A 530,055-nucleotide genomic window follows, 5' to 3' on the forward strand; every position below is an offset into this window, starting at 1 on the left:
TGTTATTCGAAAACTCTACGCCATTAAAAAAACATCAGATTTGAAATCAGCACAAAAGTACGTTTAGAAAAATGCTATTAAATTCGGGATAAGAAAGAAAAAAGATTAATTTGGCTGATTTGGTGACGGATTATAATTTGTTATTGAAATTGAATATCAATATCATAATTTAGTAAATCTTTGTATTGTTTGGTCAATATTAGATTTATTGATAAGAGATACAAATAAAATTTCCTTAAGATAAGTCTAATAAATTATAAAAAGGTTATTTTTTTTTTTGACGCAATCTATCTTAAATACATCATTGATGAAAGTAAATCACAATGAGAGCTCTAATTGTAGTACTGAGCGTTATTTCATGTGTGCTATCATCATCAAATCACCTTGATAAATCCTTAGAGGCATCCATCATAAAGAGCCTCACTTCCAACAATCCATATGAAATTTCAAATACTCTAAAAGATTTAGCTCCAGCTGCTCATGACTACTTCAGAGGACGAAATGTTCGGCTTAATCAGGTATGTTAAATTCACTGCCATGTAATATTACTTAGTTAAGTAATAAGTTACTATTACATATTACTCCGTGCGCTAAAGTAATTTAGTTACATTGTTTATTCCTTAGAATCAAGAGATATAACATTTTTTTTTTTTACTTTTTTTTTTTTTGTATTCCCTTAAGAGATGAGAAATACCACTATTAATTCGGGGGTGTTACTTCATTGAACAATGATTAGCTGAATATTTTGAAATTAATATACTGTCCTACCCTTCAAAAACTAATGTCTACCAAGCTTAATAGAAATACAATGTTATATCATAACGCATTGTCTGACTTCCACCACGCTTTTAATAGTGACGTCATAGAATATCATTGGTTGCATGTTTTGTCAAAATCTGTTTTGCCCAGCAGTGGGTACGATACATCAAATTGAAATTTGAGCAAAAATGACGTCAGGGACTATGATTAGTAGCGTGTTTTGTCAAAAACTGTCCGTCTTGTCCATTTCTAGGAAGCCCGATTCCATGATGGTCTAACCTTGTATTTCTATTAACCTTCATGTCTACTACATTTTCTGTAAGGACATTTTTTTAAATCATTGATTATTTTTGGCTTGTTCAATGAGAGTTTATATTTTGGTAATTTTACAAATAGTCTTAACCTTTCTTTTACTTTCACGTTATATCAAACAAAGTGACAGTACATTAGTTATTGTTGCTCGTCTTTTGATGGAATTATAACATTTTTTTATAACTTAAGTAATTAAGGATTCAATGAAGTATATATGTAAGAAATTACGTAGTACTCAGTTAAAAAGTAAATTCGTTACATTACTAATTACTTGTATAACAAAAATTAATACCGTAGTACTAGTAGTTACTAGCAAAGTAATATTATTAGAGTAATATATTACTGGCTAGCGTGTTACTACACAACACTGGTTAAATTAAAGCTATTTTTAAATGCAGTTGTTATATGTTTATTAGGCTCAAAATACTCTTCTTTGTTCTGGATGCAATGGTGGGATTCAGTTTTTTCTAACAACAGTCAAGCAAATTGGTTTTGATAAAACAGCCAAACGAATTAAGAAGCTTTTATGTCCTGCTTTAGCTCTATTAAACATTTTTTCAAAGAAAGTTTGTAAACAAACAATTGATGTCTTTTCGGTAAGAACCTTTTACACATTCAATCTATTAACATATTCAAACTAGTGAATCTCAAATTTCATGCTAAACTACCATAAATACACTAACTTGTTCGTAGACTTTAATGTTTAATCATTTGGGAATGATCAAACTAAAAAAAATATTTAATATTTGCAAGATGGTGCAGATGCATTGGTTGTCAAAATAAATGAATAAATATTCAATCTACTAATAAACAATGATTTCAAAAAGGGCACCCCTGAACAACGATCATGCCCCATTAAGCAAAATTTGTTGCCAATTTTGAAGACATAAAATGCTCCAAATTATATAAGGAGAAAAACAAAATTTACTTAAAATCTTCCCAGCTATTGTAAATTGGTGACTTTTTCAGTAAAATATAATTTGACCTAAAACAGCCTCACCGGGCTTATTCATATCTACAAAGGAAAATTTATCTAATTAATAATTACTCACTCTTTCATTCTTAATTTAATATAGAATCATGTTCATTTATTTAAAAAAAAAAAAAATGGAGGTCAAAAATTGTTTTTGATTACTATTTTAAGGGTTCATTGGAAAAAATAAAGTTTTTTTATTTAAAATAAAAATAAATATATTTTTACCTTATTTTAATGAGATTCTCACCAAAAATGTTAAATAAATTCTCTAGTCAGACATGCCATATTGAAAGCTCTTATTACCTCCCCAAAAAAATGAACAGAGGTGACATTTTTGTCTCTTTTCATTTGTATGACATCAGGATTAATGAAAGAGTTACAGATTTATTTTGGTGAAACTTTGTAGGAAGGTTATGTAGTTCAACAGTAAGAGTCCATAAAATTTTGAGAGGTAAGGGTCAAAGCTCAAGGTCACACAAAGCAAATTGAGATTATATCACTCAAATTAATGCGTTTTGTTGTTAATTTGTAAGGGAAATGGTTTTAGGGGGGATTGCGCTCTACTGAGTGCCGATTACTAGTTTACTTTTAGATATACAGAAGATAGTGTATGAGATTTATCTTAAATTGGGTAGATACGTACAGTAAATTCCGTTTAATTGGATCGACATGTATTTTATTTTTTTTCATTTTTATACTTAATTAAGTGTTGTATGGTTACTTATTATTAGATTGGACATGTTTGTGATAAAAAAAAGGAGCGCGAGGAGAAGGCAGGAGTGCGAAATATATAATTATTCAATTAAGACCCTTAAGTTAATATTAATATCACCAGGCTGTTATATGATTTTAGGATATAGAAAATGTATTATTCTTATAAAGAGGAGAACCTTCATTAGTACAGGGAAATTATTGTAATTACATTTAAATTCATATACATATATTTTGCATTTTTAAATCAATTTACACCAAAGATAGCCGAGAATTAAGGGAGAGAAGCCAACACAAAAGACCTATTATATTAATCAACAAAAAAGAAGAAGTAGCACCCGCAACAACAGTTTTTCCTTTTTTAATTTTAAAATGTAGTTTTCTTATTACAAAAATTCAACCCTAGGTACTGTAGAGATTTAGAAAGAAATATGAGGGTCAAGTCAGAAAATATGGAAACTTTAGGTTCCGCGTGCTACCTCTAAATATTTTTAACTAAAAAATGTTTTACTTATTTTTATTAAAATACACATTTTGATACCTTAAGGGCACAATTTGCTCAAAAAGCTTTTTGGGAGTCTTTCCTAGAGTGTGGTATAAACTATAGTTTCATTTATTTTGTCAAAATGCTCTCGAGTTTTTTGAAAACTTTTTTCAAGTCATTTAATAAATAATCAAAACTTTCGACTGACATACAATTTATGTCCTCTTAGGATTATAATCAATTTCAGATTTTTAGTTAATTTCAAGAAAATACTTCAAAATTGATTTCATAACTATTTAACAAGCAAATCTTTTTTTTAATGCAATAATGAGAAAAATGCAATATATATAATAAATTATTGTTTTATTACGTTAATTAAGTAAAATACATCACTGAATCAATTTAATCCTAGAGTAAAGCTCTCTATATAATAAGATTTGCCTATAAAGTGTTTTCAATGACGTCACAAACATGGTCGTTAGAAGGATTTTTTTTGAGGGAAAAGGGGTTGTTGGACTGTTCATCTTTTTGCCGAATCTTTGAGATATTTTTTTTTCTTAGAAAAGACGAATTAGAAAAAATCCTTATTTGCAACAATGTATAGACTTGACCAATTTTTTTATATTTTGGAATCGATTATAGACAAGAAAAGTAGGATAATTTGAGAAAAATGTCTCATCATTTCCACTTTAATAATTAGTTTAATGTCTTTGCCATGAAAATAAGATGATATAACGATGTAATTACATATTAAGTTATGATTTATGATGAACGTATAATAAAATATGTCATTAGAGGGATAGATTTGAGATAGAGAATAAGATTTAAATCCTTTTATTTGTTGATGTCATTCAATGCATTTTACTTTCCATAAATATAACGTAAATAGGGCATGAGCGTTGTTTACTTATATTAGTTTGTAAACAAAGCAACAGAGAGTGGCGCCGCCTTGCGGTAAAATAGTACAATCCTCTAATTACTAATATTATTTAATATTAGTAATTAGGTATGATACTCACATAGGGGGAACTGTGAATTTAATTAAAAATTAGGAAGGAATACCCTTTTGCATTTATTTAAGTTGTGAGCCCAAGCTATAGACTGTCACCCCAATTTGCGGATATATATATATATTAATTTGTTCATGCCCTTTTCTTCATTTAAAATGTTTTTAAAATAAAAAATAAGTACATAATTTGAATACGATTACATTTCGGTCTACGATCGGACACTGCTCTCTGGAGCTCGATATCAGCGCAAATCGGACTACAAAAATCACTTTAGACAAAACTGGGTAAAAAATCGGTCTCAAACCGAGTATCAAGACTTGTATAGCAAAATAATACACAGGTCAAAATGATGTGTGTAATATGGATTCAGAGTTATGGTTCATGTAATTGAAATATTAAAAAAAAACTTGATAAAAATATATTCAATTAAAGGCTAAACTACTTCTAAGCTAAACTAAAGAAAATGGAATGAATTCCCCAAAAACAATAGCATATAACAATTCGTTCAAGTTGTTATGTAAGGAACATCTACTTCATATGTGGGAGAGACCAGGGAGAGTTGCAACAACACCTTTTCCCTCGGTGATCAAAGAAAGCTACAGTCACAAAATTTAAATTTCGGTGTTTTGCTTTAAATTATATTTGAATGATTGATTTCTTCGTTATCAGTGAATAGCCATTTGATCAAAATTAAAAAATAACTCAGTGATGATTATTTAGAAATATTTTAACGCTCATTACAGAGGGGGCAGTTGGAACAAGTCTTGCAAATTTCTCGATTGATAAACTTAATGGGTGATTATTATATAAATCTGACTATATATATATCAACTATAATACGTTGAAAGTTTTTAAGTCAACCCCTAAAAAAGGTTTAGTTAGGGATTCATCAAATAATATTGAGAAAATTAGAATAATTTTCTTCATTTCTAACTCCAACTTATTTTTGAAAGTGTTGGAACAGTTGTAACTTTTGACCCATCGCATCCAAATGCAATTTAGAAGATGTCACGTCTGCATTGATGATGTCGGCCATTTTGTGTGATGTCAAAATATTTGTACTACATGCAAATCAGGAGTGGGTACAAAAATCTGTCCACAGATTAAGACAGAAAAAAATTCATCTACAGATTTAGACCGACAAAATCGGTTCACGGTTTGAACACCCATAAATTTCGACCTACGTAATATTGGTGCAAATGGATCTAGAAAAAATCACTTAAAACCGAACCGGGGAAAAAAATCGACCTTGACCCGAATTTCAACAATAAAAGCTACATCAGAATCCTGTTGAGCTTGAAAATGAAATTAAATGAATCATATCGTATACCAATAAATTTAAGTCCATTAATAATAGTACTTCGCAGTTGCAAGGATTTTTTTTTTTTTTTTTGAAATATCCATCCTTGAGCTTTTATGGGTTATTGTTTTCTTTTTTAATCTGCTATGTCTTGTATTGAAGCGATCCTTTTCTATTACGAATACCTTGGAAATCATTCAGATGATATCCTTCTTTAAGGATGTTTTATATCCCCAAGGTCCGTTTTATTACAAGGACCTCCTTTTCTGTCTTTCTTTAATTTGAATTTAATTTCAAATTTTGTTTTTCTAAAGAAATTGTTTTTGGAAACTGAATCTTCAAAAAATAAAAGAAGAAGCATTTCTATAGAAATTTATATTAGAAAACCAACCATTTCAACCAAATCCTTTTTTTTAACTCCCATCTGGAAACTTTTTTTTTTACCACAAGATGTCACTTTTTATGAAACGATAGATGAGGTCACTGAATCCTTTTCTATCATTATTCCTCATAATTTACGCAATTTTATCTTCCCTTTGCATAATTCACCTTTTTAATTAAGCAAAAAGGATGAATTTATGGAGGTTTCATAGAGAAATATTCAAGTATACTCGATGCCCTTAGCGGAAGATTGTTGTGTGGCCAACTATATTTGGACGATTATTGATGACGTGTTCTTAGTTTAGTCACTTGGATTATAGCTGAGCGTCACCCCAATTATTATCATTTTATTAAAAACAATTCAATCTGACTCTATTTTTACAAGTAAGCTAGGGGCTTAGCGCATAGGCCCTCAATACCCCAATAAAACCAGCACTAGATATCCTATAGTATATTAATAATAATTTTAAGTAGTAACTTTAATTAATTATTGAACAATAATGTTTTGAATCCCTTCATTATTAATCAAGGATGACGCAATTTGCTAATTTTGATGAGAGAGGAAATACTAGACATATATAATTCATAATTTGTAATCCTTCAGGTAAAATAAAATCTCCATTTCTTTACAGCCAGAAGTAAAATTCCTGATTAAGAATGGTAAACTTGAAAGTAAGAAAATGTGTAGTTTTATTCTTGGAGCAAAGTGTGGAGAAATAAGTACTATCACGGATTGGAATATTGATTTAAACTCAAGTCAGCCAAGTACTTTTACTACAGAATCCTTTTTAGTGAGTAACTTTTTTTAACAAAAATTATGGAATACTTTATATATGGAAAATTCCCTCTTTTCTCTCCCCCCTTTCATCTACTGGTGGTGGGTAACCGAAGCTACTATGCGTGTACGCACAACCCGCAATTTATTTATAACAACGTTCCATATTATTATCTTCAAGTCTAACAACTCAGACTGTCAAAATATAGAGGTTATGTGATTTAAAATGCTTCTTTTTTGGGAGAGAGAAAATGTCATGTTAGTCATTTGGAAAGGGAGAGGTTTGAAGAATATACTATGCAAAGTTTTTAGAAATAAATTGTATATACACGCAGTAGCAGCCCCCCAAAAAAAAAAAAAAAAAAAAAATATTTTATATATAATTTTCTTTCTAAATTCGGCCAAATTATGTAGCAGTCAAAAATTTAACTTTTTGGAAATATCTGTGGATTTTTGAAATTAGTATCGAAAAAATCTAATATTTAAAATAAACCAACAGACAACCCATAAATCAAGCTAGGTATATATATTTAATCCTGTGGACGCACCTGTACGTGCAGTGTTGTGTTAGTTCTAAGCTAGGAACTAAAGACTGCAGCCCCGTCCAGCATATCAGTCCTAAAACTTATAAAGTTCGGTCCTTGGGCACGTCACTCAACTATATTTCTTCTTATTTTAATCAGTTCTAGTATTGATAGTCCGAAGGACTAATAGGACCCGTTCTAAGACTGGGCTGGGATTGACCAAATAAATAAGGATGGACACAAAACTAATTACGTGTACAATGTACATGGATTTTGTAACCCAACTTTAGGGTGATTTTTAATAGGAGAATATGTAGTTATGAAAGGAAAATGGGAATTAAATCGTGTAATTCAATTCTCGCTTTGATTTCAACACCATTTTAAAAATAGAAAAAAAATCGCCAGTGGTAGGTGTAAAAAAGGAAAATAAAAAGAGAATTACAGCATGTTCCATGTGTAGAGTATACCTCGGTCAAAGTGATTCATGTACCTAATACTTGCCTTGTAGTTACCCAAAAAGACAAGCAAGATTCTTCAGATAACGGATGTTCATTTGGATCTCGAGTATAAAGTTGGATCAAATGCTGCATGTAAAGATCCTCTTTGTTGTCGGAATGAGAATGACAAACCCAAAAAACCAGAGAATGAAGCAGGAAAGTGGGGACATTACAATTGAGATTTACCTTTGTGGACATTTGAAAAGATGCTTCAGCATATTAAGGAGTCGAATCCGGAGGTATTGTACATACAGGCCCGTTGGAAGCTCTCAAACTCAAACTTAACTATAGGAGTTTTTTTTACCCTTTTTAAAAAAGAATAAGAAAAGGTCATATATAATTTTTAATTGATTACATTTCAATTAAACTAGTCATCAAGTTTTTGCCCTTGGATTGAGATAGTGTATTCCTAATTGCTTTCACCTAAAAATACATCAAATTAACCTAAATAGTCCAAACAGTCTGGTTTTGTGCCCTAAAGAGAGCAGCATTTTATACATCAGGGATGGGCAACATCCATGATACAGAAGGCTATTTTTTAGCACTATCATTGGAGGGTCACAAGTCTGACGCTACAAATGATTCTCAATAAGAACCCATAATATATGTATTGAATAGTTGTATGTTTTTTGCAAAAACATACAACTATTTTGTGCATATAAATGTATTGTTACATGTCCTTAATAAGCAACCAAGACAAAGTATTGACTTAAAAAAAGTGCAAAAATTAATTTCAACTCTTTCAGATAAAAAATTTAAAAAAAAAAAAGCTTAGTCCAAATAGCTCACATTCAATAATGGCAACATTAATTCAACCTAATGAGAGATCTGTGGTTTGGCCTGCTGGCTCACAATGGATTGGATGTCAATATCAATTTTTGTGGTCCCAATGAACATCAAATGGAACAATGTATCATCGATATTTCTCTCTTTGGATTTTAGGTACTTCATGTGCAGGCCGCACTGACTGAGTTTGAGGACCATGTGCGGCCCTCAGGCCGCCATTTGCCCATACCTGTTTTACATTATAGTAAATCTTGATAGCAAAAAACTTAAATAACTTTTTACAATATTAATTTTTTTTAAGTTGCTCTTACAATGATATATTTTGTCATTGTTGTCAAAAATGATGAAATTATTAGACTTTCAAAGAAAAAGTCCATTTTTTGTCTTTTTTTTTTTTTTTTTTTTTTTTTTGTACTTACATGATATTTTCACTGATTCCGAAATTATAAAAGTCCTTTTCATGTTTCTTGAGGTTCAAACTATAAGATATACATCAACTCAATCCAAGGGCAACAATCATTGAAAATTTTGTTGACTACCATTATTATAGGGCCCCCCTTCTGATATCTTACGTACATCACTAATAATACATTATAAATTAATTACCTATATTTAGGGCTTTGAGTATATTTTATTCACTGGGGACAATACGCCTCATGACATTTGGGCGCAATCCAGAACTGCTAATTTAGATTACAGTAACACAGTTTTTGAGGCCATGAGAAAAGTTTTTCCGAATCAAAGAATATTTCCAATAATTGGAAATCATGAAACATTTCCAGTAAATAGGTAGGTATTATTTTATCCTCCTCTTTGAATAATTAATTAATTATCTCCATTTCCCCTCAAGCTTTCCCCCACACAACCTTCAAAATCCTCAATTTGAGCCATCATGGCTCTACAATGGTATTGCAAACCTGACTTCTGAATGGCTCACAAAAGAATCCCTTATAACATTCAAGAAATTTGGACATTACTCGGAGCTCCTTGAATCAGGCTTACGAGTTATTGCCATTAACTCAAACGTCTGTTTCAATTTAAACTTGTAAGAAAATTAATTATTATGGATGTATACTAGTTTTGAAAGGTGTCCAGTTGTTATCCTTAGATGAAAGTTCCTTTTAGGCGATTATAAAGGTTCTAAGCAACTCGGCGTCTGTGATATTTTACAGACTCATTATACTTGTCTTATATATCTGATTCAAAATGTATAACAGGAAATCTTTTAAAGACCTTTTTTAAAATAGAAAAGACAGTTCCTCATTATTTTAATAACTTTTGTGGAGCGTCTGTTAAGAATCACTCCTTTATGTCATAGATAAATGAACTAATTATTGACAAGCTTAAATACATACCACTCATAAAATATAGTTTAAGATGGAAAAAGTCTAAAAATTGTGTTTTTACATTTTAAAATTCATTTATATAAATTAGTTTACTCTTAAAAAGTGAGATAATTGCACTTTATAGGCGATTATAAAAATTGCAGACGACTATAGGCTATAGGATAGTGACCACTATCCAATCTTGCTCCAACATTCTCCTCACGCTCTGCCAAATGTTTATGAATACTAATGATTCGATGAATAATTGATAAATTACTTTTGTGTTTTAGTTATAGTTGTCAATTTTGTTTATATAAGTACAACTTAGAAAAAATTTATGACGAATTTTTTTAATGAAATATTGTATGAGTTAGAAAGATTAGAGAATATTTTATTCATTTTTTATCCAAAGAGCTCATTTAACACTTAAATGCTCTACTTTTTACTTTTACTTAAAAAATATATCTTCAAGCATAAAAGTAACTTTTGGATTTTGTTTTCTAATTACTAATTACCTGCTCAGCGTAATTTATGATGTAAAAAAAGTTGCAATTACACACATTTTCGTTGAATAGTATATAAAAAAGCGTTTTTTTGGTTATGTTGCATATGTGGAACAAAAAAACATCTCAGGGATAACAATTATTACTTTTTTTATCCCGATTTTCAGCATTTATTAATTATTTTCATTTCTTTTCCTTTTTTACTCATTACTGTAGTTGGTTAAATTATGATCATGTGGATTTGGGAGGACAGCTTAATTGGCTCATGAAAGAATTATTCAAAGCTGAAACTAATAACGAGAAAGTACACATTCTGAGTCATGTGCCTCCTGGTTCAGATGAGTGTTACGGAACGTGGGGAAGAGAATACTCAAAAATAGTTAATAGGTAATTAAAAGTTCCTTGTTCAGGACTGGTAATCGATTTTCTTTTGTTTTTTCCAACGGATATCTCTCGTTTTTTCCTACTCTAATATAAAATGACTTTATATAGGCCCTCTAATTTTAACAAAATAGTACAAATCCCACTTTGTCCGACCAGTTCTGACCATGTCATATGCATAAAGTCCATATTAAATATGTGTATTTTTTTAAAAATAGATTCGCAAATACTATTATTGCGCAATTTTACGGACACACACATGTGGATGAATTTGTAGTATTCTATGATCAGGAAGAGCGTCCAACTAACGTTGGATTTGTTACTCCGAGTATAACAACATATACTGATGTTAATCCCTCTTATCGAATTTTTACAATGGAGAGATCAAATTCCTCTACATTTGTAAGTATATTCAAATATCTAGGTACTTACTAGTGCTGTATTCGAGTCAAAATTTTCAATTTTGTTCGAGTTCTTGAAAATTGACTAATCATTACTTGAATGGTTCAAATATCGTTTTAATTTAACGAATTTCCCAAAAATATTTCGAGCGAGTAATTTGTAAGAAAATTATATGTTTGAGTTAAGTTTTTTTTTTTAAGTTGGAGTTATACTCGAATTCAACACTAAAACTCTAGCTTACTATATTTTTTTAATTATTTTAAATTGAACTCAGAGAATCATAGACTATGATACTCATATCATGGATCTCAAAAAATCAAACGAAGCCGATGATGGTCTCTATTTTTCAAAGCTGTATAGTGCGAAAGAAGATTTAGAAATGGAGTCGTTGAGTCCAAAGAATTTTGATAAACTTGTTCATCGTTTGACCTCGGATAATGAATTTTACAATAAATATTTGAGGTATCGTTATTTATATCCAATGTAATTATTTACAAACTAATTAATCATTGTTCAATTTAATAATCAAAAGGTACGTTGTGAGTAATGGAACTTTACCCATGAAAAGAAAGGATGTCATTTGTCGACTCGTTACAACGTCTTCATCGGATGAAAAAATGTGTCATAAACTAACTTCTAATTTAAATTCTTAAATATAATAATATGTAAACTCTTCAAATTATTTATTTTCTAATTTATAAAGGTAACACATCGTTGCCTTTATTGTATCCTGTAACCTGTTTTCCAAAAAATTAAGAAAAAAGTTTAATAAATTAGTTGGTAATTACTAATTAGTCAATTCTTTCCAACGATGGAATCATTATTCTATATTTGTTGGGAATTATTCAGAGGAACAAGAGATCATTCGAATTCAACCAATCAACGTTTAAAACATTGATAAGGGGAAAAGAGGTACATAAGTCGACAGCAAACAACAAAATACTATGTAAATTTTGTGTCAGTCAAGTGGCACGAGGGTTGTTTTTACGGAGATACTGCCTCTTTTTTTCATTGCGTCTCCCCGCTTTTTTGTAAGCCCAGTGAAAGAAATTTGTATTTCAATAAAAATAAAAATAGGATTCACATTTTTCTAAAAGAGTTAAATTCTTAGAAAATACAGGAGGAAGGACTTTAGTAATAGAGTCTGCATTATACTTTACACGGCCTAATACTCAAGAAGTTGTGTTACCATTTTTTATTAAGTATATAAACTATCTTATTTGTGAGAGAATAATTCTTAATTTATTGTTAGTAAAATTAAAATTTTGGCTGAAAAATTTAAAATAAAAAGAATATCACATTCAACGAGAATCATTTTGAGTCATAACTATAGTTGATAATATTGTAGAGAAAAATGCGTGCGAGGAGACGGAGGGAGAAAGACATATGGTATCATTGTTTAAAATACTGATGTGATTCTCACTGATAATCCCATCAGTAATTATCAGTTGCCTGCTTTATTATGATTTTTGAGGGTGTAACAAAAGTATTTATCAGCAAAATGTTTAATAAAGATATACTACGTATAATGACTTAGACGGTTTTTATTCGTTACAGTAGATTTGAAAATGTCACACTCCATGAAATTGTAATTCATTATGAACCATATTCTCAGAAAAATAACTAATAAAACGACAAAGTAAGCGTATTTCGAAATATATTTGAAGTTCCAAGTTTAAAATAGAAGGCTTAAATTAAATATAATCTACATACTAAAGAATAAACCATCATACCTTTATGTTAAATATACAAAATTAAAGAATTAGAATCATATAACTAATAATAACAATAAATTATAAATACAGAATATTGAAATAATAGATTGATCCGAATAATATTTTCTTGTTCTAACATCGGAATTCAGTTCAATATGTCATAACTTTAGGTTGCAAAACACAAGCTAGACGTGGAGTTTAATCAAATTTTCCTCATGTACAAGTTGTATATACAATTGTGCACAGGATAGATATATCTCTACCGATGAGATCTTAATAATTATTAATAATAAAGTAAATGTCAAAATCATAAAATAATAGTAGATTTAAATCCATATCTTCTTCCAATCTTAGTACGAACAGCTTTTAGAATCCCACTTTCATTTATTTCATGTTTATCTAAAAAAAAGAAAAGTTACTCCATGCAGTCAAATTTTAAACCTTAATTACTTATCTTAAATATAAAAATAAGACTCCTTTATAACGGATAAGTCAATTCAGGCAACCATTCTTGACTTAATGTGGTTTTCTAACATGACATCGTAAAGATTTATAGCAAAAGCTAATTATGTACTTATTAAGAGTATCAAAAAGATTCCCCCCCCCGTTATTTAGGCTTGTATGACAACATACTATTATCATGAAGGATACACACAATTGCTAATCATAATGCTACTCCCAATGCAACTACCCCTGTTGTTGTGACCATTTAAGCCGTTGTTTTTGCCTTTTTATGAGTTTTCTGAACACCATTTCTTGGAGCTTATGAACCATAGCTAATCCTTAAGTGACAAAAAAGTAATATTTATTGACTATGTAATATTGGAAAGCCTAATGATCATACCCAAGTCTTTAAGTGAAGAAACTAGTGTCATACAAACTAGTTGCAAACCATTCAATGCTACTACCCCCGTTGTTGTGACCATTTAAGAAGTTGTTTTTGCCTTTTATGAGTTGTGTATCACAATTCTTTATATTTTTAGTTAAAATAGAATCATATTTTATGATTAGATTTAAAAATATGAATACTTACTGTTAGATAGTACAAAATTCAGAGTTCCATTTCGAAATCAGTAAATATTTTATACTTTTTACTGATAACTTTGATCGTAATTTGGTGTGGATGACTCTAAACATGCTTTTGTCTCATCGACAGCAACAAAAATATCCTTCTCTTCGACTTTTTCTTTGATTTTGGAGATGACATCGTTACCAACATCCTCCATTAATTTAATGATGGTTCCTCGGGAAGGGATAGGTTTACCCGTGTATTTCTCCATAAATTTTTTGAACATCGGATGATTAGCAATGGATAAGGGTATATGACATGCAATAAACATCTTTGTGAGATCAAGGTTAAAGTATGACTTGATGTATTCATCATTAACTTGATTTTTTAGATGAATATCCATGCTCTTGATATGAGATGAGGATAATGAGTGGCGTTTAATTCTAGACGGGGGACTAAAAGCACATTTATATCGTCAAATCCGACAAGCCATCTGTTTCTCGGACGGTAAGTATTTCCAAATTCTTGGGCCTCTATTTTCAGAAATCCAGACAGAAGGCGACGTTATTTTAGGCATTTTATCCTGTTCTCTATCGACTATCATAATCTAATATTATATTAATATTGAATAATATAGGCGGGAATGATAACGTTCTTGTTACAAGAAGATGTATACTATTTAATCAATGATGCCATAAGTATTTCTTCTCTTCTCCTCGCACGCTTTTGTATTCTTACCAAAATTATCACCCTTATCAATTGTACAGTGCGCAGCCGTTGTTTAGCAACGAACTTTGACCTTTGAAAGCCACCGGACAATCCACTTTCTCAATAAGTTGTGAGAGGACAGCCCCCCCAATCCAACAGGTAAGGCATAAGTTGAAACTGTGAGTGGACGTGAAGGATCATAATGTGTGAGAACGGGAGCATTAGCCAAAGCTTTTTTAATTTTCTGAAAACTAAACTCGCACTTCTTATACCAAGACAAGTTACAATCCTTCTTTCTAAGTTCATGTAAAGTGTGTGCCTTCATGGAGAGATTAGGGATAAAAGTTCCATAATATTGCACCATCCCTAGAAATAATTTGACTTCAGTACACAAAGTAGGAGATGGGCAATCGAGAACGGGGCTGATCAGTTCCGGATCCACGGAGCTCCACTCTTTGAGAAGACCAATACATCGTCAATATAGACATTGACACCTTTGATCCCTTGAACTAACTTCTCCTGTACTGCTTGCACAATTGCTGGAGCAGATGCCAATCCATAGGCCAGTACATTATACTTGAAGAGGCCCAACGACGTATTGATAACGAGGAACTCCTTCGACTCTTCATCGAGAGCATATTGCTACTAGCACCATGTGAAATCCAACTATGTGAAGAACTTTGCGCCAGCAAGATCAGCAAACACTTCCTCCAAGTGCGTTAGTGGATTGAGTTGAGTATTTATCACGTAAGAAATAGTATGAGTGAAGTAAGCAAAAATTCTCACTTTTCCGTCGGGCTTCAGTATTGATACAATAGGGGACATCCATTCAGCTGATTCCACACGACTCCCTTAGCGACCATGTACAGAAGCTCTTCATTGACCCTCTCGCGCAGGGAAGTGGTACCCGATATAGCGCGGACTCGCCCTCTCTATCAAGTGAAACTGGACTCTAGTTGCCTTCATCTGTGTAACCTCATCATTTTTAAATACTTCTGAATTTTTTTTTTTCATCAAAGATTCCACGGTTGATTTCTGTGAATCCAGAGAGTGACACAAATTTGGATGGTTCTGCAGCTTGACCACTCAAAAGTCCATACAGTACCGAAACCCAAGAATAGGCTGCCTTACCTGGGTCACTTACAACATTTTTTCCATCCAAAGATACTTTCAGCCAGGCTGAGCCTAAGGTTTGCCTTTATCCCCTCCAAACACACCTAAAAAACTAGGGTTCTCCTCTAAACGATTCAATTTTACAAGTTTAATAGGGAGTATGTTGACGTTGGCACCCAAATCCAAATTAAGCTTGATTTATTTACCATGAACCGCAAAATAAGTATAGGCTCTAACTTCAAGACCAATATCTACATGAAGAGTAATGGCTAAAGTTAACTTGACCGATGATTTGTTGCACACTAAAGAATGTTATATTATGCCCCACTTTGAACAATTCCAGGTACTCGTCCGGCACTCATTTTTAAACAATAGATGCTTACGGTTACAAAATAAACATTCATTTTCTGGAGGAACGTACTTGTACTTGGATATCTTTTTGATAAAGATTTTGGCCCCTTATACTCTGATAGAAAAGAATTATCTTTTCCCTCCATCTCAATAGTATTGAGGGACAAAGTCTCCATAGATCTTGCCAATTGAATCACCTTCTTGAGAGAGAAAAAATCTTTCTCAAAGACTGAGCTTGCTTCATTTCTGATAGCCTTTACCTTTCGAAGAGCACAGATTCCTCAGGAGAAAAAGCCTCAGACATGCCTCTGATGACGGTTTGAAAATAATCCTCCTCTCCCTTCTTGGTAAGTTTTAATGACTTGAACCATTGCTCTATTACGTAATTATATAAATGGATAAAATTAAGTACATTTATAAAACAAGAAAATCTAAAACTAGCAAATTGATTTTAATAATTGAGGTATTTGTGGGAAGAAAAACTCCATGCACAACGTAAGAGTCCCTTTTCAAATTCATATTTTGACTTTTTTCAGACTTAGTCACATACTTACATATATAAACATACAACAACTAGAGAAATCAACAAGAAATTATATTCATGTCTTTTTGGAAACAGTGCATAAGTACAGGATAACTTATTCGTTTATTTTTCAAAACGAATAAATGATGAAATAGCCATAACGTATCAAATGAGACGAAGGAATCTATAGCTGGCAACGAAATACATGGGGTATTTTTGTGTTAGTGAGGCATACGTGTATTATTCAATCCTAGCTAGGACTGAAGAAATTAAAAAGATAGCTAGTACTAAAGGACTCTAGTCAAAGAATGAGCACTCAAGGCAATGAAGGTAGGCTTTAGTACTTCCAGCTAGGCACGCAGCCAGTGGGGAGGGGAGTGAGCCTCCCCTCCCCACTGGCTGCGGTGAGGTGAAAAAAGGGAGTAAAAACTACAGCCGAAATAAATAGAATGCCAATTTTTGTAAGTTAGGTAACGCCGTGATAAACTCATAGATCTGCAATAATGAAATAAGTATTTGTCAAATAACAGGGTGATACTCAAATAATATTATATAACATAGCCAAGGTGTACAATTTTTGAGATATAATTCTAATCTTTGTAAAATGACACTAAGAAATAACAATGATAATATATCAACATTTTGAAATATCATGTAATCAATTACCACCGTGCCTCCAAAACATTATGTTGACAATAATCCCAAACATGCAAGGTTGTTATAATAGACCAATATCATATCAATTAAGTTGTATAAAATATGACATTAATTCGTACGATATTTTTTTCTAGTTGGTAATCTGAAGAATGTTTTTATTTTCTAAAGGTGTTGATATTATTCTTTCATTCTGGAAGAGAGAACATCAAAGTATATAGTAATCACTAGTGCAATATACTCATGAATGACGGAAAGTAACTCACAAGTTAGTTCTTGTTGGATCCGCAGTAGAATTGTGGATCGACGTCGGCGTAATTCCTATTTATGTCCTTGCTAGGTAGAATCTGTGTTTATTTTGATGCTCCCTGCAAATCTAGTAAAACGGCATGACAGCTAAGCTGCTCTTCACCCAAACTTTCCTCAAATTGTCAGGATAACAATGTCATTTTTTGATTTATTTTATTTTTACATACCTGAAAATTTGAAGGATGTTTTAGAAGAGAGCAACTAAACTGTCATGACTAAAAAATGAGCATCGCCCATACCCCCCCCAACGTTTTATAAGATAAGCTAAAATCACCTATCAGAAGAAATAAATAAACATACATAGTCCAAAGTTACTCTTAAATTTTACCAATTTCCCCCTAAAACCGACACTAATCGGGTTGCATAACTCATAATAACTAATAATAATTATTGTAGCAAATTAAATTACAACCAAAAATTGATCACGTGGTAAAAGTTGTGGTCTTGGAATAATATATCTTTGAATCTTTGGGAACAGTAAAATAGGGGCAAAAAATAAAGCCGTTCAAATATTTTTTCATTTGATTGTTTAATGGTTCAGGCGCTCAAAATTGCTCTCATTTTCCATTGAATAAGTCATAACTCATAACATAACTAGCAGAGGGTGCCCACCAAGGTGTCTATATACAAAGGTGAGGCAACAATCTAAGGCCGTCTGGTTGGTGTTAGCTGACCCAGCTGACGTAGTGACGTCACTGTTGCGGCAGTTCAGATAGTTTCATTAAAGTGAAGTGCACTATTTTGGATATGTTAAGCAAAAATAGTATCATCTCGAGGTGTGTTTGTGCCATGCCTTCTGTCCCAACCCACGGGATGCCCAATATTTTCCATTTCCTTATAAAAATTTGATGCTCCAGCGTCTTTGGATCTCAGTCTGCAGGAGAAAAGATCCAATATTAAGAATGCATATATATGTGATAGGCATTTTGTTCGGAATCTCCAGGCTGAGCTTCTTTACTTAAAGTCCAGTGTGCGGAAGCAAATGGGCCTTTGTTTTGGTAGCACAAATGCAAAAAATTGCAAAAAGAACTTTTTTTGACGAAAAGGGAATTGTGTCGGTACAAAAAAACAAGTGAAAGTTACTAAATTCAAAGAAGTATAAACCAAATTTAATAAGACCACCCTAGAAAAGAGCCACTCCAAAATCCAAGTACGAAGAATTATAGAGGATGTAACCACTGCCCTCATCTTACGAAGCATTAGTTCTCAAGCCTGTGAATATTTACCTTCCAGGAAACTTTTTCCATTGACTAGTCGCCAGACTCAATAAATCTTTTTACAAGATTTTAAGTGTGAACATGGCTTCCTCGAAGATAGCATCAAAATTCTCTCTGAAAAAATTGGTATTTCAGAAGAATATTAAGAGCGTATGGCGGTTCTTTGTTTCGATGAGATGGAAGTTAGAAGGACGTTTAAAATTTTCTCTAAACTTAAGCAAATATTTGGACCTTGGAAAAAAATGCAGTTTGCAATGATACATGCATGGAAGCAACCAATATATGTTAAATTTGACACACATATGAAAAATAAATTGTTGTTCTCCATCATTGAAAGGCTTTAGCAATCTGTAATTTTAATCAAAGCCAATGCTTTTGATTTATGTAACAAATCATTAATCTCCCAGTTACAGCTCTCTCCGGACAGCTTTTCATTTGAAAATCCTGCGGATAAAAAACGCCAAATGTATACCTTCCCTGACTGTCTTCATTTGCTCAAATTATTTCAAAATCATTTATTAGATCATGGATACGTTTTCAATGATTTGGATGGTCATTCTGCAAATTTGACTAAAGAGTACTTCCAAGACCTTCTTGAACAAGATTGGGGTGAGTTGAAGATAACCTTCAAAGTGACTGAAGTATCCATCTTGAATGTAATGGAAATGTAAGACAACGAATTAGAACGGCGGCGCAGTTTTTATCTAGTAACACAATGTCCAAAGCATTTTTATTCATCTATGGGCACAAGAAAGAATCTCAGTCTAGAATCATTCAAATAGTTAATGATTGGTTTGACTGTATGAATGCTGGTAGATCATACAATAACAAAAAAACTTTCTTGTGGGTTTGGTATACATATAAAAGAAGAAATGCATACTTTGAACGAAATTGAGCGGTTACTTTTGTCCATGAAAGGGATGGGGAAAAATTTTCTGCTTCCATTTCAAAAGGGAATTTCAACAAAGTTCAACAAAATCATTATTTCAAAGTATCAAGGATAATGGAATGAAATTCATTTTAACCACTCATCTAAATCATGATTGTCTGGAGAATGTATTCTCACGGATTTGTGCCATAATGATACTCATGATACAAGAATCATGGCGAGATAGTTACTAAATCAATAGCGAGTCACTTCTTTTCGTCAAATATACAAGGAAATGATCATGGTGAAGATGTAATTGAATCATGGGAAACTTTAGAAGATTCTGGACTTCTTGAAGCCGAAAAAGTAATTACAGCAGATACAGAAGAATTATTTCAAGTTTCCAATGATTATTCAGATCAGGGTCTAGCTTATATTGCAGGATTTTTGGTAAAAAAATTTAAAGAACCTTATTCCAAATCTAGGGTAAAAGACATGTAACTTCGAATTTTATGAAGAAACGTCTAGCCCTTGGATTAAATTGGTCTCTAAGGGAGGCCCTTGTTTGAGTTTTTAAAATTTTGTCATTGCCTAAAAAAACATTTCAATGCTTTTCATTTTAACCATGAAGACGCAATTGATAAAAACACAAACGTATTTGAAAGGATGTATAATCATCTAATAGAATTATATCCTAGCTGGCTTAATGAAGTCATCATATCCCTTCTGGAAACAAGAATTACAGTAAATACCCTTAATAAAAGCTCAAACTGAAGAACGCAAGTGCTAATCTTAGAAAACATAGACAAATTGGTCAATTTACAAATTAATATTTATTATTCATGTATGTATGTAATAAAATATGTATGCTATAATTTTTACTTATTGCTATTCATTTATTCTCCACTCTTATATTATATAATAAAATGACAAATTAGATAATATACATAAAGCATATTAATATAAGCTTACATACAGATAGTTCATTATTATTAATATGCAAATTAATCTTAGTCTTTTTCAGTAATTAGTTCTGAAATTGACGTTACTATTCTACTATGTATCAAGCAAGGATATCGTCAAGTTTCATAACAATCGAAATAAGTATTGGAAAGGATTATTTACTTTTATAGATATTAATAACAATATAAGTCAAATATTTTTGCTTTTTATACTTTTTGGCATGGTCCTAAGAATACCATTTTGTACTATAAATGAATTGTAATTATATTTATTTACTTAATTTGTGTTGCCTTACAATGATTTAAGTCTGGATTTTAAAATTATTATTTTACAATTATATAGGACAGAGTGCTATGTGCCTCAACAGTGACGTCATTAAATTTCCTGTTTCTCTTGATTATGAAAAAAACACAAACGTAGAATTTCCTTACTGTCTCACCTTTATAGTTTCTATATAGTCACCATGCACCGCGTTGCAGGGCTGAATACAGCAGAATAGAAACAAATAATGAAGGTAAAAGAAAAGAGGCAGAGAGGGGAAGGTGGAAAGAGACAGAGGGAGAAAATGGGATAGGCAGAAAAGGAGAGATATGCAGAAAGAATGAAGGAAAGGAGAAAAAACATGCTGAAAGCCCCAAAAAAATATCGTTTTTAATACGATGTGATGGCTGAGGAGTACTTCAGTTTCTAGAGCGCTCACTAGCAAAACACTAGTGATCCCCGTACGCTAAATACAAAAGCCTGCGATAGTTAATTCATTTTGACACACCAGTGTTTATATTTTATTCAAATTTTAATTAGACTGAAAATACAAGAGAGCAATAACAAACACATACAGAAAAAGTGCTAAATATTTGATGCTACGTGCACAAGCCTACAATATTTCACTAATATATTTATGATATACATCAGGGAGCACTATATACATTGCACCCAGTGGCTTTTTTGATACGCACATACATATAGACAAACGTTGCTTTAGTAATACAGATATAGATATGTAAGTCTGCTTACATATTCGAAGGAACAGGAAATCACGGATTAGATTGCTATATTAATAAAGAAGTGAAAATGTGCGTTTTTTTAAGCGCATGACGATGCCATTGAACAGTTAATTTTATGAAAGTTGTCATTTGTACGTACAAGTTAAGATTTAAGCTTCTACCAGTTGATAGTGTAATCCAGTATCCAGGCACGCATTTTACTTCTCTAAATATAAAAATAAATTTTGATTCCACACTTTACGGAGCTTTGAAAACTAAAAAAGTAGGGAAGATATCCTATTCCGGTAAATTTTTGTAATAAAGTAATTTTTTGAAATGACATCATGATCTATGTATTTTAAAAATAAAAATAATTCCCCTGATTCAACATTTAACTCAAGTCCTAGTATCTAAAGAAAGAAGCAGGTATAGACAACTATATATTTATATAGGTACCTGTGGTCCTTGCACAATAATAAAGATGGAGTAATATTCAGCCTGTATATATTTAATTTACAATGTCAAATATATTAATGTATATTATTTTAAATCATGAGAATAATAGTAGGGATTGATAAGGAAATAATATAATAAAGAAATTATAACTACCTTAGATACGAATTATCTAAATGAAAAGAGATAAATAAGATATTGATTTCTTTGATAACTACAAATAAGCAGGATCCTTGCACTCTAAGTAATTATTTATTCTTTCTATTAATTCGAGGCTACATTATTGTAGTTCTTGCATTGATCGTATGTAACTACAAAATACATATGTTATGACTTATGTTATGCTATATGTAGGGTATTCAAGTTCTTGTGAAGTGTATAATATTGTGTTGAGTAGACTATTACAAGGAAAGAGAAGGGGAGGAATAAAAAGGCCTAACATATATTATGTACATTCGGAACTTTTGCGCACTTGTCACCTTGTCACTCATCCGAATTCAAGTACATAGATACAGCGTATTGTGTCGTGAAGGAGTAAGTAGTCAATGTAAAATAGACAGGTATGTAATAGCAACTTATGTAATACACCTATATGATTATAATCATATAGGTGAAGAAGAGTGTCATCATTTTTACCCAAAACAACCACAAATCCAGGAATAAAACAAAGTGTTAGAGCATGACGCCGGAATATGCTGGAAAATATCAACGTGTATCCGAGGAAAATTTCGAATCCACACTTAATGAGCTTGGACTTAATTTCTTTTTGCGAAAAGCGGCTCTTTTCTCATCCCCCATTATGGAAATATCAGGGAAAGAGGACAAATGGACCATTGCCAATTCCACTCTAATCAAATCTATCAAAATGGATTTTGTTTTTGGAGTACCATTCGAAGAAGTATCCCCGGATGGGCGGAGATGTAAAACAGTAGTACGTAGAGAGGGACTCACGCGATGGATTACGGAGCAGAAAGCTCTTGAGGAAGGGAAAAAGGATGTGGTTGTGATAAGAGACTTTAGCGAGGATGGAAAGATCATAAATGTAATGATGACGGTTGGAGATGTGACGTCAAGGCAAAAGTTTAAAAAGATATCTTGAAATTCATCTTGTTTTTCAAATATACCATGTTAAATATCACTACCACTAGAAACAAGGAGGTTTTTTATCAATCTATCCAAAGATTTAAATAACAACCATGATTTTTTAGTCAATACCAGTGAAACATTCGAAGAAAAATAACAAAATTTGTCACGACATGTCTTTAAAATTATTGTCATCACGTGATAAAAGTATATTAAACTATTATTGTCAATTTAATACACATTAAGAGTATTTATTGTTCTATTGTCATCTAATTATACATTTACATTTTGATATGTTGGAAGTTGAATCTGTCCTTTTTAATTTAAATATAAATTGAATGTATCAATTGTCATTTTATTTGGATTCTTTAGTACAATTCATATAAGATAATTAACTATTTCATGCAAATTTATATACAAGTTGTAATTTTTTCAATAACATCTTTTTAATTATCAATTATAACGAATTAGTTCTATCATTTCATTTTTATCTATTCAAATTATTTATACTATACCTTGTATTTACGAATAACAATGGGCATTCGAACTTTATAATGTACCATAAATCCCCGTAAGTAATAAGTAATTTTCAATAACACGTCAAAAATTACACTATCATTATAACTCATATATATTTCGTATATAATAAACCTATCTATAACTTATTACTCATCTATTTTTTAAATTGTAACTTGTACAACACATATATTTTATTAAATATGTTCTTATAGAAAGATTGAAGGTTATTTTCTTAAGCTTATAAATAAATCAATTAATATTCTTGTCCAACCTACTGGATTCTTGATATGACCTACTTTAGTATATATATATTTGTATTATAATTAATATATTAATGACAATGTACTTGATGAGGGTTTATTCATATAATTAAATTGTTTCCATGAACATATAAAATACTGGCAAATATATATAATTATTTGAAATATATATGTTCATAGCTGTATTAAGCGATTAGACAAAATAATCTGAAAAAGCTGGTGGCCTCTTAAACTAGGTTTCTTATTTTGTAACAATTCATAATTGTTGCACTGGATCACGAATACTTGCTTCATTTATTCTTACATATTAAGCCAAGAAGTGTGGCCCATTAAGAAGCGGAAGGCTTTTGTTAGAAAAATTTCATAAACCAATGCATTAATGCTAGGTATAGAGCGTTTTGACTTCTTGTCAGCATTGTTGATGCTGGCTATTTTGGGGGCCTAAACAACAAAGTTTTATTACAATGAAAACCATTTTTTTCATTAATATTAAGGAGAATAGTGAGCTTTTGGCTGTCAAAATGGGACCAACAAATAAAAGAACAGACGCTTTACTGTTTATTAAATTATATCTCTCTATTGCCTAGTTTTATTATACCCTTAAATGTATCAAAAGTATTTTATTACATCGTTACATAATCTTATTTCCATATTGTAGATAAAAATTAATGATAAGAAATGAAAATAATAAGATATTTAACTGTCCTACTTTTCTTGATCAAAAAAAAAAGTGCAAATCTAACCATTGGTATGGATTTTTAGTACATATTACTTTGATTTAGTTCAAAGATTAATGTTTATCATTTGTATCAAATAGAATTCAATACATGACGTAAGGGAAAAAGCTCAATATAATTTATCGGAACCTCAAAACATGCTCAAAATATATATGTTTCGACTTGATTTCTGAGCCAATGAAACAAGTTAATCAATGGTGATAAAACATATTTACTTTTTGAATTTTGTCCCATTGTATTATTGCATTCTAATATTATATACAATGTATGGATTTCCCATTGTGTTTAGAAATAGGCAATAGCATAAAGGTAGTGTGATTCCACAAAAACTATCTTGAACAAAATCAGCAAAAATAGAAATTTCCAATTTATTTATCCTTTATAAATGCATACATTCCAAAGATTCAAAGATACTTTTTGATTAATAATAGGCTGTTTATTCAAATTTCTGGGATAATTTGAGGTACTCAAAAATCTGAACTATAGTTTAAAATCTTCATTTTATTTATGAAACTTAATTTGGATCCGATATGGTTCCTTTCAAATAGAATCCATCAACGTTATTCTTTTATTGTGAAAAAGAATTTTTTTTCTACTTTAATTGCAATTAGTATGTCTTTGAATGATGAATAAAAAAAACCTTGCTTTTAAAAATTGAAGATAATTCGTGGAAGAGTACAAATATAATCCAAGCTCAACATTGATAAAAATCATTCTAGCTTGTTTTGTGCTGGCAATCCATATATATATATATATATTATCTACAACATAGTTTGCATCTTAAAAATGATTAATTAATACTATTTTTAGCAGAAATCATCAAATTTGTTTTTCACTATAATAAATTATTTAAAAAATAGAAAAACTGGGTTAAAGAATTAAATGTGAATAATATATTTTCAGTCAGTTACATATTAATCATCCACGCGTATAAAAGATTAAAAATAATAACACAAACACACATACTAGTATATTATTTGATTATATGTAGTAGTATAAATATATATTCAACCTATTAATTGAAGCATGCATTCATAGAGTCTAATATTTCATTTCACCTACACATAATTATTGCTCAAGCTTATACTATTATGGATATAACATTTCATAAATAAGGAACATTTAGTTTAAGGTATCACGAAACCTTTCTTTTATTTTTTTTAAATACTCCTTACTTGAAGATAACAATTGAACAGGCTTGGAGATAGGGCAGAAAATGTGCCACTCAATCATTCTTGCCGTTCATTTTTAAGCACATGAACAGAAAAAAAAATGAGCGATTAATGAGAAAATCTTTAAATGGCTTTCTTATTGTTTTTTACCCAGGATCAAAACTAAACCAAGTGGCGCAATGACGACCATCTGATCCATTTTAGTCCTAATTTAGTTGGCTACGAGATGACTTTTTTCCGCTAGGGTACGCTGAGGGTATTACTCCATAAATAACTACGCAACCTCCATGAATACACCATTTTGCGAAGGAAGAAAAAATTACCTACATACGTTACTTCTAACCTTTATTGAATTTCACAACCTCTTTTCTGAAAAGAAGAAGAAAAATGGGCTAAAATTGGTAGTTGGCCAATTCTTCCAAACTATGGAATTATTATTCAATGGTAGATAGGAATGATTCTCAGCTTAACGATAATTAATTATAACTCGACCAATCCATGTTCAGAAAATTCATTAAGGGTAAAGAGGGATAAATGTAGACAGTTGACAAAATAATAACGCGTAAATCATGAGGAAAATTATAAAATAACAGATGAACGGAAAAAGCGTGAACGGGACCAAGCCTGCATGATAAAAAAGCTGAATTATTGTATTGTTTGCTTGAGCCAGTTGTGATAGCTGTATAACAAACGTGATGCTCATTAAAATACACATATTTTTTATGAAAGTATCCGACTTAATTAACTAATCAATTTTTACTTTTTAGGTATATGATATTATAATGATGACCTTGGAACTAATAGCTACGTCAGATATTTTATAACAAATTAAAATGGCAAGGTTAGAAAATTCAATAATTTGATGAATAAAGACTTTGATATTGAATAGAAATAAACATGATATGATCATATATAGAAGCCTTATTTTCAAAAGGATCCAATCCCATTTTTATAATATCTTTAACATGTTTAGAACTAAGGTAATAATCTTTATTTAAGTAATAAAATGGGTGCTTTTTCTCTAGAGGGGGGTGCAAAGCTCCAAAAAAAATATTTTAAGAAAGCGTCAATTTTATTTTTTTGTATAGCAGAAAGTCTTAATTTTAATTTAAAATAAAGACTTCCTTCCAAAAATGTATATATCGTTCATTCCTATATTTCAAGGATATAGCTCCTTTTTGAATTAATATGATTAATTCAAAAAAATAATAATATTAATTATGGTTTTGTTTTCTCTTTCTCATAAGACTCCATTTCGAGGGCTTCACCTTCGACTCGAGGGTCGTCGGAGTTCTCCGTTAATCATTTTTGTTTTATCTTAGAATATATAATATCCTTAGTTTTTTATATCCTCCAGAAAATAGGGCCTCCTTATCGAACAAATTCATCCGAAGGTATATTTATATTAAGTAGATTGAATGGACTAATACTCTGCGCATATTATTTATAAATTATATTGTTGAATGTAGTAGCTGTGAAAAGAAATTGATTAAACGAGTTTTTGACATCCGTTCTGTTCCATGAAGTTCGTTTTTCTGAGAGTAGAGTGAGAAAATCTCAAACTTCAAAGCAGGTAAATGGAGTGTTCTCCTACCGGTAAATACCAAAGTAGAGGTAAAAAGTTTTTTTCTTCTTCATCTATCTATGTAATAGTAGAGGGACTGGAAGAGGGAGAAGAAGAAGAAGAAGAGGAGGAATCGTCGTTGTCGGCCCCTTCACCGTGGTTTGCAGTACCCAACAAGAATGAAATAGTCTTTTTATAGTTAAAAATTCCAACTTATGTACATTAGTTAGTATTTAATTCAAAGTGTGAACTGAGAGTCTCCTCTTTCTGTGTCTCGTCACTTGGTTGGGGAACTCCGTCCATTTACTTCCATTCGCGCATCTTTAGGTAAGAATCTCTGGCTCACTTAACTAAAAATCCCTTGAGATCCCTCTCAACTAAAAGGCTCTTCTTTACACATCCATATTTAATAATATATTGGACTGAAGGTGGTAGTCCACCCTCTCTCAAGAGCCCTTTTTAACTCATCTAGTACTGATACATACGCACAAAAGGCAAGTCACTCCAGTGACTCTGTCTCTTACTGTTCAGCTGCCTCTTTCAACTTCCCCCTTCTTCATCTCATTGAGGTCGGATTTTAAATTTGAAGAGCCAATAATTAGGCATAAAAAGCTGCTTAGTTAGCTAGCAACAACATATTTATATTTTGTTCGCGATACGTCATTTACTAATTACATAATTATATTATATAAATAGATTGATGTATTAATATGTGAATGCTTCTTTTATTATGCAAAAGTTGCTTTAACAACTTAGATTTAATCGTATATATGAAGTTAGAGGAGGAGTCCGATCCCTCTTCTGAGTACTTTACTAAGAACTTGGTCATTGTTGTTATTTTTTATAACCATATGAGTTACAATATTTAAGGTCTGACTTGATGACGAAGGGACTCTTGGGAAGAGGTCTTTGTGCAATATTAATAAAGTCTACTACCTATGCTTCAAAGTTATCTTTTCCTTTATTTAAAAAAATCAAAAAACAACTCATTATTGACTCAATTAGGATGATAATATGTTAATGCTTTTTAGGATCTTTTTCATGAAATTTTAAGGAAACATGGATAGATTGATTTCTTCTAAAACGTTAGTTACGAAGGGAGCCATTCATTAATATGCATAATTAAATTATGAATCTTCTTTATAAGAATTTGTTTGTTGAAATTTTATGCTCCATATTTTACTAAATCAGGATGTATATCTGTTCAACTATTTGGGATAGACCAGAGGAAAATAAGTAATCCTCTCCCTTTTAATAATTGATTCCTTAATTTTATTAATGTTGAAAAATTAAAGACTACGTGGGTGCTTAATTCATCTCAGTCATTAAAAAAAAATATGTTGGAAGGCTTTGACAAAATCCACCCTTCCTTATATAATATTTAATTATAAGTATTATTATATCCGATATTGCATATACTAAGAACCCCTTAAATAAACTAAATGTAACATGCATATCACTAAACGAATCTACAAAATCTTCCTTTGTTGATTAAGAGGGGACACGGTATTACCTCACTAACACAAAAATATACACTATTAGCTGTCGATTTTTCCGCTTCTTTGTTTCCTAATTAGTGTTCTATACGTTGATTTGTTGAATTAGAATCAGCTTTTGTTAAGCTGTGAACAGTTCTAAAAATAATTGAATTGTAGAGATGGGCATTTCGGAGAGGGCGAGGAAAAGGCAAGAGCAAGGCTTATGGTACTACTGATTTAAAACGTTTGTTAACATCAACTGCCTGATGTATGATTTTGGAGGGAGAAAGTGCATTCATTTAAAATAGCATTAGTGCAGGGAATATATTCTAAAATTATATTTAAACATACTCGTATATTATGCATTATTACAAGATTACATCAAAACTATGTGGGAATTCCTCATTCAGAGGAAAGTTTTAACATTATGTTGATCTATTAATGAGTGAATTTAAAAAAAAAGTCAACACCAATCGTTTTTTCTTTTCTAATCATAAAACTGTTATTTTTATCACGTTTTGTCCATCTTTATGAATTCATCCAGAATTGTGCTACTACCAACTGATTTTGGAGCTTTTGTCTGTTTCTTTTCGTATGAAAGATTCCTTCTTACAAAAAAGGTAAATATGTGTGGAGTATCGGAGTGTGTGAGAGATGGAACTTTAAATAATACATTTTAATTGTGAATCATCGTGTGAATCTCTTTTGAATTCCCCCCTCATGTGACAATTTATTATTGTTTCATTTTTTCAAAAGTAAAGTTTCTACTTTCAAACTTTTATAGAATAATTCTTGGCACTTATACTTTTTTCAGAAATAAAAAAAAAAGATCCTTCAAAATCTCACGAGTAAGTAATTGGCGTCTTTTAATATGAAGAGATCGTCACTGACTTGCATGTAATATATATATAACATAGTCATTGAAGGAGTCAATAATTTGTTATATTCCGGAGTCAAACTCTTTCATAATTGTATCCTTTATTGCAATATATATGTATATGTATGACTTATGAAGATTTTTCCTTCTTTTTGTACAAGCTTGAAAAAGGATTCACCACCATTTGATCAACTCATTAACAATTGCTTCCTCCTCAATTACGAGTGGCCTCTTTTTACACAATTCCTCTTCTATTTTATTTCCTTTGAAGCAATTATATAAAGTTTGTCATTTGTTAATAATTGATGGGACACAATGACGCGACCTTATAATGTCAAACTGTTTACATATATTTATTTACAAGATTCTAGATACATAACATAATAATAAAATATAAGCGTGCGCAATATTTATGCTTGGACATATCCCTTTCTTCTATTCATGAAACTTCTTTGTTTAATACTACCTTTATTTTAATTAATGCATTGCATTTAAATTTTCAAACGGACTCATTACGTTATAGTATATACTATGATTAGGACCAGTTGAGTTAGCTCCTAGTTTTGATAGAGAGGAAGGCCTCCTTTTACGTAGTAAGAAGCAGGGGATTACCTGTATTTTAAGGAATTCCCAGAATGAGTTCTTTTTTTTACCCTTAAAGAATATAATACCTTAAGTATTGATAAATCCACATAGAAGCTTTTGTAATCAACATATTCTCAGAGGAACTGAGTAGTAATAATTAGTAGATATAATTAAGTTGATTTTTTTTCATAAATTATAGTTATTCTTTTGGTCGGTTAACTCTTCGTTCGTTCCTGCCCACAATAGGTGTTTTTGAGCGTACGTTGAATTTTATTTTAGAGGGACTACTAACTGATCCACAAACTCTTGCTTGTGCTTGATATTCTGTTTCAGTCAGTTTCATTACTTTTGTTCCTTAGTACTCTGTCTGTATATAAAGTACATAGTTTAATTATTGTTATTTTATTTTATGGGATAGTCTCTGTACTGCTAGCCTGCTACATAATATTTTGCACATAGTGAATTTGAGAACTCGGAGTTACGAGAGAGCTGAGTATTACTAGTTCAGAGTTAATGTGTGAGTTTTGGCTTGTATGTTTTAAAAGTGATCAATAGAAATATTATATTTTCATAGCATATATTGTATATATTTTCAAAAAAAAAAAAGTGACTTGTTTGTTGTTCGACTTCTCCTTCAGAAGATTTCTACAAATTCATTGCGATTAACACTACAGGTGAAGTTGAATCGTATTGCATAACTTCTTGTTTGTGTTCATACTTCTATACCTACATATAATATTTTAAACTTTAATGGGAAATTCCACTAGTAGACATAAATACAATTGATTTGTTATTGTTGAAGCTTCTCGTCAATATTTTTCAATTTTATGTGCTTCGTATATGATTATTATTATATAGGCTAATCAATTCATCATGATTTAATATATGAACAAATAAAATGATTTCTTTTAGAAAAACACATATTGAAATGTTATAGTTAGTACATTACTAATTTGAGTACCTCAATATACGAGGATATTTTAAGGTACGAACTGGATTCTGTGCACAAATTTGCATCAACATCCGAAGGTTGTTGATAGATAATAGCTGTTGGATAGTTGGCAACAGGACGTGAGAGTTGCTGCTTCAAGTACCATTCTTTTGAATGTTATTGCTTTTGGGATACATAGCTCTGACTTATATTCTCCGTCCAGAAACGAATTAAACTCTTATATCAAGATATTACTGTACATTTGTTCATACAATTTATGTACAAAGTATTCATGTAGTATAGTACATATATAGCATTCATATCCTTTATGTATGTATACGTATTGTTAAAGAAGACCGTTATGCGGGATTCCATGAAATGCCACATTGCTAGAAAATCATAGCTATCATGACACATTACTTTATTCGATATAGTACTTTGAGTTTGGTTGATACTTATATATGTATATGTAGTCTTGTTGTGACACACAAGATACACCATGCAAATGATCTTACATAGTAATATATTTTGTGTAGCATTGAACTCCTACCTTATAAAAAAGCAATTCATGGATTTCATGATAATTTTGATTAAACATAAATATTTCAAATGAATTTTGTGTGTGTGTTTCTAGGTGAAATGTTTCACGATTTTTCATATATATTTCTCTCCTTCTCTCTCCCATAAGAGTATTATTTCATCCCCATATATACATACATTGATATCAGCTGTAAAACATTCCAAGGATTTGTATCCTTCACATAAAGATGTTTCAAGGAACGAACGCTTAAATTACTGCTTAGTGTATATTTGTTGAAGTGCATCTTCTCCACTCCTTAACTCTTATAAGAACTAAGGAAAGAAGAGAGATTGTATGTATTGTACTGGTCCTACTAATAATTATTATTGTGAACATCTCAAGGTTAGGACATTGCTCTTGGTTTTGCTTTTTTTTGTGGTGAAAACATGAGTAGAAAACCTTTGTTTTACAATAAGAGTAATCATTACTAAGTACGGTTTTTTTTTTTTGCAAAAGGAGGAATAGCCATGGACGGACCATGTTATGGTATTTGAGGAATGAAAAAACTTGTTTTTTATCTAATGTTTGTAAACTAAAGAGAGAGATTATTGCATTTCTTGGAATGTGTGTGGGTAGTTTAGCATCTCTCTCTATGTACAAATAGTTATTTACTGTTAGATATTCTTTATTATGAGTTGTGACTAATTTTCCCTTCATGGAAAACAATTTATAGTTGTACATCGATGGTATACTATTTCTTTGATGAGATAAGAAACAGTATCCTTGAAGTATCCGTCTCCTTTTTGTTTTTTATCAGAAATGATGCTCCAAATAACTATCCTTACAACAATAATACATAATCAACAAGGCCCTTCGTTTATCTATCTACAGTTTTCACTTTTAATTTCATTCGTGGCTGGACGACCACCGTTGAGGAAGGAGGGGAGTTAAAGACGCGTTTGTTCCTTTTACTTTTTTATTTTTTTTGGGTGAAAATTCTTGGTTCTTTTATGACCAGAGTGAAAGTGACTGTAGCAGGTAAAGAAAGAGAGACTAGGATACTACAGAGACTATAATATGGCGTAGAGAGAAACGAACTTTATTTCATTTATACAATTAATTCCTTTATCGAATCCATATCTTATTGACTTCGGATAACTGTTCTCATTACATAAATGACGAGAAAGTACATTCTATGGTATTACATGCATTTCTTTTTGTGCGTCATGGAAGTTTTAGGGGATCCCTCTTCTAACTTGGTGAAAGTTTTTCCAGATTAGAAAATTCCTTCAGTCATTAATATCCTGACAGTTTTTCCTTTCACATAGTAGGAATATTTGCAGTACACAAAAGAAAAAGATTCCTCCGGACTTTTTGATAATATTATCCATTTCTTTATTCGTCCTAATACTCAATATGTGTTATAAAGTACATACATCCTTTTCTCCTTTGTACTTAGTCGAGGTATAACAATGTTGTGCGCATGAATTCAAAATCTTATGCCTGCATTTCCGTATCAACTACTCGCTCCTTTTCAACCTTGAATTGTGCATTTTTTAAAGAAATTACTTATACTTCCTTGGTATCATGGATATATGTAGACATTTGGTACAGGTTCCACTTGCATAGGTCTTTTTTCAAAGTTTAACAAAGTAAACTTGATTTTGGATCAAAATTATGAAAAAGAGAGATTAATAGGTTTTGTTAATTTAAATATGGGCTTTATAAAGTAAACATATTATCACCGAGGTATTCTCCAGCACAAAAATATACTTAAACTCAATATTTTCTTGTCTGCTTCTTTCAACTAATCAGTGTTCTGAACTTTGATTGGTCGAATTAGAAATAGCTCTTGTTAAGCTGTGAGCAGTTCTCAACAATTATTCAATAATAATAAAGCATATTCACTCACGTCATAAATAGAATAATAAATTAAGTAGATGCTATTTTAGGGGCTCAAAGTTTATATTTTTACCACATAAAACTTCCAATAAAGGGCTTTAAGAATTAAAAAGAGACTTAACATCTGCATTTAATACTACTTGATACTAATGATAAAGACTGATATTTGAATTAAGTCAAATTAATATGTACTAAAAATCCCTTAAAATGACTAAATTCATAGAATTAATTTTTTTGTGGATCGATTAGAGACGAGAAAGTAGGATAATTAGAGAAAAATATCTTATTCTTTCCATTTTAATAGTTCATTTTTATCTACAATATGGAAATAAGATTGTATAACGATGTATTAACATATTTTTAATACGTATTAAGGTCAGATATATAATAAAACTAGACATTTGAGGGATTTATTTTTTTTAATCAGTAAGGCTAAGCCATTTTATTTGTTTGTTCCGTTTTGATATTCCTTAGTTGGGAAGAATTGAATAATTACTACGTACTATTTAATTAACTATTTAGTTTCGTGTTTTTATTTTGTTCCTATTTTTTGAAGGAAAGGTTGAGAGAGAAGTCAATTAAGATTGCTGCTAAGTGATATAAAAGATTACATGATCCCTAGCAAATCCGTCCTTGAGCCCCTTTATTATGTATTTTTACCTACAGAATACGTAGTATTATTTATATTTAACTACCAGCCCTACTACCTTGTTACCTTATTGTATCATCCATTGTTTGTAATCGTGAATAAAACAATTATAGTTTCACCTGTCGCTGGCTGACATCATTTTTCAAATAAAGATCAAATTACTTTTATAATTAGTGGTGAGACATGATATTTCTAAATTATTTTGTGTACAAGTTGTAACTTGTATAACCAGAGTGTACAAGTTAAAATTTACAAGTCTTATTATCCTTTATTCAATTACTTCATCAGTATTTCAATTAACAACTATTAACGTTGATTATGTCATTTCATTTTGATCTATTAAAGTTACGCATTTACCATGCATTTACGAGAAATATATATGTAGGTATTTAAACTTTATAACGTGCCAATGTATACAAAGAAATAAAAAATTGCATCATACACCATCCATAGACATTAAATCATTGCATTATCATCATCTCTAGTAGTACATCAAATTCTTCATCTAATTTTTGAGTTGCAACTATTACAATGTACAATTTGTTTATACAAGCTACTACTTTTACATGGCAATATTATCTGTTGAGCTTTCCAAAACATTTTTCTTTGCAATTGTATGACTAACACTAAGACGAGTGATTTTAAAAGTCAAAAATAGAATATACAATATAGAAATAGGCTATAGCACGTTAAAAAAAGACTACACCAATACATAGACAACAGTTTTAAGAAGTTATATTTTTATTACGTGTGTAAGTACTACTAATCTTTAAGATATCAAGGATTTCTTGTGTTTTAGTGAAATGAAGGTAATTTCCGGAAGGGTTTGGTTTTTCATTTAGGCCTTTGTTTATATTTTTTATGCTCTCTGTGTGTAGCATAGTGTTCTTTCGTCGTCTTTAGAAATTAAATATATATTTTGCTCGAGTTTGCTCATTAATAAATTAATTTATTTATTTCTAGATTTGTGTTATTTATAGAACCACGGGGAGTCTCATTTGTGCTATTAAACAATGAGGAATTCTAGTATCTTGAAATGGGCTCAGAACAATAAGACCAACAAACTCTTAAGCAATGGAAAGAGCAAAGATGATAAAGGAGGTAAGGCGTTTAATTTAGCATTCAACATTCAAGTTCTGAAATGATGATGTATTGACCGATGATTTTAGGAAATCAAAATTGGATTCACAGTCCAGAAACACTTTTGAAAGGCCATGTAGTATATCTAGTCAAGGTAGGTAATCAATCATTGATCCTATTCTTCCTTTCATCCATCTTAATACATCATTTCTTATTCTGCACCATAGTTTTTAGGGAATACAGAGGTTGACAAACCAAAAGGAATAGAAGTCGTGAAGCAAGGGATCCAAAAACTCAAGTTTAATCAACAATTAAAAAAGTCAGAAGGCAATTCTAAGACTCCCAAGGTAGAGTTGTCCATCTCTGTTGATGGTGTTGCAATTCAAGATCCCAAGTCAAAGGAAATCCTTCATCAGTATGCCCTACATAAAATTTCCTACTGTGCTGATGACAAAGCTGAAAAGAGGTTCTTCAGTTTCATTGCGAAAGAGGGTGATTCAGAGAAACATTGCTGCTATGTCTTTGTTAGTGATAAATTGGCGGAAGAAATCACGTTAACAATTGGTCAAGCCTTTGAATTAGCATATAAAAAATTCTTGGATACGAGTGGAAAGGATTTGGAAATTAAGAAACAATTGCTCGTTCTTCAAAAAAGGATAGGTATTTTAGAAAATGAAAACTCCGAATTAAAAAAGCGATTGAAGGACATCGCCGATATAAAAGGTCAAGCAGATATTCAGCAATATTTGAAGACGAATGGAGTAAGTTTGTACCACTCATATATTATTATATATTTTTTCCCCATTCAATATATGTATCCCTTTTGCTATTAATACAGTTAACTTAGTTAATGTCTGCTATTTAATTTGATTATACTTTGGCTATAAATGGTAAAAAAATTTCCATAGATAAACCAACCGTGTCAAAAATGTCTTTCTTTTTTCTAATTTGTTCATCCATGAAAAAGGATATGGTTTCGTTTGAAAAAATACACCTTAAAGATTACGTTACATATATGGAACTATTTTTATTTTTTACTTTTTCATTGCTAACTATAATTATGTTATGTTTCCTTCTAGTTAAAGGATCTTTGTTCAGTTCGTGAAATCCCGGAAGACTCGTCTTTAGCAAATACTTCAACAACATCAGGAATGAATTCCATGACAGAAGAAGGATCCTCCGCCATGGACGGAGATGCTTCTTCCTCGGATAATGATGAACAATTGATTTGTCTCGATGGAAATAAATTAGAAGGTCTTTCTCTTGATGATTTGAACGACGATGACTTCAATCCCAGAGAAGGAGATGGTGGGTGTAATATACAGGAATCAGATGATTTTGATTTTAATCCAAGAGCAACTGAAGCGTCTTCTCCACAACAACAGCAGCAAACTACAGTCATACCCAAACCTTTACCTGCCCTACCACCTCGGACTGGGCCTGCTCAACCCTCTCCGACATCCAACCTCAACAATATTGGGATTTTTAACAATAATCACCACAACAACAACAATAATGGAGGCCTTTTCAACAACAATAATAATAACCCTTTTACCACTGTGGCCTCTCCGCCGGTCAGCAATAACAATACAATTGATCCCTTTGGAATGACTGCTTTTTCGCAATCGTCTTCTTCTTCTAACACAACACTTCTTAACAATAAAAAGACATTCGATAATTTTGAATCTGGATTAACCTTGGGAAATTTTTCATTAGATGAATTGGATCCTTTGAAAAAGTAGTAATCTGTGTGGTACAAAGGAAAAGGGTCTGTGAATAAATAACTGGGGCTTTTTTTTTATCATTTCAAGAGCTAAAGTTATTTTTTTTTTTTTAAATTACAATTTTTAATATGAAGTCCCTTTTTTAAGTGAGAAAAAAAAATACAATTGAATATGAACTCTCAATATGAACCAATATGAATCTGACAATTTTTTCGATAAAAATCAATAGGTGAATAATGAATTTCTCTAAACACATATATATTATACTTATAAATATTTATGGTGAAAATCGACAAAAAGTAACACATATCCACATTTCCTCTTATGGATGTATTATTAATATTAATTAAAAAATATAATGAAACAGTCTTTATCAACTAACACTCACTTGGTGTAAGAATTTCAATAAAAGAACTGTCTCGCCTTATGTTTCCTTTATGAAACATCACCTCTTCCAAGATTCAGACAGTGTTGATGTAACCTGCTGCTTTAATCGTATCTTTTTTCTTTCGTAGTCGTCGAAGCTAAAATGTATCTTAAATCTATGTAAAATCATATATTTTATCATTATTATTCTGTTATGAAAAAGAAGCGAATTAAAAATTTTTTATTAATATTTTAAAAAATATGTTATATGTTATTTTCAATGGCATTAATTGTGTTTTCACTTTGAATTCCATTTGGCTTGTTACAAAAATTATTATTATTATTTTTTTTGGGGGGGTTGGCTTTTTTGAGAAAATGTATATTTTGTTAGAAGATCGAGACAAATAACTTTTTATATAAATAAGATAAAAATTATTAATTTCAAAAAGAATATAGTTAACAAATTTGACTACAAGAATTTAGTCAACAGGTGATATGGATGTAACATCTACGTGTAGTTACAGGCCTGTCCCTAGGATTTTCTTTGGGGAGTCTAAAAGCTTTAAATATTTATGTTGAAATTTTTATTTTTATTATAGAAAATACTCATTTTTGAATAAAAGATATTTCACTTATTCCGAGTTATTAAATATCAAGGTGGCCTTAACTATTGCGGGTCCCTATGCGAAAACGAATTGTATTGCACAGATTGCGAATCCTTATCTGGATAATAAATTAGGCAAAGGCCGATTTTAGGGTGGCAGGGCAAATATATTCTTAGGTTTCTTACAAAATTTGAATTTCGAAAAGAAGCGCCTTATTGACTTTTTGAGAAAATATATATTTTTTTTCAATCAAGCGTTAGGCCTAATGAAAGTTCGGGCCAAATTTCGAACCCATAGGTTGCAGTGGTCTAAGATAGGCCCGGGCAAATATTCTTAATTTTTCGTTGTCTTTTCCACAGAACATGACACATTTTACAGAAATATGTATATTAAATTGTCCCACTGATATCCTATCTTTCCAACTAACATATCTAGGAGGGGGAGGATGAATGATAAACCAATTTCATTCCAAGAATGACTTGAAATTTTTCACTTAAGGTTGTTGTCGTTGTGTTGAAGACGAAGTTATGCGTGAAGAACGAGTTTTGTAACTAGGGTGATCAAATAACTAGAAAAACAATGATGTGATTTACCTGTGTGATTCATAATGGTACCAATTCTTATATCATTTACCTACATTATAACCTCATATTCCTAGTTAATTTAATCTAATTATAACTGAACTGATATTTTTCCATCTAATTTACCAAGATTAGTATCAGTTTTCTAATAATACTTTCAAGGATAGCAATACAATTATAAAACAACTGAAAAACGAATTTGGCTATAAAAAGTTGATATTTTTAGAACGTCCATGAACCTTTCACGTCCTCATAATACTGAGTCAAGTACTATAACAACATATTTCTGATAGTTTTCAAATTATTAGGATCACGTTGTAAAAATTATTTGATATTATCTCTTATTATATTACTTCGAAGCATTCGCAAAGTTGATGTAATCTACATTTACACACTTCATTAGTGAAACCTGTCACGGTACTTAAGTTAACAATTTTTAAGTCTTTTAGAAGGTTTTTATTTCTCACTATTATTATGGAAATATGGGAGGAATAATTATGCATGAGATACACAATTATTTGTGTATTATAAGAAATATTAAGTTTAAAAAGTATACTTGCATAGAATAGAATATCTAAAGTTATCCCTTGATATAACATTCTAATTACCCAAGAAGAGACAAGTTAAAATAATAATACGACGAGATATGTATATAATTGGTTGAGTGAACAGATAAATAATATTTAAAATTGCAATTTGATCTTAATCCACTGAAAATAGATTAGTCTTTCATCCAACTGGGCTGATTGTCAGTGTACATATATAATATAATATTAGTTCCTTCAAGTAGATTGATAAATATCAATTAGGAATTTTCAAGCAGGAACATCTAAATATTTGAAAAGAGTTTAAAAATTAGTCAACAAGTGAATCCCAGTAATAAGTTCAAAAAATAAAATATATATTATAAGTATAATGTATAAAAAGCTATGACATGCAAATCCTAATTAATTAATAAAACTATATGACATAAAAGAAATTTTATTTTTGGTTGATAGTTGCTAGAACAACCATGGGCTTAGGACGCGCTTTAAAAATTAACGCCCTCTTGATTACAGCCTTGATGTTGTACTCCACAGACTCAGATTCCTCAGTCTTTTTCTTTTTTGACAATAGAAGAAAAACTCCGGATCCATCGTCGTTCATGTTTTTACCCGTAAAGACGTGATGTCCCACAATAAGGATTCCGGGATTATTCTTGCCACGACTCCAATGCAAATCTCCAAGAGGAACAGATCCTTCGGACTGATGATCACTTTTTACAAAATGACCTTGAAATTCAAGGAGGCTCCAGTTATTGACTCCTGCCGGATCCTTGATGATAGGAATTTGCATAATAATTAATAACTAATATCTAAGATTACAAGTTGATAGATTGATTTCCTAGGCGCCAAGAAAAACGTCATGTTTGATTCCGCGCGCTAGCTGTAATTTTTCAGAGTGACCACCCTTTTTTAGCTAAAAGTAAGTAGCTAAATATGCCAATATTAAAACTACTTGTGGATAATTTTTAATTACTTATCATACATAAGTAATAGAGTCTTAAAATTTTCTTCTGCATATAAACATAAAACGGTGATACTGAATTAATTATCCATTAATTCATCCCCTCATACAATAATTTTAATGTAACTATAAATAGCTTTATAAAATTAAAAATAAAGCGTTTTTAGACACTAAAACAGTTGTAACACGGAGAGGAGGGATTTGCACTTCTAATAAAGTGGATAATTAATTGATTAATATACTCTTTTTAAAGATCTAAAGTTAAATTTTATGCTATTTATGCTTACTTATCTATCTAATGTGCTCATTCTAGAGCTTTAGACCTTCCAACTCTCTTGAACAACTGAAACCTTAAAACTTTAAATAAATAAATGATAACATTATACGTGTGTGGCGATAACATAACAGCAAGCTCGCATAATTTTTCTCAATATTGTTACAGTATGATAAACGTTTACGTTGGTGTGAGTAGTATAATTTATATTAATTCAAAAAAAGTGATAAAGTCCTTAGAAGCCGCGGTTTCTCAGATTTTAACTGAACCTGATAAAAATCTATTATTTAGCAACACTGATCATTAAAGATACTAAGACTTCGTGACGTGAAAATTATATTTAAAGAAAGGTGTATTAGTATTCACGTTGCAATAATAACGAAAAGAAGAAAATGATTAGTTGGTTAATAACAAGCCTCACCAACAGAAATTGATTATTTCAAAATTCGATTTAAAGTTCAAATACCCCACAATCAAATTAACTGAACTTGTATATAATAAATTTATGTAAAAATTTAAACTAATACCAATCGCATTAATAACTTATTGGACAGTTTTACAGTGGTTTAATATTGTATTTGACTCTTTAAAAATCCTCTTCGGTTTTTCATTGAAGTAAAAAACTTATAATGCGTTTTTCTCCGTTTCATCACAAAAAAAAAAAAAAAAAAAAATACCAGCTTGCTTATATCATTATTCATTATATGTTATTGCCACACAAATCTTTCAGATTTCAACAACTACATTATTTTGTTTCAAGTTAATTATATTATTCAAATTATTATAAATTAAGAACGAACTTTGTTAAAGATAAAAAACAGCAATTAGTCCAAATTAATCAGGGACTAGTAAATATGTAAATAATTATTATAGAGATCAAATTGACTAAACTTTTAGCTACAAAATAAAATGTACAAATTATTTATTTATGAATTCCTAATCAAAGTTTGCACAAACTTCTCGCAAATCTCCATAAATGGAAGACTCTATGTAAACTTTTTCGATAATATTCAATAATCTTTAGTTATGTTCACTTTCATTGGACTCCATAAAGAAACCGACTGCCTCTTTCCGTCTCTCAGCCTTTATTCTATTTCTTTTCATGTTTCGATGATGTATATAATATCCACCAATAGCGGAAGCAATGAAAAATGATATGAAAATGATGGAGGTAACCAGAATACTCGTTGACGCATTATTGTTGATTGGAAGACAAATACATGTATCTAAAAAGTCAAAAGAATAGCCTGTGGAGCATGCAGTCCAGGTGGATATTGGACACATGCACATACAGCGCTTCATATCCCACAACATTCCTGGATAGAAAAAATAATAACGTTAAATTATTTAGAAACTTATTATAACCAGGCTTGGAGAATGATCGCTGTTCATGATTTTTGTTAACTTTTGAATATTTGAGCGCCAGAACAGGGACAAATTCAAAAACTACCGTTTGAATAGTGTTCATTTAGCTGTTCATGTATTTTTTTTAATTGTTTCCAAAGCATATTTTCCCCTAAAACCAAAGTCAAATTGCAAATTATCGGCCACGTGTCTATTTTTGTCTGAACTTAGTTGATTTAGTTGTTCGCCCTTCAAGAAGACGCTGAGGCTATAATGTATTCTCCATAACTAACCTCGCAACCTTCATGAAAATGGAAGAATAATTCTACAATTGCAATTTTACTCTTCCATTTTCAAAAAAAGATTAAGTGACGTGATCTGAGGTACCTCAAAAGCGACCTATCGTGGATGAAAAAGTTTTTTTCGTAGGCAACTAAATTTAGACAAAAATGATCACATGGTCATCGTATTGTTTTTAAAAATAATGAACGGATGAGTGGAAAGAAATGTACGAATGAGGGGAAAGAAAAAACGATTGAACGCCGCTTGAAAAGTAAATTTTCCCCGAAAAGAAGGGATGAACGTACAAAATTGGAACGGTTCCGACTTCCAAGACTGACTTTTACTTATAATGAATTACCTCGACCAGCACATAGATTTCTTGCTCTATGATCCGAGCATATGCAGCGACAACTTCCAGGTTCAAAATATTGATCATGACTACAAGTAGCTGGACCAATTGGACAACCACAGGAACACTCACTGTGCTCTTCAATTTCGATAGTTTCACACCGAGTTTTTGCATGTCCAAGTGGGAATTGTGAAACCACAATCATAACATTAATACTTTTTCTTCTAAAAAAATTAGACTAAATTATGTAAAAAAGATTGAACTAAATATTATAAGTCATGTACAAATTGCGATTTTTACAAGTTACAACTGATATAATCTGATTGTACAAGCTACCATTTCTACGTTTCATCATTGCATAACGTCTTATTCAATATAATTTATTCTTATAACAACATCAGTCACCATATGTTGATGGTATCATTTCATTTAAGTTACTTATTTATTATGTATTTAGGGTAACTTTGGACATTACAATGTGACATACAATACTAATTATGAATTAGTAAAATATATCAAAATAGTCCGACGTTACACCATTAACTAATCAATCATGTAATGAATATTCAATTACAATAATACCTTGAGATATCAGTGCCTTTACTTCCAAGTTTTTATAAGATTCAAGTTGAATTGGAATACAAAAATTTGTATTCACATACGAGTTGTTTTTTTATGGACACGAGCAGACTGAGAGTTGGTTATTTATCACGTCGTTACCTTTATTATCTCACTCACGCAACCTTTCCTTCGTCCTCCCCCCCCTCAAAATTAGAAGTTATAGCCACACGCCTGCTACTTCATACTTCAGGTATCTTGTCTCTTTAAAAGAGTTTATGATGAAACTTACCCAACTGAAATGATCTACTTAATAACTACGTCATTTCACGGCTGAAGTGGTTATCATAAAAGACGAATATGGAATGGACATTGTATATTTTTTGTGTTAGTGAATTTTGACTTACGAGTTTTTTTACTCACATGCTGGGTCCAGGATCAAATCACATGTCCAGCTATTACTGTTTCGCAAAATATCCTTAACACAAATACTCTAAACTCTTAATTTTTTTGTCAGTAAATTGTACAAAATCACAAATTGTACACAACATCTATAATGATTACTTTGTAGACGTAGGAACACATTGATGAGATTGAAGGTGACAAGATCCCTTGCATCTTTTAACAACAACAACATCCGGTATGATTTGTATTGCATTTGTAACATTGGTCATTTCATCATCTAGGTGCAGAGTAGTGTCTCTCAGCCTACAATGAATTACAGATTCAAGTATGCTTAGTTGTTGAGAATCCGTGCATGTAGATGATTGAAAAGCAACTAAATCCATCGGGAATAAAAAAAAAATAATATATATATATACATGAGAGTAATATAACTTTAAATTACAACATTTCAAATGTCGTGACAGTTGTTGCTATGTGTATTACTTATTATTTCTTTGTTTGAATACATATTGATATTATTTCAAATGTAACACCCATCGAACAAAGATTTTAAGCTACACGAACATAAATAACAATGTAAAATGATAATAGAGAGGTATTTTATCCAATGATCAGTTCTTTTCATATAAAATAGTTCAACTTTTGAAAAAAAAATCATGATCATAATAATAATTTTCAAATCATGTAAGAAACCATTCAGCTCAATAGTTAATTTTTAATACCATGTTAACCTTAAGTTATGTATTTGCAAATGGAAGGTACTTGTCTGTATTCTAAGTAAAATATTGCATATATCATTAAGCTTGTAAATACTAAGCATTTTTTAACGTGCGAGTTTTGTTGTTGTGGTCAGCCTGAAAAGAGTTTTTTTATTTTCTAAAGCTGTTATAATCATTCCTTCATTCTTGAGGTAAGAATATCCAATTATAAAGTAATCACTAGTGGGTGTACTCTTGAAAGAAGGAGAGTAACAATTTAACTTTGCCCGGGAGATAAGGTAGGGTGGGGTTAATGGGTATATTTGGGTGTTTTGAAGCCTCTCTAAAGACATTGGATGAACATTTTAAATTGTACATGTTAACATGACATGTCTTAAACATAAATTTTACCGGTTGGAGTCAGAGTAGAATTGATAATCAAAAACTGAGTAATTCTTAAAAAAGATTTATTAATTTATCAATAATTTTTCTTTGAGAGTAGAACCACTATTTGTATAATCAATTGCAGATTATTATTATAATTTTACTTTATTCTGCTTGTTTCTTTACGAGCACGTGGGAAAGTGATGAAATCAGATCAATCATCACACGAGGCGTTGCGTTTCCTGTGTTTATAAAGCATTTATAGGCATGTACTAACTGTGCGTTTAGCAGGCGCAAATAAAAATATACGTAGTACTTTTTACATACTATGCATAGATGAACAGATTATATATTCATATATTTATGTAAGAATGCAGATTCACACTCTATAATTGGAAAGTACATAATTTTATCAATAAGATTGAATAGGTGAGTATGTTCGTGTAATATGTATTAAATAAATATCAATAAAGAAAAATCAATTGCAGATTTGCACAAATGATCTTAATACAACCCTAAAAACGTACCTGATTACAAGTGGTTAAAAACTCTTAGATTAATTAATTATTTACTGTACTAAATCATAAATTGCTTAGTAATATGTAATTTTCAATAACAAAGTCAAGAATTACATCATTAATTAATCTATCGGACAAAAATTACATCATTAACTTATCAAGAATCTAACTTAGGCAGTGATACACAAAATTTTTACCTTTGTTTCATGTGAGAAAATTTAAATCAAAACCTCCAAGTATATATCACCATTATGGGTAGGTTAGTAAATCGTAAGCATTTTTGGTATGTAAAAAAAAATGACATGGTAACCTAGACAATTTGAAGAATGTTTGAGAGGAGAGTAGCTTAGCTGTCATGACGTTTCATTAAATTGTTGCATGCAGTTCTGAGACAATGGAAATAAACAAAACTTGTTCTCCGTACCAAGCAATGACATAGGGGATAATTTCACCGTTTTCGATCCTTAATTCTACTCTGAGTGTAACAAAGACTTTAACTTATAACTCCCCAAGAAATCCTCAGCGTTACTCTCAGTCATTTATAAGCACATACACTCGAATTTACACTTTATACTTAGATGTTCTCTCCTCAAGAATAAAAGAATAATGATAACAACTTCTTCAGTTTTCCAACAACAAAAACTTGCATGCTAAGAAATGCTTGGTATTTAGAACCCTAATTATGAGTTTGGATCAAGTTTAATAGAAATTTCTATTAATTTTGAGTTTGGATGAAATTTTCGTAAGAAAAATACATAGTTTAGCGATTAAAAAAGGGAAAGCATTTACCGCGTGTGCTCTCTTTTGAAGGTACTCCTACTGGTAGTAATAATGCCCCCCCCCCAAATATATACATATATATATTTGTATAACAGGCAGCTCATGTCATGACTAGCAGTTTCGCCATTGTCTTCTTTTGTACTCTACAAAAATCCCATTTCTAACTATTAATGACCAAATGGAATATCCAATAGCAAAGACTTAACCTATTTATGACGTTCTTCCACGTATCCCTAGAGGAAGCTTGCGTACTACTAGTGATAGGCGTACCACAGATTGATAATTACTTATGTAAGGATTATTCAATCATTGCATTATCCTCATCATTATCAAATACTCTTTTGATCATTTAAAATTATTCAACTCATTTTTTGGTTGCAACCAAAACGTAGGCTGCTATATATATTTCTGGCCTAATAATGAAAATGCAAATATACATCCTCAAAAATGGTTTTATTGTTTTTCAAAGTATTCTCCAGCATGATTAATACACTTTTGCATGCGCTCAAACCAATTGTTGAAGCTCTTTTTCTACTCCCATTGAGACACCTCCAATACATGGTCTTTAAACCCTTCAACAGCATCTTCTCGGGACAAAAATCATTGACCACACATTTTTGTCTTGATGTGTGGGAATAAAAAGAACTAATTGGGTGCCAAGTCAGGACTTTACGGCAGATGAACCATCAATTTGACGCTTTGGCTGCTCAAAGAAGCGCTGGTTTGAGCCGATGTGTGAGAGCTCGCATTGTCATGGTGAACAAATATTCGCCTTCTCTTGTTCGTTTTTCGAATTTTTCTGAAGACTTCGGGCAAACAAATTGTGATGTACCACTCAAAATTGACCGTCCTACGATGCTCAAGTGGAACAGTCGCCACATGACCAGTTTTGCCAAAGAAACAGGCGACCATTTGCTTCGAAGTGCTTCTTCCACGAACAATTTTCGGTTGGATTTGGCTTTTCTTCGAAGGCCCACACGGTCGATTGTTCTTTTGTTTCGGGTTCATACGCTTAGATCCATGATTCCTCACCTGTGACAATCTTATAAACATCTTTTGAAGCACTACGAGCGTATTTTTCAACATTTCTTTGCACCAATCGACATAAGCCTCCTTTTGAGCGATTGCCAAAGTGTGCGGGAGAACAGAACCTGTTTACGGCCAGGTGTGCATGCAATATCGAATGTAAGCTGGTGGAAGAAATGCCCAAGGATACTTCTATCTCACAGTATGCAACATGACGATCTTGCATTATAACTTCACGCACGGCATCAATGTTCTCTGGCACAACTGCCGTTTTTGGATGACCTTCACGGAATTTGTCTTTGAGCGAGTGTCGGCCACGATTGAATTCATTAAACCAGTTTTATATAGTGCTATAGGATGGTGCTTCATCTCCATATAAAGATTTAAGTTCATTAATTCACTGTTGTCGTGATAATCCACATTCGAAAGTTGTGAAAAATGATCGTACGAAAATGTTCACTGCTTAACTCCATTTTCTTTTTCCAAATTAATTTTTTCAAGTCACTCTAAACAACACAAATGATGTTCGTACGTCAAAACATTCTGAGTACGATTATGCTACAAAAAGGTCAAACTTACCAAAAGAAATGTCAAATTGCACCTGGTAACACTTAGTGTAGCCTAGGCCAGAAATATATATAGCAGCCTACGTATGTTAAAAAAAGAAAAAAAGAAAAATAATTTTGTCAATTTGAAGAAGGTTTGGAAGAAGGAGACCAGATAAGCTGTCATAACGTTTGCAGCTATGATATCAGGAAATAAACACAAACCCCACTTCGCATCTAACAATGACAAAGGTAGGAGTTACAGCGATGTCGATCCTCAATTCTACTCCTGTCCAACAAGGACTTACACGTATAATTCCTGAACAAATCCTCTTTTACGCACAAGTGATTATTTTAAATTTATTGTTCTCTCTTCCAGAATAAAATAATAATAATGACAGCTTATGTATAGATTTTACAAAATTACAAAACAATTACAAAAAGAGTTTAATCTTCAAATTTAATATTTTTTAAACCCTCTTGATACTTAATATGAATTTTCTTAGCGATAATAGAATTATAAGGATTTTAGTCATAATATGTGAACTCACATACCTTGGTTATTTTAGATTTATTAATTGTTTTCAAGCATGAAATCCCTATGCCCTCAGACTCATCAATTCAAGTACAACAATGTTTCATCTATTTATCATATATGTATAAATTAATTTCAATATATTTTTCACCATAAAAGTATTAACTCATATGGGTATTTATAAAAATAAGCTAGAATAATTTATATGAGAATCCAGAGCATTCCACGACTAACTATCCTCAATTTCTATCAATAAGAGCGCCTCAAATTTCATTTAATGTAACAAAAATTCATCATCAGAGCTAAGTAATTTGAAGTTGATTGATTTCATTTGAAAGCTGCAACATGAAGTCTCATAGATCCAATCAAATGAAGGCAATATACAATTTGAAATGAATTAGGTTTCGAAGCTTTGAGTCTCCATTAAACCTAAGTCGTTTTACAGATCAAGTTGCGAATCTTTTCAATTAGATTCTGAGTGGAGTTTGAAGTGAGAGCGAGTTCATTAATCAATGAAACTTAAGCGTGCATCATGAACTTTTTTTTTTATGAAATGAGTTCTCTATGACAACCAGGTACGTCATTAACTATTGTAGGACCCTATCCTAAACATATTGCATGGTACCTAAATCCCAATTTGTGTAGGGATAAGGATAATAACTCAAACCAAGGTTGGTTTTAGCATGAGCAGAATCTGGGGGAAAGACAAATGTGCGGGGCTATTTCCTTTTTTAAAATTTGAATTTAACTTCGAATCTGATTTTTTTTTATAGAAAATAACGTGCAGGGACTTTTAGTATTTGGTTTTTTCAATGGCCTTTGTTAAGAATATGTATCCAAAAAATAGATATCTTACACGGGGCCTAATAGAAGTGCTAGATGGGCTGTAGCCCCCAAATTAAGGAATTTTTGATTCTTACTAGAAAATTTAATATAAACAAAAATAATATTCGAATTTATTTTTCAAAAAATTTAATATTTTAAATTTAATTAAATTTTTCAAATTTTTTTTCCCGAAAAAGTTAATTGTCTGTCAATAGCTATGGATCTTGGAAATTATTCTCCAAAAAAATTAATATTAGAAATTTTTTTACAAAAATTGCAGTATTTTCTAAACCGCTCTGGATTTTTGAATTTTTTTCTCCAAAAAAATCAATTTTTTTGTGAATAGCTATGAATTTTTCAAATTTTTTTCGAAAAAATTTACTATGTGAAATTTTTTTCCAAAAATTTTATATTCAAATTTAATATTTCTGTGAACAGCGCCTGGATTTTTGATTTTTTTTACAAAAATTTAATTTTTTGACAATATCTATGGATTTTTGAAACTTTTTTTCAGAAAAATCTAATATTTGGAAATTTTATCCAAACAAAATTTTAATTTTTGGATATTTTTTTTCAAAAAAATTGACGGTATAATTATAGTAAAAAAGGTAATTGTGTATTTAATCTATGAATACCATAATGAATGAACTTAAATTAAATAATCAATTATAATTGTTTGCCTAATTAAAAATAAATATACAAAATATTATGTTTATCATAAGTAAAGATTTACTATCAGATGGAGCAATTATAAATAGCAAAAGTCAATTTCTAATTAATTTAAAAAGTGAATATTTGTATCTACCTGTATAATCTAATTACATTTACAACTACAAGATGAAGAAGAATAAAATTTACCTGTTGAATAGAAACACATCCAAAAGCAAAATACAATCCTGAGAAGCCCGACCATGTTTTTCTTAACTTTGAATCACATTTACGTGATTTACAATTGATACTGAATTCATACAAGGCAATCTTGAAAACTTTTTAAAGTAAGTGTTTACATTAAATTAAAAAAAAAGTGTTTTCATATATCCTTAAAGGTAACACAGCACTATACGTAAGTTCTTTCATAATATAAATTTCTTCTCCAAAATTCGATGATTTCATTATTTCCCATTTGAGTGGAATGTAAATATTTAGTCAATTCACAATATTTCTATTAATGATGAATCACATATTTATTGGTACTGTACATCCTATAGAAGTCCAAGGAATAAGGCTAGGTGCTATTTTAGATTTAGAGAAGAATTGCTGTTCGGAGTCTGATTCAACGGTCATTTAGTTACGTAATGAAACCTCCTAATTAAAAATAACAGGGATTAAATCGTATTAAATGCAACTGAAAGTTTTGGGTCCCCACTCTGAGACTCTAGGGAAAGATAAATACAAACATATCAAGGGTGGGCAGTAGGTATATCACTTTAAATTATGATAGGTATTAAACGAACTAATGCGCTATGTTCATCATTTGACTCGCATCTTTAGTGGTACCGGGATACCGACTTATTTAAAATATTAATCGGATATTAGAACTGATACTATAAAATTAAATAAATAAATCAGCCAGCCCATGATGTAAACCCAAAAAAAATTCTACTCCCCCCTCAAAAAAAAAAGAGAAAAAAAAAGTTTTCTTTCTAGAAAAAAAAATCCTCAAATTTCGAAGCAAGCTCTCACCCCAAACAAAAATCTCACTATAAGTCCTTGCTAATTGCCATTAACAACATTTTTATTTTATATTAAAAAGTTACAAATACCGTACTTATATTTCCTTATGGAACTAATACGAAAATATTGGTATCATGGCAGTACTAAGAAAGATCATATTATAGTTAGATTAAAATCATATTCCAACTACATGATTCACTTATATTAAAGTAATTTATTGAACTTATGTTTAAAAAAAAAAAAATAGATAACTTTTCAACCAAACGATTTGTGTGAAGTAGAAACTATATATAGATACTCACCTCCATGCTTGATTCGACAATTGTTGACTGATATGTCCACACCAAAACATGCTAAGATAAGGATTATTCTCTAATCAAAATTTATTTAAATCAATAATATAACTATCATAATATATCATTTTCCTGAATTACATACATTTATTTATGACTAATGATTCATTTTAAAATAACTACTAGGTCCCTCATAGGTTATAACATTAATTCCAAACCAGAACTAAGCTTATCACTATCTAAGATTCCGTTAGATTATCAATATCATCAAGCATAGATATAGGGGACTGTGAAAAAAGTCATTAAATGAAATATGGAGATAATTAATTTAAAATGCCCTTAATAACGCTTGGTCTTTTCTATATTAAAAAAGGTTATTCAAGAAAAAAAATGAAGTAATATTTTATCTTTAAAGAAGTTATGCGATAAATATAAACACATAAGCTGAAAATTCGTAGGTTTCACACATGGACAGCTTTTTTTTTTTATTCACCTCATTTTCAGATAGTACCAATGGACTGACTAGATAAGAACTGACATATCACCAGTACGAAGGGTCCGCTACTTTTGTTCTTTTCAAAACAATTTCGAGTTTTAATTTTAAACTGCTACTTTATGGGGGAAAATACCATTCAAGCTAAACAATGGCTTGAAAAGTGTTATGACAACTCTGCTTCATAAAGCAAATAAAACAAAAAATTAAATAAGCAATTTTTGAACGAAAAAATAAACGTGTTTTCTTTGTTAAGGTCGGGAATTTTCAGCTCATGTGTTACGAAAAATTATATTAAAAAAGGACGCTCGAACATATATTTTGTCAAAATGCAGCATCAAAAATGTATTTTCTAGAAAAAAGTTATCAAGGAGTGCCTTTCCTTATACACAAAAAGTTAAGAAAATATTAAAAAAAAAAAAAAAAAAAAAAATGCCAGTCACAAATATTCTGGCAAAATTTATAAGTTCCTTTATAAAATTATACTCCTCTACGCCTATTTCATCAAGAAATATCTTTCCAAAAATAACAGCATCATAAAAATATATTTTCTATGAAACCCCAAGACAAGACCAGTGGCCACGCAACAGAAGGCGGTTGTAAAATCAGACCAGGAGAATGGTTAGCGATGAATTTTGATTATTTGAAGTTAGGGGTTTCTCCATCAAGAAAATTTTGGAAATAAAGTTGGTTAAAGTGCAATTTTAACGCAAAATTTCTGTTTTAAAGGGGTGATTTTGGTCCATTTTCTTTGTAGGGGGAGGGGATGGCATCACCCCTACTTTGCCATCCCCTTAAAACTCGAACATAAAGGGGGGAATGCATTGCAGACATGCAAAAAAAAAAGCAGTATCTATCCCGTAGTTTTAGAGTCAATATGCAAGCAGACAAACATGGGATAGAAGTTAAATATGTTCATGAATTATTATAGTGCAAAGTCTTCTAACCTTGGATAGTTATAACTTATATACTTAAGTTTAAAGGGTGTGGAAAAAAAGAGTCATTCCTGGCTTCTGTAAAAACCCCACTTGAGATGAATTCATAATAATAGTGTAACTTTGATTAAAGTTGTCAGTCGTATACATTTTCGGTTCAAAAAATCAAATGATAAACCCTGACAATTGGAAGAATTTCTTAGAAGATTGCAGCTTAGCCTTTATGGTGTTTAGATTAGCTGCAATCAGCTCTGAGAGGAAGGAAATTATCACAAAACCTCCACTCCATATCAAACAAGTACATAGGCAGGAATTACTCCGTTTTCAATCTTAAAATCTACTCGAGTACAACAGGGACTACCCTTGTTACTCTCCAACAAAACCTAAGCGTTACTTTCCGTCATTCATGTACACACATACAATTTGCTACAAGTTATAATTTTATGTTTTCACCTGAATAATGAAAGAATAACAAAAAAAAAAAAAACTGTTCATGTTGCCAACAACAAAACTCAAAACAAATCACCATCCACTTGATTTATGAGAATTGTGAAAGATTGATTAAAACTTCCATAAAAATAGGTATGAACTATATTAGTTTAAAAGAACCTTGCTACTTTTTCCATATAATGACTTTTCTTTTTTTTCTAGCCATTTTTTCCTGAAATTACTATAACACTAAGATTTTTAACGCATTTTTTCAGATTCTTTGATTTTTATATCTATGCATAATTCAGTCCCAGTTTTAATCTAATCATGTTTGTTGAAATTTTAAATATATATAAATATATAAAAGAAGATATTTAACATAAAATTCTAAAAAAATATTCAAAATTGCAACAACAGATACTAAAGACTTATTTTTAAACAATATTTTTAGTACTTCCGTCTTGTATTAAGATATAAAAGAATGTTGGCTACATTTTAAATTTTTGTCAACAAATTTATGGAAAATGAGTGTGAAAGAAAGTTTTCTCTTTGTAGAGTTCAAGTGGAAACTTTTCCTTATCTATTCTACGAATGTCCGAGAGTAAAATATGTCGTGAGACTAATATGAAAATCCATAAGGGAGGTCTTAGGGATCTTACTGTCCAAAAAAGAGTGAATGATTTTGACGTCTTCAGTTCATAAAGAATATTATAAAGCCGAAGGGATTGTAACGAAGATCCTCCTTATATACAACTCCTACAAATGACTGTTACATTCCAACGTACCTCAACAGGTTTATTTTTTTGGACTCTGGAGCTCTTGAATAAATTTGATGATAAGGGCAAACAACTATCTTAACTTTATAGAATTTTAAACAACAAAGAATCAAAATTAGCAGGTTTTGCTGACTCCGTTGAAAGTTCCTTTTTGATTGTGTACTTCATATCTTAATTGACTAATTGATCAAAGAAATAACAAGTAACAATTTAGATAAAGCTCATTGTGTATTATCTTTTCAAAAAAATATTCAAAAAACATCATAGTCAGCTATACCTTGCATACTAAAGAGTTGATAGTAAAAAGGACGTATAAATTATCTTCTTTTTTTTAGTATTACCATTATAATATTTTCACCAACACTTACAGGATGTCATTATTACGAAAATACCCCCAACTTTTGAATTGGTTCTGGCTCCATGACCCCTATCTATTTACACCCCAATAATTTCAACATTTTCTTCTTCTTTTGTTGGTTGACAGTGTTTACTAGTGCTGAAAATCAGCATATATAAAAAGAAGCAGTTATTGTTAGATACCTTAGAGCCGACTAAATCAAAAAATATCTTATCTAATAATTTTAAAAGAGCATTGTAGAAAATAATGGAACAAAAATATGACGTATTTTTTTTAACTAACAATATATTTCACGAATAATTTAAAATATCATAGTTTCTTAATGCCTAAAATGCAGTTAAATGCACAAACAGTGAGTAAAATAAGTCAATTGATCAAAATCCTAAGAAAATAAATATCCTTTCCTATGTGTACTCTTGTAAAAATGCCAGACTATAACTAGAAAAAAAAGTACCTCATAATCATAAATCATTTAAAAGTGGGGGTGGTCATATGTAGAGTGCGAAGAGAAGGCGGGAGCGAGGCTGGACGCAATACTCTATAATGATTCTTTATTATCTTTGTTAAAATTTGCTTCCTGTTACATAGTATATATATCAGATATATAAGCCTAACAATTTGAAGAACTAAACAAGAAGGAAATAAACAAGGACATTGCCAAGAATTACAACTTATAACTCCCGAGGAAACTCTCATTGTTACTCTCCGCCTTTGATGAGCACACGTACTAGTCATTACTTTATACTTAAAATGTATTTCTCAAGAATGAAATAATAATCACAGCATCTTTGGAAAAAAAGAAAAAGAAGAAACCTACTCAGATTGCCTATTAGAAAAAGCCTCTTTAGCTTTCTAGGACATATTTTATAAGCCACTGCCTAAAGTCGTCTGCAATTTTTTTAATTACCTCTAAAGCGCATTTATCTAAAAATGGCGTCTGGGCACTTGTCAATCCTAGTGTTTATATTTACAATTATTTTTATAGTTTGACACCCTCTAGAAAAACTATTAATTGTAAACTAAAAATGCGACTTTGACAGATAGAAAAAGTTTGCTTTATTAATATAACCAATAAAATATCTTTAGCCAATCTTATAATATCGTAGGAGAATATATAATTTTTTAACGAAAGGGCATAGGTGTTGAATAGGGGCGCAATCCCTCCAGTAGTGGAGTGGCACGGCGTTCAGGGCAAGGATTTTAACGGCCCTACACTACAGATTTATTAATTCATATATATATTTTTAAATACCTCTTCGAAAAGGGGGAATTTTGTATTTTTTTAAAGGAAATAATTTCAAATCTTCTTTCGATTAAGCACCCCTTAGGAGAATGGTTTAAATTTTTAGAACAAAAGTTGAAATCTTTTTTTTATAAGAATTTTGATTTAGAGTAAATTTATTTAACTTTTTTTTAATAATTATTTTCTAATTTACTATCGCATAAAATATTTATCTGTGCCCCCTCCCAAATTGAGCCAAACTTAGCAGTATTTGGTCAATTATATCTTTTTAAAATGTCTGAAATGAAATTAAAAAAAAAAAAACCTCATCCAAAAATTTTCTTTTAAAAAACGTTATCATAGAAAGATGTTTTTTAATAAAAATAAGTCATAATTTTTTTTTTTAACAGATCCTCAAAAAGATATCTTTGAAAAAGAAAAAAATATTTTAAAATTTGTATTGAATTAGTAATTATTTATTAATATTTGAACAAAATTGAAATTGCATCTCTAATAAGTTATTATCTCTTAGGCCTATGCTTGGGGGATTATTTAGGAAATATATATGACATTTCATTACTATAGTAAATCTGAGGGACGAAATAGGATAACAGAAAATCCGAAAAGGCATGTACGTACTGTCAATTATCCATATATTCCTGCATAGATTAATTAATTATCAATAATTAATCTTTATTTTACGTACATCATCAAAATTAATATCTTTTAAATAGTTTAATTCATTTACTTTTGGACTGTACTTATTATAGTCAATCGTTATTTGAGGAATATTAAGCTGTTCCGGCTTTACAGTACAATTGTACTATGGTAATTATGTTAGATAAAAATTCAACAATGACCCTGAAATAATTCTTTCTTCCTATACTGCGACTTCTTAGCTTCAACTATGTATGTACAAAGAATTATTGACAATATGCCAGATTCTACCTAGGCCTTTTAAGTAATTATATTATAAATTTGTAGTCATATTTTTGCAAGACTTCTAGAATGAGTAGCAGCACTTCTTCGTCTGAAGATGAAATTGAAACTAAAAGAAAACCTAAGCGGATAGTGGGAAAATTATTTGATGAATCCAGTGATGATAATATCGATTTTCAAGACAAATTGTCTGAAGAGAAAAATGCTCAAAACTCAACATTAACCTACTACTCTTCCTCTAGCGATGATGAAAGGGAAAGTGTTGAGCCAGAGATTGTCTGTCAACCAGAAGAATCTTCCATGATAATAGATCCTTCTATAAATAATAATGTATGTTATACCGAGCAATCAAAAAATGACAATGGAACAAGATCAGACGAAGAACCCTCAGCGTCTCAAGAAAGTTCAGCTAAGCTTTGTGATTTTGATGAAATGCTCAAGAGAAAAAGAGCAGAAAAATGCATACAGCGTAAGCGCAAATCCGCAAACAACATCGATTTAATAAATGATAACGATGATGCAATCTCAAAACTAATAGCTGATATGCGACAAGCCTCAAAAATTGACAAAGAATTTAATTTCCAACGTAAGCCTGCAACAAACAAAATGAAACTTCTTACACAAGTCATGAAAAAATTGGGGAAAGTAGATTTAATAATGGCATTTGTTGAAGCAAATGTATTGTCAGTGATGACGGATTGGTTAGCACCCATGCCGTTTGATAAATCCCTTCCCCACGTTAAAATAAGAACAGAATTTTTGAAATTTCTAGAAAATCTTAGAATAGATGACTACACCAGACTGAAAGAATCTGGGATTGGCAAGGCCGTCATGTATCTTTACAGGTTGAATGTTCCTTCATTTATAATTAACAAACAAAGTCATGATAGATTTAAATTCAGTCCACTAACATTGTAAAAAAGAAATCCCTTCCTGAGAAGTTTTCTTAAAATATGTTAATAAGCAATGAAACATATACTTATAATTGCAATTAGAAATTGAATTGCAACTTAAATAAATTTATTTTTAGACATCCTAAAGAAGAAAGAGAAAATAAAAAAAGAGCTGGACGCATTGTAACCAAGTGGGCTCGTCCAATCTTCAAATTAACATCCGATTTTTCAGATTTATCAAGGGAGGATCGTCAAGAAAGAGATGAAGAAATGGCTAGAAAATTGGGCGTGGATCACCGAGGTTCCAAGTCGAAAAAGAAAGAAGAGGTTTCAACGCCATCATTACGTCCAGGCGACCCTGGTTGGGTAATGAGAGCTCGAGTACCCATGCCCAATGTGAGAGAATACATAAGGAGGCCGGAATGGACATCCGAAATAGATATATCACAAGATCAAAAAAAGAAATTAACACTTTTAGACAAACATAAACGGCTATTTGCAGATCGTAGAAGACGAAATCGGCAGCAACATGCAATGAAAATAAGTCTGGAAGGTAAAAATATGGATCTTTAAAATGTTTATTTAAAATTGTTTCATTTATATTAATCCAATTTTTTTTTACTTTTTGTAAAAACTCATTGAATAATATTCAATGAATAATTAATTATTGTGTGTTCTTCTAATATAACTTTAAGGTAAAGGAAAGAATACTGTAAAATAATTTATATAATAATTATAATCTTTATATTTATATAAATTTGAATGAAAGAATATTTTTTTTTGCAAAGTTACGCTGACATTCTACGAATATTTAACAATTGTTGCTTGTTAATAAAAAATAGTAATTATGGACGGCACTACATCAACTATCATCCTGAGGAACATCCTTCCTTCTCAAGGATTCTTCCTCTCTTTTGCTATTTTCGGTTTCAGACACCTTTTGGCTTGCATTACAATTTTGCGTATCACTGGATTCTAAAGCTGGTTCTTTAGTGTCTTTTTCTGAGGATAATAATCTCTCCTCATTTGAGGAATGCAATGTTTCTCCTTCTTCTTCTTCTTCTGAAGAGGATATTGATGATGAGTCTCCATCTTGAGTCTTAGATTTCAAAAGGCCTTTAGCCTTCTTTGCTTTCATCTTTTCCTTTCGCCTTTGTCGTTTGGCTCTTTTCTTACTTGTTTTATTTTCTTCCTGGAGGGTTAATAATTAAGAAATTAAAATATTCATTTGATACATTATTGAACTCACAGCTTTTTTCGTCTCCTCCATTTTATTGACAAACTCTGCATTGAGAACATCCGCTCGACGCCTCCCTTCAAGGATCTTTTGGCGCGCCATTTCCTTTCGTCGAATCTGTCGATAGACATGGAATTCACCTGATCCGGCTCCTGCAGAGGATCCCATGACGTTATACACGAAATCCGGAGCTTTGTTTGGATCTTTTTCCGAGTTCTTAGTCGGAATGAAGACGGGTTTATTGGGATCTGACATTAATTTCTGTATTTTACGACGTTGAAGATCGTGAAGAGTCATTTTGGCACGAGGCTTGAATCCTTCTTCACTTTTCTCAGGGACGGAATTCTCCGAGGACATCTTGAGTCGAGGAGATTATTTATTGTTATTGTATAATATTTATTTATAGATAGTAAATAAAATTTGAAATAGTAATGGCTTGAAATCAGTGAGACAAGGATAGAAAATGGAAGTTGATTTCATTGAGTTGACTCAGAGTTGCGTCTTATCCCTACTAAGCCTGATAGTTGTTTTCCTTGAATTGAATGAGCAGCTGCTGAAGCTAAAAGATGAAGAAGAATCAGCTGCTAGCGGTGAAATAATGTAAATACTTATTGACTTGTAGCTGCAGATCTGACGTTGTTGATGATGATGATGTCTTGGATATGTTTTTCTGACGTGGAAGGAATGAAAAAGGGGGAAAAAAAAGGTGAAATGACGTCATGATATGAAAAGAGCTTTTCTTATTGGTTACATTCTAGGAGGAAGAGCTTCCCTTGTTGGGAAACCTCTCTTCTTCGGCATAAAGTAAAGAGAGATTCTTTTAAGAGTCGTGGAACATCTTTACTTGGGGAAAGAGAAGAGACGTGAGATTCAAGATGAAGATAGTTGTCCTCTTGGGAATTCTCTCCTTATCCTTGGCTTTGACCTCTGCCCTTCAAAGTCCAAGTCCTACCTTCAGGGAGAGATTTGAGTACAAGCACAGTTTCAAGCCTCCTTATTTGGCTCAAAAAGACGGGTCTGTCCCATTTTTTGAGTACTCTGGAAGTAAGTACTGGCATGGATTGATTGTTGCTTATTGCATTGCTTTGTTTTGTAGATGCGATTGCAAGTCACGAGAGTGTTCGAATCACTCCATCTCTTCGATCTCAAAAGGGTATGATTTGGTCCCGGCTTGCCACCACCTTTGAGTCGTGGAGAGTTGAAATTGACTTCCGTGTGACGGGTCGTGGTCGCGTTGGAGCGGACGGTCTTGCTTTCTGGTTTACGGCTCAAAAGGGGATTGAAGGTCCCGTCTTTGGTAGTTCTGACAAATGGAATGGATTGGGTATCTTCTTTGACTCCTTTGATAACGATAATAAGCACAATAACCCCTACATCATGGCCATGGGCAATGATGGTACCATTGGCTATGATCATCAAAATGACGGAAGCACGCAACAACTTGCAGGCTGTCTCAGAGATTTCCGTAATAAGCCCTTCCCAGTTAAAGCCAAAATTGAATTCTTTAATAATATTTTAACGGTGAGGTCTTTATTTCTTTGATTAGTCGACGTATCATATTATTGCCTCTCATTTTTTTCGTAGGTTTTCTTCCACAATGGAATCAGTAATAATGATAAGGATTTTGAATTGTGTTTGAGAGTCGAAAATATGTTCCTTCCAAAAACTGGATATTTTGGCATTTCTGCTGCAACCGGAGGTCTAGCAGGTATGCAACTGAAATTTTGAGATATTGTAGGCTGTATTTATATAAAATAACAATACTCAAGTTATTACTCATTTATTTTTTTCATAAAGTTATTCTTTTCAAGTTTTTTACATATTCATTTGATTAATTCATCTTTTTCCTATATTTCAACAGATGATCATGATGTTCTTCGCTTCTCTGTTTCAAGCTTGCATCCCACAGAACAAGGTGTCCCCTTTCAAGCCCCATCTGATGCTGAATCCAAGAAATTCGAAATGGAATTTGAAGAGTATCAAAAGAAACTCAAGGATCAAAAAGATCAATGGGCCATTGATAATCCTGAACAAGCTAAGGCCAAAGAAGACCATGATGATTGGAGTAATTGGTTCTCTGATTCTGATAAAGAACTCCAACAAATTTTCCAAGGCCAATCCGCTATCAAGGATACCATTAATGATCTTCATCGGAAGATGGATGAAATTATTGGAAGGCAAGAACGTACATTGTCTTTACTTTCCGTAAGCCTCTTTTTTGGGCCTTTAATGACGAATTATAATTTTCAATGTATATGTATATAATTAGGCTGGAGGCCAAGGTTTTGCTCAAGGAAATCAACCCCCTCCTATGCCACAAGGAGGAGCCGGTGGTGGGGTACCTGTTGATACCATTCGACGAGATGAAGTCAATGTTGTCCTTTCAAATCAAAGAGAAATCGTGTCTACTTCCAGAGATATCAAGTATGTACTCACGCTTCAAATTAAAAATATTATTTTAAAATTTATTCATAAAAACTAACAGTGAATCAAAGTGCATAATTAGTTGACTTCTCTTTACTTTATTTCAATATCAGGAAAGACCATATTTTAAATTAATTTGTACTATTCTACATATATTTTTTAACATGTACTGGAATCTGCAATGTTGAATTCAGATTTGATGTGATTTATGCTTTGCCCGCAATTATTGTTAAATGCTCTGAGGTTTCGGACATCGCATCCTCTTTCTAAATGATATTGTAGCTGACCTCTTAAATTATGAACTTCTATCTTGAAGGACTGCATTAATTCTAGTAGTTTTTGATTATCTTCCTTCAATTCTGTCACTTGTTTTTCTTCATATAAAAATGTACAAAAATGATATTATGGGATAGGTAAATTTCTTGTCAATTCTAGAGCATATTACCTAGGGTTGAAATCCTCTCAATTTTTCTCTGTCGACATTTGGAAGCTGCAATTCGATTTCTTTCTCTTTTCCTCTCTAATTTGCTTTTTTCATAGTCTATACATCGATTTTGCTCAAATTCATTTGATGTGGAACAGGAATATCCCTCATTGTTAGTGATTGTGGCTATTAGTTTGGAAGATTCCTGAACTTCATTACTTAAATTACTATTTATGGAGTTGAATTTTTTTATTCATTAAGGGAAAAAGTAAATCAATAGCTTAAAAAAATAATTTGAATTTTGTACATGTATTTGCCATTTGTTAGCGCGAAATCAACACTTTGTGTATTAATTAAAAGAGTAAAAAATGATTTAACATATTTAATTTTTATAAAAGATTCAACTTTTTTCAAAATTGATGCTATGGATTTACAGATATTTGCCTATTCTGATAGGAGTGAGATATATTATAATAAGGGCTGTTGAAGGTCGTGCAATCAACATGATGATCTTCCAAAATCATTGGGATATTTTCGAAATGTCCTTGAAGATCAAATTCTGAATTGTTCATTACTGTGTATTATCAATCTGAATTTTATTTTTTGCACTCTAGTATAGGTATAATAATATCACTTGCTATGTTTTTGCACTTTTTAACATTTTTAAGTAGCTCTAATCATCGTTATTTTTAGACTGAAACACATTACATTGCTACAATTAAAAGTAGTAGTGGTGGTGGCAATGATATTACTCTTTATTCTTTGATAAGAAGAAAAAAAAATATTTATGTGTATAGTAAGTACACTTACGATTTCCGTCGACTTCCGACAATCATAAAAAACAAGAACAAACATCAAACACTTTGTAGTTATTTTTATCTATTTTTTTCAGGAACTTCGTTTCAGATATTCATTCAAAGGCCAATCAATTACTAAATCGTGGGTCATCTCAGCCCATTGGAGGAGGCGCAGATCCAGGACAAATTAATGTATGTTACTTGTTATTGATATTAAAAACATGCACTCTAATGCTTCATTTTTGTATTATGATAGGAAATGAGAGATAGTCTTAATGCAATTAAAAGAGATCTCAATACAGTTTCGAAAAAAGAATGTCCACAAGCAGCTGCTTCCACTACGGGTGGCTCACCCTGTGTTTCCAATACATTCTTTGTGGTGTTTATGATTATCCATATTATCGTTTTGATTGCATATTTGATATACAGGTAAATAATAATCAATAATGAAGTCAGTTTACAAATGCATAATATAAAACAATATATGCATGTAGACGGCATAAATAAAATTCTTGTTATTGATGATATAAATAACACTTTGATACCTTTTTGCAAATAGAAATAATTTCTATTTTTAATTAACACAACACAACGACAATCTTGAATCAAAATCATGAAAAGGAGAAATTCCCATTTTTTATGGGCAATATGTAGAGCTAAACCGTCTCAATGATGAAAGCTACCAACGCCCCCGACGAACACTATAGTTTATAACTTACATTTGATTTATTAGAGGGTAAATTTGACCCCAATATGACCACTTTCAAATACATACAATATGTTTCTTTAATGTTAGAATTATTTGTTTTTTTGGTTATTTAAATTGCAATTTGTGGAGTCTTCAAAGAGTTATTATCAGAATACTCCTTGTTGATAGAAATGACTATAATACTTTACCTATTTTAAGTAGTTAAGTAATATGTCATAAATAAACGTAGGTATACGGAGATGAAATGAAATACAAATGTAATCCCTATTCAATTAAAAAAATACATTACTTTGTCTTGCATTGTGTTGACAGGCCACAAATGACATAAATATGATGTCCATGTCATCCTTATGGGTTTAATTGACTAGTAATCAAAAATCATATTAACTTGCTTTTGTGTTGACAGGTCACATATCGATGTTTAATAATTCTTTTTTTTTAAATTCTAGGGACAGTAAGGAAGCTCAAGCCAAGAAGTTCTACTGATTGTAAGATCATGAAAGATTTTTCTTTTGGTGCTGTGATGGAGTCTTTTTTTTTTTTTTTTTTTTTTTTTTTTTTGTTCTACTATAGAAGTTTATATATTTATGTCATGAAGGAACTGTTATTTCTTTTATATTTTTGTACATCATTTTTAATTTTTGTGGACTCAACCCCCACCGAAAATTCATTCAAAGAAGGAACATTGTATAAAAAGCAAGAAAATAAAGACCGACCGACTATTTTTTATCACCTCGTCATTAAGGGCCTTTTATTCTAAAAAATAAAAAAATGTATTATTATTCACTTTTTATGCCTGAAGGATATTTTTTACCTAAAAATCAATTTTAACAGCGACAACAACTATCATAATTTTGATTAGTACTAATTTTATATGATCAAAAAGTGTATTATGACGGATATTATATTAATTGATTATAATATTTCTAATATGGTCGTCCATTTTCCACTTTTAAACAAACCCTATTATAAAACACTGTAATTTTCGTTACGAAGTTGAATATGTTTATATAATTACCTTGTAGGATATTTTTATTGTTATTTAGAGCATTTTGGATAATTTATGTTATGAGATAAATAAACTTACTACTAAAGTTCCTCTTTCATTCTCTCGTTATTTCCTTCATTCTAATTCCAGAGTTCTGCTTATTCGTTTTACCCTTTTCTTTACACGTTTTAGGAAATTTATGAAAGCACTAATAATATTTTACTAATCCACAACTCAATGAGTAAAGGGGAGGGGGGGGTGTAGTTGTAACCATTTGTTTCCGGCACAAATTACTCGGAGTTGGTTTAACACAACATATGTTTGCTATTATTTGAATCCATTTAAAAGTTATACTTTTTGATAATGAAATATATAGAGCTATTTTTATGGGAGCTTGGCAATGTGAGGTAGACGTCTATTTGAATATAAAGATCTTATAGAAGAATTCAACTTCTAGAAAAACAGATCTCCAATGCAATTTTCTTTGTTAACAGCTGATATTTATATCAAGATATTCCCCTTTTTATGACATGGCATAGCTATTCATGTGTAATTTCGTTATACCCTAGCTTTTTTAGAAACAGACACCAAAACCTTACAATAAGAATATAATATCCGCTTTTAATAAAATGTCACATTAATATCTAATTACTTATCGCCTCTATATTTATTTATCCATGGTTATACCCAACAATAGGGTCCCTACAAATTGTATTTGAATGCAACCCGTTAAATTTTGCAACTGTCCCCCTTGCCAGGAACGGGTGTAACAGTTAAAAAATCAAGTTTGAGTTGGAAATTAAAAAAAAAAAAATCTACTAAATAATAATTTTGTAGAGTAAATGACTAAACCTTTCATTTTCTTTGTATTCACTTTCAAGTTATCATAGCAGATTAAAATAAAATTAGATTTATATTATAGATATTTAGTCTCAAAAAACTCTTTAGGACCCTGTTCAGATTTAAAAAAAAACATACATGTTGGAAGTGTAGCTACATAAAATAATACAAAAGAATAAACGGTGAGAGGAGAATTGCAACACTTGTTAAAACTGTCACCTTCATACTTACAATATCTCCAATCTCTACTTACTGAGTTAGTTTGGAATTTTGATAATTTATGTCAACTGAGAGGTACAAAATGAGTTATTCTAATGATTTAAGTTTAAAAAAAAACAAACTTGAATATGATTAAAAAAATATTTCTTCCCAAAAAAATGACTTTCTACCCTTAAAATCAGTTTTTAATCCAATATCTCAAATAAAAGTTGACAAAAATGATTGTTTTTTTTACCACAATAATATTCATTATATAATACAATTTTGATGTAATTTTTCTGGGTGTAACTTTTGTGATGTCCGAGTTAAGGGGTATGTTGTAACCTTGTCGTATTATAACTCTCCCCGATCTCACCTATTTATAATTATTTACGCTCTCTATTTTTTTTCTTAAGATATCGATGGTGACGCATCACGTCGAAATTTATTGTCAATACAAGGTTGTCCATTTATTTTAAAAGGAACACCTTATTGACTGGACCGAGGGATCAAGGTTAACCATTGTATCAATATTAACCATAACTCCGACTTGCCGTATTCCCTTTTTGTATTGCTACGTCGAGTCCACATACCCATTTCATGTATATATTGTGTACTTTTCACGTAGGTTTAAGTAAATATTGGTTGATGGTAATTACAATTTTTATTACGTATATGTATGTATTTATTGTCTTGATAAGAATCGCAAAATCTAAGGTGAAGGACGCAGGTTAAAAAAGGAGAACCCTTTTATTCTTATCAATTCTTATTTTTTGTGAGTATAACATATGGCATGAAAAGTCCTGGGCTTTACACATAGATGGAGCTATTTTTACCAACCTTCAAAAGATAGCTGTCAAAATTTTATTTGTGAGTTATTGTGCTAATTGTGACTCTACTTTTTCTATTTCCAAAACAATTGATAAATTATAAAAAAGAATAATAATTAAAAAAAAACATAATAAAAAATAATTATAATTTTTAAAAAAACCGTAATTTGGAACAAAAAAAAAAAAAAGTTTTCTTTTTTAAGCCCGAAACCTTTCAGCCCATGTCTTAACAGTTGGAAACTTGAAACTTATAAACTTGTATTATATTGATTTGAGAGGTTCTGTGTGAGGAAATTAAATCTGTCTGTAACTGTATAGGTAGCTATGCAAGGTGACTATATATAGTCACCTTGGTAACCATGTATCTCAAGCACCTGATGCTTTTTGAATTTTTTTAAAAAGGATCGGGGAAATCAATGAGTATCTTCCAACGGTTTCCACCAACAAACACCCAGCATCAGCCAATGCTCTAGGCATTGTTTTCTCCAGCATCATTGTGGCACCCCTGATCTGGTTCCCAGAGGGTTATAGGCTCACAGCAGCCATGCTCATCTACGTTTCCATGGATAACCTGCTCCCCCGGATCCAATCAATTTTTCGGACGTCGACAACATTTTTCAGCCATATGGGACTCCGCTCACACTGTGAAAATTACTTCAACCTTCTAATTCTGATCTAACAACATCGCTCTCTGGAACAAGAGAATGTTGCCACCATACAGTCCGGTTGTCAATCCCTTCGACTTTTCTTTCTGACTGCACATCGAAAGGAAGGCCTGGAGCATCCGTGACCCGAATGTTGAAACCATGAAGGCTTATGTCTATGAAATTACAAATTTGACTAAAAATTTTTGTAGGGGAGATGTGGCACCCCTCCATCCCCTGTAGTCACGAGCCTGGGTGTGATTTACACTTTTTATTAATACGGCATGAGTAAAACTAAACTGAATAATAATATATGTATATTGTCTGGAGATGTAACATAAACTTTTCACTATGTGAGTAAAATACCTATGTTTTGTATTAAAAACCATTATTATTCAGGGAGTTGTATTATTCTACCACTCTCTATCGCTTTGTTTATAAACTAATATAAGTAAAAAACGCTAATGCCCCCATGGTCCATTGGTATACATTCAAACCTGGTCTAACTCTTATAAGCGTGTCACTGTACTAAGCGGTTATTTATTTACATACTAAGTATAAGGCTTTTTTATTTCCCTGGAAATTGTCGTTGAGTGGGATCCCGGTAAATAACGGGATTCCGTTAGTAAATAATACTTAAATACTGTGAAATCTAAGGATTTTGTTTTATACTTTAGTAAGAAAAATAATTTTAGGCTAGTCTTATTCATATACTTTCTTTTTAATATTATAATTTAGTGATTGGATTGATTCTAATCCGATCCACAACAAAAAACTAATAACAAGTATGAAAGAACTAATTTTATTAGTGGAGCTGGGGTTTGTATAATTCAGAAATATTGATTTTCGGTTTCTTTTTTTTTACTTGCCCATTCTACACTGGATTTTCACCATTGTATATAATATACATATAATAAATATTGAAGGTCAGACCCTCTGCGACAAAATATTTTTATCTTTGTGATCAAAATGAGAAATTTATTAGATTTTTAACGATTGCGTACTTTATTCACTTTTTTTTGTACTTAGAAAATGTTTTTTTTTATTTAATCTACAAAAAGATATATTAATATTGAAAAATTTCTTTGAATCTGAAAACATAACCCTACAAACTACAAATTATGTTTTTTTCGTCTTTTATAGAGACGTTTCAATCATGTAGATTTTGAAAAGAAATATATATTTTTTTAGACAATATATAGGCTACAAAATCCGAGAAATTTTGGATTATAAGGGTCATTTTTATGTTTCTCAATGTAAAAGCAATCAAGAAAATATTGTTGACTAGCGTTATTCGATAATTGTTGAGAATTCTTCACAGCTTACTAAAAGCTAATTTAAATTCAAGCAATGAACGTTCAGAACATTGAGAATGAAGAAAAACACAAAAAATGACAGCTGACAAAAAATATATAGTACATTTTTATGTTAGTGAGGTAACGACATACACAGGCATAAATCAATTTATATTGATTAAACAAATGTATACATGCGTAAAATCAACATTCAGCTTATTCGTAAAAATATATTACATTTGTAATCCAGGCTTGTATATATTTTAACGAATTCCCTGGAGCTGCCAATTACAAATCATTATTAACAATATGGGTAATTATTCTCAAGTGCATAAGCCTTTATAAATTCATTTATATTACATTTTAGAAAGAGGTCCTCTTCAAATTCCAAACGATAAAGAAATAAAAGGTCGGAAGCTTCTCCAACATAAGAAATCCTCTCCAATTTTAAAATCTTTTGGAACTCAAACCAAATTCAGGGAATCATCAATTCAGACAAATCCTTGTTCCCTAGGAACCCCTGGTGAAGACAGTGTTCTTTATGCTCTAGTGTTAGTATATACATTATACATAAAGGGTACCAGATATAATTTTGAAATGGGGGGGGTTAATACAGACAATTTTCTGGATAAAGGAAACAGTTATTTTTCAGATAAAAAGTGAACTATATACGGATTTTTCTTTTTTCCCCATGTATAAAAATACATAATTTTAGATACTTATGTAAAAAATCTAATACAACTAAATTTTTACTAATAAGATGTAATATTTATTTCATATAGTATTTAGTAATTAAGGTTGTTTTTTGTGTTATTATTATTGTTTTTTTTTTTTTTTTGGGGGGGGAGGGGGACTCATGAAATGTATTTGTACTAATTGAAAAGCAGTATGAAAATAAATTTAAAAAGAAACACACAGAAAAGTAATGTTGCCACAATCTTACAATTTCCACCTATAAAAAAGAAAACAATCCTAATGGAAATTTATCATTCCAATTTTTTCAATCAGACTCATAAAGTCCTATGAAGTTGATACCCAAAGACGGGGGGGGGGAAGAAGTTGACTTTACGTGAATTTTTATCCATGTTTCTTCTATGCAAAGTGTTTTATATACATAGTAAAAAATTGGTATCTGAGAGAACGTTTACTATTATCGTATTTTTATTATATCCAGATTTGACTGTATTTGATTTGATGGAAGAGTATTGAGATTTGTTTAAAAAGTATTACGTTCAAATTTATCTGTGAGTCATCTATTATGCTTAACTAAGTGAAATATATAGACAAAAAAACAAATTTGGAGTAACTTTAACATCATTTTTTATTTTTAGACATAGGATAAAAAGTTTGAATTCCATGTTCTCACTAAAACCAACTCTGGAAATATATAATTATTATAGGTATATATTTAGAGTTGTAGAAGAAAAAATGACCTTAGATAAGTACAAAACTATTTGCAGTTGTAACCTAAATAGGGTTTTTAATTTTTCAAGCTATATTATCATATAACTAGTGAATGAAGCACCGTTTTTTGGGTAATTTTTTTTTATGTTCATTTCCATTACAAGGCATACAGAAAAAACGCCATCCCCAAAGTTTAAGGCTTATCATATCATTTTTGATATGATAAGGGTTACTGCAATAGAAACACATATTAAAAATGGAATTTCTTATAAACAAATTTAAGTTTTGTACCTTAAAGTTATATTCTATATTAATCAAACATCTTCTTTGATAGAGATTTAAAATATAAGGAAGGACTTCCTGCCAGGACCACCAACGATATTGAGCGGGTCCACTCTCTGCAAAGAAATTGGTTAGACTTTCAAAATCTTCCAGAGGTTGGAAACCCTAAGAGACTTACTGCAGAAAAAAAACTATTGGAGATCAAGTCCAATCTTAGTCAAAGTGTCAAGAGAGATGTCCTTGATCGGAATAAAACATTTAGAAGTTCCATAATGCACAAGAGCTTGATTGATTGGAGTGATGATGGACAAAAGAAGGAGAAAGAACGTTTAGCAAGGTATTACATAAATAATAGTGTTGAGACTCAATCCCATAAGATTTTTTGTACGGTGTTAAGGCCTTTTTAAGACCCATTTGGACCGATATTTCCACACAAACTGCGGTTTGAAACCGTAGGCTGTAATTTAAATCATATATCAAAATTCAAACCGTAGACCCAATTTTAAATCGAAGACCAAAATTATTTTTTTCTAAAAAAGATTTTTTCCCTTTCTAAAAAAAAATAGTCATTTCTTTTCGTAAGACCTATCAAGGTCATTTTTTTGTAGACAGCATTCTTCTACGCAACCAGTCCAGAAAAAAACTTGGATATAATTTTAAATTAGAAGGATCTCAAATCAGTCTGGGATTTCTTTATCAAAACCCCACATAAGGGGAAAATGCAATATTCAAGGGACATATTTCACTATAAACTTTAACTTTAAACCTCGAAAAGAGGGACCATTATCATTTTATTACACTTTTTTCAACTCCCCTTAAGTTCATCATTCTACACTACGGTCAGGTGATTTTTATATTTATTCTCTTGAAAGAGATTATATTTTTCCGAACGTGATCCTTGAACCCTAAAGATATCTATTCTGAGGGTTAAACTTATTTCAGATTACCAGCTAACACATTCAATGAGGTAAGGGCCAGTCGAAACTCACGTAAAAAGTGCGAACAAAAACATCCAATAGCATTTAATTACGATTTCATCGCCATCATTTTTAAATAGGGATTTTTATTATGTCACCAAACGACAGCTGAAACAAAAAAAAAAAAGTTTTGATCATACATTTATGTCGTCTATAAGTGTAGAAATATCGGAGCAACAACAAAAATGGCAGACCATGTGTGATCCACTTGGCACGAGTGTCAGTTCCAAGAAGGTGCAGAGAACGTCGACATCTCCATTCGCCTACAACATCAGGAAGATGATTAAGGAAAATAATGTTGTTGAAAGGTGTTTACACCCAAGAATAACCAAAACTTCTGCTGCAACAATATAGCTGACTTCAGGCCCGCCTCCATGTTACCCTCTTTTAACCCTACTTGTAAACCCCCTGAAATTTGCAGTTTGGAGCAGGTTTTTTTTAACATCCCCAAAATGAACGGATTATAATCAATGACAAGAGAGCAGCTTACCTGACGTGACGTTGAATTAAATTAGACGTGAGCAGCTATGAATTGAAGGAAATGAACACAAACCCACTCCCTATCTTGCAATGATTAGAATTGACATGTTTGTAATGAAAAACCTATCTTTAAAAATGTAAAAAAAAAAGGAAAAACGATTTTTGCCTGAACATTTTTATTCCTTTTGTTTTAATAGGTTTTTGTTGTGTTAACTTCTCTCTCTGAAGTAAGTATTATTGCTTATCTTTGGTATAAATTGATTAAAAAAAAAAAACCGCATAATAAAATAAATTTAGATTAATTTAAAGTTAATTATAATATTTTCCCTACACTAATTCTAATTTAAATGTAGAAGGTTCTCCTCTTTAGGTCAGTTATTCCTTTTTTCTCCCAAAATAATGTAACAGGCAGGGGATATTAAGAAAGGTCTTAATTCAGTAGAACCATATGTTTATATACATAAATAATGGGGTAATAGAGTAAAGAGTACTTGACTATCATCTTTCCCATCCCTTTCTTAAAAATAGATATTCGAAAAGACTTGTGCGTTTAATGAAAGGGCTCTACAAATACATAAGATAAGATCATTTTCATGAAGTGAAGATAATATATGGCATTGACTTTTCAGATAAAAGATATGACGTCTTCCAGGATATTGTTTTTTATATTTAAAAAAAAAAAAATAGATTGCTTTGCCAGATAAGCAGGCATCTTAGATCTTTATAATGAAAGATCAGGAAAACACTATTTCTAAATATAAATCCATATGTTTCACTTAGGTATAGGATATAAAAATCAAATATATGACCCCATTAATCAGAGAAGAAAGGAAAACCTAATTTATTATCACTTCTTTCCCTCACTTTTAGACTCTACTACAGAAAAGATTTAGAGAGACTTCATAGAAATCGAAAGTGGAATCGCTATAAGAAAAAGGAAACTGCTAACTTTGATGCAAAAAATAATTTAATGAAGACTAATATTAGGAACAAAACTTCCTCACGGATCGACAAAAGATTGAAAGGGATCTTTGAGAATATGCAAATTACCTTTTCTCAAGCTCCAACTGCGAAAAAGCTTCCAATGTCTCATAAATTTATTGAGACTGAATCATTGGTAATTATTTTTAATTTTTTTTTTATAAACCTATAATAAAATAGTTGAAATGAAGCTATGATTCTTATTTGGATAAGTTTATTGTTCGTTTAGAGTATTTTTGGCTCATCAACACCAAAGCAGGAGAGAATGATTTTGATCAAAATTAATTGTGGGTTACATTTGTATTCTTCAACCAATTTTCGTCCATTTCTATGAAAAAAACTATTATGTATTAATCTTTTGCATGTGAAGCAAATTGCACTTAAAAGTAGACAAAATTGATCGTCACAATGAAGGAATAAGAAATTGATAGATTGGAAGACTATATAATTAATCATAACCAAATAAAGGTTCTAAACTATGGTTACAATTCTTAGGTATCTTAACTCCTATCACAAATTTGAATATATAAACTGACTCAAATATGTCTATCAAATATTGGTCTGTATATATATATATGAAACAAAAAAATAAATTGAAAGGCTACTTTTTTTTACCCCAAAAAATAAATAAGTTTTTAATTAGTTGTCAATCAGTTATTTATAAGTAAAAATGTCATAATGTTGACAAATTTAAATACCTACATCATATTTAAATTGATATATGAACATAAAGTTGAGCCAAAAACTATTCTTACCCTCACAAAAATGTCAAGAAAACATAATGTGATGTTCATGTTGGATCTACAACTCATTTAGGATATTCCTAGACAATCAAAAACTACTCTTTAACTAAAAAATAATAATAATTTATTCATTTTTCGAAGTAAAAAAACAAAATATCATTTTTGGCGTTTCATAAGTATTCATACCCAAAGAGTGAAATGATTAAATACTTAATGACAAGGCCTCTGGCTTTCTTCATATATTGAATACGCTTGGGGATAAGTCCTTACCAAATTAAGGCAATCACTGGGATGATATTGACCCACTCTTTGACAAAATCTCCAAAGTTCATCTATATTTGTTGGATGTCTTTTCCACACTGTTTTTTCAATGTAGTCCATAGATTATCAATAGGAGTAAGGTCAGGGTTTTGGGCTGACCAGTCTATGACCCAAACCTTATGCCTATTGAGCCATTCCTGAACTTTTTTCGATGTGTGCTTTAGATGTTCTTGCTGGAATCACCAATATCTTCCAAGCTTAATTATCTTTGCTGATTGATGAAGATTCATTTCTAGAATCACGATGTCGTCTTCCTATTTCATGGTACCATCAATTTTGTAAAGTTTTAGAGTTCCAGTCGTAGCTAGACAAGCCCAAATCATGATACGTTTATCACTGTGTTTCACTGTTAGAATCTCGTTTTTGGGGTTGAAGGCTTTGGCCCTTCTGTCACCAAATGTGCCGATGGTGGTTGTGGCCATGCAACTCCACCTTTATCTCATCTGACCACAGTAGAGTGCATCAAAAATCCTTTGCACAGTTGATCGTCCAATCAAAGTCTTATTGCTTTCAACCCCTGCTGGATGGATTTGAGAGTTGTTGTTGGATTCTTGGCAACCTCTCGGACTGCATATCTCGCTTGTGTTGAGCTCGGCTTGGACTTCCTAATATGTCGAGGAAGATTCTTGACATGACCAGTTCTTTTGAATTTGGTGTTGATGCTTTGGACAGAGGATTTTAGGATAGAAATATCTTTGTAGCTGTCACCTTGATTATGGCAAATGATTACAAGCTAGCGGATATCTTATCTGTATCCCTTGTTCTTGATCAATTAGATTAAAGCAAGAAATTGGATCATGACACTTTTATGCATCAGAAGATAGTTCAAGAAAATTCTTGATCTCTCGAGTACTTTGTGGAAGTCTCTTAATCTTTCCAGACTTCACCATGATAAAAAAAACAAAAACAGAATATGTCTTTGTTAATTTTTATCTTTTTGGAAGTGTATGAATACTTTTGAAAGAAGCACCAATTATTTTTGAGGAATAAAAAAATGTTTTATATGAGAAGTTGATATTTTTAGTTAATAAATAGTAATTATTATCAAAAACTTTTTTAAAAAGAAAATTAAAAACAATTGTTAAAGATTTCTGATAAAGATATGGCAAATATTGAAAGGGTACAAATAATTTTGGGCTCAACTGTATAGAATGTTATTACTAACGTCCCAGATTGTACCATAAACTAAAGCAACGTCATCTTGGAGATCTGGAGTTAAAATATTTATTAAATAAAATGGAGAAATTTCCAAACAATCTTGAAGATACTTCATAAACTGGCTTTCAACATTAAAAAAGACTTATGGTTTTGAATACTAGGTACTTGATGCCAAGGAAAAAAGTGAAAATTATTTTTTTTAGTAAAGTATTTCAAAAAGTCTATAGTTATTAAAGGAAAATTTTATTTTTTGGTAAAAAAAATTGAAAAATTTTATTTTTTGGAAAGATATTTCGAATATTAAATTTTTTCAATTTTTTTTTAACCCACAGCTATTCACAAAAAATTAAATTCTTTTTCAAAAATTCATACCTATTCATATAAAATTATTTTTTTTTAGGAAAAATATTTCAAAAATCCATAACTATTTACAAAAAATCTAATTTTTTAGAAAAATATTGCATATAAAAAATTTTCTGCTCTGGTACATAATTTTTCCGAATTATGAAAAAAAATTTATTGTAAATAGAAAAAATCCAATTTCGACATTCATATACACAACACAAAGATAAAGAAACATTTGGGGGCTTTAAATCCCTAAAAAAGAGACTATCGATTATGTACTTTCCATAAAACAAAAAAAAATTACAGACTGTGAATCTACATTCTTACATAAATATATTAAGGTATATAATCTTTTAATCTATAAATAATATGTAAAAAGTACTTCGTATATTTTTATTCAATTACTTGATTTCTACAAATTTTACCGATTTAACATTTTTACATAACACCAGATTAAATAATATTAATTTTACCCGTGGATTTATTTGCCCTCAACGAATTTTGTAAATTTTAAATTATGAAAATGAATAGGAAAAAACATTTTCGTATATTATAAATTGACCCAATGATTTTCATATATAGCACCCATAAAAACTCAATAGCTAAATTGCAATTAATTTGATTTTATACAATAGTTATGTTCGACGGCTAACGGACGTTTCTCATTACTCTAACGCAAGAACTGACTTTATCTTCGAGGAAACTTTGTATTTATTTTGCAACAATTGCTAGCATTAGTATTGCATATATTATTTTTTTTTTTGTAAAAATTGTATTTTGTTCACAATTATTAGGATTTATATATTAATTAATTATGTATTTTACTTAACTATAAATACCACAGGCTTATAATAGATTACATTCCATTAACACCCTGAATTATTCAATTTCCTGATATAAAAACAAGCTTAAATTATCCAGAAATTCTTGGATTAAAAAACCTGTCTAAAAGGACAATCCCTACTCTCTTTATATATAATTCCAGGATGAAAGTGGCTCATCTTTTAGAGCTGTAGAATCCACTTTTAAAGAGGATCGCTATGAGGCCTTGCTAAATTCGGCCTTTGATGACATCATGCAGCAACGATACATGGAAGTAGTCGACAACTATCGCCGAGCCTCAATTTCCACAGGGTTTCACAATGAGGAAACAAAGAAACGGCTTTCTGATATTAGAGAATCTGATGATGATGTAGAAACTTTTTTAAATTCAATCAGGGATTCTCCTCTTGGTAAAACAAAGAACCCCAAAAATAATCATCCAACTTTAACTTATTGAATAATTGATCTATATAGGTTTAATGTTTGATCGCATTTTAGAGCGATTAGCGGATTTAGATGAGTCTGATTTGGATTCGGTTATGATGAAGGATTTGGAGAGTGTGACCTCTACAATGATTGACAACTACATAGAGACTCTCCTTCTCAATGTTATTCACAAGGCAAGTAAATTATATTTAACAGTTAAACAACTAATCCTGGTGAACCCATATTTCATAATTCGATTTTAACTTTAGCTTGCTCAGTTCTTCTTTAAAATTATGTTTAGTAGTGAAATACTTATAGGGACACATATTGACCCATTTAATTTCATAAAAAATATTTATTTACGAATGACATAATATATCAGGAAAGTACATATTTACCAGATAATCCGTTGTGGATTTTATGAGCAACTCTTTGATTACTTTTCAATTATTAAAACAACAGGATTAATGTAATTACATTTTTTAAATAACTATGAGAAGATCTGTTTATCAGTATCAACAAGGTGGTATGTGTATTGCTTACTTTTTTGTAGGTTGTTTACATACACGAGATAGTGGCGCCACCTTACATTTATTGGTAGTTGTATTCTTATTTGCTTATTAGAACAAACAACTTAACAACTTAATTACAGAAGGAACGTAATAAGTATCGTATATTACTGCTATGTCATCAAATCCATTAACTCTTTAAGCAAAAAATTTCTTTAAACATAAATGAATAGAAATATAAAGTACAAACAACAATGTTTTTCTAATTTTTACGTGGAAACTTATTTGAGCAATATTGATCGATTGAGTTTCTCTTCTTCCAGTCCAATAATATATTTTTCGTTTTGCATAGCTTTGCTTTGTTGCACCTAAGGAAGTTTTGAAGAGGATTGCATTTCAACTATTCGCTGTCGCTGTCTCCAATTTCGAGATAGAAAGTATAACATGCGGGTAAACTTATATAATGCACCCCATGTCCTATTAGTAGATACATTAGGTATTAAAAAATTAATATAATAAACAGTTGATAAAAAGTTCAAGTAAAACTGCTCCATTTCAAGATATAATGATTTGACAGCTTAATATAAAAATCTCAGTCTTTAATTAATTGAAAAATCTGGCGGGTTTAAAATGATCCGTATATGTAGTTAGGTAGTGTACAAATTTGACGTAGTTTAACCGTTAAGTTGATATCTTGAAATAAAAAAATATCTAACGAATTGATAATCTAATTTTTCAAACCAATTCTGATCTAAAGATAGTATTATAATGCTCATACTTTCCTCGTAGATACCCAATCCAGATGCAAATCCTTCTCACGCGAAAGTATCTCATCAACGTTCAAAGTCTGGTCACTGCAATATTAGTGTCCAAAAATATTCTCCAAAAGCCCTTACCCTACGTGAATATCAAAGAAAGTGTCTGAATATTGCACATGACAAGTTTTGGAATTGTCTTTTAAATATTCGTGAAAAAACTGGGGTAAGTTTAAAATTTTAATATTTTGCTACTCAAACTTATAAATAATTGGTTGGGTTTTTATAGGTCAAAACTGTTGTTGATCCCATAGAAATAGAGGATACAATAAAGAAATCCGTCGACGAATCCATTTGGACTTCTTCAATATATGATGAAATGGAAAAAGCTTTTTCCGATTTAAAGATGTCTCAAGACAAATTCTAATGTCTAAATTAAATGTAGTTATAAATAAGAAATATTCAAAAATTAGAAATAATTGAATACAAGCTCTTAGAATGTTACTCACTCCTGTTGTGAAATGAAAGTTAACGAAAGCCATCATCATGAGAGAAAGGATTGGAAAGCATTATATTAGAAAGTCATAGACGAATGATACAGGGGTTTTAACTAAACTTTGGACTATAATGAAATATGTCAACATACAAAAATAACAATCAAAGCTCAGCTAATGTCAAACCATTAGTCTTACGTATATAGTTAGATCTTTGGTATTTATCTCTCGTTAAGATCTTGTAGATGATGAATAATTTTATGCAATTTGTCTATTGTTACTATTTAATTGAATTTAATTATTATAAATTGTGAATGTATTTTTAATCAAAGTTGATTATATATGAGAAAGTTTTAATCCTTTTTTTTTACTAAGAAAATCAATTATATAAAAAATCACCTTCTGAATTCTAAGCTCTCGATTTTTATATTTATTTTCCCTTTATCAGCGTTCTGTTCTGAAAAAGGGGGCATGCCAAAATAATTTTGGAGGGTTCTTTGTGAGTAAAATACTTATATATTTTATTTAATATAATATTAGCATTCAGGGAGTTGTGTTACTTTACCGCAAGACAGCGCCAGTCTCGGTCAATTTATTTACATATTAATATATGTAAACAACGCACATGTTGAATTAGTTCAGTAAAAACATAGAGTGAGGATGTAAAGAAGAAGACGACGTCATCATAGTTGACGAAAAAATTCAAATTTTTTATAAATAGATATGTTAATTACACAGAAGCCGCTTTTATGTGCGATCCTCACCAGATTATCCTCACAAAAATTATATTTTCTATTGTTTTGGTCAGTTAAGTTTTGCCTTCAAAAAATTTCACTTGATTTGGCTCATCAAGCACTCTTTATCTGTTTGAGTTAAAATATAACTATCCTTCATTAACCAGCATAGTTTTCCATTATTCTTAATTTAGGACTATAATTGAAGGATACGTTATTTTTATTATAAATATTGGATACTTGATGGTCAAGATTATTTGATAATGACATTTAGCAAAGTCCATTTCTGTATGACGTATCTGCGTTTAATTCGCACGTGTCTTTAAAATATAGCACGGGAAGTCATAACTTTTGGAACCGTTAACTCCTTATCTAATAATAAAGAAAATCTGCTTTCCATCTAGGTTTCGAAGTACAATAAAATGAAAACATGCAGAAAGTAGTAATGAGTGATTTATTTTCTATTTTTTTTTTTTCAACTTTTGTAAATTATAAAAGTGTTCATTCCAAATCTCAATTCCAGAAATGATATGATGAAAGTTTCTTATATCCATATATGTTTGCATTTTTAATAGTGATGTATCAGTATCCAAATTTTAACAGAACGTCAGGTCCTGTTCTAAATCTTGCTAATACGGCCGAATCAGACGCAAAAGTCGTCCCATAGAAATTGACTTTGCTAAATGGATATATTATCATACAATCTTGACCATCAAGTATAATAATTATAAACTAGAAATAGAATGAGCTCGTCTTAGAGCACTAACCTCAGCCTATGTTCATTTTTGATAAATGAAACATCCCTTCTTCTTGATTTTAAAGTTAAAAATGTGTGGTGTTGAACATGTTGAATTTAATCAAATTTAATATCTATTGCATTCGTACTTTAATATGTGTTATGTATGAGTTGTGTGCCACAAAGTGATGATTTAAGCTCTGTATCTCAATTTGTTTAGAAGTGATGGTCAATTGCGAGTTTTGACCATTTTTATGACCTTGACCTTGGATTTTTGAAGTGTCTTCCTTAAACTTACATAATGAGCTCTGTACCTGAATATTTTTTTTGTTGATTATGTATTTTAACAATTTGTGCAACCTTGACCTCTCAAAATCTAATGACCTTTTACTGTGAACAAATATAATCTTCGTACCAAGTTAGATCAAAATCGATTTCTAACTTTTGTTGTAATCCTGGTGACCAACAGACAAACAACTTCGTTCGTGGATATGATAATTCAATTAGACCAAACATGTTTTAAAACGGATGGTCCGTTCATAAAGAAACTCTACTCTAGTGCCTTTTTTTTGGTGAACATATGTGCATTGGTTTCAATAGTTTCCTTTTAATCCAACTATTATATTGAAACATAGATATGCCTTATTGACCAAGAAAAAAATAAAAATAATTCAATTAGACCTAAATTAAGAATTTACTAAGAAACTATTTTCGTGCATGAAATATACTTAAAGTTTTACTTAACTAATTCAATTGATAAAGTGAAAACTATATCTCAAAGAGGGTACTCGTAAATTTTGGGTGTTCTTCAAGGACATATAGTAGGAATGGAATTGACAAGGGACATAAAATATTTTACGTGGAGCCACGTTCCATACATAATCACATTTTGTCCACAAAAATCGTATTTATTACGGTTGAATTTTGCTCCGAATCATAAATAAGTTCTTGCTATTGATCGATTGTGAGCTCCCGTGAGCTCTACTTTGCACACCACTTTCGCATGTCCAAATATTCTTGCACCAACAAGCTCTTCTGATATCTAAGAGTTTGAGCTACGTAGATCAATTTCATTTTTATGATTATTCTACATTATTTAATGTAATTCTTTAATGTTTTCGTGGATAACTACCTCTTTGGGACGTTGACTGAGTGCATAAGTCAACTCATATTTCCTAGTTTAAATTTAGCAAGTAATTTTTCAACAGTTGATTTCTCTGGCTTCAACACTATTTTTTTTTACCTAAAAGCAAAACTTAACTACCAGAAAAAATTATTTTTTATCATTTTTTTATGAGTAACAAAAGTAATTTCACTCACAATGTTATATACCACGAAACAGCTGACAAGCTTGTGCAAGTATCGTTTGAACGTTGATACAAACGAAAAATTACATGAATTAACTCTCGTGGCGCCATCTATGGTTCATTGGACTAACTTTTCAGTAGAACAAATAGGAAATATAAAAATGTAGAGGCTGCACTCACTGCTAAAATAATCAAATATCATGACAAGTATAAATTAAAGGTAAAAAGGTAGATCATAAATTAAAAATATTCTCTACGTCATCTAATAAAAACAACTCAAGATTATACATAACACATAGGATTATGATTTTAATATTAATTAATATAAATCAAGAAATTTAATTCAATGTAAATTATATTTTCACCTTACAACATAGAGAAATAAATATTAATTTTTCTATAATAATATCTAAACAATCTATCAGCCCGTAGTCATCAATAGTTTGAAAGAAGCAAATACAGTTCAAGCTTATTACCATAGGTCGTGTGTCAACATAAAAACAATCTTAAACAAAAATCAAGAAAAAGAGGGAATCCTAACATTATTTTTTTACTTCATAAATATGTTAGAGTCAAATATTGAATTGATTGGGCTTGATTTTTGGAATTCTTCTAAAAAGATATCAAAAAATTATTATTTTTGTGAAAAAATTACATAAATCCACAGTTGTTCGCAAAAAAAAAAATTTTTGGAAAAAAATTTCAAAAATTCACCACTTTTCCCAAAAAATTATGTTCTTTGATCTTAAAGATTTTCAGAAATTAATCATGAGAAAATTACAGGGATGAGCTGAAATATAATTTAAAAAAATCAAATTAGGCTTAGTATTGCAAGTATTTTGTAAGATCCAGTAAATACAATGTATATATTATGTTTTGTGCCTAAGTGAATATTTTTATTTTCACTTGAGTATTTATAATATTAAATTTTTGAATAAATGTATTAATAACTATGTTAAGGTGCTTCTTTGAACTACGCGTACTTATGTATTGAAGGAATAGTTATGTAAATACCCTTTTTTTTTTTTAAATATTTTTTTTAATATTTTAAATGAAAGTTTTTTTGAATGAACCTATTGTATACTTTTCTTTTGATAATGTAATGCACATATGTGGTGTTTCAATATTAAATTATCTAAAGAAACAAATAAAATCAATAAAATGAGAAAATCCATATTTTTTAAAAGTACATCAAGAAGCCGTTCACACAAACAACTACCGGGCCGTGCAAAATTATTTACCGATGATGTAAATATACTTTTTAAGAGGTTTTGTGGCAACCAACCTGATTGTTTCGTATTTTTACTGTTAAAATAAACAAAAATCCTTCCTGTGAGAGCGTAACAACTTCCTATACGTGGGACCATTTCCAATCAGGAAACAAAGAGGATCGAAATTGCAGCCTTCCTCCGAGCGGGAGTGCCTCATAACAACATTAAGGAACAGGTTGGTGCCTCGTTGAAGACAATTTACAACGTTTCCAAGCGCTTGGAGGCTGGGGGTGATCTCAAGCATTCCCCTGGGTCTGGCAGGAAGCCCACTGTCTCAACAAGGCAAGTAAAGGCAGTGTTCAAGAGGACTCCCAACAGGTCCATTGCTGACATGGCCAGAAAGATTGTAACGTCGAGATCAACTGTTTCAAGTACACTGAAAAGGGCAGGAGGAAAGTCACTGAGCCGTACTGAACGCCCTCTGCTAACTGAACGTCAGCAAGAAGTCAGACTTGAGCCTGCCAAGAAAATCTTGGATGATATCAAGAGCTCATCTGGACGCATCATCATTTTTTCAGATGTGAAAACTTTTACGGTCGATCCTGTTTTCAACAGGCAAAATGACCTTGTTGTGAGCTTTGGAGATGTGCAAGATAAGCACCGCTATGTTGCAACAACAAAACACCCTGCTTCGGTGATGATGATGGGTCTCGTGGCCTCCAACGGGAAGGCCATGAAGCCGGTATGGCTCCCCACTGGCTACAGATTAACAGCGGAGGATTATGTTAAGATTCTGGCGTCCAAGGTCCTTCTGTGGATCAAATCCATAGTCGGCAACTCTCCTTGGGGGTTTCAACAAGATGTAGCACCCGCCCACACTTCCAAGAAAGCTCAGGAGTGGCTCAAGGACAACATGAACTTTTGGCCCAAGGACTACTGGCCCCCTCAGAGCCCAGATCTGAACTCACTAGACTTCCCTATCTAGGCGCACGTTGAGACCAAGCCCTGCAAAAAACGACACAAGGACATAAATGCCTTAAAGGCTGCTGTCAACAAGGTCTGGGCCTCCATGGACGCCGATTACATTCAGCAAGTCTGTGGCAGCTTCAGACGTCGCCTGACCAGTGTCATTGTGTCAAATGGTGGCTACATTGATAAAATTTGATCAAAAACTATTTTATTATTCTAAAAAAGTATGAATAAATTGTTTCTCAAGTCATTCAAATTTCATTATTGTCCGCGGTATGTTCTGAACAAAAATCGGTAAATAATTCTGCACGGCCCGGTAATGCAAATATGGTGGCTATGTTCAAAGAGCACTGTAAATCCATTCCCTTTTTTTTTGTGAATACGAGAGAGGCTCTGGATTTTATATTCAATCCCTGTATTGGTCCGGATATTGTCTTTCAAATAAATCTATCAATTTCTTATTCTTTTATTCTGATGATCAATTTTGACTGTTTTAAGTGCAATTTCCGAAGGGCCCAGAGGGTTGGTAAGAATAATTTGTGGATAGAAATTGAAGATAATTTTCCGAATAAAGCAAATGTAATTCACACTCAATTTTTAGAAAAATCGTTCTAACTTACTTTTGTATTGACGTGCCACGTCTGTACTACCTATGTATATTCGGGTTCAAATCCCAAGATACCATTTTCAAGGAATTTCTTCGGATTTTAAAACTACCGTAAATCCCCAGAAAAGCGTACATTTAATTTTTCTATAATATAAAGTTTCATTTAATTAGATAATATTTATTTATATACAGTCAAACCTGGTCTAACAGCCACTGTATTTCAATTTATCTTGCCTTGCCAATTAATTCAGGGTTGACGTAATTAAATTAAACGTTGAATATATATTAAATTAAGAATTATTCCGTTTTAAGTTTCACATATATTTATGCATAGATAACACAGGGGAACAGTTAGAGGGTCAACTTTTTTACTGATAAAATTAAGCCAAGAATAGAATGTATCTTTGAGCGCAAAATCTGATCACAGTTTTTTTCTGGCTCGTTCGGTTTCATGAATATTTGAGATTATATTAATTCGAGACTATTATCGTTCAGAGATTCATTCTTCATCATTAAGACAATATCAAATTGATGTACGATGAATAAAAATATTGCAATAAGGTCATTTATTATTATAAAAGGGTTTTAATTGATTCTGTATCCTCTTTTGAACTCGACAATCGACATATTTCCATTTTTAGACTGAAAAACGACCTACTTCTTGAGACCATTACAGTTTATTTATCACTCATACTGATAAGGAATATCATAGCTCATATTAAAGAAAAATATCGATCTTTTATTTAAAAAAGATCTATCTAAAAAATATGTATCCCCGATGACTTTACTTCGATTTGTTATTTTTTGAGTGATCCCATTTTATAGGGGACTGAACTAGCAAATAGACTACATTATCGTAATATTGTTTACGATTTCAACGTTCTCATAATGACGTCACACCCCATACTGATAATCAATATCCTAAAATAATAACGCCCTTCGCAGAAATTCAAATAAAATAATTATCAATTAGGTATATTTTAAATATTAAAATTTTCTCCTTATCATGAATATCATGATTGTTTCTATCCTGGAATCTCCTTCCCAATGAAAGAGGGCGTGGTAGTTTTCCTCGGATGAATTTTCATCCTGTCGTTCCTCGTAAATACGGAGTTCCGGATAAGACTAAGAGCATCTCTTGAGATGGATGATTAAGTTAGAAGTATTATCCTTTGGTCCTAATTTTTGGAGAACAAAAATACCATAATGATTTTGTTTCTTTTTTTTTATATGCCCAAAATGCTTACGATTTACAACACCATGCATTTTAAAAATCAGTTGAGTCGTTTTACTCTTTAAAATTTATTTATGTTATGTATAAAAAAGATATTCATCTTTCACAAGACTATTTTTAGAAGAATGGAATATTGTTTTTAATAAATTGATGTATATGGATTGTTGAGTGCTTTTAAAAAGGACTTATATGTTTTTTGGTAAAAATAAGCATTGAATTTTAAAAGAAGCTTTTAATAGATGATATTTTGGTAGTATTTAAAAAAAATCTTATAAAATACCGGTAGTTGCATAAATACGCCGACTAATTTTTAAACGCTTATATCTCGAGGTTCCGTGACCAGAAATAAAAAATTTAAAGCACAAGTAACTCGGTAAATCTTTGGGCTCTGTTTTTGTTTTTCTTACTCGCATCAAACAAATTCGTTTACGATGAATGACGAGGCACAACGTCATATGGTTGCCACTCTCTTCTGGGCCGGTAGATCTGTCAAGGAGATAATCAAGGACACTGGACTATCCAGGTCTACTGTGTTTAAGGTCCAGAAGCTTGTCAAGGAGGGACAAGATCTGAAAGACCTGCCCATACCTCTGAAATGACTCAGGATTGGCTCGCTGCCAACATGCCATTTTGGAACAAAAACATTTGGCCACCTCAATTACCTAATTTGAATCCCCTCGACTACAGTGTGTGATGGAAAATTGAAAGAAGGCCTGTGCCACCCGCCACCCGAATTTGGACTCATTGAAGGCCAGCGTCGATGGGCAATGGGCAGCCATGGAAGACCATTACATCATCAATGTGTGCAAGGCCTTCCGCGGGCGCTGGGATGGTGTCATAGCACCTGTTGGTGGTTATATTCAGTAATTATATTAAATTTTATACCAGAATAAATTCTCTATTATATAATTCTCAAAAAAAAAAAAAAAAATACGTCATACGAATTTTATTACACATTTAATTATTTGGCACAAATAGTCCGCGTATTTATGCTACAACCGGTACATTCCCACAATAAAGTAACAGATTGTTGACACCATAATGACTGGGGTTGTTAATCTTATGAAGTTTTTAGCGTGTGAGTTAGGTTGTTGTTGGCAACCTGAATAGTGTTTATATTTTCTAAAACTGTTATGATTATTCTTTAACTATTGAGGATAGAGCACCTAAGTATAAAGTGTAAGGAAGAGGGTATGTGCTCATAAATGACAGAGAGTAACCCTGAGGAAGTGTTAGACCTTGTCGGAGTTGAAGTAGCATTGGGGATCAACATCCTTGAAATTCATGCCTGTTTTATATTAGATACGTAGTGGGATTTGCGTTTATTTCCCTCGTCTCATGGCTACTTAGAGTTAATATAATAAATTATAATGACAGCTAAGATGCTCTTCTTACCAAAATTCTTCAAATTGTCAGGGTTACCAGTCTAATGTTTTTTATTGTTTTTTGTACTCACCAGCAAGTTATACATATTTTTTACAACTCTAGTCATGTTAGTTAGCAGCAACAACAATAAAATAATACAAAGAAACATATTAAATTTTCGTAATACAAAAATCTGATACGTTTCTGATCGTATCACTTTCATTATGTCAAGTTTATGTCAAGTATTTGTTGAATTTAATATTTAATTTATCTCTCCCAAAATCTCAATTTATTTATTCATCAGACTATTTGCAAAGACATACATATAACTAAGGGTGATAATTTTGGTAAGAATAGAAAAGCGTGCGAGGAGAAAAGAAGAATTACTTATGGCATCATTGATTAAATAATATACATCTTCTTCTATCAATCATGAACGTTATCATTCCCGCCTTTATTATTCAATATTAATATAATATGAGATGGTGATAGTCGATAGAGAACTGAATAAAATCCCCAAAATGACGTCGCCTTCTGTCTGGATTTATGAAAATGGAGGCCCAGGAATTTGGAAAATACTTACCGGATGAGAAACAGATGGTTTGTCGGATTTGTCGATATAAATGTGCCTTTAGTCCCCTGTCTAGAATTACACGCCACTCATTATCCTCATCTCGTAACAAGAGTATGGATATTCATCTATAAAATCAATTTGACGATGAATACATCAAGTCAGACTTTAACTTTGATCTCACAACGATGCTTATTGCATGTAATATAACCTTATCCATTGCTAATCATCTACGTTCAAAAAATTTATGGAGAAATACAAGGGTAAACATATCCCTTCCCGAGGAACCATCATTAAATTAATGGAGGATGTTGGTACTGATGTCATATATAGAAATACATATAAAAATGTTTTGAGTCATCCACACCAAATGATGATCAAGTTATCAGTAAAAAGTATTTACGAATATCGAAATGGAACTCTGAATTTTGTACTATCTCACAGTGAGTATTCAATTTTTTTTTAAATCTAACCATAAAATATGATTCTATTTTAGCTAAACATATCAAGAATTATGATACACAACTCAGTAAAGGGCAAAAACAACTGCTTAAATGGTCACAACAACGGGGGTAGTAGCTTTGGATGGTTTGTCTGAGACTACATACTTCGCTTTAAGACTTGGGTATGATAATTAGGTTTTCCAATATTACATAGTCAATAAATATTACTTTTTTATCACTTAAGGCTTAGCTATGGTTGATGGGCTCCAAGAAATGGTGTTCAGAAAACTCATAAAAGGCAAAAACAACTGTTTAAATGGTCACAACAACGAGGGTAGTTACATTGGGTGTTGCATTATAATTAACAATTGTGTATATCCATCATGATAATAGTATGTTGTTATATAAGCATACCTAAATAACGGGGGAAAATCTTTTTTGATGCTCTAAATAGGGAGTAATATCGCCGGACATTACTACATAATTAGCTTTTGCTCTAAATCTTTACGATGAATTTATTTATAACATTTTTTTATTAGTATATTTATTGTCTAATTTTATGATTTCGACATTTACTTTATTATTAATAATTAGTTAGATCTCATCGGTAGAGATATATCTATCCTGTGCACAATTGTATATAGCAACTTCCACATGAAGAAGAGGAGTGATTATCTTTTTGATTAAACTCCACGTCTCGCTTGTGTATTGCAACCTAAAGTTATGACATACTTAACTGAATTCCGATGTTAGAACAAGAAAAAATTATCTGGATCAATCTATTATTTCAATATTCTGTATTTATAATTTATTATTATTAATAGTTATATGATTTTAATTGTTTAATTTTGTATATTTAACTTAAATGTTTAATGGTTTATTTTTTAGTATGTAGATTATATTTAATTAAAGCCTTCTTTTTAAACTTTGAGCTTCAAATATATTTCAAATACTCTACTTTGTCGTTTCATTAGCTATTATTCTGAGAATAAGGTTCATAATGAATTACAATTTCATGGAGTGTTACGTTATAAAATCTACTGTAACGGATAAAAAACGTCGAAGTCAATTATACGTAGTATATCTTCATTAAACATTTTGCTAATAAATACATTCGTTATACCCTCAAAAATCATAATAAAGCAGGCAGATGATAATCACATCAGTATTTTAAACAATGATACCATATGTCTTTTTCCCCCCCTTCTCCTTGCACGCGTTTTTCTCTACAATATTATCAATTATACATATAACATAACCAAGGCATGAGTTAAAACAACAGATACGAGTATTTATCAAGTTTATTTAGAGCATTATTTATTAATGCAACTCACACTCAAGTTTTTCAATCATATCCTTTATTAAATTGTGTTTTAACTATACTTAAAAATATAATTATTTTCTAGAATTACATTAGTCTACAAATTTTTTTTAACCTTTATTTAGACAAAAAATAATTTATAAAAAATTAAAATTCTCTAAAACTTTCTGGTGAAGTTGCATTTATAAAAATATCATTAAATATTATGTTTAAAATTTCTTTACCAGATTAAGGCATTCAAACATAAAATATTCATATATCTAAATTAAAAACATTAGTATCTAAAATTAATAAAATACAAATACAAACATAAAATATTAATAGAAAATTTGCTTTCAAACCAACAACTAGCACGTTTTTTTTGCTCCTTCTAAAAAGTTTGAGTATCTTCTGCAATGTCTAAAAATGTCTTGATGCGTTTCATGAATGATATCAGAGGCCCGGTCCCAATTACTCTCGATCGCCCTAGATATCTTCAACTCGAACACTCCAATCTTGCCACCGCCGAAATTAAAATAGCACGTATATCCTCCGCAACCACGGGTTCTCCAACAGTTACATTCTTAGCTAGGTAACTCTTTACATTTAATAAAGCATTCCTTATCGACCTAGCTTTAGAAATACTTTATTTATTTTTTGATGACATTGCGAATAGAATTATCGCCATTATTATATTAACTTTATTGCCCTCCAGACCCTTCAGGTTTAAACTAATAAATGATCTCAGAATATGTAATTGTAGACATTCCGAAAAAGCGTGTCTAATGGTATTGAATAGTTTACCACAATCTTTACATGGAGTGTTGAAAAACAAAATTACATTGTGGCTATCTAACATTGAGCTGTGAATTTTTCTTCCATCAGCAATTCGGGAAGTCGAAGACATAATCCTGTACATCCAATTACGAGATAGATTTAGTTCCCTATTCCATCCATCACACCTTGACGACGCAGAAACCTCTTCTGAATTAGAAATATTCATTTTCAAATGCCAAGGAACGGGCACATTGTGTAACTTGGCATGTTTAAAAAAAGAAAAACCAGAGTGAACACCAATATCGTGTATTGTTAGCTGATTTTTTGTAAGTGCCTCCCATTCCAAAGACAGAGGGCCACGCAAATTCTTAAAAAAGGTTTTTTTCCCCAAGATTCTTATGAACTATATCCACAGTCGTTCTACAATCGTAAGTAGGAGTCGCTTTCCAAGGAACCCTTTGTTTTGCAGCAAGTATTGGAGAAAAGTCGTCGATACATCCATTTATAAGATTAGTTCCAAGTATAACATATTCATAGTATGGACTTGATGTTATCCCATATCTCCACTCCATATTTGGATTCTTCGTTATATCAACAAAAACTTTCGAATAAATTTTTCTGATTATGTCCACAAAAGATTTGAGCCCACCAATCAATCGATTTCTTGGTCTCTTTAAAGCAGAAATGTTATTCCTATGGAAAAGATTATCCAACCAAAAATTTTCCTCCAATATGGCATCCTTCGCCAATATTGGTAAAGAGATAGCCTTTTACAAAACATTTGGAATAACAAAAGTGTTATAAAGGTCTATTCTTTTTTGAATGTTAAAATTGCGCCAGCCTTTGATAAAATTATTGATTCTCGTTTTTAGTTCTGACAAAGCCCACCCATGTATTGCCTAAAACAGTTATCACTAAAGAACAATTTGAAATTTTCAAACCTTTTTCTCGGATGCCATACGCCTCTTGAGAGAATTACAGTCTTTGCTTTATTGATTTTCAATCCAAAACTTTTTTTTCAAACGTTGTAAAATAAAATAAGATAATTTCTCTTCTTCTTTGCAATTGAGTTTCCGAGTTCGCTTCTATCATCACAGTCACATCATCGTCATAATGATCTATAAAGTGTTTAATATTTCCAAAATTTTACACCGAATCCTAGATATTTTTTTTGTCATGGCGGTTCTTAGCTATTCTACTGCAGCTACAAAGAGCAAGGGGACCAAAGGACAACCCTGCCGACAACTTTTACTCAAGTAAATCGGTCTCCTCTTTTTTACTTCCAGAAGTAACTGTCGATGATCCCGTAGCTATCAATGCCCTGACAGGGTTAAAAAAACGGCTTAGTTGTAGTTTTTTTACCGATCTCAAAATTTGAGAATGAGAAAGGGAATCGAATGCTTTTGAAAAATCTATCGCAATAATAGGTCCAAAATGCTTGTTCCAAATCACTACTTCAATCCCTTTCTAAATATTCCAGGAAAAGGTCAGATATTTTTTTCCTTTTAAAAACCTTTTTTTCTCTGGGCATATCTTTTTATTTAAAATATGTTCAATCTGACTTGCCATCACTCCTGAAAGTATTCTGTATGTTTCGTTAAGTACAGTGATTGGTCTCCAATTGTCAAGGTTTAGGCCATCTCCCTTTTTGGGGATTTAAACAATTCGTCCTTTAGTTATAGCTTCTGGCAGATATCCCTTTTTTTCCATAAAGTTTCCCATTTTATATAAATGCATGTCGTAAATATCTTTCCCCCAATCCCATCTGGACCAGGGGCCTAATTATCTTTAAAGTTTTTCCTAATATATTCAGATAATATCTCGTTAGAGAATATAGATGTTATTTTCCTTTTAGGGAAATTACGTCTGAACCCACCAACTAACTTCTGGAAGGTTTTACGAAATGTCTCTGCAATGCCCTCTTGCTTTTCTAAAGTTTTACTTCCATACTCTACTCTCTTTATTAATGAGGCTATGTAATTATTTTTGTTGGTAAGGTTTTGAATCCTTCGAAGGGGATTATCTTCATTTTCTATTTTAGCCCTTGCTTCTAACTCGGCGATTTCTGCAATCCTGAAACAAATTCTAAAACTCAGAAATTATATTTCGTTGAAAAAGTGAATCCATGTTCAAGGTACGTTCCAAATTATTGTTAAATCATACATCCCTTTTCTTTTTTTTCTAATCCAGCTTCTAGTATGTATTGTGTGTTTAAGGAAAAATATAATTTTTTTTTTACAGAAAATGAGGAATTAAAACTATTTGCAATGTTAGTTTTCATTTTTTTAATGCATTTTTTCATCATCGATCAACCACAAAGGGAGGTTCCGGGTTTTTTTAAAGAAGTTTCGAGTACAAACAAACCACTATCATTTTGTGATCAGACAATGGCTCAGAACTATAGAAGGCATTCTTAGTATTTTTATATATGAATTTTTACGCAAGTGCTAAATCAATTCGTGACGTTGATTTGCCTCTTCTCCATAACACATTATCACTGGGGCTACAATAGGCTGTTAATAAAATCAAATTTAATTCACATATAAGTTTCTCCAGATATATTTTTTATTTTGATATGAGTTTCCGAGACAATGTAGGTCAACGTTAAGGTCTCCTACGAGTAAAATTGGTCAATTATTACCTTTAATTACTATTACTAATAATGGGCTGAAAGAATGATTTACTCTTTACATTAGGACCATAAGCATTAATTAATTAAAATTTAGCCTGTTCAGTGGATATTAAGATTTTATGCCAGTCACTCGCACTTGAGTAGGTTTTGGTACATGTGGGATGACCAATAGATTTCGAAACCAAGGACAGAACTCCTCTATTTGATATGGAGCCGGTAAAAACATAGTTAAATTGTCTTGGAAGACAGAAGGCGCAATCATCCTTACTTGACGAGGATACTTTAGCTTTGATGTCCTGAAGACATATAACATCTGGATAAAATGATAATAATATTTTCATTAAAGTATGGGATGATAAGTGATTCTTGCCCCCTCTCGTATTTAGCGACAGGATCTTTCCAATGCCCATATTCTTTTCAATATTGCTATTATTAAAACTACTATTATCAGTCATTTTGGTCTTACTCATGAGAGAAGAATTTAAAAAAGACAAACAAAATCAATAATCATAATTATAAAAAAAAACCATCTGTCAATTAATCGGAGCTCCTCAATTGTTTAAGGCGGTTCTCCCTCTTATTCGGTGATGGCGATGAATCCGGCTTATTTCATTACCCAACTGATTTTCAACGAAAACACTGGGATAAAATTGATGGTTTTTACATCGAGAAAACTGAAAAAATCTTTATAGTCCAAAGTTTCTATTTGTGGTGTGCAAAGAACAACCTTTTATCTGTAGTTTGCTCAAGAAAATTATACAAATGAATGGCTATAAATTTTGTCATAACATTGGTGCAAAAAGTTTTTCGATGTTTTTCGAAATATCTGATAAAAAGTGACATTGAGTGCTAAAATTTTTGTAATTTTGGGGTCATTTTTTCCTTGTTTTTGCTGTTATCATTTGAATAAATTATCTTTTGAGTAGAAATGCTCAATGTTGTAATACTCAGTAAGAAAAGAGACTGTTGCAACAAATACTGGATTTTTTTTTTGCATTTTTTATTAGTTTTTACTATAAAACTTCAGATCCAGCATGTTTGGTAATCTCATTAGAGCCTTGAAGTGGTTTCTGAGAATTTATTTCTCCGATTTATAGTACAGAAAAATGATCCATAATATTAATTTTATTATTCCATAATTTGCTATAATGCATTAAAAGTTAATAATACAACGACATGAAAACATGCTATTGAGAATAACCGTCAAAATTATGCGAATTAACCAAATAACATTAAAAAAAAATAAACCAAAGAACCCAAAATCAATTATTATATAATAGACAACCTCAATACTAGTCCTATACTATTTGTTGATCTTTCACAAAAGTTAAGAGTAGCCATCATGATCCAAAATATAGCGATATATTCGGATCTGCACCCAAAAAATTGAATTTAAAAAATATTGAGTTGTGAGTTATAAATGACAGCCTTCTAAAGTCTAATTCTAGTCGATTTGTTGATCAAGTTAATTTGAAAAGGGAACATAAGAATTGAACAGAGAATAACAATAAAAATATTATTTTTTTCGGTTCTGGCACCGATAACCCAAAAATTATGCAAATTACTTAAATATTTAAAAAAAAAAACCAAAACTATCCGGATCTAAAACTAGAAACACAAATCCATACTTACACAAAAGATAACCTCAAGTCTGGGTTGCTAGTCTATTTGTTGATGTTTGACAGGAGTCCTTTTGAAAAGGAAATCTATGGTCTTGTAATGTATAAGAAGTACCTTAATTATTCCTACAAAATGATACTAATTTGAGTTATAGGTATATCGTAATTTGTACCAAAGTTACGGCTACATTTTTAACGTTTTGTGTTACCTTTGACCTCTCAAAATTTAATAGCCTCTTAGTCTTAGTATATACATATAATCTTCCCCCAAAATTTTAACACAATCGGCATCTAACGTTTTCCATAATCCTTCTTACTAACAGACAAAATTAGGCGAAGACATAACTTCCGTTCAACTTATTAGGTAATAATAGATCATATTATGACAGAAAACACATGCTTTTAGATGACGTAGATAATCATACTTGTTATTTGGAAGCTTTTCAACACAGATTAACAAAAATTTGTCTAATTTATCTGTATGTTTATTAAACGTGTTGACAGACAATTTATATGGATTTTATTTTGTCTACATTAGAAAGACGTATACTGTCAGTAAACAAAATTATTTATATTATTTTTTCTATCTAATTTATGTTACTCTGATATTGCTATTATGTTTACATTTATAGATATCGTTATTGCTTTACATAGCAAACAACTTTGAAAAATAAGTAGTGAGATAATACGTTGTTCGGGAGAAAGAAAAAATTAGGGTCATTATGTAATAGAAAAAGGATTTCCAATCGATAATAATAAACTATTGTACAATATTTTTTCCCTCATCACAAATACCTTTTCTGGTGGGATAAAACAAAGGATTTTTGTTATGTTTGAAAACACTTAAATAAGTTTCAGGATGGTACTGGGGAGGGGGGCCGCGAAGGTATATGACACCCCTCTAACTTATGGACTATTTACAGTAGTTAATAACCTGATATTACAGAATTAGTTATAAAATATGTAATATGTTTGAAACAATTAACCCTTTACCTTTTATCCATACCTGCTGTCTTAAGGGTCAAAATGACCGTCTTTCTAAATGATTCCATAAAACAACGTGTGTACTTGAAGTGCGAGATAAATTATTTAATACATTTTTAATTAACAAACTAAAAGCTCATTTTTCATTTAAATACATATTAATTTGAAATGTAAAATTATTTTAAAAATTTCGATATAAATCTAAGTCACATGAAAAAATGTATTCTCCTATGAGATATAATATAACTTTTCGATGATTACTATGAAAAATACTTTCTTCTCTCTGCGTCGCTAAGATTTTATGTGTCCTCATCATGAGATTTATCAACAGCTAAATGTAGGTTGAATGTCTATCATATACCCCGTTTTCCAATCAAATAGATTTTAGAATATATATATATATACATATATATTTTAAAACGCCACTATTTTATTTTCACAAAAAAGGTGATTTCATATGATATCCCGGACCCCCCACCCGGTGAATTTGCACCTATATTAATAAACAAATTTCAACTTCAACTATTACATGTTGCCTATTCAATGGTCGAGGGTAGGCCATTTCTTTCCCTAACATTTCGGATATTTCTTCTCATCGTTTCAATTGTAGGAAGATTAGCAGAAACATTATCATTTCGATTCTTGATAATGTGGTTATAATTTGCTGTGAAGTATCCATTATTAATTGAGCTTTTCTCTTAATATTGGCTGTCCTAATAGTCACCTGTGCCTCAGTTTGCGATGGAGCGTGTGTATGATTGTTGATTTGTTCAATAAACTCATCTTTTTCGTTGATTTTGATTATTGCCTTACATTGGTAGCCTTTTCGTCGCCATATACATTCCAAACAGTAGTCGAATCCTTTTTGTAGACATAGTGATTTTCCATTAAATTGTGGAAGATGTTCAATCAAACGGAAGGAGGATTACCACGGACAAACAATAATGTGGAAGGATGGCACTGTCGGTTTTCCTCGAAAGTTTTATCATGCCCTCCAGTTCTCAGGAAGTTTCTCGAATTTTTAAAGGATGAAGAACACTTGATCCGCATAGAGATCATTCCACAGCTTGCAGGTCGTTCTTCACCTGTTCAAAGAAGACAATATCGTGATTTTAACCAACGTGTTGTGACTATTTTAATGATTATGAGAATCGTGAAAATTCTGATTATTTACGAGTTATTGCTCATAATATTGCATTGGGAATATTTATTTCTTTTAAAATTGATATATTTTATGTTTTTTTATTATCACATGTTTATATTTACTATTAATTTAGAAAATATATAGAAAATCAATGTTAATAGAAAATAGATATGCAAAAAAAATCGACTTTTGCCTTTTTATTTGAAATTGGTTTATGTATATTGGTGGGAATATCCCGGAAACCATTTCATATTGAGTCGGAAAAAATGAGAAAGCAGTCGGAAATTTTGAAAAACCATTGTAATTTGGGATTTTTGAATCTAAATGGGTCATTTATCCTTACAAAAAGGTTGTCTCGTAGCTAATTATGTTTAAGCAAATTAAATAAAACATTTATCATAAGTTTTTTTTTTCCTTTAGAAGGCAAGGACGGGATAATTCACAACACAAATAATTAGTGGATACCTGCAACTAGTGATAAAAATTGTCTGTATAATGGGCAAAAGTTTTGAACATAATTAAATCTATTCAGGAAGGGAAGTTTACTACTCAAGAATGAAATGATAATGACAATTACTGCCCAAAAAAAAAAAAAAAAAAAAAAAAAAAAATCTTTCTTCAGATTACCAATTCCAAAAAAACGTGACAGCTAAAAAATATACGGGATTTACATCACTATCTTCAACACACACATAAGTAGCATAAAGAAAAAGAACGAGTGCAACCTGTGGATACAAAGAAAAGCAAAATAATAATAACAAAAAAGGAAACACATTTAAGGGGAACAAAATAAACAGGGAATATTAATGCAACGAGCCTAAGGGTTTCTCGTAGATAGTTATATTTCTGCAAATATTGATCACGTGGTATTCTTTTCCGAATTTGGATTATAACTTAGATCAGAGGTTGATAAATCAAACATTTAGATAATACAATTTATGTATGGACTTATTAAGTCTAAACAACAATGCTCTAATTGTCTAATTCTATAATTTCTTATAATCATGTTTATATATTTTATCTGGCCACTCCCTTTTTACCTGTGGCTCAGGTCACTCTATTGTGTTTTACCTATATATACGCTTTTAAATTATTAAATTATATTGCTTTCCGGAGTCATCTCTCTTTAATTCATTTTACCAGTTGGGTTGGCAAAATGCCTGTATATTCATTATCTTAGGTAAGAACACAACATATCCGTATCGATAAGGAAGTGCACATTTGATACAGAACAGTCCAGCTATGTTAAATAATAACAACTATGGTTTTGTTTGATTATGTACAAAAAAGTCGGAAAAGGTAAATAATGTTAACGTGGAAGCATAGAACGTTTGAAAAGTGCACCCCGTATACACGCCTGGAATATTTCATTGTTAGAACTACATCATATGGAACAACGTAGTTCAATGGAGAACGTATAAGGGAAAAATTACTCTCTTGTACTCAATGATCGTAGGTTTGCGCCCTGGTTGTTCCTAGAGAAGGAAATATACTTAATGTATATGGACTTTAAAGACGATTTTTAGGTCAGATGGAATAAATAAAATATTATAATGTTTACTTATACGTAATCAGAGCAACTCCATCTGACCAATTCAAGGAACATCAAATAAAATACAATTATATTGTTATTTCCTAAATTAAAATATGTTTATGATATACATCAGAGTGCATTATATATAGTGTACTCTGTGACTATTTTTCATAACTTGATACAGACAGATAAAATTTGCTTTATTAATAAGATAAATGTAATTAATTGCGAGATTTCTCTAGCCATGAAACCTGATAATTCCTGGAAAACGGGATTTCATTATCCTCAAGGACATACAAATAATAAAGTATACTTTTTGAGTAGAAAATAACAGGTGTAGATCACACCTTTCTAGTTCCTTGAGCAAATAACTGCCTATGTTTTTGAAACTAAGGATTATATTCATCCACCAACATTGACATACATATACATACAATATACGTACAACTTTTATCGGATTAGAACACATCATCATACAACAAAAGCTGTCAATAACTTGATAATGAGGGATATTTACATTTGTATATTAGGGTGTAGGTGTTGACTAACAATTTAGTCAATTTTGACGTTTTATCCTTTTTGGCTCTGTGTATGGACATATGTATTAGAACACATTTGTTTTATATTGAAATATATAACGAAATTGAAGAAGGGTATTTATTAGGACAATACACAGCAGTAGGAGGTATCTCGGTTACCCAAAAATGAGCTACTACGAGTTTAGACATCTAAAAAGTTTCCGCTTGTAAATATTACTCTTTGCAATAAAATGAGTTAGCCTAGGAACCCTAGCCAAGGCCCTTTTTAGGCACTACTGCAATGTATATTTAACATTTATGCCATCCTCATTATTATACAAAACTTATACAGTACAAAAAAATAAACATATCAGCTGAATCTTCTCCTTTTCATATGTGATTTTTATCGTTAATATTTTTTACAAAATACAGGTGGGTGCAACGTTTATTAAAAATTACATATTTAACTTTAGGAATCTAATTACTTAAGGTTTTTGTTTATGCCAAAAAAAAAAGTGATCCTCATATTTTTTTTTTTTTACTTAATACAAAAACCTTTCCAGACAAATTCATTTTAATAAAAGGATTTCTATTAATAAGGTGCAACTTTGGAGATCTTTAAACTCGTGATAGCTTATCCTTTGGTTCCCAGGATCCCCCTTAATACACAGCACCAAAAAAGATTACACTTTTTAGACAGAGTTGGGACATCAGACTCACCCTACTGGAATGATTATACTGTATACATATACGTTACACGGTTTTTTATCGTTTAGTGTTGCGTCGACTCGAACAATTATCGACTCTATTTGACTCTGAGTCCAGCTGGGTGATTATCAGCACTAACAGGATTTTCTGCAGTAATATATATATATTTTTTTTTTTTTTTTTTGGGGGGGGGTGGGCTTGATTTTTGGATTTCCATTTTCAAAATTTTTGAAAGTAAGTTTCAAAAATCTACAGTTGTTCACAAAAAATTAAATTTTTGGAAAAAAATTTCAAAAATTGAATTTTGACAAAAAAAAAAATCTAAAAATAAATTTTGACAAAAAAAAAAAATCTAAAAATAAATTTTGACAAAAAAAAATATCTAAAATTAAATTTTGACAAAAAAAAATATCAAAAATTTACAGCTATTCGTAAAAAAATTAAAAAAAAACCATGTCTATTAAAATAAATTTTCAAAAAGGAAAGGGTGGTATATTCAGCAACGGATGCCATAAAAAATTATCTAATATTGCTAGGGCATGTTGGCTCATAGGATATGAGGTTTCCCTGCAATGAATGCCTTGCAGTTTAATAAAGAAAAATCAATGGCTTTATACTTTTGTGGAGACTACTTCTTGAAATAATCCAAAGAGTATAGAAGCTTTGATTTAGTTCAAAGGTCCATTTTTCAGACCCTTGATGTTGATGGCGACAAATCTTTGAGGAATTTTGAGAGCCCTGCAATCCACAAAGGCATGCAGTATATTGTTAAAATTTTTCCTACACACTTTACATGGTTTATAAAATTTGATACAATTGGCAGAGATCTTGTGGTAAATCTACCATCTGAAATATGTAAAAGAGAAGATAAAATTATTTTTCTCCAATTTTGTCGAAGTCTTAACAAATTTAAATAGTAATCACAAATAAATTGAGCTTCGTCTGTTGGTTTAATAAAAGTCATTTTAAGATACCAGGGTCTGTGAATAATAAAATGTTTTGTCGCTCTTTTTAAAGGGAAGCAAAAACGACCATCGCAAAAGGTGGCTTGCGCCTTTAGGTCATCAAAAGTTGAACTCGAACGAGAACGAGTAGAACTCGTTGGAGGGAACCTGTCTCCTCCATTCAACTTCTGGTTTCCTAGACATAACGATAAAAATCTTTGTATATATTTTTGGAATTATTTCTCTATAAGTTCAATTCCATCTCCAATGAGTGATTTATACCAATCCCTGCGGAAGCCCCTGAATAAAGCTCATCAAAGGATGTTTTCAGTTTTGTGGGGCTGTCCTCTTCTATCCCCATTTCTAATGAGGTTATTTTACTCTCTATGACTTGACATTCATTGATATATAGTAAGGTATTGTATTCAACAATCTCACAGTTATTACAAATTATCAGCTTATTAGTACCTATAACGCAAAAAAAAAAAGATAGATAAAAAAGAAGAATAAATATTCGCTGCAATATTTAATGAAAAGCTTAAGTAATATACAGAAGACACATTTATAGTAGTCAATTTACCTGAGTTAAATTTAATACATAAATAAAATATCCCTTGCAAAAAAGACAGCCCCTATTGATTTTTTTGTTTATTATTAAATAACATTTTAAGAGGTTGTAGTGAGATGAATATTTTACAGAAAAATATCCAAAACTTAATTGGCAACATATATTATTTTATCTTTGAGGATGATTTTTGTATTAAAAATTGGGCATAGTCAATGAAAAAGAATGAATTCTGTTTTTTGAGCCACGGAATTTTAGTTGACATTTGAACAAAGATTATTAAAATAATTTTTGGAGAAAGTCTTAAATATCGTTTTCAATATTTTATTAATATATTGAAGAGGTTGAGGGATTTTCATGATATAAAACTTAGTTCAGACTATTAGCACTCAAAAATCTGAGCAATCGTATAGGGATAACTGGTTGTTAGGTGCTTTCAGTGATCATTTGATTCGTTCAGTTTCAAAAATTCTTACTAAAAGTTTTTCTTTATCATAGCTCTTAATACTTCACAAACCTCAAGTTAACTTTCTTTTTATAAAAGTAAATAATTTTTTTTTTTTTAAACAATTATACTATAAAAAAAATCCCACAACCTCTCCCAAACATTAATTATATATATATATTTTATATTTGTTGATACCTAAATTATTCAAACAATCTGTATTCAAATGTATTGTATTCTATTTTTTTCCTTTTCTAATGTATTGACACGACTCGATTCAATCTATTCAAGTACATACAACACTAATATTTTTTACAAAAATATGTAAATAATATTTTACAGCTTTACATGACACAAGACATCCAACATAAATTTGACATTACTTAATTTTACTAGAATATATGCTAAATACATGTGATATGTGTTTTTATGTTTTAAAGCTCCGTTTAAAGCATTTTATTTTTTTATAAAAATATGTTCTACGTATACACACATTCTAAGAAAAGTCACTCTTAAAAAACTCTGATATCATTTTTCATTCATAATACATGTGGAATGATGTGTAATGTAGAGAATAGTTGAATGCTGTTGTTTCTGAATTTATTATATTCGATCCAGTTATATGGTATGTAATATTTCAAATAAAAGGTTGCGTGAAACTTTCGTTTTCAGACCTATGGAAGATGGCAAGGAGGCGGCCATAGCAAAAAAATTATTAGTTTTAATTACAAAATCAATAATGATTCATACAATGGATGGATACACGAGTCCTTTGGAGCCGCTGAAATGTCGTCTGACTTTTTACCTTATATCAATTGGATATTTTAATGAAGGAATATGATTCTTACGTGACAACCCAATTTTACAAAGCTTCTTAAAAAACCAATAATTTGCTTCAAGGAATTCCAAAAGCACAAAATCATCCCAATGAGTGTTTTATTGTTTAAAGCTATTAATCAAATCATTTGTTTTTTTTCTTTTGTAATATTTAAATATTTTTTTATAAAAATGGCTGAAACATTGAGATGAAAAAAAAAAAAAAAAAAAAAAGGTTGCATGGAAGAAAAAAAGTTTTTAGCTTGTTTGTAGCTTTTCATGATTTCATAGCGACACGTCCTAGAAAATTATATGACGCCCTCATCTGTTTTATTTAGATTCTTCGCTTATGATGTTGTCATTTTTATGGGATGACTATCACCTTGAACTATGATTGGCTTATAATACTTAAAGTACGCTATGTTCATCTTTTGTCTCGCGTCATTGTAAGAGATGGGAATTTAATAGATATATATTACAGTCCCATCCTTAGTCATTTTTTTGATCAAGGGTGTATAATTTGTCATTTTGTGATTCGCTATTATTTTTACTACATGTCACTTTGATTTGATAGCCATAGTAAAGGTATACGATAAGCTATTGCGAAGCTATAGTCAAAAGAATACAACGAATCACGTTTTTTTTTTGCCTTTTTATAGAGTCGCCCACAATAAATTTTCAAGACCCATGTGTCAGGCATAGCCACAGTCCAAAATTCAAATTACTGGTATATTTAGTTTCTATAAACAGTGGAGAACGGGGAAAAGTCTAATATTAAAACGTATCAAGTACATGTTAAAATTTGAACAAGATTCAAAGCTTTCTTAATGAGATCACCGTAGAATTTATATTTTTATACTTCCATTCATTACTCATAATAGAAGATTCTAAGTATTTATAATAAATCAAAGAAACTTTATATATCCATCAAATAACTTTATGATTCGGTTCTTTGTTTTCAGGATAATGAAAGTCTTTTGATGCGTTTACACTTGACATTCCAGCTCAATCAGTCAAACTTCATTATTTGATGAGTCAAGGAAACATATGTCCGTATGTAGATATAACCCTTCAAAGTAAACCTTATCTTATCAAGTATTTTATTCCTTTTCATATATACAAAAATGAATATTTGTACATGCACACCCAATTTTTAAAAGGAAATCAATAAAAGTGTCACATATTTTCCTCGTATTTATTAAGTACGAGAATATAGTTTATGATCAACATATTCAATACATTTTTAAATGACTAATTTTGAATTAACACCATAAATGAAACTATTAGACGTTAAATCTGTCCAAAAAAACCCCAATTTTTTTTATCTTGTTGTGTTGTATTTTTGTCTTCTGGAGGCTTATTCAAATAAATAGTGTCCATATTTTTTTTAATGACATTTAAAAAAAAAAAAAGGCCAATCCAATTTCTGCTTGTTCGGCATTTTGTAAAGTTTCTTTTGAGTGTATGTACAATGTCTAATAAAAAGGAAACCATTATTTTCTAATTCCTAACTTAATTCTGAAATGTTTTTTGTATTACGTGGTACAAATGTCCACAACGTTTTCATTGGTCATTTGTTTGTTTACAAATAAAAGGGTTCTACGTCTTTTCGTGTCCTCTTAGAAAGCTCATGAAAGACTTTTTTTCTCCAAAATCGTCGATATTGTCAACATACGTTGTCGACATTTGTATCAACATAACAAATAAAAAAGTTGAAAATCGAATGAGAATTGAATTCGGAATTAGAAAATCTTTATCATCAAAGTCCTAATTGTATATTTATATTTTTACAAAATTATATGGAGTGAGAGACCCTCAGTTTGTAGCAGGCTGAGAGATGTACCCTTCTAAAAAACTCGAGCCAACCCTACAGTCTCAACAATTCATATCTTGATGGATAGTAGTTTACCCCAAGGGTACCTCTCCAATGAAAATGTTAAGGTGCTCTATCTAGAGGACTCCGCGAAAATGACCTATAGGTTTATTATAATAGTTTATATAATTGTATTATTAATAATATATTAATAACTCGGAAAGACAGTTCATTCATGTGAACGATAATTACTAACTTATCAAGGAGTAAGTTAGTAATTCATGACGCTAGTAAAACATTCATAAACCACCTAAAAGGGAGGATAGGAGAGAAGACCTACATACATGAACTACTCATAAGAAACTTAATCATAATTACTAATATAACTCAAGCAAGCATATTAATTAACTTTATTCATTTTTGCTAAATCTATTTTAAGTGAAATATTTGAACTAAGTCTTCATAAAAAAATAGCTTACTAAAATAATATAAAAATGAGCGGCGCTGATTTTTTTACTCTTATAGGAGTATTTGAATTTGATAACTCTGTATAATTACAATTCATTTCCTGAAATTGATATCTATAATTTATTCCAAAAAAATTAAGAGAAATAAGGTACAAAAATAAATGAAACTTAAAGATTTAAAATTATATTTAAATTAAAAAAAATCAATAAAATGAATAATCTAATGTTTTAAAGTTTTCATCTTTTAAGCTATGGCGTCTATCTTTAAATAATCGACCACTTTTATAAAATACTTTCTCAACAGTAGTGTATAAATTAAAAGGGAACATCTTTGTTTGATTAGATCTAATGGCAATTCTACCAAATGTTCAAATATCTTTGACTAACAATAATTAAATTGATAGAACTCACATTACCAAATGTAAATAAGACAAAAGTAAGTGCTAATGGGTATTGGTTCCCAAACAGTGTGGGTTGAGGCAAATTCAAGTGTACCGTACAATTAATGACAACCATAAACTATTTGCATAGTTTATAATAATACAAATAGTTTGTTTAATTAAAATATGTGTCCAGAAATTTACATTTGTCTTTTTGCATGCCTTTGTCACAAAAAGTTTGGGAACGACTGTCTTAGGAGACATTTTATTACGAGGTTTCGTCAACTATAATGCAGTTATGCTTGATAATTAGTTTGAGCTTGACCACAGGGTTCTCAAGTTTTTGAATTTATGCTTGCATGAGATTTTGAGATATCAGTTCAATTTACTAATTCAAAATATAGAAAATTATATTTTAGTTTAAGAAAGATTTATGTTCCAATGTAATCTCAACACACAAAGGAACTGTTGGTGTATCTGATGAAACTACTGCTTCAGTCTTCTAAGAGTGGCCAGCTACATGAGAGGAAAAATTGCCAACCGAAAACAGCAGAGAGCCACAGATACAGCATAGAAAAGAGATTCTAGCTTATCTTAAGACATAAATTCAACCATATTTTCTTGCAACCTTTAAAATTATTCCTTAGCTCTCAAATTTTTAGAAATTATAGCATAAGATGCAGAAACGGACAAAGTCAAACCAATTTTTATAAAATTCGAGTGATATTATCATTCTTCTAAAATGCTGAGGGCTTTTCCGCTCTCGTTCCTTATTCAAAACAATTAGGGGCCTCCCGCTAAAGATTTTTTAGTGGTGCTCACTAAGACTTTGGGAATTACCCTCAAGATATATTTATAAGATGTAAGTGGGTAAGAATATTTGATTTCTGTAGTTATATGGATTAAAAATAATTTCTACCTATGTATCGTCCTAGACCCCCTGAAATTAATACAATATTTGCAATGTTGACCGACTTATTTATACAAGAAATAGAATATATATATTCACTTTTGCATTTCATGAAAAAAGTATTAAAAAATAATAAGAAAATTATAATTCAGATTAATGTCACATTTATTTCACAACTTTTTTATATGAATACTCCATATACTATGAGTCTCTAAAACTATGTTACAATTCAATATCATAATACGTATTATGTAAAATTCTTGAATATATCTATTAAATAACAAAAATATATGTAATTTTAGAAAAAGGAATTTATGCCAGTGCTTTTTTATTTCCTATGGAATTAATAAACTTTAAACACTGTCGCTTGATGATAAAATATAAAATTTCTCCAACACTAATTAAACTAAATCCCATGCAAAGACCCAATAATCCCCCTACATTAGCCACAAAATTCGTGCGAGTCATTCGTTCATCTCGAACAATCCGTGTAATATGTGAATCTTTGACATATACATTTAACCAAAGAAGATTCCTCTTTGCATAAGAGGTCACCTCCGCCAAAGCCTCTGAATTTTGAAATAAATGAGAATTTATAAAATCGCAAGAATTGTTGAGGGATAGACCACTTAACCTCTCGCACAAATGAGAAAATCCGGAACTCAATAGCGGTATCTTCTTTATTTTAAGTTCATCCGCATATTGACCATACTCTTCGAATGCAAAAGGATCCAACCATCCCGTGCAGATCTTGATCAATTTATAAACGATGGGACAAAGCTCTGGACGATGACGAAATAACTTCTTATTTGGATAGGTTGCAGATGTAATCCGCGAATCATAGAGCACATCATTGCAAGGTGAGCGACATTTCTTTTCTGTTCCAGAGTCTTCATATTCAGGTCCTGATATATCGTCGAAGATACGTAGAGCACAATAAAGGGACGTTCCAGAGCAGGTTGTTATGTTACCCATGGACTAAAACGAAATGAGAAATATTTATGGATTCATTCTGTAAATATATCAAACACCTTATAATATTAAGTATTGATGACACAGAATACAAACATACAAAGAATAATAATCAATTTTAAAAATAGGTAATTGCACCTCAACCAATTACCCAAATGTTCAACTTTCAGAATTTAATAAAAATATAATTGGAACAACGGAAGGACTCGAGGGAAAGAGTGGACAGATAAAAAATCTACAACTCAACGAAAGTATAAGGGATATAAGATATAAGTTCTTCATCTACAGCTATTGTACTGACTAATATATAGTTGTTATTCTCTGATCATTCATGATTTAAAAAGGTTATTTTCTTTAAAATAATTCTTAATATTTGTTTTATTATTTTTATTAAATAATTCAATTAAATAAACATTTTGTTTAAAAAAACAACTGAATTTACTTTTTAAATATTAAGTACTTCAGGGAATTTTACACTATAAGCTTAAATAACATTATTCCGGAATAATACATTTTAATGTAATACGAACTTGGCAATATTGTCGGATAATTTTGTCTTAATATTATAACAATCTGGTAAGGATATATATATATATGTTCAATTAAGATCTTGCAGGAAAAAGACTCAAGTGTTTGCCAAGTAATATCATCAATTATTTTTACTTTGTGAGGAATGTGAAAATTAAATTAATAGGTTGTTTTATAAGGTTGTTATTGGGCTCCATATTCTAATTATTCATACTTGAATTATTCGCTTTCGGCTAACCTTTAAATAATCAATGTGTCTGCGGAAATCTCGAGAAGGACGGTGGCGTTTGATACATAATGCTTTAATGCCTACTTTAATTGAGCATCTAAGATAAAAAACAAAACAATGTCAAGTGTAGGGACGCGAAGTGAAGGGAAGAATATAATTGGCTGAGGAAGAGAATACGCGTAGTGAAGCTAAGAATACATTGACGGGCGAAAGGGATCTCGACTTTTCCGAGTAATTCGGTTAATTAGCACTTCGAAGGGTCACAAATTGGTCACGGAAGACCAAATTTATTTCAACCTTATTATTAAAAGGTTGCGAGAGTTGAATATCAATTTTCTCTGTCGCTGTCTTATACAGGATACTCAAAAATAATAACCTTTTAAATCATGAATAATGAGAAAATAACAACTCGTTATATATCAGTGGGTAAAAGAGCTGTAGATGAAGACCTTATTCTTTCCCTTAAATTTTTACTCTACATTTTTTGTCTGTCCGCTCTTTCCCTTGTGTTCTTTATTTCTAGTCACGCACCTCCTAATTTTAACTTTAGGGATCTTGCTTCTTTGATAGAGGTTAAGAATAATGATGAAACTTCAGCGACTTAAATGGCGTAAGTAAAAATAACTACTAAATTTCAGTTGTTGTAGTTTCCATAAAAGACTGATATGGATCGGTCCTAGGACTGAAATATTTAATTAGGTCCGGAATATTACTGAAGTCTTTTTTTTCCAGACCGCTCCAACATAAATTATATTATTTTTCAGACAAGTAGTATTTGTATATATATATATATTTATTTAGAAATACAAATACCCTTGGAGGAGTGGTTCTCAAATGGGGGTACGCGTACCCCTTTGGGTACTTGAGATTTTGAAAGAATATTTTACAAGTGATACATAACTCAGGGGGGTCTCCACGAAGTGGGGGCTGTAGCCCCCAAAAAAAAAAATATAAAGGAATTTCTGTGAATAACTATGGATTTTTAAATTTTTCTCCAAAAAAAGTAAGTTCTGAAGTTTTGAATTTTTTTATAAAATTTTTGTAATCATTGGCGGATTTTGAATTATTTTTTTTCAAAAACTTCCGTAAATAGCTGAAGATTGTATAAATTTTTTTGGAACAAATATGGATTTTGAATTTTTTCCAAAAAATTTAATTTTTTGAGAATAGCTGTGGATTTTTGAATTTACATTTTTTTTTTCCAGAAAATTTTAACTTATCGATTTATTTTTAAAAAAATACAAAAACTAAACCCTTTTAATTTTTCTTAAATAGCTGAAGTTTTTTGAATTTTTTTTTTTTTGTCAATAACCGTGTGTCTTATTTTGAGAATAGATATGGATTTATGAATTTTTTTTCCAAAAAATTTAATATTTGTTCATAGGTAAGGATTTTTGAATTTTTGTACAAAAAATTATTTTTTGAGAAAAACTATCAATTTGTGAAATTTTTTGTGAATAGCTGCGGATTTTTGAAGTTTAATTTTTTTTCGGAAAAAAATTACAATTTTTGGATTTATTTAAAAAAAAAATCCACGAGCGAACCCCTGTCCCCTCTCCAAAATATAATTCTTCGGACGTCCCTATGACTGTAGCTAAAAATAATTTGTTCTGGCCAATTCAGTTAAATAGATGTTTCACTAAAAAAAGGTTGAGAATCCCTGCCCTAGAGAACTACACAGGAGAAATGTTGTGTATCAAAATGACAACTTCATTAAAGTTTATAGTATTTTTTTAATTATTTTCCATTGACTATAAAAAGGAAAGTTCGATAAAACCTTTTTTTTTCTATCCTAATTCATTAAGTATACCAACATTTTTATTAAGTTCTTAAGGTACTCAAGTTCTTATCTTCTTTTCTGATTGCCCTATTTGCCTAAGAAAGTTAAAATATCTAAACTGTAAATAGTTTTTTATTGATATTCATATTTAAGTCATGACTTTATACTTCACATTGGCTGTAATTTTGACCATTTTTGATATTATGTAATAGTGTTTAGTTGACTAAGTTTTCTAATGCAAATTCGTATCCAGTGTCCCTTTTTAAACAAAAATCTTATGGAAGTTCCTGTATTTCTACCCCAAATTTCATCAAAAAAATTCTAATACTGTCATACCTACTAGAATAATACGTGTTCAGAAGTTTATGATATTTTGACATTATAATCCTTGTTCATCTTTTTGAAAAAAAAAGAAAAAAAAATCGATAGATTAGATTTAGTCAAAAAAAAATTTTTACTATGTAGATGCCAGTTTATTTCAGAATTTTTTATTTGTTTATTATCAAAATGGAGGCTTTAATGCATTTAAATAATCTATTTTTCAAATTATTTTTAGAATTCTATAGATGACAGTTGTATTGCTTATGTGTTTGTTAGTTTAAGACATTTTATTGTATGGTATTTTTTTAATGAAAGGGTTTAGGTTGGGGTGGGGAGCGGAGGTGAGGTTTGCCTAGGGTGTCATAATAGCTAGGACCACCACTCTCAATATCAATATTTTGGCAGTATATTTAATTAAAATTAAACATATCTACGACATTTTGTTAAAGGCTATGTGGAGCATGTAACGTGTTTCTCATAATATAAAAGACTTTTGTGTGTATCTTATTCATTTCCTAGTAAAATGCACTCATCTAATTGCAATCTAAATTATGTTGCAGCAAGAATGTTGTACAATTTATGTTCTATTTTTTCAGCTATTTCATCTATTCTTCCTAGAATTGAGTTATTAGTGAGAGGTATAAACTTTATATTTCATCTGGTGACTTATGTACAACTTCGTGCATAATCTTTCTTACTACCCAATCCTGTAAACCTTACCAGATCTAGCAAACGGAAAAGATGTGTTGTAGGAAGCACGGAAACTGTGAAGGATTGTTGTGAACTGACCACAATCATATTTCAAATAGTTTTTCGTACCTTGATTTATTCTTAAAGTAGCAGACAAATAGGTTTCATGACTCTCAATGACTTTGGTTTAAATAGTTAAAGAAATAAAAGATTATTGATGCAAAAAGTATCTTAGTACAGTTTATTATTACTGGACTGCTTTAATTTTTAGGGTACAAAATTTGGGCTTAAGTTTATGAATCTTACTTTTCTGATATTCCACGTTTTTAACTAAAGTATATGTATTTATTCGAAGTAGTCTATTTGTATTTGAGAGTAATATTATACTGAATATAGGATAACATTTAAAGGAACCAATAATGAAGTACATTAATACCATCTCGATATAACATACTCCCATCCTACCAACCCGAGAATGCCTTGTAGTCCCATTTTTTTTTTTTTTTTAATTTTGTAGAATAATTTGTTTGTTTTATGAAATAATATGTAATCAAAGCTCTTTTGCTCTATCGCCTCCAATCATCCCTTTTCGAATTACCACCCTCCGAAATGAAAGTACGGTATCGTCCCCCTTCGGAAACGCTGCAGTAAATTGATCTCAAAATCTCACGCAAGCATAAGTTTAAAAACTTGAGAACCCTGTGTTCAATCTCAAACTATTATCAAGTTTAACTGAATGATAGTGGACGAAACCTCGTAATAACATGTTCTCTAGGACATTGGTTCCAAAACTTTTCATGCCTAAGGCACACCAAAAGACAAATAAAAATTACTTGACACACTTATTTTCATTAAACGAATTATTTGGGTTATTATAAGTTATTGTAAATAATGTATGGTTGTCACAAATCGTACGAAACACTTCAATTAGCCTTAAGACACACTGTTTGGGAAACACTACCTATTAGTACTTATTATGATCTGATTTGCATGTTGCAATGTTAATTCTTTAAATTAAATGATTGTTATTAGATCTAATCAAGCACAAATGTTACCTTCTGATGTACATTTAAACTAACTAAATTTATTAATGAATTTGCAAATGTTTCAATTATAACTTTTTGTATTCTTTACTTTGTTTTACATTTAATTAGATTAATTTTATTTCTTTCAAAGATATTGTAATACCTTGACATCCAATCCTTAATAATGAGTCAATGAAACTAATTAAATAAATTTGTTTTGGAAAGTTCAAAACAATATGCAACTTTTATTTCACATTTCATACTATAGCTCAATAGTTCTCAACAAGGACTCCACGGTGCATCTAGGGCTTGTTTTACCGTGAGAGGGGCTAAGGCCAAATATACATGTGGGCCACTTTTCTTTCTTTACTTTTTTAAAATAGGATTTAAAAAAAGTATTTTTTCTATTACTTTTAAATGAAAATATTTTTTTAAAAGAAAAGGTGTGACCTTTTAATATTTTTTTTTCTACAAAGTCTGTTCACATTAATATAAACGGACTTTTTAAGTAAAATTTGTCAATATTTTACTGAATTATTATTATGTTTCTTTTAGAAGATAACATTTTTATCCTATTTTTAAAATTACCTTTTTTTAAATATAGGTCAATCCTTTTCCAGTTTTTATGGTCTTTTAAACAAATTTCTTCGAAATATGCTTTTTTGATATTTATACAATTATATATACTAGGTTTGGAAGCAAAACGTGGACTGTTAATTAATTCTAGTTATGTAATTAGGTTTTGGAATTTTTCCTGCATAATCCAAATCTCCTGTCCTTTCTGGATAAGTAAACAGTAATAATATTTCTGAAATCTTTCATCATGAGTGAGCAAGAAGCAAAAAGGCAGAAGATATCAGACCTTCTATATGCCAAAGTGATGTGGTAGAGATTATGAAGTGCTCCAGGAGCCTCATTTTCAAGGTGGCAAAGATGAAAAAAGATGGAAATACCCCTCAAGGAAAGGAGACTGCAGAGGTGCAAGAAAGTTCGTGCATGGATCAAGGCAAATGTATCCACCAGGTCTACAACCATCGGAAAGACCGTTGGATCAACCAGGGGGTTACGGGGGTGCTCCATACAAAACATCCGGTCCTGGGGATCGTGGCGTCCGATGGCAAAAAGATGTCTACCTTCTTTTTTAAGGCTGGTGAGAAAATCGGCCAGAAGACCTACTACAAGGCGCTGAGGTTCACCATACTGCCATGGCTCAAGGCCACCTACCTAGAGGACAACTATGTGTGTACCCAAGATGGTGCTCCCTCACACACATCGGCCAAATGCCAGAAGTTGTGCGCCAACAACATGACTTATTTTTGGCCCAAGGGCATGCGGCCATCATATTTGCCGGGTTTGAACATCTTTGACTTTGCTGTATGATGCACTTTGGAGACGGAGACTAACCGGACATCTCATCCGAACGTGGACTCCCTGAAGGCCGTCGTTGTGAAGGAGTTGAACAACTTGTCCGAGAAGTTCATCATCAACTCCTGCAAGGTTTTCCACCGCTGTGTGGGGGCTATGATTGCTGCTGAGGGCGCCATATTGAGTGAATATATACACAAAGGTCGTGTCTCAAAGGTTTTTTTCTCAAAATTATGGACATTTTTCTAAAATCAGTCATTCAGTGCACGTTTTGTTTCCGAACCCTGTTGTAAGAACCTTTCCCAAAAGCGTACTTGGGAGACTTGAATCGTCAAGGACTCCGCGAGATATTATATAAATAACACTATGCAACAAAAGGAAGGTCAAGGATTGGATTATCTTGATTAAAATTAATAAAAAAGGTATATAATGACTAAAAAATCGAGTAAAATGAAGAACTTACTAATATCTTTTTTATTTTGTCTTCAAGTGCTTTATATACTAGCTGAAGTTCTAAATTAGACCTTATATTCCAATTTTTAAAAAATCCCTATAAAAATGGTCAATTTTGATTGATTTTCGGTCAATGTAGTTTTCAACATTTACAAATAAACAATTCAATTGTTCTCTTCGGAAGATTATTGTAATTTATAATCACGCAGCACATTATATTTGATTTTTTTAAATACATATCATAAGTTAAATGTACCAAAAATCGATCAAAATCGACCTTTTTTATGAAATTTTGTTTACTGTAAATATAATGTATCTTCTATAACTTCAGCTAGAATATAAAGTTTTTGAAGTAAAAAAAAAAACCAAAAAATTATAGCTTATATGTAATGTCCTTCATTTTACTCAAATTTTTAGTTGTAATATACATTTTTAATTAATTGTAATCAATATAAATTGAAAATAGCTCATTTTTCAAATGCTTAAATGTTTTTCAATTTCTTTGATTTTTATCTCTATAGTTCTTTCATATCGAAATATGGCACTGAGTCGTAGTTATACCCTAACAAAATTGATTTAAAAAATCAATTTAAAGGCCAAACCTCTGAAGATTAAAGCTTTTATTGTTCATTTTCATGTTGTACGGCTTAAATGACAATTATAGCTATGGGTCTCAACCTGATGGCTGAAATGCTGTTGCATTGTGCAATATATTTCATTTGGTTCAAAATGTTATAAAAAAAATCAATAACTTTTTCTAAAAACTCTTTTTGTTTTGTTATAGCTTGTAAAATAGGATAATTATTGTTGTGGAGTGGTGGGTGGGAACCATCATAGAATATTAAAAAATGACATAGGCCATCTTAAAACAGTTCTAGGACACGTTGAGACAGATGCAATTATCGATAACTAATAATAAGAAGTAATAGTTTATATCGGTATATTTAAAAAGAAAGTGTAATTTAATCGATGTGGACTTAGAAATACATCATCAATAATTTTATATTTTCATTAATAGGCAAAAATTAATGTTAACAAAACATGTCGATAAGGTTTTGAAAAAACTTTTTCAATCAATGTCAATAAAAAAAAAAAGGATACTTTCTTTAATTTTTATTTAAGCATTTAATAATAATAGACCTGTAAAACAAAAATCAGGTGGATTAATTGAGAATGTAGGAGCTAATTTTCAAATTCATATTTTGACTTTTTTCAGACATACCTAGTAAATATATATGAAAAATAATCTAATTTTATAAATCAAATTAAATTGCAATTTTATTCTTAATTCATATGAATTCCTTCCTGGACAAATTTAATCAATGTTTATGCAAATCCTATATGCAAATAATAATGCATTAATAATTTGAATTAAATATCCAGGTCGTATGAAGTCTTATTTTGTACAATTCTCAGCATAAGTATAGTAAGACTTATTACTACAAGTATTTATCAAAAAGTGTATACTATGAAGTTAATATGTTATATTATGTAAGCCAATGTAATCTACAGCTGACGAGAAATTTATTATACAAGTGAGGTAAGACCGTAATATTTGTTATACACTGCAAAACGTGGGCTCGAGAGACGTATTTAGAAATATATCAATAATTTTATATTTTCAATAATAGGCAAAAAAATAAAGTTAACAAAACATTAAGAAAAGGTTTTTGCAAAACTTTTTTCACTGAATATGGTCACCTTCATTATCAATCACAGTTTTTACACGTCGCCTGAAGGCCACGCAGGAGTTGATGACAAACTCCTCTTACAAGTTGTCCCATAAAGTCACACTAGAAAACTTTAATGTGTCCACATATACGTGGAGGTCCTCTTGGTTTTCCTCTTCAAAGTGCCCTATAGAGAAAAGTCAAGTGAGTTCAAATCAGGTGAGGAAAGGATCCATCTCTCTTTGGACCAGAATTGAACCATGTTATATGCACATAACTTTGGCACTTGGTGGACGTGTGAGAGAAGGTGCCGTCCGGAGTCCACATGTAGTTAACCTCCGGGTAGTTGGTCTTCAGCCATGGTAAGATGGTGTACCTAAACACCTTATAATAGGCCTCCTGGTCAATTTTCTGTCCAGCCTTGAAAAATAATGGAGGCATCTTCCTTCCTTCATAGGCCACAACGCCGAAAGACAATTGTTTTGGCCGGATATTTGGTGTGGTAAACCCCTTGAACCTCTTCTTTTGTTTCCACATCCAAGAGATCGTTTTGGCGGTTGTGGAATTGATCTGCTGTGAAAAGCTTCTTGTCCAAGAAAATTCTCACCATTGACCCATTTGCCTTGATCCATATGGCGATTTTCTTGCACTTCTCGAGCCTCCTGGCTTTCATGCCTTCTTTCACAAGGTGGTGTGGGGTTCTTGAGAAAGAAACTAATCCCAAGTAGTGCTTTATAGCTCTCCTAGTGGTCCTAAGAGCTACAGAAAAGTCGTTGGCGAGGCAATCCCTTCGTACCCCTCATTAAATTATGCCTCCACTTTCTGACATCCTGGAGAGGTCTTTTTCATTTTTTCATATTGGTCAACTTAAAAACCAGAATTTATTTATTAATAAAATTAAAAATACGTCTAAATTTTATAATGTTATTTTTTTTAGTTTTAATTAGTTATAATTTCATATTGTTGTAGTACATAATTAACATATCCTTATTTTATATTTCACATCTACGGTATTTTCTCTGAATTTTAAAGTAAACTGATCCCGGCATAGTTTTAACCCTTGTGTACAGGGTGTTCACGATAAATTGGAACTACTTTAAACTTCATCCAGATCCATAATGTGAATATTCGGGGTTAAATCATACTAATATAAAAGGTTGTGTGAACAATACACCATAGCTTCTATCACAATTGTTTTGACAACAAACAATAGTCATCATGGAACAAGCAAGGAGAGACGCCATCCTCAAATTGGCTCGCGCGGGACACAAGCCCTCTGCTATCTATAAGCTTCTTAACTACCCCAAGACCACGGTGTACCGGGTCTTCAATGCTTGGAGGTTGAGGGGAAGGTCTACCGCAAGGGCCACAACATGAGAAGTGACCGAATTCGCACTCGCCGTTTCCTTGAAGGCCTCCGAAAGTCCATCAAGGCTTCGCCGGGGACTTCCTTGTCCAGGTTGGCCAAGAACCGTGGATTGAGCAAACAGCTGGTCTCCAAGGCTATGAATAGTCTAACAACACATCCTCACGGCATCCATGAAGGCCACCAGGCTCACAAACGGTAAGTGTCTCCTCAATTACCTGAAGAGCCATGGAGGAAGAATCATCTTCTCCGACGAGAAGAACTGGACTGTCGACAGAAGCTACAACGTCCAGAATGACAGGGGGCTTGCCAAGGAGAGAGAAGAGGTCCCTGCAGTATTCACCACAAAGTTCCCAGCCTCTGCGATGACCCTGGGTGTCATCTGCAGCACCGGTGAGTTGATGCCTCCTTTTTTCTTCAATTCCAAGGAAAGGGTTAACGCAGTAAGGTACTGCTATGTCATGGAGGAGTGTGTCATCCCCTGGATGAAGTATACGGCCACTGGGAGGGAGTTCATATTCCAACAAGCCTCAGCGCCCGCACACATCCTCATGAGGACCACTAACCTCTTCAACTCCCACGACATCACTTTCTGGGATCGCAACACCTGGCCCTCCAACTCACCCGACCTCAATCCGTGTGATTACTACAGGTAGGGGAAGTTTGGCAGGGAGGTGTGCAAGGTCAGCCACAAGAGCATCGCGGCCCTGAAGGGATCCATCACGAGGGAGTGGAATGCTGTCGATTCTGCGGAAGTCATCGGGGCATGCAAATCCTTTTGGAGCAGGATGGAGAAGATGGTGGCTGCTGAGGGAGAACATATTGAATAAATTTATTGTTTAATATCATGTCTAACTTTTTCATATTAACAAATACACTCCAAATTCCATTTTTATCAAGCAGGTTGAATTTTAAGATAGTTCCAATTTATCGTGGATATTCATTGTTATATATTGATGGATAAATTTCTACCCAAAGACAGCGAGTCGATTCTGTTGTCGTATGAGGCTTAGCTTGGTTTAGTTCTCTTATTTTAAATATCCATTTAGATTTTATTTAACCGCTTATGTTAAATTTTTTTATTTTATTTCATTTTTTTGTATATTCAATTCAATACAATCTCTTTTTATGCTCCAGGAATTATTTGTGTTATCATTTGCACATCCCATCTTCCTCCACAGTGTCTTTACATTACTACTAAATATTTATTTCTTCCTGTTGATCACTTACATCCCCGAGATTATCAGGAAAGCTTGCAAGATAGCTGCGAAGAAAGTGGAGTGTAAAACTCAGTTTACATCCCATTGCTGTGTATTCCTCTATCCGTATAATCATTAACTCTGTGTAGTTGGGAAGCCCAAATCACATTTGAATCCATTTAGTTCTTGCTGATCAAATTCTTTCGGATGACATGTATCTTCTAAAATGTCAAAGTTTTGATCATTTCTTTCTTATACGTCACCTGATTTTCAGGAGGAGAATAATATGATAGTACCGGAATTTCTTCAGCATCATTGCTATAGACATATTTGGATACACGATATGACTTTTATGTTTATTTTTAAATCCCAATACAAGTAAACTTAACTTACAGATGCAAAAATCAGGGGCCAGTGGTTCTGATGAAAAGAAAAGACGAAAACTCTTCAAATATGGTATCCGAGAGTTATGAACAAAGATAGATCGAGGGAATGGAAGGAAAATACTTTTAATTTGAGCATCCATCTCAAGAGATGCTCGTATTCTGAACTCCGTATTCCTCAGGGGACGACAGGATAAAAATTCATCTGATGAAAACTACCAGGCTTCATAAGAAAACAGAGTCGACTAATTCCTTGGGAAAAAGCTTCCAGGATTGCAAGAATGAAGAAATCCATTTAGAATGAGAAAGCAATTTCAATATTTTATAAAGTAATTAGTAACTACTTTATTGGTATTTGTACGAAGTGCGTTATTATATTGTCTATTGGCATTGTCTGATTGTGATATTAATTATGACTATTTATTATGAGGAATGACGTAATTATTGTTACATTGAAATGGTAAACATTATAAAGATAATTTTGCATATTTGCATGTATACCACCATAAAAAATAGGGGATCAGTCAAAAAGTACAATATCGAACCAAAATCCTTGAATATGCATATTTAAAAAAAATAAAATATGGAGTATTTTTCTATAATATAAGCTATGATATTTCTTATCACTATGAATGATGATTAAGTTTTAAGGGTCATAAGAAGAGTGTCGTTTTTCATCATTTTTGAGCCTAAAAATGGAAATATGCTGCGTTCAGAACAAGTTACCTAATCAATAAAAACATTTTTATAATCATGAAAAACCTTTCTACATCAGTTTTGTTCATCCCACTTCAATTTGATGATTGTATTAATGATCAAAAAGGACCCTCAATGACTATGGTTTCAAATATTTCTGAAACCTGAGGTGCTAGATAGAAACTGAGATATGTTTTAGATTCTGTGCTTAAAGATGAATTATAAATTCTTTAGTTTCATGTCATTGCTAGAAATTTGACCTTATAATTGTTTTTCTGTGTTATCAACTTTTATTCAAATTAAGTTGGTTTTGAGAATATTTTTTGTACACTAGGGGGTGCTGAGGGTGCCACAGATATTACTCTATATATATATATAACTACATAGTTTTCATGAATTCACTCTTTTAATTGAATCAAAAAGGAATTTTGAAAAGTGTCATCTTATGGGAGGGGAATTTTCACCTGGGCTAGGAAGCTTCTCGAGCTCAAATGGGGCGTTCTGATAGACTGATAGACCCAAAGAAACATAATAGAAAGAAGATAGAAACACTTTGTTGAAATGTGACTATTAACTGGCGCGGGATATGTACAAAGTTTGTGCGTAGTTAGGAGGGGGTTAGAAATTGTGAACACAAGCTATTTTGTTCGGTTATTAATTGGAGTAGGTGTGCAAAAAATTAATACAGAATGCAGACATGGAGTGTGAAGGGAAGGGAATTGAGCAAAAACCGACAAAAATAGCGAACAAAGTAAGAACATAGCCCCTTGAGAAAATTTCTTTGCCAAAGAAAAAACTTTTCCACACAAAATATCATTTTTAATATATCACAAATTATATTTCATTACTTTTTATCCTTTCGCAGAATTTACCTTGTCAATTCATGTTGGTTGCATAGTTTGATATAGAGAAATACAGGGAATTCTCAGCCCTCCTAGTGAACAAAAAAAGTATCATCATTGCCAACTACATTCGTGGGCATAGTTTCGTCACTTGGTTTACCTATTGTATTCCATAGAACACAAGACACAAATTATGTTAGGACCATAGCTTTAACTAAAAATATCATAAATCTAATTTAATTCAAATCCACTATATTTCATTTTTTTCGGGTCAATTTATCATGTAGTGACTCGGATATTGTAAACCTATATTTACCCATTAATGCCAAGAGGCAGGATTTCTTACCACACATTAAAACAAGTTTTGTCTCAAAATGAGAAATAATTGTGTACAAAAAAATGGTTTAATATATTTATAAGGGCTTATGCCCTTTTAAATTATAATGCACATGATTTTTATAGTCTCAAAAACACATTTTGTTAGCAGGTAGAAACGATGGCAAAAACCCTTATATCAAAATAGTATTATAAAATTTTTGAAACCAAAAAATTATAATAATTAATTTTTTGGAATAAGCAAAAATCCCTAAATAGTTAAATAAATAAGAATCGAATTAAATATTATTTTCCCGATCCCAATTCCAGAAAAAAAAGACTTGATTCTATCGTCCCATTACTAGTAAAAACCTTATTTTATTGTCGGGCGGCAGGAAATTATCTCATCTTTTTTTCCGGTTTAAAAAAGTCCAAATTAATTGGAAAAACCCTCCACTCATATATTTTTTTAAAGTAAGATATTGATTCGATTTTTTTCAATCATTTTTTTATCAAAATAAGAGGATATGATATTTTAAATGTTTACGGTAAACAAATATGGTCAAGGTCGACCATAGTTTTATTACAGAATAAATAAATGGTGACAATTATATTGTGGCATAACTTAGCAATAATATATTATATCCATCCATCAAATTAATGATTTACGAACTACAATCCACAATGCAAGGGTCTTCAAGACGATTTTTGATCGAATTGATTTTTTTTAAAGCTCATAACTCTGGGCTGGGCTGAGTTCCAGATTTGAAATTTCATTTTTGCGTTTCCCAATAATAGGTTATTTGACATAGCCAATGTTATTCAAATTGGATGGAAAAAAAATCTGTTAATTTTCCATATATATGTATATGTTTATTCATATCAAAGTAAAGCATGTTAAATTGTTCAGAAGTCAAAATTACTGCCAGAGAATTGTCGGTATAAATAGGTTGAGAAAATAATGTCATTACAAGAATACTCACTTTTAAGACATAGAATGATGGAATGCAACCACAAATACTCTTGACAGCATGAAGTGCCTTATCATATAGACAGTTTTTCATACTCATTCGATAGCCCTTACTGAAGGGAAGTGATACTAAATTCACCTCTTCTGCTGTAAAACAATCTCTTTCAGATGGAGTAAAACGACTTATTGCGTTCTTTGTCGTGGTTATTTCTGTAACACTGAGTCCAACATCCACAACCTGTCCTGGAGAGAGAAAAAATGATTCCCTTCGCATCAAGGGTATGTCTCTATAATGTTGAATAAGAACCATAATCCCCTCAGATCCCAAGGAATGACTTGAAAAGTAATCGTATGTTTCTACATCAATTAAAACCTGAACTCCTTGCTTCCCAGGTTTTATTCCAGCTTTGTATCCATCGAAAAGAATCTCCCAAGGATTTTTATTTTGTGACCAAAAATCGTAGTTTAGAGTATTCTTGACCTTATTCTCCGAAGGAAGCATTCCTGGAAAGATTTGACAACAAAGATTCTCATCTGTGTTTTGAGCATAGTGCATGGAGCTTCCATTATCTGCGTTAAAGTTCAAGTAGTTGTTTTTCCACGAGTACTGAATAAACATACTATGACACTTGTGCTGTCCTTCAGTTTTCAATTTTTCAAGTTGTATTTTATCCTTGAAGCTTTCAAAGGCTTCCCATTCTTCATTCGTAAAGTTGTCCTTAGTTCCGATGTTGTGATAGCGGTCAAATATATCCAGTACTTTGGAGTTGTTTCCGAGGTTGTATTTTTGGAGAACTGAGAGTTTCATGTTATTCATATTACAGATGGTTATGGCGGGAAAATGGATGTTCTCAAAAGAGGTACTGAGGGAATCCATGTTCGTTGTGACAGTATGAGAAGAAAAGTCTTTTATAGCTCTGTACACCAAGACAATGGCAGTAAGGAGTGATGTCAGAAGAAAAAAACCCCAAATGCATTTTTCAACAGAACCAGAGTCTCTTAATGCAATATCCTTCCATCCCACTCGGCCACTAATTTGTGGTTCATCTTTCAATTGGAGGAAAATAGAAGAATTGACGCTCTTTGAGGCCATAATGACTCTTTCCGTCTGAGATGACTCATTTTTCGTTCTTATGTTCGTTTCTTCTACATTTGTATCCTGTTCTTTGACATCTCCTTCACTCTTCATTTGAATGATTGTCTCCTCCTCTTTATCATCCATGATCACTTGATTATCCATCATCGTTGTGAAAAACTTTTTGAAAAGGATTCATTCATCTAAATATCCTAAAAGATATAAGATTTTAATAAGTATGTGAAGCATATAGGCACACTAGGATTTGTATAATCTTATTAAATATAAACATGGCATGATATATTATCTAATTATCATTTCTAATGCATAAAAATTAGTCGGAATTATGAGTGGTTAGTTGATACAAATTTCTGTTTTTCATTCAATTTAAAACAACAAGCAACTTTTATAACTATTTTCTAACCATAGTTAATGGTACTATAGATATAATATCAATTTTAATCTGGCTAATTTTGTGTCTTTGCCCAATCGATGGGAAAGTTGAAACAGCTCTTGGGCACGTTAAGGCACTAGCAATTATCTATAACTAAAAATAGAAAATAATTACATAGTTTAACAAAAAGTATAAAAGGTACTAAATATTTTTTTAAAGGCCTTTATTCTATAATGTATGATTTAAAAAAATACATCATAATAAATTGAAAAATTACATTTAGTGAAAATATAAATAAGTATTATGTTTTAAAATTAGTTCCCTATGACAAAGATCTCTTTACTTACAAAAATACGCTAAAAATCTACACAATGAATAAATATATATATAAAAAAAAGATTAACAAAAAACCTCAACAACCTAGAAAAACACAAAAATACCCCCAAAAAAAAAAAAAAAAAAAAGAAATCTAAAACTAAGTATCTAGGAAAAAAAACCTGATAGTACCTACCATTTTCCTTCTCGATCATCAAAACTATTATTTTTCTATGGGATATAAAGTGCAAAAGGTGACTATGAACTTATAAGATTTTTCTTATAATAGAGTTTTATCATTCAGAAAATATTTGGTGCTTCGTTAAGGATCATTTACTGTAAATGCATATACTGCATCATTTGCAAAGCGTAACTCGTAAATACTTGAAAATGAGTGATTACCCAATACTAATTTAACGTTAAATCTAATGAATTATATATAATTAAATCCTACTAACCAATGATTCCATTACTCATCAAACGTCTTTATATTAATCTAATGTTTATTTATTCAATTGAATTGATGTATTTATTATCATAATAATTATAATTTATTTTTATTAGTCTATAAAAATATACATTTAATATTATAATATTGTAATCTAAGTTTATTATAACTCTTAAAGTAGATAAAAAAATAATCTTTATACAAGTATAAAGAACTAGGGGGATTTTTTGCTTGGAGTTATTTGGTGTCGAAGAACAGATGCACTTCGCTCCAAGAATATAGATTTGCTTGATCTCCATTTTTCGTGAGCACAATGACACTTAGTGACAGAATACTTAGATGTTCTCTAATCAAGAATGAAAGCCAATGGATAAAAGCTTAGGAAAATAATAATAATAAAAAACATTTTCCAGGTTGTCAACAAAAACAAAAACTCTCCTGTAGAAAAATGCGTAGGATTTACAATCCTAAATATATGCACTCTCCCTTTCTTTTCTAATATGACGTCCTTAGTTTTAACTTTACAATTTTATTGCTGAACCTCATTTAAAGTTACAGATATTCTCTTTGATATGTACTCACGTACAAACTTTGCTTTATGAATAACGATGGTATTTTTTTGATCTGAAATTCATACAAAAATGTGATATACTTAATTTTTCCTATAAGGTACGTTCTATGTATTTTTGATAGTCTAAAAATTATCATAAAAGATAGAAACATAAAAACACTTGAGTATGATAAGATTTTTAAAGTAATAAATATGAATTATGAACAATTAAAAGAGGATTTTTGGCTTACATTTAGATAATGTGAGTATAAAACCTCTTAGGCGTTAAGTTTTGCAGTATTTTGTTTCAATATAAAGGATTTACAAGTATTAAGAGATTGAGTCTGATAATGGTTATATTTATACATAGGTATGTAAACTAGGGATGTGCTGATACCATCCTGATGAACGATTCCGAGTCTTTATTATGTATTAAGGAATTTCATAAACAAATAACAAAATTGTTTACCTTTTTAATAGGATAGGGGAAAAATATATATAAAAATTTATCATAATTAGTTGCTAAAAAAAATAAATTTTATTTTGAGAAAGTTAATGTCTCTTCGTGTTCAGGAGTCGATTAATTTCTAGTTTTATTGTATTAGAGAGTTTGCCCCTTGTCTTCTGATCTAATTTCAACTGCCTCACTGCTGAAATAATATACTTGCGACATTGACAAAAGGCTATTTTTTATTATTTTACTTGTTCGTCCCTCATATGATCAAATGACCTTGAACTTTCTCTCGATCCTAACTAAGTTTTATATGCTTCCACAACAAATTAAAATATGTACAAGCCAGTGCTCGAGTCTGGATTCGTGCTTTTTAATGCACCCGGGTAGGATACTCAAACTTGACTAAAAAATTGTTATAAACAATATTATTCAACAAAAAATACAAAAATGAAATATTGAAAAAGTTAACTAATGGTTCCAGAGTAAACCACGCAACCCAACTCCTACGGGTAAGGACTTTTTCAACGACTCATGATACAATTCAAATGTAAAGGCTACTAAAAATGTGGTTATATCTAAACTTTTACTTTAATGTAAATTTCTCGTACAAACCTTCTAATTTGTATAATTTCTATGTTCTTCTTTTTTTTATAAACTTGTGTGAACAAAGTCGTCTAGTCCAGGGATTCTCGACCTTTTTTTAGTGATGTACCACTTGCAACATATTTATTTAACCCAAGTACCCCCTTACCAGCACATATCATTTTTAACTTCAGCGAGAAGGGCTCGGTTTTTTGATTTTTTTAAAAATAAATTCAAAAATTAAATTTTTTGAAAAAAATTACGAAATATAATTTTTTTTTCTTTTTAAAAATCTATATTTATTCACAGAAGATTAAATAAAATTTCAGATATTGCGAAAAAATTCAAATATTAAATTTTCTAGTAAAAAACAAACATTTCTTAATTTGGAGGGCTACAGCCCTTTCAACCCACCTCCTGCCGACGCCCTGAGTTAAGTAACTCTGGTAAAATATTCGTTCAAAATCTCAAGTACCTCCTGGAGTGCCTCTAAGTACCCCAAGGGGCACGCGTACCCCCATTTGAGATCCACTAGTCTAGTCTAGCTATTTTATTGATTTGTAACTGTATTTTTGTCTCCAAAAATGAGCTCAAATAAATCTTATTAAGCAATGATTATGCATAGATATCGGCGGAATCGGCATTATAGAACCAATTCCAATACTTCAAAAAAGGCAAATTCTTGCCGATTCCGATGCCTATGCATTGGGTACACCCCCAATGTAAACACAAAAAATATGGATACTGGAAAATATTATTTTTCATATGAAAAGTTGACTATAATCGGATTTTTCATATATCCGAAGTATTTCTTTTAATTTATTACCATAACCTAATATTAAATGTATCCAGAGCAAATTAAAAAGAATATTGACATTTTAAAAGAAACAAACTGAAAAAAAAAAAATGTTGCACAAATTTTTCATGAACTTCTATGAGGTTGGTACAAAAAAAATCTTTATGCAGATATTTTATTTCATGTTTATTCGAGGCGAAGTAATTTATGAAATAAAAAAATGGGATCTGATCGAACATAGACTTTAAGGACATTTTTATTATATCCGAATTTCTTATATAAGGATTTGATTGTATTTTATACTCTAATACCATAACTTAATCAATATTTGTATTTAGGTAGATACATTTTTGTCTATAATTCTCTGAAAATAAAAACATTCAACGATATCTGTAGAAAAGTAATTAATTGTCCTATCAATCAAATATGCAAGGTTTTGTAGCCATAGTGTGCACTCTAATTCCTTAATATGTTTACTTTTTTCTCTATGAATTGTTTTACTTTTCTGATGTGTTTTGCTATAGTGTTCATTCATATTGTTTAGGAATACTAAAACACTGCGTTCCTAGTAAATAATATAGGAATCAAAGTTTTTAGAGAACATTACTGTTAATTCATTCATTAATTTTAATAATGCAGATTTATCTCCCGGGCTGTACCAAACCTTCTGGCAGGCTAGATCCTACCCTTGGGCCGTATGTTTGATAGCCCTGATGTCAAGGAATATAGCTATTGCAACTCTTCTTGGTCTCCTTTACTCTGTAGAGTATATTTTTTGGACTTGAAATATCATTAAATACACTCTTCTTGTATTTAAAGTACATATATATATATATGTACTTTAAATATATCTGGTCAAAAACTCATTACAGACACATTTTAAAACATTTTTCTTAAAAAGGGATAATATTATGTCCTTTTTACTATATATATATATATATATATAAAATGATATCATCTTTAATTAAAGCTGAAAGAAAATTATAATAGTTTTGTGAATGAAGTAAACAAACTGATTTCTAGCCCTTCTTGATAAAAATCATTTAATATGTATGAAGAGTTTATCCTTGATAATATATGTATGTACCTATGTATAACAAGGTTAAGAAAGATAAAGAAATGTCGCTGCTACTTGTATGAGCTAATGCTCAATTAAAAATATTCTAATGTTATAGTAAAATTATTTATATTTATGAAGTATATACATATTCGTATTAGGGGTATACAAATATGACGTCACTTAAAAATACAAAATTACCTTCAATTCAGATACTGCGTAATAATAAATGTGAACGGCCAATACCAACTAACCCCATCCCAAGGGATCGAAAAAAAAATATCTGTGGAGAAACCGAAAATCAGCTTAGTCACCTTGAGAGTTAAAGAATACTTGGGGAAGAGAGCAGATTAGCTGTCAAGACATTTGAATAATTTAGCTGCGAGCAGCTAATAGATGAAGGTAATGAACTTAACCCTCACTCCGTATATTGACAGGAATGACTCCAACGTCGATCCTCAACTCTACTCCAAAGTCCAGGTAGTTGGAGGAGGGCCACATTGTGCATGGAAAACTGCCCTGGAGAAAATTGCCCGCCGTGGAAGATTACCCTGGAGAAAATTGCACGTATTTTGTTCAAATTTCATGATTAATAATACCACATTAAATGAAAGAAAACACAATTATTGATATGATTATTCAAATACAATTGAAGTTATTTGTATGTAACTTAGCATCCATAAGAAAAAAAGAGTTAAATGGCGTAAAAACACAGAAAAAATGCTGTTTTCAATTTGCAAAGTGAGAACTTAAATGATTTTTTCTTATCAAAAGGGTTCCTTGGTTGAATTGGCGGCTATTTTGAGCAATCCCACACTATTTCTGGGACAATATGAGGGAATACGGTATTTAACCATATTTTATGAGGCCCTAAGCTATTATTTGCCCCCTCCTTACCATTCCTTTCGATCCATTTCTTAGAAGATTGGATTGAATTTAAGAAATTGTAAGGAAATTGTATTGCAATAATATTACTCACACTTGAAGATACGCCCTTGGGGGGGATGAAATAAAGAAATATGTTTAGATATATGTCATAAATGTTATTATTTATCATGAAGTTTGAACAGAATAAATGCAATTTTCTCCAGAACAGTTTTTCTAGTACCGGGCCAGATGAATTCACTGTATTATTGCTGCATAAGTTTTGTTTTTTCTTAGCTGTATGGGAGGGGATGCTCTTTAATTGAATTCTTGATGTTGTAGGGAGTCCGAATAAAGATGCCAACGGTCTCTGCTGCCTTTTAGACATGTAATAAAAACAAAACTTGTTTTTTAGTAGTCGTTTGATTGCGTAATGAGGAAAATGCAATGATTGAATGTTTGATATATTAATTGATAAATTTATTTTCCAAAAGAAATAAAAGATACGAAATTCTCCTAAAAAGTTAATTTAACAAAGTATAAACTTGTTTAAATCTGTAACGTAGTGATACTAAAACTTTAAAAAGAAGACCCCTGTGAAAATCGTGCCACTCCACCATTAATCAGAACGATGGATATCAAGTAGAGAATGCCCTTTCCCCGTAACTACGAGAGAATGCTCTACCCTCTAAAGTCTAGACCTGTTTAAATTACCCCAAATGGGGTAATTTTTACATCATGCCAATAGTTTTGGGAAAATAAATTCTTATGGGGTAACGTCAATAGAGACACTCAACCTCTGCTCTAGACTGAAATCTTGCTTCCAACTTAGTCGGGAAGATAACTTTTGTGTCAATATCGGGGAATTAACGATTCTCCAATTAAAAAAATGAGATTTTTGTCAAATCTTGCTTCCATTAAAATTGTATTAGTCAAATTTTGCTTTTCTAGAAAAAGGTCATTTGTCAAATTTTCTATATTATTTGTCAAATTTTGCAGATTATTTGTCAAATTTTGCAGATTATTTGTCAAATTTTACTTCTAATTTTTTTTTTTTGGCTTTTATGCAAAAAAGATATTCCGTCAAAGTTGTCAAAGATTTATTAAAAAGTCTGAAAAAAAACCAAATAAATTAAAGATGAAGAATCACAGTTAAAGGAGGAAACAAATGCACATCAATCTTTTTTTTAACTCGAAACCTCGACTTTAAAAAAGAAAATTAACAATTTGACAAAAACATATGGTGGTAGTATTTCAAACATATGTAGTTTTGACTAAAGGGTTCTAGAGAAAATAGGAACATAAAAGATTCAGAGTTGAATAATAAAAAAGTTAAAAAACTGAGACTTCTTTGTTCGAAATGAAAAAAAGAAATGATTTATGAATAGATACATGAAATATGTTCATACTTCTTGAAAAAACACTCTCGTCCAAGCTGAATAAAATGTGTTTGTATTCCATTACTTATTAATACAACAATGTTATAAGACATCCTAATCAAGGAAGTGTTAACACATTAATTTATGTCAGTGCTAATTGTCTCGTTTTTTTGTTTTGATAATTGTTTTGTTTTATTTGTTTGTTAAATTTTACATTTTAGCTTGACATTGGATGAAATATAGAAAAAAAAAAAAAATGTAATAAGAAAAAATAATGTAGATAAATTTTACTATAACCAAAAAGCTATTCAAACTTAAGTAGATTTGTAAAAATATACTGAATAAATTGTACGTGAAAAAATAATTCAACTTTCTTTTGGCAATCTGAATAAAGTTATTTTATTTATGTTTATTCCTTTTCTTATTAGTTATGATAGAAACAGAAAATCTGAAAATAATAATAATAAATATCGTACGCGCACATGCAATTTATTTCGAAGAACCTTGCATATTATAGTTTTCAAGCCTCAACAACTCTCCTTGTCAAGATAAAGAGGTTCTGTGATTTAAAATGTTTCTTAGTTAGAGAGAGAAAATGTCACCTGTGTAATTTTTATGCATCCAAAATTTATTGTAGCATATTAGGTTCAGTCTTACAAACACATTTTAAATCACAGAACCTCTTCATTTAGAAAGAGGGAATGGTTGAATTTTCGAGATTAAAATATTCAAAGTTGGAAGAAATACATGTTATTTACATGTGTAGAGTTTATTTTATGACTATGTTTATACTAGGTAACAGAAATATCATTGCAATGGTGTCTGAGCGTCGCATTAAAAAAAAGAGTATATGCATCATGGATGTGGTAATCCACCTTTAGAGTCTCTTAATACAGAGCCCGACCAAATATCAAAAAATAAGGAAGTTGTATCTTTGCTAATTAATCTCTTTAATTTGCTCAGAAAACAAGTCTGAACAAATTTTAGGTTAATTGGAACATATTTAAGATACACACAAGGTTACTACTTCTCATTTGGCCACACTTCAACTCCCAATAAGTAAGAATATTGTTGATGGTGTTTTTTTATAACATTTTTGAACTTTATATGTGTTTCCTTCTAGCCAATTACTTGTTTGTCATAAGAAAAAGAAAAACCGCATTAATAAAATAAATCTTTTGTTGGGAAGACATTTACTCTACACTATACGTTGTACCAACCATTGTCTGAGTAATTCGCGTGGGCTAAAAACAAATATTGCTTCAATAATATGGGACTTAACTCCCCAAGTAATCCTCACTGTTACACTACGTTTTTCATGCCCACGCTAACACATAGCTAATCAATACTTATATTTATTCATATGACGGGATCAGTCCTCAAGAATGAGAGAATAATATTAAGAGTTTGAGAAAAAAAAATAATATGTCGTGATGACTGATGAGTACTTTAGTCTCTACAGTGTTCACTAATTAAAGCAAACAAAATTCATTTTCACCAGGCTTGTACCCGTTCACCCTTTTTCCGTTCATTCGTTCATTTTTGAATTATTTATTTATTCATTTCATATTTATCTAGTATAAAAAGTCCAACGTACAAATACTCATTAATATATAAAACCTTTTTTCTTTCTCAATACGTAAAAATGAGCCTCAATGGTGTAGCTTCCTAAAACCAAAACAGGGAATCTAAGTGGTCCCTTAATGTACAGGGCTCTAATATAAGAGTACAAATTATAATCTGATTTTCGGGTCGAGCTCAATCTTTGCAATATGATAGTTGGGCCCATAATACTTGGGCCTGATCGAGTTTATAATTTTTAAATGTCAGACTCAGTCAGGCTTCCTTATTTTTCTAGAGGATTTTTTTTGGAGAGGCCGCTGATAGGTTTAAATGTTTTTGTTTATTTTTTCAAAAACCTGTAAATTCTTCCTGTGAGCTCATCTTCCATATACCCATAGTGGTCTTAGTGTGTCTATAGTGTTTATCTCTCCAGACATGTGGGTTCCGTTTATATATATGTATATTGTTAGATACATTAATGGTAGACTTTGGGGGTGTAGGATGCTCGCCGTGTGAGAGGACGAAATCAGTCTCGAATCACTTGTCTATATTTACGGGTTACCACCCAAACTGAATGTACTGCCCTAACCCGTCAAGAAATGCATGTATTATTATGAAAATTATAAGTCCAAAGCAACAGTATACACAATACATATATTTGTGCAGTTGTCATATTTATAATTTATTTTATAACAATTGTATCCATTTTTGTTTTGTACATACTTCAAATATATACATTTTGCATTGCATTGACACAGAGCACCTTTGTACGTTCGTACAAAACTAAAAGTGTGTGATTAGAAATGAAAGAAGACATAAAGTCTAGAGTACCTCCTCCATTGTTTTCACAACGTGAAAGGGAGGACGCAGGAGAGTATGGTGGTGCCATACTTAGTTCAAATAACAAATGAATCAAAAACAGTAGCCGTACTCTTGTTATACATGCAAATTCCTACAGCTTCAATTAATAACAAACATTATCCAAAATATTTGTACGATTTACATCAGGGAGCACTATATACATTGCACCCTGTATTCACGTTCTATGATATATGCACACGGCTGCAATATTTAATTAATACGACTACATTTTTATTTCTTGGATCATAATATGTTTATGATGTACATCGTGGAGCACTACAGAGTATTATGTATAAATAATTCTAATTACAAGCACCACATGTATATATACAATAATCATGTAAAAGCATTGAAAATGTAATTAAAAAAATCAGGAGGGCTGTCAAGGAGGACTTGGGGCTGTCTTGTTACACAAGGACCGCACGCCACCTGTTTAGGGACACTCTGAAGGAAGGGTGACTGCAGATGTGCAAGGACTTTGCTGTTTAGGGCGCTTTGGAGAGGCAGACTAACCGGGCATCTCACCTGAACAGGGACTCTCTGAAGACCACCGTTGTGAAGGAGTGGAACGACTTGTCCGAGAAGTTCATCAACCTCTCTTGCAAGGCTTTCTGTCGCCGTGTGGAGGCTGTGATTGCTGATGAAGGCGGCCAAATTGAGTGAACATGTTCACGAAGGTCGTGTCTCAAAGCTTTGTTTAAAAAAATTTCAAAATTATTTACATTTTTCAAAATCCGTCATGCAGTCCATGTTTTGCTTCCGAACCCTGTATAAACAACCAGATTTTCTCCATAATGAATGTTCTGAATTATTAATTTTAAGCATATATGTAAAAGTTGTTTTGGTATCAATTAAATGTATACAGTGATTCGATGCCATATCCAAAATGAACAATACTATTCCTTATGAATTTGTCGTTTGAAATTGGAAAAATATTTAAGCTATACAGAGCAACGTAGCTCGGTGGACAACGGGTATGGACTACCGTAGGTTCAATATTCGGTCGCTCCTTGAACAGAATATACACAGTGATGGTGATCGGTAGCGTTTTTGACATGTTAAAAAGAAGAAACCCAAAATCAACATTGTAACTTTGACAATTTGAAGAATGTTTTTTTTTTTTTAAAAGGAAATGAGCTTAGCTGTCATGACGTCTCATTGGATAATATCTTACCAATCCTCAATTCTACTCTGAGTCCAGCAACAACATAAAATTATAACACCACAACCAATCCTCAAGGTTACGGAGTCTTTTATGAGCAGATGTAAATGTTCAATCCAGTTTTGTATACATCAATGATAGCTTGTATAAAGTAAGAAAGGAAGTTAACAACAAGAAATAAATAGTAACAATGGCAGTTTAGAAAAAGATAATTCATCCTTCAGGTTGCCAACAAAAAAATCCAGTTTTCATTAAGATACTTTGTATTGTTTGTTAAGTTAATTAAATATGTCTCACGAGTCTTACTCTTTTTTCTCTCATAACTCTGAAACCCCTTCTACTTATTGTTCAAATATTTGATTAATTTTCTTTTACATTGTTAAAAGAAGGATATATAATGGAAATTGTGCAAGGGTGAATATAAGCTTTAAACTTCTTTATTTTTTATTGATACATTAATGGGTTGAGTGCAGAGTAAAGTTCCAGAAATAACTGTTACAGACAAGTAACGAAATATTACTTAATATTTAGTTACTTGTTCCATATAAACGCTCCGTTTATCTACTACTTCTAATAAAAGATTTTGAAACGACTCACGTCCTTGATCTTCGACTCAAGATAACTGTACACGAAATACTCGAAGGGGGTTAGGTCTGGACCCGAAAGGGCCACATTTAGTATTGTGTCAGTCCTTATTTAGGAATAAGGAGCACGGTTTAGTCTAGTTTGCTCCTATCCAGACTACCATTCTCGATCCTGGATGAAGTTAAAATCGATACCTCCTGACGTCATTGAGGTTGTTTTTTTATTTTTTTATTATTCCTTTATAAAATAGAATAAATTATAAGTTCAAATAATATTATTATATTGCGTTATGGGTGGTTTTTTGTCCTGTTCATTATTTAATCGATCGTGGTGGTGTTAATTCTACTTCTCGAGTAAAAATTATTGCAATCCTTGGTGTAAATTATTTTAAAAATGAATAAAAAAATATATATGCATTAAAATTTAATCACAATATTTTCACTATACTGATGTTCTAAATTTATAAAGTTCCCCTTTTTAATACATTTTCTTCCCACAAATCATATAACAGACAGCTAATATTAACAAGAGCCTTAATTCAGTAGTAGCATATATCTTGTTCCCGCCTTCTCTTTGCGCTCTTTTTTTCCTTACAAAAGTTTCAACTTTACCCATGGTTATTGGTGATAATTTTGGTAAGAATAGAAAAGCGTGCGAGGAGAAGAGAATAAATACTTATGGCATCATTGATTAAATAATATAAATCTTCTTCTACAATCAAGAACGTTATCATTCCCGCATTTATTATTCAATATTAATATAATATTAGAATATCGATAGAGAACTCAATAAAATGCCTAAAATAACGTCGCCTTCTGTCTGGATTTCTGAAAATGGAGGCCCAGGAATTTGGAAAATATTTACCGGATGAGAAACAGATGGTTTGTTGGATTTATCGTTATAAATGTGCCTTTAGTCCCCTGTCTAGAATTATACGTCACTCATTATCCTCATCGCATAACAAGAGTATTGATATTCATCTATAAACTCAAGTTACCGATGAATACATCAAGTCAGACTTTGACTTTGATCTCACAAAGATGCTTATTACATGCACCCATTGCTAATCATCCTACGTTCAAAAAAATGTGGAGAAATACACGGGTAAATTCTTCCCTTCCCGAGGAGCCATCATTAATTAATAGAGGATGTTGGTAATGATGCCATTTATGGAAATACCTCCATTGTAAATTGTGAAATTAAGAAAATTTTCAGCATGTTTAGAGTCATCCACACCAAATTACGAAATGGAACTCTGAATTTTTTTACCATCTAAGAGTAATTATTCATTTTTTTAAAAATATAATCATAAAATATGATTCTATTTTAGCTAAAATTATCAAGAATTATGATACACAACTCATTAAATGCCAAAAACAAGTGTTTAAATGGTCACAACAACGGGGGTAGTAGCTTTGGATGGTTCGCAACTAGTTTGTCTGACATTAGTATCTTCACTAATAGACTTGGGTATGATCATTAGGTTTTCCAAACTTACATAGTCAATAAATATTACTTTTTTATCACTTAAGGATTAGCTATGGTTGATAAGCCCCAAGAAATGGTGTTCAAAAAACTCATAAAAGGGAAAAGCAACTGCTTAAATTGTCACAACAACGAGGGTAGTTTCATTGGGTTTAGCATTATAATTAGCAATTGTGTATATCCTTCATGATAATAGTATGTTGTTATATAAGCATAAATAACTGGGAAAATATCTTTTTTGATGCTCTTAATAAGGAGTAATATCGCCGAACATTACTACATAATTAGCTTTTGCTCTAAATCTTTAAGATGGATTTATTTCTAACATTTTTTTTATTAGTATATTTATTGTCTAATTTTATGATTTTGACATTTACTTTATTATTAATAATTAGTTAGATCTCATCGGTAGAGATATATCTATTCTGGGCACAATTGTATTTAGCAACTTCCACATGAAGAAGAGGGCTCCACGTCTCGCTTGTGTTTTGCAAAGTTAAAGTTTAGTTAAAGTTATGACATATTTAACTGGATTCCGGTGTCAGAACAAGAAAATATTATTTGGATCAATCTATTATTTCAATATTCTGTATATATAATTTATTGTTATTAGTTATATGATTCCAATTGTTTAATTTTGTATATTTAACATAAATGTATGATGGTATATTTTTTATTATGAAGATTATATTTAGTTAAAGCCTTCTTTTTTAAACCTGGAACTTCAAATATATTTTGAAATACTCTACTTTGTCGTTTCATTAGCTATTATTCTGAGAATAAGGTTCATAATGAATTACAATTTCATGGAGTGTGACGTTTTCAAATCTACTGTCTAAGTCAATTATACGTAGTATATCTTCATTAAACATTTTGCTAATAAATACTTTCGTTATGCCCTCAAAAATCATAATAAAGCAGGCAGATGAGAATCACATCAGTATTTTAAACAATGATACCATATGTATTTTTCTCCCTTCTCCTTGCACGCGTTTTTATCTACGATATTATCAACTTTACCCATGGTATATATACAGGGCTCGAAGATGAAATCCGTGTCCTCTCTCCTCTTTACAAAAACAACATGAAATTCGTTATTTTTTATATTTTAATTTCAAATAAAAAATGAATCATTGTAGGTCGCTCATATGTTTTGAGGTTTAGTCGATATAATTTACTTCAGCCTTGACCACAGTCTTTGAAGCGGGGCAGCCCTTAATGACGAGGTCCCTGGGTATGGATGTGAAGGACTTCTTAATTGCAGCCACCAGACATGCCTTACTTGCGTGGGGACCTCCATTAGTTTATTTCACAAGGTAAACTCCAACAAAATAATCCATTTAAGATCCACTAAGATCAGGACAGCTGGGGAGCCACGGTTCCTTGGTCACAATGTCGTAGCAGTTTTCTCAAGCCAGGAAAGATACGTTTCGGACACTTAGAAGGGCGAAAAGTCCTACTGCCGATCCAGGGAGGTGTGTGGCTCTGACTACCTTGTTGATACAGAAAATTGAGAGGTTTTATTATATGAACTTTTTTTTTTTTTTTTTTTTTTTGGGGGGTTCTTGTGCTTTTTCGTTTCAGCCATCTGGAAGTATTGTTTACACTCATAGTTGAAATGAAATATGCGAACATTCAAAATAAGTAACGTAACTCAAAATAAAATATATTTTGATAATAGTTGTTGTTTGAAATTAATCAAAAATTTGATCATTACAGTTCAACGTTGAAGTGGGTAGTTAAATCGATATATTATACAGTGACCTTTTATATAATTGTTTTTAGCACTTAACAAATTAAAAAAAAGAAAAATGATTTAGTGTGATGTCATTGGAAGATGACGATAGCATATATAAGAATTTAATCTTATTGAGTTTTTCCCATATATTAAAAAAAACAGAGCTGGGCAGCGTACCAAATTTTTGGTTCTGTATCCGTACCTCCTTTACTTCATTATAAAAGTATTATTGTTATTCTTGGATCGGTCTACAAGAATAAAAGGACTGCAGTCTTATCAGTATGGTCGTAACAAAATTTGTCAGCCCTAGAACCGGTCCTTATCGATAATTTATGGTATCTACAACAGAGGACTGCGTCATTTCAGTTGCTGAAGTTTCAGCATAACCACTTTCAAAGAGCCAATATACATAAAGTTTAAAGTTAGGAGGTGCGTGGTTAATTATACATCCCTATTTCGAAAATTCAAAGGTAATAACGAGAAAAAAACACTATTGTCTTTATAGTGATCTCCATAGGTGTAAAAAATATGAAAATGGAAGAGTTCAATACTTTATGTAGCTGGAACATGAAGAGTATTTTGTATTCTCCAAAGCGAAAAACCCCCTTATTAATTTATTCCTGAAGAGTGAACATATAAGTATTAAGTAATCATTTGTACGTGATTGACGAAGAGAGTAACAACGAGGATTTATTGTAATTATTATTCCTGTCTACATTTATAATTGATTGATACTTTGTGGGATTCTGCTTATTTCTTAAATCTAATAGCTGCTCGTAGCTAATCTAAATGACAGCTAGGCTATTCTTCTCCCAAATATTCTCCAAATTACCAGGGTGACCAGAATAATGTTCTTTTTCTTTTTTTAACATACGATAAATACAATGACCTTGGAATTATCCATATATTTAAAGAAATGTAACAAAAGATTTACATTATATTAATTAAAAAGATTTTCTCTTAAACATTTCCAAATTACTTTAAAAATATAAATGAAATAAAGGAGTTTTTGTTATTGATTTCTATTGTGCAGAGATAGATAAAAAACGCCTCTTTTTAGATCTAATAAATATATTCACTATTTAATGTGAACTATTAGCATTCATTACGTGTAAATCTCTCATTCACTATCGAAGAGTTCTTTGCTTGATTATCACTACCCCCTCATTTTAAATGTAGGTATATACGTTACATATACAAGTTGCCTTCCTCTGAACCAGGGGTTCTCAAACTTTAGTAAGTGATACGTGGAGACAAGTCTATCACTAGATGGATGGGATAGTATGGCACGGTATATAAAATGATTGACATTTTTTCTATATTTTTATCTAAAATACGTTAATACATCCTTTAAAAAAAATAAATTACTCAATTTAGAGATCCCAATGAATGACAATAGTTGAAAACTTATTTTGTCAGCATCTTCGAAGAATAGATTAGATTTATGTTTCAACTTGACTCTAAGGGATATTTAAGCAGATTTTTGAGAACAAATATATCAATATTTGATAGTGTTTAGGTCAAAAGTACAAGTCTATTGATTACGGTGTTATCTCATTATCACAAAAAAAATATATTTATATAATTTGTTGTTAATTTTGGATATTTATTTTTCTTTTACCCTAATTAGTGTTCTGAACGTTGATTGGTTGAATTCAATTACCTCTTGTTACCCCGTGAACCATTCCCAAGATAAAATTAAATAATAAATACATAATTAGGAATGGTCTAGTTACCAACTGATTTTGAGTCTTTTTTATGTTTCTTTTTGTAGGAAAGGTTGCAGGATAGAATAATGAGAATACATACAATTGAACTCAAACTCAAATATCCCACTTCATTCTCAATCTTTCCACCAAACCAGATAGGGACGGAAAACAGACTATAGTAGGTAGCTAATCAAATAGTTCTTACCAAATGTTGGACTATTCACTATTTCTTAGTTGATGGGAATTGTTCAGAGCTTAGCAAGAAACAATTTAGTTCAACCAATTAGCTTTCAGAACACCAATAGTGAGCAAGAGAACACAAATCAAAAGATACATTGAAGTTGTTATTCAATTTTATGAGTTGTGAAAATTGTTGAAATCTTCGTGAGTGTACATCAAAAAGAAAAGTACATGTTGGGAACTTTGATACAAGAAATATCTGCTGACAGACATCACTATATAAAATAATAGCTGTTATATGCTATACAAATAAAAATATTTTAATTCCTTAACATCTTTCATTTAATAACTAGCTTGAGTAACTGAGGGAAATCCTAAATGAGTGCATGTTCCTTGTAAAGAATATTATTTGGACATTCAAGGAATTCACTATGTTCATTACATGGAATATACATTTACACCTTCTTTCTTTTTATTTGGCCAGGCTATTTTTCAGTTAATAGAACAGTTATGAAATAAACAAAGGATTTAAATCCAAATAATCGTGTAATGAGATTCACAAGGAAGTTTTTTGTAGAAAATAAAATGCGGAGCCCTTTTGTTAGTGTCAAGGGTGACATTGACGCGTATTTTTTAAAATTTGGTTCATTTTGAAACCCAAATGCTCTGCTTTGGATACGTTTTTTTTTAAATAAATATTTTTGTTAAATGAAATAAAATATTTTTACTAGCTTTTTTAGAACGGTATAAAAAAGATTTGTTATTTTATTTAAAAAATCTACCCTGAGCAAAATCCTGATTTTTTATAATAAAGGACGTGCCCATGCAAGAAATCCTAATGTCCCCCCTTGTAACTGGGTTAGGACGCAATCCAAAATGTTACTAGGGGGCCAAATTGAGACATAAAATTGCCAACATTAAAATTTTTATTACTGGTCAAGTATCATTAAGTATATTATGAAATAGGTGCCAAATTTTTTGTGTTCCTTTGAACTTTGGGGTGAAAAAAGGTATACACTAATAATATGCGGTCTCAGTATTAATTCTACAAGCTAAGGGAAGGGAATTTCCTGTCAACTAATACTTTTTTCTTTACAAAATGAAATTTAAATAATTAATTTTCATCAATCTTTCAAACATTTAAATAAATAGTTATATTTTAATGCATTAAATACATATATCGAGTAGATTTTTGACAGAGTGTTTTCATGTGACGTCAGCATTGTTGATGTTGGCAATTTTGAAGGCTAAACAATAAGACTCTATAACCCTTTTTTCGTCAATATTATAGTAAATAATGAATCATTGCTGTATATTTAGATGTAAACATGGGAGTAACATATAAAAGGACTCAAACTTTACTGCCTATCAAAAGTTTAGCCTTCCAATGCCTAGTTTAGTTATGAATCAGACTTTAAAGAATATTAGACATATTTGATTACCTCATTAATGTAGACAATAAATTAACTATTCAATTAGAAAAAAATGAGATATTTTTCTCTCAAATTATTCAACGTTTCCTATTCTTAATCGATCAAATAAAAAGGTACAAATCTAGCCATTTTACAGGGATTATGAGTAATTTGATTTAATATGCGTAAGACATTTTTAAATATATAGCCTTATTTACAATTAATCGTATGATCTACAGAGTAATGTATTCATGCAACTAAGTTTGTGATCAGTGATGAACATAGGCACCAAATAAGGGACGAGAGAACTAAAGGTTGTGTGATTATGTTACACCTAATACCTATTATGACATCAATCGAGCATGGGTGTTGTTTACTGATATTAGTTTGTAAACATGGCGACAGAGATCGGCGCCGTCTTGAAGCAGAAATAGTAAAACTCCCTAAAGTACTTAATATACCGTTACACCACGTTGCGGCTAATATATATTTTTTAGTTTGCTTATGCCCTATTTAATGAAATGTCACTTTTGGATTTGTGTTGAATGAGAGTGCCAGAAGAAAGCATTGTAAACTATATGTGACGTAATCATAATTAATTCTTGCATAGTTTTTTTAGACATTTCATGACGTCCCAAAAATTATAACATACTTGCTAATAAATATGGACCTGAATATTTCTTTAAAGTATTACCTACCGATGAGTATTCCCCCACAGGGTTCCCGTTTTTGTTGTCTTTGGCATTGAGTTGTCTCGAATACAGGTCTTAAAACCGTTATATGAATTTTATCAATATTTATTGGAAATTTGTCAATTTGACAAAGCAAAAAAATTATTTATAAGCTTCCAAAATGATCTCACCTTCAATTACGATTCAATTAAATGACGTCAGTGAAAACATTCTATACTTTTCATTTGTTAAAATACATAACCTACGATTATAATGCTAACCCTGAAATATAATAAGTCAAAGACTATTTTTTTAAATCGTATACAAATATATATATAATTTTTAGTACATAAAAATTAATAGTACATTTTGCAGTTAAAATCAAGTAAATCGTTTCTACTATTTCCTATTTCAGGCTAAATTTTTTATATTAACTATTTGAAAAGAATTGAACACAAGGGGACGTGTCTTAAAATATACAGATTTTTTATTATCGATTTCCATAATATGTAACAATAAATAAATAACAATTTATGGAAAGTCAAATTTCAACTACCATTAACACAAAAAATTCCTTACAGACTTTAACTGAAATAGGTTTGCTCTCTAGAGTTTCAAAAAAAAAAAAAATCATATGTTAAAGTATAGTTACGATTCAGAGCCATATTTCGAAATTAAATAAATATATAGACAAAAATTAGGGATATACCGATACAAGAAATCCTGAGTACGCTCCTACTCAGTTACTAATTTTGTGAGGGTGTAGGAGTATCTGAATTTGACAACTCTTTATAATTGTAATTAAATTCCTGAAATTTATTTTTTAAAAAACCACAAGAGAAATGAGGTACAAGAGTAAATAAAACTTAAAGATCACAAATTATATTCAAATTAAAAAAAATCCATAAAACGATTAATCCAATGTTTTAACTATTAAATATTTGATTCATTGATAAAAGGATTTTTTTTTTTAAAGTTGTGATCTTTAAACTCTGACATCTTTCTTAAATAATTGACGACTTATAGAAAATACTCTCTCAATGGTAACTGAGGACAGCTGTGTATAAATCCGAAGGTAACATTTGTGTTTGAATAGATCTTACTTATTTGTCTTGTGGCAAGTTGAAGTGTGCCGTACGATTAATGACAATCATACATTATTTACAATAACTTATAATAACCCAAATAATTCGGTTCATGAAAATAGGTGTGTCAAGTAATTTTTATTTGTCTTTTGGTGTGCCTTAGGCATGAAAAGTTTTGGAACCAATGTCCTAGGAGACATGTTATTACGAGGTTTTGTCCACTATCATCCAGTTAAACTGGATAATTAGTTAGAGATTGAACACAGGATTCTCAAGTTTTTAAACTTATGCTTGCGTGAGATTTTGAGATCTTATGTCAATTTACTGCACTGTTTCCCAAAGGGGGCGATACCGTACTTTCATTTCAGAGGGTGGTAATTCGAAAAGGGGTGATTGGGGGCGATAGAGCAAAAAAGCTGTGATTACATATTATTTCATAAAACAAACAAATTGATCTACAAAATATAAAAAATGGGACTACAAGGTTTTATCTGGTTGATAGGATGGGAGTATGTTATATCGATATGAACCTTCTTTTAAATACATTGCAGGAACCCTACTTGATGGTTTTGGCAATGTTGACTCATTCCGTGTGGTTGTGTCATCTCCAGAATTACGTCAATGAATCGTGCATTCTTTACACAAGGACAATCATCTGGGATTCAGAGAAACGTTAAGGAGGGGTTCACTTTTTTATGCTTGGCCTAATTTGCGAGCAGACGTCAGAAATTTCACTAAAGAGTGTTTAGTGGATCAGAAAACCAAACCTTTCAGGACATCAAAACCAACGTCGTCTTTCGATCCTCCATCTGAAAGACTTTCCTTTATTCACGTAGACATAATCGGTCCATTTCCACTCATTCAAAGGCAGTGCTATACATTAACTATTATGGAACGTTTCATAAGATGGCCAGAAGTGATACCTATTCCAGATATAACCTCCAACCCAATAGTCAATAATTTTTTGAGTGGTTGAATTTCGAGTTTTGGAGTTCCAGAACCCATTGTGTCTGACCGAGGAACACAGTTCACAAGTTCATCATGGATGTGTGTTTGCAGGACACTTGGGATTGCAAGCAAAAATACAACCTTGCATTATCCAGAGTCCAACGGACTCATAGAACATTTTTACAGATCCTTTAAGACCAGACTAGTAGCACAAATGCTGGAAGAAAAAAAAGACTGGATCAATGCTCTACCTGTAGTTTTATGGGGATTGAGGAAATCAGTACCAATAGACCCAGGTTCTAAATATTCACCTTTTCAATTACTCACAGGCCGCTCAGGATCCATGGTCTTTAGTTTCTTTAATGCGTCCACCTTTACTTCTGGCAACCTTGACGTCGAAAGTTTCTTTAAAACAACGGAGAAAATAATACACGTTCCTCCGAGACACTTTGATAAAGGAACCATTAACAAACAATTAAAAAACCCCGAATTCGTTTGTCTTAAAAATAAACCCATAAAAGAGTCTCTTTCTCCAATTTCTTGGGCCCGTTTAAGTTGATTGAGAGGCACGATCAATACTATAAATTGGTCTTTGGATCAAGAACTAACAATGTCTCGATGGATAGACTTCGACCTGCATTAGGAGTTCCAAGTATCCTTCCAGCGTCTCCGACTATAAGATGCACAAGATCTACAACTGGATAATGATCTATTTGTTTATTTATCAATGTTTTTATGATGCAGTTTATTGTGTATTACTAACTAGACGATCTCTTTACTCACTCTGTCATCTAGGGGGATTAGTGAAGGAGTTTGTTTTGTTTAGATGATATTAATTATTCATCATTGTACCTTGTATATGTTTTCTAGTTTTTTCCTTTATATTTTAATATGATTTTTACTCAGTTAGAATAAAGATATTTAAATCTTAACATATCACCAGGCAAAATTATGAAACTTAAACCTGTTACTAATAACTCAGTTTTAGGAAGAATAGATTGAACGACTGAAAACAGAGAAGATAAATTGTGCAGTATTCTTTCTGCAACATAATTTAGCTTGCAGTTAGATGAGTCAATTTTACTAGTAAATAAATATTTTACTTTTTGCTTATGTTTGTATTTGTCAATGATGAAAAATTGTCTCAAAAAATGATATTTACAAGAAATCTTATAATAAAAGTTAAAGGAGAGTCGGTATTTGAATTCATTTATAATTTTTTCCAAGACAAAAACATCCCACTAGCTAACACTCTTGCGGTGCAATAGATGATACACCATACATAATATGACGTTATCGTTGCTTCAACAGTGTATTGAAACAGTGCTTTGTCTTATCCACAGGCAGGATTTGGTAGCATAAAAATCTTTGTGGTGGACTTCACGAATCGATTAATAGTGTTATCACAGCAGTAAATAAAAACATTCCCTCAATTCCAGACTGTTTTGACAGCTTGGCATTGATAAAAATGAAGATTTTCAACGTTTATTACTAAACACAGAAGTTACACGACTATCAAAGGGAAACTTCTTGAAACTTTTTTATTCTTGGTTCCACTCTAAAATAGGGCTTTGTGATGATCTAAAAAAAACATACATTCAGAATGGCATTCCTTATTGGCAGATATATGCACTAAATTTAATTAAACTAATTTACAGTTGTAGGGAAATTATAGAAATGATTTCTAAATTAAATCTGTTATCTCTATCTCCTTATCTAATTGTAAGTGATTCAAATGAAATTAAGCCCGCCTTGTACTTTACTAATTTCCAAGCGGCTGTGAATTGGATAAAGAAAATAACATATCAGATTATCTCCTTCAAGTGTATTGTGCTCTCCTGGAATAGTATCAAGATTAAATAAAGATATCAGGATCTTTTACAGCTAATTGTACCAGATCACATCTAATTCAGTAAAGCACTAACACTTTTTCTTCTTTCGACAATGAACCATTACAGTATAATAGCCGAATGAATGTAACTGGTGTCATGTAAAGCTAATTCATCAAATCAAATCCAATAATTCCTCTGACAGAAAATTAATATAAACTTACATGAATATATATTGTACAAACTCTAATAATTCTCAAATCCTACTTGGAAATCCATTAAAACATTAATGATCGATTGAGTCGATATCTCTCTGCCCATACTTTAATAATATATTCAATGTTATTTCATTTTTATTAAAAGGTTACAATAAATGATTTAGACTATCCGCTATCGCTGTCCCCAATTTTGAGAAAGAATGAGACAGGTGGACATTTGACCTCTGACCTCTATACAGTATTATGAAATAAAGTGAAAATATACTTTATTGCTTTTTCAACATCATGTGTGGAAGAACGGGCCTTCCGTGTAATTTTTTTTGCTTTTTTTAAAAATCAAATGAACAAGTTTTGAATTCCGAAGGTATGGATCTACGTTTGCTTTTTCGTAAGTTTAAGTCTGATATGGAGATACTTATGTTACTATCCCTACATCAAATACACTCATTCCATTATTTTCATTTTCGAAGAAAAACTTAATGTGTTGATGGGAAGGGGCCACTTTTCTGGGATAGTTTGGGGAACAATTATTAACTACATAAAAAAATAAGAAAATGGTATTTTAGTTGGGAAAATTCGTCCACAAAAAAAAACAAAAAAGCGATTTATCTTCCAATGTAATATCCAAACACGAAGAAAATGGTAGTGTCCCTACTAAGAACTGATGTTTGAGTCTGTTGATGGGAAGGGGCCACTTTTCTGAAATAGTTTGAGGAACAATTATTAACTACATAAAAAAATAAGAAAATGGTATTTTAGTTGGGAAAATTCGTTTACAAAAAAACAAAAAAACGATTTATCTTCCGATATAATCTCCAAACACGAAGAAAATGGGGGTGTCCTTACTAAGAACTGATGTTTGAATCTTTTTAGAGTGGCCAGCTTCATGTGAGGAAACTCATCAGGAGAGAGCAACAGATACAGCATAGAAAAAAAAGATTCTAGCTTATCTTGAAACATAATTTAAATTGTCCTTTCTTGCAATCTTTAAAATTATTCTTTTACTCTCAAATTTTTTGATGCTATCGCATAAGAGGTAGAAACCGAAAAATTAATACAAATAGTGAAAATTCGCTTTTCTAATATGGTGAGATCTTTCCAGCTGTCTTAGTTGGACTCAGAGTAGAATTGAGGATCTACATTTGATTTAAACTGTCAGGTGTCCTTTTTTATTTATTTCTCTCCTTTGTCCTTTGGCACAGCTGGTTGTAGCTGATCTAATAAAACCTCGTGAGCATTATTCCTTCCCTACTCCAAAACGTTTCTCAAATTGTTGTGGTTTACATAAACTAATAACAAAATGATTTACTTTTTTTAATGTTAAACTTTTTATTAATTAGGGCTTGACTAGAAAAGACATAAATATATCAATCACAAATATAATTATAGTTTGTTGTAAATGATTTGAAATTAAAATTATTCAAAAGGTTTTTCCTCCTTGTTCTCATGAGTCAATTTTTTCCTTGTTGGTGCATATATATTGCCCATACTACTAAATAGACTTTCATTTTCAACTGCCCAACTCGTAGATGGTCTCCTACAATATAAGAAACTGGGTTTCATCAAAGAGAAATGGAATTATGTCGTCTTTCCTAGGGCGACAATTTTATCTTTCCACCCTCTAGTAAAGGTTTCATCTCATTGGATCGTTAATCAGTTCTCTATCGATAACTGAAGTCACTTAGGTTTTCATTCTCGATGAGTCTCAAGGTATCCCAGTGAGACAAAAGTCCACTTTCCAGTTTTAGACCATATTCACGAATGACCTTGGTTATATCATCTCGTGTAGTTTCTGAATCCAGTAAGGAAACATTGAGCTTCCAGAAAGATATCCAGGTTGAGAGGGGGGCGCTGAAATGATGCTAAACTGAGCAGTGATCTGAGATGTACTTTGGAAGCACGCTTCGTTCGTTTAGAAAGTTTGCAACTCGCCCTTATTACATTGCCAGTCCTCTTTTTTCCATTAAAATCCATTTTTGGGGGGATGTCATCGCATCTGAGACCGAAATCTTGAAAATTATAATCTGATATTATTTGTTCCATTCTGAAGCACTCTTTTTATATTATGAACCAATAACCTTCTGCGTCACAATTTGGCTTTGGGTTACATTTAAGTCACACGATAATAATAATTTCTTTCTGTCCAAAGGACCAACTCCTATGACCAATTTTGAGAACCAATTTTTAGAATCATGGTTTGGGCAATAAACTGCAAACAATGTTGTTTGGTTGCGAAAGAAATCCAAATCGACGACAACGTAATTACCTACCGTGTCAGTCTCTCTTTCAATTGGGTTTAAATGACCATGGATTATAACTATTACTCCACGTGAAGGGTGAGTTGATTTTCTATTAGTCTTTTAATAGAAAAGGACATTTGTCTTTAGGAGAAAATGGACAAACTTGTTTATATCCTGCAATCTTTAAATCAACCTGAATAATAATATCTGTTAAAAACAATGCATTGATGTAATTAAATACCCTGGAGGCCCTGCTAGATGAGGAAATTGAGTTTATATTGAAAGATACAAGAGTTGTCATAATTATAGTGGAAGTTTAAAGTTTGCAAAAAGAGAAAAAAAAGAAATTGCTCTTCAGAGTTTATGAGGATACGCAAGTTTTATCTGGAACCTGAAACAATCTTCCAATAAAAAAAAAAGACTTGGAAATCCAAACCAACGAAAAAAATCATGTCAGATAATTTTCAATTATTGTATTTAAACTTTTTTTTGTAATTCTAATTTGAATACTTTTCAGGTCTCCCTCTTTTTTTTAGATTGGCTTTCCACCTGTGGATGCATTAAGGTCTCAGTCACAGTACAAGGTTTAATTTGATAATTTTGTGGTTCCTGGTGTAGTTGAAAGGACTGCTTGATGGAGAATGGCTTCCGAAGACCGATTTGGAATATTATTATATGATTTCAGCGCATGATGTTTTTCAAGGCTTCCTTTATTTGCATCTGACATCACACACCCAATCGCCTTCACTTTCTTAGTGAACAGATCTAGTGTCTTACCCGCTTCGGCATTTGCCACCCAGCCAACCGTCTTCAGGGCCTTCACTCTGAAAGATTTCGTTGAGTGTAATTCTATTGATCTTTTTAAGCCTCTTATGTCGAATTTGAAAGCATTTTCCGACAATTCACTTTCATAATGACACGGAAAACTAAGACTTTTGATTTTACAAAGAATATTGATTGGCTTTTTCATACCAGTAAGATCCCGGCTAAGACACATTTCGGAAATTACATGAGATAGGTCATACACGGGGATGCCCAGCTTATGAATAGCAATTTCCGCTACGTCCTGAATTCTTTTTCAGATAGCACTGAACCATCTGCTTTCTCAGTTACGAATAAAAAACTCCCATTTACTGTATTTAAAAACAGTAATCTTATTCTCTGATTTCTCTTTAAGGGTGACGTCATCATTATCATCCATTCGGTTATAGGAAGATGAATGGTTACATGAGGTATCTTTTTTCCATCAATCCGGGTACCTTGGTTCACATCATCGTTGGTTAGAGTGTGCTTATCAGCCTCATAGTTAGCCTCCAAAACCTTTTTATTTTGGGTATTCAGAGGGGGGGGGAATTGAACCCCCTTACCAAAGGACCTGCTCAAAACGACAAGTGGATTTTCCTTAACTCTCTTCTCGGCTTGTAAAAAACTTAAGAAATTGCAAAAAACAATGCAAATTTAATATTACATTATTTTCTAATTAGTTGATTTAAGTTCATTCGATCACTTGAATATGTTAATATTAACAAGGAGTAAATCTATAAATTTAAATTATAGCAATCTTTAAATAATTATTCAATATAAAAAAATTACATATTCTTCTTTCATATTGTATATTCCTCAAAATCGTGCAAGTGTATAGATAGTGTTGTGTCGATCCTTATTTAAGACTAAATAATGCAGTCCGGTCCAGTTCAGTCATACATAAAACTGATAAATTTTGGTCCTTGATGACTTCACTCAACTTCATTTATTCTATTTGTAAATCAGTTCTAGTACGGGGAGTCCAAAGCACCGTTCCTAAGACTGAGCTGGACTGGTCTGAATAATTAAGGACTGACGACGCAACACTATATATAGACATAGTGCTCTCTGAAGGCAACTGATTTGTTTCCCTTTTATTTATGTTGTTTATTATATATCTGTCTACTCTTTCAATTGAATCCTTTAATGTTGTCCAACTTTTCTTGTCCCTTATCGATCGAAAAAAACAAAAAAAAATCTAGACATTTTAGGTGGATTTTTTTGACTTTGATTAAATATGAGTATATACATATTAAGGAGGGTTTTTCACGTCATTCGGACAACTTAATGATAGGAAGCTCTCCTTGATTACCCAAAACGTCTTGGCGAGAGGTCATGCTATCAAGCAACGAGGTGAATAACATCGGGAATACCTTAAATTGGGACCCTACAAGTTGGGTAATATTTTTCTGTCGACATTGAGGATCAAAAGTGTCAGGAGATCTTTTTCTGGAAAACTCCAGGAGAATACTCCGAGATATTTAATAAAAGACGTCTAGAACAGTTAGGTATATCCCCCGGTCGTCCTATTATAAATAATGTGGTTTGGCTATTAATTAGCTACATGGTCCTTATTTACAAATAATAAGACCTCGGACCTCCAGAAAAAATATTGTACTTTTTGTAATATCGAAATAGAGTCCTCTCGTAATCTATTCTATAGTTGTTCTAGGGTGGTCCCTCCCCCCTTCGTAAGGCAGCAGAGGATTAGTGATCAGCGCTTTTGGAGTAATGATCTCGGGAGCGAACCCGGCGTTGGAAGAAAATATGAGGTTGGAGTGGATCATAACAGATTAATTTATGAACATAAACAGAAAAGTAGCTGTCCCACATGACTCATAATAAAATCATTAGAAAATCATATGAACATAATTTTATCTTCTTTGATGAATTCGCTTGTTTTTATTAACTGACTAATCTTATATTATTTGTGTTACAAATAATTACAGGTAAAGTACTTACCTGTAATTTCTTTCTCATTTATTTTATTTTATATATTTCACATAAGAGTTTTTGAAGTTTAGAATTTAATGTTGTATTACATTATTAGCGTTTTTTCCTCTTTTAACTTAATAAAACATGTTTTATGCTTACTTTATAATTGTTAATTTATTATAACTGTTCTTAATCAAATATCAAAACAAATAGAACTTAATATATATATATATATATTTGGGTAATATTAACTGTATTTAGGTGAAACTATTACATATGATGTTTAAAAGTATATTGAAGTATGTCTTTTGTTAATGTCTATTTTGAAGATAGTAATCAAATTTATAAGACATTCAAAATTTAAAAAAGATGAGTTTCTGGGATTATTTGTTAGGGAATTGGGAAATACGGGTAATTGAACTTTGGGCTTGGGTAGAAAAAATAACCGAAAGCTATTCCTAATATACAGTTACATTAAATTAAATAACTGGTGATGTACCGATACTAAATTTGTAGCTGATTTCAGTTACAATTCCATTCGTTATTATTTATTAAGGGACTGCATAAACAAATAACCAAATTGGTTCCTTTTAGTATTGTTTAACTTTTTATTAATTACGAATACGGAAAAATACATAAATTTATCAAAAATCCTTTTTTATTAATAAATAGAAAGTTAAAAGAGATAATTACTCTCCTTCCTCAAGAGTAAATTAATTTCTGTTTGGTTTATAATTAGGGAGTTTAACGCCCCACCCTGCTTTGTTAGATATTTTAAGTCAGTTTCCACAACCCTCAGCCCCTTCTCTAATTTCAACTCCCTCACAAACACGTAATTCTTGAAAAAAGAAAAAAATGAATGTTTAGAGTTGCTTGTCATAGTACTAAAATATTCTCATTGAAAATACTTAATGTGGGCAAACTAAAATTTATTCGAATTTAAAAATATTTCATACAGTCTGTTTTTATTATAGGTAAAACATTTTTATTTATTTTTTGCTGGGGGTCTCACGCACCCTCATGCTTGTATAAAGTAAATTTAAAGGCAAATTTCAATTGAAAAAATATTTGTGTTACAACTTGAAGGAAACAATTTTTGAAACGACACTTTATTTTTAATAGAAATACTTTAAATATTCAATTATGTTCAAATCTTAACAATTATCTCTTTAAAAAAAAGAGAGATTTGGTGATTTAAATAGGTTTTGTTTGAAGGTGGGAAAATGGTATGATAATTTATATTTTGGAAGTACAAAGATGAAACCTTTTTTTAGTTAAACACATTATTGAGGTTTGAGTATCATAATAAGTAAATTTCTTCGAAATAAATTACACGCATGAAAGATGTGGTAATCCACCTTAAATGATAAAGTTTGATTTGGCTATAAAGTTTGATTTGGCTAGGAATAAACCATTAAAAAAATAATGTCCCCATAAAGAAACAAGAAGTGTTTTTTTATTATTAAATAACGTTTTTAGAGTATATCTAGAATTAAGAGTCTTATTTTCCAGTGAAATAAATATATATATGAAAAGAAAAAAGCTCATAATAACTGATAAAAAATATTCCACCTCTAAAAAAATAAAACATTTATTAAGTTATCTTGAATACAACTCTTACAAAATTTGTCAAATAGAACAAAAATCAAGTTAATGTATTATAACCGGACGTTATGTTTCTTGTATATTTTTTTATACTGCCCACCTCTTGAAATTTGGTACTTGACTATTTAGAAGTGCAAGGATTGTAAAAATGAAGTCAAAAGAAGAATATTACAACCTCAATTTTGTTTTTGTTTTAAATCAATAATACATTAGCTAGTACATAATCAAGAATTAACAAAATTTTCCAACTCTTATGAAATAAAACGGTAGTAAAATGTTTTACATATATAGAGCCAAAAATCCGGTTGGCTTTTCATCATAGCTCGCAGGGTAGGATCTCAAATTTAGATTACTTTTCTCAGGGAATTTGATTAACTTTACGTACGTGCTAATATCTTAAACTTGTTTTATGATTTAAATAGACATTAAAAAGACATTTTACAATCATTCATAATATTTATTAGAAGCTGAAAATTTCAAAAAATCTGACAAAGTTATATCACTGGTTTATAAAGCTGATTATAATTTTAGACAGTTTGTTAATTCTTTTTGGAAACTTGGATTTTGTCATCCTGTCGCTCTTTTTGGGACTGTTACCATAGTGGTGTCGCTAGAATAACACTAATTAATTTACCTATATGAGATAGGTAACATTTGGGAATGCCTATTTATCATGCTATAATTTTAAATTGAATTGAAACATTCAATCATATATATTAAATATCATTTTTCGGCAAAATAGTCCTTCAGCAAAATGCTGCTTCGGCAAATTGTCCTTTTGTCAAATTTTCCATCGTCGACATTTTTTTTGCCCAATAGTTCACTCACGATTCTTTTCAAGTTTGCTAAGAAGACAATTTATATGTCAAAAAAAACTATTTTTCTCTTCAAAACAATAGACAATATAGTAACTTGAAGATTTAAAAATATATAGGATTACAAAAATAGCTCAATTATTTTTTTGTGAGAAACATATACAATAACACTTATTTCTTATGATTTTTTTTTTCAAAATCAGTTAAACAAAATTTAGAAGTTAAATCAAGATACGACATTATTTTGCCCTTTTTTAAAAAGTTAATCCGATGATACATCAAAAAGGAAAAATATGTTTTATTTTTAAATATTTTCGATTAATATCAGGGGTTTTTGAAATTAGACAATGCAAATCATATATTAAATAGTTTTTTTCATACATGCATTTCTAACGGTCAATTTTGAGGTAACCGCGGTTTCAATTGTTTATAGAGGACATTTTGAAATATGGATTTATATATATATATCCGAAAAATTTAAGGATAATGTATGTGACAATTTATTTCCCTAAATTATTTGTCTTATGTGAAATCAATTACTCAAACTAACAACTTTCAGCTACACCCACTGCCTCCAACCTGGCCCTAAACCTGATACAGGCCTTGATGAAGAGCTCTTTGCCCATGTTGCGCACTGCCTCCAGTATGAAAGCCCACAATAAGTCGAATGGGTTCAGATCCTACGAGCTAAGAGGCTATATTTTATTTCTATTAAGGTCTTAAAAATGTTGTTTTTTACAGAATAAATCTGATTCCATGTAATTGATTTGGACAAACTGCACTAATCTAAAATTGTAACATCACACCGGATCTATTAACATCAACTTAAGGTCTCTAGCATCCTTATCTATGGGGTTATTTACATCATTGGGCCGGCACGGCCGGCACAGAGTCACACAATAATGGTAGTACGGTGTTCTTATTCGGAAGACATCTTAGGGATTTTGTATTTATTTCATTTACAGCATTGTCAGTTAAATCTTATAAATACACTTTCATAAACATAGATCTTAGGATTACCAAGATATTAAAGTTGAAAATTCTCCTGAATTAAAAATTTCTACCCTGTATTTAGAGTTTCTTATTTCCAAGGAAATTGCCTTTGTCCAGGATTCCGTAATATATACTGTGAAATTTAAATATTTTCTTTTATACTTTAAAAATAAATTTTAAACTATAATATAGCCCCTATATACTTAGTTATTATGTTCTTTTTTTTACATATTCAGAAATAGTGTGTGGGTTGTTTTTTTAGAGCCCGTGGGTCCCACTTTTTAGAATTTTGCAGCCCAATCTGACCCACAATAAGAAATAATTGAATAGTCATAGCTAATGTTTTGTGTATTATAAATAATTTTGTGCATAACTTTCCGGGAGTTTTTCGTAGATGTAAAACTCCAATAAATTGCTACAAAACGGGATCCCATAGTATAATACCTAAATCGTGTACGTACATATTGTATCATGTATAAGCAAATTGTACAAGTTGAAATATAAAAAATGAGTGGAATAATTTGAAATTAAGAACTGTGATGACTTTTAATGAAGATAATGAAAAAATGAAGATTCCATGAATTCTCGACTTATTAGTGATGTAATTTTTAATTTAAAAAAAAAAAATGACAATTACTGATATTGTGGCACATAGTAAAGATCGAATGCCCGTAGTCATATTATGTATATTAATAAACAAAAATTTGAATGTATGCAACCCATAAAGTCATTTTTGAAAATAATAAAGTTATTATGTCCATTCCGGTCTTAGGACCGTCCCTATTGGTCTTTGGAACTTTCCCTAAAAATACCAATGATTTATTAAGACCAATAAGATACATAATAAAGGAATATATTATATATTAACAGCATTCCTCATTTCTTGCAAAAAGTATTTCTGTTTTCATTATAAGACATAATAATAATCCGAACATATTAAATTTTTACTTAGTTATATAAATTATTTTAATATGCAGGAAAAATAATGTTTTAAAAAAGAAAATACACTCTCAATCACATCGCGAGGGATCAATTATACCTTCTTCAAGGACCGAGACAAGACTAGTTCATAATAAGTGCATAATTTTAATAAATAAAAATGAAATGATATAATAATCAATCCAAGATCGTATAACGCCCTTATACTGCAAGTCACGTTTCAAGTCTTTTGCTCACAAGTCTAAGTCTAATCCACGTCCTTGAACATTTTATCGAGTCCTTTGTGTTTTTTTAAGCTCATTTAAAGGTCATAATTATAATATGGGGTCCTTAGCATTAAGGCTTTTCTGTAGTTTAGTATAAAAAAGCTATCGAGTTCAAGTCTGGTCTCTAGCATTTGATTGTGAGATCTAGTTGAGTTGTAGGTCTTCAAAACTTCCAAAATGTTAATTGTTGGTAATTAAAATGACTGATGATACAATAATTAAATCAATCATATTGAGATATGATAAATAATTGTCATATTTTTAAAGGTATTAATAATATATTAAAATGTTTTATTAAATTATTGTACAGTTCTGATCGTTTTTTTTTTTAAATTTGTTTTTAGGTCAAATACATATACAAAAAATGAGATTTATTTTTAATAAATAAAGGGATCCTCTTAATTTCTTAAGATTATCCCTCTTACCTATAAATTGACTTTTGACGCTTTCAAACACAAAATATATTTTCTATAATATAATTTCTATGTATTGAGAGAATTTTGTGTAAAAAAATATTTTATGACGTTGTTTATCAATTACGGAATAAATATGAACTAAACTTCTTCCATTTTTCTCTTGACTTCTCCGCTCCCCTCTAGTAGTTCCCCGAATTTTATTTTCTCCTTTTCTCAAAAACTTCATTATTAAACTGAAGCCCTTACGCACTCATTAAGCACGAATAATTTCTCCCTTTTTATAATTATTATTGCACTTCACAACATAAATTCTTTTCGAAAAATAAACAATATACTAAAAAAGGATAATATTAATAAACAAAAGGAATTAGAAAGGCGTGCTAAATCGGTTATGAGCACTTCAGTGAACCCACCTTTACTCCTTATTTTCCTGATATAATTTTTATATCTATATAGATTTAACTATAGTGAGTCTTGACAATTATACGTTGTTCAATCATATCTTATTCTAATAATTGCAATTTGCATATTAAATTAAGGACCTTTCATTACTAACTTTATAGATATAGGGTAGAAATTTTAAATCCCAAACAAGTTTAGATCTCAATATCTTGGCAGCCCAGATATATATTTTTATGAAAGTGTACTCCTTAGATTTAACCAACAAACTTGTATTAGTAAAAATATCAAATCCCGCGAATATGGACGCCATGCGGCGATTATTGTGTGTCTTCGTACCGGACACACGCCCAAGGACGCAAATAAATCCATACATAGTTTAAATGGATGTTAATATATCCAGCTGCTTAAATTTTAAATTGGTTGGTTCAAATCGTGTAATTGGATTTATTCCGGAAAAACCAACATTTTTAAGACCTTCATGTTTTAGGCAAAAATGTGTACTCCAGGCTCACCGGATCCGAACCTCTTGGACTACTATATGCGGGGCGTTTTGGAGAGAGAGTCAAATAAACGTATACATGTCACTCTTGACTCCTTCCAGGCTTCTTTTGTCAAGGTAGTGACCAACATGGACAAAGAGTTTCTCATCAAGACCTTTGCCAGATTTAGGGCCAGGTTAGAGTCTGTGGTTGAAGCTCCATGTGATTGCTTTGAGTAATTGAATTCCCTATGAACCCCCCCCATGTAAGATCAATGTAAGAATTGCTTAATTAATTTTTGGCAATAAATTGTAATTTACATTAAACTTTCTACATTTAAAATCCCTACTCTCTATAACGAATCTCGATTTTTTCCTTTTAAACTGAATAAAGGGGATATAAATTTTGAACAGTTTTGTAAAATATTAAGAGGTAGCTCAACGGCTCTAAAGTTTTGAAATTTTACGATTTTTTTTATAAAAGTCAAAGAGTTTTGACCTGAATATCATCTAAGCACTTCGTGTTACAATAAAAGCTTTAGTACAAGAAATTTAGCTAAATAGATTTTCAATAGAAAATATTTAATAGTACGTATAAGAAAATATATCCATATTAATAATTTATGTATACCACTTTATAAGGAATTGTAAATTTTTTTACTCGAAATAGAATAAACAGATTATGTTTGATAAATTTGAACTTTTTCCGAATTTTTACTGACCTCTTTTCGGAAAAAAGTATTTTCAAACTAAATCAATTTACTAAATCGTAATTGAGCATTAATATATACTCATTTGAAAGATGTTAACCTTATTCTGACCTTTACTTGATACAAAAAGTCGTGATATCCAAATTTTAATCAATAAGTAAAGTAATTAAACCTTATTTTATTTAATCTGAATCAACATTTCTGGGCATTATTATTTAGTTTAAATTTTTCATGACAGAAAATACTTCTTAACACGACTCTAAATAATTTTTTTAAACTGGTAATTATATTTTTTGATGATTTGCATCCACGACGTGAAAAATTTATGTCACTTGGTGCTATAAACCACGGCCAAGGGCCATCAAATGTTTTATACTGACTAAAACTTTAGATTTTTTAATCTCAATTAAAATTGATAGAGATAGAGGACTGAGGATTGCGTAATATTTGAGGGTTTATAGTGAAAGTATATTTTTAAGCTGAATGTGTGCTCCTTAAGCCTTAAGTACATCTAATAATTGAATTTAATAAAATTTCTCTGAAAATTCAGGAAAAAAAAATTGAAGGACTTATCGTACTTGTCCGAGGAACTTGTTAGATTAGTTTTATTTGAAACTGCATTAAGTTCAGAATCAAAAAGGCTTATAGTAAAGATGATGCTAAATTTGAGAAATGAAACTCAAGAGGGGATGTTTATTGCTCTCAATGAATTATAGTACAACTACTTGGAAGATTTCGCAGGGAAAAAAAATAACAAAAGAACCTGTTTCAAAGTCTCTACCTCCAGGATAAATTTCTAGAGACAGACTTAGGGAATATTTAAGATGACTACAGACAAGCTTTTGATACTATCATTCATTTAAAAGTTATTAATGATCTTGCTGAGCATAGAGTTGGTCTGATTAAAGAATATAGTGCTCTACTAACATCTGATGAATCGCAGTTCCAATTCCTCTTGCAAGTGGTTGAAGATAATTTTGATGCTTATATGTCCTTGATTAAAGGAAAAATACAATTGTAAAATTTTAATTTAAAAACATATGTGCAATAGAACTTAAAAATAACTTTATTACGTTAAATTGGAAATTATATTAGGGAATATTTAAAAGTTTTAACAGTACAAAAAAGAAAAAAATATTCTCTTGACGATGTGATATTTTTTATCCTTACCTCATAATAAAATTGTTCTAAAATGATCATTTATAACTAAAACTAGCCTATAATAGCTTTTAATTACGACTAATACAAGGGTTTTGGATATATGAGATGAATTTAGGTTAAAAATGTATTTCTTTTATTGAAAAAGGTCACTAAAAGGTCAAATTTAAGGTAATTTAATATGTTCTGTATACTTCAAGAAAAAAGTTAATCAATGATTTGGGAAACATAAATTGTAAATATGGATATAAGTTCTTTTACGAGCCGACAGATGGACATATACCAAAAATTGCAAGTTATCCTTATTCTTTTTGAGCAATTACAACCAAACGCTAGTAGAAATACTAAAAAAATATTTTCGATTGCAAACTTATTTAGCCAAATTTGCTTGTTTTATAAAATTTGTTGTAATACAAAGTGCTTAAAAAATTAAAAATTTCACGGATACTACGGAGCTCTTGGGCTGCCTCTAAATATTTTTCAAACCCGTTCAAAATTTATGTACGATAATTTTTGCCTAAATAAAAATGGAAGCCCTCAGAGCCTAACATTTTACAAATTTAAAAAATAAGCTATTGTAGAAGTATAAAAATGTATATTTAACACTATATATCCAAAATCATAATCTATTTGGGTAACTCTATAACGCTATACATATTACATTTGTTTTGAAATGATTCATTTGAGCAGTTTGACATTTTTTTGGCTCAAAACTATAAGAATGTAATTGAAGATATATAATTAATGAATTATTAAGAAAAAAAAGAAAAATGTGAAATTTTTACTTATTACCACAGGTCTATAAAAGTATCTCCTAAAAAGTTGGAACACTTTTAATTACAGGGAGTTAAATTTAGCGTTACTTGGAACAAATGTGTTTGCGAGAAAACTAAGGCCCCGTTCACACGGCAAAGTTTTTTGACAGAAAACTCAAACATATTTTTCCGTTTGGAGCTCAAATCCTTGGGAAGAAAGGGTTTTGTTTCACCTAAGACGATATTTTTAGAAAACATCTTCTGCATAGAGTCGAAGAATCCCGGGGACAGTGTACATGGGGAATTTTTTCTATACGATCGGGACTTATCTGACCCAGCCACGAGATAACAAGAGCCTCATAGCAAATGGGCTGAAAATTCCTGTGCTTCACACATAGATGGGGTTATTTTTTAATTTACCTTATTTTCCATTAGTTTCAATCTTCAGAAGACAACTGTCAAAAGTTTATGACAATATATTTTTTAGTTTGGGATTTATAGTGGTAAGTGCTTCTTTTGTTATTTCCAAAACAATGGCTCAAAAACAATTTTAAGTTTTATTTTAAAGTGCTTCTTCTGGGATAAAATACAATTTAAACTAAGCAATGGATTCGCTTTATTGTGATAGGGACTCTCCAAGCGAATATAAAAAAAAAACCTATTTTGAACGATAGAAAACATTTTTTCTTATTTAAATCCGGGACTTTTCAGCCCCTCTGTTATACAGAAAATCAAGATTAAAGACATTTAACAATAAATAAATTATTAAAAGTTCAACTCTACACCCAATTTTTATTCTTCTAAAGTGTTACTTGCTTATTTAAGAATATACATTTACATTCTCAACCGGCATAGTTAAAGCCAATCAATAAAGTTTTTTTTTTTGTGTGTGACCAATTAAGACGAAATCTTTTTTTGCAGCATCGGTTTAATAAGGAATTTTGAAAAAAAAAATTATAGTGGTCTCAGACCGTTATAGGATTTCCAAACCAAAAACTTGTTTGAGTCTAAAACTTTATAAAATGAATACAACATCGTTTTTCAAACGTTGACGTGTGATTGGAACCTATATTTATCGTTACTTAGAATACTTTTAATTGCAGAATAAATTTATAAAAATATATAATGTGCTTTGCACTCTGTGGATTAATCAAAATAAATCATAGTTAAGAAAAGTGTGCACTGCAGATTATTTTATTACTTCAAGGGGAAATTATTAACGTTGTGACACAGTTCGAAACTGATTGTTTTCAGTTTAGTCTAAATTGATTTTATCTACAGCGATTACAAGTGATTTTTTGACCAATACCGCTGTTTCAGATTGCGGACTAAAGTATAGTTGTTTTCAAATTTGTAGAACGATATTTTTGTTTTTACTACGTGGACCAATTTTTTCTGCATTCCAGGTAGACGAGTTTTATAGCTACAAACCATTTAAAACTTCCTATGAACTAACAAATTCACTTAATAATACAAAAAAAACGATAGCTTTTCTATGAAAGTAAATCGATGTGATTAGAAAAGCCCCTTTTTTTTACCGTCCGTTGAGATCATCCCGGAGAGAATATCCTCCCTGACAAAAAGTTATAAAAACTATCTTTTTTTCGAGGTTTTTAATAATACAAGAAATACGATAGCTTTTCAAAAGTAAATCGATGTGATTAGAATAGTATTTCAAATTGCCAGAGATACACAAGCAAGAAAAAGTTAGAAAAAAAAAAAAACTTTTTCGTCATTTTCATCAATATTTATGATTTTAACAATATTTTTTACTTAGTTCCGATGACAATTTGTATGAAAAAAATAGATATATAAAATATTTTTAATTGTTTTTTTTTGTAAAAATCGGCTGTTTTGGCCAGGTTTAATTTCAAATTTAATGTTTCTCTCTGGCAAGTATGAGAAATTGATAGTTAATTCCTTCAGAATGGTTATCATTAAACCCTGAAGACGCATGTAATTCCTTATGGACAGAGATTCATTAGAAAGAAGTTTGTTTTTGAACCAGACAACGAACCAAAACATACATCCAATCACTGCAAAACTTAATGGAAAAGAAAGAATCCCTCACATCTCATCTATTTTGCAATGGTCAGCTCAATCTCCTGATTTTAAACCAATAGAGCTATTGTGGAAACATCTAGAAAGAAAAGTTCAGAAAAATTGCCCACAAGTAAGAATGGGCTGTGAAACATTTTGAAGAATGCTTGGAATGAGATCCCACATGCATATATTCAAAAACTAACATCAATAATGCCAAAAGTCTGTAAAGCAGTTCTTGTACCAAAGGGATGATTTTTTGATGAAACTAAAATTTAAACAAAAATACTTTGATTTTTTTACAAATAAATGTGTATAATCATATTGAAACTTAATTTTTCTTCATTTTAATGGCCTAATTAGTGTTTTACCTGATGATAAAGTCATTGGTACTTAGAAAATCAGTGTAATTCCATTTTTTTTTCAAACATTTTCCTGCTTGTGTAAGCTGTAATTATCCAAAACAATTTCTATTTAAGACAGAACATCTCTACTGATATCTATCTCGGATTCTACAGCCATAAATCAAGAATGCCTTTTTAATTAGTTTTCATATGAGCTTTGTAGTAATAAATCTATATACATCAAACCTGAATTAAGCAATCAGACAATGAAAAGTAAAAAAGCGACCGCATAGTATATTTTACCTTTTAAACCAGGTTTCCTTTTTTTTCACAATTATATATTTGAAAAAAGGATATGCGTACTTAGTGCAGTGACATGCAGTTAGACCAGGTTTGATTGAATTTCAATATGAATCTTGCCGCAAAAAATTACCTTGACTTTTTATTTTTTTTTTATTTTTTTATTAAGGTCTTAATTTTACAATATATAATATTAAAAAAATAAAAATAATAAACATCATAATAAATTGGGAAATTACATTTAGTAAAAATATAAATAAACATTGTAGTTTAAAATTAGTTCCCAAAAACAAAGACCACTTTAGTTACACTAAAAATCTATACAATAAATAAGATTAACAAAAATCCCAACAACAAATAAAAACACAATATAACCAAAAAAGTCATAAATCTAAAACTAAGTATCTAGGATTTGCCTATTTTTATGTCTATTAAATATCTTGATAATGTGATTTAAAATTTTTATGTATTTAATTGAGTTCTCCGGAAAATACCGAATAATATCCAGCGCTAAATCGAACGTCAATGTATCGTTCTTGGGTATTTTCAATTCAAAAGCCAAGTATCGTGACGCAGCCGCAATAAGTATGCCTCTTAACTCCCTTCCATCTGTTGGTTCCTTCAATGTCAACTTTTTTGCAATATAAGCCTTAGAGTTAAGTAAGCCAAACCCGATTGCTTTAGCCTTCTTCGAAGGAACTAACTTATTTTTGGAAGCCCAAAAGAATTATGGCCGAGATATGGTTTGGTGCGGTGTTTATATGACCTTCCAAGTTCCATTCAACAAAATTCCTCAATAACAGCAAAAAAGGACACTCAGCAAAAGCATGAATAACAGAATTAAACATCTTGCCACAGTCTTTACAATAATCGTTAAAAATTATACAGCCCGTAGCCACTTGAAATTGGGCAGTGAATTTCCTACCATCGGCAATTCCTTTAGTCGAATTCATTATATGACTTGTCCAATCGTCCTTCAAACTAAGAATACGGAGATATTTTCCACAAACCGTGATGGCTTCAGTTGATACTTTTTTAAACGAACCCATTTTCATAGGCCAAGGAGTCAGCATACATTGTGTTGCTGCTGTCCTTTGCAAAGTAAAAAAACTTCCCTTTCGAGAAAATATTATCACATTTTACATCATGAATTGAAATTACGTTATTATCCAACGCTTCCCTTTCCATGCTTATTGGGTTTTCATGTTAAAGAAATACCTCTTTCCCCTGTTCTTATGTATTACGTCTATTGTCGAGTTCGAGTCAAAAACCACATCGTTTAACCACAAAATTCTATGAGCTGCCCCAATAAAAGAAGAGAATTGGACCACTTGCGAATTTATCATTTTCGTTCCAAACAAAATCCACTTCCAAATCCTACTGAGGAAATACAAGACTTCCAACCAACATCTGGGTTCACAATTAAATTAAGAAAAATCTTCTTGTAAATTTTAGGCAAATAGTAGAAATCGTGGCAAGTCCACCTCCAATTTGTTCTTTGCTTCTTTTTAATGACGGAATGTATGTTTTATAAAATAACTTTTCAAGCCAACTTTTTTCCTCCTTAATCGAATGCTCTCCGATTATCGGAGACGAAGTAGCTTTATACAAGATCCATGGAATTACTTGTGTGTTATATAAGTCAATCCTTGTTTGTAAGTTAAAATTTCTCCATTCCCCTAATTTTTTATAGATCAAAATGATGAAGTCCAGTTTCTTAACGTTACTTGTCTGTCCCACTTAATCCCAAGAATTTCTAAAGTATTCTTATTGCGTAACCTTTGAAGATATCGAAGTCCACTTTGTGGTCCAATTGGTAGTATTAGATGAAGCCTAAATCTATTCTTGTTTTTCCATACTTATTTTACTCTTATTTATGAAGAGGAAACTAGGCTCTTAATGTCTTGCAGACAGATAATATCCGGATTTAAGGTCATTAGTCTTTTCATTAGAGCGTGTCTGACTTTACGCGATTTTCCTCCACGGATATTGAGAGAAATTAAGCGATTGATTCCTAAATTTTCTTTGAATTCACAAGTCTGGGAGGTGTATTTTTTTTTTTTTTTCAAAGTTACAATGCATAGTTGATAAAAATATGAATATTTGCAATTACAAAGTCGTCGGTACACAGAAAAGCATGTATCTCTATTGTTGACTGCATTTTATTTTTCAGGAGTGTTATTTTCTCTTGATTTTTTTTTCTAAAGAGTTTTCCCGAGGAGATAGTTGAAGCGAAGGATCTCTTCGCGTGCTTCTTTGTTATTAGAGGTTTCTTGGTTGGGACTTCTGGTTTCTTCCGTAGTACCATTTTCCAGTCGTCCCTGAGTGGAGTATTATTTGCTGTGTCCGTTTCAATCTTTTGGTCGGCATTAGGTGAGAAAGGTAAAGTAGAACTTTCAGTCCCTCTATGTGTGGCCTGTTGTTCAGTCGAGTAATCATTTTCTTTTTCTCCTTTTTGATTTTCATTCAGTGACAATCCTCCACCAGATAGTGGATGCACTTCTTCTTCTTTTTGGGCCTCGTCACTTTCGACCAGACGGGCGGCGTTCGTTTCCTCTCTTGTTTCGTCAATGTGTTCATCTTCTCTTTGGGCTTCATCATTTTCGACCAGACGGGCAGCGTTCGATTCCTCTCCTGTTATGTTAATGTCTTCTTCTTCCTCTAAAATATCACAATCCATTACACTTTCAATTCCTATCGGGAGACCAATCTCCCGTCTAAATTCGGTTTCATATTCTTTGAATGTTGTTTTATTAAGGGCAGAGCATTTACTTCTTATGTGACCATACTTTAGGCATTTGTAGCATTGTATTTGTTGGAATTTAGCGAGCAACTCTACTTTTTCCCCCTACAGGTACAATTGATGGTAGCGTCCTTGAGGTTTTATTTTAAACTTCAGTCTCCCTGAAAGAAATTTGTTGAATTTTGTAGTTAGCTCCTCTTCTTCTTTGCATTTGGGTACCAGACAATGTGGGACGGGTTCGATTTTTCCAACTAGAGTTCCAAATTTTTCCATAATTTCTTTCAAAATACTTAGGTTGGTTACTGATCCGTTTTTGATTACTACTTCGATTGGATCTTGAATTGCACGTAGTTTATTAAGGCCTCTTATAATAAAGAATATATCTTCCTCAATTTTAGTAGGTTCTTTAATGTGTTCAAATCTAGATATGACGTTTATCGTCTCTTTCAGTGTGATGATAATGAACCCTGCGCCACTCTTACAGTCGTTGATTCTTAATATTTCCTCTTCTTTTAAACGTAGTCCTACTAATATTTTCATGTATTGTCGAACATCTGGGGTAAACCCCTTAACAGTTATTCCTTTGATGTCCTTCCAGTCGATAACAATATTGTTCCAGGAAGGGCAAGTATTTATCGTTTTTAAACTGACGTTAGACTTATTTGTCGTGTATGAATAAGACCTTTTAACTTTTTTGTTATTGTTTTCCGTGTTCGCAAGACGGGTTACAACGTCTTTACTTGTTACTTCTCTTTCCATATTCTTTCTACTACTCGCTCCCTGCGCCGCATCCTCTGCCCCAGTTGCTTTATGTATTACTTCACTCAAGTCCTTCTCAGGAGGGCGATCCGTAGGTTTTGATTCCATTCAATTAAGAGAATTGATGTGCAGGAGATGATTAAACACAGGTAAATTTAATACAGAAAAGGAGAAGGAAAGAAGAAACACGCGTAAACAAGACCCTCTATGAAGGCGAGCTTGCCTTCTTTATGAATAATACAATATCCTATATCCTACTCCTATGCCTTAGGATCTTGACTTCGTAGGGCCCTGAATATAGTTTGTCTCGTATATGAAAGCAATTCACTATTGTACGATAATCTTACGTATCCAATGATGTGAGAAATCCTTTTCAATTCACTCCACGTCCAAGGAGTAAAGAAAAACACCTCTGCACTCCAGATTGTATTTATTAATCCTTTTTATATCATATTTAAATTTCTTTAATGATTTGTAAGAAAAAGGTAAATAAAAACCCTAGGGTCATTATCCATTCTACAGAAGAAACATCGCCAAACTAGGTATTAATACCAACTTGAGATACTTTGTTTTCACCGCTTTATTCTAAATAAAAACTATTTAAAAAAAACTCTAATAAAAATGTTTATATTAAAATTATTAACGAAAGTTATATAAATAATTACTGTTTTATTGTTTCAGATAGAAATTAAAGATAAATTATCAAGGTATAAATATAATAAAGTAACAATATATTCAGGGAAACTTGGTTTAAAGGCCATCTGTTTTAAGTGTATCATTGCACCATCAGGTCGCCATATCTAATTTTAAAATTGTTACAAAATAGGTTTAAGTGGTCACTTTCACTGAGGGATCACTTTTTTCGTTTTTCCTTTCCTTATTGTTTCAAACAGGTTTAACTGGTGTTAAGATGTAAAACATTTTATGTGTCTAATATTTCATTGGTGCAAAAATTTAAGTTTAAAAATATGCGAAATCATCCATACAAGTCATTTTTTTACATAGTTGCAGCTATCAAATAATTACGACGAATTAAAAAAATAGATAGTGTGCCTCAGTTGTAAGTGTTTGATTTTCCTTCAACAAGTGCCGAATGGGAGCTTAAACTTTCACTATAATTTGAACCTCGGGGACAAAAAAATTTCATACTTAAATGTAAATTATAGATAAAGTACCTAATACAAGCGTTATTTAATTAACTAACCTTATAGTGACTAGATACGAATTTGTTTTGTAAAAATTTGATATGTCTAATCCAAATAACCTCCAAGTAATTGAAAAAAAATTGGAATTGTTCAACTGTTCCTGGTCTTTTCTACGATATTATTATAAATAAATGATTATATTATGTATTATTCATTGTGAGGGTATTACAGCAAGTTTTCAATTTCCAAAACTTTTTAAATACATTGGGGGAAAAAAATGAATGTGTATACTTTAAAGAAATTGATTATTATAAGCACAAAAAAAGGTCATAACAATTTATTTTCAAATATATTCCGAGAAACATTTTTTTTTCGAAAGTCAATGACTTTATTCAAATAAAAACTAATATGATTTAGTAACACATAAAATTGATTTGAAAAGTTTATTATTGCTCTGCTTCTAAACAAAGAAATCTTTTGTTAGGTTAAGAATATAAATTTTCTTAGATATTTCAGGACAAACGGTATATTTTATATATAATTCAGATATGTGGTGAATTAACACAAAAACATTCTGAAAAGAAACTCCAACACATTAATACACATTTAGTTGGCAAAATTATGTTAATTTATTACAATTTACAAATCATACAATTTTCTGATGACATTTTTATAGTAAGATTACTTTTTAGTCTCAAAATAGGCCTGATTTTTTTTTACAGCGAGCTTTCTAAAAACAGGAAAAAGTCTTTGGAGGCCTGATCTGAAGAATACGATTAATGGTGAAGCAATTTGTAAACTAACCAAAGCATTTTTGCAATTTTTTCCAGTGATTTTTGACACGCTACATTGTCATAATTAAACAGGACATTTTTGTCTCCTTTAAATGGGGCCAATTTTTCCTGATTCCAGTAGTCAAACGCTCCAACAATGCTATGTAATAGCTTTTCGAGGTAAGCAATGAATATTATACAATGCACATCAGAGAATACTTAGGTCATAGCATTGCCAGCCGACTTTTGCGTCTTTCCACGCATTGGATTCCGTTTATCCCGCGTATCTCGATTGGAGTTTAGTGGTTGAGCCACGTTTTATTCATAGACCATATCGTCTATAATATTAGTTACTCCGAATCATGAACACGTTGTTACTTTTCATCGAATGTGAGATCGAGTGGCGCTTTGCACACAGCTTTAGCATCTCCCAATGTTCATGCACGATATACCTAACACGTTCCTTTGATATTTTTGGATATTCAGCTATGTCGAACAACTTCTCAATTATTTTATGGATTTTTTATCCTTTAATCGTTAACTGCCTCTCTCGGATGTTCACTGCGTGAATCGGTATATGTGTTGATGAGTAACTTTTTTAATATTCAAACTTCTATCAATATCAAAGTAAAGGGCAAAGAAAAATATTTAATATCTTATGAAACTCTAATTTACTGAATTCTAAAGAAAATAAAATATATACATGTTTATATTTTCCAAAGCTTTCTTTATTGAACTAAGAAAACATGGATGATATTAATGACATTATGTTAAAAGTTACTATTAAATGCAATGTACATTTATGGGGGTTCAAATAATTAGGTTTAAATAAATGCACAGATGTTCCATTGTTTTTAGATTAAAAATATTGTATCTGGTCAGCTGCATTGATGTAGATTAAATTAAAGATATGTTCGATTAAAAAAATAAATACTGTATCTGGTTATCTGCATTGATGTAGATTATTCTAAAGATATTAAAAAACTATCATATTGTGCCACTTAAATCTTAGAAACAGAGTGTTTTCGTATGATGCTAGCACCGTTGATGTCGGCCATCTTTGGTGCACAAAAAACCAAATTTTATGCAAATAAAAAACTTTTTTCATTATGATTTAGGAAAAGTGTAAACTATGGCCGTCTATTTAGATGCCAAAATGGGACTGATAAAAAAACATAAAATCATTCTCTTTAACGTTTAGTTTTATTAGATAGGCAAGATCGGTGATAGATGCAACACTGAATGGCTGTATCAATCCTCTTTTCTGGAACAAAAACATCTTCTGGGATAAATTTACATAACTATATAACATAATGAAGCAGATTATTATCATTAAAAATCAAAAAAAGGTGTCAACTTTTTTCGAGATATTGAAAAAAAAATGTTTTTTTTGGATAAAATCAGTTTTTTTATGATCATTATTTTTGTAATAATGGAGTCTGTTTTTTTATTATTGAATTACCTGTATCTCATATCATTTGAATGATTGATTTTTATACAAAATTTTAAGAAAATTCATTCATTGAGAAGAAATCTGAGATATTCGACAAAAAGTTTAAACTTTACTTTCCACGAGAATCATTACGACTCATAACTGGTAAGGAAAACTCAATTTTTAACCTTTTTGTGCCTGAATATTATAGGTCATTTAATTAATAATGAATAATAATTAATATACATGTAAAAAAATAAGTATATTATCTTTTGCGGATTTTGTACGTTTGCCCACTTATAAAGATTTTAAATGGATTTAGGTGCAAAGACTGACTAGGTTACTCAATAACCTTAATGTGTTTCTTCTATTTGAGTTACTCCTTTGTTGCCATGACCGTAAGTTTTCGGTTATTGCCGTGTTAGAAAATCCATTACTTGACCAATTATCAGTTATCCACCCTGAGGTAAGGAGGTTGTTGCCCAAGATTTTCCCGAGGATGGTCCATCCCCTCTTCGATGTGGTGAAGTCGTCCTTTCCCCTTACCAGAGAAACACTCCCAAACCTAATTTTTCCATCACCATACTTGACGGTAGGGAATGGTGTTCTTGGGGCTATACTCAGCATTTTATTTCCTCCGAACCCTTTTGTTCTATACATATAATCACATGTATCTTACTATTAAATACATCCACCATTAATATTATAGACCGTTCTTTTCTTTGTCAGTAAGAGAACTTAAAAAAATTAGCGGCAAGGGATCAAATACTTATTTTCTCTTCTGGAGTTTGTTTTTGAATTATTGTTATAATTTATAATGGTTTATACATATTATACTTAACAGAAACGGATTAACGTCAATGTCATAGTTTTTAACTCTCTATTTGATCTTGTTTCGGGCTGCGTCTGGGTTATGATTATTTATCCATGACGATTTCAATGAATGATGTATCGTATTACTTTGAGTATTACAACATATTTTTAGATACTAATCTTATAAAAACTGTTTCAATTCTGGAAATCAAGATATTAATTAAATAAAGGTGTGATTGAATCATTAACATCTGAATATTTGTATAATCAACAAAAAAGCTCACCATTTCTTGAAATCAATCCGAAAAGATAGCTAATAATTAATTGCTGATATGTAATGAATGTGGAACTTATTGACCAAATTAACGGAAAAAAAAAGATTTTTTTCAACTTTACTTTATAAATAGGAACTCAATCGAAACTTATGAATTTAATGATCAAAGCTTATTAATTCATTTAGCAGCCTTACATTTATCTGATAGTATTTTTTTTTCTAGGCTGTTCATTTCATAAGAACTTTTTCTTTACAAACAGTTGTTCATTTTAAAAGATATTTTATTTCAAAAGTTATTAAATTTTTGATTAATTTTACATATTCTTTTTTTATTTATTAAATTATTTACAACAAACAGCAAATAGGTACATATCTTGGATTTTTAAGTGTAAATAATGTGTTTCTTTAACCGTTGTGCTTACCAAATATTGTTTTTCATTTCAATAAAACCATTCTCCGAATGAAATTAGATACTGTATTTCTGTTCTTTGATCGTTAGAAATTGGTTTTCTACTCCCATCCCTAAATTTTATATGAAATAGGACAACATTAAAACAATTCTATAATATTTTAATTACTTTTAGAAATTTTGCAGTTTTAATGTAACTTTCTGCTATTTTTACCATAAGGATTTAAGGCCTCTATTATTAATTCATTGAAATTTTTACATATAAGTTGTCTTCACTTTTTTCCATAGGATCTGGTTGAATTACTTGATTATTTAACTTATACGCATATTTGATGGCCATGCCTATTTCCTTTTCATACATAGATTTAATACCGTCGAATTTTGGAGTATGAGTAATTTTTTCATTTTTAAAAGATGGGAATACAAAATTTCGACGGCATAAGAATTTATTATATAAATTTAAAAAAAATGCAATGATTCAAATATCATGAATATTTTTTCCCCATCATTTCTAAAATGATTTTTAATCATGAATAATTCATGAAAATAAAATGAAACGAATATATTTAATACTATCTACTTTTATTTAATCGATGTAATTGAAATACATTGAATGAACTGGAATAATATTTTTTGTATGACAACATGTAAAATATTAAAAAGAGTACATACTCTTCTCTAGAGCGCTCCCTGGATTGTCGATGGTTCTTTGGATAAACAGGAGAAGGAGCGAGTAGTGATAGACGATGAACAAGAAGAGAGTCATGACGGGATTTACTTTTATTTCCCAAGGTATAAATAAAATCCACGGATCGGGATCCACTACTCATCACTAATCTCTAGTACCAACTGCTCACTCTCGGGCCCTCCCTCTACAGCCCTACACAAAAACTACCAACTAGTGTAGAAAAATAAACCGTATGACGTCATGAACTATCCCTCTTTAAAATGTGAATGCCCGAGAATGAATTTACGAGGAATAAAATGACAGGAAATGAAATTAAAAGTCACGGATATATTGATATGTGTGGAACTATATAAATGTGTACTTACATTAGTTTCGACCTACATAAGGCCTGTCATCTTGTACATGACAGAGTTGTGTATTATGTACCAGAATTTAATATACATGTGTTCCTTGTAAATTCTCTCGTTGTTTAATTCCTCCACGTTACTTCTCTTTCTCTCAGTCGTCTTGGATTCACTTCAAATTAAATAGTTTGTGTCTAATACACCTCGTCCAGACACAACAGGTCTCTACGATTCCATCAACCCCATCCTGTTTGGATATAACTGTGGTATTATACCTTCCTTCGTCTTGGGTTGGTTGGTCAACATTAGTTCTGGACTCATATCTTATCCTATTGACACCATCACACAAAGAATGATGATCACTTCTGGACAAACCGTCAAGTGGAATGGAGGCATTGACCGTGGTATGCGAATCCTCAAGAATTTTTTAGTTCTATTTGCGCTTAAGAGAAGTTAAAAATATCAATTGCATTTTATCTTATGAGGGAAAGACGATCAATCCATTGAATTCATTTTTTCTCTTGGCATCGATCATTCCGAATGCTGCAGTCAAGTTTTTAAAAAACTGAATTTATCTATAGTTTTTAATTATAATGACCCCCCAATGTGCTCTTGATATTGAAATATAGACGATCGTTAATTTGAAAAAAAAAAAAAAAAAAAAAATGACAAACGGACTCTATTATTACAAAATCGTTTCTCCAAAAGATTACTATTACTCGTAAAAATTTGTTGTGATTCAATATCTCAAAGAACGATTGATTATTCCCCACAATAATTGTCAGCCTACCATATAGTTCGATTGTACATTTTGTGATTACAGATTTTTTATGTTCTAGAAAAAGTGTATGTTGGGACTTTTAACATATTATTTGTTAATTTCATTTTTGAAAGTTCTTTTTTGGTAAACAGTTTAAATATTACTTACAATATTAATTACATATTACTCTGATTTACTTTATAATCATATACATATTTCATTAAATTGCAATTCCGTTATAATTTAAAGTATAATTATATTAATCTTGCAATATCAAAAAGTAATGCAAGAGAATATTTTCATTTGGTTGCATCAAATTCCCTTTTCTTCTTAGATTTTCTTACTTATTCTCTAAAATATGACATTTAACCTTATAAATATGTTTTTGGGTGTCAAGAAATGCTCTTATATATATAATAGCGTTCGATGGTCACCGAGGACCCCCATACAATATTTTTGATCGTTCGCATAAATTTTTCAATAACCAATTCTCAGATTTGAGAGAAAATTTAAGAAAATCCAACAAAAATATGAAAATCATTGGGCACTTCATTCACTAATGCTGCGGACTAAATTTTTTTAGTTACTCCAGCCTCACTACACCAAACTTCGAACCGAAATCCCTTTGTCGTCTCTACGTATTTATTTATCTACGGGGTGGTAAATCAGTCTTACACCATCTTCCATACTGTACTTCATCTTAATCGGAATTAAGTCAAATGAACTTGATATGGTAGACATTAAGGATAAATTTCCAAAAATGAGATACATATATGTGAACTTGACCAACAGGGACGACAGTTGCATCTTTCAAACAAGGGCGCAAGCCCGGTTACACACGTGATTTGTAGCTGCTGATCATAATTTCCAATTCATTATTCACGGAGAACTTGATGTTGGTAGGCTTTGGACTCCACTTGCCACAAGGTATTGTAGTCTAACGGGTTGAGGTCTGGGCCCTGGGGTGGCCAGAACTTAATTAATATATTATTAATAATACACCTACAATGTTCCTTGCACTGCTGATCCCCCCCCCAGCAGCTTTGTCGTCCTTGAACACGGTAGACTGGTCTAAATTCCGGTATTATCTTTACTGGTTTAACGCTTTGAGGGGATTTGGCGGTCGACTTTATCTTCCAGGCGCTTGCAAATGCAGCATATGATATGACAATTGACTCGGAGCTTTTAGAAAATGCCTGAGGTCGGCGCAGATCAACGTTGCAATCTCCAGTTTGTTTGTTCCTATCTCTTTCTAGAAGTAGGATATATATTTGTTTGCAATATCTTGTTTGAAAGATAACAACAACAGTTTTTCATTAATGTAGCACATTGTATAATTGTAACTCTCTACATCTCACAAAAATAGAGTTCAAGCAAGTCTTATTCACAACCCAGTATGATGGTTCCTATTCAAATATGATGCAAATAAACTATTACAAACTAATAGAACCTGCCTTATTTCCAAGATCACGACTACTCCACATTTAATAGATACTCCATTGTGGGATTTAACTATTAGTTTGGATGACTTGAAAGTTATACATTCACTGATCGTTATTCAAGATTTTAGTCGCCTAATTTTATGCTTATAGGTAGTTCACTTATGTACAAAAATAATTGTACGGCTAATACTTTTTTATTCAAGAAAAACATATATAAAAGCTTTCGAAATGGCACAAACTTATAAAATATTATATATACTCATACAAAGACATTACTGTAAGCCCAAGGACATATATTTTAAAGTGTAATTGAATATAGTTCTTCATTATTGAGAAACAAAGGTACAGTAATACTTTTAGATACGAGTAACATTCGTTTCTTTGCGGAACTTGTAAATCGAAGCAGTTCATTTCATCAGAAATAACTCAAAAAATTAGGTTTGAAGGGGATTTTGTGTTCTTTTGGCAATTCTAAAATTCTTGTTATCTAAAAAAAAAAAAAAAAAACACGCTCGGGAGAAGTTATTCTCTTGAATTCAATGTGTGTACGTTTGCACCCAGGTAATTATTCCTTGAGAAAGAAATATACTTTATATTTATGGATTAAAAAAAATAATAATAATAAAGTCGTACGTTTGATCAGAATCCATCTTGTATATCAAAAACTAGTATGTTACCCTTTAAGGTTACATAGACATAGAAAAATTTTGAGGGTTCAAAATCGTCGAGTTTGAACTACTCTACATGCTGATACCATAAAAATATATAAGTTAACATAAAAACTATACAGATACAATCGTAAAGTTAATCGTTAAAGTAATGTTTCTGCTTTGTTTCCTAACACTGTATTAGTTTAATAAGTGGGATTATATTTTTATAATTTTTACAAATCTCATATTTAATAAATCCTTGCATTAAAATTTAGGGCTTAATCTCACGTTACTCAACAAAGAAAAATCTAGTCCAAGAGACTTTACTTTGCCTAGAAACCCATTTTTTTTTAACTGAACTTAATTAATCCTTCAGTTATTCAATATTTTTGAAGACTTGACTCGATTAAAATATTCTAGGACTTGGACTTGTAATAAAAAAGTTAATATTAAACTTGGACTTATGGTATAGGTGCGAAAAAGTGCTTATACTGGAAGTCAAAATTGAGTCTTAAGTATTTGCTCACAAGTCTGATTATTGGAGATCTCAAATTTATTTTGAGTTAATTTCAAATACATAATTAAAATATAGGATCCATAGTACTAAGCCCTTTCTCAACCTCATTATATACAAGATTTGAGTCCAAGACTAGTTACAATTCCGAACAATCGAGTCAAAGTCGAGTCACAGTCGTAACTATTGAAATCACAAGTCTTTTTTTTTTTTTTTTTTTTTTTTTTTTTGAGTATTTAATTGTGAGATCAACTCGAGTTGTATACCTTTTTTAAATTGGCAATTAAGTCTAAGTTAAGTCTCGTGTCCAAACAACGACTTCTGTGCATCAAACTTAAAGAATAGTTTTACAAGGTTAACTGGACACAAATTTAACGAAAGACTCTTTATGAGTCCACAAGAACTGTTCATAACCAATGTTAAGTTATTGGAGATGACTCCCTCATGGAATTCTTCTATTGGATTAGTCCTCCCTCTGTTGGCTTTGGATGAATCGCTACACTATAATCCCAGGTTTCATACTAAAGATTTGCCAATCTGCAGCTTAGTTCTGTTGGTTAGCTACATAAAGAGTCCGTGAAAAGGTACTCCAAGACGTTTCTACAATTTGACTGAACTAATAAGATTATAAAAAAAAAAAAATATTTCCTTGGTTACTTCCTTTTATATAACTTTCGAGACCGTGCCGTTGAAGCGAGTTTTTAAGCATATCAATGGAAGCCTTATAAAGGAAACTCCAGCAAACTTAGTCAAGTGAAGGCTCCAAGGTATAAGATGCCTTGCAAATGTAAATGTTGCAGAGGGATCAAGCAAACTCCTAAGAAAACCCTTCACAAGTCAAAAGTAGAAATGGTTCTGTTATAGGATGGCAACCTTTTTATTATTGACCAATAAATGTTTGTGAAAGAGAAAATAATTGTTCCTTCTGTTTTTGGAGGACGAAACCTCTTTTCATTTATTTCTCGAACTTCCGAATTCCTGATACCTACAGGCCTTGATAAGTTGGTCGTAAAAGAACTTCATCTTTTGTAAAAGTTTGGGTAAAGTGAAGCTTTGTTTTGTCAACTAATAGACTCAATGATTAACATCCCGCGTAGCCTTATTTTCTGTTCAGGGTCAGAGGTTTTAGCTAGTTTTTATGTATGATCTACAACTAGTCAATTATCATTATATAGTATTGTTTTTAAAGAAACAATCTTCAGCTGTGTTATTTTAACTAATTTTGTTCGTTGTTTTCAACAGTATGTCATTTTAGAAGAATTGAAATGAATTATCAATGATAAAAAAAAACCAAAACAACTCTGGCATCCAAGTTTCTACCTCTGAGGATCAGTAAGGGTATTTTAAATCCTTATTTGATAGAGGCTATTAATTAATTAATTTTAATGATTATTTTAATTACGCCATCATAAAAAAACATATTCATAATAAAAGGATAATATTAACTAATTGTCTGAACAATTCATTATTGAGTTTCTTAAACCATTCATACATCAAAACAGTCTTTAAGAAAAAGAAGAAGTTGTAGGTATCTAGACAACTATTCAGAAATATAATTTAATAAATTGAGGCTTTATTCATCTAGACGACAATAACAAAAAATAACTAATTGGGTATTATAATATCAAACATCCAATTAAATTAAAAGTGATATTTTAATTAGGCATAAACAAGCTAACTAAGCATTCACGGCCACAGGGGAGTCCCAATTTAATAAACAAAGAAATAAATTAGAAGGGACCTCATACTTTATTAAATGATAGGTAAAAAATGTACATAAATCTATATTCGTAAGTAAGAAAATCGACAAGTTTTTTATATATGATAAAATTATGGGTTTTTGGGGATTTAATATTGTATTTACTTAAGATTTTAACTATCCAAATAAAGTGAAGAAGGTGTGTAACCCCCCCCCATTAGTCCCTACATCTTCAATATGTCTGCTAACATTCCTTGTAACTAAACTGAGCACCCTTGTTTCTTCTTATTTTTACTCTCCGTTATTGAACTGGGATATTATACACCCCGAAATTTATAAAAATGTTTATTGTCAATACTTTTCAGTATGCCTCTAAAACATTGAATTAAATTATATGCAACTCTTGTTTTATCGTATACATGCCTTCTTGAACTTATTCGTATATTAAAGAATTGTTATCGGTTTAATTAATTTAAATAACTGTACTCTGTTGATTTCTTGGATAATTATTCTTTCTTTCAATGTGAGAGTACAAAATTATAATATTGTAGCTATTATTTTATATATTGCACACAACCTCCTCAAAACTGATGAGTACAAATTTGATTTTCTCAAAATTCCCATATAGTAATGAATATTTTGCAAATTTTTTAAAAAATAAGAAAAAAAAAATAATACTTTGTTTAAACCCAAAATGCATGTAGTTAACCCCAATAAGAATTAAATTAAAATTGAGGTTCATATTATACAAGTATTTTTAGCATTTCAATATAAATTTACGAGTGCAAAATGATAGAATAATGAAAAATATGTATATATAAATGTAAATGACGTAATTATTAAATCATTTAATTATTTATCTTGAAACTAAATACGTTTTATTTTTTGTTTTTTGATTTACCCAATAAATTGAAAGTATTATAAAAAGGATGTACACTAACGAAGGGTTATTTGGAATCCTGGTTTTTTTTTTTAAATATTTCAAAATAAAAGTTCATTTCATATTTGTGTTACAATATTTATGTTCTTTTTTTTTAACCGGGCATCAGTTGTTGAGATACTAATGTTTTGTTTTTTTTAAATTGGATTTATAAATATTTATGTTCGTAAGCTTTAGTCTAGTGAAATTTTTTTAAAACTGTATTGTTTAGTTTATGGTAAGAATTCATAAAGTTTGATCCAATTGTACTTTCTTAATTAAAGCACAAAAACACAAGATACAGAATGGAATAATTATCCCTTTAAATATTTTTCAATTAGACCAAATGACCAGATAAGGAGCGGTAGTTCTAATGATTTTTGTTTGATAAAAGGGCCAGCCACAGTTATGAGGAATATAATCGAACATGAGAAAGGTTCCGCATGATTTCTTCAACATGAGTACATATCCCGCATTTTCTTCAGCTGTACAATGAAATAAATCAAAACTGTCTGCAATATCTGAATGAACATTTGGAAATTCCTTCAGTCTCATTACCCCATCTAAAAAAGGCTTTAGATTAGATGTGTCGTTTTCCATTCATAATAAGGGTTCCATTCACATCGAACCTCTCCAGTACTTAGTGGGATCTGAAGAGTAGTATGTTCAGACCAATAGGTATGCAAGAGTTGTTACTTCTTGCTGCGTAAAGTATAAATAACAATTTAGATATAGAATACTTGATTTAAATTTAGTTAAATATTTGTGTAGGCAGTGATATTAAAAGAATTTGACAAATAAGTTGAAGTTGATTATTAAACCACAACCCTAAGTCTCTCTGGAGAGGACTTGCATGCTGTACGCACCATGCCAACGGGGATGGAGTTCCGGGAAGCCACCAATTTGGCCTTCAGGTAATCAAACCTCTTGCTTTAGGTAACACAAGCTTTCCTCTCAAGAATAGACCACATGGAGTAATCCATGACCTTTAAGTTGGGACTGGAGGGGCCATACTGCCTTGTCTTTATGCCACTCAACACCACTGCGTCTCTCTGGATGTGTAAGAGTGAGCACCGTCCTGTTGGAAGGTCTATGGCTAATTCTTGAAGTGCTGTTGGGCACAGAGAACAAGACATTCCTCCAGGATGGTTCTGATGTACTTCTATGTGTTGATCTTAACCCTGTCCGGCATAAACACCAAAGGGGACTTCCTTGTCTCAGTCATGGCCACCCAAACCATCATAGACTGTGGCTTCTTCACTCGATTAACTCTATCACCAGCTTACCTTTTTTTTTGGCCAGATCCTGATTATTTTGAGGGTTAAAATACTGTTCCACATTGAAAATTTTCTTAGCACTAAACACAATATTGGTAACTGTGCCAGTCTTCAGCTTCTGAAGAATGGCATTGCTTATCTCAATTCTTTTAGCCTTGACCTTGCTTGACAGGTGCTGCCGTCTCCTCAATTTGTAGGGATACATTCCAAGGTCATCTTGGATAAGGTCTGTAATTGTTGTTGAACTCATTTTGAAATTATTGGCCAAATTGGCGAGGTAAGGGAAGCGATTTCTTGCAATCCTTACCTTGACTACTTCGGGCGTCCTTTTTGACCTTGGTATGCCTCATCTGGATCTTCCTTTGATAGATTGAGTCTCATCGTACCTCTCAACAGTTCTCTTGACGAGCATGGGGTTGACTTCCAGGCTCTTCAGGTTTTTTTCCGATGGCTGTTCGAGATTTGCCCTTCAGGTACTCCTTGATTATAGCCTATCTATTGGTTTCTATTGTGGTTAACAAAAATTTTATTTTATTCAAAACAGTTTTGACCCAACTAGAGTTTAAACATAATACCTTGCAACCATACATATAACTATATTATGTAAAATTAATTTAACATGATTTTATGTGGACCTTGTATAATTGATTATGGATCTACGGGTCTTTCTTCATCTTCTACGTGTATTCCTCTAATAACTTATACTCTATGACATCTCTAGCCAACTTTTCATCATCCCTGGTATGAAACATTGTTGATATTTCCCTTTATATATTTCCACATCCAATTTAAAACAAAGAATATGTATTTTCCTTACTGCTGTTTTCTTCAGTTGACTCGTGTATGATTTAAAAAAGCTGACTCTACGCATTATGAACTCAAAAGATAATTACATAGGATTTATAGTATTTTATATATATCAAAGCTTTTTTTTAATATTATGTACATTGCAACCTCTGGTCATTTCAAAAATTTCTTCTGATCTTGTTCGAAATAAAGTCCAAAGATGCTAAAAAGTAAAAGGCAAGCAATGTCTTATATATATATTAGCCCGGGGCTCGGATTACATGCTTCATAATTATACAACCCAGTTCCATCTAAAATTTGCTTGTTCATCATTTACGATTTAAGTTGTTTTTTTTTTGTTGTGGGTCAGACAAAAACAAAATCATATAAAAAGATATATGTTAAGTTCTACAGTATTTATTGTATACTAGTAGAATATTTCCAGGGATCCGGTAATTTAAACAATTCCTGGATCCTGCAAAAAGACCATTTCCCAAGAAATGGGTATTTATATTATTAAAAAGTGCGTTTAGGGGCCTACAGAACAATGTTATAATAATAAACCTTTTTTCATTAATGTTATAGAAAATAGTGAACTACTCTGTGTATTTGAATATACAATAGGGCCAACGAATATAATGACTTAGTCTTACTGTCCATCAGTCATACTCGTATATCCCTCTAAAAGCTTGTTTAAAATAACTATACCATATGACTCTAAAACGTATTAAAAATATGTTATTTCATAGTTATACAATCTTATTTCCATAGTGTAGACAATAAACTAAGTATTGTAAGAGAAAGAAAAAGATATTTATCTCAAATTATCCTACTTTTATCGTCAAAATCAATCAAAAAAAAAGAAATTATAGAAATCAAGTTAAGTCTTTCTTTGATTATAAAAGCCATTGGATAAACGGTTATCACGATTTATTTGAAGTATCTCAATTTTATGTATTAATAATATTAACTATGAGTCCCAAAGATAGCATCTCCTTCAATAATGATGCAATTTATGACATCAGATAAATCATAAAGGAAAATCCAATGGTTGAAAGGAATGGCGTAATTAAATACCCACCAGTTAATGGTAAACATATTTCCTTTCTTTTTTGGGAGAAAGGTTGGGAAATCAATGAAGATTGCTAAAGTTCAGCTTAGTATTATGTGAATTGAATTAAAACAATTTTTAAATCTTACTTAATTAAAGTATTTTTTTGTTTCTGTTCTGATAAATTTTTCAAAAGATTAGCGATTAAATATTAGTGTGGAGTATTGATCTAGAAATCTCAGACCGGCTTGAAACTGTTATAATCTTCGTTGGGCCCAACTAAGTTAGTCTTAAAATGAAGCTCGTTCTGGATCGACATCATAGAAAAATACAGTCTAGAACAATGTTATATACGAATTTGTCATGTATATTTCCAAATTGTGAAATCAGTACCTTGATATCACATGAAACTTCAAGTATTTCAAATAATCTGTAAAACTCATATAGCTAAAAGCGAGAAAATCAGACCTTAGTGTGAAACCGTCAAAAAATTGTTGTTTTATGTGATTTGAGGCTGATTGGAGAATGAAGATGGGTTGCTCCATTTATTATGCGTGTACATGCATACGCTTAACGTTTTATCCATAAAAACTTTGCATATTATAACCTCAACAAAAACAGCTCATCTCTAGTTGAATGTTTTGTTAACATGCGATTATGTGACCAGGATATGCTGGAGTACCTCCAACACCTTCCACTACCTCAATTTTTTTCATTGTTGTTAGAATGATTATAAATCAAATATACATTTCTGATTCAATGGAAACATTGCCGATTGGATTCTTCATATGTACAGGGGGAACTTCCTTGAATTGTGCTGCTAATTCCCTACAACAAGGCCCACCAATCCCTTTCTTTATAGAAAAAATACAAAAAAAAAAATTAATCATATATATATGAGATTTATGGACTCAATGGACTTTTAAATTGTACGGCGTTTAATGTCTTTATTGTATAAAGTTGACTTTTCTCCATCTCTTAAAACTTTCATACGTTTTAAAAAAAAAAAAATGGAGAAAACTCCATTTTTCATTAATTCATTTTTATTTATTTTAAACCATTGTACAACTCTATGGATTTGGCCAATTATACAAACAAAAACAAAAAATATGTCATTGAGTAACTATGATATGCTGAAGTACTTTAAATACCTTCCAAAACCTAGAATTTTTGTATTATTGTTAGAATGATCATAAATCAAAGATACATTTTTGATTTATAAGTTATCTGCTCACAACAATACTCTCAATTGTGTCCAACCCCTAAGTTTATTGCTTCACTTCATAATTTAAATAATTTGTATAAGAACGTTGTCCATGATGACCCAAGCTATATTATTTTGAAAACCCTTTTACTCCATAAATCATATTTTTCTACAAATCTGCCAGCAATTTTAAAATGTGAAAGTGTAGGATTATAAATAAATAAAAAATACAGTTTTTGAAAGTCTTATTTAGAAATAAACTGAATTAATTTTTTTAATAGAAAAGGCTGTCATTAATACATTTGATTCTGTACATGTATATTTTGTTTCTAAAATAAATATTTTATTGTCCTTTACTTAGAAGGATAAAATATAATTTTCCAAGTCAATTCGAATATTTGAAATGTAATATGAGATTATATTTAAATTGTATTCAAAAGTAGATTATAAGATATTTTATTTGTGAAGATATCTACCAAAGAAGTAAAAGTTTTTTTCAATTTTTGTATTTTCAAATTTACCCAAAAAAGAATTGCAATATTGGATCTTTTTGATAATTATATTAATGGAACCAACACAAATCCAAAGGAGTAACGTAACCCAGTGAGCAAGGCGCTCATAATAATATTATTCTTTTGAAGTCCTTACGTAAGATCGATTCACAATTGCTTTTAGAAAAGGAAATATAAAATACATTGAGTATATAGACTTCAAATACCATTCATAAGTCAGATGGAATAAATGTAATATTATAATTAGGCTGGTGAATATTGGCTAAATTGCAGTGAGCGTAAATTTAAAAAATGTATATGTTAATATTAGGAAAATATGAATGTTAGAACTAATTGTTCCTTACTATTTTGAAAATTCTAACATAACAGCGTGCAAGGAGTATTCTCGTTAATTTTGATGTACTGCGTCTCTTACATTTGGCAAAGTGACCATTGGCCAAAATGTCCGTTAAGGAAAATGGCACTTGGCAAAGTGTCCGTTCACATTTATTAATACGTGCTGGTTGGTCTAATTTTTACATAGTGACAATTTTAATTATGTTTAAGTTCACGTTTCAATGCAATTTTACAACAGTATCATTTTAATTGTTCGAATATCCGAGTATGACAATGGTTTCAACAATCGAACACCACCAATCCATAATAGTTAATTTATCAAAAGTCACTACAGACTTAACCCTTCACTCTAAGATTTTATTTCAAATTAAAAAAAAGTTATTTTGATTTTATTTTATTTTTTCAAAATATGGAAAATGAATGTACGTAGAATGTTTTCATTGAACTATTAATCAACTCAAGCATTTAAAAGGCTCTAAACTCATTTAAATCCCAATGGAAGTTGTTAATAAACTGTATAATTTATGTAACGACACGCAGTAAAGGGTTAAACTTAATTAGATATTCTACGAATTCTTTTATTATGGCGTTGAAAATGGATTTGAATATAATCCTTGTTAAAATTATAGATTAGTATTAGTGAAAAGACTCGATACGAGACCGAATTTTTTCTCTGCTTGGTCTTGAGGGACTTTTTCTTTTGGTTTTGGATTTTGTGCTTACAGATCAATTCCATTCTTGACTCAAACTTATTGATAGAACTTTTCAACCTGTAATTGTTCCCTTGTGTAATTATTGGGCAGTTATTTGATAGACACCTCTCATAGAAGTAGATGTATTAGTCATCATTATTTGCAAAAAGATCCTAAGCCATAATGTTTTGATGTGCCATGATAGAACCTCTATTCATTGGATCCTTCATAAACTCTGATTTTTCTATTATTTAGTTATCGTAGCACGATCTAATATACACTGGAATCAAGTTCTCCCAAGAGAACAAGCCTAGTTGTAACTTTGATTACTTTTAGAAGTAATTATATTTAATGACGTTTTTTAGAAAAACAAATATTTCTCTCTATTTCTAAAATCACATTTTTAGTAAAAGGTTTTTTCTTAACATAATAAAAGGTCGATCCATTTACATAAATATTTTTCAAATTTTTCTCCCCTGTTCCTTATGAAGTTATATAAGCTATCTTGGCATACTATTCAGGTCTCCGTGGTTTTAGGTCGTACCCTTCTCCCTTAAGTGACCAGGTGGCTTCTGAATGTCCCCTCAGGTAATTGAACAATGCAAATGATGAACTACATGAATAACACAAAATATACATTTTTTAACTTTTTTATTGAAAATCAAAACTATGACGAGCATATAGGTATAGAGTAGCCATTCATTCGATATAATCACCGTTGGCATCAATAACAGCCTCAATACGGCTTCTGAACCGGCTGCAGGCTCTTCTGACCATCTCATTGTGCATGTTGCCGAATACCTCCTTGTTGGAGTCCATCAGGCTGGCCTTGGTGCTATGGGGATGTTTGTTGGTATGTCTCTCGACATAGCCCCAGACAAAATAGTACAAAGGATTAAGGTCGGGAGAGTTAGGAGGCCACAAATCCTTGGTTACGACGTCATAACAGTTCTCAGTTAACCACTGCATGGAGATTTTGGACACATGGCAGGGTCCTTATCCCTGATTGTTTTCTCATGGCAGGCCAGATCCTCAACCATCTTCTTCACCTTGTTGACAAAGTCGGTATCCTTGACCTTCCTGTCGGCGCCCTCCTCCCTGGGTGCCCTCTTTATGGGGCATCAACATCCCAGGTTTCCTCTAGCTTCTTACGGATACGCTGAACAGTCCGTAAATTCACTCCTAAGGTTGAAGCAATCGTTGAATTGGAGATTTCACCTCCATTATTAACCAATGCCATGACTACGGCGGACCTCGAATGCTCCTCGTTCCACTTATAGCTCTTTATCTCCTCATATGATGATGGCATGATGCTAACTGAACTACGTATCGTCAGCTGACGAGAATAGCTTTCCTATTAGGTAACCTGTTTTTTATTTGATAATGTCGTCTTCAAGTTATCAAGGTTTAAAGTAGGCGAAAATTTGATCCCCGCTCCCTGTATGTGTATTGGAATGTTCTATTTCCCCCTCTATTTTTAATTGCCAAGTTACTTTTTTTTTTGCTGTGAGTCCATCATAAAACGACATTTTCCAAGTTTGAGGCCTCTCAGGCCAATTTTGGTAAAGTATAGACTCAACGAATTGCTGTTTTCCTATAGATAGGATTCCTTCTTTTTGTTTAAAAACTATCACTTCAACTTTGCAATATTATGTTTGATAAAACAGAGGAATTGTAAATAATGAAACACATGATGGGCCCCTTAAATGATGGGAAAAAATGTGCATTATACTTTTTATACAAAATCCAATTAGTAAGTAGAATTTTTGACTCATAGCATACAGGTGTGTTGACTTAAGACGAGAAAGCCCGGTTTAAGGCTGGATAAAGTCATTGTTATTCAATTTGGTACTTTCAATACATGTAATCCAGATTAAAACAGACAATTTTCCCTCAATCCATGAACTGTTGTCGTCAACAATCCGTTTGAGTTTTCCTTTGAAATTTTTAAAGCTGTAAAATATCAAACGTAGATTATTAAGGCCACAAAACTGGTCCTTGCTCCTAAATTAGATGCCATTGATACTGCCATTCAAATTGCCAAATGTTCTGGAGTCCATTGGTGAAGCATCAGGTGAGTGCAGAGCCAATATCTCTTGATTGACTTTCAAAGTATTACCCTCTTATCGCACTTTGAAAGCCTCCACAGTCTTATCTAGCCTTTCTGGACGTGGATTAACCTATGAATTACTACACTATATTGATTATCACTGTCTACGCAACCTCTGAAGCTCACCTATTCAGTTATTTATTACAATGATATTTTTATCACCCTTGTGATACTTAGGAACTATTAATAATACCATTAAATACATGTGTGTGACTCGTAATAAGTAAAGGAATCAGTTCCTGAACAGCAGCAAGTCTTTGGGAGTCCTTACTTCTTCCTCAAATCACAAGACGGATAAGTAACTACTTCAATGTCGTCATATGGGATTCAAGATGTCAAATTTTACTCGGACACAGAAAGTGTGTTTCTTTATAGTGGTGCAGAGAGAAGGTGCTTAGGGAAGGACTTTAATGAAAGGAAGATGAAAAAAACCAATCTGATCCCCCATTAATTTGGATGGGCCTTTCTGACCTTAAATTCATCATTGAGGGATATAATAGTCTATGTTCCTGTATACATTTCAGGATCATTAGTACAAGAGTTTTACTAATTTACATACTACAACGTCAACATATAGGGTTATATCTAAGATATCTTTATAAATGATGAAAAATGTTGAGGTGTTCGAGGAAGAGTTATCAGCATAAGCGTACGGATTTCCCAGTGGGACAACAAGATGCTTTCCCTCACCACAAATAAAATAGACCTGTCAATGACTCATCCTGAGTTAATTTTTAAAACCCCAGTCAGTTGAATCATGCTTTCATTCTTTGGCAATGACTCCAAAACCTTTGAAGACACAACGTTCATATAGCAACTCCTTTTGTCGTTTCCTCTACTCTTGATCCCAACATGGACTCGGTATAAGCCTTATATCAATATATTTTGTGAGCCAATTGATAATCTCCTAATTATATCAATCCGATATTTAACTTTTTCAAATAGTATAGAATTAAAACTTAAGGAAAATGAAAAATCAAATACTGAAGGCTATCAGATTATGGTACTTGTGAGCTCCTTAATTTGAAGTACTTTACTAAAATCATTATTACACTTCAGATTTAATATTTCTGAAATCTTCATCTAAAATAATGGACACTGTGACTGGTCAATATAATTGTTTGTTTTGATCTTCATATAGTTATTAAAAAAACTTACAATGACTTTGCTTCATCACTATTTTTAGAAAGTTAGATGTCAATTCAGAATCTAAATACTGCGAATCTGGATACCTATAATAAACGATCGGAACAACAGGATAGAGTCTAACTAAACGAAGGTACTTTCATTTTAAAAACTTAAATATTATGTTAATTTAACTATAAACCTACTATTTATATAGTCTCTTCTAAATAGCTTTAATTATTTGATTTTAAACCGCAAAAACCTAACCAAATAAGGAAGTTTCTTTTTAATACAATGATGATTATTTTTTATATTTTTATAGTACAATTTTTAAAAACTGATATATATAGTTAAAATTGATTGTTGGTTTTGTTTGATATTTATTGTATAATAAAGATTTTTTTTAATTGAATTTTTAATATTATTATATAAAGCAATACATAAATTATTCATTTTAATATGTTAAATAAGTTATACTAGATCTGCATAGTTTTTAGCTCTGAATAATAATTGAGCTTCATTTTCCAGCCAAATAACTGGAATTTCTTTTGATTTGCAATTCAAATATAACTTTCCCTTCAATTCAGATAAACATGAAACATTATTATCCTCCAAAAAAAAAAAAAAAATGAGACATTCGATCAAGTATATAAATTGTTTTCTTCCTTTATACTTCAGCACAAGAAAATTGTGATGTTTTTTTGGTGAACTACATCTTCCTTCAGCGAACGGTATTTGATATGTTTGTCCGAGCTATTTTCTTTGTGTGAAAATCTTCGTCTTTGAAATTAAGGGCAACAAATAATTTTTTCTTGACTATCAACTAATTTTCCATCTAAAAATATTACAAAAAGGTGAGGGATTTTAAGATGTATTTAAAAAAAAATATTAGTAATATATAATTTTTAAATCATTTTCCGAAAACAAGTAAGTTGTTTCCAAGTTCAAAGTCAAATTCATTAGAGTTATTTTTTCTCTTAAATTTTTCATGTATTTATTTCACGTAAATTTAATTTTTTAAGTAGAATTCGATTCTATATTTGAGTTTAATTCTGTATAATACAAATTAAGAGAAGTACCAAAATAGAATTAATAAGAGTCTAATTTGGAAGTACATATAATAGATTTATATTATTCTAAAAACTCTTGATTTTGCTAGGAAATCGATGAAAAGACATATTTAACATCTTTTCCAGTAATTTTTCAAGTGGAACTACTCATGTAGATGGTATCTATATTCTTTAATAAAAAATACTGTTTTGAAATTGGAAGACTTAAACAGATACTTATAGTGACTTCCATTTTTTTCAAGGTTTTTTTAATATCAGAACTATAAAAATTCTACAAAGTGGGGAGCCAATGGTCCCTTAGCCCTATCCTTCCAGCGCCACGGAATAAAAATTTTAGACCATAACTATTTTCTTCGAGTTCAATTGAAGTACTCAAAAATACTTAATATCCACTTGGGATAGTGAATAACTCTGGAGTCCATGTTGAGTCTCGAGTCTTTGATTCTGTGATCAGTCAAGACAAAAGTATCGAGTCCAAGACACTACATCTGGAATTGAGGATCAACATTAACTCTTGCCTATGCCCCTGTTAGACAGGTCATGTGATGTATGACCTAAGTGTCGGCTTGAGTTGAGTCAAGCCCAGTCAGTAAATAAAAAGTGAACCATTGTATCTAACAAAAGCTGCAGACAAGGCTACCCTACTGCGCCTCTTTTATTCATTGTATCAATAGAATAATTAATTATACATCTTTTAAAAAAGTACGGCGGGTTTGGTGTTTATTTTAATGACAAATCGTATCTGATATATGCTTATGCGGATGATGTCACCGAAGCTAATTCAGAGTCACAGCTTCTAAAAAGAATCAATATCCTGCTGGACTTCTTCGAAAGTATGAGTAAAGATCTGGTTTAAGACTCAATAGGCAAGGGACCTTCATTCTTTCTCTGGATGCTTGGAAGCCAAGTGAGAATAAAAAGTAAGAAGTTGTCAAGTAGAAAATAAAATTGAAATCTTGGGCATGATTTGGGAGTATCAAGAGGTTCATATTTTGAATTGACATCCTATAAATTTATTTACCGAAAACTTCGGTAGGTGGAGAAATTTGAATCCCCAAAAGTTTTTTTATTTATATCATATCTGTAGATATATACAAAACACAAAATATTGTAATAGTAAATTTCCAGGAGGAATTGAGTTGCATAAACATAAATAAGCATTTTAGCTCAAAATTAGCACTCCTAGCCAAGATCTATACCTAAAAACAGTTAAAGATTCCGACAAGCAAAAAGTCATGAAAAACAATCACACACTAAATATTATAAAACATAAAAACCAATCCATTGTTCTCTCTGGATGAAAGTGTTAATACCTCTGTACCATTGTTTTCAAAATAGTTCTTTATCTTGTCGAATCTGACAATGCCAAAAAGATTTTTTTTTAAAAGCCAACTCTTTTTCAACTTTTTTTTTTTGCGAATTATCCCTTAATTGGTTGTCTAATCTTTAATATTTTACATTAATTTAGATCCGTATCAATGGAATATTTATAATAATAAAACACGGTGCGTTTTAAACAAATAAAGGTTCCAAAAAAATATTCATAAAATAGGTTAAAATTACTTATTTTCAGGGTTCCAGATTTAAAAAAAATATATATCTTATTATGTTATTTTACTATTACCAAGAATCAGATAAAAAACTGTACTTATTTTAAGCTATAAGCCAGAAACACTTGCTCTTTATAGAGATACAATTTGCCGAAAACGAACAAAGTTCCAACGAGTAAAATTATTAAAAAATAGACATGTTTACAAAGTAAATTTCCGTATAATTCTGGGGATGAACATCTTCTCCTGGATTTAAAACGTTGGAAATATTTCTTATGGTTAATCCAAAGAAATAAAATGGCAGGTTATATAAATGTTCAAGATACTTTTGAGCTAGTTAGAGTTGTTAATAATCTAGCCGAGGATGTAATTGGTATCATTCAAGAATATAGTGGTTTATGAACATCTGATGAATCATAACAACAATTCTTCTTCCAAATAGTCGAACATCAAAGACATTTGAATAGCAGTTTTAGGAAACGGATACTATCTAAATAGTAATTATACAAAAAAATAAGAAAACGCAAGTACTTTTTTTCTTTAATTTTTTTATATATCTCTCTCCTGTATTTTGGTAGTTATTAATAGTAAAATGATACATTTATACTGTAACTTGTTATTGCTTATAGTTTTAAATGATCTTAAAGGTCCATAGCTTTAAAAACAAAAAAAATTATACTTTTTTATCTTATATAAATTTCTGACTTATTTCATAAAATTATGTAAAAAAAAAAGATCATAAAAAGGTAACCCAGGTCAAAGTAATGCAAATTTGTACTTATTTTTTTATCTGAGTAAACATTTTTTTTTTTTTGCTGTATATAAGTAGAATTGTTTGACTATCGTCAGCTAACGAACGGACAGATAATGGAAAACTACAATTCATGTAACTACAAATATCTTTCTTTTGGAAGAGTTGATACGGAACTCTCATAAAAATTTAAAAAATGTTGTTCATAGAAATTTGGTTCAACTGAATTTGTTAGTTTTTACAAAAAGTTGTAATGTGTACCATATAGGGGATTTAAAATCTAAAACAATTATATTTAAAAGAATTTAAAATTTAAAAACTTTAAGGGCGTTGAGCGTTCTCTAATTATTTTGTTTTTCTTCAAAATGCTACAAAATTAGACCATGATATCTATAGACTAACATGGATATTTTTTGAGGCCGTCAGGACCTCATATTTTGGAGATTTAAAAAATTAAGGAGAAAACCTTTGTTTGTTCAAAAATTCTACCTTAGGAAATATTTTTTCTAGTAGTTCTCTATCTTTGCCTATAAGAAACATATTCATCCGTTTCTATGACTATCTAGATTAGTACTTACATTTTGTCTTTCTTGAGTGTTCATTTGAACATACAAATGATAAATTCATAATAATTTAAAGTAATCATCAATCGTTTAGAATGGCTTTTACATGAATACTTTATTCAAAACTCTTTTGTTTTTAAAAGTCATTTTTAATCCATAATGAATTATGTCAGTGTAAAGATATAAGTTTGTTAATTATCCAAAATACTACTATGATAAAAAAAATCCAATGTTGTAAAAAAATGGAAAAAGAAAATCAATTTAGGGAAAACTTTCTACAAAAGATTGTTTATTCTTCTCATTGCCTGAAAAATATTTGGAATACAGTAATTTTCAGAAAACTGTCTGCATGATTTATTTAGAGTTTTTTTAGAGTTTGATTAATACTCAAATTCAACTCCACTCCGTGATAATTCTGTAGTTGGAAACCACCAATTGAGTTTGGGTTTTATTTTATGTTTCTTTTTTTAGGAAGGTTGGGATATATAATATCAATAACGACAAGATATGTATATTTGCATACCCCCCACCGCCCCCGATTTTTTACAATAAAAAAAAAAAAGGTGCAGTTATTTTACTAGGTTCTACAACAACGTAGCTCTATTGACAACGTACTCGGGAGAAATTATTCTCTTGAGCTCAATGAGTGTAGGGTCGCGTCTCGGTCGTTCCTAGAGAAGGAAAAATATTTTATGACCATGGATGGACTTCAAAAACAATTCCTAAGTCAGATAAAGTAAATTTAATAATATGTTATCATGTTTACTTGTACTTAATTAGTGTAAGTCTATCTTACCAATTAAAGAGGGGAAAAAAAAAAAGATTACGACATATATATTTGCATTTTACCTCCAATTTTGAGAAAAGAAATATGCTGTGATTTTCCTACGTTCTTCCTCATATATCTGAAATATATAATGAAAATTGTTATCGCCTGCTGGGTGTGCCACGGATTACATCGGATCAACAAACAAAGGAATGTAACTATATAATATTTAATGGCTATGTTGCTTCCTTATAAATTAGTCATCCAAATCTTTGATTGAGTTATATTCATTGATCCAAATTAATTATTGTGTTCTTATTTTTTTATTTTTTTTAAATATACGTATTCATACATGAATATAAATTTATACCGTACAATAGGAGGCTTAATTAACATTTCGTTTCCCTTTTTGAGTACATCTAAAAATGTTTATATACCTTGAATTTAAACTATTGAATAATAATACATGCAATAGTTTGGCAGTTGAATCATGAATTACTAATATTGGTGGTGAGATTAGAGACCGCTACAACCGGTCATTTTTTTTTCAAACATCCATAAAATTACAGTCACAAAATTTACATAGCAATTTAATAATATAATACACATTATTGTGGAAAAAAAAGAATGATTTTAGTCAACTTTAAAAAAATTTATAAGTTATTTTATTATTGGAATAATTTAGACTGTTTTTTCATTTGCCATTTGAATTATGGCTTATTTTGACATCTGTTGATATAACTCAATAAAAATTCAGAAGTCAATCAGTGAGGAGAATTTTGAGATATTGTAACACTTTGTACAAATTGTTTATTTTTCTTTGTTACTTTTCTAGAAGGAGTACCCGGGATTGCTGGGAGTCATTAAGCGTCGACAAAAAGAAAAATGGCGGAAATTCTTGCTCTAATAATATAAATACTCTCGCTATTCTATTTCTAATCTGTAAACTCTGATTTTTATCCACCTTAATCCCATCCCTGGTAAAATCACTTATTTTCAATTTTAAACAAAGAAATTCAAGTTATAAGTATGACAAAGCCATTTTGAAATGATCTTAGAATTTTTTAACATTAGGCTTTAAACTACACTTATCTCTATTTTCAATAGCAAATGTTTAAAAAGCTTCGAATCTTAAAAATAGACAGATTTAAAAAAATTAATTTATGACCTTTTTCTAAAGACAATGTGGCAGACAGAAAAAAAAGAAGTCCATAATTGGAATCAGGAGATCAAACTCTTTTAGTGCTATAAAAAAAGTGTGATCTTGTTAGACTGTGTTATTAAACAGGATGAAAATTTGTAACAAACCATAGCTTCAAAATTTACAATACTATGCCACAAAGCAACTTTTCTGAGTTAAACAGAAATATATATCCGTTTTGGGCTTTTATTCATTAATATAACCTGCCTTAAATACTGTAACACTACAAAATAAACAGATTGCACGGGATATATTTATTTGCTTTCTTTAATCAAACTCAAAGGCCGGTGGAAGTGTGGTCCCTATACGACTGCATAGGTTGTAGTAGCCTTAAGCCAATCCGTCATCCACACAAAGTCAGAGTTTGTTTTGCCCAACGCGATATTTTTTGGGAAACGGCTTCTGAAATGAAAGAATCTAACAACGTCGTTTACGGGTTCTCGTGCAAGCACTGTAAACAAAAATACTAATATAATTTATCCCTATTAATTAGTCGCAGTTTGTCTGTCTTTCAACGCCTCATGTTGGAGTAGGTGCTGAATATCTAAAAACTGCGTGACGACTTGATCTAATAAATAATATTGTAACAACGAGCGTGTGTAGCTTAAGCTCAGCTCGTTATATTAAAAGAGAAATGAAAGTGGTAGTACATATCTATAATAAGAACATTAATGAATATTTTTAAATATTTAACTATTTACACATTTTAAAGGGACTAAAAACATAACCTGCAGATTTATTGCTATAAGCTAGTGCAATCTCAAATAACATTAGAATGGATAATAAAATGCATTCTTAGCATATATGTAGTAAGTATAAAGAGAGCAATATATTCGAAAAGAGGTCAAAAAGATAATGTGTACAAAGTATTTCTTTGTTTATTTCCCAACTGATTCTTCTTTACAAAAAATAAAGAAGACAAAAACCTAAATATTTTCATTAATGATTTATGACAAAATATAAATTATATACTAAAACAATATTTTTACATTGCTTCAAACTTTAAATTCAAGTATACATTTGAAAGTACAGGGTGCCTAAAAATAAACTTAAATGAATTTGATGCTAATTTACAACATCTAGCCACACTTTTTTTCAGTTGAGATAGCTTAAATAAATAGAGAACTGCTATTTTTTTTTTCTTCTCTTCAAGTTTTGTTCAGACACAGGGGTCGTTTGAAAAGTCCGTGCAAAGTACGACAGATGGCACTACTAGTGAGTTTATGTTTTGTTAGTAGCCTCTGTTGGAATATCACATATCAACTTTCAGCCAGATCGGTATATATCTTTCTATTTGTCATTCGTTTAAATCGTGGAAGGGGAGTTATTTTCAAAAAATGGTGCGTTGAATAAACATTACTTTATTAAAGACAAAACGCCTCAAGAGACTAAAAAGAAGCTTGATAAACATTATGGGGTTTCAAAATTTTCGGAGTGGCTATATCGACACAAGTAAAGCTGAACGTTCTGAAAGCCCTGTAGAGGTTTGATAACATAATATTTTGCGTCAACATTTAGACATGACAAAGCTATCCGAAAGAGGAGTCCTCATACTGGACTAAAAACGAAATCGTGTGAAGTGTTGCACGGGACGGTTAGCAGCTCTTCCCGAAAAATCCACATATCGTTAAGCGTTGTTTGTCACTGTGGATGAAACATGGCTGCATCACTACACTCCTGAAACCAAACAACAATAAAAAAAATGGGTTATCAAGGGGAATCTTCGCCAAAAAAGGCGAAACCCGTTCCTCGATTCAAACAAATCCCAAACAGAAAGAAGTATACTGATATGGCTGAAACTTGGTGGGTGTTCTTCCATGAGATGCTACTAACTAAAAAAATCTCCATTTTGAACAATGAATTCACAAGAACAAAATCGGAGAATCATTGCTACTCTTCTACAAGCTCTGACAAGAAGGGTTTCACAGTAAACAAGCTTTACAGCCGTAACATAGTCAAGAGTCAAGAAGAGGTCAGAGGGATTGTTCACATAAAGAATCCTGCCGCCATCATTGTCTTTTTGGGTAATCTGTCATTATGGGAAGAGAATGCCCCCCTACTTTTCGAACAAGGAAAGTCTTTCGACACAGAGACATACTGCAAGTTTTTAATGGTTGAATGCCAATTATCTCAAAAGAGAGTATTTGTGGTAGGAGGATAGAGCTCCCGTCCACATAGTGAAGAAGAAACAGGCTATTCTCAATTTCAAATATGCAAATTTCTTGCCTCGGACGTCTGGTCCCATCATCTCCCAACCTCAACTCTAATTGATAGAGCACCTTAGAAAAGAACAGCACCTACCCCAACAGCATTGACTCCTTCAAGTCAATTATTAGAGAGGTAATGAAGGTCCCGTCCATGGAAGAAATTTTCTTTGCTTCCTTCTTATTTCGGCAACACGTGAAAGCTGTCAATGCAACTGAGGGAAAATACTTTGAATACCTCAAATAATAGATATAGAAATCTAGGGTTGTAAATTGTAAGTAGGTTTGTAAAATATAATGTCGACGGAAAACAGCAATGCTCTAATGACGTTTCATTAGATTCACTGAATACAATTATGAGAGGAAGGAAATAAACATAAGTCCCACTCTACGTTGAATCCAAAAGGAACTTATACTAATAATTAGAGTTGTTTCGAATATAACCTGCCGGTATTTCAAAATACATTTAACCAATCTTCCCAACAAAACTTCTGTGTTATTCTTCATGATTCATGAGCACATGTACTAGTGACTACTTTATACTTAGATATTCTCTTCTCAAGAATGAAAAATATTTACACAACTTTGGAAAAAAAACCATTGTTCAGATGGCCAGCTACAAAAATATTAAACGTTAAAAAAGACTTTGGATTTTTTAATGTTATATTTATTAATATATAAACACAGTAGTTTGAGTCTTTATCTAAAATTGTTGAATAAATTTATATTCATATTTAATAACTAAAGAAAATCCTCTTTGGTATGTGTTCACAAAGGAGATATCCTTTAAACCCCTTTGGATCGTTTGGTAGTAGTGAACTATTTGAGTAACTATATCTTATTGAATAATGTGTTTTCATGTAATTCCACCTGTTTCAGCAATCCCTTACATTTCGTTGATGTATGTAATGCAAGAAAAAATCCATTTGTTGTCACTCTTTTTTTAAGTAGTATGGATTGCAAGTTAGACTATTCATAGGAAGATAGCCACAGAGAAAGAACTCCTTACATTAAAACATTTTTTGATGAAATTTTCAAAGATAATCCATGTTTTTCCAGTATATTATAGTGTTTAAGACCTTACTGAACAAAAATTTTGTAGCTTGATGTAATATAAGAAAGATTTAAAGGGCTTTAATAATTTTTTGGAAAAGATGCGCTACCAAACAGTCGATTTGACACTCTAAGCTAAAGGTAAAATCCACATAGTATTCAAATGTATGGGGCACTAAAAATGTGAGACTATGTCCTATTGGAGGAGAAACCAATGTCTCTCAAAAGGTTTCGACTGGCAGTCGCCCACAACTTGAAGCAAGCCAAGAACCCATCAAATGCACCTCAGAAGAAACGATATGCTCCAAGATCCTCACAGCCCCAACCAGATGTACAATGATGCCTCTGGGCATTTGTAAGTCCGAAGAGTGTACTACGCAACCAATGTCCAAAGGGTGTGTCCCGATGGAAATGTCAAAAATGCATCCTTTTCCTATGTTTGAATGCAAACATACAATGCCTTGTATCATAGCACCAGAAGTGAAGTGGATCTAGTGGCCCAAAAATTGTGCTGTTGCACCACCTGACAGTTTAACAAGTTTAATAAGTTTATTTCTGGAATCGTTTGCAATTTATTTAATCTTTTCTGCATTTTTTCGAATATGCAAATGAATTTTTATGTATGGGCTATAATAATTTCCAAAGTATGTTTTCATTTTAAGGTTTTGTACATTCAGTCATGCTCCCTGACAGTTATATATGCATAGAAATATATTTCCTTTCAGTTTTATGGATACAAATCAAGGCACGTTATTTAAAATACACTTTTAGCGTGGCACGACATATCCGCCGTTTGATAGAGCCCTTTAAAAAAACTGTGGAGACTGTAAAAAACAAAAAATTGGTGGTTGTTATTATTGCCATAGTGAAATAAAAAATGTATATAAATGTTTTTTCCAATGCGTCTTTCTTGATGAGGACATTAAAGGGATATAGGTGCACCGAAAATATAATCATCAAATTCTTCAAATATTACAGTTTTATTTTAATATGTGTTTGTATTGGACCATATTAGTTTAATAATTTATGTATGAACCTTAATAGATATTTTCAACAACAAATACATAACCTATAAAAATTATACCTGTACTAAACAATAAACATTCTCTTAAAAACATTATATACTAGTTTTCTAATCGTGTTTATGTTTATGAGCTTGTCACAAAGCAATTTTGGCAATTCGTTTCGATCAAAAAGTTTTTTAGTCCTTTGTTTTTTTTTTTAGTTTTGGTATAAAGTACATATACGTTTCAAAGTCTATTATAGACATAAACATTTTATTCTATGCATAATTATCTCACCTGCAGCATCATATAATATAATTGTTTGTTTTGAGACAGTTACCAATGTCTAAATTACTTATTTTTCCTCATTAATATTTATACTATTTAATTAAATTGTTTCCTTGAATCAATTCTTTCATTTGATTAAATGACAAATATTTTAATTATTTAGTAGTAATAATATTTCCCCTTCCCAAAATAGGATCAATGCTCTGACTGAGTTTTTACGTTAACTCCTGTGTTTTTACTATACTAATTTATTTATTGGTTAAATTAGAATCAAAAGTTTTTATTTAAGTTGCAGAGACTGGGTACATCCTCTTTTTCTGGAACATCAAAAAAGTAACATGTAGTGATCCAAAAGTAGTGGCGTAAATTGCACGTATTTCCAGTATTTGAAGAAAAGAAAATTAACCTGGTAACCCTGACAATTTGAAGAATGTTTGGGAGGAAATAGACTAAGTAGTAATGAGGTTTTAATAGATTAACTACGAGAAACTTTTATAGAAAGGAAATAAACTCAAGTTTCACTGGGTTATCAAGAAGGACATTCTATATACCATGAGCTCTAGCGAACCTCTTAACTTCACTCCATGTGCCTTCAGCACTCTTCCTCATAGCAGTGGAAGCACTCTCCAATAGTATAATAAGATCTCCAATAAACGAAGATAACAACGGAGTGTCTTCTCTTATTGTCGAGAAAAGATTGGAGAGACTGGAATTAGTAAAGGTTTGAAACCCAAAAACAATATTGAAAAACTACCTAACAGATTCCCATCAAAAATAGTTAAGATACCGATCGGCCACCTCTTCTTTATTTACAAATATAGTCAAAACAAATGGTTGAGTCTAGAATGTGCTCTTTTTGTAAAGAAAACATCGAGAACTCATTCCATTAGTTTCATTTTTTCTCAGAAGTGGCTCCTGTTGTTAGAATGGTGGATTGTATTATGCGTGAAAGGTACGGCCAAGAACTCTGCCCTTCAAATTAGCTTGTACCAACGTCTTCCAAATATCAACAGAACCTGAAAATTGAATATATTATCTCTAAAGTCCAAGGGTTATGGGATAAAAATAAAATATTACCTATTCCACCAAGGATGGAAGAGTATGTACTCCACTCAATGGAGATCCTAGAAGTCGTCTCTGCCCAGTCAGAGATTACAGTAAAATTATGAATTATTACCGTGTATAAAGCTTAGCGATTGGACCAGGTAATTCTCTAGACCAGAGGGATTCGGGATGACTCTTCCTTGGTATTACTTATTATTATAGAATTAAATAAATCAACAAGATTCCCTCGTCTTCACATCAACATAGAATGATCAATACTACGTCATATAATATACTGAGTGGCATATTGGCGAAAAGGAAAAAAAACAAAACGAGTAGTGCATAAAGAGCTTGCGTGGGAACCTCACTTCTTGATCTGATTACTTATCTAACGGTTTTCTTTTTTCATTTCCTCCTCATTAACTCAACATACAATATTTCAAATTCTTACATTGACTTGTTTGGATTTTTTGTTTTTATAATGATCATTTCGATTATTTTATGATTTTTGACAGATGTGTAAATAATATTATTTTTTAAATTTAAAAAATGACATAGTTCAAAATTACTCTTTTTTTTATATCATCAATTCTACACTGAGTCCAACAAGGACTTTCACTTGTATCACTGAAACCAGTGTGCGTTAGTTCAAATTCCGAATGCTCATTTAAATTGATTTTAAGATCATTCCTAGATCAGAAATATTAATTTCTATTACTGCAGTACATTGTCTACTTATACGGAATCAGTGCAACCAATAGGGAGAAAAAGCTACGGGCATCTGATTTGCATTACAATCTTTATTAGTAAAGCAGAATTTGTCTAGATGTGAGGTTATTTGTCCATGTCTATATAATAAAACTGCATGACTACTTGATTTAAGAAATAACATACCTATATTATTAAAGCAAAGTTTGTCTTTGAGTTGGTCGATGCCTCATAACTCCGTGCAATGCCGGGTACATCTAATATAATTCAAATAATTGTTACTAGTATCAATAATAGTTTTTATGAAGGAGAGTTGCAACTCTTTTATAGAGTTATATCATTTAAATCATTGATTATTCCCCTCTGTTTGTTAGCTAGAATCATATTATATTATAGTCTGTTATAAATCTGTTGAAAGTTAATATAATTCCAAACTTTGAGAAGAGTTGTAAACTATTCCTCAAAAAATATTATTTAGTTTAATTTTCTCTTAATTTCTAACTAAAACTCGTTTTTTTTCACTGTTTCAATCGCCTCTGGCTACGGGGACAGTTGTAACAGTAAACGGATCACATTCAAAAAAAATTATTTGTAGAAAAAATAAAAATAAAACTATTAAAATAATAATAAGGAATATGTTGTTTATTATGAAGTTCTTCTTCTTTCCTTTAGATTAAGGCTTTTAATGCTTAGGAATGTCCCTCTTCTCCAGATATTAAATTAATAGGCCTCATAGGTGTGGAATAGATCTTCTAATTGTTTTAAAGACGATAGTAATTAGAAGTTGCATGATTACAGATAATGATTTCATCAATATATGACACGTGACTATTATGAAACTAATGCCGCTTTTGAATTGGTTTTTGTAACGGGGCTACATTTACCAATATCTTTTTAGTTTTGCACCCCAAAAAGGGTGGCCCTCCCTGTTTGAAAATCGCTGATTTAGATTATGTTGAAATTATAAAGACCCTATAGCTGTTGTTCAATTATTGCATAATTAAAACTTTAATCTACAATGCCAAACTCTCAATAGAAATGGCATTGTAGTCTCTATGGCACATTATTGCCACACTAAAAATAAAAATTTACAATCTATTTGGGTTTTAAGCTGTGGATTTTTACTTTTTTTTTAATTCACCGTTCTCTTATATATACGAAGCAATTCCGTAAATAAATATACATAAATAAACATTCTAATTTAAAGCTATTGTTTCATATAAGAATCCACTTATTTTCCTCTGATCAGTGCTTTTAGCGTTGATAGGCAGAGATAGGTAGAGCTCTTGTTTAGTCCTGAACAACTCTCTACAACTATTGAATAATAATTCCATTGTTGGAAGAATTGGATAACTCCTACCAAATAATTTTGTGTTTTTTTTCTGTTTCAGTTTGGAAAGGGAAGGTTTTGAAATACAATAAATGTGATGTATCAATTTATCTGCGTTTTAACCTTTGAAAAATGTTTAATTTTTGAAAAAAAAAAAAAAAATTATTGCTGAGTTGTAAAGAGTTGAACAATAATTAATCCCACTAATCAACAAATTTTTACCCTTGGATGTAGATAAAGGTTTCCTGATTGCTTCAACCTCGATAAACATGAAAGTAACATATTTAAGGGGCGCCTGCAAAATAAATTTTCTATTTTTTTATTCTTATATTTAGATCTTTCAAGCCACAAAAATAACACTAAATCGTGAAAATGTTGTATTTTTTAAAGCAATTTGTTGCCCACAAAATCAGATACATGGAGTTGGTAAGATTATTTTCATGTTTACCAAGGTCAAAGCAGTCAGGAACACACCCTGTTAATCAAAAGATAAAAAGAGTTGAAGAATACTTCATTAAAAATCAATCTAATTGATTTTGTCTTGAAATGCTATTTATATTTGAGCTAATTCCTGATTTTTCTGCATTATTAAATGCATTCTTTCTTTCTTGTTAACTTGGATTGACACTATTTCTAATGCCAATACAACATAAATAAGTAAACGGGTATTTGTGGATGAAACATGAAAGGAAATTAAATTGTTTTTTTTTAATTGGATTTTTACATTTTCTAAACGATATCTAAAGTCATAACAGAGCAAACTTTATGTATTTGTTGATTAGTTTTTTAAGATATTTCAATAATAAAAAGCCCTTTGATGTTTTGTTATCGGTCTTTCAAGTCAACCAAAAATCAATTCAGTATTATAAAATCAATTCATCTACACAACATGAACTAACTAGTGATGCGAAGTTTGAGTTGTTTTTAAAAGTTCCTTGAATTGGTCAGATGGAGCTGCATTGATTAAGTATGTACACCATAAACAGACGCCTGATGTTATAAAAGGTCTTAAATCAGTAATACTATATACATCGTTCCCGCCATTTCCTTTTACTCTCAAAAATCTCATCCCTAAGTATTAATAAACGTTATAGTATTACAATTAATTTTATTATTCCTCAAATTGGTAGATTATAGTTATGGATAATTGGGAAGGGTCTATAGGTCATTGAGGAATAACTCTTCTTTGCCCAATGCTCCACCAAAAATTGACCTAATATTGCATAAATTGCTACTTTGAGATCCGTTAGAATTTTCAAATGGAGGAATAATTAATAGGATTGAGGATTCATATCTTACCAACATATACTTCGCTCACCGAATTGTACCCAATATTCCCATCTGTAATTATTGTACTACAATTACTCCATCTCACCTAGGGATTGTCTTTTAAGTCCATAAAAATAAGGTTGATTTACTTCTCTAAGAGTGACCGTTAATCGAAACCTATGTAGATTGAGTTCAGTAGAATGATTTGTTCCAATTGTGTTGTCAACTGAGCTAGGTGGCTCCTTACCTACAGGTTCCCTTGTGTATTTTTTGAACACGAGTTGTTCAAAAAATCAGCAAGCTCATGACATAGTAGTAAAGTCTTTATTTTTTTTCACTTTAACGTAATATTGCAAGACTCACAGATCACACACAATAAGTGAGAAACTCAAGCTAATCGACCCTTTCTTTGGCTTCTATACCATACATTAAAATTACACACATTTTCCCATATATGGAACGTAAGGGTTGAGGGTGGTGGGTTGCTACCAATTTGTTTGGCCTTTGTTATATAAATTGTAGGGTTATAGAAAGTTATATTTATAAAAGTTATGTTACACTAAACGAGAGTTTGGATGATTATGTCAGTGAAAAGATTTATTGGGAATTTTGTATATGGGTCAAGTGTCAAGTCAAGTGTACACACCCTTTGGCATGACCATCACCGATTATGATGATTTTTGGTGAGCTGTCTTAATTATATGAAATAAGAGAAAGTGTGAAATATTAGGGTTCTTTAATTTACCTGTGACGTTCTAGGCCTGCTAAAAGTTGGGTATATACGTTGGATCAGTGTTGTTCATAAGACCATTATTCCGCTCGCAATGGCTCGATTTACAAAAAAAAATTTACATAAAGAGATGCACAATAACACAAACTTTAACTTAAATTCGATCTTAATCGAATTTTTATCAAAAATAAAAATTTGGGCTCTTGTGAGGTCTTCAAAATGGCGCCCCTGCCAAGCAGCAAAACCAATTTAGTTTTAATTTTAGTAAAACATGTCTGAGTCCATGTTTTCAAGCATATCCAAAATTCAGAGTGGGATCTTAATGGGATCACTTCCAACAAAAATATTAATTAAAGTATATATGTAGAGCCACTTTTATAGTTTATTAGTATTATTGTTCTATAATTAAACTCGTATTTTCTATTATATACATATTTTCTGTTGATTAATTAAATAAATTAGGATCCTTATTGTAGTATAATATAATTGAATATTTAGAAATACAAACAAAAGCTATTAATTCCGAATAATTTAAGTGAACAGATATTTAAAGATACAACCCAAATTTGAGCATTGGATTTTCAAAATTCGCTTCCTTTTGACCAACATAATGTATTCTTGATGGTACTAGTGGTACACACTCTGTGTGTGTTTGCACGTTTCATCAAAACATTAAACTTATAAGCATAGGATAAGCATAGGATCGAGAATTGCTGGAATAACAACGTACCAAAAGTACCGTCATGTTATTGCATCTAATGAATCCAACTCTGCATTACCTTTGTGTTACTTTCATACTTGTGATGCCTACCAACTAACTGATAATCATGAAAATAAATTATTTGACATATTTGAAAGCTATAACATCCACAGGGTACAATTCCAAGAGTGATTATCTACTGATAGATGTTAATTAATTTATACGGTACTGCCAATACACTTTTTTATTTGCGTTTCTTTGAAAAATGAGTGTTGCTAGCCAACCACGCCTTAGATGAAAAGGTCAAAAGCTATTTCTTGACAAAAGAGAAATATTAAATTAAGGAGGAAGAAGTTGTGGTAATTGGTGACTTTTCAGAAAATTATAGTCTAATTGTCCATGATGCAACTCAGGCATTTCATTGGAATAAAGCACAGGCAACAATACATCCTTAGGTTTACTATTATACAAATAATAGTAGGCTATGCCAATCTTGCACTATTATATCTGACTACAACCATCATGAGGTTGCAGCTGTACATTTTCATATAGCAGAAAGGACATGTAAATTATTGAAAGGAAAAATTGAATAATATTTTTTTTTTAAACATGTTAGTTTTTGGATGGATGTGCGGCCCAATTTAAACACTTTAAAGCCAGTTTGAGCTCCTCGTTTCACCAAGAACATTTTCAATTATCTGCTGAGTGGCATTTTTTTTATGTTCAAATGGTGTAAGAGGTACAATTCAAAGAGAAGCTACGAAATAAAACCTTAGAACGTCCTTATAAAAATCAAATTAAGAAAATTATCAAAAATAAAAGACTATTTAAGAAAGAAGGTTAAGTTTTCCAAAAACTATTTATAGTACACAAAACCTTAATTCATTTATTCCCGAATTTGACCTATCACTAAGGAGTCAAAAGTTGACTTTGTTTTACAATTTAAATTAAAAATGAAAAGTATTGACTCTGTTGTAGTGTTATTTTATAAGATATCTAAACTTTTGATTATATTATACTTAAATAATAATCTTAACTTATTTATTAATCAATAGAAAAAATATATATTTTTTTTTAATTAATATAATTTAATATTTATTGCAAGATAACGAGAGTACATTATAGTATGCGAAAAGATAACTTTACTTGTTGTAGAATAAATATTTAATTCCAATTAATTATGCATTGTTTATTCCTTAGGGTGTATCATCAATCCCGACATTTTAAATTTCAAATACTCATATGTGAAAATATTAAAAGAAAAAAATAATAACAAGAAAGAAGAAACTGCCAACCAAAGCACAACAGTGCTAGTGTCTGTATGTAACATAAATATAAAATAACATAAGATTAGTCAGACATTGCTCTTGTTGGAAGTGATCCCATTAAAATCCCACTCTGAATTTTGGATAAGTTTAAAAACATATTCTGAGACACATTCTACCAAAATTAAAACGAAATCGGTTTTTTTGCATGTCAAAGCGCCATTTTGAAGTATGTACCATACCCCCAAATTTTTATTTTTGATTTAAATAAGATTATCAGGCAATATAATTTAAAGCTTGTACTCTTGTGCATCTTTTGATGTAATTGTTTTGTACATCGAGCAACTACAAGTGGAATTGTGCCCTTCTGAAAAACACTGTTCCAACAAATTAGGTCCAACTTTAAGCGGGCCTAGAATGGCCCTGTCGAGTGACAGAACCTTAATATTTAACACATAAATTTCATATATAAAAACCACTCAAAAAAAAATCAACAAAATCGTTAATTGCAAAAAAGTGTGTACACTTGACGTGGTTGACCCAAATACACTAATTTTAATTAAATATATTGAATAAACATATATTTGATAATATAATATGTTGTTTTTTTTCTACTAATCAAATTAGATATAATCTTGATCGTCAATCCGGGTTACAAAACTCAAAATATATGAGACTTGAGCCACACAAAAAAAAAGCTTACATATTAATCCCAATATTAAACCTAAGATTAATATAACAAGATCACTCAATTCCATATATTAAAGACTTCAGACTTAACTTAAGTTTAATATGAAAGACTTGAGACTTAACTGGAACATGCCTGAGTTCCATCAAACTGATCCAATTTACATTTCTTCTTTTTAAGGACTTGATGGGAACAATATCTGTAGATCATGCTAAAGAACATAAAATTTGGCCTTTCAAGTCCTGATGTTCGTGTTAGATATGACAATTTTAGAACGTTATTGTTACACGTCTATATAATAGCAAGCTAAAATGATTTTCTCAAAAATAAGTGAAGATTATATACGAGTATATATAAATATTTTTTCTTACAAACTATTGTCAATCTGTAAGTACATATTATTTTAATTAATCCGTTAAAAGCACCGCAAATTTCACTTAGATTAACCAAAATTCATCGTCATAATGAAAGATCATAATATTAAGGACAAATTAGGTTTAATAAATCAAATGAAGGCTCTAAAATATAGTGTACAATATATATTTTTGGGGTACCTTAACTTATAATAGAAATTTAAATACAAAACCTATAATTGATTAAAATATGTGTATAAAAAATACTTGGTATTTACGTAGGAAAAATAAGTTATTTTCTGAATGTTTGTTCCAGATTGTTTTTATGTTAACTCACCATTTAACATATATTCTGTACACTAGGGTTTTCCAAACTTTTTCTAGTTGGCACCCCCCTTGGGCTCCATATATAATTCTACTACCCTCTACCTTAAATACGTATAAGATTTCTTACAAAATAAATTTAGTATAGATTTTCAAAATGCTGTAAGTTTGTTCCTTTGTTTGGAAAAAGAAGAAATGTATCTATACAGAAAGCCCATTCTACGAAATATGATTAAAGAAAAATAAATAATATATATCCTCACTTTGTTCCATAATACTGGAAAGAGGTCAGTGTTCTTGTTTTTGTAGCCAAAAGTATTTATATGATATCTTGAACTTTGAACAAAATATATAACGATACGACTACAAAAATTAAGGTAGAAAGAGGGTGGGATTTAGTAGAAAGTTTCCTCTGAAACTTTACTTCTGGAATTTTCTATGAGTAAGTTGTGTGAGTTTGAAATGTTGCTGCATCAAAAAATAGTTATTTAATGACCCAGAAGGTCTTACAATACAAATAGTTAAAGAACTAAAAGCTAATTAATGCAAAAAAAAAAAAAAAATCCTAATACTGCTTCATAATTATTTGACGTCTTTGAAGTTTATTGTATTTTTTTTTGTATATTTATAACCTTTTAATATTCCATCTACATCATTTTAATAATTGAAACCTTCATTATATCAAGGAACCATTCCTTCAAAAAGAAACTGAAAAAAGGTGTGGGATTAGATTATGGATCCAGGTCCGCTACTAAGCTTATCGGGGATAGCTATATTATATCTTGAGCATGGGTTTCCCAAAAATGTACTATGCTAAGGACCCTATACAATATTACATTTTTAGCTGAGACCCTTTTATAATAAACATGTGAACTATGTATGTGTAGACTGAAAGCAATCCTCAATTCTCCATATTCCTCTATGAAAACCATTTTCTTAACCAACATTAGTTTTCGGAACCCTTGCTGTAACTTGAAGCACTATGCACTCTGCGTAAAAGGTAGTTGCGGCCCAGTCTGCAACTAATATCATTTTCCGGTCCAAATTTTCTAGCGACGTACCTTGTTTTAAGTGCCTGTTAACAAACTGAGCCTGTATGAAAAAGAACCGAGACCGATAAAGCTGAATAGAAACCAAAAAAAACCGTTTAAACGAAAGAACCGATACCAGGACCGATAGAACCGCTGAACAACCAGAGCATTAGTCCGCTCAATAAATCCTGAGGGCGTTCTCGCTGGTTTTTTAAAAGAAATGAGTGCACTCCTTCTAAATTAAAAATGAGCGGTACTCATTTTTTCGCTCGTATAGAAGAATTTGACAACCCTAATGAGTGCAATTAATTCCCCGAAATTTATATACATTTGTTATTTATTCCAAAAAATGAAGAGAAATAAGGTACAATAATAAATAAAGCTTAAAGATCTAAAATTATATTAAAAAGACAAAAAATCCATAAAATGATTAATTACATGTTTTAACTATTGATTGTTTGAAAAAACTACCTTAAATAATTGACCACCTTCAGAAAATACTCTCTTAACGGTAGCTGAGGACATCAGTGTATAAATAAGAAGGTAACATTTGTGCTTGATTAGATCTGACAGCAATTCTGCCATATATTCAAATTAATTTTAATAAGAATGATTTAATTAATAGAATTCCCATTACCACATGCAAATAAGACTAAAGTGCTAATTGGTAGTGGTTGTCAAACAGGGTGCCTTGAGGCAAGTTCAAGTGTGCCCTACAATTAATGACAACCATACATTATTTGCAATAGCTTATAATAATCCAAATTATTAGTATAATTAAAATAGGTGTTACATGGAATTTTTATTTATCTTTTGGTGTGCCTTGGGCACACACTTTTGTTGGGAGCCACTATCTTAGGGGGCATGTATTTACAAGGTTTCGTGCACTAAAAATCATCTTGTTAAGCCTAAATATTAGCTTGAGCATGAACACAGAGTCCTCAAGTTTTTGAATTTATCCTTGTGGGAGATTTTGAGATCTTACGTGAATTAACTACATAAAATTATTATTTTATGTTGGGAAAATTCTTTTACAAACAAAAAAGATTTATGTTGTAACGTAATCTCCACACTCAAAGAAGCTGGATGTGTCTCTCAGGGAACTGATATCGGAGTTTTCTTAGAGTGGCCTGTTATATGAGAGGCAAACTCGTCAACCGAAGACAGTAGAGAGCCACAGATACAGCATAGAGAATTTTTTTTTTGGAGATATAACTTCAACCGTCTTTTCTTACAATATTAAAAATTATTTTTTAACTATCAAATTTTTCGATGTTATCTCATAAGATGCAGAAAACTGAAAAAGTAATACGAATTTATATATATGAGCGGAAATTCGAGCGATTTTATCGCTCTTTTAAAATGAGGAGGGCGTTACGGCTCTCGTTTGTTATATAAAAAATGAGCGCGCTCCCCATCAAGAATTTTGAGCGCCGCTCTCTAACGCTTTGTTGATAACTACTAAAGTGCTGGATGAATTAAAGCGAAGTAAATGTCTTCCAATTTATTCATGAAATTGAACAGTAAATTCTCGAGAAACCCTTGGGATGTAGAGATAAATACTTGGAGCTTTTGCACCAAAACTGGCATAGGTAATTAAGGCTTTGTGTGCCATTTGATGTCTCTATTTATCCTGACCCTTTGAATGTAAAGCAAATAGGTATTAAGGAAAACTTATTGATCATTGAAAAGATAGTTAGTTGCAATTATTTTTTGCATTTTGTTGAAGATCTGGGAACCTGTTGAACCTGTCCAAGCTAAGACAGAGATCCACTAAATAGCACTGGTACATTTAAACATGCATATATAATTATGTTAAACACTGTTTACTATTTGATATATTAACCCCTTCCAAAAAAAATTGATGTAGCTTTTTCTACTGATTATAGTGATTCAGATATTTTCTATATTTATCCAACGACGACGGAGTAATTCGAGTTGTTTGACAGAAATTCGGACTTTTTCTTTGTACTTACAAATTGATTGAATAGAGGGCGCTCTAGTGCCCAACATCAAACAATCTTTATAGTCACTTTTTTTTTTAAATTTTATCTAGTTCATTATTTGTTTTATGAGTAATATACCATCTCCCTTTTTTTGTATTACAACCCCCCAATCACCCCTTTTTTATTACCTTACCTGATATCAAAGCAACCTCCAATGTTCCACTTTGAGAAACACTGTTGTACACTGTAGAGTGACCTAAATTTTATATATAGGCTGTATAAATGGTATTTTTAATAATTGAATAAATATATTCGTATATTAATAATTGTTGGATTTCAAGAACCAGAGATACATATTTGAAAGGTACTTTATATTTATAAAGCATATGCATATAATTTTTAAATGTACGTTTAAAAAAAAAAACGAAAAGTAAAGTGATTATCTTGTTAAATTGGAAGATTAAATGTTAAATGTTTGGGAAAAGAGGAGCCTAACCATAGAAAGTAATGGGTATGCTTTAAGGATAATACATTGACAAAACAGCCATGGCTTTAATAGCCTAATTTTTCTCTTCCAAACATTAACATAATACGGAAAAGTAGATCAAACACAACAGCTGTATTGAATTTCTCAATATCAAATATACTTTATGTTGATCTAATTGAGCCAAGCGGCCAAGTAAAAAATCCTTGTCACTTCCATAGTTTTATTTTTCTATGAACCTAACTCTCATAATGTATTATTAGATTAGCTGCGAACAGCTATTAGAGGAAGAAAGTAGGCACAAATATCACTCTGTATCTAGTTATGACATAGACAAGAATTACGTAAGAATCCATTCACAATGATACTCCGAGTCCAACAAGGACTCACACTTGTTGTTTAGAATATGTCATGTCAGTATTTAAAAACAAAACAAAAATAATAATAATAAATGATTAACCTATAAATTTGAAGACTGTTTGAGAGAAGAGCAGCTTAGTTGGCATCAGATGTATTAAATCCGCTACAAACAGCTATAAGGGAGAGGAAATAAACACAAATCCCACACCGTATCTAGCAAAAGCTTAGAGGGAATTACTCCAATGTCTATCCTCAATTCTACCCTGAGTCCAACTAGGACTCACATTTTGAACTCCTCAATAAGTTATTTTCCGTATTTTTCTCAGTCTTTCATTAGCACACGCACTAGTGATAGCGTTATACTTATATGTTACCTCTACAAGAATAAAATAACATGAATAACAGCTTTGGAAAATAAAAAAACTTATTTATATTACCACCTAGAATTAAAAAACACGTATGGGCTTAGGTCATATTTTCAACAATTCCTGTAAAAGTAAGCAAAGTAAACTTTCACAAAATATTAATGTGTACTTAGGAAAGTTTCTCTTGAGTCTAGTATAAAGGAGTTATAATAAATCAAAAGTAATGTTCCATGGATTTTTGTATATACTTTGCTATTTATTTTCAGTCGAGTTGAGTTAAATTTTTAAATGTACCTTGAAAAACATTCATTTTATCTCTTCTGAATAAATTGAAATGATTGGAGAAAAATTTGTCAAAAATGGTTATAAGTCCATTAAAATCTCGAGTTGTGGCTTTTGAGCATATCCGAAAAGAAGCTGATTTTATTGAGTGGGGGGAGGGTTTGGTGAGGTGGATAATCCCATTTTGCTAGATTATTTGTGACTTGCATCGTGATTATATTTTCCCAGGAATGATTTTTTTAGCTTACCCGGTTTTTTTTGGTTTTTTTTTTGGAATTGATAATCTGAAGAATTAATTTTCTTTTCCTAACCCGTTGTCATTATTATTTAATCCCTGAGTAGCGAACTTCCTTTTCTAAATAGATTCTATTATATTCCAAACCTGATCGAACATTCTTGTATACTTATAAAAGACGGAGAATAACCTTGAGGATTTGTTGGAGAGTTATAATTGTTAGACTCAGAGTAGAATTAGTGATCAAAATCGGAGTAATTCTTACCAATGTCCTTATTTATACCCTTTTGCCCTCCTCCCTTGTCACTGCGGGACTCCTCCAAAACATTCTTCAAATTGCCAGGGTTGCCATGTTGATTTTTTTTTTTTTTTTTTTAGTTATTTTAAGAACCCCGTTATACACACAATTTTCTTTATTAAGTAACACAGTTCTAAGATATTAATCTTATACTCAAATAGAGAAACAGACAACCTTTGCTTTATTAATATCGATTATCAAACAAAATATGTTTTATACATCAAAAGACATCTCCTACTCTCTTTCATCTCCCTATTCATCGTTGAAGTTATAAATAAATAATATTTACGAGTAAAAAATCTTCATTAGAGCCACAATAATTAATTAATTTTTTTTTTAATAACTCCGAAGCTAATGAAGTATGACACACTCCCAAAGAAAGCATACAATAAATTAAAATACTACGTAGTAGATTTAAGGTAGATCAAAAATATGGAATTACAAATATTATCTAAATTTTAGTGAGGTGTAATTAAAAAATACTATATCAGTAAGAACAAAATATGAATGTTCATATCAACTATTCTACGATATATTTATACTAAAACAACGTAGCTCAATGGACAACGTACTCAGTAGAAATTAGTCCCTTGTACATGATGAACAAAGCTTCGATACTCGGTTGTTCCTAGAGAAGGATATATAGGAGTTGATTGGTCAGGTAATACCTTGAACCATCACAAGCTCGAATTATGGTGGGTATAAAGTTGGATTTTCTCTGTTATCCGTCTCTTCTAATACTCGTGACAAGATATCTAGATACCTCAAGTAATGCATCTAAATAAGTTTTTTGAAACTTTCCATTACGAATATGCCGTTGATATTACTTAAAGAAGGTTTCACATACTTTTGTTTTATTTTTTTAGTGTTTACATAATACATATATGAAAAATTAGACATAATTAACCTAATTGAGTATTTTTTTTTTTTTTTTGACAATCTATTCCTAAATTTAATGTATAAAATGGCATTATCCATAAAGCGCATTAAAACACATTAATTAAATATAGCATATTTTGACCTCAACCAAAAATAAACAATAACGACGTATAAAGCTCATTTATTTATAAATATCCTGGAGGCAAAATGACTTCAAATCAAAATTACCGAGCACCGCATAAAATAATCTATTAACATTCATTGCTTAGCCATTTTTTTATGAGGTTATGTAAAAACTATTCAAAAAAAGATTATATATGATTTATAAATAAAAAAGGCAAAATGATGTACTGAAAAAGAAAATAAATTGTAAGCAAAAATAGACAAAAATTATGTACTTTTAATTCTTAAAATGTAATTAAAACCATTGCCATTCTAGACATTTATAGAGCTCATTGGACATATGCACATTCTTCAAAAACCCCTTCAAGGTCAGATCGAGTGATTATATTACTAATATGTTCACTTATACGTAATCTGTGCCGCTCCTTCTGACCAATAGGAGGAAACAAAAAAAAATTGTATTGAGCTTAAATTAAAAGAAGAAAAAAAGAGGATATGAACATAAATAACATTTTTAGAAGATATGTCGTCAGTCAAGGTTATTATATTTTGTATAGTGATAGTTTTTATGGTCACTGAAATTGAGTCAATATTCAAATCCCTAACAAAGATATTTTAGTCTCTAGAATGGATAAAATTCTAAGTTACAGAAGTTTAACAAATAAAAACAGAAAAAAAACAGGATTGTATACATGCAAAGTTCAAAACTTTATTGTTGCTTAAATATTTTTCGAAGAAGTAAAATAAGATTTTTGATACATTTTATTAAGTATTTAGAATATTATGCTAAATTTTTTCTAACAGATAAAAAAATATGCTTTTGTATAATTATGAAAAGGTGTAAAGGGTATGAGTGCTCAAATTTTATAGTCTAAATCATTTATATTCGATAACTATTCACTTTTACTTTAGATCTCAATGATTTTTTCGTATCTTTTTGTCATTAGCAAATAATTATAAATAATAAAAATTTCACAAATAATTTATTTTGCTTATCACATAACAACATATATATTAATTCTTTTTATAGGATTTTATGCTATATAACTTGCTACATAAAATTTATATATTCTGTCAATAAATTGTATTGTTATCTTAAATATAATATGTACATTGTACAAGTTAACAGTAAGACGTAGCTTTGCCTTTACGCTTGGATTTTATTTTTTTGTTTTTTAGCTGAATAAGGCTCTGGCTTAAGTTTCATAATACAAATTTACATTTATCTTCTTTTACGTAGAATAACTAAGTATTTACCCATTACATTAAAATTATTGAACTTCAGTTATGGACCCAAGGTTTTTTTTATTTTTTTGTTTTTTTTTAACTCGTTGGTCCTCAATGTTGTTTCTTGTTAGTCAAAAGTTGAATAATTATATAAATTAGGCTATCCTGTTTTCGGTAGAATATTTTTTTCCCTCCTGCATAGAGAACTTTAAAGTTGAAGCCCAATCAAAAAAGTTTGAGGTAATTTTCATTATTTTTTTTAAATAGGACTTTTGTATCAAAATTGGCCATTTTTCTATGCCTCTTAAAGTGTCCCAAATAATATGTTATGAGTTGCAAATTGTATTTTTTATAAAATATACTCAATAATTTGGGGTTTCCCTGTTTTATCACAAATAAAAAGAAGTAAAATTTAATTTTAAATGTTTAAAAACAGGGTGCACACTATTTTTTACGAATAAATCAAATATTTAAAAAAATATAAAAAGAATATATTTGAGACAATGTTAACAGAGACTTAATAAATGGCAATTTCGACTAGAAAAAGTCTTTGTGTTCCGGAGAAAAATATTAAGCCAAAATATGGTAGCCTAACTTGTACGATTTCATATATGTTTGACACTTAAATTTACACATTTTTAAAGTTTGGAAATATTTAGTGAAATTTATGTTTAATACTGTTGAATATAAACTCTTGGCGTCTATCAACACAGTGGCTCTTGTTGTTTAATTTTCCTTCTTCAAATTTCCAATTCTTGAAGTTGATGATGCCGATGTGCTGTGTGATGGGCATGGTGGGCATGATGAAAGTGTTTTTGTTGAAGAAGTTGTTGCTGATGCTGTACGGCATCAAATTGGTGTTGTTGAGCCCATCTGGCATGCTTACCAATGACAATGAAAAGGGATATCACGATGAGCCAAAAGTAACCATGAATAGCTGGAAAGATTATAGAGAATAAGTTACTACTATATACAGAGTACATCGACAAAATTGGTTCGAAATTTAATTCATAATATCTCCTAGATAGCAAATTGTATAAATCCGGCTAATATGCCGTTAAAATATGTCATTTAATGTTGCAAAATGAGTGTGCCATGAGAATATAAAAAGCTAGATGAAGTTCAATTCAATCAACATGGATTATTTTGTGTGGGGTTATCTTGAATATCATTCAAATATGTATAAATTTAATGAATAGATTAAGACTATGAAGAAGAAGGAAGTTAATATACTTCAGGAAAACTTTTATCATTGTGAATCCATAATTATGATGACTTCTATGGCGATGAACGAAATAGATTCATAGATTATTTTAAAGATTTAACCTTCATGATACGTGGGTCTTCGAATTTGACATAATGATTTTCTTGCAATAAATTGATGATGGTGGATGAAAAGTTCAAATACAGGCAGCTGAAGTGTTGTCTCACAGGAATCCAGGTTACCAAATTGATTTAATATTATATCAGGTATGGTTACTTTGCATGAAATAAATGTTATTTTGTAGAGGGTTTTTTCCCCCAAGAAATACACATGGATTTGAAAGATAGATCAATCGGTTGATGGGTTACACTCCATGAAGGAAGAGGCCCAAAATGGACAGAAGCCTTGTAAAAGGGACGCAAGAAATGATTAGCTCTTTAATGTTGTTGTTGTTTTTTAAATAAAAATAATGAAAAATACGATTTTACTGTGAGCAGTTTTTTCCCCGCTCCAATTTCGACACCGTACACCTGTATATTGAATATATCAAGGATCAATGTATGGAGGGATTCCTTACCTATGATGAATATTCCTGCGGTGATTATATAGGGTGCATATCTCTCATCTTCAGAGTAGACGACTGTCTTAAGAGAGACAAATATTATCCCTGGTAGAATGGAGTAGATCAACCAAGGAATGAGGAATCCTCGCTTGTATAAATATGCCCCCACTATGAGGGAAATATTACAGAGGAGATAGCCCAGCATGAATAAAAAATCAAAATAATTTTCTAGCGTAGTTCGAGGGTTAAATTGCACGAAATAATATTGCATATATGCAACCCAAACGCCAAAGACTGAGAGAATGAGACCAATAAATTGAGTGATGTAGCCGAGAGGAATGCAGCGACATGCCTTTCTCATTGGAGGTTCCAGAGAGATATTTTGTATAAAACTCTGCAAATAAATCAATCCGATTATTAAAAATGAATAAATTATAATATGAGATGATTAATCCATTTAATTTATATTTGGTAAAAAACAGATTTTTTTATTTTGATAAAAAAGGTTTTTTGTAGTTTTAAAGTGGTTATGATTAATAGAGACAGACATTACATCTAAGAACCTTTATCTGTGAATCAATAAATATCTTAATCACAGGAATGACAAGAAACTGCGTTTTAAATGTAACGCAATATATGTATGTGAACAATACCTAAATTCATCAAATCAAAGTTGTTACACCTCCTCTAAAAAGGTAGTCTCTTAATATTTGATTCGAAAGCATTCTGAAAATCACGTACTTCATGAGCTATGATCAATCCCCCTTACCCATTTGTTCTTTTTCCTCTCTGAAGGAGATGGTTCGCTTTTAATCGGAGACAACTCGCCATCAAGTTTCTCGTCCATTTTTATATTTTTGATGGGCACTCTTTGACAATCAGATCACGACCTCATTTATTCCATTTATAAGACTTTTCCAATATGAAAGAATTATCTACATCAATTCATAATACCCAAAAGTGATGTTTCCTATTCTTCACAATGTCTTTTATTCTATATTTTCTGCTGGGGCCTTGCTTTTTCTTTCTCACTCTAACATCCCTCCAACCAAAGACTTACGCAATAATATAGAAAGCTCCAGAGGTCTGTTTTTTTCTCCTTTTCTGCGTGTCTCCATTATACATACCTAGAGCCACTTTCATGTAATTATTAGTTAAACAAAAAGCAATAGAGGGAGAATTACTATCATTAGACCGTTCTGCCCTCTTTTAAGCGAAATAGGAAACTTTGGTGATGTAGAAATACAAAATTTGTCACTATTATTAGAGGTTTAAAAAATATGAACTGCGGGCATTTAAGACAAAAATAAGGAGGACAAGAGCTAAGCTCATTTTTATCTTTTAAGTTGGGAAAAAAGTTCGTAGCGTTTGTATCTATAAAAAAAAATTATTTAAAGAAAAAAGTAGTTACACTAATTAATTAATCAATTATGTGTCCGCCATTGTTGTTCACGACCTTTTCCCACATAGCGATTAATTTCCCGATGCCGAAGAAATTAAAATGACGGGCTATGTTCGCTCGGAGACGAATAAGAATAGTTTAGATAAGCACTCAGCACTTAAAGGATTGAGTCAACCGCTTGGTACTAGTACGTTTGATTTCAATGTGAAGGGCACTCCTGCAAAATTCACAACTCTTCTTCCAGTCCGTGGTCAGATAATCAAAATTTGGCACAACAGAGCGAGAAGTGTATTCCGTATCAGATAATCTTAGTCTTTTTAAAAAATCTAGTATTTTCAGAAAAACTGTTTTTTATTTACAAATCCAATATTCCCTTGAAAATATATCTTTGACGATTTGAACCAAAAATGACCCTTCCGATGAATAGAATTTTTTTTTTTAAACATATTAAATATCGGAATATTTTTCTATTCATGAGTGAAAAAAAAAAAAAATTGATGGACTGAATCAGTTTTTATAGGATGAAGAAGTTTGTTGGCGATAATAAGTTCTGAAAGGAGTACCATGTTTATGTCATTCTGTTCAGATCATGGAATTTCGTACAATTCACATCTACGAAAGTATAAGTTTTGTGATTCAAACTTCGACAGTCCTAAATGAAGAGAGATATAATTAAAGTTCGATAATAAATGTCAAACTCTTTGTGCCATATTTAAAATGCTAGTCTTATGAAACCAATTTTTAGGTCGTGCTATTCAAGATGAAGACGGATTTAATTTTCGACAGGAATCTACGAATTTCTCAATGAATAGTCAATGGATTTTAATAATTAAGGTATTTATGGGAAGAAACACTCCATACAAATTGTAAAAGCCCATTTTCAAATACATATTATGACTTTTTTCAGCTACATACCTAGTATATATGTATAAAAAATAATAGAATTTTATAAATCAAATTAAATTACAATATGATCCTTAATTCATTTGAATTCCCTTCTGGGAAAAATTTAATTAATGTTTATGCAAATACTATATGCAAAAAATAATGCATGAATAATTTGAATTAAATATCAAGGTCATATGAAAATAAGACTTCAATCTTATTTTGTACAATTCTTAGCATAGGTATAGTATCACTTATTATTTCAAGTATTTATCAAAAAGTTTACACTATTAACATAATATGACATTTTATGTAAGACAACGTAATCAACAGCTGACGAATATATATATTAATTATTATACTATTAAGGCAAGGCCGTAATGTTTGTTATATACCGCAAAACCTGGACACGAGAGATGGATTTAATGATATATAATTATTTTTTTACTTCCATAAATATGCAAAAAAATCATGTCGGCTAAATAAGTTTTAAACTTTAGCACTCACAAAAAAACCTTTATCTTCAACACCATGCCCTTAAAAATACTTTGAATCTTAAGATTAGCTGAAAGTATCACAAACTTTACAACTTTTCTAAGAAAGAAATTCAGGCCAATAGAAACAAACTAATGACACATTTAGAATTAGGGAATCAAATTATAATATTCTTAGATCTGGGGTCCCAAAAAAGTGTGATTTTATTGGATAATATACAGTGTGCAAGGTCAGTAAGCTTGTGGGAGACGAAAAAACGCCTCAGGAATTGGCTTAGAAGTGGTAGATCAATACACTTGGAAAATAGAAAACAGGAATTTATGTCCCAAATACTTTTGGCTTCCCAATTCCCCTGATCTGAAGCCTTTGGACTTTTCGATATGGTGTTATATCGAGTCCAAACCCTGTAAAGTCTGCAACAGCAACATCACCAACCTTAAAGCACCTGTGGAGTCCTATTGGAGGATATCTTAATTATTTATTTATATATATTCCAGGAATTACTTTCTAAAGTATGTACTATCTTCTGACTTCGTCTGGAGGCTGTTATAGAAGCTGATGAAAATCAATTTGATAAAAAATATTGTTCATAATGTGTAAATTAAAAAATTCTTGCTAATATTTTCCTATACAACTTCATTCTGATCTATTGAGCATAGACTTTTCAAACATTCGGTACATATAATATATGACTAAGCTTATTTTAATTCCTCTTTCATTTTATATTTATTCTATTATTGAGATTGCAAAAAAAGCCTATGGTTGATCCAAAAAAATGGAGAAGAAAAGAATGTTACGCCTTGTATGTATTCCTTAATTTAACTATTTATGAAATAAGAATATCATCTTTATAATTATTCCAGTTACCTACCTCTATAAATAGACAAAAATTATATATTACATAAATATGTTACAGGATGACATATTCTATGGAATAAATGTAATCAAAAAATTATTATAAACTCAATGTATTCCTCACCCAACAACGGCAAAAACGACTGAACACAGAAATAGCCAATCACGTGTTTTATAGACATAATTAACAACACCTTAATCCTTTGTATCTGGCTTCTCTCAATAATCACGCATTTGGAAATTGTTTGATTTATTCAATTAGTATAAAAGTAGAATAAAATTTCAAATCCTTATACCTATAAACAAACGAATCAAAAATAAAAACATATACGTACCCCTCATCTGATTTTGCATGCTAAATTCATTTCCTGGAACAGGTAGACCTTCTCTGACAGCAACGCTGAATGGAAGCTAGATGGGGCGAATTCACACTATACCAAGACCGTCCAAAAGTTTTCGTAGACAAGGAAGATACTATGAGATTCTGGCCCAAGACGCTATGGCCTCCATACCTCCCAGAAGGCAATCCATTTGGAGTTTACATTGTGTTCGCACATCTCCAGCAAAACCTGCACTGTCCAGCATCCGATGTCCCCAGAGCCCAGGTTGAAAAAAAAGGGATTAGATGTTAGCCAACTTTGTAGTAAACGTCTACCCTGGCTTCTGTAAACAAATCGATGGCCCTAACCAATTATTCACTTATTCTTCTTTATTTATTTAAAGATCAAATGTCATCAGTAGAGTTGTAAATTGCAAGTATTTTCGGTATTTAAATCTATGAAAGAAACTGAAAATCGAGGAAGATGAAGAAAATACACACAATTTTAAAAGTCAAATCGATGAGTCGGAATCTACATATTTATATCATGCTATGGATTTTCCAGTTTATCTGTGTACGTTTCAAGTAATGTATAAGTATTGGCCAATTTTTCATGTGACGTCATCATTTATTATGTAAGTCATTTTGAGGGCTTGCACAGACTAACTTTATAACAATAACAACCCATTTTATTGTTCAATATTAAGGAAATAGTGAACTATTGGATGTCAAAATGGAGCTAAAAAATAACGGCACTTAAATCTTATGGGTAGGGCATATGTACGGACGGGGCTGGAGGTGTTGTAGCCCCTTCTTCCAAATGAAATAATTTTTGTAATGACCAAGAAATAATTCTTGATTTGGAAGACAAATATTAATGGTAAAAATTAAAAAAAAAGTTCAATATTTGAACAATCTTTGAAAATTTTCCAAAAAAAAAAAAAAAAAAAAATCCCCCCCCCCCCCCCCCCAATATAATTTGTGAGGACGCCAATGTATTGTCTATCAAAATTTTATCCCTCTAATGGCTAGTTTTATTATAGATCAGAACCTTATTTATATATTACTTTATTTTATCGTCTTAAAATCATATTGAAAATACAATATAATCAATTAACAATTAAATGGGAAATAATGACAAAATTTTCTCTAATTTTCCTATTTTTATCGTCCCCAATCGAGCAAATAAAATACATAAATAAATCAATCTTGTCATTTTATAAGGATTTTTAATACATATTACTTTGATTAAGTTATTATATATATATATCATATCCATCTATTTATTATTTTATAAATAACATTCGAAACATAAGGGTTGATACAATTTTTGTAGTAGGTTCAAAAACACTTGAGAAGAAAACATGACATAAAAATATATATTGACATTAATTTATAAAATAGATGAGAAGTTGAGTTTGCGAATTATTATTATTTTTCTTTCCCCTTTTAAATATATGTACAGGGTGGATCTTATGGAATTAATGGTACACATTTTATTGTCTTCAATTTTGAAACGGTCTAATTTAAACAAGAAATTTTTTGTGGACATTTATTTAACAAAAATATCCAAAAATAGTGCTTTTCACAACTTTTATTTACTAGGTCATCCCTCAGCTTTTATAAGTGCCTCAATCCCATGAAGGCCTTGACTATGTAGTCAGAATCGAGCTTGGTCCACTCTCTACATAAAATGGGAGGACAGACTTCGCCTGTACTCCCAAAAAACCGGAGTACCAGGAAGGCCAGTTAAGAACTCCCAAGAACATGGTTCCTGCTGGATTTTCCCCCCTGTAGACATGAAGCTGACTCAACTTCTTGCCACTCCCGGTATTGCGCCATTTTACTCATTTGTGTGGTTTTAATTGAATCGAAACTTTACATGAGGAATTTTGAGTTATAAAACATTTATCTCACCGAGTTTGAAGACCATCGACGAATCAATTTCCAATTAATTAAAATTTAATTTAAAAGCAACTCCCAAGAACTGTCGATGGTCTATATTTGCATATCCTTATTTGCACAGAATTGATTTGAAGTCTTACATTTTGTTGCAAGGTTGTGGGTCTTTGAATGGTTGTTGTATTTCACTGGTTCCCAAACTTTTTATAGACATGCACCTCATAATCTTCTCAAAAATCAGGAACACCCTCTCCTCTCTTGCATGTTAACACTAAAAGTTATGTTTTACACAGTTTTGAATATCATGTCAAATAGGTGATCTCCCCCATTGTAAATACTCTCAATTAACCGATCTTCGGTATTTTAATAGCCTGTGATTTTTTTAATTTTATTGTTTCTCTTTAAATTTGTTTTATGTAAGAGGTTTTAGAATTATAGTTATTTTATGCAAAAAAAAAATGTTAAATTTAATTAAAGACATGTGTTATTTTAATAGCTGTGGATGATTAGTCAGTAAGATAATTAATAATATTGGCAATTCCAAAAAGGTCTTAAAAATGTTGGGGTTTCAGAAATAAGTCTGCTTTTAATTTCCCAATTCGAAAAAACTTTGTATGACACTGAATTTGATGGCACCAATTTTTGCTCTCTTCTTTGGGTTTAAATAATTTTGCAAATTTCAAATTATAGAAATAAATTGAAATAATTCAATCTTATTTGTAACATATATTTTACTATTTTGCTCACGTAGGTAAAGTAATCGACTTGAACACATTTAAAGTTTACAAATTAATATAACTAAACTTATTTTTAGCTTGGTTAATTTTGATCCCTTAAGATATTAACTAGGACTCTCTAATAAACTTGATTGTGGATTAGCACTTCACGTTTATATTTTGTGCTAACCGATTATTAAATCACCGATGCTAATAATCCTTTTCTGATTGAAAAAAAAAAATGACAAAGAAAATATAAATAACTTAGGTTTGTTTTGAGTAATAGCACTGATCAAAAATAAGATTGTTCCAACAATGGAATTTTCCCTTTTTTATGAAATTCCGGATTGAGCCTTAATACATCAAACCTCAAGACTATGCAAATGACCAACAAGATCAAATGAGGTTGGGGCAGAGAAATCACCCTAATGACTAAGCCTATTAACCTAATTGTAAAGACAAGATTACCCTAATTATTTTTATGTTGATTACTATTTAATAGGTATTGATGATGAACATTAATTAATGACAATGTTTGAAATATTTGAAGTATTATTTTTTGTGACAATTTAAAGAATTTTTTAAGAGAGAGCAGCTTAGCTGTCATTACGTTTTATTGGATCAGTTGTGATTATTTTTTTATAATTATCTAGAAGTATCTTTATCTAAGAATGGCGACTGAACGCTTTTCAGCAGTAATATGCACAAAAAAGAAATATTTTCTTGATCTTTTTTTTAGTAAAAGTATGTTTTGCTTTCACGAACTATTCTTAGAAATATTCCAGTTGCCTACTACAACAAATAGACAGAAGAACCCATGTGTTACTGCAAGACAAGTTTTATTAAAAAAAGTAATCAAACAATAAAATTACAGTATTTCTCAACAAACAACAGCAAAAACGACTGAAAACAGAAAAACCCAAATACAAGCTTTATAGATATAATTAAGTAATTAATCCTTTGTAATTGTCTTATCTTAATGACTACACATGTGGAAATTATTTGATTTATTTAATTAGAATAAAAATAGAATCCCTTATAAATCCTTATTTTAGCAAATGAATTAAACATTGAAAATATACAAACCCTTCATCTGCTTCAGGAAGGGTTGCCAACAGAATGCAGAGACCAAACACATATCCTGGGTTGGACATACCATCCCCAACAACAATGTTGTCCTTCAGCAATATAATGTGCTTACACACGGTCCCAACACAACCTAAAAGTTCCTTGGAGACAACAAAGATACCATGTACTTCTGGCCTAAGAAGGTTTAGCCTCCATACAATCCAAAGGCCAACCCCTTGAATTATGCATTCTGACCGAACATCTTTAGCAAGGCCCGCACTTTCTAGTACACAAATACGGGCATTTTCAGAGTTTGGGTAGACCAGTATTTGTAGATACATAAATAAGAGGTTTTTCCGGCTGTAAACAATAATCAGAAAAGTTTTAGTTGGTAATCTCTGTTACTAACTCACTCCAGAGGTTAAAATCATTTGTGCTGCGAAAAAATATCATAACTATGTAACACAAAATTTGTATTTATAACGTCATTTTCCATTCTTTTTTATTTTACAAATCGGCAGTCCATATTTTTTAAAACTCTCAAGCATAACAAGATGTACTTTAGAGCGCTCCCTGCTTTGTCTATAAATATATTTTTGTTTTTTTATTATCTGTAAGTTGAGCAATGTTTAGAGTTGAAATGTTTGTAATGAAAAAAATTGTTCTTTTTAAAAATCCCTACGTCTCGATTGCAATTAATGGGAGATGCATCTACAAAACGTTCTTAAAAGTTAATAATTTTCTATTTGGATAGCCTAACCAGACGTCTTCTGGCCCTCTCTTCATATTCTGTTCAAGGGATCTCGTCTCTTTGTGCCTCACTCGATGGAAATCATCTTTTTTAATGTGCAAATACCCCTTCACATCTGATCTCGTGAATCATGGCCTCTATGCTCAAGAATATATAAATTCCTACGGATCTTCTACAGAATCATTATATACTCTTATAACTAAGAAAGAAGGAGGTCAATAAAAAGACAGAATAATCGTATGAATGACACAGTGATGAAGAGAAAGAGTTCTCATCCTTCATCCAGTGCTCCTTCATTCAAATTCTTGAGTCATTTTCTCCTTAAGTCTACTGTGCTTCGTCTCCTAATATAGTTATTTCATTGATAAGAGTCCTTCAGGTTTCTTTTTATAAGGTGGAGTTTGTCATATATAATTCACAATATGGATCATTATATAACCTGGACAGTGGAAACTTAAAGTCTCACCCCTGATTTCTTTATTACTTATGTGTCTCTTAGATCATTGGAAAACCAGTGGAAGATGATTTTAGACTCTTAAAGATAATGTGTCTCTCTTTTTTGATAATTTTATCTGTAATGTATATTATAATTTGTACATTCTGTGCATATAATATTGATTCTAATTTCTAATTAATATTTTCCAAAACGGTATAATTGTATTTTTTTTACACATAATTATTTAACCTACTATCACAAATATACTTTAATTAGGTACGTTACAAAAAATTTCAAATTATATATTTTTTTCCTTTTAACCCTATTTTTTCTAATCGATAATAGTAAAAAAGACATTTTGATACAATAAAGCATGTCTCTAGCTTCTATATTAAAGAAGTTATGACCAATTTATCATCGAATTTTCATACCTTTTTTTTGTAGTGTTTATGTTATATCCTAGACCAAAATCTGTGATCTAATAAAATATGATATTTCAATAAAACAAAACAGCTTTCTCAAACATCAAGAAAAATTGAATGATTTTTTATAAATTACAAAGAACATTATTATGAAAAATATGATATTTTTAAATACCTCCAATTGAATTGTATAATATGATATTTGAGGATTTGAATATATTCGCAAGCTCTCTAGACTATTAATAATGGTTATTGAATAAAAACGAGAGGTTGAAAATTCAAAGAAAGTACTATAATATTGCGCAGTAATAAGGATTGAAGTTATTAATTTATGATTAAAATTAATTTACGTCGCATAAACAGATTTTTTGGAAACTTTACAAGATACCAAATAAATAAATCTTTTAAAGTCGATTATAATTTTATTGGATCCATTATAACTTATTGATGGCTATCTTGAAATGACTTATTTTCCAGCAAATTATACAATTAAACGAAGCAACATATTGAGAAAAATTAAACTGGGTGAAAAAGTCAGAATTGATCTACATTAAATATAAATGACATCAAATTGATTCCCCCAATTTAAGTAATAAGCATCCAGCACTTCTATGGGATTCTAGGAGGATTCGCCTTGAATATTTTTGTCTTGTACGTATTCGCCTTGAGGCGTTTTTGCCACTTCTTCTTAGTTATATATTCATTTTGAATTTTTACCGTTGTATTTCAGCTTTGAGAAATTAGAAACAAAAATGTAAGCAAACTAGACAATAACAATTCTTCAAACCTAATTTATAACTAAGAATAAGTTGTATTGCCTCTATTATTATTCAATGCAAAAAAAGTATCGAGGCAAAAACGTCGCAAGACAAAAAAAAAAAAAAACACAAGGCGAAAACGGCATAAAGGGAATACGTAAAAGATAAAAAAATCACGGCGAATCCCCCTGACACGCTTCTAAGGGGATCCCCAAAACCCTTATAGACTTCTGTGCACTCCTCCTGCAAAATTTTCCTTCCCCGTAATTCGACATTTTGTATCATACCTACATTAATTTATCAATTTATTGGTAATCTATTGCCACGGGTAAAGTAATAATAATCCGTTTTTGATTCCTCATTATATAACATGTCATATTTGCAACTTTAAGGGAAGAATTTGAAGATATCTTTAGTAGGTCTATAATTCTTGTAATCATGCTATTTAAAATATAGAAGTTTCTCCCCGTTATAGTAGTAATTTATTTTCTCCCCAAAAATCATGTAACAGGCAGCTGATATTAACAATGGTTATAATTCAGTAATACCATAGAACATATACATATAGAGGTCTAGCTACAGGCAAACGTTATTGGCAAATGTGCGACAGTAGCACCCCCCAAACCTTCAGTATGTATCAACAAGACAGATAAGTTAATAGATCTTCAAAAAATTAAATATTTCAACAAACATTAATAAGGTAAGTTAGTTATAATAAACTTTAAACCTCTTGTAAGAAACTTAAATATTACTTCCTAATTTGTAATGGCTTCATAAAACATTTCTCTACTTCAACAAAGAAGACTTTGCTCATTTACTTTTCAGTAGCCTTAATCCAAAATGAAGACGGCCGGGGAACTTATTGTTCTGCGATAAATTGTTCCAACAATTGGAAAACAAACCAATTGCATTTCTTTACATTTCATCTTAACGATAATATCTGCAAAAGATGGATTCAACATTCTCGTCAAGCCGATTTAAGAGGAAGTCTTAGAATTTGTGATAAGCATTTTGAGGATTGCATATTTATGAATGTTGCTTCAAAAAAAATGAAAAAGAAGAAGACTTATACCTTATGCAATTCCCACAATGTTCGATGTACCAAATCCTCCCCCCTCCCCAAAGTAACTGTTCAACGTCGTCTTTTTCTGCAACGTTTTTAAAATAAGAGCCCCATTCGTTTGACTTTACTTGAAAGACATTCAGCAAGTATGATTATGATATATACTTATAAGAAGATATAATGCTTTAAAAAATATTTTTTTGCAGATCACATTTGCATGGATGTCTCTACAGTCTCTGCACCCGGTAAATCCGAAGAATTCTCTAATACTAAAACTCAGACATTATATCTATCTTGAAAATGGGCGATAAAAAGATTGCAGCAAGAAAAAAAGGCTAAAATCACACCTCTGACAAATGTGAAACACATAATCTCTTGAAATCAGTCATACCTTTCTAAACAGCAACATTTCCTTATATTTATTCAGCTCCATGACGAAGTCGAAAAGATCGAATGCTCCTATACAAATAAATTCAATACTTTTGCTGTTAGTGCCTACTACAAAAGTTCATCGTACTACAGATTAATTTTGGCAAAGTTCAAACTACCTGCTGTTTCATCAATACAGGCCTGAATGTCAAAGTTCCACGTGAATGAGGGTTCTGTCCTAATTTGCTAAGACTATTGGCATTGAGATGTAACACTTTGGAGGAAAAGAATCGAGTGTGCAACTTAATTGTAGATGAGATATTATGGCTCAAATTTGTAGATTTTGACCCCATCTTTGATGTGCTACAGAGAATCAATCATTATAATATTTTGCTGGATATTGTTTAAGAAATCTCAAATGCAAACATGTGGCTTCTTGAGAAACATGCAGTTACGTAGGCACAAGGTTAACTGTGTTTACAACTGAGATTGAAGCCAATGAAAGGTTCTTGTGGTTGAAAAGATACGATAGAGACTCATCAACACTTTTCCGTGCAGGACCTGAGATGACAAAATATGTTAAAAACATTTTACTTGAAAGCAAACTCTGCTCCTTCCGTGACTTATCATGCATTGGGATTATTAAGCTCATAAAAATAACTATTCTTAAGAATATATGTGGGCTCTAACATTTTGCAAAGACTACGTTTTTGAAAAGTTAGCTCTACATATTGTCTGTACTAAGCTGCACTATAAAGCCAAATGGATAAATAACGACCTAAAGAACACTATTAAAAAAAAGCCAAAAAAAAATAAAATAATAATAAAGTATTCGTGACTGCTGTCCCATATTAACATCATTTCATAGAAATTTGCAATAAATATCCTTTAAGTTATACTTTATATCATCATTGTGATTGTTCATAAGATTAGTTATTGGTTGTTGTCAGCTGTCGATTCTCCTTTGATACGTCATGGCTATTTCATAATTTATTATTTTTGATAAATAAACAAAGTAATAACTAGGCAGGTTACAAGCATAGAGGGCGCCACAATAAAATTATAATACCTACTTTTAGAAGTGTTCTTGTTTTTTCTAAAAAAAAAATAATGTATACACTTTTTCTATCGCAAATAACTCCGCAAATTTTAACGGTTTTTTTATTTTTTCCAGCTAACTATTCTTTATGAACCGATTCACATTTCATTTTTTTTTTTGCCAAAGACATTATTGGACTTGTAAAATTGTGTTTTCTAAATCACAAATTTAATTGGCTAATAGACTTAAATAACTATTTTAACTATGGATAGGTATACTTTCTTTTATCAGATATAACTCTGTGTAAAAAATTGAGCTGAAACAATTTTAGTACATTTAAATTAGACTTCTTAAAATTTGTCATTAACAGAAGTTAATTTTTTTCAATTTCTGACAAGCTCCGGTAAAATATGGGTATGATCCGGAAAACTGTAGGACTTTCTTTATCAAATATCAAAATTTTAAAAAAATCAATCGACTGACATAGACGTTATTGGACTTGCAAAATTGTGTTTGTATTGACTGATACACAAAATATGAAATATTGAAAAGACGTTATGACGTCATCTATAAAAAAAAATCAGTCGAAAGTGTGATGTTATACTATAGGGAAGTATTTTTGAATGTTATATATTTTTAATAATAATTTAAAATTTTCATTACCCACGGTATTTTTGATATTTATGTTAAATGCAATAATTTATTCATTAGTCTATAATTTGAGATATAACCTTTTGATTTAATAAAAGGTGGTGTTCTAATATAATTAGTAAAATAAACGTAAATGGAGGAGGTTGGTTATAGCGCCCATGACGTATCAAGGGAGAAGAAGGAATCGACAGCTGATAAAAAAATACATAGGGTACTTTTGTGTTAGCGAGGTGGTGCTAGATTCATCGTTATAAATAAGTTTGTGTCTCCTCTCCCTCGTCAAGACATAACACAAGGAAGGAGTCGAATCTGCTCTATTAAGATGGATGATTATGTTAGAAGTATCTTTGTTCGATTTTCTCTATCTGGCTTTGTTCCTATCTCTTGGGGAACATATCTGAAGAGTTTTCGTATTTTCGTCTCATCAAAAATACGAGACCTGATTTTCGTAGTTGTAAGTTAAATTGTATCTGGATTTACGAACAACTACCTGAAAGGTCTCAATGGGGTTCTTAGCTTCAAATGGTGCGGAAGGTGTTTGTCATGAATCATACAAGTGGCAACTTGTATGATTCATAACGTCATATTCAATTACAAAATCCTTTAATATAATTACAAAACTATAGATCTATAATTATATGTAAATCTGCTATGATATATTGAAAGCTCTAGTTATTTTTCTTAAGTTCTAACTCAAATTCGATTTATTTTAGTGTTCCAACCGTCGGTGGCTACGATGACAGTTGCAACATTGGATAAGTCGTAATAAAATGTAGTTTTTATTAAAACTACTTAGTACCATAATCTTTAAATAAATTCAAATAATAGAAAATATATTTTGGTATTTTTTTGCTAAATTTTGGCGAGTTTGGTACATCCTTGATTTTTTTGGCAACCTCAATAATGTTTTTATGTGTTATCTAAAGCTGTTATTATTATTATTCTTGAGGAGTGAACATCTTCGACAATAATAATATGTATGGAGGACTGTATGTGCTCATGAATAATGAAGAGTAACGCTGATGACTTATAAATGCAAGTCATTGTTGGATTCAAAGTATAATTATGGCTTGAAAATGGAGTAATTCCTGCTTATGTCCCTTTGATCAGAGTGGGACTTTAGCTTATTTCCTTTATATTACAACAGCTAATTTAATGAAATGTCAGTAAAGCAAGCTCTCTCCTTCTAAATATTCTTCAAATTTTGAGGATCTCAATGGTTAGTTGCAACTTGTGTACTTTTATCATAATAATGACAACTTGAACACAACATCTATATTCTAAAAGAACGTAAGCATGAAGAAAAACCACGTGAAAAGGAATCCTTTAAAACGGACCAACACTGTAATTTATGCAAAAGAAACACCTTACATAACCCAGCAAAAAGTTGTTTTTTTATTATTTATGAAATTATTCAGTGACGTGTAGTTCTACCAAGTCTTTCAATTGGAGAGGACCCCCCTTTCAAACAGAAATCCCTCCATTCTCAGCTTTCTATTCGAGAACCCACATCATGAATACCACAGCAGTCGTAGGTAGAAGGGACCTTGTCTGGAGTGGAGTGGTATTCTGGTTCCTTGTGTCCTATTATCCATACCTCTCTGCCGGACTCATTGCCGCACTTCTCGTTTCTACATACTGGAATACAACCAGTAATGGAGTTACTAATTTCATACATATATTCAGTAAGCGAAAGGGCCTCAAGAATAGCAATGTTCAGTTAATCCAAACAACCACCAATCGGAGGAAGGAAAATGTGGAGGAGGATGGTCACAATTTGAGAACTGACTGTGCACATATGGCATAACTTTTCTCTTTCCCTTTGTGTAGGTACTTTTTTCGACTCCAATCTCTGTGATAACTCGACCTTTCATTTATTCATAGTTTTAACGGTATTATTATTATTTATGATCAAGTTAATAATTAATAATTTCGCCAAAAACATATGTATCCTGTTTAAATAACATATTTTATGTCCAATAAAAATATTATTACTATCAGAGTTTTACTAAGTAAAGACTTTGACCCTTCATACTTTATCCGTTCTTTATTAAATTTATTTCTATTCATTACGCGTGACTTCATTTACACACTAATCTACAGTGAATGTTGTTTCCAGTTGTTGATTTTTTTGCTTCTGTTCACTTACTCAATATTTTCCATGTTGATTGATTGAAATCATATCAAGTAGGGAATGTTTCTCCACAATTAATAAATAGTCCCATAAGTGGGAAGAATTGGCCAACAGCCTATTAATTTTGGCCTTTTTCTTTTTAAAGGAAAGGTTGCAAGGTACATTAAATGTAGTGAAGTGTCTTTCGTTCATTTTTTAACCGAAATGGGGACCACACGATCAATTTTTGTGCAAATTTAGTTGGTTTATAAAAAACTTTTTTCGTCGCAAGATGTCACTTTGAGTTACCACAGATAACGTCCCTTTATCATTCTCCAGTCGGATAACTTATGCAGTCTTTTTTCCCTTTCGCAGAATGTATTTTGTTAGTTCATGGAGGTTGTGTGTAATTGGTGCATGACCCCTCCCCCACTACCACCCAACACTCCTACATAAACAATAGGGTTGGTTTTGGCTACCACCATTTCCCAAAATAACCCCCACCGCCACTATTTAAACAACCACTAAGAGCCCATCAAAATCCCTCATTTACACCCCTAATGTTGGGGTTGTTTTGGAGTGCGGCCAGACCCCAAAATGAGATGAAACCCCCCTCCACTACTTACATTTACCCCCACCCTATTTACATCCCGAAAGGCCCCTTAAATTTGAGGCTGTCTCAGGTTTCATATCGTTTTGTGAACTGACAGTAACCAAAAGCAAACCCAACTTCCTGGATTTACATTAAGGGGTTTTGAGTGGCCTTTTAAGGTAACTTATCGGACAGTAGTAGGTTTAATTCCTTTTAGAGTCATGGTGATACCTGAAAACATCCCAACTTTCGGTGTATAAATGGGGGTGGGGGTATCTCGGGTAAGAAATGTCTGTGAAGTAAATGTTGCAACACCTGAAAAAGTAATATCATAATATATATGGAGCCATCCATGTTTTGGCCCTTCTAATATCCCAATATTTACCTCGGAATAAGGGTTCCGAATTTATAATTTTTCATTACCTATTTTATATGAATAAGAAATTAAAAGAAAAAATAAGAATATTTAGTATGAATTAGCGTTATAACTATTAATTTTCGTGGAATAAATTTGGGTATTGAGAGGGGCTCTTAAAAGTAATTTGATTAACAGCGGGGTTTCATCTCATTTTAAGGCCAGGTGGTACCCAAAATAACCCCAAATTTCGATATATAAATGGGGATTTGTGAGGGTTTCTTACTGTTAGTTTATGTAGGGGATGTGGGGTAAATATCTGGGCTGGAAAATGTCTGGAGTGAAATTTCGTAGAAACTTTTTTTCATATTTTGAAAAATAATATTTTCCGTCGACGTTTTGACTTACTACCGTGTGAATAATTATAGAGTGAACAAAAAAGTATTCTCGTAGTCCAATAAATATGGACCAATGTTATCAAATGGTCTTCGTTTCAAAACATGGCCTTAGCTTTGTTCTTAGAGTAAAGATGTCCTTATAATACAATAAAAATATGGAAGTAATGAAAGTCACAATGAACACCGTTCAAAGATTTTTTCCGTCAATCATTCATTTTTTTTCCATTTAGGGACTCAAAAATAAACATAAATGACGGGCAGCGTGCATTTTCCACTCAATATGCAAGCTTGGTAATGTAATGAGAATTTTGGCTCTATTTCGAAGTTCAATTCTCAAGACTCAGCTTACTCAAAAATGCCTTCTGATTTGTTTCGTGCTTAAAACAATTAATAACCAATAAGATCATCAAATTATGTTAAATACGAAAGACATTTATAGAAAAGTTGAATTATATATTATTTCTACATAATCAATTAAGGCTTCATGCTAAAGTACACTTGAATTTGAAAAAAAAGCAAAAAAAAAAAACAATCTAGAGTTTCTCATTTTTTGAGAAATTGTCCTTCAGCGAGATTCCAAATATGATATTATGTTCAAAATACTGTGAAGTTTAAGTAATTGTTTTGATATATCTATAAAGAAAATATAAATTCAAACTAGTCTTAAAATATCACAAATGAATCCATTTTTCTTCCATTTGTAGGTGAACATAACTTTGTAGGTACTTTAATGTGGATCTTTTTTTTTTTTGTAGATGCACATACTAGTAGATCATATGCAAAGGAGCTTAAATCCTTACAAACTTTATCTCAAATGAATCTCCAAAATTTATTCGAATCTCTATTTTATAAATTATGTAAAAGAAAAATTATTTTATTAAATAGTTCAATAGGGGGTTTTCTGAGAAATAGTTTTTTTTTCCAGAATTTCTCATTGATTCTAAACTCTCATAAATCTCAGAAAAACAACATTCCAGGATAATATTGTTGTCCTAACCTACAGTTTAACTAATTATAAACTGTTAACTAATATATTCTGAATAGGTTCTGAGGTCATACATTGACATGGTAGCTAATTCAGACAATTTGATGAATCAAATTAGTTTATTAAAAAAAATATTAAAACTAAATATTATAATTTGTTTATTAAAATGGCATATATGGTCTAAATCAGCCTCCTTAGTTGACACAAAGCAAAATTATTGTCAGCTAAATGTATATTCCAATAATTATTGTATGCCTATTTAAAAAAAAATGTTTTTGGACCAGCTGGGCCACGTCACTCAACTTTCCAAGCCCTGTTTAACAAATTTAGGCCTAGTTACAATGAGGTTGTTATTGTCATATCCTCAATCATTTTACTTATATGTATATTGATCCTTAAAAAAGGTAAAAAGAGATTAACCTTTTGTGAGTTATGACCTTTAGTATGATCTTGAAATTATACTTTTTAAATATAAATTATTAAATAACTAATTAAAGTAAAAATAAGGAATTTTTTGTTCGCAATATTTTTTGCTTTTCAATTTGAAAATCGGTTAAAAACTGATGTTTTCAGCTATAAAAGGTAATTATTGATGTTGTGAGAAGGGCTGATTTGCAAATTTTTTCACCAAAATACTTCCCGAATATGAAGACATAATAAAATTTGCCCAAAAATTGAATCGGTTAATTTCAATCAAATGTAAAATTATATAAATTGCCTATTTAACTGTATTATTTTGATTTATATAATTATTCTGGTTTCTTGGGTATCATATTGATCTTAATATCTTAATTTATCCTCTTATTATAATATGGTAGTTAGGCCTCTCAAGTCTAACGCAATTGACGTAAGACTTATGCATTTCCAATCAATTTTATGCACACATTGTATTATTCCCGTATCACCAATAATAATAGTTCCAAATGTTTGATTTTGAACCAGTTTACAAATGGAAGCCACCTACCCCCGTAATAAGGGCATAAAACAAAATACATATGCTGTTTAATGTTTAATTTGAAGCTAATAAATATTTTTAATGCATGCACTAGTCTTTATGTAGTAGGAATTATTTAAAAACTTGAGAGTTTGGTTGAATCTAGTAAGATTAGAAATCTCACGCCGAACTGATTTCAAAGCTTAAGATCTCTGGGTAGAATAGTTTTTTATTTATTAGTATTAAAATCTGGGATATATAACGAGTAGGGTTTGGTCCTAGGACTGATTTTCTAATCGATCAGATTTTTTTTACCCCCAAGAAAGTATGAAAAGGGCCTGGATCTTTTGAAGCACAAATTATTACTGGCTAAGGATTTTCTGGACACAGTGGATCGTCTCCTCGACCTTGAGTTTGTAGCCTACTTTAAGGACGTTCTAGCGAAAGAGGTAGTAATCAGATGTGTCCCAAGTTCACTCAGAGCTATGGCCCCATTGCAAACGGGAATAAGCAAGGAAATGCTTGCGAAGACCATTGTAATGGTCTTAACCAATCCTCTGCACTTAGAAATCCTTAGAACTGCATAATACTCCTTCCTTTCCTCATCCCCCTCCTTCACAGGAGCTCATTAAATCTTCGTCTTTCTCTCGTTGTCCTCCATCCCAAGATCCCACTGAGCCCCACTGTTTTTAATAAAGAAAAAAAACTTAACATCATCGTAACCAACCTCAAAGTAACACAGAAAGTATTTACAGAGAACACTTGACGTACTCTATATCTGTACGGATCTGTTATGGTTCCAATTGCCCATTCAATGGACTTCTGTCAAAAAACTAATTAGGTAACCAAGAAGAATACTGACCTAATTTATTTCAAAGACAGTCTCATGACTTTATAGTTCCAAGTTGACTGTGTAGCTCAAGTCTACATCCTCCCCGAGTCTGTAGTCAAATCCATCTAAAAAAGAATACAATTTTTCCCTTCCTATTACTTTTGGAGGACAGCGAGTCATCCCGCTCGGTATTACCTCTGTGGATTCTGTTTTGGAGGGCATTAGATATTATTTCAGATTTTATATTTTTGACAATGCCATTCCTATTCTTGATATGGATTTTTTTAAGAAAACATAATTTTTGTTTTGATGAATTGAGGACATAAAGAGAACATCGATTGAGGACAAGAAATGGGTATTCTGTCAATAATCTGTATCTGGAGAACAAAATTGTTCCATCCACTACCTTAAATAACACACATCAGAACCTTCCAGCCTTAGCATGGGGTTATCACATTGACAATCAGCTCAACAAGGCCAAGTGCAACAGAGAGGAGCTAATCAAAACCAAGAAGAACAAGCAAACAGGATGATGCAACTCTCTTCAAGACAATCTAAGGAGACTGAGGTAGGACAGTGCGTCAATGTCTCAGTTCAACCGTAGAAAAATAGATCCCCACTACTACGTCTTGGCTGTTGTGATCCATGTAGCTGTGAATGGATATTATAGATTATGGACAAAAAATAATTATGTCTTAAAATAGCTCAATGTAAAAAAGCAATTTGAGCATTGCAAGGAGTCAGTTCTCATTGTTGATGAAGTTCCCAGAGAGAAGGAAGTTACATTGCGACTGACCGCATCAATTCCATCGGATGGGAATGAACAAGGCTTTAAGTGGTGCAATTGCACAGACTCCAAATAAAAACACAAAATAAAATTTTATGGGGGCATAATGTCAATATTATAAAATATTTGAGCCTTCAATGAATTAATTCAAATGAATTAAATACATAAATATTCACCTATTAGAACACCAAATACAAAAAAAAAGTAACACTGGTGCCAAAGAATGAGAATGTCTGTACAAAAAAAATCAATATTTTTTTCCACAAATTCATGAATGATTAATAAAGGACTAAAATTTAACGGATTTGGAATATTTTATTTTTTAGCTTCAAGCAATGCTATTTTGCAATATCTGGATGCTGACCGCCTTTGCACACCCAGTAGGAAGTCAAATGGATCATATAAGTAAAATTTTAGTTATAATCTAGAGGTCATATAAAAAAAAGTGAATTAACGTTGGGTTATGAGCACTCTACGTGCCCCGCTGGTATATTGCACAACCGGTGGGCAGAAAAAGTAAATAAAGTCTCGAAAAAGACTTTTTTTCTTTGCCAATTACAATGATTTGGCGGTGGGTTATGAATCTACTCCGGGCCACTCAGACATTTCATTATTTATTAAATTTTAACCACTTTAAGAAGAATTTTTGTCTTATGAGTTTGCTGTAATAACATGGGGCATGTTGCACGAACCATCAGCATAAGTAATAACATTGAATTTTTTTTGTCTTTGTAATCGTTAGTCATTAATTCTTGTCAGAGTTTTGTCATTGTCATAATATTATCTTCGTCAAACATCGCCATTGTTTCGTCGGTGTTATCTTTTATTTCGTTTTTGTCTCGCCTCCGTTGGAGTTTCGTCTTCATCGGAGTTTCATCTTCGTCAATGTTTTGTCTCCATCAGAATTTCGTTTTCGTCTAGTAAGTATCGTCTCGTCTACGTCAAGATTTTTGTCAAATTTTCGTCTACTTCAAGATTTTTGTCAGATTTTCGTCTTCGTGATCAAAAAAAAGTTTTGTTGAGGGAATGAATTCGTCTCGTCTGGCTTGGCGAAGTTAACACTGCTAGGAATAGACAACATAAGTGCGCGTGCAAGTTTTTTTTCTTCACTATAGAAGAATTTTATTTGATTACTAATTTTTATTTAGTAAATATGTATCTTTAAAAGCCTAGTAATTAATTAAAATTTCAAAAATTTTTGATACAAGGATAGACATAAATATCTCTGTTATTATTAGGATATATTTTTATAAATAAAGTAATTATTTTTTTAAAATAATCAATTCATTGATCAGTATGTTGAAAAATAAACAGTGCATATTAAGTAATAAACATGAAATAAACAGGCAAAAAACTATCAAACTAAGATAATACCCATTTTATATCGTGCACGGAAAACTTTCTTGGAGAAAATTGCGGTGGAAGATTGACCTTGAGAAAATTTCGATGTAGGAATATTGCCATTTAAGAAAATTGCCCGTATTTTGTTGAAAATAATAACAGATTATTTTCGCTTAGTATTATCTAAACATATTTGTTTGTTCCATCCCCCAAGGGAGTACTTTCGAATGTGAGTAATATAATTGCAATATAGAAGGGGGGGGGGGCAACCAACATAATATGGTTGAATACTCTCTGTCCTCGGATTGGCCAGTGTCCCTGGGGTAGTGTGGGATTGTCAAAAACCACTGCCGAATTTTTAAAGACCTAAAATCGATGCAAAATCTTTTAAGTATAAAATTTAATCATCATATTTGTCAATCTTGGCTTTAAACAACGTTATCACGGAGAAAGTGACTTCAGTTTAAAAATGAGACAATTTTACACAAAATATTGTGATCGATATATTTCAAGAGCTAGCTGAAGATGAAACAATCCCCATTGAATGTATTCCATATTTCGAATTGACATAGTTTGGAAAATTAAGAGGAAGAAGAAACAAAATGCGAAGAGATGCACCAAGATACCCCCATGAAATTATGGAATGTGTTTGATCGAACAAAAAATGGTGAGCCCAGGACGAACAATGGGGTCGAGAGATTCCATAATGCAATGAATAAGTGTGTTACATCTTTGCATCCTAATCTTTTGCATCTAATTGAAGCATTTAAAATAGAAGAATTTATGTCCAGATTGTAGCTTATTCAACACGATAAAGTTGATATTTTTCAACAAAATAAAAAGCACAAAGATATCAGTAAGCGTATTCTTGATATTGTTAAAAAATATAACGAATACGATGATAAAACTTTATAATTAAAAGATTCATCATATAATATGCATCTATTTGAGATCCTTAAAAATTATTGTAAGAAGTATTTTATGATATTTTATTGATATAACTATTGAAATACTAATAATATTAAGCGAATGTACAACGAGTTATTATTTATCATGAAGTTTCAACAAACTAGGGGCAATTTTCTCCAGGGCAGTTTCCCTAGTACCATTTTATATATCCCTTATTTTTAATTAAACTACAAGCTACAGTTTGATTTCATTATTTAACAGACACATTTTGATGTGACACTTTCAGTAAATATTTTATGCTTTTTTAATATCAGTTATACAATTTTTAAATAAACAATGAACTTTCGGAATGATACATAGGAAATCAAATATTACAATGGCTACCCTTGATGATATTCTTGTGCAAGAAAATACTCAATTACGTGCTACGTCAACAGTTTGAAATATAGACTAATACAAAAAACAGTCTGGGATTTTATGATATGTTTTTGATTTGATGGTGGAAAAATATTTTTGCTGTGGTTTATAATAAAAAAATATTTCCGAAAAAAACAATATTTAATAGTTTTTCAAGACTTTTCAGCAAATAACTATAACATTTAAAAAATAACACAGTTGATTTATTTACATATTTCTTTCTATCCAGTAAAAAATTAGTCTCTTTTTATTATCTATCCCACATTGTTATATCCTAAATTATTTTATTATTAATTTTCCTACTTTTGTTGTACAATTATTTTTGAGTATGACTTGACTCTCCAAGTAAATTATTGTATAAAAATAAACATTTTAGGAAGTATTAAGTAGTTGACAACTTTTTATCAGTCTCTAGTTATTTCACAGGAAACCTTGAAATAGAATATGAATTTAACAGGACAAAAAAAAAATCTTCTTATTACATAAATAAAAACTATTCTTTAAGATATTTTCAATGGTTACTTCAATTATAAATATAAAAACTTGATTAAAAAAAGTATAGATTCGCCAGGAATAATCATATTGTAATATAATACAAAAAGGTTAAAAAAAACATCCAGGATAAGGCTTCAATAACAATCAATCGACTTGCATATAATATATTATATAAGAATATAATACGTCAATCAGAGTTAGATAATTATAATTTATACTCAGTAGAGCCTGGACTGACATTACTTATCACTTATCAATAATAAAAAGCTATCTTCGCATAGGTTTTATTTTTATAAGTTCCAGCTGTCATGTTATTACACATTTATTGATGGGTTGCGTGTGCTCGTAAAAATTAAGTGTAAAAAGTAAAGAGAGAGAAAGAATACCACCACATTTTTAGGTCTATTTAGTGCAGCTGAATTAAAAAGAAGAGGAACACATTTAACATTTGATAGGAAGGTATTACAAACTAAATTGTGATTGGTTGTTATTGTATTACTGACGTCATATCAACTGCAAAGAACTATATTCTTTCTTAGTATTTCTCAATAATAAAGTATTATTTTTTTTCTGTGAGATTCGTAATAAATATTATTTATTACATATTACCTATATTAATTCATTTGTGTTTTTTGTACATAAGTTGTGGTGATTGATTTGGAGGTGTAGCGGTGATGATGAAGAAAGGTGGATTCTTTGGAGGATTTTGGAAACCCAAAAATCCACATTCCTTGGAACATTTAAAGTAAGACGATTCATTTTTTTCAAATATTATACAAGGTTTTTTTATATTGTATATGTCTCATCGGAAGGATAAATGTCATAGCTTTTGCAATGCTCTTAATGAATCATCGAGGTTCCGATTTATTTTCATAAAATTGTTATTTTACAACTTTTCATTAATTTTTTATCCATATTTTTAGAAGAGTTATGAATGAACGGAACTTTTTATATTTTTCAAATCACGCAACCTTGGATGACGTATAATATACGAAAAAATATGTTCAATCAATTTTGGTTATCGTAAATCTTTACCAAGTGGATAATATTTGTTTTAATTTGTTGGAGTAGTTACAATTGTTTGATTTACAGGCAAAAAAAAATAGAATGTTGTTTATTCAATTATTTAAGAAATGCATCGAGATATTGCTTTGTTTATTGTCCATTAACATAAGATTAGAGTATAATTGAGAAAAATAGCAATAAAGTAATTGTCCTCGGATAAAACAAACAAATTCGTACATATTATACATTATTATATGTATCTATAATTTATTTATACATGTAATATACATTCAAATTGAATTAAAAACTTTGTTTAATTAAATGAAAAAGAAATACGATTATATTTTTTTAAAGTTTTTCTTTTGTATTTAAGTACATATTTTAAATATTAAAATGTAGCCCAAAGTCCTAGAGTCCCCTTCTTAAATGAAGAATAAAGTTGTTTCTTGCTTTGCTACCTAATATATTGGTAATTGTTGTACTTGAATGGTTTCTTATGGATTCGTACTAGGGTTTATCTACCGGTATTTTTTGGGGTTTTAGTTTATCAGATACGGGACTTTCCGCATCGAATTACTTCATAATATAAGGGGGCACTAGTTTATGTTGAGAACATTCATAGCGGTCTTAATTTTTGTTTTTTCAATAATTTTTTCCCACAAATTCATTAAAATTTTAATTGGTAAATATATCAAGCATGTTGAAATGTATATCGCCATAAACATTTTTGCCCTATATAATATCTCCGTAATGATTTAAAAATGCTCAAATTACCCCCAGACTGATGTGAGTTGATCCCTATGGTGGGACAAATAAAAATACATATATCTATGTGCCTGAAGGACTCAAGAGTCCTTTACATATAACCAGTGGTCGATTTGTAAAATCAAAGCAAGGGAGGATGGTCAGTGAGGGATTCTGATTATTGGAGGTTCGGGGGTTTCTCTCCCAAGAAAATTTTGAAAATACAAATGACTAAAGTATAATTTTAATGTAATATGTGAATATGTATAGCCTATAAATGAATATAGAAGGAGTGCCCATATTTATTGCGTAAATTTAACAAAAGGGTGGGTAAAGAGATGCTTGTTTTTAGAGTGGGATGATTTTAGACCATTTTCATTGAGGGGAATGATTACTGGAGCACTGTATATAAACAGTAACAAAGTAAGGAATGAATAAATAATTTTAAAATAGTGAAAGCTTTTGCTATTTTATTCCCTAACTATTGGACGGTATATATACCAATTGGTTTTATCAGTTAATGTTCCATTGTTCCATGATACACGAAAAAGGGAGTTGATCCACCAACAACACAAGGGAAAGGATGTTTTGTTAATATGTCTTGTTTCTGGAACGTAGCCTCGTTCTTATTATCAAGGATAAAAGAGGGTTTGTCTGTTATTCGACTTAATACCTTTCGAAGTGGATTAACTTACCCACCACATGCCATGTTTAAACTCTGCCTATGGTGTTCTAAAATTTTACATTTTACATGCAAAATGGACATAGTATTACAAAATGTATTTTAATTACATATAAAGTTACGTCATTTGTACTTCTGTTTGATGCGTTTAGTCACTTTTGAATAATTTGTAAATAGAAAGAGGGAGGTCAAAAGAAATAAAACCATATTATAATATCATGGATAGACAACTATCTAGAGGGAGACAACTAAAAAAAATATGTAAAGGAAGAGAGTTAAGACAGGGGGATCATCATCTACCCCACTACTCAACTTAACCCATATAACTTCTCCCCTATATATAATTCGTAAAATTTTAAAAGTTGTATCTGAATTTATAAGCAATACAAAACATATTTTAAAGATACAATTTTAGCAGTGCAAAGTGGCGTAACTAGCAGGGTCTTAAAAATATACAACGCAAAATTGACGTAAGTGACAGTTACATCAATTTTGTACAAACTGCATAAATATAATCCATTATGATATCAAGAACATAAATTAATAGCTTGCTGAATTTGATTTGTGTGTATAATCAACACCAATTTGAACACTTGAGACTGAAAACGTTTCATGACATAAGGTAAACAATCTTATTTTCAATTTTGGAGGGAAATTTGCATTGTTAGTTCAACTTGCTGCAAGTAGATATCTAATTTACGAAGCTTCACACCAGGTTCCTAAGGTCATGATGGCAAAATGCATTTAAGAAAATCCCATAAAAAGGAAGTGAGGTCATTGAGTATCTCTTGAGAGAGCTACAGATACCGTGAGTTAGTCTCTCGGGATTCCATAAATTAAGAAGATATACCTCTTTTCAATAGTTAACAATTGAACTGTTGCAAATATTGCGAAGTTGCTTCTTGGAATGCCTAGCAAGTCGTAAGACTAATTCGACCCTTCAATAACTCTTATGTTAATTCTTTAAAAAGTTTATAAAGCTACAGTAAAGAGTTCAATTCCAAATCATGTATGATGATCAGACTTGACCCAAAATTGTCAATGTTAAGCCCTGTTAATGTTTTCAGCTATTTTCCTAAGAGAGGAGTTATCAGGTATGTTATAATTATTTCAATAGAGACCACCATATAATGGATTAAAATCTGCCTAAAAATTTGTTGCAAAATTGGCGTAACTATATGTTAGACTATAGACCAGGTAAAAATTTACGGTTAGTGACTTTTCTCGAGAAATAATAAGTATTTTGACGACTTTTTGTGTTAGGGGCATTATTAGTTGACTATTGTTGAGTATCATGACTCAGTCATAGAGAGAGAGAAAATCGTCAAAACCGATTCAAAACACATTAAACAAACTTATAATAAAAGTAGAACATTAATCATATATCGTTTTTTATTGTTGTTGCGGGATTAAAGTGTTAAAAAAAGGGGGGGGGGTCTGCAAGCTCTAAAAAATCCAACCCTTGCTTTATTAGGTATAATTATAAATATAGAGAAAATTATGTGCAAGACAATTAAATCTTTTTTTTTTTAAAGGTAAAAATAATTTTACTGTATTTATTATTTACTAATAGAATTCCGATATGACAATTTTATGGTATTTATTTTATTAAAAACACTGGCTATTGTGACATGATTGAATTTCATTTCATTTGCTAGTTGCCAAGGTTCTAATAGGGTTCAAACAAAAACATGATCCATTTGATTACTACCACTGCTAAAAAAACTTACGAATGAATATATTCCTAATAATAGTTACAGGCAATACATACATATAGTACTTATTTCGATTCTTATCATAGTTATTTCTCTCTAAATTAGCAAAAAATTACGTTGCAATAATGGAATATCAGATTTTATAGGGAAATAAAGCATGAAACCTTAACAATTAGGTCAATACATTATGACTAAGAATGAATGTGACTCAATGATTTTCCTTTATAATGGAGGCCGTCTTGTTAGCTATGAACAAGTGTTGAGACTCGGTCCAAGATCGATTTTTTCCCCGTTTCTGTCTTGAGTTATTTTTTCAAGGCCGATTTGGACCAATATCGCTGTCCAGACTGCGAAATCAAACAGTAGACCAAAATTTATTCGTTTTCAAATAATGGAACCATTTTTTGGTCTCAATATATATACTTAATTTTTTTCTGTCCATTCCTGATTTATGAGTTGTGCAAATATGATTTATACAGCACATTAGACTTCATATTCCGTAAAAATGCTGATCTTCAATATTTTGAAACATACATGATGTTATCAACAATTCCTATATACAGCATGTCTAGACCTAACTTTAAATGACACTAAATTTTCTGTTGGACCTACCTTGACCAAATTTCTCTTTGTGACTGATCTAGATCTAGATTAAATGACCTTAATGGTTGGCTCCACTTAAAATGGTAAAGGTCTTGGACTGGTCTAGGACTTTCAGACCGAAACCCAATACTACTACAAACATAAATATTGACAAAGCTTCAAATTGGATAAGTACTGATATTGATGGTTTTTGAAATATTCCTTTACACATAAATTTGAATTCCAGTACAAGGATTTTCTATTATGAGGTTAGAGGTCATTTCTATTTATGTAGGTATATTTTTAAAAAGCTATTTTGATGTTTTATATTTGTAAATGAACTTGATATACCTATGTGTTCATACATGAAACAAAAATATTATTAAAGGATCGTCCGTATGATTAATGTTTGGAAGGCAAAGGGTGAGTTGTCTAGTTTAAAAATTTGATGACTGTTTATTATTATTAAGACGATTAGGTATTAGGCAGGATTTCTGATTTCCGGGGAAGTATCTGGATCCCGTTATTCATATATTTTTACAAGAAATAATTCATTTTAAGCCATATGCTGAGTACCCCAATCGTTACCATCAATGGTTTTTAGTGATACATCGAGTCTGCTGTGTGATAATGGCAAGAATATAGGTGATACATACAACTGATACCAGAGAAAATGTGATTAAAATACCTTAAAATGAATTAATGTAGGTGAAAATAAATATTATTTGTCCTAACGTTTTCATTGTCATTTTTTTTCTACTCCAGTTCGTTTCTAAAGATACTCTTTTTAGTTCAGATGATCTATTATTCTCTTGTCCTTTATAAATTAAATCTAATGCGTATATTTCATGGCTGATATACTTCTTCTTATATTTTGTATATCTGCGTTGACTGAAGACTACAGTGCCGTCCAGTCTAGTATCAATCCGGTCTACTTTAGTCCTAAAAACTTATAAATTTCGGTTCCTGACGACGTCACTCAACTTTTTTTCTTTTGTTAAATCAATTATAATACTGACAGTCCGAAGGAGAGTGATGACTTTTTAACCTTTTTTTGTGGGACGGACAGTAAAAAGTTAATGCTATCCTTACAAAAGCACAGCATATTTTGTACGTCCTAAGGTCAAGGAAAGAGAAAGCCTCTGGAGGAGTTTTAAACTTGCAAAGCTGTACAAGAGTGTTTTAAAATATTTATAGTACCTAGTACTTTTTCTCATATGGTTGATATTATTACATTGGTGATAGTTTGTCTCTTTATTATTTATTCGCATGTTTCATTTTGTTTGTGTCTCTGTCTTTATTGTTCTAAAATTTGAAAATATATCAATGCTGAGTAAAGGCCTAGAAAAAAAAATGGTCAAGGCTGTCATTAGTCTCTAACGCCTTTCTGATCATCAAAACAGTGTACTTATTTACTTACTTTTACTATTTTGACCATCTCAAAAACAGGAACTCCCGCTAGAGCAAGTCAAGCATTCTACGTTTATTCGACGATATTAACTAACTGACTTTGTTTACGCAAAATTGCATGGCTTAAAAACGAATATCTTAAGACTGTACTTTCAAACAAAACATGTTTCATTGCCCTACATTAGAATTTATTTAAGCTTTAATGCATTAAAGCTTACGCACACTGTATATTATTAAAAAAATGTTTTTTGTGTTTTTGTCGACGCCTGATAACTTCAAGGAATGCGAGATACTCCCTTAGTATGAACTATAAATATTTCATGTGTATTTTGTATTTCGAGAGGGCATTATGGTTGTATTTTTTGATTGATACATAAGTTATGCTTAAAAATGTTGGGTAATTGAATTAGAATCTCATATTATCCGAACATAGTTCAGGAGCTTTGATCTATAAAATGTATCATGTTTGTACTTACTTGGGCTATAATACTAAAGGCTTAGTCTCGAGTATTACATTGACAATGGATATTATCTTTTATGATATTATACGAGTCATAAGTGAAAGAAAATCAAAAAAATAACAATTCAATAATCATAATTTTAACAAAATATTTTAAAGCAAAAATCTTGCGACTTACGCTTATAATGAGTCATTATTATTATTTGTTTAAGTTGATGGATGAACAATTTAACCTATTCAAAATAAATTGAGTTGATTTTTTCGATTTGAAAATCTACTCACAATTTGTGCGCAGCCAAAAAATTAACGAATCAAATTGTATCAATTCTGTGAATCAGGAATAAACGAAATGTATTTGTCAACAAATATTTAATGAATGACGAGATAAATTAGCTTTTTTGTATGTTTTGTCTTAATGAAAAAAACTGTGATCTTCACGAAATAAAGATAATATTAAATGTGTCAAAAGCGAGATGTAATGTTACGAAGAGGGGTCAATTTTTGACGGAACATGAGGAATTGAAAAATTGCTGACTAAATTAATAAGGAATGAAACAATGTAAGCTGTTTTTAAGTAAAACAAACATGGAAATTGTATTTTATATAAAACTAACAGTAGTGCCCTTACTTTTTAGACGTCGAAGAACAGACAATTCCTGCTTTTAAAATATAGAAGATAGCTTAGTATGAAATCATCAGTATTACTCTCCATTTTTCATGATCACATTAACACGTGGTAAATCAATACTTAGATGTTCTCTCCTCAAAAATGAAACAACAATAACAATGGCTAATATGATGTGATGAGTCAGGGAGTACTTTAGTCTCTAGAGCGCTCTATGGCTCCGTTTTAGCTAATCACGCTCGTTGCTAAACTTCATCTGAAGTTGCATTCATTATTTTTTATTCCATATAATGTACTTTTTTCCTTTCTTTTTTAATATTAGCTTTAGCTACACACACCCTAATTTTTTGTCTTAGATCAAGTATCGATGCAGTGTTGAGATACACTCAAAAATGAATTACGGATAATATACATACATACAAACTTTGCTTTCTTACTAAGACAAAATATAGCTAAGTCAAGAGGAACAAAGAAATTGCTCACAAAATGTACACAGTACTCAAGTCGAGTCGAACCAAAACGTGATATTCTAGAGATATATAAATTATAGTCCAGACAGATGACTCAAACCGTAGACCGTTAAATTTATTTTCTAAAAAAAGGTAATTTTATCAAATGTCATTGTGGAAATCCATTTTTTACAACCAAAACGGTTCGGGCTTGCAAGTTATAACGGTCTTAGACCGGTCTAGTATTTTCAGACCGTAAACCATCACTAAACAACTATATAATACAAGAACCTAATGTGTAAAAATCCGTTTAACTATACATTCATAGCATTTCCTCTTCAACTTAATATTAGATAGGGCGTTCTGCAATGAAAAAAAGCTGTAATTGACAAATCTGAGTTTTTTTGTTTATCATTATCTTTCATCATTTTTATATAATATGTTTATGTATTATATTCAAGTTATTGCCTTCAAAAACACTTGTGTCTCAATGATGAAGTATGATAATATAAAGAAATTACCATATGTGGCAATTACATTCACCACTGCTCTTTTGAAAATCTAAACAAAGTCATACAAACAAACAAACTACTTTTTTTTTATTCTTTTAATTTATCTCTTATTTTTGAAAATATCTTTTAAAAATTTGTCTTGAAATCTTTTTTGGATAACTTATTTTTTATTATAAAAAGATATTCAATTTTTTTCCGTGACTAAATTACAAAAAACGTGATTTTACCGAGTTGGGTTTATTTCTCTTTAACATAATAATATCATAACTTAGTGATAATTATTTCATTTCATATAAAAATATAGATGTACATTCTATATCCATGGGTTCTAGTCGTCGTTTTCGTCATGATATGGAAATATTATAAAAATCATTTTTTTTTGTATCTTAACACGAACTTGGCAATATTTTCGAATAGTTTTTTTCTTAATGTTATGACAATTGGGTAGGGACATATTTGTTGTTTCTTTTTAAACTAAATCATGCTAGATTTTGGTTATATTTCTGAAATCATTAAATTTTTGAGTTTTAATAAGGTTGCGAAATTGCATCTCGGCTGTAAGAATATATTTCCAAAGACTTCCTTGATACAGCGGCATAAAGATGTCCGATATAATATTTTAGATCAAGGAGTTTTAAATATGGTCCAATATTACTAGTGTCCAAAATAACAAAATGTCTTAATTTGGTTTAAATTATAGCTAGCAATAAACTGGTGTAAAATACCATTTTGTTGTTCATACAACACAGTAACTTCTTGTAGCTTAGAAGCTAGTTCTTGAAAAAAAGATACATAAATCGCTTTTTGGCTTCAATAAATATATTTTCGAAGACTTCCTTTATACAAATCCATAAAGATTGCCTGGTATAATCTTTTAGATCAAGGAGTTTTGAATATGGGCCAATATCACAAGTATCCAAAATAAGAAAACTAAACTGACTGATATGTCTTGATTTGGCTTAAAATATAGCCAGCAATATAATTTAGAATATCAGTTTGTCATTCAGACAACATAGTATCTTTTTGTTGCCGAGGAGTTAGTTCTTGAAGCAAAGATGCATTAGCCGCTTCGTCTGATTTATTTCTTCTTTCTTTGAAGTCATCTAAGAAATATTTTGATATTCGACATCATCATATCGATAATTCAAAGATCCCTTTTCCATCATCAACTGACTTAAAGCAATTATTTTAATATTATATTGAGCTCGTAATGATGTTGGAGTTTACCAAATAAGGCTGAATACATTTTCTGTGGCATCTTGAGTAAATCTTACAGTTCAAATTAATGAAAATCATTCATCAATTCGATTGATGTCTTTAGGAAATTAATTATTTTCATGGGCGATAAGCCTGGATACTTTTTACTCCAAGTTGATCTATTATTTCAATACATTTCACTACACGTTACCATTATGAAAAATATATTGCAATTAGTAATTATTGTCTAATTATGATAAATAATTAAATGCAGCCCACCTTTGAAATATACCTTATGGCTGCTGACAATTTTAATCCAATCAGCAAAGAGAATGGAAAGAAATGTTCTTCCTCCAATTTTTTCCCTTGAGTCCATTAGTAACGAGGACGTGTTTTATACATGATTTAATAACATAAGATGTTAGACATCGTGGATGCAACTAAATTTATGTGAAGTTTTCATTAAATTCAAAGGAAATCCGTCTTCAGATACTATTAAAGTACGTAGTTTTATATACATACAAACAAAAATACATAGTGTGTACAATATACAGTACACCCTATGTATATATTAAAAAAAAAAAGAATCAATCGTTTGGAAGCAAAAAAGTAATGAATAGAAATTCTTAGATCTTGTAGATAGTTACATACATACATATTACAAATATATTATGTATATACATAAATCAGAAAAAAGAGCTTTCACATATTAGATTTTTTATCCATCCAACAATAGAAATGAATATGCATTCTGCATATATTCAATGAAGGAGACAAACCATCTTATTGACATACACTCACTACCTTTTTTTGGTTGTGCGCATTCACAATTGTAGAATATGTCATGATAATCCTCATCTCTATAATATAGCATTAGAAAATATTATACATATACATATCTGAAAAAATGGAGTGTGATTCAATCATGGTGTTGAGTACTGAGAAAAATGAACACCTAATACTTTCAATCAACTTTAATCAACAAAAGACCTATAAATCATTTTCACTGACGTCATAAATTCCTTCATTATTGAAGGAAAATGCATTTTGGGGGCTCAAAGTTGATATTTCAACTATATAAAATGAACACATTTTGATGAAACTTCATCAAATGGATTTAAGAATAAAAAAAGACATAAGATTTCCATTGAATACTACTTGATGCAAATGATAATCACTGATATTTTAATTAAATCAAAAAGTATATCTACAAAAAATCTACAGTTGCACAATTGTTTTATCGATTAGGGACGAGAAAAGTAGGATAATTAGAAATAAGTATATAATTATTTGTATACTGAAAGTTAATTTATAATTTAACAGAATGTATAACACTTTTTCCGACTCTAGCATGATTTTTTTTGAAAATTATGTTTTACTTATTTTTTTTAATCACATTTTTTTCAAAGAAGGTTAAACTTGTGTGGGCTTTTGTAATAAACAGTATAAATATTTCTTTTAATGACTTTTTTTTTAGGAAGTCTTATTTTTTTCTATTTCTATGAAAGCCTAATTTTCTAAAACAAGCCATTTAAATATGAAATAAAATTTCTTATTAAAAACCGACCTATGTATTTTTTCCCATTCATTGCATAAATAATCCAAGTTTTCGTGATGACATCCCATTACTTCCGACTCTAATCCCCCCTCTCCCTCATCTTTTAGCACTGGGGGTCTCTAGCTACGAAACTGTGGGGTTACGTCAACGTTGGTCCAATATTTTTATGACATAATGACACTGCATATACTCGTTCTAATACTCATGTACTATAGTACTGTTTTAACTCTTTCGGTAGGGGGGTTAGGAGGTGGCTCATCTAATTTTTGTTGAATTTCACCCTAAGTTTGTTTCCGAATGAGACGATCTCAGTTAATATAACTAACTTGTTTGTGTCCCTTTTTTCATCAGTTTGTTAGAAAGGAAATTTCTAGGGTTATTTCATTTTTTCATTTTTTGTATTCAGAAGATAAAGAGATGGTTTGTTAAAAATGTCATTTTGGATATATAGCTGAAACAAAAATATATGAATCTTTTAAAAAAATCATTCTTAGTGATGCATATAGAATATAAAATTATGATAATTGATAAAGAGCTCAATATTTAATACCTGTTACTTTGATACAATAACGTGGAGTGGTCAGCAATATTAACCATCACCAAGTAGGAATCCAAACTCTAATAATTTAGAGTGTCAAATTATCTATAACATTGATGTGTTCGAGAATGGTCCCAGAAGTACCTGGTTTGACGTAGAAATGACACATTATTTAAAGGATGTCTGTATTAGAAAGTATAGAGTATTTCAAGTTTGAAGGCCTCACGTTGCTTAGTATTTGTTTGGCAGCCATCAATATTGAATGTTGTCATTGAATTTGTGAATATGGTGAAACTAGTTTATCGATTGTCATTTGATACAACATTTTTATTTGATAGGCCTGAGCCCAAACAACATAAAAACTCAACTGGATTCTACCCTGACTGAGGAATCAACTCCTTTGTTTATATAAATTTTGGCTAGCTGAGTTTATACGAGGTCGTACGATCTGCCAAGACAAGTCTCATAGTGGTCGACCATATACGGTGATGCTGCATTGGTGGATCATCAACTGAAAGTTGATACATCTGCACATTTTCTGTAAATTTGAACTGTGTGGAGGATGAGTGCCGCGTGAGCTCACACTTGAGTAAAAATAGTGTCGTGAAAAAAGTTTTTTTCTCCTAAGTTCCATTTAAAAAATAAAAAATCTTTATTAATTGCTTATAAAGATACTTCTAGGACCGCTATCGTATATACAAGTAATAATTACTCGAAAAATTCAAATTCATTTTTTACACTAAGGTTAATTAAAGCTTGAAATGCCTGTATCTCTATTATAGTAGTGGGGTACAGAACAACACTAGTTATAATATTATATGTAATTATATTAGAAATGCCTTTTGTTTTTATATTTATTTTCTACTTACATATGTGTATAAATTATGAATGTATTTTTTTTGTATTTGTATATAAATAATATGTGTGCGTGTTTATTTAGTATCTCTTTTCAATATTTAGCAATCCATCTTCGTTTTGCTTTTAGGAAATCAAAATAAAACAGAGTGTAATTAACACCCTCTCTTGCATTGTATGTTCCTATAATATACATATATATAAATATATGGTTTTGATCCGACTACATATTATGTATGTACGTACATAACAACAAGAGGCCTAGAATTGAGATAAGACATATGTGCACGTACATACAACGCCACTCTTAAGAAAATTATTGGTCGTGTCATGTTTTTTGCATGTATACATATATACAAGTACATTGTGGGATGAGAATACAATTGGGATAATGTCTCATTTTGGCATTTAGTGATAGGATAAGGAGGATACACGACCTAAGTAATTTTCAAGTGTTGTATCAGTCCTTAATATGGAACTTAAAATCCGTCCCGTCCTTCGTCCCTATAATTTATTATTCTGAATTCAGGCCACATTAAAGTCTAAATTATGCTTATTTTAAATTATAGATGATTAATTTATGAAGACGTCACTAGTAAATATCTATGATGGTCACGTCATTTATCTAATTAACACGGCATGTAGAAAGATATTAAACACATATCCATCGTTAGTCATTACAACCAAACGTCATCTTTTGACGAATCTCCCCATTATTGTCGATCTTTGTAAAAAATATGCCCTCACTCGTATATAATTTTTTTATAGTTATAAATCTAAACATTGATTTTATTTAACAAAGTTGTAATCATTATTCTTTAATTCTTTAGGAGAGAGTATCTACATACTAATTTATAAAATAACCACGACTGCGTAAGTTCATAAAAGACGGAGAAAGTAAGATTTAGGATTTTTTTGGGAAAGTCATTAGTCTAAGTCCTTTTTGGAATTAAGGCAGGTTACCACATCTACCGTGTGTATAAAAGCAAATTAATGTTTTGCTCTCAATGAGATTATCAACTAATAGTAACTAATATAAATACAATACATACAGGTATACAAAGTAGAATTGAGGATGGATATCCGATTTCTATTAATTCTTGTCTATGTCCTTGCAAGATACGGAGTAGGATCTGTGTTTTTTTCCTTACCCTCATAACTTCTTGACATTCAAACTGCACATCTTCCAAACATTCATATCCATTTTTGGGTTCTACTTCTTTTTTTTTTTTTTTTAGTATTCCGACAGGTTACCTGATTTAAGTATGTGAGCAGCTATATTATCCCTCTATCTCAAAATGAATATTATAGTATACCTGCCCAGTCTTAAATTATATCCTTTATTGTATTATTTTATCCACTATATTCAACTTTTTAATTATTTCAAAATGCAAACCCAGTTTAAGGGGGGATCACCTGCACTAAGTTGTCTCTTTTTCAGTTTCCCTTAGCCTCACTGCTTAGGTTAGACTTAGGAATACATTTACTTATATTTGTGGGGTGGCTTAAGAATTTGAGTACATATTGTATATAAATACATATTCATATACTTACAAATTGTATCAAAAATATGTATATCTATTCCATGTAAAAGATGAGTAGTTCTTTCATCTTGTTTCTTCAGCTGTAAGAGAGTCGAATAATACAAATAAATATTCATACAAATATAAGATGGGGTTGACATACACCGTATGTATATACATGAATGTATAATGTTTGTATGTAAAATACGATTTTAGATTACCTCCTATTATGTAAGAAGAATTTATTGTTAAAAAAAAGTAAATAGTTTTTCCGTCAATTGCATTTAAATGTGAATCGATGTCCTGACATTTATGTATGGGCACGAATATTTCCGTCCCATTTGTAAATATACACATATTAAAATTAAATTTTTTTAGCTGTTGCAACTGTTCCTGTCTACAGGTCAGTTGCAACATTTGACGAGTCACATTTTAATGCAATCAATGGATAAACTATTTACTTGTACAAGTTTTCAATATATTTGAATAATATGTTTAAATTTAAAGAGTCTATGTCAAACTAGCTTGGAATAGTTGAGCCAAAAACAAAAATTGTTGCAACTGTCTTTCACCTCCCCGTCTATATATTATCGTATACTATTTTTTTCTCTTCCAAAAGCTAGCTCACCACACAGATATGCATTGATAGGTATAACTATATATTAATCTTCATGTACTGCCAACTATACAATTTTTTTACTAGAATATATATACTTATTTACATACATAATTCACTCAAAAGTTGCATAACTACCTCCTACCTACCTACTACAGACATGTCTTGCTATTTTTAATTTTCAAAACTTTTCTTTTTTTGGTAAAGAGTTATCACCATAATTAATTATCAGCATTTGAAACTATATATCTATGTACATATGTTTTTTGTGTGTTTGTTTTATCCTTTTTATGACAACATTTGTCATGTATGACTGAGTTTAAGACCCTATTCAAAAGGGACAACTGGAATATTTGAAGTCAAGTGTACACACAATTTACTCTGATTGCAAATGACCTTCTCCAATTATAGACCTAAATTATTTTTTTCATACTTATAGGATAATTGTGGGCTAAAGCTCTAAAAAATGGGCCTCGGCTGGGGTGCCATTTTTTTATATTTTGTAAAAAAATGTTTTCATAGTATTTTTTGTACAAATACTACTTTTTTTTCAAACTATATTTATTTAATAAAGTAAGTGATTCCACATTTCCTTTTTTTTTTTTTTGCTACGGAAGATTGATTATTATTTTATAAAATTTTCTCAGCGGTGTGATTGTCAAGCACATTCAATATTATAATAGAATGGACGAATTAGATAAGAAAAAATGGGAATTCCAAAAATATTTTTTAAAAGTTTTTTTTTTTTTTAGCTCATCGAATAATAGTACATAAAAACACAACATATAATTATTAAATTCCGATATATATCTTAGAGTTAAAATACATTCAGTGATACTGAAAATAAGTAGTTGACCAAAATATTTGAATTCTAATATTCGGGTATATTGTGCTTCAAATATATATTTTTTTATTAAAATGTTTATGGTAATAATAATTTATTATCATAATTATATGAATTGAGAGATGTCAATAGGTAATAAAGTATTTTTGAACATATGAAGTATATTAATATTTTATTCCAATTTTTAAATTTAATTTTATTATGCCTTTCAAAATATTAATGATGGATTTACAATACTATTCAGACTATAATTTAATTCAAGAATTAATTCTGGATTCTTACATTGAATAAGAGTATGCTCCGAACTCTCACTTGCTCATTTTTCGAATTGATGATTTTATGCCTGGATAACATTTTCAAATAGATTGAATTAGTGCAAATATGTAGTTTGATTCAGGCGATGAATCAAAGACATGATCATAGATGGAAATGCCAAATTATTTATCTCAAAACTGATATTTTTACAGTGGCTATACTAATAATCTTAAATTGTAGGAGGTTATAGCAGGCAATTTCTTTTTTTGATTGCTTTGGTCAACTATCTTTTTTAACATATAATTTTCCTTGTTATGGCAATGTATTTTAACACAGAAAACACCACAGAGCAAATCTGATATTACAATTACCTAAAAACAACAAAAATGTTCCCTTGGAAAAAAAAAACCCACAAAGAAACAAAAAAAAAAAAAAAAAAAGAAGTGATTTCATAGAGTAAATAGTTAAACTTAATGTGAAAATATATCTCAATAGATTTCAATAAATAATTTCTCTTATCCGGATTGATGTTCTACAGATTTGGCTGTATTTTAAAGCTATAATATAAGGAAAAAAACAACGCCAAAAGGCCTACCGGAAAAGTAACTTAAGTAGTAATAGGATTTGAAACAGATACTACTGCCATATAAGTAGGTATTTAATGATTGTTACAATTTTATAGTTAATAAATAATATTTATTCATTAAATATTACTTATTAATTAACCAATATGATAAGAATAATTTTATTTATCTATAGTACATTAGTAAACCTAACAAGTGAGTGTATACAATATTTATCGTAATATAACATATATATATATATATACTATAATAGTATAATTAGGACTTGATGGAGTCCAAATCACGTCCTATGGCCGTTTTTCCCGAATTATATTAATATTTTTTTTTAGCAAATAATTTAGCCTTAAAGTAATTTGGACTACAAATAAAAGTAAATCTCCTTCTTGATGCAAGATATACCAGAAATACATGAATGATGCAGGCTTAATGCGAATCTACTACATATATTTTACAGGTAGTTTTGTGTGTACCCTTACCCCGGACCAAGGACCTTGAAGTTAGGAGTAATGATGTTTGTTTTAAATAAGATCATTTTTTTAGTACAGTAATGAAAAATATAGATTTTATCCAACCTACTTTTTTTTTATAGAAGAAAAAGAATCAATGTATTAGGAATAACATATTTAAAAAATTAATTAATTTTTTGATAAATTAATAATTTCAGATTTTTAAGTTTGTTTATTTATTTATTTGATAATTTAATATTTGTTCAATAAATATCTCTTAGCATTCTTTTGTATTATTTTTCTTTTCTCCATATAATAATATAATATTTGATAAATCTGAAGTTTTTTTTACTTTGTAAATGAAATGATGACTTTTTTTCGATAGGCTTTTAATGATGCATACAAATACCCAATACAGGGAACACGCTTAATAGTTACAAAGTAAGAGAATGAGTTGTTACAAAAAAATCGTGTATGAAATATCCTAAGGAATTAAAAGCCTTTTTTTATAGTTGATCGATCTATTTTTTATATTACCAAAGTAATAATGAATAAAAGTTATTTTAATTTCTTAAGACATTCACTACACGATTGTTTCATTCAATTTTTTCTTTCATTTCATAACTACTTTACTAATAGAAAAAATAACCTTTATTTGGTCCAAAAAGGAAGGGGTTAAAGAGTACGCGTCACTCAAGGTTAATAGAAATACAATGTTAGACCACCATGTAATCAGGCTTGCTAGAATTTTCAATCTGATGTATTGTACCGACCGACCGCTGGACAAGATAGGCAGATTTTGACAAAACACGCATAGTCTATGACGTCACTATGGCTAGAATTTTCAATTTAATGTATCGTATCGACTGTTGTACAAGAAAAACAGATTTTGACCAAACACGCAACCACTCATCTACTATGACGTCAATATTAAAAGCGTAGTGGAAGTCAAACATATGTCGCACATGCGTTATGTTATTTATAAAACTTGTTCTGTTAAGTCTTTTTTTTTTTTCATCTATCAATAATAGATTGCCACTTGCCCGCAATTAAATTATATGCTTCTTCTTAAACTAATATAAATTTTTTTCTTTCTCCCTCCCCTTCTATTAACCTTGGATTCACTGAAGTGCTTACGCACAATTTATCACGTATTTCTTCTTCCCTTTTTATTATTATTATCCTTATGTGGTAACTTTTTAATTTAAAAAAAAAAAAATGAAGTGAATAATAAAAAAAGGGATAAATTGTGCGTGCAAAAAGTGTGCGAAAGCATTTCCATGAACCCACTCAAAGTCTCCGAAAATAATTGCCTTCCTTTATTTTGGTTGAGAGTTAAATAATAAAATCATCAAAATGTTGATTTTTGTCTCTTTAGGACTTGAGTTGCATTTTAGTATGGAAAAAATAATACAAAAAATATTATTTTGCACCTTGTTTTTAATCATTTAATGGGCCTGAGACAGGGGGTTCTCAACCGTTTTTGGGTTTTAGCCATAATGAGATGCAGACCGCATATTGTAGGCCACATTCATGAAAAATTGGCTTTAATTTTAATTGAACAGTAAATAATATAAACATAACAAAAGTAATTGTTCTTAGAGTATTTTTAATCATACATTTTATTACATTATAACTCTAATGACTATAATTTACTTGGTAATTCTGAGCTATATTTTTAAAATTCGCATCCAGACTGGTTGTGGTAATTCTCATTTTCTGATCTACATAAGCACTCATACTTAAGTTTATAACTATATTTATTTTGCACCACTCACATCTCTGAGAAAACAGACTCGCATACTTTGATTTTATAAATTTGTTGAAGTGATAGTTGTGTTGAAGAACAAGGAGGGACATTATCTTGTATTATCGTCAGTGTTGGGTAACTTACTCCCAAAATGTAATATATTTCATATTACTAGTTACTTGCAATTGAAAGTAACACGTTTCTTTACAATATTACCTTCTGTGTAGAGTAAGAAGTAATGAGTTACTCTTTACCAGGCTTCCTACCAGCACATAAAGTGCACTTACTGTGAGGTTCTTGTCTATTTCTCTGATAATTGAAAATAGTGCGTGTACAACCACTTAAAAAATGTGGAAGGATCCTTCGTTGTTGCCATCTTGAAATCTCCAAACCAAATCGTCTTCTTCTTGTGTTGATTTAAAACCGTCTCCTTCTCCTATTTATTTACGGCTGTTGTTATTTTCGACAACACCTCGCCTGTGAGACAGCTCGGATTGTAACACACGTTACCAGACTCAGTAACTGTAATAATATAACTGTAAAATATTTAGTAGCAAGTTATATTACTCCGTTACTGCCTAATGTAATATATTACAGTAACGTGTTACGCCCAACACTGATTATCGTAGATAAAAGAGGGAAGCCGTAAATCATGATGTACATCTTAGACCCATTAAATTATTTAAAACCTCATACACAATATTTTAACTGATTAACAGAATACAAAACATTATAAAAGCCCAATTTTTTACTCATAGCATTATATTAGAGGCAATGCTACAAGAGGCCTACAAATGATGTGGTACTGCCTGTACCAAGTTACAATGACTAGGGAGCCCTTAAACTTTGCAAAAGTCCATTTTTTGATGATCAATAACAGAAAAGGTCTTAGTGCAGGGGGATAACAATATTAGCCCTAAAACGGGACAGTCTAATGTAGACCGTACATCAGGGGTAGGCAACCTTTGAGACATGGAGTGCCAACTTCAACATTGTTAATCAATGAGTATGCCGCTATCAATAATCATGGTAGAAAACACTCATTAACTATGGAATATCTTATAATATTCCCGTGCCAGTGAACATGCCTCCGGTTGACATAGTTAGCCTACCCCTGCTGTACATGTTATAACACTCATTTATATCACTCATTCTTTTAATCTCTCCCATAATACAAATTGGAAACTATTACAGAAAAGTTATTTCGAAGCTAATTCAAGTCTTTGAATAAGTTATAAAATAAAATAAGGAATTTATTAAAACATGTTTTAAATTACTATTTCCGAGAGATGATATATGGAATCAATGGAAACTATGAAAAAATATGGAAAATAATATTAATAAAAAAATAGAAGAAACTTACAATGAAAAAAGCAATGACTTGAGACTAATGCATTCTTGAACTAATGTCGTGTCTAAAAATTAAAATAAAGTGAAAATATCATATTTGGTAAAGGTAAGAGGGATTATTCTTCATCTATCAGTTGTCAGATATATATTTAAAAATAAATATGTAGCTCTTAAATTGTTTTTAGAGACGTTCCTTTCAAACCCTTTCACATTTTGCAGACTTTTTGAATCAAATATCCAAAAAGTTTCTCATTTATAAAGCTTATCGGCTTAACCTATATAATATAAATTTGATATCATTCTCGTGAGGAGTTCCATAGATACCAGATTTTCTTATCAAAGTATTCATTTATACATAATCAGATTGTAGAATTAGTAGAGGGGTGGGCGTGGTTTCATTCTCGATGTGAGATTCCATATGTTTCTAAGAAATAGAGTCAGTTGTTATCATGTCTTGGAGTAGTAGTTAGTAACGTGTGTGTACTGTGGAAAATAAGTATTTGCAAAAAATGGTTTGATAGGTTTTACTATGGCATAATGTATGTGTGAGTATGAGGGTATGTTTGAAAAACAGTCATTGGGTATACAGTGCCCCTAATGTACATATATCATAAACATATTTTGATTAAAGAAATAACAATGTAGTCTTATTAATGAAATATTGAGGGTGTGTGCGTTTCGCATTAAACATATAGGGTGCACTGGATATAGTGAACCCGTGTTTAGATCAAACATATTTTTGATTATGTAGTACCCATTATTGAAATATTGGAGGCGTGTCCATTAGTACAAGGAGAATTGCTTCTGTTTGTATTTGTTATTGCTCTCTCATATATATAATTCATATGCATTTTCAGTATATCTTAAGATTTGAATAAAATATAATTCTGGTATGTAAAAATGAAATAACTCTCACAGGCGTTTTGTATTTAGCATACAGAGAACAACGTATGATTGTTTTTGTTAGTGAGGGCTCGAGAGAATAAAATACTCATCAGACACACTATCATATTATTTTTTTCCTCGAACTTTTATTAAACTATCCAACAAAATCACACTTTTTTTTATGTACAAGAACAGCATATACTCAACTTAGTACAGTCGGATCTTCTAATTCCAAATATGACCTTATTTATTCTCTCATAGCCTTTGATACATTTTTCATTATTTTTGGCTATTTTTAAGGCTCAAAGCTGTTTTAAGCCCTCTGCGTTAAGGATAGGGATAAATTATGCAAATATATTTTAAAGGCGAATGTTAAAAAATTTTAAAATCATTTTTTAAAATGTCTGCATCAAACTTTTAACTATAGTTATCTTTGAATTGATCCCTATCTTCAACAACGAGGGCTTAAAACAGCTTTGAACCTTAAAAATAGCCAAAAATAATAATAAATGTATGACCTTTTTCTGAAGGCCACAAGGCTATGAGAGAAAAAATAAGGGCATATTTGGAGTCAAGGGATCAAACTCTATTAAATTGAGCATATGTTGTTCTTGTACCATTTTTGCTCCTTGAAAACTCATTGATATAAGTATTGAGTCATTATGTTGGAGTGTAATCATGAAAATTGGAAAGTAACACTGAGGATTTCTTGGGGAGTTATCTTCATTATTATGGAATCAAAATTTGACTCGTAGACAACACCTAATTACTCCGAGCAAGGCCAGGTACTATCGCTTGTGTTTTGTTAAAGTTAAACGACTTGCAAGTTAGCTTCTGAGTTTTTATTGTTACTTCAATTTCTAATTTACATACAACGATTCATTTTCATAGTTTGGAATTTGCAAAATTCTTTAAGCGTGAATTGATCCACGGGTAATGATGCAAGAAAGCTAAAATTGAAACCATTAGATCCGATTTTGTATTAGAATTTAATTTTTTTGTAGTTCCTTTAAATCAGGTAATTGAAATCGGATTTATTCCGGAAAACCAAACATTTTAAAAACCTTTGCGGAATTGCCAATAACTAATCAGCCATATCTGTCAAATTAAGATATATTGTTAATTCTATTCTGCATGTTTTTGTATAAATTAACCATTCCTTAAAAGCCTCTCATTAAAATTTTATTTAAACAAAACAAAACAAAACAAGAATCATAGGGTATGAATATTGAAGTTTGGTTTATTCTGTTTATGGACAATGGGGGACGTCACATATCTACTAAGATTTTTAAAACTGTAATTCATATAAGCAGATTGTACAAGTTGTAAGTAAAAATGAGATGAACAATTTTAAATGATTGCAATAATGGAATGTTTCATGGATGGTTGCTATATTACTGATGTAAATTTTTACTTATTTGGATGTAAATTGCTAAGTACTTTGTGCCACATAATAATGCTTAAATGCCCACAGTTATATTACTACGTGTAAGTACATATTACAAATCTTATATTAATCGATTAAAATGAATTGATAGCATAAGTTAATAGTTTGTAATGAAATCTTGCGTAATGAGACAAATAAATTGCAATTTGTACAATCTGCTTATACTAGTAATAACTTGTGGTTTGTTGGTTAATCAACGAGCGTGTGTAGCTAAAGCTTAGTTGGGGAGCGTTCTGGGAACTGAAGTACACCCTGGCCCTAATATAAAAAAAACAAAAGAAAAGGGAGTATATATAGTGTTTTAAATGTTAAGCATGTTTTAGCGTGCGAGTTTCATTTTCCTAGCAACCAGAACAATGTTTTTATTGCCCCAAGCTTTTATTATTATTCTTTGATTCAAGAGGAGATACCATCTAAATATTGAGTATTAACAAAAAAAGACAACGCGAGTCCGATCTCCTTTGCACCAATATAAATACTAAGTGCCATTATAGCCTAGAAGAAGCAAAATTTCTACTGAAACAATTTGGCTGACTTCTGATCTGCCTCCATGTAGCCCTCCTCCAGCCCTGACTTCAACTCCTGGACTTTGCAGTTTGGGGTATATTGGATAAGATACTCCTCTCTCCTCTGCTGCACTTCTTATCCAAGGTTGCCATCATAACAGTTTTATACGCTATGGACATGGGCTTTATCGTCCAGAACTGCCAATCTGTTTTCCGGCGTATCGAGGCTGTTATTGCTTGTGAAGGAGGACATGTTGCATCAACAATATACCTTAATGTACAGGATCCTTCAAGTAAATCTGGACTAACTTTAACTGCATCCTGATCATACAGGAAGTAAGTAAAGGTTTGAAATTTTATTTACAAGTTCTAATAATACAAAGGAAAAAAATAATTGAATGTGTTTGGCATGTTCACCAATATTTCGCTCGATACGAGGCCTGAAAGATTTGCAGGTATTGCCCACGTCTGTGGGGGAGACTTTGTTGTAGTACTTGATGATGGAGGCCTTCAACGAGTTGATGCCTTTGTTTGAAAAGGCGGAGACTTTCCTCTATAATTCCTCCAAAAAGAATCAATCCATGTGATTCATATATGAGGAGTTAGAATGCCAGGTGTGGGGGTATCAAAATGCTCCTTCTCTTCGTAAAATAAGTTTTGGATCTTGTGGCCTTGTGAAAGGGATCCAGTCTTGGTGAAACCAGAACTTGACACTATTGGCCTCAGGTTTCGTCCAAGGTATCACTTGGTCAGACAAGAGTTCACAGTACCTGTAGGGGCCCACCCTCTCCTTTGGATTAAAGAAGATGGGGGTATGACACTGTCGTAGGTCCCAATAACTCCAATGGTAATGATGCTGCCCGGAAACTTGTTTTAAAGACGTAGCTCTCTGTGGATAGCCATATACCGTTCTGGATATTCTAGAAAATCTTGACAGTAAATTGTTTCTCATCCGAATAAAATATGATTTAGTTACTATCGGACTTCAAATCGTTAAGCAATTTTCTTCCATGAGCAGCCTCAAAGCCATTTTGTCCGTAAGGATATGTCTTTTTTTAAAAGGTGGTATGCATTTATACTCAAGTCAGTTTTATGGTTCTGGGACTGTTGAACCACTTAATTGGCGATGTTTAACAAAAGTGTTTATCGGAGTCTCAGGAGATGACTTCAAGGAACGTTTCAGGCCTACGAAAAATATGGGAGTGCGTTTTTTATCATTCTGGGCTTTTCTCTTATATGCTCTTCTTCCTGCCAGGGGCTGTAGACGTCGTAGACTGTGCTCTTGGGATATATGAGCATCTTCTTGAAGTACGCTGGGCACATTCGGTGATGGTGTTTCTCTGGGTCTTCTACATCGTAAATACTTGTTTTGAATTATAAGTTGCGCAACTACCTTAAGGCTAATCTCAACTTCTTACTTTAAAATTGAAATAACCGATTTAAATGCTTTGCTTATTGTTCAGGATTTAGTTAAAGATGGCCCCGATTAACCTGAACGACTCTGTATATAAAACGTATCACAAATTGGTTTTGGGTTACCTTGTCTTGATTCCATCAAAATCATTTTTTATAATTTATAGTTTTGGGTCCCCACTTTGGAGCTACTTAAAGTATGCTGGCATATATCTGTAAAACGTTGTTCAAACATGCTAGCAAATAGATGATATAGCTTTGCTCTCTATTTACCTTTAGTTTGCTTGCTATATAACTAAGAAATGTTTTCTGGGTTCTTCAAAACGACAACATATTATGTAGTGTAGGACATGGTTAATAGAAATACAAGGTTATACCGTAACGCTTTTCCGACTGATGTTTGACTTCCACCACGCTTTTGAATAGTGACGTCAAAGAGTATAACTGTTACCAAGAGTACCTATATAAAGCCTTCATTGACTGTTATTGTTAGAGTAAGGTTGTCATACTCTATTAGGTCAAAATATGTCTGTCTTACCCAGTAGTTGGTACGGTACATCAAATTGAAAATTCTAGCAATAAATGGCATAAACTTGTATTTGTATTAACCTTGGGGGAAGGAAAGTGTTGAGAGATGGGCAAAATAAAACTAATAATCCTTTACATACGGTTGACCATACTTTTGATAAAGTTTGTGGAAAGCTATAGAAGTGTATCAAATGGTATGGATTTCAACCTTTTTCGGAACCTATAATTCGGAAAACAATATCAAGAAGAACTGATGTAGTCTATAATTATAGTTATGCATGTAATCTCTAGTGCGATGAAAAACATTTGGCACAGTATTTAAGATATTCAGCTATTTAAAACTAATAAAATCCACATTGACTTAATTTTGTAATCGGAAAAACAATCCATATAACGGTAAAACACCTATAAATTTCTTCATACTCAATTAAATGTGTATACAAGACCAAAATATTACTGTGAACCATATCTCTTAGGTTCATTTCTCCGGGTTGTAAGTAATTTTTCTGGATACATTTTTACTGCTTGTAATTTTGCCGCACACCTATTTGCCTTTTGGGGATTTTGCTACAGGACACATTTGCTGCCTTTTTATGTTTTATATTATAGGTTGGAACTTTAGCTTTAGTCTTTACTATTGAAATATTTCTTCCTTCTTATCGATGGAGTTTCTTACAGTTCTTCAAGCTACAACTAAAATCATGAGTAAGGGGTCAATAGTCGGTTTGAGAGTACTTTTGAAATAGACTCATGATACTGGATCCGTGACTTCTTACTCCTTTGTCCTTATCAACACTATTCTTTTTTTATTTCCTTACTTTTTTCCTTTTTTCTTCTTCTAATCTATAGCTGGGGCAATAGCTGGTAAAGACTAAATATAAAAAAACGCGGTGAAAAGGTTATGTGCAAAATTACCATACACGATTTCTACGTATGTCCATCAATTTTTATTGAAATTAACGAAAGTCACAAAGCCAAGACGGGCAGTCAACAAATTATATTAACCAAAGTAATTCCATGGACTAAAAATAAGTTTGGGTAAAACTTTATATTCGCAAATATACTATACTGTACCACAGAGCAGAAATTACTAGAGTTGGTTTCGTAGGATAATTTTCATTTTGTCTCGTTACTTTTTGTCTCTTCTTTGTTTCATCCACAAGACTATTTATTGTACATATAAAGGTCCTAATGCCTTTGTGTAAGAATACAGTCATTATATAAAACCCGCGCTAGGAATAATAAATCGGGAACTCTATTTTATCAGCACAAAACGAGACGAAGATGAAAATTTTGATCTCGTTTCGTCTTGTCATGTTCATGAAAAAAAAAAAGTCTTCATCATCGAATACATTTTTTTCACTCAAGTCTGACGAAATTGACTATGTTAAATCATAACATCACATTCCCTTACAAAAGTATAAAGCATTTTATGTAAATCATTGCCAAGATTTATTAAAGTTCCTTTTTGGTTTCGGGGTTCACAGAGTGGTCATTATAGAAACAAATGGACGCCAGATTGAATTTTAATTTGTTGCACATTTTACTATGATTAAAGTAGATGGAATGATTAATTTTCTAATATACCTCCTTTTTTATTAGATTATAAATGAGTAAAATATTATGTGTGTTGTTAGATGTGATCACCCTTCCATATCCCTTTGATCAATGTAATGAATGCTCTCTTTTTAAATTGTATTAAGTTAATGGTTCGAAGTACATGGAGTAAGGTGTCCCTTAAAACCATTACTCTTCTTTCAAAAAGTTACGTTCCCTCATTTATTTATAAAGAATATGTAATCATCTTGATGTTGTATTTTTAGTATGATTACTATTACTATGATTATTTACAAACAGTTGTTACTACGTACTTTCATCTCTTTAAGCTTACATTATAAACGGTCAACTCACACCAAATAAATAGGAGTTATCGTAGGATTCAGATCTAAGTCAGATAAAAGTTTTAGTTTTTGAAATAGTTATTTTTTCAAGGGTCAAAAATTTTCATTAATTTTATTTTTTTATATTTCCACTGAGGGCCCAAATCGAATCCTAATTCAGGGATCATAGTTGATATTCTTACAACTTCAGGTTTTACAAATTCCTAATAAATCTTGATTCATGTCCATTGAATGAGTCCTTTCGAAATTGTTTTTTTTCCATCTATACATAATATGTAAAAAGTACTTGTAGTGCATGCCTATAAATGCTTTATAAAAACAGGGAACGCAACGCCTCGTGGTATGATTGATGTGATTTCTCACCCTCCCACGCGCTCGTAAAGAGACGAGTAGAATAATGTTAAATTATAATAATGATGAAAAAATACACACAAAAGAGATAAATATATATAAAATCAAATATCTTCCCTCCTTCTCTGTCCTAGATGAACTGGTTATAGAGCCCTATTGTTTTATAACATCCATGGATCCATCGTTTTCAAAAGAGTCAAGCTCCATTAATAATCTTTTGACTAATTTTCCAATCCCTACGGGCATGGGACTTACTGACGGTTTACTTTTGGCGCATATATTATCCCCTGAACTTTGCCTAGGATAAACTCTGTCTTTAGAGTCTCCTCCATATTTACTGACGTCGAGACCAGCCAGTCGGAAGGACTCAACCTCTTCTTATAATAGAACCAGATCTCAGCCTCTACTACTCTCACCACAGGGGCGATACGAGTGCAAAAATAAAAGAGGTGGAAGGAAGTCTCGATTATAGTTCTACAAAAAAACACATCCGCTCATCAGGGGCATCTCAACTTTTGTCGGGAAAGATAGACGATATTGCTAATCTATATCTAAACAGTTTTTGCTTTGTGTCGCTAAAAGGATTTTGGAATTCCACGCGCGTAATCATGTTTGAAGAGTTCGAGGGCCTACAAAATTGTTAAGAAAGACTTAACAATTGCAGTGCATTCTACTTGATGCCTATGATAAAGAGTAATATTGGAATAAATTCAAAGTAATACTTGAGTGCTGATAATTCTTATAAAATAGTTATATTTGTTCAATTAGTTTTGTTTTAGATCGGTTAAGGACGGGAAAAGTTGGATAATATGAGGAATATATATGCTTAATTTATTGTCTTAACTACGTAAATAAAACTTTATAATGCATTTTTGATAGGCTATTAGATTTAACCCTTTCAGTAGCTTTGATGTTAAAACTCAGGGAATTGCTTCCTCTCCCAAAAAGATTGCCTATGGCTGTAAATAACAATTAATAAAGCACAAAACAATTTTTATTTAATCTTTCAATCTTTCTCCCTCCAAAAAGTTGAAGGAAAAAGTTCCAAATTTACATGTTTAAGGATGTCATGTATGTATAGAAAAATAAGTTTATAAATTTGAAAAAAGGAAAAGCAGTTGTTGTGGGTGCTCTTTTTTCTTTTTTTTCATTATTTTTCCATAACTTTTCCCCCTGAAGTAAGCATTCTCTTCTATCTTTGGTGTCAAATTTTTTAAGAATGCGTAATAATATTATGATATTTTCCCCCACAAATACAATTTTTTCACTTGAATATTATATTTATTTTCTGAATGTGACTAAAAAAATATGATTTCCTTTATGAGTCCCTTCCATGGAAAGTTTGCCTATTCCTAATATAGAGTGACCTAAATGAGAGACAAATAATTGGATAATCATCAGGAAATATACTTATTCGACTGAGTCTCTTTGTTGTTTCGATTTTTTTCCTTAGATTAATAACTTATTCAAAATACCTAAATATAAATTTATAATTATAATTAACTGAATAAATGTTACAGGGAAAAACTATCCACACTTTTACACCATTCCTTTAAATTTATGTGCAATAAAAGTAAATTGGGCTGAAACTTTGTGTATTGTTCGATAGTCATTCTACTACTGATCATGTCAAAGAGTAATTTATGAATGGACTATATCCATATTCTCTTGAAATATCTTGATGCAAGATAATGGAAGTTCTTCCCTTTTTTCGTAAGTCAGTCCTTGGTCAGAGTAGAAGCGGATCAATCCTGAAAACTCGATTTAAAATCTATAAAGAAGAATAAACAGTTAATAAAGAATCAGATATTGGAAAAATCCATTGTATTGATATCTCAAACTTTTTCCTCCGGATTCAGTCAGACACACATATATGACTCCCTTAACACCGCCTTCTCATTCAAGTCAAGGATCATCTGCACAGTGAATGATCCTTTCATTAAAAGAGATGAGATTTACCTAGTGAGTTCCAAAGAGGGGAGATCCCTTGAACATGAAGTTGAAGAGAGGATCTGAAGGCATTTTCAATTTAATGTGTCGTACCGACAGCTGGGCAAGAAAAACAGATTTTGACAAAACGCGCAACCACTCATCTACTATGACATGACGTCTATATTAAAAGCGTGGTGGAAGTCAAACATATGTATGTCATATATGCGTTATGGTATGTCCTATATGCGTTATGGTATAACCTTATATTTCTATTAACCTTGGTATTTTGTACGAACAATGATGACGAGGTTTCGTGAATGAATAGGGAAGAGATCAACAGCATCCTCAGTCTAAGTCGTCGAGTAACGCACAAAAGTTTTGCAATCGGCTAAAAGTGTAGGATTTATCCGACAAAAATTGAAAGAGGCAAAAGGGCGATAGGGCAATAGAGAAGAGGCAAAGTGGAACTATGATTTCATTTATAAAAAAAAAAAAAAAGCTACAGACTGTCAACCAACTTTGTGTGTAATATATTTTTGTCATGCCTTATTCTGTAAAATCACCTTCAGTCCCAAAATTTTGGCATGCCGTCCAGTTCCAATCTAAATCTGAAGGACGCGTCCAAATCGGACGCAAAAAACGTTCCATAGCAATTGACTTTGCTTAATCTTGTCATCATATATATCAGCAGGGGAAATTAAGACTATACTTCAACAGCTTAAATGTCCTACGACTTACAAATTTTATTAGGACCAGACTGATAGGACTTTTGCCCATTTTAGAACGATCAAACACTATCCTTAGCAGCTTCTCTTTTTTTTTTTTTGTTCTGATTGTATTATTAAATAAAATAAAGAAGAAAACATATTCAAATGATTTCGTTTTTTCACTTCCTATTTCGTGCTGAAATGCTTTTATGGTTATGAATCATGCAAATTCTTTCCATAAATGAGGTAAACTCTAAAAATAACATGGTCATAACTAAAATATTTACAAATAAACAAAACAAAACAATGCTTGTTTTTATTGCACGAGGCATCCTATTTATGTATTAAGTAAGTATAGAATAGTTTTAGTTACGTCCATATATATAAATACCCATTAAAGTCAATTTTCCTATGTATTAATCTAATAAATTACGATAAAGGCCACAAAAATAGTTTTAGAAAATGGCTCAAACCTTTTAGGAACTGGGGAAGCAAAATTAAAGATTTCAGGAAAAGTAGCTGCTTTTTATATTTAATGTTAGATGTAAAAGGGAGATCTTACAATTCTTTTTTGGTGGCTCAATAGAGCGTTTACACATGACGTCAGATGGTTGATGTCGGCCATTTTGGATGAGTCATAAACAATTAAATTTTATAGGAATAAATAGCTTTTTTTATTAAGATCAAGGTAAATGCTTAACTACTGACGTGTATTTAGATGTCAAAATGAAACTAATGCTTGGGTTTTTTCTTTTCAACATTAAAAAAAAATACTTGATGATTTAATTCAAATATTTTTTGTTTTCTTTATACTCAATTTAGTCTTTTTTTCACTTTTAAAAGAATTTCTATGAAGTTTCTTATCTTTATATATATATATATTTTTTTTTTTTTGAAAATTGTCTATTTTATTTTATGTTTATATGAACTTTAGGCCTCTAACTGGACGTCACTTACCGTTTATGGTACAATTTGTTATGTCAATTAAAAAACTTTATTATTATGTCAAAGGATGTTAGTTATAGCAAAAGCTGAATTATTAAAAAAAACTTTTTCCTTAAAAAAATTACTTTTACCCCTCAGAATCTGTTTTTATTCAATAACTCAACGAAAAGTTGGCAAAATGATTGATTCTTCTCACTCATATTATACCATTGGGGAGTAAATTTTGTTGCTACAGCTTTTGTAATTTTTCTTATTACAACTGTCGACGGGTTTCTCTACTATGCACATGTTTTAAGCATGACTAGTTTTTTTTAAAGGTATAGAATAGTGATTTCATTTACAGATTAAATGTTGGTTACTTCATCTATCAAATTATACAGGTATATAATTTTGGAACACACCAATAGAAAATTTATTTTCCCTAAATTTGCATAATATAGTCTTTAAATCTTAACAGTTTTCCCTTTCAATATAAAGAGATTTTGTGATTTAAAATGTGTTTTGCTCATAAGGGCGAAAATGCCAGGATAAATTAAATTTTGAAAGCCTGAAAATTAGTACCATGGCATTTTCTCTCCTTAAACATGCAATATTTTATATCTCAGAACTTCTTTATTTTGCAAGGGGGGAAATGCTTAGAGCTGTGTATTATAATATGCAAAGTTCTTAGAAATAAATTGCGTGTACACGCATGATAAACGTGCTAACCACAATAACTGATAAAACGCATAGAAAGTTTGATTTGTGGTAAAAATGAATCATTTTTTTAAATACTAAATTTTCTCTCTAAAAAAACAAACAGCCTTCATTGTGTTCTTGTTAAATTTTACAATTATATTTACTTAATATTTCCGAATTGCATTTTCATTTTTGTATATATTTCATTCATTGATAAAATGTTGCATAATAATTTATCTCTCAACACTTGGCTCTATATTTTTTGTTCAAAACTCTTTATTAACCCGTTAATGCCTATTGTTGTCATATGGAAATGGAAATAAACCAATGCAAAATTAAATTATTCTTCTAAAACTTAAAATATGAAGTACTTTCATCTGCTTTATTTATAAACAAAGTTTAACACCTAGCTGTTTAAACTCAATTTAAATCTTGCTTCCTTCAATCAAGAAGGATGTTCCTTTAAGGAAATATGGGCATTTCATTATGTGACCATAATATACAATTTTAGTATTCCGTGAGTTGAGTCAATTTTACTGACTGAATGGAGTGAAACATCTGTTCTTTTGCAAAAAATATATTGCTAATGGACGTGAAAAAGTTTTTAAAAAGTAACGTTTATTCAACTTAATAGCCATGTAGTGAGTAAAAAATTATGTAGTTACCGGGTGCACTGTATAAAGTACTCCCTGATGTACCAATAAAAAGAAAAGAAAAAAAAGAATAAGTGGATAATATACAACATATAAAATGAATGAAATCTTGCAGGGGTTTAGTTTAACTCATATTAAAAAAGAAAAAAAAAAGGAAGTGCTTTATGTAAAGTTTTAACAAAATGATTGTGACTTTATCATCAAATAGTATTTTATTTCTCTTGCTATTATTGTTTTATTCTTCAGAAGAGAACTTCAAAGTATTAAGTGAGTAGTAGCTACTACTAGTATGAGTGGGGAGTAGTAGTAAAATTTGCTGAGGAGTTATTTTCTATATTATTAAAGCAAAACTTTAAAGTTAATGAGTATCTATTTTTACCTCACTAACAAAAAAAAAATTATATTTTTTTGTCACCTGACGATTTTCTCATTTTTATCACTGTGATCAAAAATAAGAATCCATTCGACCTTCAAAGAAACTTTTCAATTGGGGTCATTTTTTGTACTGACAAAATATTTTCATTCATTCTGAAAAAGATAAAAAAATTACTATTTTTTTAAAATCTGGAAACATGTACCTAGAAACTATATTTTATGTTTTTTTTCTTTTTAAAAGGGTATAAATGACGCTTGAATCATGTTGATGTTCTAAAAAAGTATGTAAAGAAAATACATTCTGGAGTCCACAAAACCAGAAATATCCATTTGTAAATGTTTTTTTGTTTTTGAAGGTAAACGTAATTAGAAATCATTTCTATCTAAGGAAAGAAAAACAAAAAATAGTAGAAATTAGATTGACTTGTGTTTTTGAATAATAATTACATAGTTGGACAGATTTGTATATCTACCAATTGATCTATGTACTTTTTTACTTATTTTTAAAATACATGTTGCATGATACAATAACAAACTATAGAGTAAAAAAACTTCCTTGTTCTTGCTTCCATAACCACAATTTAATAAATTTTTACTATTTGAAAAATCTTTTTAATTCTAATTACCCCTAACGTACTCAATCCAAATCTGGAATTACTTTTTTTGTATGAAATCTGATTTTCAATGTAAATTTTTGAGTATTTACATCTCTTTAATAAGTTTTAGCCAACATTTGTCTATGAAAAAAATTAGTACTCTACATACGAATTTTAGGTATTCTTCTGCAAAATTAAATGCTTGTTTGACATATGTTTAATATTTCATGAGGGATAATCAATCCTAATAAATTGTTATTCTAATTTTTTAAAGAACAAAAAAACTTTATTTTTAAGATTTTCTATAGAAAAGAATAGCGCCTCGGGATTTCAATTGTTGTTCGTTTTTTTTTTTACTCAAAAGAGGTTCCTTTGAAGCATTAATAATTATAAGGGTGTCATTGAGAAATGAAATCATGCTTCTAAAAGGTCTAGTTCATGTAAACATCAACTAATATATAAAAACTCCACACATAACCTCGAGAAATTTTTGCATAGCAATAATAAAATCAAAATCAACCCAAATTAAGAATAGGGTATAAATGACCTCTTGTAATAAATATGACTACTCTTAAGGGTTGAATACAAGTACCTTTGACAAGAAAATGTCTATATATGCTTGCCGCTCTCTGATTGCTTTCGTTATTCATTCTCTCAGTCCTTATTTTCTACACATCATACGTATATTCATTTTTCCTAATATTATTCATACTTAATAATGTATATATATATATTATCTATGTACAGGCGTGTTCTATTATATAATATCAAGGACAGCGGCCTTCATATATAATATATATTTCCCTGCCACTGGCGCCTTTTTTCTCGTTCTTTCCCCCCTTCTTCTTGAAAAAAGATTTCCCCGAAATTCCCCTTTTTCTTTCCCCCTTCTTCGTGGTTATTTTATTCCTCTTCTCAGTCACGATTAAACCGTGAAAGACGTATCATAAGATTTTATTTGAGAATACTTTCTTAATCGCTCTTTTGAGTATGTGTGACGATTTTATTTAATTAGTTAGTTAGTCAAATATAATCATAAATATTTTGTTTTATTCTTGTGTCCTTTACTTGTACGCAATAGTCATTGTATTGTTTATTTGTTACATTTTTTGTTAATGGTGAAGAAATCTTTATTCTTAGTTGTTGCTTTCAGAGTTGGCTTTAGTGTAAGTAGGGCCTGGGGAAAGATAAATGTTTATTTAAATAATTTCATTTGTTTTTCTAGAAGATGAAATGCAGGTTCCTTTCAAGTAACCTTTTTTGTTTACATATCATTTAAGAAAATAAGATTAAAAAAGAAAAATAAAGCATTTTCAATACATAAAAAAATATCCAGCGCGGGGTTTTTTCCTGATGTATTTTTAGTAATTGTATTTAATGTTTTTGCGTCATAAATCCAATGTACATACCTACATATAAGTATTATAATTTTATCCTTCCTCCTCTTCAAGTTCTCTTTTCAACATCTCCAATTCAAATGTTATCTCCTCCTTCTACCAAAAAAGAGTCTGCATCTCGCAGTAACAAACGCGCACCTCTAAAAAAATCATCATCTTCTAATATGCATCATTCAGCAGATGCCCCCAGTACGACCAGTTCCTCACATAGGCACCGTCATACTAAACATCGATTATCCCGCAGTGCCACATCGACGAGTTCATCGTCACTTCGAGGAGATGAAGATGACTTTAGCTTCAGTTCCGCCTCCAATTCCGGTACCAATAACCAGCCATCCAACAACAACACCGCTTCATCATCTTCTTCTTCTTCCAATGGCCGTATCCATCACCATCCCCGTCCAAAGAAAATGCATTCTGCTGAAGACTCTGACGGCTCGGGGCATTCATCTCCTCGTACCAAGAAGAGTTCTGTAAAAAGCAGTGGGAGTAGTAAGTCTGGATCCAAAAACTGTTCACCCAACTCCTCGAGTCTCAATCTCAAATACGAAAATAATAAGATAATTGTTGTTTCTTCACAAGGACGGAGTCATCATCATCGATCTCTGGATTTGGGAGAAGAAGAACTCTCCGGAGTGTCATCGTCAGGGTTGGCTACTTCATCATCAACACATAGCAACTCTAATATTAGTAGTGGTTCTGTAGGGGGTGAAAAAAAGAAGGACAAATACAAGAACCTCTGGGGAAAGTTGGGCAAAGCGGCAGAGTCTGGAACTCTTGCCGAAAATAGCAGCTCTTCTACTTCTTCCTTATCTCGGAATAACCCCTCTTCTGGCAGTAAAAACTCTTCCTCAAACATTGGCAACAAATGGGAAACGGTTATTAATCCACTTTTGTCCAAAAACTATCTTTCTTCTTCAAAGTCTCGCAAGGCGTCTCCATCAGCAGCCCAAGCATCTCACTCATCCTATTCTTCTTCTTCCTACTACTCAACATCCAGAAGTAGTCCTTCCTCCTCTGGAAATCTATCCATTAATCAAATCAATGCCCCTGATAATTCCACAATGCAATGTGATTGCGGAAATGATTCATGTCCCTTTTGTAATCTTCTTCTCAACATGTCACTCACGGATCCGCAGCAACTTATGTGAATAAGTTCTCGTACTCCTTTAAATTCTTTTGGAAATTTGTAGAATCAGGGTTTTATATTTTTAAAAATGTGCAAGATACTTTTATAGATAGATTAAGCTACGGATCCATCTCCTTCTATTAGTAAAAGGAAACACACGATTCATGTACGTACCTACTAAGGGTCGATGTGTCATTGGGTTGGAAGGGGATGTGTGAGGGGAGGGGCTAGGCTTCTAGAGTATAAAATTCAAAACAAAGTAAATATAATGGATTCAATCAAAATACATTTATAGGGAGATCCACGAAACGCTTTACTCTTATGCAATATTTTCATTTTTTTTCTCTCTTCCTTTTTTTTAAATAGTTAGTTTGTCTATTTTATAAATACTAAATTCATACTCTTAAATAGCATTGGTACATTTATATATATATATATATAGTATTTTGTTTTAATGTACCTATAATCTAACATAATTCATACGAGCGTATTATGTACCATGTGGTAAATGACCTTCTGCTCCCTCTGGACAAATACCTCCCAACCTGGAATATTTTATTAATTTTTGTTAACTATTTGATCATACTTAAAATACTCTCAAAAGCTTCAGTAAAAATCAATTATTTCTATATACTCAATTAAGTTGGATTTTGCTCGTGTTAAAGTAATTGCAATTGGGAGGAAAAACGAAAATTGATTTAGAAGTAAAGTGTTGAAAGTTTAAATGTTGTTCCAAATCCAATAATTTACTCTAGGGATTTGAGTCATTAATTAATTATTTTCAAATTTCCAAATTAAACACTTTGTTTTTTTAAATGAATAATCAAAAACCTGAATACTTTTTTTAAAATTGAAATGACGAATTATAGAGGTAGAAAATTGCTCTGTTCAGCTTAAAATGTCTCCGAGGTTGAATAAGACGTCTTTGAGCAGTGGTTCCTACCAATGGGGCATTTGGAACTTTCTATGAGAGGAGGGGAGAGGGGGGTTATTGAGACCTCGTATAAATTCCATTTAAAAATAACAATAAAAAGAAGGACAAGATACTTATTTTTTTTTAAAAAGGGCGTAATTATTTTTTTTATCCAAATATTTATTGTTTAAAAAAATTCAGGGCAAAAAATATTTTATTTAGACTACGAAGTTGGGCTAATGAATGTAGTGAAAATATTTAGAATAACTATCCTAAACAATATAATGTCAGGGGGTTAACGATTGGGGAGTAGTTGTCCAGGGGATAAAGTGTTATATAGCTTTACCATGTTCATCAACTCAAGTTTTTTTAAAATCATTTTCAAATAGCAAAATACCTTTGAACCATAGAGAAAGGAAAATATAGTGGGGAGGGGCGGGGAGAAGGTATGGAAAAGACTGTTCTATTGTCTTCAGTTGTTAACTTTTTTATGCTTAAGAGATAGTTTTTTGCGGAGCCAGTCATACATTTAATAGGATAATTTTCCCCCTCCGGATTTTAAGATAATATTCGTAAACTGCCTAAGATGATAGATTAATTAATTATCTTTCAACTTAGCAAAGGCAAGTAAAAATCCTTCACACCTCTAGATTTTCTTTCTCTATCTATGGTATAGGCTTTTTTTTAGCATTTCTTTATTTATTCTTTCTTATGAACTTGTGTAATGATTTCAAGGAGTTTTGAAAATATTTAAGTTTAATTAAAAGAAGAAAAAAGTGTACTAGACAGGGGCGGGTGAAGTAAAGGGCTGTTGCTTTTCTATTAATAGATATTATTTTATTATTACTAGATATTTTAATTCACTTATTAAGTTGATGTATGTATATATGTGTAATGTTAAAGTACTTAAATGTTGAATATACTTAAATACAATTATATATTTTGAAGTTATTATTTCTATTTTTTAATGAAATACTTATTTGTTGACAATTAATGAGTCATTAATACTCTACTTACGACTCCTTAATTATTTCATTTTCTCTACTTATTTATTTTTCAATTAATTAAATGCGAATATATTTGAGAGTATTCTTATATTAAATACTTATACATATATAAATATCTATATTCTTATATCCGTGTTATTGTTTTAACTAAGAAATTTGCATCAAAGTTCTATGTCAAGTCGTCAAAAAAGTGTTTGAAATACATACATATTAGTTATTATTTGTTATTCATTCAGAACCATCACTGATACACCTTGAGTTAGAGTTATATACAATATGACGTACCGCCAAGTACAAATATAAATGAATGAGGTAGTACACCTGACAATTTGAAAAATGATGTGAAGGAAAGCAGTTTAGCTGTCATGGTGGTTCATTATATGAACTGCAAGCAATGTTGAGAGTAAGGAAATAAATACAAAGTTTTTAACATTTTTATTTGGACTCTGTTGTTGATTTTCAATTCTATTGTTTGGGTATGAGCAGGATTCGAGAGGAGCATTCTCAGTACCGCCATTTGAGACTAAGTTGGGTCCTATGCCAAGGGGTTTAAATGAAGTAATTGAAAAACCCCTTATTTTATGCCTGAAACTCCAGATAATACTCATCTCGAAATTCCTACCCTCCCCAATTATTTATTCATAAAATACTATACCTCATACAATAACAAATTAGTATTTGGTAATTATGAACAGGCTCAGTAAAATAAAATCAATATAGTATATGTATAATTTTTGGATGGGACAGTATTTAATTATTAGCACCAACTTTAAATCTTAATACATGGTTTAAAAGTCTTTATTTAATTAAGTCAATTCCAACTCACTTTTATATATATGCACAAAACCATATTTATCATATCACAAACCCTTCTTCCTTCCCCTCCCTACCAGCTATTGTGGATATTATATTTTTATATTATATTGGTGAATAGCCTGCAGGCGGGTTATGGAACAAACTGCCTCCTGTTTTCTTTCACTTCCCCTCCTTAAGCCCACACTAGGAACGATCGCCGCCATTTTTGACTGGGAAGAATGTTTATTACTTTACGCACCATTGTGATACAACGATATTTATCATATCCTCCTATCAGTGAGTAGAGCAAGAAAAACTACCCAATACATCCTCAGTGTTATATAGAACTGAAATGCCTGCGATATTTGCTGTAGTTGTCAATCTGAGTAATGTTTTATTCCGTATTCCTAATGTGTTATGTCATCCCCAGTGCGTGTGTTCATAAAAGACGGAGAGTAACACCTATGATTTGTTGGGTAGTTATAAGTGCAAGTCCTTGTTGGCCTCAGAGTAGAATATATTATCGACATCGGATAAATTCTTGCCTATAGAATGTGTACCCAAAACATGACTAAATTACGAATAACGTGATTTTGATGGAATTTAGAAAATACAACTCAAAACTAATTTGTGATATATTGAAATATTATTTTTAGCTATATTTTTTATTCATTAATCCTTTTTTCACAAATAATAACAGCCTTAACGCGTCGTTGAATGGATTATCAGCTTTTGACGATGAAAAACGTGTCTATGGCTTTGAGCTGTCATGATGACAGCTCGAAGCAAATACAAGTTTGAATGAGAGGTGCGGAAGTGTTGGGTGTATGAGTCTGTAATTGATGTTGTAGGCAGTCGGGGTAGAGCTTTTAAATTTTTCTGCAGGCTTCTCTGCACTGATATACCGTCACATAGGTGATTGCACAACTTTTCCCTTTTTTGTTGTTGCTCATACATTTTTACACTTAAAAACATGGGATAAAAACAAAACTTGTTTATTTTTGTTTCAACTGCAATTTGGTTGTGTAATGAAACCTCGTAATCACAAATATCTGTGATAAAATCGTAATTAAATACTACTGCAAGTTTTGGGAACCAACTCTACATGTCCTTACTAGATATGTAGATGATTTAGAGTATATTCCCTTCCTCTCACGGTTGCTTGCAGGTAATCTATCAAAACTTCATAACAGCTAAGCTGCTTGTCTCCAAAATATTCATCAAACTGTAAGGTTCTTTTTTTTTTAAAGTTTATTTTTACATAACTGGCAGGTCATATTTTATACAACTCTAAATTTATAACACTTTTTAAAATAATATTTAGGTTCAGTAAATGCATATATTGTAGGGTATAATAGCGTCAACCAATGGACAATAGCAAAAAATAACAAACATTGAGGCAAATAGAGAAAAACTATGTCCACATGAGTGGAATTAAGGGATCAAACTCTATTAAGATGAGTATATTTGGTTCTTGTAACATTTTTCTCTTGAAGAGTGAACCCAATCATATGCTAATCCAAATACATGACATTCCTTCATAATAATAGAGAAACAAGTTTTTTTTACTCATATAAAATGTGTTGTCACAACAGATTCAAACAATAGAAGAGATATGAAGACATTTGTGCAGAAATGCGTTCAGTCGCCATCCTTACATAGCAGGATAACAGGTAATTAAAAAAAAATGTAGACGCTTGTGATATTTTCTAGGCACCTATAGCCCATAAACTATTGATTGTCCCCTCAAAATTAGATAATATGCAGCAAATGTTAAAAAGTATTATTTATTAAGTCAATATTTCATGTTTAATCTCGCTTCTGCTTTCTCCTCAAATCCAGAAAATACCCGTACATACTATCGGTCCATCCCTACTGATGGTTACATAAATGATTTTTGAAGTAATTTTATGCTCTAGGCTGACATATATCAATTTAACTGCATTCAAGATATTCATAAATTGTTATAGATCCATATAAAATCATTTCTGAAATATATTATGTTTTTGCAAAAATACAAGTTGTAACGTGTAAAGACACTGCAACTTGTAGACAAAGGATATGTATATAAGACGAGGGATCAACAAGGAAATGTATCCTTTTGGAAGCGGATCATAAGTATATAGAGATCTTTTTACTTTGATTATTTATCAAAGATAATACATTGTGGATTAGCCATGACGTGAGACGAGGGAATTGAGAGCTGACAACAACATTCAATGAGTATTTTTGTGTTGGCAAGGTAACGCCGTATTTATCCACAAACCGGTACGCTCATTTAAATATTTTTAATCTAGTTTGTCGGCGTTAAGTTGTGCCAAACTATGGCACCCTTGACGTCCACTTTTTTGGCATGCTAATTTTCAGCACTAGTTGGTATGTTGTGTCAAATTTGTTAAAAGCAAAAAGTGTTTCAACTTGTCTCGGTTATAAATTTGTAAGGTCGTTTCTCTTATTATAGTTTCTATATATATAATCGGTGGCGCTGTCCTTTTTCTCTTCAGCTCTCCTTCCCTCTCTTTTCCCGGATCAAGTTAAATTTCTGAACTGCTCCTCTTGGGAGCTCTCATTATCTTTTCTCTTTTGACTTTTGTGCAATTAATTATTTTTGATATGAATGTAATAATTGATATTATTCTAATTACTACTCTGAATATGTATTATATTTTAATTGATTTCTGCTTCATCATTACTCACTCACTCCCCATTTTTTTTTAGACAAACTTAATGATGATATTCACAGGGCAGTAATTATCACATATTTTAGCTTTAAACCAATTGAAAAGGAGGGGACAGTTAAATAAAAATGACACCACTGATTGGTTACATAATAAACATGCTAATTGCCTATGCTTATTGTCTTTCAAATAGGAAGATAAAAATTCTGTTCCAGGACTTTCGCTCATCAGCCAGATTGGGAATATTGTCAAAATTGCGCTGAGCATAAAATCCACGCATAAAAAAAAGAAGAAGAAAATTGAGGACATATCTGCTAAGAAGGATCACTATAAAAATAAAGTGCTCATTTCTTTTTGATTTCTTAGAATTTTCAAAATAGGGAGAATAATTAATAAAATCATTCATATTTTTTAATTCTTTTTTTTTAATTTTCGCTCACTGCAATTTGGTCAATTTTCCCATCCCTATATATCACTATAAGTAACTTAATAGTATTAGTGCAATATTCTGTACTTCTGAAGGTTATATGATGAACAATGCATATGACATTTAAATTAGTAGTGATTACTTGCGTTAATAATAAAAAAAAACGTAAATAAGCATGGTAGCTTAAAATTAGACTAACTAACCAAGAACTTCCCACAATAAGAGTATTGACTAACTAGTTAATAATATCAAAGACAAAAAAAATGTAAATTTAATGTAAATCTCGTGAAAAAATCCTCAATATAAAACGTCGTTCTTGAATAGTATCGGAGGGAATCATAAGTACGATACCAAATCACCTCAAGGGCGTAGATCCAGAATATACCATCCAAGTTTGGGATTTTGGGATAAAAAGTAGTATAATTCGCGGAGGCAGATATATGTAATTATTGACCTTAAATCTTGTCTGCAAATATTTTTACACTTATATGGTCGTTAAAAAATGCTAGATTCTAACCTCAATTATCCGTGTCTACTCGGATATTTTTTTTTTTAGCGTAACCCATCTCTACTTTAGACTAGTAACATATGGACTTTCTTTCATAATTATTTAGATGTGCCTCTAGTCCATCATTATGTCCATATGCTGCAATTCATTTCTGTGTATAACATTATTTTCTTATTTGAGTTATTGTTTTAATTATTCATATGAATATTATGCACGTATAGTAATCATACGTTCAAATAAACTAATAAATGATCCCATCATTTCATTTTATATTTTTTGCTCATCTCATTTAATGCTGTTGTTGTTGTTGTTAATCTCTCCTTCCTTTCACTTCCTTCATCATCATTCAAAATGGATTTTATATATGTCACATATGTATGTAATGCTAATTTCCTTCTTTTTTAAAATGCATTCAATTGTTTTTTATTGGACATCACTCACTCACTTCCTGATTTTTGATTTTCAAATTTTCTTATTTAATATATAAATCTTTACCCAAACATTTGTACAAGGCTATACAACAAGTGGCGGAACAAAGAATTTGGGATCAATATTTACTACTTTTTTTTCTACGCTAGGGTGTCGTGTGTATATTTAAGTATATCTATAAAATTAACTGCAACCTCCATGAATGTACTTTTTAACTGAATGAAGAAAGTGAATTCTGTCTCACTTAAAGCTCGGCCTGTAGATGGACTCTGTCTGTTGTCATGTGGGCTTTCAAATTGTAAACATACGTACAATGACCTCATATGAAGGTTAAGGTCTCTTATGCTTTTTTTAAAAAATTTTGTGTAACTAAAAATGAAAAGAAGACTATGGTAAATAGTCCCAGGATTTAGTTTTCAAAAACTACATATTAAGGAAATTGGGTTTTTTTAGGACCTATAGTACTGTGCAATTTGATCCAACATCTAGGTATAAGGATGACACAAGTCAGCAAAAAAATTGATTGAATTCTACTTTCAATTTGAATAGTACTTGTCGTGTTGATCACGAGTATGTAATTAGTTTGTTTTTTTTGTATAAAAAGGTTAAAAAAACACCTTATTTTATGGATTTTGTTTTTTTAAAGGAATAATGCCTCGGGGTTTGAATGGTTTTTATATGTTTATTGTTTTAGAAATTTAATCATGATTATTAGTCATATTTCTACGTATGACTAATACAAAAATACGAAGTAGCTATTTATTTGTTGTTGGAAGATTAGTCATGCCTTGTTCTAATTAACATGAAAAGGTGTATGACCATGTAGGAGAATACAAATAATAAAAATCGCTTGTAAAATAAGATATAGTATTTTTTATTACTATTAAAAACAAAAGAAAATTAATTTCTAATATTTGATTCACAAAAGTTCGCAACTTAATATTTATGTCAAGTTTTACTCTGGTTATTGAGAGTATTTCCTATTATCAAAAGATCTTGTAGGCACTATGTGTGTCGTTTAGTTCTTTCCCAACGATTATCTACCATAACAACTACCTAGGCAATTTTTTTGTATTATTAATAAGACATCTCTCAAGCTACGTTTTACTTTTTAGTCACAAACAGTCTTTCTCTTTGACGGATTCTTCAAAACAGCTTCATCAATCATCTTTCTAATGCACGAATTTATGTCGAAAAAAAGAAATACATTAGTTGTATCAAAAAACCATCTGGTATCTAGTTTTTCTATAAGCCATAAGGTTGTACTAAAAAACCAATTTGAAAGTGAGTAATTAATGTGGCCCGTCAACACCCAAGCAAGTTATATTGATGTTTTTCAAAATTGAATCTAGATTCCATTTGTAGTGTTGTGTCAGTTCTAATTTATTTTGTCCAGTCTGGTCTTAGGACCAGTTGAGTCACGTCATCTAGCACCAAACTTTACCAGTTTTAGAACACAACTGGACTGCAGTCTTCAGTTCTAAATAAGGACCGATACAACATATAGTATTTTTTTTTCTTCTGCGAATAATTATCGCCAATTTCTTTCAACAATGGTTATTCTCATTAATCATTTGAATGCACCATAAATTGTACAGTCTGTGGAGTTGAGGAGATTAGACCCGATCACCCGATATTTGTTTTTTTTTGCTTTTTCATTTAAAAAAGTTTTATCAAATTTGCAATTTATCGGTTCTATGGGCTATTTAAAAAGTACGGACTCAGGTGGGAGAGGGGGGAGGGGACGGTAAAAATGCCAAAAACTTGCGTACATAATTTGTAAATTGCCCCTAGGTTAATGTTGGTTTTTGATATGAATATCCTAGACCAGTCAAATAATTTTATGATTTTGGTTAATTTGGTCCATGTTCATGTTCAAAAAAACATTGTTTATATTGTTATATATATCTTTTTTAGGCAATGACATTTCGCGCCATTGGTTAAATATCAGTTGACAGTTTAAGACACTGCTCTTCATAAAAATATTGGTCCAGATCGATGTAAAAAGAATCACTTTAGACTGATATGAAAAGGAAATTAGATTTCGAACCGAGTCCCAGCAATTATCGGTACATGGTTAAAAATACTTTCAAAAAATACAAAGTCCTTTCTAAAACAATATATTTATAAAAAAACAAAAAAAACCGCATGATCATGATAATATTTTGCTTTTGTATCAAATTAAGTATATGTATATAAATATATGTTTGGTAGACTACTACTATTTTTGGTGGTAGGGTAGTAATTATATTCAGATTGGAGCATCTGCCAAAAAATAAATAGCTTTTATGTATATGGAAAAATATATAGAATAGATAAATAACTCTTTGATTATCTACTACTGGCACTAAAAATAAAAGAACCCCACATGGAAATCATATATTTACATTGTACAAAAATGTACATATTGTCACGGTAACAATATTTTTGTAACGATTCCCATAACAAAATTGTGATAAGTTTTTAGCTAAATATATATATATATAAAGATTCACTTGTACTTACATTTCTGTTCTCTGGATTTGGTTGTGGATGGATAAAGATTAGCTCCAGGCTGTTGATAGGATTTTTCTGAAGGGGATTCAGAACTTTTAAATTTGTTCTCATTTTTAGGATAACTTAAAAAAAAAAAAAAATTACTAAATTTCATTAACTTTTTTACCCTCTGCGTCGTAATGACCCTGGCTAGCTCATAAATTTGTTGATGATTACTTATAGAAGACAATTTTTATTTTTGTTTCTGAATGTTAAGAACAATTTTGATTTGGTCAGAAATTTGGGGGTCCTTTCCGACATTTTTTGTATGATAAAAAGCCTCTACATGTACCGGTTGCAATATCAATGGTGTATAATAACGTTTCAAATACGTCGTTACCCCGACTATACTAAAATCCCGGGGTGTTTCAGGGTTTTATACTTTCCAAAAATTCCTAGTAAATATTTATTTTTCCAGGAAACTCCGTATTTAATTATTTTAGTAATGCCCGAGTTGACTTTTAGCTCTCAATTATACAACACTCCCAATTCAACCAAAACTTACTAGTTAGTTTTTTTTATTTTAGTAGTTGGATCGGGTTACGGATTTAAAAAAAGTGGTGCGTGTGGCCTCTAACAAAATATTATTTTTCGAATGATAAAAATGATGGGTACTTAAGACTTTCTTAAATATAATAAGAAATATCTAAATGTCACAGTATTTATAATTTACTCTGAGGATCCCGATATTTCCCGTAATTCTGCTCAAAGACAATTCCCCGGTAAAGGCGAACCCCTAGTAGGTAAATTTATATTTACATTATTATTACTTTGTGCTGATGTTATGAAAGCCGTTGTTCATGAAGGAAGGATAATAATTTATCTGCCAAAAAAATACACTTACATCATAAGGAAGAGACAATTAATTTTTTTGTAGGGCGAGAATATGATAAATGAGATAACCTTACACAATTTATTTACTTACATAATATGTTGGTAAATTGTATGTACTACACATCCCATATGCAGATATGAACATGTATAAGTGTTGAGATTCGTTCTGAAATTCCGAAATCCTTTTTTAAAAAGCAAAACCAATAATTTATACTACTAATACACTCCTGTATTGAAGTCATAATCACATTTATACAGTAACTTATTAATGTATGCTAAGGATTCAAGAGAAAGAGCAGACCGACAGAAAACAACAACATCAACAGCTATTTCATCGACAGATAGTTTTTTTTTCATGGTTGAATGACTTCAAATGGTTAGTTAATGCTACAATATTTGGTTTTTTTTAATTATGATCTCCTATATTTCAGAATTTACTTAAAAACTAAAAATTTAAGTATAAATTCAAAGTTATAAAAAAACCCAGTATTTAATCTTTAAACATTACTAAAGTATTCGATGATGGAAGTCGAGTCGAGTTTGAGTAAGGGAATGATACTTATATTTCATTTTGAGTTACTTTTCAAGAAATAACAAAAAATATATAAAGATATATTTATGTACATTTCATTTAATACCACTGGCTCAGTTTTGGTTACACACAAAGGAAATGCTTTTAAAAAGTAGATGCATCTGTTGTGATAAGTATTTAATTATCTACACTTTAATACTATATTAATCGAGGTTACCATGAAGGGTAATGAGCATATCAACTACATCGGAGTTAATCCTGTTTCTCTTCTTAGGAACTATTTCCCTAGGAGTGGAAAATACTCTCTCCCTAGAAACTTAAGTTGAAGGTATTGATAAATAACAAAAGGCTAACTAAAAAATAATAAACTATTTTACTTCATATGACTATAGAATATTAATCCTGCAGATTATATTGAGATGATTTTAAGATAAGTAATGGTAGGAGAAGGTTAATTCACTTAAAACAAAATTCACGGTTGGATGAGAGAAGAAACGAGTTAAAAACGCGAATAATATGAAAAAAAAACAGACTGTCTTTAGATCTAATTATGTACAGATAAATATGGGTAAAATATCCCTGGCAGGTTACGAGCTGTGTAAGATGATAGATGAAAATAGAATAACAATGGCACTTCTCACGGAGCCACCTAACAAAAATGGCCGTTTAGTCCATAGGTATCCCTGTTATGACGATTTTTTACATCAATGTTCCACAGGATTGAGTGTAAGGCGGGTACTATGGGTTTGAAATGTTTAAAGGCGGTTAGTTTAGTTGATTATTGTAATGGAGATATGGTGACAATAACATTGAAGCTGAAGAAACAGTGGATTGTTGTGGTATCATATTACGCGGATAAATTGATAGAATGCGCCGTTCCATTGCTTGAAAAATTGATACAAAAGTGTAAAGAAGAGCGCACACCCATTTTGATAGGTATGGATACTAATGCATATAGGACATTAAAGGGTGCTGAAACTACAAATAGGAGATGTGTGCCGCACTTGAATTGAACATATGCATATGTGACAATAGCATGGATAAAATGTCATTGGGATTATACAGGAAATGAATATGCAGATGCGCTTGCCAAGAATGGCGGAACTATTCCAGAAGAATCGGAAGTGGAAGTTCTCAAAAGTGCAGTTTTGTCCGAGATAAATGAGTACATAAGGAAAACATGGAAACGGAATGGATAGAATACTCAACTCGACGACAAGCAAAATTCTTTATGGAGGGGCCTACTTCAGATTGGGAACTTTTTAAAAACAGGAGAGCATCTATAAACAATATAGTTGGTTTCATTACAGGCATATTCCCTTAAGGAAGCATCTAAATGTAATGGGAGTGGTGGAAGATGCATCATGCAGATTGTGTGGAGATACAACTGAGACTCCAATTCATTTATGGGTAGAATGTGATGCCCTGGAGAGTATAAGGAGGGAAATATGGAAGACACGGCCTAATAAAAAAAGAAATTTTACACTACATTGAAGCCATTAAGAAGACTGGTTATTTTAATGACGTTTTTTAAATCGGTGTTATTATTTTTATAGACAGTTTTAGAGCCTTGTTTTGGTCTTATAAACTTTTGTTCTAAAAGATGTGATTTTGGTATATGGAAATATATCTTAGTCTTAGGGGTATATGTTACACGGATTGACGCATTTAATTGGAGGTTATGTGGCTTTAGGGGGGAGGTGCCTATCCCGTCTACGTACCTTTAAGGCGTGTAGTAGTAAAAAAAAACATAAAAATATTCTATGGCTCTTGACCTGCACAGTTAAAACTTATAAACAGTTACTAACTGAAACTGTCACAGGCTTTAGGACTAGTTATAACCAAGGTTAATAGAAATACAAGGTTCGACCATCATATAATCGGGCTTGCTAGAATTTTCAATTTGATATGCCATAGCGACTGCTGGGCTAGACAGACCGATTTTAACAAAAAAACATGCAACCAATCATATTCTATGACGTCACTATTAAAAAGCGTGATGAAAGTCAAACATAAGAAGTCGTACACGCGTTATGATATAACTTGTATAATTGTTATATCTAGTAGGCTATGGTGCCATTCCTATCCTTTGTTATGAATAATTGCATATAAAATATTTGTAAATCAATCTGGCGACATCAGTATCCTTTATTTTGAATAGTTATTTATAAATTTATAGTTCGGAAGAATAATTAGATACTCCCTGATATCGAAAATAACTAACTAAATACTTGATTGCTGAAGACTCATATTTATATTTCTAGTTTCCGTGGTTCGAGTAATACTCGAATCCCATTCTAAATATTACATACTTTTTTTTTGCTTCATACGACAATAAATAATTAATCAGTTAGTAAAATATCAAGGCAGCTATGTTAAAGCAATGTAGTAGTGTAGACAATTTATAAAATTCATAGAAATTTCGTACTTCCAATATATATATAACTCTGGCATGCTCCCCTTAGCAACACCATTGATATCAATATCCTTCTAACAATTTTCCACAGTTTTCTTAGAATCCCCCAAGACATAAGAAAGCTTATTCACAAGACTGATCATTTCTTCCGTCCTAATAAATCTCTTATCTCTAAAATTAACTTTTCTGAACTAGTAGAACAATCCCTAATGTTTTTGCAAATAATCCCTGTATTTCTTCTTTGGAAATCTCTACATTCTTGTTTCAATAAATCGAACGCTTCTTTCAGCACAGTTTGAACAATATTATGGCAAAATGACAAATATAATACTTTTTAATTAAAGTGAAATGAAATCAATAGCCCAATACGCACATTTGATGGCGGTCATCTACAACTTCCATTTATTTATTTCTTTTGGAAAGCCTAACATTTTCATGGACGATAAACCTGAATAATTTTTATCCTTAGCTGATCATCTTTTGAACTACACATGATTCTTATAAAAAAAATACATACCTACTTTGGAATTATGGACTAAATATACTAAGTATTTAAATTAAGTGTTGTATCTATTAAATATAATGACTTTTCAAATCAGAGTTGGCATACAAATATCCTGGAATTTTAAAGAGAAAAAGGAGAGAACTTAATTTTTTCTTTTTATCGATTCCCATGATAATTTTCATGGATAAAAAACAACACTTCAGCATGAAATTTATTTTTATTGGGGTTAAATAATAATACTATAAGAAGTGTAAAGTTTTTATAGCGTATATTTTCTATGAATTTTATTAATATAAGGCTGTGTAATTTGATATTTAAGTCATCATCATATTAAATAATTTATAAAAAATTGAATTCGGTCACTCAATTTAAATGAGTAAATCTGAAGTGGATATTCTTTCTTCGTTTCTTTTGTGATGAGTCATTGAGAGTAGGCCATGACTCATGGTTTACTCTCATTTTGAATTTGATTTATTTTTCTTGTCTCTTTCTATTCCGACTTCTCGCATCGAAAATCAAGAGTGACTGAAGAAAAATGGCTGACTAATTTATTATAAGTGTTCAAATATAATTCTAAATAGCAGGGCTCCCAATTAATTATTCGAAAAATATCAATAATATAATTTAAAGAACAATATCTTGTGGAAAAAGTTAATTTAAAAAAAATAAATTATCACAAAAAATGTTTCGAGGATCTTTTAATGTTGCTTCTACACATATGGCAGCTGATAATTTTAAGCCAATCAGAAACAGGAAGGGTAAATATGCTCCCCCTCTGCTGAGTGTCCACTCTTTCACGTGAGTCCTCAAGTAAATGCTATGCTTTTTTTTTGTCTAAGTGTAAAAAACTTATCATATTCAAAACAAATGTTCTTAAAGTTTATGAGTGTTTTTTTTATTCAAAAAAAAAAATAATTTAATAATTCAATTCCTACTTTCGGCTTCAGAACAAATTAAAAGCCAAGATATTAATCCTCTCAAAACAAATCCCTTCAGGAAAAGTTGTTTTTAGATATTTCAATTGCATTTACCAACTCAGGATAGCAGGATTCCACATCAAATATAAACCCATATTTGGTATAAACTTGCAATTTTGCAGTTTGACGTAGGTTTCTTTTTATGTCAATGCCTGATTTTTTTATCACTCAAAATTGGCTCAGAGTTAGAAAAAGTGTAAAAGTACTCTGCAAATATTCAAACTGAAGAATTATGAATATTGCCCTTCGAGGAAAAATATATGGCAATTATTTATTATTTTAAAATCAACAACAAAACTTTATAATTCTAATGATTCCTGGAACAAAAAAACACAACCACAATACATATTGGTTATCAAGCTGTTAAATATAATTTATAATTAGACATGGAGTCGAAAAAAATTGGTTCTTGTGGATTTATGACACTTATTTGAATAGAATAGACTTTTCTTTTATTTGAACGGTTGAACTCATGCTCAAGTACGCAAGTATTCAATGATATGTGAATACATTTGAAGATGAAAGTGATATAAATCTCTCATTATATCACCATTATACTCTTCCTTCCTTACCATGAGGAAGTGCATCACTCTCCTCATAATAGTTTAAAAGAACTCTTAAGATAATTCAATTTATGCATTATTTATAAGGAGAAGAAAATACGTTATATAACTAACACCAAAAGAAGAGATATATATATAATGACCAACAAGTGAGGGTAAAAAAGCTCTATGTTTTTAATAGTTTCTGCAGCGTACATTTATCATTGCCTTTGTTTGGATTTCTTCTTAAAAGTATACAATAGTGTTGTTAGAATACCAATATTTTCATATTACTACGATGAAGATGAACAGTTCTTGGTCCTGTCATAGAAAAGGTGCTGCACTCAGGAAAAATATATGTTTCCTGCAGGGTGCAAGGGGCATCATACCTATTGTTGACTTGTTTCAATTAGTCCACTCAAGTAGTTTGTTTACACAAAGACCTCTTTCGTGTTTTTTGATAAAATAAAATATCGGTCGGGTATAAAATTTTTCGTTTTGAATGGATTAACCACGAAGTTAAAAGTTAAGTCCTTCCATGTCGACTGTTAAAAAGTAGGCTGCTGAATTTAAATGTGGTCGCACATCTCTCGAAGATAACCCACGTGAAGGAAGACCAACAACGGAAAACACACTTGAAACTATCGAAGAAATGCATGATATCAAGTTGTATAATAGACAAGTGAGATGGCTGAGGCAGTGGGGATATTGAAGGAAAGGATACAAAACATTTTGAACGAATAATTAGGGATGTAAAACCTTTGGGCAAGATGGGCACCTCCTTTTCTGAATCCCGATCGAAAGAATATATGTAAGCGATTTTTCCTGCTGTCTTTGAACTGATTCAACAAGGGTCCAACTGATTTTGTGTGGTGATTTGTCACCATGGATGATACATGTTTTTTTTCTTTCTCTGAATCAAGTGTGTGGAAGTCAAGGGAGATTATATGCAAAATTATATTCATTATTTAACTGAAAGTCGCAGTCTTTCATTGCCAAGCCAATAACTTTTCACCTTAGATTAACTATATTTCCATCTCAAAAATTACTGTAAATTGAACCTACGCACACCAAGTTTTTAGACTGAGCTACGTCGCTCTATTTTATAATTATTTTTTTCCCTATTACTCGGATGGAATTGTATTGATTAGGTATATTTTGACATTAACGTTCTACAATTAGTCACTTACAAAAATTGAAGTCAGTATACACATTCTTCACATATAAATATTTTTTCTTCTTTAGGAGCGAGCGAGTATCAAATATATGTAAATAGATATCAGTTGATATTGTACCGGCTTAAATACTTAAGTAACTCAGTACCCCTATAGTACTAGTAGACCGAACAACACTAGTTAATAAAATGTTGTATGCAAGTCGTTATTTTTATAAGCAAAATTATACAATTTTCAACGAAAAAGGAGATGAATCATTTTTGATTAATGATTTTCTTACATTTCTTCAAGTCTGAACTAAGATCATGACTATGAGTAAGGAATTACTAGTCAATATCTCCTTTTGAAATATATGTTTTAAACTAAAATTCATAATATCTTGTAATTAGGATATTATATTAAACAATTATGTTTTGTTTGAAAGAACAAAATCCCGATAAAATCCTGTTTTAATAGATTTCTCATATGTCTAATATCATCAATTAATCTGTTATATTTGAAAATTTTGATAGCTAAGGGCTTTTAAAATGTCAATTAAGTCTTATTAATTTATAGAATAGATTTCCGAAGATTACTATGGGTTCCCTTTAAGTTCCAATTTCATTAATGAAATGCTCACATCATGTCATCCCTTTCTAATACAGCAAGGAAGAAAAAAATATAATCACCAACGTAGCAAACATTCATGTAGGGAGTCCTGTTCTTGCGTGAATAATTTCATTTTTGTAAAAGCCACAGTAACCATGCTCATAATTTCTTTATTTCAAACTGTTCGAAAGCCATCAAATTATGACAAAATTTAAAAAAAAATCCATATATGTAGACCAAGGGTAGGCAACCCGTGGCACGCGTGCCATTGCTGGCGCGCAGAGGTATATACACTGGCACACGCAAATTCAAACATATTTCTGTAGTTTGTGTGGGTTTTTTACCATTATTATTGGTATGTGGGACACTCATTGATTAGAAATGTTGTAGTTTACACACCTGATGTAGACTAATGCTAGTAAATATTGAATTTACAGAGTTAAGAAGAAGAAGCAGATTAACAAAAACAAGATATCATACAAGTATTAATATTTATTTGATTTTAGCTGTATAAGAAATAAAGCAAATATTCATAATCAATCACCTTTAACTGGTCTTAGAGGAATCTCTCTAAAGAATCAATCATAATTATTGCAGAATTTGACTTGTTATATGCCACTGAAGAGAAATAAGGTACAGGAAGAAATCCTTATATCTAATTCACTTGATTTATTCTTTACGGAATGACAATTTCTTGTTACATGATAAACCCTTGTATTTGTACAGTGAACATTTTGCACATATTTTATACTGGCGATAGTATCCGGCATTGCTTTGGAGTAATTAGGAGTCGGCTAATAGAACATTTTTTCTTTTAAAATATAGAAGATCACGGTACAATAAATCCTCAGGGTACTCAATACATTAATACTTATATCCAAGATTGTGCCCGGATCAGGTTCTGTGGTCCCAGTCTCGATTCTTTCATTTCAACGGTCTCGGTTCAGCTTTATCTACCTCTGTTTCGTTGTTCGGTCTTTTTTATACAGGCTCAGTTTGTAACAGGCCCTTAAACAAGGGCCGTCGCTTGAAAATTCTGGCCCAGGAAAATAAATTTCATACAAACAGGGCAGTATTCCTATAAATGGGGCATCTGCTAAAGATGAAATAGCGTAGGTGGCCTTGCCATAGTAAAGTCTGGGAACCCCTGGGCGAGGAAAACTTATAGTTATCATATTATAAGGGCTGACAAGCTTAGGAGCGGGCCTGGATCCATAATCTACACCACCCTTTCCCTCTTTTATTTACAACATGTGGAGCCTAAAACAACTTTTTCAGATCCATAAGAAGCCCTTAGCTTTTTGGAAATCAGATACAGCTGTATCACCTTGGCGAAGTAAAAAAAATCATCATTGGAAGGCGCTGTAATTGAACAATGAGAAAAACTCAGAAAATTGACTTATTTTTTAAAAATAATTTATTTTTGATTGTATTTTCTGTATATATTATATATAGGAACAAAATTACAAGGACTGAGAACAATAACCAATATATTACTTTCTTGGTTCGACTTTTTCGGTTCCAGTGGTTCAAAAATTAGATCCGCTAGACCGATAAGGGGACAATCTTGCTTATACCCATTGATATGAAGTGTCCTAAAATTTATTATTTCGGTCTTTGATGACATGATTCAACTTTATTTCATTTTTTTAAAATCAATTCTAGTACTGATTCACCGAAGGACTGAGGGCATTAAGGACTGGTCCAAGATTAGACTGGACTAAATAAATAAAGACTGACACAACCCTATTGATGAGTACTTAAGTCTTAAGAGCGCTCACTAATAAAAACGAACAAAATTCATTTTGAAATACCATCGCTTGTTTTTAATTCAAATCTCAACATATACTCAATATCCTTATGAATTATAATATACGTAAAATACCAATAACAAAAACAAACAGAAACTGTGCTCTTGTTATAGATGCACACGCCTGCAATATTTCATTAATAAAACTACATTATAATCATTCATTATGAATAACTATATAATGCCACTCGTTTTCATATATTCAGACATTCATACAGACAGAAAAACCAACATTGCTTTATTCATAAATAATATTTTCAACTCCATAATACCTAATTAGCTTTATTTCCATATTACAGGCATCTTCATCTCATTCTACAGAAAAATGAAACTGTTTGCGAAAGCAATCGGAGCCTCTTGGTAGAAACCCTTCGCTCTATTGCGGAGATATTGATTTGGGGAGATCAAAATGATAGCTCTGTCTTTGAGTAAGTATTTATATACATACATACTATGTATGTATGACCAATATATGTATTGTATGATTGCACTAAATTTGATGTGTTCAACAATCTTTTTTTTCTTGCAGCTTCTTTCTTGAGCGAAACATGCTTTCATTCTTTCTCAAAATCATGAATCAAAAATGTGGAAGCTATGTGTGTGTTCAGCTCTTACAAACCCTCAATATCCTTTTCGAAAATATCAAGAATGAAACATCCATATGTAAGTCTTTACATTATTCATTAAAGTGGTCCATTTCAACTTTTTGGGGAAAGGATTTTAGAGATACATTGTTTATCTATAATTTTGATTCAGACCACTGTGTTTTCTTTTTCTTCTTTACAATGGGCTCAAATCTTAAAAGAGGGTAAAAATATGTTCGAAAATATAAGTGAAAATTCTCGTAAACTAGATTTGATAAGGAAAACTAATTCGTGATCAGAGCGCCAAACACTATTAGGACTAGAAGTGGAACATTAAATGGTAATCATGTGTATTTTTTGGCTGGTCCCTTTTGTTGGAATTGGTAATCTAAAGAATGCATTTTATTTTACTCAGCTGTTGTTATTCAAAATCTGATTGAACATTCGGTTATGGTCATAAAAGACAGACAGTAGCCTTGAAGGATTTGTTTTGGATTTATAACTGTAAGTCCTTGTGTTGCACTCCGAATATAATTGATGATCGACATCGGAGTAATTCTTGCCAATGTTTTTGATTATTTCCTTCTTCCCTTCCCCTCTTGTTATAGCTGCTCTCCGACAAAACATTTTTGAAATTGTCAGAGGTACAATATTGATTTTTTTTAAACTTGCCCAAAATACACACAATTTTCGTCACTAATAACAAACATGTCAACTCTGTGGAGCAAATTTACAACTTGTCTTACGCTCTTCATAAATTTATACTAACTATGAATGTTTGTTGATAATTATTTTAAGGAGCAAACTCTGGATCAATTTTGGTTTACTAGCATTTTTATTTTAACACGAATATTACTCGTCATTCAAGGTATGACTTTATAATACATTGTTTGATGTGGAAGGAAGGAATATCACCTCCAATAAATATTTCAAACACCCTATGCCATTATTTATTGAGTATATTATCGGATATACTTTATCGATATCTTACATAACATTAAAATAAACAAAGGAATAAGTTAAAAATAATCAAGGCTTTTTTTTTTTTGTCGTTGATCGATATTTCTTTATATATAAATATATGTATTATTTTATATCCTTGGACGCCCATTTCAATAAAACGATAAAGTATTTACATTTCATATATTGAGGAAAAGGTTTTATAGGAGAGAATGAATCAGGTGTTACTTTATATTGAATACGAATAAGTTATTATTGATCAATAGAAGAAATTTATCATCAACTATTAGTTTAAGCATTTACTTTGTACAAGGTACATAACTTTATACTTAATGTTATAACTATATTTTATACATAGAAACAATTTGTCGGATTACAAATCAGCTGTATCTATTCCTTGTACTAAATTCATCAATATAGAAGTGAGGAAGAGCTCTATCAAAAGAAAATTGCATTTAATAATCAAATATTGTTTACCATTCTTGAATGTTGAATCTTCCTACCTATAACCAAATACTACTACTCTGTACATGAAATGGGCACTCTTACTTACCTTTTTTTTTTTACGTACTACGGACATTTTTAGTTTTTTTTAGTATAAGTGGAATAGTTTTCGAATGAAATAAGGAAAAAGGCATTAATATAATCGTTTAATAAATGTTTGATTACTTCCTTGAGAAATTCCTTACATAACTATTTTAATACAATTTTCTTTTTCCTTACAAACTATCCTACAAATAAAAAAAATTAAAAAAAACCTTTGGTTGTTCAAAAAGAGTAAAAAGAATGTGCTTTTCCATCTATAAAGTATTATTCCTAGAGATGTGGATATTGGCTATATTGAGGTGAGCATAAATCTCCTTATAATGTCGATGACAAAATAATCAAGGTAATTTTGTATTGTGATTGTCTTTTAAAAAGAAAGAGACAATCCTGTTCGGGCGCCGTTGCTAATCACTAGGGAGAGGAATATTGTATTATCATTCTCACAATACGGAGGAATAATTAACAAAAAAACCAAAAAACCCCAACAAAAAACATATTCATATTTTCATCTTACCAGCATTTACTTTATTTAAATTAACGTTCACCTCAATTTAGTGAATATTCATGTTACGGGCAATCTATAAAATTTCTAATAGAGCGGTCATTTTACGATCATTTACATTGTCAGGTAAAATGATTGCAAGGAATTTCATCAGTAAGGATTTGATTATGACACAATTTTATTGCAAGTAATTTGATAATCGTTTGCACTTCAATTGAAATTTATATTTTATTCGGACAATCAAAATATTGTATGATAAGATATTGTCTCGAGAGACACCATTTTATTTTTCAAAATATACCTCGACCTATAGGTTCTGCAGGTAGACCGCTGGTCCCTATCGAGGATCAAACCCTGAGTATAGAAGGACCCCTTTTATTATACCATAATGCACCCCAACCCAGTGGCTATGCAAGGGGATCGTTTGTTTTCTAGGTAGTCATAATCATGTTTGTACCCAGTCACCCCTTTCCGTTCGATCGTCCATTTTGTAGAAACTTTCCGTTCATTTTTGTTTTATTATTTTATTCATTGAATATTTACCTATTATAAAAAGTCCAACCTACAAGATAATCATTAATAAACTAAAAAATGAATGGTTAGACATTCCATGGAAAGAAATGAATGTACAAAGTATGTACTTTAGCCACCATTAAAGATAATAATTATAATTTTACCCACAATCCAGAAAAAAATAAGTAGTAATCTTCGGAAAAAAATAGTCAAAAAAGACCCCTCGTAGACACCGTTCATTTATTTCCGTTCCCTGTTCATTTGTTCAAAAAATGAACAGAAAGCCTGAGTTCGTTTTTCCGTTCATTTTCCAAGCTTGGTCATTACCTACCGCCACTGCTTCCTAGAACATTAAGGACCCTCTCTAATATTTTTTTATATACTTCAGCCCACGGGTTGTGCAAGTGAAATGCTGGTCCAAAACCTGGGTCAAGACCACCGCCGTCACTTCACTGAGCATCAACATTAAGGGCTTTAAATATTTTTGGTATTAATTTTTGAGGGCTCTGTAAAGGTATGGCATACTTTGGTGGTGGTTAATGATCTTCATGGGACTCTTCTGCAACCGGAGAGGACAGGTGTTTTTAATACTAAAATGTATGCCAAACTGGTGAGCAATTTCAATGATCTGACAAAATTATGAAGCATGAATCATCTTATAAAAATTTACATTAAAATCTTTGATTCCTATTTAATAACATTCGAACTACACGGTTGTATATTTCATATAAATTTGATTAGTTTTTTCGAAATAGACAAAAACAAAGAACTTATTTAATATCAAATTTAATGATCTCAAAAAATCATCTTTTTTGAACATGGAATTTATTTTTTGCCAAGACACTAATTTTTTTGGCAGTGGGCGGAGATATTGCAATTATACCACTTGAAGCCTTGTCCATTTATATCCTGCAGAATTGATGTAGTTTGTTGCAATGCAACTTCATTCTCTTTGGGAACTTTGTCAACACGGAGAAATGACTCCTTGCAAACTGGTTTATTATATACAGCTTTGCTAAAACACACAATTTTTTGTTCCTAATCTATAATATCTGTTCTCTCCTACATGGATCACAACACCCTAGACGTTGCAGGAATCTGTCCTGGAAGTGTTTTGGACCCAAATTTTGGGCCAGCAGTTCAAATAGATAACCCGTGGGTCGAGGTATATTATAAAATATTAGAGGGGATCCTTAATGCTCTAGAAAGCGGTGACGGGGGTAATGTTCCACTTGCATAGCCCGTAGGCCCAGGTCTATAAGAGTATATTAAAATGGGTCCTTGATAAACGGGCTACCGACGGAGGTAGTTTTTGATCCCTGTTAGGGACCCGCTTTGTAGCTGCAGAACCTGGTGGCTGAGGCATATATTGCAAAATAAAATGGTGTTTCTGGAGACAATATCTTATCATACAATAGTTTGATTGTCCGAATACAATATAAATTTCAATTGAAGTGCACACGATCATCAAATTACTTGCAATGAAATTGTATCATAATCAAATTCTTAATGATCAAATTGCTTGAAATGAATTGCATAATAATCAAATTACCCACAATCATTTTACCGGACAATGTGAATGAACGTAAATTACCACTCTATTAAAAATTTTATAGATTCCCGAGTATTTTGCAAAATACCTGATTTTCCAAATTGCTCGTAATATGTATATATCAATTTATACAAAGTTGGGGGATTACAAAATCACATAAATAATATTTGCTTGATGACAAAGTTGAATCACTGTTCTAACTAAGAACGTATTCCTTATATTTAATATTCCAAATTTCTTCATCAAGTGGATTCTGATCCAAAAGTTGTACAACTTGACCTTTTAATAAGTATTTGTTGTTTGACATACTTTTTCTTATAAATTATTTTTTCGTAATGAATAATATATTAGAAATGTCAATAGGCAAAATTACCTATATATATATATATATAATCTGATGAGTTATAGGAATGTGAATTACATTCATTTTACCAAACATGAATGAATGTATAATAAAATAGGGTTTAATTTGATTTGGACGGGATCAACGAATAAAAGAGAATATACACTAAATGTTGCTAAATTTAACATTGTGTAGCAGCAAAATATTTGATTTGTTTGAAACATAAAATATGAATATAAATAACGAAATCACTTGCCTATAATAAATGAAGTAATTGTAATTGCTAATTTAAAAATTATCAGAGACAATTTATTGCATTTTCTAAGGCTTGTTTTTTCTATTAAGGCAGAGTAAATATTTTTTTGTTACGTCCGTTATACTTTTGTAAGTACATAGAACTTAGATAATACGTGGGCTGTCAACACAAAAATAAATTGGGATGGTTTATCTCAAAAAAATGAATTTGGATTACATTTTTGTGTATTCTTCAAATAACTAATACTGTAAGTTAACAAAATTTTATTATGAGTTTAATTGTGGGTACTTAATGTCGTACAATATTTGCGGTGTTTCTATATTGTGTTAAATACAAGGTTTTTAGTTTATATTTGTATTTTTTTTTTTCAGATTACCTTCTGAGCAATAATCACGTGAATAGTATCATTGTGCATAAATTCGACTTTTCGGATGAAGAAGTCATGGCTTACTATATCTCATTCCTCAAAACACTTTCATTCAGACTAAATAAACACACCATTCATTTCTTCTACAATGAAGTAAGTTCAAGAAATAAGTACTGATAAGACTTGTTCTTAAATTGTTTTGATTCACAAACTATGGGTGGGACAGAGTACAGAATGTGTTTTTTTTTTGTAAACAAAAATATGAAGAAATATTAAGTCAATGTTTAGAGGTTGAAGTTTCTACATTTCATAGTTTTGAGGGAAAGTTCAAAAATAGGATTTGTGCTTACTCGAGAACCCTTGATCTAGTTCATTTCCATATTTTTGCCAGAAAATAGTCTAACTTTATAAAATAAAAAAATAATGCGCTCTATATGGAGTACACCACTTCTTTATTTGTCATTTTGTATAAGAAATAATGATTTTAGGAGATAACCATACGATAACTTTTGAGAGATTGTTTATTCATTTTTTAAAACCTCCTCCTTTCTCAATTATATGTTTTGGCTCTGTTTCAAGGTAAATATGGTATTTATTTATTTTTTCTATCAGTAAGGTTTTATTTAAAGAATATTTACATTCATATATAAAAATTATCAAATATTCTAGTTTGAAATTAAAATCCTTAAAAACTACCTCATTATTCAGAACAAGAGTTAAGAAAAATGGTCATCAAAAAGCATAAATAATTAAAAACTAAATTTAGAATGGAAACTTCTGCATCCCTTAAAAAATTGATTATGTCGTTAAAAAAAGTCATTTGCAAATGGGTATAGAGGTCAACGCGCTGTTGGAAGACTGACACTTTTAAAACATAATTTTTTCATTAAAATACACCAGAAGATCGAATTAACAGGTCACTCTCGAAATTGGTGTATCTAGTACACACCCTAAAATAAAAATTTGTAAGAAGTTTACCTTATTTGTGACTTTTGACCTTTTTATGGCCTTAAATCTTTACTTTATTAGTTTAAAATATTATATCACAATTGATTAAGCATAAAAAGGCTGTTATGATCACAACATTCGCGAGGTTTTTTTTATTAATTGATTAAGAAAATACGTCTTCATGGGTGAAATTAGAAAATCTCTTACACCCGAAAAATTAGGGCTAAAGTTGAATTTTCTCTTCTTGAAAGAGTTTTATGTAAATATGATTGAGGATAACAAATTGCTTTATTATTGAAAGAACCAGACAGTCAAATAAAGCGGGTCTACAATCATTATATATTCGTCCACAGCCTTTGCAAGGACTTGAAAATATGCTATTTTTTCCTACAAATTATGAAATTTAGAAGCTTTCACTATCCAAGCCTTACATATTAATAAATATGGCTCAATTTTACCATATCAAATATTTTTAGAATATGACCCTTCAAAATTTATAAAAAGTAAAATAAAAAGTTAAGAACAGTCTAATATACAATCATAACTCTAAAATCAAATTAAAATTGAGTGGGGAAAAAAAAAGTTGGAGAAACTAGTTCAAATATTTATTGTTTCTCAAAATAAAATAATAATATTATAGATAAATATTTAGAGAGAAATAGTAAAATCAAGACCCTTATTTTTCTAAAAGAAAATATCTATTTATAGGTTTATTTTATTAATTTAAGTTTTTTTCAAAAAAATATTTATTTTATGAGTTATTCTCAGATCAAATAAATTAGATTTTTTTGCTTTTTAAATTAAATAAGGATAGTTATAAATATATACTATCATTTGTTTTTTCAAGGATGACTACTTTATACTTACTAGGAAGGGATAATTTTTTTATTTGGGTTTTGTTCTTTAACCTCAATAAATATCTCGACATAATTCACTCAAGTTAGAATATATGTTCCTTGCCTGTTAATACGTTAGAATTTTTCAAGTTGAAATGAATTTAATCAATAAAAGCTCTTATACATGGAGATGTGAAAACTGTCTAAATCCTCGTGATTGAAATTAAAAATATAATTTATGTTAAAAACTTTGATTGACAACATATCAAAGTGATAAATATAACAATAAAAGCGATAGTCCTCCTTTCTCGCTAATGCGTTTGAATGTTCAAAATAGGGAGAAATAATTAATAAAAAGACTAATATCTTGCAGGTACTAACATTTACTTCTTTTTAAATGTATGGTCATGAAGAGACTATTAGGGAAAGAGGTGTCATGTATATCAGTCAATAAGGTTTTTTCTTATCTCTGACTCTTTTAAAATTCAGTATATGTGCTATTTTCATCTCTTCATCGTGTTCTATTGACTAAAATTCGTCTAATGTAATTTAATACAAGTCAACGTTTCGGACAGGCTTATGTATTTTTCTATAGAATAAACCAGAAATATAAACTATTAATTAAAACCATAGTTCATAGTATCTGAATTATAATTATGCTCTAAAAAATTGTAAAAGTTATTTGAAAACAAAGATACATCACTCTAATCATCTACAAAGGGTATTTATATTCTAAATTTTTTGATCAAAGGTTACGTGAACCCTGAACATAATTCATATACATATATATTTTTTGTTTACTTTTTATATCCACCATCTTGTCTCTTCTTTCCTTTTTAGTTTCTTTAGTTACCAGCATATACTTTTTTTTTAAATTTATTCTCAGCAGGAATTCGACCTTTTCCACATCTTTAGTTATTACTTATTAGTAGGGATACGACTTTTGTTCTTTGGTTATAGGTAGAAATGTGAAGAAGGTCGAAATCCTGGTGGCTGTAAAAACCACATCAAAGGGAGTGCTCTAAAACATTTGCTAACATTGAGAGACGACATACTACTGACAGGGACCACTATAAACTATAATGTGTCTTGCTTGCTAATATGCTTGAAATTTTAAAACAGGATGACATATGTAATTAATTAAAATGTTAATATCTCGTAAATTACCGACGTATATGTACTTTCTTTTTTTTAAATTACGCATGTTGGGAGATCGATCTTCTTCACAACTTTTTTTATCGGTTGAGATGGAAAATTTGTTGAGCACAATTAAAAATCAGGCAATTATTAAACGGTTATTCTGACAGCTCAAAAATTTATATTTTCTGGAATATGATCAATTAATTAATCCAATCAAGGATTTTTTTTTCTTCAATGGGCTCATTTTTGGTTATAATCGTTGGATATGACGACTCTGCCTGTCATGGTCGTAGCTATACAGTACCAAGGACCTTCAACTGTCAATATTTTAATATCTAAAAGATTGAACCGGTTGCTGTTCTAAACTATGTAAGAAAATGTATTTAGTTATTTAAAGAAGAGAAGCGTTTTTTGTAGTTCTTGGATGTTGTACACTTGGTAGGGTATTTTCTTTGTTTCTTCTCCCTACCTTTTTGGTATCAATACTATGAAATTTGACTCGTATGATGAGAATACTTAATTTGAAAATATGGATTGAAAAAATGATTTTTGCCCCTTTCATCTTTTTAATGTCTATTTATTTAATTGATTCTTGCATTTTACACACTAAAATCTTATTATGTGGTATTTTCTATGGTATTCTTTTTCTTCGTTTTATGTTATATATTGCTTCTATGTTGCTAAATAGTCAATACAATATGTAGGTAGTGTTTACTTTTTCCTACCTTAATGGTATTCTGTCTTTTATTTGTCTCTTAAATTGGGCTCAAATAACAAACAAAGGCGACCAACTTAACCAAGCTTTTTTTCCTTTCTTTTTGTGATTTTATATTCATTGCACAACTGCTTTCAAATAAATTAATTTCCTCTTATTGTTGACGATAGGCATACACTTGCCTATAGAAAACAGTCTTCGTTTATACTACTTAAAAAATTAATTAATCAAGAAAATAAGGCCATTTGAATTCAATGAAATCAATAGCTTCTTAGACCTATTCCAAGGGTAATAGAAACATAAGGTTATACCATAACGCGTGTACAACTGATGTTGGACTTCCACCACGCTATTAATATTGACGTCATAGTAAATGAGTGGTTACGTGTTGTGTCAAAATCTGTTTTTCTTACCCAGCAGTCGGTACGATACATTAAATTGAAAATTATTGCAATAGTGACTTCATAGATTGTGGGTGGTTGCGTGTTCTATCAAAATCTGCCTATCTTGTCCAGCAGTTGATACTATACATCAGATTGGAAATTTTAGCAAGCCCGATTACATGATGGTCTAACCTTGTATTTCCATAAACCTTGACCTATTCAACCTTGTTTGACCCTATAAAACATTGGTATTTTAACTATTTCAAGACTTTTGCCACTCCTTTTCGTCACTTTTTTGGAGAGAGTGAAGAAAATAAGCACGTAATTAACATTTTGTTAGAATTATATTGAAAAAGAACCATTCGGTTTATGAATGGCACCCTATTAATGTCTGAATGCAGCCATCATGTAAGCACATATTATGTCCTATATCCGTACTAAAGTAATGAAATATTTACATAGCAATTAAAATAATAATTATATTGTTTACCGATTGTCCGACCATGGGCCTAGGTTTTGATTTAGATGAAAATTCCTTTTTTTTTTGTTACTTCAAAATCAGATTTTTTATATATTAACTTTTTTTAATGTTTTGCTTGTTTTACAAATATGTATTATAAATCTGTTTTTATGGTTTTTTCATTGTTTTATTTCCGTATTTTAATAGTTTTTTATTCATACTTAATAGCCTTTTGCTCTTTTCGAACATTTTGGTATTTTAAAACTTAAGTGTCATATATTCTAGAAGAGTTTTTTTTTGTGCTCTTATCTCAGTGAATGAAACATTATAATATAGTAGAACTTCGTTATTAAACCAATTCACTTCCCAACACATTTGGAGTTTGAATCATAATGGCGAGACAAACTTTACCTCTGAGCTCCAACGAAACGTTTGACGCATGTGAAATTTGTTCCCAAAAGTACAACTTTTACTTTGTTCACATGTCGTTAGTTGGAATTGTTATTTCCTCAGTTTTAAATCATAATAGGGTCGTGTTCCAACATTTTTGCTGTATGTTTGTTGTTTTTTGTGGTTTTATAACATTTTTTTAGACAAAAAAACAAGGGTCAAAACACAAAAAAAAAATCAACGTTGGGTAAAAACATGATCGTTTAGAATAAATTAAATCCATGTTCAGCTTTTTCTTATTACAAAAAATGATTCAGAACTCTACGGCATCACTTCCCGATGCTGCTTTCGAAATAACTTAGCGTGGAGTTCCAGAGTTGACTGTCAATACGTAAATCCCATTTTGAAAGATGTTAGTCAAATAATCTAATGATATTAGCTTTTTTTTCAATATCACGTGATTTTATCCATAAAATGTTTGTTTTTTTGGGTTTTTTTAATAAACTATATTTTTTGGGGGGTAATTATATAACTTAATCCATCTTAATCTACAAAAAAATATATATTTATATGTGTAGTACACCTTTTTCTTCTAAGCGGACTAGAGTTAACTTAATGCTTCTCTCACTTTATAGACACTCTCATCTTTGTTTGCGGGCAACTTCTGAAAATCCTCGGGGATCAAATACTTATTTCCCCTACTGTAAATGAACATATTTAGATTCCTCTTCTTTGCTATAGTACTCAAAGAAAGAAAAACATATTATTGTAAAAGTAGTGGAACTTTATATTAAAGTATTTTCCCCTTAATTTTTTTAAATCATCTATGGACGATTTTTATAACTTAGAAAAAATACTTATGCATTGAAAGATAATTGAATTAAAACAACCATGTGATGAATGTCTCATGGAATTAAAAGAACTTTATTTACTTAGTATTAGTATTCTGATGACATAAAATTAATAGATCAAACAAAAAAAAAGAACTTTTAGACATTCATTAAACGATTGTTTTAATTAAATTTTCATCTTTCATTTCATAGCTTTTTTATTTCTAAACATGTCCTATATTTTGACCAACAACTAGACAAGAAGCGTGATTGGTTCATATAGCGTTGTGTCAATCCTTATTTAGAACTACAGTCCAGTCCAGTACCTTGAGGTCCACTTTTCAGTCTTTAAAAAAGGTAAAATCGTGCCTCCATTGATGATGTTCTCCTTTTTTTTAAATTATTCTGTTATATAATGGAATAAATTATTTTAATTTTATTTTCTTGTACTTTATTTTATTAATTACAAAGTTAAAAAAAGTGAAAGAAACTTCTAAAGATAGGTAAAAACTTTTAATAGCTAGTAATTAAACATTTGTATGTTTAATTGATTCCTCATTTATTAATGCTATATTTAGGTTTTTTTTATTATTCTCTATAGTTACTAGCACGAACACGCTATATTAAAGATAGCCAATGAAAAATTAAAAAGATTATATTTACATTTAGATTATTTAAACTAAAACGATTTACGATAAACTATAATTATATAATTTTTGTAAATTTCAATTGTAAAACCACCTTGTATACAAGACTTTTTGTTGTTTCCGTCCATTTGATGTAAATATAATCAAGTCTGCACATCCTTTTGATACTCATGAAAATGCAACATATAATTGACCATGTGAAAAAACTGATTTTGGTACATATAAAACAATTTTTTCAAATATTTGACCCTGTGATTTATTAGTTGGCATTACCATTGCTTACTTGCCATGTTCCTTCTTCAACCATATTGAAGATATACCCTAAGATTAACTCGCTCATCCTCTTCCTAATTCCCTTTTTTAATTCGTATTTAATATACGTTCTCCCTTTTTCTATATGTACAATAATTCTTTTTTTTTTGCTTTTAATTTTTTTTTGCATTTTCGAATCGACAACACATACCACAAGAAAAAATTTGAGACGTCGATAATCAATCTTGTTTCATTAAGAAAATCAACTTATTTGCGAAAAATCAAACTTGCCCGCCCGAAAAAAAAATAAAAATAATGACCGATAATACCGGACTAGACCGAATATAAAGGACAAGTACAAGTAGTACTTGAGCTATAAGGACCTATGGGTTATTGTCTACCTCCTCTTTGGTGGAATTTTTATGGAAATCGAAAAAAAAAAATATATATTTTTGTCTTAAGAAATTAAAATGTTCAAATTTGAGGAATTTTCTTTTGATTAGTCAATTTTTTTTAAAAATAAGGCTAATTTGATTTCTCATGGGTCTTTATTTTTCACAAAAATTTATACCAAATATACATAAGATCATGAAAAAGTAAAAAAAAATAAGACGGAACACAAAAATAAATAATAAATTTTAAAATTATCGCCCTTAATTATATATCTCATTTGTACTCCTTTGAAAGATATAAAATTGAAAAAAAAAAAAAAATTACACAGAATTGCTAAAAATATGTAAACATAGAGAGAGCTAAAATAAAACCACAAATGTTTTATCATTTTTTTTAAGGAGGAAGGTTATTTTTTCAAAATTTAATTGCTTTTAAAAACTTAAAAATTAAAAAAAAAAGTTTTTGTATCTTCTAAACCTAAGTGTCAAAACATTTTGTCGAAATCGACAAATAAGTCATTGTTGCTAATATTATAGTAAATTATCCAAGTTTACAATTTGAATTAGTTTAGTAGTGAAACTTATTTTTCATAGAAGATTACAGTTAGCCGTTATTCTTAATTTATACCTTAAAACGTAGGATGGGATCCCATGGGAAGTCAAAATATTGGGACCGATACATCCTTAGTCAAAATCATGATGGGCGCTATAATATATTTGTATTTTTTATTAATTTTTTCCAAATGATGTTGTAGACAACTTGAATTTTTTTTTTTTCAAATTTGAATTTGGTCAGTGTTCAGCTGGTGTATTATGTTGGATTTATTTTTATATATATACCTAGTAGATACTCACATTCTTTTCATATCCTATATCGGCAATTTTTTATAAATCTTTTTGTGCATTAATTCGTTACAAAATATATATATGTATGTCTAGCCTGTCACCTCAAACATGAGAGAAACCTCATTAGAAATTGTAATTGATTAGAAAATCACTTAGGAACAGCATTGCCATAAAACTCCTCAAAATTTTGTTGTTACAAATCAAGCTGGCACGATAAAATGTCAAGTTGGCTATATATGTGAGTTGCATGTTTAATTTCTCTCAAATCATACATTTTCTCCCAATGAATTGTACATGAACTGCCCAGTTTTGCACATATGTAGACACGCACATCCATGAAACATAGTTACAAATGATATTAATCACCATTTTACAATATTAATTTCTATTTATAGGGGTTTCTTATCGTTCACGATACTTTATCAACTATTTGAATGCAAGTTGCAATTACGGTCAATTTTTAAAAATATATAGCTGTTGTTTACAAAAGATTAATTTAACCAATCACGTCTCGATTAGTATTAGTACTCGAACCGAGACGATTTTTTCCCCCATTCTACTTTGAATATTTTTTTTCTAAACCGAGCTTAATCAATATTTTGGTCGTGTTCGAAGTTATAAATTGTGGACTAGGGAAAAATAAAATTCCTTTAAAAAAATATTTTGTCTTTTATTAAAGAGGTAATTTTATTATTAAATTTATTTTCTAAAACAAATATCATTCATTTTATTCTTTGAGACCTATCAAGACAGATTTGTGACGGAAGTTTATTTCAAAACTAGACCATAACAAAAAACTTGGATCGAATTAGTTTTTGATCATATTACTATAACAGACAGGTCTTGGAATTATATACCAAAACGAAATTATAGTCGCTTTCAGTTCATTTTAGGTGTGTGGAACCTGTGGTCCTCAAATTTTATCATGTGTATATAATTTCTCTTAAAATAAGTTGGCTATAAACTATACTATACTATCTTAGTAGATAACATAAATTTCTAACGTTATGCGCCTTTCCATACCAACAATATCGTGTCTATTTACCTTTGAGAAAGAAGGTTGCACACCCTTAAAATATTTAATTAAATTTATGGATTAATTTATTATTTATGATCGGCATTTGTTGAATTGCTGACTAGCCATTTATTATAAATCTTTTATTCATTTACTAATCAATTATATTTAATAGTCTTTATTTGATTTAATTATTATCTTAAGGTAACCATTACTCGTACACTTATAGCATAGATACAAACATTAGAGTTCTGTACATACCAATATATAATAAATATAATAGGTTACAATTTTATATAACAATCTATCACTAGTATAAAAAAAATTCTACACCCCCCACGACAACCAGAGGTACCTGTCATCAGATTCGGGTTCAAGATAACAAATAAACCACTTCATATTTGGAATAAAACATTCTTTTAAAAAAAACGAAAAAAAGAAGATGAGGAAAAAAAAAAATAACAACCTCACCTATAAAACATAAAAATGAAAAATAGTATCTGACAAATTAGTAAATAAATATCTAATTAAAAATATAATCGCAACACGCTTGATAAAAACCGAAATTCATTAAGAGCATCGTAAGCTATATTTTTGTCAAGTTTAATGTTTTCATAATTGGACCTTGGAATCATGTTTTGCAACTTTGCAATGGATTTGTATCCAATTCTGAACGGATGTCGTGTATATACTACACATTACAGCTTCTCAGTAAAATTTAGTTATGTTAAATTTCTATCAAAAGTTTTTTATAAATGTTTATGATAATTTATTTTTACGTGTCTTAAAGAACGATAAAAATATTTAAATGAAATGGAACCTATTTGCCTATCTGTAAGTTCACCTGCGTATCACAGCAAATGAGTGGCTACTGATATCTAAAAAAAATGCGGGTTTTTAACTTAGATTAACAAAAAAAAAAGTACTAATTTGGATGACATAAACCTTGATGACCTTTTTTATTTCTTTTTTTGAGACAAAATGTCCATAAAACCAAGTTTTATAAAATAAATCATAAAATTGTGTAAAAGAAAAAAATATTGGTATTAAAATTTAGAAAGGGCTAATTATATAAATTAAACACAATTAAATTTTTTGGAAAAAAAATTCAAAAAAACCATAATTACTCTCACAAAATTAAATTTTTTGGAAAAAAATTTCAATAATACAGAGCATAATAAAAAAAATGAAATATAATTTTCCAAATATAACATTTTTGGAAAAAAAAAAATATTATTAAATTTTTTAGAGAAAAACTTCAAAAATCCAGAACTGCTCATAAAAAATAAAATATTTTGGGAAAAAATTTCTAAAATTCAATTTCAAATATTAAATTTTTTGAAAAAAAAAAAAAAATTCATAGCCATTCACAGGCAATTAAATTTTTTGGAAAAAAATGTGAAATACGTAATTAATTTTTTTGTGGAAAAATTTCAAAAATCTATACGATTAACGGTCTTGATCATTTACTTATAATATTTAAGTTTTGCTAATAATATCCTAATCTGTTTTTTTTTGCTATTTCCTATATCTATATTAAGATTTTCCACTTGGGATTCCGTTTTTCCGGTATATATCCGGGTTGTATACCTTTGTGGAATTCTCATGAAATAATTTCATATTAAAAGTTTCATTTAATTATATATAATTCACAAAAAATAGCTTGTTTATCACTTATTATTTAATTATTTTTTTGTTGCGGGTCGGATAGAATTGTTACAGAATCAAAAAAGCTCTTAAAATCAACCTGTGCAATATTAATGTCATTGTTAAAAATGAAATTCATGATATTTAAGAATATATTTATGAGTAAGCCTAGTTTCAAAATGACTATTTCATCTTAAAATATGAAAAAATGAACTTAAATTTGACGGTATTGATTATTTACTCAGAGGATTCGAATATTTCCCGGGATGCCGTAATAAAAAAAGTTCGGTATGCCGCTCGAGGATAATTTCCCGGGAAAAGATAAATCTGAGTATATTTGCTTATTGTTTATAGCAGGGGTAGGTAACCTTTGGGACATGGAGTGCCAACTTCAACATTTTTAATCAATGAGTGTGCCACATGCCAACAATATTGGTCAAAAACGTAGACAAACTACGGAAATATGTTCTAGTTTGTGCTTGTACTCTTTGTTAATAATACATTTTTTTTTCTTAAATATAACCGTAGAAGCTAACTTGCTGACAAATACTCAGATTTATTCTCCGATTTTTATGAGATTCTCTCACACGTAGTTACTCAATACTAAGATGTTCTCTCCTCAAGAAAGAATATTTGTGAAAATAAAATATATTGTGGAGGTTGCCATAAGAAAAAACTCGTACGCTAAAAATCCTTATGATTTACAAAACTAATAAATATTTGGCAAATTAACTTACTGCTGATGAATCGGCAATCAACCAAATTGCTTATCTAGTAACATTGCAATATCTTTTGTTTCGGAATATTATTCAAAAAAAGAAGCTCTATGAATCCCTTCAATTGAATGTTAATCAATTGATGAATTATAAAGAATTATGTTCAATCAGGTACATTTGTCTCATTATTGTTACTTTGTTTATTCCCAGAATGTTTGAAAAACTTTTATTGGAAGTCAATCATCTCTAATTATAGTTTGTTTATATATACATACATGTATGTAAGGACAAAAATATATTTCTATATAAGTTGTTTTTGGAAAGCATCCCTGGATACTATTGCTTATACGAAATTAACACTAGGTGAATAAATTTTATAGAATTGTATTTATTAGTGCTGAAAGGCGTCCAATCACCATCTTTCGATAAAGGCTTCTGTAATTCTACCTCTAAAATTATATAAGAGGCAGACAAAACATTTTTATCCTTGTGTGTAACACTGTCGGTACTATTGACATAACGGTGTTACACACAAGGATAAAAATATTTTGTGTATTTTGTTGTCAGCTGTTTCTGCTTTTTCTACTTCTTTTTCCCTTATCAGTGTTCTGAACATTGATTGGTTGACTTGAATAATGAGCTTGTTTTAAGTTGTGAACAATTCCCAACAATTATTGAATAGTTATTTCAGAGTGAGGAAGAATTGGTTAACCACCGATTTCGGCCCTATTTTCTACTTCTTTGGTTTTTTGTAGAAAAGTTTGTATGGTTGATTTAGTCAGATTTAAGACGCTTAACTTTTGCTGCCCCGTCAACTACTTCTTTCATGCCGATTTTCAGGACTAGTAGTTATACCAAAGGTTTGTAAAATATGACTATTGCTACTTTCTAAGAGTTATAAACTACTAAATTCTAAAATAATGTCTTTATTTATTAAATAAGCTATGCACACATTGTGATTTATGTACAAGTTGTTACTTGCATCAGCTGATTTTATCTAGGTTACAATTTCTAATTATCAATTGATAGGGAAACGTTCGTTTCCAGCGGTTAAAAATGGACTCCTCTTTTTATCTTGTACAAGAAAGTTATAAAATTGTATCATCACACGCTCAAAAATACGTGCATGTTCACTTCTCTATTAATTAAGCTTTATTTAATTACATCATTTCATTTTGATCTATTGAAATCCTGCATTTATTATGTATTTAGAAGTAATATAACTGTCTACATTAAAGTATGAAGCATTAAAAATGTCGTGAATGTAAGATTGATCTTACGACTTCTTAACTGCCAGACGCTATTTTTCTAAATATATATGGATATATTGGAAACAAAATTTTTTTCTAAATTGAATCTCAATCAATCTAAATGAATCCCTTCATTATTTTAGTTAATCGAATGTGAAGTCATTAAATATGTATGTGTGTATACATAGCGTTGAGTTCAGGGGTAAATGTCGGCACTCTTAGAGCTCTTTAGCCCAAAGTACCACAAGGAGAAAGCGAATAAATTAAATATATATATTTTGCAAATTCTGAAAAGATCATCAAAAACCTGGAAAGAAAGGAAAAAATTATTTCATTGAATGAAGAAATATTTAACTTTTTTTCAAAATCAACAACACTCAATCATAAGATTGAGTTTATACACTATATCATGCACCTTTATCATTGATGACTGCGGTAAGTCGTCTTCTTTATCCTCATATCAAGCCTTGACACATCTTTATTTGAATATAAGAATATTTCTCTAATTTTCAATTAATTTAATTTAACCAGAGATATTTCTGAGATGGATTTGGACTTCAACTCACGCCAAAATTTCAATCAGAGGAAGATTTGTACTTTGTTATTTGAATTATATTTCGTTTGAGATAAGCAAAGGATGATATGACTGGGCTCTTTGGATTTGATTCCTGTTATAACGTCCATTTATGTCCATGTATTTTTTGATTAACATTAGCTTTCAATGTTTCATATAATTTGCTCCTATCATGATGTCTTTTATATGGACTAATGCACCAGTCCATTTAGATGAAAATAAAAAAAATTGTATTACATATTGTGTACAAGTTACAACTTGTAAAAGGAAATTGTACAAGTTGCATCAAAGAAATGCGATAAACAATTTTAAATAAAGGATTTACAGGACTTGGGATGATGATCAAATTATCATAATTAAATATTCCATGGATGATCCATATATTAATGGTGTCATTTTTGACTATTTTAATACAAAATACTAAATTATCAGTATTATTTAGCACTTTATAAAGTTCAAACGCCGAGATTTATATTACTCATAAATACATAATGACTGTACTGTTATCGAAATGAAATGATAGTATCTTGTTGGCCATTGAATAATCAATTTTGATATTAAATAATGCATGTAGTTAACTGTGCAATTTGCTTTTATACAAATTACAACTTGTATAAAATCGCAACTTGTACACAACATATATAATATTACATAAATGATTACTCAATAAGATAAAAAGTGCAAAGCTCCATCGAATATTCTACATTTGATAGGGAGATGAGAGACAGATGCAACACGAGACGATTGCAACTGTGCTTTAGTAATTTTCATGAGAATACTTTCACCGCTGGTATCTTTGTCTCTGGTAGTTTCGCCTCATGGAGATTTTGACGCATGACATATTTTCAGCCTTTATGTTTTTATATTATATCTTCTAACTTTACCGTTAGTCTTTATAGTTAAAGCGTTCATTTCTTTCTATCATATGAATCGATTGAGGGCTCGTGTGGAACACTCTTTACACATATTTTTACATGCCCAAATGTTTATGCAAGATTTGCCCAACACGTTCCTTTGATATTTTGGGGACATTTTTGATATTTTCGTCGATGACTGCCTTTTTGGGACGTTATCCTCGTCTTAAACGCTCATTTTCCCTCGTTTAAATTGAGCAAACGATTTAACAACGATTGATTTCGCTGTTGCAGAGTCCGAATCAAGCCAGGCCTTGACTTCATCAACATTTTTTTCTTACCAAAAAGCAATGCTTTATTAATATGGAGAATTATTTTTTATTCATTATTATCAATGAATAACAAAGTTGCTTCACTCATAATGCTATATTTCACGAACTAATTGTCTGACAGCTGAAAAACTTGTATGCGTATCGTTTGAAGATTGATTCTTACTAAAAATCATATAATATAATTATAATGGCCTCATCTTTGTGTCAGCCTACAATCTTTTCATACGACCTAATAATATTTTTCAATAATACCATGCTCTATTTCTTAATAATTCCTCTTCAAATATGCATAAAATTGTTTAATCGCAAATATGAATTATTAGACTGGCAATATAAATCAATTCTTAGTTGATATAATTTTTATTTAAAGTTTATATAATAAAATCATAGTACATACATAGTATGTAGTCGTGTATCAACATACATATTTTCCTCTCATAAATTAAGGAAGTTGACATAATTTTTTTTTGTTCTGCTTTGGTTAGATGTAGTTGGAATGAACAAAGTTATAAATACACAGATATCATTATGGAAAAAGTCTTGATACCATTTTCAATTGTATTTTTTGGCAAGTTTGTTCATTTTAATTACAAAATTAGAGTCATTAACTAAAAACTTAGATTCTCAGTATTCCTTTAATGAATAGAACATAAACGAAAGAAGTGAAATAATCACGATGGATGAAAAAATAACTTATATTAGCATTTTAGTCAGTGCCGACAAGCCCCAGATATCCCTTTTTTGGATCTAATCTACAACATAATCACAGAGGCGAATGCTTGGTCCTGTTGACCGTCCTAATTCTTATGCATACTGGTAAACCAAAGTAAACCACCAGCTTTTTGCTTGTTGTAGACTGGATCCATTTTGAATGTACTTTCACAAAAAAAAAAAATATATATATATATATATATCCGATCCCCATGGTGTTTTAAAAGTCCCTGACAATACTCCTAACGGATTCTATGCTGTTGTTGTAAGAATTGCCTTTCAATCATCTTGTGTGATTTTTACACCAGCTTTTCCCCGGCTTTGTCAACTGTGGAACGGCCCACTTCTTTTTTTTTTTTGCATACTCACCGAATTTTATAGCTTGGTTCTTATCGAAGGCCTACCTTACCCCCTTGGCCTTCAACTTGATTGGTCTACCATCTTAGGCATGTTCTTAAAGTTGTCTCAAATATCCAAATAATTTTTGAATCGATACACTCTTGCCTTACTGACCTTTAGTGTATTCATGATGTCGTACGTGATCCTGCCATCACGTCAATGTAAGCTCTTTTTTATTCCATGAGAATTATCTTGCTTCTTATGTTTATTTTCTATGCATCAAATGAACCCTGAGAATCTAAGCTTTCAGTTAAGGGACGGGAACTTTAAATTAAACTCACTTAATTGATTAGAAAGTGCAATTAAAAATGATTTCAAGACTTTTTTCCGGCATGGTATGTACATATCGCGGCAATACCGCTGTAAGAAAAACATTTACACAGTATTTTGTTATCAATTGTTGAATTTTATGCTTCATTTTTCTTTATCAAGGATCTAAACCTTGATAGATTGTTAAAGTGGTGCAAAGAACTCCCAAGAATTGTTCTATAATAATTGGGAAGAATTGACCTTTTATATCTTACTTTTGCGAGAAAGGTTCCGTCAAACAATAAAAGTAACGATGTTATATATTTAGAACATACTATGTATTATTGTTCGGTGTATCGGTACTATAGTGCAGGGCTGAAACAATTTCAAAATCCCCAGTAGCCCTTTGGGCAAGCACTCTAGGTTTTAGGTGCCTAAAATTAAAGGACCATTCCAATTTTTTAAAATGTTTTAATGCAAGAGATAACATATGTATTTAATCAAATACCATTCAAGTATCAACACAGAACAAGAAAATTGATATTTCTGGAAAATTAGAAAATGGCAGTTGTGGTTGAGGGAACGCAGTCTCATATCATCTTACGATATTTCCTCTTATATCTCAGTCTCTTTTCGATGGTTTTCTTGTTTCGCGTACAATATGCTTCGTGCCCTTGCTACTCAAAATCCAGAAATGAATTGTTGTGTGAGGATAATATTGTTTGCGGGTGAGCGGCTGGCTGCATAAATAACACACAATATATCTTCAATTCATGTAAATATACGTACTAACGTAATTGTACTTAATGCCATAATTATATGTTTATAAGCTCTTATAAAGTTTTTTATAATCTCAATTCATTGCAAATATAAAGAACGGAAAAATCATAATTATGTTCTTTAGAAGAAATGATTAAAAATGTGATTCTTAGAATGTAGAAGATGCGTTTATTTCTCTTTAGCACAATATAGTACTCTGCATATTATCTAAGAATAAATTTAATTCAATTAAGTGTATTTTAAGTGTTTATATACATTACTATAAATGCATAGAGCCAAGCATTCATAACTCTAATTTACGTATATATTTGTATGTATACATATAGTTGTGTACGTAGGGAAGTCAGAGGACAATTTCAAGACTTTGTTTTTCAATCACTCAAAATTGGTCTAAGCTAACTGTTGAAATTAATTAAGTTTAAGATAAAAATAATGTAATATAATATATTAATTAAAGAATAAATCCCTACACCTTTGGAGGTTTTTGAAGGATTAACTAACGATATATTGTAATGAGTTGGATCTAGAAATTCAGAAAATTAGATTTTTAATAAATAATACATTTTATTGACATTCAATGTGCTATAGCACACGGGGTTACCTACCTAATATAAAAAAGATACACTGTATTTTTTGTCGGCTGTCGTCGGTTTTTGCTTCTTTCCCTCTAATGAGTGTTCTGAACAATAGTTTTCTGTAGTTTATGCTCTAATATATCCTTTTTTATTATTAGTCAAAGTTTAACTATTATTTAAACTTTTTAGTCGAACTTAATATATTTTCTTACTCATTTCTGTAAAAGTTAAATCAATTTAAACTTAATTTTTAATTTTTTAAAAATAAGTATCTACTACAAACATATAAATGGATTGGGGGCGCTGTTAACACATAATTACCTGTTAACTTTCTGTAGGAAGATACAATATATATATTTCTTGTGTACAAGGTACAATTTCTGAACAAATTGTAACTTGTATAAACAGATTGTACAAGTTAAAGGTTCTTAAACTTTCTTAAATTACTGCATGTCATTTTAATTACCAACTATTAATAGATTCTATCATTCCATTTTGATCCAAAAAAATTACTTGGTTATTGTGTATTTTCTACTGATATATTTTTGAACGTTTGTACTTAATAGTAACATCTTGCTTAAACCTTTGCATATAAAAAAGCTATCGGTAGGATGGTTCCCGTTTTGTAGACAATTGATCAAAAAGATGGTAGAGGGGTAGTTTTCAAGGCTAACTTGTAGATGAAAAATGGTTCCATTTTTACATATTAGAAATAAAATAATAATTTTAACAGTGGGCGGAAGATGATCCACAGAAATTCCATATCGTTCCATCAGCTGGCAAAGTGATGGCACGGTTTTTTGGGACGAACAATATAAAGTCTTGTTCGATTGTACTGGGTGCGGCGGAAAATTTTTACTCTTCCTTTTTGCTACATAAATCAAGGTTTTTTTGAATGCGGTAAAATTGTGAACGTGACCAGCGAATTTTGGTCCTCGCACTTTTGGACACTGACAACAAACCAATAGTGGAGAACTGGTTACAATGTGTCCATACCAACTACCTGGACATGAACGTGGTGTTCCAGCAGGATGGTGCGCCTGCACACACGTCCAAAAAGGCATAAAAGTGCAACTCACCAAATGCCAACCTATTGGACTTTACTTTTTTGGTGTATGTTAAGTCCAAGGGTTGCACCGTCCGTCACACAGATATCAACAACCTCAAGGATACTATCAACCAGCACTGGGATGCCATCTCTCAGGACTACATCAGCCATGGGTGCAAGGCCTTCTGTGTACGCTTGGAAGCTATCATTGCTGCCAAGGGGGGCTACATCGATGATTGGAGTAGCCAAAACATTATATAAGTTATTTTTATTCTTTTGACATACCCTATTACAACTGGTTGCTGAAATACATCTTGATAAAGTTCTATATTGGAAGTGGAAAGATTTTTTTTGCCGCATCCCGTATATTGTACATCTAAAGACAATATATTACGGTCTTAATAGTATTTTGTTGACAAAATATGATTAACTAGAAAAAGTTTACCCGGCGTTGCTCGAGTCTAAGAGGGATAGGGAAATCACATTGAAAATTGTCAAATTAATTGAGAAAATTAAAAAAATATTTAAAAATACTTCTATATACTAATAATTATGAATGTTTAATTGTTGTCTATAAAGATCCTGAAATTCTAATTTTCCTAGATTCTCTCTAAAACGATGGAGCGGAAAATTCAACATATTTTATACTACATATACTAATCATACTGTATACAATCCGGTTAAATAAGGATCTAAGTCTCATGATAGCAAACCCTCCCTCCCTGAAAAAAAAATCTTATTATTCTTGTGACCTTATTTGTTTTATTATGAACTTAAAAAAATAGATATCTATTCAAATCAGATACCAACACATATCTATAAAAAAAAATTGTCTAGATAAGAAGTCAATTTTTTATTTACTTAAAAAGATTTCCAAATTGCTAAGAAAATTGCTAAATACTTTTTGTACTAATTTTGCATAAAAAGTTGTAAATAGTAACTATTAGAATTTTAAAGAGGAAAGCAATTCTATAATATTTTTTTCTTACTTGCAAAAAAAAAAGTTATGAAGTCGAAGTTTTGTCGAAAAATAATCCTCGATCACTTGTCCATTTTTCCAAATATTCCAATATTTATTTTTTAAATTGTTCTGGAAATTGTAGTAATACACATGTAAGCGTCCAAAATGTATCGTTTTGCAGCATTTCTTTTAAAAAAGTTCAAAATTGACATTGGATGAAAAAATGAGTAACAAAATTGAAAAATTATTCAGAAAATTACCGATATTTCATTTAAAGATCAATTTTTATGAGTAAAATTTATATACAAACAAATCTCCAGACAATTTTTTTTTTTTTACTAATCCAATATTTTATTTAAAGTTTTTTTGGCATCTGAAAAAAAAAACGAAATTGTATTTTTCACCAATTTTCTTTTTTTCCCCTGAACTTTTCTGATTTTAAATAAATTTAGAAAACTTAGTTATTCGGATAGTTGTTTTTTGAAATGCCAATCACTTTTCAAATTATGACTCTGCTTCTTATCTAGTCTCCTTGAGCTGCAAAAAATGATTTTTGTGCTTTTGATATAGCAGAAGCGGTACCTATGCAAAATTTCACCCTCCTAGGTCCAACGGTGTGGGCATGCATAAAGGACACACACTCACATTCTCTTTTATGTATATGCAGATTACATCTAAAAACCTTTTAATAATCTACTTTAATAAATGTAGTAATAATTCTATTAATAACCAATTTTTCAAAGAGGTAACTAATACTTATGCAAAAAAATTTGTATTATGTAAATCTTCAATTGATGATACAAATGTATTTAATTACTGATTTTCCTTTGAGGTGTTATATAATTCTTGAATGATAATATCAATGAAGGCCCAAATTATACTTAATTAACGGGATCTTATTTATATATAGGTCTAATTATAGACATTGAATTATTTGTTTTCTTCGCTCTAAAGAAAGACTGTTTTTAATTGAAGTATGATTGTATAGGCTTGATCTTATCTAGTTGTGAAAATATCATTATTTTCAATCCAGTGCAAAATCACGGAGGAGTACAACAAGACTCTTATCTTTGAACAGAGCACGCCAAACGGTCGGAAAGATCAAATAAGTTTATTAACTTTCTCAAGGCCAACAAAAATTCAAGCAAAATTTTGCTCTTTTCTGTAGAAAACAACTTCACCGTTGATGTACGATAATTAAAAAAACAACGGATATTATATAATCCTTGGAAGTATTAATTCCATCTAAGCACGCCAATGCTTACCAATAAATTATCCATGATAAGGTACGCAAATTTATTTCAATATAGTTAATGGATCTGTCTTTGCGCAGTGTTAAAACACTGCGCAAAAAGGATGCTAGAATATGGCTGTTAAAACCCTCTGTAATCAGGGTAGCGGATAGTGAACATTGATTTGCTCTCCACTTGCATATAGTTCGCTATATGCCAGCTAAATGTTGCTATTGATTTTTTACGGGTTGTAAACATGAATATTTTAATAATTTTATAAGATATTGACATTTTGACATCCAAATACAAGGCACTAATTCACCATTTTCCCTTAATATTAATATAAACAAAAGGAGTTTATTTTCATATAAATTCATGGTTGTTTATTTCTCCAAAATGACCAACTCAACAATTCTCACGTCACATCAAAATGTTCTATAATCATATTAATTACGCAACCTGTATATGCCATATATATATACGGTCTATCTATGTTTTTTTTATTTTATATGAAATCTTTTGATTGATTCGTATTATTAAAAAATAACAATGGAGACACTCATTATTTTTTAATCTTTTTCTAATGTGCCAACAAGTTGATTTATCATGAAAAGGATATTAAGGACTCCTATTATTTTTGCTAATAGATACAATTTACCAAGTTTGGTAAATTTTTTTACTATGTACGTAGGTGTACAGAGTGCGGGAACAAACTTTTCCGAAATTTGGTAACTTATTGAAAAAGCTCTATTTTTTTTTTAAATGTTCACATATATAATGGCAAGCATCACTGTATGTATGAGTACCCTTTGAAACAACCTCATCTTGGTCACTTGAACAAACCAGGCCCAGGATCTTCTGTATGTATACCTTTGACATCTTGTTCCAAAGCTCCATAATACTGCCCATCAATTTTTCCACATTGAGGTTAGATGTCTTCTAAACTCCAGCCGCCAAAATGTTTCACTCATTATACTCTTGGTCAAGTGAGGATGAGATTGAGCATTGAGTGCATACATAATTTCCCTCAAGTTAATTGGCATTCAACCTCTGCAAGACAGTTTAACTCTAAAATAATTGTATCGGCATTAATATTTGCCTTGTATTTGAAGAAATTTTGAAGGATCTTCTTGTCATTTGAAGCTACTACGTCCTGACGAATGAGAATTGAACTCGGTATTAGAAAATAACGGTTTCTTTATTATAGTACCTTGCATACTTTTCACTTTTTATACGGCTTGAATATGGTTGCCATGGAGTTGCAGAAAATATGACCATAGACGAGTGTAAGATTTTTTGAAGTTAACAAACAGTGTTTTTTTTTATTTATTTTCTAAAGCTGTTATCCTTATTATTTAATTTTTGTAGAGAGCAGATCTAAGTATAAAGTAACTACTAATGAGTATGATAACGTGAAGAATTTGATAGGAAGTTAAAAGTGTAAACTCCTGTAGGAATCAGAGTAGACTTAATAATCGACAACGGGGTAATTCATGTCCATGACTTCTCAAAATACAGAATGGGGTTTTTGTTTATTTCATTCCTTTTAAAGCTGCTGGTAACTGATGTAGTTCAATTTCATGATGGCTTAGCTCATCTTTCTCCCAACATTCTTCAAATTCTCAGAATGACTAATCTTGGCTCTAGTCAAAATCCATTGAATTAAATCTGACCCATGAAGAAATAATCGTGGGAGGAGGGAGATTTATCTGTTCCTCACGAATAGTTGCGTTTTATGATTATAGTTATTAACTTACATATGTAGATATATTTAAGATGATCCTCTTTCCTTTATTGCTAGGAAAATATCCTAAATGATTCCTTTGAACCACTCATCTGGAACCCCATTGACTCCAAAATGGTCATAATAAAAAAAATAATGTTACTCGAGTTTTTATATTTAAGCAAATAGATTGTCTTCTTCATCTTTTGGTAGAGATAAAAAGAACTGTCATTTGTAAAGAAACAAATAAATAAAATAGATAGAGAAGAACCATATAATGTTTTCATCCTTACAAAGAAAACAAAGGACAATATCTGACCGAATTAGATACTTGAAATTTACACACTCAAAGGATTTAAAATTCTAGAGATTTGAAGTGACTTCCGTATAAAAACATACATTGTTTTACGTTGATGAAAAAAAATGTCATCAGAGCGGGAAATAAGTCTCCGCATTAATTCGTTTGGATCACACTCCAACGTGTACTTCAAGGTATATTGGATTCTTTAAAAGACTCACTATAACGTGAAAAGAAGTAAAAATTTGATGGTAACTTTGAAAGGAAAAAAACAAAACAAAAAACTATTAGTTATGCGAAATTCTCAAAAACCTCAATAATGGAAACACAAATAAGTATCTGCCAAATAAGAATAAGTATCTGGAGTATTTTACATTGCAGTTATTTAAAAGTTGCAAAACTTGGTAGTACCTCCTTGGTAATTTTGGAGAGGCCTATCCTTATAAACAGCATGGAACAGAACCCATCTCCATCATTGCAAAGGACACTTTCTACAACATGTTTTTATCACTTCTGATAATTCGTTTACTAACGTATGTAACGGTAAGGACGGTATTTTTTCTTGTCTTATAGGAGTCAATTTTTCTTTTGTGTGTACAATAATAAATAAATGCTCAACATATATTATGTTAATTTCAGATTGGTCTTCACCACATTTTTGTATAACAAATTTTAATCGTAACTTTTATTTTTGACAAAAAATTTAGTTTTAAACATTAAAAAAAAAAAAAAAAGCTTTTTACTGACCACGGATATCGTTGTTGAATCTCTTTATTTAAAAAGAACTAGCAAAAAAAAACGTATATAAATACTTATGCTACACTAAGAAGTGGATAAAGTATATATAAGAAGAAAAATCTACGACTCAACTGAGTAAAAAAAAGGGGAGGGGGAATGGACGTCGACAGACTTCCATGTAGATATCTAGAATTCCATGACTAATGTAAGTAATGTATAGTAAGAATATACTAAATAAGAAATCAAGGTCCATGAAGGGATATACTATCCATCTATATACATACTTTGAGTTATTAAGTTAATAAATGTAGTTTCAGTCGCTACATATGTTTTTAGTTAGCGTTGGATTCGAGTTGTAACTATTGAGTATGAGTTTTTGAGCATTAAGTCTAGGCCAGTTCGTCGAGTATCGACGTCAGGCAAAGAAGTAATTTTTTTTCATTGAATAGGGAAAATCCAAGTTCAACAATATTTGACTACTTCAATAGGGCACTCAACCATAAGTCAAATCATGTAGGTAACTCCTTGGGATCGGATTGAACCCATAGGTGGAGTTCTAAGGCCCATCCCCTGACTCTCCCTGACTGTATTGCATAGTCTATATACTAGGTTTGAAAATACACCTACAATTTTGTGATGATGCTGCTGTCCAATGGTGTTTTTTTTTCTTCGCTGGCAATCAAATTTGGTTGGGATTGATGGAGGCCGACCTTGGGACTTGCAACAAGGCTCAGCACCTTGTCATGTCTGACAAGTATCTGAAAATAAATATGCTTTCCTACTCCCAGCAGTCCAGATCTTAATCCGATGTATTATTTTGTCTGGAGCTACGTTAAATCTGCAACAAATTGATCACATTGTGCCATCAATGACTCTCTGTTTACCTCCGTCAAGAAAACAATGCCCAACATGCCAAGGAATTACCTCTTTAACACCTGTTCCTCCTTCCAGACCCGGGTCCAGATCTTGATTGATGCTGAAGGCGGACACATTGAATGAGCTCTTTTTCAACAAAGTAAATCTCCTGAAAAATATGACGTGAGTGACATTTTTGAAAAATTCGCCGATTTGATTTTTAAGACCCTGTAAATACAAACTGGGACCCTAGAATCCTATAATTATAGACCATATTTTTGTGAAATTAACAGAAATAAGAACCATGCACCAATTAGACTATAAAAAACTTTCTCCCGAAGTAAGTTCAACCAAAATTATATGGAGTTACTTTATAAAAATATAGAAACAACTGGAGATGAGATTAATAGATGTATACTCAAATATTTAGAGTTTTAATCATTTGAGATCCAATGTAGTCGAGTTTTCATAATAATATTTTGGATGTTGAAATGGTCAATTTTCGTAAAGTTGAGTTGGTTTTTATTTTGTTTGAGTATGTAATAGTTGAATCCAATACCATTTTGAACATTCTTCTATAAATGATTACTTTATATCGCTACTCTCTAATACTGTACGTCTTTTTGATACATAGTTACTGTTCCAGAACACAGCAAAAAGTATATTTGAGTTGTGTAGATGCCTGATTTTGAACAACAAACAAACATTTATAATATTTATTTAACATTGTGTTCCTTTCTCCTATCACTTCAAAGACAACTATATATATGTTCTAAAATATAAAAAAATACCTCTGCGCTTCGTTAAAAGTTCCATAAAGTTTCTAAATACCCATATATGCCTCTGAAATTTTGAAAGAAAAATAAAACAAATTTATTTAATATCACAGTAATTTATTTTACTTTTTAATATGGTTTACATGGAAACAAAGAAACGATATTAAACCAAATTAAATGTGAGCCATACTTTTTTTGTAATATACAAGAGCATATGTTAAGCACTCGACTAAATATAATTTTTAGTTTCGGGCCAAATAAACCCTTTCTACTTAATTACTTTTTCTTATTAATGCTCATTTAATCAAATTTTACTGTACTTTTTGTATTTTTTTTTAACACATTTATCAAGTATTTATACTGTGATGTATTTGTCCCAATATTATCAAAATCTGTGGAACCTAATATTGGTATTGCAGCTAAGTAAGTAGAATACAAATACAAAATTTTAGCAAATTTGGTGTACGTTTACCTCTTGCATAATTGAAATTTATAAACGACGAAAATCTAGAATCAAGGAAATTAGTATCACAAAAAAAGTTATGGAACACGTTAATCTTTTTTCGTCATAGAAATATTTTATTTTTTGACATGTTTTAAAAATAATTTACAAAAAAAAAACACGTTTTGCTTCATACTTGTTTAGAAACTGCAATCCTGTAGGAGGTAAACGTTAACCAAATATTTCAAAATTTTGTATTTGTGTTTTACTTATGTAGTTGAAGTACCAAAACTAAGCTCCGCTGATTCTGATAAGGATTTATCATTTTTGGGGCAAATGTATTTTAATTGCTCTTGTCTAACTAACAAAATGATTCCTTCCACAGGGACATATGCCTTTGTATTTGAAAATTTTGATATAATCAAAAAGTTGATCATATCTAAGCAAAATAAGTTAAGAGATGTTTTAAAATATTTCTTAGACGAAGTAATGTGACCATCATTAAATACAATTTCAAGGGTCCATGATGGTGATCGTCATACGAAGTTGAAATTATGCATTGTACAACTTCACTCATAATTAATCATGATGCAATCTGGGAAATGAATTGATAAATAGTACATCAATCCAAAATTATCCAAAAAATACATTTCGAATATTGAAAATTCTTGCTACGGTATTTTCATAGAAGTTGGAGAGCCTTCACCAATATCGAATTATTTTTGTACGAAATTCATTTTTTATCCTACTTTATAAATAATTTCCTTTATTATCCGTTGTCCAACTATGTGTATATTTGTTTTTGACATACCACATAATATTAATTTCTATTACTTTAGTCACCGGCAGTAAAATTTAGGACTGATACTTGCTTAATTCCATTTGGAGGTCAGTACAGTAGTTTTGATCGATTGCGTATTGGAATTATTTCGTTGGGCTACAATATGTTTTTTTCAAAATGAAAAATACAGATTATTTCTGTATGTATCACTTGAGGAAAGGGACTTTATTGAAGATTTTTTAATTCAACAATACAACTTTAAGATTCAGCAACATAACTTTAAAATTGAAAAATATTAATCCCTTTACAAATAGAGAATATCATTAAAAAAAAGTCATTTTCCAATTGCCATATATGTAAAAAAAAACAAAAAAAAAACGCCCTTTGAATACTCAAACTTTTTCATCAAAATAAAAAATAAGATCTGGGATTTAGTAGCCTACAGCAAATATGGAACACCATAGTAAATTAAAAATTTAGAAAAAGTTGACATTTTGTGATTTTCGACCATTTTATATGACCTTAAAGCTATAAGTTATTAACTTATACTTTTACTTTAAGAATAAATGGGCCTTAATGATCACGACATTATGATTGGTTTATATGGGATAAAGGAAACAGGCCAGGCCAATATTCTCAAGTCCATGAGGGCCCATGCAAGAGATTTTGGGGTTTCACAGTAGACGGTCCAGTGAGCTATCAAAAAAGTGGATGAAAAGAGCCTTGTTAGGGTGGAGAGACAACTTTTGATAGCAGCAATGAAAGAAATCCATCTTTAGTGTTGCAAGATTCTTTTGACACTTTTGCCCCCCTATAGCCATGATGCCCCCCACTACACCTGCAGTGTTTTTCATCCAAACACCGATGACCTCAAAGCCACTGCCGCCAACACTGGGACGCCACGACAGGATACATTTTTTCGTAGTGGGTGCTAGGCCTTCCGCCGCCTTCTGGAAGCCATCATGCATATAGGGCGGCTACATTAATGATTAACAGAGCTCATTCACATAGTAGTAAATTTGATGAAATTCTATTGTTAATTAACAAATTAAATGTTGTTGAAGTTTAATATTTAAAGTGCTCCGATTTTAATGTACCAATCGGTAGTTTATATACATATTATATCCCTATGATGGTCAAATTAGTTTTTTCTTGTAGTTTATTATATATATTTTCCCTTAAAAATGTACTAAAATCGTAAAATGGCCCACTAAGTTAACGTGTGATTAGAATATTTTCTGATTTAAAAAAATTAGATTCCTGGTCCATTTCTGTCAATTTTTTGGATTGAAATTAAAAAAAATATCTGACTGAAGGTTCTTCCTGATATATAGATACATAAATTATTATTAATCTTCTCTGTATAACATCTTTAAAATGGGACATTAGTGTTGTTTATTTATTAGTAGTTTGTATACATATTTTTCTATTACTACAACTTAGTAAATTGTTGACATCTTGTGTATATTGAAATTTTTTGAGTTTGCTCTTGTACTATTATATTTGTAAATTTAAAAAAAACAAAAAAAAACACGTGGTTTTAGAACATATTTGATGAGGCGAAATAAGTTTGCAACACTGGAAGGTGATAATTATGGAACTTTCATATATATTTTTTTCTTTTTAATTATTTATTGATTATTTTAGTTATGGGACTATTCATTGGAATCAGAGACTGGGATGTTTTTTAAGTAATCGGCATAAGGGAAATACGGTCAAATTTCCGATTCCCTTAGTCCGGTTCTTATGTATTACTGTTATTGAACTATTTATTACTTTTCTAAGTTTCCTTCAAGATACAAGAAACGTCTTTATGAATTGAACATATTTATTTTTGATATATACTTTTTACTACAACCAGGTAAAAAAAAATTATGGAAATTTAATTGATTCTCACAAATATATCCGTCAATATAAGAGCTAATAAAAACAACAACTTTTGAGTCCAATGGTCAAATGACTGTATTGTGTTCATCTAGTTCCGAGTCCTTAATCAAGTAAACAACTGCTAGGAATTTTAAAAATACATATATATTTTTCAATGGAATTATATTTGTATTCAAAAAAGAAGTTTAAATTTTTGGACGGTTATTAAATATTCTGAATTGTTCATGAGAACCACTGTTTTTTCTACTTAGTATTGCAAATTTTACTAAAATACATTTTATCTACTTCCATCTCATTTTTTCCTACTGAGATATCCCATGGTCATGTCCTGACTACATCTCCTCCGCTCTTCTGAATACCATAACCCAAGTTGTGAAACGAAGACCACATTATCAATATTTGCCGAAATATAGTTGGCTACGCAACAACTTTTTTTGCCCGCTATGGGTATACTTGAATATGACTTTATAACTAGCTATGTGATCTCCATGAGTTCGCTGAGTTTTAACTGAAATAAGAAGGTGCATCCTTTGAAGGAATGAAAAAGCTGCATAATTCATGAGGGACAATGATTGTCATCCTTAGAATAATAAAAAGCAACATCTTGGAGGGGGAAAATATGCCAGTAGCTAACAGGTGCGTTTCATCATATTGTATTATAGCTTTGGTCTTTCCTAATGCATTAGTTTGAATTCAGTCTAATACAACAGAAGATGTTTGCTACCTTGAATCCATCTTTGAATCAATTGTACAAATAATTTGTCGGAGGATGATTGTCCTATATCTATGTATGTATTTATGTAATGAATATATTGCTCACATTTATCTAAATTGTAGTACATACCTATTTGAAGCAAATCCCGATAGTTTTTCTAATCTACATACATAATTTCATACATATATTTACATTAGACTGTCCCGGTTTTGAAATAACATCTTTCCCCCTCCCCAAAAACCTTTTTCACTGGGAACTTTATAAAAACTGAATTTGGTCCATTTCAACGCCTTTCAAATCATTTTGGTCGAGGGAGAGGAGATTTTTATTTTTCGGATCGAAATCTGTTATATCAAAGATCATGTTCCTTTTTTTTTTATTTAGCAACCATCACAAATTCAATTTGCTTTAAATTTTGCTCGAGTATGTTTGATCCTAAAAACTACAACACTGCAAATCATCATTGATAATTTTGTATGCCCTTGAATTTCTTTAAAACAAGGTGCTCAATATTTTTAGCTGATAATGCAAATACTACTAAAAAAATAAATAAAAAGTCTCTTGACTCAAAGTATCATATTTGGAACGAGGCACTCTGCGTCAAAAGAAAACTTTTAATAACTTTATTTTTGTTAATAGCTATCTATTTTTAAAAAAATCAAAAAGTGAAAATGAATTTTTGGCTTCTTGCCGTTTTTTAAGAGATTTGCGACGCTACAAAGGCTTAAAAATTGACAAATTTTAGATAAAAATATCATTATTTCAAACTAAAATGGCATTAAAGGCCTCAAGCTTTCTCGCTTTCAGTCTTATTATTCTCGCCAGCTGAGTAAGAGGGACAGTCTAATATACATATACTCATAGATATATAATGCTCATTCTATTTGCAACTCAATATTAATGTATGGGTTTTCTATGTAAATAGAGAGTCCGTGGAATTAACTTTGTTCAATGTGAGCTGCGCGCACATATATCATGTTGATATCGTTCACTTTGTTGATGATGGGGAGGGGGGTGATCAGTATCTTCATTAACATGATACTACATACATACATCATATAAGAAATGGAAATAATTGGCATGACTACCCGAAAATGCATCATCATAAGGGGGGAAATTCCCTCATTTTTCATTTATTTTTCTTTCTATCTTGGAAAAGTAGTAATTTTAAATGCGTGTTCCATCCATATAATTGATCAGGTCGAGATACGACAGTAAAGTTCGAACCGTTAATATAAAATAAATAAAAAGGCGGCAAAATTTCCTTGAGACAAAATTACCTAGAACTTGAAAAATAACCTAGAAGCATGTATTTCTCTATAGGAGTACGATCACTTTTAGTTTTTTTTTTTACTTCAATGAAGATAATATTTACCTCAAGCACCAGAAGATAGCGTATTTTTTATATATTTATATGAACTTTGTATATCCATAAATACAAGGGAAGGACAAACTCTTTTTTTTAAATTTATTTTCCAATAAGTGTCAGGTTACTTTTTCATACGAAATACATTGATATATATAAATACCTATAATCTATGCGTTCCTAGGTATCAAGTAGATAAATTATAATATGCTTCATGTACATTTTCACATACAAATGCTGAAAATCGGTAAGAAAAAAAAATTAGTTGTTTATTTAGTTTGGCACCTTAGAACCGACTAATTTTATGTGATAGTTTTTCCATTGTGGGTATTAGTTATAAATTTGAGAATTTTCGAAATAAATTATTTAGATTAATAAAGCAAAGTGTATTTGTCAGTTTGTCTGTCTAAAAATAACTAACATAATTTCATTGCTCATCGTGTCATTTTTGAAAACGAACAATAAAATGGAAATATGTATACAAAAAGAACTGCATATTGTGTACCCTAATGTATATAATACACATATGCAGTATATGTTAGGTGTTGCTATGTAAAAATCAATGAAATTTAGCAGGCGTTCAGGTCAACTCATATTTTATACACGTTATACTGAATAGAGCTGTATAAAATATGATTTAAGGTTGTTTTTTTTACTTGCACTTATCATTATTATTTCATTCTTGAGGAGAGAACATCTAAGTATTGAGTAATTATGCGTGAATGTGCTCATAAAAAACGTAGAGTAATACTAATTTAATTATCTATGGAGAGTGTTGAGGCCTCCTTTACATAAAAGGTAAATTCTAAAGTACAAAGGAAGAAAAAGTCATTTAATTATATATGAACACAGTTTGTCAAAAAAGAATGGCTGTAAAAATAATCAGTCATTCGATCCAACTTTTTTTTAAAAATAAACACTCGAAAATATTTTTGCCTTAAAAAAAGGGTCATTTGATAAAAATTTTTTTTTGCTTTCTGACGAAGTGAGAATATTATTTAAAAAAAGGAAAGAAAAATGCATATTTATTTTTTTCTAGGTACTGCTCATCCAAGCCTATACTAAGCCTCCATATTATATCAATTTTGGTTAAAAAAATTTCTTTGGAACTTATTATACTATGAAAATATAATTCAAAGAATGAATATGATGATCCTTAAATGAATAATGTTTTTCATCAGCGGATAACAAGACTATTAGTTATTTCTTCAATTAGTACATAATGACAATGTACATAAAGATCCTTCTTCTAGTTAACATGGATGAAATTAAATGAGTTTTGTTATTTATTTGATGAGTAAGAGACTCATAATAATTTCATTAATTAATGTTCCTTGTTTAATAGGAGAAAAAAATAACTATAATTAATAATTATAATCTTTTTCCCCAGTGCCTCTACAAATCATATTAATTTATTCTTTTTTTTTTTAAATTAATCATAATTTTGTTCACAATTAATATATATCTAACATATATGCATAATATATGTTTGTATATATGACCAAATCAGATTTCTATTCAAAAAGTTTTATATACGTGCGTCCTAGAATCTCGATACAAAGAGTTGTATTGTTGTTACTTTTAAAAATAAAATACAAACCCAAAAATGACATGGTCAAACTGACAGTTCAAAGACACTTTGCTAAAAAAAAGAAAGTATATTTGATGATGACTCATATTGCAAACCTAGTTAATTATGATTCCCATTCTTGTTGTTTCAATTTTAAAAGATAAAATATTTTTGATTTCCCACGTGTTGCCATCATTAATTGTTGATTCGTTAATAATACTATACAAAAAAAATAATTCTACATTTATTATTGTTATTTCACTTGTTTACTCAACTTTTCGGATACAAGAGCATATTTTAAGCACTTTAGAAAAATATAATCCATGCAAAAAAAACCTCTACCCCCAAAATTACTTTTTCACCCATGAATTTGTATTTTTTAGTCTATTTTCAAAGTAATAATAAGAAACTTGCAGATATCGTCATCATTAAATCCTTTTTATGCTTCAAGCAATAGTTTAATAACATTTTAAGTTTATAAAGTACAGTTTTAAGGTCATATAAAAGGTCTAAGGTCACAAAAAGGTCAACTTCTTTACTAAAAATATTTTCCCCTGTGTATAGGGTATCCAATTTTTTAGGGTGATCTGTTGATCCGATCTTCTGCTGTATTTTCTTGAAATAGTTATGTTTGTTCGGTTTCAGTCTTCAAATGGCGTTTTTTGACCTATATTTTAAAATTACTTTTTTAAACGACATTCTCTATTTGTAAAGGGATTCAGAAGTTTGAATTTTAAAATTATGTTGTTGAATTAATTAAGCGTCCATATAGTCTTTTCCTCAATTGATACATAAATAAATAATCCATATTTTTCATTTTGGAGAAAAACACATTGTAGCCCAATGTGATACTTCAATCAGATGACTTAATCTGTAAAATAAACTAATCTATTTTGTAGAGATTATGGTGAATTTAAGATCGTTCTAAAATATATCTATCCACTATATTAAATTTTCTGTATGAAGGTTTTGATCTCTAAAATGATGTACAAGACTGTTTTGACCCTTTTTCTGTTACGTGTTGAGATTATCAAAGTTATTTTGAATTTGATGGATTTAGGAAAGGTTCTGACACTTTTAGTTTTTAAAAAGAAAATCATTTTTCTGTGAAAATTATCACAAAACATAATAACATGGGGATATATTGACAAGTAAATGTTATAGATGTTTTAGCTATAGAAGTACTTGTTAGATTCAGTTTTTATTATTGAAAAATAACAATTATCTGGTTTGAATGTAATCCTTTACAAGATTTGAAGTTTTAATAATCGGCCAACAAATGATTGAAATATAAATATATTTGTACTTCGCTTCTTATAAATCTCATTTTAGTTGCATTTTCCACGCTTTGAAATTTTCAACTCAACATCAGACCACATAAATATAGCAATGGACTTTGCTTTATACATTTTTTATAATAGTCAATGGCTCATAGAACATTACCCCAGAGAGGATGGATTAAGAAAAACATAATATTAGATCGTACATTCTTCCATTGACTTTGTGTTTTATTTTTGGGAAAATATATTTAATTTTGCTACCTTTAAAAACCAACCCTACCTCTGGGGGTAAATAAATATTAATTATATCTTCTAAAAAATGACTAATTTTCTTGAAACTTTTGGATGTTTTGATGTGGAATGACCCAATAACTGCCCAATTTATTTTCTTATATCAAAAATACTTACAACCCAATATTTCATGGACATATTTCGATCAATTAAAGGTATTGTGCCACTAAGATTTACTATAATTAATTTCTTTCATTTGGTTTATGAGACATAATTTGTCTCTTAATAAGTTAAGACTTTTCAAATATAATTCATCAGTGCACATAACTTTTGCTACTTTAAGTGCGATAAGCTGTGCCTCCAAAGGATTATAATTCGTTAATAGAAATGTACTATAACTTCATAATCCTGAATATATTTTGAGATAAATCATTCTAGCTTGTTTTTGTGCTGACGGACTTTCAAATACATATAATTATGTTGTACGTATGTACATCTTCTATTTATTTATAATTAATGAGCTCACTCTTGATTTCAGCACACCAATGATTTTCCTCTCTACACAGAGGCCATCAAGTTTTTCAATCATTCTGAGAGCATGGTACGCATTGCCGTTCGAACCCTCACTCTAAATGTCTACAAAGTGGATGAAATATCCATGCGGAACTTTGTCATTGATAAAACTGCATCTCCTTACTTCTCTAATCTCGTCTGGTTTATTGGAAATCATATTCTAGAAGTGGATGCCTGCATACGGAATGACTCTGAGTAAGTTGGATAACTATAATATTTAAAACCTGAGATTTGCCTCATTGAATATCATATTGTTTGAGTTAGAAATAGAAGAGGTTCTTGCCAAGTAATATATTAACCTATTTCGTAGTATGTATTTTTTATATGCTTATTGTATCATTACTTTAGGAATAAGCATAAATAAAACACACATATTCATAATTAAAAGTGGAATCCATTAAATATTACCTCAATGCATATTAATTTACGCCTTATCTTTGTGGGCTATGAAATAATTAACTATTTCCGAGTAATCTTTGACCAAAACAATTTGAATTTTATTTAGTTTTATATTGTGTTAACTTCACAATACGCAACTACAAACACTATTCAACAGTAAAAACGTCCCAATATCAAAATAGAATGAATTTAGTTTAACTCCTTGGTTCCAAATATGGCCTTATTTTTTTCTTTATCAACCTCAGATTTTTCAGAAAAAGGTCATATACTTCTTGAAATCTTCATCATTTTTTAACATTGAAAGCGTTTTTGGGTGTTAAAGATAAATGATATGATTATATTTCTAAATCTAATGTTGAAAGATTTGAAAACCATTTGTATCATGTTTATCATGTTTAATTTGTTAATCCTTGTTAAATAATAAGATTGATGTTGTTTTCTTAAGAGGCTCATAGTTCCTAGAAGAATATATCAAATAATGTTGAAATATTTTTCATTTGATGGCTAAATGTCTGAAATTTAGTTAAAAAAGACATTTTTGTAACTAGAGGATCTAACTCCACTAGACAGACAAAAAACAAAAAAATATTTGCAACTAAAGGATCTAACTCCATTAGAAAGACAAAAAACAAAATAAAAAAAATATTTGTAAGCTTTCTTCAAATCAAATATCTATGCAGAAAAATCCTCAAAATTTTTAAAATGTGATTGACTGCTTCATTTACTTAGAGTTTTTTTTTTAGATATTCAAACAAATTTGTCAAATCAATTAGATGTTCCGTATCTATACTGAAAAGACTCTGGAGAACTATTTGATGATGATAAATATATTAAAAAAATATGTTTCATAAAGATCCACAGTTGAAAATATATAAATATGGATTTGTTAAAAAAGTTAATTATTATGCAGCTAATTTCTGAAGGGACAAATTTTATGATGTTTTCGGATCAAAGCTGCGATTGATTAATTCACCAATTAACTTGATATAGAACAGTTTCCTCATTTTGGGATTTTATAAACGTTGAATTGATATAATTTATTGTTCAACTAAAGTGATTGTTTGTAGCTCACTTTCATTTAATAAAGGAATAACCATTTCCTTATTAAATAAGTATACCCTTCATGTTTATGCTGCATAGTTACAAGTTGCAATTAGGTGTGCCAAAATACATAATGATCTCACAACAGCATGATAAGACATGCCACTGACCTTAATGTGACTGAGAGCACAATCAGAAAAGCTGACCATTATTTCAGGGTGCGGGTCACCAATATTGTACTTATGTAATCATGACGATAGGATTCTTTCTTCACTTAGTTGTAGAGAAAAATTTAGATAAGTCTTCACATAAAAACTGGAACCGAATTTGATTGTGTATCAAATAATATGGGAGTGCCAGCTGAATTATTATTCTTTTTGATCATAGAACATTCATTTATGAGCAAACTTTAAAAAGCTTAGATCTATATAAAAGAAGAGATATTTGCCTACATTTAATCATCAAATTTTTTTTTTTTGACCATCATTAGTTCTTTATTCCTAATTAAAGACAGACACAAAACTATAGATAATAGTATTAGAGTATATTAGTATTAAATAATGAATAGTCAAAAATAAACGTCTAAGTCCGATAATCAACTGACTAAACATTACACCAAGGATGTTGTAAAACTACAATCCCATCTCACACCCAAAATATCAGACACAAAAGGATTGAAGGTACTATAGAGAAGTTTGAATTGCATTCGACAAGTGAAACAAGCTCGTTCGTTCTCAGTCCCTTTTTGAATTCATAGGGTTCTTGCCTATGCATTATATTGCTATATTTATAATGGTTTATTTAACTTCAATTCCTAGTAAAGACTTGAAAACACAAAGATATTACGTAAACAAAAAATAAATCTTTATTTAGAGGCTTTTGATATTATTAATGTAATAACAATTCAATATGCCAATAATATTTAGGGAAAAATAACTATAAATAAAAACTCTTTATACGTACAGCCATAACGTGAATATTTTTGTGCTTACTGGACCATTTAGAAGTATAATTTTCTTCATAATATAAAAACTGCATTTACCTACTTAGTGGTGCATATTATAATTATGCAAGTATGCGTCTTCATGATGCAAAAAGAGAGATTAAAAAATATGGGTTTTTGTTACTTTATTTTCCCAACATATTAGTTTCTGTTTCTTTTAACAGAATCCATCCATTTGTCTTGTTCATCTACGTACAACATATTATTTTAGGTATAAATGATGCAGTCCTTAAAGATTTAGGTCTACAATATATAAATAGATACTTGCATTTAGATCCATAACTTTCTAGGTATACCCATTGTAATGGCTTTTCATCTTATTTATAAACTTATTAGAGATGCTATATAATGCAAACCTGCATTAAGCGGTCAGGCAACGGAAACTGAAAAAGTGACCTCTCAACACATGTTAGGCTTGTGTTGATCCTTATTTATTCTGTCCAGTCAAGTCTTCCTATCGGTCCTTGGATTTTCCCCTACAAATGTGAATAATGATTTATTCAGACTTATTCACATGAGAGATATAGTGTACGAAGTAAAATTGTGGATCTTTTGATAAGGAACAAATAGGGTCGACTTTAGCAACCGATGATGTCTCAGCTTTGCTAAAGACAGTTTGTTAGCCCAATGAAGACATTGAAAGTGTGGTTGAAGACGACAGAGAACAAGAAGATGGTGATGACGAAGAATTTACTATGACTACATATAGTCCCAAGTTCAAGTTGGAATCCGGAGTCGGTCTAAAAGTTCAAGTCAGACTATGGATTCGGTCTTAAAATTCAAGTCGGACTCGGACTTGCTCTGAAATTTAAGAGAGTCCACAGCCCTGCTTCTAAGGTGTATTGTCTTTTCCGGATTTCCATGTTTCAGAGGTAGGAATGAGGAAATTTATACGTTATTTCCTAATATGTAACAACAAAAGTGTGAGGTTGTTATTCTTAACAAAATTTGCTAAATATAGTATTTCTAGATTTTTTTAGTGTATTTTTATTTGCTTTGGAATATTTGATGAATTAATGGATCTTTCCGAAATTGTAATTGCTTTGACCATAATTCCTGTTTCTTTTTATTTCCCTTATTTTTTTGCAAAAATTCTTCTTCATTTATATACCAAAGGTGCCCTGAACTTTTTATTTGTTGCATCTTAAATGTATATTTTCAAACTTTGCAGTAATTCTAGATCATGGAGGGAAGAAGACATAAAATCTGGATACTTAACTCTGATATATATTTTCACATTAAAAATATAAATATCAATAATTCATCTGGCTTTATGGGTATTGAGTTAGAATTGATTACGAAATATCTTGAGAATATACAATTTTTAGTTAATCCAAAAAGCATGGTGTTAAAACATTTTTTTTGCAAATTTTGTTTAGGACCTAAAAATAGGTTATCATATTTGAAAACTTTTGTCTTATCAACGCAGAAGAAAAAACAGCTACATAGTAAAAATTATTTACTGGATTACGATAAATTTTAATTTTTTTAAAATGTCTTATCATATAATTTAAAACCACTATTGTTAATTTTCTACTATTTTATGCTAATACTATTATGTACTAGTTCTGAAAAATGGGCATAAAAATTCATTTCTCTACATGGCTATAGTTGACGCAATAGAGTTGACAAAATCAAAACTTTAAAAAAAAAATAATTTTGTGCCTTGTTGGTAAAATTTACAAAAGTATTTGATCATTTTTGAACACATCAAATATTGAAGAAATACTTTTTTATTGGTATAATAATTTATAAATTTTCTAAACGTGGTTAAAAACAATCAGTAAGAATTGGCTGAAATTATTGTCAGAAATGGTGATCTTTTCTAATTTTACTCTAATAAAAAATGTGAGACCAAATTTAGGTAAGCTATCTTCCAAGTTTTTTCAAGTAACTATCACTTATCCGGAGTGATGGTTTTATGGACGATGGTAATGAAGGGTATTTTGTAGAGTAATTTTATATAATATATAATTTTGAAGGAAAATAATCATCAGATACATAATAGCCTATAGGCGTCGAGGCGCCTACAATTTTTATAATTATCTATGAGATGCCTTTATCTAAGGAATTGACTGGTTGCCTTTCAATACTAGTGTGTACAGTAGTAAGTCGTATAAAGCCTGGACAGCTATTAGGTCAAGATTGAATGAGTTTATCTATAAAACTTTTACTCCAAGGTCTTTTGGGGTACCTCTTAGCTACATTTTATATACGTGCTATATATATATATATACTAAAAAAGAGCATGTTGATGACAAAGTAAAAAATATTTGGTTGTCATGTCATCTTGTTCTACATAGTATGTAAACATGCATATTTATCTCTAAATGATTGATAAAATCAAAATAAAGAATTGCTTCATTCGTCAGAATATTAGAAATATTTTTTATTGATTTTTTTTTTTTTTTTGTATACTGTTGCAACAAGTAGGTAGCTATAATTGAGACTGAAAACTCGGGCCATATCCTCTATAATTGTAAATAGCCGTAAGAAGACCTAAACTCCGGTTTTGACTAGATTTAGTCCCATCTTGACCCCAACAAATGGTAGATCCTGTATTTAAAAAAAAAACCCTGTCGAGTCGTACATAAGTATGCAGGTTTCCAAGGGTAGTCACGATTAATAAGACAACCTCAAGTATATGCCTAGTCAATGATCCTTAACACGAGTCAATTTGACAAAGGAACACTAATTAAAATATTATTTTCTCGGTTCTAACTACAAGAACCAAAATATCTTCAATCTTTGGTTCCGTTACTAAAAACTCTAGTTCTCTCCCAGGTTCCTGTTTTTATCACAAGTTATCGCATACTCGAATTAAGGTATTTTCAGAAATTAATCTCCTTTTTAAATCCAGAATATCTATATTACTATGATACTTTTTTAAATTACATAACTTATACAAAATCATTAAAGAAAATTATTTTCTGGTGCATTATCCTTAAAGTAGAATTTTTTACTCATTTTACTTTTTATTTCGTTAAGTTTCTACTAAGCCATTCACCGAAACATGACATATATTAAAAAGGTTTGGGTTGTCACTCTAGAGGTAACATATTCATAAAATCAAATTAAAACTTTAATTCAAATTGAATCATAGTTATTTTATATAATAAATTTAGTAGAGTTTGATCCCCTGATACATAATCAGTATGGTTATAGCTTTTCTCTAGTAGTTTCTGATTCTTTAGTTATTTTTCACTATTTTTAAGACTCAAAGCTTTTTCAAACGCTTTGTGTTGAAGATAGATATACATTATATGAATATATTTCAAAACTTAATGCTGAAAGATTCCATAACCCTTTATATATCCTTTTATGTTTGATATATGAACAATTTTGCCATTTTCGACGAAAATTCCTGGACTTTTACTTACTAACAATCAGTAAATATTAATGTTCCAACTCGTTTCGAGATCTATTTTTTTAAGTTCGATCTTATATCCAGAACATTGATCAAATATTGGTCCTAGTTTTTATTTTTTTTTTCCTCACTCTATGGACCAATTTTCTCACATTCAAGCTATACGATCTGTTCCCATATGAAACATTTTCTACTTCATGTGGAGTCATTGTACAGATGTTCACAATTTGTATAACTTCCTGACCCAACACTATTAAATAATAAATATATTGTGATAAAACATTTTGTAGGAATTCAATGAAATGAAAAGTTAAAAATGTCCAAATAAACTTAATATTTATAATATGTAATTCAACATGCATTAAAGCTTTTAAAAAAACTTGAAATACAAATATTATATGATTAAAATAGTATCACGTTTTCTTTAAATGTATTATGGGAAATCTAAGTATGTATGAACAAACACTGAGTAAATATATATGTATATTCCTGTCCCTGTTCTACTTTTTATGGCACTTTTCTAAGCAAACACTCATCGTTATAATTAAAATAAATAAATAATAGATATCATGTGAAACGTTATTCTAAGAAATCTGTCAATATATACTTTGTATAGGAAGAAAAAGCATAGAAAAAGTTGCTCATTTTGTAGGTACCGTGGTAACAAGACTTGCGAAAAAAATTGACACTAAACTGCTTACATTTATGTATATAAAGTAGCATACGAAGGGATGTAAATTCGAAGCACTTTTGCTTGGTAAAAAAAAGAAAAGAAACTGAAAAATGACATATTAACTACCCAACCAATCCCCAGTTAGACCTATTCAAAAATATACTTTTTTGAATTTTGATACGTTTTTGCATTTCTTCCTTTGCTTTAAGATGTGAGAAACTCGAAAAAAATTTTACGTTGTTATTTTTAAGTGTCTAAGAAAATATGTGAAATAATATCAAAGTTATATCATTCAGATTTTCAAATTGGTAATAGAAAAATTATTTATAAATAAGAAATTGAGGTAAGTCTAAAATCTTTCGAAAATAATAATATGTTTTCCGCACAAAATGGCAAAATATAAGAGAAATGATCATTGACTTATAGGAGTTTACAATTTTTTGTACTGCGGTCCGCACACCTAAATGATTCCCTTTACCTTCATTGTACCGGGTAATTCTGATACTTTGATAATAATATATCTAAAAAGTATTATTCCAAAATGGTTGTATTTTAGTTTGATATCTTTTTTTGGCAGTCAATGGCGTATTTTATCTATACTTTTGTCCAAAAACTACGCAAAATCATTAAAAAGGTATTTTAGAAAAACTTTAAGGCCGATTAGGCAGGATATAGGACATACTTGGCTTACTAAAAAAATGATTTTTGAGCTTCTCACATCTTAAAACATGAGGAAAAATGCAGAAACATATTATAATTCAAAAAAGTATATTTTTGAATTGTGTAATTCCCATTGTTGTTATGCGTCATTCATGAACAGATATACTATGTAGTGATTGCTAAATATTTTGATGTTTTCTCTACAATAAATAATGAATCAGGATAATAGCTGGGTAGAATAACAATACTGTTCAGATTACCAACTAAAAAGAAGGTCAGACGCGAGATATTCCTTAGAATTTACAACTCTATTGATACTATACATCCTGCAAATTATTTACTAATTACTCACATTCATCGGCAGAGTTGACAATTACCGAGAGGAGGGAGTCGAGAGCTGGCAACACAATATATAGAGTATTTTTGTGTTAGCGAGGGAACACCCTGATTGTATCCTTCAACCATTCCTCTAAAAAAAAAGGAAAAGGAATTAAGTGTCAATTAATTGGTGTATACCTAGTAGCAACCCTGGTGAGCAGCTGGGGTAATGTCACAAATCTTCGTGGATGAGTAACATGAATGCTGCATTTTTAAGGAAGTATAAATATATAACTACTTTTTTACATTTTTAAAACATATATTATTACACTTGATAAAAGCAAAAATATTAATCAATCCATAATTATTTTTTTTTGCATTTAAAAAACCCCGGTAATTTTATAAAGATCTTTGGATGGTATGTAGATATATTATTGGTGATATTATTTCCTTGGCTCCTCTCCTTCCTTGCTTATCATAGTATTACCCATTTGAATTGAATGCATACATACGTTATTTAAATATATACATTTATTTATATAAAAAGATTCAAAGAGTGTCAAAATCAGACTTTTTATATATGAATAGTTTAGGTAGGCATATTCCACATACATACACCATGTGGTTTTGTTGAGAATAGTATTTAGATACGTATGAATGTATGCCATAAGTATACCTTTGTATAAACAAAGTTTGCTGTTTAATACTTCTTTTCCCCTCTTCTGTTTTTTTTTATTCCTTTTTAATATTATTATTTTTTAAATATTTAATTTAGTTGCTTCTTCATTTAATAATGGTGTCTTTTAAAAAAAAAAAAAGACGACATTGAACGTGCAGGAAATTAGCCTTCTTTTGCATTTTTTATCACTACTAAATCAATTTGCTTATCAAGAGTGTATACCGGCTCTGCAAAAGTTTGAAGACATGCATATATTTTGAAAGCTTTCCTTATTCTATCTTAATGTCTTGTAGATGACACATCTAGTAAATAAATATGTCTTGATATTACAAATGAGAATTAAAAAAAAAATGCTTAAATTAATCATGTCCTTTAAAGTAAAACAATATCATAAAATCCACATTTTCTTGGAAATGAATGACTCAGAATTACTCTCATAATTGTTTCTTCCCAAAGTTCATATTTATAAGCATTTTAAAAATGTCCAATATATTGGACGGGTGGACCAAAGGGGTGATTGTATCTTAAATATGAGTTAAGAACTCAATTTTAACAACGAGCGTGTGGTGTTATATCTCAAGGAGGTAGCACTCTAGAGACTAAAGTACTTCTTGGCTCATAACGTCATTTTTTTTTTCTCAAGCCATGCTTTCATTCTTGAGGAGATAACATCTTAGTATTGTGTGACTCAGTGTGAGTGTGTTCATGAAAAATGGAGAGTAACTCAAATGATTTCTTGGGGTTTTACCTTTGATATTATTGAAACAGAGTTTGTCTGTAAGCAATGCATAATTACTCCGTCCAATGCCGGGTACTACTGATAGTATTTCATAAATAAGAGAATTGTAATTCAATAATCACTTCTTTGACCTCTTTTATTATTAAAAAAACAAGGTTTACAATCATTTGAACTGATAAACTGAATGCTAAAAATATTTTAAAAACGTACATTTTATTAACACAAAGTATCATATTTGGGACAATGGAACAAGATCCCTAAAATGACTAATTTTGACACATAAATACTATTTGTCCACACTTAAGTGACCTTTACTACAGCCCAAGAAGCCCTTAAACTCTTTACAATGTTAGTATTTTGATTGCCCCGAGTAGAAAAAGTCTTTATGTAGGTTAAGAAAAAATATTAAGGCGAAAATGGGTATATCATTCATGTACAAATATTTAAAATTTAGGGTATGCTTTCACGGAAATTATTTCGATTAAAGCGCTGTAAGGAAAGTTTGTATGTTATTAATATGCTCGTATATATCTTTACAAATTAATGATAAAAAAATACAGTCTTATAATAACCCTCGCTCATCGTCCAAGGAGTATTTGTACATATTTTGTCCATATTTTTTAAAATATTATGTTATTCTGATGGGGAGAGTGATAATTAATCGAATATATATCCTCAGGACTTTTTTTTTTTCATCCTCTCCCTTTCTCCCCCTGCTTTTTAACTTTAAAAAAAATATATATATACGTTTTTATTTAGTTTATGTTCAGTCAATTTAAAAATAAAAATAAATTACAATTTAAAGGGCAAAACCATAAATTGGTGTCAATACTCTAGGGGTGGTGGATGGGGTTTTATTGATAGAAAATGTACAGGGATGGAAAATACCTCTCAAGAAAAGAAGGAAGTGGGGGACAACACTTGAAAAGGGATTCTGAGTTTCTGGGGGATCTGAAGAAGAAGATAAAGGAAGATCCCACAAAATCCATGAATTGCCTCTCTAACGAGTTTACGTGGACGAGGGGACAATCAGGAGGGCTGTGAAGGAGGATTTGGAGTTGTCCTCTTACACAAGGATCCCACACTACCTGTTGACAGACACTCTGAAGGAAAAGATACTGTAGAAGTGCAAGAACTTTCGTGCTGGGATCAAGGCAAATGCATCCACAGTAAAAAAAATCTCTGACGAGAAGATTTTCATCGTGGACCAGGCTTACAACCGTTGGAACGACTGTTGGCTTGGGATATTTCCACTGGAGGTCAAGGGAGTGTTCCGTACAAAACATCTGGCCCAAACAATGGTCCTGCGGGACGTGACATCCAAAGGCAAGATGAAGCCTCCCCTCTTTTTTATGGATGGGGAGAAAATTGACTCGGAGGCCTACTACAAGATGCTGAGGTTCACCATACTGCCATGGCTCAAGGCCACCTACCCAGAGGCCAGCTAAGTGGGGACCCAAGATGGTGCACCCTCACACACGTCGGCCAAATGCCAAAAGTTCTGTGGCGACAGAAATGGTTGTTTTTTGGTCCAAGGACATATGGCCAACATCTTCGCCGGTTTTGAACCCGTTGGACTTTGCTTAGGAGAGGGAGACTAATTGGGCATCTCACCCGAACGTGGACTCCCTGAAGGCTGCCATTGTGAAGGAGTGGAACAACTTGTCCGAGAAGTTCAACATCAACTCCTGCCAGGGTTTCCGCCGCCGTGTGGAGGCTTTGATTGCTGGATGAGACGAATTTAAAATTTATAGTGCAATGAATAGAACTGTAAATAAAATACTGTTTAAAGGTGTGTTATCAATACGCTACTGCATTGCTTTTATTCGTATTCAAAAAGTTTGGCACCTACTTCAGGAAGATATATGCTTAATCTCAGATGGTTAAGAATGTTTTGTATCTAATTGGAGTCTTATTTTAACTTATTAGAGAAGGGTAAATGATCACATTCGTTGTGTTAAAACTAACTTCTTTTAATTGGTACAATTTGGTTATACAAGTTTCAACTTGTATAACTAATTGAACAAGTTATTTTACGCATAAACGGTGAATCCAGATTCTCCCACTTATTGTTATTGTTCTGCAAAGGGAGTTTCTTCGGGGCACATCTAAAATCAATATATTGTCGAAAGCTCATACTAAAATTTTCTAAAATGTTTAAAATGGCCGTACCGAGTTTTGGACAAAACTAAAGGCTGGTTAAAACATCTATCATTGATGTGCACACAATTGATTTCAAAGAACTTTGCATATTATAATCTTCAAACCTCAACAATTTTCCTTTTCGAAATATAGTGGTTATGTGATTTGAAATGAGTATTGTTTGAGGGACAGAAAATGCCATGCTTGTCACGTTTGTGCTTCTAAGGTTAAATTTATCATACTATTTTCACTCCTACAAACAAGATACATTTACGATCACAAATCTACTTTATTTTGACAGGGAGGGGTTTTAAAGTTTTAAGATGATAATATCAAAAATTTCAAATATTTAATTTTTAGAAAACAATTGATAAGGTTAAATTTCAAATACTACATTTTTGAATTCAAAACTCCATAACTATTCACAGAAAATAAAATTTAAATTTTTTTTTTCAAATCTTGGATTTTTTTTTTCATTTCTAAAATTAGCAGCTATTCAGAAAAAAAAAAAAACTTGAAAATAAATTTTGAATATTTGATGATTTTTTTTAAAAATCAAAATCCACAGCTATTTACAAAAAAATAAATTTTGGAAAAAAAGTTAAAAAATTAAATTTTAATAAAAAAATCCTTCATTTGGGGAGGGGGGCTACAACCCCCACCCTACAGACGCCCCTCAATATAAATTGTCTTTATAATGAAGTTGAGTGTACACGCAGGATAGTTGTGGTAATCCACCATTAGAGTGAAAGCAAATTTTTTTGTAATCCTTAGAAATGCTGCAATACTTTATATGGGCACCTTCAAACGATTTCATTTCCAAAATTGTTATCATTTTAAACAAAGCGTTTATACTTACTAAATTACATATAATAATGATAATATATATTTGATCAGATTGATGTACATACATGCATACATATAAGCCCCTCCATTTGAATGATGAGGAAAAGGCTATTAATATAATCACATTATTAAATATAAAAAATTGAGAATTCTAAAATGATAAAGCTCTATGAGTGATCCATTCATCATTATGTCAAATTTTCCAATTAACATTCTTTAAAGAATGTCTTTGCAATTAAGAATGTGTCCTTCAGGGACGGATACTGGTGTATTTAAAGAAATTTACGAGTATATATTTGGGCTATTCACATAAAAGCAAGATAGAGCAAGGTTGTTCTCAAAATGGACTATGGCTCACTTTTTGTATAATTGGACTAATTATCGTCCATTTCTAGCAAATTATTATATATATTTATACCATCTGGGTGCGCAGCAAATTGCACCTAAAATAAAATTGGTCGTCACCATTATAAGAATGAGAGATTGTAATTGAAAGGCCATATTGGGAGAAATATAAGTCTTTCAAATCAAATAAAGGCTCTAAATATAGCTAAAGTTATTTGGGTTTCTTAATTCATCCCACAAATGTGTGTTCAAATAGTGAAATTATTGTTTTTATGCAGTACAATTTCCAGGTCACTCAATCAAGTCTGACACATATATTTAAAAAAAACTAAGTTTGGAATTTAGAAAAGATTTGAAAAGCTTTTGCTTGTACTCTTTTTTCTTTTTGTTGTTCATTATTTAATAGGTTGTTGCGGTGTTAACTTCTCTTTCTGAACTAAGCATTGTCGCCTATCTTTGGTGAAAATTGTTTTAGACAAAATCAATTTATATGAATTTAAAAACAATGATAATATCTTCGGGTGGGGGGAGGAGTTGTTTGAAATCTTCCTTCTCGAATATGAATAAGAAAGCTAATGGCGAAGTGTTTCTGTTACTACGTATATTTTTTGACATTTCAAAAAGTAATTACCATCAAAAATTAATTACACCATTGGTACATCCAAGTAATATTATTCTATGATTAAATTGTTCTCATTACATGTAGGTAGTAAATTCATCATTTAATATGTTTCATCTCATTCTTTGCTAGTAGCGTGTATAGTCTCCGGGTTGTATAAGTTACAACTTGTAGACAACATATTTACGTATATATATAAATAAAGTAAAGTTTGTATGTCTGTCGGTCGATGCCTTATTTTGAGTGTTTGCTTTAGACTTGCATGACCACTTGATATAAGAAATAACAATGTAACAACAATGCTATATAGCGCGTCTTATTAAAAAAAGATAAGGAAAATCTATAGTATTTAAGCAAAGTTTGTGTGTCTGTTTGTCGACACCTAATAACTCCAAGTAATACCGGCTACTCTTCCTTATATATACGAGTATGCATCAAAATCAAGTGCATTTTTTAGTTTCTTTTTAGTGTTATTTGGTTGTTTTTTTAGTTGGTAAACTGAAGAGATAATTTTCTTGCAACACTGAAAACTTGTTGTGGATTTATAATTGTAAGCCCTTGTTGGACTCAGAGTAGAATTAAGGATCGACATCGAAGTAATTCTTGGATATGTGTTGGTTTATTTCTTTCTCCCCCTCCTCTCTTGTCTTGTCTGATTGAAGCTGATCTAATGATCAGTCATAACAGCTAAGCTGCTCTCCTCAAAACATGTTTCATATTGACAGGCTTACCATGTTGATTTTCGCTTTTTTTAACATACCCTAAATATAATTTTCATCAATAGCCCTGGGCGTGACAGTCTATAGCTTGAATACTAAGAAGAATCTTATCAGCGTCCTGAAGCATCAAAATAAAAAACATCTCCCTCTTCGCCACAGCTGTTTGTATCTGATATAATGTAATATTTTTCCAATTGTCAGGGGTACCACCATGTTGATTTTCAAATTCTTTTATTTCAACATGTCCTGATGAGTACAAAAACCTTTTACAACAAAATAACTTCACATGCTACCGTAGTATTTATCTTTTAAATTAACGTAAATGCGCTTTGTTTCCCCTCACACATAACTGAAACTCTGTTCTATTTAATGAACACATAAATTATTTTTATATATTAAACTCTCTTTCCCCCCTCTTTTCCTTAATATAATATTTGGCCTACAATATGTATATATTAATAAGACATTATTAATATATTTTAACATATTCCTCCTCTTAAAAGAAGGCAAAATATAATTGTGTTGTGAAGTAAAAAAAACTGACACAGCCAAAAAAAATATATATATATATATTGAGTCAAATTGGGGAATTGTCAATATAAAAATCTACTCTAAATTTGACTGAGATATGTTTTCTTATTTTTTTTAATATGGTTGACATGTCTGTCTGGAATGGTTTTGTTTTTTTGACTTAAATCCACAAGCAGTGGAATTAGAGAAATAATTATATGTGAATACTTTTCTATGTAAGAATTAAGAAGAGTACTAATTAGTTCTAATGTTCTACAAAAGGAAACACTTGCTTCGAGATTCAGTATCTGCCAATATTCTTACAAATATAAAAAGCTTTAATTATATTACAATAAAATATTAAAGCAATAAATTATTTAAGTAAAAATAAAATGTATACAAATGGAGTTTGATTCGGAGTTTGACATAATAAGGCTGTATTAAATTATAATATTCTGTCTGCTTTAATAAACAGACCCTATTACATAGCTTATGTAGGTGTAATATAGTTTCAACGTCACAATGAAATATCATTTCCCTAGTTGGGATTGACGATTACTATATCGATAAATTTTTTAATATTTTATTGGTTAATCTTTGGTCATAACTGTCCTCTTTTTTGAAATTAGAATTTTTGTCCATTTCTAAGATTTTTTTTTCTTTTAAATTAATCAAAACCGAAGATTAGCGATATTTTTTAGCTTTTGAATAGAAATTGTTATGTTTTTAAAATTCAAAGTAACATGTGCATGCTAAATTTTTTATAAAAAAAAAAGAATGATTTTCCTAATATAACAACTATAAATTAAGATTTTTGGAAACTTGCAACATCACTTTTTCGATGAGGCAATACATTAGCAAAACTAGAAGGTTATAAGTATTTTTTTTTAGACCAATCCAACGCAGTATACAATGAAAAGATATGGGAAACCCATCGCAAGCATAAAGATAAATTATATTTAATTCCCTGACGTCAAATATGGCTGAATTGGTGTAAAAAAAAGCTGACTAATATACCTTGTCTCTAAGTATCTTGGTTAGGCTCAGTGTAGAATAGAGGATCGGCCTATGAATAATTCTTATTTAGGCATTTACTAGATACAGAGTGGGGCTTGTATTTATTTACTTCATAAACAGCTATTTTTGGCTAATCTAAAATAATGTAAATACAGGTCAACTGGCATCCTTTAACACAATGATTCCCAACCTTTTCATCCATGCGGAGCCCTAGCTGTAATTTTAATAACTTGACTTTGCCCGAATATTTAGGTCTATGATAAAACAATTTATAAGATATATTGATGAATAATCATTTATTAGAAAATTCATTTCTGTGGAATTTTAAATGATGGATTTGATAATCTTGTAGAGCTTTGTTGGAGAATCTCTGCAATTCTCAAATTGTCAGGATGACCACGTCAATTTTCTTTTCTTTAAGTGTTACATATTGACAGGTCATATTTTAATCAAATCTTTTAATATTCCTGTCCTGGGGGGAAGAATGTCCATAAAAATTAAAGGATTGGTGTGTTCTTCTATCCAATTAATCAATAACAAACAATTATTATATTACATCATACGTAATTCTTTCTTTTTTAATTAATAACAAGACCCTCATCATAAGGAATATTGTAAAATATGTATAAAGAATAATTATAGTACATAAATAAAAATAAAGACTTGATGTCTTTAGTGACATTCAATAAAAATATATTCTTATATATTATAAAATGATTTATTTTGAGAGTTCTAATATATAAACGTATATTTATTTATAATGGTCTCTCTTTCTTTATATCTCTCTATATATACCCATTAGGGTAAACATCCATATCAAAAGACCAATGAGCATTACTTCCCCCTCCAATTTGTTCACTTTGTTTTGTATTAGCCTCAATGTGGACGACTTCCGGTATAATTCATAAATAAGCTATGATAACAGGAAAATATTGGACTACTTAATTAGAAAATAACAAGTCGTGAACAAAAGTTTAAAATATGAAAAATGTTATTTAATATTGGATTAATTCTAAACGTATTTGATTAAATGAAATGAATAAGGAGGAGAAAAGATCACGTGTTATACGTTATACGTGACATAGTTCTTTATTTTTCCAAAATACAATAAAAAAGGTTTTATAGACTATAAAAGTTTTAGTTTTATTCATAATGATAGTAGGCATTTAAAGCTTTGTTTTACACAGTTTTCAATCAATACATTAATCTCATCCTATGGTAAAAATATATATCCATTCACTTAAATGATAAGGAATGTGGAAAAAGTCATTATTAAGCAAAATCGTAATTTTTCTTAATTTTAAATACGTAAAAAAAAACAAAAACATTTTAAATAATTAGTACATTGATATTCACAACGAAATTAACAAAAAAAAATGTAATGTTCACGACATATAGATAGTCTGATTTTCTGACAAAGAATGTTTATCATTATGATTTTAGAAATTTCCACTACAAGTCATTTGATGAACATTTATTTACATACTATGGTGTATACTTATGTTTTCCCCCGGAGGAATATGATTTATTAATTAATATAAAGACGCCATTAACCATATTCCATATCGTATTATGTCATATGTAAGTTTCCTAAAAAAGTAATAAATAATAGTTTAAATGAATGCATTTCTATAAAATGTCTGCCTTTCCCCATTAAGATCTTCTGACCTTTCTATTCCTTTATTTGATTGATATATGATGGCATTTAGGGCTTAATATTTCTCATTTGAATAAAGTGTACTTTTATTCAACCACTTGTCTAGGGCTTTGCAAGGTTATTAAAAAAATACTTTTTCGAAAAAAAAAAAACCTTATCAAGAAGATCGAAAATAAAGTTTTTAAAAAATGTTGTTAAAAAAATTCTAGACTCAAAAATTTGAGCAAAATATATATGTTCCATCCATAAAAATAATTATGCTTAGGACTACGAAGTTAAAAATCACTGCTTTTAGGACATTCCCTCTCTGTCTTAATTTAACTCCAAGATATTTACTCTCAACAGGACAATATTCCATCCTTTTATTTCGTGCTTTTTAGTCAAATTATTATAGTTATATAAATAACACTTAAGAAAAAATACCATTTTTAGGATTAGAAAAGGAAAAACTATTAATAATATCGTTTTTTGTATTTTTGTTCATACTTCATTCTTTAATCGATTGTCATGGTGTTAACATCTCAAAAAAATAATGAAGTAATAAAAAAATAAAAAAATTATATTTAGCATATTTAAATATAGTTTTACAATATTTTCTCCGCACTAATGCTACTAAAAATGTTGGAGGTTCTCTTCTGTAAAGCAGTAATATACTTTTCCATCCAAAAGCATATAACAAGGAGTTTATGTTAAAAGGGTCTTTATTCAATAGTACTATAAGTTGCACTCTGACCTTCTCCCTGCGCTCTACGAAATAGCAACGCCCTATTGGAGATTTTAGATATATAGATATAAATTAGTTCAATGAATAGCTATTATTGATTATATAATATAATATATGTTTACCATAGAAAATTTAATAATGGTTTTATTTTTGCTTCCGATTTGAATAGAATTTGATATGTTATATAATCTATTATTTGAAAAATAAAAAATGAAATTACAGATAAACAACTGAATCTAGCTATAAGATCTGATTTCCTTTTTATAAGGAATTTGATTATAAATCGTCTTGAAGACCTTTCGTTTTTTAGACTGTGTTTAGAACAAGATCTAATCAATATCTCACTTTTACAAAAAAAGATTAGAGTAAGATTATATTAAATTATATAGTAAAATTTCACATTTAATGGTTATTAAAGTTGTAATATGCATTAATTTAAGATTTTTATTTTTTTTAAACCAATTTATGGGTGATATTCATGCTCATAAATGGTTAGCCTAAGAACTTTTTTCATATGCAAAACCAATAGTTTAACTATACCATTGGTTGTATTAATAACAGGAAAAAAAATGAACAATGAAACATTTTAATAACTAATCAACTTATACAGCGTCGTAACGAGATTGAATGTGTTTTATTAGCAATATGAGAGATTAAATTTGTGCCTGATAAAAAAATAAAAATATGGAGTTATAACTGATGAGCCAGGAAGTACTTTCGTCTTTACAGCGCTACCTAGCTGAGCCTTAGCTACTCATGCTCGGCATTACATGCTTAACGCCTCCAAAATTGGATTAATATGACGACATTGTTATTTCTTGGATCATAAGTATGTATAGAATATACATCTGGGGGTCCATTATATACAGTGGACCCTGTGGACATTTTTATTTCTTAAGTCAAATACTGTTTTTCGCTCTAACATTCATTCATACATACAGAATAAAAATGTTTTATTAATTATAAATATATGAACAAATTAATCATCTAACATCTCCAGGCCATAGACCTCCATCCACTCTAAACTTAATATATTAATGTTATCTATGTACATCAAAACTAGTGTTATTGTCTATGCCTTTTTTCATTCTTTGTTTGAAATTAATATGATCTAATTAGTACTCAAATATTCTCTTTTTCACATTTGAATGGCATTCATTTTGTGATTAAATAGATTCATAGATAAACAAATATATCAAAATAAATTAAAAATGATCATATCTTATTATTCCAGAAATGTATATATATTATATAAATAATTATTATAGTTTTTTAGGTGCTATATATGGAAAGATATATATATTGATGTTCTTGGAAACAACAGCTTATTACATCAAAGTACGTTGATATGGATGTTTTATATCCATACATACTTTTTATTTCCATTCATCGAAATGGCCTTTCTTTTGGGAGTATGCAAAGTATATACTGTGTTTCTTATCTCAAGTGTTGAAAAACTATGCAAATATGTAGTCGGAGGTGATTTTTTTTTCTAAAGACATTTTTTCATTAGACGGATTCATATATTTATCAACATATATTATGTGCTTTCTAATTCCTTTAAGTAATAATGGAATTTTATTTACCTAAGTAAAGGTAAATTTAAATTACGACGTAAGAAAAGGTGTCACGTCGCGAAGCTTCATCAGACTCATTTGCATGTGTAAAAACTATGGCCACGTCTACTTGTATATCTCATAAATACATAAAAATTATATAATTCTAACAGATGAAAATGAAATAATAATATAAATTAATCATTCGTAATTAGAATGACCAATGTTGTGATTAAATGATGCATTTTAAAACAACAAAAATTGCAACTTGTACAATTGTGTTATACAAGTTACAACTCTTATATAATATTTATAAATATATCAAGGGCACAATTCTAATTCTTAAACTGGTGCAGGAGGGGGTAATTCAATGTTGTACCTCTTGGACGAGGGATTTTGGGGTTACAACATAACTAGAGAGGGACAAGTTCCGTCCCTCCAAATTACGCCCTAGTATTTATATATATATTTACAGTTTTTGAAACTTGGTTTCAAGTGCTCACCCTTCTTGGACCATTTATTTATAAAAAAATGTAGGATAATTTTCCACAAAAGTACATGCTTACTCTCTAATTTGTTATGGATAGCCACAACTGCTTGAACAATTTTCAATTTAATTTAAAAAAAAATGGAAAGTGGAGGCTGAAAAAATTGTAAGAAGATTTGTCAATTCACAGCATTTCTTTTGGAAAAGTTAATGATCGATTTCAACAATTAGTAGATACACTATTAAATAATGAGGACAATAAACAAATAATAAAAAGTTTCAATACAACTGCTTCATTCCAAGATTTGATGATTTGACAACTTAATATAAAATATCAAAGTTAAATTAGTTGATTTAAAAAAAAAAAAATATTAAACGGAATACAGACTTTGCTGAAGAGAAAAATACAACCTTTGTTTATGAAATGACCTCTATAGGAAGTTAAATATTATAAAGTTTGACTTAATTTAACCGATATAGTTTTGAGGACACATTAGAACTTTATTTATATATATTGTCTTGTTTTTTTTAAAACATCTTTTATTTGACAGATTAATATATAAATTATGGAGTCTTTTATTCCTTTAAATATTGAATAAGTTAGTTATTTTTTCCATAGCTATTTAGCTAATTTAACCGATAATCCATCTATGTAATTAAATTTATATATGTATTTTTCTTTTTCAGTCATCAGAGCTTGAATCGCCTTCGGGACCTCGTAGCAGAACACTTGGACCATCTACATTATATTAATGACATTTTTTGTCTGCAAATAGATGAATTGAATGAAGTTCTCTCGGATCATTTGCTTAATCGTCTTCTGGTTCCTTTGTATTTGTATTCGCTTGTCCGAAATACTGACGGAATCGGAACAGGTTCTGTAGAGGTAAATGCTTAATGTTTTAATTACAGAGGGGAAATTTTGTACAAATGAATTGAAGACAATAATCGAATTATTGATGAACGCAGAATCAAAAACGAATCTCAGTCATTTGAGTTCTAAAGTATCTAGGATTATCGTCATTCGAGATTATTATCGTTCACAGTCCTTTTTTACCTCTATACAATCCCCAAATTAAAAGTAGGATTAAATAAACTTATGTAAATGCGTTTTTTTATGATTAGAAAGGGTTTTTATTGACTCTGTATATTGTTCCAAACTCAATATATTTCTATCCAAATGGAATATGAGATACTGGGATCGAAACAATAAATCAGTTCATTCACGATGAGTAGAGATTTTAATATTTCAAGATGGGATCATTTAAAAAATACAATATGGAACCAAAATCCTCGGAGAAACATATTTTTAAATAGATCCTATTTTTAAAATTATACATTATATTTTTTCTATATATAAGCTATGAAATTCATCTTGACTATGTATTATGAGTAAGTTAATAGGGTCTAAAGATGAACTTTGTTTTTCTTCAATTTATTAAACTTTTCTAAGATGTTGAATTATTAATTTGTCCATGTTTACAAACATAATTTATTCCGGAATGGTTAATAACTTGATGATCATAGTATTTATGTGTGTTTTATGGAAGAAAATTAGGTGACAGATTGTTATTTAAATCGTCTGTATTTTTTAGCTGGTCCGCATTTTTGTAATTGGTAATCTGAAGAATGAATTTTCTTTTCTTCAGCTGCTGTCATCATTTTTTAACTCCTGAGACGTGAACTTATTTGCATACAACATTCAATTATATTCAAAACCTGATTTAGTGTTTGTGTGGGCTCATAAAACATGGAGAGTAGCCTTGAAGTATAATTGTAAGTCATTGTTGGACTACGACTAGAATTGAGGATCACCATCAGAGTAGTTCTTGCCAATATCCTCGTTTATTTCTTTGTCTCCATTCTCTCTATGTCACAGCTAATTGTAGCTAATCTAATTCAATACACTCGATGGTTTTCATCACTAATGACAGATGTGAGTGCTCCCCTTTGTGGCAGACCTTGACTTGTCGTCTATTAAATAATAATGAAAAAAAAGTTTTAAACATTTCATATATATAATAATGCACTTTTCTCAAAACAAAATTAGTTTTAACATGTTATCTTAAGCTGTTACTGATAATGTGTAGTTTATTGGTCAATTAATAATTATCATTCATAATAAAACTAAAAAACTTTGAATGTGTTTTAGCAGATTAAGATATAATAAGATTGGTATAATACATATTATGTAGATCAGTGTTATAAAATTCACTCTCACATACCTCTTTGCCTAACAAAGATGCTTATAAGCAATACTGGAAAATTGAAATTCCTTAGTACTATGTACGCATTACAATATCTCAAATGTCTTCCCAATGATTGATTTTTGAATTTTGATAAAATTATACCAATTGATAGCACAAGAGTAAATAATTCAAATCATGGGTCTATGAAATACCGAAATGCAGTGGAGGTCCTTACACTATTCCTGGCTTAGACCTGCTTATAATTAATTATCTATGAGAACTGGGTGGATATCCTCTCTTCTCTTCAGTGTTGCCAGGTAGCTTGCTTATCAAATTTACCGGTTTTTATTTCCCTCCTCGTTATCAAGGTTAATAGAAATACAAGGTTACGCCCTAACGCGTCTACGACTGATGTTTAACTAACACCACGCTTTTTAATATTGACGTCATAGACTATGAGTGGTTGCGTGTTGCCCAGCAATCAATACGACACATCAAATTGAAAATTATAACAAGTCCGATTACTTGATGGTCTAATCTTGTAATTCTATTAACCTTGATATGTATATTCAAAGAGGGGAAGGGAGGGATATTATTTATAGAAGAAAACATATATAAATTAAAAACAATTATTAACATTCAATATATGCTACAGATTGAAGGTTAATGATTGTTTTTATTTATGTTATGTTTTCTTCTTAAGTGTTTTTTAACCGTATTACAAAAAATTTATCAACTCTTATGCTTTCAATATTATGTTTAAGAGAATAAATGGATAGATAATTAAAAAAAAAAAAAAAATCATGTACATTACTAAAAATAAACAAAAACTGACTGTATAAATACAAAAATATTGTTCATCCAAAAAATTACATGTAAGTTATAACGAGTTTTTATCCAATATATATTTTTAAGATAAATTAATCAAAAATTATTGATTTCTTTTCAAAATAACTTGCATTAAACTAAACAATTGTAATGTAAATTTTGGGTTTGTAGCTTTTTGATGTTGTTGTTTTGATTTACGGCGTTGACATAGGATGTTTTCAATTAATTATGATAAAGATATACAATATGAATATTATATTCTATCTTGGTTGCACGTGGGATTTGTTTTGAAGGTTGTATTATTTTTATACAAACGAGGACAGATCAAAAAGAAAAATCAATTGATGGGAAAATTCTTTATAAACTTTTGAAAGATTGTTTAGTATTCAAAGTTTAGGATTTTGTAAAAAAAAAAATAACTACAAAACAATCTTGCAAACGGTTTTAAGGAATGTTCCCATAAATTGATTTTTTCTTTCCTTTATTTTCAATATTAGAAAGTTGTAGAGCATTCTAAAAGACGTCTAATATTTTTATCTGTTCAAGACAAACTATGTAATTGTATAAAATCGGTTATATTGTCAATATACACTCTGGACATGTGAACCAACACAATAAATAAATCTTATTTTAGAATCAAATAAGACTTGAATTGGAAATTAGAAAAAAAACAGGTTTTTTTTATCGGAGTAGTATATACTTAAAAAGTTATATGGATTACATCAACAAATCCAAGTGTGATTTACTCAATTATTACGAACTGTCTAAAGATTTTGAATGAGTTATTAAATAAATATGTTTGAGTAAATTGTATTAAAAACTGCTTAGAGGTTAACAAAGTAAAAAATCGTACTCACGACTAAACCAAGACACTAACCAAGGTGAGAACCTTTATTCCAGACCAAATTAAAGAGGTTGAATACATTCTTAGTAATTTTTTCACAAACAACAATGAAACAAATCATAAGAGATTCGATTTGCCAATTAACTGTAGTAGCTATTTCTAAGGATCTATGCTAAAAAAAAGTGTACCGCTTGCGACTTTTTAAACTGCTGAAAGTCATCAAAATGTTCCAAGAGGGAACATTTATATATATATATATATAATAGAACTCCTTAGTTCATTAGTGTGAAGTTCATTAATTTAAGAAGTGATTTCTGCTTCTCTTCTGAGTAAGGACTGATTCGTCTGGAGCGTCCACAGGGGGTGGCTAGATAGGCGTATCCCTGTAGAATGTATTAAATGAAGTAACGCTTCTTACTAGTTTCACTACTAATCATAGTGTATCTCTTTATTAATATCATAGTACATGAATATAAAGACTAGTTAATGTCTTTTTTCCTTTCGAATATAATAATATTAACATGTGTTTTTCCAAAAAAATTAATATTTGAAATTTTTTTCCTAGTTTTTCTTTTTGAACAGATGTGGATTTTTGAGTTTTTTTCCCAAGTTTTTCTTTTTGAACAGATGTGGATTTTTGAGTTTTTTTCCCAAAAAATTTCATTTTTAAAAACAATTGGATTTTTCAAATTTTGGAAAATTATTGAGTTTGTAAATTTTTTTTTGAAAATAACTAGGTTTTTTAATTTTTTTCGTAGAAATATGAAATTTTTCTCCAAAAAATTGAATGGTTGAAATTTTTGTCCAAAAAATTTAATCGTTGAAATTTCTTTCCAAAAAAAGAAATAACTTTTGTAAACAGCTATGGATTTTGAATATTTTTTCCAAAAATTTAATATTAGACATTAAATTTGCAGTTTTTTTTAAAAAATATTGTGTGAATAGCTTTGAATGAAAAAAATAATTTAAAGAAGTTTAAATTTCAAATGTTTTTTTCAAAAAAAAAATCGAAAAACCATGCCCCCAAAAAAAAAAAAAAAAAATAGCTATATATGTAATCCTGCAAACAGGATACATATATAAAAACAAGGGGATGAAGTGTAGAGCTCCAGTGCATATAAATCGATTGTTATATCAATTTTATGAAGTTTTTTCTTATTTATGTACAAAAATGGTGTCTTTTGCAACTGTCTGGAAAACTTCACTGTAATTAAATTGAAAACGCTTATATGGAGAAAATCATTGATATTTTTTTTTTTTTATATCTATAATAGATAGAATATACATTTGAAAAATCAAGGAATTTGTGTTATTAAAAACTAAAAATAGATATTTAACCTGTAAATTAATTTCCTTGTCTGAGACCTCAAATATATGATATGCACTAATCACTAACAATATGTTAAGATTCTTTTGTAAATATCATCAAGAACAGTAAGGAGGTTACTTTCAAGGTAAACAAACCTTTTATTTTCAAACCAATATCTCAAAAATATCAATTAAAAGATAATCCAAAATCTTCAACTTTTACCAATGTAAAGAAACAAAAGAAATATTTTAGAAATAAAGAAAATTCTAATTGTTAAAAAATCAAAAAATTATAACCATGCATTAATCTAGTGAGTGTTTAAAAAATAACTATAAGCGTTTTTTTTGTGGTGACCGGAAGATTCGCCCTGAAAAGTTATATATATATTAATACATAAATATATCATTGTTTTTATTTTTCCGGGCTTAAAATGGATATTTCTTCAATAGAAGTCCTTTGTTATTCATTTTTTAACTCCCATTATAGATAAGAGTCCTGCTGAACACAATCACTCATCAAAACCTTAATGTTTTTGAGTCCAAATCAAAATTTAAAACTTCACGCTTCAGACTCAGGGATTTATTCCAGAATAATTATCTCTGAAGTGACTGCGAATTTGGATGAAACCACATAAGCTTTACTCCTGAGCATATTCGATGATATAATATATTGGCGATAAAATAATGCTCAAGTACTTCCCATTCCTATTGGAAAGAGTTTATATATATATTCCTTTCAAATACACCTTGATAGCTAATGGAAAGAAATTCTTGCTATTTCACATTGAAAAATTCGATGAGCGTACCTTAATTTGTTGAGCAGAAAGTGGGATTATCGACCTTGTTTTTTAAAAGTATTGAGCTTACAACGGAACTTTCAAATGCTGACCAAGATTTTTTTTTATCAGCTGTTTACATAAGTGCCGTTATAGGACCAACATGTTTATCTTATCTTTTTGCCATTTAAGTCTCACAAGAGATTTCATGGTGAGAACCCCCCTCCCCCCATATATATACGAGGGTGAAATATTCTTGAACCTTTTTTTTTGTTTATTATAATTGACTTTCTATTGAAACTTGAAATTCAAACCGTAATACTAAAAAAGGCAATTATAGTTTATGTAATATGCAGGATTGTAGCAGTCAAATATATGTATGTGTATATCGTGAATGATTACCTTCTACATACAGGGCTACGCTTTGAAATTTTCTCCTTTGATTTTTTAATATTTTGACGCCATATATCAAGCATAATTTAAAATGATATAATTTGATACATAAAGCTTTAGGCTTTTGATATAGGTATAGTTTGCTTTATTTTATATCAAGATGAATCAACAAGCACACCATTGCCGGCGTTTTATCTTTACTCTAGACCAGAGAAATGCTTATACGTCAGAGACTTTAACTTTGAAGGATTACTCATAATTAATATATGTTTAGACCGTATTTATAAAAAATTCTGATATTTTACAAAAAAAGATCAGAATTGTATTCACTTAAAAAATAAAAGAAAAGTGAAAATTTCAATGCGTTACCCTGTACTTATGAGTTCTTAAGAATGAAAAGTATAATCGTTGTTTCTTGCATTTGATGATGTTTGAGGTATGGTTAAAATTACTTCAATTAATGGGAATTAATCAATTCGAACAGGATTTGTTGTTTTGGAAAAAAAAACATTTAATTGAAAAAGTAATAATAATAAATTATATTAGAGTGAACTAATTTTTTTTTCTTTTTCTGTAGCAGAGAGGAAAAAAGAATTATGAAATTCTTTTTTCCTCCGTCAGAGTACAGTGGAATAGTTAATATTATTATATTCGAAAAGAAAGAATACATTAAGTAGGTTTATATTAGAGTGGTCCTTAGAATATGTTTTTCGAAATGTTGGGGAAAACAGTTTCAAAATATAATTTTTGAACATAAAAAATAGAGATCAATAAATTGTTCATCTCTCTCAAAGTTTCTAAACTTCATAATTGTTAGAAAAAATTGCAAACTTACAATACAAATAGTAAAGATGAACATTTTGTAATAAATAACTATTTCAGATTAGTGAACAGTCTTCAAAAAGCTTTAAAAAATTTATTCCCTAATAGGATTATCTTTCCTGAAAAATATTTAAACTTATTTTCAGATAAAAGCGTTTTGAAAGGACTAAGTGCAAATTTTTATTAAATTATACATTTCCAATAAATATTTTTTTTGGATTTGAGGTTGCTATTTCATTGATTTTGTTATTAATGAGACATTATTGTTAAATATTACGTGAAATGTTTACACTCTTATACTCTCAAAAACATAAAAAGAGGAAGAAGTGGCTATACGCGGTGCAAAGATCTTTTTTCATCTCTCGTTAGTTTATGAAATTTTTTATTTGAGGAGGAATATATATTAAAGCTCTTTAAGAAAATCCCTTCTATTTAATATTGTTATAAAATAGTTCTATTTTTCAAAAAAAAAAAAAAATGAGATGCACAACCTCTAAATATCAGCCAATACGTCTCAAACTTGAAAGAAAATTTTGGTGAGGGTTAGCAGGTTTCGCAATAAGAGTTTTTATCTGACTTGAAAGATCTCAGCCTGGAATATAGTCAGGAGATTCTCAGGTCTATAATGTTATTGTTAATTGCACACTTTCTTTATAATTTTTTTAATGGTGATATTTGTATTAATTGGAGGGTTTAGAAATGGATTAGTTCTTTTAATATAATGTGCTCCTTATATAGCTTTCCTTACTTTAAATAATAAATAATTTTGATTTCTTATCTCCTAATTTAGATTACAATTAATAAGAGCTTTAGTAGAATGGCGTACAAGAACTTGGCGTACTGTTTATCTCCCTCAAACTGTATTAACCTTCTTTTTTTTTTATGAAAAGTAATATTATGGACTACGTTTCTCAAACATTTTGAGATATAATTAATTTAAAGACCATACGTATGTAAAAAATGTGTTTTTATTAATACAAAGTTAAAATTTAGGGTTCTAATTTCTCGAGAAATTGCATTTCTTTTTATATTTTAAAAAGAAATAAAAAAATTTTAAACTGGGTCAACCGATATATTATAAATTTCATTTACTTTAAAAGAGTGCGAGTTTTTTTTTTTTTTTTTTAGAGAGAGTGGGTCTTGCTTTATTGAGCAGTTTAACCCAATCCGGCCTGCAACAAAAAAACCTTTAAAAGTTAAGTGATGAATGGACTAATTTGGAGGGGAGTTTGTTTTGTTGTAAAAGAACACAGCCCAAACTCCCGAGCTAAAAGTTACAATGGTTGTTGTAGTAAAGTTGCATACATCATTTGAAAGATTTTGGTGCTTTGTTTGCCATCATTGATTAATTATCGATGCATCGACTGCATCATTAGCAAATAATCAATCTTAAAAACTTTTAACAGAGTAATACTTCAATATGTAGGATTTACCGTTTAATTTAAGTGATTATGTATAATTAAATGTGATTCTCATATCATAAGTCAAAAGGATCAGTTGATATATGTATGTTAATATTTCGTAAAGTATGTAAGACATTATTGACTTTTACTTAATATTGAGGATCTCTTGACAGTAGTTTCATATATTACATAAATCTTTATATAAAGACAAATATCTTTTCGCATATTTATATATTTATTTATATTATTCCTCTTTTCCTAGATTTTGTGCTTCATTTTCCTCAATATTTTTTTATTATTCTATTTCCTCGTGTCATTGATATATATGTAATGAATTAAGGACATACAAATTTTGGTTCTCGTTTACGAAATCTGAGACGAAGACTAATTTGTAACTTAAAATACATTTAGTAACATAGACAAATTCAATATATTAGGGTCTTAATGAAAAATTGTCTTATTTTTATAAGCGCAGGTTATTTTTTAGAGGCCAGGGACCCACTTTATTAAAATTCTGTAACCCTAAGGTATATATAAAATAATAATTGATTAAAACCTAATTTTTGATTAATTATATGGTATATATGTAATTAATTGAAACTTATTCTAAGAAATAATTAAATGCAAGATTTCTAGGGGATTTTACACTCATGGAAAAAAACCCTAGAAATTCCGGGACAACGAGATCCCAGGAAAGAAACCTTAATATTAACTAAATGCAAACATAAGTTGGGCTAAAAATACAAAAACTTGTCTTTACACCTTGTACGTGATCTGTATTGATAGCTACTTTGGAAAAATAAATAAAAAATGTCATTTCAAAGTTTAACTATCGTTTTAAGTCTATATTCTATAGTGAAGAGTTTTTGAATGTTTTTTTAGCTCTGCCGTTTTTTTTTTAATGAAGAAGGAATTTTCTTTTCCTTAGCTGTTGTCATTATTGTTTACTCCAAGAGTAGTGAACTTCCTTTCCTACTTTTAATCCTTTTTTATAAAAAATTTTTTAAGAAAAAGGGGAACTTATTTAAATTGAATATAATTAATAGTTGTTGTAAATCTTTTAAAGAATAGGATAATTTATCATTTATAAATATGTATATAATGTAAATATTATAAATGTACATACCATTAAAATTTTAAGTTTCCTTTACATCTCATTCCTCTATTTTTTATTTAAGTTGATAAATGGTATTTTTATTTGAGGAGGGGGGAAGGGGCAGAGTCCAAGGGGAAAAATGCTAAGAAAGACCTTGAAAAATTGAGTGAATTACATATATGAACATTAGACTGTCCTGTTTCGTGTTCATATATATTTTTTTCTCTACACAAAAGACTTTTCTGTTGGAAACTTGATTGAAAACTTACTTTTTAAAAGAATCAACAAGCCTCTCACGCCTGCTACATGCAAATTTTTTATATAATGACTCTGTTGGTCAAAACTCCCCAAATATAACGATATGAGCAATACATTGTAGTTTTTTTATATTTTTAAGTATTCAATTTATGAGGTAAAACAGTATACATCTTGTTTTTAATCATATAAGAGGCCTAAGATGTGCTCAATGATTTGCAGTGTACCTCTTTTATCAAGCATAGCTAAATGTAGCCCTAGTTGAAGTTGTAGTTGTTGAACAACAAATTGGAGGAATGTTATCGTGATCTTTTGAGGCTAGACGGATAATTGAACTTCTTATTGAGTAGAACTGGGTATTTTCCAGAGTATTTTAACACCTGCTAGGAATTTTCGGTTAGAAGACTATTTGGCAAAGGACAATTTGGGACATATGGCCGAAAAATGATATTCAATATTTTGTTATATGCGTTGGCATATTTTGATTCAATTTAATATGATTATTGGAATAACAGTTATTGTTCATATGCTATATATGTCATATAAATAAATTAATGAGTGCTCTTTTGTAGAATAATATTAAATATATAAACTATATTAATTAATTAATATATAATATTCTTTCATTTCTTTTTTACTAAAAGATCTTTAAGGTTAAATGGGTGGAGCAATTACAGGGCCTGTTACTTGGATTTTTCTTATGGTGAGAGCTTTTTAACTAATCTTTGACGATATAGAAGGCATATTGTTTTTGTTTTTAGAATAGGCAAATTGACCATAAATGAAACATTGGAAACTGACAAATAACCTTTTTATTTTTATTTATTTATTTAATACAGAGAATTTTTTCTCCAAAATTTGACTAATTAATTGTGTAGAAGTGACAACAATTTGACAACAAGATTTTCGGAAAAAGGGGGCGGGGTTATATCATCCCTTCAATTCCGTAGTTCTATCCTGTTTTTACAATGATGTTCCAGCTACGAGTATTGACCAGACCCATCCCTAAGTAATATGTTAATATATCAATTTGATTTGAAATTGATATATATATATGTATATATATATAAACGAGTATTTATAAATTACAAATCCTTTATCTAACTAAAGTCTTTACAGGATAATATATACAGATGTAAATCTAGACACATTCATACAAGTCTTTTACAATTATTTTAAATCTTTATGTGTGTGTAAATACTTGAAATTAAAGGAAAGGATTTGTATGTCTCCATTCACACATACACATATCGTCGTCTTGCAATTGAGTTATAGGATAATAGAAAACCTTTTTTCTTCATCTATTATAAGTACTTGATTATATCCCTTACAGAATAAACATATTTCTGCAAAATCTATTATTATCAACTTCATTAAAGGAATGTATTTTTTAGCCATATAGAGCTCCAACTTTTAGTAGCTTTTCTTAAAAATATATATATTTATTAGTGTTGCAACTCGGTCCAAAACAGATTTTTTCGATTCGTTTTTAAGTGATTTTTTTCTATATTGGTCGTCTTTATCTCACTAGCACAAAAATTTATTCGTTATTTGTTGTCAGTTGGTGATGGGTCTCCTTATTTTCACCTTAATTTGGACTTTGATTGGTTGAGTTAGAATCAGCTTTTGTTAAAATTGGAATAATTCTCAACACTTTTTGAATAATAAATACACAGTTAGGAGAATTGGTAAACTGATTTTCATCACTATTCAAAAATAAATCGCATACACAGATATTTAAATATATTCCTATAAATAAACATAACACATAAATATAAGTATTGTTAAACAGAGCATTAAGTTAAAACTTTTTCTTTTCATCACTTAAAACGATTTTTATACAGAAGATCCATCAAACAGATATATGTTTTCCAACTTTTTCCCATTATTTTTTTTTTTTTGTCTTTGAGACCGGAAGGAAGCATCTATGGTTGTCTTCACTTTCAGAAGCTAAAAAAAGTTCTGCAGTAAGAATGAAAAGTACAAAAACACACACAATATGTATGCACCGGGTGAAAACGAAAAAATTGAACATAGTTTGTACATTATTGTTGAATGATTTATATATTTATTAAAATATATGTTACAAATATATTATTTTTTTCCATCTCCATTACTGATAGCTATATCTCTATTCAACTACGTTACCATCGGTTGTTACGATGGAAGTAATGCCCTTGCAAAAGAAACGTAGAACCTACATTTATAGTTGGGATGTCTTATCTCACTAATTGATATTATAGCTAAACGTCGATAGCCTTTTTAAAAAAGTTCATACAGCTCCCCCCGCCTCAAAAACAAAAGATAATATTAACTTTAGTCATGTGTATCTAGCTTTGTATAAGTGCACTCGATTCACGGGTCGTAGAGTTATAATGATAAGATTTTGTACTAATAAAAACTGATTCTTTGACTCAGTATTGGACAACAACAAAAAAGAAAAGAAAAACGCCATATTTCCGGGTTTTCGTTGATAAATGCGAAAACCCAAGCCAGACGGCCGAAAATGTTAATAATCTTTATGATCCTGACACTATAACAGCTGATTCCGCGTAATTTTGGTTTTGTCAACCACGTTTCTGGTGATTTTGATATCAAAGATGCACCACGCTCTGGAAGACCAATTGTTAACTGTATTGATTGCTAAGGAAAGAAATATTTGGTTAAATGTAATGTTAATGTATTTTTTAAATCCATTAATTTTACTACAAGAATGTAGCAAATAATGATAGAGTTTGGCTGTGAGTGCAGGAGCTCCATTCTGTTGGAAGATTATATTACATCAGAGAAGTTGTTGGTATATTATTACCGATCTCCTTGGCCACTACTCCAATTAGTATAAATTCTCAGTTAGATATTAACCCTGTCGAGTCGTCCAGTCTTGTGTCCCACCATGATGCCACTCTGAGGTCATAAAATTAAAATGATGAATGTTTGTTGACAGTTGATAGATTCCATACAACACCGAAATTGTTGAAGTCAGTCACTCACATCTTCAAAGTCTTGCATTGCTAAAATGGGATTTTTTTATAAATTTACACCCAGTATAATGAGAACTCAATTTCTACTCTCTAAATACGGATAAACTTTTCTTAACCTTAGAAATGGATTCCAATATCAAATACAAATTATTATTGGAATTAGAGATAACTTAAGTTTGTAGGTCTTAACACACTCTTAAACACAATATGATGCTCCAATTTAAATGATTAATAGGCAAATAAAATCCCCCTATAAATGATATTATATAATTATAGGTTGTGTAATTGGATATCATAAATAGAGTACAAATGAGGCTTTCTCTTCATCATTTGAGCTGCAAATATCGAGGAAAAGAAAAAACTATTTGTAATACTTTATATTTTCTACCTAAACGCATATCAGATCTCATTGTTTAACAACAAAAATTGGATTCTTTATGCTCGGACTGTACATAAATAGAAATGTCTATCGTACAAAATTTCTATAAAATATTTATATCGAAGAATTTGGGAGGGTCTTTTAACATATAAATATATAATTCAATCTTCACTTTAAAGAATGCCCCTTAAAAGTGTTGAAAGAAATAAACCTCCAGGAGGTATAGTAAAGCCTTGGACCTTCCTTATTCGTGGGATAAAATAATTATGGGCTCTTTGAGGGGTATTAATAATGAGAAAAAGTGGGCATCCCAGTTTCAGGTATCTACTGACGTAATACAGTTATTACTACCGTGCAAAGACTGTCGTCGAATGTATAATAACTGTAGTTCGGGATTTTACATAAGAGATTTCGAACCAAATTTTACAAAAAGCTTTTTTTCTGTTTGGTATTCCAACTCACCAGTCGTGTCAGTCGGAAGAAGAAAAAGTAATCAGTGCTACTTTTGGTAACTGGAAAGCTTTCATACCTCAACGTATTACAGAGGATAAAGTGATTGAGGGGATGGGTCTGAGAGCCATTTTAATTTATGCTAGATATGCAACTTTTTCTTTGAAAATTCCCCAGCTGCAATTGACTTCCTGGAATTACGCTTCAGATCTTATAAAATATTATCCCTCTTTCTGAATAAGATATGAAAAAACTTAAAGAAACATCATCTGCTGTATGTACAATAAACACTGTAAGAATATCGCGGGCTGACAAGTTGGGATTTTTTGTTTTAATATTTTGGCTCACTAAGAGTCCTTTTAACTCTCATTTTTATAATTTCTTATGTTAGGTACTATGTATTCTGATTTCTGTTGAGGTGTTTCTGTATAATTGTTGTATCTGTAAAGATTTTGGAGGTCTAAAGATAAAATTAATTTTAAACTATAATGTTTTATTCTAAATATAAATTTTCTTTTATTCATTTTACAAATGTATACATGTGTGAATAAATAAAGTAATAGTTGAGGGGAAAAAAATTATACATAAGCGTATTACTGATCATATACGCCGCCAAGAAACTTTTTTGAGTTGCATTGTTCATTATAGATAAAAAATATCAATGAATTCCAATATTTTAAAGTGGCCATGATGGTTTTCTTCTCCTTTTTTTTCCTTTTCGAATTTATAGACTCAACTAACAAAAGAGTTTCTTCTCGACTCGACTCTACTTTTTTTAGAGAATAAAAGCCTTCAATGTGGGATTTAATTAACTTTACCTCGTTGCATCTGTTTATCAACAAAGTTTTTTTGTGTGAATTGTAACATATTTTAAAAGAAAAATACAAGACCAAATATGCAAATAACTTCAAAATAAATAAATATTGCGATCGAAGTAAATAAAAACTCAGGGAAAGTTACCTATTGACGTCACAGGAAGCATTATAAACTGAAACTGCTGTATTAAAAAAAAAAAAAAAAAACATGGACAAATAATTAAAAAACAACTAAAGATGACTTCATCTATTATCTTTGAAAGTGTAAAAATAACCAAACACAATTTAAAATAAAATACAGTTGGAGATTTGTGTGGCTAAAATTCACAGTGATGACAACCCGTGAAAAGGCTTCAGTCTCGGCTGAAAATAAATTAGTACATGGATAACATAATTTACTTTTTAAATGAAATTGTTTTCTTCAGTCTTTCTTTAACGTCATATGAATATATTATTTCTTATTAGTTTCTTGAAAGACTTTGTATTCTGAATATTTGCTCAAATTATAGTTAGCATAAAATGTTATGAGTTTTTTTTTATTCTTCTTGTGATTGATCCCTACAAATCTTTGTTTTTTTCCTATCAAGAACCAAGTTTTTCATTTCATTTGATGACTAAACTTTTTTTAATGGGACGAGGCAAAAGAAAAAGGGGGAAAATCAAAAATCGACGAATATTTGAATGACAAATCATGTCCTCCAAGAAATAAATATATGTCTATTTTGGCTTGGAAAAAAATAGAGGGGAAAAAATACAAATTCCTTTTATTGATGATTAAACTTTTTATCAAATTAGAATAATATATATGTATGTATATATTGTACCGGGTGCAGCGAAAAAATCTTTACACTTTCAATCTAGAACTCTATCAAGATTTATTTCAGCAACCAGATGTAATGGGGTATATCAATAAAAACAATATCTAACATGCTATCTTGGCTACCTTAATCATCGATGTAGCCACGGAAGGTCTTGCACCCATTGTATATGTAGTCCTTAGACATGGCATTCCAGTGCTGGTGGACGGTGTCCTTGAGGTTGTTGATATTTGGGTGATGGACGGTGCAGGCCTTGGACTCAACGTGGACCCAAAAAGTGAAGTCCAATGGGTTGGCATCTAGTGAATAGGGGACACATTTTCTTTTGCCAGAAAGGCAAGTTGTCCTCTGACCACTTCTGGGCCTTTTTAGACGTATTTGCAGGTGCACCATCCTGTTGGAACACCACGATCATGTTCAGGTAGTTGGTATGGACCCATGGTAACAACTTCTCGTCTGTTCGTTTCTTGCCAGCGTCAAAAAGTGCACGGACTGAAATTCGTTGCTCACGTTCAGATGGTATTTTATCGGCTTCTAAGACACTAAGGAAGATCTAATTTGTTTGGTTTATTTTTAGTATTTCACCGGAACTACTTTACCACATTTATAAAAACCTTGATTTAGTTAGCAAAAACGAAGTGTAAAGATTTTTTCGCCGCACTCACTACATAGAGTGGAAAAAAATAGTATTTGATCCCTTGCCGATTATGTAAATTTGCCCAATGACAAAGAAAATAAAGGTATATATTTTTTTATGTGATAGGTTTATATTAACATTGAGATACATTACATTAACAAAAAAAAAGTTATGGAGGAACAAAAATGTTGGTTATAACCCCAGGAACACAATATGGGATCCAGTATGGGGGGTAGAATTATGTTATTTTGGGGGTGTTTCTCTGCTAATGAAAAGTGACGACGACTTCACCACATCGAAAGGAGAATGAACTAGAAAATCTTGGGTCAATACTTCCTTCCCTCATGGTATGTCACTGAAAATGTATCCCATAAACCGTTTGTTTTATATATATATATATAGTAAACTTTGTAATGGTACATATAAATATCCTGTCAGGCGAGGCGCAGTCAGGTAGTATGTCTATCTATATAAAGCGCTATATATGTACTTAGTTCCCCTCCTTGCCTGTCTCTCTCACTTTTTTAGTATGGGTTTTACCCCTTATAAATATGTTGTGTCATTCAGCCTCGTTACGTCACAGCAGATCCTGAGAATCACCCAAAACACACGGCCAGAAAGACAAAGGAGTAGCTCAAGAATAAGCACATAAAGGTCAGGGACTGCTCTGGACACTTTCCCAACCTATATCCCGCAGAACATCTCAATCAGAGGACAAACTTACAAAATCGGCCAGTTTCTTCCACAGCAAGTCTATTTAGAAGGTGTTGCCGTAATTGATGCTGACATGTTAGAATTCGATCTCATAATAAGTTTGTATATCGATCAGTTAAGACTCTACGTCATATGAACTGACATAATGTCAGAGTTATCATATTTCCCCTTAGTTACTCAATTCTTGGTTTTTCTCTTCTCAAGAATAATCCAAGAACCTCCTGCCCTCTGGTGAAGAATCCTTATAAAGAAAAGGAATGGGAATTGAAGAAAATAAGTGCTCTTTGAAAAAAATAAAAAAATTAACAAACAACAAAAATTCATTATTGCAACTCAATTAAAACAAATATGGGATATAATTCTTAGTTGGAGCATGAAATTAAGAAGAATTTCAAAGGAATTGACTGCTAATTGTTTGTTTATAAGTATATATATTTTAGCTCTATATATATTTATAAAACTACTATTAATTAAAAACCCTCATGCCTGGAATAAAAAATGAAAAAAATAAGACTCTATGGTGTACAATAAAACAAAAGAGAAAATGAACAGCTAACCCTAAAGGTTGAAATAATATTTTAGAGTAGAGCAGATTAGCGGGTATTACGTTTAATTAGATTAGCTGCAAGAAGCTATGAGAGAGTGAGACCGTAAATAAACACTAATTAGTCAGATTTCAATCCTTACTTCTTCTCAGAGTTCAACAGGCATGGCATTTTTGTATCCTTAAACTTTTATTAATATCCTTTCATTCTTGAGGAGAGAACATTGAAGTATAAAGTGCGTGGATTTTATGAATAATTTTGAGTAATTCTGAGTATTTGTTAAGGTGTTATAAGCAGTGATACATGAACGTTGTACTCCTGACAATTTGAAGAATATATTTAAGAGGAGAGTGTCTTAGCTATCATAGCGCTTCATTGGATCACCTGCAAGCAGTCGTGTGAGGAAGGAAATAAATACAAACCCCACTCCGTATCTATCAATGATAATAACTTTAGAATATAAAAAACCTTGTTCAGATTCCTAACTAGAAAAAGCCGCTCCCGCCTTCTAGGACATACTTCATACAACTCTGATTATAAGTATACGTCCATTTTGAACTAACTAAGAGTAGAACTGAGGATTGACTTGTTGTAATTTCTGATAATTTCTTTATTATTATCAGTAGCGCACACACTTCTGTCCTATATTTTTACAGCTTGCGTCATCAAGTTTGAGAATCACTCATCGACATACAAAAATAAAACCAATTAAAAGCAAACAAAGAATAAGAAAAAAACTTGTGCAATATCAGAATGACAATGATGGATATGATAAGTCATAGTTATCCTTCCTTTGAGTTATGTACATAAGGAATACAAGAATAATCTTCTTCACTTATTTGTTGAGAATTTTTATTCGAGTGATGCATTGACTGCATAATCCCTCTACATAATTGTCTAAATGTACATTGTAATTGTCAACATGGAAAGCATTTATGAATTGTATACAGAGTAGACAGTAAAAAATGATCAGTATATATATTTTTTATTATTGGCGTCAATGTCAGCACAGTCTACCGTATTCAGCAGGCTAGAAACGCCGATTTGTGCACTGAGAGGTCTCCTGGAAGTGGTGGCTTCAAAAAGAAGAGAGATTATGCCTTCATCCACATCCTAAAGGCCAAGATAGATCCTGAACCAACGACCAGCTTGAGGAAGATAGCCAAAGACATCAGGCTGATTATCCATGAAGATTGGGGTCTCAATTTCTACGTCATAAGACCAAGGGACCTCCTCAGCAAAAAGTGACAGCAGAATAGACTCGAGAGGTATTGTTGTATCAACAAACTTATGTGAAGTTTTGGATATCCGAACGTCTACTGCTCCAGATATATGTAAAGAATATCAAATGTACTGAAGAGGAATGGTGTTGCATCGTGTCGATGATTTTTGTCCAAACTTACATGGAGATTTCGAATAAATACAGCCTTGGATAAAGCAAATCGCTGGGTGAGTATTAACTCTGACTTCATTGGGAAGGAAATATGGCGCTTAGTGGTACAGATCACAATCCGATGGATTATTTTATCTGAGGCTACATTGAATATAAAACAAATCGAACATCTTATGCCATCAAATATACAATCGGCAACATACCAATGAACTATCTCCTCAATGCCCGCTTCTCTTTCCGGGACCGGATCCAGGCCGTAGTTGATGCTGAAGGCAGATACATCGAATACTCCATATCAACATTCATATTCACAATTCAAGCCAATTTTTAAAAACGGGCCGATTCGATTTTCACTCCCTGTAATTGATTTCTTTTGTGAGAATGATTCATTCACCCCATTCATTCTATCGTAAATATTAGATTACTCTACTTATTTTTATGAAGAGTAGCAATTTATTAGATATTGACGATGATTAATTATTGTTATTCTGTTAGAAAAAATTAAAATATTATTTTGTCGCTCTTGTTGCATTAAAATGGAAATAATATGTACAATATTTTAAAAAAAATACAAATTTTGATTTGTCAAAGTAAAATATTTTTTTTTTAAAGTAAGAACAGAATTTAAAACATTTGATTATTATTATAGGTGAAAAATACGAGTCAATATAATTTAAGAACCAAAATTTCGGACCATAATTCGTACTAATTGAGTTTTTTTATTTAACCAACAAAATTTGTATAAATAAAGTTTAATTTGAATTGTGTAACCTGCAAAATATATTTAATTGTTCCAAAATTTGCCATGAAAAAGTATTACATAGTATTATAAATTTTTCAAGTATTGATTTCTGAAAAATGGATTTTTGAACAACTCAAATTTACATAGTTAATATCATTATTTATTTATTTATAAATCGAACCGAACTGTTTCAATTAATTATAAAAGATAAATACTGAAAGAACGAAAATGTGTTTGACTTGAAATTTAGCTTAAACGTCATTGCTTCTCTTTCTATCTTGAAATTGTGAACCGAGTTCTATGGAAAAATGAAATTAAATGATCGCAACCTTTTTTGAAAAAAATTTTGAAAACTTATATTATTAAAGAAAACATTTGAAAAATAAAATTTTAAACATTAAATTATGTGGGGAAAAAATGTAATCTATTTACGAAAAAATTATTTTTTCGTAAATAAATTTGAAATATTTCATGTTTTGGACAAAAAATTCAAATATTAAATTTTATGCTTTGTTGCATATTTGCCAGAATGACGAAAAAAAATCTTCATTCGGGAGTAGGGATACAGCCCCTCCAGACCACCACCTGCGGACGCCCCATCTCTTTCAAAACCGATGCACGGAGCCTGGTTTAGTCTGTCTCCTTAGAGAATAGAAGAACTCGATTAGAAATTGTGCCTCATTAGAAAATCACTCAGGGATAAATGATAAAAATATGTTTCCTTCTTGTATAAAGCATAAGACAAGATAATATTCCACATTTTTTCTTAAACAACAATCACTTCAACCAGGGTTCATTTGGATTTGTTATGTTGGATAAAAAAAAGAATCTGCAAATCATCAAAGGGCACATCTTAGGTCTCTCAAAATTATCGAAAATAAGGTACACAATATTTGTAACTAAAAAGCCAAATATAATAAAATATACATTTTTTTTTACTCATAGCATCATATTCGGTAAACAGAACAAGAAGCCTAATGATAGCCAATTTTGAAAGACCTCAAACTTTTTGAGGGATTACTCAATCAATATGTATATGTTTAAATTTCCTGTAGGTGTAAAAATCCGAAAAATCCAAGGAGAAATGTTCTTGTGTCTGACCATAGATTATGTAGCATATATAATCTGCTAATGGCATTAGTTGACAGTTTGGATTGATTTATAAGCTACTTACTTTGTTTTGAAGCATACTTCTATTACGTCTTTACATTTTATTATATCTATTCAATTTCTACAATGTGCAATATACATATACAAGGTATTGTTCGTTTCTTGAATGCTATACATATGTAAGTAAATACGAGAAAAAATGAATTCAATTAATATACATTTTGATTAATTGTATGATGCATGTAGATTAGACTGTCTTGTTTTTGTGTAGATAATATTTCTCATTTGCACATCTACTTTTTGTTCTTTAGACAATACTTTGGCAAAAATAGAGGGCTCTCATGCCAATTTTTGCAAAATACAGGATTATTTTTTGTAAGGGATTTTTGCCTGGAAATTGAGCAATTTTTGTGGCATTTTGTACCATTGAGTACTATGAGTCAAAGATTATACTCTTGATATTTTTTAGTATTGATTTTATTAGTAAAAATACTGTACACCTTTTTAAAAAAAAAATTATTTAAGAGGTCTAAGATGTAATTTGCAAAGTTTTGCTGGGTTCCCCTTTTATCAAATATAACATTACAAATGTAAACCTAATTGAAGTGATTGCTGTTGAAAGACATATTTTTTATGACAAAAATATTGTTTCCGTCTCTTCAGATTTCTCCAAGGTTCGGGACTTTAGTCAATTCTGCTTTTGTTTCACTTAATGCTATATTCCTTGCACTTTTGTTAAATCTAATATAAACAAAATAATATTGACCATATAGATATAAAACATAGACATAACTCTAAAGTATTTCGTTAAAAAATTGAAATATCTTAATCTTTATAAATAATTATTACAATCATCAATCATGTAATAGTTCACCCAAATAAGAGCAAGATTGAGGTTTACTTCAACAAATGCATGTTTTCCCTTATATAATGTCATACAAAACACCTTATTCCTACCTGTCTACCCATTGTAATGGAAATTTTATACTCAAAACAAATGTTTCGATAAATGCCTTAATTTATTGTTTAAAGTTGCACAAAAAATGAACTTATAAATATCCCCAAGACGAACTGGCGCTAGAGGCGGAAATAAATATTATATTTATAAAATAGAAAGTTTAAAAAAATGTAATTTACTTATATTTTTACATGAGATGAATGAAGCCTATATATATATATATATATTATTAAAGAATAAGTTGGTAAGCAATATAATGAAAACACATTTGTCGTAAATTAAGATAAAAATATTTTTGAACCAAAATCCAGGAAGGAAAAACTCTTCATTTATATTTGTAATCATCTTTGTAAAGATACACTCTAATATTTAATAAACGTATTTCAGTCAATGATAGGATTTGTACTCAAAGCTGTAGGATGAGTCAAGATATACAAAAATGTTAACTATAGTATAACATTTATGGGAGTGTTAATTTGACCCCGATGTCGTCTTTCAATAAACACTTATTCCTTTCTAACTTTTTGATTGTTACAAAAGTTTTTGGTAATATCAAAATTGCAATTTACGGCGCCTACAGAGAATTTATCATAATAATTTGTTAATAGAAATTGACAACAACTCTTTGACAACCTTTTTCATTTATATTCTTTGTGAGAGTATGACTTTAGTGATTTTATAATTAACCAATTTAAATTGATTCAGCCTAGAATCTTATGGAGAACTGTCATATTCTTTAGAACTGAATATAATAACGGTCATTTTATGATGGGACTGGACTCTAACTTTAAAAATTGACGTACCACTAAGAAGTAAATCATATTTACAATATGGAATGATGAATTATATTTTTATAGTTTAAATTATAAATATGCTAACTACAAAGTAATATCAGTATGAAAATTTCAAATAGACTTAGAAATTGAGCAGCAAATGAGTACCGTACATTTTTTCCATTCATTTTTGAACGCCTGAACGGGGAAAATAATTTGAACAGTCTTCATTTTATTGTTCCTTTTTACTCTTATCTAAAGAAATATTTTAACCACTGGACCAACGCCAAACCAAGTGGGGAACCTAAGCCCACGTCATCAATTTTTGTCAACTAAATTGAAGCTTTTTTGTGTCCACTATGATCACTAAGAGTATTATGAATTATCCTATAACTAACTACGTAGCCTTAACGAATTCACAAGTTGAATTCTTCTGAGGGAAGAAAAAAGTAACGAAGAGAGGTCATATGTGGTCTCTTATTTGGGGCATTGTGTGAAGAAAAAAGTTTTTCTGTGACTTACTAAATTTGGAGAAAAATGGGTCAAATAGTTCAGAATTTCGATATTTGCTCCACAATTTTTGTATGATGCAATTTGAAAAAAAGGAGACAAAGGAGAATTTGGAAGAAAAAATTGTTGTTCATTTTTTGACCCCGTGGAATACTTAATGCATAGGACCCCCCCCCCCCTTTAGGGCTCAAATACTCAAATGGCTAGATCTATACTTTAAAACTTAAAAAAAAAAAATATGTTAGGAATGGAAATTTATCTCTTACGAGTCAGCTAGAGATATGTATTTCTTGTTACTGAAAAGCTACTAATAAATATTTTTTGAACTTTTTTTACTCAATATTCTATCCTTAGGATATGAATCTCTTTTTGTAAAGGAAACAAACCAATAGGACAAACTAAAAAATATATATATAATCGGCAAAGTGGTGCAACAGGCTTGTTGTTTAAAAAATGGTGCATGGATTTTGAAAGCTTCTTTTATATGAGAAACAGACGTACATTTTATTTTTATTAAATAATATTATATGTATTTAAGGGAGTTGCATTATTTTATCACAATACCTTTAATTAAATACGAATATAAGTATAGAAAGCTTATTCCCCAATGTCACAAAACCAAACAGATCCATCAGGGATACGTGTACATCCAATCATTTGTAAAATATCTCGAAATCCACCCGGGCCTAGTACAAGCTCGACTACATACCCCTTTCTTTCTCGTTATAATGCACAAAAATATGTCATTATTTATTGATGTCCAATAATAAATATATTATTTTTTGCGACTGATATTTTTTGTATTAAATATACATAGATATTATTTTTTTTTTTTAAAGATTGATCCAAAAGTCAATAACCAATAATTCCTTCTTCCCCCCCCCCCTTCTTTTTGAAAGCCAAATAACTTTGTTGTTATTATAATTTTAGCCATTTGCCCTTTTGATTATTATAATTGTTGTTGAGGTGGCATAATATAATGTAGAGGTCAATTGGATGATGACAGGTCTTGATTGTTGAGTTTGTTGTATTTACAAATTACAAAGATAGGTTGTTGTTTTTCTTATTATGATTTTCCTTTCTCTTGAGGATACTTCAATTCCCTTCCCCCTTTTCTCCGTGAGAGAGTGTAAATACCTTGTCTGCAATTAATGTCTTTTGAAGTATGATATACTTTGAATAATTATCTGTGAGTGTACGTTATCATAGGTAGAAAGGTTACTCATTTATAGGGAAATTGTTGTATTTTCCTAGAGTACTCCAAAATGAGTAAAACAGGAAAATAATTATTTAGATATAACTTATGCTGTTGACATTTCAGAATATTGCTTTTAATAACATTAAATGATGAATATTAATTGAAAAACATATTAAAGTTTTGTTCAATAGGACCGCTTTTTGCTTGAACAACAGTTCTTGAAGGCATTAGTACAAATGATAAAATATGAAGTATTTCCATTATTTAATTAGTCTTTATAATGCTATGCAAAATTAAGGGTGACCTTTTTTTTTTTTTGCATAAAACCATGTTTTAAATAACATTTTGTTAAATAAATATTCCCTCTTTGTCTTCTCCAGCTACCACATACCACAGTAAAAATCCCAAAAGAGCCTTAAAACTCAAATCAACAAGTAAATAATTATTATTATGGTCTTGAAATGAGCTATAAATAAATCTTGGAATCCTAGAAATAATAATAAGACTCAACTTGGACTTGTAACCAAGGGGCTTTATTCTAGTTCTGCCTATATGTACGTGTTAGGGGGGTTTAATATAAAAAATGTTTTAAATGTAGGATATAGATATTCTTGACAAATGTATAATCAATAGATATTGGTTTGATTTGTGATGATATTTTTGTTACATTAGACCTGCGGTTTAACAAGGGAATGTCATCTGGATTTAGTGTTTTAATTAGTGAAAGGACGATTAATTAGAATCAGAATGAGAAAAAAAAAATATGTGAATAACTATGTAATTTTGAAGTTTTTCTGCAAAAAATTTAATGGTTGAATTTTTTTTTTTTTAACAAATTTTAAATTAGAAATTTTCTTTTTTTCAAACATTTCATATTATATTATTTTTTTTTTTTAAATGTATTTCTTTTAAGAACAGCTGATGATTTTTGAGGTTTCTTTCCTAAGAAATCAATATTTTTAAGAGGTATGCAATTACTTTTTGAGAGCGATCTTTAAATTTCAAATTCATTTTATACGCATGGTGGTATTTATAAACGGCCAAGAAATTATTAACTAAGCATTTGAAACTCCTTGAAATAGTCCCATTCTTTCTGCGAAGAATTCATATTTGACCTGGATCTTGTCCAATGGTTGTTGTTTGTAGTACTGAAAATAAAATGTGGTATTAGTATTTCCTTTTCTCATGTATAGGATACTTTTCTTTAAGAGAAGCAAATGACAAGAATGGGGGAATTAAAGGATTTGTAAAAGGCAAAAAAAAAACACTAATATAAACACAAGTCTGGAAATCCTATTTATTTGAAAAGAAAATAACAATTCACTCTCTTCATGAGACGGCTATGACTTGTGAGATAGAGGATACATTCCAATATTTCGTTGAAAAATGGCAATCAGATTCAGCCAATATTGAATTAGAAGATTAGTACTCTTCAGAAAGGTTTTCTAAATGAATGAAAAGCGACAGATGTCTCTCAAAATATCCAAAGTACGATCTATTCTGTGAAAAGTAGGATAATATATCGTGTCCTAAACACCATTGATTTTCGTAAGGCATTTGATACAGTAAGTTATCACAACCACATTTTCCGTACTGTGAAGAAATTTCTTATCATGTGTTTTTATAACCTTATTCGAGGATTACTTTTTAACAGGGCCTCTACAGTTAATATACACATAAAGAAGTAATTATATAATGCTAAATAGAAGCTGTTGTCAAGGATGTCCGACGGCTCCTCTATTGTTTGTTGTGGGCATAGAATAATTGCTCATAAAACCAATCACAATTATGGTGGTTGTGCTATTATATTTTATGCAAACCCCATATAAATGATCTCTACGCTGACGAGGTGACCTTCTTTATAGAATTCAACTCGTCAACTCAATTCAAAAGGAAAATTAAGGTTTTATTTCTCAGTTTTCAAAAAATTTAAATTATAGATAAGAAATTAATCTATTAAAGACTAGCATTCTTATATTAGATTACTGAAATCCAGTTAAAGGATCAAATTTTGCGTGTTGCACTATCAAAGGATAAACTAATGTATTGGTCATTGAGTATGAAAGTCAAGGAGAATCTAATTCCAATTGGGTTGCATTTAGGATTTTAAAATATATACAAAATCTCTTCTTTGCGGGGTTTGAATCTCCAAACGCGTATTGACTTTTATGACACATTTATCAGTCTTTTAGTCCTCTATAAGGCATCAGCTCTATTGCCAGATTTGGTTACCAAAGAGTATAGCAAATGGGTTTTTGTCTCTTTCGCAAGGTCTATATTTCGGATCTTAAAAGACCCTGAAAATATCTTGGTGGTGTATTGATACTCTTGAGAAGAGTTTTACACAAAAAATAAATAACAATCGATACGTTTTATCAACCAAACCTTGATTGGAGATCGAATGTTACATATCCCTGGACTATTGTCTGCTTTTTCCTATCAAATTGTTTTTGGGAGTCTATCTCTAAGACTTGTTTATCTGTAGAAAGAATTATATGGCAGGGGTGATCCTGACTTTGATTCTACATAAACAGTGAATATCATAAAACGAAATGAATCCAAAAGGTATAGAAAATTCTTGAAATTTAGGAATGAAAGCAATAAATACTAATAGAATTACTATTCATGATCTGACCCCACTCCAAACTCCTTGTTTAATTGTGATAAATATTGTTTTTCTCTTATAAAATCTGCCATACATCATTTACATTGATAGACATGGTAATTAAATATGAGGATTTCACCTTTGTGTTCTTAGGTATCTAACGAGATAGCTCACAAGTTAGTTAAGAAAATTGAACTGGCAGTCTGATAGGAAATTCTTTGTCTGGAGGTGTCGAAGCAAGACATAATTGTTCGGAGTTATGAACATTGAACGCCTTCATCGAAAGAGAATAACGGATTGATTACTATGTTTTGAAATATTTCGTATGTACTTGTTTTATGTAGTTTTGTGCTTGCCTAATTGAAATGTTTCATTATTATTAGGTCTAGGTCTTTGGTAGGGGATCTAATTTTAAGCTAAAATGTTTATTCATGTTCGTCTAAAGCAATTCCTCTTAGCAATTAATTCTAGATTAAAATATATATACATAGATGATATGAAACAAAGTTAAAGAAAACAACAACTTATGTATCAAATATTATACTGTGAGGTCATGGATAAATTATTATTATTCTACGTCATTTACAACATAAGGGGAAAGGAAGGAGTGGCTAGATGCGAGGTTGTTGATACTATATTTTACATGGTTCCTTATCCTATTTGATCTATTCCTCTAATTATCTTATTCCCTTGTGTGCGTAATGCATATGTATCAATAACTATTTAGTATTAAATTTATAGTCATTGGTGTACATCATGGCCCCTAATATTATCCTTGGACTTTCCTACCGAGTCTGTCAAATGTGACACCTGGTGATAGAAACGTATATGCAAAAAGTGAACGAATGTTCTCCTTAGACCTAATCATGTTTGGTATTTTTGCTTAATATGTGTATATTTGTGATATTTACATCAAAGTCTTTGATTTGAAATTTAATATGACAAGTTTAAAGAAAATATAAGAAATATATTAGAACTCAGTGACAACTCAGAACGACCTCTGACGATAACTCCTGCCTTTGTTCTTGCTAGATACGGGGTGGTACTTGTGTTTACTATCTTCCTTTCCCAACTGCTTGCAGTTGATTGAATAAAACGTCATGGCAGCTAACTGCTCTCGTTCAAAAAGTGCATTCAAATTGTTAGGACTATGGTGTTCATTTTCAATTTTTTTTCATTTTACATACTATAGATCATATTTTATATAACTATAGTCATATATCAAACTAAAATATTAATTAAATTGAAAGCTCAGAAAGTTATGGGTAAAATTTGAATTATTTCCTAGAAATAAAAAAGTAAGACAATTGAAGCTTTATTTTATAGTAAATTATTTATGTATGTACATAATTGGTTTTTATAAGTCCTATCTATAATACGGTTGCTTTCATACATATATTTTATCGGAAAAAAATCTACTACATATTTACATATATAGATACATACCATATATGAATATGTATTGAAAAAACCGTTCGACGCAAGAAGATATTTAAAAAAAAAACTATTTTTCAATAGCAGTTTTAAGAAGAAGAACTAATTTAAATTCTTTATGGTTTAAAAAATAATTTGAAAGTAATTAGTACTACAGTGAACCCTCGCTCATTTGCAAATCATTTTTGGGTTCATTTTCATAATTCATAAAGCCCAATATTTCATAGACATATTTGAGTCAATTATAGACAATCTACCCAAATTTGCGGGATGTGTTAAGATACCCAAAAATGTTAGCTTTCTTTGATAAAAGAGTCTTATAATTGTACCCATATTACCATTTCAAATATAATTGGTTCATTTCTCATTCTTTTTATGGTGACCATCAAAGGGTTAAAAAGAATAGTTTGTTGATAGAACTGGACTATTATTCGTCTAGGAATAGAAATGAAATCCATTTTTAATTGTGTGAAAAATCAGTTTTGCTTGATTTTTGGCTTGACGGGCCCGCAAATATTCATTATTTGCAGGGTTTTTTTTTGTTTTACATTACGTACATGTTTTCAATTGCATTTGTATAGTTTTGTAAAATAAAAATAAAAAACATTTTTTGTCAATCTCCAACATATCAATGAAAGAATGTAAAATACAGAAACATTATTAATTAATAATTTATACGTTCCTACTAATGTTGTTCGATGTACACTGTACATGTACTATAGTAGTATTGGGACAATGAAGCATTTATAAAATAGCTATAATTAACTGATATTGGAACTGTTGCTTGGTCTACAGATGGCATAACATTATAAATTTGTAACCCCTAAACAAAATTGTATTTTATATTTAAGAAAAATATTATGTAAGCATATGTTCTTAAATTTCTAGCCTGGAATTCTGCCGACATCCCTGTTAGGGTATGTTTATTAATCTTAATGACATTTTTAACTTCACCAACGAAATTAAATTGAGGTTATGTTTTCGCTTCTGTTACTTTGTCTATTTGTTAGCAGGATCAAAGACAAAGTTTTGATAAAACTTGGTAGGGAGATTATACATGCTAATAGCATCAAGTTATATAATTTTGAGACGTCTATGTTCCTAAAAAGTATTATTGGCCATGATTTTGGGATAAATTCATATATGTAACTCAAATTAGTGTCCTTTTGTACGTATAATAAAAGCACTTGTCATACAGGATAATGTCAACGCAAAAGATTAACATATATTGCAAACTTTTGACTTATAACATATAGCAGAAATGAATGTTAATTTTTAGGGCAAATGGTTTTAGGAGGAGGTTTGCTCTCTACCGTATGCCTTTTCTAGTTTTTTATATTTTTTATAAATAACGGAAATTGTAGAAAAAATAGGTATTGTGACAACACTTTTTTCTCCGAAAAACATTTTAAATCATTTATAATTATTTATAGTGGGGTATTCCTTAATTAGCAGTAGGTCAGTATCAACTACAAACCTTGAGGGCTCCTCTCTTTTATATTCTTTTTTTTTTTTATGCTAAAAATTAGAAATGTGTCTCGAGCACAACTTGTGTTGTGCTCGAGACACAGGTGAAAAATCTGAGAAAAAGATGGTGTAGCCTCATCTTGACTAATTTGGCCAGAGTTTTCTTTATAAGGGTTCCATTGATACAATTAAAAACTCTCTACAATCCAATATAAAAGGGAGTGGGAGGACAAGGATGTTGTGATTAAATATTTTTATAACCTAATTCGGTTAAATTGTATTGAAGCAACTCTTCACGAACTCTTTGTGCGGTTGGCCAATAGAAGTAAGATGCAGGTTGGGAAATATGACCTTCCGTGTATAAAATCTGGGATTATAGTTTAACGGGCTCACTCTTTTTATTATAAGGAAGTTTGGTCTGATCTCTTATATATACAGTTGCTAAAATATATATACGTCCTGTTGACATGTGAAATATTGATTTATTAATAAAGTTGTCAATAGCTCTTAACATAACATAATGTTATTAATGAACCTTAGTAATACATTATGTTAGATTAAGATCTAATATTCACTTAACTGCATATTACGCGTATAATGCATATGAAGATATACATTTAATTTCATATGATAAACCTCAATTGAATATTTTGTAATCCTATAATACTCTCCCAATGATACACAACCAATTCATTAATGCCGAGTTCCTATGAGAATTTATTAGTAATGGGACGATTGATTGGAAATTGAGAATCAAGTGTTTGTTTTTTTGGAATGGAGATCGTCATTGGGAAAATAATGTTGAATTTGGGATTCCGATATTATACTTTTATTTTATTTTTTATTAATTTTCTAGGTTATAAAAAAACCCTCTGCAAATAAAGGAATTTTTGCTTTTCAGTAGAAAATTTAATTTCATTTTTCCAATTTTTTCCCAAAACAGTAAATTTTCTCTGAATAATTTTGTATTTTTTTAATTGCAGTCAAAAAATTTAATAATTGATTTCTTTTTTCAAAAAATGTTATATTAGAAATTTAATTTTTGAAATTGTTTCCCAATAATTTAATTTTTGTAGAATATCTGAAGATTTTTGAAAAAAAATTCCCAAATTTTCTTAGTTTTATAAACAACGATAGATTTTAATTTTTTTTTTTTTTTAATTTAATTCTTTGAAAATAGCCAAGGGCTTTTGAATTTTTTTTTTTGACTTGCAACTTGTACAATCAGCTTGTAAAATTTGACTATATCTGTTATAAAAAGACACAAAGAGTAGACAACAAAGTTGAGATAATATTTTGTTCAAGGCAATTGACATTCACTTACTGAGGAATCTGCAGAGCTTTTTAGAAAAAAAGTTTTTTTTCTGTTTTTTCTTCTTTTATAAACAGTTTTCTTTGGGTGTATAGCACAAATCTGAGGGATTAGATCATCGGCAGGCCAATTTTTGTGTAACATGGTTGAGCTAAAAAAGTACTACTTCCAATACTAGTTTTGTATAATACCCTTTTAAATGCGTCAGTAACCTGATACCAATATTTTACTATAATTATTTTTCTCTGAAAGTTTTACAGATGTAGCTTTTGTTGAATGATTTTTGAGTTGATGTCAAAAATATAAAAGTAATATTTTATATATATATTTATATTGAATGGATTTTGATTTTCTCTAGCTTTTATGTTTGTTTCTTGAAAGCAGTTACATTTCTTACTCTTCCAAATTAAGATAACACTTTTTTATCTGAGTATATAATGTAAATGATTTTGATTCCTTCCTCCATTTAAAAAGTGACACTTTTTCTAATATATATATATATGTACAAAATCCTACATACTTCATATGTACATAGTTTTCTAAGTTTTCAAACTTATGGATCTACATTAATGTGTAGGCACTTAGTGCTGACTAAGAATATGTTGTGTCCGTCTATCATTGATTTGAAGTTTCCCTGATATATCAAATATAAAGTTAGGGCATAGAGAAAGAAACATATACATAGGGGTGAAAAGATGCACTAAGGATTGAGCTAAGATATTAGCTGACAAAAGGGGTATAATATGACGTCACATATGTTTATAATTAATAATCAACCTTTTCCACGACATAAATGATATTCAACTCGGATTGACTCCTATTGGTTAATAAAAAGATCGCCAATCAACTTTTCCCACATACCTGACGTTGAAGTTATAATACATCTTCATAGGCAGTGAGGAAATTTTATACCTACAATAATGCTGTAACAAAGGAGTTTAATTTGTTTTTTGACAGAATTTGTAGGTGAAAGTAATTGATCCTAAAATAAAAAAATAAAAAAGATGAGCTTGAAGTGGCTTTCATGTTGTGTCACCTAATTTCGACTACTTTGTGTTTTTATAAAAAGGCCTATGTAAAGGTACTCATATCTTAATCTGAGCAAAAAGAATGGATAAATAACTGTTTTGATATTTAAAAAAGTAAAAACGGTTATTGCGTGTGTTCTTTTTTCTTTGCTGTTCATTCTTTACCAAATCTGTATTTTCATAGCCAGCATCATCCTCTAATAAGGAATATAAATTTTGTTTTTTGCAATATGATAAGTAAAATGCTTAAAAAGTTAAGCTATTTTTTTTTTTTTTACTCACTCTCCTCCTGTTATAATTGAAATATAGAAGATTCTCATTTGGAACACGTCATATCCTATCTTTCAAAATCATATCATAATAAGGAGCGAATTTTAATGATAAACATTAATCAATGGTACCATATAGTTCACCCCCATCCTGTCCTCAAGCTGAGCCATATGCCTACACCATCTCATATCTAAAGGTATTACTGAACCTTTGTTTTACCCTTTGCCATAGGTGCTGACTGAAGATTGTAATCTACTACAGCCTAATTATACAAAACTGCCAATCGAAATCCATTTGTCTTCCTACATATTTTTTCTCTATTGCAAGTGTAAACACCAAAATGTTTTCATATTTGTTGAATAAAAAGGAAGAACATGATCCTTAATAAAAGCTAACCACATTTTTTAACCCTTAAAGTATGATTAAAAACCAGATCAATATTTTTTTACACATAAACCAAATATTCCTTAGTATTAAAAGTTCTTTTTTGACTTGTACTATCATATTTTGATCCAAAAATCCCATTATTTTCAAATTAAAATATCTACCAGGCCAAAAAATTGATCAATGTTTTAAAACATCTGGTTTTACATAAATATGTAGATAATTAGTAAAATCAAAGGATACTATAAACACTGAACGTTCTCTCTTCCTCCCCTTTTTTTTTACCACTTAAGGGCAATTTTATCTATATTTGTATGAGTATACTAGTTAAGAAATGAAAGAGAGAATTGAATTACAACAATCGGGTTAAGGAATTGTTTTTATTAATTATTATTTAGATACCCTACAATTGATACATCAATTCCAAAAAGAAAAGTTCATTCCTTAAGACAGGCATTACACAATTATTTAAATTCAATTATCCCTTTCATTTCATAACGATTCTTTATACTAATAGAAACGTCTTAAGTTGATTTTTAAAAAAAAAGTAAAAAAAAATTGCGCATTCCATAGAATATATATTAATTCTTTGGATTTGAAGGTTAATTAATGACGGTGAGTGTAAAAACTTCACCTGATATAATGTCATGAAAATTATGATACCTTTGAGATACGACATATCCGCTAACAGAGATCACTATAAAAGATAGTGTTCCTTGCTCACTGATACGTTAGATTAATTTTTTTAAGTAGAATAATTAATATAAGCATCCATACTTTGCTCTTACTAACATGTAATTTTTTCTATATTTAAACTCACTGCAATTTAGCCAAAATTCACATCCCTAATAATTCCTTGTTTTCCTAAGGAAATGTCTGCCTTTATTTTTGTTTTTGATCTACATCTTTTGCGATAAAAAATAATTGACTAATTCTCTATTTTACTTATTTTTAAAGGAAATGCGCCCTTTTGTGAGCCGCGTGATTGCATTATTTGTCCTTGGTCAAGTGTTTCTCATTATGAACCATGTCCCCCTTGTGAGCTTTCTTGCCTGGGTTATTCTCGCTGGTGATACGGAGATCTTTACGGAAAAAGGAGCTGCACTCATTACTCGCTACACAGTTCGACAGGTATGTGCGTTTTTAAATGAATGTTTATATATTTAATTAATCCATATTAATAAAGCAAATTTAGTGTATATATCTTTGGAGAACATTTTTTTTTTTTTTTTTTGAGTGTGTGAGGTTAATATCTTAGAACTCTGGGACTACTAGATCTTAGGAATACCAACGTAGAAGTTAGGGAGTTTAGCTAAAGCTCAGTGTTCTATAATAATAAAAATATCATCTTCAGTAACACTATGTTGACTACTAAAGAGTTAATGGTTAAGACTGAAATAATAAAAAAAATAGTTAAAAAAGAAGTCTTTTAGTATTATTGCTAGCAATTTTTAATTGTTTTTTTAGAATTATATAAATAAAAAAATGTCAAAAGATTAAAATTTTTAGATAAATGCTTAAATTAAAACCTTGGCATAATTATTCAAAGGTATACAACAAGTAAAAATTTTCCAACTGCCCATATAATAACTCCGACCATTGAGTGTACATAGAAAATTGTACAATTTTTACTTTTTTTTTTCGAGAATGAAGTACATCTTTGAGCGTTGTCATTGATGCTATTTTTCAAATGGATGTGCCGTTGCAATGGGCTCTTTAAGACCCCACAAAATTATTCATCTATGTATTTTAGATCGCCATTGAAATATTTACCTTTTATTTATCAAAATTCCTCATTTTGAGTATGCTCATCTGTGAATTTACGAGCAATTCGGTGAGGATAGCTCTTTGAAATATAAAGTAGATACTTGAAACGACGTTTGTTTAACTCTACAGAATATTCTCACAAAGTACGCAAATGAGTATAACTTGTACCAATTTATGAATAATAGAAAAACAAACCCGTGAACTGTTTCCAGTCTCCACTATAGTAGTAGGCATGTTAACAACATATTCACGCTTCTAATATTTTCTCATCTTGAAAGAGAGTGAAGATTGAAATATGAGGCGTAATTTTCCTCATTTCTCAGATACTGTAATATTTAAACCATCATGTGACGACGTTTAATGAAGTTGACATGAACGATCTATTTGATAACGTCTATCAAAAAATTGATATACATTGAATCAAAGAAGTGGAGAGAATGAAGTAGTAATTTATGTCGAAAAATTCAAATAACTCCGTCGTTGTCGATTAAATATTGGAAATATTGACATCACTGAAATCAAAAGAAAAGGATACATCAAAAACCATTTGTTATTGTCTTCAAATCTAATTTTTTTTTTTTTGGAATCGTTTAACATAACCTACAGTATACTATCATTTATTCAGAATTGTTTTTGACTCTTTTATTTCGTTCCTTGTGATTGTATTCGAGCAACTCTTCGAATTTAGAAAACATTGGAAATTTTTTTGAAACTTTGACCTTACTGTAGAGTATGTCAGGTTCCATATTTTAAGCAATACATATTAAAAGTAAAATAAATTTAATAATTTGAAAGGAGGTTTGCCTTTGATTGGGTTTCGTGATAATGATGTACCTAGAGGGGGGCTCTTTTTTCTGCAACATGGGTGAAATGAAAGCTAAAATAAAACTTGTGGTGGAAATGTCCTTTTGCAGGAAAACTCCCATGGGTATCAACAAGGGGTCGTTCATTAAGAGAATGTTAGTTAACCCCTCACTGGTAAAATTTGTCAGGTACCTGATCAGGCTTCTTGATGATTATATACCCGTTTGTCAGGTTGTTGCAACACTGACTAGCTTCTCATCAGAAAAAAAAATCACTGGTTGCCTTGCTTTCATGACGTTGTAGATACTTTTTGATCTGGCGAGCCTTTTTTCCTTTATTGTCATTAATCAGATGTTTTTTTCAGTCTAGCCCTTGACTTAGCTGCAAAGTTCACTTTTAGGATCCTATTTATAGATATTGCTGACATACTCATTAGGTCGGTTTGTTTTTCAACTTTTTTTTCTCGAATTTTTTGAATACGGCTAGTTGGGAAAAGTTGGATTTGCTAAGAAAATAACCAATGCAAAATTTCATTTTTCTATGATGTCATCTTTAGGTAGCACATCTTTTTCAAAGTTTGAAAGAAGAAAAAGTTATTCACTTCATCAATAAGTACTAAAATATAACATGAATCCTTACTTTATATTAAATAATGATGATTGACTTCCTTCTTAGTTAAAAAAATATTTATAAAGTTTTTTTTCTAAAGACACCCTATGGAGTCAAAAGAGAGAATAAATTGAGGAAAAATTAGATCCTTTCGTTCTGAAAATGTAAAAAAAGATGCGCACTATACGCGAATTATCAAAATTTCTCTTTTTTTTCTCAATAAGACAATAATAATAATATAAAAAAAAACTTTTTTAATACTTTTTTATTTGTTAGAAAAATGTCTATCAAAACTTTTTTTTGCAACATAACTAAAAATGTATTTTAGTGTCTATTTACACTAATTAAAGTTTTTGTCTTTTTTCATAATTTTGATAGAGATGTGCGACCTACAGTTGACCTCGTAGGACAGTGCAATTTTGCATAGGTAATTTTCATAGCATATGATACTTTTCCGCACTACTCGTAATCAAAAATCGGAAAAAGTCGAAATTCAAACCACTCTTATATCCAATCGTCGGATCCTACAGTTGAGATTTCAAAGGATCTGATCTTTTATAGGCATCATGAGAGCCATTGTACAAATATTCATCTTTTTTCCTTGGCCAGGCTTTTGAGCAATATTAGTGTAACTTTTATTGCTCTATATATAAACTATAAATAATAATGTAGTTATTTCCTTATGATGATGGGATAATTTTCCTTTGAAGCTCAAATTTGTTCCATGGATACTACTACAACTTGAGCCATACTGCTTTCACTACGGTTTTTGCTAAAATATTGTATACTTTTTTTTTTTTGATATTGTTAGCAAGAATCAATAGATCAGTGGTTTTCAATCTTTTGGCACTCTTGATCCTTTTCCTACAGGTTTGGAAACCCAAGAAACAAATAACTTGATTATTCTTATATCATACTTTCTTTGGTACTCTGTGAATGAAAGGGAAAGGATCATCTTAAAAAATCATGTAATACTTTGTTTTGGGCCTAAAGGTTGGGAACCCCTGCTATACATTAGGAAATTCAATATTTGTTTTAATCCTAATGAAGTGATGTACATTGTACATATTGTCTCATTTCAATTTTCACTCAATATTACAAACCAACCCTTTATGTACCATGGATAGGTCAATATTTATCAATACATTTAGCATTCGAATATAACTCTAAAGTTTACTCTAAAAATAAGTTTATATTAGATTGTTAATCAAGACACTAAAATGTAAATAGAAAGAGTAGAATTTTCCAAGTAACCAATAAAAAAAACACATGGACGTATAGGTACATTTAAGTTCTTCTCTGGTCTTTTTATTGTTCAAAAGTTTTTGTAAAAGTCTTTTGATTATTACTTTTTTCTTTAGATTCTATTTATTAATAAATATGTTTTGTAGGGCATGTCTATATTAATAAAGCAAAGATTGTCTTTTGTTCTGGGTCTTTGTAGAGGCATCGTTTTGAGTGTGAGCTTAATATTTTATAAACAGATTGAAGAAATAAATAATTATAATGTAAGAACGAGCGTGAGAGGCTAGACCTTAGCCACTCCATATCCTAGACCGATTATTTTTTATTCAGGCTAAAAAGATTTTTTCTAGACACTATTTCGGTACAAACCAGGATCTCAGACTGAAATATTATTGTTTCCAAATCCTGGACGGATTTTTTCAGTCTCATCATGTGGATCGATCTTTCTTAGGTCTCAATCTATGGATCAATTTTCTGCCCTATTCTTCATTTATGGGATGTACAAATATGATAAATGCTATATATGTTTAACTTCATTAAATAAAAGTTATTATGAGGATGTTAACAATTTTGAAACACAATCTGACATCATTCACAATTCATCTATAAATTGTTCTGGGTTGAATTTTATATCAGATCCATCCAGACATTTTTCTTTGGGACCGACCCAGACACTACTTCTTTACTATGAACGTCAGGCAATGCCGTTTAATACACTATTATCCTACAATGTTTTATTCAATATTTGTATAATAACAGTAGATAATAGTACAAACGTCAAATACTTAATTAAAATAGGGAGGATTGATATAGCTGTTATATATATATGCATTGTACATGATGCTATCTTATCATGTAGTATGTAAGAGTAGCTTAGTTTTCATAACATTTTATTAAATTAGCTCCAAGTAGCCTTGATAAGAAGGAAATAAACACAAGTCGCACTCTCTAGGCTGGAATTATTCGGATGTCAATGACTCTCAAGTATACTCTGAGTCCAACAAGCAACACACCCTCCGTATCACTCTCCGTCTTTTATGAGCAAGCACACTGGTTATTACTCTATGCTTAGCTGTTCCCTTCTCAAGAATTATATACAAATAATAACAGATTTGGAAAGAAAAAAAAACACCCTGTTCTCAAATTGCTAAATAGAAAAAGTAGCTCCCGATTTCTAGAGCATATTTTATACACCTCTGTACATACTACTGTAATTCGCTAACCGTGTACTATTGGGATACATGAGTACTGACGCATTTAAAATGGTACTATACTAAATTAGTAAGAGAATCATTACTTCCAGTGACATTACATCAACAAAATATTTTCGGCTTGTCCCATCTCCCCAACTTAGTTTTATAGCGTTGATGTAGGTCAAAAATTAAGTACGTTGTGTCATCGGTGGTCCTATAATAGAGCGTAAGGAGATTTCCTTTGAGAAATAATACTTCCCCAACCTCCACAAGGTGTCGCTTTGTTTGATACGACAGATTATTATTTTAACCCGTGAATACAAATTCAATTAATAATATAATTAATTTTATCATTTTTTTTTACCAAATTATTGGATGATTAAAACCATTTTTTCTTACTTTAAAAATTCATGGGGAGGGGGGAGAGTCGCCTTCCTTTTTTATGATGGTCCTGTCCTTCCCGTGTCCTAATTGTCCGGTAAGAGCAGATATATTTATCACTTTATATCGCTGTGTTCTCATTTTTCTACCGATGTTTTTGATGTTAAAAAAGGGGAGTTCGTGTACCTCTTCATAAAATTAAGAAAATAACTCTCTAGATTTCCTCTTGACACATGATACATACAAAAAAATATATAACCTCTTTATATATTCAAATAAAAAAAAGTCGTGATTGATTGTTTATATTCATATAATGAGTTAGGCTCCATGGTGGAATGAGTTTAAAATCCTTTTATTTAATAAATATACTATGTGAATCAAAGCACACAAAAGCCTAATTGATGAAAAATATAGGAAAAGTAATTTGCATTATAAAAAATATTTAATTTTAATGAAAAGCTTAAAGGAAAAAATGAATCAAAGTTTGAGTTGTAACATTGAATGAAGAATGACCAGTGTATAGGGTTAGGCACATTACTTGGAATAAGTCATCAACTACTAAACTCTTACTTGCTCAAAATAGCTACGCCGTAATTTAATCATTATTCTGAAAATTAAGGGTTCCGCGTTATTTTCGTATGAAGGGCTCGTTATATCATTAATCTGGAAAATGTTGAGCTTTCCATTTATTCAAGACTGATGTTACTAAAGTGTTTTTTTGAAAGAGTAGAATAGACAAATAAAAGAGAGCATTGAATTTAAAAATCTTTAAATGAATATCTTAAAGGATTAAAATATTTTTTTTGTTCGATTTATTTATTTTATGCTATAAAATAAATAAATAATATTAACTAACTAATAACTAAGAAAAATAGCCAATCGTTGGTTTAAAAAAAGAAAAGAAGATAGAGTATAGTGTCTTTCTTGGCTTAATATCTATAGAAGAAGTACTTATCTTGTCAAAGGGGGGTTGTTAGGAAAATTTTCTGACGGATTACTCGTGAAAATTTCCGAAATTAAATATAAATAAGTATATTCGATGACATAATCTGCGATAAATACAAATTAAATAAATATATATCAAACATATTTAAGTTGAGATTAATCTCCTTGCCTCTAAAATATTAATTACTTAATAACAATGATAAAAAAAATTGCCTCCGCCATATTTAATTTGTAAGCAGTTTGTCATACATTGGTTATGTACTAAGTATTTTTTAATAAAATTAAAGTTAAACTGAAAAAAACAAATCATTAAAAGTAGTAATTTAAGCTTAATTCTTTAGTATTAACTATTATATAAAACAATTGAAAAAATATTAGCTTCCAATTAAAACCCTTCATTGTAAAGGGTTTATATATAATTAGACACATTTTTCAGGACCCGCTTTCAAGATAATGTAATCTGTATATATATGTGTGTGTTTCCTTTATGATGCCCACAACGTAGGACCTAGTAAGCTCAAATTTTGCAGGGGTGCCTCTTTTGAACCAGGTCAGATTAAGATGGTGTGATGATTTCCGGAGAAGGGTCATATATTCTATATCCAAATTACAAAAGCTGTTTTTGGAGCTCAATAAGAATGGATAGTGAGTTGAGATATCAATCAAAAAGTGAGTGGTGTTTCAAAAAACAAATAACAAAATATACTAAATTTTTCAAAAAAATAAATATATATGTACATATATAGGCAGAACGAAATAAGAAATTGGCGAAATATGCATTTTCAATTATATGTTTTTTTTTCTTTGTTTTTCATGTGCCAAAAAATTTAATTTTAATGAAATATTGGATTCATGGAGAAAATAACGTTTGTAGAAACTTGTTGGGAAATTCGTTTTCAAATCAATTTGACAAATAAAAATTGATGTTTAACTTAAATATATGTCATTTTTCATTTTTTCCCCTCTTCTTTTGAATCAAACGTCAATTTTCACGTCCAAAATGTATGCATGAAATTTTAGATTATAGCAGTACAAAATATTATTTTAATTTCTGGAACATTTTTTTACAATATTTGTAAAAATGAACCAGTTATCGAATGTAAATTTTCTACATTATTCTCTCTAACATTTTTTTTTTTTTTTTTGCAAGTACGAAAATAATATTTATAAGCTTTTGTTCCTCTTTACAATGCCAATAAATATGTTTTACTACTTTTTTTGCTAATTAGTGCAAAACATTTTTTTTTGCATTTTTCTTCGCTAATTTCGATTTGGTAATTTATTAGTAGATATAAAATCTCATCTAGGCATTTTTTTTATGTTGGTATGTTATTTGAAGTTTATAATTTTTTTTTAAATACATATATATATATTGATTAGGGACCCATATTAAAATGCTTACTCACACAGAAGGGGTCTAAACATTAAGAAAAATAAAATATACCATTGTCAACGTGATTTCCTGCTCCCTTCTTGGCCTGAGCAACGTCGGGTAACCCTTCCTGATAAATTATAATGTATATTTTAAACGCTAGAATGTTTTGATTGCTTTAAATTTTCATGCATATTGTTATTTGATTCCAAAATATGGGGTTGATTTGAAATTGTACAAAAAAATGTAATTATTTTTTTAAAAAGGTTCCAAAGGTCAATTTACTCAAAAAATTTAATGTTCATTTTCCTGTTCTATAGTAGAAATGCAACAATAAATGTGAGATTTAGGCGGCGGGCAAAAATGCCTTTAATTAATGCTTTCAATCGATTGGTACAATCCTTTGAAAATCCAAAAATAGTCAATTTCCAAGCATTCCTTTCTCTCTATATCTCTCTTAAGTAATAATTATCTGTTTGACGCTGAAAGCTAATGAACAAATATTTTTTATATAATTTATGTGTGCTTTCTCTTTCAAATCTGAGAAATAAACATAAAATAACTTTCTCTTAATTCTCTGCTGCTACTTAAGATTCAAATCCTAACTCAAAGACGTCCCTAGGGTGTTGAATCATTTCAATATTAGAGCAACATTTTAATTTTTTTGTAAAAAAATTAATTAAAAAGCTTAATTTTGGCCTTTCCTTATATTTGGTTATTCTGTTTAAATTTGAAATAAAATTTAACAATTTTGTTTTAGTAAAAACTTGATCTTTAATTTTACTGTGACCCATTCAAATATTTCAAGTGGTTTTGTGGTCCATTATATTAAAAGTTCCTTCTCTAAATAATAAACATTGTAATTTACCATTAACTTTTGAGAAAATGGCTCGAGATCGATAGCTTCCCCAAAACCATTCAAGGGTTCGAGGGCTTCATGCCTACTTTGGTCTCCACTCCCTTGTTTATTTTTTAAATATATAATTCAGGGAGATACATTCCTTGAAATTATGCGATTGTGTTTTGTTTTATTACATTCTTTACAGATAGTCTGCTCGCCCTTAAAGAGCATTCTGTGAGATGAGATATTTCAAGTATGCTTTGGTATAATAATTGTATCTCAAACTCGCTTGACAAAGTCATGTTCTCTTTCTGTCTTCCTCACAGCTTCCTTAAATTTGTCTGTCTGGTCTTGCCAAGAGATTTATCCCTGATAGTATTTGTGTCAACTATGAAGGCCTCCCCCCCCGTCTGTGGTCTTTTTTGCATTAAATGTGTATTATCAGATTTGATTCTTGAGTATCACCATTAGATGATAAACCCTGCTAACATTTAACTTAACACATCTCTCCACTGTCAATAAGATTACTGTTTAGTTTCTACATCTTCTATCTGTTCTCTCCTTAAACATTCTTCAAATTTTCAGGGTGACCACGTTATTTTTTAGAAACTGGCAGTCATATTTAATACAACTAGCTATCAATGAACAAATATAAACACCATTATATTTTATTGGTATGTCAATTCAAAATCTAAATTAGTAGTTGGAGAAATGAATATCAAGTTTTATATACTGTCGAGGATAAATTATTTCTAAATTATTGACTCACAAGATATCTTCATACAGAAAAAAACCTATGTCTTTTTTTTTTAATATTCAGTACCAAAAATATATAAACACATGAATTGATAAACTATCCATAATTAATGAGATATTTTTTAATAAATCAGAAACCAATAAATTAACATTTAAAAAGAAGGTTTACATGAGACATATTATTTACTTAAGAATTTACATACCTAGAATTTGAATAATAAAATGATTTAAATAAAATTAAAATATTAAAAGAATATTTTAGTATCTAAAGTAATAGTGGATTAAAATTGAGTGTAATGCGAATTTTTCCTACGTACAACTAATATTCATGTAATTTAATGTGAGATGTTTTTCGATTAAACTTTTCCAAGTTTATTAATGGATTTACCGTCACATTTTAGCATAATTACAAATCTGGCAGAGCATGAAATTAGTAAATAAGGCATTCAAAATATAGTATAGACACTTATTTAACATACAATTTTTATATTATATAAACTAAGTGCTTAAAATAAATCGATGTAATACAATATTGTAATTTTATAGTTTAATGTCATATATTTCAATATTATTCAAAATTTTATTTAGGTAAAAGTCCCAAAACATTAACGTCCTGTCTGGCTCCGTCCTAAATTTTAAAGACGCGTCCGAATCTTACGTAAAAGCTGTCATGTAAAACAATTTTTAATTAATGATGTCCTCATAAATCCATTTTCTATCATTTTCATAAGGCCAATTTAGACTTGTATTAGTAAGTATGTTACACCATGCCGATGCACGGTGCAAAAAAACTTACAGGAGGCGTGCTTGGAAGTCTAAAGTGGAATCGATTTGACGTCAGAACTGTTTGACGTCGATAAACTTTTAATCTTTCATACAGTCTAAACACTTTTTCAATTAATTGCCTCGTTTAATTGCACTATAAAATAAATGGTGCCTCAAAATAGTCTTCTAAATCACGGATAGGGTTTTATGGATCAGATAAAAGGTATAATGGACACTAATTCATTTATTTATTAGTATCTTGTAAAGTTTCAAACAATTCGAATGATGCCAAGTATAAAAATTTCAACCCCATATTGGTATCTTCAAGCTTTATTTACTCAGCAATATGAAAGTACTTTGTCCTATTTTTTTTAATTGCATCTATTTAAAAGTAACATTTTTTGCACAATACTGTATTATGTAATTCCTGAAAATTTCATTAAATTCTCTTGATGTTTAAGAAAGTTTTGTTCTTTTATTGAAGTATCATATTGGATCACTGATTTTGCTGTAGGCTATTAAATTATCAATAGGAAAAAAATCCGATGATATTCCAAAGATAAATTAGTCATAACTTTCTTATAATTGAAGCTAGAGACATGATTTTGGTATCAAATTTTTTCTTCTAGCATTATCTATCAGATTAGAGAGGCTTAAAAGGAAACATACTGAATTTGTAATTTTGTGCAATATACATATAATTAACCCTAAACTCAGAATAATGAGAACATTTTCACTTAATTGAAAGGTATTTAAAGTTTTACTAAGGTATTTCAAATGGTTTTACTACATTACTTTAATATTAGTGAGCATGGTATGTAATTGAGAGTGTACTGTGTACAAGTTGCGATGTATGTACGAGTTGAAACTACGAGATATCATTTTATTTTGATCAAATAAAGTTACATGATTATTCTGTACTTATGAATAATATAACAATGATACATGATAATGCGCCAAATTACGCTTATCTTTTCGAAATTTGTATTAAAATAATCAAAAATTACAACATTAATGAATCGATCATCCATGGAATATTACATTATTACAATAAACACATTCCAAGTACTTTGAATCCTTCATTTAAAATGATCCATCTCATTTTTTTGTTGGAACTCGTGCAATTTACTTGTATAAAATTCTAATTTGTACACAACAGAATGCTTTAAAATTTTAGATGTTTTTGAGGGATGTGAAGTGATTTGTTGAGATGTGGGAAGGGACATATTTAAAAATGGATACAATCTTTTAAAAATATATATATTTAAAATATCAAATGTAGTTACATTAACCAACAATATAAAACAACTCTTTGTATTTTTATTTAGGAATGAAAACACTGAGTAAAAGTAATATAATGTCATTTCTTATAATCAGAAAAATAAATTAAAAATAATTTTCGGTTAAGCTGAAAGATAAAAAAAAAAGGAGAAAAGTTCTATAAAAAAAGAACGAGAGTTCCATTGTGGGATGCCTGTCAAAGTTTGACATGTCAAGCTGTCAGAAAAAAGACTAATGTTTACAAAAATTGTAAATATGTAATGTTGGTTAGAAATTTATATATGTATATAATAAATTATAAATATAATTTGGCTTTTATTTGATTATTTTTATGATGTCACCAACTTTTTGTTACTTAACTTATTACAAAATCAATTATACTGGATGGATCCGATTCATTTTAGAACATCTTTAAATGCTTATAATGAACAAACTAGATGGGGTTGAAGAAAAACCCCGATTTTTTCTTATAGAGCTACAAAAAAGTTGACTTGCCCATGTTCATAATAAAATAAGCTTCTCCACAGTGCCGAAACTTTTGGACCATGGTTCGTTCTGGCATCTTCCTGATGATATATAACTCAGAGGGGTTGAAATAAATCCATTTGTTGTTCCTGTGGTTGAATGAGCAGTTAACCATAAAATAAAATAATCATAGATAAAAATCTCCTTAACTTCATCGAGTTGATGATTTTGTTGCCTCTGATCACTCTGTTGTCTTCAGTGATGAGATGCTTGACAGCCCTGAGCTGGGAGCGATATCCTAGGTCGACCCTGATATTTTTCTTAATGATCGACTCACTCACGTACACGTTCATTGCGAAATTGGCAATGTAGGTGGCTAAATTTGTGTCGATGGACTTTTAGAGCCACGCTCTACACTGAACAGTAGGGAATTAGTTAAAATTATAACAATCTTAGACTTCCCGATTTAAAATTAAGATTTACAGACCAAAATCCAACATATATCAACTCTAAAATAGGAATTACCGAGTTAAATGCTTTCCTTATTGTTCAGGATGTTGTGAAAGAAGTTCCAAATTTACCTGTGTGTGTTAATAAATCTCCCTTTAAAAAAGCTTAATATGCATAATATGAAAACTATAAATGCTTTTTAAAGCCGCTGAGAAAGTTGTATGGACTGCTTGCTTACCCTAAACAATTTACATACAAAATTAATTGTTATAAAATACAAAAAAGTAAGTTATCTATACACTGCTTTGAGCGTTGAGAAGTAAACATATGCATATTATCAAAGGAAGGGGCGATGTATAGGGTACAACATTCATTATTATTCCAATAAATAAATAAAACATTATAAATCAAAACAGAATGAGGCACTATATTAATGAGCTTTTGGAAATAATGAAAGAATAAAAAAACTTAAATCAATTTTTTTCTTCTTTATCCCTTTACTATAATGCATATTCATGATTCTAATCATACATTATATACCTAGATAATATTTATTCACACTTCATTTGATCGTCATCATCTTATCCTCAAAAACAACTTTTCAGAAAAATTAAAAAAAATAACTTTGGAAAAGTGTTTATTAGTTGTTTTTTTTCAATATATTTTCTTGGAAAGGTCGTTTCCATTTCATTATTATAAATTACCAGTACAATATAACTCGGTTATTAAAGTGACACGATTGGAATAAAGTAGAAGTGGAACTATAAACAGGAATAACCAGACAGTATGTTACGATATCGCTCGGACATGTTTTGAAGCAATTATAACTTTTTTCCTATATTTACAATAAAACATTTGGAGATGTTTTTAATTGTCTCAAGAGCTTTCATAATACGCTTTAATTGTTATTATATGTGAATAAACATCAAAGTTATTTTAAAATGTATGAGCTACGGAAGAAAGTATATGCGTCGATGATTTATTTAAAATATAATTATGTTGACTCTGTGGGAAATTGCAGAAGCCCCAAATACATCGCCAGGAATCCAAAGGATGTGATCTCATGTATTAGATATATCGGAAAGTCATAGTATCCTCCATCAGACATGATATTGGGAGTGAGGGTCTGGGTAAATGGTAGTATCAAATTATAAAAATATTTATATCCATAATTTTTTTTTTGTACTTAACAGCCCCTACGGGGTTAGAAATTGGATGTGTACTTAAGATGGGGGTACACATCAAAAATCACTTATCCCTTCTTAATAATACAATTACGGTCAGTGGGTTTTGGACAAATGACCTTTGGGCCACGTCATCACCAAAGCCGAATCCCCTTACATCTATTTGTAGAGCGATTTAAAGAAAAAAGCCTACGCTACCTACCACCAAAATATTGTCCCAAAGTCTTAGAAAAGGGGTGTATAGATGTATTCCTCCAAATGGTGGAATATTTGAATAGTTTAACTTATAAACAATATAAATTGATGTAAAATTAGTATCAAGAAAGTATAACAGGACGTGAAAGAAGTTAACATTGTTAACTTTTGAAGAAGGAGGCATTTCATCAAGAACTCAGAGAATGAGAATTTCACTTTTGAAGTGTAGGAAGATAACTTAATGATACATTTCACCGGGTTAATTTTTGTCAGAAGAAATTTAATAACTAGATTTGGTGTCACTTGAAGCAGGATGTTCAATTCGTCTTATATGTGGATTATACTGTAGTTGTTAAACATCAAAGTGTCGCCTCGCTTACATAAAAATGTGTATTGTATTTGTTTTTTTTGTGAACGAAAGTTTGTAAGATAAAGGCATTTTCTGGGTAGTGCGGTTGATAATGACTTGATACCTTTATTAAATTTGCTTATATGGATGCAATTTAATGAAATACCCATTGATGTTGATAAATGCATATAGCCTTAATAGCTTTTTTTATATAGCTAATTCATTCTTTAAGATGATAAATTAAGTTTTATTGTGCCCCATATTGGTAATTTTACTCATTATAATTGTAATTTTATGTCTTAATCATAAATTGATAATATCATATCTCACATACATACTCATCTAATTCATTTTCTACATAAAACTTTTCAGGCATTATGATGCCATTCCTTATAGATCAAGGTTCAATCAAACATATTCTTAACTGATTTTTTTAAATCTAACATCACACACATTATACAAAAAAAAGATGCTTAATTAAAAAATAACAACTCAAGTAATAGTTTTTAGAAAGAAATAATGTTCAAAAGTCATTTATTTAGGTCAACTTCAATTATTTTAATACTCAGTGTACCATAGGAAAAAGTTGGCACTGAGTAATCTATCAAACAAAAAAACTTCTCACTTGAGGTTAACATAATTTGATTATATAAACTACAGAAGCTATTATCTAAGAGAAATGAACGTGTGCCAAATTTTAGTTTGATAAAATGTGTCATTTATTAGATATGAGTACCTAATTGAATATTGTATTTTCTCGATAAACCATAACACTCATATGTATTTGGTAAAAAGTAGATCATGACGCAGCAGTGTAAATGAAGTCGATTTGCTTCTAAAATTTGGCTCTGATGCTTATTACTACCATACAATTAAATGAGAAAAACAAGTACACAAAGGGGTCAATGTCCTACAAGAGCAGAAATCGATCTTAAGTCCGTCTTAATTTCATAGTTATTATCAATAATTTGTTTCTTTTTGTACATTTAAATGGCTCTTCTTGAATGGATAAGTATCTCTCATATGAGAGCTATGGACATCCGTCCATAAGGTGGTCTGCGCTATGTGGTTCGAGCATTTTAATTGTATTTATTTGTTGTACATTTATCCTTTTGCTCAGATGGGCCAAAAATGGTCCATGGCATTTGTAGGCTTGAACAAGTAATCAAAAATATATACTCTACGTTAGGGTTGTATAGATCTCCTTCACACACATCTTTTATTTTATTTTTCATTGTTTTTTTCTCCATATGCATTAATAGAAGCACATTAATTCAGAGTATCATTAAATTAACATGCACTACTCCTGCTAAACTTCTTTGTCTGATTGTATCTTTTAATTAAAAATACAAAAAAAAAAAAAAAAAAGGAAAGGGCTTTCTTTCTATCTCTACGAGCAAATATATCTTAGGTACATGTTTTTGTTGTTACAAAAGACCTTTTGAATAGCTATGTCGATCCATGTACAAATAAGTAACCAGTATATATTATCTTTCAAAAAGTTAACGCTCAATTTTTGTTATTGTTGTTGCCAAGCTGAACAGTTTTTTTATATCTTTTAAAGCACAATTATTTCATTTTTGAGGGGAGAGTATTCAACTACTAAGTAAACACAACTGTTTGACAGAGAGTAATACTGATGATTTGTTGGAAAGTTATAATTCATGGGCCCTGAGAAAAAGTGTTACAAGGGACATTTTGTAATCTTTTGTTTTAATGTATGAAAGAATGTTTTTATTTATCATATTTGATGTACTTCTAACATTTTTCAAATATCAACTTTCCAACAGTTTCATTTCTAAAAGCAATATGTTTGAAGTATATTAATATATTAAACCCCTTGTAATACTTTTGCTCCTGGCCCAAGAAGTGTGAGGCCCTGTTGGAGTCCGAGGCTTAATCATTAATTAATTCTTGCTGATGTGCTTGATTGAAACGGAATGGGATTTGCGTTTTGTTCTTTTCTAAAGACAATTCTTTTGACTTTTAAAAACAAATAAGAGACCGGATTTCTTAGTATAGCTTAAATTGCCCAAATAGGTCTTCTTCGACATTATGTGACATGGACAAGTCCTTAACGATGACTTCATATAATAATGAATCCACTATTCATAGTATTATTTTTTTTCTCTTTACAAACTTTCTTCAATAATCGAAAATAAAAATTATAATAAACTGATTTAACGTGGTGCATTAATATAATTTGATACCTTACTTGCTTCCTCTTTAGTATTATATTTGTCTGCATTTTTGCAATAATAATTTCCTCGAAGTGCATGTAAAATAATAGTAATTTTTTTTGTTGATGGTTTGTATTAATGAGGATTCACTGAGGGGCTTACGCATTCATTTCGCAGGCATATCTTCTTCCTTTTTATTATTATCCTTCATGGTGTTACCTTGGTAACACAAACATAGCACTTATTATTTTGTTGTCACCTGTCAATTCACTCATTCCACTTAATACTTCATGGCTATTTTATTATCTATTCATTCTTTTTGATAAGTAAAAAAAAAAAGTAATATTTACAATACTTATATTTGTTTGTTTTGGGGTTTTTTCCAAAAGGACAAAAATACAAGGTTATATAAGTTTATATTCACGATGATATTATTTCTATGAATACATTTTGGTTGTCCTATTCAAATAGGTACAAGTACATAACTACGCTTTTAATATAATATTACTTAAAAATATCGGATGAAATACTATATAGGATATTAATATCATAAAAAATATATATGTTACTCATTTTAAAAACTGTGCATAAATAATATGTCAATGCAGGTCTGTTGCTACTTAAAAGATAAATAGCAATTGTGTTGATTGACTTATTTAACTAAATACCTACTGTTTTTGGGCCTTCTTTTTGTTTCTTTTGCTAGGAAAGTTTGCATGAAGAAATTTCATTGAGTGAACCCATATTTACTCCCTTACTCAAGAAGTTAAAAATGATTGGTGTTGAAAAAACAAAGAAGGGAAAAGAAAGGTCATGACTATGTTTCATAGATTGTTTATTTATAACGTTATGTAACGGCAGCACATATTTTACTAGTAACAAATATGACAAGGAGTACATAAAATCCCTCAATTTTGTTTATTTTAAATAGCAAAACGGGTAAACATTTCAAAAAAAATATTAAGGCCCTACCCCCAAAAATAAAAAAATTATGGGGACACCTCTAATTCTGTCCTTAAAAATTAAGTCCTTATCTTAACTTGTATAAGCAACAATTAGCTTATCCTTGCACTGATTCTCATTTCATTATTCGTTAATATGGAACAAGGCTATAAATCAAGTGGCTAAATAATGATCGGTATTGGCACAAAGTAATGTTCTGAGCGACATTTTTTTTTGTCCACTAGGAACGTTAAATATTACTCTATAACTTACAAAACAGCCTAAATGAATTCACCATTTTAAATGAATAGATAAAATACAATCCCTGAAGGGAATAAGAAGTTGCATAAGGGAAAATGATATTATGACGGTATTCTGTGTGATTATAAAAAGCAACATTTGGGTTGGGAAAGGGATATGTGAAAGACAAGGAATTGACACAAGCCTTTCACCATTTTGTTTGAAAGCCTGAGGCGGAATCATGAATATATATTCTTATATTTATTAAGGTTAAAATATCAATCCCCTCTTCCTTCCTCAGACGAGAGTCCTTCTTTTTCGGAAATCGAAATAGCATCGTCCTAATGTATTGGTGAACATTTTTTTTTTTTTTTTTTGTATGACGATTAGTGTTGTGTTGATCTTTATTTAGTCGGTCCAGACCAGTCTTAGGACCGGTACTATCGTTCATTAACTGTAGGCCCTTTGATTTTATGCTAAAAATGTTGATGGGTAAATAAGAAATGAGATATCATTAAGAGCATTAGACATATTTTGCATAGTTTCCTACCTAACAAAGGTTCAAGATATAGTTTGAACCTATTTAAAGGTTACACTTGATAAAAATAAAATGGCACCTCGCTACTCAATTTTGTCCAATTTCAAAAAAAAAAACGCACACATTAATACACTATTACATAAATCTGCTAGCAACTTTGATGAGTAACTGTCTAGAGATGCTAGTTAGATGTGATCAGCTTTTATTTACGTGTGCTACCATCTTCACTTTGAGGTCGGAAACTTTTCAGAACACCCTCGTAATTTATTCTATTGTATAACAAAATACTTAAAAAAGGAGAAACACAACCCTTAATGACGTCATGAGGGATAGATTTGACCCTCATTGAATTAGTCAAAGAATACAAAGGTTATTTAAACGAATTATTATTTTTGTGTTTGCATATCTGCACGTCTGTCCAGAGTGTTGTTTTCTATCAAGTCCGTCACATCATTGTGAAAATATTTGAATCTTCATTATGCTTTTTGTATAGTAAAAATAAATAGATAAAGCAATGGCTTTTTGTTTGTTTGTTCATAAAACAAACAAATCCTTGCATTGTAGCTACTGCCTATGTAAGTGCAGTGAACTTATTTATTGTTTAAATTACAAATTATATTGATAAAATAATTTATATATTATTACATATTATGTAGTAGTAACATGCAAAATGTAATTTAAAGTGTTTTTTGAAAATATTTTTATTCTATTAAACGTACATAGCCTGTTTGAGCACAGTACGAAGAAGGAGTGCCTGGCTATACAGAGTGTCCCAGCGAAACTTGAATGCAACTTTAGAAAGTATTCATTGACTCAATAAACAATCTACCGATTTTTTTTAGAAGTATCAATTAGTAGAGTAATAGAGTGTTAAAAGTGTGTAAAAGAGTGGTGTGAAGACAACGTGGCAAATGTATGTCTTCCGTAAGACTAATGGGGAGAACGAGTGGGACAAAATTTCGGAAAATACGCGAAAAATACCTGCAAGGCCTTCTAGTCTAGGATCAAGGCCAATGTGTAGGCCGAAGCTGCCCAATTTGAGATGTAATTGTTTATATAAAGTTTCATTGTCTTATAACTAATACTTTTTGAGAATTTTGATGAAGTTGAGCAGAAGAAAAATATTGAACAATTCGCAGGGACACACTGTACCGCACGGGATTGTATTGAATTATTGTAAATAGCCTTCCTTGAGTCCCAAGTCTGCTGCTCAATGGCCTTCTAGTGCAATCTTTCGTGGTAGAGTGCTCCTATCTCAATCCACTTCTAGTATTGTGTGCTCATGTTGCCGACTAGGACAATGATCTTCATAGCAATCAACAGCTCCTTATGTGCGACATAATTTTTTATAAGAAAATTGTAAAAAACAAAGGACTCTTAATCTCTGAAAAGTTGTATAAATGGGATGAATAAATAATATTGGTTGCCCCGTATTTCGATTCTATGATATCTGCTCTTACAATGTTTTAGTTTTTATTCATTTTTTTATTTAATTAAAATGAATTAATTTATTTTTATATTATTTGTTAAGGGATTCATAACTTTTTTTTTTTACAAAAAAAAAAAGAGTTTACAGTTTCTGCAATACAAACATATACAAGGCCCTAATAGTAAGTGCGTTATTCTTTTTTTCCATATTTACTCATACACATCTCTACAAAATAGTGATGTAACATAGCGTTACCTTGCTAACACGAAAATGCCTTTGGTATTTTGGTGTCAGATGTCGATTCCCTCGTCTTTCTTGATACGTCCAGGCTAAGGAAAAGAAAAATCATTCTTGAGATTACCAATTCCAAAAAAACGAGGCTGATTATAAATTTGTTCCTTTTAAAATATAAACAATGATGATATCCTATTCATTGTTAAAATTCTGGATAATGATAGTCTAGGATTATTAATTGAGAAATACATAGAAGTTGGTATGATTGACTTTGTGGCAAACTACCAGATGATTTCGGCCCTTTTTCCTGTTTCTTTTTTGAGAAAAGATTGCGTGGTACAATATAGGTAACGATGTGGTAAATCCTTGGCGGGAATTTATATGTATTGTCCTTGATATGAAGAGTTCAAATTTGAAAATGTTTTAATCATTCTAACCTAGTTATTTATGCACTTTAAAATGATGCATATCTATTTTATCAAGCTGTCTATTTTGTTTCTAAATATCTAATAGAAGAAAAGAAATATCCCTATCCAATGATAATAATAAATGATTAATAACAAAAATTTTGTTTGGAAATATGATGTAAATATTGAAATTATATTTGAATCAATTTAAGAGTTTTAACTTTTTCTTTCAAGAAATCTTTCTTATAATTTATTTAATTTTAGAAGGTTATAGAGATCTTGCTTGGAGTCATTCTTTGACATCTCTTTCCTGCTGGCCTTTTGAATTGTTATTGTTCCATATTTATTTTCCTATAAGAAATACTGTGAATCAGCAGCAGTGACCATTTTAAAAACTCTCACACAAATTTTTGTGTGGCATGGACATTTCAACACTTTCATTGGTGTTGGGATAGAGTTTTTTAATTTGGGAGTTGTTAAAAAGTAGTTAAGATGTGGCTTTGACACTCCTTCTAACCAGTTAGTATGGTCAATGGTGCTAGAAGCATCACTGTTTATACAGGCGTTTTTCGGAGGCTGACAGATAGGCTATTCGGTTTTCCTTTTGGTCAACTCTCTCCCTTGATAGCTAGAATTCGTTCTACTCCTATGGTTATTTTCTTCTGGGCATCAGAGCAAACTAGAGCTTATAGGATCTTTTTACTGTGAGCATACCAAGCAGATCTTTTCACTCTTGGTCTCACGAGTTCATGCACCTATTTTGTCTGGGACTTGAGACTATTAAGTTCAAATATGACGTGCCTTGGCTTTAATTCTATCAAACAGTACTTCATCCTGTTATTCAACAAAGATTGATAATACACACAAACTTAGCTATGAATATCAGATTTTTATATTTTCTCCCTTCAGTCCATGCTTTGATACCCAGAGTCTTAAAAGTCTGTTAGCAGTGGTTAAATGATCCCATCTCCAAAAAAACCATCCTTCCAGGTAAAACTTCTTCCCTGATAGCACACACTATCATATAACCGTAGTTTTAATCTGTAGACATATATTGAACAACCTTATCACAAAGTTTGACTAGTGGTGGGCCAATAGAGATTCGGGGAATGTTTGAATGGATATCCAAACCTGTAACCCAGTCTACCAGTTTTCCTATTGGTCCAGATAATCTATTATCAGAGAGGGTTGGGCCATCAAGCTCAAGAATTAGACGGCGTAATGGAAATTCATTAGTATGCAGACTACACAGCAACCAGACCAGTTTTCTCCCAAACTTCATTTCAAGTTTATGCATAACTTTAGTATTTACACCAGTGCTCACATTTGTTGAGTTCCCTCCAATCGCCATGACTATTTTATCCCAACCCCTCTCTATAACCATTTAAATATAAACTTTGCAATTAGAGTAACGTGTGAGTCTTCCTTATTTGGTTTCTCTGGTATAAAGTGGAATAAGTAATTAGTCCCAGGGTCAATCATCAAATGCCAATTCACTACCCATTGCTTCCATCACGACATTAGTCAGGTTGATTATTGCATCAAAGAAAATACAGGTGATTGGCTCCTCCTCTCTACACCTCTTCTCAAACTCGTATTTAATCTCTTTCGTCAACTTCTCCAGCACTCTTTTAATCTTATTTTTGTCAATGATTTACGTTAACGTTTTATTAAGTTAATTTAGGACTCTATTATTATTTGTGTTAACTAATATAAAGTTGAAATAAATTATATAGAAATAGTTTTTGGTTATGGGCGTATAAAGTATTTAAAAGTTAAGTTAAACTTATAATTGGACTCAATTATTACTTTTACATCTACACTAAGTATAGCATCATCAAATCGTAAACTTACTTAACTTAACGTTAAGTTATGATTAAAATATTTCCATATTAGATTTCTTTACATCAAGGGCAATACAAATGCATTCTTTTAATATGAATATCTATAAATTACATAAAGAAAACCAGCATTGGAAATATATAGAACAAAAAGAATTTTCTCTAATTTTCAAAATGAAATTAACGTTGTTTTTGAAAATTGCATTTTTGAAATCTACGTGAAAAAACACAGTTAAAACTCTACCTGTCTGTGATTTTCGAAAATATGAAAGGTACGATCCAGTCTAGTGTATAAGTAGAGCAAATTTCTTAATGTATTTAATAAATATTATACTCGAGTTTTGCAACATATATTGTTTGTTTTTGGATGTTAGACTGGGTCAAATGAGAAGTCCCATGCCTAACATATAGATGGTGCTACTAGATTGTTTTTAAACATGTTTTTTAGTTAGCCTTAACCCTCAAAAGATGCATTTAAACCTTTGCCAGCTGTCGAATCATTAATTTCTGAATTATAGCATTTTGAGTGAAGCAACTTTTGTTATAATGAAAAAATGGATAAAGAGGAATTTGGTGTGTTAATAAAATATTGCTTTTTGAGGGGAAAAAATACAGTTGAAGCAAAAACTTGGTTTGATGCCGAGTTTCTGGACACTTCCCCAGGAAAATCAACCATCAAGAATTGATATGCTATGTTTAGACGTGGTGAAATGAGCACCGAAGACGGTGAACGCAGTGGACGCCCAAAAGGGGTTGTTCCGACGAAAACAAGAAAAAAATCCACAAAATGATTTTGAATGACTGTAAGTTGAAATTGAATGAAATGGCAGACACTCTAAAGATATCAACTGAACGTCTACATCATATGATTAACGATTATTTGTCTATGAGAAAGCTCTGTGTAAAGTGGGTGCCGCGCGAGCTCACTTTGACACACAAACAACGACGAGTTGATGATTCGGAGCAATGTTTGAAGATGATCAAGCGTAATAAACCCGAGTTTTTGCGTCGATATGTGGTAATGAATGAAACATGGCTCCCCCATTTTATTCCGAAGTCCAATCGACAGTCATGCGAGTGGACTGCACACGATAAACCCGCTTCAAAGCGTGGGAAAATGTCTGTATTACGTGTACGTCTGTATTTTGGAATGCACATGGAATAATTTTCATTGACTACCTTGAAAAAGGAAGGTTCATAAGCTGTGACTATTACATAGTGTTATTGGATCGTTTGAAAGGTGAAATTGCCAAAAAATGGCCGCATTTGAAGAAAAAGAAAGTGCTGCTTCACCAAGACAATTTACCTTGTCAACGATGGCAAAAATCGATTAATTGGGCTTCAAATTGCTTCCTCTTTCACCGTTTTCTCCAGATCTGGCCCCAGCAACTATTTTCTGTTCCCAAATCTCAAGAGAATGCTCGCTGGGAAGAAATTTTCGTCGAATGAAGAGGTGATTGCCGAAATTTTATTTGTTTGGGCAACAATTCCGAGTCTCTTCGTTTTTTTTTTTTTTTTTTTTCAGGCATACTTTTTTTTATATTTATACTTAATTTTTAAGTAATAATCAAAGTATATATGCACAAATTTTAAGAATTGTAATTTTATTTTTTATCTAAAAAAGTATTATATTTATAGAAAGTGGTGTTTAATTTTTTTTTAATGAAAACTTTCGTTCAAATTTGGGTTAAGACTTTTCTTAATATCAGCCGACTGTTACATAATTTTGAGGGAGAAAATGAATTATTGCTATAATGAGGAAAACTTTATATATTTTAAAATAACATTAGTGTAAGGAAAATATTATAGTTATATTTAAATATATAAGTATTATAATTTTTTTAAATCCTCTTTTTGTGAACATTCTTTTTATAAAGCGGTTAGTGAACTGTGTAATGAGGAATTATAATAATTATGTCATTTAAATTTTGTATATTTTTTTTAGATATTCCATCTATTTTTTTTTTTTTTTTTGTAAATATTAATTAAAATCCTTACAAAATACCTGTATGAATATAAGACATCGAGAAAAAATAAATCCTTATTTAAAAAAAACCAAAAACCTTAATATCATGAGTTATGAGTTGGATGGTCGAGATGCAAGTCATCGAAATATAAAGTAATTTGAAGTCCAAGTCAAGACACAAGTCGTCGAAAATATTGGTTCAAGCCCGAGTCGAGTAGAATATGGAAACAATATTGAAAAAAAAATATCAAGAAAGGAGAAAATCCCACCTTGTTTTTTGTTTTACTTCATCATTCATAAAGCCCAATATTTCATATACATATTTGAGTCAATTATGTACAATGTATCCAAATTTGTGGGATGTGTTAAGATACTCAAGAACGTTAGCTTTATTTGATTTAAGAGACTTATAATTGTCCCGATATTGCCATTTTAAATATACTCTGTTCATTTATTCTTCTTTCATGAGGAATATCAATTTTGTTATTCTTTAAGCTCAGGTTGCGACACACCCAAAAGGTTTATAATTTGTTGATAGGAATGAGTGATAATTCTTCATAAAGTACATTATTAATCCAGACTCACTTTTTGGAAAAATCATTTCTAGCTCACTTTTGAGTTGACATTCATTAATATAAAAGGTACATCAAAATAATTAATCTGTTTCATTTACAGGGGCTTCCCTCTACCAAACCCAGATTCGTGGCTCCCACAAAAACCCTTGAGAAATCTCTCAAAGAGAAAATAAATGAGGATAGCTCTTCCCTGCTCGACTCAGCATCTCGCCTCTCCTCTCCTTCTCGATTAACTGAAGAAGACTCCTCTTCACAAATGGAAGAACTCTGGGACTCACATTCTCTTCCTTCTCGTGGGCTCACAGATGATGAAAAAATGGCTGCCATGGACACTGAGTCCTCTAAAAGTGAGGAGTTCTCTACTGTTGGAAGACCCTTTTTAAAGGCTATTTTTGAGGCTTTGAACGTGAGGGAAAATGATTATCTGTGTCTCTATTCTCTTACACTTCTTTATGGAATAATTAAGAATGAAGGTAAGTTCAAACTTTTAGTGTCATTTGCTAAGAAATAGAGATATGCTCAGTCTAAGAAGCTTTAACAAAGTAATTTCGTAATGTGTGTAATAGCGTTGTTCAATATTACGTTAGTACAGAGATACCGAGACACTGATACATAAAAAATTGTACTATACTTCATTTGTATTGGAACCATCTATATGTGTAAATAGTTTGCCCTTTGTAATTGTTGCGTCAATTTGCATTCAATTTCCGACAAAGAACATTAAAAAAAAATCCAAAATCATGATTATGAGTTTTTCAGAAAACTACAAAAGACTCACCCTGTTTTTTATATTATCCTATATTCCCTCAAATATGGACTTTCATCTCAGGTGAAGCCTTTTTTAGAAAATGCAGATTTTTTTAAATAGTATAAACATTATAGTTTAAAATTAGATCTCCAGGGTTGACAAATTCATTCGTTCTTCTACTTTTTTTTTCTCTTTGTATGTCTCCGATCAAAAAAAAATAAAGTGTTCATTTAACAATATTAATTGTAAAATAAAAGATGAAAAGAATTAACAAAACAAAAAAAAAAAAAATGAAAGAATTCACACAAATATTAAGAAAGCGTTAAAAGTTATAATAAAATTTACAGCAATAAAAATTTCCACAGTTATAGCTTATCTGAGAGACGAGAATGCTTTCTAAAACTATTCACAATATGTTTTAAATTTTTCCGGTGACGTTCTAATTCAAGGGTACGAACCTCATTATGTCAAACGCAAAGTCCCATAACTTTCCATAGACTATTGGTATTTGGATATTAAAATCAACATATCTTACTGTGGCATCTATTAAAAGAGTTTTTGTGGTATATATACCTTGGATTTTAAAAGTCCATAATACAGTGCCTTAGTTTTTGGAAGCGAATTCCTTGTCACGAAATAATCCAAAAAGAATAATGGCCACTAGATAACTTGACTTTGTATTTATGAGTCCCTTCCTATTTATGGATACAAATAGTCCCAATTATTTCCAGACTGGGGCATTAAAAATGCTGATTTTTTTCGGCGAAAATGCACTAGACCCTTTTAGAATGCCAGAAAGAACTCTTTACTCAAATAAAAATTCGGTAGATGCAACCATGATGTAACCATAATTTTCCCATTACATTTTTTGATTCCCCTACTATTTGCAACCCCTTGAAAGACCACTTCCCAAAAATTGCTCTTAGTGTGTTTGAAAGTGTGAAATACATTCTGAATAGGATCGCTGGTAGTTGAATTTTTTTGAATAATTATTGAAAAGTACTTAAATAATAGTATGCATATGGGTACCGGAACCCGTACGGGAATACCGGGCCGTGCAAAATTATTTACCAATGATGTAAATATACTTTTTAAGAGGTTTTGTGGCGCCTAATCAGATTGTTTTGTATTATTACTGTTAATATAAACAAAAATCCTTCCTGTGAGAGCGTAACAACTTCCAAACGTGAGACCATGTCCAATCAGGAAACAAAGAGGATCGACATTGCAGCCTTCCTCCGAGCGGGAGTGCTTCATAACAACATTAAGGAACAGGTTGGGGCCTCGTTGAAGACAATTTACAACGTTTCCAAGCCCTTGGAGGCTGGGGTGATCTCAAGCATTCCCCTGGTGCTGGCAGGAAGCCCACTGTCTCAACAAGGCAAGTAAAGGCAGTGTTCAGGAGGACTCCCAACAGGTCCACTGCCGACATGGCCGGAAAGATGGGAACGTCGAGATCAACTGTTTCAAGGGTATTGAAAAGGGCTGGACGAAAGTCCCTGAGGCGTACTGAACGACCTCTGCTAACTGAACGTTAGCGAGAAGTCAAACTTGAGCGTGCCAAGAAAATCTTGAATGATATCAAGAGCTCATCTGGACGCATCATCATTTTTTCAGATGAGAAAACTTTTACGGTCGATCCTGTTTTCAACAGGCAAAATGACCGTGTTGTGAGCTTTGAAGATGTTTGGAGATCCAATGGGAAGGCCATGAAGCCGGTATGGTTCCCCACTGGCTCAGATTAACAGCGTAGGGTTATGTGAAGATTCTGGCGTCCAAGGTCCTTCCGTGTATCAAATCCATAGTCGGCAACTCTCCTTGGGTTTTTCAACAAGATGGAGAACCCGCCCACGCTTCCAAGAAAGCTCAGGAGTGGCTCAAGGACAACATGAACTTTTGGCCTAAGGACTGCTGGCCCCCTCAGAGCCCAGATCTGAACCCACTAGACTTCTCTATCTAGGCGCACGTGGAGACCAAGGCCTGCAAAAAACGACACAAGAACATAAACGCCTTAAAGGCTGCTGTCAACAAGGCCTGGTCCTCCATGGACGCTGATTACATCCAGCAAGTCTGTGGCAGCTTCAGACGTCGCCTGACCAGTGTCATTGAGTCAAATGGTGGCTACATTGATTAAATTTGATCACAAACTATTTTATTATTCTAAAAATGTATGAATAAATTGTTTCTCAAGTCATTTGAAATGTCATTATTATCCGCGATTTGTTCTGAACAAAAATCGGTAAATAATTCTGCACGGCCCGGTATTGGTATTTTGACTTCACTATTTTAGTTGGGGAACACAATGATTATTTCTTTCAAATATCCACACCATATGTAGTTTAAGGTGCTACTTAGAGGCTTTTGTTTACCTTCGGTTTTTTTCTAAAAATCTACTTTGGTACAATTTGAAGACTTTTAGTGCCATTTTTTATATTTTCCTATAAGTAAGTGTAGGCAAAGAATTAAAGGGATTTAGATTTTATCATTTTAAGCCCAAAAATATTTATCTCCTCGAACATACATTTATGTACATAATATAATCCTTTTAAAAAAACTAAATTGAAACCATGGATCCAGAAGATAAGATATATTTTAAACTTAATAAAAAATTATATATATGTACATAGTTACATACATAAATATGTATGTAACTAAAGATATGGCATTAGGCTGCCTCGTCTTTGGCTTAATATTTGTATCATCCTGCATAAAGAACTTTTGTATTGGGTTAGAATCAAAAAACTGACTGCCTATCTTTGAGGTATCTTACACGTCATTTTAGTTTTCTGCATCAAAATTGGACATTTCTAGGCCTCGTGTACCGTTGTCCCAAATATGAGACAATGCATCAATAATGTACTTTTTATATCTTTTCGTACTCGGTGTATCAGTATCAAACTTTATCCATCTTGTCTTCAGAATTTTGGGGGATCCAAGAGGTGCTCAATTATAAGCAGTCCCGATATTCTGCTCAAGGTCAATTTCCCAGGAAAGGACAGACCCTAATGCCTACATATGTAGCCATTTAGATGAGTATTCAAGGTATCCCTGCTTTATCAAACGTAAAATTTAAATATATAATACCGTTATGGCCAATTTAAAAAGAAAGAAACTGAAAATCAACATGGCAACCCTGACAATTTGAAGAAAGTTTTGTAGGAGATCAACTTTGCTATAATGACGTTTCATTATAACGAGGGGGAGAAGGGAATTAAATTAGCTCCGAGCATCTATGAGATGAAGGAAATAACTACAACTGAACTGGACGAGACTGCAGTGTTCATTCCTAAATAGGGACCGACGCAAAACTACTTACACTAGTAAATATTCATCCAATTCTCAGCGTTGATCTTCATTTTTAATTGCTTTATACTTAGATGTTCTTTCTTCCAAAATGTTAAGAGCTTTTGTAAATATAAGACACTGTTCAGGCTGCAACTATTAAAAGTAACGTGTATAAAGGAATGAGTCCGTTGTCGATCCTCAATTCTACCCCGAGTCTAACAAGAACTTACAATTATAACTCTGCAACAAATCCTCAAGGTTACTCTCCTGATTGTAACCCAGCAGAAAATGTCTTATTGCAGAGAAAAACATGAAACCAAAAACGGGACAGTCTAATATCATAAACATATGTATGAATTATTCATAAATACATATTTAAAAAAAAGTCTTAGTGGGGGATTGAATAAAATACTAAAAAAAAATGGGAAAGGCAAAGTACAACTATTTTAGCTTAAAAGGATTGTAAACGCTGTCATTATTTACAATCTCTGTATTACAATAAATTATTATATATATTATACATCCACATATTATAATATGAGTTTCCATTACGCCTTGAGATTATTTTACCCTCTTATTCTTGTCTAAGTTTTTGTGTTGTATTCTCTCTCACACACACACAATTTTAAATACATACTGTATATTTTACCTATATACAGACCCGCGCAGATAAATTTGTACCAAGTTATTGGTCGTATAAAGCAACAACAGTGATATGACCAAGTAGTTTTTTATTTTATTTGGAGAGGTTCTGTAGGATGTATTTATAACTTTCCGAGAAGTAGCAAAATAATATCTCACTTCAAGAGGATGGTGCACCAAAAAAGATCCACCATGATCAAACTGCATTGGGCAGGACTCTCTACCCCTGACATAACCATACTCCTGATGTACTAAAAAAGAACCGTCTTCACCATCATCAAGAGGTATCAAGACACGAGTATGTCCCACAGGTCCAATCACATTCCTAAGAGAAAGAGATTCTCCCAGGTTCCTGTCTGGGCTCAATAGGTCTATCATAGCTCCCCCAGGCAACTTTGTGCACCGCAGTACTATCTTTTACAATACATCTTTCAGCAGGACTTCGCCCCTGCCCAATTGCCAAGATTGCGTTGAATTACTTGAAGGACAATGCGCCTCATTCTTTGGAATTCAAGACCTCCTGATCTTAATCCTTGTGATTATTATCAGTAGGTAAAGTTTGAGGGGGATGCCTGTATAACCTACTATAACTCTGTAGAAGCCCTTAAGTCGTCCATGAGGTCTATGGCTAGCTCCATAGACTGCTTCAAAAACACATATTCTGTACTTTTTTGCAGATATAGAACAATATTTGTGAATTAAGGGCAAACTTGTACTAAGCAGTAAGGCAAGGGAAACTGAAAAAGTGATTGTTTAGCGGATGTGACCTCTTTAAAAAAATCCAATTTTTTTTTATTTGTGGAAAAAAAAATTCAAAAAATCCGCAGTCACTCACAAAAAATTAAATTTTTTGGAAAAAAAAAATCAAAAATCCATAGTTATTCACAGAAAATTAAATTTTTGATAGAATATTTGAAAAAAATTTCAAAGATTAAATTTTCCAAGAAAAAGATAAATTGCTTAGCCCTCCAGCCCACCCCTACGGACGCGCCTGTGATAAGTAAGACATGGAATCGTTTCAAGCTATTAGAGTTATTTTGCCACTCTGCTTTAAAGCTTTAATATTTTTGTGATGAACATAACAGTTTTACTCTCTTTGGACTCTACAAAAGCCTCATCCTTAGTCATTTTTTGATCATGGGTGTGTGAATGAGTGAACATATTTGAAATTCATGTTCTTGGGTTTTATTCAAATGTCAACCAGCTTGTCACCTCGTTCCTTAGAGTTTCTTTAGTCTTACCTATATATATATATTCTCAATCCTCATTGTATCAGTATGAATGATAGTGATTTTGGTTTTTTTAGACCCTGCAGATTCCATGAGCCAATCCCACCCGCAACAAAGAAATTATTAAATAGGAAAGGATGAACAAGCTATAATCGATGTATTCACCCCATCAGTTGTATAGAATACATTGTATAAACTTTAAACCGAGAGATTATTCATTTAATATGTGTTCAACGTTTAATTAAATGAAGCTTATATTATTAAATAATTAGATTAAATTTCCGGTAGGCTTATAAGCCCGACAATTCGTGGATTATAAACCTTATACCTACATATATATTATGTGCTTTATTTAATTATAATAATGGCAGTTTCCAGACAGTTTAGATTGATTTATTATCTCCTAACTTTGTTTTGAAGCTTACCTCCATTTCATTTTATCGATTCAATTTATGCAATGTGATACATATCTAATATTTATGAAGGTATTATTTGTTTGTTGAAGGTTATAATATGTAATTAATGAAAATTCAAATGAATTCAATTATTAAACATTTTGATTAATTATATGAAGCATGTAGATTAGACTGTTCCGTTTTCAGAGCAATATTTTTTCCCACCTGGACAAACACTTTTCAGTCAAAGAGAAATGCTTTGAGGCCACTCCGGCCATTTTAATTTTTTTAATTGGATTATGGGTCTAAATTGACCATTTATAATAATGATTGGTGTTTTTTTGAAAAATTAATATCTTAGAAATGAAATAAAACCTCCATAAAAAATCTTGAATTTGAATTCCTTTGAATCATTTAAATATTTCCACTCCGACGATTTTTATTTTTTTAATTGGATTTTTGGGTTTAAATTGACCATTTTCATGAAAATTTTACCGTCCCAAAAATGATACTATGAGTTGGGTTTTTTTTAACTTTTGAGGGTGGATTACCATATCTATCGTACGTGTAAATGTCTAAGTATATATGCATATATATCACGGTGTTTTCTCGCTAGCGCAAAAATACCCTATGTAATACGCTGTCAAAGTATAAAAACAAAGTAATAATCTATTTTATACATATGCTCCGTTTCCAAATGGACAGGAATACAAGTTTTTGCTGATCCCTCGTCATATATATATATAATAATATATAGGTATATTGACCTTCTTATTGTTGCTATGAAGACATGTCGCTATCATATATTAATAATAGTTAAAAAAATTATGAGAAACAAAGTATTGCATAATATACTATGTAGATTGTAACATTGTCAATATAAGTAATTCATTTTGAAAATTGTGGTGAAATAATATGACAATGTTAGTCAAGGAGGATTTAAGATATAGCAGTTGGTATGATTGACTTATTTCGCTAACTACCATATAATTTTGGGACTTTGTTTTGTTTATTTTTGGAGGAAAGGTTGCGTGATTTATACTACTGGTGGTATATGGCATCTTCTTTATTAATAAAACAAACTTGCACTCCTGTGTATTTATTATAATATAAACTCTTCCTTCTTCCAATCTAAAAGGATGTTCCATGAACGGAATTAGAACATTTCATTATGTGACTATGAGTTACATTTTGAGTATTCAGTGAGATGATACAATTTGACTGAACTGAAGGAGACATCTGTTCTTTCGAATAAAATCTTGCTCAGTGCTCTAAAAAACTATTTAAAAAGTCACATTGATTCAAGTGTCATCTAGCAAGTAAAAAATAATGTATGTATATCTGAATAGAAATAACCGAGTATGTAGTGATCCCTGATGTATCTTATGTGTTTTTTAGCTGGCCTGTTAATTTGTATTTGGTAGTATAAAGAAGGAATTTTATTTTCCGTAGCAGTTGTCATGGTTATTTCATTCCTGAGTAGTGAACATCCTTTCATAAATAGATTCAATTATATTCAAAACTTGATTGAACGTTCGTGTGTGCTCATAAAAGACGGAGCGTAACCCTGAGGATTTGTTGCGGAGATATAATTGTAAGTCCTTGGAGGACTCAGAGTAGAATTTGGGATTGACATCGGAGTAATACTAACAAATGACCTATTTTATATCCTTTTTTCCTTCCTCTCTTGTCACAGCTGATTGTAGCTGATGTAATCAAGCCTCATGAGCAGTATTATTTCTCTCCTCCAAAACATTTTTCAAATTCTTAGGATTATCAAGTTGATTTTCGGTTTTTGTTTTTTTTTACATGCCCATTCAATACTGGATTTTCACCTTTGTCAATACAGTATAAAGAAAAAAAAGGGGGAATAAAATCTTGCAGGCGTTTAGTTCAACTCATATTAAAGAAGAAAAAAAGGAAAGTACTTTATATAAAACTTAAAAAAATAATGTGACTTACGATGAAGATATTCAACTAGCTCATCAGATCATATTCATTCTTTTTTCGGAAGCTGTTATTATTATGTATTTATTTTTCTTAAGAGGAGATTGTCTATGTATGTATTGAGCTACGTGTGAGTTTGATCACAAAGAATGGAGAGTAACTCGAAGGATTTCTTGAAGAGTTATTTTCCTTATTATTAAAGCAAAATTTGTATATACGTCGACGCCGAATAAATTCGGACAATGTTGGGTACTACTGCTAATCAAAACTGTTGAAATAAAACCCACTTACTCTGTAGATATTAGGTAGTATTTAAGTTTTATTCGAAATTAATGAGACTGTAATAATGTATGTATGTGCATAATGTTTATGTATGTAAATACATACTTCATAAAAACATATGTTTAGTCGTTATTTTCATTTAATGCTCTCGTTATTTTAATTATCATATGTATATCAACCTAATACTATGTTGTATACTTCTTTATGCAAATTACATAATTTATTTAAGGACTATATTATTTTGCTTGCATTTATTATGACTTGAAATTTATTTAAAATATCTACTCACAAAAAAGAGTTTTATTGATTTCAGTTAAATTAATGCCTCAGATCAGTCATGTTAATTTTTCATATTTCCTTGAATTTCTAAGGGATTCATTATAACACTTTGATATTCATATACATCCCTATATAGAAGGTTTTTTTTATAAACGTTCCCAATTATCATTGGCCTCATCCAATCCCCTTTTTTGAAAAAATCAAGTATTTAATATTTCACTTTTGAAATTGTTTTCCAAAAAAATTAATTTTCTTTATAAAAAGCTATAGATTTTTGAAGTTTTTTTCGAAAAAATGTAATATTTGAAAGTTCATTTTGAAACTTTTTTCAATAAAAAATATTTTTTTCGTTGAGAGCTGTAGACTTATGAAATTTTTTCCAAAAAAAAAAATCAATATTTAAAATTTTATTTTTGAATTTTTTTTCTAAAAAGCAACTTTTTCTGTAAGGCTATATTTTTGAAGTTTCTTTTCTAAAAAATTCAATATTTGAAAGTTTCTTTTGAAACTTTTTTCAACTAAAAATTATTTTTTGGTTGAGAGCTGTGGATTTTGGAAGTTTTTTTTTTTTCTATTCAATATTTGAAACTTTTTTCAATTAAAAATAATATTTTTGTTGAGAGCTGTGGATTTTGGAAGTGTTTATCAAAAAATTTTATATTTGAAGTTTAATTTTAATGTGAATAGTCATTTTAAATTTTTCCAAAATATATCCCCCCCCCCCCCCCCCCAAAAAAAAAAAAAATATATATATAAATATATTTTACGTACATTGTGGAAAATCGGGCATTTTGCAGTATGCCCGCTCTAACGTACAATCTATAAAATTTCCAATAGATTTGGTCAAATCAGTTTTATTTACATTGTCAGATAAAATCCTTTTGGAAAATTGGATTTTTATACAATTCACCTCAATAAATTTGTCTGCCTGCGTCCCGTGAAGACATAAACCGCTCATCATTTACATCGATAGTGTCAAGGAATCCCCATAGATATTAGAAAGTGCCAATAGTAGGGAGTTTGCTAATAGAATAATTATAGATGCTGGGATAGATGTTACGATGTGGCCAGACTGTAAACTTGTGTAGGGAAAGCTCCGTCACTCACAATCTCAAGAATCCGTTGAAAGAGCCAATCGAGACATCCAGGACATTGTTATGATGTGACAGCGTGACAATATGACAAATAAATGGGCTGACGGATTGTGGTTCGTGCAATATGTAAAGAATCGCTGCTTTCACTCCGGTATTGGGCAAACTCCATACGAAGCCATGTATGACCATCCAATACAGGTCGAACTTGAGGGATTGCATTTCTCAATGGAGTGCAATATAACCACAGAAGAACAGCTGTTGGAAATATGTGGAAATGAAGACAAGGAAAGGTCCGGATTGAAGGACATAGAGAGAATACCATAAATTGACTATAAATGTGTATTCTGTCAGGAGTTTGTAACTGGAAACCTAAAGTGTTTTTTATCTCCGACTATAAATGCCACTCTTCAGCAGCATGCAGCGTTGCCATTGGGGGAAAGGACGATGATTTGACAAATATAAAGTGCTCGCATTGCTAATCTGCTGAGGACCCCCTAAAACAACAAAAAGGAGCTAATAACAAGCAAAAAGAGAAAGCAGACCGAATGATGCAACTCTCCTCACGATGAATACGCTTAGTCGATTACAAATGTACCTATAAGTAAATGAACAGTCCAGATTCAAAATTTGGCCTTAAAAGTATTCTTTTTTTGTTGTTTGGAGGGTTAAAACTTACAGAGGGTATTTTCTATGAATAGAGGTGTATAACACGTAGAAGCAGTGTTTTCTAGTGTGTAATCTAAACTTTATTTTTCCAAAGCTGTCGTCTTTATTTGTTAATTTTTGAAGACATAACATCTATATATGTTGCAATAACCAGTGCCTCATGAAAGACGGAGATTAACAATGAGGGTTTGGTCGACAGTTCTAAGTCTTTGCTGGACTCGGAGTAGAATTGAGGATTGACATTCTATCATATATATCCTTTCTATATACGGAGAGGGGCTACTTGCAGCTGGTTGAATAAAAGTCATGACAATTAAGCTGCTTTCCCCAAAAAACGTTCCTCAAATTGTTAGTGTATTACCATGTTCATTTACAGTTTTTTTATACATAAACATATTGGTAGGCCTCCCATACCGCTTCCCCATTGCCCTCAAGGAATCCAGATATTAATGTATTACACATATCAATCTAGACGCACGTGAATGAAGACTTATGTTAACAAAGCGTAGGCCTCTGTAAATCTCGAGTATATTCAACAAGTCTCCAAAAAATAGACCCTGTAAAGTTCAGACCATAAATACTAATTGTAGTTCTTACATTGCCTGAAATATGTTTTCCATAATATTCAAATATATTTTTTCATTATTATTTATAATTATAAATTGCCATTGGTTCAATTCCAAAGTATACACTAATATTCGTGTACACCTTATGGCGAAAATCTTAATGTTATTATGCCTCACCCAAAAATTAATTGATATATATGTTCAACAGCAAAAAAACGTAATAAAATATATATTAATTGCAATGAAGAAATAGAAAAAGTCAAAGAATGAGACGTAATTGTAGAATTTACCCTCGAATTTTTCTTAGTACCACTATGTACATTGTCCCTTTTTATAGGATATACTATAAAATATATACACAAACATAAAGTAACAAACAGTCATAAGGTATACTTAAGCCATTACTTATTATTATAATAAAAAGTGCACAATACTCTAGTTATATACACTCTCCCAACAGATGTTAATATTTTAATTAAATATTAAATTAGTATGCTGAGATATTATGTACGTCAGTGAAGGATGGGATTACTATGAAGCACGAAAAAAAGGCGGGAAATTATAGTATTACTGAATTGAGATCCCCCTTCCTTTGTTTGAATGAAAAACAGTCATTTTTAATCTAAGAAAGAAACACCTCTTTTGTCCTATAAATGAAATATCGCGGGATTTTTACATGAAGCATCGAGTGTCTTTGTAGGATACACTTTATATAGTGCTCCCTGATATGTATGATATTGTATTTTGATTTAAAAAATAACAATGTAGTCATATTAATGAAACCTTGCAGGGGCATTGTGTGTAGCATTGAGCGTGTATACAAAGTGTACTGTATATAGTGATCCCTAATGTATATCATATACATATTTAAGATCCAAAAAAATAACAATGTAATCATATTAATGAAATTTTGCATCTAACATTGCGTGTGTATACAAAGTGTACTCTATATTATATATATAGTGTTACCTAATGTGTATTGTATTCATATTTTTGATCTAAGAAATAGCAATGTAGCCTTATTATATAAATCTTGCAGTCGTTCTGCATATAGCTTCGACCGTGTTTAACTACTGCTCAGCACTTAAGACTTAAGTCAGGAGGCTCATCAGTCCTTATATCATACTTTTTTATTTTTTTTTATGAAGCTGTTATTATCATTCTTTCATTCTTGAGGAGATAACATTTATGTATTGATTACTGCGTATAAGTGTCCTTATGAGCAACGGTGAGTAAGACTTATCATTTCGTGGGTGGTTATTTTTCCATATTTTTTAGCCAAAGTTTCTCTTTTCGACGACGCTTAATAACTCTGGGCATTGTGGGGTACTACGACATGTATTCAATGCATATATGATTGTTTTTATGCATTTTTAAAACCATTTATATAGACCTAAGATTATAGACAATTCGTCTTTTGGGAGATATTAACACCACGACAATCTATTAAAGAATAAAAAAAAAAAAAAGAAGTCCCGCGTTTTTCTTTTTCGAGTAGCTAAACTTAGTTTATTCTGTTCAAAATTCCCTTTTCTGAACACAAAAATATACAATATATTTTGAGGTCGACCCTTGATGTTTTTCCTTCTTTTCTCCTAATCAGTATTTTGAACGTTGATTGCACGACTTCGAATACATTATTATTAAGCTGTGAACAACTCTCAACAACCATTAAATAATAACTCCATAGTTGGAAAGAATTGGCAAACGGCTACAAACTGATTTTGGGACTTTTTTGTCTGTTTCTTTCGGAAGAATGGTTGTGTGATACAATAAATATTATATTTATCATTTATATATTAACTTTATTTATTTAATTGAAATTTAAAAATGTATTAACGAAATTGCCTTTAAAAGCTTTCACTCCTAACAAAATAATTTTTTTTAATATAACCTTTTGTACCCTTACAGTTTATATAATAACATGTCACAGAAATGGCATTATCCACCACACTCATTGTCTATTGTTTCTTTCCAAAAAAGATACTCGCATCAAATTCAAGGTAACATTCTCCATGTATAAAAAAATGCGTACGAAATTGAATTTGTGCTAAGCAAGTGGACAAAAATTGAATTTACCTGAGTTTCTAGCCTTTCTTGCGAGCTCTAGAGCAGGGAAGCTTGCTTAGTAAAAATGTTACATTTACAGGGTTAAAAAAAACTCAACTGCTATGCCATGAAAGAACTAATTTTTGTGAAACTGTATATTAAAAATACAGAGACGTCCTGACCAAGTGCCTTGTCTAAAAGTCAACCAACACATCAGCAATACAAATATATTGTAACCATATGTATGGATGGTTTTAGGTCTACAGAGTGAACCGAAGATTGTCTCTTTACAGAAATTAAAGTGTTGAGTCTGTTAGAGAGGCATCCGAATGTTGCCCAGTTCCATTATTAAGGAGGGTTTCAAGGCATTTGAATTTGGATTAGCCTTCTTGCAGGGCAAAATTTATCGGATTCCAAGATGGAAGCCAAATGTTGTGGCTCCAAAAGGCAGGGAAATGAGTTTTTTGTACAATCTCTGCATAATATTAAACGTATGAGATGTAGTACCATCTTTTTGAAAGATCAAAGTCTCTTCCCTGAAGTGGAAATTGACACATGGTGGGAGAACTCAATCTATGAGGATCACGTAAACAATACTGTTAATTTTGACCTCCTAGGTAACATAGATAGGGGGCCTTTTCTGGACCAGCTGATGGCACCCTATACGGAGTAAATAGAATTATTTTTGGCCAAAACCTGATCTTTCTTTGTTTTGAATATTGTCTGTATTTAAAAATAAAAAAATTATTGCTATGAAAAAAATTTAAAATAAATGCTGGTAGACATGTCAGATTTTAAAAACAGATGAATGAATTTTTTGCTTCAGTTCACCTTCTCTTCTCACTCTTGTAAATGAAGAATCACAAAAAAAATGTTATAATAAAATTTTATATACAATTGAATGATAATAATATATATATAGTCTAATTGCGGGCAGTTTTTCTGTGGAGAATACTCCTAAAACTGTTTGAAACAATGTTTACCGTATTTATGATTCACCTTTTATAGTTCATACATGGTCGGCACTACAATTGGAACAAAGTTTGACCTCTTTCAGATCCCGAACAAATGCAATGTGACGAATTATTTGGTTTTATTTAGTAGCATTGATAATAAATGCACATTTATTTTCAATATGAGCTTAATATGCCTCAATTCTCCAATAGAGCAACTATTACTCCATAAATAAAAATATTAATCCCGCATCAACGGTTGTAGAGTTGGTAACATTGAATTTACAATAATATTATGATTTGTAATATAAGTACATTTCTGAATACAGTAAATTTTTAATAAAATAATGTTTTCATTATTTCGCCTAGTTTTTTATTTTTCTCTGTATTGCACTTTATACAGAAAAAGAATAATAAAACTATATTAGTCCTTGTGGTACGATTTGAAACCGTTGGTATTATTGAGATTTTATCCTCATTTAATTCTTACATAACAATATTTGCAACGATCGAGTCTCTCCAACGTAAGAACTAACTAAAAATGAAAACAAACTAAAATTTATTTTATTCATCACTTAATCTCTTGTATAAACAGGGAAAAAACGGTTGTGATGCACTCAAATGGGAGCTGAATGAGATCAAAGTCTGTTCCAATTGTAGTGTACGGCAGTGTATGATTAATATATCGTGAGTTGTCATTTTTTGGCACTATTACCTCTAGACGTTATTGTATTTTTAAATTAGATATAGTCCACCATTATTTAATCTACCTTTAGTACTCACATGTATTTCATTATACATATTGGAATGAAGAAACTCACTATTTACATATCTCCCTTTTCCATCATTACTAATGGGAAAAACGACATCAGGTAATATCGATAGAATCAATTAAACTTTTTCAATTACCCTATTATCTTGAGGGAAAAGAAAGTGGGAAAGGTTAGTCTTCCGAAGAATCAAAGGATTTTAATAAATATTCAAATTTTCTTATAACATACATAATAGGATCCAATTTATATTCATCATATTTATTTATTTTTTTTGTTTAGCACAAACTAAGAACTATAAGGATTTTTGGGAATATCAATTTATAATTTCATATTTTTTTTCTCTCTTTCTCAATTTCAATTCTTTCTTGTATGAAAATTAGTGAAGTGTTAAATGTATATTTTTATAATTCCTCTTCTATTCATAAGTATCAAAGTTATTTATTTTGAATTAATTATACATAAATGAATTTATTTGAAAAATGATTATTCATGATCCTTTGTGTCAAATAAGAATGGGTACTAAATAAGCCATATTGTTTTTTATTAGTTGCTTTTAAAGGATTTCTATTTTTGACATATATAACATTGATTAAGGAAGAGTTTTGCCCATATTTAGGAGGATTTTTTTTTTTTTTTTTGTAAAAAAAAAAAAAAAAAGAGCATTTAAGTCAAAAGTTATTGTTGAAAGCTTTCTTTCCCTATGGTAAACAATCAAATAGAATCCTTAATTAAAAGATTATTTTTGCTTTTATTTTTAGAGTTGTACTATAAAACTAAACTATGGAGAATTATATATATATATACAGAATAACATTTTTAAACGTCCCCACTTTTTTAATGACAAATATCATCCCACTTATAAAGATGGATGGTTCAATGGATATTATAATAAGGATTCGTTGTTTCTACGAATGTTCACAAAATTATCTTATTTTTTCTTAAACGAATGAGTGGAGCGGTATGAAAGCTAACAGATTAGGAAATGCTTCTCACACAGCGGATTCCAGAATTTGTGGAAATAAACCCAGAGGTACATTTGGAGCTTTTTGAACGATGATACCATTTGTTTTTGTTGTTGTTTTTTTGCCGGCAGAAGTGTTGTTATATCAACAAACTTTAATGAATTTTTGTGGATCATGGCGACAGCTGCTCCAGATATAAAGAAGATTGAATTTATAGAGAAGAAACACCGTTCACTTGTAACAATAATTTTAGAGTTCACAACAATATATATAATTCAAATTAGGAGGTCTCAAATGTGACTGGTCTCCCAATTTGGACCGTTCAACATGACTCAGCAGCTTGTCATGTCTCAGACTGGTAGCTGAAGTGGATGAGTGAGTAATACTATGTCTTCATTGGAAGAAATTATGGTCTTCCGGCATTCTGGATCTTAATCGAATAGATTATATAGTCTGGGACTACGTTGAATCTAAAACAAAACGCAAATCTTATGTCATGAAAGACTCTCGGATTGCTTCTGTCAAGGAGACAATGACCAACATACCAAGAAACTACCTCTTCAATGCTTTCTCCTCCTCCCGGTCCTGATCCAGTCTGTGATTGATGCCGGAGGCAGATACACGAAATGAACTCCTTCTCAATATTCATATATACAATTCAAACCAATTTCAAGTAATCTGGCAAAAAATGTGGCGTCAGAGGAAATATATTTGATGGTTGAAAAAGGTACCCTGTAGAGGTTTGCTTCGAACAGAATGATCTTTCTATACATACCAATTTGAAAATGCAATTTTGCTGTAAGAATAACATTTAACATTTTTGTTATTAGAACAATTTGCTTTCCTCGTTACTAAATCCGAATCCCCCGGATTTTACTGTGTATGAAATGGTGTATAGATACCTTACTGTAGTTACTAGATTATTGTTCAAGATTGTAATTGTGTTGTCTCAATTTGTGCCTTATTCAGCCCCTTTCAACTAAAATCTATCAGTTTTTAATTTTGTCATTGTAACGATGCACTTTTGCTGCTTTAAATGACATTTGCGACACATCCAAAAAATGAATCAGAATATTTCATTTATAGAAATTGACGATAATTATTCGTATAAAGAATATGTACATTTGAAAAAAAAATACAATAACCTCACCGTATTATAAATATCTACTACGTAGTATCCTATTGTACAAGAGAAAGTTTTTCTTTAGCTACTACATGTATATTAGTGTGTCATGAAGATATAAAATGTAACCTTTAAACAAAGGTGAATATCTTTTTATTATTTTATTAAATACTGTACGATGATTCACGGGAAATTCCCACCCACCCTCCCACCCTTGAATCCTTCCTATATTAATAGAACAATTTCAATTTCAACTATTACATCTTGCCTATTCAATGGTCTCGGGGTAGGTCATTTCTTTCCATAAGTTATCGGATATTTCTTCTTATCGTTTCAATTGTAGGAAGATTAGCAGTAACATCCTCATTTAAATTTCTTAATTCTGTGGATATAATTTGCTGTGAAGTATCCATTGTTAATTGAGCCTTTCTCTTAATATTGGCTGTTCTAATAGTCACCTGTGCCTCAGTTTGCGACGATGGAGCGTGTGTATGATTGTTGATTTGTTCAATAAATTCATCTTTTTCGTTGATTTTGATTATTGCCTTACATCGGTAGCCTTTTCGTCGCAATATACATTCAAACCAGTAGTCAAATCCTTTTTGTAGACATAGGGGTAGTAGTCCTAGATTTTCCATCAAATTGTAGAATATGTTCAATCAAACGGACGAAGAATTATGAATTTTCTTTTATATGAGTCTTAAGACATCATTTTTTTGCAAAAATCATTGAGTGAAAAAAGGATAAAGATGAATGGATCTATTATCCTATTATTAGATTAATTCTTTCTTTTTAATTGATAAAAATATAGTAAGTAAATCATATGTTCCGATGTAAGGGAGTTGCTTTTCTTGAATTATTTTTTACTTGATCAACTTGAGCACCCCTGAGAGGAAGGAAATAAACAAAAATCCCACTCCGAATATAGCAAGGACATATAGGTAGGAATTACTCCAATATCAATCCTCAATCCTACTCCGAGTCATTATAACTCCAGAGGAGTAAACTCTCATTGTTACACTCCTTCGGTCATGAGCACAGGCAATAGTTATTACTTTATACTTAGATGTTCTGTCTTTAAGAATTAAATGATAATGTTAGGAGGTGTTGCACTGATTCAGTATAAGTAAACATTATAGTATCACAATTACTCCATTAGATCCAGAAATGTTCTTTGAAGTCCATACACACACTGTACATTTCCTTCTCTAGGAACAACCAGGGCGCGAACCTATGCACATTGAGTTCAAGAAGAATAATTTCTCACGAGCCCGTTGTATATTGAATTACATCGTTGCATAGCAGCTACGGAAAATAAAAAGCCTTTTTCAGATTACCAAATAGTAAAATCTTATACAACTCTGAATATTATTCCCTATTTGGGAAATCCTTACGTATCAGTGAGCAAGAATCACTATAGTTTATAGTAATATCAGCAGATATGTGGGCTCTCAACACATAAGTAAGCTGGAATACTTTTTCTCCAAATTGAGTGTTGATGACATTTGTATTCTTAGACAAACCATCACCAATTTCTATAAACAATGGTTTGCATTGTAGGCTAAATTGATCGTCACAATAAAAGAATGTCAAATTGATTGATTTTATTTCTATGGAGCTATATAGAGGCCATTATTAGTATCTTCAATATAATAAAGATTTTACACTATGGCTAAGATTCTTGGGTAATTTACTCATCCCACAAATTTAAATACAAAATCTATAATTAACTCAAATTTGTACAGGAAATATTTTTCTGTAAATTAAGTTTTAAAAAAAGGGGGATTTTCTCCTTTTCGAGATTTTTGTTTAATATTGTTTTTATGGTGCCGTACCACATATGTTGTCTTTCAAAGTTTCTTATTTTTTACGTCTTTCTCCATGACGTAGTTCTGACTCTCATCAAAATTTGTACAATATTTATATCCCTACTTATGGGACAAATCAACAAGAAAATGATTGGATTCGAGTACTACTTGAACTATTAAAAAGACTTGAATTAACTCACGCGTTACTTCACTATCACACAAATACCCTATGTATTTTGTTGTCAGTTGTGGATTCCCTCATCTCACTCAATACGCCATGACAACTTCATAATTTATTATTTTTGATAAATAAACGAAGTAATAATTTTGCTCGCCTTATGCTCCGTTTCCATAAGGACAGGAATACAATTTCTTGGCTGATCCCTGGTTGTATATATCATCTTATTATTTATATGAATAAATTTTCGTTATCATATAGAAGCACAAATGTATAGCTACGCTTTTGATACAATATGGCTACGCAATATCATAGTAAACAGTATCGAATAAAATACTATTAGGGAGGGATTTTATTATTATGAAATATGCATATATAATTCATTTCAAAAGTTGGTGATAAATAATTTGACAATGATAGTCTGGGATTACTTAAGAGATACATAAAGTTTGCTATGATGTACTTATTTGGGGTTCTAGGATGTTACGCCCCGGGAAGTTTCCCCCTCATACATATATTATAGCATAAATGTATCTATGTATACTTATAACTTAAGATTTAAAATGAGTCCCCCCCCTTGAAGTCACTTGTAATGCATTTTTGCATTCAGTATTGTAAAAACAGTGCATTTAATTCAATTTTAATATATTTTAGAATAGAACATATCAAACGCTTCGAATTCATTATTATAAAAAATAACAACACTTATTTTATATTAATTACTCAAATGCCATAATTTCATTCTTAATTACAAAGGACTTCAAGTTGAAGTAAAGGAAGACCTTCCATTATATGTGGAAGGTACATTTATGCTAAAATATATGTATGAAGACGAAACTTCCCAGTGCGAAACTGCACAGGGTGTAACTTCCGGTCACGCTTATTTAACTAACTACCAGAGGACTTCTAGCGTTTTGTCTGTTTCTGTTGCAATAAAAGTAACAATGTGGACTAAATCCAAGAATTGTTTGAAATTCACTGGAACTTACCGGAAATATATTTATGAGAAAATTTGAATATTGACCATTGAAAGGTCTGTTATCACTTAGAAGGGCTGTAATAACTTACAACATAAAGATCATTTCTTATAAAAAGAAGAATTGATAATACGTGGACGTTCTCAAAAACGCAATAATTTGGAATTCAACACTACAAAAGAATTATCTTTTTGCGACCTTCTCAAGCATTATATTAACCAAAATTTTTTTTAATAGTATTTAGTTTGTACGTACAATTGGAGATATAAAAAAAACCAACTTACATTCCAAAAATATTTTTATGATTAAAAAATTGTAAATTTTTTATATTCGCAAAAAGAATTTTTTTTCACTCAATCGTAGATCTTGGTCACTATATCAGAATCAATTTATGATATAAAATATCGTGACCTTTACCTTTTATTACTACTCCCTGGGTCGTATACGGAAATTATCAAAGCTCGAAGGCGACCGAACTCAAATGAACTCAATAATTTTGTCTCGAATCCAACCCTAATTTTTTCTTCAATCTTATCATTTTTGTAAATTTCTAAATTATAATACCTACAATATATATATATATATATAAATGCATTTTGTATATCTATATTGCAAATATCTATCTTTATATTTCATCAATTTTCCCATAAATTTTACGTTTTAAGAGAGACAAAACAAAGAAATAGAGAAAATACATAAAAAGATAGATTTATTCTTAATATCTACCAACCACCTACCTACTCGTATATAAGTACTCTTTTTCATATTTTATAGATATTTATTTATATTAAGGGGAATAAACCTATCAAACCACTTAACTATATTTTATACTTGCACTTAGACTTGTAAATATGAAGCATTTACTCGTGTGTGAAGTAATTAGTAGTGGGCAATCTAAATAGACTTTTATTTAAACCTTCCAAAGGTGATCTTGCATTATTTTATCATTCTTGAGTAAAGCTTAAAAACAAAGTGACGAAATGAGGCTATTAGCCCCAGTAGATTCCTGGTCGTGCCAAATTGTTTTTCCTATGCAAGATGTTCATCAATTGACGTTCCCCTATCATTTTTCATTATGTTGTGTGTAACTTTGACTTCTATTCGCAGAATTTACATTGTACATTTGGTTAGAAGGTTGAGCAAATGGAAATTGTGTAATCGTTTTTATTCTTTATCTGGGCCATTTTTTTTTTTTGGAATTGGTAATCTGAAGAATTAATCTTTATTTTTGAGATAGAATAAGTGAACGTCATGTAATTGTCGTGGATAATGTTGCATATTAATTTCAACAATAATGAACATCAATTTTGATATTATGATAACATAAATTTCTATCAACCAGTAGCATCTACCACCCTAAAAATAATGAACAGTAAGTTCTTGCAATCTCTTGGCATATATTTGGGATTTATATAGAAACCGCCCTTCTTGCTTGAAGTATTGAGGTCGTTCAATTTTGTGATGCTCGTTGTGGGTGTCCAACTCCAAATGCTTCTAGATTATTAAAAGGGCAGAGTTCATGGCGCAGATGCTAGTTCCCGTTGTTACGTAGCAAATAGTCACAAGACGATGTTTAAGATCATTCATGACTTCCAATCACTTGGTAACAGTTGATGTTGTCTTCAAAGCAGCTCAAGTAGGCCTAGCAATCTCATTTTGCACGCGGAGAAGTATAAAAATCTTAATTTTGTTTTCCGCCTTACCTTGTCTTATTTGGATGAACATTTTTATTGTCTATAGACTAGGGGTTCTCATTTCCGCTGGAGATTTTCTTTGAACAGGACTCTGAACTATATATTTTTTTTTTGTAGGAAATAACGGGATCTTGTTATCACTATGAGAAATCTGTGTATTTATATATATACTTTAGGCCAAAAATTAATTTTTAAGCTGATATATTCGTATTTTCTTAATTTTATCAGGTTAGTGATTTTAGAGACAAGTGGTGAAAAGATTTCATTTTTTTGCTGAGCTGGGAGTTGTGTAGTTGTGAAATGCACCTCCCGACCCACGGGCTAAAATACTACTTGTGCATAATTATAATATATTTAACTCTGTTTTTTTCTTCTTTATTTACGATTAATTCAATGTATAGTTTAATTAATTATATATAATTAAGTGAAGCTTATATTATTTTCAAATATGGAGAAGCAAGATTTACAAAGAATTTTCCGTAGGTGTAAGACCCCAAAAAATCTAGGGATACCGAGGGAGAAACCCTAGTACAGATAGTTTTTAATATTAATTTTTCCAATAAAACATTTAAAAATTTAATGACAAATAATTGGAAGATATCAAGAGGAAAGACTACCTGATTAACTTTTTAAGGCTTTAGTCGTCTGGTTATTGTGTAATGCAAATTCTAAGTTGATCAAGAATGAAATTAAATGACGATATTTAACAAAGATTTTTACTTAACCACTTGGCTGATTTAGGTTGACGGATGTTGAGAAGTGTAATGCAGCTCTTGTGTTTGGTCTACTAGTTCTCTTTTTTTTTAATTCAAAGGAAAAAATCCGCCTATTAAATATGTGAACAGTCTGTTGCATACCTTCTCATCTCTATATATGTATTTGTAAATTAGCCTACAATATAAAAAGTATTATAGTTTGTCCAACTGAAGAAAAAATAATTTATCTTTTTGATATTTCCAATGATGGTCATTTGCTCATATCCTTTGCAAAGGAATAAAGTTCTTTAAATTTTTTTATCCATTTGATTGACTTTTATATCTGTAAGAATTAAAGAATAAACTTTTTCAATTATCAAATAAATCAATATACGTAATAAAGAAAGGAACGATAAAATAAGAAAGATTATTTATTCTATAAAAAAATTAAGAAATAGTTGATATGTAAAGGTACTAAGTTAATTCCGTGTTTATTTGGCAGTTAGGACTGAACGATGATATGTTTTATTTTAAGTGACAAGCACGTGGGAAAAATAGTTTTTGAATGTTTTTTCGTCGGGCTACACAAACAAAATGAGTAAATGTAAAGAAATGTGGTGAAACAAGACGAATTAAAAAATTGATGACGAAGTTAATAACAAGAAATAGTCCTTCACTGAAAGGAAAAGTTAAAATTCACTCTTTTAAATAAAAAAAGGAGTAATTAAAATTGTTTTTATCTTGACGAAATCCTACAATAAGACGGGAAATGAGAAATGCAAAGGAACGTGGATATAATGAAATGAGACGAAACAAGATGAATTGAAAAAAAACCACTGACAACATTTACTACGAGAACTTAAATTGTTTCTTGTAAAAAAAAAAAAAAAAAATAGCATTTAAAATCTTTCTCATATTAACAAAATACCAGAGATGAGGAATTAGACTCAAGACCTGCAACTCGGACTTGAGAATTCATACTTTGAAGACTTGCGACTCAACTGGATCTCACAATCAAAGATGCGAGCCTTGACTAGGCTTTGATAGTTAAAACTCGAGACTGGACTTGAACTGAAAAGTTATTTTATACTGAACTCAATAAAAATCTTCACACAAAGGATTTAAAATGAGCTCAAAAAGAATCTGAAGACTTGAACCGGACTTTATACTCGAATTGAGCTTGTTTCTACCTCTGTGCAATAATATAATAGACAAAATTTGACAAAACGTGAGAAAAAAAGAGTCAAGATGAAAAATTACTAACCAAATTACCACTGAAAGATAACTCTTCATTTACTGAGATATTCATTTTCTTTGTTTCTGCTTTTTATAATATTAAATTTCAACATTTTCCTAGGTTTTTGTTTACCTGAGAGATCAAATGAATATGAAGGCTGAGGGCTTTCTCCTTCCTCCTTAACCCTATTTCATCAAACCATATATACTAAAACTTATACCAAATCCTGTATGATTCCCAGAGCTTGTGCTTTTTAAGTCTTTATTTATTTTTGTAAAGTTTTATATGCGTATATAAGTTTATATGTACGTAGTTTCCCTCGACGAGCTCTTCATTTTTCCCTTCGTATATAGAATGAAATATTCATAGAAATACAAATATTTATATCCGGACTAAACTACTATATGATAAGATTTTTCAAACTATCGTTTTTCTTTTGTTAATTTATTAATACGGGATTTCCTTTCAATGAAAGCACACAATTCAGAATATACCTTCAATCTGTAATTATTTTTAGATTACTATATCAATTATTTACAAAATATCTGGTCTCGAGTTACCGGAATAGATATTTCATTTTCTTTTACATCAGATATCGAACCTGTTGAAAAAATATATATTTATATAAACAGGAAGAATGGACGTAGTTGTCATTCCAGAAAAGGCCTTTCTACTCTATAATGATATACTTATATGTATGTAAAAGTGTCGTAGCTACAACTTTGCAAACCTTCAGATAAGTTTGTCACATCTAAAGCAATAAAATTCAGATACTGGAACGCCCGCCAGCTAAAAGCTACATTTTATTTTCGTTATTTAAGTCTTACTCGTATAAGACAAACATGATCTTTAAAATTTTCAATTGCAGAAGGTTTTTCCTTTGAAGACTGCTTTTTTAAAATTACATTTTATAGTGTAATTTCGATTCAGTGCCATATTTGAAATGAAATAACTATACTTATGAAAATGAAAGCAAATAATAATCAATAAAAACATTACAAAATAAAGTATTGATTAAGTTATATTGAATACATTTCTTAAAAAATGGGTCTAATCATACAAAAATCAAGTAAAAATCGTTGGTTTGATTTTTTTTGTTGAGACGCCGGTCATCCCATCGGTGAGACGGAACAAATGAAAGGATAGCAAAGCATTCATCTACCCACTGACCCCATTATTTTATTTTTATTTTTTACTGGGGACAATTACCTCTAAAACAATAAGGAACGCATTAAAATAAGCAAAATCTCAGAAGTTGAACAGTGGTGCATTAAGTTTTAGGGGCGCTGCAGTAGACTGAGGATCTTGGGTTATAACAGGGATCCGAAAAAGTATTATAGAACCCTTTACATATTATGAACAAGAGTGGTTCTGATATCGAATAGCTACATCCTCTATCTACAATAATAGATCGAAGTGGGAATAAATACTGCATTTTCTGTGCTTTGACAGTTGAAAATTCAGAACACGTCTTTTTCCTAAGTCTCTCTGTCCGAAAATTAACTTAGAGAGTGTACAGAAAGAATATAACTGCAAAAACACGAAGGGTGATGGGTTAGTCTCAACGGTGTCAAGTCGACCACAAAAATTAAAAATAGAAGCCTTGATGGGAAAAATACAGTCAGGCATGTACGTGGCAAGGACAAATAAGGGCAATACCTCAAGGGATGAGATGTTAAAGTTAATTTCGAGTTGTTTTTTTTATCTAGTTAAGTTTAAGTTAATTAACTGCAAGTAATTTAAGTTAAATTAACTCACCCAACCTTGGTTAATTTAAAATTAATTTTGATATAAAAATTAATAATTTAAGTCAGTCGATTGAGAGATTTATCAAGACTTTATAATAAAAATTATTCGGTCGGTCTCTTTGGCTGAAATTTTCTCCACTTCCTATTGAATGATCAAAAAAAGAGTACAAATTCAAGTTACTACTACTGAAAAGTCATAGACAGCTAAAATTTTAGAATTTTGAGTTTCTATTTTATTTTAAATTATATGTAAAATTTGATTAAATATTGTAGATAATATAAAAACGACATTTTCTACGACATTGGAAAAATATCCTTTTCATCGATTTGATGTGGAATAACCCAGTTGAAAAGTTTCATATAACAAATATTGTCGACACAGTGTTTAACTAAATCATCGGAAAACTAACGGTTACTGAAAGACAATTTTTTAGTATTTAAACATAGAATAACAAAATAAATTTAACTTTAACTAATTAACTTTATCACATTAAGTTAAAATTAAGATAATGCAGTTTAGAAAATTTATAAGTTAAGTTAAAAGTTAATTTATATAAATTAAAAATTAACTAGTTAAGATGAAAATAAAATAACGCTGTTTAAAAAATTACCTAGGTAAGTTAAAAGTTAATTAACTTAAATTACAAACTTATATAAATTTAGTTGCATTAACTTTCCTAACTATGTGAAGAAGTAGGGTCTTGAAATTTGTGTATTGAACATTTTTTTTTTATTTCGTTATAGTTTTTTAAATAGTGATCCTATAAACACTTATCTTAGCTAAAGTATTGTTGGATCATTTAGGTATTGTTTTTAATTTATGATATATATTTTATGTGAATAAATTTAGATAAAAAGAAAAAAAATAATTAAAAAGTTAAAAAAAGTGTGTTATTTGGAAACTAATTTTTTCCCTTATAATTATAGATGGATGTCGGGTAATTTCTTATGGACAATATTTTTAGAATAATTCTAAAAGCATTTTTTTCCTCTTAGTGTATTAGTTATTCTTTTGATTAAATGTAAGTAGTACAGCTATACCTTTCCTCCTCTTATTTGCCAGAAGACAGAAAACCTTTCTCTCAATGTTCAAATATTTGATTAATTTTCCTTTAACATTGTTAAAGAAAGGAATTAACACAAAGGAATGTACCGTGGTGGACAATATTTTTAAACCACTTTATTTTTTATTGATAGATTAATGGGTTGATCGCAGACTAAAGGACTGGAAATAACTGTTACAGAATACTTTTTTGACTCAAAACTTTGTGTATACAAATACCAAACCAAATGGATCATTAAACATCAGAAGAAAAAAAAATCCATACTTTTAATCTTCCAATGTTTTTTTAACGAATTGAAAAAGTGCTAGAACCAAGTGTTTTTTGAAGAATTATAAATTTAGTTTTAAATTTATGATATGGAGAAACCCAATATGAACAAGTAATATTATGATGACCTTTGACCATGTTTTGATCTTGTAGATCTCATTTTATCTTGATGAAATTGAATTTCTTTTTTACTGAGAGGCCCGTTGGGGTGATTATATATGACGCACACTTAATAAGGCTATCTTTGGTAATTATAGGCGGATATTTTCTGATAATTCTCAAAACTTGAACTCGGACAAACTCCTAAAACACACAACCAAAAAACTCGACATCTACCCAATTCGAAAATTTTGACTCGTCTCCAACACTAATAATTGTGTGTTTATATAATAGACAATCGTGCATCTTTTCTTTGTATCTGTAAAAGTTATACTATATTTTACTTAAAGGATTCTCTATTTCCGCTAAGACAAAGAGGTATTGTAAATAGATTGGATTATAATATATTAATCCAATATGGTGGTGATGGCTCTGAGTATCTGAATTTTGTTAATATTTAATATATACCAACATACCGTTTGATAAATGGGTAATAAAAACCATTCTTTCTATTTCCATAAATCATTCTAAATTTTATTCCCGGCCATCCTCGTCATAGTCATCCACATCTATGTAGTAATGAGTTATTGTTGAAATATTACCCATGGAGTTTGTAACATTATATAGTGTTTCTTTATACATGTTTCAACGTGTAGATTGTACAAGTTGTAAGTTGTGCGTCTTATCTAATTACAACATAAATCACTTTATTAATCATCTTAAAATTCCTGTTATCATTTCTTTATGATCTATTAAGATTACAAAAATTTATCATATATCATCAAGAGTAGCTGGCATTCATTTGATTTATTAGGTGTCGATTAACTTTACTGTAATAATATAGTTAAAACATAGGTATATAATTTCATTTTTTTTTTCTAACATTTTTTTTAATAAGTAAGGTGACTTTTCAAATTTTGCGAGAGAGGTACAATTGTATGCTCTATTTTTTATCTTTGTGCACTCGCCACGAACATACATTTACTGTTTCAGTAATATAATATGTTTAGTTTGTTTTTGAGAGGTATAACGGTTAGAATTAACTACTTTGTGTGTTTGGCTATTTTTTGCTATTGAAAAGTATGGATAAAAGAATTTGCATCAAATTTTGTCTACAAAAAGGAAATTAAATGCTCCAAAACACTTGGAATATTGATAGTTGCATACAATGAAACTGATCTGAGTAAAAAAATGTTTACAAGGTGTACAAACTCTTCCCAGATGGCCTGGAATATGCCAATTTTACGACCATATGGTCGTAAGGTCATTAAAGAGTATTATCTTGAAGTTATGCCCCGCTTTCAAGAAGTAATACCAAGAAAACGCAGTGAACTGTGGAAAAATAATCCATGGCTTTTGCATTATGATAATCCCCCTGCTCACTCATCCATACTAGTGAGATATTTTTTAGCCAAAAACAACAGCACGATCATGCTGGAAGAGCTCAAGGCTATACCGAAATTTACTTATGAGAAGGTCTTCGAGGATTGGAAAAAGCGTCGGCATAAGTGTATTGTATCTGAAGGGGATTACTTTGAAGGGAACAACATGAGGAAGAAATAAACAATTTTTTCTAAAAATACAAAGTAACCTTACTTTCTGAACAGTATATATTTTTGTTAATATCCCATGCCAAGCAGTAGATTTACTACATTGTTTTTTCTTAGATAAAAAATTACTTTACATACATTCCTCTAACTAGACACAAATTGCTTTCTAATGAAGAGTTTGAGTAATATATGGGCATTTCAACTATAAAATGTGCTATAGAATATGTCTTATTCTAAAAAAGTCAAAAATTACATCATAAATATAGTTACAATAATCAATTTTTGTATTATTCTAGACATCTAATTTTTTTGATTTGCAACTTGTACACGACATATCTACTAGTATTGGATTTTGTCTGAAAACCAATATGAGATCCTTATAATTTATGTAAAAATGAACTAATTTGGTCAAAGTTCGATCTGGACCGGTAGGTAAAAGTATTGTCTTCTTATATTAGAAAAATATCTTAGGTATGACCCTTTTTAAGAAAGGGAATTTCATATTTGATATATATCCAAGATTTATATTTCAAATTATCTGTCCAAATGAGTCTAAAAAAATCAATTAAGATTGGACCAAAAAAAAAAAAAAAAAAAAAAGGTTCTCACTCAGAGTCTTAAAACTAATATTTACATGATGGATTAAGAACAACAGCAACAAATTAATCCTATTTAGTGATAAAAGTTTATTTGTCTGCCTGTAGAGGACTCATTTTTGAGTTGGTGCTGAACATCTTAGAACTGTGTGACAACGTGACATATTAAAAAAAATATGAAAGGTAATATTGAAAATGAATTAAATAATGATCAGCTATACATTGGATACGTTGTTGATGGTCAAAAAACCTTATATAGCTTTATAGTGTTGTGTTGGTCCTTATTTAGGACTGAAGACTGTAGTTTAATTCAGTCTTGGTCCAGTTCAGTCCCACTTATTAGTCTTACAACTTATAAAGTTTGAACCTTGATGACGTCACTTAACTTTATTTCTTCTTTTTTTTAAATCAGTTCTAGTACTGACAGTTTTAAGGACCGGCACCAAGGATTAATTGGACCCGTCAGAAGACTACTGGACCGAACAAATAAAGATCGACACAACACTATAACTTAAAGCAAGGCTTAAGTACCAAAAATATTGTTTTAAAAGAAGTTCTTCAGTTCAATTCAATTGTTTGTCAATTGAATATTATTATAGAATTTTATATTAAATATCTTTATAATTTTGTTTAAAATAATTTTATTTTTTAAAGTTATGTTAAAACTTAAACATCATTACTCATAAATATAATAAAGTGACATATTTTAAATTGACTTTATAATGAATGTGAGTAACTAAGGTCTTGAAAAACTGTCTATTATACTTTAACAAATAACTTTTGATAATTTTATATAAGTTTTAAAGATTAAAATAGCATGCATTCCCTAATGAAGAAGGGGAATGGAGAAGTAACTAGACACAGCGTACATTCCTAATGTTTTTTTTTAATTACATAGATAATTATGTTTTATTTTTCAAAAAATCAGAAATAGTAATCCACTTAATTGTTTTTTGTTGTTATTTTTGCCTTATTGTTATTTTCTAATAGTGCTGGGTTTCAGTCCTTTCAAATACTTCATTCCTGACATGCCTCAAAGAAAAATTCGCTCTGGATTAGTCTCACAAAAATACTGCCAAACTTGTACTGTATCTCTTTCATTTAAAATTCAGTATAGACCAATTCTAATGATGATAAATTGTTGATGAAGTCAGTTGTATTTCAAAATTGTGAGCATCCGTACAATAGCATTATAGAAAGTTAAATGTGAACCACTTATAAATCCCCGAATTAAGGAGAAAATGGTTCCATAGCTTAAAACTGAAAAAATTGCTATATATGTTCAGACCTAAAGAATTGGTGCCCGTTCTAAGATGTCCGTTTGGACTGAACTATCTGTCCAAATCGCTATAAATAAATTCATTTTAGACTGGACCCAAGGAAAAATTCGGCCTTGGCCTGAGTCTCAACCAGGGATGTGAAGTTGGTACATAAAATATCCTACTCGAGTATTTTAAATGTCACCGATTTTGACCCCAACGCCCAATTTTAGAATAGTATATTTTTTTAGCTTATATAAGTAATATATAGTCATTGGAGTGTAGAGACTATAAATATAGATTTAATTTACACCTATAAGTAGTTATTAGCTCTATGTTGTAAATAATTGTGCCAGGTATAAAGAAAGTATTCAGAATATAAGAGATTTAACGAGATGAACAAAAAACGAAATTGATCAAAACTTATAGGATTTATATCTATTGCTAGTTCATTATTAAATTTGAACATAATTTATGCACTCTTACCCCGAGGAACGATACAACCTCTGACTACAACGTTAAACTTCACACTGATGACATTGACTATTCACAAGACTAAGAATGAATTAAAAATGTAGTGGCTATGCTCTACGCAACATAATAATTTAGATTTTAAAGGTGTTTGGGGATTGTGATTGTATTGACCATGAAGCACGTATAGAACAGATTTGAAATTTGTGTAGTGAACTAAAGTTAGTTTCAACTTTCAAGTTAAATAAATTAATGGTAGTTAATAAATGATACCTATAATTTAATCCATTTAGAAAAAAACACACTTTAGGAACACTCAATGTATTCTTAGATTATAAATAAGTTTTGTTCACACAAATTTAAAGTTTTCCTACTCCAGACTCTTACTTCGCAAAAAAAACTCTAACTCCGCTGCCCTGGTCTAAACACTACTTTATAAGTACACAAGTAATACTTAAGGACTCAAGGGAAACAGTAAAAATAAATATAATTGTAAATTCGAAGCATTTTTTAAGCGTCCGAGTTTTTTTCTAATTTAAAGTAGGAAAAACTTTTTTCAATAAGATTAAAGAAAACTGTGAACTATTGTTGCGTATTTTGAAATTCAAAATAGGACAGACAAATAAAATTAATTAAACCATTACTACCATAAAAAAACTTTTTGGCTTGATTTATATTAATTAACTATTAAATTTGCAAAAATACTTTTTTATTTATATTTTAACAATTAACTTTGCATTGACACTTCTCAATTAACCCACTCCCCCCTAATCCAATAAAAACAAAAAAAAATTGTACATTTATAAATGAATTGTAGTACTTAGATACGGTTTAATCCGGAATTAATACATACTAAGATGGCTTGACTAAAACAATACAAACAATTAGTACATTTCAAATTCATCAATTTTAATATTCTTATTATAATAATTCTATAGAAATATAAAAGATTGAGTGAAAGTGAAAGATGTCTTTATAAAGTTACGGTGAATTTTTATCGTTCGATGTTTCCAGTTATTTTCTTCCTTTCAGTGTTCTGAACGTTGATTACATGAGTTCAAATGATGTCTGGTTAAGGATTGCTGTGAGCAAATGATAATTATATATTTGGAAAATAGGCTGGTTTTAGTGATGTTGTTTTTAAATAAAAGGTGAATTATTTTTGTATAAAATTATACGCTTATTTTTTTTTTATGACATTTTTTAGAAATAATTTTTTTTTTAATTTTTCCAAGAATACTTTTGTCTTAGAAAAGCTCGATAATATATAATTATATGGCCTGTTTTAATAAAGTATATAGAGTCAAAATTTTATTAAGTTGTCAGGTTAATGTGTAATACGGAAAAAGGAAATGCTTAATGAAGGTGCCCTCTAGTAAAAGGCTAGGGTGTATTTATTTATATTTATCGATAATTATAATCAACACAGACCCCACGTCAAGGCAGGGCTAGAGCTAAGCAACCCTTATGCCCTCTCATAAAACCAGCCCTGTTTGGGAAGAAGAATTGACGGAGCTACTAGTTAAGTTAATTATCATTGCCCTAATCACGGTTTTTGTTATTGGAGAGGGGGGCTTGGTTCACGGGCAACTCAAGGTAGGGTAGATTACATAATGATTACGTCATTGGAGATGTCTACAGGTTTTTTGGGGGGACCTTGGCTATGATTTTTCTTTTGACAATTTGAGAGTAATTTCAACAAATGTCTTTTTTCGTTAAAGTAAGTGAAAATTATTTAAGTAGAAGGGACTTTTTTTATTGCTATTACTGTACAAATTCTTTAAAAAGTTGGAGTGGGTCAATGGCCTTAATGGTTCCAGCTCCATTGGTCTTGTTGGAGGAACCAAGGATGACTCACCATTAATAGCCAGGCTTCCTCCCCTGTTTGATTACGGCCCTGCTGATTTGGGATCTTTTCCCCTGTTTTTTTTTTTTAAAGGAAAGGTTGAGAGATACAAGAAATGTAACGACGTGCGACCTATACCACACCCTGTATAGTTTTTTATTCATTTCGGTATATACGAAGAACTACTACCAGTAATACCCTGCACATTTACAATAATAGTTATCTATTATGACATTTTGATTATGCATAAAAAAGGATTATTTTCGTCCTCAGATGGTCCTCCTTAAGCCATACATGCTTATTTCTTCTTTATATTATGCATATATATATATTAAGGCAAAATAAAATAATGCTAATATTATTATTATTACTATTATCTGTAACAAAAATAAATAAATTATCATTCTTCTTTACAAATGTGGATTTAAATGGGAGACATTATCTTCTGCTTCTTTTCCTTCTTCATTTGTATTAATAAATTCGCCTACACATTGATTGCTTGCACTGATAAATATCAAGTAGAATGGATTTATGAACATCATGCATATAACCATAAAGTTGTTTTTTTTACGAACTTAACTCAACCATGTAAGAATTCTTTTGACTTATATTAATCATGGATTAGGATTGCAAATCAAAAGTATTTTCAGTATGTAAAAAAAAAAAAAAAAATTTGAAGAATGATTTGGGAAGGAACGAGCTTTGCTGGCATGCCGTTTCATCTATTAGCTTCTGTCAGCTAATAGATGCAGGAAATAAACAAAAATTGCACTTCGTATATGGCAAGGAAATACAGATGTGTGCGTCTAAAACTGAAACCTCCTTTAAATTTTACGGCTTGAGGGCTTGACGAGGGGTTTTCTTGTAGACCTTAAGGCCAAAATCTTTCTTAACTAGCCGGTCCATAGTCATTCTGCTGACGTTGAACTCCCTGGAGAGGCCGCTGACGGCCTCTCTTGTCCTCGCCAGACTTTTTCACGGCAGCAACCATTTTGTCCTACCTTCGAGGCCTTGACTTAGATCTTGTGGTCACCTCAGGAGTTCCTTTGGCTACCACGCTGTAAACGGTGGTGCAGCTGCAGTTCAGAACATTTGTCAATTTCAGTGGGAGTTTTTCCCCGCGCGGAAAGTTCCAAAATTGCGACGTCTCTCCATATTATCAGCTGTTGTTTCACTGTTGCTACTTAGATTTTGCTAGAGTTTTGTCTATAACTAGTCAAGATCCTTGCCTCGAACTATAAACCGGTTTCAACTTAATAAAATTACGAATATGTGCATGGTGTAAAATTGAAAGGAGTGTTCAGTGTTATACGAGCACACCCGTATAGGCTTGAATTAACTCTGATGTTGATCCTCAACTCTTGTCCGAGTCTAGCAAGGACTTGCACTTATGACACTCAAACAAAACCTCACTGTAACTCTCCGCCTTTCATGAACACACGCTCGAGTGATTACTTTAATCTTGGATGTTCTGTCTTCAAGAATTAAAGTATTATGTTAGGAACTTGAGGGAAAAAAAAAAACCCTGTTCGGATAGCCAAACTTGAAAAAGCCACTCCAGCTTTCGAGGACATGTTTTATATACCTCTATTTATAACTCCCGGTCAAATCCTTAGCGTTGCCCTTCTTCATTAACCATGAGTGCACACACTCATGGGTAAACTTTACACTTAAATATTATCTTATCAAGAATAAAATGATGATAATAACAGCCTTAGAAATTTAAAATAAAACATTGTTTAGTTTGCCAACGACAAGTCTTAATATTCACAACTAGCTTCATACAGATTTTAAACTATGATGATGATTATTTTTTTTTTTGTTCTTACACTTAAATACCGAAGCAGTTTCGTAAAATATATACATAACTAAACATTGTAGTTTAAAATGTAATCTTCGGGGTAAGATTACATCGTAATGTTACGAAATTCAACAAAAAAAACGTGTATAAAACAGATAGAATTAATACTATCGGAGGTTAAAAAAAACGGTATTCACAATAAAACAAAGATTATTTACGAAAATAATAAAAACGAACCTCAAATTTAAATTTTATATTGTCCTAAAATCCTTTATAAAGGCTTGAACTGCTGTCTTGAAGTTGACAGGAGGTACTTAATTTATTCTCCAGCCAAAGTCCACAAATGATTCCCCAGAGACAAAACTTTAATGGAAAGAGCGGTATATCCTGCTTCTACAGCAATAACATTTACTCTCAGCTCCTTAGGATGTAACACATCATGCTTTGTTATTTTGTTTGCTATTAAGGCTTTAGATTTTAGTAAAGCAAAGTCTAAAGCCTTGGTATCAGATGACACTCCTCTGATCCTTTTGGAAATCCCGTACAAAAGCATACCATTGGTAAGGTTAGTATTAGAATGTTCTAATCCTTTTTATTTAACTTTAGCAGGGAATTTAAAATAACCAAAGCGGGGAAATCCACGAAAACATGTGGAGTAGCATTAAAATGTTTAACACAATCCTTGTGATCCAGAAGTGATTTGAAATTGAGCAGTAAATTTTTTGTCCTCCTTTATTCCTCTCAGATAATTTAATAGGATCTTTCTCCGGTTTTCCAAGAGCCCTAACAACTTGATATGATAATCACAAAAAAAATCCCTACATCTGATGAATTAGGAATTTTTATTTTAAGATGCCAAGGGCAAGGTACAATGTGGGCATTTACTTCTCTCTCGAGGGAAAACTTGATTCTTCAGTCCCCAAATGGTTCAAAATTATCAATATCATGAAGGATAAGAATTCTATTATTGATTGTATATTCCTCCAAAGATTTAGGATCTTTGTGGTTAGCGAAACAAAACAAAATTCCCTAAATTTTGCCGGATTAAATCTATTAATGAATCTCCCTGACATACAGGCTTGCATTTCTAGATTACTCTTTGTGCAGTAGATCAATCCTGAGAAATTGCACCGAGGATTGTAGCCGTGATATCTGTTCCCATTGTTAATTTGGAATATACATTTGTTGTTTTAATTGTGCTCCTTCATTCCAAGGTTGGAGATTTTGCCCCATTTATTACATTTTAGGGATTTTAGAATTAGAATTTCCTCCACTTAGTTGTGCTCTGGGTCTTTCAATAACTTCCAAATGAATTTTGTGAAACAATCTACGAACCATTTTTTTCTTCTAATATTGTGTTTTCAACAATACGAGATGCAGTAAATGCATATAGTATCGGAGGTATGCCTTGTATTAACTGGGGCTCAGAGTTAGCTTCCATAGTTAATATTACATCGTCTGCATATAGATACAAGATATTAGACAATCAATGGTGGCTATAAACAGGGGAGGAGCAGACGGGTAGCCTTGTCTACAGCTCCTTTTCAATAAGATTACATCACTCGTCACCCCATCAATCGACATTGATGATGTACCGTTGAAAAAAAAACGCACTTACGGGATTAAAAAACTTTTTAGGGGGCAACCTCTTCACACCATGAAAAATACAATTATGAGAAATATAATCTAAAGCTTTTTTAAAGTCGATCCCTATGAGAGCGCCTAACTTGTTCCTTGATTTAACAGAATCAATCATAGCTTGAATATTTTGCGAAATATCTGGAATTCTTCTTTGCTTTAAAAACCCTTTCTGTGCCGTTCCAATTTTTTTAAATTCAAGATAGGCTGCATTTGTTCTGCCAAAATGCCAGATACAATTTTATAAGGTTCATTAAGAACCATTATTGGTCCCAAGTTCTTATGATCAGTTCCGTTACCTTTTTATATATGATGACTATTCTTCCATTGGTTAAGGACTTTTGCATTTGACCAAACTTTTTTATAGCTTCACCGACGTGCAAGCGATAAGGTGCATTTCTCTTCTGGGCGAAAAAGTAAAAATTTGTTGTTTTTTAATATATTTTTATAACTTTTTTTATATAAAATACGTAAAAACCAAGCTTTGGAAAATGTCATAAAAATATGAGAACTTTGAGAAGTAACTAAAGAAAGACTATTTTTTTCTTACATGTATAATCCCCACAATTTATCCATTATTCACATCTCTGGCTATGTGTATATGAAATTAAAAATAAATCTTCAGAGTCTTTATGTATGTTTAGAGTACAATCCTATTGTAAAATATATTTTTCAAGGAGATGATTATATCTGTGCCTTTATTCATACAAAAAATATTTAAAATAAAAAAAACATTTTAAAACTACTCGAGTGAAAAGCCTTTGAAAGTTTTATTTTTTTTTCAAAACTTTGTTTTGGTAGGCATTCTGACAAATATATACATTATATGAATATACAGCTACATTATAAAAAGACATTTAAAGCGGTTGTATTAATCAGAAACGAACATACGCATACTGTATATATGTGACTAACACAGAGGGCACTGTACAAAGTGTTCTCATAGCCTGTCATTATTGTTTTACTCAAATTAAAATGGATATATTGGGTTTTAGATTCATTTAAAAAAAAGTGTATTATACATTTTATGATATTCTGTTTTCTTAAGTTTTTGTAATCATTCAAAATTTTGAATTTAATTTGATTTTTTCAGTCTACTATTGACAATAGTCGGGGGTTTGATCGATCATTACTCTTGAGTAAAGCAATACACAATAGAATCAATGATATTTTCAATTAATTAAGTTATTTTTCTATAATATATTAAAGTTTTATTCAATTATATTAAACATTAACGGTGTTGTATGATTCTAAAAGTATATTTAAAAATCATCATTTATGAGAGAAGTAATAGATATACCCTTAATATAATATTTTTTTCTATCAAATGAAGGAAAAAATTAGAAATATTTATTTAATAAAACTACACTAGCACTATCCAAATTAAAGATAATTAAAGATTGTTCTCCGAAAATTGATAATTTCTCCATTAGTATATACGGATGGTTCTTTATTTGTTTTTTATATGATAGCCTTTAGAAACTGTAAGAAAAGTACTGGATTGTGCAAAATTTTTGAGACTAGAACGAACTAATCAAACAATGGTGCATAATTTAATATGCAAAACAATTTTATTATATATTTAATACTTATAATATTAAGGATAATTAATCGTGAATATGGCCACAGTAAGCAGCAATAACGGTTTCCAAGCGGCGGCGGAATTTGTAACTGTTGTTTTTGGTGTAGGCTTCTGGCATGGTAGCCAACGTCCTATTGATAGAGTCTTTTAGGCCCTCAACATTTGGTTGTTGGATTCTGCAGACCTTGAACACTAGTTACTACTAGCTACTATCGCCCAGGGGATTCAGTTCTGGTGATTGAGGAAACCCGGAGTTTAATTGAGCATGAATTTGGCACGATCCATGCGCTTAAACACTATATCTTCTGTCAGGAATGGTACTATTTGGGGAGGTACCACTAGCCTGTTTCTTTGATGCACCGTGAACCTTAAGATACGATGTCCATGGCGGTTTCCATCATGGAGAGATCTGGTTGCTATTTATAGGCTTTAAATATAGCTTCAGTAGTCAATTTTCTGAAACTCTCACTCCTTGGGGCTTCTCCGGGATCCTCATACCTATGCAAGGGCTTATTGACACTGTAGACGGCTGCCTTGATCTATATTTGGGCCCGCCAACTATTTTTTGGAGATATTCCGGTGACAAGCAAGCTTTTAATCTATCGCCTTTGTTCTTCTAATAAATTTATTTAATGCATTTTAAAAATGTTGATCGGTATGAAAAAAAACTAAAATGACCTCAGTCCTATCAGTTCGATCCTAATAACATTTATCCGTTCTAGGATAAATTATGTAGTTACTACTAACTACATACGTCATTTCAATTGCTTAGGTTTCATCATAATTCATATCCTCTTTGAAAAAGACAAGATACTTTAAATTAAAAATAAGAGGTCAGGAGATAAATAGAAGTTGGTATGATGAACTTATTTGGCAAACTACTAGTTGATTTCGAGCCTTCTTCATTTATTTTTTTTACGTGATATAAGTTGCGTGATACAATAAAGGTAAGGACGTAATTATGAATAGATATTTTGTATGTTTATTCAGCTCTAAAGGGTCTTTGATTATAAATCAAAAATTTTGGTCTATAAAGGTTATTTTCATGTTTCATGACATACACTCAAACAGGAACACACCTTATATTAATCCAAAGGCATTTTTTTAACTAAGGTTATTAATAGATATCTGACATTTGTCAGTCGGGCAATTTTGGTTATTACAATATAGGCATCCTGCATACAAATAGGTACATATGTTGATACACAAAAATACATAATCGGTATCGTGAGATTGAAAATTAACAAAGTTCAACTAGAGGTTGATTTTATTAAAATGTTATTATAAGAATCCAAGAGTTTATTATTGTTTTATTTCTGTTGAATAAATCTTACAACTATAATTAGTATAAATGTCATATTATATCAATTCAAGAAATAATTGTTTTTTACTTTTAAGGTATGAGCCAATCCCTTTTGCTTTCCATGGGACTCTCTGTCAAATCTGAAAAGACCAAGTACAATGAAGAGGTTATTGAGAAAATCCTTACCATTCTACGATGTTCATGCCAATATGGTGAGTATTTGACGTACCCATAATTCCGTGGAGGTTCGTTTCATAACCATTGGAATTTTTATTTTTAAATATCCAAGATAGAACGGGGATAGTTACAACACTTTTGCTTCTGACTCAATTGCTAGATACTGGCTAATATACCCTAAAATTTAAGGCAACATAGTTACATCTGTTTTTTATAGGATAAATCTATTTATAGATAATATTATTTATAAGTTTTTTCACAAATTGGATTTGAATATAACCTTTTAAATGTTGCAACTGTTAGCTAAGAACGGTTACACCAGTTAAAAAATCGATTATTTGAGTTAGAAATGAATCAAATTAGTGTAAATTATATATTTGGAAAAAAAAAATATGCTTCCGATTTTGAATCTATCAGTATTTTCACTCTTGTAAACAAGAAACATCTTAAAACAGAAAGCTTCTTTATTTTGAAAAGGGAGTTGTTGAGATCTAATGATTACAATATGCATTAGTTCTTAGAAATAAATTGTATCATGAAAATGTGGTAACTCGCCTTTATTTGAACAAAAAAGTTATAGGGCCTTTTAACAAAAAGATAGACTTTCTTTTTTTAGAGCAACATTATACTAACTAAAAGATAAACAGTTTGTATCAATCGAATAGATTGAATATAATATATGGACTTTGTATATTTATTATTTCATCGCTTGATGCAATTAATTAAAGTATATTAGGGTGGTTTATTTTGTACTTAAAAAGTCAATGCCGTTATTTTCGTTCTCTCAACCTCTCAAATAAGTTTTAACTTATTAGTGTCGAGTATTGTAAAATATTTCAATATTTTTTTCTATTGATAAGATAATTTTGTTAATATGAAATAGAGCTTTATGTCTCAAAATTAGTATGCATATTAGGCATATTCCATAAATAAAGCTAAGGATATCAATTTTTGAAAGTACCCCATATTCAAAGAGAATAAAACAATAAATTATCTAGCACCTTTCAAAAGTGCATAAAATTTCAAGGCACGTCTGTGTAAAATATGATTAAGAATGACACTTCATAGTCTAATTGCAAATGTCTCGTTTATTTTGACGAGACAGTCATGAAAAATAATAATAAAAACTAAAACCTTTAAAAACAAAGGTGTACAAAGTACTTCACAATTTTGCTTGACCCCTCAAGCGATACAGCAACACATTTACCCTACAATAAGGTTAGTAAAATTAAATTATGTGTATGAAGGAGGCATTTCACAGTGAATCATGTCCAGATCATGTGGGTTTTTTCTTTCTTTTACCAAAACGATCCATGATTATCTTGCTTGTTCCTTGCAAGAGGAACAAACAAATACATTTTTGAGGTTAAATGATAAAACAATACGATGTACTGCAGTCACGCCTAACCCGGTAGGCTTGAGAAAGATTTCATATATTTATTTAACTCAAATAAATTTTATCCTTTGATATGTAAAAAAATGGATTTATGTATTCAAATATATGAAATATTAAATTGTTGTATGGATTTTTTTAATTAGATGTCAAAATACGTATATTTTTGGCGTCGCAGCTTCTGATACCGTCAACGGGCATCCCAATATACCGCAGCATCCACTTTGAGAAACGATAATCATCATCATGAGCGTCGTTAGCCAAAAAAAAAAAAAAAACATGGATATGTTTATTTTTTTTAACAAGTTTGAATACTGAGGTGTTTAAACACCCCTCGCGGCACTAAGGAGGGAGGAAAAAATATATACAGGGTGGGGTTTTACAATTAAGAGTTTTTGAGACCAGGACATGAACCTTTTTATTTCTTAAATTAGTGGGGATATTTACAAATCTATTTATATACAAACGTAGGTACCCTCCATGAACCTAATCATTCAATCCACCACCCTCAGCCTCAACCACAGCCTCCAACCTGGCGCAGAACCTGCTCCACGCCTTGATCAGGGGATCTTTATTCATATTGTTCACAGCTTCAATAATGGAGGCTCTCAGAGAAGCTAAATTGTTGTGAGCACGCTTGATGGACTCCCTTTCCAAGACGTCCCACACGAAATAGTCAAAAGGATTGTAGTCGGGGGACCTAGGGGGCCACTTTTCCTTAGACCAGAACATCTCCAAATTGTGCGAAAGCCAATTTTGTACGCAGATCGATCTGCCATCTTCCTTGCTGGTGTTCCCATCCCTCGAGACTCCTTTGCGACTTTGTACACGGTGGCAGAAGACAATTTGAGAAAGTCGATGGTCTCTTTGGGCGCATGGCCTACACGGAGGGCGATAATGATTGCTATACGACGGTCAACCTTGGAGAACATTTTCAACGCAATGTAAACAGAACTTATACAAAATTGTCTGCTAAATCTAATAAATCATGTACCGAATTTCCATCTGCAAATTCCTACTTAATCGCAATAAAATTGATTTATTTCTGAAGTAGATGGTCACTGGTGATGAAAAGTGGGTCACTAATAACAACATCAAGCGAAAACGGCACTTGTCCAAACGCAGTTAGCCGTTGCAAACGGTAGCCAGGCCAGGATTAACGGCCAGGAAGGTTTTGGTGGGATTGGGAGGGAATCATCTACTATGAGCTGCTCCTTTATGGCCAAACTCTTAATTCGGAGTTTTACTATCAACTATTGGACCGTCTGGACGAAACAATCGCCCAAAAGCAGCCATCTTTGACCAATAGGAGATAAATTGTGTTCTATTAGGAAAATGCCAGGCCAGACACATCCATATTTTCTCGCTGGAACCTCCGGGAGCTTGTTTGAGAAATTTCTTTTTACATGACCTTTTATGTATCTTTATAATTTAGAAAGAAATAATGGATTTTAAGCCATGGTATTATCCATTTATCCTCAATTCTCATGTTCTTCGTTTTTATCAGTATCACTTATACTGTGATGAAGGGGCGTTGCTAGCATTAATCATTTGACACCTGGTTAGCCCCATAAAGTATCCACACCGTAATATAATATTGGTTATATAGATAGGTTCATTTTAAAAATATGTTGTGTACAAGTTGTTTTGTACAAGTTGTAACTTGTATAAGCACTAGTTGTACAAGTTGCAACCAAAAAATGAGATGAAAAATTTTAATGGAAGAATTTATAGTTCTAGAGATGAGAATAATTCAATAATTCCACGGAGGATCAATATATACATATTAATACCATCATTTTCGACTATTTTAATACAAATTACTAAAATATAAGTGTGATGTGGTGCATTATAAAGTCCAAATGTCCACCGTTGAATTACTCATAAATACATAATAACCATGCAATTTTAATAGATCAAAATATTAATAGATAGTTGGTAATTCGAATAACCAATGTTGTAATTAAATAATGCATTTTAAGATGAAGAAATTGCAACTTATACGATTAAATACGGGATTTCCCGTAGATCTACATAAACCCTCAAAAATATCGAAATAACAGGATTCTGAAAGAGGAATAGTAGTCTTATTTTATAGTTTTAGATTCTTTATGTACTAGATACATATTGTATACACCTATTATTGTTTCTATATACAGACTATAAATAGAAGTGATTTAATACGTCTCAGAACAATATACACATAGTATATATTTTCTATTAAGGCAATCAATTTAGATAAGAGTTTAGGTACTACTTTATACGTACGAATGTACAAAATATGTACCTAAAAGAGAAGGAGATAAAAAGTGTCATCTTTTGTATCTCAAGGGATACAACCTTTTTTTTTTTTTTTTTGTTTGAGTGTATTCATATCTTACACCCTTTATTGATGATAAGAAGGTATTCACATACTTTTGACTATACAGAAAATCATGTAATCCACATAACAACATTTAATACAATTTGAAATCCAATCCAGTGGTGTGTCTAGCCCATTTTATCATATATATATATATAGGGAGCGGGGATCAGATTGTCGCCTACTTTAAGCCTTAATAAATTGAAGACAACATCATCAAATAAAAAACCGGTTACGAAATAGGAAAGCTATTCTCGTCAGCTGACGATGCGTAGTTCAGTTAGCATCATGCCGTCATCATATGAGGAGATAAAGAGCTATAAGTGGAACGAGGAGCTTTCGAGGTCCACCGTAGTCATGGCATTGGTTAATAATGGAGGTGAAATCTCCAATTCAACGATTGCTTCAACCTTAGGAGTGAATTTATGGACTGTTCAGCGTATCCGTAAGAAGCTAGATGACACCTGGGATGTTGATGCCACCATAAAGAGGGCACCCAATGAGGAGGGTGCCGACAGAAAGATCAGGGACACCGACTTTGTCGACAAGGTGAAGAAGATGGTTGAGGATGACCCTACCAGGCCTATGAAGGCCATGGTGAGGGATCTGGGCTGCCATGAGAAAACAATAGGGGACTATGTATCTGAGGATTTAAGGTGCAGGAGCTACAAGATGCAGGTAGGCCAGATCTTGACCCAGAAGGCAAAGGACAACAGGCTGATGAAGTCAACAAAATTGCTCAACAAGCTCAAGCACCCAAAGCAGCCCGGGATGCTGTGGTTTTTCTCTGATGAAAATAATTTCTGTCAAGATCAGAAGGTCAACAAGCAGAACAACAGGTGGATAGCCACCTGCACCAGCCATGTGAGGAAGGTAATGAAGACCAAGTTCCCTGCAACGGTCATGATGTTCGGGGTGGTCAGCAGTGAAGGTCATGTTATGCCTCCTCACATGTTTGAAACGGGTCTAAAGGTCAATACAGAGGTCTACCTGGATGTTATGGAGAAGGTGGTTCTGCCCTGGATCCAAGGATTGGCCCTGGGTGTGTCAACAGGACTCAGCACCCTGCCATGTGTCCAAAATCTCCATGCAGTGGTTAACCGAGAACTGTTATGATGTTGTAACCAAGGATTTGTGGCCTCCTAAATCTCCCGACCTTAATCCTTTGGAATATTTTGTCTGGGGCTATGTCGAGCGAGATACTAACAGACATCCCCATAGCACCAAGGCCAGCCTGATGGACTCCATCAAGGAGGTATTCGGCAACAAAGACAATGAGATGGTCAGAAGAGCCTGCGGTCCGTTCAGAGACCGTATTGAGGCTGTTATTGATGCCAACGGTGATTATATAAAATGAATGGCTATTCTATACCTATATGCTCGTCATAGTTTTGATTTTCAATAAAAAAAGTTAAAAAATGTATATTTTGTGTTGTTTTTTGTAGAAAAATATTTTGGCGACAATTTGATCCCCGCTCCCTGTATATACTAGGGTATACCCTAATGACAAAAATTGTGAATTTTGTATCGCCAGATATTTATATTTTGCATTTTATTCCTCTAACCAAAAAAAGAACCATCAAACGTCCAAAAAAGTGGTCTTTCATGGACGTGTTTTGATTTGACACACTTAGATCATGTAACGGTTAGACCGGGCTTAAATCTATTTAAATGGAAATAACACAAAGAAAATTCTTTTTTTTTTTTATCTTTTCATCTTTTTAAAATAATGTAAATGAAAGCCTCGACTTTTAAAGCGCATGAATGAGCCAATCCTTTCTCCCCATATTGCAGATAATTTATACAAAGCCGTATTATCTACAAAGACAAATTCATTTTATGTATGCAAATAAAACAATATTTCATAGTCGATCAAGGCATAAATGGGGACAAGGAATGGCGAAACATTATAATTCATTCCCTAGTAGCACATACATATTTGGGTGTAAATTGCCTTTTGACACACTTTTTATATCATTTTGTTAGAACTTGCTCTACAAAAGTTCCATAAATAATAATTATTATTCAGCTGTCATTGTTTGCACAAAAAAAAATTACTTGGATCTTTTCTTAGGAGGAAGGGAACTTTTGACTACAAGATTTTATTCTGGGGCTGTAAAATCCTCCTTCCCTGTAATCAAGAGGCTGATTTTCAATTTAACAAAATAAATTTGCATTAGGAAAAAAAAAACTTTTGAGTTGAAATTTAAAAAAAGAATTAAATTTTAACGAATTTCAAATTTGTTTTTAAATGGAAATTAATATTTTTTTTCTCAAAAATTACTTCATTGAAAACTTTTTAGACAAGAGGGAATTTTGTATTGTGATAACTATAAAAATCGCGTCAAGGAGGGATTGGCTCATTGGTTCCTATTGTTCCTGTGCCAATACTACATATATTGCAAAAAATGCCTTCAAATTATTGGATGAAAATGCTTTTCATTGCCCTTAAATTAATGGATGAAAACGTTTCTTATTGCCCTTAAATTAATGGATGAAAATGTTTTTTATTGGTCTTTATCTTCTTTTGATATCCACTCCCTTGGTTACAACTTGTGGATCCGTATTAAAGCCAGGAAATATGCTACTTGTTTATCAAATTTGAGTGTCCTTGCAAAACTTATAACTGAGGAATGGACAAAACTTGAATCTGGCAATACGAGGACAATTAAGATCTGCTAGATACTTTAAGGTCGGTTGTAGCGTGTTAATTGAGACCAAAAAGCCATATATTATATATGATATAGGTTTATTTTTAGATGTAGTAATAAATGTTTAAGAGATACATTATACTAAGGTTTGTTTGTCACACTGAGGCCAGTTGGATAAAGTGATTGTGGCCTTTAAAATGGATTCATAATGAATAAAATATTAATGAAACATACGATGTGTCAAAATATTAAGTGTATATATAGCGTGCTTTTGAAGAGTCTTTGATATGACGACGATTTAAGGGATTTTGTCCAATTATATCAGCTAAAGTTTGATTTCTTATATAACGCAAACGTGGTGTAACATTGTTATATGTTAATTTTCAATAAAAATGGGGAAAAATTTAAAGATATCCACATAGGTCTGCACTGGATAAAGGAACTCTGAAATTCAGAGAGGCTATTTGTTGTAAACTGATTTAAATATACCTAATAAAATTAATACATATGTATTTAAATATAATTACAAACATTTTCCAGCCATTAATGGAATTTTCATTGTAATAGATTCTACTCGTTATAGCAGTCATTTTCTCCCTCGAAAAGCATATAAAAAGGAGATGATATTAAAATTGGTCTTAATTTAGTAATATCATAAGTCTTGCTCCTACTTTCTTCTCGTGCTTTTACAAAAAGTATCTCTTAACATAAGTGCTATGACACAGATCCAAACAATATTTAATGCTGGTTTTTTTTTTTAAAAGCGAAAATGAACGTGGTCACCCTGACAATTTGATAAAATGTTCGGTAGAAAAGCAGGGTAGCTGTCATGACCAAGGTTGTACCCGGTTCAAGTTCAGCAGTTATATCGGTACCGGCCTTAGTTCTTTCATTTCAGCCTTACTGGTCTCGGTTCGGGTCTTTGGTCTCGGTTCTTTTTTTGAGAGGCTCAGTTTGGTAACAGGTTCTTAAAACAAGAGGCATAGCCAGAAAATTCGGGCCCAGGAAATGATATTACATACAAATAGGGCGGCAACTACCTTATACTCAGAGTGCATTGTGCCCCAAGTTTCAGCAGGAGCCCCAAACTAAGGTTACATAATACAATAGCTTTCATTGTGGGGGTCGTGAGGGGAGGCCAGAGGGGGGATGTAGGCAGATGGAGAATTGAGGATCGCTTTCAGTCTATCTCAGGGGACCTCAGCTAAATATGTATTAGTGTCGGTGGTCTTGGCATAGGAAAGTTTGGGAAACCTTGAAATATTATAGTTATCATATTATAGGGTTCCGTCAAGCTTAGACCTGGATCCATAATCTACCACATAGCTTCCCTCTTTTATCTAGACAGTCTGGCCCCTAAAACCACTTTTACAGCCCCATAAGAAGCCCTTAACTATTTGAAACTCAGATACAACTGTATCACCCTGGTGACGTAAAAAAAATCATTGAAAAACGCCTATATTCTATATAGGTACAAAATCACAAGAACGGAGACGGATAAGCAATATATTGCGGTCTTGGTTCGAGTTTGTTGGTTCCAGTTCTATTGGTTCAAGAACCGGAACCGTTAGAATTACTATACCGATAAAGACACACCCTTGGTCACGACGTTTCATTAAATTAGCTGTGGACAACTTTGAGAGAAAGTAAACATACACGAATTTCAATCTTTATATTGAAAGAGCATATAAGCTGTAAATATTTAGATATCGATTTTTAATTCTACTACAAGTTCAACAATAACTTACATTTATAGCTCCACAACAAATCCCGTTTTACTTTTCGTCTTTTATGTACAAGAAATTATTGTGAACTTATTGTACTCTCTTCAAGAATAAAGGAAAAATTATGATAGCTTTGGTAAACTATAAATTATTTATAGGTATCAATTAGAAAAAAAGAGTGCTATCTTCAAATTTTATATTTTTTAACTCCTGTGCATAGATGCGCTTGCTTTTTGAGTCACTTTTTAAACATAGACTTTTAGTATGACCCATTTCTTGATGCATCAATAGATCAAATATGTATACATGGTTGTAAATTAATGTTACTTCAACATTTATGTCTTTCGCTTCCTTTGTATCTGAGAATGAATGTTATCCCATGTCTGCCGGGACGTAAATTGTATTCTTTTATCCACTATTTTCAACTTTTGAGTGGTTCGAAAATACCAAACAAGGTTTACGAGGTCACCTTCACTAAGCCGTAAATTTCTCATTTTTCCTTGCATGACTACTTAATACCGAGTTGAATGTAAATATTTGACAACCATAATCTGTTATTGGTTTAATGTAGGAAATATTGTGTTAGTAAATATTTGATTCAATTTTTTGAGTATTTGTATCATTTTTTATGAGTTTAATCGAATTTTAAGTAAGAATGAAATCAGTGATTGTCATAAAACCAGATCTTATGTCTGCCAAATTTTATATTTATTTCAAATATGGGTTTTACGAATATTTCATCTGGAATTATCTAACCTTAAGAATATACAATTTAACACTAAAAAAAAACAATGTTGCTAACAAATTTGATTATTTTAACATCTCTTCTAAAAAAATCACAATATAAACAATGCCAAAATGGCATCCACTGCCTCTCTAGATGCTAATGTTTATTGTGCCGTTATTTCAGACTCTACATTTCTCATATTTGGTAAAATTAAGGAAATTGATACATTAAGAAAAAATGTATAATTAAAGTTCAATCGAAAAAGTATTTTTATTTGATATTAAAGAAGCCCCGGATGTCATTTTAGCATCCACGGCCGTTCTAGTGCTCAAAATAAATAAAAAAACAACCATTTTTAAAGAATTATATTTAGAATGGACTAACGCCTCAATTTTTCATTAATTGATAACTCTCCATTACTCCTCTTTAGACGATCCAACATTACATTTACAGGGTGTCCACGATAAATTGGAACTATCTTAAAATTTAACCTGCTTGATAAAAATGAAATTTGGTGTGTATTTGTTAATATGAAAAAGTTAGGCATGATATTAAACAATAAATTTATTCAACATGTCCTCCCTCAGCAGCCACCATCTTCTCCGTCCTGCCCCTAAAGGATTTGCATGCTCTGATTACTTCCGCGGAATCAACAGCATTCCACTCCCTATTTCCAAACAATTGTGGTGGAAGTTATAGTGTATTGTTCACGTAACCTTTAATATTAGTATGATTTAACCCCGAATATCCACATTAGGGATCTGGATGAAATTTAAAGTAGTTCCAATTTATCATGGACACCCTGTAAACCCATATTGAAAATGTAAATCAAATTTTGTATAAATTAATTTTATTTATATGTGAATTAATGATAATTATGTTTACTCAAAAGCTGCCTCGAACCTACAAAAAGAGTAAAAATTCTAAAAACCCGGATTTGATAGGGAAAAAAAAACTAATTACAGACTCTTGATGTGAAGCATTAGTAGGATTTGATATGAAACTATAAATGATAATTATTTCTTTAACTTGTGTCATAGTTATATAATTTTTCTCGTTTAGCCAAGAGTTGATGAATTAATTAATTTTATATTAAAAGTCATAACTTCTTCAATATTCATAATTACATATAAGTTTTTCTTCTTAATATGTACCTACGTCCTACATACATTCATAGGTATATTCATTATGTAAGTATACATATTTAATCTACGTTTTTCTACCAAATGATCAACACAAATGCAAGCTAGAATTATTTTTCTCAAAATTAAGTGTGGACTACATTTGTATTCCTCAACGCATGAATCACCGTCAATTTCTATCAACAAATTATTAATATTATATTAATTTGGATACATTGTCTATAATTGACTCAAATATGCCAATGAAAGAGTGGGCAGGATCTATATATGTAGTCCGTCATCACAAAAGCAAACTAAAATGATTTATCTCAAAATTAAGTGTGATTTACATTTATATTCTTCAATGAATGAATCCTCGTTCATTCCTATCAACTATTCAATCGTAAATTGCACTTGAATGTAGAAAAATTGATTGTCACAATAAATAAAATGAGATATTGATGGATTTTATGATTGAAAAGAGTCATATCGGGCCAAAACAAGCCTATAACATCTAATAAAGGTTTTAAACTAAGGTTAAAATTATTGAATATATTAGTTCATCTCACAAAAATTGCATAATAAGCATATAATTAACTCAAATATGTCAATGAAATAATGGGCAGTATTTACGAAGTAAAATAAATAAATTGATATATTATTTTTGTTCAAGATGATTTTAAGTTGACGCGCACCACAAATGTTCTTATTTATCTTATTAAAGCTTTTTTTTGTCTTTATAATTTCTCTATTTACAATAGCTATTGATAACTTTTAATACAAGAAAATGTTGTTTGTTTTATTCATATGTTTAAAGAATAATTAAAATACTAACATTTATTACTTTGTGAGAACAATAGTTTTTACAAAATACTTTCTGTTTGTGAAGAATTGCTTTTAGATACTACATGTGTATTGTACATATGTATGTTTGCAGTTGATTCTGTTATAACAAGATCCCTTCTAAACACATTTGCTATGTAATTTGTATTTTAATATTATTTTCTTATTTAAATAGTCATCTTGCTGCTGCAAGATAACTCAAGAACAAGAGAAGCTGAGTTTTGACTGGTGTAAAGTGATTTGTTATCAAAAAACTATCTTTAAAATAAATGAAAAACGTAGAAAAATAGTTGCGTGTACTCTCTTGTATACATCATTTAATAGAAGGTCTAAAGAAAAACTAAGTTTACCGAATTGTAAAGGAAAAACGGTTGTTCGTGTTTTCTTTCTTTTTTTGTTCATTAGTTAATTTCTATTATTCTATTTGTTTAATATCCAAAGTATATAAAAGAACCACAGTTTTTAGATACTTAAGTAACTTTAAAACTCTCCATTTCGAGGTAGCCTGTCTTTGATTAGATCCTGTTGTAGACAGATAACACAAGGATCAATTTGGGAGGAGGGAGATTTTTGTACAATTAATGACTATCAAATTTATCTATGAGTGCAGAATCCATAATCTCAGTTTTTCTCTCAGTCATCTGAATTCTGAAATATATTTGGGATTATAGTAAGTTGTGACTATTATCGTTCAGAGTAATTTTTTACACTTAAAATAATCACCAAATTAGAAGTAGTATTAAATTAATTTAAGTAAAAGAGTTTTTTATGATTATTTAGTGTTACTATTGATAGTGATGAGGAATATATTAGCTTATATGTATTATAGAAAAATAGTCCATGTTTATTATTTTTATTTTTTTTGAATATTTAAAAATCAAATTTTTATAAATATAGCTCAAGAATTTATTTTCATATGATTTAAAAAGCCAGTAAATGACTTTACTGGTTACATACACATAAAGATAGACTGTGTTTTATTAATATAGATTTACTAACAAGATCTTGTAGTTTAAAAAAAATATTTCCTGGGAACCTGGTCAACGACAATTTCCTAATAAATGAGAAACCCTCGTATAAGTATAAGTGAGCTTTCAAGTATATGTATAACCCCATCCAATTAATCCTTATTTTTTGACGTTGTCTACCCGGTTGACTCATTTACTTAAATGGTTGTATTTATGATGATTAAAATTTGATGCAAATTGAGCATTCGAAGAATACATATAATAACGTTCAAAAAATAAGTTCATTAATGTAAAAAAAGTATTTTAACCATCATAATTTATTTACCATATTATTTTTTAAAGGCAAAAATTATAATAATTGGTATTTAATGGCTTGCATCCATTCTTCATAACAAATTATGTTCATTACATTAATCATATATTTTGATGATCATGAATTGAGCAATTTTCAAATATGTACATTAGAGCAGTGGACCCCAACGCCCGGTCCCTGAATCAACCAGTATCTGGCCGGACAATAATTAATTATTTTCTAAGTCTGGGGCGATAATAAAGGGAGACTTACTATTTTTTAATAACCTGATATCCCTGCGTCCTTTTTGGAAGAGTTTTTTATATATGGTTTGAACAAGTTTAATTTTTGAAGAAATGTACGGACAAAAAACGTCACGTATAAAATGAGTTCAAATTTATATTATAAGATTATATATATATATAACTTGGGGGTGATAAGTACCGGTTTTAAAAAAGAAAACACGGGTTTTTTCTAAAAATATTTTATTCTTTTATTCGCTTTATAAATCGGAGTCCCCGTAACAGTTTTCAAGCCATTGCTTAGATTGAACATTATTTCTTTTCGTCAAGAAGTTGGGTAAAATTAAGACACAAAATTATTTATGATCTATTGCTTTGGAATTGGATAGAATGAATCTCAGTGAATAACTATTTTTTATTATAAGATTCCTACGATTTTTGTATTAACTCAACAGCTTGAAAAAACTAGCAAAAATGGGGAAAATAAGATATTATACTTCCATTTTTAATCGGTTATTACAACCTACCTATAATAGACCACATTAAAACTGGTTTTAATGTTTTTTTGGGTTGTCCCTAGAATAAAATATACAAAATTATTTATTTAAAGTGTTCAATTATTTTAATATGGCTTCAAAACAAAAAATAGCAAAGTAGAAACCTTTAGATGAATAATTTGTCTTGCAACATTTACATTTTATTAATAAAATTAATTCCTTATTAATATATTATGTTTGTATTTTGAGACATCCATTATTTAATTGGATCTGTTTACTACAACTGTGATTTTTAAATTTTATGCAGCTGCTAAAACTGCAACTATTCAATTTATTTGATCATAATTTTTACTCAGCTCTTAAATGTCAATTTGGAAGAGTTAAAAAGTTATTTTTTACCATCAAATAATTGATATCCACAAAAAACTGCATTTGTTCATCCAATGACTTTTTTCTATTACTAGTATAGTTATGAAATGTTAGAGACTACAATATAATTATAACAATTGTGTAATGAATGTCTTAAGGAATTTAAATATTTTAATATATTAATTATTTTTGTGATGGTATAAAATAAATAAATTAATCAAAAAAAAAAAAAATACTCTCACTACAAGATTATTTTAATTTAATTCACTCTTTCCTTTTATAAATATTCTACTCTAAAAAAACGCCCATCCTTTTGACCAACAAGGGAAGATTGATTACGCCTCGGAGTATAAATTAAAAAGATTTAAAGCATTAAGATGTATATAGCTTTATTTTGCATTTTTAAATAATAAAAGGTAACCTTTCATTTCATATTTTTAGTTGAGGTACACTTTTTCATTCTCTTTAATGCCGAATGATGAATATATGTACCTATATATTTGAAATATGGAAAAACTAATTTAAAATCTAATTTGAATTTAAAAATAATGAAAAGTCCTCGAAATAAGTGTGGTTTGCCACCGCACTTAGAAGCCATTTCCAGTTCCCAAGCAGGAATTTATTATAAAAAACTTTTTCAAGGGTGCCCTGCAATCCTCAGCCAGCGGTCAAACAAGTTTTTACATAGCTACTATGTAAAAACATACTATGTTCTGTAACGAACCTGCCTTTAACGGTCACGGTTTTATCCTATATTCTATTTTTTTATTCACTATTTTCACCTTCTAAATTGTTCCAAATTATCCAACCTAGTTTAAGAGATCACCTGTATTAAGCGGCCCAGTTGACAGGTCCAATTGCCTGGTCGCTTAATATCGGTTTGACACTATATGTATACGAAGTTTGTTCAAAAAGTAAGGTGACTTTTCAAATTTCTCGGGAAACGTACATTTGGTATAATGTATTGGATTTTTTATTGTTTTTTATGTTAGTTCACTCGCCAAGAACATATATTTACAGTTTCAGCTGTGAGAAGTCTAACGGTTAGAAGTAATTTGTGTGTTGAGGGATTTTTTTCTCCGGAAAAAAATTAATCAAAGAATTGGTATCAAATGTTATTCGAAAAATGAAATTAAGTACTCCAAACACTTGTTGACAGTGGAATACAGTGGAAATGTTATCTTTAAAAAAATGTTTACCAGTGGTACAAACTCTAGCCAAAATAGCCAGGAAGATACCAATGACAAAAAAATTGGAATTCATTGCTTTTGCATCATAATAATGCGCAGCGTGAGATATTTTTTGGCGAAAAACAGCAGCTATTATGTATATATATTGTGTGTAAGTTGTAACTAAAAATAAGATGAATTATTTCTTGAAGAATTTCAAGAACTTGGGACGAAAATAATGCAGTAATTGTAAATTCAACGAAAGATATATGTATATATTAGTGATATAATTGTTGGCTATTTTAATACAAAGTAATAAAATAAAAATATTCTGCTGCGCATTTCATTGTTCCAATTCCCACAGTTATATTCATCATAAATACATAATAGCCCTATAACTCTCATAGATCAAAATAAAATGATAGTATCAATTAATATATATAAAAATGATAATTTTTACAAACAGATTGTACAAGTTACAATTTCTTTGTCTTTAGATGTCTAAATGTAATTATAACACCAATAATTTTAATAAACCTATGTAATATTAGAATATTGTGAGCTACAAAGAGTTATTTGGAAAAATATTTTTTAAATATATCTACATTATTCAGTTGCCTTGAAAGATCGAAACAAAAACAAAAAATATAGTTTAAATGTTTCTGGATTCCTAGAATATGCATAGTTGTTTTTTTCAAGTTAACATTTTTACCATTATTATTAACAATAAGATAATTATGAATTTTCTCAAAAATGAGTCGGAGTTTTTATAATAGCGAAGAAAATGAATATAAATATGTTCACAAAAGTTATTAAAAATGACATAAAAATAGTCATAAAGAGTAAAACTAAAATCATAAACATACTTGTAAGAAGGAAACTAATGAATTAAAAAGGCAACAAGACGTATAAGAAGATGATCACAATGTTTAGTAGATTGTTTAAACAATCTAAAGCAGAAAACTAAGTTAAAATTAAATGTTGTCGGTGTTCTGTAAAGTTTCCACAAATATCAAGCTACCTTTCCACGAATTTTTTCTTATGTATTGTCATCTGACAGAGTTAACAATTTCTTCAATTTTGCTCAAACCCAGTCAACTTCTATTATTTAGGCTCTCAATCATTCCTCTATATTGAAACTGCAGATTTTTATAACTAGCGTTACTTTATGGTAGGGATACAGCAACTATGGCCACTCAACTGTTCGTGTTGACCCATCAGTTTTAGCATTCAGGGGGTGCCCCCCCCCAACATTTCGTCATTCTTTTCCAATACAAGTTAATATCCTCTGTGATTTGAAATAGTTATGTTGGAATACTAAAAATATTTTCGTGGAAGTCTGATTTCAGATTCAAGAAGTATATTAATTATTTTCGTATTTGTTTTAATCAGGAAAATACCTTGTAAGTACAAAAAAATAACAAAAAATTGATATTTTCTTTAAAAGTCTAATAAATTTCTCATTTTTTATCACAATGACACAAATCATTGTGTGTTGTAGAGTTTTATATTAAAAAAGAATACACTAAAAAAAAAGTTAATATGTGTAATAAAAAAAAATGTTTTTGTATATTTAATAAGCTATCAAGACCTATTGTTAGTATATAAAATGTAGATCATAATAAAATAATTTTCGGGATATAACGAATATTTTCATGTTTATAGATGTAAAAACCATCAGAAACAGATACTCTCAATCCATCCAAAAGCAAAAATTTGTTGACTAGCTAATATTTTCATTATCTAATTGTACCGACATATAACTGCTGTATAGTATTTATTATTGTCAAAGACAGATATAATATATTTAAATTATAAAATTTCTAAAGTTTCGACAATTTGTCTTTTCTAAAAAAAGAAAATAACGAGGTGACTCGTTCAAATTAAGTTTTTTGCAAAAAGATAAATAATTTTAACATTTCAAAAGAGTTTTTTAGTTATTTTTGTTTGCAGTAAATTTCTTTGACTTACGAACTCCTATCCAGGAAAAATTCAATTCGTATGTCAAGCTATATTGTAAACTATTTCATATTTGAGTGTAGAGTCAATCAGAGGTAACTTTCATATCTATTTAGATTGTCAATTATTAATGTAAGAAAAACAAACAAATGTGACGTCATTTTATAGCCTTTTTGTAAGTTAACACCTTTGTTGAGTCATTTCCAACTCTTGCCACCTCCAAGTATATCTTTTCATATGAGTTTATTTAAGAAAACAATAATCTAAGGGCGTCTTTTTATTTTAAAAGGGCATTTTTTTTCAAATTATTTAAAATATTAAGTTCCGTATTCACGTATCGAATGTAAGACTTTTTGGGAGTCAAGTTTTTGTATATTTTTTGTTTGATTAACTTATTTAGAAGGGGCATTATTGATATTTGCTGGACTTTATAATCAGCATATTTCATTTCTATACAGGAACAAAGATTCGTCTGGTGACTCTTGAATTAGCCATTGAGTTGTTTAAAGAGCTGGTATTGAAGAATGGGAGGAGCTATTTGTCGGATTCACATTTAGCTGAAGTGGAAGGAGTTCGTGAGGAGAGCACTCTGCATCTGCGTAATTTCTACAAGGTACTTAAAATATCATTTAAAAGTTATATAAACTAATCTTTTTGAATCAAATAGATATTTTTTGACGTATGGAGCCTTTTCCCTAGAAATGAGGTGAAATTTTCAAATGTTTCATATTTGCTTCTTGCCATTATAGATATATTCTATAAATTTCATCCAAGCTTTAATAATTAGGGAAGAAACACATTTTAGAAAAAAAAATTTAGATGTGATTTTTTTTGTGTGTGAATTCTTATAAACAGTTATGACTTATCTTCATCTAAAGACTCTTTACTTCATTTTGATACTAAAGTTAATTTTGTTTAAGCTTTTTCTTTTTTGAGAAGTGCTTTAAAAAATAATTCTTGTCAATTTTGTAGCAGGAATAAATTAATTTCATTTTATATATATATTAGCCTCGTTTGACCAAAATAAGATTTTCTCTCTAATATAATTCAATTAGAAAAAAAAATCATTTTAGCTTCTGAAATTATATTATTTACTGTAATGAATAAGTATGTACATATAACAATTTCATTCTAATTTTCTTTTTTTGAGTTTCAAGAACTTTTATTTGGGATTTTTTCCCCATTTATATTCTTTAAAACATATATTGGAGAGGTTGGCAATCCCGGGCTCGTGAATGAATTTTGACTGACCCGCCATCTTATCATGGACAATAATTTAAATATAGAATAGTAACAAAACATATTTTACAAATTTTCGATGACTTTTTAACACGGTAGATCTTTGAGCCATATTAGACCACAATAACTGCTATTTGGGACATTCCGCTGGGAATATAGGATGCTATTTTATCCTTTTGTTGTTTTTATGACATAATCTTTAATATTTTAGATTTAATGTGAACAAAAAGATGAGACTTTGGGCTCTCTGTAAAAGAAAAAAACACAACAAATTATTGTAGCTATTAAGTTTTAAAAAAAATTTCACAACATTTCCACGACTTGGTATTTAAATTAAATTGTATTTATCATTTACTAACGGGATCCCAATATTTCCTGGGATCCTGTTGTATAAAAAAATATCTCCCGGGATCCCACTCAAAGCCAATGTCCCGGGAAACGAAAAAAAACACTATAGATGTATATGTATTTTGTATTCTTTTTTCATTTCTATAAAAATCAACATCAGTTGTTATTGATGTATTGTCATTTAAATGCAATTTCCCATTGGATACAATACATATGTAGATATATATATATCAAACTATGAAAGGAAACTAAATTTTCTATTGTTGTATCAATCAAAAGAGCTATTATAGGAACTATTCCTTTCACTGCCAATGGAAGTCCCACGAGAGAATGAATATCGAAGCTAAATGGAGGTGTAGCTTATAATTGGATTCTTTGATTATGAGTAGGGGCGGATCAGTGGAAGTTGTAGCATTTTTTACTGTACACAGAGTTGATTCACTAAGAGATGCCAAAGTTTAACACAACATACCAACAAACGTCTTTTCTTGACTGAATTTAGTAGCCCCTGTGTTATGTTAAGGGTCCGTTTAAGCCGTTTCAGTTTTTGAGTTTGTCCTTGTACGAGCATATCCTTTTTTTTCTATATTAATTTTTTGAACCATTCCTAATCTAAGGTCAAGTACTGGTGTGCAAAATTAGAACAATTTGAATGACTATGCAATGTTTATATTTATGAGTTGCAGATCTCGATTAACTTGTTGCTTTGGTTTTTATTTTTTGGTCTCCTGATGATTGTCTTACTTGTTAGATTTCAATGTTTAATCTAATAACTTATTGTCAACAGTTGTCTTGAGAAGCTGTAAACAAAAAAAATATGCAAAGTCAACTCAGAAATAAGAGTGGCATTACCAAAAACTATCTGTGCGTGGAAACCCCTCCTGAACTGTAGTACTTTTATGTCTATCAAGGTCAAGCTTTTGGGAGCCTGATACACAAAAAGGATCATCTGAAGGCCACCATCATCACTGTTTGATCCAACCTAGAGCCTAGCTTTGTAATTAACTTCTGTGTAAGATTTTTCACTAGCTGGAACTGGTCGTCAAGGGAAAGACCGTCTATATTGATTGAAAATTGAGAAATTTGATGATATTTTTTGAAATATAACAATTTCTGTAATTTTTAAAAATGTTTTGTATTTTAGATAGAGGATCCTATATTTCTTTTCTATGTCACTTTTTATTCCATATCTTTGACATGCCCACCAAAAATGAGCTCTAAAATGTTTTCAGTTGAAGAAACTTGATACAACGATAGTGATGTAGAAAAATAGTTTTCAGAGATAGAAGATATTTCAGAGCCTGAGGTCAATTTCACTGATATCTCAGATTATTTTTATAACTTTTTTTTTCTGTTTTGAATGGATTTAAAAATATAATTAATGAAATTTTTTTCCAAAGAAATACAAGGGGTCAGAGATTATACCATACGGTTGTTTTTACATAAACTGCATTTGAATATAATCTGTCAAATGTTTCAATTGTCCTTAAAGCCCGTGGATCGAATTTGAATATATTAACTGAATACCTCAAAAAATAAAAGAAAATACACAATGTAATATTTTAATCATTTGACACATATTAGAGCTGTCAGATTTTTTCTTTTCTTCTAAAATGACCAAAAGAAGTGACGTCATAATTTTTTTATAATGATAATTATTATTTTTCTTATAAATAATTTAAGAAGACGGTTGCAAACAGTTTTAAAATTATGATACTTCCACTAATGAATAATTTGATGAAAATATAACTAATTCTTTCAATGTATTATAGCAGATAGATATTATTAGATTTACACCGTCATATATGTTGATTACTGATCAGTAATACAGATCAGACGAATTCAGTGTCTTAACCCTCATTAGGGCCTTATTATGACTAATAAATATTCTATCTGTGTTCGTTAAATTTTTAAAACAATAGAAAAGAATAAATAACAGGATATAATTACTTGTTGCAACCTACCCCTTTGTTCTGAGCGTTACAAATATCCCAAATTTCTTCTCAATGACTGAATTTTTCAACTTGATAAAATTTTATCAACTGAGAGAAAAAGAATCAATTATTCAAGTGATAAAGGGGTATTCGCTAAAGACGACACACTGCGAATCTCATTTTGACTCGGATGAAGCGCAGGGTAGCTATTTTAGACTTTTCTAACCGAGGAAAAACATTGGCAGAAATCATGCATGACCTTAGTGTTTCCAAGAAGACTGTCTATCTGAAGGTAACTTGGAAAGGGGGACTGTTAAGGCCCTAATAGGGTGAAGCCATGGCCAGATGAGACTATGGAAGCTGTCAAAAATGTTGGATCGGATCTATAAGAGTACGATATCGTCTTCCTTGAACCTGGTGTGAGGTTGGATTCAACCTCTTAGTTTAATTATTTGAGAAAGGAGATCTTCCCCTGGTCCAGGAGGACCAACAGAGAGGACTAGCGGCTGCATCAGGACGGTGCCAGATATCACACTTCCAAAGTCATGCAAGATATTTTGATGAAGGAACCTGCTAGCTTCTTCTCAGAGGAGTGTTCGTCTCCTCACTTACTTGAGTCTGCATCAATGACTACACCCTATTTGGGTGTTTGAAGGACATCAGTGGCGTCCAATTAAGGAGCCAGGACTAGTGAAAGGCCGACGTAGTTGATGTTTGATCCAGGGCATGCTGGAACAGATTGTTACCGTCAACGGTGGATGGATTGAGTCTTAATCTATAATACATGTATTGAAAGTATAGAATTATATAACAATGCCTTCTACAAGTTATTATCTTTTATCTATCTAGCCTAAAACAGAGTGTCTCGTCTTAAACAAACACACCCGTATAAGTTACAGCAAAAACTAAATTAAAACCAACGACATTATACCAAAAATATTGCTTCTGTAAAAATGTAATCTAACGGCTCAAAATTCCTATTTTGACAATAATATACGATATATAATACAATTGTAATCTAAATTTCAGAGTTGAATCCATTTTTCCAGTTTTATAAACAAGGCCTTAGATATTTGTAGCAATTTGTTTAAACTTTTCATTTTTTTTATTACAGAGTGAAGGGATTTTTTTGGACATGTTTGAGGATGAGCTTCGTCAAACCATGAAAAAGCCTTCCAAAATGGAGAATCTCATGTCGGATGTCTCCCTTCTCTTGCCTCCTACCTCCACACCTCTGACAGGGATTGACTTTGGAAAACGACTCTCTTGTGGTGAAGTTGAGAAGACTAAGCGATCCATTCGTACCTTCTTTTATTTGAGGAAACTCTCCATGGAGCTTCAGGGTCTGAGAGAAACGCGACTTCCATTGAAAGGACCGGATACTTGTGTACAAGCCCAGGATGTTCTTAATCTAAGTGAGTGATAGAGGGATATACTTGTAAATTAATAGTCTCTTAGGAAATCATCCATGTACAATTTATGTTCAAAATGTTATCACCTCATGCTCTAACATTTTTTGTGATTATGATTTTCTTGCCTGAGAAAATAAATAGATACCAGTGGTAACATTATTTTCTCTTGATGTGGGAAAAAAAGAATACATATTATTTTAACTTAGAAAAGGAACTTTAAATAAAAGAAAGGCGCTGACAAAAAAAAAGAAAAAAAGATAAGTCTTATTCTCTCCTTTGAAATTTCATTTGCGTTTTTCTCTAATGTGAATGACATTATAAAATATAAAGAGACATTTCCAGTCTTAATCTTTGTATACTTTTAGGATTTTGTACTAAGGAGCTTTTTGTATGTTTGTTCATAAATGTACCTACATTAGGGTGAGACTTGTACCCAACAAATTCTTAAATTGTATTAAATATTGTAAGCCATTTTTTGTATTGTAAATATTCAACAGAAAAGACGAAAAGGGTAAAATATTTATTAACTTCTTCGTTTATGATTATTATATTAGGGACAGATTTTAAACTTTAGCCTTAAAACTATGCTGTAAAAAAAAAAAGAATGAGTCATATTCAAAAACACAATAATTTCATAGATTTTGTCATTTTTTTTAAATTTTTTTTTCAAATTTATTCGCCTTTCTGCTAAAGGTAAGTTTTTATATAGTACATTGAAGTCAAACAGATGTTAAGGTACTATGTACAAAGTTAAGGGGCCATCCTCACCCTAACTTATACTTATATGAAGAAACAATGAGAAAATACAATAGTTTTGTTGAATTATTTTCTTAACATGGCGTTCATTATTATTAAGGAATTGTTCCTTCTTGAAGTATTTTTCTCACTCACTTGCTATTCAATGGAAAAAATGGAAATTATAAAAACAAAGTACAGCACTCTTAACAAATCAAAAAGAAAATAATTTCTGCTTTTATAATTAATTTATTATGTATGGTTACCTATGTTAGACTGTCCCGTTTTTGGGTTTATATTTTTCTCCCTCTGGTCAAAGACCTTTTCTGCTAGCACTTCAATAAAAACTGACTTGGACAACATTAAAGGCATATCAGGCCTTTTTTGCCTTATTACAGGCCATTTTAGTTTGATTTTTTAAATTTCAAATTAGGTTAATTGTAGGCATCTTGTACCGTTGTCCCAAATATGATGCTATGAGTAAAAAATTGGCCTTTTTCTATTCTTTAGTATTAGGTTAAAACCACAAAAATATTGATCATTTTCTTATTAATAATTGATAGGTGACTAAGATGTGCAGTTTTCCTGTTTTATTAAAGAGAATGTTCCTCCTTTTGGTTTAACAACTAGGTGTAATGTTGTGTCCATCCATATTTAGGAAATAAAACTCCAGTTCTATCCAGTTTAGTCATGCATATCAGTCCTAAAAACTTATAAAGTTCGCGCTCAACTTTGTTTCTTATTTGCTTAACCAATTCTAGTTCTACTGACAGCCTTAAGCAACCGTCCCAATTACCCATAACACATGTCCTAAGACTTGGCTGAACTAGAGCAAATAACTAAGGACCGGCACAACATGACCTAGGAGTATCTCTTCAACTAAAGTTAACTTTTAATATATTATAAAAAATAGCAAAAAAAAAAAATTCTTTGTTAGTGGGATTTGTGTTCATTTCCTTGTTCTCAAGTAGCTAATCTAGTACAACGTCATGAGAGCTAAGCTTCTCTTCTCCCAAACACCATTCAAATTGTCAGAGTGACAGCATAATTTTTTTAATTAAAGATGTTTTCTTTCATTTTTTTTCAACTTCCATAAAGCTACAAAGAGACTTATTTAAAAAATAAAATAAAAGACTCAAAATTTTTATATACAAAATTAATATTCATATGTAATAAGCTAAACAGATTTCATTTTAAATCTTAAAAAAATATTTAAAAACCTTTTTTCCATCTTCAAATTTAGGGTAGTATCTATAATCATCTTAGTGATTATTTGAAACCGTAAGAAAATAAATATTAGCGAATGAACAAGCAAAGGGTTTTACTGATAGGACGTTACATTTGTTTGCTTTTCTTACATCAATAATCGGCGATTCCCTAGATAGCAATACTGTTCAACTCGGATAGTTTTACTACAAAAAGTCATTCCTTTAGATGACATTGAATTAATAATACACTTTATACGCTGAGTTAAAATAATAAACTGCAAAGAAATCTGTCCCAAAAGAATTTATTAAATTAAAAATTAAAGTGGATTTCTTGTTGTTTCTACCCTTTGTCATTGCAGACTTTAGATTGTAATTTACTACAGCCTTACTATATGAAACTGCCCATCGAATTCCTTCTCTATAGTTGATACATTTTGTTTTTAATTACTGAAATAATCATGATATTACTAATTTACAATTTCTAATGGTTGCAGATTATGAAAATGTAGATTTGGTTGCCGTAACTGTCAAGAACAAGGATGGATCAAAGAACAGACTTTTTCTCGTCGTGGTTGGATTTCAAATTGTACTTGTGGAACCCCATTCCAGCAGGAGTGGTTGGGGTGTAGCCACCACTGTAGGGTTCCTTCAAGATCTTGAAGTAATCACAGATAAAGATGACTCCCGTTGTCTACACATAACCGTCCATCGCCCTTCCTTAGAGCGTGGTTCTAAGCATAATGAACCAATTATGTCTTCCAGCTTTACTTTTGAAGATCATATTCGTTGTATGGCTGCAAAACAAACGTAGGTTGATAGATTGTGAAAGTTTTGCTGAATCCAAATGCGCGTAAAAACCAAGGCATCAATAATATCATTTTTGGTGTGGTTTTTGCGCTGACCAGGATTTCAAACTCTTTTCCATCTCTTTATATTATCTATATTCATTATTAGATACATATATATTACTCGCTTATCTTTCAGACTCACTAAAGGAAGAGCCGAAGCACGCCAAAAGAAAATGCAGCAGATTGTAGAGCTTCTTGAACTCCCAGATTCCCTCAACCCTGTTATTACCCCTTCTACTGTTTCCGTCAACCTACACTCCCTAAGAGTCGAAGCTGCTCAACAACGTAAGTTAACCAATTTTATATTTAGATAAATTGCTTAGGTCAAAGAACACTCTATACGTGGAACGTGCAGCCTTTTGTCTATTCCTTTTTTTTTTAACCACAGAAGGCTATTTTTTTTCTATTAGTAGAATAGTTATGAAATGAAATTAAAACAATTGTTTAATAAATGTCTTTAATAATTATTTAAAAACTTTTTTTATTAATCAGTACTGTGATAATATGAAATAAATTTAATCAAAAGAATAGTCAGCATAAGGCCTTAAGACATTCGATACAAGATTGTTTCAAATAAATTCCCTTTTTCATTTAATATCTATTCTACTCTAAAAAATCATTCTTAGGTGGTCAAAAAACAAGGATGAAACTCTTACACTAGCCTGATCAGTCTCGTAGTAAAGTTCGACGTAAACACAAAAATGACTTGTTTTATGTATGATCTTTTTTTTTTTTAGAAATGTCTATTCATTTTACATTCTAAATAGAATGCTATCTAGTCACATGTTTCTAAAATATCAGTTAAGATTGAACTGAACTAATAAGTATCAATATATTCATTTCATACTTAGGTCGTCATCGCTCTTCTCCTCGTCTTGGTCTTCGTGGTGAAGACTCCTCTCCATCGTATCTATTCTTTTCATCCAAAGTACCAGGACATCTTCAGAGGCAGTCATCATCAGATTTAAACCTTGAAGAATCATCATCTACTCTACACAAGATGACATTGACATCTGACTCCAAACCAGAAACAGGGATTAGTGGATCCATTGTTCCAGGATCTAATGATGATAGAGAAACGAAGAGTGAAGATAGGAAAATTCGAGTTGAAGAGTCGGAAACAGTTCTTTGACAGAGGCCTGTGTCTCCTCAGGAGGCAAATAAACATTAAAATTTATTAGTGTACTAATTGATTATAACTACGAGAAGGGACCATCATCATTATGCGTTGTATGCATGCAAGAAATACTATATAAATGGAAAACGTACAATAATTTATCCTTTCTTTTTTTAGACCAACTTAAGGCTATATAATACCAATCGCGTACTCACTGTCTTATGCAAAACTTTTTTCCCCCTGATCCATTTAATTTTTGTCATCAGAATAATATTGAAAAAGTTATTTTAATTCCTTAAGAGAATCAAACAGATTGCTCATATACAATCCCCTCTTTCATTCCATAACTATTTTACTAATAGAAAATATAGCCTTAAATTGGTCAACAAAAAGGAAAAGGAAAAAGGATGTGTGTATAGAGTATTTCTTGATGTATGTATATAGTCAATACATTTTTTGAGCAGGAGCAATAATGGCATACATATTTTATAATTATAATATAAAGTAAAGCAAAAAAATAATTAAATATATGTTTTGTTCACTCAGAATTTAATTTTCAAATGTTTTTGACAACTGCAAATATATTAAATTATTCTTAATATTATTAAAATTATCAATACTAATATGATTTGGTTTATTTTTGTAAGAAATAAATATTTATAAAAATAACTATTGTCCATATTTTTGTACAAATCTTAACATATATATTACCCCCAGGAATACTGTTATCAGGAAATTGTTTGCAATTATAATATATACATCTATATTGTGATTTATTGACCGATCTGTCCCATCTCCAGAAAAACCGTTTAACATAGATATCGGTCGTCGATCTGCCATTCTAAAATAGTATTGGGAATTTAAAAGGAATTTTTTATGGTTCTTGAAGCCGTGGTGTTGGTCTTTAATATGCCTTAATGCCTCATGTTTATACTCTACAAGTCGTTGTCATGGGACAACTATCAATGGATTCTTAGATATATTTGACCCATCTGTTGATGGAACAGATCGGTAAATGAATCAATTACAAAAAAACAACATACAATTGTTTTTCCAAAAATTAAGTCAATGTTAGTTTACTATTCTTTGCATAATACTTTACAATTTCTAATTTATAAATATTTAAATTAACCCTCCTATAGAATGCGCAAATTTGGGTTAATTATTATCGAAATATCCTACTAAAAAATGCATTATGAAGTCAGAACATATTTTATTTCAAACTTTTGGAATATCTGGAATAAACTGTTTTATACTTTATTATAATAATATTCTGATCTATTTTTAGTGATGTTACTCTGTAATCCAGTTTTAACTCATCTTTATATTTTCTTGTAAAAGATGATAGTTATTACTTATAATGATTCATAAGTTAGCAATGAATTTCACACCATTAGACCAACTATAACATGAGTCATCATATTAATTAAATAGTTGGCATGTTAGGCTTAGATTTACAAAATTGTAACTTATAAAGTATTAGATAATAAATGTATCAAATAATTATAGGACAATATATGTAGTTAAAGTTTAACCACCCTTTTAGTATAAAACTATATTGACCTAGAAATAATGCTCAATAAACATTATTTACTCATATTTCTTTATAGGTATATTCTTAGATTATTAAAAAAATTACAAGTAAATTTAAAAACAAAACAAAAATACAAATAAATTAATGTTTGGTTTATTATTATTACAACTAAATATAATGTTTTATACGATAAATAATATAAATATATTACTAAAAATGTGGTATTTTTGCATCCTAACAAAATAAATATAATAAAATGATGTGTACAATTTGTCTAACACAGTTTAATTCCTTCATTTAAAATATCATAAATTGATACCATTTCCTTAAATAATTATATCAAATTGAATTTAAGGAATTAAATAATTTATAATATAAAATAAATATTAATTTTCTTGGATTTTAACTGTTCAACGTTATTTTCCTTTTCATATTTGGTATTAAAAATAAAATAAACTAATCAGTTATGGTGTTAATGAGTTAATTAAGATCTTATGTATTGTTAGAAGGAAATTTAGGGGTAATTTTCCATGTATTAATAGTTTCAAATAGAACTAGCTTATGCGCTATTTCAATATTCTCAGCTATCTCATATCAAGCAATATTGTCTATCACAATATGTAAGCGATGAAGAACAATTGTCTAACAATTGTTTAACAAAGTTTGAAATGACGTAGAATACGTAGACGAAGAGAAAAAACAAATACACTGATATGGAGGGATAAATGTCATTTGTTGAAAATTTGAAATGTATGTAGTAGTAATTCCCAGAAATAATTTTCAAATGGCAAATTATTAAAAATTTCGTTCTATAAGAAAAAAAACATATTTACATAATATGTACATTAATTACATTCAGAGGTTATCAGCTGTATTTCATAAAAATAAATCTTTAGAAGGATTTTTAAAGATATTTTTTCCTGCAATGTTTACAATTTCTACATTATTTTATACTTCAAATGTTTACTGTGCAAATCAACCCTTCGTATGAGGAACACATTTTCTTTTCGTTTTCCATGTGGTTTAAACACATCAGTTGCGTATTCTTGTGAGAATCCTTGTTCTGGATGAAAATGAGTTGATAATTATAATCTAAATAGTATGCTGAGTCTAATAATAGAAAAGGGGTGGATTACAAATTTATAAAATTAAACAACCTAATGTTGAGGACGTTCCTACATTTCATGAAATAGATCACAAACTGATTCTGAATACTGAAAGATTTTACTCCCTTCTAGAGAGATCCGCAAAGTGGCATCTTCCACTACTCCTTGATATCTGAAATTTAATTCTGAAGTTTTGAAATCTTTTGTTGAGTGTCTAATCACTAAGGAATACATAAGGGGCTTAGATCTTCCTCAAACATTGGAGAGGAGATGCGTTCTCTAAAAGGTATCAGTGACGGTAAGAAGTTCACGTAACCTTTCAGATATCGACTATGTTGATTATTTTTTCTCTATATTGTAAAGAGTGTGGAAGAATATATAACAATGTCAAACACGCTTTTGTGTCCTTTCCACTTTTGAAAATTATAATGGTTTTTGTATTTCTTAATTCCAAGTATATTTTAGAGTTTGAGCCAAGATATTGGGAAGGATTTCCTTCTAACAGGAAGCAGAGTTCAGATGAGGAAACAGCAATGAATGTGACTCTCAGTAATTGTACAGCTTAAATGGCTCAACAGCTACCAGAGGATAGGATGATTGACCGAAGAAACCTAAGAACTATCTTGATATCAGCTGCAGCTAGATACACAGCTTTATCCCTGAGGATTCACCAATTGCAAGACTCGTCGTGGAACTATGCTGCCGAAATAATTAGATATTTTCTATGGATATCACTTCGGTACGAATGTACTCTTAGGATGATATAAAAAGTATAGTAAAGAAAATATGGATTGAGTTGGGTTTTTATTTTAATTTTTTATTTATTTGAGTTGTTTTGCTGGTTTTTTTTTCTGTTAAGTATATTGGGTAACAGTATTTGATTATGTATATTATGTGATTATGCGAAACGTCGTATTTATTACTTTGATTATTTGATTGTGTTGAGGTTTTAGCTATTTTAGAGGGAAAGTAATTTTTAACTATACAGATTTTTTTTTATACAAACGCAAATTTCCTTGGATTTGTTTATTTTTATACATCTAAATATTTATAAATAAAGTTTAAGAACAAAAAATGAATATTTATTAATTCTTTGTTGCTTAAGTTTGTTTAATTTTTTATAGATTAAACAAAAAGTTGTTCCTTTTCATTACATGTAGGTAAAGGAACGACATTTTTCAAAAGATATTCCATTCTTTCTCCCCGATAAGTTTTTTTTTCTTTAGAATGTACTCTCCAGAAATCGAGAGAGGCAATTCAGTCCGAAAAAGTCCATGTAAGTTCACAGAAACAGTTTGTGAACTATTCCTTCTACGTGTACAACTCCAGGAGAAGTAGATTTGAAGGTGAACATGTGATAGTTTTTAATTCATTTTGGAGGACATAAATACTTGTCTTTCTGTAAAGGAAATTAATTGTTCAAAGTAGAAAACATTACATCTTATTCAAATTTTCTAATTTTCAAATAATCTAATCCTTCATCCTCAATAGTAAAAAGATTAACTTTATAACTAGAAACAAAATGTGTTTTTCCTATTGAAATTGACGAGAAGGGATTTATATAGCTTAAGAAAAGTCGACAGTCAATAACGTAATATATATTTGGCGTATTCAGCCCCCGTATTATAATCTCTGTGTTCATTTTGGACATGGTGTATGTGCTCCTTAATACTGTAGCTAATATTTAAATCCAATCAATTAAGGTATTTTTTGTATTTATTCTCTAAATAATGAGGCCAATTCGCGAGAATGATCATAATAAATATGGCAAAACCGATTCCCCATCCCAATACAGGTACCGAATTCGGGACACTTTGTCTTGCAATGAAATTTCGATCGTTTCTATCCAGGACATTGAAATGTCAAAACACATATGCTTCATGACTCAATGGAGAAATAGAAGACATTTTTGAGCATTAATCTCGCCGAAATGAAAGACATCAGAAATCCAAAGGAAGAAGCCATGTTTCCTAATAGATCCAATAATCTTAGAGAACAGGAACAACCATTTTCGAGTGACACTTCAATTTTACGTCCTTATTCTTTATTCACATCAAGAAATGTGACGTTTACATGCTCAGAAAGTTTGGATATAAGAGTTATAGTCAATGGATGAAGAACAAATTGGGGAATGAATGACGAACATATTTTATTATTTATATCAATATTGAATATAACAATGGCGTCGAAAATTGAAAAAAAAAAATTAATAATAACTCCGGATCAATCAGTTAAGAATCTAATCATACCAACAACATCCATTTCGACTCATCCTTATAATCTAATTTAATGCTGTGCCATCTTTAACAGGCAATTTTGGCCCCTCTGAAGCAATATACTTTTCAAAAATGCATTCAAATTAAACTATTTTAAGGAATATGATTTTCTTTGGGGTTTTTGGAACTTCTATCTAAAATTGGTCAAATTCAGTGTTATAAGAATAGTCTAGCTAGAAATAAAAAAACAACCATTCTTCTCCTTTCAACATATTTTTTTAGGAGTTGATTTCTTGTGATGGCCTCATATATAATTGCAGATAATATTCTAATGGCAATTTTCTTGTGCACGGTATACTTTGTAGAATATCGGGATTTGTAAAAGTTTTTTTTCTCTCAATGCATTTAGATAAGAAAAATATTCAACACTTTTTATGCGAAAAACGTCTGTTAGCTTCATATCTTTTTCTATACTACCACAAATGACGTAACTTTATCACTAGCCTCATGCAAGTAATTCTCGACTCTAGCATTGCTAGATACAGTGGGGGATTTCTGCTTATTTCCCTCCAATGACAGCTGATTACAGTTAATCTAATGAAACGTCATGAATGCTAAGCTACTTTTCTACCAAACTAATCTTCATAGATGAAAATAATGTGATTCGTCATTATTCTAACAAAAAACGAAACTGAAAATGAACGGGTCCACTCTAGCAATTTGAAGAATTCTCGTGAAAAAAGCCGCTGCTTACCTGTAATGCCAATCTTCAAGTCCAACAATGACTTGCTTATAAATCTCTGCAACAAATGATCTGTATTACTTTGCATCTTTCATGAGGGCAACCACGTGTGATTACTGTATACTTAGAGTTTATCTCCTCAAGAGAGAGAAAAAAAACTAACCCAAGAAATCATTAGTACTATTTTCTGTCTTCTTATATGTTCTCTCCTCAAGAATAAAAAAACAATGATAACCCCGTTAAAAAATAAATAAAAACATATTGAGTGTCAATTACAAAAAAATATACACGCCAATAAATGCTTGAAATTAACAACCCTAGAAATGGAACATGAATATTTTGAATGAATTTAGACATATAGGCTAGAATTATTCCCATGTCGATCCTGATTTCTACTCCGAGTTCAACAATCGACATTAAATAGAGTTCCTCTTTCATGTAATAGTGATTACTTTATATTTAAATGTTCTCTCTTCAAGTATAAAATAAACAACTCATCTTCAACTATCATACTTTTTTTCATCTTCCTTATTTGTGACGATGTCCACATTCCTCTTCATACCAATAGATCATATTTTTTACAATTGTATTTATTTATCAGCATTTTAATTTTAACAAGACAACTTTTGCATCTCCCAGTAGATATTCATATTATATATTATATACTTATGTAGAAATATATTTGATCTAAAGATGAAGAATATCCATTTCATGTGTTTATTCATTTTATTTCTTCTTGGGTTTTCTTCTTTAAAAATGGATGAGCAGCTCGCAAGTCATAGAAACACACACAATTTATTTATTTCTCAAGTAGTAAATGAAATCATCATCTTTACATTCACATCATCTTCAAAGGAACGTCAAAATATGTTTTTATTTTATTTTACTTACAGTTCAAGGGAAACATTTTATAATATTTAAAGAAAAGAGCCACAAAATATTATCTAGATCAACATATCTAATAAAAGGGGATTACTTTAATGGGCCCTGTTTGAAAATAAATATATGTTGATCCATTTTTTCATTAAAGACCTTTACATAATATCAGAAGGGTTATCTTTTTTTTTATAATTTTATAAATATTCGAAACGTTTCTTTATTAGTTTGGAGTATTTAATTACTTTTGAAAAATAAATGAATGCTATTAATTTGTAAGGGAGTCCGGAGGGAGTTTTAATAGGATGCAGTTGAAGCAAGGCCTACTTTATAACATTAAAGAAAGCCATAGCATATAATTTAGATCACATTATATTATTATTATTGAGAAAAAAAATCAATGATTTTGTGAACTTTTTATATTCGATAAAAATTGATTTTGATGGGTAAAAGTAATTGTTTGAAAGATTATAAAAAAACACTTTTCTCCAGCAAAACAAAAGTTCTACCTACAAAACTTACATTAAAATCGTGTATTATAGGGAAAATACTTAATTATCATTATACAAATTTTTACAAATAATCCATTTTAAACTTAATTTTTTTCTAATCAATTAAACTTAAACGAATAATAATGTTTTATAAGAAAAGGGAAATTGATTTTGCAACTAGTATCATTTGAATGGTTATAATTACTAACCAAAGTTCATCATAACTCACTCTATGAGTGGAAAAATTTGACAAATTGTTCCAATTTTCTACGTACTGTATATTCCTTGTTATAATTATACTAACAGGAGAATCTGGCATTGCTAGGAGATAAAAGAGCCTTTTCTTTTCATTTTTTAAATATGACGTGCTGAATTTATGCTCTTTGCTACGGTTTTATTTCTTGGATCAAGTATTTAGGCTGTTCTAAGATATTAAGTGCACACTCAAAAATGAAGTGTTGACATACATAAATTTGCTTTAGATTTTTATACACTTTACATCAAGCATGTTTATTATCTGAAGTGGCTTGTAAGGGTGAATCTCATCTTTAATACTGATAATTAGGGAAGTAAATATGTGCGCATTTTTAAGCAGGCAAAGATATAATCTATTTTTCTTAATCTGCTACAAAACATTGAATGTTAGTAATGTAATACTTGAAATATTATATTTATGTTTTCATCAAAAAAAAAAAAATTTTAATCTAACTTTCTTAATTTCTAAGACAATTTTTTTTCACTGTTCTGATCGTCTCCCATCTCCCCTATCTACATATATAAAAAAGATAAAAACAAAATAACAACAAAAGCTAACGCTTAATTTTAGGTACATATACATTTTACAAAAAGTAAATGAACTTACTTATAGAGACATTGTGATTCTTCATACGAGACAAAAAATACATTAAAACATTGTTTAATGGGGTATATTTTCTTATGGCATTTCAATAAGGGTTCAAATTACTGTTGTTAAAACATAAAATGACTTTGTGAGATAAAGTTGCACTGATTCAGTATAAGTAAACATTATAGTATTACAATTACTCCATCTAACCTGGGAATCTTCTTTGAAGTCCATACACATAAAGCATATTTCTTCCTCTAGGAATTACCTGGGCGTGAACGCACATATAATTCAAGATAATAACTTCTCCCGAGCGCGTTGTCGATGATTTACAGCGATTCCATTTTAGTTTATTAGGATCTGAACAATCCCTCTGATATTTTTTTAATATCAGAAAAACATTTTGAGGACCCCAAGCCGGTTCAGGTTTTGGATCTGTTCAGATAATACAAGTTTACTTATACTGGGAACGGATCCAAGATCCGTTCCATTTCTAGTTAATTATATTAGGACAACCATGGATTACGTTGTGTTTGTTTTGTCACTTTGGTTTATAGCTTTGTCCAAACATTCTACAAATTATCAGATTTACGAGCGTCGAAAGTACATTGAGTTGACAGCTCTATTCATTCACAAATCTATACTCATAATTAAAATGAAATCATGAGAACTTTTATCATAGTTAACAAGTAACGTCACTTAAAGGAAATAATATTTCAATATTAATTGTTTCTTGAACTTAATCAAAACTTTGATCATTACAGTTCAAAGATGAAATGGGTAGTTAAATCCTTATATTATACAGTGGCCTTTTATATAATTGTTTTTAGCACTTAACAAATTAAAAAAGAAAGATAATTAATTTGAAAGGAGTCTGACGTCATTTGAAAATGATGATAGAAATCAATCTAATTTCTTTTTTCTTTAACCGCCCCCCCCACTTATATATTGGTCTGAAATTATGCATAAAAATAATAATAACCATGATTTAAAAAAAAAAGTTTTAAGATATTTTATTGATATATTTATTTTGAAATATGATGCACTGAGATTTAGCTACATACCTTTTGTTGTTTAATTATTATTTCTTGGATCAAAAATGAAAAATAATAAATTATAATTTCTTAATATAAAATATGTATTGTGTTATTTTAGATAATATGAAATTTGAAGATATTTATTTAATATATTTTCATTATAGAAATCCTTGTAAAAAAACATATCCCGACTCCTCGAATCAAACATATATTCCTACAACTTACGTACTATTACTTTGTTTATCGAAAAAAAAAATCTACAAAGTGCGACAGGGAAATTTTCTGTGATCAAGAAGCATAACCAAAACCTTATTAACTTTTAATTACAAAAGTATAATGAAAAATGTTATTGAAAAAACTTTTACCAATCAATCTTGGCAAGAATTGTTCAATATGGGTGCCTCCATCCTCTATCACAGCCACCATACGAGGTTGGAACTGGGCGCAGGCTGTCACAACATAATCGGGAGACATGCTGGCCAATTGCTATTTGATGCTGGTCTTGAACTCCAATACATTTCTGTGTTGCGCCTTCCCTTTCTTGCTCTATAAACACTCCACTCACTGAAGTCGAGGGGATTGAGATCAAAACTGGAAGAAGGCCAAAATGTCTTGATCTAGAAGTCAGCAAAATACTCCTTACTGAAGTTATGTGTCTTCAAGGGAGTATGGCTGATTTCATGGGTCTGCACATAGTTTTCAGAATAATTGGCCTTCAGCCAAGGCAAGTGCCTCAGACCCTACTTTCTCATTGGGCTTGAAGAGGAAGGGATTCATTTTCTTTCTATCAGAGGCCACGACTCCTAAGCACATTGTTTGGGTGGATCTTTTGTCTTGAAGGTCAATCTGTCGTTTCTGCTGTTCAAAACCTGGTCGACTTGTGTTAAAAGATCTTCACAGTCGACAGATGACTCTTTAAGTAATTAAGGACTTTTTTGCATGTCTCAAGCCATAAGGCCTTCATATTTCGGTGAGGAGATGTCATGGAGTCCTGACAAAGCTCTTAAGGGCAAAGTTATTTTGGCTTTAAAAGCTTTGTCAGCCATGTGGCGCATTGATGCTGTTGGATATTGCTTGATCTTTGTCTCGAGGGACTGGAAAAATGTTTAATCACACTACAAACCATTTCCTCCACTTCCTGCCTTCCTCTTGACTCCTTTCCCATTCTCCTTGGCCACTCTGATGTTCTGTACTGTCCTCAAGGTCACGACGACCATGTCTGAAATGTTTTTTGGATCAACATCCGCGTAAAGAAGATCCGAAACTCTTTGCCTTTTTATTTATTTTCACTCATTTTTCGTCCGATTTTGATCAAATCAAAAGAATGCGCAAGAAAAACAACACATGTATCGGAAAATGGTTTGAGATGTCCCGTAAAACCTTAATTATTACAAAAATAAAATAATGACTCTGAAAATTTACCTGTTACACTCTGTACATTTGAAACTATACATAGTAAATTAAGAAATAAACAAAATCGAACTAACAGAAAAATAGGTTCAGTGCAATCGATTGTTGAAAGAAAAGACAAAAGATTTATAGAATACTTGTCTATGAACGTATATAAAAATATTGTATTAGAATTATGAATATTTAGAATGTCATTAAAATTTTTGACTATTTTGTTTTTCTTTAGACAAAAATGTTATGATTTGCAAATAAGAAAATAATATATTTTTTATTACGGACTAAAACAACTGCTTTTAATTTTTAATTCATACTTAAATCCGTCTGAAATTTTTTTTTTTTCGCTAAGGAGAAGTCTCAAATTATATATTTTAGACTTGTAATATAACAAAAATAATTAATAAATCCGGAGGGATGAATTAAAGGTCCGGGTTGATTTGAACAAATGATGAAAAAAACCGTTTAGTGTATTAAAATGACATAATTTAGTGAGAAATATAAATTAAAACAATTTTTAATATAAAAAACTTCAATACCTTGCCAAAATTTTAAAAACCCATCCCAGGTAGTTACCCGGGGAAGCTCCTTAATACAACCCTAGTAATAACTCAATAAAAAGAATAAGGTAATGTAAATAAAAAATATTCATAGACTGAGTACTCAGATATATGAATAAAAACATTTCTTATGACTTATGTACTTCTTAAAAAAAGTGCGACACAAATTTTGCCTCTCTATTCATTAGATTAGACAAAAAGTCCAAAATTATATTTGTTCCTTACCATGGCTAGTTTAGTTTGTCTATCATAAAAACTGTTCATCTTTTTTTAAAATTCCATTTTGCTAACATTACTAAATTGAAATTAAATTGATGAATCCGTGCTTGATAACTCAAATATTTTTTCCCACAAGTCCACCTTTTTGTTAAAGTATAAAGTTTTACTAAGTTAATCAAAATGAAATCAACTTTTATATCAGATAAAGAATAAGAAAGTGTTTAAAGCCTCAGTTAAGGATATTATAAAATAATTATATTTTTAAATACATACATTTTGACTAATATATTGCTGTCAAATTTTACTTTTTAAAAAAGGACGATTTCAAATTTTGCTTCTAAATTTATAAGATTTTACAAAAAAAGAAAAAATAGTTCAAAGATGTGTCTCTCTTGAAAGGAAAGTCCTATTAACGACCCTGACTTTAACTAATATCTCCAAATAAAGCTGTGTAATCTTGCAAATAATATAGTCATCATTTGCTTGCGCTGACAAATATTAATATATAGAAATATACAGAACAATATTTTATATAAAATATAATAAGATCACACACATTCGATATTATTTAATAATATATCTTCTTCAAGGACCAAAAAATAATTTCTTTGGGTGTTTGAATTAACCAATGTTGACTGGGAAGAAAAAACCCAATTATTTATATATATTATAGATGATAGGACTATTGAATGAAAATAAATAGATTAAGCACTCATATAAAACATAAGTATTATAGGCCATATTTTGCTAAAAGACTTATAAAAGACCGGACAGTGGAAGTTTTTTTAAAGACTTACTGAAGTATAGAATAGGTATAAGATTTAATAGAACGTAAATAATTTTAGTAGCTGAAGAACTAAATATGTGTAAAAGCAGCATAAAGAGATCCTGGGAATAATATTTTGCTTAAATTGTATACTCCAATTTATCAATGTTATTTTTTTCAATATTTAGCCATTTTTTGCCAAGACAATAACAATATTTTCGAAAGCTCAATTTCTTATTTTAAAATAGTTTTTCTAATACTAATTTGAAAATTAGATTGAATTTTGAAAGTGGTAAAATTAATGGCTGCGACTGTGTTGTCAGATAGTCTTAAATGATGTGCAGTATTGTATATTATTTAACACTTCACAATTTTTTTGGAATAAGTTATTCGTAGTTGTAAATCACTTTTGCCTAGTCATTTCATTAATATAAAAAAATAAGTTACTCAAATAGTTTATAAATAACCATATTCAATAACTTCTTGTCGTAATTTTACGTTTTTAATAAATAAGTCTATGAAAATATGTAAAATGATATTCTGATTTTCAAATTGATATTAAAAAAATGTATTCTTAATTAAAAAATTGAGGTCATCTCTTGAAAATATTAATATAATTATTCCAAAAAATGGCTAAATATTAGAAAAAATATTACCTTTTTTGTACTCGGGAATTTTGATACTTAGATAATCAAATATATAGAAAGTATTATTCAAAAATGGTTCTATTTTAGTTTAATGTCTTTTTTGGCATTCAATGATGTGGTTTATCTATACTTTTTGTCCAAAAACTACGCAAAATCATCAAAAAAGATATTTTAGAAAAACTTTAAGGCCGATGAGATAGGAGATACTTAGGTCCAATATTTGAGCTTACATATATTACTTATTATTGAACATTCTCCAAATAAAAATAGGAAGGGTATTGGACATAGATCTGAAGCACAAAAGTACGGTATAATTAAAATTGTATTATCAAAAAATAATACAGAAACCGAGCTGACTTCGGTTATCCGAAATTTTATATATAACATATACAAGATATGAGGGATTTTTCATATTAGAAAAAGCTTAATACTGAATTCCTAATTTGAAAAAAAAAAAGGTAGTAACCATATCGAATCGAACATACATTCTATTTATCTTGATTAGTGATTTGAGCAACATGTATATAAACAGTTCTATCAGGTTATTCCACGCACTGTTACCTCAGGTTATTACCCTTAATGTATCATACCACCTTTCGCCTCTAAAATAAATATAAACTATAGAACTTTTGTTCAAGGATTGTGGAGAATAGTTCACAGTTCGAAAGGAATACATTATAATTCAACCAATCAACGTTCAGAACACGGATTCGGAGACAAAAGTAGCAACATTGACAGCTGACAACAAAATAAAAAAATTTATTTTTCTGTTAGTGATACTATGACAAGCTTTTCCTAAAAATTTTGATTATTCTGTTTAAAGCTCTTCCATTGTTGGATTCCATAGATGGAATAAACTTGATTACTTCTGATGCTGTTTACCATGTATCCGTTCCCATGTTTTAATTTTCAGCGATAATGCTACATATATCACAGATGTAGCCAAAGTTATACCCCTAACTTCTTCCACAACAATCGGTTCAAAAGACATCAGCCTGCTTGCAATAAGAGCTTTTGAGTTTAGTAGAGCAAAGTCAATTGCTTTGGTTTCGGGTGAAGCTCCTTTTTTTCTTCGTGAAAGTCCAAACAGCACAATCACTTTCTGAAACTTTTCATCTCCACCCATCAAACCTTTTACGCTTAATTTCACAAATTGCTTTACAATGGTTAAAGACGGGTAATATACCAAGACATGGACTGTGTTATTGAATGTCTTACCACAGTCCTTACAAGGCCTCAAGAAAAAAATACAATTAGGGGAAATCTGTAAATAGTCATAGTTATAACATTTCACCAACTACCAAATGGTTTTTGCCCCTTATTTTGGTTTCTTTGGTATGTGAGGTTGCGAGTCCAATATTCTTATAACAATAAGTCATAATTATGTTTTTTTTGTAATGGCAATAACATTGGGTCACTTACTGTTACGGTATCAGTAATCAATAAAAATGTAATTTTGATCATTATCCTATTTTATTAAGGTCAGAACTTGGGCTAAAAAGCTAGTAAATTTCGAAACAAGTTTCTTTATCATTGATTCTTAATTTTTTTATAGAGGACACATCTATTTAATAAATATGTTTTTGACATAATAAATGAGCTCAAATAATTTCTAAATCATATCCTTTGCTGTGAAAAATGGCATAAAATACACATTTTATAGGAAAGGATTTCTCACTTAGTTCTTTTAAAGATTTGCTCAAAAAAAAAAAAAAAAAAAAAGAATTAAAGAAAATGTACTTTACAATGACGCAGCAAAATGATAAAAGGTTTTTCTTTCACTTTCTTATTTAATAATCGACAGTATATCAGCTTATGTGAAATCTCCTAGAATTATCATATCTTTATTACATTTTATGAGGTGTGGTTTTTATGTTCACCAGTAAAGGCTATTTTTGACATATTTCTTCTTATCTCAAGAGCATTACTTGAAGTACTTTTTTAAGAAATGGTATCTGCTTACTGATTTTTTTTTTTTTTTTCTGGATCTACTAACCAATATATCTCTTATTGAACTATAAGTACATCAATTATAGAAGGAAGTTGACAATAATTTATTCATAAGACTTAAACAAACGAACAAAACATTCAGAGCTGCAAGATGTATGTAAACAAAAGAATCGAGTAAATATCATTCATACCCCAATTACAATGTAATTATTTTTATTATATCTAGCAGGGATAGAGAAAATCTTTTACAGATCGATTTCCCATTCTCTCTTAATCTTCGTATTCGTTTTAATACTATTGTAAATATGGTTAATTGCTATCAAAAATAGTGAAGGAGCAGGTGGATCCCATTATTTACAGCCCTTCTCTACAGAAAAGATACCGCTCCCGCCAGGCAGATGAATCCTGTACAATGATCGAACGAGAATACATTTTATCATGTGAATAAGTTGAAGAGGTAGGCCGTTATATATATAAGCTAATTTACAATAAAGCCCTGGCTGATAGAGTCATAGGCTTGTTGAAAGTGGAGCTCTTTTACATTTATTTGGCTCATCATTTATGGAAGTGCTTGTGTTATTCTGGAGTTAAGGACTCCTGTTATAATTTTGTATGAAGTGTCAAGAAAAGTAATATGCCTATAATTCTTAATTATCAAGCTATCTTTATTTTTTTTAATTTTTGGATAACAGAGCTAAATCCTATCCTCATGAAACCATTTGCAAAAGTCAAGAATGGTGGAAAGAGGACAAATAAAGGTGTTGTAGAATTCAAAAGGTTGTCCCGAGGGACTTGGGGCCATAAATTTCTTTGTATAACCTTTAATATAATTAAATATTTGTTTCTTGGAGGTAGTTGTATTTAAGAGCACAGGTATACTTGTAAGATCTTGCTCTTTTTCTAATTGTAACAAAATCATCAGTTTTCATTTACCAAACCTGGCATACTTATTACATTAAAGAGAAAATAATAAGTAAACAGGGTAAGGACTCAAAAATTAGAATCCTCTTCGAGGCCGTCTGGTCTCAGTTCTAAAAGTCTGACAATTTGGTACTTGGTTCCATAAGAAATAACTGACAAAAAGCTACAATTTGATGTTTGCTTTGTTTTTGTGTGATCAAAGATATCCGAGCAACAAGTTAAACAGCCGACGGTGTGTGATCTCCTCTAGAAGCCAGTCGATCTCCGACAAGAATATCTTCACAGTGGTTGCTGTTCTGAACAGAAGAAATGATCGCTTCTTAGCTGAATCAAGAGCTCAAGTAGAGGGAACCTTCAGGACTAAACATCCAGCTCACCTCGGCGTTTTGGCATCCAATGGCAGCAAGATACCTCTCTAATTCTTCAAGGCCAACAAGAAAGACAGCATGAACGCCTGCTAAAAGGTCCTCAGGTACAATGTCTTGTCACGGTTGTAGAACACGTTCCCCAGAGACAACTATGTGTTTACTCAAGACATCACCCCGGGATATACCTACGTCCAAGAAGATGGAGTCTTTCTACAGGGAGAACATGGCTGCTTTCTGTTCGGCTGAATTCTGGACATCGTCCTCACCCAACGTGAACCCCCAGGACTTTGTTGTTTAATGTACCTTCGAGCGCAAGATAAAACAGACTTCTCCCCCAAATGTTGATCCCCTGGAGGCTGTGATCACGGAGGAGATGAAACAACTTGTCCTCAGACTTCATTGTGGCCAGCTGTGCTTATGTTCGTCCCCGTATCGAATCCATCATTCAGAACTAAGGGAGACTTATTTTATAAAAAGTGTAGAAAATTGTTGAATCAACAGCTTTTGCTTCTAATGTTTGCCATAAGAATGGCACAAAATAAAAATATGTAGGGTTTTTGATATTTCTATTCACAAAAAACTTAGTTTTTTGTGAATAGCTGTAGATTTTTGAATTTTTTTTTTCCCTAACAATCTAATTTTATTTTAATTTAATAAAAAGCATCTGTCTTAAGGAAATAAAAAAAAAACACTGTTCAGGTTACCAAGAACAGCAAAACTAGAGCGTGAATCAATGATTAAGATTAACAACTCTATATATACTATTGTATACTTATTTTAAATCGATTTTTTTCTTATTTATATCTATTTCTCCTCAGTTTTCAATTTCTACTAAGTGTGTACTTTGGAACCTACTCCATATTTCAAGGTTGGTTTATCCCCAAAATTAAAAGCAAATATCTCATAGTTATAAGTATACTTATTTAGCTACATACAAATGATCGACATATTTTCTCGTTACATTACATTTACACATCAAAAAATAGATTTATATTAATATATATTTTTTTTTTATTAATAACAATAAAGAACATGTGAGACTTCTAATAGCAAATAAAATATATATTTACTATTGAAGGATATTTACCTCAGATATATTTTATTAAGTAATGATCGAATAGAGCGTTTTCATATGATGACATCATATTACACATGCAATATTATCAAACTGGAGGAAATCGCGGATCGGATGCTATAAATAATTGCCAATACCGACAGCCTTCATGCAAATCTTCATCTAGCGGCTTAGGGGTTGTGTGGAGGTTTGTGAAAAAATACAGTTATTCGATACAGGGCGTTAAGATTAAATCGGCGCTTAATGCTCCGGCGATTTGGCGGTTCTTTTTGCACATAAAATAGTACGAATATCTTCTGCAACCACAAGTTCTCCTACAGTTATATTCTTTACTAAGTAGTTTTTTACATTTAACATTTAACTTCCCGGTAAAAAAAAAAAACCGAGTGAACACCAACATCATGTATTTTTTTGTGAGTGCTTCTCATTCCAAAGACACAAGGTTCCTAAATTCTTAAAAAAAGGCTTCTTTTCATGATTCTTATGAATATTATCCACAGTCGTTCCAACATCGTAAGTGGGAGTTGCTTACTAAAGAACCCTTTGTGCTGCAGAAAGTTAAGGGGAAAAGACGTCGATATATTCATTTTTAAGATCAGTTCCAAGTATAATATATTCATTGTATGAACTTGATGTTATCACATATCTCCACTCCATGTAAGGAATCTTCGTTATATCAACCAAAACTTTCGAATACATTTTTGTGATTATGTCACAAAAGATTTGAGCCCCCCACCTAATCAGTTTCTTGCTGAATGTAATTCCTGATGAAAAAGATTCTCCAACCAAAAATTTTCCTCCAATATGCCATCCTCCGCCAATGTTGTTAAAGAGTGTTATAAAGGTCTATTTCAAATACATAGTTAAGGGCTTCTTATGGATCTGGAAAAGTATTTTTAGGGAGTAGACGGTGTAAAGAAAGGAAGGAAGGTGTGGGGTAGCTTATGGATCCAGGTCCGCTACTAAAGGATGTCGGGCCCCAATAATATCATAACTATTATATTTCTTAAGCCACGGCTTCCCAAACTTTACTATGCTCTTAACGTTATATGGTTGTATTTTATTGATTTTAGATGCAAATGTTATTAGATTAGATATATGAGTAGTTTATATTTGTAGCCTTAATCTGGTGCAGAAATTTTAAACAATAAGGTTTAATTATATTTTTTTAAGAAATTTCCTGAGAAAATAGTTATAAAATGACCCCTGAGAGACAATAACAAGATAAACGACAAAATGAACAACATTCATTCTTTTTTCCATTCAAAAGTGAACGGGAAGTGTGAATGCCGTTCAATCTCCAAGCCTGTATTTAGCTCATTCCCTCCAGTTTTTGGGACTTAGTCTATTGATTTGTAACGTCTGTTAAACGCTACATATTTCATTAAATGTTACTTTTTTTGGGAAATTTCAGACTCATCTAACTAATTCATTACACTGGCTAACAAATGTTTGTCCTTAACTTCAGATCATGTACTTCTTATTGCTTTTATCTTGCAAAATATAAAAAATGACCATTACAACTTTTCAAAAAATATTTTTTCATGCAACAAATCTTACATAACATCTAAAACAATATTTAATTATTTAAAAGTCCTCGTTTAAATATATAAAACAAATTTTTATGCCTCCACTTTACAACAAACTTTAATCTTCATCATAGTGATCCAAAATTAAACTTGTTTACTTGTATAATTTAAATATTTTTTGAATCTCAAATCATATATTCACAAATTATATTTGTGGTGTTTTGTTTTTTTCATTTAGATCCAGCAAGTCAAAAAATACTTGGAAAAAAATTCAAAAATCCACATTCATAAAAATTAAATTTCTGGGAAAAAAAATTAAAAACTTCAATTGACAAAATTAAATTTTTTGAAAAAAAAATTAAAAAAGTTCATAGCTATTCAGAGAAAATTAAATTTTTTGGGAAAAAATTACGAATATTAATTTTTTGCACTGCTGCAAAATTATCACGAATGAAGAAAAAAAATTCATAGTAAAAAACAAAAATTTATTTATTTTGCGTGGGTTACATCCACTCCAGCCCTTCCTAAGGGGTTGAAGGTGTCCAAGAAACTATTCATATACTAATTTGATGAAGGAAAAAAATCTTGTTTATTAATTGCAAATTCAATTCTTATTCAATTTTCTTATTTATTTTTTCATTATGTTGGTATATGAGTCTAGAATGTATGTTGACAATATTAGCCATTTTGCATTGTTAGACAGTTAAAAAGGTTAGACGTTTCGTATGCTCAGTGATTTTTTACCGTTGAAAAATAATGGCTAAAAAAATAATTTTTGGGAAATTATTTAAAAACCTAATATAAAGCCAAAAAATATTTCAAACTTTCAATCTAGAACTTTATTAAGATGTATTTCAGCAACCAGTTGTAATAGGGTATGTCAATAGAATAAAAATAACTAATATGATGTCTTGGCTACACTAATCATCCATGTAGGCCCCCTTGGCAGCAATGATGGCTTCCAAGCGGCTACAGAAGGCCTCAAACTCATTGCAGATGTAGTCCTCAGACATGACATCCCAGTGCTGGTTGACGGTGTCCTTGAGGTCGTTGATGTTTGAGTGATGGACGATGCAGGCATTGGACTCAACATGAACGCAAAAAGTGCAGTCCAATGGGTAGGCATCTGGTGAGTAGGTGGCCACATTTTCTTTGTCCAGGCAGGTAAGTTGTCCTCCAACCACTTCTGGGCCTTTCTGAACCATTCTACTGAAGCTCCACCACGTTCATGTTCACTTAGTTGGTCTGTACCCGTGGTAACAACTTCTCCTCCGTTGATGTCTTGCCAGCGTCTAAGCGCGACTGGAGCGAAATTCGTTGCTCACGTTCAGATGGTATTTTCTCGGCTTCTAAGACACATAAAAAGATCTAGTTTTTTTTTGTATTTGACTGGAACAATTTTAAATAATGTATTATTGAAGAGAGCATTCATGACGCCATTTTAGATCTGCTGAAATCATTATAAGAGCAGGGGAATAAAGACATACACTACTTTGTATCTAGCAAGAATTACTAAGATGTTGATCCTCATTTGTGAAGAGAGCGAGAAGGACATGGGCTAGAATTACCCCGATGTCGATCCTCAATTCTACTCCGAGTCCAATAAGGAATTACAATTATAACTCTGTAATGAATCCGCAGTAGTGTTATTCTCCGTCTTTAATCAGTACACAGAAATGTTCAATTAGGTATTGAAATTAATTGAATGTAATTGAACAATGACTCAGGATTTAAATAATAATGACAACAGATTAGCATAAGAACAAATTATTTTTTGTTTACCAACTCCAAAAACACGATGGAGCTAGAAAAAAAAAATTATCACTAATTATTCACACTGATTCCTTGGACTCAAATTAACTCTTTTTAAGAAGCTGTGTACAATTATTTACTAATATAGAAATAAAGAATAATTCCAGAGTGGTGAAGAATTGGCCAACTACGAATTAGGGTTTTTTGGCATTGGATGAAAAGTTAGTATAATCAAAAAAGGATTTCATTTTTTGAATATTGTTAAATAAATGTATGTGAGATATCATCTGTTACGATACACTGAAAATGCATTTGTGATTACTAGATACATACATCAAATATATCACACAATCATAACTCGAAGTTTCGAAAGATTTTTACTTACCAAAGAAATAATTTATGCTAAAATATTATTTAAGAAATAAAAAGAACAAATTAGGATGAAATATACAAAATAGAAATGATATATTAATATTTTGCATACATTTAAGTTAAAAAAAAGTTGTTTAAAAAAATCTTGAAAAATTAAAAATTTTATACTTTTTTTATACAAAGCAATCTTTAGTAGGTTTGCTATATTTATTTCTGGCCTAATTAAGGAGGAAAAAAACAATACAAATAATTGCTAGCAAAATTGGCGTTATTGCTGAAGATCAGGACACTTTTGCATACGTTTGAACCAGTTTTCGAAGCATTCCGAACTAACCTTTCTACGTTGCTCAAATACCACTAAAACTACTAGACTTGTCAAACTGAAAAGAAAAAGCAGTCAACCATTTACATTGATGTGCTTCTCCCACGAACAACTTTTGTTGGATTTCTCTCATCTTGAAAGATCCGTACAATCAATTGCTGTTTAGTGTTAGGCTCATATGCATAATTAATGTATCGTCACCTGTTTAAATATTATACACAGCTTTTAATACACCTCTAAAAAAATTTGTATTTCCTCGTAACAATCGACACGAGTCTTCTTTTGATCATTTGTCAGATTACGTGGGATCCAACGTAAACAAATCTTCTTTACAGCCAAGTTTTCATACAATATCTTGTAGATACTGGTAATAATGATTCCCAAAGATGCCGTAAGTCACTTGACGATCTTGTTATATTACCTCATACAGAGGATTGATGTACTCTGGTACAGCTTTTGATTTTGGGCGACCTGTACGAAATTTGTTATGGAGCGAACTTTAACCTCGCTTGAATTCTTTATGGCAGTATTTTATAGTACTGTAGGAGAGTGAATGATCGTCCAATGAGGAAAAAAGTTCATCAATGCATTTCTGACTTGATAAACTACCTCATAATTCATGAAAAATGATTGTACGAAAAACGTTTAGATGTAAATTCCATTTTTTGGAAGGAAATAATTCTTCAAATGACTATAAAATACTAGTGATGGGCTTTGGTTGGAAATCCTACACCGGTCTGAGACTTTTACATTGTTTGTTAGACCGGACTAATTCAGTCCACCAAAAAGCTCGGTCTGAATTGGTCTCATAAAAAAATTCGGTCCAGATTGGTCCAACAGAAAAATTCAGTCTAGTTCGGTCACAAAAAAAATTGTTCTAGACCGATTTTACAGATAAATAATAAAAGAACATGACATCATATGTTTTTTCAAGTACAGTGACGTTATACAAAGTTTAAACAGAGATAGTTCGGATTAATTTTGAACTTGTCGTCTCTTATATGTATACAGTATTTCTTCTAGAAAATATCATGTAGTTTTAAGATCTTTTTGAAAAGTAAATGACGGTTAATCAAGAAAAAAAAAATTGGACTCTCATAATATATGAAACCGAAAAAAATTGTTCCATAATTTGAGACCCAAAAAAATCGGTCCAATAATTGAGGACGAAAAAGTCGGTCTACTAAGTGAGACCCTAAAAAATCGGTCCACAGTGTAAGACCGTAGTCTGGATCAAAAAATTGATCCAAATCGGTCTAAAAAAAATTACTTTAGACCGAACCGAAAAAAAAATTTGGTGCTGGACCGAGTTTCAACACTATAAAATACTTATATCACGTTTAAATAACAAAAAAATATTATAAAGTCGGATAATAAAACTTGTGTAAAAGTTGTTTCATTGATACTGTATCTTGATCTGAACTTGACATATTTCCACTTTTAAGCTAAAAAATGACGGAAAACGACTCTTTTCTTTAGATCCTTATACTTATTCATAGTATATAGTGATAAGGAATTTCAAATACTTTATAATTATTATATAATTTAGTGTCCAAGGATGCAAAGAAAGAACTTAGTCAAATTTACACAAGCTTCAAGGAAACGTTTGCTTTTTTACATTTTCCATTCCCAAAAATCCAAAAGAAGTCGCAAGAAGAAAAAAATACATATCAAATCTTAAATATCTTCCTAATTGGAAACCTACTGACGAATTTGTATGTGAAAATCACTTTGAATCATAATTTCTTCTCCATAATTTTTCAAGAAAAAAGTATATGAATATTGCATGTAAATAAAAGTAGAATCAGTACAGTACTTGACTCATTCACGAGAGAAGAGGAAATGATTCTCCAAAACGCTTGAAATAATAATACCTCTAGTGGACAAAAAAAGTAAATTTTGACCAAGATTTTTTTTTCCCGCTAATAATGACGCTAGCCTTCGATGTGCTACTTGGTTGAATACTTTAGTCTAGGGGGAGCAGTAGTGGAGAAGTTCCACCTATCTAGCAAGTATAATTTGTTCTTTGGTCTTTATATGTACCTTGTTTTTCCAATTCTTTTTTGTAAAAAGTTTAAATAAATATATTTAAATCTTAACATATACACTTAATAATGAATGTTCGGATCTTTTGAGTGATGATTTTATTGAAAGAAAGTTGGTTTTTGATACATTAGTTTGTTTCGAAAGTGTAATGAGCATATCAATAGAGAAGCATAACATATTGGACAATGGTTCCCAATGCAGAGTTTATGGGAATTTAAAACAGGCCCTTTTTTTCAAACATCAAAAAAACTATAGTTATAAAAATGATAAAACAATTGCATAATACTGGGCCGTGCAAAATTATTTACCGATGATGGAAATATACATTTTAAGAGGTTTTGTGGCAACCAATCTGATTGCTTCGTATTGTTACTGATTAAATAAACAAAAATCCTTCCTGTGAGAGCGTATCAACTTCCACACGTGAGACCATGTCCAATCAGGAAACAAAGAGTATCGAAATTGCAGCCCTCCTCCGAGCGGGAGTGCCTCATAACAACATTAAGGAACAGGTTGGGGCCTTGTTGAAGACAATTTACAACGTTTCCAAGGGCTGGGAGGCTGGGGGTGATCTCAAGCATTCCACTGGGGCTGGCAGGAAGCCCACTGTCTCAACAAGGCAGGTAAATGCAGTGTTCTAGAGGACTCCCAACAGGTCAATTGCCGACATGACCAGAAAGATGGGAACGTCGACATCAACTGTTTCAAGGGCATTGAAAAGGGCTGGAGGAAAGTCCCTGAGGCGTATTGAACGCCCTCTGCTAACTGAACGTCAGCGAGAAGTCAGACTTGAGCGTGCCAAGAAAATCTTGAATGATATCAAGAGCTCATCTGGACGCATCATCATTTTTTCAGATGAGAAAACTTTTACGGTCGATCCTGTTTTCAACAGGCAAAATGACCGTGTTGTGAGCTTTGGAGATGTGCAAGATAATCCCCGTTATGTGGCAATATCAAAGCACCCTACTTCGGTGATGATGTTGGGTCTCGTGGCCTCCAACGGGAAGGCCATGAAGCCAAGGTCCTTCCGTGGATCAAATCCATAGTCGGCAACTCTCCTTGGGTTTTTCAACAAGATGGAGCACCCGCCCACGCTTCCAAGAAAGCTCAGGAGTGGCTCAAGGACAACATGAACTTTTGGCCTGAGGACTGCTGGGCCCCTCAGAGCCCAGATCTGAACCCACTAGACTTCTCTATCTAGCGCACGTGGAGACCAAGGCCTGCAAAAAACGACACAAGAGCATAAATGCCTTAAAGGCTGCTGTCAACAAGGCCTGGGCCTCCATGGACGCCGATTACATCCAGCATGTCTGTGGCAGCTTCAGACGTCGCCTGACCAGTGTCATTGAGTCAAATGGTGGCTACATTGATTAAATTTGATCACAAACTATTTTATTATTCTAAAAATGTATGAATAAATTGTTTCTCAAGTCATTCGAAATGTCATTATTGTCCGCGATATGTTCTGAACAAAAATCTGTAAATAATTCTGCACGGCCCGGTAGGGCACTGGGGCCAAATTTAGAACGTACAAAACATAGAATAAACAATTTTAGTAAATTTATGAATATTTTTAATTTTATGATGGACTTAGTTGTTGGGGTAATAACTATAGTTTTAAATATAATATATATAATTGTAAGTCCTTGTTGGGCTCAGAGTAGAATTGAGGATGTACAACCCTGTGCATATACCATGGATACAAATATTTCTACATCGAGTGCTTATGAATATAGTCTTACAAAAAAAAAATTCTCACATTTAGAAGAAATTATTGTTAAAGCATTATAGAAGCCACTTCTTTTATGATAATCCCAACAGTTCAAGGCATGAACTTATTTTTACCATGAACTAATACTTGCAGTTGAGTGGTTTGATTTTCTACTTTTTTCGAATTTCGCTTACGGTTAGTGCAAAAAGTTGTCATGTGTGGTCTAAAAATTATCTATGAAAAATTGCAGTCTCCTACTTGGTTATCTTTAGGGTGTACATCTTGATCAAATTATAAAAAAGGCAAAAACTCTTCATATAGTCAATATTTGTAGATACTAAGAAAAAAATCTTTAGCCTTTTGGTATAAAATAATTCTAATTGACATTTTTTTAAGATATAAAAAGTGTTTAAAATAGTTTTTTTTCTAAAATTGTCTATCCAACAAAAACGCGAAAAAAGTTAGAAAAGTTTGTATAGTACGTATCCTTTTTTTTTTTTACATTTTCAGAATGGAAAGATCAAAATTTTCTTATGTTATTTTCTTTTTGCTCTTTATGGTAGCTTTAGAAAAAATAAATTATTGATGTTTGTTATAGGTTATAACTATTTCTATCATAATTAATCAATGCAAAATAATGATAAATGCTGTATTTTAATTCTTTTTGGCGAAATAAAGAAATTTCAAACTTTGAACAAGATGTGTAACCTCAAGATGGCCTCATAGGACAATACAATCTTGGATTAGTTATTTTGATAGAACATGATAGCTTTTCCGCAGAACTCTTAATCGAAATTATAATAAAATTGGATAATTAAACCGGTTCAACTTAAATGGGATAGTAACTACTGTGGAAAAACTTCAATTTTCAGTTGAAAAAAGATTTGATAGTTAGCTAGAAAACTAATCAAAGTATAAACAATTTGTTACAAAACAAAACCCAATTTGAGCACTCTAGCTTATATATAAGTCGAGATAATTACAGTTGAATGTGATCGACGAATTTCCATTCTCACAATCCAAGCAGTATGGCATCTCCAAGACCACGTCTACGACGTCATAAAGTCCGAAACGTTGGAGAGGAAGAAGGTCTCTGTCAATAAGACCAAACTGGATCCAAAGGATTTAAACAAAACAGGCCAGGCCAATCCCTTCAAGTCTACGATGACCAATATAAGAGATCTTGGAGTTTACAGTGCTAACTGTCCAGTTAGCTATCAAAAAAGAAGATGGAAAAAGCCTTATGCCTCGTTTGACACAAGAAATGAAGGACACCCATCTCCGTGACAAGACTCTTTTAATTTATTTTTTCACACTTTTAGCCCTCTATAGCCCTGATGATAACCTCTCCACTACACTTTTTGGGTGCATGTCGAGGGGAAGGCCTGCAGGTTCGGTCATCCAAACACTGATGCCTCAATGTAACTGTCAGCCAGCACTGGAACGACATGACAGAGGACTACAACTGCAGTGGGTGCCAGGCCTTCTGCCACCACATGGAAACCATCATTATCTCTAAGAGTGGTTTCATTAAACATTAAAACAGTTCAGACACACATTTATTTATATAATGAATGTTGTTGAAATTATATTTTTGATTAATCAATCATTCCTTGATGAAGTTTAAAATTCAAAGTTTTCAGATTTTATTGAATCATTCGATATTGGAAAGCAATTTATCAAACTTTACAACTGTCTTTGAAGCTAGGAACGACTTTAACAATGGAAAATATGAACAAAAGCTTTAGAAAATAAAATACATTGTTCAATTTGCAAATAACAACAAAGCCAGTACACTAAAAAAGTGTTGATTTATCACCATACATGTGTGACAAGCGCTTTCCATTGATCAATAAAACTATCCTATGTAGAGTTTGAAAGCTAAGGCAGTTCTATCATGGAGATTTCACAATGTTATGAGTATTACTTTCATTTACTTGGCTTGTTTTAACTGTATTTAGAATAAATTTCTAGGAAGTTAATTAAATAATCGGTCAAACAATTAATCAGTAAACGGCCAAATTGTTTATTGGTGCATCCCTAGTAGTTGTAAAAAAATAGGATGGTTGAGAAACACTTATAAAAAAATATACCCAATGCATTTACAATAATACTCATAAAAGAATTTGATTTTCTAACATTCTTTCTTTTTTTGTAGGAAGTTTAAATATTTAATTTAATAGATTTCTCTTAAATATGAATTTATTTTATCTTCATTAGATATCCTGAAAATATTTTTTTTTCCTCATTCACTCTTTGACTCTTCAAAATGGAATGTATTTATTCAAAATGCGATAAAATAATGTAGTGTAAAAGAATGGAGGCGATTTTACATTTTATTAGATATATAAGTTTGTAAATACTCTTTTGTGTTCACGTATTCAAATGGGATTGAAAAACCGGATGTATGTGCTTTTCATTATTCCATTCAATATTAAACATTATATATATGGTATACATTAGGGAGCACAATAGAGAGTGGACAATGTATACACGCTCGATTCTACGTGCATAACTCCAAAGGCTCAAGTCGACCTCCTCAGTGTATTTAGACCTTCTTAAGAATATTTTGATGCCATAGTTGGTAGCCACATGCCCTCCATATACAAGGTTCATGTGGATTCAATCCTCTGGACCTTATCAAGTTGCCAAAACTAGAATACATTACCTTGACAGCCAGTTCCACGTCGTTATCAAAGCTGATGAGTGGCCTTCCAACAGCCCTGAACTTAACCTGTCTGATTTCTAGTTGTGGTCAGATCTGGGAAGAAATGTAAACGAATACCCCGTAGGTCCTTGGGATACCTGAAGCTCTCTATGAAGAGGAAGCGCATGCCCCGATTTAACAAGAAAGAGCTAATAAAGACTTGTTCAGCGATTATGTACGGTATACAGTTGGTGATCAATGCGGAGCGTGATCATATTGAATGATACAACAGCTAATTTTTCAATATAAATTTTACATCCAATAAATTTTTATATTAAAATGCCATCTACTATTTTTTAAACTTACTTGAAAAGTGACTTCTTTCCGTTGCAGTATTTATATATATATAAATAAAATATCAATATTTTCAATTAGTTTATTTACTTTGCATTAAACATTAATGATACACGCGAATCACACATCCCTTTCGATGTAGTAATTGTATTTTCAATTGAATTAAATACTAACTGTGTATTTTTCTCACATAGATTATAAAATATAATAGGCATAGTAAAAATAAATCCATAAGAAATCCATTATTATTGATTGACTCTTTTTTCCCAGATTAATTTCTACCTCCTTGACAATCAAAAGAGTGCTTACATGACGGTTTGGACTCGACAATTTCCTATATTTTATCCAACTTTTCTATATATATTTTTTCTATTGCTCTTTACATAGCATTCATATACTTTCAGAAACAGATGCATGTAATAATAACAACTATATGATTAAGTACTAGATATTATAAATAATTTAAAACACTCGTGTAGAGCTTCATAATGTTTAAAATTCCACTTGTGTCTTTCTCTTTCCTTGACCTTAAGGCGTACAAAATATGCTGTGTTTTTGTAAGGACAGCATTAATTTTTGACTGCCTTTCCCACTAAAAAAAATTAAAAAAGCCATCTCTCTGGAGGAGCCTACGCCCAAAAGAGCTATTTAAAACTGGCAGCACGCCATTATATAATATATTTCAGGACATTTCCACAAGAAATGATTGGTAGTCTCCAATAAGCTGTAATAAGGGTATTCTCCACGTTTGTCTATATAAAGTTTAGTTCCACTTCCAAGGTACCAGATAATTTACGATAAGTAAACCATTTTTCTGCCGAAGTTTACTACTAAAGACTAAGATAACTTTGTGTATGTTGCTTTTGATTCTTCCTCGTTTCAGATATTCAATAAAAGGGTTTAATGAAGGGGATTGAGTACACTTTCTCAAGAATGATACTGAAATCGTAGTTAATCTCAATTTGAATGGCACAATTTGTCTTAGAACTTCAATTTTCTTGGGTAAAATTGATTTATGGTATCGTAAAGCTATTTTGTGTACAAAAGATGGGTATATAGCAGCGTCAACAACAATCCACATATCATGGATTCTAACTTTTATTGAGTATAAAGATTCCTTCACCGGCATCTCCCATTCCAAAGATAGTTCATAACACTTGATGATTTCTTTTGAGCCTTCGCAGTATCCCTCTAGTGTTGTTGAGTAAGTGGAGAGTAGTTTTAAACATTTTAACACTCTATTGCAGGGATTATTTTTATAATTTTGCCCTTGTTTCATAATATCAATTTGAATGTCCAAAAATTTGCATGTTACCTTTCATACATTATACCAAAAATACAGCATAATTGGCTGTTACAGTATCAAAATAATCAAAGCATATCTTGTATATTACCCTTACTCGAAGAAAAACTTTGAAATCTGGCGTATTTTCTGTTTGCTGGCGTCTATCTTTGACGATTGCTCAAACAATACAAACCTAAATAATCAGAAAAATTACAGTCTAAAACGGTTTTTTTAGTACAAAATATCATATTTCTACCACCATCACGCATAAACCAATCGCACTTATACAAGGCAAAATGCCATCTATTGGAAACATTATGTACTTACATTACTACTATTATTTCGTTAACATGGCTTAAGTGGAACTCATCAATTATTATTCGTAAATTGCTTGATTTAAAAAGTTAAAAAATAAATTCAAATCGTATATTTATTAATGTAGTTTTTTCTGTTAATGTTTTCTTAAGTTTTTAGTGTGTATGTGTGTAAAGAAAACTAATTTATTTTTGAAGTGAAGGAATATAAATTCTTGTAGTTCTTGGCTTTGTAAGATGTGGTAAATCAAAATCTTACATTTTTTTTCTCTTTTCAAAAATCAAGAAAAAAAATACCCAATATTTCATTCACATCTTTGAGTCTATTATAGGCTAATTATTGTAATTTGTGGCATGAATTAGTATATCCAATAATGTTATGAATTATTTCAAAACTTTATTTGATTTAAAAGACTTGCCCTGATATGGTTTCTTTCAAATAAATTGATCCCATTGACTTTATTTTTTTATTGTATCGAGCCATTTTGGCCAATTTAAGTGAAATTTGAGGCACATTCGAATGGTTAAATATAATAATTTTAGAAAGGATACAAATGTAATTTCCATTCAATTTGGAGAAAAGCTTACCTTTGTGTATACACCCATTATCAGTTATGAAAGAGACATTTTAGCATTCTTGAAATCCTTCATATTTCTCTTTATTTGTCCATAGATCATTAAATAATATTGAATAAAGGCTCTAAATCGAACTGGATAATTCATATTGTTTAATAAGGAAAATACGTTTCTAACAAAAAAAAAAAAAATATCTCATTTATATCAGCTGATAAAAAAAACTAACAAACTGAATTACATATCAACTCACTCTTGTAGATATCACTTTTTAATGTAATTTCCTATTAACTCATACCATTCTACACTGTATATAGGATATCTTAAGAAAAGGAATACTCTGTACATAGAAAAAGCACTCTACTTTTTGATCTTCCTTAATTTAATTTTAGTTGTTCATACTTAAGGCCATTTTTTAGAGATAGTAGTTATCGAATGAAAGGGGGAATTGAACTAACACAATCGTTTTATGAATGTCTTTTAAGAAGTTAAAATATAATTTGGGGTTGTCATTAGAAAAATAATTAATAAAAAAAGTTATTTTAATCCTTAATGAGATTCATTACACGTTAGATTTAAATTATATTCTTGGTTTAATTCCATGACTAGTCTATTAATAGAAAAAGAGAAAAAATAGCCCTAAAGTTGGTCAAGAAAAGGAAAACAAAAGAAGAGTGCATGTTCTATGTATAATATTTTTTGCTTTAGATCAGGTTCCCAACCTTTGGGCCTCCACAGCAAATGGGGTCGTGACACCAATATAATACAGTCGTTAATTGTTTTAGAGACGAATAATTATTTTATATCTGCACGGTAAAAAACCTATATTAAAACAGCTGAATAAATTTAAACTATGAACACAATCACAATCATAGGAACAGTTTAAAGGATGTGTAGTTTATTTTGAACTCTACTTATCTATTCATCATTTTATTGTAAATAATATAAGTAGTTAGCACATATTGAACTAAAATGATATTGAACTTCGTAGTTAAAGGATTGCATATGTATATTGACCTAATTATATTAGAATCCCTTAATTCCTGAGGAAATATTACATTTTTAAAAAGTATATTTGCAAGAAATAGTTAATTTTTTTTAAAAAAGATCATTTTATAGAAAAGGATAATGTCTAGGGATCAAAATTGTCTGTATATTTTAATTCGCCTGGTTTTTTCTATATCGTCAGAACAATTCACTGGAAGTAATTTGATCATTTATAATTTGATGAATATTCATTGTAAGCAGTTTGATAATCTAGTGTAGGGAAATCGTAACTCGCAACTGTGGATCGTAAGCCACATTGCGGCCTGTCTAATGTTTAGGTGTGGCCCACTACTCATTTTTGCAAGATTTTGCCTTTTTTTTATAAATTGTATGAAATTGAAATAAATTTGTATATAATAGTTTTTTTATATAGCGATTTTGTATGAAATATTTCAAATGGCAATGCAGCCTATTGTATTAAAAGGTTAGACATCCCTGATCTAGTGCATCTTCATTGAAATTTATATTGTATTCAGATAATCAAACTATGGTATGATACGAAATTGTCACAAGAGACACTATTTTATTTTGCAAAATATACCTCGACCAAGAGGTTGTACATGTAAAAAGCTGGTTCCGAACGTGGATCAAAACCTATCGCCACCACTATCCTGAATATAAGGACCCCTTCGAATATATTATAATACACTTTGGCCCACGGGTTACGTTCGCCTGAGCGTCAAGGATCCCTTTCAATATACTATAGTACACAACAGCCCATGGGTTGTGCAAGTGAACTGCTGGTCGAAAAAGTGGGTTATTAGCCACTGCCACCGTTTTATTTAGAATTCAGTACCCCTCTAATAGTCTATAATAAGCCTCGGCCAATGGGCTGTGCCATTGAACTTGTGTATGGAAATCCTCATCAAATACATTCTCAGGAATGGAAATATTCTATACATTCTTATGATTTGTCTACGTGACAACAAGACAAGTAAGTTGGCTGATGGACAGTGGTTTCTGTATGAAAAGAATCACCTCTTTCACTCTGGTATTGGGCGAACTTTGTACCAAACAATCGGATACCAAGGTCGGACTTGAGGGCTTACATTTATCCAAAGAGTGTGATATAACCACGGAGTAGCTTCTATTAAAGAGGTGTGGAAATATAGACCATGAAAGGAAGAAAGTGTAGAGTATAGACAAGACAACAGGTGATCAAAATATAATTGGGTATTCTGTCAAAAATTTATATCTGGAGAACAAAATTGTTACATCTATGGCCTTAAATTTCACACTTGAGAACCTTCATGTGTTATCATGATGGGAAATGAAGATGATTGGACATATCTAAAGTGCACGCATTGACAATCTCCTCAGGGCGGGAACGAACATGGATATCCTAAATTTGAAAGAATGTTTAGAAGATCAGCTGTCTTGACGTTTAATCAGATAATGTACAATAGGCTATGACGAGGGAGAAGGGCGAGAAGATAGTAAACTAATTATGGGAACTCCAGATGTCGATTCCAATGTGATTTGATTAAAAATTCCCGATGGCAATTCCTCTCCCCGGCAAGTTTTTTCAAGGCAAATTTTTCCAGGGCGAGTAATCCCACGGCAAACTTTTCAAAAACAAATTTTGCAAAGGGGAGCTTTCCTTGATCCTTTCAGTTTTAGTTTTAGAGCATTTTTTAAGATAAATTATTTTATTTTGATACTATCAAGAACAAGTTATCTCAAAGATAGCCAATGAAAAATTAAAAAAAAAATTATTTATAATTAGCTGGTGTATGTTCAAATTTTAAATTAAAACGATTTACTGTAAACTATAATTATATAATAGTGAAATTTCTAATTTAAAACCTACTTGTATACAACCTTTTTTTGTTGTTTCTGTGCAATTGATGTAAATATAATCAAAACTGCACCCCAAAAGGGTGAAAATGCGAAATACGGATTTTGGTAAATATACATCAATTTTTGACCTTGTGATTGATTTATTGTCATCGGCATAGTTAATTTGCAATGTTCCTTCATCAACCAATATGAAGATTGAATATACATACTAAGATTAACTTGTTCATCCTCTTCCTAATTCTCTTTTTTAATTCGTATTTAATACACGTTTTCCCTTTATCTGTAAGTTCAATCATTCGTTTTAGGGATTTTTTAATTTCTTTAGTGGATTTTCGAATAGAAAACCTTTAAAAAAAACTTTGACAGACGGGGAATTGATCTTGTTTTATGAAAAAAATCAACGTATTAGCGAAAAATCAAACTTAAACTCCATAGCACAGGAATCTGGGCTGATCAGTATTAAAGATAACCTTGCACACGTAACTTAAAATTCTGAACAACTTTTATTTCATGTCTAAAGTCTGTATCTGTCTCTGTTTTTGATATAAATGTGTTTTTATCATTGTTTGTATAAGCGGAACATACATGACACACAAACCCAAATAAATTATTTTAATTATATAGGATTTATAAAATTATAAGACTCAAATAACAAATTCACATGGTTGTTTTTTTACATCTTGAAGGATTTATTTAATCCTATTTTGTATTTTTTTTTCATAACTTGGAAAAGTAATAAATATTTAAATCCAAGTACTCAATAATAATCTATAAGAATTGGAATCGCAAATTGAACTTTATTTCCCGATGCCGATTCCAGCAAAAGAACCCGATTCCCATTGATTGTCCCATCACTAGAACAAAGATGGACATTTGAAATAATGTATCCGATGTGGACCTCAATTCTACTCCAAGTCCAAGAAGGATTTTAGAAAAATGTCAATAATTTTATTTTTTCGTCAATTTTATGACGTCAATATTAAAAGCGTGGTGGAAGTCAGACCTCAGTCGTACACGCGTTATGGTATATCCTTCTGTTTCTATTAATCTTGGATAGAGTGCACATTTGTATGTTACTGATGTAACTCCATGATGTATGCTAACATTCTATGTTAGCATGAGTTTGGTAGGAGCTCATCAAATATGCATGAAACGTATGTACTTACATACTAACTTGTGTATGTCATCCTTAGAATATGATAAATAATAACACATTGTGATTACATAATGTCTAAAATAAACTAAAGGGTCTTTTATTGTTGTGATGCGTCCATTTTGTCTAAATAAACAGCAACAAAACTAAAAAAACTCTAAAGTGATTAGTCAGACTTGAATGAATAAACAAAATGATGAAACTAAAAAAATAAAATACTTTGCCTCGTTGATTTTTAATTGCTTTTGACATAATGAAAAGGCCTAGATTTTAGCGTATTTAGTGTGTAACTATTCACATATTTATAATTAAAAACTAAATTAACAAATTGTTAAAGTAGTACACTTTTTGAGGAATAAGATTAAAATTTAAAAAAAGAATAATATTTTTAAGGAACTATAATTTTAACTAAGTAATTTGGTTTCAACCAGGGGTCAGGTAACTTTTTTTAGTGTTACCCAAAAATAACTAGTAGCAAAATTAATTTACCTGAAAGTGCTATTTTTTCTATCTTATTTAGAGAAGAATGGTTATCAAATGAAATAAAGAATTGAATTAAAACAGTCTTTTAATGAACGAGCAAAGGAATTAAAAAACTTTTTGCATTTTTAATTCTTTAAAAAAATATTATGAAAATAATAATTTATAAACAAAGTTGTTTTTAATTCCTTTATGCATTCATTATTGGAACATTCATTTTCATTTAATAACTTTTATGTCAATAGAAAAATAGTCTTTGGTTGGTCAAAAAAAAGAAGAGGGGAAGAAAAAAGTGGGTGTTCTATGTACAGCGTGTTCCAACACATTCTGAATGAAAGTTTTTCTCCGGTGTTTTCAATAATATCAACTGATATGACAATAAAAACGAACTCTTCTGACGAAAAAAATAAACTCTTCGTCATACCAAAGACGCAAAAGAAATCCTGTGTCATCACTTGAGTTATGACAAGACCTCTCGCATCGACCCCTAGTCTTATTGCCTAGATATCAAAACTATACAGGGTGCAGTCTTACAATTAATAATTTTTTTAAAGCGGGGGTTCTTGGGAACCCTTAGTCATACAGCTTTAAAATCCAGTTTATCAGATTCAGCAGACAATTTTGTATAAGTTCTATTTCCAAAGTGTTGAAAATGTCCACCGAGTACGACCGTCATGCAACGATTATTGTCGCCCTCCGTTCAGGCTATGCGCTTTCTCAAGTTGTCCTCTGTCACCGTGTACAAAGTTGCAAAGGAGTTCAAGGAGTCTGGAGGGATGGGAACACCAGCAAGGAAGAAGGCAGATCGATCTGCCTACAAAATTGGCTTCCGAATAATTTGGAGATGTTCTAGTCTAAGGAAATGTAGCCCACTAGCTCCCCCGAGTGCAATCCTTTTGACTATTTTGTGTGGGACGTCTTGGAAAGGTAGTCCATCAAGCGTGCTCACAACAGTTTGGCTTCCTGAGAGCCTCCATTATTGAGGCTGTGAACAATATGAATAAAGATCTCCTGATCAAGGCGTGCAGCAGGTTCTGCACCAGGTTGGAGGTCGTGGTTGAGGCTGAGGGTGGTGGATTGAATGATAAGGTTCATGGAGGGTACCTACGTTTGTATATAAATAGATTTGTAAATATCTCTACTAATTTAAGAAATAAAAAGGTATATGCCCTGCTCTCAAAATTCTTAATTGTAAACCGCACGCAAAAACGGCAACACTTGCCTTGAGTGAAAGCCTGGTGAAAAAAATTTAAAAAAAAGGTCGAAAGTGGTGTAAAGGCAATTTTGATCATTTCTGTCCCTGGTCAATGTGACTTCCGTCCTCACCAGACCGATACCCTTTTGACTATTGGATATGGGGTACCATAAAAATAAAGAAGGCCTGTTATAATAGGTTGCAAAATATTCACGATGAATGATCGATATGCTATATAAAAATTGATTTGATTTATATACCTGTATTTGTACAAGAAATACCATATCATGTAAATTGAATACTAGCTGGCATTGCCCAGAGTAATTGGGTATAGGACAAGATAGATGTTGCTTCAATAACATCAGTACTATAAATTCCGTTATTCTTGACCACTAGACCTGTTCAAATGTTTACTTCTTTTTTTTGTAAACCTAAAATTTACTCCGGGATAAATTTTACCCCGGATATTAAAAGATGCTTGTTTTTTATTTTTTCCATTTTTACCCTTGTCTATTTTGATATTCTCCTAAGTTACTATTATCTTGACGTATAAATATATATATACAAAAATAGGAACAATAGAATAAAATACAAAAATTAATTTTTTTCCTTGCACAAAGCTAATCACTTTATACTAAAAAACATAATATTTACTAGACTCACTGTACTTGTCTCATGTGTTCCACAGTACGAGGATTTTGTAACAAGTTACACCGGACTTCAACAATGCAAGGCTAAATGGGACTTATTGGAAACCTGAAACCAGAAAAACAACATTGTTGCTCTGGGATTCAACCCAACCCCAAGCAATAGTGGCATCAACAACGGTGCAGCAAAACTGATTGAAGACAAACTTGGGCGAAAAGTTTTTTACATCGCTGACAGACATCAATTATCAAAGTTGATAATTAGAGGAAAAAATCTATTTTTTGTATTTTATTCTATTGCATTCTATTTTTGTATACATATACGTCAAGATAATAATAATAACTTAGGAGAATACCTAAAAAGACAGGTGAAAATAATGGAAAAAATAAATTTTAAAAAAACAAGCACTTTTTAATATCCGGAGTAAAATTTACCCATTGGCACAAATAAAGGGCTATGAACATATTTATACAAAATAAAGCAGAGTTTATTGGCTTTGATTTGATACCCATATCAATGCTATACAATAAGCAATTGTGAAGCTATAGTCAAAAAAATACAAAATATCAAGTTTTTTCCCCCTATTTTTAGAGCCAACAACAATAAATTTTCAAGGGCCATGTGGCAGGCATAACTGTGGTCCAAAATCCAAATGACATGTATATTTAGTTTCTATAGACCTTGTAGAACAGGAAAAGGTTAAATATTAAAATATTTTTTAACAAAAATATGAACAGGTCTTATGACCACACAAACACGTAACAACTCAGTCTAATATCAATTCATATGTGTTCTCTCCTCAAGAATGGAAAAATAATAATAAGAGTTTGAGAAACAACAAAAAAAACAAAAACATGATAGGATGACTGATGAGTACTTAAATCTTTTGAACACTCACTAACAATTACTCCGAGTTTGATTGACTTAGACGCGTCAAAATTTAAAAAACAAGCCTTGATAAGTCTACTATTGTTTGAATCTATTTAAAGGCTGTACTTTTAAAAATAAATATTTAATGACAGCTTGAACCTCTATTTTGTTAGTTTGCACAAAAAATCTCACTTCCATCATTCCATCACTTCACTCCTGTAACGACCATTACGTAACAACTGCGACTCCAAAATTTCATTTTTTTTCCAGAAACTGATATCATTTGAATTACAAACTATTGTGTTATCAGTTGATATAACTTTATAATAAATCAATAATGACTCATTGAGGAGACATTGGTGATACAGAATACGGGGGCGTGCAAAAAATTTGAGACTAAAATGAAGGAATTTAACAAAGATGTGTAATTTTCAATACTTTTAATATTAAAAAAATATATCAACATAATTTGTAATGATGACATTATGAATAATTAATCTTAAATATGATTAAAGTCGGGAGCAATAACGGCTTCCAGGAAGTGGCATAATTTGCTGCAGATGCTTTTGATGTAGGCTTCTGACATGGGAGGATACTGCTTATTGACAGAACTGTTGAAAGCCTCGGATTCTGCAGGCCTGGGATACTACTAGCTACCAGATAATAAAATCCCGGGGATTCGGATCTGATGATTGGGGAGGGGCAGAGTTCAGCCAATATCTCCAATGTTTTTTTTTATGTAATGTAAACAAATAGAAGAAACATTGGGTTGTCTGTTAAAGGTGGAAAACTTAAAATTGTTATGGCATACTCGTAAGGGATCATTCTGCTTTAACTTCACTAACTAACAATTTCATCAGGATAATAATCTTTTCTGGCTTGTGCAATTTTATTCAATGAAGGCAAAACGTTCACATCATGTACTTTTAGTGAGCCCTTTAATATCTTATATGCATTTTACGACAAACCCATTTGCATTGATATAGCTAAACCTTCATTAACATTACATGTAATTGGAGAATTATGTATTTTACCTGGAAACTCGTCGTTGGTGAAAACATTTGATGTTTGGATTCCTCAGGGATGGAAGCACGGTGAAGACGACCACCAACAACGAGACGTTGTAATGAAAGATCCCAAGTAGGATCTAATGATAATAGATTATCGAATTTTGAAATTAAACGATTATGTGATAAATCTTCATATTCTGTTAGAAGGCCTTCGCACTGAAGTACATATAAAAAAATATTGAACTCAGCATCCTTTAATTCTTCGGAAGAGAGAACGTTGGAATGATGAGCTTTACGAGTTACCCTTCCGCGACACAAAGCAACAAAGTGAATGAACTTCGACTGGAAAATCGTCGTTGGTGAAAAAATTAATTTTGTTTTATCATCAAAGTACTTCTCATTCGGCCAATGAAACTACTTTTACAAATCTTAGAAGAAGATTTTGGATAATAGAGGGAAGAAGACTAATTTCTTCAGTGATTAATTCGTGTCTCCTCTATGTCGACCCTTCCTGAGGAAAGAGTTCAAATAACGTCTGCATTAACGAATGTAGTCAAAGATTTGACGGGACCTTTTCATTGTGGAGTGGAGCAATTCATTTAGAGTTAGTCTTAAGAATGGAGACAGGCTAATTCTTGGAAGCTTTTCGACGGATGATAAATCGTAGAGGTGCTCCAAAAACTATCATATCTGATAGTCAAACCTCGTTTGTTAAAGCATCAAAAATTGTATTTTCCATGGAAGTTCGTATTTTTTATTCAAGCTTTTATATTAAGTGGGATTTTATCACCCCTAGAAGTCCTTTTCGAGGAGTTACAAGAGATTTGTTTCCTCTGTAAAAAGAAACCTTTCAAAATTATATTGGGAAGAACTCTCTTAACATTGGATAAAATGTATACTGTATTAACAGATATACAATAATCCATAAATCAACGTCCTCTTACCTTTTTAAGCTCAGATCCTCAAGATTTGGAACCTTCTAAATCATCTATGTCTCAATAGACCGATTGGAGTGCTTCCTAATTTTAAAAAAAGGGGACGTAGATTTAAAGGTTTGCTACAAATATTTGAATCGTCTTTGTGATCATTTCTGGAAAAGATGGTCCAATGAATATTTGCAAGGACTACAGATTCGTGGAAAATGGAAACATCACATGGATGACCTTGATGTTAACGACGTTGTGCTCATTTCGGAAGACAACATACTTCGTAAGGACAGGCCCATAGCTCGAGTTACTGAAAAAATGATAGGTCGTGATGGAAACCTTTAAATTAAGAGCTGTTAATGGGAAAAAAAATTATGGACCAGCGCAACGCATACATTTATTTGAAAATTTTTGGGATTAATTATTATTTATTTTGGTTTGGTTCGTGCTATTTCTTCAGAAAAAGCGGAATTCGTGCAACAGCTGTAACAACTCCGAAGCATAATCGTTATTTCGGAAAAGTGCGCAGGTTTTTTTAAATTTTATACTCTTCATAAATGATGTATCTAAGTAACCTCATTGAGTTTTTTTCTTGCACTCTTGTTTTTATACACTAAAACATTATGTCTAAAAATAATTTTATGCATTAAAATCTTAAAAATAGTAAAATGTGCAAACTCAAAAAATATTTTTTTATAAAATATAGAAATATATAACCTAGGAAAAATTACTGTCAAATAGTTACATTTTACTAATACATTGATATATTTTTATTTAAAATTGTGTACGAAGCTCTAAATATGCTTCAAACTTTTACTCGATTATAGTATACTATTGGTATATTCTTATACGTTCAATATGCTTGCGAATTAATTTATAAAAAAAACCATATTATTGTTCATATAATTGTTTTTTATACCTGAACAACAAAATATAGACACTTATTTATGAGATGTTTACGAAAAAAAAAACATAATATATTAATATTTAGAGGTTTGGCCGTCTTTTCTGTAAAATAAAACACTGTCTTGACTTGAAAATTATTTTTAACGAAGAGTGTATAAGTATCCACATTGCGAGAATGAGGAAAAAAAAGAAAAGGATTAGTTAGTTTAGAACATAACTCACCAACTGACATTTTATATTGATGATCTAAAAATTTGATTTAAAGTTCAAATACCACACAATCAAATTGACTAAATTTGTATACAATATGTTTACGTAACAATTGAAACAAATATCATTCATATTAATAACTTATTGGAGAGTTTTTCAGTGGTTTAATAATGTATTTAACTCTTTAAAAATTCTTCTTTAGTTTATAAATGAAGTAAAAAACTTAAATTGCATTTTTTCTCTGTTTCATCTAAATAATTCCAACATTCTTTACGTTATCACCACACTGCTGTAGATAATCCAGAAGAACGGGTCACGTATAGGTGGGTACTGGGCAGTCTTTCAGTTTCTGCTCTTATTATATATTTTAAGATAAGAGAAAACTCTAAATGTATATATATATATGATGATTTATGTCCTCAAAGAGAATCAATGATATGGCTGTCTCAACATTAAAATGTTACTCTAACATTAAACATATCGTTCAATTTAGTCAAATGACTTTTTAATTTTATGCTTGAAAACTTAGATACTATAAGTACGAGTACACAATTCATAGATAAATGCAAAAAAGTGTAAAACTAAGCAATGATACTGCTATTTATTTACAAAATTAGATTTTGGTCACGCACCATGTTAATAGAAATATGTAAATAAGTTGTTTATATAATAAAGAAAACATTGGTGTAAGTACAAGTTCTTATAAAAATGTGAAACGAAGGTTTGTTATTTTCTTTTCAGTTTGTTTAACATCTTAGTATTTAATAATTTTCGTGCTGAAAATCCTATACTGGTATGAGAATGTTATGGTTTTTAGTGGACAAAATTAATCCAGTCTTTAGATGAATTGTTGATGACATCATGTGGGGGTCAAAATTGGGAATATTGACCAACAATCACGTTATATGATGTAAAAGGTTTGTACAAATCAAATTGGTATAATCCATAAATCCGACGGAATCGTTCCAAAATTTGAAAACCCGCAACAACTGTTTTTATTTAACCAATCTCAAAATAGTTATTTATGCAAAATTTGTTCCCAGCTTTACACATAGATCAATTTTAATTAAAGGTATTCCACACAGGCCCTCAATCGAGAACATGGCCTAGACAAATATCTCCCTTAAACTGTCTTCTGTAGTGGAATTTATGTCTTCATTATTACGCATAAAAGAAAAGCATTTTCCTTCTTGTAAAAATAAGGATTTGAAATTGAATTAAGATATACTCACTGAGGGATGGTATAAATTAAGGAAAAAAAAGTATTGTTCATCCAAGAATAAAATAAAAGTATTAATACTTAATTATCTATTATTCCGTCAGAATAAATTAATTATTATATTCAATGTTTGAATAGTTTAATTTAATTTGTTTGAATGATGGAACTAGTCAAGATATAATAAGATCATCAACACAAAAAGTAGGCTAGAATGATGTTTTGTCAAAATTGAGTCTGACTTAAGTGCATTTCTATTTTTGAAGAATTGTAATCGTCATTTCTATCGACAAGGATTAGTCTTGTATATCTTTAGAAGGCATCTCGCAAATTGCACGTTTTTATCTCACGTCAATATTGTTGATATCGGGTATTTTGAAGGCCTACACAACTAATAAAAATTTTATCATTATTCAGATTAAGGAAAATACTGTTCTACTGTTGTGTTTCCTGCCATTTAAAAGGAACCAACAAATAAAAGGACTTAAAGCATACCGTCTATCAAAAATAAATCTCTCCAAGGTCTATTTTTATTATAGAAGAATATACAAACTTTGCTTAAATAGTATGGAAGATAACTTCCTAACAAATCCTCATTGTTAAAATCCGTTTTTCATAAGCACCCGTAGTTATTCAATACTTATTTATATGTTCTCTCCTCTAGAACAAAATAATAATAATAACTTGAGTTTTTCTTTTATATGACGGGTTGATTAATATTTAACTAAAATATCTGTAATTTTATGAAATGTTTTTAAAATTTTTTCTCTCTTTTTTTCCCCCGTCAAACGTCAATTTTCAGTTTTTTAAGAAAAAAAAAACAAAAACGATGCTTTTTGAACAAAAAATTGCCAACTTCAAATCAGAATCGAGTATTTTCAATTTTCGGAACATTTTATTATATAATTTTTATAATATTTGCAAAAATGAACAAATTATGGAAGGGTTATTTTTTCAGCAACATTATTCTCCATAACTTTTTTGCTTTTGCAAGTACGAAAAAAATATTGGTAGGTTTGTGTTTCTTTTATAATTCAAAATAAATGTTGAATTTTTTTAAAAATTAGTGTAAAAAAGTTTTTTGCAATTTTATTCGCGAATTTCGATTTGGGAATTTTTTGAAGTAAATAAAAAATTGAATTCTCATCGGGACAATTTTTTAGATGCATATATGTTGGCTATGCTATTTGAAGTTTCTAACGTATTATTTTTTTATCTTCATAATACTACTAAGGATCAAGATGCAATTATAGGAGTATTTGTTTGGGGGTTGTTTTTTTTTTTGGGGGGGGAGCTATGATGAGACTTTGTAGGTTACCTTCCTAAATTGGATTGATATAGCGTGAAGAATTCAAGATATTTAGAATTATCAGGATATTTTTGGACAACAACGAAACATTCATATAATAATTATTAGTATAGATAAGTATTTTCTAAGCATTTTTTTTTATTTTCTCAACTAATTTGACTATTTTCAATGTGATTCCACTCTCCCCCTTTGGCCTGAGCAACGCCGGGTAACCCTTTACTAGTATATACATACTAGTCATATGCATAGAATCAGTTAAATTAATTCCAAATCCACAATATTTACAGATCAATGTTAAAGCTAATTATTCAATGGCCATAACAAACAATAGAGGGGCTAAGGACATCCTTAGCGGCAGCTACGTTCTAAAAATATAAGACCACTCACAGTTTTATCCATTGTAATAGTAAAGTATGGCCCCTAATTGGATTGTTGAAACGCTTTGGTAAAAAAACGCAAAACCGCTGTGATAATATGATTGTGAAGAAACGTTGTAACTTATATCGGTAGCTTAGCACGTTCTTCATCCACCCTTCAAATATATAGAAAATGAGGGATAATTCCCGAATACTTTTCTTCATTTTTTTCTTCTATAATCTGGGTCTCACTAAACTCTTCAATTAGTTTTTCGGATGGAATACGTTTATAAATTTTGGGAGACTTATCTTTTTTTTTTTACATACTGGTAATTCATCACGGCGTTGCCTCACTAACAAAACAAATTGTCAGGTGTCAATTTCTTCGTCTCATTTGATATATCATGGCTATTTCATAATTTATTCTTTTTGAGAAATAAATGAAGTATTAAGTTACATAATATACTTATGCTTCATTTCCAAAAAGACAGGAATACCATTTCTTGTCGCTCCCTCGTGGTCATTGTTGGTATATTGTTGGCGGGGATCAAATTGTCGCCCAAATATTTTTCTACAAAAAACAACACAAAATATAAATTTTTTAACTTTTTTATTGAAAATCAAAACTATGATGAGCATATAGGTATAGAGTAGCCATTCATTTAATATAATCACCGTTGGCATCAATAACGACCTCAATACGGCCTCTGAACCGGCCGCAGGCTCTTCTGACCATTTCATTGTCTATGTTACCGAATACCTCCTTGATGGAGCCCATCAGGGTGGCCTTGGTGCTATGGAGATGTCTGTTGATATGTCTCTCGACATAGCCCCAGACAAAATAGTCCAAAGGATTAAGGTCGGGAGATTTAGGAGGCCACAAATCCTTGGTTACAACGTCATAACAGTTCTCGGTTAACCACTGCAGGGAGATTTTGGACACATGGCAGGGTGCTGAGTCCTGTTGACACACCCAGGGCCAATCCTTGGATCCAGGGCAGAACCACCTTCTCCATAACATCCAGGTAGACCTCTGTATTGACCTTTAGACCCGTTTCAAACATGTGGGGAGGCATAACATGACCTTCACTGCTGACCACCCCGAACTCCATGACCGTTGCAGGGAACTTGGTCTTCATTACCTTCCTCACATGGATGGTGCAGGTGGCTATCCACCTGTTGTTCTGCTTGTTGACCTTCTGATCTTGACAGAAATTATTTTCATCAGAGAAAAACCACAGCATCCCGGGCTGCTTTGGGTGCTTGAGCTTATTGACCAATTTTGTTGATTTCATCAGCATGTTCTCCTTTGACTTCTGGGTCAAGATCTGGCCCACCTGCATCTTGTAGTTCCTGCAACTTAAAACCTCAGATACACGTTTCCTTATTATTTTCTCATGGCAGCCTATATCCCTCGCCATGGCCTTCATGGACCTGGTAGGGTCATCCTCAACCATCTTCTTCACCTTGTCGACAAAGTCGGTGTACCTAACCATCCTGTCGGCGCCCTCCTCCTTGGGTGCCCTCTTTATGGTGACATCAACATCCCAGGTGTCCTCTAGCTTCTTACGGATACGCTGAACAGTCTGTAAATTCACTCCTAAGGTTGAAGCAATCGTTGAATTGGAGATTTCACCTCCATTATTAACCAATGCCATGACTACGGCGGACCTCGAAAGCTCCTCGTTCCACTTATAGCTCTTTATCTCCTCAAATGATGACGGCATGATGCTAACTGAGCTACGTATCGTCAGCTGACGAGAATAGTTTTTCTATTTGATAATCGGTTTATTATTTGATAATGTCGTCTTCAAGTTATCAACGTTTAAAGTAGGCGAGAATTTGATCCCCGCTCCCTGTATATATATATATAAATTGACCATGTTATTATTTATATGAATAAATTTATAGAAATACAAATGTATGGCTAAGTTTTAATAAAATATTACTAGCAGGGGGATAGGGTGGCTGGAATTAAATTTTAATTTTTGAAATTAAAAAAACAAACAAAAAAACTAAGCCCCTAAAAAATTAATCCTGCAAAAACCCTTGACAAGGCATGATTATAATACATTATGTAATGAAATACTATGTAGAATTTTAATATTATGAAAAATATAAATGAAATTCACTTTCAAAATTATGGAGAAAAAATATAACAATGATGATTTGGGATTTCTTAATAGATAAATAGCAGTTGGTGTGATGGACTTGTTTGGCTAACTACCAACTGATTTTGGTTTGCTTTTCTTTTTGAAAGAAAGGCTATATGCTAAAATAAAGGTAATGTGATTTACAACTCTTTAAATGAATACGTTAATTGATTATTTGATGTAGAAGGAACAACTTTAATCGGATCGTTTTTTATTCTATGTAAATGTCTTTATTTGTAATGGAAAAATATTTAATTTACAGATACTCTCTAATTATTTTCCATTCCATACAATTACGTTATCTTATCGTTCAGTTTTTTTAGAGAAGATGATATTTCAAATTTATCGGAGCTCAAACAAAAATTAAATATAAATTGTGTCCCTCCAAAAATAAAAGTAGATTGAAGTTCAAATTTCTGTACATAACAAAATCAGATTAAGGTATTTTGCAGAGCACACAAAATTAGTGAAATGATAACTCTCTTTTTGAGATAATAAATCAAAATAATAATTAATTATTAATCATTAATTTTTATCTAATTAATGATTAAGAACTAGTTTCAATACATTTTAGGCTGTCCAGTTATTAGGTTTAGCGTCATAATTCAAAGAAACGTAAAATATCAAATCTGAAATTCAGCAAATAAGACTTTAATTCACTGTTGGTTGAAAAGCAAATGAATACATGTTGGTAAGTTTTAAATGTGCTTGCTTTTTTGAAGACTAAGTATGAGGACGTTACCAAACAAGATGCAATTATTAGAATAAACAGCTTCAATCAAACCATTTCCGATCTAGCTCAATTCATTTCCTATGAAAAAATATAATTTATTCCCGAGCAATACATGATAGGATTTTCCAACAAAAAAAGTAATAATATAACTGAACAAGAAATAAGTTTATTTGGTAATTTATATGTAAATTACTCTACATCGAGTGATAAATGTAATCTTGAGTTACTCTAATTAAAGATTCTAAGCCTTCATATCTAAATATAATGTAATACATACATATCCAAAAGTAAAATTTGAACTTGCTGTCACAATAACTTATCAGATTCAATTTAAAATGAAATAAATATCAACCCAACTTCATTATGTGCCGTGTCATCAGTTTGAGCTGTGTCGATAATAACAATTTGTTGCATTAAAATAGGCAACATATGGACTAATTCATGCTTAACATGTTGAATAATCAAAACTTAGATTATGTATCCATAATATAAGTTTAATATTCCAGAGGTTAAAGATATATATTTAGGCCGATACCGTCTATATTTATTACCCATATTCTTTTGCTTATTTTAAATAATACAACATCCCTGCCTATCTAAGCCTATAAAGCTATATATGGAGAAAGAGAATGGCGGTCTGGTCTTTTCCATAAATTATATATTTTTGGCGTAAGAAAACCAAGAAGTCAGTTAGGTGAAGGACTCGTTCTCCAGGCAACGATTCTTCCAAAAAAATTATAAAAAGTTATTCTGGATCTTACACCTAAATCGGACCAAGAGTAGAAAACAGTTATCTCCAACTCACGTGTTGTGGGTAATTATGAGATGGATCTCTCTAATAGTTTTATTGAATCACTTTCCCTTGGTTGTGGTACAGAAGGTAGTCTGAAAAGGTCAGCCTAAGCATGACTCCAGTTAATATAATTAGTAAAAATTGGAGGGAAAAAAATCTTATTTTAAAAACCTGATGGATCTGGTAAATTCTTGTGCTTTGAGAGTCTTAAGGCTGATTTATTCATAGTCAATTGCCTCTCAAAAAACGTATATTTTTTTATTTATTATTAATTTAGATATATCTATTTATCTCCTCGCTCATGTTTGTTAATTGTTAATTATATTTTTTTTAATAAAAGGATATTCAGATTACAAATGTTATAAAATTAATATTTAATTATGGAGGAATATTTACTATGTGGGGAGTAATAAGGGAAATAGATAAATCCTTTTGAGTAAACAAAGTATTCACCATGTAATCAATAAATCAATTTTTCATCATAAAATACATAGATATTTTTTTAATCTATCATTATTAGTTTATAATATTATTCAAATTAATATTTAAATAATAAAAAAATAATGTAAGATATTTTAAACCTATTTCATAAATTGTTAATAGTATGGAACAATCCAACATTAATTTATCTAAGGCAATTTTATACTTCAACATTCACATTTGCTCATTTTTTTAAATCTTGGAATATAATATTTATATCATATTGAAGTTCCACTATCAATATGGCTAGGAATCTAAGCCTTTCCTGCAAGATGATATACTTAAGTACAAAGTTGATGAATTGGAGAGCCTCGATCTCGGAGACACTCTATGGATCCTCTGCTGGTGTTATATTACGGGTAAGAGGGAATAATCGGTAATCAGGCATTGGAGGAGTCCATGGAATTGGCAGCATCTCACTACGTCGGTTAGATACTGTAAACTATAGTCAATTTTGACGAAAACATGATTGATAATTCGTTTTCTTTACGTGGAATATGAGCCTATGGAGTTGGGGAATATTCAATATTGTTAACCTATTGGAATTTATAGTTTATAACATATGTGGGTAGTAGTTAAGTTCTGCGTAATTCATACTATGAATTCATCTTGACTCGAGTTCCAAACTTTGAACTGAACAGGACATTCATTCTGGAGGAAGCCACTGTCAAACATAATGTACATCCAAGTTTCCAAGGGATAACTCTATTATCAAATCAAATCTACTCCAAGCACATGAGAAGAGATGACAATTAGTATTCAATTGAGTCACTAATTAATGATAAATTCTTCATAACCGCGAAACCCAAGATATTATTTTCTCCAATGCTGCAGTTGAACCCTATTACCTTTCATCACAGATTGTTTGCAGGATATCTTATTAAATTTCCTCCTACAAAACCATCAAGATACTTGACGGTTTTGTATAACATTATTCACATTTTTAAAAAGTTCAAAAATTTTAGATAAAAATAGTCCTTAACTTCTTTTTAATCAGATCCCTCATTTCAATTTAATGAACTTTTTGAAATCGGTTCGAACTTGAATATCGTATGTTATAACTAAGTACGTGTTTCCCGTAGGCCTTTTCGGTATACCACTAAAAAAACCCTATTTCTTCTCTCTACTTATTTTCTTAGATGATCAGTTGAACGATTTTTAACATAAGGAAAGACTATAACTAACGTTACAAAATATCCTCATAGTAGGTGTTTTAAGAGGCGCTGCCCGTGAATGAATCAGCCTTTAGTGAACTCGAATTTGAGAATATATCACTAGCACAGAAGATGGCAAGAAGTTCAAGGTCACAATTTCAAATATCCTTGGTATTTATTTATTTCAATGCTCTTAGTAAAGGATGTTGCAAACTATTTAACTCCGTGGTTCATTCTTCTAGCAATTGTCAGGCACTACAAATACAGAGAGGTTTGATTCTGCTCAATTTGAAGGGATTTACAGGAAAAGCGGTGTCTCCAAATATACACCTTGGATTATAATTGAGTAGAAAAGTTAATGCTCCAGAACAGATCAAAGCAATAGAATATACCATTTTAAATTACAAAGTTCTTATCGCGGAGAAACAGACACAGTTGAAAACTATGGAAGTGGTGGAATTAAGAGGGATGTTCATTGCTACAACTGCTTGATTAACTGCTTTTATGAATGAAATTCCAGACGATAACATCTCAACTTGGAAGTTTGCAGGATATCTTATTAAATTTCCTCCTACAAAACCATCAAGATACTTGACGGTTTTGTATAACATTATTCATATTTTTAAAAAGCTCAAAAATTTTAGATCGAAATAGTTCTTCACTTGTTTTTTATTATTTTAGTCAGTTTTCTTGTTTTTATGTTTGCTTTTCAATTTTTATAAACATTTTTTATTGGTTTATTTTTTAACCATCGTTTTAAACACGTGTATTTGAGTGCATTTTAGTATTTTGTTGTTATTTTTTCTAGGAATGTAACTTTAAACTAAAATGTTTATTTATATCAGTATGATGCAACTTTTCTGGATAAATATAGGGGAAAAAAGTAAGGATTCAACAAAGCAAGATCGATCCTTGATGACTGATTCCCCTTCCTCCAAGAGATCATATCATTATCTTATATTATTTTATTATAACGTCAAATAGATTCAATTCATGAATTAATTTTTAGCAGCATTCGGACTTACGTATGGTATTTTATCAATATCAAAATAAAGGTTGCCAATTAAAACCGAGGAGAAAATTCCGTTTTTATACTATTGATTGAGAAAGGGGAAATGACTTAAAATTCTGTTTCGATTCTAAATTGTTCCAACTGAACTGACCTTTAGAGTTTTCTTCGCTTACGTTTCTCATTTCGTCATCCTCTCCTATGACCCAACCTTTGAGTACCTCTAGGAATCGTTTCAGGGGGTTGCCTCACCACAGCCAACCCCTTCTTCTTCGGACACATCCTGGATCATAACAAAGTGGAAATCCCTGATCTTGCCTCATATACTGAATGTTCGTTTATCCACGAATCCTTCTTTCCCAATATGAACAATCCATAATGCCTAATGATAACTAATAAGTTATAGCGGAGAAGAGACTAACACTTCTTCCATTCAAAGGTTGTTGTCCGTTTTGTTCATTTTCTCATTATTTTGATTGTATTACATGTTTTGTTTCTTGTTCTAACTCATTAGATAGTGAGATTTTGATAGTGGGCATTGTATTTTTGGGGTAGAATCCCATAATTATTCCAAGAGACAACAACCATTTAATGCTTTATATAGTAATAATCATTACATATTTTGATTTATAAATTCAAAGGAAACATCAACTTAAACCAAAAACAAACAATAACGACAAATAAAACTCAATTAATTATATATTAAGACAAAATATCCTTAAGTCAAAATGACTTTAAGGTGAAATGTCCTAAGTCGAAGTGTTTTAAAGTAAAATAGTTTAAGGCAAATGTACCCGTCACGACACAAGACAAATTTAGGATTTGGTGTCATTCACTCTTAATGGAAAATACTTTAACACCTTTAGATATCCCCACTGACTTAGCAACATAGGTGATTATCCCTGGACGTGGCCTGCATCCAGTGTAGTACATTTGGAATACTGTACATGAACTTAAAAATGAGGGAGACACTTTAGATCGTATATCCTGTAAGCATATTACGTCTGGATGTAGAGCGAGAAACTTTTTAATCGTGGTATGTCTAGCTCTCCGTTATCTCTCCCGTCTGGTATTTAATGAAACGATTTTTTTCATATCCATATTCCTTTTGATGTCATCTAAAAATGATCTACGGATGTTGTAATTCACTGCCATTTTACTTGACTGCTTTTCAAGCTTATTAAAATGTATTATGTAAAAAAACAAAAACGATAACACTAGCTCCCATATTAAAATCATTATCTTTTCATATCTTTATCGGAGGCTAGGAACCACTATTTATATTAAGTGAGTTTCCTTGTTATAGGGTGACAGCCCCGAGACTGGAGTGGACATTTTATAGGAAGATCCTGACCTGCTTCTCGTTGATATTTTGTAATTGCTTATTTTGACAGATTTCTTCCTTTTTAGGGGTCTTGGCAATTCCTCCGCCCCATCTTTTCATTCTATTAGAAGGCATAATTTTCTCTTTACTATCAGTAAGAGGGATATCCTTTTCACACATTTGTGAAATGGAACATGCAGAAGTATCAATTTCCTTTCGTTTGCGTATTTTTCCACTTTTTTATTTGCAACATTTGCCGAAGAAACTTCGGCTATATTGGAGACATCTTTTTGGTTATACAGTCACATATGAACATACACTTTGCTTGTCTGCCTCTTTCTCTACTGAAGTACACTTTTCTGATTCAGTTGATACACCATTTTTGCCAGTTTGTATTGATGGCTTATATTTTCAATTGACTGGATGTAATTTAACCACTTAACAAAATGGCCTGATTTATAGCATTTTGTACATGTTATTTCTTGTTCTGCATAGGTAACCTTAGTTTTGAATCCCTTAATTCGGAGAAAACCAAGTAGTTCGGGTATCAAAGTAACCTTAATCATAAAGTTCCCGTTATTGATTCCCTTAAGACTTCCATCTTGGATACAACACTCTCTTTAAGGGATTGCTACTTCTCCAAACTTCTTGATAGCGTCTCCAATACCATTAGAGCAAACATATTCATGCGGTGAGTGGACCGCCTCTTTTCAAAAATAGTAGGATTTCCCTCCTTATCTCTTCACTGAACCTCAAGACCTCTCACATTTCCATTAAATCTCTTGAAGTTTCCATCAGCTCTTCTTAGAATAAAAATCGTCTTCCACATGAGCTAATACCGCTCCAATATTGATGGCATCCTTTAGTTCTACTTTGATCCCAATTCCCCAAATACTTCTTTAATTAAGCTTAAGGAATTCAAATATAATGTTTTATACATCCTTATCAGTAGGCTTATTAGGAAATTGGTCATTGGCAGAAGATTTCAGATCTATCATAAGCCTATTTCAATTATTTCAAATTCTTTTTCAAAGCTTGTTAATAATTCCAGTTGGACGTTGTATTCCCATTAGAAAGAAAACCCCATCTTAAAAATGTAAATATCGGAATATTCTTAACAAAGAGTCACACAACCTCGCAGAAAAATATAAATAAATGTCATTGATCACCCAATGGCGGCCTTCCAAAAATGAAAAAGTGCAAAAACGAAGCAGTCCTACGCTCCCTCAACAAAAGAGACACACAAAAGTAAAACAAATTCATACACCACTTCCTAAATCCTTCAGAAAACAATTTAAAATCACAAACAAACACAATGCACGTGTTCTCTATTCAGATAAAAAAAAAAAAAAACTTTTCAGAAAAAAAACACAAAATGGTAAATTTAGAATTTTACTCAACTCCTGCAAACAAAACTTCTAGGATCACTAATAGCCTCTTGTTTTTGAAGAATTTAAACAAAATTCAATAATAGATTGAAAATTTTCTACGATCATACTCTATCTTGTAACATAGGGGTTCTCAAAGTGGGTATCGCGAAATCGCAATTATTTATTAATGTTATTATTATTAGTATTAGTATTATTTTTTTATTTTTGGTATAATATATAATGAAAATTATTGACAATCACAATGAAAAGTTAGTTAATTTCAACCCAATCGAGGAGACTACAGGAACATGCTAGCGGAGATGGAGATACTACTTGAGCTTGAAAAGCAAATGGAGAAGGAGAGGCAGTGGAGGAGAAGAGGTCAGCGGAGAGCAGACAATCATCCTGGTCCTCAAGTGAGTCTATTGAAGACCTCCGTGGAAATATCCATCACCAGTCTGAACAGCACACCAAGGATCGAATATATTTTTAGAAGAATTTATCCATTATGGTTTTACATGTTTCATAATCAATGAACTACAACATCCCCATTGTGTGATATACATTGAGGTAATTGGCACATGAGAGCCTCAAGCTGTCAAAAATGTTGCAACACTCGAAAACCAAGCATCTGTCACTTGCTGCTAAGCCATCTAATTTTTACAAAGAAAGGAGAGGCCAAAAGCAAGTCCTTACCGAACAAGAACAATCCCAGCCAAAGTTCAAAGGGCATCATATTACATCATATGAACAGGTGTGGACATTTTCAACAGTAAACAAATAGAAGAGAGACTTTATTGGGAAAATTGCATCGGTGTGTATACGAACAGAGCTGCTGAGGAAAAAGACAGGTTCTGAAAGCATCAGTACTACAAGTAGCGCCGCACATCGCTTTCACACATAGATTGATTCACAAGGAATGGCTTGGTAGCAAAACGCATGAACCAAACCTTAAACATGTTCTCGATACTGCGGTTAAATTGTAAACTATGCAAAAACACGTCCACTTAATATTAGGTTGTTTGTCTCTCTGAGTAATGAACTGGGATCAGAGCATGATCCATACCAAAGTCTGATGGCTCTCACGGGGAAATGTGCTCAGCCGCCTGTATAAACTGCGGGACGAGGTACGGCTTTTTTAATTGCAGCATAAATCCTAGCTCGCCAACCATCCCAATGAACCTGAATGATAACAAGGCTGGCGCATTTGTCTTGCATATTTGAAAAATTAAATGGACTTAATCTGGAACTGGAAGGAGAACCCCCTAACATTTTGTCAATGAATGACAAAATCTGCTCAATCTAGAGGAAACTCGAGCATTTGGTCAAGGCGAGTGAGAGTGGGTAGAGTCGATATTTTTCTGATCTGAACGAATTCATTGAGGAAAATGCACTGAGTGTCAAAACAGTGCAATCTCTCCTGGAAACCTTCATCAAGTATTTTCCAGAAGAAATTGCTACAGAGAAACATAACTGGATAAGATCACCATTCACTGTTAGAATGCGGAAAATACTTATATTCTTCCTATTGGTAGATGGTGCAATGGGCCTCCGATAATGATTGGAGGATGTAAAGTAGTTCAAAGCGTAAATATTTTGGGACTACAATGGTAGATGCATCAATCTTCTTTATCTTACTTTGTGAAGCTAAAATCCCAAGCCCACAAGGGGTTTCAAGCCTGGAGAGAATTTAACTTGCAAAAAAGAGTAGACCTATACAACTCTAATTGTTCAAATCTTTTATGTGGACACAGCATTGCCATCGGTAGGCAAGAGGCTCTTAAAAGAAGAGAAAGGATGGTTGAATAGATTATTTGATAGAAGATACGTCGCTGCCCTGAAGAGACCTTGGTCTCAACTAGGCGGAGGACTGGTACTACTCTAAAATATTTTACCAAAAATATATATACAGATTTTTATACACATCACGTAAAATTATCGGTTGGAATGAAGGAGATTCATCACTGAGTCATCCGTCTATAAGATGTTGATATTTGGTACGAAATATTCCATCGATGCAATTGCATTGCACTCCATGGACTGGGGAACTGCACAAAAAGTTATATGGAGTAAACCACCATCGTTTGATTTCAATAGTACAATAGATGTCATCCGCCAAAATGGAAACAAGAAGGCATTCTTTAAGAACCTTCAAAAACAACAGAAAGAGCTGGAAACGATTATCATCAACAAGGACGTTCTTACATTTTATTTTATGGATGACAAATCGATTCTGAATACTAGAAGTTTCTACTACCCTCCACAGAGATCAACAAAGTGGCATCTTCCACTTACTCCATGGTATCTGAAATTTTATTCTGAAGTTTTGAAATCTCCTTCTGCGTACCTTATCAGTAAGGAATACAAAAGGAGCTTAGATCTGCCTCAAACATTGGAGAGGAGGATTATGCGTTCTCTAAAAGCTATCAATGAAGGTAGGAAGGGCACGTAACATTGCAGATATCGACTAAGTTGATTATTTTTTCTCTGTATTGTAAAGAGTGTGGAAGAATATATAACAATGTCAAACACGCTTTTGTGTCCTTTCCACTTTTGAAAATTATAATGTATTTTGTATGTCTTAATTCCAAGTATATTTTAGAGTTTGAGCCAAGATATTGGGAAGGATTTCCTTCTAACAGGAAGCAGAGTTCAGATGAGGAAAAAGCAATTAATGTGACTCTCAGTAATTGTACAGCTTAAATTGCTCAACAGCTCACAGAAGATAGGATGATTGACCGAAGAAATCTAAGAACTATCTTGATATCAGCTCCAGCTAGATACACAGCTTTATTCCTGGGGATTCCTCAATCGCAAGACTCGTCGTGGAATTATACTGCTGAATGAATTAGATATTTTCCATCGATATCACTTCGACGATTTGTCTTTTCACATTTTTTTCTTTCGACGTTATGTTTGTCATCAACCCATGTTTTAAATGATGACGTTATTCATTTCAATCTGGGGATCGGATCTGCTTACTATCACACTGCAGTTCAAAGTACTGGATAGCGGCTAAGTCATGTGTCATTTCTATGACTGTTTTTTAGAGAGGTGTAAAGAGTCCCAATTATAAAATTAAGCACATTACTGAAAAATTGTTGTGGTTATCTTTCAAACGAGATATTGCAAATAAGTATATCTCCTTTCTGATCAAAGATGGAGACAAAAAAATGAGAGATTGTACCATAGATTCAGCCTGGCCATGACACTTCAAACACTGTCAATTAGCTCGAGGTCAACCACCACACCATCTACTGCGTTTACAAGCGCCTGGAAGATGGGTACGGACTCAATAATCGTCCTTGAAAGGTAGGGAAATCAAGCTAACCCCGAAAGCTGACAAACATTATTTTGAGATAAATTCGACCATATCCATAGCCAAATTTTCAAAAGAAGAAGTATCTAGACCAATTCATTGTGACAAAGGTAATCAACGCTGCTGAGGGGGGTCAAAGAGGTTCGAGGGCAGGTCATTCAAAATTCTGAATTGAGTGTTGTAGATGTCTTTTGAATGACTTTTGAATTAAGCTATGGCCAACCCAGAGTCAAGACCTTAGCCCGCTGGCCTACAACATCTGATGGTTAGTGAAGTCCAAAGCATGTTTAGTCAGCCACGGCCTCATTGCCAACCTGAAGTACAGCATGAGTAGAAGAAGAGTAGCTGCAGCTACATTTAACATTGCACGCCCTTCTGGTCCCTCTATGAGACTGGCATTGCCGCCAAGCTCACAAATAATGATCTTATATATATATATTGAATAAATATTTCTTTGATGTCTCCCATTTTGGAATTCATTCGACCTCAGTATATTCGAAAATGAAGTACAGCATGCAAGGTGGTGCAAGACTTATTCACAACCCGGTAGTTGATGAACAAACTGTCAAAGTCTCAAGATAGCGTAGAAATCTTGAGTCAATTAAACAATAAGGCAAGTCTTGTAAAAAAAAAAGTGAGTCAAAGACGTTCATACCGAAGAACTTGGACATTTTCACATTTATTTGATCTGCTCTGTCAATGTCAAATGTAAATACAACTTTCAGCAATATTTCAAGTGATTTATTTGTTTATGTCTATAAATAATAAAATCCTACCACTTGTAATGTCTCAAATAAAACAAGATCATATTAGCTACACAAAGACTACTTTCATATTCTGGAGTTCAATGAATAGATTATGGATGGAAGAATAAACTTCAATTGAGAATTTTTCCATCAGAATAAGTAAGAATAAAGGAATGTATTAATGAAATTTTGTAAGGACCTTCTACAGAAAAGAAAATACTACACATCTTAGGAATCAATTTAATGTATGTAGCATCAAATCCATCTCATAAAAATATACAGTACAGAATACGATAATTATTATTTTTATAATTTCTATTTATGATGGTGTTTCTTAATGTATTAGATTGTAAAGAATTTATTTGCAACATATGTACATTAGAGTGGATCGAAAATCCGAAGTTTAAAAATAAATTATTTGGATATTTGTAATACAATGAAAGACTACATAATACTTAATTTCTGAACGATTGAGCGTATTTTGGAGGTTCAATTAAAAAACAAAATTGATGTATATTTTGTGATTTTTTTAATAATTTTTTGAGCATTTTTGATCAATGATGATCAAAAATTTGATTCATAGATAAAACTTAACCGGTATTTTTAGTCTTAAATAAAGAAGTTGTTTAAGTTTTGTTTCCATTCAAAAAATATAAATATAGGGATTATTTTTATTTTCATACATCAAGAGCGAATCAATGATATTTCAATTTTTTGGACCACAATAAAGATTTATAATTATTAGTATCAAAAAATAGTTCATTATCATAAAAATAAGAAGGTGATTTTGTCTTGTAAATGTACTTAGTCCAGACTCAATTGAGCGAAAAAATATTTTAGCTAGTTTTGTGTTGATGGGTCACATATTTGATTTAATAGAGTCATAATTTTCCAGTTAACTTCAAGACATAAGTATTTAAATATATTATTCACTATTTCACTTTTCCAATAAACCAAGTAATATCTCACAGCAAATAGCTTTAAGGTATAACTACGAAATATGCATAATATTTTAGACGTTCCGCATTTTCTTGTTACCGATATTCCTAACCAAGGCCGTTGTGTTGTTAGGAGTATTTTGTTTTTTGTTTTTTTGAGGAAGGGTTTTTGGAGTTTTACATATATTCATCCATTTTTAGTTGAGGTTTAGTGAGTTTCATTAACGGATCCGAATAAAAACGGTTCTTTCGTTTTTCCTTTTGATTTTTTTTTTTTTTACTATGAGGACTAAGCATAGAGATAAAGTACATAGAGCTTTGATGTGAAAAGTAGTTGACGCTATAGGAAAAACGGTTGGTCGGTTGGTTGTTATTGTGTTTAATTGATGATCATTCCTTTAGAGAACGTTGTATTGCAAGGATCTCTCTCTCTCTCTCTCTGGTAAGAAGTGTATAAATTCCCGCCTTTATTTTTAAAACTTATATAAAGAGTCAATAGCCGTTTAAATAAATTGCCTAAAAAAGTCACTGTAAATCTGGATTTCTGGAAATGGAGGCTAAGAAATATGAAATTACTTATTGGTTGAAATTATATTGAATTTGTCGCTGTAAGTGTGCCTTTAGTACCCCGGCTGTGTACGATGTCACATATTATTCTCAACCCATATTAAGAGCGTGGATATTTACACAAAAATAAATCATATTAATGTAAATGATGAATATACGTAGAACAAGTCAGACTTCAGCTGATGTTTATTGACTGTAACATAACCCATTCAATTGTCAATCATCCTACTTTCTATAAATTTATGGAGAAATACATCGATAAACCCGTTCCTTTCAGAAGAATCATTGTTAAATTATTGAATGATGTTAGTTAAGAAGCCATCTATAAAATCAAATAAAAAGTAGAAAAAAAAGAATAATTTCGTAGCCATCGATGAGATTACAGTTTATTGGGAGCGATCAATTACAGCTTTACTCATAGGTCCTTTGAACAGTGACTTCCTGGGTCCCCCATATCTCATAAACGTGATTGATAAAAAATGCTAATGCGAGTAACATTATTGATTTAGTTATCCAGAGTATTCAATTAATCCTTGGAACTGATTTTGATGCTAAGAGACTGAAGTTGTTCATCGCAGACGGAGCTTCGGATTGTAGAAAGGCCAGCAAAGACCTTCAACGATACTACTCCAATTAATACATATTGTTTGTGTGCCTTATGGTCTTCATAACGTTGCTGAACTGGCCCGTTAAGAATTCCCTAGGGCAAGTGAATTAATATTAATAAATCAAATACATATTTTTGAATGCTGGACTAAGAAAATGTATATTCGCTACTTCTGACCAAATTCCCTTATCCCCCAGCTCCATCTTAAATAGTCTGTAAGAGTAAGTATTTATTTATGATTAATTCAACATAAAACATGATGTTAGGTTATATACTTTAGGATTAGCAATGGCCATAAGCTCCTTCAATAGGTGTTCTAAACGGTCTCAACAACCCATTGCTTTTTATATCAACAATATTATGTTACAAACCTAAATGAAGGGTTGAACAAATATCCTAATGGTCTTAATAAGAAGTCTTATTGCTCAAAATATCCAGGATGTTAAGTAAAGGATAACTATTGAGTTGTCACACCCGGGAGCCATGTATACTATTTAAGATAAATAATTATGAATTAAAATTTGAATAAATTAGTTGACTTTACTGTTTATTTATTTGATTTCTTAGATGAAAATGCGTCATTCGAGAAATAAACGTAGGATTCTACAAGCTATTCGAATTATGATAATTAGAGGAGATGGATATAGTTCAAATATTATTTTTCTATTAAAATATTTATTTTTCCATTTTGTATATTTATCCTTTACTAATAATTTGGATACATATTTTATTTAGCTTTGTGTATTTATCAATTACTGTAGTTATTAATAATTAAATGTTAAATTTGGGAAAAAATTTATATAAATATTACATGTTTAATCGTCCCTTTTTAAACCTGGAACTACAAATATATTTCGAAATACTAAACCTTGTTGGTTCATTAATAATTTAAGAATGCCAAGGGGAAAATTATTATTCATGATCAATTTTATAAAGTATTACGTACTTGGTAGCTCGATTAAAAATATTAAACTTATTTATCAAATAATTTTATTCATTCCCTCAAAAAGAATATCAAAGCAAGCACCTGATTATCACACCATTATTTTAATCAATGGTGCCATAAGTCTCATTTCCCCCTTCTCATTGCGCACTTACAAACATTTCATCTTTACAAATTGCAATAGTTAGGTTTGTTAAAAATATAGAAGGCCCTTCAAAGATTTTTAAATGTTTATTGTAATTAAAATAACTAATTGCCATAAAATTATATGAATATAGAGATGTAAATAGTTTAATAAAGTATTTTTAAACAAATTACTTTATGAAGTATATTAATGTTTTATTCCAATTTTTAAATTTAACACAATAGTATTATTATTACTCAAACTAAACTAGGAGTCTTGTTTGAAGTCCATATACATAAAGTATATTTCTTTATCTAGGAATCACCTGGCGCGAATCTACGCACACTGAGGGAATAATTTATCCCGAGTATATGTGCTACAGTGATTCCATAAATATAATTTTATTTATCCTTTCAAAATATTAATGATGGAATCAAGGGATTATTTTGAGTATAATTCAATTCAAGAAACAATAATTATTTATTCTTTAATTAAATAATATTCGTGAGTTTGCTCCGAACTTTGGTACCTCGAATCATCTTACTTTCATGTTTTCCCGAAGGATATAATGTTATGCCTGCATATTACGTAACATTTTGAAATATATTTAATTAGTGTGTATATATTGTTAGATTCAGGTACTGACTTTTGTAATAATATAATTTTGATTCATTCCCCATCCATGGCAGCTAACCAAATAATTACTTGGAGAGGTACTCCGAATTTCACATCATCTTTAAGAATTGACATTGTACGTCAGGATGGTAAGAAAAAGTAAGAAATAAGTTGGACCCACAAAGGCTAGAATTTGAGGCTTTATCGTACAAAAATATTACAATTCACGATTGATCGGTTTTTAGTAATTGAAAATGTATCTTCCCACTTAAAAGAGCAACATTAAATCATTTGCCACCTCTACTGTGGCACTTTTTAATGAATGGTTCTCCTCAAATAGAAGCAGAAGCTACAATAATATGTGGTTATTATCTGGAGTTAGTAGATTTACTTTGTGAATGGAGAAAATAAGTTATGTCTCAATCTCCAATATAAAGGATATGGAAAAATTTACCGCCCAATTTTCATATATATGTGTTCCAGAGCAAAGGATACGTTGAGCAATGCCCCATAATGTAGATATTTTTCCAATATCTTCATTTGATAGAGTAATTTTAGTTGATCTATCCGGACTTCACAAACCAAATATCTTTATTAGTTTTTAGGGCAGATCTATCTGAGTATGTATTAGTTCCATACTTTTCAAAAATAATATCTAATTTATCTTCCTCATCTGGAAAATGGATTAAGATTATTTTCTCATATACTATTGGATTTCCAGAGGCATCCTTACTATGAGCTTTCAGGTTTCTAACAGATCCTTTCACGCCATTATAATTTCCGCCCGCTTTCCTTATAATAAATTCATCTTCGACATGAGAGAGACCCATTCCGATGTCAAGATATTTATTCAGCAAAATAGCGACAATACTTCTAGAGCATGAATATATGTACATGGATTCCTTTAAGAATAGAATGATAAAGTTTGATTTATCAATTCAATTTTCGACATCTATGTAGGTAGATCGCATAAAAAAACGATCTCCATCTATTGGCTTAAGTTCAATTATAATTTTACTCTTTATTGCTCTTGTAGCAAGATCTTTTTTTAAAGCGTTAGGAGAGTTAAATTGTGATTTATTCACACTTGAAGATTCGTTCATTATTATCTTATAATTTATAAAAAAAAAGAAAGAAAACACGGGGCTTCAAAGTTCATTTTATAGTCTTTTAACGCAATTGTTAGTCAGAGGAGATGGTGCAGCGTTTTAACACTTTCTCGCAAGGTATTGCTTTTTGTATGACGTCAATTTTGTTATTTTTCTTACTGACATAGTCTGGGATATGATGTTGGCTCAATGGACTAAATTTAAGTTTATTTCTACCAATAAAGTCGATGCGTCTAGAAGAACATACTCCATCAATGTTTTGAAGGAAGTGAGTATCATGTTTGGCATACAAACAGAACAATCATGTACAATTCTTTTATATAGATAAGGACTACAAATTTTTACATTGCATACATGTTACTAAAAACTGTATAACTTTAAACTGGTAATACCATTCCTTTTCGCTACATCATCGCCGCTACTTCCAAATCAATGGAGTCCAAAAGTAAAGTATTGTTGTCAAAGATTAAGAAAGCACTTCAAGGAATAATTATTGTCTTGTCTTAGACAAAACTACGATATCTCTGGAGTAAAAATTTAGTTTTTTAATTGTGATGAACGAAAACGATTGATTAATAGATCGAGCACTTTAATTCAGTCTCAATAGTATGGATGAAAACAGTGATGCAATCAATAAATCAACAAAAATAACGTTATCCATTCATGCCATATAAAACCTATGTTATGGGGAAATTTAAGTGTGTACTGATGAATGAGACGGCTACAATTTTCGTAAAGGCTATACTTAAATAAAAACTACATAGTACAATCAATATAAAAAACCAAATATTAAGATATATTTTTAATATTATACTTGTATCTCCGTATATTCATAATTCCCATTAATTATTTTGCATCTTCATCTAGATCCTCTTCATATTCCATAGAAAAATTTAATTACTCATTCTATGTATAACTAAAGACTCAAGATCCAATTCTCAGAGCTGCATTTAAATCAACTTATTCAGTGTTCAGATCAAGACTGAGCAGTCATACTCCGGGGTTTTCTGGTTCCGAGTACACTTCCTCATGCTCCAAGCTCATGGAAAAATAAGTAATGTCTGGATCTACCTGTAGTCTCGACTAAGGTCATTTCCCAAAAGTTAGTCCATAATCTTTGACAACACTAATTTACTTTGGGACTCCATTGACTTTGTGATCGTGCGGCCATCATAAAAAAAATATATAATTAATGATGACTGCTTTTTAAATAAAAATATATATTAAGGCAAGGAGCACTCTCCCTGAGTAAAGTGACAACTTCCAAAATCTGGGCCCTCTTTTATAATAGCTTTTTGAATATCTCTATTAATGATAAATTATCCTCCCTTGTGCTCCTTTACAAGCAATAACAGCCGTGACACGCTTACGAACAGATTGGCAGCTCTTGACCTACCACGCAATCATGATAACGCTTCGGAGTGAGTAAAAATTTGGAAGAGAGGTGCAGCAAATATTATTTTTAAAGACACCTCAATCTGTAAAGTTCAGGTGATTATGGTCAGAGATGTATGAGGGTTACAAGAAAGGGGGCCAGATGTCAGCCATGTTATTGCTGCAGAAGTTTTGGTTTTTCCTGGCTGTATGGGGCTGTAATGGGCTTTTTGATATTGCAGGCAGTATGAATGTACAATGCTCCAGAGTATATCACACACGCGTTGCCTTTTTTACATTTAGAGATAGTGTTGTGCCCATCATTATTTAGGACTGAAGACTGCAGTCCATTGCAGTTCAGTCTAGGTCCAGTCCAGTTCAGTCCAGCATATCAGTTCTAAAAACTTACAAAATTTGGTCCTTTATGAAGTCACTCAACATTATGTATCCTTTGTTTTATCAGGTCCAGTAATTAAAGTCTAAGGATCGACAGTCTGAAGGACCGATCCTAAGACTGGCCTGAACTAGACCGAATAAATAAAGACCCACACAGCACTACTTAGATATATCCTAT

The 530,055-nt window shown here is 30.8% G+C and overlaps 14 protein-coding genes and 6 long non-coding RNA genes across 32 annotated transcripts; 9 read left to right on the forward strand and 11 right to left on the reverse strand.

The window, feature by feature from the left end:
• Positions 1-282: 282 nt before the first annotated feature.
• Positions 283-11,911, forward strand: LOC121120466 (sphingomyelin phosphodiesterase). Its single transcript, XM_040715343.2, is given in 10 exon segments — positions 283-518; positions 1,488-1,667; positions 6,566-6,724; positions 7,741-7,968; positions 9,132-9,304; positions 9,366-9,560; positions 10,560-10,730; positions 10,943-11,126; positions 11,401-11,588; positions 11,659-11,911. Coding segments are annotated over 10 exon segments (1,794 nt in total). The 5' UTR covers positions 283-323; the 3' UTR covers positions 11,780-11,911.
• Positions 11,912-13,486: 1,575 nt separating this feature from the next.
• LOC139905679 (uncharacterized) lies at positions 13,487-14,015 on the reverse strand. Its single transcript, XR_011780660.1, has 3 exons — positions 13,875-14,015; positions 13,686-13,810; positions 13,487-13,623 (listed from the first exon to the last, which is right to left on the reverse strand). It is a non-coding gene; the product is annotated as an uncharacterized lncRNA (long non-coding RNA).
• Positions 14,016-17,114: 3,099 nt separating this feature from the next.
• On the reverse strand, positions 17,115-22,314 carry LOC121119863 (uncharacterized). 2 transcript variants are annotated; one of them, XR_005864866.2, is made up of 3 exons: positions 22,149-22,314; positions 17,466-17,675; positions 17,115-17,392 (listed from the first exon to the last, which is right to left on the reverse strand). It is a non-coding gene; the product is annotated as an uncharacterized lncRNA (long non-coding RNA). The 2 variants fall into 2 exon arrangements; XR_011780659.1 differs by having other exon boundaries at positions 17,466-18,382; positions 22,149-22,284.
• Positions 22,315-22,388: 74 nt separating this feature from the next.
• LOC121119862 (fatty acid-binding protein) lies at positions 22,389-23,740 on the forward strand. Of its 2 annotated transcripts, none has more exons than XM_040714677.2 (2): positions 22,389-22,526; positions 22,603-23,740. In XM_040714677.2, the coding sequence occupies exon 2, from the start codon at positions 22,672-22,674 to the stop codon at positions 23,089-23,091; it is 420 nt and encodes a 139-aa protein (XP_040570611.1). In that variant the 5' UTR covers positions 22,389-22,526; positions 22,603-22,671; the 3' UTR covers positions 23,092-23,740. The 2 variants fall into 2 exon arrangements, with proteins under 2 accessions (XP_040570611.1, XP_040570609.1); XM_040714675.2 differs by having other exon boundaries at positions 22,415-22,552.
• A 1,724-nt stretch (positions 23,741-25,464) lies between these two features.
• LOC121119239 (uncharacterized) lies at positions 25,465-27,494 on the reverse strand. Its single transcript, XR_005864715.2, has 2 exons — positions 27,358-27,494; positions 25,465-26,132 (listed from the first exon to the last, which is right to left on the reverse strand). It is a non-coding gene; the product is annotated as an uncharacterized lncRNA (long non-coding RNA).
• Positions 27,307-37,699, forward strand: LOC121119236 (uncharacterized). Of its 6 annotated transcripts, none has more exons than XM_040713856.2 (5): positions 27,307-27,654; positions 35,233-35,370; positions 35,439-35,503; positions 35,577-36,110; positions 36,429-37,699. In XM_040713856.2, the coding sequence occupies exons 2-5, from the start codon at positions 35,283-35,285 to the stop codon at positions 37,089-37,091; spliced, it is 1,350 nt and encodes a 449-aa protein (XP_040569790.1). In that variant the 5' UTR covers positions 27,307-27,654; positions 35,233-35,282; the 3' UTR covers positions 37,092-37,699. The 6 variants fall into 6 exon arrangements, with proteins under 6 accessions (XP_040569790.1, XP_071745370.1, XP_040569791.1 ...); XM_071889269.1 differs by lacking the exon at positions 27,307-27,654 and adding an exon at positions 30,375-30,525; XM_040713857.2 differs by lacking the exon at positions 27,307-27,654 and adding an exon at positions 30,413-30,941.
• A 1,806-nt stretch (positions 37,700-39,505) lies between these two features.
• LOC121120368 (uncharacterized) lies at positions 39,506-50,663 on the reverse strand. The gene is made up of 5 exons (XM_040715214.2): positions 50,631-50,663; positions 49,513-49,959; positions 43,503-43,716; positions 42,390-42,604; positions 39,506-41,721 (listed from the first exon to the last, which is right to left on the reverse strand). Exons 2-5 carry the CDS (start codon positions 49,565-49,567, stop codon positions 41,426-41,428), a joined length of 780 nt encoding a protein of 259 aa, XP_040571148.1. The 5' UTR covers positions 49,568-49,959; positions 50,631-50,663; the 3' UTR covers positions 39,506-41,425.
• On the reverse strand, positions 39,607-39,960 carry LOC121120024 (chromosome transmission fidelity protein 8 homolog). Its single transcript, XM_040714874.1, has one exon. It carries the CDS (start codon positions 39,958-39,960, stop codon positions 39,607-39,609), a length of 354 nt encoding a protein of 117 aa, XP_040570808.1.
• A 5,148-nt stretch (positions 50,664-55,811) lies between the features above and the next one.
• LOC121121131 (protein IWS1 homolog) lies at positions 55,812-57,423 on the forward strand. Its single transcript, XM_040716014.2, has 2 exons — positions 55,812-56,618; positions 56,804-57,423. Exons 1-2 carry the CDS (start codon positions 55,843-55,845, stop codon positions 57,237-57,239), a joined length of 1,212 nt encoding a protein of 403 aa, XP_040571948.1. The 5' UTR covers positions 55,812-55,842; the 3' UTR covers positions 57,240-57,423.
• An 81-nt stretch (positions 57,424-57,504) lies between these two features.
• Positions 57,505-58,279, reverse strand: LOC121121133 (uncharacterized). Its single transcript, XM_040716015.2, has 2 exons — positions 57,916-58,279; positions 57,505-57,858 (listed from the first exon to the last, which is right to left on the reverse strand). The coding sequence occupies exons 1-2, from the start codon at positions 58,258-58,260 to the stop codon at positions 57,529-57,531; spliced, it is 675 nt and encodes a 224-aa protein (XP_040571949.1). The 5' UTR covers positions 58,261-58,279; the 3' UTR covers positions 57,505-57,528.
• A 46-nt stretch (positions 58,280-58,325) lies between these two features.
• ergic53 (protein ERGIC-53) lies at positions 58,326-63,355 on the forward strand. The gene is made up of 9 exons (XM_040716013.2): positions 58,326-58,609; positions 58,662-58,947; positions 59,000-59,424; positions 59,488-59,611; positions 59,765-60,108; positions 60,173-60,327; positions 61,644-61,740; positions 61,805-61,977; positions 62,707-63,355. The coding sequence occupies exons 2-9, from the start codon at positions 58,779-58,781 to the stop codon at positions 62,741-62,743; spliced, it is 1,524 nt and encodes a 507-aa protein (XP_040571947.1). The 5' UTR covers positions 58,326-58,609; positions 58,662-58,778; the 3' UTR covers positions 62,744-63,355.
• LOC121121134 (uncharacterized) lies at positions 60,406-61,458 on the reverse strand. 2 transcript variants are annotated; one of them, XR_011780661.1, is made up of 3 exons: positions 61,186-61,458; positions 60,773-60,978; positions 60,406-60,701 (listed from the first exon to the last, which is right to left on the reverse strand). XR_011780661.1 is itself a non-coding variant. In XM_040716016.2 (3 exons), exons 1-3 carry the CDS (start codon positions 61,321-61,323, stop codon positions 60,487-60,489), a joined length of 549 nt encoding a protein of 182 aa, XP_040571950.1. In that variant the 5' UTR covers positions 61,324-61,457; the 3' UTR covers positions 60,406-60,486. The 2 variants fall into 2 exon arrangements, 1 of the variants encoding a protein (XP_040571950.1); XM_040716016.2 differs by having other exon boundaries at positions 61,196-61,457.
• Positions 63,356-67,245: 3,890 nt separating the features above from the next.
• On the forward strand, positions 67,246-77,162 carry LOC121120025 (uncharacterized). The gene is made up of 8 exons (XM_040714875.2): positions 67,246-67,365; positions 67,420-67,603; positions 68,791-69,075; positions 71,066-71,312; positions 74,729-74,975; positions 75,040-75,185; positions 76,290-76,481; positions 76,545-77,162. Exons 1-8 carry the CDS (start codon positions 67,362-67,364, stop codon positions 76,680-76,682), a joined length of 1,443 nt encoding a protein of 480 aa, XP_040570809.1. The 5' UTR covers positions 67,246-67,361; the 3' UTR covers positions 76,683-77,162.
• Positions 77,163-103,629: 26,467 nt separating this feature from the next.
• Positions 103,630-151,799, reverse strand: LOC121120888 (pickpocket protein 28). Its single transcript, XM_040715787.2, has 3 exons — positions 151,669-151,799; positions 118,300-119,573; positions 103,630-104,460 (listed from the first exon to the last, which is right to left on the reverse strand). The coding sequence occupies exons 2-3, from the start codon at positions 119,527-119,529 to the stop codon at positions 103,795-103,797; spliced, it is 1,896 nt and encodes a 631-aa protein (XP_040571721.1). The 5' UTR covers positions 119,530-119,573; positions 151,669-151,799; the 3' UTR covers positions 103,630-103,794.
• A 40,192-nt stretch (positions 151,800-191,991) lies between these two features.
• Positions 191,992-194,111, reverse strand: LOC139905671 (uncharacterized). Its single transcript, XR_011780641.1, has 2 exons — positions 193,831-194,111; positions 191,992-193,769 (listed from the first exon to the last, which is right to left on the reverse strand). It is a non-coding gene; the product is annotated as an uncharacterized lncRNA (long non-coding RNA).
• A 13,740-nt stretch (positions 194,112-207,851) lies between these two features.
• LOC121120693 (uncharacterized) lies at positions 207,852-211,228 on the reverse strand. The gene is made up of 3 exons (XM_040715555.2): positions 210,930-211,228; positions 210,176-210,554; positions 207,852-209,331 (listed from the first exon to the last, which is right to left on the reverse strand). The coding sequence occupies exons 1-3, from the start codon at positions 211,005-211,007 to the stop codon at positions 209,135-209,137; spliced, it is 654 nt and encodes a 217-aa protein (XP_040571489.1). The 5' UTR covers positions 211,008-211,228; the 3' UTR covers positions 207,852-209,134.
• A 12,021-nt stretch (positions 211,229-223,249) lies between these two features.
• On the forward strand, positions 223,250-225,328 carry LOC121120907 (uncharacterized). The gene is made up of 2 exons (XR_005865256.2): positions 223,250-223,745; positions 224,005-225,328. It is a non-coding gene; the product is annotated as an uncharacterized lncRNA (long non-coding RNA).
• Positions 225,329-233,862: 8,534 nt separating this feature from the next.
• ema (C-type lectin domain containing ema) lies at positions 233,863-468,002 on the forward strand. 4 transcript variants are annotated; one of them, XM_040713885.2, is made up of 15 exons: positions 233,863-233,908; positions 234,093-234,194; positions 287,563-287,691; positions 287,793-287,926; positions 292,891-293,039; positions 326,269-326,498; positions 346,492-346,690; positions 379,199-379,372; positions 403,296-403,668; positions 442,097-442,213; positions 458,954-459,108; positions 463,131-463,431; positions 465,866-466,178; positions 466,356-466,504; positions 467,071-468,002. In XM_040713885.2, exons 2-15 carry the CDS (start codon positions 234,124-234,126, stop codon positions 467,349-467,351), a joined length of 2,775 nt encoding a protein of 924 aa, XP_040569819.1. In that variant the 5' UTR covers positions 233,863-233,908; positions 234,093-234,123; the 3' UTR covers positions 467,352-468,002. The 4 variants fall into 4 exon arrangements, with proteins under 4 accessions (XP_040569819.1, XP_071745372.1, XP_040569820.1 ...); XM_071889271.1 differs by having other exon boundaries at positions 233,877-234,021; XM_040713886.2 differs by lacking the exon at positions 233,863-233,908 and adding an exon at positions 233,977-234,030.
• Positions 266,982-270,730, forward strand: LOC121119262 (uncharacterized). Of its 2 annotated transcripts, none has more exons than XM_040713887.2 (2): positions 266,982-267,054; positions 267,518-270,730. In XM_040713887.2, the coding sequence occupies exon 2, from the start codon at positions 267,544-267,546 to the stop codon at positions 268,612-268,614; it is 1,071 nt and encodes a 356-aa protein (XP_040569821.1). In that variant the 5' UTR covers positions 266,982-267,054; positions 267,518-267,543; the 3' UTR covers positions 268,615-270,730. The 2 variants fall into 2 exon arrangements, with proteins under 2 accessions (XP_040569821.1, XP_040569822.1); XM_040713888.2 differs by having other exon boundaries at positions 266,982-267,232; positions 267,518-270,452.
• A 33,079-nt stretch (positions 468,003-501,081) lies between the features above and the next one.
• Positions 501,082-504,465, reverse strand: LOC139905796 (uncharacterized). The gene is made up of 4 exons (XR_011780855.1): positions 504,213-504,465; positions 502,933-503,992; positions 502,700-502,858; positions 501,082-502,581 (listed from the first exon to the last, which is right to left on the reverse strand). It is a non-coding gene; the product is annotated as an uncharacterized lncRNA (long non-coding RNA).
• Positions 504,466-530,055: the final 25,590 nt, after the last annotated feature.

Source organism: Lepeophtheirus salmonis, chromosome 6 (genome assembly GCF_016086655.4).
Source record: "Lepeophtheirus salmonis chromosome 6, UVic_Lsal_1.4, whole genome shotgun sequence".
Taxonomy (NCBI): Eukaryota; Metazoa; Arthropoda; class Copepoda; order Siphonostomatoida; family Caligidae; genus Lepeophtheirus; species Lepeophtheirus salmonis.

Bases quoted from the DNA above. Each gene is read 5' to 3' on its own strand.
- LOC121121131 (XM_040716014.2), top strand. From the start codon at position 55,843: ATGAGTAGCAGCACTTCTTCGTCTGAAGATGAAATTGAAACTAAAAGA. The intron at 56,619-56,803 runs GTTGAATGTTCC...ATTTATTTTTAG, and splicing joins GCCGTCATGTATCTTTACAG to ACATCCTAAAGAAGAAAGAG.
- LOC121119262 (XM_040713887.2), top strand. From the start codon at position 267,544: ATGTTATCTCCTCCTTCTACCAAAAAAGAGTCTGCATCTCGCAGTAAC.
- LOC121121134 (XM_040716016.2), bottom strand. From the start codon at position 61,323: ATGAACAATTCAGAATTTGATCTTCAAGGACATTTCGAAAATATCCCA. The intron at 60,979-61,195 runs GCAAATATCTGT...CTCCATAAATAG, and splicing joins TCTCACTCCTATCAGAATAG to TAATTTAAGTAATGAAGTTC. The intron at 60,702-60,772 runs GTAATATGCTCT...TTTTATATGAAG, and splicing joins TGAGAGGATTTCAACCCTAG to AAAAACAAGTGACAGAATTG.
- LOC121119862 (XM_040714677.2), top strand. From the start codon at position 22,672: ATGACGCCGGAATATGCTGGAAAATATCAACGTGTATCCGAGGAAAAT.
- LOC121120888 (XM_040715787.2), bottom strand. From the start codon at position 119,529: ATGATGGATAATCAAGTGATCATGGATGATAAAGAGGAGGAGACAATC. The intron at 104,461-118,299 runs GTGAGTATTCTT...ATTTCGTTTTAG, and splicing joins CATCATTCTATGTCTTAAAA to TCCATGGGTAACATAACAAC.
- LOC121120693 (XM_040715555.2), bottom strand. From the start codon at position 211,007: ATGGACGAGAAACTTGATGGCGAGTTGTCTCCGATTAAAAGCGAACCA. The intron at 210,555-210,929 runs GTAAGGGGGATT...ATTTATTTGCAG, and splicing joins AGAGGAAAAAGAACAAATGG to AGTTTTATACAAAATATCTC. The intron at 209,332-210,175 runs GTAAGGAATCCC...TAATCTTTCCAG, and splicing joins CGCAGGAATATTCATCATAG to CTATTCATGGTTACTTTTGG.
- ema (XM_040713885.2), top strand. From the start codon at position 234,124: ATGATGAAGAAAGGTGGATTCTTTGGAGGATTTTGGAAACCCAAAAAT. The intron at 287,692-287,792 runs GTAAGTATTTAT...TTTTTCTTGCAG, and splicing joins AATGATAGCTCTGTCTTTGA to CTTCTTTCTTGAGCGAAACA. The intron at 287,927-292,890 runs GTAAGTCTTTAC...TTTTTTTTTCAG, and splicing joins CAAGAATGAAACATCCATAT to ATTACCTTCTGAGCAATAAT.
- LOC121120025 (XM_040714875.2), top strand. The intron at 69,076-71,065 runs GTATTACATAAA...CCTCACTTTTAG, and splicing joins GAGAAAGAACGTTTAGCAAG to ACTCTACTACAGAAAAGATT. The intron at 75,186-76,289 runs GCAAGTAAATTA...CTTTCCTCGTAG, and splicing joins TTCTCAATGTTATTCACAAG to ATACCCAATCCAGATGCAAA.
- LOC121119236 (XM_040713856.2), top strand. From the start codon at position 35,283: ATGAGGAATTCTAGTATCTTGAAATGGGCTCAGAACAATAAGACCAAC. The intron at 35,371-35,438 runs GTAAGGCGTTTA...CGATGATTTTAG, and splicing joins GAGCAAAGATGATAAAGGAG to GAAATCAAAATTGGATTCAC. The intron at 35,504-35,576 runs GTAGGTAATCAA...TCTGCACCATAG, and splicing joins ATGTAGTATATCTAGTCAAG to TTTTTAGGGAATACAGAGGT.
- LOC121120368 (XM_040715214.2), bottom strand. From the start codon at position 49,567: ATGGTCGGGCTTCTCAGGATTGTATTTTGCTTTTGGATGTGTTTCTAT. The intron at 43,717-49,512 runs GTAAATTTTATT...CGATGGATTTAG, and splicing joins GATGTGTTTCTATTCAACAG to TTGCTTTTCAATCATCTACA. The intron at 42,605-43,502 runs GTAATCATTATA...TAATTTTTTTAG, and splicing joins TGTGTTCCTACGTCTACAAA to AAGAAAAAGTATTAATGTTA.
- ergic53 (XM_040716013.2), top strand. From the start codon at position 58,779: ATGAAGATAGTTGTCCTCTTGGGAATTCTCTCCTTATCCTTGGCTTTG. The intron at 60,109-60,172 runs GTAAGCCTCTTT...GTATATAATTAG, and splicing joins GTACATTGTCTTTACTTTCC to GCTGGAGGCCAAGGTTTTGC. The intron at 61,978-62,706 runs GTAAATAATAAT...TTTAAATTCTAG, and splicing joins ATTGCATATTTGATATACAG to GGACAGTAAGGAAGCTCAAG.
- LOC121120024 (XM_040714874.1), bottom strand. From the start codon at position 39,960: ATGCAAATTCCTATCATCAAGGATCCGGCAGGAGTCAATAACTGGAGC.
- LOC121121133 (XM_040716015.2), bottom strand. From the start codon at position 58,260: ATGTCCTCGGAGAATTCCGTCCCTGAGAAAAGTGAAGAAGGATTCAAG. The intron at 57,859-57,915 runs GTGAGTTCAATA...TTAACCCTCCAG, and splicing joins TGGAGGAGACGAAAAAAGCT to GAAGAAAATAAAACAAGTAA.